Below are 557,405 nucleotides of genomic sequence, written 5' to 3'. Positions count from 1 at the left end.
TTGAGTCATATAATAGTTCATAAGAATATACCTGATGTGTATACATTTAAAATTTTGTAGTTTTGTTCATTTTTAAGCTTCTGATGAAGGCCCTGCCGAAACATGTTAAGCTTTTCACCACACAATAAAAATACCACATATTGTTACCTATTCCAGAAATCCTGAGACTGTTTCTCCTTGTATCTCCTGCTCACAAGGGGGAAATACTTTGTAGTTCTTCTGATACTTTCCATACCTCTGTTGTACTGAATTGTGGTCACGTGGTTTATATCCCAGGACAAATGTTCCAAGAACTTTTAGCAGTACCAATTTATTTCCTCCTATTTGTGTCATTATGGTTGGCTACAGTGGTACTGGCTTATTTTCTCTCTTGCTTCAAAATAGATATGTGCACCTACTGGGATCATTTCTAGCCCCTTTTGTTCGTGTTGCAACAGAACCCCATGCACGGGGGGGGGGGCAGATTTGCACACGGGAGGGTGGAAATTAGAGGGAACCTTGATCAGGAAGGGGGGTCTGTTTAGGAGGTCGTCCCTCTGTTGCACTGGCTGCTCCTGCAGAAATGCATTGCTCACCGTGGACTTGGGATACCCCTGCAGCAGTACTGGTGATCGTCACCCCCCCCCAGTAACATTGGCAGACCAACATTTCAATATATCTTCCCATAGAATTTTTTAAAATTACTCGCCAGTAATGTAATTGTGGTGGCTCCCTGGTGACATACTTTTGCCAGGGATATCAATGTATCAGGCACAAAAGCTTTTTAAAAATAATGTGCGTGCCGCAGTAATAGCAGCCACCTTCCTGGCAATTGTTTTTCGAAAAGTTAGCTGTCAGGACTATTTGGGGGTGGGACAGCCCAAAGAATACATGTTTCCACGTTCTGTATAGGATTACTAAGGGTTCCAAGTGTTGTGATCCAAAAAAAGTAACTTTTCTAAGCTCTATTCCAAATGCTGAGGAGAAAGGGGTTATGAGACATGTTGTGATTCTGTTTCATTCGCCCTTTGATGGTTTCCTCCACTCCAGAAAAGTCCGCCATGCCTCCTGATTTGTGTATGTGTCCAAAAGAGGTATGATAAAAGTCGGGGAGACACACACACACACACCTCTACTATGGAGGACCACAACACACACACACACACACACACACACACACACACACACCCCTCTACTATGGAGGACCACAAGTACTCCCACACTCTCTGGACCCCAAAATAATTTCCTAATTTTTAAAATTAAATTGGGAAGAGCCTTCCTGCACCCTTAAATGGCAGCTTGTTCATTTTTTAAAAATAATTTTTCAAAATGGAGGGGACGTATTCTGAGTCCCCCCAAAGAGAATTTACTCCATGCCACTGTAGAGGAAGAATCTCTGAGTGATTTTTTCAGGGGGGAAAATAGGGGGGCAGGAAATTGACATTGGGCCCTGACAGGGCCACCAAGACAGTGCACAGACTTTGCTTTTCCCACCCCTGAGGTAAAACATGTGAGGAAAGAGCAGGTGCTGATCATTTCAAGCTCAAGCTATGAAGATGAAGTCATTGGAAAGTTCTTTCCTCCTTTAAATCCTGAGGGGGCTTTGCTTCTCCTCACCTCCCGCCCACCCACCCTTCATCGATGCCTCCTTTTCTTTCATGGAATTCATTGTATTTATGACAAAACCGTACACTCTCGGGAGCTCCAACGAGAATGAGCAAGTTGAAGTGGATGGGTGGGGGACTGACGCAAGCCATCTTCAGGAATAAACAGGACAACGTCTCAAAAATTCTCTCTTTCCCCTTGTTTGCACTTTGCCCATAAGACATATTAATCAATCCAAGTAACATCCCCTCCCAGACACCAGCTGTATTTTATAAGAAAACTGAACAGGCGCTGGCGTCTAATAGGACAACGAATGAAGCTAATGTGTTAAGAATGCTTCATTCTAGAATAAAGATGATGGAAGAAGAAGAAGCCTATTACAAGAGGTCCCAGCTAGGGTGGTGGGGAACACAATTGATTTGTATATTGGTTTATGTATTTTATGTTGTTTATAATCATAAAACATATTATTAAAAAGAATGCATCATTCTATGCTGAAGTAATAACTTATTGTTGTTGTTTAGTCTTTAAGTCGTGTCTGACTCTTTGTGACCCCATGGACCAGACCACTGCCTCCCAAAGTTAAGTCAAATTCATGTTGGTTGCTTTGATGACACTGTCCAACCATCTCATCCTCTGTCGTCCGCTTCTCCTCCTGCCCTCACACTTTCCCAACATGAGGGTCTTTTCCAGGGAGTCTTCTCTTCTCATGAGAAGGCCAAAGTATTGGAGCCTCAGCTTCAGGATCTGTCCTTCCAGTGAGCACTCAGGGTTGATTTCCTTCAGAATGGATAGGTTTGTTCTCTTTGCAGTCCAGGGGACTCTCAAGAGCCTCCTCCAGCACCACAATTCAAAAGCATCAATTCTTCGGTGGTCAGCCTTCTTTATGGTCCAGCTCTCACTTCCATACATTGCTACTGGAAAAACCATAGCTTTGACTATGTGGACTTTTGTCGGCAATGTCTATGCTTTCTAAGATGCTGTTTAGGTTTGTCATCACTTTCCTCCCAAGAAGCAGGTGTCATTTAATTTCGTGGCTGCTGTCACCATCTGCAGTGATCATGGAGCCCAGGAAAGTAAAATCTATCACCACCTCCATATCTTCCCCTTCTATTTGCCAAGACGTGATGGGACCAGTGGCCATGATCTTAGTTTTTTTTGATGTTGAGCTTCAGACCATTTTTTGCGCTCTCCTCTTTCAGCCTCATTAAGAGATTCTTTAATTCCTCCTCACTTCGTGCCATCAGAGTGGTATCATCTGCATATCTAAGGTTGTTGATATTTCTTCCGGCAATTTTGATTCCGGCTTTTCACATGATGTATTCTGCATATAAGTTAAATAAGCAGGGAGAAAATATACAGCCTTGTCATACTCCTTTCCCAATTTTGAACCAATCAGTTCTTCCATATTCAGTTCTGTTGCTTCCTGTCCCACACTGAAGGGGCTTGAGTAATTCACGGTATGGGCTATGCCATGCAGGGACACCCAAGATGGACAGGTCGTAGTGGAGAGTTCTGACTAAACGTGATCCACCTGGAGCAGGAATTGGCAAGCCGCTCCAGTATCTTTGCCAAGAAAACTCCATGGACAGAAACAAAATGCTAGAAGTAATAACTAGTTATTGGCAATTAATTATTTTTCCAAGTAGCAGGGATATAATCATGCAACGTTACAGCTATAATTTTATGAGGGGTAGCTTTCTTTTTATATGGCACCTCCCAAAATCTGGAGTTAGTTCTCCAAAAAATTAATTTTCTCAAACATTAAGTTTTTCCTCGTCATTTTGGTAATCCTGGTGGGATTACACTGGCTAGAATTCTACCGGAGTAGAAGTTAGGTTTGCATAACTTGCCATGGTCAATTGCTGCTAACTGATGAGGTACCAGCATAGTCATAAAATCAGACACATGAGCAGGCAAGTGACTATGACACACCTTGACACCTTATTAATGAGCTGCAATTAACCATGGGAAGTTATGTGAACATTAGGCTGGCATTGGTACGATTCTAGCCACAGTTTGGTTTAACAGTTTGTCTACACTGTTTCAGCTGCAAGTAGAAGCAAATTTTATTCCTGTACTATGCTACAATTTAAGAAGGCTTTAGAATGCAATGTTGGATATGCTTGCAAAGTTATTTTATCATGGTTGTAAAATGTTGTTTGTTGACAGCAGGGAAGGTTGCTTCAACATATTAAGAATGCAAAACGAATAGCATGGTAGTGATCAAGACTGAAAATATGTGTTTCACAACTAAATGTGTTCATGTGGTGCTTCTTGCCCTCTGCGGAGTGAAAGCTGTCTGTCTTCAAATGCAGCTTTCTTCACCTCCATGTCTTGTACCGTATTTTCTGTGTATAAGACTATACTTTTGTCTAAAATCTTTAGACTAAAAATTGAGGATCGTCTTATACACGGAAGTAAGCTGAGGAGGGAACAAATATAAGTGGAGGGGAAAGCAGGGATCAAAGTGATCCTGCAGGGCTTTGATCCCTGCTTTCCTCTCCACTTGCTAAGCCCCACTTAGATTTCTTAATTTTGGGTTAGAAAAGTGGGGGGTGTCTTATACATGGGGGCATCTTATACACGGAAAAATATGGTATTTAGTGGGATGCAGTTTCATGATTGGTCATTGGTAGGGAAACAGAGGCTTATTTTGCTAGTCTGAGCACTGAGACCCACCTGTTTGAGGAAAACCTTTAGTGGAAGGAAGAACATTAATCTCAACGAGTACACTTCTGGCATAGTGGTTGAACTGCAGTACTGCAGTGGGGACTCAGCTCGTGACCTGAGTTCGACCTTTGCTCAGGTAGCCAGCTCAAGGTTGACTCAAACTTCTATCTTTCTAATGAGTACCCAGCTCTTTGGAAGGGGGCAATGTGTAGCCTACATAATTAAAACTGAAAACTGCCAAGAGAAATCTTTAAGCAATATGGGGCACTCTATAAGCAACATGCCTTTAAATATATATTTCACCTTAATGTCATGTTTAACTCTTAAGACTGAAGCCTCTCAAACTGGCAACTAATAACAATAACTATAAAAAGTTTCAGAACAGGGGCTTATCAATCCTTAAATAGCTTTTTTGAGAAAACCTCTGTACCCCCTTCTTCTTTGGCCACTTCTTTGGCCACTGGGACCCCTTCCCATGTGATGGAGAGTTCCTGGCCCCCACACTTTGTCTTCTGTTCAACCAAGTAGAAAAGACGGGTCTCCCCTGTGTCTGGTTTGTTTGGACCACAAGGCACTTATCACACACTATCTTTCTAGGAGTCAAGGGGTGAGAGGGAGAGCGAGCGAGCGAGCGAGTGAACAAGTACACACCTTCAGTATCCAGCAGACTTGGTGCGTCTGTCTCCTCTGGCTGTCTCCATCCCTCGTCGGCGCATCCTCCCAGGCACCACATCTGGATCCCATCGTCACCGGCACAGCTGCAGGAATTCACAGCCTGCATCTGCTTCCAATTCTGACACAACATGACTTCACTCAAAGCGGCCGCCACACTCAGGATCGCTCTGTATGCGTGCTGAGTCACCACCATTAACGACAGAAACCCCCCCTTCCTATTTTGAATCCTCATTATTTTGTGGCCCACCAGAGCAGAAAGTTGAAAAGTTCCTTTGGGGAGTTATAGCCTTTTCAGTGGTTGTGATATATGGAGGTTTCTGGCCAATAACAGTCCAATAAAGTAGAGCTTGACAAAGTTACTTTAGGGGACTACTGCTCCCATCATCCCCCAGCTGGCATTTCCACGGCCCATAGAATCTGGAGGGTCCTGGGCGTTGTGGGCCAAGATAAAGCACAACTTGACAAGAGAACTGAACCTCAGTAAGGATTTCATGGACTCCAGTCAATCAATTTGGCTGTAATTAACTTTTTTAGCCCAAAAATCCTTTGTGCTTTACCTCAGGAGTCAGTGTGATATAATAAATAATTGTGTGCCATCAATCAGTTCCAACTTATGGGGCCCCTTTTCACGGCTTTCCACCCTGATCAGCAAGGAGGCCGGCGCATGCTCAGAGGACCAGTCACTGCCTCCCAAAATGGCCTCCACCCACCTGGAAAGGACAGCGCAGCAGGCAAGGAGGTGGGCGGGCCATCCTGTTTTGCTGGGGAAAAAAAAAACACAAAGTGCCAAGGAGAAAAGATGGGTGTTTCATTTTGCTTTGGCGAAACAGGATTCCCAAACTGGGTCATGAACTGAACCCACAAACCAGCCTGGCTCATTGGTTTTTCTGCTTCGTGATTCTGTGTGTGCCCAACTCTATTTGTGCCCACCAATATATATTTAATATACAGTATATTAAAAATTACATTTTTAATATATTAATATATATTTAATATATTAAAAATGTAAATTAAAAAAAACCAAGGATGAAGAACCATCACTGACTCTGCAAATGGGTAGTCATTTAAAAATGGAATTAGTCCACTCTTTATTATTTCAGGATATCAGACTGTGGATAAAGCAGGAAGGTAGATTTCTAAACCTGGATATAGAATCCCCTTCGCTGGCTGCATACCTGGCTACAGGAGCTGTTGGTTGGGGGTTTGATTCCCCCCGCTGTGAATCAGCCTATGTAGCCTTAGGCAAGCTACATGGTTCCAGAATGATACTCAGAAGAAACCATTCTGGAGTGCTTTATACCAAAGTTTCTCCCAAGAGCTGTTCCTATAAGGCTAGGAGTGGACAATCTGTCACCTTCCACATGTTATTGGGCTACAATTCCCATCAGTCCTAGCCAGCACAAGCAGTGAGGAAGGATGCTGGGATTGGGGGCAAGATCTTCCTTATCCCTGTTGCAGGCAGTACAGAATATATATATATATATATGGAACTATACATTTATGCAAATATGCACTTCCACAGATGCATCCTGATGAACTCCACTGCATGCCAACAGAAGGTAATCAAAGCAACATATTTGCTCTGGTGTTCTTCGACTCCCAGAATTTCTGGCCAGCACAGCTAGTGGTGAAGCCTTCTGGGAGTTTTAGAGAACATCTAGGGACCCAAAGTTGGGAATCACCAGTACAGATGCTTGCCTTCTTAAAGGAATGAAGATTATATAGCAGTCCTCCACTTTTACAGAGTTGGTGTGAAAAATATAGTGCCGTCCATTAAGTCCCCAGGTGAAAAGCTAACTTCTTAATGTACATACAGAGGAGTAATATGTGATTTCTTGCCTCCACAAAACAGCCATGTCCCAGGGTATGTTGGTTTTTAGCTTGCACAGTGCAGTCCACATCAATTACACAGTAACTGAGATAATGAAGTTGTTTACGGAAAATGGAGAGCTGTTCTTCATTTGTTTGCTAAGTGGACTCGCATTTCAGGAGACTTCTTATTTCCTGCCCCTTATGGCATGAATGAAATATTTTTTTTCCTAAATCAAGAGCGGGCGGAAGATAGATTTATATCTAGCAATAAGTTTCAAGGGGATCAGCAAAGATTCCCAACATCTAGTTGCTTACAAGTAACTATCTTATTCCCTTCTGCTACTGCTGAATTGAAGAAAACGTAAGGTAGCCACCACTGAAATTTTAGGTGGGTGTTTTGTGGGCTCAGTCAGGCGCTGTTAACCCACTAAATCTAAAAAGTAACCTTTGTGCTACAACTCCCAGGAATCCTATAATATAATTTTGTCAAGTTCTGAACCAATTTTTAAGACATAGCATTTTTCTGTTAAAAAGTGGCACCCCCTCTTGTTCCATCTCCAAAATGTGATTTTTGCATACAATTATAATTGTATAATGATTTTTGCATACAATTCTAAAAGTATGTCTTCTGCACTAAGAACTCACTGAGAGATTTCAGAATTCTAGTTACAAAACCCCCAGATCCTATCAACCAGTAAAACTGATGGCTGCCAATTCCCAATGTATATTAATGGATAATCTGGTACGGTTTCCTTTATTCTGTTACAGAAAACAGGATGAGAAGCTATCAAGGGCAACCTGCCTAATCAGTCCAGATACCTATCCAGGCCATCATGCTGATTCTGTAGCTCACCCTACTACCCAACATTATGTTCTCCAGTAATTTATATTGAGAATGGCTGATGGCTGGATTCCAAAAGATCTCTTGTATGGAGAATTAGTGCAGGGAAACCGCCCCAGAGGGAGACCACAGCTGCGATACAAGAAGATCTGCAAGCGGGAATCTGAAGGCCTTAGGAACGGACCTCAACAGATGGGAAACCTTGACATCTGAGCGTTCAGTCTGGAGGCAGGCAGTGCAGCACGGCCTCTCCCAATTTGAAGAGACCCTTGTCCAGCAGGCCGAGGCAAAGAGGCAGTCCCCAAACCAGCAAAACCAGGGAGCTGGACAGGGGACAGATTGTATTTGTCTTCAGTGTGGAAGGGATTGTCCCTCTCGAATTGGCCTTCTCAGCCACACTAGACGCTATTCAGAGCACATTACCATAGTCTCTCGAGACTGAAGGATGCCTACATGTTCACTGGCATGGAGTGGTTAATGTTTTAACAGGACTAGGGAAACTTGGGTTCAAACCCCCAGAAACTCACTGAGTGATCTAGAGCAGCCATTCTCAACCTATTCTTAGGCCACCACCCTTTTAGGAGATTTTCTCAGGTTCCAGGGCCCCTTGTCAAACAAGGCTATCCCATGAATAGATATCTGTCAGAAATGTCTTACATTTTTCAGTCTTTTTCAAATGGGCTAATGCCCCTCCCCCAGGGATCCAATGTCGCCCCCATTGAGAATGGCTGATCTAGAGCCAGTCTGTGGCATTCTGGCCCTCACCACCTGACCCAGGGATGTTGTGTGGATAAAAGTGGAGAACTCTGTACACAGTCTCAAGCAACATAAATATATAAATCTAAGAAGAGCTCAGCCCCAGAAGCCTATGGCAATAAGCCAAGTGCTGGGTTTCAGGATTTTGCTCTTATCAGTCAGTCAAATTTTTTTTTTATTGAAGACGACTACGGACCATTTCATCAATCATTCACCATATACAATAACATTATTGAATTTTATAAACTTGCAAAGGATCGGCTCTTGCATGAAAAAAGGAAATTGGATCACATGTATCTCGTATATAAACCAAATACTCAGAATTATATCCATCAGGTCCTCAGTCTAAGATAATTTACTATTAATCCTGTAAAGCCTTGATTTAAAATCCTTATAGAACTCTGCTATATAATTTTAAAAAATCATACATTTAATCCTCTTTCTTTCTAAGGGAGGCTGCCTTCAGCACATAAAGAGCAACCCTCAGTGTTATGTACATGCTGGATCCACACAAGAAGGAGTCTATTTTTCTCTCGTCATCCCATCTCCTCATCCTATTAAAGAGCGGGGCAAAGTAATGTTTTTTTAATATTGGCATATAACTGACAGTGCAGCAAATAGTGGGCAAGATGTTCTACTTTATCATACCCACAGCAGCAATGTCTGTTTTGTACACGTATGCCCCCAAAAATTACCCCCTCTTGATTATTGTATCCATTTGTTTGAATCGGAGTCGTGTAAAAGGCCACACGCAAGTCTCTTTTCATTGTAAAGGACAAATATTTTTGTTCCTGAAACTGGACTTGCTCTTATCAAGAAGGGGCTCTGAATTTTCTCCATAGCTGCCATATCACAAGTCATGTTATAAGCAGCGACTGAACTGAATCCTTAGAAGGGATCCGTCTTTGTTCATATCTGAAATACTGTACATCAGTTTCCTCCTGCCACCTAGTGATCAAGCCTTGTACCAACAACCCTATAAGTACTACAGTACTAATCCTACCTTTTCCCCGAAAATAAGCCCTGGTATGATTTGTCAGGATGCTCCTAATATAAACCCCACCCCCCACCATTGTGCAGCAACCAGAAGAAGATGACATGACTGTATTTGAATAAATGTAGACTGATATACATGAAAAAATATCCCCTGGAAATAAGCCCTAATGTGTTTTTGGAGCAAAAATTAATATAAGACCCTGTCTTGTTTTCGGGGAAACACAGTATATACTGCGCATTTGTGTACATTTGACAAAGGTCCTTCACCGGGAAGCTTCTGAACAAACTTAGCAGTAATTAGCAAAGCTTGGAAAATTTCCTTTTCTGGGCAGCTTTCAAAAGGAATCTAATAAAGTCAGGGAAGAAAGGGCCACCTGTTGCTGCTAGTCAGGATGGCTATCTATTATTTTCTTTATAATTATCATAATCATCAACATCACATGAGTCTAGTCCCTGTCAAGGAGGCACAGTGGGGTATCAAACTCCCAACCTCTGGCTCTGCAGCCAAAGAGCTAAACCACTGGTTCTTAACCTTTGTTACTCAGATGTTTTTGGACAGCAACTCCCAGAAGGCTTCACCATCAGCTCTGCTGGCTGAGGTTTCTGGGAGTTGCAGTTCAAAAACACCTGAGTGACAAAGGTTAAGAACCACTGAGCTAAACCACTAAGACGGACGAAGCTATATGTTACAGAAAGCAAGGCATTAGAAGCAGAAATCCTATTATTGTTCTAGAGATGTGGCAGATGTGGCAGAGTTTCCTGACAGGCCAATCATTCTTATTAACAATGACTGTGTTTACCTCCAATGAACCTTGGCAAAACAAAGCAAGATGATCTGCAAAAGACAGAAGGTGCAATCAAACATTTTTCAACAGTCAAGGAACTCCTTCTTCTAATGACACGTCATTGATCATGCATATTTCTGAGTCTTGGGTGCAGTAGGTCTCTGTGTATGAGTTGCCTGGGAATGTGAGGCAGGGGGTTCAATTGTACCCATGTCCTACTAATGGGGCTTTTACTGGAGAAACTGGTCACCGCCTGTGTAAACAAAATGCTGGACTACATGGGCCTTAGCTTCATCCAGTAGGGTTACTGTAATGTAAAAAAAGAAAATTTTCCAACTTCTGATTGATTAAGAAGGCAGGTTGTCTTTACAGGTAGCTAACTCATTAAAGAGCAGAAATCATAAATCAGAATGAATGTGCAATTTTCACAATAGGTGCATGTAAACAGGGTTTGCATTGGGAGGCAGACCAGCACTTTTAAGAAATGTTCTGCAAGGAGGGGTAAGCGGGGATTGGTTGCTTGATTTATAGACAGCCTTATTTTCCGATCAGGGGACCAGAGGTGGCTCGTAATATTAAAAAGAATAGAATTAAAAAAAGAAGTTGAACATTAAAAACAATTAAACTATACTCTAATTGAAATACAACTGAATAACTAAAAGCAAGTAAACATTGAAAACGATCTCAACTTTAAAAGGCATTCGGGGATTCAATCACGAATTGAAGAGATGGGCCTTCAGCTGTCAGTGGAAGGATAAGAGGAAGCCTGATCTCCTTGAGGGAGAGCATCCCATAATCTGGGAGCTGCCAGAGAGAAGAAGGCCCTCTCTTGTGTCCCCATCAGTAGGCATCTGGCTGCTGTGCCAGAGGTTGAGGGATCAATTTTCCATGGTGCCTCCTCTAAGTAGAGCCAGCCTGTGTGGCCGTGGGCAAAGGGTGCAGTCCCAGGGCACCCACAGAAGATGGGCCTGACAAACCACTTTTATACCTGAAAAACCCTGAAAAGGGTCATCATAAGTCAGAATTGAATTGATGGCACATGACCATTATTATTAATGTAGAATAGCCATGCTAATACTATTTGCATTTATATATCCCCCAGTACTGTATCTGCTTTTCCCTGAGTTCCATCAGCGGGAGAAAGTAGAAATCAAATAAATGTATGAATAAATAAATTACACATCCACGCCTCCTCAAGTAACACTCCACATATAGGCTTCAGTTCCATGAACATTTATGTCAAAGGAAAATAGTGAATCTCTTAAGGCAGAGGTCCCCAACTCCCGGTCCATGGCCCAGTGCTGGTCCGTGGCCCGAACTGGATTGGGCCATGAAAACAGACCTCCTGCCCCACCGTCCGCACGCACTCAACCCTGCAAAGCCTGTTTGCGCCTGTGCATGTGCTTATGTGCATGCGCAAACGGCAGTGTGGTGCTTGTGCGGGCACTTGCGTGCAGGCACAAAGGGTGCTGTCACTGTTCGCACATGCACACGGGTGTGCGCACCCGCATGAGCGCTGTGCTGCCATTTGCGCATGCACACAGCTTCCCCAGCCAGTCTGCGGGGTGAAAAAGGTTGGGGACCGCTGTCTTAAGGTGTCCCAAGACTCTTTGTTGTGTCATTCAGACAGGGAAAAAGTAAAATGGGATTGCAAAGAATGCAGGAAAGATCCACCTGAGAGGGTCTTCAAAGAAGAAATGTGGCTCATTGGGAACAAGTACGAAGTGACAGCTTTTCCAAAGGTAGCATTTTAGCCCCTCTAAGTTCCACATCGAATGAAAGGCTGTACCACTGGAGACCAAGACCATCTATACTCTTGCATTCCCAGTCACCGTATACAGGTGTGAAAGCTGGAGAGTAGAAAAAGCAGATTGGAGCAAACAAACAACACTGGCGCTTTGAGGATAACCTGGGGTTCCAGGGGGAAAAAATGTTGAAACTGAGGATGTCCTTACTTTAGACACATAGTCGGAAAGCAAGATTCTCTGGAAAAGCCAATAATGCTGGGAAAGGTGGAAAGCAGCAGGAAAAGAGGAAGACCGAATATGAGATGGTCTGACTCCCTCAAGGAACCTCAGGGTTGACTTTGCAAGAGCTGAGCAGGGCAGTCAAGGGTAGGACCTTTTGGCAATCACTCGCTCATAGGGTCACCATGAAGTCAATTTGATAGCATGCAAGTTCTACATCAAATGCTGAATGTAATGGGAATTCCTCTAATGTCCAGCTGATGTTCCCCTTATCACGATTCGTATCAGTTCCCCAGCCCTTTTGAACGCTTCCAAACCCCGTGTTTTAATTTTTTTTTGTATTGCTTTTTGCAGAGATAAGATTACAGCTATTGCACATCCCCTCTGTAGTCGGTATCTGTGGTGTGACCCTCCTAAATGGATGTTTTTTATTCTCTCATTGGAATTTTCAGTTCTTGTTTACCTTTTAGGATAGAAACCTCATTAATGTTGTTGGGGGGCATAGAAATAGGTCAATGCTCTAGGCAGAAGAAAGCACATGCGTCCCAATAAAGTTTTCAGATTTGCGCATTACTGCTATACCACTTCCAGTCCGACAACCCTGGCTTAGATGTCTGGCTGCAGGACCAGAGGTTGAGTTCCAATTCCCCACTGGGTCTCCTTGAGAGGAGTTGGACTCGATGATCCGGAGGTGTACCTTCCCGCTCTGCAGTTAAAGGACAACACAATTGTTGTTTTTATTATTGTGGTTTATGATGAAGAAGATTAACCTACTGGAACAGGTTTGTGCTTAGACATCATAGTCCTTAAGTAAAAAATGGCCAGCCCAGACCTTCTTCTGAAAGAACAGCTTTTCCAAAATATAGTGGGAGAGTGAGGTGGGAATGGGAGAAGCCCTCCGCCTGCCAAGGAAGTGGCCGTGCCCAGGGACAAGCGTTCCGCGGTGCTTCGTGGCCTGACGCCCAGCACCGAATACAGCCTTACGGTCTATGGCATCCGGGACGGGTCAGAAGTGGCCAACATCAACACAGGAGCAAGGACCAGTGGACTCAGTAAGAAGGCCACATGGGCAACCTTGCTGTTAGAAAGCCAGAATCAAAACAAGTCTCTGAAATACACTGTAATAACAACCGTGGGCCAACAAGACAATTCTGACCTACGGTTTACCCTTCCCTTCCTCTAGGGGGAGCCCTGGGACTGCGCAGCTTTCCCAAGGCCACCCAGGCTGGCTCTTCTCCCACGAGGCTCAAACTCCCAACTTCTGCCTCCACAGCCAGATACTAAACCACTGAACTATTATACATTTCCGCAAATTTTACTATGGACGCTTGGCTAAAGGATTCTGGGTTTCCAATCTTTAAAAAGGAAGTTTAACTGTAGTCCTAAGGAATGCGCTGATTTCAGTACACGTACTTTGGGCGACTGGATGTCATGTTGAAAGTCTTGTTTTGTTTTTGAAGAAAATTGCAAGTTTCTACCCCTCAAGAAAAGTGTACTTGAACCACTCATTCTAGCCAAAACACCTGAGGTATTTGGCGGGGGCGGGGGTGGGGAGACAGCAAGAAACTTAATACAAACCATAGCACCCCAGATCACTTTTTGCCCCCTTGCCTGGAAAAGCATAAACAGTACGTTCCGAAGAAGAAGAAAAACAAGCAACCACACACAGACTTTGTTAATTTGAACAATTTATATATACGATGCCCTATATCCCACTTTTTTCTACAGTTTCTTTTCCTCAAATCACATAAGTATATATACAATCCTGGTCTTTAACCCAGAGGCAGTGACTACAATACCCAGCACTGGGAGGGGCAGGGGAGGGATAACATTTCTCAGGGATGGGCCATGTTATTTTGCTTTCTAACATTTTTCTTTTTTTAAAAGAAATCCCATTTTCTCTTTAATAATGAAGAACTTTGCATGTCTGGGCAAATCATGATCAAAAATGAACCAAATGAGATCATCACCAACCTACACTAGACCAAGTCAATATGTAAAATTATTTCAAAGTACAGAGAGGATTGTATTCTACCTGTCCTGTTAAAAACTGAGAAACCTGTGAAGAGGGGGTGAGGATTAGAGACAGAAACTCTAACTTAATGTAACAAACATGGCTGAATACTCAGGGATTTAAAGGCAGACTTTTGAGAACATTTCCTTCAATGCACCAATTTATCATTTTTTCCGTGTCTGCTAAACTGATTTTTTTTTAAATGATCCCAAGTTATTTCCCACTCCATTTATAAACAAATCTGCAGGTTTATTTTAAAGAACCCAATTTAAAAAAAATCTCAGCTATTCTTAAAGATCAGTCTTTTAGCTGTTGCAGGAAGGTCTCTTCTGAAGCCCTTCCCCATTCAGATTCTTCCACCCCTGAAGCAAACGGCCATTGTATGTCTCTTTAAGTGGAATTACTACTCATTTCCACCTAATTGTAGACTACAATGTTGTCAAAAAAAAAGAGGCCAATGCCATTTTAGGCTGCATTAACAGAAGCATAGTCTCTAAATCCTGCGAGGTACTCATTCCCCACAATTCGGGCCTGAGTAGGCCTCATCTTAAGTACTGTGTCCACTTCTGGACACCACACTTCAAGAAGGATGCTGACAAACTGAAACAAGTTCAGAGGAGGGCAAAAAGAAAACTAGGCCCTGTGAGGAAAGACTGCAAGAACTGGGCACGTTTAGCCTTGAGAAAAGAAGACTGAGGAGATACAGGATAGCACTTCTCAAATACTTGAAAGTAGCCATACACAGGAGGGGCAGGATCTGTTCTCAACCATCCCAGACTGCAGGACACACAACAATGGGCGCAAGTTAAAGGAGGCCAGATTTAAACTGAATACTGTATCAGGAAAAGGTTTCTTAACTGTTAGAGCAGTATAACATTGGAACCAATGACCTCAGGAGTTGGTGAGGAGGCATTCAAGAGCAGATTACAACTGCCATCTCTCATATCTACTTTGATTTGGGTTCCTGCACTGAGCAGGGGTTTGGACCCGATGGCCTTGTCAGCCCCTTCCAAACCCATTAATTCTACGAAAATTGAAATTTGAAGTTGTGGTTTGTGATTCACCATCCCTTGAGCTCTGCCCTTTGAGGCAGCAGATGGCTGACTCTGACTAACACGGGTGACAGCTATGGTGCTGGACATTTCAAGTTTAAAACGCCAAATGGTAAAACAACTGCGTACAGTTTTGCCAAAGCATGGGTTAGGAGAGGGAGGAAAAGAAATAAGCACTCTTGCAATATCTTGAGAAGTATTTAATTACACATACATACACACACAGACACAGCAGAGAAATGTCCAGGATCCTATTACATACTTCTGCGAGCATAATTCCAACAGTGTAAATTTCAGTGACAAATTCCCACCAGTTAAGAAGTCAACACTTGTCCTTGTTGCATGCTAAGTTCACACAGCAAGAGAAACAAGCCCCGACTTCATAACTGGTGGCAATTCATTGTTGAAATTTATGTCAATGGACTTAGGCTGGTCGGTGTTAGTTAACAAAGAATCTATAGTATTAATAATCATAGAACTGCAGGGCTGGAAGGGACCTTATGATCAAATCCAGCCCCTCTTAAGGAGGCAATGTGAGGAATTGAACACCCAACGTCTGGCTCCACAGCCAGAAACCTAAACCATAAATGAATGTCTTTTGCACCAAGAACTCAGTGGTAGATCTCAGAAATCAAGTTACAAAAAAAAAAAATCATATCCCATAAAGTAGATCCAGGAAGACGGACATCTGCCTACCTTCAATTGACAGCTAACCAACAGTCTGGTACCTAAAATAAGTTGTCATTTATAAAGCTGGGTATCTTACAAAGTGTAAACAACATCCTAAGAGTTCTGCCATTCTGCACAGTGAGACGTCTCCTAACTTTCCAGGGAAGATACCAGAAAGGCGGGCGATTGGGTTGCGGCACGAACAATTTGGGCAGTGCCCAATGGGAGCGGCAAGGGGCCCCACGTCGCCCCACTTCTGATCTTTCCCCATCCTTACTTAAGGCAAGAGTCTTGCCATGATCACGGCAGGCCTGGCCGATGGACATCCCACCGCCATCCAGTGGCCGAGAGCCCCCCCCCCCGGGAGACTCCCGTTTCCAAGGCTGAAAAACTCTCCCACTTAGCCAGTTTCTCCTAAGGCTTAGCCAAAACGCTGCTTCCCTGGAACTTCCCACCCACGGGTTCTAGCCCTGCTGTTTTGGAGCAAAAGACGTGTTTGCTACATCCATGCCAGTTTAGAGGGCTTGGATGACCACCAAAGCCCCGCTATTCCCCTAACACTTTGCAAGCACTCAAACTTTCCTTTGGATGCAGAAGGGTTTTGGACTTCAGCCTCGTTCACCCACTCGCTCGCTCAATGAACCGAGAACCAAAAGCCTGGGAAGATCGCTTTCTGGAGCGTTGATTGGAGAACCTCCCCTTAGCCTGCGTGCCACTGACCAGGCCATCTGGGGAATTCTAGGGGTTAAGAGCCTAAAAAAATTAACATTTTCAAGCTGTGGTTAGAAGTCAAAACGGGAAAGCATATGGGGAAGACTACCGCCATCTCATCCAATTTTGATCCAGATGAGTTGGATTCCAAGTCCTATCATCCCCCACCAGGATAAGAGCTTTAGCCCAAATCAGCTGGGAGGACGCTGGGTTGAGAGAAGGAAGGCTTTGAACAGAGCTGGTAACATTTATATTTTAAAAAGAATTAGTCACATTACTCATTACTGTACTTAGATTTCTCTGATCACACAAGCAGTGTGTTGCGTTGTGTATCAACACATTGTGTTGTTAAATAATAAAAGAAATGCAGACCCTCTTGCAGGAGGCCCAGTGGGGAATCGAACTCCCAACCTCTGGTTCCGCACCCAGATACCTAGACCACTGAGCTATCGTTGTTGACGACAAGCCAGAAAAATCCAGAGACGCACTGCTTAGTGGCCAATTTTTAGTAGTTCATTTTAGGAATATGTATAAAAATACAAAAATCAAAATAAAAGAATACTTCCCTTGCCACTTAAAAGATTGATGTTCAACAATATTATTTTAACTTAACCACAATCTGATGGGGTCATAGGAACATTGAACCAACATGATGTACTCTAGATCAGTGGTTCTCAGACTGGGCTCCCCAGATGTTCTTGGACTGCAGCCCCCAAAAATCCTGGCCAGCACAGCAAGTGGTGAAGGCTTCTGGGAACGGCAGTCCGAGAACATCTGGGGACCCCAGTTGGAGAACCAATACCCTAGATAACAGCCCTGAAGATTAAGCTTTCCGTGTATTAGCTTTGAAGCCGTGGTAATTATAAAAAAATAGAAATACACACCCTCTCTGGATAAAGATAAGAAAACAGGGGCTCAAGCTGGCGAAACTGATGGGAGTTTATCCAAACTTGCATTAACAAGAAAGCAACGGGTCAGATCTCTTTTGACAAATAGAAAAGCAAAAGAAAAGACTGTGTTATATACAGTGTTATACCTTTTTTAAGAACTGAGCTGTCTTTATATATACCTACATATGTGTACCTACATGTAATTGTAATATATGAGCACTATCTAGTTGTGGTTAATATTGTTGAACACAGAAACTAATGCGCTTTCATTCATGGTATTTATTAATAGTCTATACAGATTCTCCATGAATCTCTCTCCTTTTCTAGTTAATTTAAAGATTGGTGGCTGAAAAATTTGGGGGTGGGGGAGAAATCCTGTCAACATGCCTCTAAAGTTCTTATTCTTGAAAAACTAATTTTTTAAAAGTAGGTGTTAGTTGTTAGACCTAAGTAGGGTAGGTGTTACTACTTATTACACCTAAAAAGTAACTTTGTAACTAGCAATTACAGTATAATTATCTCCAAAGTAACTAGTTACAGGCAATTACATCTCTTGTAACTTCCAAGGGGGGGATGACAGAAGAAATAACACATAGTGTCCTGAATTTTCAAGTCTCTGGACTAGAGATGGGGAATATTCGTATTCCTGAACCACTATAAATATCCCGTCTCAGATGCACCTAATGCGGGTCCTGTCCTAGTTCACTTACATGCCGCAGTGCTGCCAGCATCCCGCTCTTCATGCCAATCGCAGCAGTCACTCCACCGTCTCCTTGCTCGATTGGACACTCAAGTAGTTTGTGCAGGGAGATTTGTCCTCCCACCTGGAATGGCTAACCGAGCAGGGAGATGGCAGAGCTCCTGCCCTGATTGGTGCAAAGAGCATGACGTTGGCAGCATGGCAATGCACGATTGGATGGGCCGGTGCCGAGGCCCGGACCCGTCATTAGGTGCACCTGGGACGGGGATATTTGTCTTTGTTTACAAATACGAAAATCCCCATCTCTACTCTGAACTTGAAAGTGCAACAGGAAAGCATTCAGTGGCACATGCCCTTTGCAGCCATTTTCAGACAGGAGCTCTCCACTGCAAAATTGAGAGAAATGCAGATTTTAAAGGGTACTGGGAGTTTTGGTCTGCATGGTCCAGAATGGTAAAATCCGGCACATTTCTACTAAAAAATGGGTGAAACCGATTTCTCCTCCACTCTAACACAAATGATGACATAATTGATATTCAGAAAAACAAACAAGCCAACAGAGTGTCAGCTCAGCTCGGCACTAAACTCATAATAAGAGCTCACCAACAATTCTTTTAGGTGGAGAACGCTATACATTCCTGGGGATTTATGCCCTGGAGTGTGACACTGGCCCATCTTTGTGCCTATAAAGTGTAGTCCTGCTCAATTGCCCTTTAGGTATGTCATAATTAACAACAAGCTCCAAGTGAGAATCTTTGGGGAGCCAAAACACCACACACTCACAGACACCAACACAAAGAAAAAAAGAGGACATTCAGCATCAGAGAGAAAGGGAACCCCCATGTTCTGCAGCTGCAGAAAAAATAATGTCAGAGGGGAGAGCAAAACAAAATAGCCTCATGAGAAGTGAGCAGGCAGGGAGAGTCTAGAATATAGAGGGCAGATGATTATAATAATAGCAGTAATAATCATCTTAGAACAGCAGAGCTGGAAGGGACCTTCTAGATCATCAAGTCCAGCCCTTGTCAAGCAGGTACAGTGGGGGACCGAACTCCCAACCCTCTGGATCAGCAGCCAGATGCTTAAACCCCTGGCCTATCCAGCAATTCCTCTTTTACTGCATGTACAACACCCCGTTCTATCTCAGTTACCTGTAGGGTCCCTTCCAGCTCTACAGATCTAGCGTGATGATACTCATTTGCACAAGGCAACGTTCACCATCTTCTTGCACGCACAGAAGTCTTGTTGCTTTCAACTGTAGGTGGGAAATCACATTTAGCTCTATACCCGATGGGCCATGCTGTTTTTCCCTAGCAGGATTCTGCCCTGAGTATATTCCAGGAGGGGCATTAGAGAACCCGGGGGGGGGGGGTGAAATAAGGGCACAGCTGGCCGGCACCCAAAACTTTCTAGGACTACATATTTTGATGCTAGTTCCAGCTCACTTGGTCTAATTCAGAAACTGAAGCACATTTTACATTCCCAGCCAGGAAAGACCCCAGAGGGAAAGGAAGGTGTCCAATCAGCAAAACAGACAAGCACAATGAACGGGAGAAACTCGGCTTCCGAACTACACCATTACACACTCAAGGACTGGTGGCACCTTAGAATGGCAGAGATGGAAGGGACCCTACAGAACAGTGGTTCTAAAACGTTTTCAGCTCACAGCTCCCCAGTACAGCAGGACGGCTGTATCAACAGGATCAGTACCCATCGTTTCACTTATCCGCTGCCTGAAAAAAATAAAATAAAAAACTCCAAAACCTAGACAATACGCCTTCCCAAAGTGTATTACCAGGACTAACCACTAGATTCCCTGGAAAAGACGCTAATGTTAGGAAAGTGTGAAGGCAGGAGGAGAAGGGGACAACAGAGGACGAGATGGTTGGACAGTGTCATCGAAGCGACCAACATGAATTTGACCAAACTCCGGGAGGCAGTGGAAGACAGGAGGGCCTGGCGTGCTCTGGTCCATGGGGTCACGAAGAGTCGGACAAGACTAAACAACAACTGCCACTAGATGGAACCAGAGACTATGTCCACAAAACCTTATAGTATACAGTACTGTATTACAATATACTGGTCAGTCTTTAAGGTGCCACATGTTTTTTGTATTGTATTGTTTAACGGAAACACACTTGTGGCCTGACTTCTCTGATGTTAAGGAGCTTCTGGAAAAACGGAGAAGCTGCATTTTTGTGGGTGGCCGGGGAGGGCAGGGCAGAGGCTCTCCCTTGCGAACAGGAGGGCAAGAAACCCAATCCTGGTCCAGGGTACCCTCTCTCCATCACGCACGGATACCAGAGAAACTGGAAGTAGGTGCTTTATGATAGTGTGGTTGGGGGTGGGGGAGGCGGGAAGGGGGAGAGGAAGAGAGGATTCTATGGTCCCCCTGGGTGCGATTCTCGGCGTTCTTCCGTGCCCTGGTGCACACTTTTGGGAAATGCTGCTATAGACCATCCAGTCCAGCCCCGATCAAAGAGGCACAGCGGGAGATTCCAGATTCCCAACCTCTGACTCCGGAGCCAAAGAACTAAACTATGGAACTCCGGTGACCATACACAGAGGGCACTGCCTTCTCACACTCTTTGTGGGGCTGGGTGTTAAGCAAAGCAGATGGAGCGGGGGGGGGGTAAGAAAGGGGAAAAAAGCAAGGCAGGCAGTGCTGGCAAGGATTCAATGTCCAAAAAAAGGGGGTGGAACAGGGGATCGAAGGAGCCACTCCTAAGTGGTGCTGTTAACAAGGCTAGACCAGAGTCGGAGAACGCTGAGCCCCTCCTCTAGATGTTTTGGTCCACAACTCCCATCGTCCACGCCCATCATGGGAATTACAGTCCAAGACAACTGGAGCACCAAAGACTAGCATTCCTCCCTAGACTACTGTAGCATTCTGGGATTAAAAAAAAAAAAGGCCGGGACCCCCTTTCTGAAAACAAAGACCCCCTAGAATGGTAGTGGAGGAAGGGGCTACTAAGGCCACCGAGACCAGCACCCTGCCCAGGCGGGCAACCCACAGGTAAAGCTTCCCTGATGGACAGCCACCCAGCCTTTTGTTCAAGAGCTTCCCATGGAGGGGAGACCCAACCACTTTCAAAAAGATCCTACGGCCAGGAACGTCCTCCTCAGGTTGCGTTCCCATCTCCTCCCTTGTAATCAGAACCCGTTGAGTTCAACTTGGGCTCTCCGGAGCAGCAGAGAACAAGGTTTGTTCCATCTGAACAGCCGATCCCATGTTTTAACATCATTTTATTTTATTGGATTTCTACCCCGTCCTTCTAGACCAAAGGCCTACTCTGGTTCTCATCTCACCACTCCTCCAGGCTAAACCTACGCAAGAACTCCCTCAACCCCGGGGGCTCGGCACCCACAACTTTGACCACCTCGGTCATCCTCCTCTGGAGAGGTCCCACCTTGCCAATATCATTCTTAAACTGTGTTGGCCAGAAACAGGTGCATGACTGCCACTGGGATTAGGGACTTCTCAAATAACACAAAGCGGGGGGTGGTGGTGGTTACCTTTGCTTCTCTCTCTCTCAGAACTGCAAAGGTAACTTCCTCATCAGCGTGGATTAATTAGTAGAACAAAGACATGAGAAAAGGGTCTACAGGCTTCAGCCAAGGGTCTGCCTTGTACAGCATTCCGCCTCCTCAGTGGCCATCCAGAACCCGTTAACAGGAGGGATTTAATTGTTCTATTTCTTTGATTTATATACCACTCCATTAGTGCGAGGCACTGTTTTGGGACAGGATGCTAGCAGGCCGTGAAGTCTACTGTACCCTCCCCCCCCCCATGTTCCTCTGAAACCAATTTACAAAGATCACATACCGCCCCCAGTACTGGAGGGAATGGAGATACCCGCCATGATTAGCAGCCACCATGATTTGTCTAATCCATTTTTTAAAAAATTCACCCACCTAGGTGGTCGTCACTACACCTTGTGGCAGCCAGTTCCACAGTTTAGCTATGCACCCTGTGAGGAAGTGCTTCCTTTTATGTGCCCTGCTTCAGGGGATGACCCCTTTGGGTTCTACTATTATGGGAAAGAGAGAAAAAATCCCTCACCATTATCTCCTCACCATAAGTTCTAAATGTATATATACGCTAGCATTCTAGCATGCTTTCCCTTCTATGGCCCCCTTTTTTAGCAAAGAAAAAAAAGAACCTGCAGATAGATGTTTTTCACACTGGACAGCTTCTCAGCCATCCCTGTTGATTTTAGTTGCCCTTTCTAACTTTTTTCCAGCTCTATGATTCAGAACTGCACATGGTATTCCAAACCTGGTCACACTACAGATGTGTATCAAGGAATTATGTACGATAGGACACCCATATCCACAGGATCAGTATCTATGGTTTCATTTATTCAAGGTCAGAAAATATTTAAAATATTTTTTAAAAAAACTAGAAAAATACATTTTCAAAATGTATTTACCAGAACTGCCCACTAGAAGGAGCCAGAAACCATGGCATGTATTCTTCAGCATGGTCTCTGGCTCCCTCTAGTAGCCAGTTCTAGTAATATATCATGAAAATATGGATTACCCAATTTTCTTTTACCATGCTATATATAGCGTTTGCTATTATTCGCAGTTTGCTACAACCAAAAAGGCGGGGGGCTTGGAATCAATCCCCTGTAGATACAGGGGTCTTACTGTATTTGGAAGTTGTTTTTATGCCTACTCCTAATGTGTTAAAACCTACTTTTCCACAGCTGCCACACACTATGCAAAATTTTCATACAGCTACCCATTATCATGGGTCTATGACCCCCTTTTCCTGGTCAAATCTCACTAGGAGTGTACGTGAAACTGAGATTGTTTCTATCTTAACATGCATCCCTTGAAACTTCCTTTGCCTTTAGTCATATCTGCTAATGGTGGTGCCTACTCTTCATTTTGAACCCTCAATCTAAATGCAGGTCTTACAATCTTGATGCACAGCCCAGTTTTGATACTTCTTCAGATATTTCCCTACTACCCAGTCTCTGGAGCATCTTAAAACCTCTTACAGTGGTGCCTCTCTTAACGACGATAATGCGTTCCATTAAAATTGCTAAGCGAAATCGGCATCAAGCGAAATTAAAAAACCCACTGAAATGCATTGAAAACCGTTCAATGCGTTCCAATGGGCGAAATACCTCATCGTGCAGCAAAGATCCTCCATAGGGCGGCCATTTTCTGGTGTCTGTATAGCGAGGAATGCGTCCTTAACACAGCGGGGAGCCATTTTGCACAGCAGGTGGCCATTTTGAAACCCGACGATCAGCTGTTTTTAGACGTCATAATGCGAAGAATCGGTTCCCGAAGCAGGGAACCGATCGTCGCGAAGCGAATTTTCCCCATAGGAACATCGTTTTGCGATTGTAATAGCGATCGCAAAAAAAAACATCGTAAAGTGGATTCGTCATTTAACGAGGTAATCATTAAGGGAGGCACCACTGTATTTCCAACAATTCACACTGATCCAATTTATGTGGATTGGGGATTTTTCCTCCCTTATGAACCAAGAGTTCATACTGAACCTTTGCTTTTCATCTTCTGAATCAGACCTGAAATATTCATTGTCTATCCCAGCATTTCACTTCTAACAGAGACTAGCAAGTGGCTTCCAGGAAGCTCAGAGACCCGGTATGAAGGCCAGAGCCTTTATTCATTGCTTATGCCAAAACTCCTGGTACTCAAGAGGTAGGCTGCTTCTGAAGCTGGAAGCACTATTTAGCTATCACAGGGCTTAAAGTGCAGCCGGAACATGCTTAACTAAAAGGGAGCTAAAACCAGGTAAATTTTTTTGTGCTTTTCTTAGGCTGCTCACGAGAAACTCTCTGGATCTGTGCACTGTACTAGGCTTTACGCTGCTCTTAAAACAAACAAACAACGTAGGATCAAAAGGGTGCCTCTATCCTTCTCACTATCCTAATTTTTTCCCCCCAACCTACTTCTATTTTCCAAAACCCATCAAACTAACGCTATATTATGCTTCCCTATTCTCACTTCTTGCCTACACTGCGCAGGCTTCCGAATCCCAACACCTTAGGGACTAGCACCTTGCCTATAAGTATCACAACGGACCTATGCATGACCAGGACACACTACATCGTAAAGGACAGGACAGGCATCGAGTCACAGAGGAGACCCCCTACTGGAGCGGCTGCTAGGGCCCTGATCCGCCCCTTCCCACAAGCCGCCCAGGCCGTAGCTCTCAACCGCGTGGGTTCTCTGGTGGGCGGTGAGGCTCGAGTGGGTGCTGAAGCTCCTCCCACACTCGTTGCAGATGTACGGGGTATATATCGAGTGCGTTCTCATGTGCCGGGTGAGCTTGGAGCTGGATATGAACCTCTTCCCACACTCGGTGCAGCCGTACGGCCTCTCCCCCGTGTGGACCCTCTGGTGGGTGTTGCGGGTGGACAGGTGGCTGAAGCTTTTCCCGCACACATTGCAAAGGTACGGTTTCTCCCCCGTGTGGATCCTCTGGTGTTTACTGAGGTTCGAGCTGTAGCTAAAGCTCTTCCCGCACTCGGAGCAACTGTACGGCTTCTCGCCCGTGTGGACCCGCAGGTGTTTCGTGAGGTCCGAATTCTGTTGGAAGCACTTCCCGCAGTCTGGGCAGCCGTAGCCGTACGGCATCTCTTCCATGTGGATCCGCTGGTGGGTCACGAGGCCTCGGTGCTGGCTGAAGCAGGCCCCGCACTCGGAACACACGTAGGGCATCTCCCCCGTGTGAGTCCGCTGGTGGATCAGGAGGTTCGAGCGCTGGGCAAAGCATTTCCCGCACTCCGGGCACTGGTGGGGCTTCTCGCCCGAGTGGATCCGCTGATGCTTGAGCAGGTTCGAGCTCTGGCGGAAACATTTCCCGCACTGAGGGCAAGGGTAAGGCTTCTCTCCCGTGTGGATCCTCCGGTGAATCGTGAGGCTCGAACGCTGAGTGAAGTGCTTCCCACAGTCTGGGCACTGGTGTGGGCTCTCGGCCGGGTGGGCTCTCTGGTGTCTCGCCAGGGCTTGGTCGTGGTGGAACGTCTTCCTGCTCTCGGGACCCGGGAAGAAGCTCCTTTGGCCAAGCTGGGCTCTGCTGGGGCTCCTCAGGCCGTTTTCTGAGTTTCGGGTGCCTTTCCTCTCCCCACGGTCGCTGCTGGAGTCGGCCAGGTCTGAAACAAAAGGGAAGAAAAACGACCTTGGGTTTCCTAATGAAATAGGTCACTCGAGACCCTGAGGAGAAAGAAACTCTTGTGACAGGGGTGGACAAAATGGAGTCCTCAGACCTCGTGCTGTTTCCCCACAGCCCCAACACCCTTCCATTAAAGACAATCTGAAGGAAAAAATTATTCAGTCAAATAAGCTCTATTTCTGCTCCGGGAGGCTGCCAGAAGTGGCAGTTTGTAGAATCAGGGATGGAAGACAAGCAAGACTCCTTCTGGCAAAAGAAAACAAACCAAGAACCAGAACGAAAAGTCCCTAATCCAGAGCCCTGTGGTGCGGTGGTTACACTTCATGACTGCAGTGAAGACTCTGCTCACAAGCCGAGTTCGATCCTGACAGGCTCAGGTAGCCAGCTCAAGGTTGACTCAGCCTTCCGTCTTTCCGAAATCGAAGTCGGTAAACGAGTACCCAATACTTCTCATAGAATTATGTTGTAAACCACCCAGAAGAGTGTTCTAGCACTATGAGGTGCTTTACGTTGAAAACAACATATCCTGTTTTCTTCTTTTTTTCTCTCTCTATCAAAAATATGGCCTTATTTTCTCATTATGCACAATACTGAATAAACAGCCATGGGAACAAAGAACAATCTTCCTTTTTGATTCAAGAGAGAGAAAGTTCTTGATTGATTTGATATAATACCTACCCTTGGATCATCATATTCACAACATATCTGAGAAAGACCAGGCTCACTAGAAAGGGAATCATGCCAGGGAAAGTAGAAGGTAGCAGGAAGAGAAGACCAAACGTTGAGATGGACGGACTCAAAAAGAAGTCACGGCCGTGAGTTTGCAAGATCTGAGCAGGGCTGTTCACAATAAGATTGTTTGCAGGACACTAACCCCTATATAGGGTGACTGAAAGTCAGAGGTAACTTGATGACACACAACAGCAGCTGCTACAAACTTTGGCCCAGAATAAAACTGGGGACTGCTATTCTATTTGGACCTCCACACGAGCCATTCTCTGCGACTGTCCTGAATATGGAAACTTTCCTGTTGATCCATTAAAAAAATCTTTAAATTGGGATCAAGCAGCATAACAGATAAGAGTTACCCCATAATTCTCACCAACCAATGAGAGTAGACCAATGGGGTCTTACCCATGGGGCAGATTGGTGTGCAAGGAGCCAGAACATATGACTCCAGACCCACACCTGCACTGCATGATTCTATTATTGAAAATATATTTTCAAAGGTTTTGTTCTATTATTGCATGTGTCACAGTCTGTTTGTTAAATTTTTATGGTTTATTATATATTCTTTATTGTAAGCCGCCCAGAGTGGTCGACCAGACCAGATGGGCGGGATATAAATCAAATAAATAAATAAATAAATAAATAAATAAATAAATAAATAAATAAATAAATAAATAAATAAATAAATAAATAAATAAATAAATAAATAAATGGGAAAGGGTCATCAAGTGTAAGGATATGTCCCTGGAGACCAAGACCATCCACCTTATTGTATGTCCAAACACCATGTATGGGTGTGAGAGTTGGATAATTAAGCTGACGGGGGGGGGGGTGGAAATGATTTGTTTGAAATGTGGTGCTGGAGGAGAGTCAAATAAGTGGATCCTGGATCAAATCAACCTTGAACTCTCTCTGGAGGTAAAAATGTTGAAACTGAGACTATCCTACTTTGGGTACATAAGGCAGGATTCCCTGGAAAAGGCAATCATGCTGGGAAAGGTGGAAAGCAGCAGGAGAAGAGGAAGACCGAAGGGATGATGGACTGACTCCCTATCGGAAGCCTCAGGCTTGAATTTGCAAGAGTTGACCAGGGCAACTGAGGACAAGGCCTTTTGAAAACTGCTCCTCCGTAGGGTTTGCATAAGTCAGAGGTGATCTGACAGCACATGACAACAACAACAACATTAAAAAGGCAGACAAAGCACAGACTAAAAAAAAAAAACAAAGAAGTTAAACACACCATTTAAACCCAGGCTATAATGGAAGCCAGCTCCAACGGTGTTCCCGCGTTTCCTAGAAACACGGGTAGATTTCTAACGAAAGACAGCTAGCACAGACAGTGGCTGAGGATGATGGGAACTGTAGTTTACAAACACGCAGCGGCCGGGGGGGGGGAAAGAAACTCAAACAGGAAGCACAATTTTCTTTTTATCACATCTCCCTTGCAAAAGCATTCCTTCCCCCAGTTTTTACTCCAGTTTCCAAGCCTGCCGAGTGTGCCCAGTTTTGAGCGGGTTGGGTTTCTTGTGGTTGTTTTTTAAAAAAAAAACTCTGGGTTTGTGCGGCTTTCAAAACCGATGTTTTAAAAACTTTTTGAAACCCTCCAGGTTCTCCCCCCCCCCCGAGCATGATGAAACAATTCCCACAGGAGCCCTGTCTAGGGTATATTTCTTTCTGCAGTCGATGCTGGAGTTGGCTATTAATGGAAGTGATAAAAACAGCCATTGTGTTAAGCTACCTGGAGAGAAAAGGGCTAAGCCGATGCTATTCTTAAGGGATGCCAGAGGATCCTGATGGCCGGGGATGCACGGAATTCTTACCCAGGACTCTGTTGCCTTCCGGCTTCGCTTCTCTGCACACTCGCTTCCCTCCAGCGCCCAGGGAAGATGGTTTCGTCTCCGACCAGTTCATAACCCGGGCTTCCAGCATCTGCAACACCAGGGGAAATAGGTAAATGTGAGAAGCTGTCTCATGCCAGGGCAGCCGATTGGCCTGCCTTGTGTTACTTGACTCCAGGGGTGCACAACCTCTTCTGTCCCAAGGGTTACATCCAGCACTGGCTGTCAGGCAGGGCCAGTGTGTAAGTACATGAAGTATGCACACTTCAGTTCCTATTTATGTGCATCTTCCAGGGTGACACATATATAATTTGTGCATCTACACATGCACCACTCAGTAGCATGAAGGACGGGCTTCAAACCTTCATTCTCACTCAGATCTAGAAAATGGCTGGCAGGAAACTTTAAAATAATATCTGCCCCCCCCCCATCCCACAATAACTATTGGTAGAAGGTGGACATTTCTGGCTTAAAACCTCCAGCTACACAGTGGAGGAGGAAAAAAATACAGACAGGGACCTACAGAGCAGATTATTATCTAATTACAAGTCTCCCTCAAACATACCACCGTTTATCGTTTGGTTAGTTTTATATCAACTGGTAATATAGTCTCAATAGATTCAATGAGTGACTCTGGTGTTGAGAAAGAATTTTTTTAAAAAAGTTTCAGTTTTACTCACAAATCTTCATATATGTCAGAATACAGACAAACGTATTTACTGGTTATTTAGTTCCAGATCAACTGGTTAACTTCATTATTTGACTAACTGATTGCTTACCATGAACATTTCACTCACTCTAACCGTTAAGAGTGAGTTAGGAATGTTCAGATTCTGTTTGCATGTTAACATTTGACAGTTGTGGAATTGGCAGTCAGAGTCTGACATATAAACACAATCGGGACATTCCTAATTCACTCTGACTGAACTTACTAGAAAAAGGCGGGCAAAGGAATCAGAGGTAAAGTGAAAACCATTGGCTGCTACTATGTGATTGACATTCAGACTCAAAGTCCCTCCCAACCAAACCTCCCAAAGGCATAATAGGCAGGTATCTATAATTTGAACAGTAATTGGCAGTAAGACTGCAGTTCCTCTGCCATTTACTAGGAAAAAAAGCAACCTCAGAAGCAATTCCCCTTGCCACAGCAGATCCGCTGGGGTACGGAGGACACTAGGGGACACATCAAGCCGATTCTGTTTAATTTACGTTGGCTACCAGTTGCTGCCGAGGCCCAATTCAAAGTGCTTGTTTTGACCTATAAAGCTCTAAACGGCTTGGGCCCTGGAGACCTGAAGGACCACCTCCTCCCATATGAACCTTCCCGGCAGTAAAGATCCAGCCAGGGGGCCCTTTTGAAAGAGCCGTCCCTTAAGGAGGTAAGAGGGACGCCTTGTAGACAAAGGGCCTTTTCGGCAGCTGCCCCCAAACTATGGAACGCCATCCCGACTGAGATTCCTCTGGCACTGACGCTGATCGGTGCCAGGTCAAAACCTTCCTGTTCCAGAAGGTTTTTAATTGAAATAATATCAACTGTGGGTCCTGATGGCAATTTTTAGAGCAGGCTTGTCCAACCTGCGGCCCGAGGGCCGCATGCGGCCCAAGTCAGCTCGCAATGCGTCCCAGTGCAATTTTTTATTTTTAAAGAAATTCCAAAGTTTCAAGTTACACTGCCGGCGCTTGCGGCCGGAATGTGGCCAGGGCATGTCACAACAGTAGAGGGGGAGTGACGGAAGGAAGGAAGGAGCAGGAGGGGAGGAGAGGGGATGGGGGGCTGCATGACTGCATTGCGCTGTCCCCATCAATAGGTGGACCCCCTCCCGGCCACATAAAGCCACTGGAGTCGAACCTGGCAGCCTCTGCTGTCTGAGATCACAGCTGCCGGTAAGTTCGCTTGGAGCGGGGCTGCGGAGGACACCTAGGGCTGCCCCCCCATGTGGCCCAAACCAAATGTATGTGTGGCCCAAACCAAATTTTCATCTTCTAATGTGGCCCAGGGAAGGTGAAAGGTTGGAACACCCCTGTTTTAGAGTATACATTTTAACTGTATTTTAATTGTTTTATCTTTTTTTACTGTATTTTAATGGCTGTAAGCCACTCAGAGACATCTGGGTAGTGTGGGCGGTGTGTAAGTTAAATAAATAAAATAACGGAGAAAAGAAGGTGGGGGTGCTGCACCCCCTCTGGTCTGCTCTCTGAACTGGCAGCTTCTGCTCTGTTCCTGAGCAGGCTCCTTAGCAAAATCTCCCCCCCCACACACACACACAAACACTCCCCTTGCCTGCTCAGAGGTGGGGAAACTAGGTTTCTGGACTACAGCTCCCAGAATCCCTCAGCCAAGTTGGCTGGCTGGGGGACTCTGGGAGTTACAATTAAAAAAAAAACTTTCTCGAGCTTTGCACTATCTACTCGTAACCCATGAGAGCTTGCTGAAGTATTCACGTTATTCTAATATTGAAACCTGTATTCCTGGTTTCAGGTTGTTTTCCAGGCTGAGGGCAAAGGTGGAACTAGTTTTAACCGATGAAGTCCTAAAACAGTTCAGCTGACGGGCCATCGGCCTCACTGTGGACTAGCCACGTACGGTATTCAGAGCTGTGTACGCTACCACAGCCCCACCGGGTGGGCACACAGAAGGGGGTTTCGGTTGCGTTGCTTCCGAAGAAGACCTTCCCAAAGAACGTGAGGACTACAAAGACCATGCGGTGCCTCCTGGACCATCACAGCACCCGGTCCGCTGGTCCTTCCTCTGGAAGCACCACTGGATCGCTCTGGACACAAACAAAAATAAGAAACTTCCAAATTGGAATGCCCCCCCCCTTTGCTCCTTGCTGATTTTAGAAAAGGTGCTAGAACACATATTTTTAGTTTTGGATGTTCAAGCCGTTTGGGTGGTTTTTATTGTTTTTTTACCCATTAAATCATTCTGGCTGGTTTTAATGTGCTCTGATATTATTTGACTGCCGTATGTTATCTCAGCTGTTTCTATAGAAAAGTGGAATATGCATTTACAGTACACTCTGTGGATGCTGAAAAACACTGAAATATCAAGCTATACATTGCATGGTCTCTGGCTCCCTCTAGTGGCTACTTCTGGTAAATACATGCTGGAAATATATTTATTTTATTCATTTACAGTGGTGCCTCGCACAATGAGTGCCTCAAACAACAATAAATTCACACAACGATGGCTTTTCCTGAAAAATTTGCCGCCTCACACAACGATGTTTCCTATGGGGAGTTTTCGCACAACGATGTCCCTTTTCGCTCCTGTAAAAGTGCCTTAAACTGTTTGAAACCTGTTTTAAATGCTTGCTATCGTTAGCCCACCTCCTGAAACCTATGCAAACTTAATTTGGTGTTGTTCTGAGACGTCCTTAATTTTTGGTGATTTTTTTTCTCCATTGAAAGCCATTGTATTTCCAGGCAGTGGATAAGTGAATGAGCAGATAAATCAATTCAGCCATCAACATCTGCCTCCAACGTATCGGCCCCATTCACCAACTTTCATGCTTACCTCTCCCAGTCACAAAAGTTAGAATTATGATTTCTTTAACCAAAAAAAGGGAAGAGAGGAAATGGAACATCCTGTGTGTCCTCTGACACACAAGGAAAAAATCCAGGAGTAAGTCATGGTTAGATTAGGCCCAGTGAATCAGTGGGAATTTGGTGAGTCAACTGCTCCCTAGGTTCTATCAATTCAGTGAGCCTACTCTAGTTGTAACTTACTACTGGATTGAATCCACAGCCTTAGTAAAGAAAAAAAAGAAAAAGATGACAGAAACCAAGAACATTTTTCTAAATGTATGTATTCTATAGCTCAGTGGCTTAAGTATCTGGCTGTGGAGTCAGAGGTTGGGAGTTTGATTCCCCCACTGTTTCTCCTGGGAGAAGAGCCAACCCGGGTCGCTTTGGGCAAGCTGCCCAGTCCCAGGGCTCCCCCTAGAGGAAGGGAACAGAAAACCACTTCTGAGTATTCTCCACTTGGAAAATGAAAAGAGTCACCATAGGTCAGTATTGGCTTGATGGGACATCATGATGATGGTCAAAGTATTCAGCTTTAGAGGGATGAATTATGGTGTTCAAAGGGACACCTCCTACATGCAAGTTTTGAAAATATCTAGCAAAGTGCATGCATAACCTCTTGCTACCAACTCTTTACTGCAAGTCTAAGTATTTACCTGCTTTTCCTTCTCCGCTTCCCTCTGCCTCAGCAAGAAGGCCTCCGCCAGGGGTACTGCTTGGGCACATGTTTCCGGGTCATGTTCCCTCACCCAGCTCTGGATCTCGTCCGGCAGGAGGGTCATGAACTGCTCGAGCACGAGGAGGTCTAAGATCTGCTCCTTGGTGTGCTTCTCGGGCTTCAGCCACCCTCGGCAGAGCTCGCGGAGTTGGCCGCAGACTTCCCGGGGCCCCTTGGCCTCGTGGTAGCGGAACTGCCTGAAGCGCTGGCGTTGGGTCTCCGTCCGGATGGCGTCCACTTTCAAAATGGCCGCCTTGACTTTGGCGTATTCCCCTCGGTCCTGGAGGCTGAGGTTACTGTACGCCTCCTTGGCTTCTTTGCTCAGGACCGGCAGCAAGCGGCCCAGCCACTCCCGGCGAGGCAACTGGCATGTCCCGGCCAGGCGTTCGAAGGAGGCGAAGAAAGCCTTGTTATCCCCCCACGGCGCAGCCTCTTCCGTCAGATGCGGGAGCCCCCACTCGAGATTCGTGGACTGCATGGCGATGAGGAACTCCTGCCATTGGGATTCCCACCGGTCCGACAACCCTTCCTCAGGCTCCTGTTTCACCTGCCGCGGGGAAGCCCAGTGGAGGAACTCCCGGATGGTTCCGACTTGAAGGACGCGTGACGATTTCCCAGTTCGTTCCGCACCTTCTCCCGCTTTGGGACCCACCGGCTCACGCTCTTCCATTTTGATCCCTGGCGTGGCCTGGGCCCGGAAACCACCCCCTCTTCTAGAACCTTCTGCGGCAGCCATTCCCCTTGCAAAAAAAACACCACTACAAAATGGCGAGAAGACTCTGATCACAGCTGAACCTGGGACTACGAAACAACTTCTCCCTGTAAACCTGTGGGCCCAGCTTTACCTCAGCTCTGCCTTTGCAATATGATCAGCAGACGCAGCGGTTTTCCATTAGATTTTTATTCAGAAGGGGGAGTGCAAGATTTTCAAATAAGTGCTTGGGTCACGGCACCATCCTTCAAACAGGCCGAACAGATTTTCTCTGAGGGAAAAAGAGAGAGAGAGAGAATGTGGGAAGTGCAGCATATATAATTTTAGAGGGTTCCTGGTCCAAAGCAGACATAATGAAAGGCATAAATGTTTGTTCAGGAAATAAAAGGATCTGTGAATCATACATCTTATGAAGCAGCTGGAGGCAACTCAGGACAAGATGCTTCTGGGAGGATAAGAGGTCCAAAGAAGCAGGCAGGGATGGTCCTCCTGTTAGGCAGAGCGGGGCAGTAGTCTCAGACGGCAGAAGCTGGGAAGAAGCTGCCGGACGTAGGAGGAGAGAGATGTGAGCAATTCAGCATTTCCCAAACCCTGTACGCTATCTTACACATGCAGTCGAGAATGCTACCCATTGCAAGCACTGAGGAAAGACCCCTCTGCCAGTCCAACCAGCTTTTGCACATACCGTGTTTCCCTGAAATTAAGACAAGGTCTTATCTTAATTTTTGCTCCAAAAAAAGCATTAGGGCTTATTTTCACGGGATTTTTATTTTTGCTCATGTACAGCTATCTACATTTATTCAAATACAGTCATATTTTCTTTTGGTGGCTGCACAAGGGTGGAAGGCGGGCTTTCACTCAACGGGGGCTTATTTTGGTGGTAGGGCTTAAATTACGAGCATCCTGGGAAAAATCATGCTAGGGCTTATTTTCAGGTAAGGTCTCATTTTGGGGGAAACAGGGTAGCATGGGAGTGGCTGCCACCTTGCTTTTCACCTCAGGCAGCAAAACATCTTGGGGTGGCCTGAGGCCAGGCTACAGGCCACTAAAATCATGTTTATGACGAGGGTTGAAGGAGGTTTCTACACAAACGGTTCTCAAGGAACCACAAGACTTTGTTCTGTGGGTCAATCAAGGCCTAGCAAAACCAGCCCAGAAGGAGGCCTATAAGTGGGACTGGGGAAGCAGACTGACCCAAGAACTTCTGCTCCCTGAGACACACGACGCAATGTCGCCTTTTCTATTCCCAGCACAGAAGCCAGCGGGCTTGGCAGTTGACCCTTATCTGAATACTTGGAACGGGACAGCTCTCCCACACCACCCCTGCACCCAGTAAGTTAGTTTACAGGTGCAGGACAGAGTCAATAGCTGTGTTTTCCAAAGAGAAGAAAGTGGCTGGAGGCTGAAGAAAAAACAACTAGGGGTTTATTTGTTTTTTGGCCACTGCTCCCCACCAGCATGTGCCGCTTGAGGCAGCTGCCATGCTCTGCCAAAGGGTAGGGCCGGCTCCACTGAGAAACCATTAGCAGCCCAAAGCGAATCTGGGGTCGCTGCCTGGGATAAACGCGGAAACGGAATAAGTCAAGGGTCAAAGTCCTGTTGTTTAGGGTAGTGAACTGCACTTGAGTAGACCCACTGAATCAATGGGTTTTAATGAGTCAACTCCTCCCCTAAGTTTTATTGAGTTAAACAGACGCCAATAACTATGTTAAAGTAAGTCACAGTTAAAGTAGACCCATCTGAATTAATGGAACTTACAGGGGAATTGGCTCATCAAATCTCCATTGATTCAATGGGCCTACTCTAGCACAATTTACTACCTTCGGCAACAGGGCCTCGGTCATTACCATGAAGGACCTTGGCGATCCTGCCTCTAAACGCGCAACCCGAGAAAACCTGACAAAAAAAAAACCTCAGGGAATTTATCATGAAGGAATTTGTTAAGGTAATGTTTTCTCTGAAAGCCGTAAGGTTTCGTCAGTATTTCCTCATTGTGGGCGCTGGAAATCCCGAAAGTCAGAACTGCCCCCATCTCGATTTCCCCTTTTGCGAACAGCAAAATAGGGAGTGGAAGGAACAGTGGCTTCCAATCACAGCCATGATTTTCTCCTCAAAACCTTCCGTGAAAGATCATGAGTGGCATAGCATCGCTTATGAGGTTTTATGGCAGAGGAGATGACAGCTATTGACTCACAGATACAGGGGAAGACCCAGTTCTCCCTGCCACCATTTCAAAGGATGGTGGAATAGCGGAAGGAAAAAAAGATTTATTTTATTTACTTAAAATATTTTTATCCCACCTTTCTCCTTAAAAAAATTTAAGTAAATGCAGCCTTGCAACAGCCTTCCAAATGGGTTGAAAACACAAACCTTTAGCCTTCCTCAAGTTAAAGCAAGACATTGCCTATTTATTTATTTGCTTGTTCTTGATCCTGTCTTTTTGACATAAAAAAAAACTCCATGTGACTATCTGCAATAAAGCACAGATTGAGGACTAAACCTCACTAAAGCATCAGTAAAAAAAAATGCAAGGTAAAAACACAACGGCTGAAACCCACAACTAGAGTAGACCTATTTGAATCATCACGGAAGGGTGGGTCTACTCATCTTTAAGTGAGCCTACTCGTAACTTACCACTGGCGTTCAGACAATGTACTGAAAGCATTTAAGAACAAGAAAAAAGTTATGTGGTCCCCAAGATTATATAAATTTAGAAGTGGGTGATGAAAAGGTATTACCCACGCATGGACAGCAGAAGAGGTGAGTGGCCAGAAAGAAATAATCTCTCCCTGACAGTGGAAGGAAAATAAAAAGGAAGCCAGCCTGGAGTGCCCAGGTTTGGGAGCAACCACCAAAAAAGGCCATGTCACGAGATATGCCTCCAGTAGCAGACAGAAAGGTGTCCCCTGGGAAAAATTAGGTGGACTCATACTGGACCCACTGGGAACAGGAGAACACCTCCAAGTATCCTTTACCTGGAAAACCCCAGAAAGGGTCTCCATAAATCAAAACTGATCTGATGGCATATGATTACGATAATTATAAACAGCAATGGGTTACCTAGCAGCACAACTGTAAAGGTAAAGGTTCCCCTTGACAATTTTTGTCCACTCGTGTTCGACTCTAGGGGGGCGATGCTCATCCCCGTTTCCAAGCCATACAGCCAGCGTTTTGTCCGAAGACAATCTTCTGTGGTCACATGGCCAGTGCGACTTAGACACAGAGCGCTGTTACCTTCCCACCGAGGTGGTCCCTATTTATCTACTCGCATTTGCATGCTTTCGAACCGCTAGGTTGGCGGGAGTTGGGACAAGCGACGGGCGCTCACTCCATCACGTGGATTCGATCTTACGACTGCTTGGTCTTCTAACCCTGCAGCACAGAGGCTTCTGCGGTTTAGCCCGCAGCGCCACCACGTCACAACTGTATCTAGATATAAAATACTATAACCAGGGAGACAAATATATAAATAGGCAAATGCTTATTTAGTGGCTGTGGCCCTTCAACATGTGTAACAGCTGTGTACCAAACAGATTTCCAACAGATGCAGCCTCCTGAAACAGCCATGCTAGAAAATGCTTCATCTGTTGAATTTCAGTGTAAAAAAAAAAGCCAAAAGCACAAGGAGCCCCGTCCAGGATTTGAAACTAAAAGAAAACACAGAAATAGCAGCTGTAAAAGAGAAAGACGCCACAAATATTGTATTCTTCTGCTAGCTGTATGCTAGTAAGACAGAACCACGTGTCAGCTCTGGGGGTGACAAAGGAAGGCATTAAAATCTCATGAGTTCGCAACACCATCCTTTCAAGCACCTTTCGCAGGAGTTTCAAATTGGAGAAATTAGCACCAAAACGACAACAAAAGAGTTTTGTCGCAACTTATAAGCCTTTGGAAGAGATCGGCGCTTGGGAATTGCAAAAAAAAAAAAAAACACTACTTATCCCATTAGATATACGTGAGTCAAGAGGATGCAAAGACTCTTTTGTTGATTGTGCTGCAACACCAACGCTGCGGCTCCCCTCCAACCCCGTGCCAGAAATTAGCAACACAATACAAATGCTAATATGCTAATAAAGTGCCTCCCTGCTAATCCGTGGGGATCAAAAGCAACCACCGAGGCTGATTAAAGAGCTGGCAACCCCTAACGCCTCCAGATCCCCCAAGGCTTGGCTCGTGCAAGATTCTCCCCGGAAATTAGTTACTTTGCAGATTAAATCTGAGCGTGCAAAGAGATGATTATGTTCAAATCTGCATCGTCTCCCAATTGCACTTCTTCTTTTTTCCTTGTGTAGCAGAAACATGCCCCCCAGATTTTGCAAAACAAACTCACCTGTGGGAACCCCCCCTCTTTTGCTTGCTTGCATGCACGCCTCCTCCTCCTCCTCGCCCTTGCAAACACCACTCCTGGGAAATTCGGAAGGCAATTTTCTTTCCCCCTCTCTGGGGGTAGGTACAAGCAGAACAGGAAGGTGCATCTCGTATTTAAATCCCCCCTCTCGCAAGCGTCCCGGGCCGTTCTAGGAAGGAGCCCTCTCTCTAGCGTTAACCCTTCGAGGTGTGCATCAGCAAAAGAAATAAGCGGATGTGGAAAAAAAAACACTTGCGTGAATTGTATTCTAAACACGTTTCCTTAAAGCAAAATTAATTGATTAATTAATGACCTTCCAGTGAGTCACGAGCTCTTCACAACGCTTGCAAACTCAAGCCTGGGGTTTCCTTAAGTCAATCCATCTTGCTTTGGGTCTTCCTCTTTCCCTACGGCCTTCCACTCCGCCTAGCATTGGTGGGAAGTGAGTTGGATGATGGTAAAAAAAAGAGGCGAGGAGTCGTGATGATTTCTTGGACTCGAAAGAGAGCTGTTATGCCAGAAGGTTTAGAGCCACCACTAAACTCAGAAGTGGGCAGTTTGTGTCCATGTAGAAGGCCTCAGCCTAAATTTATGCAACCCTGAGCTTAATTTTAAAAGTCCCCCATGATAGTGCCAACTGGGCAAGGAACTGAGAGGAGAAAAATGTTATGTGTGGTCAAAGCATCACCAAATCATGTCAACCCTAGAAATGAGTGACTTCCAAAATGTCCTTGTCCTTAACAGCCCTGCGCAGTTCTTGCAACCTCAGAGCTGTGGTGGCCTTCATGGAATCCATCCATCTCATATTCCATCATCCTCTGTTCCTTCTTTATTAGCCACAATGGCTAAGGTTTCTGGGAGTTGATGTCCAAAAAGGGAACACTTCCCAGCTCTACCACTGCTCTTACTACTACACCATACAATGTGTGTTGTTGTGATTATAATCTGCCGCCAAGTTGGAACTGACTTGCAGTGGCCTTAATAGGGTTTTCAAGCTAAGTGAGATATTTAAGATGTGGTTTTCGGAGTGCCACTCTCCCAGTGAGTTTCCATAGGTGAGTGGGGATTCGAACCCAAGCCTCCTAAGTCCTAGACAGTCACTTTATGTGCAACACCGCACCACATAGCTCTACTCTGTGTGCTGTGTGGCCATCATGTCACAAACAACGTATAGAAATTCTAACAGGCCTTTCAAGGTAAGCTGGGTATTTAAAGAGCTGTCTTAGCAGTACCAAACCCCATTACTTTCTATAGCTGGCCAGAGATTCAAACACAGGTTTCCTATTCATCTGTCACTTTTTCCACAACACCACATTGGGTCATCCATCATACTACACATAGACAAGGAGAAGCACGCCCCTCTTGTCACTGTTTTCCAGGGGTAGTCCCTGTTTTGGGGTTCCCGATCTTGCTAAACTATTGAAATTGCAATCAAGGACGGTAGCCTTGCTTACAAAGTATTGTAAATAGATCATAAACAGAGACACTGAGGCACAAGTAATTGTGATGTGAGACCATTGAGTAAGGGCTCAGTTAGAGAGCTGGCATGGTGTAGAATTTGAACTATAAATGAAGAGGTTCCCTGACTTTTGGAGGGGTCTCTAAACAAGCTGCCTGCTTTCAGTCTCAATCTTCACATCTGGAGCATGGGTGACGTAGTCGGATTGATCCTTGCAAGAAAGGGGTGCAAGATGCATGACCAGCTCTTTGAACAGTGCAAGCACTATATCCAAATGCCACTGTTCGTATTTACTAGTTTTTATTATAGAGAACAATTGGAAGAAGCGTCCATTCCCTTTAGGCTTACTAATTATTTTATGATTTGGTTAATAAAGTGTTCAGCTGATTGTGTATTATTAATGTTTATTATTTACTCAGTTGGAGAACACGAGTTATGATCTTCCATTCCCTGGACTGCACACAAAATGCAGGAATGTAAATATAACACCTTTCAAAAGCTGCACGCATACATCTATTAAAATACATTTTTTTAAAGATTGCAAACCCAATAAATGCAGATCAGACTGAGTTTAAAAGTGAGAAAATGGGAAAGGCTCTTAAATATTTAAATATATGTAAGTTAAAATAATATTGTAAAATTATGCTCAGCCCAGCTTAACAAAAGATTTAGGAAGTCAGATTTCTGAGGGGTGGGGTTACAATCTAGAAAGCAATATAAGGGAGGCATCAGAAAGGCAAGGAAAATAAATAAAGATGCGGTGGCTGAAAGATCAGGGCAGCTCTCTTTCCCAGTTTTTTGGGACGAGAGAGAACAATATAAATTTATTTCCGTAATACAGTACATGTCCCATCTTTTCTTTCCTTATGACCTCTCTCTCTCGGTGATTTGGACTACAACTCACCTAAGCCCCAGTCAATTTAGGAAAGAATCAGAGTGTATGGAATTTGTAGTCCAAAATGTCTGATTATTATACGCTGATTGTTGTTGTTAAATTTTATTTTGTAAGGAACCAAAGAGGTTAAGCTGACTGAGCAGTGACTCCTAGATAGGTCCTGAATCTGTTTTATTTATTTATTAATTTTTAAATTAGCGCAGGCTACTTCCTGTTCCTGCCTGTCCTCTCCATAATTGGAGCAAAATAAATAAATAAATATTTTTTAAAAAGAGGGCTGCCATGCTCTGAATTTGGGAGGATTGTGGCGGTTCGGTTTTTTTTTAATCCCCCAGGAAATGCGGCAGCTGTAGCAGCAGAAAAGCAAACTCTGGATCGAGGTGAGTGAATCTGAATTATCGGGATTTAAGAAGTGGGAAAGGAGAAAATCAAAAGCGCAACCACGGGGGCGCCATTTTAAACCGCGTTAAGATCCCACACTTTTCTCCCCCTCGGGTGTGTAGTTGCGGCGGTAGATTGAGGAGTGGAAGAGGGATTTCCCATTCAAAAATCCCCAAAACCCATACTCCAGATTAGAGAGTGCCAGTTAGAAATGTGCAGATTTTTCCTCCCCCGCGCCCGCGGACTTCTGGGAGTTGTAGTCCGCTCAGTGGTTCCTAACCTGGGGTCCCCAGATGTTTTTGGACTATATCTCTCAGAAGCCCTCACCACTAGCGGTGCTGGCCAGGATTTCTGGGAGTCGTGGCCCAAGAACATCTGGGTTACCCAAGGGTGGGAACCACTCTAGCTAGTCCCAAAAATCTGTCAAAGGCAATCCTGTTATATGAGCCACATCTTGGAATGGGTGAGAATTTTATTTCATGGTTGTTGTGGGTTTTTCAGGCTCTTGAACAACCGCCAGAACATGGGCAAAGAGCCCGAAAACCCCACAACAACCATCAGATCCTGGGCTGTGAAAGCCTTTGAGAATACAATTTTATTTCAGTTCATTGTTTGCCAAGGATCCAACCAACATTTGCAAATGTTTTCGTATGCACAACAGGAAAAATCAATTTTAAAAATCAACTATATGTATGAAGCAAGCTTTTAATCCACATGTTAGTGTTGAAATAGACTTGTGATTTCTTTTTCCTTAAAAGGCTCCTCACCTCTAACACTTAAATGCTAGGCAAGGCCAGTCCAGGCTGCTCTATGGCTGCAGTCACACTGGCAATAGGAACTGCATTTAAGCATCCTCTAAATCAATTTAGATTTTATCGTTGACATTAAGCAAGGGTGAAATTGATTTACATAGGCTGCAGAAACCTTTTTTTAAAAAAAACAAAGCTGTGTCTGTTATATTTGATAAGGGAAAGTGTCACTTTGGTTTGGTTGAAATGGATGAAATTAGCAAATTTTCCCTTGATAAAGTTGGTGAAAAAACTGAGGTTTTCAGGTGAAGGGCAAGGTCAAATGTGCTATGCGACATTTTCAGATTTCCACATTTTTAAGGAAAGTTAGGTGTATGACATAGAAATGGGAAAATGAAATCCAAATGTGCTTGTTAATTCCTTTCCTATGAGATAAATTATTAATAGTTCCAAAGTCACTTGGATTAGGTTGTTTAAAAAAAATTACTAGTGCCACTAAAAAGAGCGGCTTTTTTGTTAAAAAAAAACCTGGGAAAGTTGCCATCAATTGCAATTAGCCTCATGCACATACAGTAATTATTGTGGCAATGAAAACTGTGCATGTGAAAGAGTTGCTTTATTAAATCATATATGGCAAAGAGATAGCAAACAGATAGTTTCCCTCCCGATATCTGTGTACAGTTGCCTAAGCTATGAAATATGCCAAAGCAACCCTGCTTCCATGTCCCATTAGTTGGGATGATATTCTACCTTGAAAGTAGTTCCACCTAGAAGAGAAAAGCAGCAGGAAAAGAGGAGGACCAAATATGAGATGGCTTGATTCCATAAAAGAAGCCACAGCCTTGGTTTGCAAGAGCTGAGCAAGTCTGTTAATGACAAGATATTTTAGAGGATGGTCATTCATAGGGTTGCCATATGTTAGAGGCAACTGGACATCACATCATAACGAAAGCATATTCTGCCTTTACTCCAGTAAGTGCACAGTGGCAGATAGGACTCTCATTCCGTCAACAACAGTTCTGTGAAGTAGATCAAGCTGTTATTAGCCCATAATCACCCAGTGAGTTTCATGGCTGATTCTGATTTTGAACCCCATTCTCCTGAATTGTAGTTTTAACACTCCAAACCATGGTTGTTGTGGGTTTTTCGGGCCTCACTTAAAGACATTAATTAGTTCTAGTGAAATCGCTGTAGAAGCGAAAACGTCGTAAAGCGAAATAAAAAAGCCCATTGAAATGCATTGAAAACCGTTCAATGCACTCCAGTTGGCTGAAAACTCACTGTCCAGCGAAGATCCTCCATAGGGGCGGCCATTTTCGCTTCCTGTAGAACAAGGAATCTGTCCAAAAACAGAGCAGGGAGCCATTTTGAGCACCTGGCGGCCATTTTGAAAACCCGACAATCAGCTGTTTTGATCATCGTAATGCGAAGAATCGGTTCCCGAAGCAGGGAACCAATCTTTGCAAAGTGAAAATAACCCATTTAAAATATCGTTTTGTGATCGCAGTTGCGATCGCAAAAACATCGTCATGAAGCAGATTCATCATTATATGGGGTAATCGTTAAGCGGGGCACGACTGTACATAACAATTTGCTTTCATGACATCCAGAAGGTGCTACCTGGGGACTCCTGCTGCGCTCTTCCAAATGGTAGGGCTGGCCAGTAGCATTGACTGTAACCTGCCCTCCGTTCATCAGCTGTAGGGCAAGCCAGAAATATGGCAGTACAGTATAATGAATAAAGCTATAAATAACATTTCTTTGTAGATCCGGGAAGCATGGTGAGGAGCAAAAATGGAAGAACGGGATCTGAGAAGGCCTGAAGTCAAAGAAGAATCAGAGTCGGGAGGAAGAAACCTTTGTGTTATCCAAGTTGGGACCGTCAAGGAACTTCTAACTGGCATGGAAATAAAGAAAGAAGCAAACGAAGGGCTTCGGGAACGCTGGGAGGCTCAGTGGCAGGAGTACCTGAGCAAGATGCAGCCTCCTCAGTTCGGACAGAGAGACCCACCCAAGTGGAAGGGTTGGTCCCAAGATGATGCTCTGGACCTCAGGGCCTCCCTCAAGGCTGTCGGTGAAGCCAGATGGAGGTCCGCTGGAGAGTGCAGGCCTCCCTGCCTCCCTAAAGAAGCCCCCAAAGGGCTGGAGGCATCAACTGATGCGAAGGAAAAGACGCCCGAAGCAGACCGCGCCACCAGCTCCTTGGAAGCACGACGCCGGAGCTTCCGGCATTTCTACTACCACGAAGCCGAGGGCCCCCGAGAAGTCTTGAACCGCCTTCAGGCCCTTTGCCGCCAATGGCTGGAGCCGGAGAGACGGACCAAAGAGCAGATCCTGGAGCGGGTGACCCTGGAGCAGTTCCTGGCCATCCTGCCCCTCGAAATGCAGAACTGGGTCAGGGAACAGGGGCCGGAGACCTGCGCCCTTGCAGTCGCCCTGGCAGAGGGTTTCCTTTGCAGGCTGCCAGGGGCCGAGAGTCCGGGAGGAAAGGTGAGCAAAACGTGGGGTGAGCAGATTTCCCGTTCCTTCACTCGGAGGTGGGAAACAAAATAAAACTGCGAGCCTTCTGGTATGTCCTGCAGTGGTGGCTTTTTGGCCGCACCAGTAGAGGGCTCGGAAAATACGTGCGTGTTTCTACGGTGTGTGTATGTGTATGTATTTTGTGTGTTACGTGCTGTTAAGTTGCCTCTGATTCATGATGACCCTATGAATGAGGGATCTCCAAAGTGTCCTGTCCTCAACAGCCCAGCTCGGCTCTTGCAAACAATGAGCAAAAGCTTTTTAATGAAATTAATTTTATATATCCGAGTGACGGTTTTACTTTTTCCATTCAGGCAGCGCAAACTTTGGAAGAAGTGACCATCAGTTCTTCCCGGCTGGAGCACGATTCATCATCAGACAGCATGGAACTCCTGCTTCCCGTTGAAATCAAACAAGAAAAAACTGGGGAGACCGACTCACAGGGTGAGGCTTTGCTTATTATCATTTTGTTTTGCTTGCTCTCAGATATTTCTGGACTGAGCAATGAACTCCCGTCGTCGTCGTTTAGTCGTTTAGCCGTGTCCGACTCTTCGTGACCCCATGGACCAGAGCACGCCAGGCCCTCCTGTCTTCCACTGCCTCCCGGACTTGGGTCAGATTCATTTTGGTCGCTTCGGTGACACTGTCCAGCCATCTCATCCTCGGTCGTCCCCTTCTCCTCTTGCCTTCACACTTTCCCAACATCAAGGTCTTTTCCAGGGAGTCATCTCTTCTCATGAGATGGCCAAAGTACTGGAGCCTCAGCTTCAGGATCTGTCCTTCCAGGGAGCACTCAGGGTTGATTTCCTTTAGAATTGATAGGTTTGTTCTCCTTGCAGTCCAGGGGACTCTCAAGAGCCTCCTCCAGCACCGCAATTCAAAGGCATAAATTCCTCGGTGGTCAGCTTTCTTTATGGTCCAGCTCTGACTTCCATACATCACTACTGGAAAAACCATAGCTTTGACTATGTGGACCTTTGTTGGCAAGGTGATGTCTCTTCTTTTTAAGATGCTGTCTAGGTTTGTCATTGCTTTCCTCCCAAGAAGAAGGCGTCTTTTAATTTCGTGGCTGCTGTCTCCATCTGCAGTGATTATGGAGCCCAAGAAGGTAAAATCTGTCACCGCCTCCATATCTTCCCCTTCTATTTGCCAGGATGTGATGGGGCCAGTGGCCATGATCTTAGTTTTTTTGATGTTGAGTTTCAGACCGTTTTTTGCACTCTCCTCTTTCACCCTCATTACAAGGTTCTTTAGTTCCTCCTCACTTTCTGCCATCAGAGTGGTATCATTTGCATATCGGAGGTTGTTGATATTTCTTCCGGCAATCTTGATTCCAGCTTGGGATTCCTCCAGTCTGGCCTTTCGCATGATGTATTCTGCATATAAGTTAAATAAGCAGGGAGACAATATACAGCCTTGTCGTACTCCTTTCCCAATTTTGAACCAATCAGTTCTTCCATATCCAGTTCTAACTGTTGCTTCCTGTCCCACATAAAGGTTTCTCAGGAGATGGATAAGGTGTTCAGGCACGCCCATTTCTTTAAGGACTTGCCATAGTTTGCTGTGGTCCACACAGTCAAAGGCTTTTGCATAGTCAATGAAGCAGAAGTAGATGTTTTTCTGGAACTCTCTGTCTTTCTCCATAATCCAGCTCATGTTAGCAATTTGGTCTCGAGTTCCTCTGCCCCTTCGGAATCCAGCTTGTACTTCTGGGAGTTCTCGGTCCACATATTGCTGAAGCCTACCTTGTAGGATTTTGAGCATAACCTTGCTAGCGTGTGAAATGAGTGCAATTGTGCGGTAGTTGGAGCATTCTTTCGCACTTCCATTCTTTGGTATTGGGATGTAGACTGATCTTTTCAAGTCCTCCGGCCACTGTTGAGTTTTCCAAACTTGCTGGCATATTGAATGTAGCACCTTAACAGCATCATCCTTTAAGATTTTAAATAGTTCAACTGGGATGCCATCACCTCCACTGGCCTTGTTGTTAGCCAGGCTTTCTAAGGCCCACTTGACTTCACTCTCCAGGATGTCTGGCTCTAGGTCAGCAACTATATTGTCTGGGTTGTCCAAAACTTTCTGATATAATTCCTCTGTGTATTCTTGCCACCTCTTCTTGATGTCTTCTGCTTCTGTGAGGTCCCTTCCATTTTTGTCCTTTATCATGTCCATCCTTGCACAAAAGGGTCCTGTGATATCTCCAATTTTCCTGAACATATCTCTGGTTTTTCCTTTTCTGTTATTTTCCTCTATTTCTTTGCATTGTTCATTTAAGAAGGCTCTCTTGTCTCTCCTTGCTATTCTTTGGAAGTCTGCATTCAACTTTCTGTAACTTTCCCTATCTCCCCTGCATTTTGTTTCCCTTCTCCTCTCTGCTATTTGTAAGGCTTCCTTGGACAGCCACTTTGCTTTCTTGCATTTCCTTTTCTTTGGGATGGTTTTTGTTGCTGCCTCCTGTACAATGTTACGAGCCTCTGTCCAAAGTTCTTCAGGCACTCTGTCCACCAAATTGAGTTCCTTAAATCTGTTCTTCACTTCCACTGTGTATTCATAAAGGATTTGATTTAGATTATACCTGAGTAGCCCAGTGGTTTTTCCTACTCTCTTCAGTTTAAGCTTGAATTTTGCTATGAGAAGCTGATGATCAGAGCCACAATCAGCTCCAGGTCTTGTTTTTGCTGACTGTATAGAGCTTCTCCATATTTGGCTGCAGAGAATATAATCAATCTGATTTCAATATTGCCCATCTGGTGATTTCCATGTGTAGAGTCGCCTCTTGTGTTGTTGGAAGAGAGTGTTTATGATGACCAGCTTGTTCTCTTGGCACTCTATTAGCCTTTGCCCTGCTTCATTTTGAACTCCAAGGCCAAACTTCCCTGTTGTTCCTTTTATCTCTTGACTCCCTACTTTGGCATTCCAGTCCCCTAGAATGAGAAGAACATCTTTCTTTGGGGTCAGTTCTAGAAGGTGTTGTAAATCTTCAAAAAAAATTTCAATTTCAGTCTCCTCAGCAATGGAGGTTGGTGCATAAACTTGGATTATTGTGATGTTGAAAGGTCTGCCTTGGATTCGTATTGACATCATTCTGTCATTTTTGAGATTGTATCCCATTACAGCTTTCCCCACTCTTTTGTTGACTATGAGGGCTACTCCATTCCTTCTATGGGATTCTTGCCCACAATAGTAGACATGGTAATCATCTGATTTGAATTCACCCATTCCTGTCCATTTTAGTTCACTGACGCCCAGGATGTCGATGTTTATTCTTGCCATCTCCTGTTTGACCACCTCCAGCTTCCCAACGTTCATAGATCTCACATTCCAGGTTCCTATACAATATTTTTCTTTGCAGCATTGGATTTTCCTTTCACTTCCAGGCATGTCCACAGCTGAGCGTCCTTTTGGCTTTGGCCCAACCACTTCATTAGCTCTGGGGCTACTTGTACTTGTCCTCCGCTCTTCCTCAGTAGTATGTTGGACGCCTTCCGACCTGAGGGGCCCATCTTCCAGCGTCATATCTTTTAGGCTTTTGTTTCTGATCATGGGGCATTCTTGGCAAAGATACTGGAGTGGCATTGCCAGTTCCTACTCCAGGTGGATTGCGTTTAGTCGGAACTCTCCACTATGACCTGTCCATCTTGGGTGTCCCTGCACGGCATAGCCCATAGCTTCTCTGAGTTGCTCAAGCCCCTTCGCCACGACAAGGCAGCAATCCATGAAGGGGAATGAACTCCCATGGCGGTAATTATGCAAAAGCGATGTGCTGTTTTGTATTTGCCGTTCCATGAGAAGACTTCCGTTAGGATTTTTGATCTAAGATAAGATTCAGGAACGTGGGGCCCTCTAGAGATGGTCAGATTATATCTCCTATCATCTTTGACACTGGCCATGTCTGCTGGGGCTGATGGGAGTCAGAGTACAATGTCATCTTGAGGATCACAGGTTTCCTTCCCTGGTCTGAGGACACAAATCTCACTTGAGGTTCGAATCCTGATAGCATGCACATGAAGGATGAGAGGAAAGGGGTAGCCATGGGAAGGGCCCTACTTCAGCACTAAGGCACATGTTCTGTGCCGAGAAAATCTCAAATTCAGCTTCAGGCTAGGGACTGGATTCAGAATTTAGCCTGAAAACCTAGAAAGCTGCTCTCGTGCGGCTTTCTTGTTTTCCTTTTTAGAGTGCTGTGAAGAATGACTGGCATGAGACCTAAGCAGGATAATTTTGTGGGGGAGAGTGGCAGTTCATCCACTCTGGATCCTAGTCTGAATTTTTACAGAAACTCACCAAGGGGCTGAACCTAATTTGTGGGATGGAGTTCCACATCTTGGATCGCTGCTGAAAAGAGCAGACTATAACATGGAGAGGATTTGCTGCCCTCCCCCCAGCAAAACACACAACATCTTGGACCCCACCAGAACCCCCTGCTGAAGGACCCCTTTGATAGGAAGATGCCCCCTGCATTTCTGCACCAATTCCTGTTGTGCTTCTTGTGTCCCTTCTGTGCAATCAACATCGCTGGAGTATTCTCTTACCCATCAACCCACAAGCTTGAAAGAAAAGCTTGGGTCCATATTCAGCCATTTTTGTGGAAAAGGCCTCCAGATGGAGCAAACATTAGTGTACTTCAGTGTCAGGAAACAATAAAGAGAACGGACAACATTCTGATAAGACCAGAATGGCTTGAATACCTGATAAAAAAGTCAAGGTCCTCATATTTTCAGAAGAAATGGCCCTCTTAGCATGCCTTTTATTTTTTTATTTTTATTTATTTTATTAGATTGTTACCCTGCCCATCTAGGCCAAAGGTCTACTCTGGCCTGCCTTGATCATCATCACATACAGTGGTGCCCCGCATGACGACGATAATCCATCCCATTGAAATCGCTGTTTTAGCAAAATCATCATGCAAAATCCGTTTCCCCATTGGAATGCATTGAAACCCATTTAATACGTTCCAGTGGGGAAAATACCTCGTCGTCCAGCGAAGATCACCCATAGGGCAGCCATTTAGCAAGCGCCGATCAGCTGTAAAAATTGTCTTGCGAACAAATGGTTCGCGAAGCATGGACCAAATCGTGGTCAAGCGAAAATCGATCACAAAAAGTCATCGTTCTGTGGATTCGTCATTTAGCGGGGTCGTCATCTCGCGAGGTACCACTGTATATCCCAACTTAGGTATGAATCTTTTCCTCCAAACATAATTTAGGTAAAGGTTCCCCTTGACATTTAGTCCAGTCGTGTCCGACTCTAGGGCGCGGTGCTCATCCCTGTCTCCAAGCCCTAGAGCCAGCGTTTGTCCAAAGATAGTTTCTGTGGTCAGTGTGACTACACACAGAACGCCGTTACCTTCCCACTGAGCTGGTACCTCTTTATCTACTCCCAGTTTTTCATGCTTTCGTACTGCTAGGTTGGCAGGAGCCGGGACAGGCGACGGGAGCTCACTCCGTAACGTGGATTCGATCTTATGACTGCTGGTTTAACCCGCAGAGCCACCAGGTCCCTAAAAACATAATTTACATAGCTGCTAGTAGTGGACCTAATGATGTAGCAAAGAAAAAGGGGACTATACCAGTAAAAGCAGAACATGAGTTGATAGAATTGAACTCCTGGAAATGACTCAGATTATATGCAATTCTGCTTTAATGCAAGGCAGGGATTTCCATGCACCTTGTTTTCAAAGGAAAATTATACTTTCATCCCTCTTTGCTCCTCCACCTCTGAGTGCAAGTTCTGTGGGGTTTGTGAGGGACCATTGCAGCTCACCCCCCACCTTAGGTGATGCCTTTTTTTCCCCAGTGCAGGGCATAACCACTTGATGTCCCATTTCCCTCCGCTGTAGACTCATGTCATCATTCTTTGTTCCAGAACCGGACAAGCACATTTGGACAAAAGAGGAAAAGCTAACCTTTCCAAAATCTGAGAAAGTGGCCGTCCCTGGAATATCATTGACGAGAGACCATCCGGTATCCCCACAGGGCCCTATGGTAGATGAGAGGGTTACAGGTCACGAAGGAGGCAATATTCGGTCTTCAGATCAGGCCGAGGAAACAAAATGGCAAGGTTTCTTTCATGAGACTTGTCGTGAGGGTTTACAGAGAAGTATCTTGCAAGAGGGACGTCTGAAACAAATAAGGAAGAAGACAGTGACGGAAGGTGGGAGAACCTGCTCTCTCAGCACAGCCCTTCACAAGAGTCGGAAAGCGCCAAAACTGTACGAGTGTACTTACTGTCGGAAACTCTGTACCAACAGCGCCCACCTGGTTATACATGAGAGAATCCACACAGGCGAGAAACCCCACAAGTGCTCAGAATGTGGGAAAAGCTTCACCCAGAAAGGGAATCTCACCAGTCACAAGAGAATCCACATGGGAGAGAGACCCCATCAGTGTCGAAACTGCGGGAAAAGCTTCAGCCGGAGGCAACAGCTTATGAGACACGAGAGGATCCACTCGGGAGAAAAACCCTATAAATGCTCTGATTGTGGGAAAAGCTTCTGTAGGAAGGACTCCCTTATTACACACAAGGGAACCCACATTAGAGAGAAGCCATCAGATTCCTGTGACTAAGGGGAAAGCTTCGCGTCCAGCTTTTATATCTTAAAAAATACACATCATGCTTTCGCACTGAGAGAATCCACAGGTATTTTCCAAATGGAAAAAGTCAATTATGCTTGTGATTTACTAATTGTTTGAGCATCAGACCTGGGCTTGAGATGTCCCATCTCAAATCTCAGTGAGTGTTCTTGGCTGTTGATCTAAGATATTGCTAGATGGCACTTTCCATCATCCTTGACCAATGGTTGCGCAGGCTGACATGGTTCATTTTGTGGTCCAGCATCATCAAGGGGGCAAAAGTTGGGAACCAGAGATCTTATCAGGCACACACAGTCAGCCTAGACTGCCTCATAAGGTTGTTGTGAGAATAAAATGGCAAGTGGCAAAACCAGATTTTCTTCCCTATGCCTCCGCCATAAAGGGAAATTCAGAAATATAAGGAAGAATGCTTCCTGTATTTATGGAACAAACAGACGTGATGCATGGATATTGAAGCCATTCTAGGAGAATCCTTTGTCCTCCAGATGTTGTTGGCCTGTAGCTCACATAATCTGTAAGCACTGGGCTGATGGGATTTGAAATTCAACAGCATCTAATGCAATGGTTCCCATCCTTGGGTCCCCAGATGTTCATGGCCTACAACTCCCAGAAATCTTGGCCAGCATAGCCAGTGGTGAAGGTTTCTGGGAGCTGTAGTCCAAGAACATCTTGGGGACCCATGGTTGGGAACCACTGTCTTTGAGTCATTGCTCACTTTGGATAGAGACAGGATGGTTTATCCAGAGGAGGGGCACCAAGATGGGAGAAGGTCTGGAAACCAAGCTGGTATGGGGAACAGGTAACGGTATTGGGTACATTTAGGATAGGCAAAGGTAAAGGTTCCCCTTGACAATTTGTCCAGTCGTGTCCGACTCTAGGGGGTGGTGCTCATCTCCCTTTCCAACCCAAAGAGCTAGCGTTTTTTGTCCAGAGACAATCTTCCGTGGTCATGTGGCCAGTGCGACTAGATACGGAATGCCGTTACCTCCCCACCGTGGTGGTACCTATTTATCTACTCCCATTTTGCATGCTTTTGAATCGCTAGGTTGGCAGGAGCTAGGACAAGCGATGGGGGTTCACTCCGTTGTGTGGACTCGATCTTACAACGGCAGGTCTTCTGACCGTGCAGCACCCAGGCTTCTGTGGTTTAACCCACAGCGCCACCATGTCCCTGTTTAGGATTTAGGATAGCCATCTTCAAATATTTGAAGGGGCATCACATGGAAGAGGAGGAAAGCTTGTTTTCTGTAACTCCAGAAAGGAATCAGTGGATAAGAAAGGCGATTTCACATAAACATTAGGAAGAATTTCTTGCCAGTAAGAGCTGTTTGACAGAGGAATGGATGGATTCTCAGAGCATGGTGGACTCCCTTTCACTGGAGATTTTTCAACAGAGATTAGACTGTCAGAGAAAGCTTAGCTGTGGATTTCCTGCTTCAGCAAGGGTTTGTATGTGTGAACTCAAGGAACCTTGGGATCTCTTCTGGCATTACAATTCTATGAGAATCTTGTATTCCGGACAAATTCTGCGTGATAGTTTACTAAACTGTAAGGCTCTTGAGATGCCATCACCACATAATATTTTCTGGGACAATAAAGGAAACATTAAAATATACATTAATACTGTATATCAATAGGAAACATTTTATAATAGTTGATGATCTTTATTATTGTACAATCAAGTATAAATTATCCTTTTAATATTTTTGCTGGGGGTTACTGCAGGTGTCTTATCTCCAAAGCATCCTCATACATTCCAGCCCAAAAGAAGCATCCTACCTCTCATTATCCTCAACCTTCTTGTTATATCTTTGCAAGCTTCAGAAAAGACTCTGAGCTGTCACGGGAAGGACACTCAAATTTATCTACTTACTTGAAATCAATGAGGCAGTGCAAAATTTGGAAGCGTGGGTACTCCTCGCAACCCTCCTCATAGGAGACTCCAAAAACAAAACCAGCTGGATCCATTTCTGTCAACAAATGAGGGACAATCCTTTTGTAAAGTTAATGGCTCTTGATTATCAAGACAAGACCAAACTGCCCTCAAATACTTGCCATTCAAATAAATAATTTGCAGCAATGAATTGTTCAGGGGGGAATCCATTTTTCTCCCAGCTACATGAGGATTGCAGCTGAGCTCAGAAAGAACTGGGAAGCAAGGAGAGAGTGGAGGATGATGTCATAGCCGCTAACACTCAGATAGTTTTAGAGCTTTGACCCAGTGAACCCTGGATCCACTACATAACTATGCTCACACAGGCTTCTGTCAGCTCTACTATGCTCACAGCATCTAAAAGGAGAAGAAAGAAAGCCGATATACTCATGTTTTATGGTCATCTCCTAGGTAACTGGTTACCCATTGTCTGATCAGAATGCTGGACCAACAAGATAATTGGTCTAATTTAATATAGCTCTTTGTAATTCAAAATAAAATAATGCCCCCAATTCCATAGCTCCATTCTTCTCTATAAATCCAATGCTGCTTCTATGTTCCTGAAAAAAAGGGGGGGAATGTAATTTAAAAATGGCATGTAAACAACAGCCATAGGGTAATATTGTTCGGAATGGGAATAGATTGTTTGGCAATAAATAGGAAAACAAGTTATTCATAAGAAGTGGCTGTGTGCTGTTCATATTATTTTAGTTAAAACTTGGAAATGCATCCAGCCAAAATCCTGTGAGAGCTTATGGATAGCTCAGTAGTTTAGGCACCCTGAAAATAAGACAGGGTCTTCTATTTATCTTTGCTCCAAAAATGCATTAGGTCTTATTTTCAGTGGATGTGCATAATAATTATTTTTTTCATGTACATTTTCATCTACATTTAGTCACATACAGTCCTGTCATCTGGTTGCTGCACAAGGGTGGAGGCCGGGGTTTCACTCAACTTATTTTGGGGGTAGGGCTTTTTATTACAGTACAAGCATCCTGAAAAATTATACTAGGGCTTATTTTTAGGTTAGGTCTTATTTTCAAGAAAACAAGGTATATGGTTGTGGAGCCAGAGGTTGGGAGTTCAATTCCCAGCCTCATGCCTCCATGACTGGGGCTGGACTTGATGATCTATAGGGTCCCTTTCAGCTCCGCAGTTCTAAGATTATCTTTGAGGGGGTGGCAGGCCCTTCAAGATCAAGAGTTTTCTTCCCTGGGCTTCCAGTTATGTCTTTTGGTTGCTGTGGAACTTCCTTTCTCAAAAACGTCTTAGTTTCAACCTGGATGGGTTGACTGGGTTGCCCCCACCCACCCACCCAAGAATAATTTTTTTCTTGTTGGATGCCCAGGTGTGTTTTTAGTACTCACAGTGGCTGGGTTTTTTCCACAATTCTGTTTCATTTGCCGGCAAGAAATTTGTGCTGATTTGGCATTCGAGAACAACATTTATTGTTGCTAGCCAGTGTCCTCTTATTTTTTTCACTCTCCAAATCCTGATTAGGATGCTTGATCTCTATAGAGTGTTGAACTTTAAAATGAAATGCTGGCTAACTACTATTGAAAGAAGTAGAACGGAAAACAAAGAGAAAGTTTATCCTTTCAAAAAGGAAGAATGAAAGGAAGGCATAGGGCCAGGGGGGTCCTATCATTTTCCTCTCTAATACAGAACTATGATGGCTCGCTAGACGATGATAATCCGTTCCACTGAAATCGCTCTTTAGCGAAATCATTGTCTAGCGAAAAGCATTTTCCCATTGGAATGCATTGAAACCTGTTTAATGCGTTCCAATGGGGAAGAATCGGCGTTGTCTAGCGAAGATCGGCCATAGGAAAGCCGCTTTGCGAACCGCTGATCAGCTGTTTAAATCGCTGTCTTGCGAAGCTTAGGTCCCGAAAACACCCGTTTTGCAAGTGCGGAGGGAGCTGTCAACATCATCGTCTAGCGAAAATCGGTTTGCGAAGCAGGGACCAAACATTGTCCAGCGAAATTCCCCCATAGGAATCACTGTTTTGCGAATCGCTATAGCGATCACAAAAAGTCAATGTCTAGCAAAAAAGCTGTCATGTGGGGTAACTGTCTAGCGAGGCACCACTGTATTTATCAGTAGAGTCCCTTCCTGAGAATTTATAGCGCATCTCTGAGGGCTTCAATAGAGATCAAGGTCTCTTGAAGTTAAGCCAATGCTGAGTGATGGTGACCTTTTCGAGGGTTTTCTAGGTAGAGACTACTCAGAAGTGCTTTTTCGTACCCTCTCTCTGGGACTGTGCAGCTTTCCCAAGGCCATACAAGATGGCTATTCTGGGATGCCCAGTGGTTGAACTGAACTCCCAAACCTCCGGCTGGAAATTCATCAGAAAGGATCAATTTCGTTGAGAGAAACGTGAAGGAATCCGGAGAAGAACGTACAGTACGTGAGATGGATTGACTCCATAAAAGAAACCCCTGTCTTGTTGGAATAACTCAATGAGAGGACATTTTGGAGGTCAGAGGAGAGCAGACCAACAACCACAAAAGCCCTTGCTTCGGTTTCTTGCTGCAAAAACCAATCAAGGAACCCAGTGAGACCTGAAAGACGAACACGTTGCCCTGATTCGGCCCCCAGTTTTGAGGAGCCCTGCAAGCGTTTCTGGGTTTTGCCTCCGAGGCAATAATAATAATAATAATAATAATAATAATAATAATAATAATAATAATAATAATAATAATAATAATAATAATAATAAAAATAAAAATAAAAATAAAAATAAAAATAAATAAATAAATAAATAAATAAATAAATAAATAAATAAATAAATAAATAAATAAATTAGGGGGGGAGGGGGAAACGGGGCGCAATGGAAGGCGTGGGGGGGGGGACGGGGAACCCAAGGCAGGAGAGCCGCTTTCCTCGCTGGTCCGACCACCAGATGGCTCCGGCTGGCTGCCTGGCCGAGGCAATGGTGGCGGGATCCTCCTCTTGCTTCCCTCCCGTCTCTCGGGCGACCTCGCGGGGGCTGCGCTTCCTAGAGCAGCGGCGGCGGCGGAGCCGGAGGAGAGATCCGGTCAGTGGCGTCTATAGAGATGGAGAGCTGGGGGGCGGGGGAGAGATCGAGGGGGGGGCGCCCCGTCTGGAAAAAGTGTGGGGGGGAGAGAGAGCAGGAGGGAGCGGCTCAGACCCCTGGGGGCCCGAGGCAGCCCCAAAGGAGGGGAGTCGATCGCAGCTCCCCCTCCTACTCCCCGCTTTGCAGAAACCAAGGAGTCTAGAAATATTTTGGGGGGGGGAAGATCACCCACCGCCCCCCCCAATTAGCCCTTTGTTGCATGCATCTGCAAAAGAGAGCCAAGCTTGGGGGGAGGGAGGGAAGGTAACACAAAGCCACAACGCTAAGATCGTTGCTGGAGATCTTTTATTTTGTTTTTGATTTGATTTCATTTGCAAAAAGGGGTGTCGCGGACCTAATTGCTTCTTTTGCATTTCGGTTTGGAGGGCGGGGAGGGGTGGGGTGGGGGGGGTCTGTGCAGGGTAACCAGATATAAAGTTTGCAAGTTATGGGTGTGTGTGTGTGGGGGGGAGAGGTTTTGAACGCACTTCCTCTTGGGACAGTGGGTGCGTAGGTGGGAGGGTGGCTCTCTCTCTCTCTCCCTGGACCCTCGTGTGCATGTCCTTCTAGGAGAGAATAAGTTGGGTTCAAAAGGGGGACAGGATGGGTGCAGTGATCAGGATGAGGGAGGGGAGGACACAGGAAACTGAGGAAAGGTGCTGAGCGGGGTGTGAAGGAAGGCCCTGCATGCAAACCCACCTTTTTGGTTTTTCATTCTAATTGTTGAGAGCAAACCCTAGTACAGTAGTTGTAAATAGGCAGGGGTGACATTGTCCTTTAGGAAGGGTTCTCCCCCCCCCCCCCCCACGAACAATAACAACAAAGTGATGATTTTTGAAACAAAAAAGGGGGAGAATGGAAGGTGAGCCCCCACAGGAAAACACCCATGCAGCTGAGAAGTTGGCTAGAACATACATTGGGTTTTCTCCAAGGATCTGTACACACAAAGAGTCTTGGTTTGGTGTTGAGCCCACTGCCCTGGCTGAGTTTTCTTCTGAAATTAAATGGCCAGGGTGGGGCTCGTTTGGTTACTTAAAAGAGTGGAGGACACTCCGCCAGAGATCTTGTTTTCACTCCTATAGGGAGCTGGGCTGGGGTTTCTCGTCCCGTGGATTCAGGATTGGGTCCAGGGCTTGTTGGGTAACCTCAGGGCCGGCCCTGTTCTTAGGCAGAGTGAGGTCTCCATCTCCAGGAGCGGGCAGTGGGGGGGGGGCATGGATGACAGGTCCCTGGCTGTTCCTTGCAAACCATTTTCTCCATCTTTTGGGAAGCTGTGTAACACACCCCCCCCCGAAGTCCTGTCTGGGGCCCCTAAACTCTCAGGCCTGAAATTGCATCCTGTATCTTGGAGTTGCCAGAGGAAGAGTGGACTGCTGTCCGAAACAGCACCTGTGGGAGAAGGAAAGCGCAACCTGGTCCTTCATTTCTGCCCAGTCCGCATTGGTAGGCAGACTGGGTAGAAGCCCTTTTGCCACCTGAGGTGGGGAGAGAACCACCGGCGGTCCCCCCCCCGGTTGCCCCTACACCTCCCCACTCACCACATAAGATGAAGGTGGCAAGAATTCCTGTTACCCTGTTTCCCCCCAAAATAAGGCCTAACCTGAAAATAAGCCCCAGTATGATTTTTCGGGGTGCTTGTAATATAAGTCCTGCGCCAAAAATAAGCCCTAGTTAAGTGAAACCCTGCCCTCCACCCTTGTGCAACAGCTAGAAGAAGATGACGTGACGGTAAAATAAAACATCCCCTGAAAATAAGCCCTAATGCATTTTTTGGAGCAAAAATTAATATAAGACCCTGTCTTATTTTTGGGGGGAAACGTTAGTTGCCTCCCTGTTGATGCCAGGTCCCCGGCCAGCCCGTTGTTCAGCTGGATATATGCCCAGTGCTAGGGCTTTCATGAGGAAGGATCTCAGTCACCTTTTGTTCAGGCTAAATATTAGTTATTTGATTTTCTTTTTTTACCTCACTTTCTCTTTAAAAGGGACCCAAGGTGGCTTAAAGAGGCAATATTTAAAAGCTTAAAAAAACCAGTAAGTTATACAAACATATTAAAAGAATCAAATACCACACTAAAAATGGTAAACAGAATGAATGCCATAACCGGATTCAAAACAGTAAACCCAACTCCTTCAGTGGTTCCTCACAGGACTGGTGGCCTTAACTTTGGTCTGGACACATCCAGTTGGATGCAACCAAGGACCTCTGATGTTCAGCATCCTGTTTCGCCAGTGGCCAGCTCATTTTAGAGGCCTATGAAGAGGACACAGTGGGCCATTAAGGTCCCATTAAAGTGGTTTGGCACTGAGGGTTAAACCGTAGAAGCCTCTGTGCTGCAAGGTCAGAAGACCAGCCGTCGTAAGATCGAATCCAGGCGACGGGGTGAGCTCCCGTCACTTGTCTCAGCTCCTGCCAACCTAGCCGTTCGAAAGCATGTAAAAATGCAAGTAGATAAATTGGTACCACCTCGGTGGGAAGGTAACGGCATTTTGTGTCTAGTTGCGCTGGCCACGTGACTACGGAAACAGTCTACGGACAAACGCTGGCTGTACAGCTTGGAAACGGGGATGAGCACCGCGCCCTAGAGTTGGACACGACTGGACTAAATGTCAAGGGGAACCTTTACCGCTCTTAATGACTGCTAGTTGCACAGGGTTAGCCACCATCGACAAGTTCTGTGTTGCTGCTTTTGGTATTATTCTGGTTTCTGTTTGGAAAAAAAATACATATGTTTCATTTCTGTTTGTAAACCAACTCAAGAAGCCTCTATCTGGATGCAGTTGCTAATAGGAATGTGAAGGGTATACGGGGAGCAGAGTACAGTATGTACAATATCGTCATTGTTGTTTAGTCGTGTCCGACTCTTCGTGACCCCATGGACCAGAGCACGCCAGGCCCTCCTATCTTATTTTTCTTTGCAGCATTGGACTTTCCTTTCACTTCCAGGCACGTCCACAGCTGAGCATCCTTTCGGCTTTGGCCCAACCACTTCATTAGCTCTTGAGCTACTTGTACTTATCCTCCTCTCTTTCTCAGTAGCATGTTGGACGCCTTTCGACCTGAGGGGCCCATCTTCCAGCGTCATATGTTTTAGCCTTTTGTTTCTGATCATGGGGTGTTCTTGGCAAAGATACTGGAGTGGCATTGCCATTTCCTACTCCAGGTGGACTGCGTTTAGTCGGAACTCTCCACTATGTCCTGTCTGTCTTGGGTGTCCCTGCACGGCATAGCACATAGCTTCTCTGAGTTACTCAAGCCCCTTTGCCACGACAAGGCAGCAATCCATGAAGGGGGATGTAGGATATAGTGCACGTTTATTTGTCTTTGTGAAACCAAACTTAAAAGAAAATAAATCAAGATCCATACAAAACTACCTTTCTGATTTCACCTTTTTTTTCTTTCCTTGACAGATTTGGCACAATGATGTGTGTTTTTCTCTTTGGAAATTTCCCTCCTCCTGGAGGAAGAGAGGTGGCTGCAGCAGAGCCGGTTCAGGTAGAGGATGGACTGGCGGGGGTGACTGTACCACTTAGCAGGGTGAAAATCACAATCAAATCGACCCAAGGGGGTGGGCTAGGTGAGACTGCATTTTTTAAAAGTCTTTTTCTTCTTTCAAGGCACCACCTTTTTCCTTTGAAGAGGTGGCCGTCTATTTCACCGAAGAGGAGTGGAAGCTTCTGGATGCAGAGCAGAGGGATCTGTACTGGGATGTCATGCAGGAAAACTATGAGAATGTGGCGTCCTTAGGTAAGGAGCACGCCCCACAACTCCGCCAGAGTGGTGGCAACAAAATGTTGCAGCGCCGCGGGCTCCCATTAAGCAGCCAGCCAGCCAGCTCACTCCGTCCTCTTCTAAAGCAATGGTTCCCAACCTTGGGTCGCCAGATGTTCTTGGACTACAATCCCCAGAGGCCTTCGCCACTCGCTGTGCTGGCCATGACCTCCGGGAGTTGTAGTCCAAGAATATCCGGGGACCTAGGGTTGGGAACCACTGCCCTCGTAGTTTGGGGGACTCCAGTGTGCCCTCTTTCCCTCTCCATCGGAAGGGCCATTGGGAAGTTGTCTACTTCTGTGAATCCTTCCTAGTTTTAAACCAAGAAGGGACATGGCAAAGCACCAGTGCCTTTGATCTTTGTGTTTTAATCACCCTTCTTTGTAATACTAAAGCTTGGAGGCAAATCCATTGCAATCAGTTATTCTGGAGCCTACTGTCTTTGCTGATTGCAAGGTAGTGGCCATCTGATGAACATTTTAACCTTTTCCTTGTTGTGTTCCTGTGGGATCTAGCCATTCCAATTCCTAAACCCGAGTTGATCTCCCGGCTGGAGCGAGGGGAGGAGCCATGGATCCCAAATCCCCAGATGACAGAGGACAAGAAAATCCCCGTGAACATTTACGAAGGTGAGAGAAAAGATGTTAGGGGGCTTGTAAACCCAAGCAAACAAGCACTGTTTCCCCAATGGAAAGGGCCTTTTTCAGCCCAGGGACTAAATTTAGGAAGGGTTTTTTCTTTGGAGGGAGGCGACATTTGAACGGTGGGCAGGGCTAAAGCCAAGTAGGAGAGACCATTTGTAATTCTTATCAATGTGGGCACTTTTGCACCCAGTGGATGAAGCGTAGAATAATTATTTGCCTGTTTACTTTCATGTATGCAACCAGGGCAGTGAGTTTTAGGCCTCAAGCCAGAACTTAGTTCTTGAGGTTTAAGGATTTATTTCTGATCCCGAATCAGAAATAACAATAGAAAGATATTTCCAGCCCCATAGACCTCTTAACGTCTTCCATTCATTCTCCAAAATGGTGGAGTATTCCCTTGCTGGGAATTATAGTTGGGGCCCTCGCAGCAAGGAAGAAACCACAGCCTCTCAAACTTCCAGGAAATTCCATCAGTTTGTGACTGGACCGCTTTGGTGGAAACTACAAATGGTTGTGTAGTGGAGGAGAGCTTTGTGAATTCCAGCTGGCTTATAATGGATGCCTGCTGATGGTTCCTTTAGAAATCCCCATCGTCATGGAAATGAAGAGCAGGAGGTGAAAAGATACCCATTGAAATGCATGAGCTGCCGTGGTTGAATCCTCCATGGGGGATTATGCAAATAGGGCGGAGGTGGGGATGTCCCCCTTTGCATGCCAAGCAGAATTCCTCCTTATTTTGTGAAGAAATGGATTGAAATATATGTATGCATGTGTCTTGTGTTTGTGCGCCCATGCTGGGCTTAGGATTTTGGGTGCACCTAGTAATGTACAGTGCAGTGGTGTGGTGTTTAGAGCAATATTTCCCAAATTCTTGGCTGCATAGAGCACTGGTTCTTAACCTTGGGTTACTCAGGAGTTTTGGACTGCAACTCCCAGAAGCCTTCACCACCAACTGTGCTAACTGGGGTTTCTGGGAGTTGCAGTTCAAAAACATCCGAGTAACAAAGGTTAAGAACCACTGGCATAGAGGACGGAAAAAAAAAGAATTTTCGTGGTCTGAGTTCTCACCAGAGTTGCTCATTTTAAATCTCCCGAGATTTATTGAGAGACAAGACCTCCCTTGCCTTGGAAATGTACACCTTTCTGGGGCTTGAGAGACATTTCAGGATGATAAACTTTTAAAGGCATAAGAGCGAAATAGAATTTAAAACATACACAATGTTTTTTAAGTAAGCAAAGCAAAAGCAAAGTGTGTTCTCAAACCAAGAAAACAATACCGAACTGAAGAAGAAAAACAGCCACCCACAAATAAATGTATTTCTGCCATTCATCAAAGGGGTCACGGACCGCATGGTCCGTGAAAAAACACAACCTTCAGAGAATATTCAGGCCCACCTCAAAAATACAACAAATATTTCGGTCAGCAAAGGACAAAATGGAACCCCTCACCACTGCAGGAGTATACCAGATACCTTGCAGTTGTGGCAAGGTATACATTGGAACCACAAAACACAGCATCCACACCAGAATCAAAGAACATGAAAGACACTGCAGACTAAAACAACTGGAAAAATCGGCAGTAGCTGAACATGCCTTAAACAAGCTAGACATGAAATTCTATTTCAAAATACTGAAGTACTGGACAACACCAACAATCTTTATGTTAGACTGCACAGGGAAGCCATTGAAATCCACTAACAGCAGCAGAGCTCCAACAAAAAAAGAAGAAAGTTTAAAACTCAACAAAGCTTGGCTCCCAGCACTGAAAAATACAGCCTGCAAAAGGTCAACGAACTCTACCCAGCCACAAGGATTGGTGATCACTGCATACATAATACTAGGTAATGACACCCATCAATCACAGTGACAGACCATCTCCCCCCCTTATCACAACAATACAGTGGTGCCTCGCATAGCGAGGTTAATCCGTTCCGGATTAACCTTCGCTATGCTGAAGCATCGCTGAACGGGGCAGCGATTTCCATTGGAACGCATTAAACATCGTTTAATGTGTTCCAAATAGGGCAAATACTCACCGTTCAGCGAAGCTTCTTCATGGCCGGCAGCCATTTTCGCGCCCTCGCCTCGCTTAACGAGGGCGCGAAAACGCTGCGCGCGGCAATTTTAGGCCATTTCCCGGCTTCCGGCGGCCATTTTGGCCGCCGAACAGCTGATCGGCGGGGTCGTTTTGCGAAGATCGGTAAGCGAAACGCTTACCCGTCTTCGCAAAGCGAATTTTTCCCTATAGGAAAAACGTTGTGCGATCGCATTAGCGATCCGAAAAAACGGATCGCTATGCGATTTAATCGTTATACGGTGCGCTCGTTAAGCGAGGCACCACTGTACACCCATAACAAAAAAAACCCCCTGATCAACATAATCACCCAATCTCCTGAAAAGGACAAAAAACTGATCCCACATCTACAAATAACTATCCCATACACGACACCAAAACACAGAGTTCAAATTCCTGTCCTCTGAAGATGCCGGCCACAAAGACTGGCGAAACATAGGAAGAAAAACTTCCAGAACACGGCCAAACAGCTTGAAAAACCTACAACAACCAAAGTGTGTGCTGCTTATATACCGCCCCATAGTGCTTCAAGCACTCTCTGAGCAGTTTACAAATTAATTACGCAGGCTACACATTGCACACGAACCCCCAGCGAGCTGGGTACTCATTTTATTACCGACCTCGGAAGGATAGAAGGCTGAGTCAACCTTGAGCCAGCTACCTGGGATTGAACCCCGGGTCGTGAGCACAGTTTTGGCTGCAGGACAGCGGTTTAACCACAGAGCCATAATGGTTACTTTTTGTTTTGTTCTTATTGTTGTATTCTTTTAATTGGGGTTTATGACTATATCATTATAAAGTACGTAAGTTAAAAAAAAGTATGTTTTCAAAAGAGAAGGGGGGAACCAAAGGAGGGGATTTGTAGAAATGAATTGAAATGGAGACTAAGGGAATGTGTGTTTCTACGTAATTCTTCCAATACTTTCAGTACCTCTGTTGTACTGAATTGTGGTCACGTGGTTTATATCCCAGGACAAATGTTCCAAGAACTTTTAGCGGTACCCGTTTATTTCCTCCTATTTGTGTCATTATGGCTGGCTACACCATGGTACCGGTTTATTTTCTCTCTTGCTTCAAGGGGCAATTTAGTCCCTTAAATTTATATTTTAAAATAAGAATAATATTTATCGATACATCAGTGTATCTGAAACAAGGCTCCCTCTACGGTGCGTGACTCCACAACTGTGCTTGACTTCTCCCCTCCCTCCGGAGAGCTTCCCTGTGCACGCACAGCGATTGTTTTCCAGCCCCTTTGGTTCCTGTTGCAACAGAACTCCATGCACATGGGGGGTGGGAGGCAGATTCGCACACAGGAGAGTGGAAATTAGAGGGAACGTTGATCGGGGAGGGGGTTCTGTTTAGGAGGTCGTCCCTCTGTTGCAGTGGCTGCTCCTGCAGAAATGCATTGCTCTCACTGGACTTGGGATTCCCTGCAGCAGTACTGATCATTGTTTCCCCCCCCCCCAGTAACATTGGCAGACTAGCGTTTCAATGTATCTTCCCATAAAATAATTTTAAAAATTGCTTCCCAGTAATATAATGGTATAGCCCTCCCAGTGACCTATTTTTACCAATGTACACTATTAGGTACAAAAGCTGTTTAAAAATAATGTTTGTGCCGCGGTAATGGTGGACACCTTCCTGGCTTCGATTCTGAAAAGAAGGAAGGCAGGTGCTGAATTGTGGGAAGGACCAAAACTACCAGATCTGTCTCAGATCTCTCACTGTTTCAGTGTTAAAAATCTGACTGAATTCCTGTGTATTCCACTCTGTTAATGCTGAATTAAAGTTGGTACCTCTTTTTTTTTAACTTTCTTGAGAGTTTCCTGGCTTTAACATATCTCTGGCAAGCTGGTAGAAGCTGCTTCTTTCCATAATGGGAGGAAGTGGACGTCTTGAATTTGGCCAGGACACATTGAATAGAATTTTGTTTTCTGACTGTTTGTAAAGAATATGCCAAAATTCAAACATTTTTTTTTCTTATTTGAGACTGAAAAAGAACTGTAAGCAGAACTTTAAAAATCAAAATATGTGGGAAAATGTGAGTACAGGAGGACCTTGTGTCCGTGGGTGGGTATCCATAGTTTCACTTATCTGTGGTCTGAAAAAATTAAAAATGCTAAAACAAAAAAAAAAGAAAAAATACATATTTTCATGATAGATTTACCAGAGCTGGCCACTAGAAGGAGCCAGAGACTTATCCTGTGTATTCTTGTACAGTAGTTGGAATACATAGAATGGTCTTTTGTTCCCTCTAGTGGCCAGTTCTGGTAATACATGCTGAAAATACTTTTTTAATGGACTTTTTTCTTTTACCATGTTGTGAATAGTGTTTGCTATTACCCACTGTTTTCAGGAGGGCTTGGAACCAATTCCACATGGATATGGGGGTCCTATTGTAATCTGGTTCTATATGGTCCTCACTTAGGATGATTATGAAGTATCCCTATCCAGAACAAGGACTCGTGCGGAGAGTCTTCCTTTCGGCTTCTCACCTGCATTTACCTTTCCTGTCCCTTTTCTCTCTTCTAGGAAATGATTTTTCTTTCAGCTCCTCTTCAATCCCAACCAGCGAAGTCATTGTGAAGGAGTTCAAGGAGGAGATTGTGGAATCGAATCTCTCGAATCGCGGGAGTCCCACGTGGGCTTTGCTGAGAGCGCCGGCAGGGGCCGCCTCCTTGAACCTGGAGACCCGGTGTGGGTTGCAGAGGCAGTGGGAGGCCCAGCCGGGGAACCTGTGGCGGGAGCCCTCCCGGCACCTCCGGGCCGCCAACTCCAAGCGGAGCATGTTCCACGTGGGGCGGAAGAAGCTCATGTGCCCCGAGTGCGATCGGTGGTTCCACTGCAAATCTGAATTTTTGCTGCACTGGCGGACTCACACGGGAGAGAAGCCTTACGAGTGCCTGGCGTGCGGGAAGCGCTTCATTCAGAGCTCCCACCTGAGCGCCCACCGGCGCATCCACACGGGGGAGAAGCCCTACGAGTGCCCCAAGTGCGGGCGGAGCTTCAACCGACGCTCCACCCTGACGGAGCACCTGCGCATCCACACGGGGGAGAAGCCTTACAAGTGTCTCCAGTGCGGGGAGAGCTTCCGCTGGCGGCCCTACCTGACCAAGCACCAGAGGGCCCACCTGGGAGGAGGGAACGTTCCCTATAAAGGCCTTGAGAACGGAGAAGCCATGCTGGAGGGCTCATTGCTTGCTCCTTCGCATCAGGGAATTCTCACAGGTGAGACAACTTTAAAATTAAAAAAAAAGAAGATGTGAAGTTACTTTTGCTAATTCAGGAGTTGATATTTATTCAATATGCCGGTGAATTCTCCTTTTTATTTATGCATTTATTTCAGATATTTTTAGCTTCACTTTTCTCCTTAAAAAGGAGCTTACATCATGACAATATTTAAAATATATTTAAAATATTTGACTTTATTTTTATTATAATTTTCTGTTTTCCCATCTTGAGCACTACTAAGCATTACTAATTACTGTTGTTTTGAATTGTTTCTAACTGTTCTGGTTTACAGTGTTTGATGGAACCAGCCCGGAGTAGACTTTGTCTAAAAGGACGGGATAGAAATCTAATAAATACATAAATAAAAATAAATAAATAAATAAAAACTAAAAATGCTATATGCTTCTCCCTTCGACAATGGTGGAGTGAGGGGCTCTGAACCCCACCACCCCAAATCCGTGCATAACTACAAAGCATAAAGTGTTGATTAACATACAGTACATATCTCCAGATCTCTGCTGCCCCCAGCCGGCATCAGCCTCCCAGCATGCTCCAGCACCCTCTCAGGCCACCACGTGGAGCCACCATGACGGGAGAGTTGCCCGGCTAGGCCACAGCCATCAAACCGGAGACGGCCACACTGCCAACAACAGGAGCCTCAGTAAATCTGAGATCCACCTTTTTAAAGTCACTTCCTGGAGACAAATAGCAACACAGTACTGATTGAATATTTATTTATTGAATAGTTGTGTTTTTTTAAAGTCCATATAGCACCAAAACTGCGCTGCTCACAGACCTCTGCAATTCAAGGGGGAAGTGTAGTGTCTTTTCCAGGGAGTGTTAAAAGCAAAAGCAAATTGTGCTGCTTATATACCACCCCATAGCGCTTAAAGCACTTTCTTGGGGGTTTACAATTTAGTTATGCAGGCTAGACATTGCCTGCCCCTGTAAGCTGGGTACTCAGTTTACCGACCCGGGAAGGATGGAAGGCTGAGTCAACCCTGAGTCAGCTACCTGAGCTCATTAGGATTGAACTCAGGCAGTGAGCAGAGTTTTGTCTGCAGTACTGCAGGTTAACCACTGTGCCACTGGGCTCTGTTGCCTTCCCCTGGTGTGTCTCACGTGTGACAGCCTCAGCTTAGAAATTTTAGCCTGTAGGGAAACCTCAGGCTTGAATTGGTCTAATTTGTTAATTATATGCTGTCAAGTTGGAACTGACTGACAGCAAACCTCAGAGGCTTTCAAGGTAAAGGTGAGATAGTTAAGGAGTGGTTTTGCCAGCTCCACACCCTCGGTGAGTTTCCATTGCTGAGTGAGGAACCAGACCCAGACCTGCTGAGGCCTAGTCTGTCTCTCTGTCCATGATACCGCGCTGGGTTCTCTGATTTGATCTAGCAGCCACTGATTTGATTTTCCAGTGGTCCCACAGTATCAGTAAAGTTTTAATCCAATGCCCCATTGCTATGAACCAAGGATTTTCCCCTCTCTGTTTTCCTCATTCTGCAGCTTTCATAGTACAGTGGTGCCTCGCTTAACGATTGCCCCACATTACGACAAATCAGCTTTATGACAATCTTTTTGTGATCGCAAAACGATGATCTAAATGGGGGAATTTCGGTTAGCGATGATCGATTCCCTGCTTCGGGAACCGATTTTCGCTTTATGACGATCAAAAACAGCTGATTGTCGGGTTTTCAAAATGGCCACCGGTTGCTTAAAATGGCTCCCCGCTGTGCTTGTGGTGGATTCCTTGTTATACAGACAGCGAAAATGGCCGCCATATGGAGGATCTTCGCTGGACTGTGAGTTTTTACCCCATTGGAACGCATTGAATGGGTTTCAGTGCATTTCAATGGGGTTTTTAATTTTGGTTTACGATGTTTTTGCTTAACGGCGATTTTCCTAGAACGGATTATCTTTGTTAAACGAGGCACCACTGTAATTGGGAATATCAAACTAGGAGTGATCTTGGCCTGCCTCTCTAACCTGATTTCCTGTTCCCGTTCGATAACATCTGTAGGTCATCTGGCGACTGATAAAAGGTGGGGAACCAGTGCATGGTATGTATTCTTTTTCATGTTCTTTTCTCTCCTTGGCGCAGGTGGCGCAGTGGGGGGTGGCCCCACGGAGGCCAGTCCCCAGCACACGCCCTCTGTGGGGGCCGAGCAGTGTGATGGGGCAGAGCTTCACCCCGAGACGCCAGGCGCGTGGGTCCCGTCGCCTGAGAGGCCCATAAAGAGGGAAGCCGTTCCACGTCCGGAAGGCAACGACGTGACCGACGTCAGCCAGATCAAGATTGTGCAGGTGGAGAAGAAGCACGTGTGTCACGAGTGTGGGAAGGCCTTCCAGTACAAGTTTGAACTGGTGAAACATCACCGGACCCACACGGGGGAGAAGCCTTTCGAATGCCTGGCGTGCGGGAAGCGCTTCTTCCAGAGCACCCACCTCAACGCCCACCTGCGCATCCACACGGGGGAGAAGCCCTACGAGTGCCCCAAGTGCGGGCGGAGCTTCAACCGCCGCTCCACCCTGACGGAGCACCTGCGCATCCACACGGGGGAGAAGCCTTACAAGTGCCTCCAGTGCGGGGAGAGCTTCCGCTGGCGGCCCTACCTGACCAAGCACCAGCGGGCCCACCTCGGAGAGAACGCCTACAAGTATCTCAACTGCGGAGAGAGCCTCTACGACAGTGCCTCCTTTCCTGGACCTCAGGAGGGAATCCAGCCAGGTGGGGAAGAAAAAAAAAAAACGTCTAAGATCACAGTGGTTCCCCCATCTTGGAGCCCCAGGTGGTTCTTGGACAACAACTCCTAGAAATCCTGGGATCCTAGAAAATCCTAGAAATCCAAGCGAGTGGAGGAGACTTCTGGGAGTTGTAGTCCAAGAACACCTGGGGACCCCAGGTGGAGAACCACTGATCTAAGAGACAACCCTCCAGTTCAAACAGAGCCTGCTTGTTTTCTGTGCAGAACATCCCCATGGGAATGTGGGACTACCGTGGTGGTGTTGCTGACTTCGGTTCAGATCCTCTCAGCCCTAGCATAGGCAGGGCCAAGGAATTATGGGAGTTGCAGTCCCAACAGCAGAGAAGGGCCACAGTTGCTCACATCTGCAGTAGGCTGTCCACAATTCAAGTTCTTGTCAGCATTAAGGTCAATCCTCGTCCTTAGGGGCCATGGCATCAGTTCTTGACTTGCAGCAACTCATTTCAGAGTTTTCCCAGTAAGAGAATACTCAGAAGTGCCGGATCCTTTTCTTCTTAGGGTCCATGCCCAGGGACTGTGCGGCTTGCCCAAGGCTACACAGGCTGACTCTTCTTGCAGGAGGCACCGTGGGGAATCGAACTCCAAGCCTCTGTGGTTCCGCAGTCAAATATCTAAACCACTGAGCTTGTATCCAGCCAATTAAAGTGAAACCTGGTTTTAATCCCAACTGGAATTGACCCACTGAAATGAGTGGGATTTATTTATTTAAAACATTTTCACCCTGCCTTTCTCTTTTTAAAAAGAACCCAAGACAGCTTACATCATTAAAAGACAATATTAAAACTAACAACAGAGAGTATACAAATACTAAAAAGGATCAAACAAATAACCATACTAAAAAAAAACATAAGGGACACAAAACATATTCAAAGCAGTAAAGTACAACAATCCATTTAAAAAACCCACTCAGGGAGACAGTCGATCGGTTGGAAAGCTTGCCTGAAGAGAAAGGTCTTTATCTGCTTGCAGAAGGACAGCAAAGATGGGGGCCAGCCTGGCGTCCTGTGGGAGGGAGTTCCAAAGTCTGGGAGCAGCATCCACAGCAAGTCATTTTAAATAGTCTCATCTGGTCGGGGCTGAAATTGTATTTAGACCTTAGTAGTTCTACTTTTTAACTGCATGATTTGAATAGGGAGGGCTTGCTTCACTCCCAAATACTCTCTCCCAAAGTATTGTACATAGAATTTCACCAAAAATGAGAAAACAGGTCTTTGCCACCAAGTACATAGAATCTAAAATTTGACGCAGAGGAGACAGTCGAAGAAATGGGTGGAAATGGAGATGGAGGCAGGGGAACAGCATGTAAATAAAGATTAAATGTACTGTGTGCATAATTCCTGCTGAAATCTCAGAAATTGAGAGGGCTAGGTTGACTACAAAGTCACGGTTTGTGTCTCCAGCGTATATCCTTTCTCTTCCCCGAAGTAAGTGATGCAAAATAGCTTTTAAAAAAATAGCCACCGCTGAATAACAAATGCAAAATAACAGAAGTTAATGCTGGTTTTCTATTTATAGAGTTTTGTGATTTCTTCATATTGCATACATTAACCTTTATGGGTGCAGGGCTTTGAGCCGGTAAAGCAGAATTAGTATTCTTTTCAACACATTACAGAATCAGGCTGGGCCTGATTAGCATATAATGTAATGACGAATGTTTATTTGCAAAGCACCAGAAAAGACATACAGTTGTGCCTCGCATTGCGACGTTAATTTGTTCCGCAAAAACCACTGCAGAACGAAAACATTGCTATGCAATATTAAAAAGCCCATAGAAACGCATTGAAACCCCTTCAATGCGTTCCTATGGGCTAAAAACTCACCGTTCAGTAAAAATCCTCCATAGCGCGGCCATTTTCACTGCCTCTTAAGCGAGGAATCCGTCCCTAAACACAGCGGGTGGCCATTTTGTTTACCTGGTGGCCATTTTGAAACCGCCGATCAGCTGTTTTAAAATCGTCGCTTTGCGATGCTCGGTTCCCGAAGCAGGGAACTGAGCATCGCAAAGGGAAATTCCCCCATAGGGAACATCGCAAAGCGATCGCTTTTGCGATCACAAAAAATGCGTCGCAAAGCGATTTCATCACTAAACAGAGTGATCACTATGCGAGGCACCACTGTACTGTAAAACCTTTTAGATGGTGGCTGTGCAGGAATCTGTGAGGAGAAAGGAAGGAGCTGAAGAGGTGATGTCAAAGGGTTCCCTCACTGAATGGATGTGGATGAAATTTTTCTTCAGAAAATGTTCCTTGCAAAACAGACACCCCACCTCAGACCTTGAGACACAGAGCCAAAACTTTTCCAATTCTTTTTTGAATTTCTCTCTTTCTCTTTCTCAAACCAAGGCCACACTTCATAATGGTAAACAAAAGCAACACCAAAACCACGTTCAAAGCAACCAGGCGCATCCACCCATGTAAAACCTCCACTCAGGCAACCAGTCGTTAAGGGAAAGCCTGCTTGAAGCCTGGCCCCATCTTTGCTGTCCTTCCTCAAGGGGACAAAGACCTTTCTCTTCAGGCAAGCTTCCCCTCAGTGACTGGACAACTGAGTGGGTTTTTTTTTAATGGATGGTTATACATTACTGCTTCAACTGTGTTTTAGTATTGCTTCTGTTTACCATTTTTCAGAGTGGTACTGGTTTGTTCCTTTCTAAGATGTGTATACCCCTTGTTTTTACCTTTAAATGTAGTCTTTTGATGATGTAAGCCACATTTGCATATGCATTGCTTTTAGCTTCAAATATTATCTGTTCCTGTCAGCCGCCTCGGTCCCTTTTGAAGGAGAAAGGGTAAAAATATTTTAAATAATAAATGAATCAAGGCCTGAAGGCCACACAAAGGCCTTGCTAGCTCAGTAGGGACTAGAACCTGCCATTAAAATCATGTAAAGTGGGGGGGGGGGGAAGTCTCAGGGACGCCACTGGGGTAGGAGCTGCACTTGATGCTTCCTGCTGGTGACTCTGAAGACTCAAGCTCGTTCTGCTTTGCAGAGCCCCATCCATTAAATCTGCATAGCTCTGCCGCTCAAGTTCTGTTTGAACCTGGGACCTTGTGCATGCCATGTAGCAGAGTTTGAAATCTCCTTTCCATGAGGTACGTATTTCTGTGAGTCAGGTCTCTGGCTGTGGAGCCCAGTGGTCAGCAGTTCGACTCCCCTCTGTGCCTCCCGGGAGAGGAGAAAGCCCGTGTAGCCTTGGGCGAGCTGTACAGTCCCAGGGTGCCACCAGATGAAGAGGAAGGGTAAACCATCTCTGAGTTCACTGTGTACTCTTTTGAGTCCAGAGAATACTCTGGAAAGAGTTGTCATGAATTGAAATCGGCTCGACAGCCTCTAACTGATCCCTTGATAGACACCGCCAGAGTCCTCCAGCCAGCCGTCGTTAGGCGGAGAGGTCTGGAGATGGTAGTTTAGAGAAGTAACTTCCCAAGTTCTGCAAAACAGATTTTTGCCACCAGTCATCTCCCTCTTTTCATGTACAGTCGTGCCCCGCTGGACGATTACCCTGCTGTACAACAAATCTGCATTACGTTGATGTTTTTGCAATCGTAAAATGATGGTTTAAATGGGGGAATTTCGCTTAGCGATGATCGGTTCCCTGCTTCGGGAACCAATTTTCGCTTTACGACGATCAGCAAACAGCTGATCGTCGGGTTTCAAAATGGCCACCAGCTGAAGAAAATGGCGCCCCACTGTTTTCTGCAACAGATTCCTCGTTTTACAGGCACCGAAAATGGCCGCTGTATGGAGGATCTTCACTGGACAAGCAGGTATTCAGCCCATTGGAATGCATTGAACGGTTTTCAATACGTTTCAATGGGTTGTTTCGTTTCGTTTGACGATGTTTTTGCTCTATTAACATCGTCAAGCGAGGCACCACTGTACATGACAGTAGGTCTGCTCAACGTGGCTCTAGTCTTTAATTCAGTTCAATTTTGTGTAGGTGACAGAATGATAACTGATCACCCAGAGAAAAGTCCTCAGGAGAGACATTTGGCACTGGAGCGACTCAGTGATATGTTACCAGCTGGCTCCAATGGAGAAATTTCCCGGAAGCCTGCAGAGGTCCTTGGTAACAGACAGCAAGCATTGGAACACCCAGCAAAGGAACGAGACGGATCCGGTGAGTATAAGGGGAGATCTGCATTTTATACACGAAGCCTCCTCTTAGTCCTTAGGGCTACAGGGGCAGGTCTTCTGAAATCTTGGCAGTCCGAAGGACACTCCATTCTGCCTATGGGGAAAGTAGGGAGGCCAGAGGATCCAAAGCCCTGAAAAGTTCCTTGCCTATCAAGAACCTAGTCCTCAATGAGGTAGTAAACCCTGCATCTGGGCTGTACTGCTTCAAACTCTTAAGTAGACAGTGTGTTCCTGCACACATACTGTACCCTGATTCATTACACCCAGGAAGGTGTCATGTCAGAGGGAAGGATCCTTGCTTGCTTTTTGGAAACTACTGTCGGATTGGAACCAGATGTGGAAGTAGGTGTTTTCCAACTGAAACCTCAGTAGAGTTGAGCCAAAGACAGGGTTGGGTTTTTCTTTTCTTTTTGATGTGAAACTGGAAGGCAGAAGGAAGTGCTCTGTTGACCTGGCATATGGGTCAGAGATGGTACAAACCCCTGGTTTGGTCCTGTTTGTTTACTGCCACAACAGGGGCTGGGCGGTTTGGTGCTCTGCCCTCTCCAGTGGCAGCCCACAGAGGATGCGGGGCAGGGAAGCCAGGAGGATGCCTCTGAATGGGTGCCTGCTGGAGGAGGCGCGTGCCAAACACCCACTGGGGCCATAAATGAACTGGGACAAATCACTGAACCAACAGCCCGTCCCCATCTCTACTTATGATATACAGCAATGCTCCCCAACCTTGACCCTTCAGATGTTCTTGGACTACAGTTCCCAGAAGCCTTCACCACCACCTCTGCTGGCCAGGATTTCTGAGAGTTGAAGTCCAAGAACATCTGGAGGCCCAAGGTTGGGGACCACTGATATATAGTATTATACCAAATGTAGACAGACCAGAAGCTTGATGTTTCCTCCCACTGGCGGGGGGGGGGGGGGGGAGGGCTGAGTTTACACTACTTGTTATTCCCTTCCACGCCTGAAGAGGGCTCTGTGAGCATCCTCCATTTCAACCCGTTTGCTGAGCTAAGACCCCCCTCCCCAAAATATACTCTTCCTGGGACTCTGAGATGGGCAAGGAGAACAGAACAAGCCCTTGGCAACAGGTGGAAGGAATTTGATAATTAAGCATGGGAGTTTTATATGTCCTGTCCACACATTAACCAGACCTGATCCTGCTTAGCTTCCAAAACCCAACAAGATTATGATGATAATGATTATTGTTGTTGTTGTTGGTATTGTTATTTATACTTATATCCCGCTTTTAAAAAAAATATGAAGCATGCTCAAAGTGATAGGGATGGTTTTTCTTCTTGCTTCCCTGCAGGTGGCTTAAAATGATGCTCCTCCAGCCAGGCGGCTTCTGGTTTCTGCCTTGAATGACTTAAACCATTGGAACACGGAAGGAGCCTGGGATAGGAAAACAGCGTTGGACGGTGCAGGCTCCTGTCCAGAAAGCGGAAAAAAGAGACCTTCCGATCTTGATGGCATCTCGTAGCTGTCCTTTTGAATAGGCTTGAAAACTCAACAAGATCCTTACTGCCTCCTGCAGTATTAACAGCCATTTATTCATCCAACATATATGGATCATGGGAAAAGTAACCCTAACGAAAATATTAATATACTAAGGTCCACCTTTATCTTTTCTTTAAAAGAACAATAATAATAATAATAATAATTTGTATACATTAATTCATGTGCATGTTTTTATGTTGTCACCCAGGCATATGAAAGTATGATGACCAAGGCGTTTGAAACAGTCAGCGGTATGTTTTAATAGAGTTTCATAGAAAGAAGAGGTCCATTTATTTAGATTTCATTACGGCTTAGACTGCATATTCCACAGCTGCCTGTCCAGGATAAGCACAAAAAATTAACATGCAGGCAGAGAGTTCCAGCACTCTTGAGAAGCTTGGTCTTGACAAATTTCTGACCCTTAAGATTTTAAAGAGAGAAGGTTAATTTTGGAATCTGGTAAGCAAGAGAACTGAACAGGAGGATGAGGGGCGGTCAAGTGATGTGGGGTTCCTTTGTTCTGCCCCTAACCATGAATAAATTGAAGAAAGAGAATCAATTATGCAAAAAGATGCAAATACATGCAAATGAACTCATTCACGTCCAATGGAATTCAGTGATGTTACTCCAGAAAGGGTAGATGGGACACAACTGAATTGTGGGGTTCAAATCCACCTTAGGAAATCTTGTTCTGCAGCTCTGATGAATCATCCACATCAAGTTTGCCTTGAATTGCTCTACCTTTTCCAGTGATTTAGGTAACTGGATGCAGATACCTAAAGTTTGGGAGTTTAGTTCCCCTGGGAGAAGAGCCAGCCTGCATAGCCTTGTTCCAAGACTCCCCCTCACCTCAGAAGAAAGGAAGGATAAACCACTTCTGAGTATTCGCTAACTGGAAAACCTGGGGAAAAAAGAGGGTCACCATAAGTCATGCTTAGGAAATGCCAACAATTAACTCTTACACAAACACATGTACACATAACAGGCTTTAGGATGAGCAACTTTACCATTTGGAACATGATCATGTGCATATCATTTTTTCAAATGAAAACTGAAAAACAAATAATCATAATGCCATCAAGTCAATTCTGATGAATCTTCCCTGGGGGGGGGGGTCACCTCTTGTGCAATAGGAAGGCTGGGCCACGAGACTCACACAATGGGACAATTCTGACCTTTTATTTATTTATACCCCACCTTTCTCCTTAAAAGCACCCAGTCGATTTCTGAATGGTGGATCAAGGCTTATCACAACTCCCGTTGAGGGAATGGGCTAAGAATGGGCCGATTCTGCTTGGCAGAATCCTAGGACTTGTGTGGGATATGTAGCAAAACGGTGCTGCGTACACTCGTATGCCCTCTTCTAGAATATTTTGTTTCTTCTCCCTGACCTCAAGTTTCAGAATCCCTCTCCAAAAACACTTGGAAATAAGGAGTTATGAATACATAGTTACTTGTAATTAGCTACTTTGTTAAGCAAGAGCTGTAACTAGTAATTATATTAAATATAACAAGTAGTTACAATGTTATTCTCAGGTGTCACTTTGACCCCTGTTACTTCCATGTAACAATAATTAATGTCTAGTTACAGTGGTGCCTCGCATAACGATTTTAATTGGTTCCAAAAAAAACGTTATGCGAAACATCGTTATGCGAAACGCCATTTTCCATAGGAATGCATTGGAAACCGGTTAATCCGTTCCAATAGGCACGGATTGCCGTCCTTAAGCGAAAAAACCCATAGGAAACATCGTTATACGATACAATGTTTCCTCCATTGGAATGTATTGTAGCTGACTCAATACATTCCAATGGCTTTGCGAAGTCAATTTTTGCAAAATTAAGTGTGTCATAAAAGGGTCAAAAATGGTTTTAAATGCTTGGATTAACTTCTGCACCCTCTAAAACGGATGCAAAAGTTAATTTGGCTTTGATCTGACTTTTCGTTAATTAATGGTGAATTTTTTCCCCCCAACTTTTGACAGCTGTCAAAATCTGACAGCTCCATTATTTCCTATGGGGGAAGAAAAAATTCACAAAAAATTAATGAAGACTCAGCAACTGTTCTAAATGCTTGGATTCGTTAGAGGACCCCCTAAGTCATGTGCAAACCTGATTTGGCTTTGATCTGAACTTTCGTTAATTTATGGCGAATTGTTTTCTCCCCCATAGGAAAACATGGAGCTGTCAGATTTTGACAGGTCCATTGATTCCTATGGGCCGGGAAAAAAAAATTAACCATAAATTAACGAAAAGTCAGATCAAAGCCAAACCAGGTTTGTACATGGCTTAGGGGGTCCTCTAACGAATCCAATCATTTAGAACCGTTTTTGACCCTTCTAAGACACTTTTTTAAATGAAAAAAGAAACATCGTTAAGTGAAGCAGGGGACCTAAAATCGCATTCGTTATGCGAAGCATGGTCCCAAACTTCGCTAAGCGAAAATCGCCCATAGGAAACATCGTTATACGGGGCATATTATTTTCTTTAAAAACACATCGTTATGCGAATTCATCGCTAAACGAGGCAATCGTTAAGCGAGGCACCACTGTATTTGCATAGGATACTCTTTAAGGCTATTTTGAAGCATTTTTATTTTAAGTGATACAAATTTCTCACTCTCCTATCAGTACCAAGTGGGAAGAGGACTGGCTGGGCTTATAGTTTTGTAAATGTTACTTAACTGTCATATCACAACTGGCCATTAGAGGGAACCAAAGTGGTTTTTTCCTGTGTTTTTCCTGCCTGCTGAATAATCAGAGCAATTATAGTGATAAAGGCAAGCAAGAGGTACTAAGTAAGGCAATGTAGTGTTGGAAAACTTACCAAAGGTTATTCTGGCTGGGATCTTCAGGGAGTTTTAGTGAAAAAATTGGCTTTTCCCAGCCTTGTTCAGTCTTCCTTGTGTATTCCCAGTTTCTTTTCCATCTGAAGTATTTTTTGTCTTCCCTGAAAATTTGGGTTCCCCAGAGTCTGTTAATACTTCCATCTTAGGTGGATGGGTGGCTTCCTTTTTGACTACAGAAACCATCAGGACTCAAGCCTGGACATCAGAACTCAAATCAGAAGAACAAAGCCCATTTTAGGCTGCAAGGCTCATGTTTCTTCTCACTAAATCAACCCCAGGTTCCGTTTTGCGCTTAAGGTTCGGTGAAATATCTGAGAAGCTTTTGGAGACAAAGATTTGACTGACAGATCTCTAAAGGTCTGCAATGCGGGCTAAAGCTCAGCTTCACATAAAGAAATGGCTGAAGTCCAGTTTTAAATAATAATTACTTACAGATTTCATCCCAAAATCTCCCTAAAAGTAATTCATTTCTGTTATGCCTATCTTTTTATAAAAGTAACTAGTTTCTCGTGCCCATTTAGACTTGCCCAAGGGAAAATAAATTGCCAGTCATTAATAAGATGCAGGTCATGTTCCTTGATTCTCACCTGGTTAGGGTATTGTGTACTTACAGTTACACTATAGAAAGAATGAAGTTATTCTGTGTTACATCAACATCATAATATAACTTGATCCTGTCTTGGTTTGGGCCTTGGGAAGCCTCTCTTGTTCCTCAGAAATCTTTGATCCAGCAGAGCTGGAAAACTCTTGAGAATACTTTCTCAGATCAGACGGAAAATCTGGCTAATCGAGACCAATACTTGGTTAGATATTGAAAACCCAGGTGCTCCAGCTGAGAAACCCACATACAGTCGTGCCCCGCTTAACAATTACCCTGTGTGATGACGAATCTGCTTCATGACGATGTTTTTGCAATCGCAATTGCGATCGCAAAATGATGTTTACATGGGGTTTTTTCACTTTGCGACAATCGGTTCCCTGCTTCGGGAACCGATTCTTCGCATTACGACGATCAAAACAGCTGATCGTCAGATTTTTAAAATGGCTCCCCACTGTTTTTAGGAGGCATTTTTCCCTTAACAGGAACCTGAAAATGGCCGCCTTATGGAGGATCTTCGCGGGACGAGCAGGTATTCAGCCCATTGGAATGCACTGAACGGTTTTCAATGCATTTCAATTGGCTTTTTTATTTTGCTCGACGTTTTCACTCTACAGCGATTTCGCTGGAATGAATTAACATCGTCAAGCAAGGCACCACTGTATTTAGCACAGCATCAACAGTCATTTCTCTCTCAGCTGACCGGTGGTTCATGATCCAGAGGATTTACTCTCTTGTCCTTGCACTAGAGCAACCAGTTCCTAACCTTGTCTCTCCGGATGTTCTTGGACTAAAACTCCCAGAAACCTTCAAGGCTTGTTGCGCTGCCCAAAACATCTGGGAATTGTAGTCAAGAACGTCTGGGGACCCAAGGTTGGGAGGCCCTGCCAGATGCAGGTGGTGGTTGCTTGGGAAGCAGCCTTTTGACTGATGCGCAAAGACCATACACTACACTTGATCTTAGCCAAAAGGCCGAGCACGCTAGCAATTAGAAGATCAAAGACCATATAGCTAATTTTTGTTTGTTATTCTTTGGTCACCGTCACATTCTTCCTTTTCTAATTATATTTTATGTGTGCCACAGTGATTTGAGAGGTAGACTGGATAAGTCCCAGGTTAGAATCTCCACTCAGTTACGACGTTTATTTAAATACTATTTTGTTTTGGCTTGCTTTTGTCACAAGCATATTGCTACTTTAAATCAGAGGCCAGGAAGCCCTAGACTTTCCAGATATTTTGCATCACAAGTCCCAGAATCCAACACCATTGGTAAGGTGAAGTGGGGATGATGGGAGCTGTAGAGAACAATTTGAAGGGTCAGCGTTTCCTCAACTCTCTTTTCAACCTTTGAGAGTCCTGATGAGCAAAAAAAAAAAAAAGGGGGTGGTGGCAAATTGATTATATTTTTAATAAAAATACTAATCTTGAGCGTATCACTGGCTTTACCTAAGCGGGGCAGTTAAGACTAATCCATGTAGTGGTAGAAAATCCCTCACATTCATAAGGCTCCAACATGTTCTGTCTGGAGTAACAGCATTTTGAAAATGTCACCAGTAGTTTTTGGAGCAAACAAGATGGATAAACATTACAGAAGAAATTGAGAGGACACCAAAGCAAAAATTACAAACTTTATTGAGAATTCTCAAAACTTGAGAGAGAAAAATTCGTCTGAGATAAAACCCTAATTAAAAACTGTTTAAAAAGACCTGCTATCTTTGGAAACTACATGTTGCGATAATTTTTTTTTAATGGTGAGTGGCCAAGGAATGCTAGGTTAAGGAATCATACCCCTTTGAGGAAAATCTTGGTGTATATCAGGAATCACTTTGGAAGTGGTTTCCCCCCAAAATTCCTTGGTGTGGGCCACAAGTAATATAACCCAAGATGCTGGTTTCCACATTATTAGTCTCCAGGGACGTTTTCATACTGAAAGGCCCACTGAGAAACCTCCAAGTATCCACCACAGAAACCATAATGCACGGCAGAGGATGCTGGGATATATTTTGTAGCAAAGGATTCGGGGGGGAAATGCGCACACAATTAATATGCATTCATTTCCAGCAAAAAGAATGTGCTAGATTTCTTGGGCCTCCCTTATGGTTCCTTCACAAAGAGGTGGCAACCCTGGGTCTCAAACAGAACTTGAAAAATGTTACTTTTTGGACTACAATTGCCAGCACCCAGTCAAGAACAAAGGCTAGTCTTGCCTAGTGGATGTACCATGTCGGGGTGCCAAGCAGAAGGCTCGCCTGATGAAGAAAGACTTCCACAAAGATTATCAGAATGATATCCTTTGTATACAGGAATGGGCAGAATACACCCCACAAGACGTTTGCTGCACCCATATCCCTCTGAAGCCCATCCATGCTTCCAGCTCAGATAAATAGGGAAGAAATATATTTTTAGGAAAATCACCAGATTTATTTTGGGGGGGGGGGAAAGGCTCCTGAAGGCCTCTCAAGACAGATAGGTCAGCAATATCTATCAATCTATCTGCCTACCTTCCTTATTCTTACAGCCTTCCAGGCGGCAGTGGTGAGGGAGAGAAAATCAGTATCTGACATTTGTATTTACGACTTTATCTGACGCTGAGGTACTTTATCATCTCCTGGCCTTGGGCAGCTTGCCATGGCTTGGGGTGCAGGGAAGCCAAAAATGTGGCCCTCTCCGCCCCTCAAGGTCCCCCAGCCTTTGCAACGACAAACAAGTTCACCGTTTCTGCCTTTTCTAAATGCTCCCTGGACTCTCGTCAGGCGGGGCTACCCACAGTCTCAACCCTCACCATGTCAAGCCCCGGGATAACACTTCCACATTTCCACTCAAAGTTCAAATACACTTCAAAATAAATACTTTTTTGTGTGTTGGGGGGGGGGGAGAGATTCTATTTGGAAACTGTATACTTCAACCCAGCCAGCTGGGGATTCTGGGACTTGTAGTCAAAGTGCTAATTCCAAGACCGTCAGATGACTACATCCCAAATCTTTTGACTCTGTAGAGTTGCTATCCAAAGGCAAAATAAAACGGGACATTTAAAACAAGAACCAGCCAAAGTGGCACGATCTGGTTGTTTGGACTACCAGTCCCATCATTCTACAGCAGTACGGCCAGCAACTGAACCGGCTACAGGATTCTGGGAGCTGAGGTTCCCAAAAAAAAGCAAATGTGTTCCATCTCTTTCAGGAACAGATGTGGTTGGGCTCCCAGCATCCCTTACCACTGGCTATGCTGGCAAGAACTGCTGGGATTTGTAGTCCAGTAGCACCCAGAGGACAATGTATTCTCCATAACTTCTTGAATTGCCCAAGGGGGAAAAACGCAAATGGGTTTTCTTGGTGTAGCAAGAAACACAGCCATTAACAAAATGACTCCTGATCTGGAGAGTCTGGAAGTGAATTCCCTATGCCTGCACCCTCAAGAGGCCACCTCCTCCCCTCTCGACAAAATCTGGAAGACAGCACAAAAATCCAGTTGTGGTTTCAACATTTTTAAAAACCAAAGCTCGGAGCCAGAGTGCTCTGGAGTACAGAAGAACAGGGGAAACGGTGAGACATTGAAGGGGGCCACAAAACAGGTCGAGTGGCGACATGAGGCAGCCGGTTGTACATTGTCTACCCTGACGATAAAAGGCACAGGAGCAGGAATTGGTTAAGTCAGGTGGCAACCCTAGAGTTCAGAGCTAAGAACACTGGCGCTCCAGATGTTGCCGGACTTCCAATTCCCACCAGACCAGGCAATGATGAGGGCTGATGGGTCAAAGAATTCATCAACATCTGGACGGCCACATGTTTGCCAGGCCTGTGATGTTCACGGCAGGGAGACCAGGACGCGAGTCTCATCCTTAATGGAGACATGGGGCTCATACTGATTTCAAGGGGCGGGGGGGGATATAGGGACCTCCAGGACTCCCACCAGTTCGGCCTGGAATAGCCAGAGAGGCAAGATTACAGAGTTTGTGATCCAGGAACACCTGGTGGACCAAACAGTCCATAACCTTGGTTTATATCATTTTTCCTAGACTGGACCACTTCAGGCTGGAGCTGGAGGGGAAAGAGCACGCTTGAATGTTACCATACCCCATCCTGGGTAAAAAAGAAAAAAAAAACACTGTACACAGAAAAATCAGCACATTATGGGGGGGGATCAGTACAACACTTGGTTTTACTGCCTGCCGCAGTAAAACGTCCACAACCAGGACAGAAACACAGAGGGCTGGTTGGTGGAGAAAACACCCCCCTCCCCATGCCAACATATAGATGCAAAGGCTAGTTAACGAGCCAATTAACTTGTTGGATTGGACAAACAAATCCAATTATGTAAGCTACGTATTTAAGACTGCTGATTGGATTCAGACCAGAGTCTACTAGCTTCCTCTTCGTTCTAGAAATGTGCCGGTCTGCATATTCTGGACTGCAACTCCCAGAGTTCCTTATGCAGCTCTGCTACCTGAGGAATTCTGGGAGCTGTAGTCCATAAAAGGCCTAATTTTTTTTTCAGGCTAGGGACTCTTTTTTTTAGTCTTATTTACTGCTAACATCTCTTCTGAATGTGCTGGCTTTCCCTGTACCATGGAATACTGTTTTATTTTTAATTGGGGGTGGGGAAATCAAATACAACATTTCCCCCACCTACCCCAAAGCTGAAAGGGTACAATCCAGATCACTGTTGTCACATGTCTAAACTAGATTGGTCTAGAGACCAATTCCAAGGGCAGGACTCGATCCACACTTGCTACTAGAATTGGCAAAGTTACCTCTTGGAACTACAGTTCCCATAATTCCACAGCAATGCAAAGGGGGCCATGTTGTTCCAAAAGCCATAAAACCTCCCCACAAGTAATTTTTCCAGAGGGACCTGTCGAAAAAGATAGGGTTCCTGTACGTTTAATAATTCCTTAGAAGAGGATATTATAGTGAGAGAGTAGCTTTTAACGCAAGGTACACCTGCTGGGATTTTCTAATTCACACCACTATTAAAGGTACAGGAACCCCACCCTCTTTTCCAGGGGGTCAATCCTATTCCTCCCATCTCTGCTTGCAATCCCAAGTGTACCTAAAGTCAACTTTTTAAAATAATGGTTGGAGTGTGTATGGAAACTACCGTCTACACTGGGATGAGATGCTGTTGGCAATCATCTGGACTTCCAACTCCCTGAAGCCTTAGCCCCTGTTGTTGGTGGGAGCAGATTTTAGGAGATATGACCCAAAACTCTGAAGAGCCAAAGGTGCCCCAGCCATCACAGATGTTCCGAAATCTGATGGAACAGGAAAGGTGGCTTCTCCCACCTGTTCTGTCCTGCTCTTTTACCCCAGCCATGCCCACCTGGCAGTACAACAGGTAAGGGCTCCCCCCTGGGCGACTCCAGGCCCAGTTTTAAGTGCACTGCTGTTCACGGCTGCTTGTACAGTGAAATATTTCACAGCAGACCTCCTATGCTGGGGCTACAAAATAGGTACATCCACATGGCAGGCCTGCGTGAAACAGGAATGGAGGCAAATCCACAACGACACCCTGTTCTTTTGGCCAAAGGCAGGAAGGGAACTGGGGGTTCCTCCCATACCTGGCACCGATAAATAGTAGGCCACCATTTCACCACAAAACCACTTCCCATGTTCTCTCCCCTCATTCTCTAATTTTTTGTTTAGTCTTACACCAGAATTTGGAAGAAAAGCAAGGCAACCAAGGAAGAGCCTCAGCTGCTCCCATCTGCAAAGTGGACAGAGCCACAGTCTCTCTCTCATGGGACTGAGAACTCAATAAATAGTGTTGAATGTATTCCCCCCTGCTGTTCTTAAGGATGTCAGTGGCGGCTAGTTTTCTCTTCTCTTTTTCCATTAAGATGGATCTGTTTTCTCATCACCTATTGCTTCAACTTAGCGGTTGTGATTGTTGGTTGCCGCCGAGAACAATCAGAGGGACTATACGTTTCCATAATAAATATACTAAAATAAATAAAATATAACTGGGGAAAAAATAGTTATACCAACAAGTGCTGCCCTTCCTGATGAAGCCTGTGAAGTAGAACAAGCTCAACAGTGTATACAGCTCTGGTGCCGGGCATCTGCATAGTGTCTTCACAATCATCTTGCAAGGTAGGTTGGTTATTCCCATTTTACAGATGAGCAGGTGCCTCCTTGCCTCTCTATCTGCCATCAAACTAGGTTCGCTGTGCACATGACAGCCCTCGCTTGCTCACAGTGTAGGGCCTTACTTACACCTTATTGCATAGGTACGTATATGAGAAGTCCTGTTAAAACCAGAAAACTTGGAGGTGATCTTTCCTTCGACGACCTCTCCCAGAATCTCCTAGCCCACATGGCTTAGACTACAAGACCAAAAATGCCAGAACTACCACGGGAAAGATGGCCATGAGTAGAGATGCAAAATTTCAACCAAAAAAAACAAACCATTTTTTCCTAAAAAGAAGAGGGTGAAATGTTTCCCCCCCCCCCGAATATTGCAATTTTTTTCTGGGGGGGAAAAAACAGGGGAAAAACATTTTCTTCCTGGAAATTTCCATTTCCCCCCCCCCCAAAATATATTTGGCTGGGGTTTTTTTCCAGAGAAAAAATGTGGAAATCTTCAGAAATTTTTACATCTCTACTCATGGGCCATGAGCCTAGGGGGGTGGTTCCCAACCTTGGCTAGCCCAGATGTTCTTGGACTGCAACTCCCAGAAGTCCTTGCCAGCACAGCTCGTGGTGAAGGTTTTTTTTGGGAGTTGCAGTCCAAGAACAGTGAGTGACCCAAGGCTGGGAACCACTGGTGATTCTGGAGTTGTCATTTGAAAGAAGGACATGTTCTACATCTTTTTAAAAAACATACTGAGGAGAGGGGGAAAGCATCCTGGCAATCCTGCTTTTTGGGAAATGTCGCTAACATTTGACTAAGAACGAACACAAGAGTAAAAGAAGAGACAACGTCCATCATTCCCAAATCTTCCTTTTTGCTCCTCTGTCGGGCCCTGTGTCAAGGGTACGTGAGGTGGCGTCAGAGGTGGAAGGCGCGGGCGAGTCTGGCACGGAGTCCTCTCGAGGTCCATCCGTAGAGGTTGGTTCAGTGACCAAGTTGCCGACGCCACCAGGAGTGGCCATAGGAGGCAGTGGGCATGGTGTTACTGGGCCAGTCAAGGGATCAGGAGCCATACCTGGCATATGACCAGGAGTGAGGGGTGTGCTGTTGTTGTATCCCTGGGAAGCACCAACATGTGCGCCTTGCGGGGAAGCTCTCTGGCCAGTAAATACTGCCGCAATGGCTGCCATGGTGGCCGTCTGTTTGCCTAAGAACTCCCCCAGGTCCGTGTGGGAGCGTTCGATGGCATCAACCATCAGCTGGGCTGTGGCCCGGTCCTGCCGGCGCTCCTGCTTCCGGTGTTGCCTCTCCTCTTGCCTGGCCCGGTCAAAGGCCTTCAGGTCCTGGCGGTGAAGGCCCCGCATGGCATCCAAGAGCAGCGAAGGCGCCCTTGACGCCGACTCCACCAGCTGCATGCTGGTCTCCAGGCGCTGCTTCCGGTTGCGCATCCTGCGGTTCCGCATCCGTTCCGCGTTCGTGAGGGGTCTCCGGAATTCCTGGATAGGGCCTGTAGGCACAGGGTGGCCAGGGAAGAGCAGAAGGGTGGAATCAATACAGAAAGGCAGCCAAAATCGGACCGATTTGCTTTTCTTTAACTCACACATTTTACAGCAGCGTTCGTTCACTGTATTAACAAGTCTACACCTAAAAACGACACTGTTACCTCACAACAAGGCTCTCCTCAGTCCTATCCCAGACGCTTAGGCCTCAGAAGTTTTTGCTGCGTTCCTGGTGAAAGGGGATGAACTCAGGAACGCAACTTGTACGTCATTCATAGGAAGCCATTTCCTGCCAAGACTAAAGGGAGTGTAAATGGACAATAAAGATTCTAGCTATTGTTGTTAGGGAATCTAACCATTTTACCGTCGTCATAAGGACACAGAAGCTGCCAAGAAGAGGGAGCAAGAACAATGTCCATGTGAAGGGAGGCAGCTAGAGCAACATTTTTGCTAAATGTTGTGGTAGAACAATGGGCAGTGCAAATGGGTAGAATGCTCAGTGACCCTAGCCAATCAGAATATTGGAATCTTAGTCAACCAGTGCTAGAAAAGTTGTAGTGGAATAAGGGAATGTGGTAAAGTTCTACTACATACATCATTTAGTACAAAAAGGTAACAGAGTATCTAGGGCTTGGTGGACGTGGATTCAAATCCTTGCTCAGCCATGGAAATTCACTGGGAATGAGTGTAGCAGTGGAAAACCACTTAAATATCTAGCACACCTTGAATACTCTTTGAATATTTCACATACATCAAAAACTCTAGTAGAGTCACTATAAATCAGAAGCAACTTGATGGCATAAAACGATGACACAACACCCGTGTTATATATCCTTTGTCTTGCTGAGAATCCTCCTTACCGTAAGGCCTGAGGCTCCGGCCACCCTCCGGCACAGGTTCCCTGCAGATCAGCGTTCTCCCGAGGTCCAACAATCCTCTTTCTGGCAGGAGGGGGTTTGGGGCGGACTGCCCAATGGCGGGATATGGAGTCTGCGGTGCCAGGGGCGGGTACTGCATTGGCAGTGCCACAGGGGGATAATGGACTTGTTGTGCCAAGGCAGGATATGGCACCTGTTGAGCCAAGGGCCGGTTCACCACCACCTCCTCGAATGGCCACAGCAACTGGAAAGATGACGCAAGAGGTTCAGGGTGATGGAAAAACTGAGCGCCCTCCCCTCTTACCCTCTACCTTATTTATTTTCTCTAGCACATTCAATTTGTTTGGCATGTCTACACACATTTCTACACACTGTAATAAAAACTTAAGTTCTCAAACTGTAACATTACAGGAACATCTGGGAGAATATCTTGTGCCATGTTATTGTATTATAACCAATAAAAAAATCTTTAAATAGGAGACTGTATGAGCCGAGTGAATTTTCCTTTTGGTCTTCCTAAATCCCACATCATTCATTGACTGGTGCATTCTAGTCCCAGCCTGGAACCTTATTTCTTAAAAGCGACACAACACTTTGCAGCAGATAGATAAATAATTGTTCTCGTTGCTCGAGTCACAGAAGTAATGTGTTGCACTGAGTGCTACGAATTCATTATGTTATTGTTACCAGCATATAAAAAATGTAAAGGGTGACATATCATCAGAAAATGTCCCTAAAAAGGCGACAAAATGTCCTTAAAGCCCAATTTTTGAAAGTAACTAGAAAACATTGCAAGTAACATTTTAAAGTAATGTGGAAGCAATTCAATTACTTCTGAAATGCAAAGAAGACCCCTCCTGATGCAATGGGTTCATTTGTCGTACTGCTCTAACAGTTAAGAAGTTTGTCCCAATATTCAGCCTAAATCTGGCTTCCTTGTAGCTTGAGCCTATTATTATGTGTCCTGCACTCTGGGATGATTGAGAATTTTATTTCATTTCATCTTATTCTCTGCAACCTTTTACCCAGCCTTGCTACTCAGTCCTATACAGCAGTGGTCCCCAACCTTTTTAGCCCTGCGGACCGGTTGGGGAAGGCGGGGCACACACCCCTGTGCATGCGCAAAGGGCAGCACAGCACTTGTGCAGGCGTGCATACACTGCCAGATGCAAACGAGCTGTGTGGAGGGGGAGTGTGTGTGGGTGTGGGGGAGAGGACTCTCTCTTTGCGGCTCGGTCCAGCTCAGGCCGTGGACCGGGGGTTGGGTACCTCTGCATATAGGAAAGGAAAACATCTTCCCTTAACCATACACCTTTGCCCACTTTTTCTCCTCTCTTGGAGGTACATAAACGTCCCCATTTCGCTAACTGACTGTCAGAATAACCAAGGTGGTGGGCAGAAACTAGAACTGGGGAACAATCCAAAAGACTTATTTCCCCCCCTACCTGCTGTTCTTTCCTCTGAGCCTCTCGCCGCCTCATCAAGAAATCTTCCGAGAGGGTGACGGCTTGGGCGCAGGTCTCCGGCCTGTGCTCCCGGACCCAGTTCTGGATTTCCTGAGGCAGGATGCTGACAAATTGCTCCAGGATCAAGACCTCCAGGATCTGCTCCTTGGTGTGCCTCTCCGGCCTCAGCCACTGGTGGCAGAGCTCCCTCAGCTGCCGGCACACTTCCCGCGGCCCCTCGGCCTCCTGGTAGCGGTGGTGCCTGAAGCGCTGGCGCTGGATCTCCGCCGCCACCATGTCTTCGAGAGGGATCTCGTCCTTCATGCCCCCGTAATCCTGCCGCTCCCGGTGATCCCGGCCGCTGTAGACCGGCTGAGCTTCTCGGCTGAGGCCTGACAGGGTCGGTGGCACCCAGGTTCCTCCTGAGGGCCACTGGCTAGCATTAGCCAGGGGCTCGAAGGAGGGGCAGAAAGAATTTGTGTCCCAATGGAGGGGCTTGGGCAACGGGGCATTTCTCCATCCTGACTGGGGATACTGGGTTTTTGGAAATGCCTGTCTGGGAGGGTCCCAGTCCTGTGCCGGTGGGGGCTGTGGCTGAGACCCCTCGTCGGGTTCCTGTTTCACCTGTTGAGGGGCTTCCCCAGCTAAGAATTCCCGCATGGACCCCACCGGCAGGAAATGTGGGCCCCTTCCTCCCCCCAGTTCACGGCCAGCCGACTCTTGCTCCTCCATTTTCAGGGCTGACTGCATGCCTGGGTCCGGAACTGCCCGGAACTGGAGGTGAAGGGCGGCCGTCTCCCCTCTCCCCGCCGCCATTTTGGACCCACCAAGTGACTTTGGTCAAGGTGTGGGCGGCCCTGTGAGAGCGGGGGGCTGGCCCTCCCTAATGGGGAAAGGGACGTTCAGGCTGCTTCAAGGGTTGGGGTGGGGGTGCAGCCTTGGACCACCCACCCCACCCCGTATTTCTCAAAGCTGTCAAAATAGCGATAGAGCTGAATCACCAGGTTCCTTTTCCCTTCAGCCCCCTTTACAACAGAGGGATATGGGACACCCTACGGTCAGTACAAGAAAGCCGACGGCATATTCTACTCTAAGCAAAGAGTCTCTGGATCTTTGGCAGAAGAATGGCCAGCTTGAGAAATGTTCAGGGTTCGTTCAGATCTGGAGGGTGCAAGACAAGAAAGGAGAATACACCTTTATTGCTGTTATTTTAAAATTCAAATTCATTTATTTTCACTTTTTTTCTAGCCCATTTTTCTGAGGTAAAAAGAAACAAGGTTTATGCCTTTCTCAGATAAATATAAACCTGTATCTATACAGTAACACACACACACACAAAAAAAATGCCATAATTTTAAAAAGTAGGTGTGGAGGAGGCCTTGAAAGTGCAGCCAAACGATTCATAAACTGCAACCAAATGACTCTTTATACGTTTTGGAGATAACAGCTTCAAAATGCCAATAAAACAGCCACTAGCAATTTCACAACTGAAAAGAAAACTTAACTTTTATGTGGGAAAAGCAAGGCATCCAGAGTGCGGAACAGGTTATACTTTATTTTAAAGGAGAATTCCTGCTCCTGAAAAAGCTGACAGGAGTGTCAGTTTTTCATTTTTTTATTGACTTAATTTTCTTCTCGATAGAAAGGGGAGGGACCAGGGGCTGCAAAAACAAAAAAATAGATTTGGGGGCCACATTTGGCCTGGTGGTCACAAAACTCCCACCTTCCTTCTGAAATGGCGATGCTTTCCAAGACAAAATCTCAGGTATGCTCAAGTCCAGAGCAGGGACTCAAACAGAGAACAAACAGGCCGCCTCATCTGAAATCAGGTGATGCAGCAGGCAGTGATAGAGTGATTGCTGGTGTGAACTTCAGAAGCACCCCACTGAATCACACCAAAAGGCTATTTAATCCAGCACATTCTTCTTCCCAAACACCACTTTCCCCCAAGAAACACTTGGTGCCTCACTCAAAGGTGCCCATAGATCACTCCTTGCAATTCTGTTTGTGAGTTACCTTGGTGTGTATGTACCTTGCTTTTCCTCCAATGAGCTCAGGACAAGAGACATGGATCTTCTCCTTCCCCCATTATCTTCCTGACAACCCTATATGGTAGATCACAGGGAGGGAGCTAGAAAAAGAGAAAGAATAAGTAAATGTGTGTGCATGTGCCTATGTGGAGGTCATCCAGTAAGGAACAAAGATAGATCTAGGAACTCTGCTGATACCAGTCTGCAAATGAATGTAAGCATGCCTCTCAAATATTATTTAAAAATAGCTCGCTGGATAGCTCAGTGGTTTAGGTACCTGGATGCGGAGCCAGAGACTGGGCGTTTGATTCCTCAGTGGGCTTCCTGCCAGTGTAGAGCCAGCCTGTGTGGCCTGGGGTCAGCTACGCAGTCCCAGGGCACCTGCAGAAGAAAGCGATGGTAAACCACTTCTAAGTATTCTCTACCTAGAAAATCCAGGAAAGGGTCACCATAAGTCAGAATCAGCTTGAGAGCACATGATTGTTAAGCTGGCTGGATAGCTCAGTGGTTTAAGTATCTGGCTGTGGAGCCGAAGGTTGAGCGTTCAATTCCCAAGGGTGCTCTGGTGCTCTGTGAGAAGAGCCAGCCTGCGTAGCCTTGGGCAAGCTGCACAATTCTAGGATGCCCTCCGGAAGAAGGGAAGAGTCAACCACTTCCCTATATAGAAAACCCTGGAAAGGGCCACCCTAAGTCGGAAGTGACCTGACAACAGACTATTATTATTATTATTATTATTATTATTATTATTATTATTATTATTATTATTATTATTATTATTATTATTATTATTATTATTATTATTATTATTATTGTTGTTGTTGTTGTTGTTGTTGTTGTTGTTGTTGTTGTGGTGGTGGTGGTGGTGGTGGTGGTGGTGGTGGTGGTGGTGGTGGTGGTGGTGGTGATGATGATGATATTATGATTATGATGATGATGATGATGATGATGATGATGATGATTATGATCATCATCATCATCACCACCACCACCACCACCACCATCATCATCATCAATCTTTCTCCTTAAGAAGGACCCAAGGCGGTTTATGTCATTAAAAGCCACCCAGAGACCTTTGGGTAGTGTGGACAGTATATAAATAAATAAATAAATAAATAAATAAATAAATAAATAAATAAATAAATAAATAAATAGCAATATAAGAAGCGATAACAGTAAATATAAAATATAAAAAATGGTACACATAAGCAACATCAAGACGCCTTCAAAGCAGTAAGGCACAACCATCCATTTAAAAACTCCACTCAGAAACTCAGGGGTAGCTTCCCTGAAGTGAATGGTCTTTGCTTGCTGGTGGAGGGACAGCAAAGAGGGGCCCAGTCTGGCCCCCAGTGGGAAGGAGTTCCAGAGTCTGGGAGCAGCCACAGAGCAGGCCCTGTCCTATGTCCCCATCAGATGCACCGGTGAAGGTGGTGGGACTGAGAGAAAGGCCTCTCCCAGTGATCTTAAAGCCCGGGCAGGCTCATAATGGGAGACAAGGTCCTTGAGATAGCTTGGGCCCAAGCCATTTAGGGCTTTATAGGTTCAGACTAGAACTCTGAGTTGTATCAGAAATAAAATGGCAGCCAATGGAGGTGCTATAACCTCTCTCTCTCTCTCTCTCTCTCTCTCTCTCTCTCTCTCTGTATGTGTGTGTGTGTGTGTGTGTGTGTGATGTGATCCCTGTGACCAGCTCCAGTTAGCAATCTGGCAGACACATTGATTATTGTTTTCTCAAACTGAATCCCTGCTTCTCTAAAAATAACCAGTGTGTATGAAATACCACACTGGGGCCAAACACATTCATTCATGTCACACAGCCACTGGCAGCCAGATCCATCAACCGCCTCCATCCGTGACAATGTGACAGCAGAGCTTTTATTCTTATTTATTCTTTCTTTAATTTTTAGGATGGCCATAACCGGAGTTTGGCAGTCCACCCTGTAGGCAGCTAAGGATTCTGGACACCATCACCCACAATAGGCAGTTTCCCCTCAAGCTCTGTGCAGTGAGGGGAGAGATGAACGCCTGCAGCTTCTGGTCTGCAACCCCTGAATCATAAACACACACACACACACACACACACATATCATGTTTTCCTAAAAATAAGATAGGGTCTTCTATTAATTTTTGCTCCAAAAAATGCATTATTTTCAGAGGATGTTTTTCCCCCCATGTACAACCATCGACATTTATTCAAATACAATCCTGTCATCTTCTTCTGGTTGCTGCACAAGGTTGGAGGCCGGGGTTTCACTGAACTGGGGCTTATTTTTTGGGGTATGGCATATATTACGAGCATCCTGAAAAATCATACTAGGGCTTATTTTCAGGTTATTTTCAGGGGAAACAGGGTATATATAAACACACAAATGTTCTTCACTTGTAACTTCCGGGAATCTCTGAGGGATGATCATGCAGGGATGAGATCACCCATGTTGCCCGCAAAACAAGCTTTTCCTGAGGAAAAGGCACAAGCATTTAATACAAAGAGATTATCTCAGTCATATGCATTAAAACGCACCCCATGAGGGTGGGGGAAAGGTAGCCAGGGAAAAGGTGTTCTCAGCGACTGTGCAGAATCACAACAGGGAGTTGTGACAGGAATCAGATGGGATCAGAAGGCAGTGGGGAGATGCCCAGGAATGGTTACTATTGACTACTGGAATTACCTTTATACTAGCCCAAGCTCCAGTGTGTTATTCCTGTACAGTGGTGCCTCGCATGACGACGTTAATTTGTTCCTCAAAAATCGCTGTCGAATGAAAACGTCGTCATGCGATTTTAAAAAGCCCATAGAAACGCATTAAAACCCAATTAATGCGTTCCTATGGGCTTAAAACTCACCGTCCAGTGAAGATTCTCCATAGAGTGGCCATTTTCACTGCCCGCGCAGCGGGGAATCCGTGCCAGAAAACAGCGGGCGGCCATGTTTTTCACCCGGCAGCCATTTTGAAACCGCCAATCAGCTGGCCGAAAATCATCACTTTGCGATGATCTGTTCCCGAAGCAGGGAACCGATCATCGCAAATCAAAATTCCCCCATAGGGAACATCATTTTGCGATCGCTTTTGCCATCGCAAAATCTTCAACGTAATGCGATTTCGTTGTCAAACGGAGCGCTCATAAAGCAAGGCACCACTGTATATCAAAGAGGCTACCACCTTGCTGTTAAATATCCACTGACTTTCTTACCAAGCAGCCACGATCTCTGTATCTTGATGCCACGTTTAAAATATTTGCCATGTTATCTTTCTCTCTTAACTATGTCTGGGGAAAGTGGATTTGCCCACGAAAACTCCCATTAAAATATAACCCTTGGTCTTTAAGGTGCCATTTTGTTTTTGTCTCTTTTTTTATTTGTTCTTTTAATTTTTATTTATTTTCTTTTTACCCATCAGGCTACACAGACTAACAAGGTTACCCGACAGAATGCCACCTACCAAAAGGGACTGCCTCGTCCACCCAACCCGTGTTTATCAGGATGGGGATGCTAACCCTGAGAGAGGCCCAGAAAGGGAAAAAGAGAAAGCCGGGGGGGGGGGGGGGAGAGAGAGAAATTCTTGGTGGTCGCTCCCCTGCCTTGGAATGAATTCCCACCCAAAATTTGCCTGGACCTTTCTCTGGAGATTTTTTAAAACTCTTAAAAAACTTGTTCTATTTCAGCAGGCTTTCCAAACCACACCAAGTTAAAAGCCTCCCCTGAGATTCTCTGTTTGTCGTCTATTTAAAAATCACTGTCTGATTTAAAGTTAATTCCAATTGTTGTTTGCTGAATTATGGTTTGTACTGTTTACACTGCTTCAGTGTGTACACCGCCCAGAATGACCATCAGTCAGATGGGTGGTTTAGAAGTTCAATCAATCAATCAATCAATCAATCAATCAATCAATCAATCAATCAATCAATCAATCAATCAATCAATCAATCCCTCTTCAACAACGACTATTGCTCTGCATACAGGAGCAACAGCACAGAGGTAGGATATCAGAGGGATGAAATCTGGCAGCAGATACAGTGGTGCCTCGCTAGCCAGTTATCCCGCATGACAGTTTTTTTCGCTAGACATTGACTTTTTTGCGATCGCTGTAGTGATTCACAAAACAGTGATTCCTATGGGGGAATTTCGCTGGACAATGTTTGGTCCCTGCTTCGCAAACCGATTTTCGCTAGATGGCGATTTTGACAGCTCCCTCCGCGCTCGCAAAACAGGTGTTTTCGGGACCTAAGCTTCGCAAGACAGCGATTTAAACAGCTGATTGGCGGTTCGCAAAGCGGCTTTTCTATGGCCGATCTTCGCTAGACAACAACAATTCTTCCCTATTGGAACGCATTAAACAGGTTTCAATGCATTCCAATGGGGAAAATGCTTTTCGTTAGACGATGATTTCACTAAACAGCGATTTCAGTGGAACGGATTCTCATCGTCTAGCGAGGCACCACTGTAATCAACCTTAAAGCAAAGCACTGTCAAGACTTGCTCCTTTATTATTTTGAAGTTTTTCAGCCTTGCCTCCTCTCCCCTGCATGATTTTGCAGTCAAGTTGAATGGGAAGAAAAGAGGCTTTAATTTCAAATAAGAAGCCCTGTTCGTCTCTGGCAGCGCAAGCCGACAAAGAGCCCAGTGACTTCTTGAAAACCGTATGTTTCAAAACTAACTTTTGCTGCCCGTATTGCTCCTCAAGTTGGAAGGCTTCCCCAAGAGGGACAAAAGACCGCTGTTGACCAGAAACTCAGGCTCGCCCTTCGCGCGTCGGATGAAGTGGGCGACACACGGCTCCAGAAAGCTCAGGGTGTCAATGAAACGGCGCGTCTTCCAGATACCACAGGGCTCTTTCGTCTCTTGGAAAGGGACTGGAGGATGCCTCCTTTTGGAAACTAGGGAAAACCGACTCGCAGCCCTGCATCAGTCCGTGGGCAAACACCGCAGACCGGAGTCCTTCCTTTGTTCCCGGGATCATGTCACTCCCCACCCCAACCCCACACCCCCATTCCTGTTTTGACACTTTCCCCCTCGCCTTTGCTCCTTTTGATGCAAAGCGTGCATTCTGCTAGGATCTGCATTTCTGCTAGGATCTGGGGTGGGCGGGCGGGATGGAGACGGTTTTTAGGGGTGCGTGCAGACACCCTGCCCATTTGGGGCAAATTGTTCCCCTACTCAGATCCCTAGATCTCCCCCCCCCTTTTTTTTTTTTCCTTTACTCTCCATCTCCCGGCTCCAGAGCTCTCTCCAACCCCAACCCCCCCCCTTTCCTTTCCCAGCTTAGCCCCCTCCTCCCCCTCCCCCCGATCTCCTCTCCCACTCACCTCTTCCCAAACTCCAGCCTCTGGATTAAAGGCAACCCGCTTCCGTGCCCAAGTTCAGACAACCCCAAAGGGGTTTCGATGCTGCTGCTGCTGCTGCTGTTTCCTCCCAGGCAAACCAAGAGGAAAGGACAGGAAAAGGAAGCGCACCGCAGCCTCACATTTCCGGGCTTGTCTAGGCATCGCCCGGCTGTCAGTGTTAACCCCTCCAGTTAGACAATAAATAAATAAATGAATAAATAAATGAATAAATAAATAAATAAATAAATAAATAAATAAATAAATAAAGCAAGCAAGCAAGCAAGCAAGCAAGCAAGCGAGCAAAGAGAGGGGGTGGGGAAAAGCACCTTTCTTTCTTTCTTTCTTTCAGTAGCCCCGAGTGGGAACGGTCGGTGCCGTCCCAAGACATTTTGCCGCCTGAGGCCAAGCTGAGAGGCAGATGCCAAACCACTCCAGCCAAAGCCCATCAAATTATTTTGCCCCCAAAAAAAGGCACTCCGTGGAGGGGGAGAATTTCAGGCGCGCCTCTCTTTAATTTGGACATTTTGTTAACAAATTCTAAGTAAACAACCTTTTGCTGCCTTTTTTGTGACACGACCCACATCGGGGTCCTTGTGGAAGGGCAGAAGGCAGCTTAGATTGGGGTTCAAGTTTTTAAGGGGTATTTATTCCATCTGCTCTGTAAAAACTGCCTCTCTTTAATGGCCAAAGGCTTGAAGAATTGTGTTTTTTGGGGGGCTTGTGCGAAGGGAGAGTGTGAAGTATGCTGGTAGGGCACTCTGCCCATGCTCAAAAACACTATTGGCAGTATGTCTCAGGATCCTATAGGGGACCATGAATAGGAGAGGGTCTGGTTTCATTCAGGATCTGCTGGTGGGGGCTTCCCAGAGAAAGGCTGGCCTGTATGGGAATTGAAAAGGGGGTTAAACAGGCCTTTAGTTTGATCCAGCTTGAAGGCTTTTCTTACTCTTCTAATGATGTCAGAAGAGTTCTTTCTTTCTTTCTTTCTTTCTTTTAAGTGCTTCCTTGACATAAGAATTTAGCACATGTTCAGTCACCCTCTCACTGTACAACCCGTTTTATGCTTCCTCAAGGGGCGTCAGGAGAGGACGGTGTATGCATATGGTGCTTCCTCAGAGTAGAACATGGCTGCTGAGTTTGGCACACCATACACGTTTAGGGGTACTTCCCCACAGCACAACTCTGCACATGTTCAGGGGCTGTCTTCATGGACCAGTTGTTTGCTGATTCCATTGAGCAGCATGCCTTTAAAGGTGGGGCACAGGCAACATCCAGACATCGGGGAGGGGGGAACCTCTAGGCCTTGGCAGGCTTTGCCTCTCTCCCCTTCCAAACATTTTTAAGTTTTGGGCTTTTTTTTTTACCTGAAAAAGCCTGTTTGCACTCTGTAGTAGCAAAAACTTTATTTCCTGTGTGGGAGTGCCCAAAATTTAAAATGGTTAAATTTCCCCTCCATCCAGTGGGCAAAAGGGGATTTTTGAGCAAAACATAATTTTTATTTCTTTAAATGGCAGCCGTACACTTCCTATGAGTTGCCTTTTGCCACTCCAGCTCTAAACAGATACAAAATATGAAAATTTCTCAGTATACAGAGGAAAATTCCCTACCAAAGATGAGAGATGGGAACCTTTTCTTTCTTTCTTTCTTTCTTTCTTTCTTTCTTTCTTTCTTTCTTTCTTTCTTTCTTTCTTTCTTTCTTTCTTTCTTTCTTTCTTTCTTTCTTTCTTTCTTTCTTTCTTTCTTTCTTTCACACCATATTTCTCAGAAAAGCCCAGCAAACATAATCATTGGCCAAGTCAGCTAAGATATTCTGGCAGATGTAAGAAGAAGAGACAAATATTTCCCGTCTCTGGCCAAGATTTCCGTGAAAAAAGAGGACTATGGCCTTGACATTTTTTACTTTGGGCCCTACAATTTAGCAGAATCCCCCATTGACCTTGGATTCTGGGAGCTGTCCTCTAAATGGCTTGTAGACAAAGGGCCTTTTCGGCAACTACCCCCAGACTATGGAATGCCCTCCCAACTGAAATCCGTCTGGCGCCGACATCGATGACATTTCAGCGCCAGGTCAAAACCTTCCTGTTCCAGAAGGCTTTTAATTGAAATAACATCAACTGTGGGTCCTGATGGCAATTTTTATTGTATTTTAATCCTTTTATCTTTTATTGTATTTAACTGAATTTTAATTGTTGTAAGCCGCCCAGAGACCTTTGGGTAGAGTGGGCGGCAAATAAATAAATAAATAAATAAATAAATAAGTTTAATAAATAAATAAATAAAATATAATAATGACAACGACAACGACAACGACAACGACAACATCATCATCATCAACATCAACATCAACATCAACAACAACAATAACAATAACCATCATCATCATCATCATCATCATCATCATCATCATCATCATCATCATCATCCTCTTCTCCCTCCGACTCAGCAACCTTTTTCACAGCTGCCCTGAGGTTTGGGAAGCTTCCCAAGTACTTTATGTTGTCTGTGATACTGACCACCTGTGACGTGTCGTAGATTCATCCCTGGGGTTATTTCTCATTTTATGTTTTGGAAATTTCTCTTCATTTTCAAAGTACAGATTGGATTTCTTTTCCTTTAAAAAATAAAGGTTTGGGTGATGGTACATGAGCTACAAGGAGGTAGGAGGGATCTCTCCCCCCTCCAGAAAAAAATCAACAGGAAACTATGATGCAGGTCAGTTTGGGAGCCATTTTTCTAAAAGTATCCTAAATAATTTTGTACCCATTCTAATTCGTGGACCACAATTTGTGTGGTCCGGAATGCTCCTATGAGGAAACCCACGGACCGGGAGCGTTTTGGACCAGCCCCGCAGTAAATTGTCCTGGTACTACACAAGAATTGTTGTTTCCAAAGTGTGGACTGTTATCTGATGCTGATTTGTTTGAACCCATAGAGGTCTTTATTGATTCCCCCAATGTTAAGATAAACAAAAAGATGGATGTTCAAGAAGAGGCTCAGTTATCATTTCCCGCCCTATGGGCGGGGTACAAATCAAATCAAATCAAATAAATAAATAAATAAATAAATAAATAAATAAATAAATAAAACTGCTCCAACTCTACAACGAACCCAATCACAGTCATTTAAAAAAATTCTTTGTCCTACAAATGTCTCAGAGTGAGTTATCGAGATTTTAAGTGCCAGTTACTGGATAAGCTACATGGTTTAGGTATCTGGCTGTGGAGCCAGAGGTTGGGAGTTCGATTCACTGCTGTGCCTCCTGCGAGTACAGCCAGCCTATGTAGCCTTGGGCAAGCTATACAGTCCCAGGATGCCACTAAAAGAATGGAATAGTGAACAACCTCTGAGTATTCTCTACCTGGGAAACCCTGGAAAGAACTGACTTGGTGGCACATGATTATTATTAGTAAGAAAGGAATAGATTCCGTGGAACTTGAAACTATTCTTCTCTGTGGATCTCTGATTATAATCTGCAGGGATGTGATTGTCATTTGGAGTTAGGATTTAGATTTGATAGAATTTTGAAATTTAAAGAGACAAGATAGGAGAAGGATCTGTGGACAGGAGTTCTGTGTACTACTTAGAGGTGCTGATCCAGTTGAAGAAGGCTTGGGGCTGTCCCATGTAGTACAGTCTTCGTGATTACTAGGTACAAATGTGAAAGCTGGACAATGAAGAAAGCTGAGTGGAGAAAAAAACTGATTAATTGAAACATGGTGCTAGAGGAGAGCTTTATGGACAGTCAGAAAGGAAAAATAGTGGCTCCTAGTTCAACTCAAGCCTGAACTTTCACTAGAAGCTAAAGTGCCTACAATGTACTTTGAGAGATGAGACTCACTAGAAAAGACAGTAGGAAAAGAGGAAGACCTCATGTGAGATGGAGTGACTTAATAAACAATCAACAACCTTCATTCATTCATTAATTTAACTTGTCTAGCACACTGATTAGTGATAAACAGAACTCCAGGTGGTTTACATCCAAAATGAAACAGATGTAACATAAAATAAAATAAATCTTAAATACCCGTGTTTCCCCCCAAATAAGACAAAATTAATATAATTAATATTTTGCTCCAATTATATTAATTTTGCTCCAAAAATGTATTAGGGCTTATTTTGGGGGGATGTTTTACTTTTGTTCATGTACAACAATCTAAATTTATTCAAATACAGTCCTGTTATTTTCTTTTGGTTGCTGCACAAGGGTGGAGGGCGGGGTTTCACTGAACTGGGGCTTATTTTGGGGGTAGGGCTTATATTACGAGCATCCTGAAAAATCATACTAGGACTTATTTTCGGGTTAGGTCTTATGTTCAGCGAAACAGGGTAATGTACCGAATACTAGCTCCATATAAAAAAAAGAAGACAACTAATAAATTAGTTTGCAGGACTTGAGCCAGGCACGATAGGAAGTTCTCAAGATCACAAATTGTTCCCCATAACTCACAACTGACTTGATAGTGTGTAACAAGAACACCTTGCGAAATTTTAATCCAAAACTCTAACCATTGCACCATATTGTCCTTCCTGTTTCCATGCACAGCACTCCCAGCCCAACTGCAAAGTTTACATTTTTTTTAAACTTCCCCCCTTTCCTCCTTTAAGCCAAAGAAAGGGACAGGGGGAAAAAAAGAATTAAACTGTATTCAAATAAATTCCCCAGTCTGCCTGGCCTTTCAATTTAAGCTTTAGAGCCTGTTCTGCAAAAGTCTTTTAATATTGTAGATCCTAGTGCTGTTTTTAACTTTGAATTATATTACCTGGCACTTTTTAATTGATATTTGTAACGACAATAGCAACAATAACTGGGACATTCCACCTCATATGCCTGAAAAAGTGGCGAAATGGAGGTACTTGAAGTACCACAACATTTTTGTCTTTTTTATTACTATTATTTTTGTTTTTCTTTTCTTCTCTGACACGGAGGAAAAAGAGGAAATATAATAACGATACTTTTCCTTGCCCTACGGGTAGCTTTGATTAAAGAAGCAATGCTCATTGCAAGTGAAAAGTAAATCGCATGCTCATCACGTACACTACAGGCGATTTCTAAAATTGATCCTTGCAAATAATTATAATAACAATAGTTTGCAAACAAGGTGCTTTCGTGGTTAAATCCAGAGAGTGCGGATTGCTAGAGAGGATTTGAAGCCGGGGAAGGAAGGGAGGAACTTTTTTTAAACTCCCCCCCCACCCAACAGATCCCCCCTTTCCGGATCTCCCTCCCGATTCCTTGCAAATTGGCCAAGCTGGGTTGTTTTGTCTGGTTTGCACCCCGTGCAAAATCCTTGGCGTGCCGACCCAGAGGGCGAGCCCGTCCCCCCGCGAGCGTCCTTGGAGGATCCTGGCTTGCATTTCCATGGGGAAGAAACGGGAGGCCCGAAAGCCGGATCCGTAAGTGGAAAAAAAGAGGATTTGTGCGGTTTGGGGGGTGGGGGGATCAGGAGAAGAAAAACACCCACCGACCCACCGAAGCGCAACCCTTCCCCCCCCCCCAAGAGGGGTTATTCCTGCTCTCCCATGGGAGCCCATGAACCACAGCAGGGAGATGTGAGCGGGGTGGGGTGGAGGTGGACCCCATCGTTTGCAAAAGCATCCCAACATCTTTATTTTTGGTGGGGGGGGGTCTCTCTAAAAGGAGAAGAGGGGAAGACCCTCCTGGAAAAGGCCTAAGAAGGACGGAGCACGTTGAACGAAATGGGGTGGGGGGTGGGGAAGCGGTGTGCTTCTTGGACACAATCCGAAGGCAAGAGTAAGTGATAATTTTTTATTAGGATTGTTGTTGTTACCTGTGATCCACATCTTTATTAATGATGCAAGCATCATGGGCCATCATGTCCGTTCTGATTTATGGCGACCCTATGAAAGAGGGCTCTCCGAAAGACTCTGTCCAAAATATAATCCAAACTTTTGTTAATCATACAAGCATCATGGGTGAGTCAATTCTGATTTATGGCAACCTTTTTTTCAGGATTTGCCAGGTGGAGAGGTGGTTGGCCATTCCCTTCTTCCTGAGCAGCTTGCCCAGAGTCACATAGGCAGGCCACTAAAAATAATAATAATTCACAGATATAAGCTAGATTTTGATCCCATTGAGGCCTTCGTCAGACTGGGCACCATGGAGCTGTGGATGGCTCGGGGGGGGGGGGGGGAACCCATGAAAACTCAGATCATGGCCAGATCTGTGTGCCAGACTTCTTTGTTAAAAATCGGTTTCTTTCTTTCTTTTAACCTTCATTGGATGAACATGGAAACAACAACAGCAAAATACTACAGATATTTCACTTGAAATGTGTAATATGATCTAGTACCTTGACACCATCAAATGGAGGGAACTTTGTAGCAGGTAACCTTTCCCTTAAAGCCACAAGTACAGCCGGGAGCAAACCTGCCAGATCTGGCCAGAACTGTATGTATGTTTTTCAACTGCAACACCCAGCATCCGTAAGCCACCATGGATGGCAGCAAGTCACAAGGGAAATGGGTGAGCGACCCAAACACAAAATTGACGTCCTCCATACCATGCGATGTTTCTTCACAATCCTGAATGACATTTCTTAAGAATTGCTGGATAGCTCAGTGGTTTAGGTCTCTGGCTGTGGAGCCGGAGGTTGGGAGTTCGATTCCCCACTGGGCCTCCTTGATAGGGGCTGGACTTGATGGTCCGTAGGATCCCTTCCAGCTCTGCAGTTCTAAGATGATGACGACGATGGTCCCTCTTGTGCAGGAATGAAGGGCACTCTAGCCTCTTCCAAAAAAAAAAAGCCTGCAGACTTTTGTAAGTTGTTCCATAAAAATTAAGCAGTATTTTAAAAAGCTGCTCAATTACCAAGTCAATGATGTTTTCCATTAATTGGGAAGCATTTTTCAGGAGTTAGTTCTTTTTAAAAACGTCATAGTATACCAGTTTTGGGATACTCAGTGTGGTGCTGTAGATTGAGTGATGGACTAGGATTCAGGAGGCCTTGGGATCAAATCCCCACTCAGCCATGGAAACTCATTGGGGGTGTGGCAGTAGTACAGGCACTCCTTAAATATCTCACTTACCTTGAAAATTAAGGGAGCTAGCGGTTGGTCCCGACTTGATGGCAGAGAACAACAACCGTACCAATGTTGCACTGTAAAATGCAGTCCATCTTATGTCCTGCCCAATAAAATGTGTTAGTCTACAAGGTGTGTAGTTCCAAGTCCATATAATAAGTGCTGGGGGCAGGGGATGAACAGGAATGTAGTGGAGGAGTACAGGGTTAAAAACCCTTCTAACTAACACACACACAAAGACCTACATTGCTGGAATCCTATACCTACTGTTTACTTCAGGGAAACCTACAGGGAACCTGCCGGTGAAATTACAGAGAGCATGAATGCCATCTTGTCTGGCTTAGCCTGAGGTAGAGCTTCTTCCGGCGTGTTGATCCAGCATCTCCCAAGCACAGAGAGGTTAATTTCTTCTTGTGGGATTCCCCAAGATGGTGCCCTTTGGACACGTCCAGAACTCCCAGCCGACATAGAAGGTCACAGGGTTGGAGAACACTGACTTCTTTTGCATATTTGCATAGATTTAGTCAGGTAAAAGAGATGAAAATGGGAAACTCCTGTTGGAGATCGGCCACGGGTCTGTTAGGCCTTGTGTTGTCTAATTATGGCAGGATCTGGTGGACAAGTGTTTCCTCAGCATTTTCTTGAACTCTGGTCAACGGCCTAAACCAGTGTCTCCCGGCCTTGGGTCCCTGGAAGTTCTTGGACTACAACTCCCAAAAATCTTGGCTAGTACAGCTAGCGGTGGAGGCTTCTGGGAGTTTTAGTCCAAGAACATCCGCAAAAGCCAAGGTTGGGAAGCACTGCTCAAACAGGAATGCTAACCCATCAACAGTGTCGAAATGAGCTTCAAATGCCAATCTGTCCAAGGGATGGGGCACAAATTATTATAATTCATTCATTCATTCATTCATTCATTCATTCATTCATTCATTCATTCATTAGATTTCTACCCCGCCCCTCTAGACTGTGTCTACTCGGGGCGGCTTACAAATAAAAGACAACAATATCACATAAATAACATCTTAAAAATTACAATTAAAATTACAATTATAACAGTTAATTACGACCAAGACATTACCAAGATGGCATACCATAAGGGGAAAAAAAAAAGGTAAGGATGAAAATCACTTAATTGACCGGAGGGAAGGCCTGCTTGAATAGCCAAGTTTTTAACTGACTTTTAAAAACACCCAGCGAGGGCACCAGCCGAATTTCGGTTGGAAGGGTGTTCCACAGCCGAGGGGCCCCCACCGAGAAGGCACGGTTTCTTGTTTTTTCCTTCCGGGCATCCTTTTGTTTGCATCAGGGAGCAAAAAGTCTTGGCCTGGCTTCGGCCCTGACTTAGGGTTCCCTTGACTGATGTCCAGCCATACCTTCAGGGTCCTGCATTCTCAGCTCCTGTCCTTGTCATTGCCTTATTGGTTACTGCTCTCTCCTTTCTTTAGGAAAATAACTGTAGGAGAAGATCATCAGAATACTCTCTAGCTTGACCTGATCCTCCTGAAGACGCAGCATCTCGGAGGGCATCCTGGGGCGTCTCGCTGTGCTTTGCCTCTCACCGCTGAGTAAAAAACGAAGAGATTTTTTTCCCCCACTCCTAAGTCTACGGAAGGGCGATGGATGAGTAGAAGTGAGGAGTTGGAATCGTCGCTAAGAAAAACAAAATGGCTACCGAGAAGGAGGTGGAATTCTCAGCTCTGTGTCTTCGCAGGATTATTGTAGAGCCGGAGGTGAAGACGGAAATCAAAATGGAAGGCCAAGACCCGGAAACCGAGAGCGAATTGCCGGGAACCAAAGAGTCCTGCCTGGTCTCCCTCCCAGCGGAGACGGTTCCTCGAGGATCGCCCCCAGCACCGCTACGACGCATTAAGCAGGAAGCCTCTGCGGGTCCTTCCTGGGAGGATCAGTGGCCGGAGTTCCTACATGTATCTCAGTCTCCTCCTTTGGGACAGGAGGACCCACTATTGCCAGAGAATATGTTAAGGGAAGAGGCAGAGATTTCTCCGGACGTTTGTGAAGGAACCGAGGCCGCCCGCCTGTGGAGGAGAGGAGAAAATGGAAGTCGGCTGAGGCCAAGGATCCATAAAACAGCCCCAGAGATTCAGGACCTAAACTTTGCATGCGAGAAGGGTGACAGACGACCGAGAGAGGATCAGGCCGTGGATCTTCTCAGTTCGGAGCGCCAGCGCCGACGCTTCCGGCACTTTGGCTACCAGGAGGTGAACGGCCCCTGGGAGGCTTACTGTCAACTCCGGAAGTTTTGCCACCAGTGGCTGATGCCAGAGAGGCATACCAAAGAGGAGATCCTGGAGCTGGTGATCCTGGAGCAGTTTCTCTCCATCCTGCCCCAGGAAATGCTCCGTTGGATCCAGGAGCGCGATTCGGAGAGCTGCTTCCACGCCGTGGCCCTGGCCGAGCATTTTCTCCTCAGGCAGCGTGAAGCGGAGAGACAGGATCAGCCGCAGCAGCAGGTGGGGATGTGTTTTCTTAGGATAATGGCCAGGTCCGGTTTTGAAGGATGTTTGGCAGGATGGATTAAAAAATCCATGTTTTCTTTTTTTAAAAAAAATCAAATGTATTTAAATAAAAGTATATATTATGTTTTAAAAATTTAATTGTCAAAAATTTCTGATTTTTTAAAAAATTACATTGTTATTTAAATAAATTTATTTATTTATTTATTTATTTATTTATTTATTTATTTATTTATTTATTTATTTATTTATTTATTTATTTATTTATTTATTTATTTATTTATTTATTTAAATTAAATGGATTTCAATCAATTCCACCCTGGTGTTTGGCAGTTTCCTCTTCTGTCATAGGGTCCTGGTGGGCTTATCTGACCGTGGCAGGAGGGCTAAATGTTGATCCTTCCTTCCTTGTTTACATGGCTACCCCAACTCCCCCCCCCCCCCCGTGGGACTGAGAGAGAACTTGGAAAACCTGTTTATTTGGATGACCGCTTTCATCATCCCGCACCCATCTTGGCTACTAGCCATGTTGTCTTGAGCTTCTGCTCAATCAAGGTGGTAGGCCTGACTTTTCTCCACCTCTTTTATCCTTACAATAACTCTCTGAGGTAGGTCAGAATGACTGACCAAATGTCGGGACAGAAGCATGAAAGGAGTTATTCAAGGGACTTGAGATGAAAACAAGATATAAGTGCACCTAATCCATAATAAGGAACAAGTGTGTTTAGTGGATAGAGTAACTCAGTGAACGTGGGCTAAAATCTCATTTGGCCATGGTAACTCAGTGAGGGGGTGACTATGGTAAATTATTATTATTATTATTATTATTATTATTATTATTATTATTATTATTATTATTATTATTATTATTATTATTATTATTATCATCATCATCATCATCATCATCATCATCATCATCATCATCATCATCATCATCATCATCATTATAGTAACAATAATAGATTGCTGTCACATGTATTCTGAGTTTGGTGGCCCTGTCCAGGATTTTCTAGGTGTACAGTACTCAAAGGTGGCTGACCATTCCTTTCTTCTGAGGATGCTCTAGCGCTGTGTAACTTTCCCAGGTCTACACAAGCTGGTGTTCTCCTACAAGGCCCCGGTGGGGAATTGAACTCCTGTCTCCAGCTTCACAGCCGGATGTCCCATCTCACTGAGCAATCCAGCCAACTGATAAAACCGCCCTTTAAATATTTCATAAACTTTGAAGACCTTGTTAGGTTGCCATAAGTTTCATGTGACTGGACAGATCTACGCAACAACAAAAAAAAATACATAATAAATAAGTAAACCACTAACATTTCCCATTGGTTTCAGATGCTGGGAATGAAAGAGGAGGCTGCTGTGAACTTTTCAGCGAGAGACGATGAATCTCTGGATATGACCGTCAGACACTTCTACAGGGAGATCAAACAAGAGGGGGAAGATGACCCAAGTGTGCTGGGTAAGGATTAGAAGCTGTGGCGTCTGGACACTCAGTTTATCCTCGACCAGCTTCATGGTCAACGTATCTATGACTTGTGCAATAGACATGTTGACAGTGAGCACATGGTTTGCTGGCTGGAGGTTCCGATTTAATCCCTAACATTTTAGATTGAAGAAGGGTCAGGCAGCCGGTCATGAGAGGGAGAGCGATTTCCAGTAAAAAAAAAAATCCACTCTGTCCAGTTACCAGCTCTTGCTGCTTTCCTCACCAACACCAAGTTGTTGTTTTTTTGTGGCTGCTTCCAGACTCTGGAACTCCCTCCCACTGGAAGCCAGACTGGCCCCATCTTTGCTGTATTTCCGTAAGCAGACAAAGGCCTTTCTCTTCAGGCAGGCTTTCCCTTTAAATGACTGGTTGACCATGGATATTTTTAAGGGGTTATTTTATTCTGTTGTTCTACTTGAGCTTCTACTATTGTTCTTAGGTAGGAGTTTTTATATGATATATTTTTAATGCTTTTTAAATTTTGTAATAATTTGTTATTTAGCTTTTCATCTTTGTCTCATTTAGTACTGTAAGCTGCCTGGATCATTTAGGAGAAAGGTGACATAAATATTTTCAGTAAATAAATCAATAATCTCAGTCTGTTAATCTATATACTGCACCACACTGGGTAATGTTAAAAAAAATGAAAAGCAAAGAGTGCTGGTTATATACTGCCCCATATAAAGCACTCTTTGGGTGGTTTATAATTTAATTATGCAGGGTACACATCCCCCCTGCCCCCCTCCCAGCAAGGTAGCTACTCGATTTATTGACCTCAGAGGGATGGAAGGCTGAGCGAACATTGAGCCAGCTGCTGGGGATTGAACCTGGGTTATGGGCAGAGTTTTGGCTGCAATACTTCAGTTTAGCCATTGCTCCACGAGGCTCCTATTAACAAACACAGGGAATAATTATTTATTACCTATATTCCAGCAGGTGATGGAAGGCAGAGCGACGACAACAAGCCACTTTCAGAAACAGAAAACAGGGAGGCGTTGGAAGAATCTGTTTCCAAACAAGGTGAGCCGAAGGGGCTTGAAGGCCAGGAAGCGGAAGAGCCAAGGAGTGACGCCACGACCGATCTGGGGGGTGGCTTGGGGGAAACAGCCCCCCAGCAAATAGTTGCCAAAGGGAAAAGGCCAAGCGATCGGCTGTTCCAGAGTCTCAACAGGAACCAGAAGAGCAACACGGGAGAGGAACTCTACGAATGCTCGGATTGCGGGAAGGAGTTTATTTCCAGAGCCGGCTTCATCATGCATATCAGGATCCACGGCCGGGAGAAGCCCTACGAGTGCTCCGACTGCGGCAAACACTTCAGGCGGAGCTCGCACCTCAACAGCCACAGCAAAATCCACGCAGGCGTGAAACCCTTTAAGTGTTCGGACTGCGGGAAGGGGTTCAGCCGGAGTTCCAACCTTATTTCTCACCAGAGGATGCACACGGGGGAGAAGCCGTACGCTTGCTCCTCCTGTACCAAGCAGTTCTGTGACAAATCAAGCCTGATTCGGCACGAGCGGCTCCACACCGGCGACAAGCCCTACAAATGCACCGAGTGCGGGAAAAGCTTCAGTCAGAGCCACCACCTCATCACCCACCAGAGGAGCCACACGGGCGAGAAGCCGTACAAATGTCTGCTCTGCAGCAAAAGCTTCTGCGACCGCTCGACCTACATCCGGCACCAGAAGAACCACACGGGAGAAAAAACCTTCAAGTGCCTGGACTGCGGCGAGTGCTTCAGTCGGAACAAACACCTCGTGAGGCATCGGAGCATCCACACAGCCCGCGAGCTGTACACTTGTTCGGATTGTGGGGAAAGTTTTGGCCGCCGGTCGGGGCTGAAGATGCACCAGAAGATCCACACCGGGGAGAAGCCGTTCGAATGCTCCGACTGCGGGAAGAAGTTCAACCGGAGCACGAACCTGATCAGCCACCAACGGATCCACACTGGCGAGAGACCCTACGGATGCCCTGACTGCGGGAAGAGGTTCAACCGTCGGACGCACCTCGTAAGCCACCAGAAAATCCACGGGCCAAGGAAAGAAACTCCGGAAGCCCTTCCAGGAGGAGAAGATACGTCCTCTGTGGACCTCAAGGGGGGTTATTTGCCCCCCTCTTACATCATCACCACCATTGTGTGAGGTAAATAGGCCGGACCAAACTGAGAGATTGTGGCCGGCTTAAGGTTGTGGGGAGCCGTGTAACTTATAAGGGACAGGATCCTCATCTCTGCAGCCTTCTCAATGTTTTTGAATTGCAATTCCTATCCCTGACTGAGGTCCGGAGCGTGGAAAAGTTCCTACAATTCCCAGAATACTTTTCAAGTACCTTTTCAAGACTGTGCTGGGGCTAATGGGAGGTGGGGTTTAGCTATGGCCGACCTACGTGGGCCGTCCACAATATGGGGTCCGGAAGCCCTCACATGTTCTTAAAGTCATAGAATCATGGAGTTGGAATGGGGTCTGTATTAGGCCCTTGAGTTGAACTCCCTGCTGATTGCAGGAATCTAAATCAAAGGATACAGTGGGGTCGTGACTTAAGAATGGCTCGAGTTAAGAACATTTTGACTTAAGAACCACTCTCATAGGAAAATATTGACTTGACTTACATACTTAGATTTGAGTTAAGAACTGAAAAAAACCCACGTGGGAGGCAGGGAATGTGCAAAATGTGAACTTTCAGTTAACTGTTGGCCAGTGAAAAGGGTGCCTGTCTGCTTCCTCACTCCTCCCAGCATTTAGAGAGTGGATTGGGAGACAGTCTTCGGACTGCCTGGTACTGCACTGCCTGGACTGTATTTTCCCTGCCTTCCCTGAACCTTTCTTGAGCTAAGAAAAAAAGAAACAAAATATCTCCCTCCAGTGGTCGAAGGCGGAATAGCAGGTTCCCATTAGTTTCTATGGACGGAAAAGAGCAGATACGGATCAAATGGTTTTCAATGCATTCCTATGGGAAATGCAGATTTGACCTGAGAACTTTTTGACTTGAGAACCGCCTTCCAATACGGATTAAGTTCTCAAGTCAAGACCCCACTGTATCTGGCAGATGGTTGTCTAACTTTCTCTTGAATGCCTCCGGTGGTGGAATATTCACCATCTCCTGAAGTAACTGTTTCTGTTGTCGTACTGCTCTAACAGTTAGGATGTTTTTCAACCAAAGTCTGGCTTCCTGTAACTTGCACCCATTGTTATGTATCCTACCCCCTGGGATGATGATTCTCATACAGAGCAGGGGGAGGATCTGTTCGCACTTTGTTTGAAGAGTGCTGTCCTATCTCCCTTCGGGTCTTCTCATGCCCAGCCTTTTCAGCCTTTCCTCAGAGGGCTCGGTTTCCAGTCCTCTGATCATCCTTGTTGCCCTCTTCTGGACCATTATTATTATTATTATCATTCTTTAGTTCAGTTCTTTTAAGACATTTGTTTCTGTAAAGAAGCAACTTTATGCAATCTGTGGCTGATCTTTTTGGGGCAAAAAAAAGAGCTTACAGTGCAGATTGCTTCCCTTTGTTGGTCATATTGGGGCAACTGACTGTTCCACTCTAGTAGCAATGGCCAAGCTGACCTTATTCCAGGGTGGATAAAAATCAATGATTTAAATCACGATTTAAATTTTTTTAAAAAAATAGTTTTTAAATTGGAAAAAAAACCTGTTTTTTTTTAAAAATTAAATTGTCATTTACATCATGATTTAAATCAGTTCGATTTAAACCACATCCACCCTGCTTTAACCTTTGCAGCAAACCGTTAGCTGTGGTTAGCTGTGGCCTACTTGTTTTCTTTATTAAAAACTGGAGATGCGTTACACGTTTACCTGTCCAGAGTTTCGCTGGGGAAGTATGTATCAGCATGAACGATCTGCCCTCATGCATATCCACCCCCGGGTTTAAGCCTAGCTCAGAGCTGTGAATTCTGTGGAGTAGCAACACAGCCTTCTTTGAAAGGTCTGTGGTTCTTCTCTGTTTTAGAGAAATTGAATCCAGTGGGTTCTGATGCAGGAACGGAGGAGACTGACTGCCCCAGAAGAAGCTGATGGAGAGGAGATGAGCCCAATTCAGTGACTCATGCAGAGATCTTGTGGTACAAGTCAGGAGGACCTGATTTATTCCATTATGCCCGGTGCAAAAATGTGGAAAAGTGAACCCAGATGTGCCAGCAGCTGATGGGAAGGTGGGCAAGCCTGGTGACTCACTCAAGGTCCAACCGGCTCCTTCTTTGGGTACCTGGATAACATCATTCATCGTCGTTTAGTTATGTCTGACTCTTTGTGACCCCGTGGACCGGAGCACGACAAGCCCTCCTGTCTTCCACTGCCTCCCGGAGTTGGGTCACATTCACGTTGGTCGCTTCGATGACACTGTCCCTCCATCTCATCCACTGTTGTCCCCTTCTCTTGCCTTCACGCTTTCCCAACATTAAGGTCTTTTCCAAGGAGTCTTCTCTTCTCATGAGATGGCCAAAGTATTGGGGCCTCTGCTTCAGGATCTGTCCTTCCAGTGAGCACTCAGGGTTGATTTCCTGCAGAATTGATAGGTTTGTTCTCCTTGCAGTCCAGGAGACTCTCAAGAGCCTCCTCCAGCACCACCATTCAAAGGCATCAATTCTTCGGCGGTCAGCTTTCTTTATGGTCCAGCTCTTACTTCCATACATCACTACAGTGAAAACCATAGCTTTGACTTTTGTTGGCAAGGTGATGTCTCTGCTTTTTAAGATGCTGTCAAGGGTTGTCATTGCAACATCATTAGAGGGTTCCAAAACATCTCGCGTAGCTCTATGGCAGAGATGTCCAGATGCAGGTGGAGGTAGGAAGCAGAACAGCAATTCATTCGGAGAGGAAACCACCTCTATGGTTGTACCCTCCGAGCTTACAAGGGGTTATTTTGATTGGTTGTTGTGGGTTTTTCGGGCTGTGTTTTTCTTCCTAAGATTTCACCAGTCTCTCTGGCTGGCATCTTCAGAGGACAGGAATTTGAACTCTTTGTCTGTGTTCTGATGTTGTGTGTGGGGTTATTTTGATTGTCAATTTATTTCTGTCAACTTAGAAATCCACCAGTTTAGGACTGCCAACTTCACGTAATTCCTGAACCATCACACATGAAGACAAATATCAAAGGCTGGGGGAGTTATTTTTCTGGACTATAATTCCCCTAATTCCTGAGTCAGGAGGGGAGAGCAGGAGGTAGTGCATCTCTGAGTGAGTTCAAGAGGAACTCACTATAGTTTTTTTTTCTCTTGACATCCTGATTTTCTGTGGGTGGGGATTTTACACACTTTCTAGATGAAGGAGAATTTAGTCATGTGGCTATTTGAAAAGGCAAACTCCAGAAGCAGATTTGATTCTAGCCTGGCTTGCTTCCTGAGATGTTGGCTTTTCTATGGTGTCTGTTTTCATAGAAAAAAATATTGCTTGCAGGCAGTTGGAAATTGTACAGCCCAGATTCCAGGTTTACCTACCACTCAGTAAGGACAGAGCCTGCATGTATCTGTAAAATATTTGTTAAGGTATAGGGAAAAGAAGACAAGCTTTTGAAATAATGTGAATACATACTTTTATAGATTTTTGACTGGGGGATGGGGCGGGCCGTGTAGAATATGTGTTTAACCCTAGAGAAAGGTATGGAATGTGTGCTCTCATTTTCGGCTATGAGTTGTAATCCTTTGTATGTCATTTTCTCTTGCTGAATAAAAACTGATTTTGCACCGGTTCCACCCTTCCTGTCCCCAACACACACTCTCCTGAGCTCCCAAATCCTAATCAGGATTTCGCCTTCTGGCAGATGGTTGCATGGGGAAAAAGCAGGTGACTACCAATTCGTTTCTGTTCCATTCATGTTGTCCTCTTCACGTATGCGTGCATGTATGTGCGCGCGCATTTTGTGCTGTGGGGCACATCTGTTTACAGAGCCCTTGGAACGGGTTTGGAACCTTAAGCCCCAGGGGGCAGAATCCGGCTTTCCAGCTTCTTCCAATGGCCACAGCCTTTCCCCAGCTAGAGGCGGAAAGCTGCCGGCAGCGAAAATACGCTGGTCCTTTGAATGCCACTTTTCTCTTTGACCCTCCCAATGTCTAGAAGGTGGCGCCAAAGGACTTCACTAAAACAGCTTTTGCTCGGTAGAGTGGAAGAGGTTCCCTTTGTTAGAGACCATCCTTCCCTCGTTGATGGGTGGAACGAAGTCAACGTCATGACTTGAAGGTTAACCCTGTAAGTGGCAACACCCGAGTAGGGGGTGGAACCTCTGCCCCCAGGGCTTCCCAGTCACTACCTCAGCGGTGGGGCAGCTGCCTCACACACAGAAGGTCACCAGTTCAAGCCCTGCCGTCTCCTGTTTAAAATGGATCGGACATCCCAGGCAGTCCAAAGGGTCCTGTTCTACCTCTCAGTCCCTGGGAAGCCACCCTAAGTCAGAGCAGAGCGATGCTGATCATCTTGCTCAGTTGAAAAGGGCTTCTTTTGCCTAAGAGAAGCAAAAAGATGGGGTGTGCAGAGAGATGTAAAGGGGACATTTTGGATCAGGCAAATAATGATGATGGTGGTGATGATGATGATGAAAAAGTGAAGATGAATACTGGGGGAGCAACATTTAGAGGTAGGCCTCAGGCAGGCCAGATTTACAAACCAGTGTAAGTCAGGCCTGCCCGGCTGAAGCTTGAGGACATACAGTATATCACAGAAGTGAGTACACCCCCTCACATTTCATAAATATTTTAGTACAGTGGTGCCTCGCTAAACGATGTTAATCCGTTCCGTCAAAATCGCTGTCTTGTGAAAACATTTAGAGAAGCACGATTCCCCATTGGAATGCATTGAAATCCATTTAATGCGTTCCAATGGGGATAAATCATCGTCGTCCAGCGAAGATCGTCCATAGGGAAACTGTTTTGTGAAGCGCCAATCAGCTGTCAAAATCGGTGTCTAGCGAGGCATCGGTCCTGGGGGAAAAAAACATCTTGCAAAGCAGAGTCCATAACATCATCCAGTGAAAATCGCCCATAGGGAAAGTCGTTTTGCGAAGCGCTATAGTGCTCGCAAAAACCCATCATCTAGCGATTTCCTCGTCTTGCGAGGCAATCGTCTAGCGGGGCACCACTGTATATCTTTTCATGTGATAACACTGAAGAAATGACACTTGGTTACAATGTAAAGCAGTGAGTATACAGGTTGTATAACAGTGTAAAGGTGCTGTCCCCTCAAAATAACGCAACACGCAGCCATTAATGTCTAAGCCACTGGCAACAAAAGGGAGTACACCCCTAAGTGACAATGTCCAAATTGGGCCCAAGTAGCCGTTTTCCCTCCCTGGTGTCATGAGACCCGTTAGTGTCACAAGTCTCAGGTGTGAAGGGGGAGCAGGTGTTATCGCTCTCCCTCTCTCAGACTGGTCACTGGAAGTTCCACAGGGCACCTCATGGCAATGAACTATCTGAGGATCTGAAAAAACGAATTGTTGCTCTATATCAGGATGGCCTAGAGGCTATCAGAAGATTGCCAAAACCCTGAAACTGAGTTGCAGCATGGTGGCCAAGACCATACAGCGGTTTAACAGGACCGGTTCCACTCAGAACAGGCCTCGCCATGGTCGGACCAAGAAGTGGAGTGCCTGTGCTCAGCATCATCTCCAGAGGATGGCTTTGGGAAATAGATGTACGAGTGCTGCCAGCATTGCTGCAGAGGTGGAAGGGGTGGGCTGGGGGTGTCAGCCTGTCAGTGCTCAGCCTGTACGCCACACACTGCATCAAATTGGTCTCCAGGGCTATCGTCCCAGAAGGAAGCCTCTTCTAAAGATGATGCTGAAGAAAACCTGCATACAGTTTGCTGCAGACAAGCAGGCTAAGGACATGGATTTCTGGAACCATGTCCTGTGGTCCAGTGAGACCAAGATAAACTTCAGCATCATCTGAAATATGAGAAGTTCTGTTTAAAGCCAATGTAATTGGGTACCATCTCGATCAGCTGGGCCTATTTCTAAGTAAATATGGTTAGGACTAATTAATATACAACCCATTTGCATTTTAATGGCCAGAAACTGAAGGGAATAAATTGATTAATGCAAAGTTTGAAAAGCATTTCCATGTAAAACACCACAGCTTGTAGCCATCTGTTTGAAGAGACAATATTGACATTTCACTTTTATCTTTTATTTCGCAGGTTTTCTAGCAGTGCTGTGCTCTGAACGGTGTCTTAAAATCTTAAACCACAATTTAACCTGTGGTTAAATCCAGTTCAATGTTAGACTGACTGAAGTAATTGAGACTGTAATTGTTAAGGACTAATAAATTCAATTTATTTCAATGGGCCTTTTCTGCACAGGACAAAGACTGAATATATGCCCATGGATTTTATTGTATTTAAAATATTTTTACCCCACCTTAAAAAGGACCCAAGATGTCTTGGAACATTCAAAGACACTATCTCTAAAGCTAATCCATTAAAAAACCCGACTCAGGCCACCAGTCACTGAGGAGAAGCCTGCCTGAGGAGAAAGGCCTTTGCCTGCTTGTGAAAGAACAGCAAAGATGGGGCCGGCCTGGCCTCCAGTGGGAGGGAGTTCCAGAGTCTGGGAGGAGCGACAGAGAAGGCCCTCACGCAAACCAAATGTACCAGTGTGGGTGGGTAGTGGTGGGACCTTAACACCCAGACAGACTCATAAAAGGAGACACAGCCCTGCAGATACTTGGACCCAAGCCATTTACGGTTTTATAGGTTAAGGACCAGCACTTTGAATTGGGCCGAGAAACAGATCAGTAGCCAGGGGAGCTGCTGTAACAATCTGCCTGTTGCATCTGAGGTTTCCTGACCCTTTCCATCAGCAGCCCCACATAGAGCGCATTACAGTAATCCAGCCGGGAAGTAACTAGGATGTGCGTCACAGTGCCCAGATCAGATCTCTCAAGAAACGTATGTAGCTGACACACTAGTTTTTCAATTGACCAGGAGCACCTCTGTCTTATCTGGAATAAGTTTCACTTTATTCACCCTCGTCCAGTCCATTACGGACACCAGTCACAGATCTAAGAACCAAGGAGGTTTAGATGGCAAGGAGGGGTAAGAGTTAGGGTGTCATCCATGGAAAGAGAGTCGTCCCCCCCCGGCCCCCAGTACATACGTACTACCTTCTGAATTCTCTCCTCCAGGAGGGGCCAGAGCCACCCTAAAACAGTGTCCCCAAGTCTCATTTCCACCAGATTTATTTATTTTTGTTTATTTATTTAAAAATTTCTATCCTGCCTTTCTCCCCAAAAGGACCCAAGGCGGCTTACATCATTAAAACAGTATTTAAAAGGTAGAAACAGTAAAGATACACATGTTTAAAGAGAATTAAACAAGTATTACATTAAAATAAAATTAAATTACATTAAAATTAAAATTAAAACTGAGTGGTCGTATAGACCAGATGGGCGGAATATAAATCAAATAAATAAATAAATAAATAAATAAATAAATAAATAAATAAATAAATAAATAAATAAATAAAATGGTTAAGATCAGTATTAAAACACATTTAAAACTGATGTTCTGGACCGCAGTTCTCCCGCACCCCAACTAACATGGCCAGCGGTTATGAGAATTTACGACTAAAACATCTGGAGGGCACCAGTTTGCTTAACTCCCCGAAATCCCTTTTAGAAAGGGGGGGGGGGGAAGGAAGCGTAGTTCCCCTTCCTTCCTTGCCCAGCAACCACTGACGAAAGCAGGAACGCGCTTTTCCTATTGGCTGGGGAATTCCCATTCTTGTTTCCCTCTGAACTGCCTTCTCCGCCCAGCTGGATTCACAACCGGGTGACCGCCGGAGGCAGGGAGAGAAGAAAGGCTGGAAGGTCGCCTTTGTAGGGGGGACATTTTGGGTGAGTCCTTCCTCGGCATAAATCCCTCTTTCCCCCCAATTGCAAGGAAAGGCGGCTGGGCAGGAATTGCACTGAGGCTCAGCCGAAGTCCTGACCATGTATGAGCACCTCTGTCTTATCTGGAATAATACACATAGGCAGTGCATTTAAAGCACCGATTTTTGGGGGGTTTATGTGTGATTTGGGTTCCTAAAATCTGCTGGGGGGGCATTGAAGCTCCCCAGTGAAAACCTCCTGGGGCTAAAGTCCCTCTTCCTTTCCCCTGTGTCTCCCCCCCCCCAATTATAATTTGGAGTCAGACCTCCCCCCCACTGACCTGCTTGGGGAAAATCTCATTTAAGGAAAGAGGGGGCGCAAATTCAGCCAGATTTCTGGAAAAATTCAAAGACCCCCTAAGCCTGACTAGAAAGCCCCCAGGATCTGGATTTAGCAGCTTTATCAGGGCGTCCAGCCTTCCCTTCCCCATCATGCTTCTGTGTGACCTTATTCTGAAGATTTACTCAGACAAGCGATGCAGATGGTAGCTAAATAACCATAGAGGAGGAAGAAAGCATCTTAAAAGGAGTATAGGTAGTGCCTCTATCCGCCACTATCTTTTTCTGCCTTTCCAAGACATTTCCCTTCCAGACCCTACCTCCCCCACTGTTCCAACATTTCTGTTATTGTTTTCATCTCAGGTTGCACTAGACTTATGGCGTCCCCATGAAGGAACAATCTCCAGAATGTCCTGTCCTCAACTGTCTGGCTCTTGTAAACTTAACCCTGTAAAATCCTTAGGGAGTCAAATCCTTGTCATGTCTGCTTTTCCTCTTTTCCTGCTTCCTTCCACCTTTCCCAGCATTATTATGGTCTTTTCCAGAGATTCCTGTCTTCTCACGATGTACCCCAAGTAGGACACAGCCTCAGTTTCAACATCGTTGCCACTAGAGATAGTTCAGGCTTGATTTGATCTAGGACCCCCTTGTTCGTCTTTCTGGCAGTCCAGGGTATCCACAAAGCATCACATTTCAAATAAATCATTTTTTCCCCTGCTAGTGCTCTGTAGTGTCCAGCTCTCACACCCATATGTGGTAATCAGAAATATAAGAGTGCTGATGATTTTGATCTCGGTCTCCAATGCAACATCTTTTCTACCTCTTTCTTGTCTGTCTTTCTTTCATTCACCGACTTTTTTGTTTGTTGCATTTACGACTTCTGTGCTGTTTAACATCCACATGAAACAGCTGGGGCAGGTTGTCGAGAGTTTTAGGTTTCACGCTCTCCAGTATGTGAATGACACCCAACTCTATCTCTCCCTTCCATCCATATCTGAAGAAGCCATTTTGGCACTAGATCAGTGTCTGGTGTCAGTCATGGACTGGATGAGGTTGAATAAAGTGAAACTTGATCCAGTCCAGACAAAGGTGCTCATGGTCAGTGGAAAGGTAGATCAAGGAACAGAGTTGCAGCCTGTGCTGGATGGGGTCACACTGAAAACGCAGTTTTTGGGGTACTCCTGGATTTGCCTCCTGAATGCCCTGATTTTCATGGTGGCTAGAAGTGCATTTGCACGGTTAAAACTAGTGCGCCAGTTGCACCTGTTCCTTGAGAGGTCTGATCATGACACATGCCTTAGGCACACCCTAGCTGGATTCCTGTAATGCGCTCTTTGTGGAGCTGCCCTTGGGAAGTGTCACGAAACATCAGTGGATCCAAAAACGCTGCCGTCAGATTGTTAATTGTGGTTTGGTTACAGGGATCTTATAACCACACACACACACCCCTTTACAGCGGCTTCATGGGCTGCCGATCTGATTCCATGCTCAATTCAAAGTACTGTACTGGTTTTAGGTTGTAAAGCCCACAGGGGCTTAGGTGCAAGCTATCTCAAAAACCACATCTCCCTTGACGAGGTCCCAAGTTCCAGAGAAAGGTTTTTCTGCCAAAAGTTCCATCCCAAGAGAACGATGGATTCTGGAACCGATCTCCCGTATGAATTCACGAGTCTTCTTCCCTGTCTCTTATCAATCCAGGTCATTCAAACAGACGCTGTTAAGGCGGCTGTAGGTGTTAGGAACACACAAATGCACTGTACTATTAGATAGGTCCCTGATTGTGCCGTGAGGTAAAGGCCATAGCGACAATGGAGTTGGGCAGCTATTGTTTAATTTGCCACCAAAGGAAGGAAAACAACAACACAAGAGTACAAATTGTTCGTAATTGGGGCAGGGGAGAGGCCGGGACCAGGGTGTTTGCTCCTGTAAGTCTCTGTCTGAGGTAGACTTCGGGTTTGGGGACCCGAGATATAGCATGCCACGAATTTCAGGTCTGAGTTCTTTTTAGCGGTTCCTACACCCTGACATTCCAGCTGCCATTGCTGGCGGCTATCCAAAACCGTGTCCTTTTTTTGCTGGCAAGTTATGTTAGCAGCTGCCCCCCCAAAAAAAGGTCACCGCTCTGCTAACAGCCTTGCTCGCTTTGGCTGGATTAAGATCTGCAGGCATCTGATCCGCTGTCCTTTGCTTTGAGAGGAAGAACAACAGCAGGACAGAGCGATTCCTTTCTGCCGGGTAAGAGGAGACGAGAAAGAAAGGGAGGGACACTTTCCGGCTGGCTGTGAAACGGGAGCAGGCGAGGAGGTTGATGAAGTGGGTGGGCAGAGCAGAATTAGGGAGAAAACCAACGCAGAAGATGGGGAGCAGTGGAGAATTCTGGGAGGGGGGGAACACAGTGGGGACTTGGCAGAGGATCTCCTCCTTGATTCAGAGAGGACTTGAGAACTTCTGGGTAGCTCAATGGCTTAGGCGTTGGGAGTTCAATTCCCCATTGGGCCTCCTTTAAAACTCTGCCGCTTTAAGATAGTTATTGTTGTTATCCATCTTGTTTACGGGGTTCTGCTGCCCTCTTTTTTCTCCTTTCTTCTTCTAATAATCTGCCCCCCCGCTCCACCCTTCCATGTCTCGGTCCTTCTTCCAGTTGCAGGTGCAGGACATGTTGTCTAGAGCAAGCACGGATTTCCCTGAGGAGGACAATATTCCACAGAAGCTCCTGTTCAGGTGGATTGTGCAGGAGGGTGATGGAGGTACCGCCTCACTGGGTAAAGCACTCTTTATTATTTCATCAAAGTATTTAATTTACATCCTGTTTTTCTGCTTGTCGAGGGACTTAATGGGTGAGAGACGTTGGCTAGGAAATACAGGCAGGCTTACGAAGGATTGTGACGATTTGTGGCTTACAAATGATTTTAAACAACCCTGAAGCAAACAATTATGAATATAATAAACCACACTCCTTAGAAAACCAACTCTGTTATGAACCATAGTTCAACAGGACCTCTCTTCTCTCAAATATTCCTCCATGAGCAACTTTTTAGCATCTTCCCCTTGTCTAGGGAGGATTCCATGGTTCTCTTCTCGGATCAAGTGTTTTGATACATCAGATTAAGGCACTGTTTCTATAACCAGAGCTGGAACACTTGAGTAAGTAGGACTGCCGATGGTCAGGCGTTTGAATCTCCGCTGTGCCTCCTGGAAGGTTGGAGCCAGCCCAGATCTCTCTGAAAGGGCACAGTGTTCTGCTACCTGTCTGGCTTTGGGCAGGGTGTCATGATCTGGAAGCACCATCAAAACAAGGGAATGGTAAACTGCTTCTGAATGCTTTGTACCGGAAAACTCTGGAAGATCAAATTAAACAATTATTAATTATGGAAAATTTATATTTTACACAATTTATTCCATGCATTCCATTCTACATAAAATTTATTCCAATTTTATGGTTTTGTAAACCACCCAGAGCAATGGCGTGACACTAGAGGAGCAGTAGATAAATGCAATTAATTAATTATATCCAGCAAAGTGCAATGGATGGAGTCATCATGGACAAGGCCTCTGGAGGCCTCAGGGTTCACATCCCCTCTCAGCCCTGGATACTCCCTGGGGGGAGCGGAACTGGTGAAACCACTCTTTAGATATCTCACTTACCTCGAAAGCCGCCTTAGGGCCATTCTAAGTCTGTTCAGCACATAACTAATTTATGATTAATGATATAATTCCCAGTTTAGTGATCTTGAATTACGCCACAAAGTAAGGCGGGGAAAGATTAAGTTAAGGCACTGAACTGCTACAAATAGCACCTCACATCTCTTTCTGCTTTCTTTGTTTCCTCCTCACAGGGAATGGAAGGACATTCAGAAATAACGAAATGACGCCCTCAGCGCCTCCTCGGTCCCTTTCTCTTTGTGGCATAAAGGAAGCAGCTTTTGTTAAGCCAGAACAGGTACTGAAGGGAAAACGGCAAAGCAGGTTTGAGGGGATCAACGGGTTGCCTCTCTCTCTGGATTTCTTTTTCCTTCTGTTAAAAACTGCCCAGTAAGAATGGGTGGAACACCTGCTGGAAAACGTTGAATCTTCTTAGAGAACCTCAGCCCAGCTCCCGTCCCTTTGAATGCTTCATCAAAGTCCCGGGTGGCAAATAAAGTTCATGGCACCGCCATCAACTCTGTGGCTGCTCCCAGACTTTGGAACTCCCTCCCACTGGAGGCCAGCCTGACCCCATCTTTGCTATCCTTCTGCGAAGAGACCAAGACCTTTCTCTTCAGGCAGGCTTTCCCTCAGTGACTGGACAACTGAGTGGGGTTTTTTAATGGATGGTTGTGCCTTACTACTTTCAATGTGTTTTTGTTTTCTGTCTTTCAACATAGTATCTGTTTGTTCCTTCTTTAGCATTTGTACACTTACGCCCTCCCTCCCTCTCTCTCTTTGCATTATATAGTGTGCTTCGATCATGTAAATCGCCTTTTTAAGGAGAAAGGCAGGGCAAAAAAATATTTTAAAGAAATAAAAGATATAAACATCCCAGAAAAGGCGAGCTTTCGAGTCACCCAGGACTGTTCCTTAGGCCAGTGAGTACAGATTTCTGTGGTTGTAGAAGGTAAAGGTAAAGGTAAAGGTAAAGGTAAAGGTAAAGGTAAAGGTTCACCTTGACAATTTTTGTCCAGTCGTGTTCGATTCTAGGGGGCGGTGCTCATCCCCGTTTCCAAGCCATAGAGCCAGCGTTTGTCCGAAGACAATCTTTCCGTGGTCACATGGCCAGTGCGACTTAGACACGGAACGCTGTTACTTTCCCACCGAGGTGGTCCCTATTTATCTACTTGCATTTGCATGCTTTCGAAGCGCTAGGTTGGCGGGAGCTGGGACAAGCGACGGGCACTCACTCCATCATGTGGATTCGATCTTACGACTGCTTGGTCTTCTGACCCTGCAGCACACAAAGGCTTTTGCAGTTTAGCCCGCAGCGCCACCACGTCGAGTAAATAGCCGAGTAAATAAAAACCATCCTGGGCAGATGTTGAAGCTACTGTATAGGCTCTGTAGTTAGACTGTAATCCCAAGAGCTTAAGAATCAGGACTGTATTGAAGTCTGATGGTATCTGATTCCATTTGAAATAAAATCAATGATCATCTCCATCTTTAGCGATGGAGGGTTGCCAGTCACTTAGCTAACAGACCTTGTCATTTAGTTTAAGCACATGGCTCCGTACCAAAGTGGAGCAGAAGCACCGAGCAATGTGGCAATCTCTCTTGTGTGTTCATATAAACCCTTCGTCCAGAGGCACACCCACTCTAAGTAGCTCTGGGCCAGGTTTTGTGAAGGACCCCCATCAACCCATATGATCCTGCCTTAGTTTTAAGGGCTTTGGGGAACCCTTCCTGCAAGGGCTTTGCCACCCCTCGCAGGCACATGAGCACACAGGAGAGGATCCTTTTGATGGCTCCTCCCAGGCTGTGGGACTCCTTGCCACAGAGGGCCTGGCTGGCTCTCTGCTGCCTGTCCTTCTGCCGGCAGGTCAAGATTTCCTGTCCTGAAAGTTTCCAAAATAGTGGCTGTGTTAGTCTGTGCAAGCCTGTCGGATGAGAAACACACCTTAAACTTAAAACAACCCCCCCCTCCAAATGTAGTGGCACTTTAAAGACTGGCTGCATTTTAATGTGAGTCTTTAAGGTGCCACAACGTTTTTTGTCTTCTAAATTTTGTTTTATTTTTAAGTTTTGATTTGTTTCCTGTCTGTTTGGGAAGGTGGTTTGACAGGTCATTGTTGCCAAGGAAGGTGTTTTAGTGGGGGAGATACAGTTTTTTTTTTAAAAAAATAGTATTTTAATCTATTTTAAGCAGTTTTTTAATTCAGCAATTTAATATATAGTATGCTTACAGTAAAATGTGGCATTAGCATGGCCCCACTTAGTACTGATCACTCAGCATCTGCATCCAGGCAGCCATTTTGTGCTGCCCTGCAAGGATCCAGTCTTCTACCTAATAGAAGGAGAAGAGGCCTCTAGGAGACCTGGGATCAGATTACTTGCTCTGTGCCAGTTTGTTAACATGATCCTGCTTATCGCTGATTCAGTTACAGCTCCCTTTTTTTCTTGGAAAGTGTCTTGAGCGCTTAAGTGTTTTAGGGGCAGAGAGACAATGAACGAAGGAGCAGCTGTTTCCACACACCCAACAAAAATGGCTTGGATGGCGGTGTCTTCTTGCAGGGTCCCGTGTCCTTTGAGGATGTGTCTGTGCATTTCACAACGGAGGAATGGGCGCTGCTGGATCAAGACCAGAAGGCTCTGCACAAGGAAGTCATGGGAGAAAACTGCGAGAATTTGGCTTTTCTCGGTAAGGTTGCCTCTTGCTCTTTCCACGTAAGAAGACCCCAGAGTCTATCCAATGGTTCCCAACCTCAGATCCCCCAGAGGTTCTTGGACTACAACTCCCAGAAGCCTTTGCCACTTTCTGTGTCGGCCAGGATTTCTGAAAGTTATTGTCCAAGAACCTCTGGGGAACCGAGGTTGGGAAACTACTGATCTAGACCAACATCCTGTTTCCCTCCATGGCCGAAAAAGAGCATCATGGGAAGTATACAAGCGGGACGTTGTATCTCTACCTACTATTACTTTGAGCAACTAATGTTGAAAGACAGGCTGCCTTGGATCTTGGAGGGAGCATCAGCTGATCGTGGCTGGCAGCCATTGAGAGATGGATCTTCTCTGAATTTGGCCTCCCACCCCGCCTGGCCTTTAAAGAGCCTGGCCGTTCCATGACATACAGGGACCCCGGTCCATGCTGTGAAGGGCTTGTTGGGTTTTGCTGCTTTGTGTGGGCCAGGCTGGAACCGTTCCCCGACAAACAGAAGGGTCACTTTAAGAGATATTATTCCCCTTAAAGCAGGGGTGGGCAAAATGCGGCCCTCCAGATGTTGCTGAACTGCAACCCCCATAATTCCTAGCCCACACGGCCAATAGTGTGAGGAGAGTTGGGCCTAGCCCACACAGTGAGGAATGTTGGGATTTGCAGTTCAGGAACATCTGGAGGGCCGCACTTTGCCCAGGTCTGCCTTGAAGTGTACCTTTCCCGCCATCTGATTGCACCTAAGAAACAACCCCTAGAATTATCTCTGTGACGGGCCTTTTCCTAGTGACCTGCAGATCTGCCATCTTGTTTTGTTTTGCTGAAAGCATTCAAGAAAATATTGGACCACCATCTGTCAGAGCTGCTTTAATTTGTATTCCTGCATTGAGCAGAGAGTTGGACTCAATGGCTTTATCGGCCCCTTCGAACTCCATGATTCTATGACCTTATTTTTCATACCTATCTGCAGGAATTGCCAAAATCTTGTCAATCTTTCCTTTAATCTTTAAGGGCCTGGTGGGGCAGGGCTCATTTTTGCACCTGTATATATATCAGGGACATGCGGTTGTGTGTCCTGGACTGTTCTGCACACCTTATTTCTGCAGTGATGACCACACCAAGGTTCAGGGAGCAACTAGTCCATTTTTTTTACTTCCTTTGCTGGAAAGACCTGGGCAGAGTTGGGGCTGTCATGGCAACCAGAGGAACAGGCCAGCCATGGGGGGGGCCACAGCTTCCCTGTTCCATCTTGGCAAGGAGAAAGGAGTGCCAGGGTTAAGAGATCTGAGTGGGACTCTTAGAGGTGCTCCAAGATTGAAGGACAGGAGGAATCCAGAGGAAGAGGAGGAGAGCAGGTAGGGTCCCCCAACTCAGCAAGGGGAGCCCTCTTCTTGAGGGGGGAGGCTACCACCCTTCCCGGCTGTAGAGAGTGAGGAAGATGGTAAGCCCAGAGGGTCAGACTCGGGTTGCCAGGAAGATGATGAAGATGATGCTGGGGAAGGCAATGGCCTCCGTGGCCAAGGACTCAGCATATAGCTTAGAGTAGACCCCCTAGCCCAGACCTCTGTTCCATCCGGGGGCATGAGCACTATTCTAAACTGATGGGTTAAGGGGGGAAGGGTACCCTGTTTCCCTGAAAATAAGACCTAGTATGGTATTTCAGGATGATATTTCACCCTGTTTCCCCAAAAAATAAGCCCTACCCAAAAAATAAGCCCCAGTTCAGTGAAAACCCACCCTCCACCCTTGTGCAGCAACCAGAAGAAGATGACAGGCCTGTATTTGAATAAATATAGATGGTTGTACATGAAAAAAAAAACATCCCATGAAAATAAGTCCTAATGCATTTTTGGAGCAAAAATTAATATAAGACCCTGTCTTATTTTCAGGGAAACAAAGGCCAGCAGGCTGTATCATTCCCAGCATGTGCACCTCCCAGCCATGCTGTGGGCAGCCCCACATATCCCCTGTGACACAAGGAGGGGGACCCCTAAAGGAAGAGGGATCCCTGGAATAGGGGAGGTGGGATCTACCTCCCTCTCTTTGACTGTACCAACCTGCGATGCTTTACAGCTGAGGGCTGACAGCCTCTGTACACCTTCCCAGTTGAAAAATAAATCAGTGGGGCTAAGAGTCACGAATGTGGGTCATGTTGAAGCACCTCCCTTCCAGAGACCAGCAGGGCAGTGGGTTGTGAGAAGGTCCCAGAACTAATGTCTCTGTTTTCTCTTCAACAGGGCTTCCGGTTCCTACATCCGGCCTCGTGTTTCTTAAGGAAGGCCACCAGGCGCAGTTTAGAGATGGTTTCAAGGGAGCGGAGAAATCAGCAGGTACAGTAGCTTCTCAGAGGCTGGGAACATTTGAGGGCATGTCCTTGAGGTGTCAGAGTTGACCTGATGGCCCATTATCATCATCATTCAAGTTTTCAGTTGAAGATCCTCTCAGCTCTTCTTACTTGGGAGCTTCTGGACAAACCAGAAACTGTGTTGTTGTTTTTTTTGGTGGGGGGGGATAATTGTGCATGCAAAATTTCTAGATCTCCTTAAACTGTTTATCTTTCCGTTCATTTTAGCAGTTTTATTGACCATCACAGGATGATTAATATATTTGAAAGGATCTGCTTTCGTACCAAGCATTTTATCCGTATATACAGTAGGACTGCCTTATCCACGGGATCCGTACCCGTGGTTTCACTTATCTGCTGCCTGGGGAAAAAAACCCAGAAATGCAAGTTCCCAAGGTATAATACCAAGGCTAAGCACTAGATGGAACCAGAGGCTATGCTCTGTACCAGTGGATCCCAATCTTTTTGACACCAGGGACCGGTTTAATTGAAGACCATTTTCCCAAGGACTGCAGGGTGGGGGTGGCGGCGTCCGTCCATCTGTCCATGTAGGGGGTGTGCATGTGGGCAGGTGGTGTGTGCATGCATGCAGGAGACATGTGTGGGGCATGTGTGTGTGTGTGCGGATGTGCGGGTGGTGTGCACACGTGTGCATTCCTTTGGCCTTCGAAAATCTGTCTCAGAGGCCTGGTCCTTCCAAGGCCATGGACCGGTACTGGTCTGTAGCCCGTGGGTTGGGGACCCCTGCTCTATACAGGTGTCCTGACCTCCCCAAGGGAAGCAGCTTCCAGGGAATTAGAGAAACTGCATTTGTGGGGGGGCAGACAAGGGAGAGGTGGCAGCTGCTGGTTTCAGGGACCCTTGCGAACAGGAGTGCATGAAAACCAGTGCTTTAGCAAGACAGTGCCAATGCACAGACACCAGAAAAACTGGAAGGACGTGCTTCCTTTTCCCACTTTTTCTGACATCCATGGAGGAACGTGGAACCAATCCCCTGTGGCTACTTTGGTCGTACTGTAGTTGGAAGAGCAATTTGTGGCATTTGTCCCGATCTGTTCCTCCGTAACCAGATGTCACTTTTGATCCCTGCAGGTAAAAGATTACGGAGAGAGAAGGTGACCAAGCATCAGAAAACGAGAAGTGAAAGATTGAAGGAGAAGCCCTATCAATGTCTAGAGTGTGGGAAGAACTTCCACCAAAGTACACAGCTTAAAAGACACCAGGTTGTTCACACAGGAGAAAAGCCCTACAAATGCTTAGTGTGCGGAGTGAGCTTTAGTCATTGGAAAACCCATAAAGAACATCAAAGTGTCCACACTGGCAAGAAGCCGTATAGATGTTCCGAGTGCGGGAAAAGCTTTGGCTACAGCTCAAACTTCAGAATGCATCTGAGGATCCATACCGGCGAGACGCCGTATAAATGCTCCGAGTGTGGGAAAAGCTTCTATTCCAATTCACACCTTAAATGCCACCAGGTAATCCACACGGGGGAGAAACCATACAAATGCTCCGAGTGCGGAAGGAGCTTCAGTCGAAGCACTCACCTTAAAAGGCACGAGAGAACCCACACGGGGGAGAAACCCCATAAATGTCTGGTGTGTGGAAAGAGCTTCAGTCGGAGCACCCACCTTAAAAAGCACCAAAAAGTCCACACCGGTGAGAAGCTCCATGAATGCCTGGTGTGTGGAACAAGCTTTAGCTCTAAGTCATGCCTTAAGACACACCGCAGAATTCACACCGACCAGAAACCCTACAAATGCTCAGAATGTGGAGAAACCTTCTGCTCTACACAACGCTTTAAAGCCCATCTGATCACTCACACCGGAGAGAAACCATACAAGTGCTGTGTATGCGGGAAGAGCTTCATTCGAAGTACTCACCTTAAGAGGCATCAGAGAATCCACACAGGGGAGAAACCCCACATCTGTTCCGTGTGCGGGAAAAGTTTTAATCAAAGTCAAAACCTGAAACAGCATCAAAACACCCACACTGGCAAGAAACCGTATACATGTTCCGAGTGCGGAAACAGCTTTGGGTATAGGACACACCTTACAACACACCAAAGAATCCACACAGGCGAGAAGCCCTATAAATGTACAGACTGCGGGAAAGGCTTCTATTCTTTGCAACACTTTAAATTCCACCAGGTCACTCACACAGGAGAGAGACCCTATAGATGTTCCCTGTGTGGGAAAAGCTTCAGTCGGAGCTCTCACCTTAACAGACATCAGAAGATCCACTCAGAGGAGAGACCCCATAAATGCTTGGCCTGCGGCAAGAGCTTTAGTCACACTGAAAACCTGAAACAGCATCAAAGGACCCACACTGGCAAGAAACCCTATGGATGCCCAGAATGTGAAAAGAGCTTTAATTATAGAGCGTACCTTAGAACACATCAAAGAGTACACACAGGCGAGAAGCCTTATACATGCTCTGAGTGTGGCAAAAGCTTTTACTCTGTACAACACTTTAAATCCCATCAGGTCATTCACACAGGAGACAGGCCCCATAAATGCTCTGTCTGTGGGAAGAGCTTCCTTCGGACGACCCACCTTAATAGGCACCAGAGAATCCACACAGAGGAGAAACCCTATATTTGTTTGGCCTGTGGTAAGAGCTTCAGTCACAGTGAAAACCTGAAACAACATCAAAAAATCCACCGTCTAGAAACCCTGGAGATGTCCTGAGTTTAGAAACACAGTGAAAGCCTGTGTGGAATGTATTTCTGTGGGTTACATATCTTGGGAATATGTATAAGAAGGAATATAGCACATCCTGAAGACAAGAAGACAGAACTACAGTAGGACTCCCGTATCCACAGGTTCCACTTATCTGCAGTCTGAAAATATTTAAAATATTGGGGGGAAAATGCCCCCAAAATGTATTTCAACCATGTCGTTACCAGAAGTGGCCATTAGAGGGAGCCAGAGACCATGCTATGTGTAGCATTCACTATTATCCACGGTTTTCGCCATCTGAGAGGAAGCTAGAACTGATATGGGGGTCCTACTATGTAGTCAAGTGGGTTATACACCATCCTTTGAGAAGATTCAGACCAAGAAATGGCATATAATGGCAATATATTTAATCAGCTAATCATAGAGAATTCACAGAAAGATCCCACTCAAAGGGGAACAGCCCCTTCCAACATGGTGGCCAGGTGTGGTCACAAGACTTCAGTTGAAGCCAGCGTACTATTAGCAAAGTCTTTTGTTTCGGCACTGATGTGGTGGGTACTGATGAATAAATTTTGCATCCAGATTCCCACAAGAAACAGATCCCCGTTCTTGGTGGGAAAATGGGCCTTCTTATCTTGTGGCTTGACTTCCTGCACCGAGGGGACGTTTTGAATCTCTTGTGTTTTGTCACCTAGGTACAACAATAATCCTTCATTAAACGGTTTGATTTTTTGCATAGTCTAAATCCGTTGTGGGTTTTTGTTTTGTTTGTCACAAATCCCTGCTAGTAGTAGTATACTTTATCATAGTCAAAGATCAGTAAAACCAAATCAATATAAAATAGATACATATAATGATTGTTTATTAAAGTCGGGCAGGGTAATAAAATTCCATTAAAACATGATAAAACAACCCCTTCTTTCCAATTAATAACATAATATATCCTTAATATAGGTAAAACCTCAGGCAGTGTTATATTAAAAACATTATATTGTCCCTCTAAAATCACCTGCCCAAACATCTGTTTACGAATAACCATTGCTGCAGCACAGAATCTGGCCACTTGTCTTGTAATATAAGGGGTGTTGTCAGAGAGTAGCCACTGCACATAATCCTCCTCTGATCTCCTGGGAGATTTACAGATAATAGGTGATAAAAGCTCCATGCGAAGATCCCGATAGCAAGTACAGAATTTATTTATTTATTTATTTATTTATTTATTTATTTATTTATTTATTTATTTATTTATTTTATATCCCGCCTATCTAGTCGATTAAGACCACTCTAGGCGGCTTACAACAAAATATAACAATATAATTAAAAGCAATTCTATATAAAAAGGGAAATCTTTAGACAGGTGGGAGAAACACTAGGAAGAGGGAAGAGAGGGGAAAGGAAAGGAGAACATAACCAACTGATTCAACTTTATCCCTATTACAAGGGCAGAGACAATCTGATGCAGGCAAACCTCAAAATCTTCCCCCCAGAAGCTTAGAAGAGAGTACATTAAGGCTAGCTAGCGTAAAAGCCCTTATGGCTTTAGATCAGTGGTCCTCAACCTTGGGCCTCCAGATGTTCTTGGACTTCAACTCCCAGAAATCCTAGCCAGCAGAGGTGGTGGTGAAGGCTTCTGGGAGTTGGAGTCCAAAAACATCTGGAGGCCCAAGGTTGGGGAACACTGCTTTAGATGACATAGTGCTGGGTAAATATGAAGAGATGATAAAAGCAGATTTCTTAAGGAAGTTATATTTCCCTAATTGGCCAACATGGTCCTGTAGTTCAATTTTCACCAACCCAAATCCCTGCTAGGCTTCTTTTGGATTCTGAGCGCAAGGTTGCGGGAGGCGGCTGCATCTCCCAGTGGGCTCCCTCCATTCTCCCTGTATCAGGGAAGAAGGAAGAGTTGACCATCAAAGGCTGACGGACCAGCCTCTCCTCCTGACCGCTCGGTCGTCCTGCCTTTGCTGGCTGTGCTTTGCATCTCGCTGGATGCCACCGGCTTCCTTTGGCAGGTTACCCTCAGTTTCCTCCTTCAAGCTTAAGCAAACGGGATCAGCCTGTACTCCCGCTGTGGGTTTGGGTACGAACAGTTTCCAGAGCGTGCAGGGTCGAAGTTCGGCATCTTGATGACGTTCCTCATGAAGCCATTTTTTTCCCAGTTGGAAAGATGGTAACCCTGGCTTCCATTCTACAGGCCTACTCTAGTGCAATTTACTGCACTAGGTAACAGGATTCGGGCCACTGCTTGACCAGCCCAGATACACGTTGTCTTCCTAAATATTGACGTTCTATTAAATAATAAATAAACAATAAGTTCTGTTAAGTCCTGAGGAAAATGTTCTTGGGACATTTATGAAAATGTTTCTCAAATATGGAACATGTAGCCTACCTTTAAGAACAGTCTACTTAATACAAGTCAGGCATGCATGTCAGGTATAATTTGATTTAGAATAGCAGAAAATTTCCCAGTAATGAAATGTTTCAGAGAAGCATTATTGCAAATGCTTATGTGTTGTGGTAAGTAAGTGTATGCTCCCTTTTTTTCACTCTGAAAGGAAACATTAAAGCGTGAGTGGATGCCACTGCATAAACGCACAGATCCACCCCACCCCGCCCTCCAAGATGCATCTTCATGTGTGGGGAAAGAGACATCCTCACAATATATGTATCACTAATTCCTTTTAACAAGAGGGTGGCCTACTTGTACTTCTTATCCAGTAGGACTCCCTTATCCACAGGATAAGTATCCACTTATTCACGGTCTGAAAATATTAAAAGAAAAATTCCCCCCAAATAGATATTTTTAATGATGAAGTTACCAGACCTGGCCACCAGAGGGAGGCCTAGGACAGTAGTAGAGTACTGTACTGTATTTGCCCTGTTTTTCAGCATTTACATCCCCCACAGTGACAGGGGTCCTATTGTATTGACTATCTCCGGCTCATGCCTAGGTCTAAACTATTTGGAAATGTTGGGGGGAAATCCCAGCTGAAATATTTGAGAAGTGTTTTTACCAATTCCACTTCCCCAGTGAGTTTCCATGGCTGAGGAGGGACTCGAACCCAGGCCTCCATAATCCTAATCTAACAATCTGTCCACTACACACCACACTGGGCATCCCTAGTGTCACGAGTACTGGTTTGCTCATTTATTTTTGTTTATTTAGAACACTTACACCCTGCCCTGTGTCTTAAAAACAACTGGAATAATTTTAAGTGATTTAAAACAACGCAGAGCTCATTATATTAACAGGCATTTTGGCATTTAGAACATTGGAATGGGAGATATTACAGAGGGACGAGGAGAGCTGTATAAGCACATGGGAGAAAAGCAGGCGAGATGTAACCGATAACATCCCTTCTGGCTCCTGAACCCCACCCATCCCCGAATGATGCAACATGATGTGTGTGAGTGCACTTGGTTTTAATATGTTGATTCTATGTGCTCTCACATCACTTCTGACTTTGTTTTGATCCTCTGACGAAGGTGTTGGCCACTTTTTGTTTGTTTGTTTGTTTGTTTGTTTGTTTGTTTGTTTGATTATTTATTTATTTATTTATTTATTTATTTATTTATTTATTTATTTATTTATTTATTTATTTATTTATTTATTTATTTATTGCTTTTTAAGGCACTTTTCAATCCCCAGCAGCTAGCACCAGAAATCACCCAGTTGCTTTGCCTAGGAAATTGGATACTGTATAGGAGTTCCCACTTCCCTCTTTATTTTGTGTGTGTGTGTGTGTGTTGTTGTTTTTAAAAGTGTTTTGTCCCAGATTTAATTCAGGGTAACTTTTTGGAGAGCCTTGTGTTCACTTTCCTGCCCAGCACCTCCAAGGGAGGCGAGGACTGGTTTGATCCGTCTTTTAATCCTCTCTTCATCCGTTTGCCAAAGAACAAAATTCCGAACGTCGAAGAGAAATTTGGCCCTTGAACTCAATGACCAGCCCAAAGGCTGAAACCGAATTCATCCCGACAAAACAAAAATCTGATACAACTCTTGTAGGGGGAATAAAAAAGATGATCCATGGTGAGCCTTGACTTTGGTCGCGTGCAGAAGGTAACTTTGGTGATTTCACAGAGAAGGCAGGCTGGTGCCACTATTCTGAAAACTCAGAATTATGAGCGCCCTAGGCTACTGGGACCAACTGACCATGTGTTCGAAAAGCGAGCTCTCAGCTTCTTATTATCCGCACCTACAGGAGGAAGCAAAGCCAATAATGTTAGAGGCTGGGCATCTGGTTCTCTTGGAGAGAAATTTCCCCCGATTCCTCCAGCCAACACCAACACCAGAGTTGTAGTAAAAGAAGAAGAAAAGGCTAACCTGAAGGGGTCTACATGGCATGTATTTCTTAGTGTGAGTGTATTGATGGGTGTACGTGACCCTTACAAGGTTGAATTTGGTGGAGAATTTTTTTTAATGTAAAGCAAACTGTAAATAGAACTTTAAAGATACCCAGGACTGTCAGAAAGATGAACAGGTGGGTCCTAGAACAAATCAAGCCTGAACTATCTTTGGAGGCAAAATATTTTAGTTTTATGTATTTATTAAAAATATTTTTTACCCCACCTTTCTCTTTATGAAGGACTCAAGGCGGCCTACATCATTAAAAAGGCAATTATTACAGCTAACAAGAGTGAGTATGCAAACTGAGTCTGTCCTACTTTCGGCAAATCATGAGAGGGCAGGAGTCAGTGGAAAAGGCAACCATGCTGGGAAAGGTGGAAGGGAGCAGGAAAAGAGGAAAATCAAACACAAGATGGACCGACTCCCTTAAGGAAACCACTGGCTTGAGTTTGCAAAAGCTAGCAGGGCGGCTGAGGACAGGGCATTTTCGGAGAGTGCCTATTTCTAGGGTCGCCCTAAGTCAGAACATGAGAGAAGTTTGAAATGCCATTAATATCTGGTTCTTTCCTTTTTTCCCCCCTTTCTAGTTTATTTTTCATTTTCTTCCCCATCTTGAAGTTTTTACTATTTAATGTAGTAACTCTTGATGATGATGATGATTCTGTAAGCCGCCTAGAGTGGTCATATTGACCAGATATAAATAGAATAAAATAAAATAAAATAAAATAAAATAAATATGTTACACATACACCTTTCAAAAAAACCTTGGCACCTGTGGCAGAACCATATTCTTTTGGGGGATTCTGGGACTTGTAGTCCCCAACAGCAAATTCCCCCTCCCCGTCGGTCCAGAAAAGCAGTGTACTTCTGAATACTAAAACCAATAGTTTTTTTTTGGGGGGGGGAAGATGGCAGGCAGGCTGAACAAGAAAGGCGGGTTTCCACCCCGCTCCATTTTTTCCATTTCATTCATGGGCGGCGGGGGGGGGGAGGGGAGGGTTGTTGTTATTGAGTGACACGGCCCTTGAAGGGTTAAGGCAACTACCGAGCTGCGATGCGTAGAGAGGCCGGAAATACGAAGCCCAAGGGAGGGGGACTTTCCTTGCAGCTGCACTTTCCTGTCCCACCGGGCTGGGAAGTGGAGGTTCGGCCTGGTGCAGTTTTCTTTGCCGGGGAGGCTGGCTCGCCGGTGCCTGGGAAGAGGCGCGGACGAGAGGTGCAAGAGTGGGGGCGGGGCGTGGAAAGTGGGGGCGGGGCAAGGACTGGGAGGGGGGAGGAGGAGGAGGAGGGTGGGGGAGATGTCCCTTTGCAAGGGCAGGATGAGACCCAAAGCTCGCCCATCCTCATTCCCTTCTAGTCCACCCTGTTCTTTGCAGCGGCGGCTGCCGGCCAGAGATTCCTCCCCCGCCTTGGGAAACAAGGAGCCAGGAGCCCCCCTCTTCCTGTGTCTCCCTGGCAACGAGTAAAGATAAACTGCCCTTAAGCATGGAGGCTCAACTTAGCTCTCAAAAGTAAAAAGCCACTCACTGGTTGGCTTAATTTTCCTTTATGGGCATGCTTTTGTATGGCATCAGATTCTACCAGTGAACGAGGCATTGTGTAAAGAATTTCATTTTATTTCATTTTATTGGTTATATTTACATTCCGGTTTTCTTTCAGTTGGCTCAAAGGATTATCCTGGGTCTTCTATCCTTTCTGACTGCTTCTCAGTTCTCTTGCTTACTTTTGGGGCTTACTTATTTCTTTCTTGCATGTACGTATACCTGGAAGGTTTTTTTTTACAACCTTTCTTCCCCTCCTGTGGTTGTAAAGCCACAGGTTGGGAGTTCGATTTCCCCCCAGTGTGCCTTCTGCGAATTGAGCCAGCCTGGGTGGCCTTGGGCAAGCTGCACAGTCCCAGGGGCACCCTCAGAAGAAGGGAAGGGGAAACAGTTTCTGAGGATTTACTACCTGGAAGACCCTGAAAAGGGACGCCACAACTCAGAATTGACTTGATGGCGCATAATTGATCTAGGCGAAGAGAAGCGTGTTTGTCCTCACCCGCAAGAGGAGACGAGAATGTGTCTCTAGTTTGACCCATGCCAGTGTTTTCCTGCGTGTTCATAAGGGCTCTGTTTCTCTTCCAGGGATAGAAATGGAGGAGCAGAGAGCGATGCAGTCCATTTGCACCGAGAAACTAAAGCCCAAGAGGGTTGAAACTCACCTAGAACAATTTGGGACCATCAGAGAGTTTTTGGTTGGGGCAGATCAGATTAAGCAGGAGCCGGAAGAGGGCCTGCAGCAGGGCTGGGGATCCCAGTGGCGAGATTTCCTAACTACCACGAAGCCCCCGCGTTCAGGACGGAAAAATGTCAGACGGCTTGGAACTCTGCCGGATGGAATCGAGGAACCTCCAGCGGCGCCTTACAAAGGAGTCTCTCATGCGAGCCTGTGGCCTGAGAGGGATGGTGTGACCCAGCCCCTGCCGGACCTGGAAGATGACCGGGAAGGCCAAATAGCCTCAGTCAAAGTGAAGGACGAGCTTCTGGATGAGGAGAATCCCTTTGGGTTGGAAACTGACCGGCAGCACTTCAGGCAGTTCGGTTACCAGGAGGGCGAGGGCCCCCGTGCGGTCCTCCTTCAGCTCCAGGCCCTCTGCCGCCGGTGGCTGAAGCCGGAGAGGCGCACCAAGGAGCAGATCCTGGAGCTGATCGTGTTGGAGCAGTTCCTGATCATCCTGCCGGAGGAAATGCAGAGCTGGGTCAAGGACGGCGGGCCAGAGAGCTGCACCCAGGCAGTGGCGCTGGCCGAGGATTTCTTACTGCGGTTGCAGGAGGCTGAGGGACTGCAGGAAAAGGTAAATACATTTGATTTCCCCCCTCCTAGCAGAAGAAAAGAGGAGATGAGCAGAGCTGCCATTTAGAAATGCAAAGCTTTGAGAAGGTCAGTGTATTTGTACTGTATATATAAAGGCAATGCTGGTCATCTTGTGGTGGTGGTTATGTTGTTGTGTGCCGTCAGTCACCTCTGACTTATGGTGACCCTATGAATGAGACATCCCCAAAATGTCCTGTTCTCAAGATCTCTGCTCAGAACTTGCAAACCCAAGCCGGTGGCTTCCTTTAGGGAGTCAGCCCATCTTATATTTGGCCTTCCTCTTTTCCTGCTGTCTCCTGTCTTTCCCAGCATTGCTGTCTTTTTCTGAGAATCCTGCCTTTTCTCCCCACGTGCCCAAAGTAGGGCAGCTTCAGTTTCAATGTTTTTGCCTCCAGAGAGAGTTCAGGCTTGATTTGATCTAGGACCCTCCTTGTTCATCTTTCTGGCAGTCTCTGCTGAGAACTAAGCCCCAACAGGATCATTCGGTTTACAGACCTACATACAACGTATTATTGCAAGCCTGATCTGCACCAGAATGTTGCAGTGCGGAGTGCTTTGGTTCAGGATTACACCCCTTCTGTTCCTTGTCACCAAGAGTTGGGTGAGTGCAAAAGTAACACAGAGACGATATCAGCTGCATCTGTGGATTATGGCTGAAATTGCGGCGCCCACAGAACACACGTCACCCCTTTCAAAGGCCATCTGTCCAGCCTCTAGATCACACCTGGGCTCTGTTCAGGGTTTGGGGAGCTGCCTGTTTCTGAAAGACAGGGCAGATTGCAGTTTTGAACAAGAGTGAGGCGCCCTCTCTCACATGCTTAGTTTTGGTCCAGTTTACCAGTCAATTTTCCAGTTTGCAGAAAAAGGAAGGTACTTGATTCTTTTCCTTATTTTTCTCTATTTTACCCTCTTTCTGGTTTGTAATTGTCATTTGATGATTTATGTAATTTCTTTGTTATTTTATTACTTGTTTATGTTACACTGGAAGCTGCCTAGAGTGGTCGTATAGACCAGATGGGCGGGATATAAATCAAATAAATAAATAAATGCAACCTTCAGGGGGTTCAGGTGGGTTAGGATGCAGGCGTGGCCTTCAAACTCTCCTGGACTGCCCACTCCTGACTTACAAACACAGATTTTAAGAGTGTTCTAAGTACATTTTATAGAATCATAGAATAAAGGAGTCGGAAGGGGCCCGTAAGACTATCGAGTCCAACCCTCTGCTCACGGCAGGAATCCAAGTCGGAGGCAGATCTGACAGGATGGTGGTCCAGTTTTCTCTTGAATGCCTCCAGTGTTAGAGGCATTCAAGCGTCTTGAAATTTCAAAAACTAAATTTCAAGTTTTGTATGATAGGTTAAGGTTCCCCTTGACATTCTTAGTCCAGTCGTGTCCGACTATAGGGGGTGGTACTCATCCCTGTTTCCAAGCCATAGAGCCAGCGTTTGTCTGAAGATCATTTCCGTGGTCACGTGGGCAGCGTGACTAGACACAGAGCGCCATTACCTTCCCACCGAGGTGGTACCTATTTATCTACTATAATTCCTTCCTTCTGTCTTTAAAAAAAACGCATTGTGGCCTTTTATACTTGTCACAGCATAATGCTAGGACCTCAACATATCTAGCCCTGAATCAAGCATTCTTTACTGCTTAGCATACTCAGTCATCATCCATTTGTGGGCAAAGAGAGGGTTCTCTAACGGGTTTGTTTGTTTGTTTTTTAACGAGGGTGGTACTTTTGCAAATAATGTGGTTTCACTGAACAGCTGTGGGCAGTACCTGCAAGACCTCCCAGAATTTGGTAGTTGGATATAGAGGAAATTATTAACTCAGTGGTTGCTTGTGATGTTCGTTCTGCCTAGATCTCTGTTATATTGTGAATTAAGTCAAGATGAGACCATGTAAATTGGGCGATAGAAGTGAAGCTCAAATGAAAGCTCCACTGAGGCCATTCTGCTCCTTTCTCCCCAGAAGTGGGGATGCAGTAGCATTTCATTTCAGTTTGTTTCATATATGTATAATTTGCCACAGGCTTTTTAATTTGTTCATGTTTGGGATGGCAACGATTTGTGGTTTAAAAAAATTGAATGTGGGAATAACAGAAACCAAGGGATTCATCTGTCCCTCCAAGTACTGTAGAGGTTTTGGAGCACTTCGTTCTTAAAAAGCTTGAGTTTAAACCCTTGCATACCACCAATAGAGCAGGCAGTATGATCAGGTCCTCTTCATGATGGGAATCGTTGTATGTATTGAATTTGAGTGGAGAACTTCATTTCCATTCACTTTTGAAGAATTTGCCAAATTTATAGCTCGTTGGGTTCCCTTTATTTAGATCTGACAAGTTGGGGGTCCCCGAGAAAGCAAAAATGAGAGTTGTAATTCCTCCATAGAGTTGTTTATTTATTGAAAATATTTTTTACCCTCCCTGTCTCCTTAAAAAGGACCCAAGGCGGCTTAATTTATTTATTTGTTGAAAATATTTTTATCCCGACTTTCCTTTAAAAGACCCAAAGGCAATATTTAAAGCTAAAAACAGTAAGTATTGCAAATAATACCACATTTAAAAAATGGTGAATAAAAGCAATACCAAAAAATATATTCAAAGCAACAAGGCACAACCATCCATTTAAAAAAAACACCCACTTGGCAGTCGGTCACTCGGGACGTTTGCCTGAAGAGAAATTTTGTCTTTGTTTGCTTGCAGAAGAACAGATTTATTGTGTACGGTTGTGATCTAAACTGCTCTCTCGGTGATTTTTGCGGTGATTCGCTCACCTATCATCTCTGCCATTGGGACTCCTCTAAGTTTCCCTGTTTGTTCTGTCTTTTCTTGTTTCTGTGTCAGGTTGCATGGCCTTTGGAAGACACGACCACGAATTCTCCCAAATCGGAGCAAGATCCTTCCGAGGAAATTAACGTCCGGCTCTCGGCAGAGGCTGAGGATGGGAGCGATGGGGAAGCCAGCTTTCTGGGTATGGGTTACTTGGTCTTGATCCCCATCTTATTTTTGCACTTCGGGGGGGGGGCGTTCTAAGATAGGCAAACAAAGTAGTATTAGTATACAAAGACATTTTAGCTGGAATTCCTTTGGCACTTGCCAAAGGTTTGAATAACTTCTCACAGCTAGTTCCAGCTGATTGATGAAGCGCTGGGGTACATCCCGGTTGCACAATCAGACACATGACCAGTCCTGTGACCAAGACATTTCCCGGCACCTTTCAGTTAGCCACAATTAGCCAGGCAGTTTACACAAAACCTTATGCAAACGCCAGTAAGATTCTGACCTATAATACAGTGGTGCCTCGCATAGCGAGGTTAATCCGTTCCGGATTAACCTTCGCTATGTGAAAACATTGCTGTACGGATCAAAAAAAGCCATTGGAACGCATGAAACATCGTTTAATACGTTCCAAATGGTCAAAAACTCACCGTACAACGATGTTTTCTGGGTCCGGCAGGCATTTTCGCGCCCTCGGTAAGCGAGGGGAGGGCGTGAAAACGCTGCGCGCGGCCATTTGGGCTGTAGCGAGACCGCGGATCAGCTGTTCGGCGGGTCGACAATGGCCACCGGAACAGCCAAAATGGCCGCGCACAGCGTTTTAGCGCCCTCCCCTCGCTTACCCCTCGCGAAACGCTTACCAATCTTCGCTATGCGAATTTCGGCCATAGGGGCCGACGCGATGCCTTCGCATTAGCGATCCCGGAAAAGGGATCGCTATGCGAATTCATCGCTATACGAGGCGCTCGTAAAGCGAGGCACCACTGTATTTAAATGTATTGGCTGGAATCCCATTGCCATAACTCAGCGCCACATAAGGTTCATGATATTATCTGCAGTGGAGATTTTTCAGAAATTCAACATTACTTAATCCTTTCCTGAAGGCTCCCAGGCTCCCATGGAATCCTTGTCATGGTCAGGGAGCCATGGGACAGGAGGGGGAAGTCTTTAATGATCAGAAACCGTTCTGCCAGGATACCTTTGTTGGCGGCATGGATTTTCAGTAATTAAAGACTTTCGCCCTCCATTCTGTGACTCCCATGGGTTCCCGGAAGTGAAAAATTCCGTGGGAGCCTTAGGAAGAGAAGCGGAGCATGTTTCTTTTCTGAAAGTGCACCACTGCTGATTTTTATGCCCTGCACAGGGTAAGTTGTAGCAACAGGATAATATTTAAACCCTGTTGAACCTGGAAACAAATTTAAGGAACTTATCAGTAAAAGGGCAACAGTCCATTAGGAGCCTCTTTATTTAGCTGCTCGCTTGCATTTAACGGCAGGCACGGAGTCTCCATTGTCTCCAATCAATGATCAGAAATAAGAGGGACTTCCTTTCCTGCTGGCCTGCCGGGAGGAGCATTAAGAAGGGAGAGGAGACCTGGATGGAGAACCTTCCCTCCCTTATAGCTCTTTTTCCCCCATAGGTTTTTCTGTGCCTTTAGCGTACAGTTTCATGAAAGTCAGCAGAAGACTCGGCTCAATCCCATGACAAATCATTGGGCTTATTGAGAAGAGGACACAAATAGGAAATAGATGTCTGGCTACTCCCTGTTTGAATTGGTTTGTTTTTATGGCTTAAAACAAACAAGGAATCCCTGTCTTTCTAGCGTTTTGCATCTCTGCATTCCCTGTTCAGCTGGCTGGATACCTCTGTGGTTTCGACATCTGGCTTTGGAGACAGAGGTTGGGAGTTTGAATCCTCACAGTAGAGCCAGCCTGGGTGGCCTTGGGCGAGCTGCACAGTCCCAGGGCTCCCCCTAGAGGAAGGGAAGGGTAAACCACCTCTGCGTATTCTCTCCCTGGAAAGGGCCGCCATAAGCCAGAATTGACTTGACCGCACATGATTATTATTCCCCCCTATTCAAAGCGTCGTTGTTGAGTGGAGACTAAAAGTCAGGTTCTCGTTCCCCGTTTGTTTCAGCCGACAGCTCCCAAGGGTACGAAAACGGAGACGAGAGCTTTCCCTTTGAAAGGCATCCGGATGTCGGCCTCAGTGGAGTGTCCTTGGCGAGACTCAACGGGAAACTTTTGCAGGTCTGCGGACTGGGCGGGACGCCGGGAGGCGAGCAGAGCCACGGAATCCGCCGTGACCACCAAACGGAGATCCAAGCTTTTCTTCATGGCAAAAGTTTGCAAGGAAGCCCCTTCCCAGAGGTTGGAACCCCCAAGGGGAGGAGAAAAAGGACGGCCCCCAGCTGGGGGACGGTCCTGCGCCACAGCTTTGACTGTCCCCGGAACCAGAAGATGCAAAAATTGTACACCTGCACCTATTGTGGGAAGATCTCCAACAACAGCGCCCACATGATCATCCACGAGAGGACCCACACCGGCGAGAAGCCCTACAAGTGTGCGGAGTGCGGGAAGTGCTTCAGCACGAACTGCAACCTCATGAAGCACACCAGGGTCCACACGGGGGAGAAGCCCTACAAGTGCTCCGACTGCGGGCGGAGTTTCAGCGACAAGGCCTCGCTCATTGTCCACGAGAGGACCCACACGGGGGAGAAGCCCTACGAGTGCCCCATGTGCGGGAAGAGCTTCACGTCCAGCTCCAACCTCATCACCCACAAGCGGGTCCACACGGGAGAGAAGCCCTACAAGTGCTCCGAGTGCGGGCAGAGCTTCGTCCACCGGCCGCAGCTCGTGATCCATCTCCGAACGCACACGGGGGAGAAGCCGTACGAATGCCTGGAGTGCGGGAAGAGCTTCAACCAGAAGGCTGACCTGATCATCCACGGGCGGACCCACACGGGGGAGAAGCCGTACGAGTGTGCCGAGTGCGGGAAGAGCTTCATTTCGAGCTCCTACCTCCGGAAACACGAGAGGCTGCACACAGGGAAGAAAGCACTGGTGGTGGGGGAAGAGACCCACAAGTGTCCCTACTGCTGCAAGAGCTTCATCAGCCGCTCCAAACTCCTCATCCACGAGCGGACCCACACGGGCGAGAAACCCTTTGAGTGTGGCGAGTGCGGGAAAGGCTTCAGCACCAGCTCGAACCTCGTCAACCACCGGAGGGTCCACACGGGGGAGAAGCCGTACCAGTGCGCCGATTGCGGGCAGAAATTCAGCACGAACTCGAACCTCGTCAACCACCGGAGGGTGCACACGGGGGAGAAGCCGTACGAGTGCTCGGATTGCGGGCAGAGCTTTGGCCACAAAGCCTCCCTCAGGAGGCATAAGAGGATCCACTCTCGAGAGTCGACCACATGAGTGCTCGGATTGCAGACATAACACAGCTCGAGCATTCGCTCTTCTGAGGAATAGAGTCCGCAGCCTCTTACGCAGACTTAGGAATCCCGAGTTCAGGACTGTCTACACTGACTCTCTACGCTGTACCTTACTCTCAAGGGTATGACGTAGGATACTTCCCTAGCCTTCCTTGGAGATGCCAGGAATTGGACGTAGGACCTTCTGCATGTGAAGCATGGCCTGTATCGCTGAACTAGGGTCCGGCCTCCAGAGCGGCCAGCCTGACGTCCCTGGGAAGCCTGCAACCGAGACCTGAGAGCAATAATAACAGCCCCTCTTAGTTTTACAGCAGTTAGGAAGGCTGCTTCTGAATTCCCTTCGGACTTCTGTAAGATGAAGTCCTGTTGAACCCAGTGTTTCTCTGGTAGCTTAAATCGAGGACTTCCAAGTCTTTTCTTTTTTTTAAAGCAAGGATCCCGACCACCAGCAGGTGCTGTACGAGTTGGCCAGTGAACTGGGCTCTCTGTTCTGGCCCTCCCCGTTTCATAAAATGCTACATGGAACAGAACATGATTTGGGCCCCTTTCGGTCTGTGACTCTAAACCAGTGGTTTCCCAACCTTGGGTGCCCAGAGGTTATTGAACCTCACCTCCCAGAGGTCTCAGCCAGTATAGCTCGTGGCGAAGACTTCTGGGCATTTTAATCCAAGAACATCTGGGTTACCCAAGGTTGGGAATTGCTGATCTAAACAATAATATTTTATTGTTTTAACAAAATATGGTGTGCTGGCCTGACTGCACTTACACGTTATGCTGTGACATTGTTTGTTTGATTTCTGCGGAATTAACCCACAAACTACCATCCATTTCTCCCATTTTTGGTCTGTTTTCCCTCCACCTACCTCCCCCCCCCACTTGTATTTTAGAGCAGGAAGCCAGAAAAACAAACCAAGGACAAGCCCCGGTCCTGAGGTCTGATGCTAAGCCATCTTTCAGTGTAAGCCATATTTCACATGGCAACAACAAATCTTGGCGTCATAATTGTGATTTGCCGCTGATTAACCATAGCCTGTGAGGAGGTGTTCAGAAAGAGCCCCAAAGGAGGACCAGATCAAAGGCCATTTTAGGCCAGACTTCAGGGCTAAGCAGTTGCCAGGGTGGAACCCACAAGCAAGCCTAGCATGCCGTAATCACTTCCCCTGGTACATGGAGGCATACTAGGTAGTGAAGGGAATAGGCAATAGGGCCCTCATATCCACTGATTTGCTATCCACAGTTTGAAAATGTTAAAAATATTAAAAATCTTAGAAATACTGTGTTTCCCTGAAAATAAGACAGGGTCTTATAATAATTTTTGCTCCAAAAATGCATTAGAGCTTATTTTCATGGGATGTTTTATTTTTTTTTCCATGTACAACCATCTGCATTTATTCAGATAGTCATGTCATCTTCTTCTGGTTGCAGCGCAAGGGTGGAGGGCAGGATTTCATTCAGCTGGGGCTTTTTTTGGGGGTGGGGCTTATATTACGAGCATCCTGAAAAATCGTACTAGGGCGTATTTTCAGGTTAGGTCTTATTGTCAGGGAAACAGAGTATTTCTAAAGATGAATTTACCAGAACTGGCCACTAGAAGAAGCCAGAGACCATGCTATAGTGTTCACAAGCAAAATACAGTACAGTGGTGCCCCGCTTAACAATTACCCCGCTCCACAACGAAATCACTTCACGATGAGGTTTTTGCAATCGCTATTGCGATCGCAAAACAATGTTTTAAAGGGGAAAATCCGCTTCACGACAATCGGTTCCCTGCTTCGGGAACCGATTCTTCGCATTACAATGATCAAAAACAGCTGATCGTCGGGTTTCAAAATGGCCGTCCGCTCTTTTCCGGACCTGTTTCCGGAAGACAGTGACCGAAAATGGCTTCCCCTATGGAGGATCTTCGCTGGACGATGAGGTATTTTGCCCATTTAGCTGGTTTTCAATGCATTTCAATGGATTTTTTTCTTTCGCTTGACGATGATATTGCTTAACAGCGATTTTGTTGGAACGGATTATCAACGTCAAGCAAGGCACCACTGTACTGTATATATCTATGATGTAATTACCCAAACTGGCCATAAGAGGGAGCCAGAGATCATGCTATGTGTAGCATCCCCTACTGTATTAAAGTAGCATTTGCTACAATCCATATTTTTCATCATCTGTGGGGCAGGGCTTGGAACCGATTCCCCGCAGATACAGGGGTCCTACTGTATATGTATCCATCATGATCAGCAGCAGCATCCTCTGTAATGTTGTCTAATTCCCCTTTAAAGCTGCACGAGTTAACATCCATTATTAGGCATCAGGGAGTGAATTCAACTAAACTCAGAACTCTGTAAAAAAGTACTTTTTTTCCTGTGTCCCATGTCGCCTATCATTCATCTTGGCATATGGCCCTTTTGGGTTCCAGCCTTAACGAGAAAGGGAGAAAAGACAACAACACACCAGAATTTTGCAAACCACAACTTGGTTTATGTTGCAAACCTAGTCACCCTCTGAATGAGAATGGTACCCACTTGAGAATGATGATGCAGCTGGAAGGCTCTGCAGAGTTTTTTATGCTCTCCTCCTATGCCTGTTTATGAATACAGACCATCTTTCTTTATTCATATCACAGCGTTGCACAATTTTAAAACAATGGACGTATGTGAAAGAGGTAAAATTAAAAACAAATTAAAAATATTCAGATAATTAGACTAATTTTGACCAGAAGCGGGCTACTTCAATAGCGATTTCTTGGTCATTTGCTAGGTCTTCTTTTGTTTAAATGCGGTGAGGCATAAATTTCATATGCAGAAGTGTCGCATTGATTGCGTTTCTCCACAGTCACAAGAAATTTGTCCTCTATCCACATAGCGCCATATTAGTGGATTATCTTTTGACCGTCCTACTTTGCTTCGACGTCTATTCAATGTCTTCCAAATGTTCCAAATGGCCCTGCGGGAGACTCGTCCTGGTGGGAGACCCTCTTTGCTGTTCACCCATTTGGCAAGGTGTGCTGCTTTTTCTTCTCCGTAGGTTTCGCCTCGCCTCTTCTCCTGTACAGATGTCTGGGAGAAGATAGGTTTGGACCTTTCAGCTGGAATCACTGCACACCCGGGGGGGGGGGGGAATCGGGGTTTTCCTCTGTAGGGTGAGGATTTGGTCATAAGACAAGAAGCCAGCAAGTAGAGGAACTCAGGAAATGATTTACTGCAGAGATAAAAAGTAGATGCGAAAGCATCCTTCAGATAGGTTGGTGGCTGCTCCTTGATCCTGTGGGAGGAAATGGGGGATAAATAGAAGATCCTAGCATGTGGTAAGCCCTAGAAGAACAGATTTGGGATGAACCAAGAAGTAAAGATGAAGTCGATATTAGAGGTTGGAACACTAGGTACGAAAATGAATTCGCTGGAGTTCATCGTTCGAAATCGGGAGAGAAATGCATTGCTGTTAGTGTCTGAACTTTGGAAACATTCAATTTCTTTAGCTGGCATTATCAATGCATTAAAAGAAAAGTAGGCTCTACAAAGAACAGCATATTGATCATCAGCCGTGACCCTGGCTTGTGCCTTTATTTATTCACAATTTAGTGAACTGCTGGATAGCTCAGTGGTTTAAGGCAGTGGTCCTCAACCTTGGGCCTCCAGATGTTCTTGAACTACAACTCCCAGAAGCCTTCACCATCACCTCTGCTGGCCAGGATTTCTGGGGGTTGGAGTCCAAGAACATCTGGAGGCCCAAGGTTGGGGACCACTGGTTTAAGGCATCTGACCGTGGAGCCAGAGGTTGGGTGTTTGATTCCCCGCTGGTCTTCCTTGACGGGCTGGACCTATTGATCCGTAGGGTCCCTTCCAGCTCTGCAGTACTAAGTTCATCATCATTATGATTATTACTGACTCCTTTTAAGAGTGCTTCTGTTGTTGTTTTGGAATTCCTTTCTCCAGGATAACATCTCTGTCCAGACTTCTCCTTGGTCAAAGCAGTCCATTATTCTAAGCGCAATGCATTAGAAAAAACATCGTGGTGCATTATTTCCAAGTGTGATTATTTTTAAAAATCACTAAAATACAAAAAAAAAAGGGTCAAACATGACCGCCCTGGCCAATGTTTAAGAGTAACAAGTAAGGCTGAATATCAGGAAAAGCTTCCTAACTGTTAGAGCAGTACGACAATGGAACCAATCACCACGGGAGGTGATGAGCGCTGCAAAGCTGGAGGCGTTCAAGAGGAAATTGGACCACCATCCTGTCAGACCTGCTTTGATTTGGATTCCTGCGTTGAGCAGGGAGGGGTTTGGACTCGATGGCCTTATAGGCCCCTTCCGACTCCATTATTCTATGATTCTGATTTCTCTTAATAATCAAAAAATGAGGATGCCACCCGTTTGCATGGAGAGGCATGATTTGGCTTGTCTGTAAGCAGATTCTTTGGATGAGAGATGCCAGGGATTGAACCAGGGGCTTTCTGCAGCTCCACTTCTGTCCCACCCCTTAGAAATAGTTTGCTTTCAACAATTCCTACTGTCATTTCTTGGAATGTCCAGCTTAGATTTTTGGAGCAGAGCTGGGGTAAGATTTGGGAGAATAGCCCTGCTGACCCGTGGACTAGAGGCCGACTCGAGATGAGATGGCTTTGTAGGTATTTCTCTTTAAGGAAGGTGCATGCGTGATGGGCCCCCAGTTGTACGTCTCTGCATAGAGCATTATTGTGTGATGTGAAGGGTGGGAAAAGTTAAGGGCCTCTCCTTCCCTCTTGATTTTAGGAGCTCACAACTTGGATGGGCCCAGAATCTCAAGACTCTCCAACGTCACCATGTTCGCTTGACTGCATACACAAAGAAGGCTGAAGAAGGTCCCATTGTTAGTTGATTTTCCATGAAACGTTTTTCTTTCTTGAATACGAGAAACTGTTCTAGCATCTAGAGGTCAGCAATGGCTAAGTGAGGCAATAAGCTATTGAGGATTTAACATATTTCTCGCCAATGACTTAACAATAATTTTCCTGACACACACACATATATCTATATAAATAAAAATCCCCACAATAATTAAAGTTTATTGTTATAATTTAGAGGTTTTCTGTTTCCTCTTTCTGGTTAAATAAACTTGTATGATTTTGTAAGCTTTCTGTCTTTGTCTCTGAAAGTGGCAAATACATACTGGACTTTATTCACTAGGTGTGACCCTGAATATATGGCCATTAAGTTTATAAAACTTTTTATCTCTTTGCCTCTGTTGGGAATTTACTTATTTAATGCAATGTGCCCAAAAGCAAAAAACAAATAAAAAACCCTCACTTCGATTTAAATTTTAAAAAGTACAGTTGAAGTTATACCCAAATGACTAATATAGAAAAACTTTGCACATCCTTACTCAGATATGGGCACATTGATACACCCCTTTTGTACCTTAACTTCCTCTCCTAGTAAACACATGAGCTGCACTCTTTAATTCTCTCCAAAAAAAATAAACTTCAGTGCTTACCAAGGACTAAGCTCATTCAACACAATGAGACTTGCTTCCCCCAAATACCCATTGACTGGATTAAATTAGTAAATATAACGTAACTGGATAGGACTGCATCATAAATCTGCTGCTTATGACAACTGATCCTGCCAAAGCTGGTGGTGTTTTACTTTAACTCTGTCACACTGGCAGTTTTCTGCAATGTAGGGAGTGCGACAGCTGGAGGGATTATGCTGCAGCACTGACTTGGGGTGGAAGTGAAGGAACAGCACACATGCATTAGCGTTCTTGCATTCTATGCAAGGAAAAGTGGGTTGAGTTGTAGTCTAAATTTCTTTGCTTTGGAGGATACAGTAACACACCCTTATCTGCAGGATCAGTATCCACTGATAAGAACAAAGGTGGTGGGAATAGAAAGAAAGAACTGTACATCACAGATGGCACTGTCAACCAGGATGCTTAGAAAAAAGCCTTGATTTATAAACACCAATTTATATTGTTTTTGTGTGATTTCGAGTTGCTTCAAGTTGGCCCTATGAATGAGAGGTCTCCAAAAGATCCTATTTTGAACGGCTCAGCTCAAGTCTGTGTTTTCTTTTATGGAGTTAATCCCTCCCTTGTTTGGTCCTCCTCCTTTCCTGCTGCCTTCCACCCTTCATTGTCACCCATCATGGTCTTGACATTGCTCCTCAAGCCATCCCATCTTCTTCCCCACACCAAATATCACCAAAGACCCACCTCCTTCCAGGTTCTGACACAGGAAACTCATGAAGCCATTGGCAAGTGCCTTCACCAGGGACCGAAGAGATGGGGTAAGGAGAAGCAGGCACCATGGCCTTCATTTCCACCTCCTATTTGAGACTGAGCTAGGAATAGTGCCTCTAGATAGAGTTATGAGCAACTTCTTTACAAAGAGCTCTATAACCATCATAGCTCTATCTTCTGTCCCTTATCCCATTGTGCCTCTGACTGCTTCCAAGGAGCTGCAGCACATACCCGTATTTTTCTGTGTGTAAGACTATACTTTTTGTCTAAAATCTTTAGACTAAAAATTGAGGGTTGTCTTATACACGGAAGTAAGCTGAGGAGAGAACAAAAACAAGTGGAGGGGAAAGCAGGGATCAGAGTGATCCTGCAGGGCTTTGATCGCTGCTTTCCCCTCCACTTGCTAAGCCCCACTTACGATTTCTTAATTTTGGGTTAGAAAAGGGGGGGGGTCTTATACATGGGGGTGTCTTATACACGGAAAAATACGGTAGCTTGGGCACCCTTTATGTATGAGATTCTGCTTACACATCTATGAAATTCCAACAGGATTTTGAACACTGATTTAAAAACAATGATGACCCTAAAACTAAAAAAGATTTAATGTGGATGAACAGCTCTGACTGAGTCAGTTTAGCAAAGCCATTATGACACGGCCTCCATTTTGACATCACAGCCCTGCCTCCTCATCTGTCAGGTGGCCCGAGGTATCCTGGCAACACTGTGCACCAGTATTGGTGCTGATCCTCTACAAGCAGTTCATTTCTTGTTTTCAGAAGCACCTTGCTGCTTTTGGGATTGGTTTTATTGCTATAGTAAGAGACTTATAGGTGATAATAATTGGATTTTTAGTCATTTAGAACTACTGGTTGATTTAATTATTTTTTTTTCCTGTTTATTCCTGTGAAAGAGAGAAACATGGGTAAAAAAGTATGTCTTTTACAAGGGTTGTATAATCTAGCAACCTAAGGATAACGTTATTGGAGGAAGTGGTAAACCTTCTCTCCTAAGCTGAGACAATTGATTTCCTTACTCCAAAATAAAATAAAATAAAAAATGACAAGAGTTGCTCTTTTTCCAGTTCTCCAAGAAGGCAACAGACAATGAACTTTACTTTTACTTTACTTTATTTGGATTTATACCCCGCCCCTCTAGACAAAGTCTACTTGGAGCGGCTTACAGGAGTAATCAAATACAATTAAATATGATACAATAAGATACATAATAATAAAACCTACTAACAGATGCATATATAGATTATCAAGATGAGATAATTGAGAAAGAAAGATCAATTAATTGACTGGAGGGAAGGCCTGCCTGAAGAGCCAAGTTTTTAAATGGCTTTTAAAAACGCCCAGCGAGGGAGCCAGGCAGATTTCCGTTCAGAGGGTGTTCCACAACTGAGGGGCCACTGGCGAGAAGGCCCGATTTCTTGTTCTTTCCTTCCGGGCCTCTCTTGGCGTAAGGCCCCTCAGTCATCCCTGCTGGCTTTGTCAAGTGATTCGGGTAGACCTGGGTGGGAGAAGATGATCTGCCAGGTATCAAGGTCCCAAACTGTTTAGGGCTTTATACGTCATCATTAAAACTTTGAAATTAATGCGGAAACGAATGGGCAACCAGTGCAAAGCAGCCAGGGTGGGGGAGATATGCTGATATTTCCTCACTCCACTAAGGAGCCTGGCTGCCGCATTTTGCACCATTTGAAGTGTTAACTCAAGCCTGTGGTTTCCTTTAGGGAGTCAGTCTATTTTGTATTTGGTCTTCCTCTTTTCCTACTGCTTTTCATCTTTGCCAGCATTATTGTCTCTTTCAGAGAATCGCACCTTCTCATGATGTCCCCGAAGTAGGACTGCCTCAGCTTCAACATAATGGAGCAGCAGTTTGTCATCCTTGATCTCTCAAATGTCCATCCCAATCTGGAACCACTACATCTCTGTAGAATTACATTCGGAATGCACGCCTATCCACCAGGAAAATGCAATGCTCGTCTCCTATAGGATAGGCGGTGGTGCTCACCAGTACACTAATAAGGAGGGAAAGGGAAATATGTGTCAATCAGAGAAGACTCACGAGGAGGGGAGATCAAAAACCAAACAGTGTTGTGACACCTTTGAGACTCCCAGGTTTATTTCAGTCTGAGCTTTAGAATCCACCGTATCTGAGGAAGCGAATCATAGTCTGTGAAAGTTCACATGAGAATACATGGAGGTAGCACTGTCCTTTTGTTTTGTTTTTGTTTGAATTTTTGCAGCCTTGCATGCTGCCTTTAGTGGGTTTGATTGGGAGGGACCTTTATGGGCTGTCAATCTATCCATTGCTAACCAATCATTCCCTCCTGACTCTGAATTCAAACACTCACCTCTAGGCTCTGTTCTTTCCCCCTCTCTGTTGTCTGTCGGCAATCAGTGAGCTTGTTGAAGTCTGCTGCTGAAAGCAGTCCTGTTTGACAATCTGCTGTTTGATCTGTTCAATTTGTAGGTAATGAAACCTTTTATTCTTTCTTCTCCTTATGTTGCAGAATGACTCTGGGACGCTTTTAAGTGCCAGTTGATGAGAAAGGGGGGGGGACTGCTCTGGGGAACCCGAAGCTATTCTGCTCTGGGAACCCTTGCACTTCTGCTGCACAGCTAGAGCAATTTCACCAAAAAATAAAATAAAATAAAACCTCTGTAACAGACTTTTGTTAAAGACTGAAGTGGATTAACCTGGCCACCTCTTTGAAAGCTTCTGGAGAAGAGACACACAGCTCAGTTTACATACAAGTTGCCGGGTTTGGCTGATTTGTGCTTAAGGAGAGAAAACCGGCAACACGGCTCCGTAGAATTGTCCACAATTGCCGACTGATGTTCCCACAGTAAACACATGGAGTCAATGGTTTTGCTTAATGAAGGAGTGAGCAGAGTGCATCACTCCAGATGTTATCAGACAGCCGCTCCCAGCATTCCTTACTGTCAGCAGTGCTGGCTATGGCTACTGGGAATTGTAGTTCAGCCATGCTCTGGAAGGTTGTACTTTGCCCACCCCCTTGGATTAATGACCCAAATCCAACTCTTGATTGATACTTGCCTAAGAGAAATAGCGCTAGATGTGGAAACAACTTGCCATGAATCAACAGGGTGCTGGTGATGTTGCTGGGCACGTACTCTCATCACCAGCACCTCGCTCATCAGGTGATGATGGGCCACTGTGACTTTTTATGCTGTTTCCTTTACACGGATGTAAATAAACTGGATTCCAGCTAATGTTTGCTGAAGTTTTATGAGTAAGGGTCCACCTCTCCCATGTTCCCCTGCACTATCTCGTAGTTAAATGCATGCATATTTATGTTTTTGGACTACAGCTTTGGCCATGCTATACAGGGGGTTCTGGGAGTTGTAGTCCGAAATTTGTGGACAAAGATATGCAGACTTGTGGTGGCAATAAAACAGGTTGAGTTCCTGCATCCCAACAATACAAATGAAAAGCAACACTGTATATGAGAAAAATGAAAAAGTTTGAATGTGAGAAGTTAAGCTTCAGTTACTGAAAAAAAAATTGGTCAGCTGGGGAATTTAAGACAGCAATCTCCTTTCCAAGCATATGACAATTTATGTTTTCCTGTGCAGTGGTGGGTGAAAAAAAAAAAACAGCCGTTCGTCCTTTTTGGGGGAATTTTTAAAAAAGGACAACATTGCGTTGGCCGGGAATCGAACCCGGGTCAACTGCTTGGAAGGCAGCTATGCTAACCACTATACCACCAACGCTTACGTGGAGCACCTCTGGAAAGCATCCTTAAAGCACAAGGCATCCCTTTCTTTTTTTAAGAGGAAAAAAAATAACAATTGCTACATTAGAACTGATACGCTAGATGGCGCTATTCACCGCGAAATGCAGACTACGAAATGCTTTCAGCTGCGGAGTTTTAATTACTCTCTAGATACATGTATATGATTACTGTATATTTAATTTGCCGCACACAGGATAAACATACAAGGCAAAAATTTTAGTTTTCACCATTCCGTATAGGAAATCCAAAGAACAAATGAAATGGTGATGCTAACAAGAGGGGGAAAGCCATTTTGCTTTTCTGCCATTCAGTTCTGTTCAAAAAGGTTCTATACACTAAATTAATGAAGGTGGCAACAAGAATCCTTATTGTCGTCACATGCTGTCAAGCCGCCCCCCCCACTGCCTCTGACTGATGACAACCCTGTGAATGAATGATCTCCCAAAGGTCCTGTCCTCATCTGTCCCACTCAGCTCTTCTAAACCCAAGCCAGTGGCTTCCTTAGAGAGTCAGTCCATCTCATATTTGGTCCTCCTCTTTTCCTGCTTCTTTCCACCTTCCCCAGCATTACTGTCTTTTCCAGAGAATTCTTTATCTTCTCAGGATGTACCCAAAGTAGGACAGCATCAGTTTCAACATATTTGCCTCCAGAGATATTTCAGACTTGATCTGATCTGGAACCCACTTGTTCATCTTTCTGGCAGTCCTGGGTCTCCACAAAGCATCTCCTCCAGCACCACATTAAAAACAAATCAATCGTTTTTTTTTCCCTGTCAATTTTCTTCATTGTTCAGCTTTCTCACCCATACATGGTGATTAGAAAGACAAGCGTGTGGATGATCTTGATGTTGTTCTGCAGTGACACATCCTTAAACTTGATGACCCTTTCTAGTTCCTTCATTGCTGCCCTTCCAAGTCTTAGTCTTCTGATTCCTTGGCTGCCGTCTCCATTTGGATGGATGATTGGACTAAGGTATTAAAAAAATCTCTATTTCAATGTCTTCGTTATTGTTAAAGTTGTGTAATTCCTCTATAATAATGATTTTGGTCTTCTTGATGTTCAACTGCAGTCCTGCTTTACCACTTTCTTCTTTCGCTTTCCCTAAAAGCCATTTCAAGTCATTGCTGCTCTCTGCCGGTAAGATGGGGTCATCTGCCTATCTTGAATGACTGAGGCTTCGTCCGCCAGTTTTCACTCCTCTTTCATATGAATCATAGGAACAAGAATCGTGGGAACGGACCATTAAACAAATCTACCACCAGAATGCCGACACTGAGAACAGAATCACCTGACCTAGCTAAGAAGATTGACCCCCCAAATGGAAGTAGATGCTACTCAGCACAGAATGGCACAAAGTAAAATTAAATCCTGTTGCTTAGCGTTGTAAGTTGTACTCGAGAAGGCCTACTGAATCCATGTGGATTTGGTCAGTCCACCCCCCTCCATAGGTTCCATAGGTTCAAATGGGCTTCACCCTTTTTGCAACCTTCTGCACTAAGCAACGGGATTTCAGCCCATGGGGCAGGAACAGAAAGTGTCATTAAAGTGTCATTAAAGCATTTGAAAGGAGATGGACGGCATATTCCTATTATGACTCAGAGGACCATAGACAATCCACCACAGAGAGGAACTGCTCCGTCTATCAGCCGCCAACAATGGCGATGGAAATCCAGCCTTGAAAATCTTTTAGTGCTAAATCCATGGTTCTCAAACGTGAGGTGCACCCCCCACCCCCGTGTTTTGGGACTCAGATTGTGAGCTAAGGCTCCTGGGAGCTGTAGTTCAATCTCAGCTCCCCCGTTTTGAAAGCATTGCACTGAATGTGGCAGGTTGTAGAGCCCCTGGGTTGTGGAAAGACCCACTGAGACCCATTCCTGTAGGATTCAAAGGGTGCTCAGAAACTTAATGTCTTCAAGGGTGGATAGCTGATCTCCTTGTAAAACAAATCCTACAGTTGGACATTTTTGTCTTGCCAAAAACCCACGGTCAGTAACTCAAGGCAACCTATCGTTTCAGGTAATAAGAAGGTTTCTATATATTGACTTTTATATATAATAATAATCCTGTGCCGTTAAGTCCGTTCTGACTTGCGGTGACCCTTTTCAGGGTTTCCCAGGTAGAGAATACTCAGAAGTGGTTTACCCTTTCCCTTCCTCTAGGGGGAGCCCTGGGGCAGCGCAGCTTGCCCAAGGCTACATAGAATGACTTTTCTCTGGGGAGGCACAAAAGGGGATCCAACTGACAACATCTAGAGACCTAAATCACTGAACTAACCCGCCAGCCAGGAAACCCTCAATCTAGACAAACATAGGGTCTACAATCCTATCAGTGTTTGTGCTACTTGGAGTAGCGACGTGCTTCTAATTGATGATGTGCTAGGGCAGTGGCCCTCAACCTTGGGGGCCTCCAGATGTTCTTGGACTTCAACTCCCAGAAATCCTGGCCAGCAGCGGTGGTGGTGAAGACTTCTGGGAGTTGTAGTACAAGAACATCCGGAGGCCCAAGGTTGGGGACCACAGTGCTAGGGCACAGCTCAATTGTGCAGTCGGGCACGTGACCAGACACACAACTGAGATACCTTCCCGTCCAATACGTCATCAATTAGCCATGTTCCTTTCCTCTCAGCCTCCCCCCAGAAAGCAGAAAGTTTCGTGTTTTGTGTGTGTGTGTTTAGTCGTTTAGTCGTGTCCGACTCTTCGTGACCCCATGGACCAGAGCACGCCAGGCCCTCCTGTCTTCTACTGCCTCCCGGAGTTGTGTCAGGTTCATGTTGGTTGCTTCGCAGACACTGTCCAGCCATCTCATCCTTGGTTGTCCCCTTCTCCTCTTGCCATCACACCTTCCTAACATCAAGGTTTTTTCCAAGGACTCTTTTCTTCTCATGAGATGGCCAAAGTACTGGAGCCTCAGCTTCAGGATCTGTCCTTCAAGTGAGCATTCAGGGTTGATTTCCTTTAGAATTGATAGGTTTGTTCTCCTTGCAGTCCAGGGGATTCTCAAGAGCCTCCTCCAGCACCACAATTCAAAGGCATCAATTCTTCGGCGGTCTGCTTTCTTTATGGTCCAGCTCTCACTTCCATACATCACAACAGGAAAAACCATAGCTTTGACTATTCGGACTTTTGTTGGCAAGGTGATGTCTCTGCTTTTCAAGATGCTGTCAAGATTTGTCATCGCTTTCCTCCCAAGAAGAAGGCGCCTTTTAATTTCAGGGCTGCTGTCTCCATCTGAAGTAATCATGGAGCCCAGGAAGATAAAATTTGACACTGCCTCCATATCTTCCCCTTCTATTTCCCACGAGGTGATGGGACCAGTGGCCATGATCTTAGTTTTTTGGATGTTGAGTTTCAGACCGTTTTTTGCACTCTCCTCTTTCACTCTCATTACAAGGTTCTTTAATTCCTCCTCACTTTCTGCCATCAGAGTGGTATCATCTGCATATCGGAGGTTGTTGATATTTCTTCCGGCAATCTTAATTCCGGCTTGGGTTTCTTCCAGTCCAGCCTTCCGCATGATGTATTCTGCATATAAGTTAAATAAGCTGGGGGACAATATACAGCCTTGCCGTACTCCTTTCCCAATTTTGAACCACTCAGTTGTTCCATGACCAGTTCTAACTGTTGCTTCCTGTCCCACATATAGGTTTCTCAGGAGACAGATAAAGTGGTCAGGCACTCCCATTTCTTTAAGAACTTGCCATAGTTTGCTGTGGTCCACACAGTCAAAGGCTTTCGCATAGTCAATGAAGCAGAAGTAGATATTTTTCTGGAACTCTCTGGCTTTCTCCATAATCCAGCGCAAGTTAGCAATTTGGTCTCGAGTTCCTCTGCCTCTTCGGAATCCAGCTTGTACTTCTGGGAGTTCTCGGTCCACATACTGATGAAGCCTACCTTGGAGGATTTTGAGCATAACCTTGCTAGCGTGCGAAATGAGTGCAATTGTACGGTAGTTGGAGCATTCTTTGGCACTGCCTTTCAGTGGGACCAAATGCTGCTTCTCCATTTTTCTACGTGGGGGATTGAACCAAGGACTCAGCATGGAGAGGGTAGACGACGCCTGCCCTGGAGGTTTACTGAAATTTGCATTGAGGTTGACATCAAACCTTTGGCTCTGCCTTGAGCTCTCGGTAAGATACCGGTTTGAATCCTGCCAACTACGAATACTCCGTGTGTGGTATTTATTGATGTGGCACAACAGCCTCATGTTTGCATCAATCCTATTCTTCCTTTACATGTTTTATTTTTACTTTTGCAAAGAAATAAAAAAGCCCAGCAATCAAAGACTGTGAGGAGACACACGCAAACCTTTCCGGTAACTGTTGGGAAAACCAGCCCTTCATACTTGGCAGAGGATGAAATCTGTGGCCCTCATGAAGCAGAGCCCAGGCGGCCATCTTCAGGTTTTTGGCTGCTTCGTTCTTGGTCAGGCTTGTGCTGAGAGGTGGGGTGGGGAGAGGGATCACCCCTTTTTCTTTGCACAAGGCAGAGACCAGGCATGTAAGAGAGGACAAAAATTATCTAATGACAAGGCTGTTGTGTTGCATCAATAGAGACCACACATGGATTATTCGTAGTCGGCAGGATTCGAACCTGCGTGGGGAGACCCCAATGGATTTCTAGTCCATCGCCTTAACCTCTCGGCCACGACTACCACAGGCCACGAGCTTCTACATTCTGAGAAATACCTATCTTTGTTTCTACATATTTATTTGTTTCCATATTTAGATAAGCTGTTTGCTTGTTTCCTTCCCTTTTTCTCCGCTGGAAAACATGGGACCAAATTGTTCTAGGTGGAGATTTGAACCCAGGGCTCAGCAGGGAGAGGGTAGGCTTCCTTTGGCCCTGGAGGCTTATTAATGTTTGCATTGAGGTTGCCATCAAAGTTTTGGGTTTTGCTCTGCCTTGAGCTCTCAGTAAGATACAGGCTCTTACGTTTATTCTCCATCGAAAAAGGTGAGAGAGAAATGCGAATGCAGGAGAAAATTGCTGATCAAGCTGAAGAGAGAGAGACATATTTCTACTGATGTGGAAGCTTGTGGCCTGTGGTAGTCGTGGCCGAGAGGTGAAGGCGATGGACTAGAAATCCATTGGGGTTTCCCCGCGCAGGTTCGAATCCTGCCGACTACGAATAACCTGTTTGTGGTCTTTATTGATGCAACACAAGGGCCTCATCTTTACATCGACCTTACTCTGACTTTATGTTCTACAGTATCTGTATTTTTTTTAAAAAGCCCAGCCATAATTTTTTATTTAAGCCCAGCCATCAAGGACTTTGGGGTGGCAGTGGGGATGCCATGAATCTTGCCCATTGCTAATCTTCCTGACCAATATTTAATTATTTTAAAAAAAGAATGGATGCCTTATTTGGAAGGCTTTTGATGAAAGGTTGTGGTGAGCGGGGAGCCCCCCTTTTTCTTCTCCCAAGGCAGAGATCTGGTATCTAAGGGAGGGACCAAAATTACTTAATTAATAAAGACCACCCAGGCTTCATCCGTAGTCGGCAGGATTCGAACCTGCGCAGGGAGACCTCAATGGATTTCTAGTCCATCGCCTTCACCTCTTGGCCACGACTACCACATGCCACAAGCCTTTATATCCTTAGATGTATGCTTATTTATATATGTTCATTTTTTTCCTCAGGTTTAAAAACTTCACCTTGGTCAGGAAAAAAACTTCCTCCCCCGAATAAACAGAGAATGTTAAAATTTTGTCAGAAATAACCTTCTTGATCATTATTAACATCTGTGAATAATGCTTGTGGGACTACATATGTTTTATTTGTAGTCATCAGGATTCGAACCTGCATCGGAAAACCCCAATGGATTTCTAGTCCATCATCTTTACCTCCTGGCCAAGACTACCGCAGGCCATGAGCTCTGACACTTGAAATACATCTATCTTTTATTTGCTGCACTCACTTTACAAAGCTGCATTTTTTAGAATTTGCCTCTTCATGCTTAAAAGAATTTTCAGCTTAGCAAGTGTAGGGAAGCTGAAAAACATAACCATTTTTAATTAGGTAAGAATTGGCCTTTATGGTTAATACTAATATTAACATTGTCACCGAAGCGACCAACATGAATTTGACCCAACTCTGGGAGGCAGTGAAAGAGAGGAGGGCCTGGCGTGCTCTGGTCCATGGGGTCACGAAGAGTCGGACATGACTTAACAATTAAAAAACACAAATATTAACGTCTGAGAATAATGAGCATTCTCTATAAATTACTATGAATTTTCCTTTGATGTTGTCATTCCATAACTTTTTAAAATGAGAAAAAAATGCTGTTCTCTGCCCAGCTGTAAAATTGAAATTTCTTGTTTTCTCAGTTGTATTTATCCCATGTTTTCTTCAATTAAGTCAAGGGTGGTCAGTGTCCGTGCTCCTCCTTACTGTATCCACACAACAACTTCATGAAGTGGGTCAACATAGAAGAAAAGTCCTATTTACAGTAAAGCAGGCTTTTCAGCAAAATGTGTCTACGGCATGCTGTTTTTTGAAATTTAGGTTTTTAAAACTGTTTTTTCAAATGTTTTAAAATTTGTTTTTAATCCTGACTAGAAATGGTTATTTCTGACTAGAAATGGTTGTTTCTAGTCAGGAAATACCTATGCGAATAGGTATTTGGTGTTTCTCAGCCCCGCCTCCTCCAGCAGGAGCCCACTCAGAGACAGCGCCCTGGCTCCCCTGCCCCGCCTCCTCTGGACGCTGCCTCTGAGTGGGTGCCCACCAGAGGAAGTAGGTCTGAGCAGTGCTAAACACCTGCTGGGTGGTTTATGCCCATTTCTAATCCTGGCCAAAGTTTAATTGTGTGATTTTAAAAAAAAAAAATACTATAATACAGTGGTGCCTCACATAGCGACGATAATCAGTGCAGCAAAAATCGCTGCAAAGCAATTTCGTCGCTATGCAATATTAAAAAGCCCATAGGAATGCATTGAAACTCCTTCAATGTGTTTCTATGGGCTAAAAACTCACCTTAAAGTGAAAATCCTCCATATGGCAGCCATTTTCGCTGCCTGGTAAGCGAGGAATCCGTCCCAGAAAACAGCGGGCAGCCATTTTTTTAACCGGGTGGCCATTTTGGAACCGCCGATCAGCTGTTGGAAAATCATTGCTATGCGATGATCGGTAAGCAAAACAGGGTACCGATCATCGCAACGCAATTTTTCCCTATTTAAAACATCGCAATGCGATCGCAAAAGCGATCGCAAAAAGTTCGTCAGTATGCGATTTAATTGTTAAATGGGGCGCCCGTTAAGCAAGGCACCACTGTATATAATATGGCATCTTTAACTTCTTGCCTTGGGTCCCCTATGAAGAGAAAGGTGGCTAAGCTAAACTAAGCTAAACTAAACTAAGCTAAACTAAGCAAGCAAGGAAGTCTGCTATCTCCATATGAAAAAGTGCCTAAAAGAGAAAGCCATTTGTGGATGTTCTGGCCATGATCTGGAATTCTTATTTTTCAGGATACCCAATTACATGGAATATCAGAAAATTCCTCTTTATATGCAGACCGTGTGCAGGCAATGGTTGAGGCTAGAATTCTCTTCCTGCTCACAGTTGCAAATCATCCCTTTTTAAAAAACACCTGAGAAGGGGCTGAGTGGAGGGGTCCAAAGCCTCTCAAGCGAGTTCCGTGGCTCATTGGGGACTAGAACCTTGGCTGCCTGCATCCCAGACCATCGTTCTGACCCTTCCACTAGGGATAGGTGGCTTCAGTGGGGCCAAGGGTCCGATTTAACCTTCCCCTGAAAAGAACCAAGGGCTATATAGGCCCCTGCTGTCAAATGGAGCTGAAATTTGGCAGCACCAGTTGATTTAAAATAAGTTTTCCACTAAAATAAGGCAAGGATCCGATCTTTCGACAAGAGAGTGTGCATCTTCTGGGAAAGAAGACTTCTATTTCACAAAGGCGCTGGGCTTCAGGGCTAAACATGCTGTTTAAAACCACACAGGGCCAAACTCGGCTGGTCCTCCAAGGAGCGTGATCTGGCCCACCCCTGCATGACACAATATATTTGGATCCTGCGTTCTCAATTGCTGCGCAAATATTGATTTCTCAGAAAACAGGCAGACTCATTTCCCTCTGAAAACAATGAACTGACACCCAATTCAGATATTAAATCCAGATAACGCCTAGCCTGTCCTCCAATTAATCTTCCAAGATCTTTTGTATATTGAGGGTGAAAAATTCTTGTGACAGGTTAAAGCGGTCCTGTTCGTCTGTTTGCTGTTTGATTGGTACGATTGTAAATGATGAAACATTTTATTCCTACTCATGTCTCAGTTACTGAGACTGTATGTGCCAGTTAATAAGAAAACGGGGTGGACTACTCTGGAGGAACTTGAAGCTATTCTGATTTGTGAATCACGGCCCATCTGCTGTGCAACTAGAAGAATTTGACAGGAAATTCAACATTTGGCAACAGGAGTGAGGGGAGAAAGCCTTAGCAAGGAAGCAAACGGCCCCTTTTTGCTTTGCTAAATCCAAGGTGAGGGTGAGGCTTATGATCTCCTGAAGAAGATTAAGTGTCCCTTGAATATTTGCTACTTTTCCCCACCTTTTCTTTTATTTTGTAATTTGCAGGATTGGAACTCATACACAGAGACCTCTATAAACTTCTAGATCATAACTTTAAACACGTCAAAGGCTTTTACAAGCATTCCTTGCGGATGTTCATAGTCACTAAATTGGACATTTCTTGTAAAATTACAAACTTATCCATTTCCTTAGCATTTCTTTTTTTTTCCCTAACCAAGCAAAGCAAATTTGGAAAGTCAGTGGAGCAGGGGAAATATTTATCTTGTCCGAAGGGTGGTGAATCTTATGGCATGCGGTAGTCGTGGCCGAGAGGTGAAGGCGATGGACTCGAAATCCATTGGGGTCTCCCCGCGCAGGTTCGAATCCTGCCGACTACGAATGTGAATCCTTATTTATTATGTTAATAGTAATCAAGAGGGCGATTTCTGACAGAACTAGAGTTCTCTATTTATTAGGGTTTATTTTTTCTAGATCCAGGTGAAGAGGGTTTTAACTTGAAGAAATATACTGTAGAAACAAGAATTTAGAAACAAAAATAGGTATTTCTCAGAATGTGGAAGCTTGTGGCATGCGGTAGTCATGGCCGAGAGGTGAAGGCAGTGGACTAGAAATCTATTGGGGTCTCACTGCACAGGTTCGAATCCTGACGACTACAGATAAAGCCTGGGTGCTCTTTATTAATTATGTCATTTTGGTCTGTCCCTTACATGCCTGATCTCTGCCTTGGAAGAAGAAATAGAGGGGGCTCCTGCTCACCACAAACAAAAGCCTGCCAAAGAACGAAGCAGCCATTAAAAAAAAAATTAATATTGGTCAGGAGGATTAGAAATGGGCACGAGCCACCAAACTGGCCACCTGGCCACTGCTTTGTGAGGACCACAGATTTCATCTGAGGAGAATTGTTATGATCAGAGTCCAGGACAAGAGGATGAAAAGCGGAGTTAAAAAGACTGACTCCTGATTTCCCTGCCGAGGAGAAGAGAACGATTGGCGGGATATAAAAATCACCTTTTCGCAAGATCCAGGGCATCCCCACTGCCACCCCACAATCCTTGATAGCTGGGCTTTTCTATTTCTTTGCAAAAAACACAGATAAAACATAAAGTCAGAGTAAGATCGATGTAAAGATGAGGCCCTTGTGTTGCATCAATAAAGACCACACACGGATTATTCGTAGTCGGCAGGATTCGAACCTGCGCCGGGAGACCCCAATGGATTTCTAGTCCATCGCCTTAACCTCTCGGCCACGACTACCACAGGCCACAAGCTTCCACATCAGTAGAAATATGTCTCTCTCTCTATATATATATGTTTATGTTCACAGGTTTCAGACCTTCTTCAGCTTTATCAGGAAAACAAAACAAAAAAACCTAAATAACAGAGAACTTTTTAGTTTGGTCAGAAATAGCCCTCTTGATTATTATGCACCTCTGTGAAAAGCGTTTGTAGATTATAAGAGCCACATACGCTTTATTTGTCATCGGCAGGATTTGAACCTGCGCGGGGAGAGCCCAATGGATTTCAAGTTCATCACCACCCCTTTCGGCCATGCCTGCAGCTCATCTTAAGATCCACCTTCCTTTCAGCAAGATGAATGAGATGATAGATGTCTTGCAGAGCTGATGGCAGGCAGTAGTTGTGGCTGAGAGGTGAAGGCGATGGACTTGAAATCCATTGGGGTCTCCCGCGCGGGTTCGAATCCTGCCGACTACAAATACAGTGGACATGGCTGTGGCAGAGGGTTGTTCTGCTCTTTTAAAACATCCTTTTGCAAAACAACCTTTGATCATCATCCCTCGACCATTGTGGAGGGAAGATTATCCCCTCCATCCTGGGTTCAAATCTCCATCTGGAAAAAAGGGAGTGGCAGCCTTTGGTCCCGCCAAAAGAAAGAGGAAAGTTTCTGCGTTTTGGGGAGTGGGGGAGGAAAGGAAAAGAAAGGAATACGTAGTGTGGCATGGAAATGTACGTACCTTTAGATGTGAAAGCTTGTGACACATGATAGTCGTGGCTGAGAAGTTAAGGCAATGGACTACAAATCCACTGGAATCATTCTGCGCAGGTTCGAATCCTGACAATTAGGAAGAAAGCATATGCTTTTTTTATTTATAGTTTACACACTCTCTTCACAGATGTTGATAGCAACCAATAGGGTTATGTCTCACACAACTTAATATTCTGTATGTATTAGGTTTTTTTTCCTGATCCAGGTGAAGAAGGTTTTCAACCTAAGGAAACAAGGAAATTTATATATCCAAATACGGAAACAAACAAATATAGAGATAGAAACAAAAATATATATACAGTGGTGCCTCGTATAGCGAGGTTAATCCGTTCTGGATTAACCATCGCTATAGTGAAACATCGCTGAACGGATCAAAAAAACCCATCGGAACGCATTAAATATCGTTTAATGCGTTCCAAATGGGCCGAAAACTCACCATTCAGCAATGCTTCCTATGGCTGGCAGCCATTTTCGCGCCCTCGTTAAGCGAGGGGAGGGCGCGAAACGCTGTGCGCGGCCATTTCGGGGCTTCCGGCGGCCATTTTGTCCGCCAAACAGCTGATCGTCGGGGCTTCATTTTGCGAAGATCACGCTTGCCGATCTTCGCAAAACGAGTTTCGCCCTATCTAAACGTCATTGAGCGATCGCATTAGCGATCCCAAAAAAGGGATCGCTATGCGATTTCGTCGTTGTACGGTGCGCTCGTTAAGCGAGGCACCACTGTATTTCTCTGAATGTGTTTATGAGGCTGACTCCTGATTTATCTACCAATAAGAACAACACAAAGTGTCAGGATATAAAAACAACCCATTAGCAAGATCGGTGGTATCATTACCACCTCCCCATCGGTTTTGATAGCTGGATTATTTTGTATTTCTTTGCACAAAGTAATGATAAAGCATGCAAAGGCATGACAGGATCGATGTAAAGATGAGGCCATTGTTTCACATCAATAAAAGAGCACAGACGGATTATTCGTAGTTGGCAGGATTCGAACCTGCGCGGGGAGACCCCAATGGATTTCTAGTCCATCGCCTTAACCTCTCGGCCACGACTACCACAGGCCACAAGCTTTCACATCCAGAGAAATATGTATTTTTGTTTCTGCATCTATATATGTAGGCATTATATATTTGTTTCCTGAGGTTTAAAACCTTCATCTTGATTGGGAAAGGAAACAAAAAATCCTAATAAATAGAGATCTTTTTTACTTTTGTCAGTAATAGCCTTCTTGATCACCATCAACGTCTGAGAAGAATGCTTGTAAACTATAAATATTTAACAAATGTGCTTTATCCATCATTGGCAGGATTCAAACCTGTGCACAGAGACCCGAATGGATTCCCCGTCCATCATCTTAATCTCTTAGCCACAACTGCCAAGTTTCCTATCTTTAAATATGTCTGTATATTCTACCCCACACTGTCCATACAAATTTGCTTTCTTAAGAATTTGTTTCCGCAGGTTTAAAATTCTCTTTAAGAAAAAAATAAATCTTAAAATGTGGAGGGAGACCTTATGAATGTTTTCAGAAACGGCCTTTTTTCATGAGCATCGGAGAAGAATATTTGTAAACAATAAATAATTTTCACATTCGTAGTCGGCAGGATTCGAACCTGCGCGGGGAGACCCCAATGGATTTCAAGTCCATCGCCTTCACCTCTCGGCCACGACTACCGCTTGCCTCAAGAGTCACCGTCTTTAAGCAAGAGTAATAAGAAGATATCTGTCTTACAGGTGGACTCAAAATTCATCGGGGTCTCCCCACATAGGTTTGAATCCTGCCGACGACAAATGATGGCTACATGGCGGTGGCAGGGGTTTCCAGAACCTACTTTTGCAAAATAGCCTTTGATAGTCACTCCCCTGCCGCTGTAGAGGGGCGATTATCCCCTGCACCATCTTTCTCCTTTGCAAAAAGGTCATCTCCCTCACTTGTACGTCAATTTTATCCTGCATCCTTCCTCTCACCTTTTTGGATGGAGAATAAACATTAAGAGCCTGCATCTTACTGAGAGCTCAAGGCAGAGCAAAACCCAAAACTTTGATGGCAACCTCATTGCCAATATTAACAAGCCTCCAGGGCCAAAGGAGCCCTGGGTTCAAATCTCCACCTGGAAAAATTTGGTCTCATGTTTTCCAAGGGGGAAAAAGGAAACAAGCAAACAGCTTCTCTAAATATGAAAACAAATATGTAGAAGCAAAAATAGGTATTTCTCAGAATGTAGAAGCTCGTGGCATGTGGTAGTCGTGGCCGAGAGGTTAAGACGATGGACTAGAAATCCATTGGGGTCTCCCCGCGCAGGTTCGAATCCTGCCGACTACGAATAATCCATGTGTGGTCTCTGTTGATGCAACACAACAGCTTTGTCATTAGATAATTTTTGTCCTCTCTTACATGCCTGGTCTCTGCCTTGTGCAAAGAAAAAGGGGTGATCCCTCTCCCCCCCCCCACCCCTCAGCACAAGCCTGACCAAGAACGAAGCAGCCAAAAACCTGAAGATGTGGCCACCCAGCCTCTGCTTCATGAGGGCCACAGATTTCATCCTCTGCTGGGTATGAAGGGCTGGTTTTCCCAACAGTTACCGGAAAGGTTTGCTTGTGTCTCCTCACAGTCTTTGATTGCTGGGCTTTTTTATTTCTTTGCAAAAGTAAAAATAAAACATGTAAAGGGAGAATAGGATTGATGCAAAGATGAGGCTGTTGTGCCGCATCAATAAATACCACACACGGATTGTTCGTAGTTGGCAGGATTCAAACCTGCGAAGGGAGACCACCGAAGGCCACAAGCTTTCACATCCTGAGAAATATAATTTTGTAAAATAGCCTTTGATAGTCACTCCTCTGCCACTGTAGAGGGGCGATTATCTCTCTCTCTCTCTCTCTCTCTCTCTCTCTCTCTCTCTCTCTCTCTCTCTCTCTCTCTCACACACACACACACACACACACACACACACACACACACACACACACACACACACACACACACACACACACACACACACACACACACACACATTTTCTATATTTGTAAAACCTTCACCTTGATCAGGAAAATAAATCCTAATAAATAGAGACATTTTTAGTTTTGTAGGAAATAGCCCTCTTGATTACTACCTTTCAACATTGGTGAAGAATCCTTGTAACTATCAATAAGGAGAGTTCAAGGACCAAAATTATTGACATAGATTTCAGACCGTGAAGGTACCAGAACTGACCACAAGTGGGAGCCAGAGACCATAATATGTATTTGTTGTTTAGTCGTGTCCGACTCTTTGTGACCCCATGGACCAGAGCACGCCAGGCCCTCCTGTCTTCCACTGCCTCCCGGAGTTCGGTCAAATTCATGTTGGTAGCTTCGATGACACTGTCCAGCCATCTCATCCTCTGTCGTCCCCTTCTCTTCTTGCCTTCACACTTTCCCAACATCAGGGGCTTTTCCATGGAGTCTTCTCATGATACGGCCAAAGTATTGGAACCTCAGCTTCAGGATCTGTCCTTCAAGTGAGCATTCAGGGTTGATTTCCTTTAGAATTTATAGGTTTGATCTCCTTGCTGTCCAGGGGACTCTCAAGAGTCTCCTCCAGCACCACAGTTCAAAAGCATTACTTTTTCGGCAGTCAGTCTTGTTTATGGCCCAGCTCTCACTTCCATAAGTCGCTACTGAAAAAAAACAGCTTTGACTATGCGGACCTTTGTTTGCAAGGTGATGTCTCTGCTTTTTAAGATGCTGTCTAGGTTTGTCATCGCTTTCCTCCCAAGAAGCAGGCGTCTTTTAATTTCGGGGCTGCTGTCACCATCTGCAGTGATCATGGAGCCCAAGAAAATAAAATCTGTCACTGCCTCCATACCTTCCCCTTCTATTTGCCAAGAGGTGGCCACAATCTTAGTTTTTTTGATGTTGAGTTTCAGACCGTTTTTTGCACTCTCCTCTTTCACCCTCATTAAGAGGTTCTTTAATTCGTCCTCACTTTCTGCCACCCGAGTTATATCATCTGCATATCGGAGGTTGTTGATATTTCTTCCGGCAATCTTAATTCTGTCTTGAGATTCCTCCTGTCCTGCCTTTCGCATGATGTATTCTGCATATAAGTTAAATAAGCAGGGAGACAATATACAGCCTTGTCGTACTCCTTTCCCAATTTTGAACTAATCAGTTGTTCCATATCCAGTTCTGTTGCTTCCTGTCCCACATATATATGTGCATTATAGCAAACTCTATGTATAGAGATGGAGACAGCAGCCACAAAATTAAAAGACGCCTGCTTCTGGGGAGGAAAGCGATGACAAACCTTGACAGCATCTTAAAAAGCAGAGACATCACCTTGCCAATAAAAGTCCAAATAGTCAAAGCTATGGTTTTCCCTGTAGTGATGTATGGAAGTGAGAGCTGGACCATAAAGAAAGCAGACCACCGAAGAATTGATGCCTTTGTACTGTGGTGCTGGAGGAGACACTTGAGAGTCCCCTGGACTGCAAGGAGAACAAACCTATCAATTCTAAAGGAAATCAACCCTGAGTGCTCACTGGAAGGACAGATCCTGAAGCTGAGGCTCCAATACTTTGGCCATCTCATGAGAAGACTCCTTGGAAAAGACCATGTTAGGAAAGTGTGACGGCAAGAGGAGAAGGGGACGACAGAGGATGAGATGGCTGGACAGTGTCTGCGAAGCAACCAACATGAAATTGACATAACTCCGGGAGGCAGTGGAGGATAGGAGGGCCTGGCGTGCTCTGGTCCATGGGGTCACGGAGAGTCGGACACGACTAAACGACCAAACGACGAACGACAACGATGTATGAGTTTGCTATAATGCACATTTTGCAGCATCCACATGATGTGGGTCCTACTGCATGAGAAAAAAAATTACTCCTAAATTTCATAATGGGAGATTTTAGTGCTTGGAAAGGGGGATAGTGTCTATAGAGATTTTGTCAAAAATAAGGAGCAAGAAGAAAAGAACATGCAGTACAAAGAATACAGTGTTGGTGTGGGGAGAGAATTTTTAGTCACCAACTTAGAATATCCAAACTCAAATTACCACTAAAGAGAGAGTATGCATAGAAACACCCTCAAGATGGCACTGTTTATGTCATGCTGAAAGAAATCCAGTGTTGCTTCCCGAACGCAAGGAGCAGCCAACCAGATGCTGTCATTGCTCAGGGAACAACCTTACTGTGTTCTCAGTCTTCGTATGTATCAGTAATGCTCCTTCTGTGTCCTCCAAGATGCTACTAACAGCAGTGTAAGTAACCTGATAGATTATATTCTAGTTAATCAGAATTATCAAATCAGCATTGAGTTGGTAAAATTTTAGCCTATCACCAATGCAAATTCAAACTCTGATCTTGTTATTTCAGAAGTTCACGTGAAAGAAAACAAAAAGAGAAAAAAAACTATAGAATTTGAATAGCTAAACTATTCAATTGTATACAGTGGGGTCTTGACTTGAGAACTTAATCCGTATTGGAAGGCAGTTCTCAAGTCAAAAAGTCTGTAAGTCAAGTCTCCATTGACCTACAGTGCATTGAAAACCGATTAATCCCGTAACAGGCCGTTTTTGTTCCATTTTGGTTTTTTTCTGGTCTGTAAGTCAAATCTCAGTCTGCAAGTCAAACCTAAATTTTGCAGCCAGAGACGTCTGTAACTCAAAAAGTCTGTAAGTCAAGCAGTCTGTAAGTCAAGGATCCACTGTATGTTGTTATTAAGGGAGGAATTCAGGAAGACATCAATAAGATCACACAGATGGCTCAAATATACAAGCTGCTTGCTCTTAACTGACAAAGGTATTAGTAGATGTGATCAACAGCAACTCTGTAAAGTAGAAATTAAGTTTAAAAAGAAGTGGATGAAGAAGAAATATTAGAGCTAATTCAAAAGTCAAAAACTGAGAAATAAACATGGCGCCAAGTATGGAAAATGACACAAGAACACGTGAAACAATATTAGGAAAGCCAAAATAAAATGGGGATCCAAACAATATACAAGAAGAGAAAGCCTAGAGATGATTCAAAGTCCTTTAATATATAAAAAGATAAAGTATTCAGCAGGCATATTCAAGATACAAGGAACATGATAAGAATATTTCAGTCACATAGTGAGAAATAAAAAGTACAAACGGTAACTGCTGATCAGTCAAAGTAAAATAAACATGTGTGTGGGGAAACAAAGGCTTAAAGTACTTTTAGAGACTGGTTTTGGCACTACGCAGGATTTTATGCCACAGAGAACCAACCCATTCCTTTGGAATGCAGAAGGAATCTGGAAAGACTGGCAAAATAAATTATTTTTTTCTCCATCCTCATTGATTCCCCCCACCCACGTCATCCACTAATTTATGACAATGATAAATTGACTACATTTAAATTTTGGAAAGGTTGCAATGAATATCAATTAAGAGATTATAGCTGGCTGGATAGATCAGTGGTTTAGGTCTCTTGGCTGTGGAGCTAGAATTTGATTCCACACTATGCCTCCGAAGAGAAAAGCCAGCCTATGTAGCCTTGGGCAAGCTGCACAGTGTGAAGGCTCTCCCTAGAGGAAGGGAAGGGTAAGCCACATTTGAGTATTCTCTACCTGGAAAACACTGAAAAGGGTTGCCATAAGTGGAAATTTGGCACCAGATGATGATGATAATGAACAGATTTGTTGAGAAGTCCAAGCCCGTAATTGGGGGGGGGGGACCCCTCTTAAACCAAACATCATCCTCCTAACAGAGTGGATAAAAATAAATAATTTTTTTAAAAAAAAAATCAAATTGATTTAAATTTATGAATTAATTTTTTTAATCTTCTAAACTCCCTATCACTCTGGGTGATAGTATAAGAGTCACTCTGGGCAGTGGACAACAGTAAGTATTAAACATATAATTTGAACCACCAACAAATGAAAATTAGATTAAAATCAGGCGAGTGGATGGCTGTAGATGTTAAACATATCGTATAATCTCAGAGGAGTTTTAAAATGGTATGACTTGGAAAGTCTGCTGAGATAGAAAGGTTGCTAAAGGTTTCTTAAAAGCCGCAAAAGAAGGGGCCAGGTGGATTTTGGGTAGCGGTTTCATTCCAGAGCAGGGGGAGCAACCACTGAGAAGCCCCTGTTCCTTCTTAGCTGTTTTCCTTCCGTGTCTCTCTTGGGGTCAGCATCCTCAGTCTCTCGGCCTGAGATGAATGGGCAGGAGGGACAGCCTCCCTTGGCAAGAGGTGTTCTGTCACGTACTGAGGTCCTACAAAACCTGTTTAGGGTTTTGTAGGTCAAAGCCTACAAATTTTAAATATTGATTTTAAAAAAATTAATAGTAAAGATTCATTTTTTTGAAAACTCAAATTGTGATTTAAATCAAATCCACCCTGCCTCCTGGTTTCAAATATTTTAGGTTGTTCACTTCTCCTCCCCCTTTCAAGCTGTGAAAAGTACAGACCATTCGACAAATCACTGCTTTTGAAACAACTAAAAAGCAGGCACTGGCTTTAAAGCTGTAGAAACTACTCACTGAATCCTAATAGAGCAGTAAATTAGGTCCCAAATTAATTTGTGAAATTGATCCAGGGATATCTATATCCAATGAAAAATTGAAATTGATCCAGGCAAGTATGTAGAGACGTGGTGGCACTGCTGGTTAAACCGCAGAAGCCTCTGTGCTGAAAGGTCACAAGACCAAGCAGTCGTGAGATCGAATCCACGTGATGGAGTGAGCTCCCGTCGCTTGTCCCAGCTCCTGCCAACCTAGCAGTTCAAAAGCATGCAAATGCGAGTAGATAAATAGGTACCACTTCGGTGGGAAGGTAATGGTGTTCCGTGTCTAGTCGCGCTGGCCACGTGACCACAGAAACTGTCTACAGACAAAAACGCTGGCTCTATGGCTTGGAGATGGGGATGAGCACCACCCCCTAGAGTCAGACATGACTGGACTAAATGTCAAGGGGAACCTTTACCTTTATCTACTTTTATAAATGCTACAGTTTGACAGAAGCTTTGCTGTTTATACTGATCAGCCTTCTTTCATGTATGGGTTCTCTGGTGTGTCACGAGCGACGGCTTACGGCAGAAGCTTTTCCCGCACTCGGAACACGTGTATGGTTTCTCGCCTGTATGTACCCTTTCATGGATGGCCAGGTGGGCCCCAGTGCTGAAGCCCTTTCCGCACACCGAGCATTCGTACGGCTTCTCTCCCGCATGGACGCTCGTGTGTCGGAAAAGGGACTGCCTCCGACTGAAGCTTTTCCCGCAGTCGTCGCATTCATACAGATTCTTGCCCGTATGCATCCCCTCGTGTTTCACGAGGGACCCTTTCTGGCTGAAGGCTTTGCCACACACCAAGCATTCGTACGGCTTCTCCCCAGTGTGTGTCCCCTCATGTCGGATCAAGTCCGATTTCTGAACAAACCGGTTCTCGCACCAGGAACACTTGAACGGTTTCTCTCCCGTGTGGGCCCTAATATGCCTCGAAAGGCAGGAGCTATCCCGGTAGCTTTTCCCGCATTTGGGGCAGACGTAGGGTTTCTCTCCCGTGTGGGTTCTTTGGTGTTTCACGAGAGAGGATTTCTGAGTGAAGCTTTTCCCACACTCGGAACAGGAGAAAGGGCTTTCCCCAGTGTGCACCCTCTCGTGCCTTTTCACGTGGGAGCTCGTATTGAAACGTTTCGGGCAGTACTCGCACTCGAAAGGCTTCTCCCCAGTATGTATCATCATGTGGGCTCTGAGGTGAGAGTTACTGTTGAAACATTTCCCACACTGAGAGCATTCGTACGGGCGCTCGTCGGCGTGGATGACTCGATGTTTCGTCAGGTCTCTTCTCTCCACAAAGCCCTCTCCACAAATTGGGCACTTGTACGGCTTTACTCCGGCGTGGGTGACCGGCGGTACCACCGGGAGCGCATTCTGGTGGAAGCTGTTCCCGCCATCTGTAGCTTCGCACTGCGTTCCTTCTGCCTGTATTTCAGGACATCCAGAAAAGTCAGTGCTATGAGGGAGGCTTTTGCTACATTCGGTAACACTTGTTTCTTTGTCCCATCCAGGAATTTTCGTTTGGAAGGCCTCTTCCGGCAGCTTTTCATCAGCATTTTCACAAATAAAGGCTTCTTTCGCTGTCTCCTCAACATACATTTCACAGCTCCTTTCTGATCGCTTCTGGGTTTCACTCGTCTCTTTCACTCCTACATTCTGGAAAGGTCTGTCCTCTCCTCTGTTCATGGAACATCTGAATGCTACTTGTCTGGGTTTTTCCAGCTGAAAGGGCACCTCCTCATTCTCCCTTTCTGGGGGAGAAAAAAACATGATATCTTATTTGTGCATTTTATTCAATAAACATTGATTGATTGATTGTATTTGTATCCCTCCATATCTAAGTAACAGAGCCCTACTCTGGGCGACTAACAGCAATAAGGAAAATAAAAATAAATAACCCACCCACAACATAGACTCAAAGATAATAAAAACAACTCCCCCCCCAAAAAAATCCCCAAAACTACAGCAATGGCAAACATCTCTTTCTTATTTCTCTGAATGGTTTGAAAGGGTAGATTTTCTGGTTTTTCTTTCTATAATAATTTTGGAAGCTCTCCAGAGGCTGTTGGGCAACAACTTCCAGTAAACTCTTGCCTGTGTGGACAACAGTCAAGGATGACCGTTCCCTCTCTCTTCTGTACTAGCAAACGGACCTTCACAGCCACTCTTTAGGTGCACAGAAGCACAACAGATAATCCCTGGCACAGTGAAACTCTTAAATAACCGAGGTTATTATCAGCACTTTAAGAGGCCTCAGGTAGATAATTTCCGACTGGGGTGAAATACGGCATTCTCTGCTCCTGGGCATCCTATGCCCTTTGCCCTTAAAAAGAGGCGGAACCTTCTATGCAGCTTCTTCTCACCAGGTTTGATGAGTCTGTGATGTCTCCAAGAGAACCACCCCTACAGTGTTTCAAACAGGGGTAGGCAACACACAGCCCATAGCCCACATGTGGCCCCCGTCCTCTTCTGCAGTCCCCATGACTCCCAGCCCGGGCACTGCAGAATGAGCAGCCAGCCTTTCACAGATCTGAGATCATGGTGACTCCCTCCCTCCCTAAGAAGTCGAGCATTCCTTGCCTCAAAGCTTCCGAGCCGTAACTCTTACCAACCAAGCTGGCTTCCTCATCATCTTCTTGCTCGGCCTTCATGGGAAACTCTACTTTCACTATGTTCAGTAGCACTGGTTCCGATTCAGAAGGACTGGGGGTGCATCGTTCAGAAGGCAACTGCGGCTGAAAATCAGAGGACAATGGTTATATCATACAGTTCGACTGCAAAAAAGGTCATAAACAGATAATAATAATAATAATAATAATAATAATAATAATAATAATAATAATAATAATAATAATAATAATAATAATAATAATAATAATAATAATAATAATAATCGTCATCATCATCATCATCATCATCATCATCATAGAACTGCAGAGCTGGAAGGGACCCTATGGATCATCAAGCCCAGCTCGTGTTAAGGAAGCACAATGGGGAATCGAACTCCCAACCTCTTGTTCCTCCTTAAACTAGTGGTCTCCAACCTTTTTGCCTCCACGGACCGGTTTAGCGTGGGGGGGCCATCTGTGGGTGTATGGGAGGGGCCATGTGTGCATGGGAGGGGCCACAGGAGGGGCCGTGTGTGCGCGGGAGGGGGCGTGCATGGGTTTGCACATGTGGGGCGAGAGCAGATCTGTCTCCGTGGCCCAGTCCTGGCAAGGCCACGTCATGGATAGGGACCAATCTGTGGACCGGGGGTTGGGGACCCCTGCCTTAAACCACTGAGCTGTACAGGAAAAAGTGAAATTCAGCAGTGGTGTATGGTGAAACATCTACATATATGGATTATCTTTGGACAGCCCCAGGCAGGGATTAGCGGACTTAACCGAGGACATTTTATTGACTTCTGCTTCAGATTCGTAGCCAGGAAAAAGCCGGCTATTACCTCTCGAGACTCCTCAGCCTGCTGGTAGCAGAACTGTATGACCGTGCCATCATCCTCAACTTCTTCCTTCACTTTTATGAAAGAATTTAGGGTCCTTGAAGCTTCTTGGCACTCGGTGAAGTCTAGCAAGTTTTGGTCCACCGTCTCTCCTGTGCCTGGATCTCCTGCCTTAAAGGAAGCCTGGAATTCCTTCGAATCTTCTTCTGACGGGCCCTGAGATGCCAGTGGAGACGCCACCGTCTTCAGATACTCCTTCCACTGAGTTTCCCAGCATGGCTGGGGCCGGTCCTCTGGTTCTTGCTTCATATGCTGCAGGACTGGCTGAGGCACAAACTCTTTGATCATCCTATCAGGATCGGTGTGAATTTCCCCCCCTCTTACCATCAAGCTCTTTCCAGTTTCCAACCCTTTGGCATTCTGTACGTCCATTTTCCTTCCTTGTAGCACCTCCTGCTCTGAAAAGGACAAGGATGATGACAATAACTTGTGAATTTATCCCAATGATTTAGGAATTTATTGTTAAAGTAGCCTCAGAGGTTACTTTATCAATGATTTGTATTCAAGTTGCTTTCTTTTTAATATTATTATGGTTCTTTATGCACACTGCACTGACTCAGGTTTACTGTTATCACAATGTAGTTTATGGGTGTCACTTGGCTTGCAGAAAGCAAAAATCTAGCTCGTTAATTCCCATGTTCTCTCTTTCTCTCTGATCCCTCTAGAAAGATGTGTCCAAATTGCAAGAGGGACATCAGAGGGTGAGTTTTAGTGAAGAAAATGCATTAGCATAAGCAAATTTCCATCACAGCCCTCACTACTATAATTTAAAATTTCTCCAGGAAAAAAGGCTGTTCCCATATTTTTAATTGTCAAATATTTGAATTACGGTATGCTTTGGGTCGATCTCTCCCTTTAAAATTGCATACAGGAGAGGTGGAGAGACAAGGGGATTTCTTAAAAGTGAAAAAGGGGCATAGAGCTTAAATAGGACATTCAACAAGCACTTAAAAAAAAAAACAAGTCTGCTCTGAGGTAAAATCTGATGGCTAGAGCAAAATCTGGATAATACCATGAGCATTTAATGTATCCTCATGCCTAAAAATTTGATTCTAGCTTTTTAAAAAAAATGTTGATGGAGAGGTAATTTGGAAAGTTATTTCTAGGTATGGGGTCAATTATTTCGTATAAACTGATCATAGTGGAGATTGTGGCTTCACACTCACAAATTTACTTTATCCTTACAACTCAAAAGCCAGGGTTCTCCTCTTAGCTAAAAACTGGACCATTAACAGAAAAGACTTATCATAATTTGCTCAGTTTTCATGAGCTGAAAAAATCGAATCCTTTTACCTTTAACAGGGCAAGGGTAACCTGTGCAGATAAATTTTGCTGATCTTTTCTTTCCGCCTCCATTCACTTCCTGTACTGTGTATGTTATTCACTCACACTGCGTTGCTCAAAAAAGTTGTGTGCGGTGTGACAGCCTGCTGTCAAAATGCCTCTAAAGGCTCTGAAAATGCCCTTAAAATTAACTTATTCCTCCAAAATAGTGAATGGTGTGCCCAGTCATTCTGTTACTCCTGAAATGTAACTCTGCTATGCCCGTTACCCAAAGGAATACCTTCTTAGAAGTAACTAAATTATTTTATCTTGTTATTTCTCATCTCTGCATATTTATCAGTCAATAATCCAAGCACATCTACTACACACAAGTAGACCAGAAAGATCTATTCACCGATTTGCAGGACTGCCCAAACATGTTCTTTGAGCACCTGTTGCAGAAAAGCCCACAATCATTTCTCCTCCACTCACAGTAAAAATACAATAATAACAGTTTATGATCTTGAATGTGTTGCCATTTTATGACACCTAAACCGGATGCTTTTGAGATGGTTACCACTGTTTACCCAAGGGCAGGACTGGCCAGGATGATCTGCCTTAGCTTGGCAAGGATTTCAAACTCGCAGTTGTTTTAAAACAGCAACAACAAAATAACTCCATCTTGCTTTATATCACCTTGCAAATCTGTGGAGGCCCCCCCACATTAGAAACCAAAGCAACCCCCCTCGTGACTGCTCTATCCGCCTGTCCTCCCTCCCCCACAAGGGGGCGCCAAGAATGCCTGCCTGCTGAAATCCTACTACACGAATCAACGAACGTGTGAACGCGTCCCTTAGGTTCGAGGCACCCATTCTCCTTTCTTCTACCTGGTTTTCCTTGGACAGCTTTGGTGTTTGGCCCTTGTCCTGCCTACCCCAAATGGGGTGGAAAGGGACGGTAGCAACGCGGCTACCGACACTCCTCCCCCCCCTCCCCGATCCTGAACTGGTTTTGGCGAGTCTCTGCCGGCAAGCTTGCATCTTTCCTCTTGATCTTAATTTACCTGTTTTTTGGCCCCGTTGCATTGCGCGCACACATGCATGCACCGTCCCAGGAATCGGTTCTGCAACCCACCGACAGCCCCCCAACCCCAACCCCACTCCACTCCCTCCAACAGAGGAGGAGGCCCACAGGAAGTCGCTGCAAACCCCAATGGAGGGAGGCAAAAGGCAGCCACGCCAGCTTCACTTTTCTAGGCGCAGAAAGCTCGGTGGTTTAACCCTTCCCGGTGGATGATGCCCCCACCCCCTGCCCGCGGCTTCCCCGCTTCTGCCCCTATAACCGGATCTCCAGCCCAGGATGCGCAAAAAGTTGGGAGGCATGGGGTGCAGGAGAGATGTAAAAAAGGGCGGGAAGCGGTTTGTGCAAACTGGAGTTGGTCAGTTTCACTGGCCTTCCAGATACCTTTTGGAGTCCACGCCTCGAAGCCAGAAAACAGCCTGGCTAATGCCTTAAAGGCATTGTGGGAGTTGTAGTCCACCAACCTCTGGCTTCAGATCTTGAAGCTGAGGCTCCAATACTTTGGCCATCTCATGAGAAGAGAAGACTCCCTGGAAAAGACCCTGATGTTGGGAAAGTGTGAAGGCAAGAGGAAAAGGGGACGACAGAGGATGAGATAGTTGGATAGTGTCACTGAAGCGACCAACATGAATTTGAACCCAACTCCAGGAGGCAGTGGAAGACAGGAGGGCCTGGCGTGCTCCGGTCCATGGGGTCACGAAGAGTCGGACACGACTAAACAACAACAACAACCTCTGCACGAGCCAGGAAGGTTTCCCTCCTCCCAACCCTGGCGGACGTGAGGGGAGCCTGATCCAAAGTTAAGAGGCCATTAAAGCACAATCCACCCTTGGAACGGTGGCTCCTCGGAGCCGACGACAGCAAAAGAGAAAACAAAGAATGGTTAGAACCGGACAAGAGGACTGAGTGCTATGGAAAAAGACAAGAAAAACCATCATCCTTTCTTCTCCGAAAGGTCTCTCTCTCTCTCTGGGTCAGTTCACAGCATTCAGTGCTAAGCGCTGCCGTGGACCTTGTCGGTCTTCCAAGTTCAAGCCAAAATCTGGAAAGCGACTGGTGCAAAATGATAAAACGTCCTCCTATTGTTTTTATCTTGTACAGCATGTTGTGAGCTGCCCAGAGTAGACTATGTCTAGATGGGCAGCATATAAATGCAATAAATAGATAGATAGATAGATAGATAGATAGATAGATAGATAGATAGATAGATAGATAGATAGATAGATAGATAGATAGATAGATAGATAGATAGATAGATAGATAGATAGATAGATAGATAGATAGATAGATAGATAGATAGATAGATAGATAGATAGATGGTTAGTTCTAGTTAATTGTCATCGTGGGTCATCAAATCCATCCTCTTTTTTTTTAGGGCTTTCCAGGTAGAGAACACTCCAAAGTGCCTTACCCTTCCCTTCTGGGGTTGCCCTGGGACTGCGCAGCTTGCCCAAGGCTACCCAGGCTGGCTCTTCTGGTAGGAGGCCCAGCAGGGAATTGAACACCCAACCTCTGGCTCTCCAGCCAGATATCTAAACCACAGTGCTGTCCAGCCAGCTTAGTGCTAATTACAATTATTAAAAATAATAAACTTCTCCGTTATGCAAAGGTAACTTTAAAAAGTACAGCTGAATACCACAAACCACTGATCTCTGGTAGAAGACAGACCTAATAGGAAGGCCATAGATCAGCTGTACCTAGAAAGTGACAGTAAAAGGCCACGCCATAGTAAATCTGTTAGTTTTAAAGGTTCCACAGAAAACTTTCTTATTTTAGCAGCAACAGACTAATATGGCTACCTCTTTCAAAAGTGCTATAACATAATCAAAAGAGGAAAGATGCAGTGGATCAGTGGCAAAACTGATCAATGGCACATGTTAGATTTTACACCATAACTGCACCACAAAAGGAGCAAAGAGATCCCTTGTTTGTTGCGACTGTGATGTAACTTAAGTTATGCTTTAATTATTAAATGGCTTTAAATACATTTTAATCTTGGTTTCAATACTAGCACATTTGTTTTTTAATATAGTATTTTTATGGTAGTTTTAAAAACTGAGATCACTGTATAGTTCCAGTTGTTGTGAGCTGCCTTGGGTACCCTAAAGGGAGAATTTATTAAAAATAAATAAAATTGCAAATTGGAATTTAATGCAAATAAATTATGAGGTGTAGCAAGTCATTTCCAAGCTCTGGTGTAGGGTGAAGAACATATGGGCTTCCAAAAGTTATTAGACTCCAGCTCCCATTACTCTCAACCAGCATGATCCATGGACAGGAATGATGGGAATTATAGTCCAGCAATGCTTGGGAGAGCCACTGGGACCACCACATTCCTGACCACATGCCACGCAGGAAACAGAGATAATACATTTTCAGCTGGCACCTGTCCCATCTCATTTCTTACGGAATTTGGTGTTTTGGTGGAATTTTATTTGGTGGAATTTTATTCCAAGGCAAGTGGTGAGGGATCTGGGAGCCTGTACACTTAAACACATTTAAATGGTGCTGACTGGGGACATGGGAAGCTGCCTTATATTATACTGATTCAGGCCACTGGTCTATTTAGTCAAGTATAGCCAACACTGACTGGACTGGCACCAGTGAGCCTCCAGGGTTTGATACCAAAGCACAGCCTCTGTTTTGATTTTTTCCAAGACTCTACACACACCCTAGCAAGTGAGGTTTTTCTTCATGGCTTCAAGGCTTCTGGAAACGGCACACCTCTGTAACACAGACAGACAGAGAAGGAAGCCACACAGCTTTCTTTCATTTTTGTTATGCACAAGTGGAACACATACACAAAGCTCCTCAAATTTTTGACCTTGTTAATCCAAGGCTGTATGCCAGAGATAGACAAAACTGTTGGGAGTTTTTACAACCTCACATGCTGCCTCATATATTTGTGGCTGGGAGGGATCTTTCTGAGTTAGGATGACTGTCAATCAATCCAGAACCAACCAATCATTTCCTCCCACCTCTGAATTTAAAGAAAGCCCACCTCTCTGCTAAGTGTTTCCTTTCTCGCTCTTTAGTCTGTTGGAAGCAGTGTGTTTTTTTAATTTGCTGTTGATTTGTTCAGAACTGTATGTAATAAAATATAGAGTAATATAGACCTTAAGTGCCAGTTAATGAGAAAGGAGTGGACTATCTGGGGAAGTTGTAGCTATTCTCCTCTGTGAGTCTCAGTATTTCTACTGCATAGCACCAAGGAATTTTACCAGAAATTCAAAACTCTGCGACAAAAATGATGCATGTGGGTCACATGCAGCCCACAGGGGCCCGAACACTGCTAAAAACAAAAGTTCTGGCTCAGAAATGCTCTAGAACTCTCTTTAGGTAGGTGGGGGCTGTAACATACAGCACTGATGTTACCTGTCTGTCATGGGTTTGGAGGGAAAGTTCCATCCTATGGGGAGTGGAAGGCGGGACATCAGGAGGAGGGGCTGTACTGTATATATATGTGGAGCGTGTGTGGAGAGCTGGAGAGAGCTGAGAGAAGAAGCTTGAGTGGGAGTCTGTGTGTCAGACAGGGTACTACTGTGTGTCAGTCAGTACCAACCTGATAGGTTCAGGTGTCTGTATGGTTAGCCAGAACTGATAGGTTCAGGGTCTGTGCTTCAAGTTAAGTGTTCTGTGTGAACCAAACTGTGTGCATGTATGAATGAGACTAAGCCACGTTACTATATCTTATTCACCTGATCATTTTATTTTCCCTGTGTGTTGTTTTAAATAAACCTTATTCTTTTATTTGTTGAAAATCCATCCCTGGTCTGTGTGACTTCTTATAGGGAATGGTTGGTGGCAGCTTAGTGAAACTGTGGCATATCCCAGTAGGTCTGGGTTTGTCACATTGATTGGTGTCCAGCGTGTGGGATACGACTGGTCCAGTTGTCCAGTGGTCCAGCAAAGCCTTGGCAAGTGTGCCCAGAGCAAGGGGGGTCTAGTCAGGGACAATCTGAGAGCGCGTAGGTAATCTTCTAGGTGTGCCTCATGGGGAGGTGCACTAGTAGAAGAACGTGTAACCTCAGATTGGGAGCTAGATTAGGGAGCTCTGAGGCAACCTGTTTTTGGCGGGAAAAAGCTGAGGCAAAATTGGAAAGTAGAAGTGAGCTAGCTTGTCTGCTGAGAGGCCTAGCAGAGGGGGGTAGACTCTAGCTCGCAACTGTTGCAAGTTAGTGCTGAAGGACAGCAGCAATCTATAGAGAAAGCTGGTTCTGAGGCAAAAGAAAAAAAAAAACAGTGGTCGCTTTATTTCGAGGCTTGACTTTTGAAAGCAGCCTGTTCTGGGGGGGGGGGATTATGCCCTTGACTCGAAGCCAAATGGCAGAAATGGGTGAAGTGAAAGACCCCCAGTTAGACCAAGGTTCTGAGGATGAATTTGGCTCAGTGCAAGGTGACAGCACGGGAGAACAGAACCCAGAACTCAGAAAATTGCTCATAGCCCAACAGCATGAACTGAGGGTGAGGGAAATGGAGGAAAGATTAGAGAGAGAGAGAATGGAAAAGGAGGAAAGATTAGAGAGAGAAAGAAGGCAATTTGAAATAGAGAAAATGGAAAGAGAAGAAAGATTGGAAAGAGAGAAAATGGCGTTTGAGTTGAGAAAACTGGAACTGATGAACCAGAACAATAATAACAATAGGGATTCTGAGGGAGGCCAATTGTCTAAAGCTGACCTGAAGAAATTCCCTGTATACCACAAGGGAGATTGTCCTGAGGTGTTCTTTTCCCTAGTGGAAAGAGCGTTTGTGGACTTCTCAGTAAGGGAAACTGAGAAGATGACCATCATGCGATCTTTAATCAGTGGCAGCCTTGCTGAAGTTTATTCAGAGATGCCACAGGAACTGATAAAAGATTTTGCAGAGTTTAAAAAACTGGTGTTTGCCAGACATGGGATAAATGCGGAACAGCTGAGGCAAAGATTCAGGTCAATCACCAAGAAACCAGAGCAGACTTTTACCCAAGTGGGGGCCCAATTGGTGAGGCTGCTAGAGAAATGGCTATCTCAGGAGGGGACAGAGACCTTTCAGCAGCTCAAAGACTTGATAGCGCTGGAACAGTTCTATTCAGTCCTGCATGGGGAACTGAAATTCCAGGTGAGGGAAAGGAAACCGAAATCTGTGGCAGAAGCAGCCGAGATCGCAGATTTTATTTCCCAAATAAGAAAGCCCTTGGGTGAGGGAAAATCGATGGGGAAACCTAAAGAAACCTACAGCAAGTACTCTCAGGGACCAGGGAAAAGCCAGCAAGGGGGAGGGGCCCATGGTGAAGGGAAGCTCTCAGACATGAAACCAAGACCTCAGATTTTGGAGGGAAAACCAAAACAAGATGAGAAAGACTCAAAATATAGCAGAAAATGTTATTTCTGTCAGGGAAAGGGCCATCTAATCTCAGAGTGTGAGAAATTAAAGCAGCTAAAAGGAATTGTGCCTCAGGATTCGAGTGGAACCAAGCCAAAAGCGGTGTTCTGTGTCCAGAAAGAGCCAGGCTCATTGTCACTGAGGGAGCCTGTTGCCATGGCTACTCAATCTGGAACAAGTACATCTGCTGATCAGGCTGAGGAAAATGGTCCTCTTGTGGAGGTCAAGCGATGCTTGCTCGTGAGAACAGATTCTCAGTTGTTTGAAACAGCAGGGGTGGACGTAGGAATACTTGACCATCAGTATAGGGGGCTGAGGGACACTTGTTCCCAGGTGACCCTGTGCCATCCAGATATTATTCCTAGGGAGTATGTAATCCCAAATGAGAGCATGAAGGTGGCAGGGATTGAGGGGCAGGTGATCTCACTGCCAGTAGCGGAGGTACCTGTGAACTTTCAAGGCTGGAGGGGAGTTTGGCGGCTAGCGATTTCATCGACTCTGCCAGCAGCCGTGCTCGTGGGAAATGACCTGGCTGAACATGTGAAACGGGTGCTAGTGATTACACGTTCACAAGCCACCACGGGGACAGTTCAGGGGAGTAATGATGAGCCAGAGACGGAAGCAGAGGGGAGTTCAGAAGCTGTGGTGGAAACCTTAACCACAGACAGCCGATTTGGCCAAGAGCAAAAGGCAGACGCCACTCTCCAAAAGTGTTTTGAACAGGTGACTGACGCCCAGCTAACACCTGAAACCCCAGTGAGATTTCTAGAGAAAAAGGGGATTTTGTATAGAGAGACCCTGAGGAATATCTCAAAAGGGGGAGATGGGATCCGAAGTCAGCTAGTGGTACCTGAAAAGTATCGCCCCATGATCTTACAAAGGGGGCACTCTGACATGTTTGCTGCGCACTTAGGGGTGAACAAAACACAGCAGAGAATCACGCAGAATTTTTACTGGCCTGACATAGGGAGGCAGATCAGGGAGTTCTGTAAACAATGTGATGTGTGTCAAAGGCAGGGGAATAGCCGCGACAGGACCAAAGCAAAGTTGTGCCCTTTGCCTGTGATTGACACTCCGTTCAAATGCATAGGGGTGGATATTGTGGGACCTTTGCCCAAGGCCACAAAGAGGGGGAACAGGTTCATTCTCACCATTGTGGACCATGCCACGAGGTACCCTGAAGCCATACCCTTGACTAACATTGAAACTAACACAGTGGCAGATGCCTTGGTGGGGTATATGTCCAGGATGGGATTTGCCTCAGAAATAATCACAGATTTGGGCGCATCGTTCACATCGAAGCTCATGAAACGCTTATGGCAAATCTGTGGAATTAAGCACAAGGAAACCACTGCCTATCACCCTGAAAGTAATGGGTTAACTGAGAAGTTCAATGGGACTCTAATGCGCATGATTAGGGCTTACTTGGCAGAGAATCCAAACAATTGGGACCAGAAGCTGCAATCCCTTTTGTTTGCTTATCGATCAGTGCCACAAGCCAGTACCGGGTTCAGTCCGTTTGAACTTTTATTCGGGAGAAGGGTGAAAGGGCCCCTTGATTTGATCAAACAAAATTGGGAGCAGATCACCCAGGATGACCCACAAGACGTTGTGACATACATAGACACCTTGATGAATGACCTAAAGAGAAACCTAGAGCTAGCAACAGAGACCCTGCAAGCTCAAAAGGTCAGAAAGAAAGCTTGGGATGACCAGGAAGGCAGGGAGAGGCACTTTAACCCAGGGGAGGAAGTGCTGTGGCCTAGGCTCTGCAAAGAGGACAAACTGCAGCTGGGTAGCCCAGAAATAAAATACTTGGGTCACATGGTAGGGGGAGGAGTGATAAAACCCCTAGAGGCCAAAATAGAAGCAGTTCGTGATTGGCCTAGACCCAACACCAAGAAAAAAGTCAAATCATTTCTTGGGTTGGTGGGCTACTACAGAAAGTTCATCCCGAGGTTTAGCGAGATTGCGGCTCCGCTGACCGATCTGACGAGGAAGAAGGCTGATGACCGCATCCCGTGGACCAGCGACTGTGAGGCGGCGTTCCAGAGGTTGAAGGAGGCGCTCGTCCAGTATCCAGTGCTGCGTGCTCCTGACTTCGACCGGGAGTTCATCATCTACACCGATGCGTCTAACAGCGGGGTAGGAGCGGTTCTTTGCCAGGAGGATGAGAATGGTGACCAGCATCCAGTGTCCTACCTGAGTAGGAAACTCCAGAAAGGTGAGAGACATTTGGCAACCGTGGAGAAGGAGTGTCTGGCCATAGTCTACGCGATCCAGAAGGCCAAGCCTTACATCTGGGGAAGACATTTTGTTCTGTGCACTGACCATTCACCACTGCAATGGTTAAAGACAATGAAAACCCACAATAGCAAACTTATGAGGTGGGCTTTAAACCTGCAAGACTATGACTTTGAAGTGAAGGTGGTCAGAGGGTCAGTGAACTGTGTTGCTGACGCCTTGTCAAGAAGACCTGAAGAATGAAGACGGCGAAAGAAACATGGACTATGTATATATTTTGGTGACCAAAGGTTAAATATACCTGGTTTTTTTGAATTTGGTTTGTATGAATAAAGGTAACTTGATGTAATGTATATGGTAAATGTTTAAATGCCTAATAGAGTGTAAGTATAAGTAAGTATGGTATTGTATGTTATTATATGACTGTTTTTGTTTGTTTTGGGTCCAGGTTGTTTTTTGGTGAAAAGCACCTTAGCTTTCCCCCTACAAAACAACTTATAAAGAGGGGAGGTGTTACATACAGCACTGATGTTACCTGTCTGTCATGGGTTTGGAGGGAAAGTTCCATCCTATGGGGAGTGGAAGGCGGGACATCAGGAGGAGGGGCTGTACTGTATATATATGTGGAGCGTGTGTGGAGAGCTGGAGAGAGCTGAGAGAAGAAGCTTGAGTGGGAGTCTGTGTGTCAGACAGGGTACTACTGTGTGTCAGTCAGTACCAACCTGATAGGTTCAGGTGTCTGTATGGTTAGCCAGAACTGATAGGTTCAGGGTCTGTGCTTCAAGTTAAGTGTTCTGTGTGAACCAAACTGTGTGCATGTATGAATGAGACTAAGCCACGTTACTATATCTTATTCACCTGATCATTTTATTTTCCCTGTGTGTTGTTTTAAATAAACCTTATTCTTTTATTTGTTGAAAATCCATCCCTGGTCTGTGTGACTTCTTATAGGGAATGGTTGGTGGCAGCTTAGTGAAACTGTGGCATATCCCAGTAGGTCTGGGTTTGTCACAGGGGCAACTGAAAATTCCAGGTCAGGATCATGCCCCTTAAACTGACATATATACTGTACAGGTTTGGACAGAATAAGACAAGTCGTTCAAAGAAAGAGAAACATTTTGTGACTCGAAGGCTTTTTTCGGCCGGGATCTGATGGTTGTTGTGGGTTTTTCGGGCTCTTTGGCTATGTTCTGAAGGTTGTTCTTCCTGATGTTTTGCCGGTCTCTGTGGCCGGCATCTTCAGAGGACTGGAGTAGGAACTGTGTCCATGCTCTGTTGCTGTTTTTTGGATAGTTGAGTATTTATAGCTGTGGGAATAGCTTTTGTCTTTTTCAGGAAATAGGGTGATCGGTGTGTTTTTGTTGTGATAAGAGGGGGGGAGAGATTATCTGTCACTGTGATTGATGGGTGTCATTAGCTGGTCTTTTTTTTGTGCAATGATCCCTGGTCCTTGAGGCTGGGTAGAGTTTGTTTACCTTTTGCAGGCTGTATTTTTTAGTATTGGGAGCCAGGCCGTGTTTAGTTTTAGGCCTTTTTTTGTTGAAGTTTTGTTGAGGTTTATGGATTTCAATGGCTTCCCTGTGCAGTCTAACATAATGATTGCTGATGTTGTCCAGTACTGTACTTCAGTGTTTTGAAATAGAATTTCATGTCCAGCTTGTTTTAGGGCATGTTCAGCTACTGCTGATTTTTCCAGTTGTTTTAGTCTGCAGTGTCTGTCATGTTCTTTGATTCTGGCGTGAATGCTGCGTTTTGTGGTTCCAATATATACTTGGCCACAACTACAAGTTATACGGTATACTCCTGCGGAGGTGAGGGGGTCCCTTTTGTCCTTTGCTGACCGTAACATTTGTTGTATTTTTGTGGTGTATCTGAATACTGTTTGTAGGTTGTTGTTGTTTTCAAAAGTTTCCCCTGTGGTCCGTGACCCCTTTGATGTATGGCAGAAGTACATTATTTGTGGGTGGCTGTTTTTTCTCTTCAGTTTGGTGTTCTTTTCTTAGTTTGATGGCTCTTTTCTCAGCACTGAACTCAACCATCTGAATTGGGCCCTACAGACGAATGACTATTCCAAGAATGAAATCAAAAGAGCCATCAAACCAAGAAACCTGGAATGTAAGATCTATGAACCTTGGGGAGCTGGATGTGCTCAAACAGGAGATGACAAGAATAAACATTGACATCCTGGGTGTCAGTGAACTAAAATGGGCAGGAATGGGTGAATTCAATTCAGATGATTATTGTATCTATTATTGTGGGCACGTAGCCCATAGAAGGAATGGAGTAGCCCTTATGGTCAACAAAAGAGTGGGAAAAGCTGTACTGTACTGGGATACAATCTCAAAAATGATAGAATGATTTCAATGCGAATCCAAGGCAGACCTTTCAACATCACAGTAATCCACGTTTTTGCACCAACCACCATTGCTGAAGAGGCTGAAATTGACCAATTCTATGAAGACTTAAAAAACCTTTCAAGAATTGACACCAAAGAAAGATGTTCTTCTCATTCTAGGGGACCGGAATGCTAAAGTAGGGAGCCAAGAGATAAAAGGAACAACAGGGAAGTTTGGCCTTGGAGTTCAGAATGAAGCAGGACAAAGGCTAATAGAGTTTTGTCAAGAGAATAAGCTGGTCATCACAAACACTCTTTTCCAACAACACAAGAGGCGACTCTATACATGGAAATCACCAGATGGGCAATACTGAAACCAGATTGATTATATTCTCTGCAGCCAAAGATGGAGAAGTTCTATAGAGTCAGCAAAAACAAGACCTGGAGCTGACTGCGACTCTGATCATCAGCTTCTCATAGCAAAATTCAAGCTTAAACTGAAGAGAGTAGGAAAAACCACTGGGCTAGTCAGGTGTAATCTAAATGAAATCCCTTATGAATACACAGTGGAAGTGAAGAACAGATTTAAGGAACTGGATTTGGTGGACAGAGTGCCTGAATAACTATGGACGGAGGCTCGCAACATTGTACAGGAGGCAGCAACAAAAACCATTACAAAGAAAAGAAAATGCAAGAAAGCAGAGTGGCTGTCCAACGAGGCCTTAGAAATAGCAGAGAGGAGAAGGGAAGCTAAATGCAAGGGAGATAGGGAAAGTTACAGAAAATTGAATGCAGAATTCCAAAGAATAGCAAGGAGAGACAAGAGGGCCTTCTTAAATGAACAATAGAGGAAATAGAGGAAAATAATCGACAAGTAAAAACCAGAGATATGTTCAGGAAAATCGGAGATATTAAAGGAACATTTTGTGCAAAGATGGACATGATAAAGGACAAAAATGGGAAGGACCTAACAGAAACAGAAGATATCAAGAAAAGGTGGCAAGAATACACATAGCAATTATACCAGAAAGATTATACCAGAACCTGGACAGCATTTTAAAATTATGGATACCTAGTGTGGTGCAATGGACAGATCTTGGACTTAAGACTCAAGAATCCTGAGTTCGAATCCCTACTCAACCATAGATACTGAGCGGGTGTAGGAAGGTAAAACCAACCCTTAAATATCTCGTTTACTTTGGAAGCCCTTAGTAGGGTCGTTCTTATCCCGTTAGGAGTGGACGACAGATGCTGTGTATAATATATAACACAGATTTTTCTATGAAAGGGTTAAAATAACTGAGCTCCGACTCCTAGAGAGGGCCAGAACAAGACATTCCTTTGATGCTGCAAAAATTGCATTCCTCTTCCTGTCCCGCCTCTTTCTCCAGGTCTGGCTGGGAAAGAAAAAAAAAGGGAACAGCCTTTCGGATGCAAGGCGCTCTCTCCTCCTCCTCCTCCCCTTTTTGGTGCATTTTAGATTGCAGAGTTGCAAGGCTGCAGCACAACTGGAGAAGTGAGTTTTATTTAAAAGGAGCAGGGGTGGGCGATCAGGTGCAAGGGTGGTGGTGGGTTCAGGTGGAAGGGGTAGCCGCTCCAACGAGCTTGGAATGGGGCGGGGAAGGTGCAGAAGTGCAAAGAGGCTTGACACGGAAAAACCTCAGCTACCTGTTTAGTCTGCCTGTACTAAAAACCCAGAGAGGTCCATAGAGTACTCTCTCTCCCTCCCCCCCGTTTTGGTAGTAACTGAAAACACAAGGAGAACATGCTAAATAACAACAGGATGAGTGTATGACAAGGGTAACTAAGCAATTTTTTTAAAAAAGGAGGGTAGTTTTAATTTGTTGTTGTCAGGACACACACACACACTTGCCTTATGGCAAACCTATGAATGAGTGACCTCCAAAATGTCCTCTCCTCAACAGCCCTGCACAGCTCTTGAAAGCTCAGGGTTGTGGTTTCCTTTAGGGAATCAATCCATCTCATATTTGGTCTTCCTCTTTTCCTGCTGCCTGGACTTGGGGACTGTAGTTGGAGCCACTTTTTTCAAGAGCTTGATGTGCATGTCCAGAAATCCCCAATGGAAACCTATATCAACTCCAACCACCCTTTCCCACCCCTGCCCCATTGCTGTTTTTTGCAGCTATAGAATTGTGTGCATGCTTAGCCAAAGGGTGGTAGAGAAATCCAAAGGGAATCCCATTTATATTAGTCACTTTTGGTCCATCTCATTCAGAGATGGATTTGGTCCATCTCATAACTTGAGCAGCAACGGCTCTCCAGCTTTTTGACAAGGATTTTTTCCAGTCCTCCCTGGAGATGGGCAGGATTAGAACCCAGCCCTTCTGTACAGAGGGCAGCCATTTCACCATTAAGCCTCTATCTCCCAAAGATGATGGAGGGTGGACTCCTTTATTGGTAATAGAGGTTTCGACTGTGGACATTTGTCAGCCATGAAAGCTTGCAGGGTGGCCCTAGCTGTCCTCTGTTCCTATGCCTAGCCAGGCCTGAAGGGAATAATATGTATTGCCCTGGAAACTTTTGATTGTAGCTGAATATTAACATAATTGAATATTCCAGCTCTGCAGTTCAAAGGTGGTGGTGATTGTTCTTGTTGTTCTTCTTTCGTATATGTGATTTTAAAAATCCCTGCATGCAGAAAACTAAAACATCACAGGGAAAGGTAGACTAGAATCTTTCTCCCTGCCCTGCTGGTTTTCTACATGAACACAAAAGAAACTGGAAACATCCAGTTAAATCTAATGTGCAAGGAGAGATAGAATCTCAAGATGCCATGTTTTTCCATGTATAAGACTAACATCTTTAGACTAAAAATTGAGGGTCATCTTATACATGGAAGTAAGCTGAGGAGAGAACAAAAACAAGTGGAGGGGAAAGCAGGGATCAAAGCGATCCTGCAGCGCTTTGATCCCTTTCCCCCTACACTTGCTAAGTCCCGCGTAGATTTCTTAATTCTGGATTAGAGAAGTGGGGGGCGTCTTATATATGGGGGCATCTTATACACGGAAAAATTAATTTAAAATAGACTTTATTCATGAAACAAGTCCCAACATGTTTCTGTCAACAATTTGTTTCATGATTTTCGAATACCCTCCCCCGTAAATATTTCAGTTAATTGGTTTCCTGATTTCACTAAGTAGCCCTTAGTTAACCATCTAAGATTCCATCTCTCCTGGCAGATTAGTCTTCTATATGCAGAGATTTTTGTGTTTGTTTTAACAATGAGGATAGGGATGAGCATCACTGATATGAGTCTCCATCTGATCTTTGTCTGAGACAGAAGGGGTGGCCCTGGTGACTTTGGGCTTTCGCTTTGCCTACTGCTCACTTTTAAAAGGAGAACAACCGCACAATAAACACGGAGACCCAAGCAGGTTGTCCCAAATAAACTCAAATTGGAGAACCAGCCTATTAGACTAATCATAATCCTGTGCTGTTAAGTCCATTCTGACTTGTGGTGACCCTTTTCAGGATTTCCCAGGTGGAGAATATTCAGAAGTGGTTTACCTTTCCCTTCCTCTAGGGGGAGTCTTGGGGCCATTTTATAGCTTGCCCAAGGCTACAGAGGCTGGCTGTACTTACAGGAGGCACAGCAGGGAATCAAACTCCCAATCTCTAGTTCTGCAGCAAGATGGCTAAACTATTGAGTTCTGCAGCCAGCTGGAATGTTGGACTAGGACTCCACAAATCCAGGTTCGATTCCCCTTGAGTCACGAAAGTCACTAGGTCACCTTGGGCCGGTCATTCTCTCTCCAGCTGGCTGACCTCAGGGGAGGATGGAGAAGAAAAGCCAAATATACTGCCTCGTTGGAGGAAAGGCAGATATGTAATATGTAATGAATAAGCAATAAACAAAGCCTTGAACAGACAAGCTGTTCCTCCACCTCTGCTAAAATGAAAAGCATTTTTATCCTGGAATAATAATAATAATAATAATAATAATAATAATAATAATAATAATAATAATAATAATAATAATAATAATAATAATAATGATAATGATAATGATAATGATAATGATGATAATAATAATAATGATAATAATGATAATAATGATAATAATGATAATAATGATGGTGATGGTGATGATGGTGATGTTCCATCAGGTTGATTCCAACTTGAGGCAAATTTTCTCAGGGTTTTCTCGGTATATAGACCTCAGAAATGGTTGACCATTCCCTCTTTCTGGGGGTACCCTGGGACTCTGTGGCTCACCCAAACTACACAATCTTATCTCCTGAGATGCTCCTGGCCTGTGGCTCTATACCCAGGTACCCAACTCACCGAGCTATCCAGCCAGCATCCAGGAGTTCCGATCATATTATTTCTCCAGGGATTTCATTACATCTCAGTTATTAAGAACTTTTGCTAAGATTGTCAGTCTGGGCCGGACAGATGCCGTGCTTGCAGGTGGCCACCCCAGAGAGGCCCAGAAAACTACCACCAGGAATCGGATCTTCTCGGTGGTGGCCGCAATGCTACGGAATAAGTTACCTACGGATATACGGCACCTTCCTCCCTCCTGACCTTCACGAAATGGGTAAAAACCATATCATTTGAAGAGACCTTTAGAAACATCTTACACCTTTGATATCCTAGCGGGCCCATGAATTGAACTGACCATTGAGTTTGATTTGCCGTCCAGGTTTTCCTCTTTTTGTTTGGACATCTTGGGTTTTTATGTCTATTGGTTCTCTCTATTTATGTTCTCATGGGTGGGATTGGGTACAGTGGTGCCTCGCTTGATGAGGATAATCCGTTCCAGTGAAATCGCTGTAGAGCGAAATCCTTGTCAGGCGTTCCATGTGTTGCAATGGGCGAAATACCTGCTCATCCAGCGAAGATCCTCCATAGGGCGGCCATTTTCCGATGCCTGTGCAGTGAAAAATGCCTCCTAAAAACAGTGGGGAGCCATTTTAAGCAGCCAGTGGCCATTTTGAAACCCGACAATCAGTTGTTTTCATCCTCGTAATGCGAAGAATTGGTTCTCGAAGCATGGAACTGATCATCGCAAAGCGGATTTTGCCCATTAAAACATTGTTTTACAATCGCAATTGCGATCACAAAAACATTGTTGTGAAGTGGATTCGTCGTCAAGCGGGGTAATCGTTAAGTGGGGCACCACTGTAATTGTGTTTTAAATGTTGCTAGCCACCCAGAGTACTGCTTGAGCGCTAGATGGTGGATATAAATGTAACGAATAAAATAAAAAAAATATTTCCCCCTCCCCCCCAGAGCTGCAGCCAAGAATTGAGGAACATGGAGGAACAAGACCTGGCTGGACTCAAGCAAGCTGGGGAAAGATTGGAAGAAAGAGGACGAGGCCGTGAGGCTGTCCCGGTGGACGCCACCCCAAAATGTGTGAGTAAAGCTGCTTCGCAGCCAGTTAAACAAGAATCAGAGGAGAGGCTGCAACCGGGCTGGGAAGCCCCCTGGTCTGAGTTCCAGAATCCACCACAGTCCAATTCTTCAAGCTGGAAAAATGCACAGCCTCCGTCACAACGGGGTGGAAAAGAATTCCCAGTCTCCTCAAAAAGAGGCCCCGATCTACGGTCAAGAAAGAAGCATGTATCCCAAGCCGCGACAGGCCTCAGGGACGAAACCCCTGAGGCCGATGGAAGCCTAGACTTTTCTATGGAAGTGAAGGAAGAAGTCCCGGATGAGGAGTCCCCGGATTTGGAGCTGAGGCGCCAGCGGTTCAGGCAGTTCTGCTACCAGGAGGCGGAAGGGCCGCGAAAGGCCTTTGGCCAGCTTTGGGAGCTTTGCCGTCAGTGGCTGGAGCCAGAAAGACACACCAAGGAGCAGATCCTGGAGCTTCTGATCTTGGAGCAGTTCCTAACCATCCTGCCTCCAGCCATGCAGAGCTGGGTCCGGGAAGGTGGTCCTGAGTCCTGTTTGGAGGCAGTGGCCCTGGCAGAGGACTTCTTAACCAGGCAGACCGTTGCTGGAAGATGCCAGCCAAGTGGCCCCAGGAGAGCTGGGGAAAGGGAGAGGGGCCAGCTCCCTTGGAAGGTCTGTGTCGCAACCGCCTCGGGTCTCTCCGGTGTCATGTGTGGGGGTGGGAAGCCGAGAACGGGCCAAAGTTACTTTTTTTGGACCCATTGCTCCCAGAATCCCAGCCAAGCTTATGGGCCAGCTGTAGTCCAAAAAAAAAAAAAGGAACTGATCCTAGCCCAGTTCACTGTGCTGTCCTAGCTATCATTGTGCTGATTTTTCCCTTTGCTGATGAGGAAGGGGTGGTGATGATCTGCTCTCAAGTCAACTCTGGCAATTGTTTTCAGGGTTTTCTGGGTAGAGCATACTCAGACGTGGTTCACTATTCCATTCTTTTAGTGGCATCCTGGAGACTGTACAGCTCGCCCAAGGCTACATAGGCTGACTTTTCTCCTGGGGAGCAGAGTGGGGAATTGAACTCCCAACTTTTGGCTCCACAGCTGGATACCTAAATCACTGAGCTGTTCAGCCCTTGATAAGGAACGTGAGTCATGGAAATACTAAGCATGCCAGGCCATTTCCCTAAAGAACCGCAGAAAACTCCGTTGTGCAGTGTGTAACATGTTGGACAATATCCTGTTGGGATTTCATTCCACTGGAACACAAGCCGTCTTAATTTTTTGGAGGCAAACTTCCAGTTTTAAGGAACCTCCACAGACATTTTCTGTTGCATACCGAGTCATTGTGGCTTGGTATTTAACAGATAAGGTCTAGGATGATGTCATCATCATCTGTAAGTTAATTCTGACTTATGGCAATCTTTTCCAGGGTTTTCCAGGGAGAGAATACACAGAAATGGTTTACCCTTCCCTTTTCTGGCTCGCCCAAGGCCACACAGGCTGGCTCTTCTTACTGGAGGCACAATGGGAAATCAAACTCCCACAGCCAAAGACCTAAACCACTGAGCTATCCAGCCAGCTTAGAGTTGTTTATACAGTGGTGAATATTGATATGGATGTCCCAGTGTGTTTCAACTGAGACATGTTCCTCTTTGGGTGGGATATTCAGATTCACAATTAAGTTTTTCCAACATGGGAGGGCAAAAGGTTCATTCTGGCCAGCTTCAGAGGGCTGACCTGGATCTCATGGGGTGAGGCTGCAGTAGTACAGTGGTGCCTCGCTTTACGATTGAACCGCATTACAACAAACTTTTGCTATTGCTTTTGCAATCGCTTTACAATGTTTCCTATGGGGGAATTACACTTTGCGATGATCGGTTCCCTGCTTCGGGAACCAATTCTTCACAAAACGATGATTTTCGTATAGCTGATCCGCGGTTTCAAAATGGCCACCGGGTAAATAAAATGCCCCCCCCCCGCTGTTTTCTGGGATGGATTCCTCGCTGCACAGGCAGTGAAAATGGCTGCCCTATGGAGGATCTTCGCTGGATGGTGAGCTTCCAGCCCATCAGAATGCATTAAACGGGTTTTAATGCATTTCTATGGGCTTTTTAGTTTCGCTTTATGATGTTTCAGCTCTACAGCAATTTCGCTGGAACGAATTAACATCGTTAAGCGAGGCACCACTGTATAGATTTCTACTGAACATGAGAAACATCCTGATGGAAATAGCCCTTCGTCTTCCCCAAGTTCTTTTTGTGACTTAAAATGCTGTCCCTGTTGTGTGTCTCAGCTCCCAGGGCCTTCAGAAGAAGTAGCCACCAATTCGCCAGTGTTAGAGCAGGACCCTTCAGATAACCTGGTGAAACTGCCTTTAGCCGCAGCTGAGAAGACAGGGGGAAATACAGAAGCCACCTTGCTGGGTATGTATGAGGGGCTCAAGCAAACAGTACTGTTAAAGCCATACACATGTATTTATTTGTTTATAACTTTTTAAAATTGCTTTTCATTTCAAGAAATCTAGGAGGGGTTTGTTGCGGTGCGTTATCAAGTCATTTCCAATTAATGGTGACCCTATGAAATTAATCACTTCAGAAGGTCCTGATCAGCTTCTCCATAAGCTCCAGTGATTCAAATGTGCCTCCACGAGCAGTGAGTGACTACATGCAAGTAAGTCACAACTAGAGTAGCCCCATTTGAATCAATGGAATTGTCAACTCATGACATCCGTGGGCCTGCTGTAGTGCACCTTATTATGCTAAGCAACTTCATGGAAAGCTTCTCCGTGTGGCTGTCATTCAAGTCTGTTCACCTTTTCTGCCCAGAGGAAACTGATCATGGAACCTTAGAATAATGGAATCGGGAGGGGCCAGTAAGGTCATTGAGTCCACTCCCCTGCTCAAGGCAGGAATCCATATCAAAGCAGATGGTTGTCCGATTTTTTCTTGAATGCCTCCAACATTGGCACCTCCTGAAGTGAATGGTTCCTTTGTCATACTACTCTAACAGTTAGAAATATTTTTCCCCTGATATTCAATAGAAATTGGTCTTCTTGTAACCTGAGCCCATTATTACACTCTGGGATGATCGAGAGCAGATCCTGCCCCTCCTCTGTATGACTGCCTTTCAAATATTTGAAAAGTGTTATCATCTCTCCCCTCAGTTTTCTTTTCTGAAGGCTAAACAGGCCCAGTTATTTCAGACTGTCCTCCTAGGGCTTCGTTTCCAGTCCCCTGATCCTCCTTGTTGCCCTCCCTCTGAACTTGCTCCAGTTTGTTGGCATCCTTCTTAAAGTGTAGTGTCCAGAACTAGACCCAGTACTCTAAATGAGGTCTAACCATTGATGAATAGAACGGGACTAGTCCCTCGTGGGATCTGGGGGCTATACTTCTCTTAATGCATCCTACAGTAGTGTTTGCCTTTTTTCTAGTCACATCGCACTGTTGGCTCAGATTCAGCTTGTGATCTACAACAACGCCAAAATCCTTTTCACTCATAGTATTACTGAGCCAAGTATTCCCTGTCTTGTAACTGTGCATTTGTTTCTTTCCCCCACTAGGTTACAGAACTTTGCACTTATCCCTGTTATATTTCATTATGTTGTTTTCAGCCCAGTGCTCAAGCCTGTCCAGATCATTCTGGACATTTTGTTTCCGTCTTCCAGGGTATCAGCTAATCCACCCAGTTTTGTGTCATCTGCAAATCTGATTAGCATTCGCTGCACCCCCTGATCCAGGTCATTAATAAAATTGTTGAAGAGCAGCGGACCTAGGACTGAGCCTTGGGGTACCCTCCCTCTTGTAACCTCCCCCCAGTTAGAGCAGGAGCCATTTGATCACACCTCAAAACATGACGTGAGAATAATCCTGAGTGACAGAAATGCAAAAGTGGGAAATAAAAGAGAATGACATGTTGTCGGATAATTTGGCCTAAGAATCAGAAAGGAAGCAGGGGAATGACACATGAAATTCTGTTCAGACAGGATTTTTTTTCATTTTAAATACACGATTTAGCTAGCCCAATTGGCAGTTGTACTCATGCAGCATCATCAGATGGCCAATACATCAATCAAATAGACCGTATACCGTATTTTTTCGTGTGTAAGACTTATACTTTTGTCTAAAATCTTTAGACTAAAAATTGAGGGTTGTCTTATACACGGGAGTAAGCTGAGGAGAGTGCAATAAGTGGAGGGGAAAGCAGGGACCAAATTGTTCCTGCAGGGCTTTGATCCCTGCTTTCCCCTCCACTTGCTAATCCTTAGCAAAAGGAAAGCAGGGATCAAAGCGCTGCAGGGTCGCTTTGATCCCTGCTTTCCCTTCTGCTTGCTAAGTCCCATGGAGCTTAACAAAAGGAGGGGAGAAAGAATCAAAGCAATCCTGTGGCTGTATAAGGGGGAAAGAGATCAAAACGATTATGCAGTTGCGGGAATGCTTTGATCCCTTTCCCCCTCCTTTTGCTAAACCCCATTTCAATTTCTTAATTTTGGGTTAGAAAAGTGGGGGGCGTCTTATACATGAAAAATTACGGTAGTTGGAAACAGAGATGGAGAATCTGTTCTCTGTGGTAAAAAACACTCCTTAAATAAAGGAGGGATGTGGGAGCTGTGGTGATTCTACCACAGAGATTCTCTATTACAAACAGCCATCAGTCATGTGTCTCCCTTTTTCCCACAGGCAGCGATGAAATGAAGATGAATGAGGAGAGAAAACGCCACCTTAAAAGGCTGGAGACGGTGGAGCTCAAGGAGATGCTGTTGGGAAAAGCCAAAGGAAATCCCTGCTCATTTCAGGCTGAGGAAGTGGCAGTGATAGGGCGTCAGCCCGATTCACAAAGTTTCCTGGAAAACAATCCTGAGATGGAGACAGAAACGGCCTTGCCTTGCCAAAAAGGTCCTGGATGTGCCACGGACGAAGCGATCGGGCAGCGTAAAGCCAAAAAGATCTGCACCGAGTGCGGAAACCTGTGCGAGGTCTTTGACTTGCCCACTGATCGGAAAGCAGAAGCGGAAGAAGAGTTTTACATCTGCCCCAGGTGTGGGAAAACTTTCAAGAATGGAACATCCCTCGTCCTCCCGCCGGGCCCTGCGGCTGCTGCGAAGCCTTATTCTTGTTCTGAGTGTGGGAAAAGCTTCGGCACCAAGGCTTCCCTCCTGAAGCACAAGGGGACCCATTCGGGAGAGAAGCCCTATGTGTGCTCCGAGTGCGGGAAGTGCTTCACCACCAGCTCCAACCTCATCTACCACAACATCGTCCACACCGGGGAGAAACCTCACAAGTGCTCCGACTGTGGCAAAAGCTTCCACTGGAAATCCTCCCTGATCACCCACGAGAGGACCCACACGGGGGAGAAACCGTACGCTTGCCCTGAGTGCGGGAAGAGCTTTGGCAACAGCTCCCAGCTCCTGCGCCACAAGCGGGTGCACACGGGCGAGAAGCCCTACCACTGCTTGGAGTGCGGCCGCAGCTTCAACCAGATCGCTTCCCTCATCGCCCACAAGAGGATCCATACGGGAGAGAAACCGTACGAATGCTCCGAGTGCGGGAAAGGCTTCGGGACCAGGACAAACCTGATGATGCACAAGAGGGTCCACACCGGAGAGAGGCCGTACAAGTGCTCTTATTGTGGGCAGAGCTTCAGCCAGAGGACGCACCTGATCATCCACGAACGGACCCACACGGGGGAGAAGCCCTACACCTGCAACGAGTGCGGGAAGAGCTTCAACGCTAAAGCGCCGCTCATTACTCACAGGCGGACTCACACGGGAGAGAACCTTTACCAGTGCTTCCAGTGCGGGAAAAGCTTCAGCACCAGCTCGAACCTCCTCAACCACAACATCATCCACACGGGGGAAAAGCCGCACAAGTGCTCGGACTGCGGGAAGTGCTTTAATCGGAAATCGTCGCTCATTACGCACCAGCGGACCCACACGGGGGAGAAGCCCTACGGGTGCTTCGAATGTGGGAAACGGTTCATTTCTAGTTCGGACCTCACGAAACATAAGAAAGTGCACCGAGGGAAACGTGCGGAGTCGGCCGAAACGTTTTACAGCCCGGTGCTTGCAGGGCCAGGAAGCATACAGCCAGGAGGGCAACCGTGTTAGGATCAAGAAGTGACATTGCCAGGCCTTGTTTTGTAAATATGGGGCTGCCCCAGACATGTATAATTTGGGGGACAGAGGTTCTGATTCCGAGAGCAAAAGGGGAGGAGCAGATGGGGGCTTGACATTCTCTCCTTCTCATAGCTCATACAAATACACATTTCGGCGTTTCTTTTCCCAACCTGGAGAAAAGTGTCAGGGAGAATATAGACTGTAGGAAGGTAGGAATGGGGTTCAAGACCTAATCTGCCCGTATGAAGGAGTTTATAAACCTGGGGTTAGCAACTTAGGGCCCACCAGACGTTAAATTGGAACTCCCTTCAGTCTTAGGGAGCATAGCCAGTCATGAAGGATAATAGGAATTGTAGTCTAGCAGCATCTAGAGCCGTGGTTCCCCACCTTGGGTCACCCAGGTGTTCTTGGACTGCAACTCCCAGAAACCCCAGCTAGCATTGGTGGTGGTGAAGGCTTCTGGGAGTTGCAGTTTAAGAAAAAGCAAAGTGTGCTGCTTATATACAGCCCCATAGCGCTTCAAGCACTCTCTGGGCAGTTTACAAGTTAATTATTCAGGCTACACATTCCCCCCCCCCCCGTGAGCTGGGTACCCATTTTACCGACCTCGGAAGGATAGAAGGCTGAGTCAACCTTGAGCCGGCTAGCTGGGATTTGAACCCCAGGTCGTGAGCACAGTTTTGGCTGCGGTACAGCGGTTTAACCACTGCACCACGAGGCTCTGTTCCAGGGGAAACAGAAGATGGGGGTGACCCAAGATTGGGAACCACTGTTCTAGACGACTACACACAAATGTAAAACACCCACACACAATTTACTGCCCCTACAGTCTGTGACTTTTTTTAAAAAATCATCCATGTTCCAATAAATGAAGTGAACGCGTACGAAAGTGGGTAGACCGTCGGGGGAGAACAGCCTGTCATTTCTGCTTGTAAAGTCGGCCATACCCTGCCTCTGCTCTATATGGATGAGGCAGACCTTCATTAAAAAAAAAAAACAAGGTCTATCACCCATAGGTTTCTGTTGGGATTAGTTCCCATAGGAACTAATGCAAAACTGGTTAATCCGTACTCTACCACTAGGGGGTTAATTTTTTTCTTCTTTTGACCTAAGATGAATTTAGGTCAAAAAAAAGGGCAGGAAAGGGGTTTTTTTGTTCATAAGTCAAGGCTCCGCTCGCAAGTCGAAGCAAAACTTAGCAAACAGAGCCGTTCATAACTCGAAATGTTCGTAAGTAGAGACATTTGTAAGTCGAGGTACCACTGTACTGTGGTAATGTGGCTTTACAGGAAAAGTTCAAAGTCCTGTTAACCTGCCCTCACCCATCCCGGTCCATAACCACCCCCCTGGCTGAATAGGGTGTTCTGGAATTTGGTAGTGTTAAAAAATAACTTTTTTTGGTAGTGTCAAAAAATAACGACCAGACCAGATGGGCGGGATATAAATCAAATAAATCAAATAAAAATAAATAATAAATAACTTTTTCCAAGTTGTGCTTTTCAAGATGGCATTCCTGTGAGCCCTAGAAATCCAAAGTTTCCTTTGTCATAAGATCACTCTTGCTTCCCATTTGACTGTTAGCTTAGACATTGTTTTCCATGGAGTAAGTTCCACTGAAGCCAGTGGAATTTGCTTCAAGGTAGACCTTTATCAAGACATTTTTATCTACCCCCTACACGTATTAGTGGTGCCCAGTGTGGTGGAGTGCATAGAGTGATGGACTAGGACTCAGGAGGTCTGGTTTCAAATCCCCATTCAGTCATGGAAGCTCACTGGGGAGTCCTGGAATTGGCAAAACCATTCCTTAAATATTTATCATCTATCTTGAAAGCCCTATACAGTGGTGGCTCGCTAGATGATGATAATCCGTTCCACTGAAATCACTGTTTAGCGAAATCATCATCTAGCGAAAAGCATTTCCCCATTGGAATGCATTGAAACCTGTTTAATGCATTCCAATGGGGAAGAATCAGTGGCGTCTAGTGAAGATCGGCCATAGGAAAGCCGCTTTCCGAACTGCTGAGCAGCTGTTTAAATAGCTGTCTTGTGAAGCTTAGGTCCCAAAAACACCCGTTTTGCAAGCGCAGAGGGAACTGTCAAAATCGTTGTCTAGAGAAAATTGGTTTGCGAAGCAGGGACCAAACATTGTCCAGCGAAATTCCCCCATAGGAATCACTGTTTTGCGAGTCGCTATAGCGATCACAAAAAGTCAATGTCTAGCGAAAAAACTGTCATGCGAGGTAACTGTCTAGCGAGGCACCACTGTACTGTAAAGGGTTGCTATAAGTTGGTTTCAATTTAACAGTAGGTCTTAGTATTTAGTAACTCCCATACTTCCAGAGAGTGGCAACGCTAATGGGACAGTATAGAAATGGAAATAAAATAAATAAATAAATATATATATACTTTTAAAATTGTCTGTCATCAAGGACAACATGGCAGCTGGGGAGCCCATGGACACTGGTGAGGATCCTGGGAAGTGTTCACACCTTCTAATTATATCCACATTAATTCCAGTAAACCAGTGCCCAAAATGCTGTTACTTATGCCCGGTGACATTAAGTCCATCAGTGTAAATCTCACTGGAGAGTTGCCACCTGTTAAGAAGGTGGCATTGGCATTTGGTGTGGTACACCAGTAATGTGACTTGGCATGTGATTACAGATGCCTACACTGACTTCTTAACCAGGAGTGGTTTCTGCTGAAATTTATGCCCCTGGATGTAATGCTGGTGTAACTTGTCAGTGAAATTCCCAGTCCTTGTCCCTGAGAACAAGGCTGTTTGGGAGGGCCTAGATCCATTTCAAGGAAGTGTGTCCAACATTGCGTACACTGCAGTTGAGGAACCTCCCACCTGGATAAGAATAATACTGGTGGGGCGACGTTTTGACTTCTCAAAATGGGTAAATTCCTCATAATGCCATTTCTTCTCCATAGATGTCCTTCAGAAGAGGACATCCTGAGATACCTAAAAAGGTATCTTCTATCTGGCAGAGTTTTGAAGACTTTTGGTAAATTTCACTCATCACCACCACCCCTGTTGTGTCCATGAAAGAAAGATGGTGTTCTCCCCCTCACCCCCACTGACCAGCTGAGCCCACCCGCAATATACACTGATTTTTGAGCTTCTGAATGTTCAAATCTCCGCTGGTTTTCAGATTTGGTTATACGTACAATAACTGCTGAAGATGCATCATTTGGATTTTCTTAACTCCAGTTCTCAGAATTTTCTATTGTGGGACTTCCACCTAACAGGCCCACACCTACAGACACCAAAGTTTCGCTCACCTGGAAAAAGGCCTAGCTCAAAAACTTAATGGCCTAATTTTGGCCTATTATCCTGTTAAAAAGGAGTCTCCCAGCTAGCACTTAGGACGGCCCTCTTTTTAAAATAACAAAGCTTTTTCAGAACTAGATCTTGGCCTGGTTGAGGTGTTGTTGAATTTGGATCTCCTGTACACAAGAAAACTCCCAGAATCCTCTGAAGCAACAAAGGGGTTGTATGGTAGTTGCTTAGCCTTAGTAAACCAGCCAACCCAGAGTGAATTTTCTGAAAACAAAAAAGAAGTTAGCAAAAGACGGTTTGGGGATCATTTCCAGCATCCTTTTCTTGGCATAATATTTCCTTAGCTGACAGACCAAAGATGAAAGTCTTCCTTAACAGCATGAAACCTACTTTTTCCACAATCCTCTGCAATACCTTTCGGCTTAAAGAAATGGGAGTTCTTAAAGAAATGGGAGTGCCTGACCACTTTATCTGTCTCCTGAGAAACCTATATGTGGGACAGGAAGCAACAGTTAGAACTGGTCATGGAACAACTGAGTGGTTCAAAATTGGGAAAGGAGTACGGCAAGGCTGTATATTGTCCCCCAGCTTATTTAACTTATATGCAGAATACATCATGCGGAAGGCTGGACTGGAAGATACCCAAGCCGGAATTAAGATTGCCGGAAGAAATATCAACAACCTCCGATATGCAGATGATACCACTCTGATGGCAGAAAGTGAGGAGGAATTAAAGAACCTTGTAATGAGAGTGAAAGAGGAGAGTGCAAAAAACGGTCTGAAACTCAACATCAAAAAAACTAAGATCATGGCCACTGGTCCCATCACCTCCTGGGAAATAGAAGGGGAAGATATGGAGGCAGTGTCAAATTTTATCTTCCTGGGCTCCATGATCACTGCAGATGGAGACAGCAGCCCTGAAATTAAAAGGCGCCTTCTTCTTGGGAGGAAAGCGATGACAAATCTGGACAGCATCTTGAAAAGCAGAGACATCACCTTGCCAACAAAAGTCCGAATAGTCAAAGCTATGGTTTTTCCTGTCGTGATGTATGGAAGTGAGAGCTGGACCATAAAGAAAGCAGACCGCCGAAGAATTGATGCCTTTGAATTGTGGTGCTGGAGGAAGCTCTTGAGAATCCCCTGGACTGCAAGGAGAACAAACCTATCAGTTCTAAAGGAAATCAACCCTGAGTGCTCACTGGAAGGACAGATCCTGAAGCTGAGGCTCCAGTACTTTGGCCATCTAATGAGAAGAAAAGACTCCCTGGAAAAGACCCTGATGTTGGGAAAGTGTGATGGCAAGAGGAGAAGGGGACGACCGAGGATGAGATGGCTGGACAGTGTCTGCGAAGCAACCAACATGAACCTGACACAACTCCGGGAGGCAGTAGAAGACAGGAGGGCCTGGCGTGCTCTGGTCCATGGGGTCACGAAGAGTCGGACACGACTAAACGACTAAACACACACACACACTGCAATACCTGGGATGGGGGTAGGGAGTCTTCATAGAGGTTATTCAGATCTTCCTCTGAAGGAAGGAGTAAGGAACCTTAAGGAAGAAGAATTTGAAGATCAGTCTCAAACATTTCTCCGAATTCTTATCGTCTGTTTGTTCTTTGGCAAACCAGTTGACCCCAGTTTCCTGTTTAAAAAGAGTGTCTTGAAGAAAAACTTCAGCTGGAACATGAAATTGTACTGTATATATCGAGAAAACAAACTGGTCTGGAATTTTTCAAATTTTCTTTCGAGCAGAGGGTGAGGATGGAGTTGCCTGTTATTCGTGTTTTGGAAACTTAGCTCTCCATCTCGAGGAAGAACCCCGCAAGAGCTGGAACTTTGCAGAATGTCCCTTTTTTGTTTTTTGTTTTGCCATGCTGTTAGCTAGAGGGTCAAGTACATACTTCCGAAAGGATATTTATTTCACTTGGTGTTCTGGTGTTCTCATGGTGTGCTTGAAAAGAGACGAAAATCTTTAGCTCTGAAAATTTCGTGCGCCTAGAAATTTGAGGTTGGCTCCTTTTAGGATCAGAAATATGGTCCACCTCCCCCTGTGGTTGAGGGCTTCAAACCTTTGTGCATCGTTCAGTATCAACATTTTTATCAAAAAATGTGATTACTGTCCTGTTACAGAAAAGTTTATGATTTTCAAATAGCTTTTAAATACTTTTTTTCACCTTTAACGAGGCAATCCTATGAGGTAGCAGATTATGATTTAACTAGAAAGTTCCTATATAGAGATGGGCACAAACTGGTTCGTCCCAGTTCGTGAAGGTGGCAGCCCAGGAACTGCTGCTGCCCTCCTCTGGCTCAATCAGCCACTCAGCAGGCCCAGCCTCCCGGATGTTCAACAGATCTACCAGTCCCGGCAACAGCTCAGGCTCCTCTGCCCTGCCCTCTTGGCTGATCTCCCACTCAGAGAAAAGGGCGGGGCAGAGAAGTCTGTCCTCTTGCTCCTGATTGGGAGATCAGCCAAGGGGGTGGGAAAAACAAGCAAGCTGGGCCTGGTGGGTGGCTGATTGGCTAAGGAGGCAAGGTTGGGGAGCAGCAATACTTTGATGAACAGGGAGGAATTGGTGTGTGCCCATCTCTAGTCTCTCTCTCTCTCTATATATATAATAGTATATATAATAATAATAATTTTAAAAAATTAAACTTTTTGTTTTCTTGTAAAAAAAACTAAATTATTTCAACATATCTCTATACTATATTTCCTAAGGCTTGTGGGTGTGATGTTGGCCACTTATGGTTATGGGTGTGCCTGCTTTATGGCTTTTTGCATTTGGGATACAGTACTTTTGACTCTGAAACGGCTTCCTTTTAAGGCCTTCCGTTGTTATGACCCTATTTCCTTGTAAGTCTTTTTATAGCTTGCCCATTGCTGTGTTGCTAAAAGTGTTGCGACTGCCCAAGTATTGAGGGTAGGGGTGGAGAAAAGGAATGCAGCTAAAGTTTTGTGATGTGCTTATTAAATGACGAGTTACAGTTTTCTTGATCATTCCTGGAGTTTTTGAGCCATTCTCTAAACATACATGTATCTACTGTGAAAAAATATCTAAGTAAACAGATGTGGGTTTTTATTTTTAAGTTTTTCATCCTGGCACATAAAGAAGAATATGTGAAAGGGACAAGACTAGATATGTTTAATACGGGGAGAAAGTAAGGGACTACATGGCCATGGGTTTCTAAGTTTAAGAAGAAAAGATATCCACTTCTTGTTTTGGATCAAATTAGGTATGCCTTGATAATCGAAGAGTGGCACTTTGCATCTGACTTGGTAGAGCCAGTGACCTAAATATATAAAATGGACAGAGCTGTGAGGAAACAAAGCTACTCTTTGGCCCTCTGGATATTGTGGACTACGATTCCCAGAAGCCTCAGCGGAGATGGTCAATGTAGAATGGCATAGGTCAACCGTTACCTGCAAGGCCAACATTTCTCTACCTGGAAGAGAGAGACACTGAATGCAATGCCTAGTTTGGCCCAGAGTTTAGCTTGCCATTTGAACGAGTTTAAGCAGGGCTCCCGGTTGGACTGAAATGTGGGGCATGGGACCCTCTAGGTTCACCACCGACGTCACTCTACAAAATTAAGAAAATGATGGTGGGGTTGGTGAGCCCCCAGCTGAGCGCTGCCATGTGTCCCCACCCTGAAAGGTTCCTGATAGAAGCAAACATATTAAAATGGATAATATTGTAAATTTGGCAATTAACAGAAAGTGGCAATTTGCTAACAGAAAAGGGGGCATTTAATATACTGGCTTTTAATGAAAGTGATTGACTTTGGTGTGTATTTGCATATTTAAATTAATTAATTTATTACTTATTTAAAATATTTTATCCCCGCTTTTCTCCTTAAAAAGGACCCAATGCAGCAAATCCTCGAGAGACCACATTTAAAGTGGTAACCATGAGTATACAACAGTGGCTTATATCATTAAAGGACAATATTTAAAGCTAAGAACAGTGAGTAGAAAGAGGCAACTTGCATCATTAAAAGACAACTTCTCCTGAATTAGGGAGGGAAGCAAGTGCAACATACGAACAAGTCTCTTTGTGTTGAGCCACTAAATTCTAGCATAAATTGAGAATCAGGAGAGAGGAGCACCCACACCTTGAAGACACCTCACACAGAAGAAATCAAACTTCCTTACTCTCCTGGGCTGCTTACCTTGAGATTTGTTACCTCATCCCTTTTGGAGACCCAGGGAAACATTAGACAGGGCTGAGCGGGCCTTTGATAAGCAGTGGGATCTACTTATCTATTATTATTATTATTATTATTATTATTATTATTATTATTATTATTATTATTATTATTATTATTATTATTATTATTATTATTATTATTATTATTATTATTGGAACCCTAAGACCCATCCAGCTGGCTGGCTGGCTAAATGGTTTAGTTATCTGGCTGTGGAACTAGAGGTTGGAACTTCAGTCCCCCACTGTATATCCAGAAGGGCCAGCCTCTGTGGCTTTGGGCAAGCTGCACAGTCCCAAGGCAGCCCCAGAAGAAGGGAATAGGAAATCACTTCTGCGTATTCGCTACCTAGAAAAGCCTGAAAAGGGATGCCGTAAGTCAGAATTGACTTGAGGGCAGTTGAGGGTGATTAAAACCCATCCACCGGCACCTTGTGCCAATGATTAGCTACTGATTATTCCAAACCAAAGGATGGGTTTGGAGTGAGGGGCACAGAACTGAACGCATCTCACAGAAGCAGCAACCCTGGAGTAGTACCGAACTTTGCAGAGGTACATAAATCTTGGGGTGGGAACCCTAAAAGTTGCTTTCAGACTTAACAGAGGTCTTGTGAATCGGTGACCTCCAAAACCTCCTACCATGAACAGCTCAGGTCTTGCAAACCCTACATCTATCCATCTCCTATTTAATCTTGATGTTTTCAATTTTTCTCCATCAGTATTTTTCCCCCAGACTGTTTTGCCTTTCTGTGATGTTGTCCAAGGCATGATAGCCTTCACTTTAATTTCTTACAGTGCCTCCTTGAGAGGGGCTGGACCCGATGACCCATAGGGTCCCTTCCAGCTCTGCATCATCTTCGAATTGAACTCCCAGCCTCTGGCTCTCCACGTACCCCACTGAGCTTGCTGTGGTATGGAAGGGAATGGGCTCGGGGTGGGCTTGGCTGGCTGAATGCTCCGAACAGGAGCATTTAGCCTTGAAGCATTGGGTTGCATGTCATGGCTTCCAAAAGCCTTGTTAAGCGTTTTGCAGCAAAAAATAAACGAGTCCTCCAGCCGCCCCTTAACTGCTGACTGATGTACTGTATTCACTCTGCGGCAGTCAGTGGCCGCGGCTGGAGGGGTTAAAGCCACAGAGCTTTCGCGCCTAGAAAGGTCCAGAGAGCGCAAGGGGTGGGGAAGCGGAAACCCATAGTCCATTTCCTGTCCCACACGCTTCTTTTCCCGGGTGAGAAACTGCCCTTTGTGTGTTTCTCGGTCCTCGGAGGAATGGAGGGGCTTTGAGAGGAACCCGAGGAGTTTGAAATGCAAAGACGGAAAGGCGAGTTGCAAGCCGGGAAGGGGATCCTAAGTTTGTCTGTTGCCTGGAGGGGATCTATAATGAAAGGGGATCAAGCGGGGATCCAAAGAACGGTCCCTGCCCTCCTACTTTCACGTTTTGGGGGGGAATCATTCAATACTTTTAATGTTGGGATTCCATATATAGTTATTTCGGATCAAATTAATAAAGTAAAGGACTGCTTTTGAGTAGACGCCTGTCGTTTACTCATTTACTTATCTAGCCTGCTTCTTCATTGCATTTATATCCCGTGTTTTGCCAAATGTGATATAGTGGCTTCTCCCCCACTGTTGTCCTCGACAACGATACGATCCTATCAGGCGGGTCTGGTGGAAAGAAAAGGGGGTGCGGGTGGGGTAGATCGCATGTCTCTGAGTGAGATTAATGGACCAGTGGGGGGTCTTGAACCTGAAGCTTCTGAGATGAGACTCCCAGCAAAGAGTTTGTGACCCCTTTGCGGGTCACAGGATGGGAACCTGTGCATTAGAGGCGTTATGTTGCATCTGTCAAAACTGAATTCTGTCTTTCATCTGCAGCGGTACAAGCAGGAACAAAAATGTCCGGGACTCATGCATTCCTGCCTGGAGCTGCTTCAGCACAAAACAAGCAAGAACTGTATGAAGAGCTACGAGCCCAGAAAGACTCAAACCCAGTTCTTTCTCCTTATTCAGTGTGGAGGCCATCGCGGTTATTGGAGCCTGTCCCGAAGGAAGAGATGAAGGAGTTTAAGTCTCCTTATCAAGCAGTGAAGGACCCCAGCCAGTTGGCCAGAGAGGGAATGAGGACACATACTTTGCCTGGCCTTGGTGGGAAAACCCGAGAAGCCTCTGAGAGTTCAGGACCTTTCGGAAGACCAAAGGGACAGATCCCAATGGAGGAGGATGCTCACTCCTTGGAGATCAAGCGCCAGCACTTCCGGCACTTCTGTTACAAGGAGATTGAGGGGCCCCGAGCGGTTCTGAGTGAGCTCCAGGAACTTTGCCACCAGTGGCTGGTTCCAGAGAGACACACTAAAGAGCAGATTGTGGACCTGGTGATCCTGGAGCAGTTTCTGACCATCCTGCCTCTGGAGATGCAGATCTGGGTCTGCAAAAGCGGTCCGGCCACCTGCGCCCAGGCCCTGGCCTTGGCTGAGAGCTTCCTCCTGAGGCTGCAGGAGTCCGAGAACTGTGAACAAAAGGTAGGGATGTTGTTAAAGGGGTTCGCTGTCCTCAGGTCTTGCTGAAACCACTGAAAAGGCGATGCCACAGATATCCTGCGTATGGGTTTTTCAAGGGCGTTTGGATGTACACTGTGTGGGAGCAAAATGTGGAAAGTGTCGGCCTGGACGGATGGCATTAGGGTTAGAATTTTGGGTGGGACTTAGACGATCAAGGTTTTAGTCCCTATGAGCTGGGAAAGGAAATTGTGACCTAACTCACAAAGTTGTTCTGAGGATAAAACTGCAGTACAGTGGTGTCCCGCTTGACAATTACCTTGTTAGATAAGGAAATTGCTTAACGATGTTTAGATAGGGAAAATTGACTTTACGATGATTGGTTCCCTGCTTTGGGAAGCGATTTTCCACTTAACGACGATCAGAAAACAGCTGATTGTTGGGTTTCATAACGGCTGCCCGCTGTTTAAAATGGCTCCCCGCTGTGTTTAGGAAGGCTTTTTCGCAAGACAGGCACTGGAAAATGGTCGCCCTATAGAGGATCTTCGCTGGACTCTAAGGTATTTCGCCCATTGGAGCACATTGAACCGGTTTTCAATGCATTTCAATGGGTTTTTTCATTTCGCTTGACGAAAATTTTGTTCTACAGCGATTTTGCTGGAATGGATTATCCTCGTCAAGCGAGGCACCACTGTATGTCCTGAATAGGTTTTTAGATCCCTGCAAGGCAGCTTTTCCTAGTCTAGTGCTTTGCAGACGTGTTGGACTACAACACCCATCATCCCACCTTTGCTTTCACTTAGAGAACATTCTCACCCCACAGGGACGCCTAGCATGTAAAAAAGTTTCAGCTTAGTTTCAGCAAGGACGACACATCCTGTGCTTCCAAAGCTTTTAAGCTGTGGACCTCTCAGTGAGTAATGCACCCTTATATTTCAGGGGACTGGATTAGTGGAGGAGGCGTTTGTTCATTCCCCGACCTCAGAGCAAGAAATGTCGGATGCTGTGGAAATCTGCATCTCCGCAGAGGAAGAGGAGGAAGCCATCTTGATGGGTAGGACTGACCTCTTGAACTCTCTCCACCCTCAGCACCCAGGGTCTCGTCTCATTTTGGAAGCTAAGCAGGGTCAGGGCTGGTCAGGGCTTGGATGGGAGATTTCAAGGGAGCGCCAGTGAACTCCAGGTAGGGCAAGGAAAGAATCCTATATCAGACCTTGGAGAACCAATTGTTGCCAGAGATTAGAACTGCTGGAGAGCTCTGTGGTTGAGGCATCTGGCTGTGGAGCCAGAGGTTGGGAGTTCAATTCCCCACAGTGCCTCCTTGACAGAAGCTAGTCTCAGTGATCCATAGGGTCCCTTCCAGCTCTGGAATTCTAAGGTGATGATGATGATGAATACAGTGGTGCCCTGCATAGCAACGTTAATCCGTTCCAGGATTAACGTCGCTATCCGGAAACACCGCTATACGGAATGTAAAACCCCATAGGAACGCATTAAACTCAATTTAATGCGTTCCTATGGGGGGGAAACTCACCGGTAAGCGAAGATTCCCCATCCAGTTGCCATTTTCGCCACCTTGGTAAGCGAGGCCAGGGCGCGAAAACGCTGCGGGCGGCCCATTTTCTGCACCCGGAGGCCATTTTGGAACCGCCGATCAGCTGTTTTCTAGACATCGCAATGCAAAGATTGGTAAGCGAAACGCTTACCAATCATCGCAATGCGATGTTTTGCTACCTAAAACATCGCAATGCAATTGCATTAGCGATCGCAAAAAACGTGTTGCTATGTGGATTTGTCGTTAAACGGTGCGCTTGTTAAGCGAGGCACCACTGTATATTAGCAGTGCTGGGTGAGAAGGATGAATTGCTAACTGAGTATAACAGCTTCCTAAGTGCTACCATTGCCCACTGATTCAAGCAGGGTGGCCACCTTTGGCACCATAATTATGGCTGTCCCAAGAGGCAAATTATTATTTAATTCCTTTTATTGTGTTTCGGCTGCCAATCATGGGAAAGGCACTTGTGGGACCTCCTGCCTCAGGCGTCCAAATAGTTTGCCTAGGTTTGGGTGCTGTGTGTCTGGACTTGAGTGAGCTGGGAGTATCCTTTGCCTCTTGGCCTTAGGCGGCAAAGTAGGTTGGGGCTTCCCTGGGGCCTGCAGCAGGCAGATGCTCAGCAGGTTGGAACCGCCTGTTCCCTTGAGTCTAGAGTTCATTCACATGCAAAGAAAATGCACACATGAGGCAGAAGAACAAAGGAGGAGAGGAGGCAAGGCAATACATTAGGCACAACAGCAAACAAGAGGGCTGCAAGATGGCAAAATGCGTTCCAACCAGAATTGGCCTCTTGCCGGATACTCTGCTCCACCACTGCCTAAATGCTTTTCTATTTCCTTTCTTCAAGAGACGGTCAGCATCTTGGGCCCGACTGAACATCCTCTGTTCTTCTGGATCTGTTTCAGGGAGTCTTTGCATTAGGTTTTTTCCCCCCTCTTAATGTTGCCTGTTCTGCAAACTGTGACATTCTTCCTCCCCAAAAGGACATTGAGGCTTCCTTTTGGTTTCTCATTAGCTCTCGTTTGGGTTTGGCTGACAATCCTTTCAAGCATTTATCAATCTGTGAATTTGCTGTTTAGAAAGGAACTATTGGATGAGAAGGAAACGTTGACAATTTAATTGCGTATTGTTGCTTTATTATTATTATTTTAGTGAAGACTACTTTAAGACATAAAGCCTGCTGATTATCTACTGGCCCCCCTAATGCTTAAAGCACTCTCTGAGCAGTTTAAAATTTAAATATGCGGGCTACACATTGCTCCCCACCAGCCACCTTGGGTCCCTTTATTGTGAGAAAGACAGCCTATAAATAAAGCAAATGAAAGACATAAAAATTAATTTTCTAACCTCAGAAGGATGGTGGAAGACTGAATTATTCTCAAACCAGCTTCCTTGAGCCCCTTGGGATTGAACTCAGGTTGGGAGCAGAGTCTTCACCCTGCATTTCAATGGGCTTTTTAGTGCCAGGTGATTTCTTAGGTACCGTCGCCTAAGGAAACTTGGGTCATCTGAGTTCATGATCAAGCTGTGATTTTGAAAATCACGTCTGCTTTTTAAACCCTGTTTCTCGAAATGAGACGGACTTGTTTTCCGAATTTGCAGGCGCTCCTGCCGCTCCTGTGCCAGAGGCTGGCACCAGTCAGTTGGAGACACCCGTCCTGGGAGCAGCAGCACTCAGGAGCGCAACCAAATCCCCAACGATTGTTCAGGTGCGAGTTCCGGAGGTTGCTGTGCCAGAGCAGGACGCAGCGTCGCAGTCCAAAGCTGCAGCCCCGCGGCGGAAGATTCCCTGGTCCGGCTTTGAGCAAGCCTTCACCTACGTGCGCCAGAAGGGGAAAAACCTGATCGTGCAATGCAATTACTGTCTGCCAGCGATCAAAAACGTGAGCTCGGCAATCACCTCCTCCTCCAACCTGAAGAAGCACTTGGAGGTGAGCCTCGGCGCCGCTGGCCCTCGGAAGAGACGAGAGGGAAAGAACTGTATGGCTTAAGGCCAGCTTTCATGGACGAGTCCACTTCTTCAGACGTTAAGACCTCACTCTTGCGTCTGAAGAAGTTGACTCATCCACAAAAGCTCACCTTAAAATAGAGCAATTAGGCTTTAAGGTGCCACAACATTTTTGTCTCCTCCCTTCCTTTTTACAGTGGTGCCTCGCATAGCGATGTTAATTCATTCCAAAAAAAACATCGCTATGTGAAACCATCGCTATGCGAAACACCATTTCCCATAGGAATGCATTGGAAACCGGTTAATCCGTTCCAATTGGAACGGATTGCCATCGTTACGCGAAAAAACCCATAGGAAACATCGCTAAGCGAAACAATGTATCCTCCATTGGAATGTATTGAAGCTGACTCAATACATTTCAAGGGCTTTGCGAAGTCAATTTTTGCAATTTTAAATGTGTCATACAAGGGGCAAAAATGGGTTTAAATGCTTGGAATATTTTCTGCACCTTCTAAAACGGGTGCAAATGTAATTTGGCTTTTCAGTTGAGGACCCCAATGCCAGGCTCAGGCAAGCATAACTCCACCAGAAACAGCAGTCCCAGTGTGCCTCCAGCACCCTTGGACCCCATCCCCCCCCACCCCATGGGCAGCCAGGCACATAGAAAAAAAAGTTGTAAAATGGCTTTTCAGTTGAGGACCCCAATCCCAGGCTCAGGCAAGCATAACTCCACCAGAAACAGCAGTCCCAGCACAGAAACCCCCAGCAAAAAAAAACCCTGCAATTCCCCCAATTAACCCCCCCCCATAACCAAAGCCAGAGCCAGCCAGACCCAACATCCCCACATGGCAGAAAGAAAACATTTAAAACAGAAAAATCCCACACAAATGCACAGACCCAAAATCCCCCTTGCAAAAAACATGTAGCATTTCAGAAATGCAAGCTTACCTTCTCTTGCTCAAGCACAGGATGCACCCCCAAAACACAGTCCAAAGTGACAAATGCCAACCTTGGAAGCGCACATGGGAGAGTGAACCAAGGATGCATGGGCAAGGGGTTTTATACCTTCCCCGCACAGGCACAATGTATCCTGGGTACTGGCAGTTAGGATTTGAGGAAAACAAGAAATTAGCATTGCAACACAGCCAGTTTTCCCGCTCTTTTTGCAAACATCGCTAAGCGAAACGGGACCATTGACAGCATTCGCTATGCGAAGCATGGCCCCAACCATCACTATGCGAGTTTCCTCCATAGGAAACATCGCTATGCGAGGCAGTATTTTCCCCGGAAAACCCCATCGCTATGCGAATTCATCGCTAAGCGAGGCATTCGCTATGCGAGGCACCACTGTATTTAGTTTTTGGCCTGATATGCTAAGCACAGGCTAACACAGCTGCAATTTTCAGAAACTACTGCATGATTCTCCGTAAGAAGAGTGATGTAAATAAAAATTAAAAGGGTGGTAGCGTTTGATGGTTATTGGATAGTATTGTAAATATTAACCAAGAGAGATTTTGTTATTGTTTTATTATTAATCCAAGCAACATGCTGATTTTTCTCAAAGGAGCTCAGGGCATGGTTAATCATCTTCATAAAAACAGATTTAAAATCCCAGATTCTAACTTGTTTTGTTTTGTTTTGTTGTTTTGCTTAAAAAGGTCTCTTGTGTACCCACTATAAGTATGTGGAGCAAATCTGGGACATTTTGAAGGAGGACCCATACTGAACAATGTTTTTAATCTTTGTTAAAAAAAAATTACGATTGGAAGGTGCAAGGGGCTTTTTTCATTTTTTTAAAAGAAAACACATTTTTCTTTGTTAGAAACTAATTTTCAGTTAGTTTAAAAATGTAGTAATCTTTGTAATACATAGCTACTGCATTTTTTAAAAAGGAGAATGCAACCTTCAGGCTGCTGACAAATTTGGAAAAATATCCCTCTTTCTTTTTTTTTTAGACTCCTCACCATGATCTGAACAAATAAATTATAAATGTCTGCAAAAAATCCATTAAAAAAGTAAAACTGTGCTGCTGATATACCACCCCATAACACTCAAAGCACTCTCTAGGCAGTTTACAATTGAATTATGCGGGCTACACATTGCCCTCCCCCATGAGCTGAGTACTCAGTTTACCAACCTGAAGCTCAAAAGGATGGAAGGCTTAGTGAACCTTGAAGGTTGAACCCCAAGATTGAACCCCGGGTCATGAGCAGAGTTTGGGCTGCAGTACATGAAAAGTACAATGCAAATAAGCTACACCCTGAGACAACTCAAACATCTGAATGTCCTTTAGTATAAATAGGTGTGCTTTTAACTGAAAAGTGGGAGACAAATGGATGTCTAAAGAAACAGAACTCCGTACCTAGGGTGCTGTCACTGAAAAGGCTCTGCCACATTGTATAACCCTCTGGGCCACAGTAGTACTACCAGGAAAGCATCTCCAGCTGATCTTAAATCCCAGGTAGGCCACTACTGGGAAAGGCACTCCTTAAACAGAATGTGGCCTTTGTCACAGGCAACCTGCTGCAGAGTTTTGAATTTTTCTTTCAATTCCCACAGCTGCACAGCAGAAGGACAGGGATTCACAGAGTAGAATAGCTTCAAGTCTCCCAGATTAGTCCATCACTTTTCCTCATCAACTGCCACTTAACAGCCTCAAGAACTCATTCTTAGACATCAGTAAGAAAACATAAAAATGTTTCATTCTTTACAATTGAACAGCAGCCTGACAAGCAGGCCTGCTTTCAGCAACAGACTTCAACCGTAGAGGGGAAAAGCTGTCAGTGGGGAGGTGGCGCTCTCTTTGTCACCAGAGGCAGGAAAATATAGTGATTGGTTAGTGCTGGGTCGATTGACAGCCACCCCAGCCTAGAAAAGGTCCTCCCCAGCCACGCCTTCTCCAGGCAGCATGAGAGGTTGTGAAAACTCCAACACAACCTAATTCTCTTTTGCTGCAGTCCAGACTCCTGTGTCAAGAATGAGTAGTACTGCCACTTCTAGAAACCTCCCAAGAGCTGAAAGCCAACTTTTAAATGACCAGATGACCCGTGTTTCTCAAAACCAAAAGGTGGATTTTTGGACACTCCTGGTTTCATTTTTTGCAGTTTTAAACAGTTTTTTGTTTTTGTTTTTTTTTTTTAGTCTTTGCATCCACAGCAGCATCACGGGCTCGCCAGCCTCTGACTTCAGTGTTTGAAATTGTGAACGCTCTCCGTGTTTACCCCCTCTAGGATGAATGATATTTTCCTTCTTCCTTCTCAGAGGGCACACCCTGAAAAACTCAGACTGATTGAGAGCGCCAAAAGGGGACGGAGGCGAGGTTATTCCGAAGAACTGAAGATGGACGACAATTCTCCCGCTCTCAAAATCCCGAAGCAGCTGCAGCAACAGCAGACGGCCGTCGAAAGGTGGGGGTGCAGCAAGGAGAGTGTCACCCAAAGGATACTCGACAAGAAAATAATAGATTTCATCGTGGAAGAGACCCTGCCGCTCCAGATCGTGGACAAGCCCTCTTTTGTCCGCTTGGTCCTCCTTGGCCTTCCGAAAGACCTCACCATCATGTGCGCCAAGACCCTGAAGGACAGGATCGAGAAAAGAGCAGCCAGCATGAGAGACACGCTCGCCAACCGGATGGGGGCTGTGGAGTACGTGGCGACCACGGTGGATTGCTGGCTGGACGGCAAGAGGAGCTTCTTAGGGGTGACGGCCCACTGGATCAGCCCGACGACCCTCAAGCGGGAGTTTGCCGCCTTGGCGTGCAAGCGCGTGAAGGGGAGCCTCAGCCAGCACGCCCTCGCCAAGGCCTTGCGTGACGTCCACATGCAGTACCGGGTGCACAACAAGGTGGTGTGCGCCACCACGGACAGCGGGTCCAACTTTGTGAAGGCGTTGCGGGTGTTTAGAGGCAAGGAACCGGGAGACGCGGCAGACGGAAGTGCAGATGAGGAGGATGGCGGCGGCGGCAGCAGCAATGACCGGGAAGAAGCCGAGGTGGAGTTTGTGCCTATCTCCGAGCGGTTACACACGGGGATTAAGGCGGAGAAAGAAGCCACTGAGGATTTTGGCCTGCCGGCCCACCAGCGGTGTGTCAGCCACACCCTTCACCTGGTGGCGACGCAAGACCTGGAGGCCCTGATTTCCGACTCCTCTGAAAACAGCCCTTTGGGTCCTTTCAGGAAGCATTTTTCTTCCTTGATGGGGAAATGCAGGAAGCTCTGGTCCAAGCAGACCCAGTCGGCCCAGATTGTCCAGTACATCCACCAGCAGTGCGGCGTCTGTCTCAAGCTGCCCAACAAGGCGAGCTGGAACTCCACCTTTGAGGCCTTGAAGCAACTCAACGAGCTCCTGTCGACGGTCCCGCTCAAGATGGACGCCGTCATGGACCAGTGCTCCTTGGCTCGGATCACGCCGGCGGAGAGCCTGGTGGTGGCGGAGTACACGGAGATCATGGGGCCGCTGGCTCAGTCCCTCGACATCTTGCAGAGGGAGAACGGGATGTTCATGGGGTACCTGCTGCCGACGCTGTACAACCTGGACCGCAAGCTGCAGGGGCTGGAGAACAAGCCCGTCCGGTACACGTACTGTTTCCCACTCCTGAGGGGCCTGCGGGAAGCCCTGCAGAGGCGCTTTGCACCCATCTGGGAGGACAGGAAGCTTCTCCTGGCCGCCTGCCTGCACCCCCGCTTCAAAGTGGACTGGCTGGAATCCGCCCAGACGGCCCAGACAAACAGGTAAGGAACTACTGTGTTTCCCCAAAAATAAGACAGGGTCTTAACATTAATTTTTGCTCCAAAAAACACATTAGGGCTTATTTTCAGGGGAACGTTTGTTTTTTTTTCATGTACAACCATCTACGTTTATTCAAATACAGCGGTGCCCCGTATGACGACGATAATTCGTTTCATGAAAATCGCTGTTTAGCGAAATCATCGTCATGCGAAAACCCTTTCCCCATTGGAATGCATTGAAACCCGTTTAATGTGTTCCAATGGGGAAATTACCTCGTCGTCCAGCAAAGATCTCCCATAGGGAAGCCATTTTGCGAGCGGCGATCAGCTTTAAAAATGGCTGTCCTGTGAACCATGGGTCTGGAAAACACAGGGGAGCCATTTTGCGAAGCTGACGATCAGAAATCGTCGTCTTGCGAACAAACGGTCTGTGAAGCACAAACCAAATCAACATCCAGCGAAAATTGCCCATTGAAATCACTGTTTTGCAAATTGCTATAGCGATCGCAAAACGTCATTGTTATGCAGATTTGTCATTTAGCGGGGTCATTGTCTAGCGAGGTACCACTGTACAGTCCTGTCATCTTATCTTGTGGCTGCTACACAAGGGTGGAGGGCGGGGTTTCACTTAACTGGGGCTTATTTTTGGGGTAGGGCTTATATTATGAACATCCTGAAAAATCCTACTCTGGCTTATTTTCAGGTTAGGTCTTATTTTCAGGGAAACTGGGTAGGACAGTGCTTCCCAAGTTTGGGTCCCCATATGTTCTTGGACTACAACTCCCAGAAGCCTTTGCCACTAGCTGTGCAGGTCAGGGTTTCTGGGAGTTGCAGTCCAATAACCTCTGGGGACCCAAGGCTGGGAGCCACTGAATGAGGAGGAGTCCATGCTTTTGCTTCTTTCCTCAACAGTGGCAAACATGGGATGTTCCTGCGATCTTGCAAGAGGGATTTGTGAAACTTGACAGTCTTCTCATGTTGTTTGTCCCAGGGACAGGGCATCAGGCGTGCCCACCCTTTGAGGCTCCATTGGCTTTCAATTCAGTTCTCCAAGAATATTACCTGAGATTATCTTAGAACTGCAAAGCTGGAAGGGACCCTGTGGATCATCAAGTCCAGCCTGCATCAAGGAGGCCCAGAGGGGAGTCCAGCTTGATCAGTGTTCCCTCTAATTTTCCGGAGTGCTGGGCGGGGGCAACACTGGCTCGGCTGCACGGCCCCCATGCTGCGCTGTGCGGCCTCGCAGCTCAGAGGGAACGTTGATCTTGATCTTTACTATTTCTTCCTAGGCACATGGTCTGTGACTCCAAGCCATGAGTCGTGAATTCTATAAAGCCCACAAAGGGCTCCATGAAAAACAGATTTTTTTCCCTCGGTTTTCCAAAGTCAGCTTGTTGCCATCTTCTCTCTTTCAGGTACATGATGGAAGCGCTGGTGAAGGCCGAAATCAGGGGCACCGTCGGAGAGGACAGTGAAGGGTCTTCAGAGAAAGACCAGGAAGGAGACAGCCTGGAGGATGATTTTTTCAACATCCGGCCCAGGGGGAGGAAGTCAGCCGTGGACATTGCCGACGAGGAAGTCTCGGACTACCTGAGGTGTCCCAGCAGAGAAGTCTCGTCGCTCCACGCCTTTCCGCGCGTCATGCAGACTTTCCTGAAGTACAACACGGGGTTGCCGTCGAGCGCCGCCGTGCATCGCCTCTTTGGGACCGAGAGCAGCGCCGTGACGGTCAACGGGTTCTCCATGTGCGACAAGCTGTTCGAACAGCTGGTTCTCCTGAAGCAGAACAAGGCCGTGTTCTGAAGTCGGCTTTTGAAGTGTTAAACATGTGGGGGGGTCTCCGAGGATTAAACATATTTCTGTGCATTCTTCTTTTGGTATCATTGCTACAGCGGTAGGGTCTGGGCAGACTGTAATAGCCATTTTCTTATTGTGGCATTCTGTTATTAATCCTATGGATAAACTTCTTATTCTATATCTTGTGTGTTTCTGTTTATTTCTAAGGCTTCCGGAGACTACTTTAGGGGTGTTTCATATTACAGTCCCATAGCTTGTAGTGTTCAGCTGGCTTTTTTTAAAAATAACTTTTAGCTATTGTTGAATAACAAGAAATAAAAGGTGACTTTTAAACATTTTAACTATAACTGTCACCAAATATAGTTTTGAAGGGGAGCCTAGAACTATAACTAATTAATTGTTACCAGTAGTTATTCAGCCTCCTGATTAGAACTTGGCAAAAGAGATGTAAAATTTTGAATCCTGGAAATTTTCTTTGGATTGGCAGAACTACACAGAGTTCCTGGGCATTGCAAAGAAACATCCATTTTAAAATAAAGTTGATTTCAGAGACAGCCTTCCTTGGTTGTGGAGGTCCTATTTTTGTGGAGCTATTCTGGGCGGCCTGATCCAGCAACCCAAGTCGCTTCAGCCAGAATGTTACCAGTCTAAATCGTCTTGACACAAAAGATGCAGAGGCCACCCAGAAAAACAGGGTGGCTTTAGTTTTCTTCGATGGACCTGTTGGTTCAGCTTTTGGTTCATGCTGCCCCTTACTCGTGTTGGGGAAAGGGATTCTCTTCGTGAACCCCAGGTATGAGCGCTTTTTCGGAGGCCGGCTGGTGGGGGTAGCAGCTTGCATTGGGAATAAGCCCTTTTGTGATCTGGTCTTGGGATCCTTGTCTCAGGACAAGCCCAGGAGGGACAGTTTCCTTGCCTTTTGCTCACAGCAGAGCGCCCAGTGGAGGTTCGTCTGCAGGAAAGGGGCTTTGAATTTTCTGCGTCCTAGTTGGGGGAATCTTGCAGCACCAATCAGTTCCCAGGACAGAATCGCCCTTTGCAGGGACGTGGTGGCGCTGCGGGCTAAACCGCAGAAGCCTGTGCTGCAGGGTCAGAAGACCAGCAGTCATAAGATCAAATCCACGCAATGGAGTGAGTGCCCGTCGCTTGTCCCAGCGCCCACCAACCTAGCGGTTCGAAAGCATGCAAATGCGAGTAGATAAATAGGGACCACCTCGGTGGGAAGGTAACAGCGTTCCGTGTCTAAGTCGCACTGACCATGTGATCTTCGGACAAAACGCTGGCTCTATGGCTTGGAAACGGGGATGAGCACCGCCCCCTAGAGTCGAACACGACTGGACAAAAATTGTCAAGGGGAACCTTTACCTTTACTTTGGTCCCAGGCACTGGGGGCGGGGGTTTGCTGGAGGGAGAGAAGCCATGCTCTTACATTTCTCCCAGTCCAAAGGATGCAGAAGCCCTGGAAGGGGAAAGGGTGTGTGTGTGTGTGTCGCTTTCCCTTTTTTCCCAGTCCCCAAAGTGTGTTAGCCCTGACATATCATGACAGGAAGAGCCTTACGGCGCCTTGGAGCAAACATGGTCAAAGTGGTTTCCACAAGGGCATTTTTAAGAACCCCGGTAAAAATAGGCCAGAAACAACGTGGTTTCTGTTTTTCCAGAAAAAGTCTATTAAAAAGAAATAGTGGTTTTCACCTTCAGAGGTCCTGGGAGAGTCCCCCATCTTCTAAAAAAAACAAAGAACAGGAACTAGTAGGCACAAATAGGCAGCTCCTGTTTGTTTAAAATTGTCAATTTTGGGGCCTGGCACAGTCCATAGTAGGAACAAGAAGTGAGCACCTAAACATATTGAGGTTTTCCCCCATTCCTGCCATCAAAGTTAGCTAAATTATTATAGCATGACGTTCTGAGGAGCATAGCCCACATTGTCGTAGAGGTTCAGGTATTAAACCCCCCTCTCCCCATAGTTGAATATAATAATAATAATAATAATAATAATAATAATAATAATAATAATAATAATAATAATAATAATAATAATAATAATAATAATAATAATAATAATAATAATAATAAATTGTCATTGTAAGTATATACACAGTATACCCATACAATGAAATTCACAGACACCCAGAGACCAGACACATGCACACACATAAAATTCCCCAAAAACTCCCCACCCACTAAAAATACAAACGTCTACACCGCAGGCCAAGTAACACAGTCCAACTAATTATTCACTACTGGTGGTCTTTAAGCTCATTATTAATTGCAATTATAGCTCTAGGATAAAAACTATTTAGAAAACGTGTGGTCCGAGTCTTAATTGTTCTATATCTTATGCCAGACGGCAACAGTTCAAAAAAAAGTTATAAGCAGGATGGGAAGAGTCTCTCAGGATGCTGTGTGACTTCCTCAGGCAGCGGGATGTGAAGATGTCATCCAGGGTTGGTAGCTGGAGCCCGATGATATTCTGGGCAATTTTAATGTTTCTCTGTAGAGCTTTTTTGTCTTATGTATCTGAATCCCTTCTTGGATGCACACCTTAACATGGTGAGGGAGATTGAGTGTACCAGAAGAAGCCAGAGCAGTGCTGGCAGGTGGCTAGACTCCATTACGAGCAGAGACTCTTAGCAAGGTCACTCAAGGTGGAATAACCCCCTGGCAGATCTGCTTTGATGGTATTCCTGCTGCCTTGAGCAGGGGGTTGGACTTGATGACCTTGCAGGCCCCGTCCAACTTCACTTTTCTATGAGTTCTATGATTCACAGGGGAGGCTCCAGACTAAGGGGCATCCGCTCTCTTCCAGGAATAAGACAATTGGATCAGTAGAAGAGAACAAATATATTTCCAATGGGGATGGATATAGGGAGACCTCTGGAAAGCAGCCCCTGGCGACCACAGGGAGCTGAAGGCAATGCTCGTAGAGGTACAGGATCTTTCACAGACAATGGCAGTGTTTTAAGTTTTGTTAGTCTTGCACATATGGTGACAATGGTAAACCACCGGAGAGGAATGGTGGCTGTTTCTTTTCTTCCTCCATTGGGAAAATAATCTCCACCTCCGTGGTCAATGTTCAAGTGAGCTAAAAAAAATGATCCAATGCTATATTTAAATTTAACAAAGGAAAATAGACAGCCATGGTGGTTTATGAGAAAAACAGACACACATAATATGCACCGCGGGGCTGTACCTTTGCTAAAACGAGCTAAGATTTTTTTGTATCATTTTGTTCGGTCCTAATAAAAATATCGCACAGCAATTTTGGGGGGGATTAGAGGACTGGGTGATTCCAACATGATGGGGGAAAAAAAAACGAACTTTCAGATCTATTTGTTGTTTTCATGTGCCATCAAGCTGACCCCAAATTATGTCCACCCCATGAATGAGTGCTCTGCCAAATGTCATGTCCTCAACAGCCCTCTTCAGCCTTGCAAACTCAAGCCTGTGGTTTCTTTACCAAGTCAGTCCATCTCGTATTTGGTCTTCCTCTTTCTCTGCTGCCTTCCACCTTTCCCAGCATGATTGTCTTTTCCACAGAATCCTGTCTTCATATGGTGCGCCCAAAGTAGGACAAACTCAAACTGAAAATTTTTCCCTGTAGAAGAGAGTTCAGGCTTGATTTGATCTAGGGCCCACTTGTTCATCTCTCTGGCAGGCCAGAGTATCCACAAAGCTCTTATCCAGCACTAAATTTCAAACAAATCAACCATTTTTTTTCACGTTAGCTTTCTTTACTGTCCAGCTTTCACACCCATACATGATGGTAGGAAATATGATAGTATAGATGTTTTTGGCCTTCAGTCTCCAGTGACACATCCTAGATGATCTTTTTTTTTTTAGTTCCTTTATTGCTGCCCTTCCTAGCCTTAGTCATCTTCTGATTTCTTGGATGGATGATTGAATCGGAATAAATCTAATTTGATCTAGAAACCAGCATTTTGATGGTCCCTCATAGAGTATCTGCAAAACTTTCCTCCAACACTACATTTCTAGTTTCTCTGCCTGCTTTTCTTTCTTGTCCAGCTTTCACATTCATAGGGAATTCCACAGTATGGTTAATCTTTGCCGGGGTCTCCTGCTACACATCCTTTACACCTGATAGTCTTCTTCTAGTTCCTTCAAGACTCATTCTCCTTTTTTAATGCCTTGCCATTTGTGATCAGTGCTTGAAACAACACACATAGCATTGTTTTTTTAAACAATTTCGATTTCTTCACTGTCAGTATTAAAACTAAGTCTTTCCCCCCCAGCCACCCACCGTACTCACTGCTTTTGTCTTGTCAATGCAGCGTTTCCCAACCTTTTAATGGAATAAAGAGAACTCAATTAAAACAGATTTTTTTTCATTCAGATTTTTCAGAATGCAGCTCTAACCTAAGATTTAATGTGATGGCTGTACATACTTGCATCTGGGCAATAAATAAGTATTGAAAACCAGAAATATTTATTATAAAAATAAAATTGCAATTTTATTTTGCAATTATAAAAATAATTGCAACTAAATATATATATATATACGGTGACCGCCCCCTTGGAAAACACTTTATTACACCGTCCCCCTTGGTGAGGGTCACGATCCCCCTAGGGTCACGATCCCCTCGCGCCTTAATGTAACTGATGGATCCTATGGATTTAAAAGACTGGCAAACAAACACAACACCACCCCTATCCCCAATCTCCTGCGCCCGTGCGGATTCTCAAGGGGTTAAGGACACAGAGTTGTGTCGCCTAGAGAGGGCCAGGAATGTGGCGGGAGGGGAGGGGGGGAGAGAGAGGTGGGAATGGGTCCCCTCTTCCTCCTCCTCCTCCTTCCTGTCCTGCACTCTTCCTTCCTCGGGTGAGAAACTGTCCTTTGTATGTTTCTCCATCCTGGGAGCCTCGGAGGGGCTGTGAGGTCCCCAGGAGTGGCCATGCAGCGGCGGAAAGGGAAAGGTGAGCTCCAGCCCGGAGGGGGTCCCTTGAACTTTGTAGGCAAGGCAAGGCAAAGGGGAGGGGGATTCCTATGGGGCTGGGGGGGTGGCGGGAGAGGAAGGCAGGCATAAGACATCCTCCCTCTTCCCCCAAGGCTATCCAGGTTTAGGCTGCGATCGTGGGCACCCCCTTTCCTGGAGGCTGACCCACATCACGGGGGTATCCTGAAAGAGGGGATCCGTGGCAGGCGCAATTCCTTACGGTTCGGGGTGGTGATCCTGGGTTGCCCTTGTTTAAGGAGCCACTGGAGAAAGCGGGGCTGACTCCTGAGTAGACCTGCCGGTGTCCTAAGAAAAGGTGGGCCATCAGGATTTCGGGATCTCACCTAAAAAAAAAAAGCTCTCTGCCCGCCTTTCCCTGCACAACAACCCTGTGAGGTAGGTCAGGGCTGAGAGAGAGCACCGACTGGCCCAAGGCCATCATCATCCTCTCTCTCTCTCTCTCTCTCTCTCTCTCTCACACACACACACACACACACAGAGAGAGAGAGAGAGAGAGAGAGAGAGAGAGAGAGAGAGAGAGACGTCCATGACTGAGTGGGGACTTCAGCTTGCATCTCCCAAATGCCAGTCCAACATTCTATCCACTACGCTGCACGATAAAATTTGTATTATATAAGATATGAGAAGAACAGGAGAATTCTCCCTTCTCCCAAAGGGTGTGTGGCAATGATCCCTCCGGAAAGCAAAAGCGGGATGGAGCAAGGTCCAGTAGGAGCAAATCGGGACGATCACTCCCGCAGTGGGAAATTCATCTCGAATCTGACGTCCTGCAGTGGAGTCACAATGGGGAATTGAACTCCCAACCTCTGGTTCCCTATTCATTCCCTCTTAATTTATATAAGGTTAGTTTTCAATATGTATCATGTTCTTCTGTCAGTAGAAAGACAAAAATTGAAAAACAAAACAGAATGAACGACTGAGGTCATCTAATATGACCATTATCAGAACGGCACTAATACAGTATTGGCCCCAATTAAAACAATTAGAAGCTGGTAATGAATGAAGGTTAGTTGTTTTTAAGGGGCTCTTGTCTTGCAAGATCTCTTTGATTTTACAGTATGCACAGTAATTTTTTCTGGCCAGTCCAACCTCATTGTCTACCCCACAAGTCCTCCATGCCAGGAAATTAGGGTCCAAGAATATAGCTTTTCTCAGATCCAAGAATATAGCTTTTCTCAGATCTGCTGGATTACTTTTACAGTTGTACAGAGGCCCTGAAAGGCAGTCCTAATCTGAAAGAAAGAAAATATAAAACTTGGTACAGCTCAAATATTGAAGACCATCTGGAGGTTTAGAAGACTGCTCTGATTATCATGAAAATATTCAAAGCTGACTTATTCAAGGTCTGATCCTTGGTCTAATTCACTCGCTCACTATCACCCCTGTTAGATGTGGGCAAATCTCAGACAATAGGATCAACCTTCTGTGCTTGAGGTCTGCCAAATGAAGTCAGTATACAGCACCTCAGTACTTGGGAATTTGTTTCTGTTTATGACCTGAATCTCTCTTCTTTATACCATTTGCTGGTTCTATTAGTATGCCTTTTTTCCCTCCAGTGAATGAAAGGTGTCTCCTCCTTATCCCCCACACCAACCCTGTGAAGTAGGTCAGATGGAAAGAGAATGGCTGGCTAAAGGTTGCCCACTGGGTTTCATGGCTCAATGAGGGCTAGAATCCAGATCTCCCAAGTCCTAGTCCAACACTCTGGTCGCCACAGTGTATTGGACTGATGGCCGTTATTGTTGTTAAATAATTACTGACCAGCTGCAAACAAACCTGTAATCTACCAGGCCTCTTGATCTGTCTTCTGCCCATCCTTGGATCTATCTGTGTTTTGCCAGCAGTTCTCCATTCCTGGAGGACAAGATCTTTCCCAGCCCTGCCTGGAGATGCCAGAGATTGAAACCAGGAACATTTTACACATGAAGTATTTTCTCCACCACTATGAAAACCAAAAGTGATAGAGCCTGGTGGATCTTCCAAAGTTGAACAGTCTTAGTGCCTCTATTCAGAAGTCCCCATCTCTCATTTCCATTTGCCAGACCTTAGGTGCGATGGGACAGAAAGGAGGGTATCTATTCTGAAAGACTAAGCAGGATCGCCAGGTTATTTCTGAGAGAATTTGGTTTGTACATTCTTAGATTTTTTTAAAAAAGTCAAAATAACAACTACCAGGCACAGTTCAAGTGTATGGCTGACGTCATGTTGCATTTCTCATGTTCTTTTTCCAGCTCAGGTGGTTCGGCCGGGAACAAAAATGGCAGAAAGTGATCTGTTGGGATCAGGGCCAAGAAAGAAGCAAACCGAAAGAGACTGTTCTGTACTCCAGGGAGAGGCTGTTAAGGAGAAGACACATGGGACACTTCCACCTCAAAACAAGCAGGAAATAGGAGAGGGGCCACCGTCACAACAGGAAATACGCTGGCAGGAGAAGGACCGAAACCCAGCCCTGTCTCCGTACTCTGTGTGGAGACCATCAAGGTTATTTGAACCTCTGTCAAAGGAGGACATGAAGGAGTTTAAGGCTTCTTATCGAGCCATGAAAGACACCACCCAGTTGCCCCAAGGAGGCTATGGAAGGTCAACAGGCACCTCACTGGACCTCAGCGGGAAAATGCAAGCGCCTTACGAACGTTCGGAAAGTTCTAGAAAGTTGAAGGAACAGATCCTGGCCGAGCAGGATGCAGAGTCCTTGGAGATCAAGCGTCAGCACTTCCGGCATTTCTGCTACCAGGAGATTGAGGGGCCCCGAGCGGTTCTGAGCGAGCTACAGGAGCTTTGCCACCAGTGGCTGGTTCCAGAGAGACACACCAAAGAGCAGATTGTGGACCTGGTGATCCTGGAGCAGTTTCTGACCATCCTGCCTCTGGAGATGCAGATCTGGGTCTGCAAAAGCGGTCCGGCCACCTGCGCCCAGGCCCTGGCCTTGGCCGAGAGCTTCCTCCTAAGGCTGCAGGAGTCCGAGAACTGTGAACAAAAGGTAGGCAGGTCGAGCCTGGGGAGAGTCAGGAATCCGAGGAGGGGCGACTCTTTCATTGGGCCCCAAAAATATCTTCTAAGACAGTGGTTCTTAACCTTGGGTTACTCTGGTGTTTTTGGACTGCAACTCCCAGAAGCCATCACCACCAGCTGTGCTGGCTGGGGTTTCTGGGAGTTGTAGTTCAAAAACACCTGAGTAACCCAAGGTTAAGAACCACTGTTCTCAGATGCTAGTTCTGCACACTCCAGATTCTTCTTTAGGCTGGACACAGCAGACAGGAAAGAAACAAAACTTGAAAAAGTTAGAAATAGCTGGGCTATACTTTAAAGCAAACGGCTGGAGAGTGCAAGCTTTGAGGAGTGAGCCTGTTTTACTTCCAAGGCATCCAAACTCAATTGACTTCCCACAGACACACTTTACGCTGCCCTTTCCAATGCCCATTTGTTGAAGAAAGCCGATTTTTGGCTGGGAGCAGAAACACCCAGTGGGCACGGGACTTTCAGATTTCTTTGTTACAACACAGCTCCCAGAAATCACCAGGAATTCCCCCCCCACCAGAATTCTGGTAATCATCATCATCAGGTGCTATCAAGTCAATTCTGACTTATGTCAATCTTTTTTTCAGAGTTTCCCAGGTAGAGAATACCATTGAGCTATCCTGACAGAATTCTGGCAGAAGTAGCCAAAAACCCAATTCTCAGAGGAGTTTCAGTATATACTCCTTTGGTTTTGGCTAATCTCTCTCTGGAGTGATGACTGTTACCTGAAGGAAAAAGAACTTTGTTCCATGGGAGTTGCAAGGGATTACAGGATTAGTAGTCTCTTTGCTCAGTAGGCTTTGTACAAAGGGACTCTGAAAAAACGACCTGTCTGCTTATCCCTTGCAGTTGCCATGAAGCTTAGCAACTCTCACCTGTTTCCTTCTTCTTTAGGCTAATGGCCATTGCTCCAGAAAGAAACATAAGCCAAGGTGCTTATGTGAGTGCTGAAAAGAGGAGGGCGACAAGGATGATCAGGGGGCTGGAAATTAAGCCTTACAAGAAAAGGCTGAAAGAGCTGGGCATGTTTAGCCTTGATAAAAGAAGACTGAGGGGTGATATAATAGCACTTTTCAAATATTCTCAAAGACTTTCACGGCCAGGATCTGATGGTTGTTGCGGGTTTTTCAGGCTCTTTGGCCGTGTTCTGAAGGTTGTTCTTCCTGACATTTCGCCCGTCTCTGTGGCCGGCATCTTCAGAGGACAGGAGCCAGAACTCTGTGCTCTGGTGCAGTTTATTTGGATAAGTTGAGTATTCATAGTTGTCCTTTTCAGGAGATTGAGTGTTAATCACGGACAGAGTTCCTACTTCTGTCCTCTGAAGATGCTGGCCACAGAGACTGGCGAAACGTCAGGAAGAACAACATTCAGAACACGGACAAAGAGCTCGAAAAACCCACAACAACCACTTTTCAAATATTTGAAAGGTTGTCATCCAGAGGAGGGGCAGGATCTGTTCTCAGTCATCCCAGAGTGCAGGACACGCAACAGTGGGCTCAAGTTAAAGGAAGCCAGATTTTGGTTGAGTATCAGGAAAAACTTCCTAACTCTTAGAGCAGTACGATGACAGTGGAACCAGTGACCTCGGGAGTTGCTGAGTGCTCGAACACTGGAGGCATTCAAGAAAAATTTAGATCATCACCTGGCAGCTCTGCTTTGATTGTATTCCTGCCTCAAGCAGGGGGTTGGACTTGATAGCCTTGTAGGCCCTGTCCAACTTCACTTTTCTGTGATTCTATGATATTCCCCTTGAGAACCTTTTTAGCTTCAGTTGCCACAGTTCTGGCTGGGGAGAATTCCTGATGAACTCTCCGACCCATAGTGAAAAAAAGTCCCATGCCTAGTGCCAAGAAACATGTCAATCCTCATATCTAAAAAAACTGGAGATTAATTTTAGTTCAATCCTCATATCTAAAAAAAACCCCTGGAGATTGGTTGTTGTGGGTTTTTCGGGCTTCTTGGCCGTGTTACCCCACAGAACACGGCCAAGAAGCCCGAAAAACCCACAACAACCATTAGATCCCGGCCGTGAAAGCCTTCGCGAATACACCCTGGAGATTAATTTTAGGATGGCACCTTGGGCGAAATCAGTTAACCAAAGGCAAACAATAAGTAATTAATTACTTTACAGTGCCCCCAATGTACCGGCCTGCTGTTATGCATGTAGTTGTTTTTTTTAAAAAAAATCAGCTATTTCGGAAAGTAATTCAAAACTGAAAGCCACAAACCGCTTGTTTGTAGCGGTTAATTTACTGACTGAGCAACTGACCTGTGGTTTAGCGCCCACCCCTCCAGTGGGCACCCACTTACAGGTAGCGTTTAGAGGAGACGGGGCAGGTTGCTGTGAGTGAGTGAGTACCTGCTGGAGGGGCAGGGCGCCAAATCGCAGATCAGCTGTTCGGCTCGTAAGCGAGCCTCAAGGAACCTTGAGGTTTGTGCTCATCTCTAGTACAAACCACATCAGGGTTGCGTTATAAAAGAACACAAGGCGGCAGCCCAATCTAGCCCATGAACTGCCTTCTCTTGTTTTCTTCTCCCCAAACAAGACCCTTCCTGTCCCTTCCACAACACCAGACCCCACATTTCTAAAAGGGTTGTAGCCCGCCAAGCAGCTCCCAGGCTTCCAGATGTGCATCACCCCTGATATAAGTGGTGCCTCGCTAGACAGTTACCCCGCATGACAGTTTTTTCGCTAGACATTGACTTTTTGCGATCGCTATAGCGATTCACAAAACAGTGATTCCTTTGGGGGAATTTCACTGGACAATGTTTGGTCCCTGCTTTGCAAACCAATTTTTGCTAGACAACGATTTTGACAGCTCCCTCCACGCTCGCAAAACGGGTGTTTTCGGGACCTAAGCTTCGCAAGACAGCAATTTAAACAGCTGATCGGCGGTTCCCAAAGCGGCTTTCCTATGGCCGATCTTCGCTAGACAACGACGATTCTTCCCCATTGGAACGCATTAAACAGGTTTCAATGCATTCCAATGAGGAAATGCTTTTCGCTAGACGATGATTTCGCTAAACAGCGATTTCAGTGGAACGGATTATCATTGTCTAGCAAGGCACCACTGTATTTGCTTCCTAGAGCCTCTTCCACCAGGCTGAGAGCGTCTTAGCTTTAGTGATCTTGGCTTATCTGGTGCCTTCAGGCGGTGAGTCCTGGGTCTGTGATTGCTCAACTAACGATATACATGCTTGCCTTTTAGGGATCGGGATTACTGGAGGAGACATACACTCATTCCCCACCCTCAGAACAGGATCCTTCAGATACCATCGAGAGCTGCATCTCCACGGAGGCCGAAGAGGGGGAGGAGGAAGCTGCCTTGCTAGGTAGGCATGGCGTTTTTGAGTTCTAATAGGTGTCCTGTCTTTGATGAAAGCAGGTTCAAAACGGAGAAAAGGACATTCCATTCCATGTAAGGGAGGAGAATCTGCTGCCCCCAGAGGGAAGGGAAGGCCATGTAGGAGATGGCTGTTAAGCCAGAACCCACGTGGGGAATGCGTTCCCTCCAGAGTTCTTTTAATTGATAGCTTCATGGGAATGGTAGGTATCCTTGAAGGGACAGGGTCAAGTAACAAGGAAGGGCCGTTCTCCCAGACCTCCTTGTTAGCTTCCTGGACTCCCTCCGGTTGGGAAACGGGATGCAGGGCAAGATGGACCTTTAGGCTAAACGGCCTTTCTTCCCTAAGGGTGGTAAGTCGTAGAGTGGAAGGATCTCCTGCTGTTTGGGGGCCAACACCAAGAAGACCACGCCTCTTGTACTCCCTTGCCAAATCTCATGTAAAGTTGGGCTGATCTAACAAGGCTCCTCTTGTGTTCTAAGGAGAAGAGTGCCATACATAATAATAGCCAATAATAATAATAAATTGTTTAAAAAATCAAAGAAAAGGTGGCCTGGGACCCTGAACAGGAGCCACACTGTAGTATGTGATTGTAATAATTTCCTAGAGTGGGATCCGGGGGCGGGGGGTGTTAGCCATGTCGGTCAATTCAACGAAGAGCTTTCCTGCACCGTAAAGACTTACGTTCATACTCTTTTGAAGTTCGTATTTGGGCAGGACTTCCTGTGCAGCAGAAAGCTCAGTTAGGATACCGACTTAGCAAGTGTCATTTGGCATCAACTTCCTCATAAGCTTTTTATTGGTCTGTAAGGTGCGGCAAAACCCTTTGCTGATTTTGTTGTGGGCCATTCTTGTGATAATAGAATGAAAAAATAGACCCTACCCCAGCAGAATGAAGATTATAATATACAAACAGATTTTTTTAAAAAATCATACCGCTTTCAGCTGTTTTAACATTTCAGTAGAGTAGGACCTCTTATCCACGGGATCAATATCTGCTGATTCGCAGTCTGAAAATATTAAAAGAAAGATCCCCAAAATATATTTTTTTAACAATGAAGTTGTCAGAACTAGCCACTAAAGGCCCCAGAAACCATGTTATGTATAGCAGAGGTCCCCAACCCCCAGTCCGCGGCCCAGAACCAGTCCATGGCCTGAGCCGGACTGGGCCGCAGAGAGAGACCTCCCGCCCCCTGCCCACACTCACCCCGCACAGCTGATTTGTGCATGCATGTGCACTCCAGCGTGCCCATGTGAGTGTCGCCATTTGCTCATGAGCGCAACCCTGCACAAGCACCGCACTGCTGTTTGCGCATGTGCACGAACACGCTCTTGTTTGTGCAAGAGAGTCCGTGTGCTAGTTCACACATGCACATGAGCGCGGGGGGGGGTGCCCCGCCTTCCACAGCCAGTCTGCGGGGTGAAAAAGGTTTGATATAATCCACTTTTTCAGCATCTACGGGAGAGGTGCTTGGAACCGATCCCCTGTAGATACTATATAAAGTAATTTGGGATTAGTTCTAACCCTTCTGTTAGACAGAAGAAGATAGCTGTCTCAGGCAGCAGATTTTAGGTGTCCCGAAAAGACAGGAAGCTCTTTTTTTTATTATTGAAATCTTATTTCAGAAGCCATTGTATCTTTACTACTAGGAGTGAAAAGAGGTGCTTATAGGATTTTTTTTATCCTCCATGTCCCAAACGAACTTAGCCATAGCGGTTTGCCATTCCGCCTCAGGCAGTAAAATGTCTTGGGCCAGCTCTACCTGTGAGTTGCTGGTTGTCTACAAACTGGTATTAGAGGGCTGAGGAAGGAACGGGTATGTCACGAATTATTGGGCGTATGACTTTTGTTCTGATTATCTGTTTGTTCCAGAGCACAGCAAGCAAGTACAAGACAAAGCGGAAAAGGCCGCGTTTCTGCTGGGAATATCTGAGCCCATGGAGTGGGGGTTGCCTCCCGAAAGAACCAGACTTTTCCAGGGTCCTGAGGGGGAAGGCGTGTTTGGGAACCTCCAGCAAAACTATCCCGGAAAAGGCGGGAAACAGGCCCCCTGCCTGGTCGAAGGTGGGAACAGTGTGCACCGAAGAAACTTCCCAGAAGGAGGCTTTGGTCAGAAGAAAAAAGCCAAGGCCAGCGCGGAGAATGGCCTCCCTCAGAGCTTTGGCTTCCTTAAGAGTCGGAAAGTGCAAACCGTGGACAAGCCATCGCGTTGCGCGCCGTGCGGGGAACGCTTCCACAAGAGACCCTGCAGAGAGCAGCCGGGAAAATTACCTCAGCGCGGCGATGAGTTGCCCAAGTGCCTCGCCGCCGTGAGACGGGACGAAGGCGCCCCCGAAAGCCAAGCGGTCACCTGCAGGTGTAAAGCGAAAAAGGGTGGCGAGCAAGGCGGACATTTCCTTCCTTTGAGCGCCGACGGCTGGAAGACGCCCAAAGGAGAGAAACTGTCCAAAGGAGAAGCGTGTGGGGAACGGGTGTCGTGGGGCGCGGCCTTTCCGGCTCACGACAAAGCCGACCACGGAGGGAAACCTCACCAGTGCTTCGAGTGCGGCAAGCGATTCAGCCAGAAGGGGAACCTCAATATACACAAGAAAACCCATACCGGGGAGAAACCTTATCCGTGCTCCGAGTGCGGGAAATGCTTTGTGACTAATTCGCGGCTGCTCACCCACAAACGGGTGCACACTGGGGAGAAGCCGTACAACTGTTCGTACTGCGGCAATAACTTCAGCCAGCTGGCGCACTTGGTTCAGCACCAGAGGAGGCACACGGGGGAAAAACCCTACAGTTGCCCCTACTGCGGGAAAAGCTTCAGCGTCAAAGCCAACCTCATCACGCACCAGCGTACGCACACTGGGGAGAAGCCCTACGAATGCTCCGAGTGTCCCAAAAGCTTCGTTTCTAGCTCTGACCTTAAAAAACATAAAAGGGTACACATGGGGCAACTGTATACATGAGTATAGATGAGATCGATTGTAGTTGTTTCCTATAGTGTAGATGGGGATATTCTCATAGCTCTTGAAGGAACCCTTGGTCACTGTGAGAAGAAATAAAGGCTCCTTTTCCAGGAAAAAAAAGTTTTATATTATTTTTCTTACTATTTTGCCTCTGTTTCAGTGCTGGTACTACTATGAGGTGAAGTGTTTGCTCAAATACAGTAGAAATCTCATATCTCCAGGATCAGTGTCCACTAATTCGGTTATCCACAGTCTGAAAACATTAAAAAATATTTTTAAAAAAAGTTCCTTGAAATATATATATTTCCAAAGATAGTTACTAGAACTGGCCACTAGAGGGAGGCAGAGACCACGTTATGCATACTGTTCATTAGAGAAATACTGTAAACAGTACCTCTATGCTATCATTACCAGAACTGGTCATTAGAGGGAGCCAGAGACGAGTACAGCATTCACTATTATAATACAGAGGTGCCTCGCTTAACGATTGCCTCGTTTAGCGATTAATTCGCATAATGATGTGTTTTTTTAGGAAATAATATGCACCGTATAACGATGTTTCCTATGAGCGATTTTTGCTTAGCGAAGTTTGGGACCATGCTTCGCATAACGAATGCGATTTTAGGTCCCCTGCTTCACTTAACGATGTTTCTTTTTTCAATTAAAAAGGTGTCTTAGAAGGGTCAAAAACGGTTCTAAATGCTTGGATTCGTTAGAGGACCCCCTAAGTCATGTGCAAACCTGATTTGGCTTTGATCTGACTTTTCGTTAATTTATGGTTAATTTTTTTTTCTGGCCCATAGGAACCAATGGACCTGTCAAAATCTGACAGCTCCATGCTTTCCTATGGGGGAGAAAACAATTCGCCATAAATTAACGAAAGTTCAGATCAAAGCCAAATCAGGTTTGCACACGACTTAGGGGGTCCTCTAACGAATCCAAGCATTTAGAACAGTTGCTGTGTCTTCATTAATTTTTTGTGAATTTTTTTCCCCTATAGGAAATAATGGAGCTGTCAGATTTTGACAGCTGTCAAAAGTTGGGGGGAAAAATTCACCATTAATTAACGAAAAGTCAGATCAAAGCCAAATTAACTTTTGCATCCGTTTTAGAGGGTGCAGAAGCTAATCCAAGCATTTAAAACCATTTTTGACCCTTTTATGACACACTTAATTTTGCAAAAATTGACTTCGCAAAGCCATTAAAATGTATTGAGTCAGCTACAATACATTCCAATGGAGGAAACATTGTATCGTTTAACGATGTTTCCTATGGGTTTTTTCGCTTAAGGACGGCAATCCGTGCCTATTGGAACGGATTAACCGGTTTCCAATGCATTCCTATGGAAAATGGTGTTTCGCATAACGATGTTTCACATAACTTTTTTTTGGAACCAATTAAAATCGTTATGCGAGGCACCACTGTACAGTATTTCTTATAATCTTTGTTTTTCAGCATCTGCGGGTGTTTGTGTGTGTGTGTCTTGGAACCAATCCCCCACAAATATGGGAGTCCTACTGTAGTCCACTTCAAATGTGCTGAACGAGAAAGGCAGGCTAAAAATATTTTAAATAAAATAACATAACATATTTCTAGAGGTGGCCCCGTCTAATTTATTAGTTGGCTCGTGATCAGTCTGGATCTTTACCAATAATAAAACAAGTACTTGCATTTTTTGGACTCCTGGAGAAGTTTGGTGGAATATGTCATGATAAGCACCTCCATTTGAAAAACTGCCACTACATCACAGATGATAGAAATACGGGGAGGAAAAATAATAATAACATGCATTGTAAAACAGGGAGGAAATAAAAAGGGAGATGTGTAATACACAGAAAACCCGTCCCCCCATGTTGTCTGAAGGCCTGGTCCCTCGACGTGATGGCTGGTGCCAAAGCATCTTTCTTTTCTGCTCTACTGACTCATTGTTCCCTCAGAGAAGGAACGTTTTGTTTTACTAGAACCTGAGGTAATCCAATGAAACTGACTGGTGGGAAGATTCAAGACTGACACAAGAGACAGAACGTCTTCCCAGAGTTTTGCATTTTTGGTAAAATTCAGTTTTTGCTACACAGTGGAAATACAGAGATCTACAGAGAATAGCGACAGAGTTCACCAGATTTCCCTCATTTCTCATTAATGCCCACAAAGTCTCAATAACTTTTGTAGGAAAAAAAGAATAAAAAACATTTTGTTACCTACAGTTGCTTGAAACGACAGGTTTGCGCATGCTGCTTTCTTTATTGCACGTATACTTAGCCACCAACCGAGCTGATCAACAGCAAACAAACAACGGACTGCTTCCAACCCAGGAAAGAGAGGGAAAGAAAACTCAGAAGAAGGGTGGGGCTCTCTTTGAAATAAAAGGCTGGAGGGCTGGTTGGTTGGTTAGTGCCTGTTCAAATATTATAAGGTTGAAGGGACCTGTGCAGCTATTAAGACTAGCCTCCTGCCTCTCAGCTTCTCTATTTCCAAAGAGGAAAGACAGGAAACTTTCCTTGTCTCCCTCTCCGGGCACTTCTTTCCTGTTCCTTCTGGAATGGAGCCAACCCAAGACATTTTGCTGCCTGGGTAAAGGACCAAATGGTGCCCCCTCCATCGGATGCAGAAAAAAGGCTGGCTCAACCAGACTTCATCAGCGGTGACAGGAGTGAGGCCTCTGATGCCATTGAGAGAATCAGGCTAGATCAAAGGTTGCAGGATCAAAATTTGGAACAACCCTTCCCAGAATCCATAGGGGGCTCATGGGGGATTCTGGGAGTTGTAGTCCAAAGATGTACAGGGGAGACTATCTAGTTCAGTGGTTCTTAACGTGGGCGATAATGCCCCCCAGGGGGCGATTTCATTTTTCAGGAGGGCGGTAGAACGAAATGGGGCGGCGTGGGGGCGCTGGAGCAGATGGGGGGCGATAGGGGGGCACTGGAGCAAGCCACACCTGTGAAGATGGCTGCAGCCTTTTTACAGTGTGCATGAATATATATTTTCCTCCAATCTTAATTTAGTTTCAGAGTTTTCGTCTTGAAATTTTTAATTCCTGCATTGCGGTTTGTTTTTATACCCTTTTTATATTTCTTTTTGCGTTTTAAAATTCCCTTGCAACTAAATCATTAAATGTTACTTTTTGGGGGCATTTCATTTTCTTGCAATTGAAGTTTGTTTTCAGGGGTCATTGGATTTAAGTGTCTTAAACAAACAAACAAACAAACAAACAAACAAATAAATAAATAAATAAGATATCATCACCATGGGGAGGGGGGCAATGATAACTTCCTCAATGGCTCAAGGGGGCGTTTCTTTCAAAAAGGTTAAGAACCACTGATCTTATATATATATAAGATATAAATAAAATAAAAATAAAAATAAAAAATAAATGATCTAGTTACACTAGAAAGGCCAGGGCTGGGGAGGATCAGCCGGTGGGTTATCTAGCTTCTGCCGCCTGGGTTTTTTTTTTTTTTGCCTCACTCTGTCTAATGGCAGGACCAGCTCCCTCTGGAAACACTGCTGCCCGGTGCAGACGGCAGCCACCCTCTGTTCTTCTGTTCCTCTCCCTCATCTGCTTGTTCCTTACTGAAATTTGACACTCATTTATCCTATCCTCTAATGGAACGGAGACAAAGCACAAGTAATGGAGATAATCCTTGGCCCTCCTTTTCTCAAGTTTTTCCCTGGGTTCATTAGAGATCATTTGGGTTGCCTTCTTTGCTTAAGAATCTGTTCTTTCTAAAACATCACAAATCTATCTCAAGGTGTGATGTGACTGAAAAACTAGACAGGGTGGACTGAGGAGGAAGCCAGCAGGAAAAGAATATTGGCTTGACGTGGATGTGGTGTTTTTTTTTAAAAAAATTGATTTTTGCTGTTGAAAATATTGTAACTAGTCTCCAAGTTGGTTTTTTTTTTGGACTAGATTACACTTCAGTGGGAATTCCGTCTCATCCAACCACTAAGTGTGACTGCCAGTGCAATTTTTAATTGATTTTTTAAAAAAATCTAGTGGGAGAATTAGATGAACACAATGAAACCTGTTTCCCTGTTTTCTGCTTTAAGGCAAACAGAAAGGGCCTTTATGCCTCCCTCAAAGGAATGCAGAAATCCACAGATGGCACCGGGGGGGGGGCTGCTGGTCTACAAGGAGGAGACTTTCACGCAGGTGATTTACAAGTGGGGTCTCTACTTAAGAACGTCCCTACTTAAGAACAATTCCACTTAAGAACAGCTCCATTTGCTAAATTTTGCTTCTACTTGAGAACAAAAATCCAGATAAGAACAGGAAAAAAACCTTTCCTGCTTTTTTTTAACCTTAGGTCATCTTAGGTTAAAAAAAAGTTCTCCCCCTAGTGGTAGAGTACGTATTAACCAGCTTTGCATTAGTTCCTATGGGAACTTATGCTTTGACATACGAACCGTCCCTTGACATAAGGACAAAAACAGCCAGAACAGATTAATTGGTTTTCAGTCCATTGCTTCAAAATTAGCTTCGTCAGAAGTGCTTTTAACACTGTTCCCTGACCTAAGGGGGAAAAAAAGAAAAAAATATCCCCCTCTAGTGGTAGAAGGCGGAATAGCAGCTTCCCATTAGTTTCTATGGACGGAAAAGAGCAGATACGGATTAAATGGTTTTCAATGCATTCCTATGGGAAATGCAGATTCTACATAAGAACTTTTCCACTTGAGAACCACCTTCCAATACGGATTAAGTTCTTAAGTAGAGACCCCACTGTAGTTGCTTTCACAAACACCAGCATAACAGGAAGCAACAACATCCTATAATATGAAAAACAACAATGGCTGACATTGACATATTATAAGCAGAGGCAAACTGCAAAGATCAGTTTTCAACTGTTGGCTAAATCTGATGATTTACTCACATTTTCCCCTCCATAATACAAATTCGACCAACCACAAGTTTTAGACAATGTAACTGCAATACTATGCTGGGACAAACTAAATCATCATGGATAAAATACAGTGGGGTCTCTACTTAAGAACTTAATCCGTATTGGAAGGTGGTTCTCAAGTGGAAAAGTTCTTATGTAGAATCTGCATTTCCCATAGGAATGCATTGAAAACCATTTAATCCGTATCTGCTCTTTTCCGTCCATAGAAACTAATGGGAAGCTGCTATTCCGGGTTTTACCACTAGAGGGGGACTTTTTTCTTTTTTTCCCCTTAGGTCAGGGAACAGTGTTAAAAGCACTTCTGACGAAGCTAATTTTGAAGCAATGGACTGAAAACCAATTAATCTGTTCTGGCTGTTTTTTTTATGTAGAGGTGCGTTCGTACATTGAAGCATTAGTTCCCATAGGAACTAATGCAAAGCTGGTTAATATGTACTCTACCACTAGGGGGAGAACTTTTTTTAACCTAAGATGACCTAAGGTTAAAAAAAGAGCAGGAAAGTTTTTTTTTCCTGTTCTTATCTGGATTTTTGTTCTCAAGTAGAAGCAAAATTTAGCAAATGGAGCTGTTCTTAAGTGGAATTGTTCTTAAGTAGGGACGTTCTTAAGTAGAGACCCCACTGTAGCTAACTTGCATGACATGGATATTTCACTTCTGGATAAGCAACAAAGCAAAATCATAGGTTATAGAAGTTGGAGTTCCCTAAATGTGTTGCAGTGGTTAAAATGCATTACTGCAGTCAAGCGTCCAAGCTTTAAGGTCGACTCAGCCTTCTATCCTTCTGAGCTCAGTAAAATTAGTACCCAGCTTGCTGGGGGGCAAAATCTTCTTTGCAGAATTATGTTGTAAACTGGCCAGAAAGTACTTTAGCATTATGGAGTAGTATATAAGTCAAAACAACAAGTTCAGAAAGTACAAAGCCCCCCCAAAGTACCAAACCTTGAGGCTGGAAATTAAAAGTGTATCAAAGCAAGATCAGATATTCCTGCTCCTCATAATAATTTCAGCAATTTCGAGTTGTTCCAAAAATCTTTAAAACAATTTTAAGTAGCTGCTAATTTGCCTCTTGAAATTCAAAACCCAGTGATTTTGCAAACATTCTATCTCACCTGCAGCTTTTAAGGACGTGGCTCCTAATTTTTTGGACTTGACACTTTGGTCTCCTGCCCCCCCCCCCGCACAAACCAGCAATACTGAGAAATAACTGCAATATGATGATACTGCTGCTACTACTAGTAGTAGCTATCTGGAAAGCTCAGTGATTTAGCTGTGAAGTCAGAGGTTAGGAGTTTGATTCCTTATGGTGCCTCCAAGGAGAAAATCCAGCCTGTGTGACCTTGGGCAAGCTGCACAGTCCCAGGGCACCCCTGGAAGATGGGAATGTAAAACATTGGTTCTTAACCTTGGGTTACTCAGGAGTTTTGGACTGCAGCTCCCAGAAGCCTTCACCACCAACTGTGCTGGCTGGGGTTTCTGGGAGTTGCAGTTCAAAAACATCCGAGTAACAAAGGTTAAGAATCACTGATGTAAAACACCTTGTGAGTAGTCTCTACCTGAAAAACCCTGGAAAAGGTACTCATAAGAATTGACTCAATGGCACATTATTATTATTATTATTATTATTATTATTATTATTATTATTATTAGTAGTAGTAGTAGTAGTAGTAGTAGTAGTAGTAGTAGTAGTATTAGTAGTAGTAGTAGTAGTAGTAGTAGTAGTAGTAGTAGTATTAGTAGTATTAGTATTATTATTATTATTATTAGTAGTAGTAGTAGTATCATTATTATCATCATTATCATCATTATCATTATTATTATTATTAGTAGTAGTAGTAGTATTTATTATTATTATTATTATTATTATTATTATTATTATTATTAGCAGCAGCAGCAGCAGCAGCAGCAGCAGCAGCAGCAGCAGTACTATACTGTAGCTACAAAAGCCACTTTTCAAACTAAGGTGTGGTGAAGGGGTTAAGAGCACAGAGGCCCCCGTGCCTAGAGAGGACATGACAACGATTCAAGGGGAGGTGAGCAAGAGGAGCCACCTTCCTGTGCTTCCCGCCCCCTCCCCTTTGGTGGAGGATTCGGGAGTCCGCCTCCGAGAGGGTGCGTTGCAAAGGCTGCCCGCAGGATCCGGTGGGTGCCCGCAAGGCAAGGGTGCGGGAAGTCAAAGGCGGGCGATGGGGCGGAGAATCCGTAGAGGCGGAGGGAAGGTTTCTTGCGCGGTGGGAGAAGAAGACTTAACTAGCCCCAGATCACAACCCACGTTTATGGGCAACACTTTCATAAGGCTACCCAGAGAAGCACCCAGAATGGTGCCGGCTTTCGAAACCTGCAGGTGTCCTCATCAGGGCAAGACATCACAAAACTGTAGGCAGGTTTCCAGCGGAAAGAGGGAAAAACCTAAGGTGCAGGCAGCCCCAAGCGATGCCTGCAAAGGTGGATTGAGAATGGGTGCTTTTTGGATTGCCCTCGCTTTGCATTCACTTTATTTTTAAGGTTAGAACCCATTTTCCTCCCAGGTGCATATCTAACTGTGGATATAATACACTGAGATATGCACTCTTTAAAAGCCCCCTATAAAAGAACTAGCCGCTGTCTGAATAGTTCAGTGGTTTAGGTAGAGGTCACTTCCTTACCGTGCCCCCTGTGAGTAGAGTCAGAATAGTGCGTTGCACTAATAGGACGGTATACAAATTCAAGAAATAAATGAATAAAGTCAAGCCTGGGTGGCCTCGGGCAAGCTGCACAGTCTCAGAGGAAGGAAAGGGGAAACCTGAATACATTCTCTACCTGGAAAACCCTTAAAAAAAGGATCGCCGTGAGTCAGAATTGAGTCAATGGCACATGATTATTATAATAAAAGGACTAGCAATACTGTGAGGTGGCCACAGGCGACTCCTGAACGAACAGAAAGTTGTAATTTATTAATTTTGTTGTTCTGTTTATCCTGCCAGGGAAGGGAAGAGATGCTTTTCTTCTGCTGATGCCCAAGGATGGACCTAGCTACTTTGATCCAGGGCTGAAGGTGCAACCGGCTGCTTCCCCAGCATGAGAAGAATGTCTTAGGATGGATGACCTGGCTGTATGGCCGAGGTCTAGAATATGACAAACATAAACAGATAATATTGTACATTCATTTTGACACATAGTGGCCCCAAATGTCAGAAGTTGACGGTGCCACCAGCTGATGCGGATAATATTTAATTTAAATTAACTGAGAGCTTCCTACATCCCTGATTTGGGTTTCAAGTCTCTCTGAGTCTCCCTCTTACCCTGAGGAAGCCATCAGGAGCTTTGGGACAAGGAGGTGTAGGGGGGGAGCCTTTAATCACCCAAATTGCTACCAGATTCCCTTGTTTGCATGATTGGGATTAGGAAAGCCAGTGGTGATTTTTAAATTTTTTTAAAAAAATGTTTTATTTTTAGGCCGCCTTTCTCCTGATCTGGGGACTCGAGGCAGCTCACTGTATTTAAAAGAATAGAATTAAAAATACAGAGGTTATATGCTAACACAATTAAAATATAAAACTGATTTAAAATGCCTTGAAGGCTTAAAATAGGTAGAACGTTTAAAACTATCTTAACTTTAAAAACAGGCATTTGGGGACTCGATCAGGATTGTTCGAGGCAATGAAAGGTTCCCTTGCCCCATTCCAAAGGCCTCCTCGGGGCAGAAGGGAGCCTTAGAGAGCCTCAGAACCTGAAATGGAGGAATAGGAAGATTTTAATTACTCTAATTCACATTTTACCAGTGCCAGATGATGACATCATCATCTTCTGCTGGTGTGAATTTATATTACAGGATTTTGCTAATTGTCTCACGATGGTAATCATTTAAAATTAAAATATGGGCATGGGATTTCTCCATAATATTTTTCCAGTGTACAAACTGAAACATAAGATGAGCTGGTGAAGGGGTGGGGAACAGCAAGTGAGATCATCCCTTTTTTCTATAAAATAGTTGTTTTATACAGTACAGTGGTGCCTCGCTTAGCAATATTAATTCATGCAGAAAAAATCACTGCTAAGCGATAACATCGCTAAGCGAAATAAAAAAGCCCATAGAAACGCATTAAAACGTGATTAATGCGTTCCTATGGGCTTAAAACTCAGCTTTAAGCGAAGATACCCCATAGGGACCATTGCAAAGCGATCGCTTTTGCGATGGCAAAAAGTCCATCGCAAAGCAATTTCCTCGGTATGCGGAGCGATTGCTATGCGAGGCACCACTGTATAGTGTTTTCTGGAGTACATCAAGAATACCATCTCCGACATCAAAACCAAGATTTATGGCATACAGTCTAGCTATTCTGAGGAAAGGGGAGTATACTGCAGAGTGTGGGGACGAAGCCCACCAGATGGTCTTGTGATTGGGACTCTTTTCACTGGACCACCTCACGAGCTTGTTGTGAGGACAAAACTGAGATGAACAGCCATGTCCAGTACCTTGAGCTCGTAAAGAAAAGACAAGGGACAAATGTATGTGTGTTGATTCTTATATTCTACCCCATAGTGCTTAAAGAACTCTCTGACTGGTTTACAATATAGATATCTACCCCACCCCCAGCATGCTAGGTACTCAGTTTACTGACTTTGGGAGGCTGAGTTAACCTTGAGCTGGCTACCTGAATCCATTGGGATCAAACTCAGGTTGTGAGCAGAGTCTTGGAGGCATTCAGCTTAACCACTGTGTCACGAGGCTCCTTGTAACACAAGGAATAAATAAATAAATAAATAAGTTCCTTTGCTCTTTCTAACACCCAACTTTCTTCCTTGAAAGCCCAGTTGGGAAGGAAAATGGAGGGACAGGCGCCCGTGACGCATCAATTGGAGGAGGGATCAGAGGCCGGAGGAGTAGATTCTCACCGTGTTCACGCTGGCGCTGATGGGGAGTTCCTGACTGAGGAAGGCCTGGTGCAAGTTAAGGAAGAGCCGGATGGAGGACCCCAGCAGCATTGGGAATCGCAATGGCAGGATTACCTGAAGAAGGTGGAACTGGGCCACCAGAGAATGAGGGGCTCCCAGCGGCCTCAGCTGTGGCCAACGGCGAGGGAAGAAGAGAGCAAGGGATTTCAGGCCTCACCGAAGAGAGTAGGAGGTGCTGCTCCATGTTCGAGAGGAGAAGACGTGGCCCATTCCCCGATGGACGTTGGCCAGGAGACCTTGGGAAATCTGGATCGTTCCATGAAGGAAGAGAGTCTGGGTGCGGAGGGAGCTGATTCGGAGGGAGAGCAAGAAGACTTCAACCGGATCTGCTGCCCAAAGGCGATCCAGTCGTCCGAGGTATCCCCCCCCCCCCCCCGGATTGCCAGACCTTTCATTTCTGTGGGTGGGTAGAGATGAAGAAGGGCAGAAGCCAAAGCAGCCACGGAAATGGAACGGCCAAGAGGGAGGAAATAATGGGGTGAACAAGGAATACTATCTATGGGTCCAGTAGACCAGTTCTGGCTTTTACTCCCAACTGGATTAGACCCACTGAATCCATAGGTGTTGTCAAAAGGACAGTGGGGCAAGGCCCATTGAATTTGATTTAGTTGGACCTTTTTAATTATAATTACTGTATAACAGTCTGAAAACTGCTACACACACACACACACACAGAGAGAGAGAGAGAGAGAGAGAGAGGGAGGGAGAGAGAGAGAGAGAGAGAGAGAGTGGAGGTGATAAAGAGACCAGTTTTTGCCCGTGGCTCTAGAAAGGAACAATATGTAAAACAATATAAAACTTCTACTGTATAAAACATACACAACACTCCTGTTGAACACAACAGTTCCAACCAGTACCAATGTATTTTTATAAAGCAAATATCCAGAATATAGAAGTATCTACATTTTATCATATTGGTTGGTGTTTTTTTTATGTTTTATTTTTTGCTTTCAATGTTTTTGGAGTTGTTTTGTTTACCCTTTTAGTGTATTTATTTGATCCTTTTTAAATGTTTGTATACTTACTGTTTTTACCTTTTTAAACTTGGTCTTCTACAGAGGTAAACTGCCTTGGGTCTTTTTTTTTAAGGAGAAAAGGCAGGGTAGAAACATTTTGAATCAATAAAATACAGTAAATAAGTTGCATACGACTTGTAGCGATCTCAGTATTTATTAATTTATTATTTATTTATTTATTTAATTTATATCCCGCCTATCTGGTCGGGTCAGGACCACTCTAGGCGGCTAACAACAAAAATATTACTACAATAAAATTAATATATAAACAGTTATTAATAATAAAACATTACACAAAGTGAAAGGAACAATAAGAGAGGGAAAGTGTGTCAGGAGCGTCAGGGATTATCTGATGGAAAGGCCTGCCTAAACAGCCATGTTTTTAATTGATTCAGTAGGGTTTTCAAGATGCAAGAGACGCCTAAGGAGTTGTTTTACCACTTTCGTGGCCATGGACCATGCTCGTGGCAGTTGCAGTCTTACCGAGATCCGGTGGGCTACAAAGCTGCCTTACCTGTCGCCCTGCAACGTCTCGCAGTGGCCAGAATCATTTATGCCTGCTTTCCTGTTTCAGATCCTTGGCTCTCCAGACCATGTGATTGTAAAGTCCCCCAAATCAGAAGAGGAGGAAGAGGAGGAAAATTCATTGGACATTGTGAAGGTTCAGCTCCCGATGGAGGTCAAAGAGGAGAGCGACTGGGAGGCTGACTCACTGGGTAATGATTACAGCAGCCTCAATCCTTCCCAATGGTGGTTTTTTTGGGGTGTGTGTGTGTTGGGGTTGGGTCTTAGTTCTGCTGTTTTGGAGCCCTCCAGAATCTCCCGCTCCTTCGAGAGGCAGGTTGTAGCATGGGACAGAATCATAGAATGATTTGAGTTGGAAGAAGCCTTTGAGGCCACCGAGTCCTGCTCAGTGCAGGAATCCCCATCGAAGCTGATTTAACAGACGGCTGTCCCGTTTTTCTCTTGAGCGCCTTCAGCGTTGGGAGTGCTCACCACTTCCCGAGGTCATCGGTTCCGCTGCTGTACTGCTCTAACAGTTAGGAAGTTTTTTCCTAACAGCCGAAATCTGGTTTCCTGCAGCTTTAACCCGCTTATTACTTTTCTGCCCTCTTGAGATGATACAGAACAGATCCTGCCCCCTCCTCTTTATGACTGCCTTTCAAGCCTTTGAAAAGTGCTGTCCTGTCTCCATCTTCTTTTCTCAAGGTTAAACATATACAGTTCTTTCCGTCTGGCCTCCTAAGGCTGGGTTTCCATAGGGGAGGTTACCTCTCTCTGTCTCCTTCAACTACAACTGCCATCATCCCAAATGACCAATAGTGCTCATGATATTTGGAAGCCCAAGTTCTCTTCTCTCTCTGAAGCATAAATGTAGCTCCGTGGTGCAGCACCTGCTTTGAAGGTAGCAGCTTCACTCCTTGGCACTTTCATTGAAAAGGAGTACCAGGGGAAGTGAAGGAAAATCCTCTTTTTTTCCTAAGCGTATGGAGAGCTGTTGCGAGTTTGAATGGGGATGGAGGGTTTCTGGCCTTCGCTTGGCCCCACCATGCTGGCCAGCGCTGAGCCATGATGGGTGCTGGAATTCAGCAACATGTCCAAGTTGCTCAGCTTTGTAGTTTGGGATGAGATGGATAAATAATATAATAGAGCAGTGGTTCCCATTCTTGGGTCTCCAGATGTTCTTGGACCGCAGCTCCCAGAAATCCTAGCCAACACACCTAGTGGTGAAGGCTTCTGGGAGTTTTAGTCCAAGAACACCTGGGGGACCCAAGGTTGGGAACCACTGTAGTAGAGGATTGTTTCTTGTGGCCTTGATCTAATGACCTCCTAACTCCCAACCGCTGGTGAGAGAAAAGGGTCTTCCCTTTTCTCCATTAAGTCTTGATGCAACTCAAAAAGCATCTTGGGGAGGCGGGAAATTCCCCGATCACTGGAGGAGCTTTTAGGCTGTAGTGGGGAGTCAGGATAAATATCCTTCCTGGGCTGTTTCTAAAAGCAGAACAAACACAGGAACCGTTCGCTGGATGCAAGCTCAAGTCCAGAGGAATTTTGGCAGATCTCCAGGCATTATTTGCAACTCACAGGCTGAAACAGGTCTCCCATCCTTGTCCTATATAAATACAGTGGTGCCTCGCATTACGATCACTTCGTTTAACGACGAAATTGCATTACGATGAACTTTTGATCGCAAAACGATGTTTCCTATGAGGAAATTTCACTTTGCGATGATCGGTTCCCTGCTTCGGGAACCGATTCTTCACAAAATGATTATTTTCGGACAGCTGATCGGCGGTTTCAAAATGGCCGCCGGCTAAACAAAATGGCTCCCCGCTGTGTTTAGGGACGGATTCCTCGCAAGACAGGCAGTGAAAATGGCCGCCGTATGGAGGATCTTCGCTGGACGATGAGTTTTAAGCCCATCGGAATACATTAAACAGGTTTTAATGCGTTTCTATGGGCTTTTTAATTTCACTTTACGATGTTTTCGTTCTACAGCGATTTCGCTGGAACAAATTAACATCGTAATGCGAGGCACCACTGTAGTTCCCTACCTTGGATCCCCATATATTCTTGGACCAAAACTCTCAGAAGCCTTCACCACTGGCGATGCTAGCCAGGGTTTCTGGGAGTTGCAGTCCAAGAACACCTGGGTTACCCAAGGCTGGAAAAGAAATTGTCCTATAGCCATTACCCCAACTCTGACAATAGCATAATTCATAGTCAGTTTGACATTTGACAGGTATGTACCAAAACTCTTCCACAAAATGCAACCTTAAACAACTTCTTTTTTAGTCCTAGAATGTGGTGTGCAAGGGCTGAAGAATGAGGAGGAGGAGACCATTCAGCTAGAAAAACCTAAAAAAATGTGCATTTGCCAGACACACTCAGGAAGTCTGCACGTTCCAGAAAGGCAGGTGGGTAAGAGAGCAACGGATCCCTTCATTTTTGAGGAAGGTGGCCACAGTGGGGGCGAAACCATTCTCCAGTGCAGGGAAAAGACCAGCCCAAACATTGGACAGCAGTGGCATCACGCCGTTGGTCTCCCCGAGAACCACCAAAGCCAAATGAAGGAGAAACTTCATAAATATACACGCTGTGGGAAGATCTCGAGCTGCAGAATGTCTCTTATTCCACACGAAAGGAGCCACGCGGGAGGGAAAGCTTACATCTGTTCCGAGTGTGGGAAGAGTTTTGGCTGGAGGACAAATCTCGTGAAGCACAAGAGAATCCACACTGGGGAAAAACCCTATAAATGCTCGAGCTGTGGTAAAAACTTCAATGCCAAGTCCACCCTCATTAAACATGAGAGGTCCCACACAGGAGAGAAGCCATTTGAATGCACCGAATGTGGGAAGGCCTTTGGCGAGAAAGGGATCCTGGTGAAGCACCTGAGGATTCATACAGGAGAAAAGCCCCATAAATGCTCCGTCTGTGGCAAAAGCTTCATTGAGAGGGGTGCACTGATTAAACACGAGAGAACCCACACGGGAGAAAAGCCGTACGAATGCTCCGATTGCGGGAAGACCTTCAGGATCAGCTGCCATCTCAAACTCCACAAAAGGACCCACACAGGTGAAAAGCCCCACCGATGTTTGGATTGCGGCAGAAGCTTTAGTGAGAGGGCCTCTCTCGTGAAACACGAGAGAACCCACACAGGGGAGAAACCTTACGAATGCTCTGAGTGTGGGAAAAGCTTCCGGATCAGCTTTCAGCTAGTCATTCACAAAAGGACTCACACAGGGGAGAAGCCACACGAATGCTCTGACTGCGGGAACAGCTTCAGGGAAATTGCTTCCCTCATCAAACACAAGAGAACCCACACGGGGGAGAAGCCTTACGAGTGCTCGGAGTGCGGGAAAAGCTTCAGGACCAGCTTTCAGCTGAAAACACACAGAAGGACCCACACTGGAGAGAAACCCTATCAGTGTTTGGACTGTGGGCAAAACTTCAGCCAGAGATCTCGCCTCGTGATCCACGAGAGGACCCACACCGGGGAGAGGCCGTACGGTTGCTCGGAGTGTGGGAAAAGTTTCGTCTCTAGCTCTCACCTGAGGAAACACTCGGTGGTGCACACGGGGGAGAAGCCTCACAGATGCTCGTACTGCGAGAAAAGCTTCAGTAAAAAATCCAACCTCGTCGTACATGAGAGAATTCACACTGGAGAGAAACCGTACGAATGTTCTGTGTGCAAGAAAAGATTCTGTAGTTCTTCTGTTTTTCATAGACATATGAAAATCCACCCAGGAGAGAAATCCTAGCGGTTTCCACCTCCGTGGAAAGTGTCGGGCAAGAGGCCCCGGCAATACATATATATTGGCCCTCAGAATATCGTTAAACATGTGAACCCTCTAGTTGTCCGGGACATTTCATCAGAACTCATCTGATGGGTTGGGGGGGGAGAAATGGAGACATTGACAAATCCTCCTGGCTAGCTGTTAAACCCACAGGACAACAAACCCACAGGATGTGCAGTTAAAATAAAGTTCTGAAACCTGCCTGATTAAGTAGGCTGCTGACGATAAAACCTTGCCCCCAAAACAACGTTAGTCTTTAAGGTGCTACAAGACTCCTGGTTGTTGCATTTTTGCTAGTCCTAATAAAGATGTTAATCATCATCATGTGCCATCAAGTCAATTCTGTCTTAGGGTGACCCTTTCCAGGGTTTTCAGAGGTGTCTTCCCTTTCTCTTCCTCTAGGGGGCGCCCTTGGACTATGCAGCTTTCCCCAGGCCACACAGGCTAGCTCTTGCTTTGCAGGAGGCACAGTGGGGAATTGGAACTCATGACCGCTGGCTCTGCAGCCAGATACCTGAACTACTGAGCTATCCAGCCAGCAATAAAGATATTACTATAGATCTACTCAGGGACCAACATGTCTGCTTTCCCACCCCCTCTTCTCTCCTATGTTTGCTTTTCATTTGATCTGTAAACTTCGTTAAGTTCCCCAAGTGCACCAAAGCTCATCACACTCACATAGACGTTTGGGTGTTGGGAGCGAGTAGCCAGCAGGTGGAGGGTTTGCTCAGAGCTGGGCATTAAAATAGTTACAGTGGTGCCTCGCATAGCGAGGTTAATCCGTTCCGGATTAACCTTCGCTATGTGAAAACTTCGCTAAGCGGAAAGTAAAAAGCCATTGGAACGTTCCAAATCGGCACAAAACTCACCGTTTAGCGAAGTTTCCAGGGTCCGGCAGCCATTTTCGTGCCCTCGGTAAGAGAGGGGAGGGTGCGAAAACGCTGCGTGCGGCCATTTCGGGCATCCGGCAGCCATTTTGGAGCCGCCGAACAGTTGATTTTCGGGCGTTGCAAAGCGAAGATCGGTAAGCGAAACGCTTACCGATCTTCGCTATGCGAGTTTCGCCCATTGGGGCCAACGCTATACCTTTGCATTAGCGATCCCGGAAAAGGTAGCGCTATGCGGATTCGTCGCTATACGAGGCGCTCGTTAAGCGAGGCACCACTGTATTTTTGTATTAAATGGGAGACCAAGCAAACCGATGCCCCTCATTGTGTAAAAACATTTAGAAAGTAATGTTAATTTTAGAAGATCAGATGCACCAGTTCGCTTTTTTTTCTGTTTAATGCAGTAATGATTTCAGTGTTGACGTGTTAATTGTATGATGTTACACCCAAACCCTGGGCCTCCTTTTTTTTCCCCCATGAACAGCTCTTTTGTTCTCAAAAACAAGACTTTGTTGATTCTGAAATATTTATCTACTTTTGGGCAGAACAGGTGATTAAAAGCTTTTGGAAATGGCTTTAAAATAAGTACTGGTAATTTATAAACATTTTTGGACCTTGTTCCAAAAATGTCTGCAGTCACCGGAATACAACTCCACTGTGCAGGGAAATGCAGTATTTTTAGGATATCTTTTGTATGTTTGCTTCTGCTCCCGGGGCCCTGCCTTAAACTAATCTGGTGGAAAATAAATACTTTAAATGTTATAATATGTAATTTTTTCAGGTTGAATGGAGTAGCTGTGAGTTTCACACTGGGATTCACATGGAGAGTTTTATTAATTCTAAACTTTTTTATCCCATTGTTGTCTGTTGCAAAATGCATTGTGAGGAATGCATCTAATAAATGCAACAAAAATTATGTTTATGTCTCTTTTGGGAGAGCAAAACCACATAATTGGTGGAACCCATTCCTGTGTTAGGGTGGGTAAGCCATGGCTTAGATGCAGACCACGGAAATTTATTTATTTATTTAATTAGTTAATCACATTTTTATTCCACCAATCTAGTGACAGAGCACTACTCCGGGTGGCTAACAGCAATGAAAGGAAACAATAACTTACCCACCGAACACAGATGTCCAATTAATAAAAACAGATGGTGGGGGACAGCAGAGAAAACTCCAGAGGGGGCAGCAGAGAAAACTCAAATTGGAAAAGTTACTTTTTTCAGCTCACTGCCCCCACTGTATCCCAGAAAGCATGTATAGTGGCAATTTTAGTTGCGGGATGCCAAAAAGTAACTTTTCTAGGCTCTGCTGCGATGCCCTCTAAATGAGGAACAAACATCATTTGTAAAGGTGAACGACATGGAGAGCTTCGTGTGCAGCAGGTTTTTCAAGGGCCGGCGGGGTCTCCCCGTGCGCAGACCAGGGAACCAGCACCATCATTACACCTTGAAGCAACCCCTCCAGGCAGACAATATTGGGGGGCACAATACCAACTCCCTCTGGCTGCAACCTTGCAGATAATTTCCCAGCCTAAAGACCTTGATGTTAGGAAAGTGTGAAGGCAAGAGGAGAAGGGGACGACAGAGGATGAGATGGCTGGACAGTCATCGAAGCAACCACCATGAATCTGACCCAACTCCGAGAGGCAGTGGAAGATAGGAGGGCCTGGCGTGCTCTGGTCCATGGGGTCATGAAGAGTCGGACATGACTAAACGACTTAACAACAACAACATATATAGGGTCTCCAAGTCAAATCTGTGCCACCTCCATGGGTCACAGAAAGCCCCCAAATGGCTGTTTTTATGCCATTGCTTTGTCGCAAGGCATCTGAAAGTATCTCAGAGGGGGACCACTGGATTTCGTTTTTGCGTTTTGGAAGGTTGAGGCCCCTCATGCAAAACCCACTGCTCCTAGAGGCCTCTGGGAACATATAAACAGACCACCTGTTTCTCATTTCATGGCTCTTGAGCCACGTTTGGCCTGTGGGCCACATGTTGCTCGGTGTTGCTCTTGGAGGACAATGATGTCTACCCCACAGCCTGTTCTGCACCCCAAACTCTTCTGTTTTGTGCTTGGATACACAGGCAAACCCAGCTTACCCTATGACAGATGTAGACGTTATCTTCCAGTCAGTAGATGCTACTAAACTGGTGTGGCAATTGATGTCAAAAATGTAAACAGAAGCTGGTGACTGATCGCAGTGCTGCCTTGAACACTCTCAATTTTAACTGATTTCTAGACGCACACCCTTTGTGTGTGTGTGTGGTTTTTTAAAAATTCCAACTCCGAGAAGTCTCCAGAATTTGGGTATCTTGGAATAGCTTGCATGGCGACCCCAGTGCAACAGGAGCGATGTCAGTGACAGGATCTTTCTTTACTCACATCTGTGTGTTCCATAATAAAAGATTACGTATATGAAATATATGTGAATATGTATAATAAAAATAAAATAAAAAATAAAAGATTACGTATATGAAATATACGTCCAACAAATTTCAAATATTACAATTTAAAATGCTAAAATCAGCCACAAAACACCCCCCCAGAACTGTTCCAGAGTTTTGAATGTTTGATTAAATTCCAGAAGTGCAGGGATTCAAAGAGCAGAATAGCTTCAAGTGGCCCAGAGTAGTCCATCCCTTTACAAATTAACTGGCACTTATGGTCTCAATAACTCGCCCAAAAAGGTTAGTAGTAAAAAAAATTAAAAGATTTCTTTACTTACAATTGAACAGATGAAACAGCAATCTGACAGACATGACTGCTGTTAGCAAACAGAGTTCAACAGACTCACAGCTTGCAACAGACAACAGGAAAAAGACCCAGAGCAGAGAGGTGGGTCTTTCTTTGAATTCAGAGGCAGAGAAAGGAACAATTGGTTAGTGCTGGATAGATTGACAGTCACCCTAGCCCAGATAGGGCTCTCTGTATGACAGCCTTTCAAATATTTGAAAAGTGCTATCATATCACCCTTCAGCCTTCTTTTCTCAAGGCTAAACATGCCCAATTCTTTCAGCCTCTCCTCATAAGGCTTAGTTTCCAGTCCGCTGATCATCCTTGTCGCCTTCCTCTGAACTTGTTCCAATTTGTCAGTGTCCTTCTTGAAGTGCAGTGTCCAGAACTGGACACAATACTCAAGGTGAGGCCTAACCAGTGCAGAATAGAGGGGGACTAGCACTTTGCGGGATTTGGAAACTATACTTCTATTAATGCAGCCTAAAATAGCATTAGCCTTTTTTGTAGCCACATCACACTGTTGGCTCATATTTAACTTGTGCTCTACCACAATTCCAAGATCCTTCTCGCTTGTACTTTTGCTGAACCAGGTATCTTGTAACTGTGCAATTGGTTTATTTTTCTGAGATGCAGTACTTTGCACTTATCCCTGTTGAATATAATTCTATTGCTTTTGGCCCAGTGCTCCATCCTATCAAGGTCATTTTGAATGTTGTCTCTGTCTTTTAGGGTATTAGCTATTCCTCCAAATTTGGTATCATCTGCAAATTTGACAAGTATTCCCTGCATTCCCTTATCCAATTCATTAATAAAAATATTGAAGAGTGCTGGACCCAGGACTGAGCTTTGGGGTACCCCACTTGTTACCTACTCCCAGTTTGAGAAGGACCCATTAATCATCACCCTCTGAGTATGATTCTGTAGCCAACTGTGTATCCACCTGACCCTTGATCTATCCAGCCCACACCTAGTTAGCTTGCTAATCAGGATATCATGGGGCACTTTGTCAAAGGCACAGCAACAAAGCAGATATGTGTTGAAGAAAATTTATGCTAAAACAAACCTTTTTCATGATGATAGAAGACTTGCCTTCTAGTTTATTTTTGGTTGTATATGCTGAAACAAATTCACACCACTATGTCTTTGGAAACTGCATTTCTGTGTTCCTCACTTTCACTTCTTCAGATTGATAGTGTGAGCTTGTGAATTTTGAAATGCAGAACTTGTGTACTGCATTTCAAAAATTAAGATTCTTCGGGGGGGGGCAAAAATGCAAGCTACTTCCTCTTTTCAAGGCAGGGTAGAGTTTACCAGGGTCATGTTCAGACGGACCTTTGAAAAGCCAAGCTTCCAAAAATGCTTCTCTTCAGGAAATCTTTAAAACCCTCCCTCTGAAGCTCACATCCCTGTCATGGCTTCTTTTATGAAGCTTATTATTTCATAAACTGGCATACAAATGAAGAGGTTTTGGCCAATTCATTCTGTAGGAAACTGCCTTGAATCCCACGGCTGGGAGAAAACAGGGATGGAAATGCAACACATAAACATTAAGTTCACTGCTACATTGCTGAACTCTGTCCCCAGGAACAAACTCCCATAACAAAATAAATCATGAAGGCAGCAGGGACAAAAAGCTCTGGAAAATGTAGATTGTGTCATTTTCTTTATTGAGACAAGCATTGCATCACATGAATGGTCAGAAAAACAGCAAAAAAAAGGTGATGAACCATGTAATTTTACAGGAGCAGTTGTTCTCACGCAGCCCTTAGTTTCTCAAATAGTTTCCAACAAGCAGTAATGGAAAATAATGTGATGATCATAAATATAACCAGCTCTCTGTCCCCCTTGCCTCTGTAAATATATAATTTCTGGCCCAAGATCCAGATAGGCATGAACCTGTTTGTCCCAACTGGTGTGGGTTCATAAAGGTGTGCTGCCGTTCCCATCTCCCGCTTCCTCAGCCAATGAGCCAGTCAACAGGCCCAGATTGCTTGCTAATCCCCCAATCAGGAGCCAGAGCACAGACTTCTCTGCCCCGCCCTTTTCTCTGAGTGGGCAATCAGCCACGAGGGCGGGGCAGAGGAGCCTGAGCTGTTGCTGGGACTGGTAGATCAGCTCAGGAGGTGCAAGAAGGGTAGCAGGCTGGGCCTGGCGAGTGGCTGATTTGAGCCGGAGGAGGCGGGACGAACTGGGACGAACCCAGAGTGAATTGGTTCGTGCCCATCTCCAATCCAGATTGCTTATTTGCTCAGTTATACCAAACATTTATTCAAACGCTAGCTTCTATAATTCTCCTGGTTGACAATAAGTCCCCTTAGCAAAAGGTCAGAATTGTGATCGCCTTCTTTTTGATAAGAACTTTTTTAAAATGAGCAAATGTTTTCCACAGATGTGACAAAAAAGAACTTCAGATGATGAAAATTCAATTATAAGAGACCGTGAACCTGACAAATCCACCCATCTAAGCAGAAGGCTTTGGGTGTTTCAACATCCCTGCAATTAGAAAGTATGTTTTCAAGTCTTTCTCTCAATTTTGTCTTTAAAAGTGGCGGGGGTTTTTAACTATAAAAAAGTATTTAATTTATATAAACCTCTCCCCTACACATTCTGGATGCTGACAATATGTATCAGAGCAATAAAAGGAAAGATTATTCGAAATGGATGTTGAGGCTGAGGGATCGGGACCAGCCTTTTATGCCGGAAACCAGACAAGCATATTTCAATAATGGATTGTTAATGAAGTATATTTTCTGAAGGTTATCTGAGAAGAACAGTGCTCTGCTCTGAGTTGGGCATCTAACCTGTTTATGCTCTGTCGGCACCTGTGGTTTATATCAGTCATTCATTCCACATAAATAGTTCCCATACCTTAATAGGCTTGTTATTTCTATGCCTTTTATTAACTTTTGTCATGGTCCTCTTAGTTGTTGTTTTTCCTAAGCAAAAAAGTCCCCCATTCTCCAGCCCATCTTTTTGGAAAGCTGCACCAACCAATCTCTTCAAATCTTATTAAACATGTTCACAGTTTTGTGTTGTTATCACTTCTGATTCCCTTGCATGTACCTTTTACATTTTCTCTTTCTTTTTAAAACATCAATATTTTTAAACAATGAATTAAGCATTTCCATTTCCAGTAGTAAACCACAGGCTGCTGGGCAGGCAAATAAAAGCAAGCAGCCACACTCCAGGTTCATGGTTATAACTCTAGCAGCTTGCAGGATTTGCTCCAGCGTGGATTTTTTCGTGTCTTCGTAGATCACTACGATTGAGAAATCTTTGCTCGCACGATGTGCATTTATAGGGTCTCTCTCCCGTGTGGATCCTTCTGTGTATAAGAAGGTATCCTTTCTGAATGAAGCTTTTCCCACAATCTGTGCAAGTGTTTGGTTTCTCTCCCGTGTGGATCCTCTCGTGCGTCAAAAGAGAAGAGCGGCGAGTAAAGCATTTCCCACACTGGGCGCATCTGTACGGCGTCTCTCCTGTATGAGTTCTCCTGTGTATGACAAGCTGTAGCCGCCGACTAAACCTCTGCCCGCAGTCCGAGCAACTGTATGGCTTCTCACCTGTGTGGATTCTCTCATGATTAATCAGGTTGCACCGGATGCTGAAGCGCCTCCCGCACTCGGCGCACTCGTACGGCTTTTCCCCAGTGTGCATCCTCTTGTGCCTCACGAGGGTTGACTTCCGGTTGAAGCTCTTGCCGCAGTCCAAGCAGGCATACGGCTTCTCTCCGGTGTGGGTTCTCTCATGTACCACAAGGTTTGCCTTGCAGTTCGAGGTCTTCCCACAGTACAAACATGTGTACGGTTTTTCAGCTATCTGCACGGCCTGGCCATTATGCTGCTTAAAGCCCCTATTGTCAACCTGTTCCTTCTTGACGTCAAACTGGATGATCCCCTCTGGAAAGGCATCTTTGTGTAAGCCAACATCTCTCTCCTCATGGAGAAAAGTGTGCTGGGTGGCTTTCCCCAGGTGGTTTTCCCAATGGCTTCTGGGCTTGAGTGGACTTCCAGGCATCAAATCCACCTCAAGGCCCTGGAAGGATATTCCACAAAGTCTCCCTTGCTCTGTTCTTTCTATGGGAAATGACACCTCTCCATGCTCTTCCACTTGCCCATTTACTTCTAGAAAACAAAAGAAGATTATCATGGCACAAAAATAAGTTTCTCCCCCTATGTGATGTTTTTGTTCATTTTTATTATTTTCAAACAACAACATTCATTTGATTTATTTCTAGGAGGCCCCACTAACTTATAGTGGTGCCTCTCTTGACGACGTTAATTCATTCCAGTGAAATCGCTGTGGAACGAAATCGTCATCAAGCGAAAGTAAAAAGCCCACTGAAACGCATTGAAAACCGCTCAATGCGTTCCAATGGGTGAAATACCTTAGCATCCAGCGTAGATCCTCCATAGGGCGGCCATTTTCCGATCCCTGTTAAGCAAAAAATCCGTCCTAAAAACAGTGGGGAGCCATTTTCCACAGCGGGCGGCTATTTTGAAACCAGACGATCAGCTGTTTTTAGATCATCGTAAGGCGAAGAACTGGTTCCCGAAGCAGGGAACTGATCATCGTCAAACGAAAATCACCCTTTGAAACATCGCCGTGAAGCGATTTCGTCATTTAATGAGGTAACTGTAAAGCAGAGCACCACTGTATTTAGAATTATGTGTTAGCATTAAAAATGGCTGGCTAGTTCAGTGGTTTAAATATCTGGCTGTGGAGTCAAAGATTGGGAGTTTGATTCCTCACAGTGCCTCCTGTGAGGAAAGCCAGCCTGGGTGGCCTTGGACAAGCTACACAGCCCCAGGGCTCTCCCAAGAATGGGAAACCACTTCTAAGTATGCTCTACCTCGAAAACCCTGAAAAGGGTTGACATAAGTCAGAATTGACTTGATGGCCTATTATTAGCGTTAAAGCTTTGTCTCTTTTTATTACCCAGTGGTTCCAGCCACTATATGATTCATAACACGAGTGATTTTCCATGTTACATCCCCCACAAAAATTAAATGTCAAGGCTGCCCCTTGCTTTGCTCATCCTTCATTATGGTTAATATTCATTGCAATTCTACCTGTCAATCCTGCCGCCTTCTGAAAGTTTGACATCACTGCTTGTGCCTTGTCCCCAAGCTGAGTGGTAGTTGCCAAGTAAAGATTATGGCTTTCTAAGCCTATCTTTGAGCAGAATTAGTTTTGGGTGGAACATGTCTGGCCCTGAAACAAGTTTCTGGAGGAGGGCAATTGTTCTGCTCTGGTTGACTGTTTGGTTTGTTTATTTACATGGTGGCATAATTTTGCCCCCTTACCTTAACTTGTTTAGAAAAGACAGACTATTTTTTCCAACATTTGTGTGTTCCTACATTTTTAAAAAGCAGGAAATTTCTCAAGAAAAAAATTACAGTTAAAAATTTTTTTTTTTGCTGAATTTAAATCCATATGAGCCTACCCGGCAGTTAAGATCTAGCCAGGGGGCCCTTTTGAAAGAGCCATCCCTCAAGGAGGTAAGAGGGACGGCTTGTAGACAAAGGGCCTTCTCGGCAGCTGCCCCCAGACTATGGAATGCCCTCCCGACTGAAATTCGTCTGGCGCCGACGCTGATGACATTTCGGCGCCAGGTCAAAACCTTCCTGTTCCAGAAGGCTTTTAATTGAAATAACATCAACTGTGGGTCCTGATGATGGCAATTTTAATTGTATTTTAATTGTATTTTAATCATTTTATCTTTTACTGTATTGAACTTTAATTGTTGTGAGCCACCCAGAGACCTCTGGGTCGATTGGGTGGCATAGAAATTAAATTAATTAATTAATTAATTAATTAAAACCCGAACAGCAAGGACATTCAAAGTACAGATCAAGTTTACCACACACCTCACTTGAAATGTGGGCACACGGATCCACCTTTCTTGTATCTTAACTTCCACTCCATGTAATTTTATATTACAGCATAATTTCACTAGATACCCTACTCTCTATAGATCCTCTGGAGCAGGGGTCCCCAACCCCCTATCCGCAGCTCAGGGGCGGTCCACGGGCTCCCTGGAACTGGGCCGCGGATACAGATCTCCCCCCCCCACACGCATGGGGGCATGTCGTGTTTGCAGAGGGGCGTGTTGTACTCGCGGGCATGCATGTGATCATGACACACACCCCTGTGAGCGCAACACAGCTCTATCCAAAGTTGGACAATCTTCATAGAACAATCCAGCTGATTCATATTTAGAGAAAAAAATTATTGTTGTGTTGAAAGCTCAGCCCTAGGCAAGAAGAGGTTCCCCCTCTCTTTGACAAATCAAAGAGTGCAGCTTATCTCTTATGTTTACTTGGAGTAGAAGTTAAGGAACTATAAGTCTGTGTCGATGCACAAATGTATTAAGTAAGAAGGAAAGGTTGATCTGTGGTCTAGATTCCCTATTTGAACCTTTTCCTAATCTTGTTGTTAGCTGCCTTGAGTCCTGCTGGTGGAACCTTCATTGGATTTTTTAAAATCACAACCTTGTGAACACTTCATCCAAAGAAACAAAATTACCCTTTTGCTTGGTTTCCACAGAGATCTGCGTCTTTGGGGTGCTGACGACTGACTCCACCGCTAGCTGGGGCTCCTGCAAAGGAAGCAGATCCACATTGTATAAGACCTTTGGCAGAAAGGATGTGAGAGGCATAGCGGACCTAGGATCCTTCATGTTTTGTACAAGCGAGAGGCAACTTAGCCAATGGTCAGAGAATTAAAGAATTGTGGTCTGAAACATTTGGAAGACACTAACTTGTCTACTCCCCACTATATTATGGACCGCATCCATATGTAGGCTATTATGGGAAGTATTAATTGTAATATTCAACGAATGGACACTTCCAGAACCTGGTAAACCTACCAGAGGACACCAAGAGTGCATCGACACTGCACAGGTCAAGCCATTTGAAACTCCATTGGCCAGAATCCCATTGGTAATTCATCACAGTTTAAGCGAAGTAAATTGCACTAGCAAATTGCTGCTAATTAATTAAATTATAGACAAGTGCCTGGCATGCAAATGGATGCATGACCAGAAATGCGACAGCACCTTGTTAACTGGAGATAATCAGCTGTAACTGCTTATATGATTTCTCTTACACATAGGTAGGTTACCGGTCAGGATCCTGGCTTTTAAATGCTTTGGCTGCCTTCAGTGGAGTCTTATGGTGTTTCATTTGGTGCGGTCCATAGGATTCTTTGCTGCATTAGGAGATTTGTTGTAAGCCGCCCAGAGACCTTTGGGTAGAGTGGGCGGCATATAAGTTAAATAAATAAATAAATACATGAATGAATGAATGAATGAATGAATGAATGAATGAATGAATGAATGAATGAATGGCCAGAAATTCTAAATGCCTCATCAGCATACAAAGCCCAAAGGTTCCATAGTCCTCCTGACAGTTAAAGCAACATCGAACTGTAGAAACTGTGGAGCGCAGATCCACACTGCAGGCAGAGCGCATGAAAAACCCTGAGGGAAGAGGCCAAATGTCCATCCATTCCTGCAAGATGTTGCTTCTAAGCAGTGGCTGATCAGATTTTTCCTGGGAGGGCTGTACATTTCTAGGAAGTTTTTTACATGTTGTGGGGGTGGGATCATGGCCCAATCCTTTAAGAGGCAATATGTGTATGGTGTCAGGGACGGGGTGGTCCTTTGAAGTCCCTTGTGACTGGGGAAGATGCAGATTTGATTAACTAGGCTCTGGAAAAAGCTGGGAATTGTTTTTTCATGTCACTCACCGAGACAGATAGTTTAATGCACGCTGAGCCCAAGCTAGGCCTTAGGAAGAGACTACACTAACAAATAACGTGGGGAATATTCTTAGATTGGGACAATCAGATTCACATGATTTTTTCCTTTGACTACACCAGCAACGGCGAACCTATGGCACGCATGCCACAGCTGGCACACAGAGCCCTCTCCATGGGCACATGAGCTGTAAGTTGCCATTGGAAAATACTTACCCATCCTCCAATTTTTGCACTCCCCTCTGCTGGTGCAGTGGTTCAGTGGAGGGGTGCAATGGCGGCCATTACTGGTCTAGCCTGATGGGGAATTGGAGGACCATAAAGTATTTGTTTATAATGCCCCTAGAAAAACAACAACCAAGCATTTAACCCTTGCGGGGCAGTTTTTTCTAAACTAAAACCTCAGTATTCAATTTTCATTGAAGTGGCTTTTTAAAATAAATAAGTTGGCTTTGTGTTGCAGTTTGGGCACTCGGGCTCAAAAAGTTTCACCATCACTGGACTAGGTAAAGGTAAAGGTTCCCCTTGATAATTTTTGTCCAGTCGTGTTCGACTCTAGGGGGTGGTGCTCATCCCCGTTTCCAAGCCATAGAGCCAGCATTTGTCCGAAGACAATCTTCCGTGGTCACATGGCCAGTGTGACTTAGACACGGAACGCTGTTACCTTCCCACCGAGGTGGTACCTATTTATCTACTTGCACTTGCATGCTTTCGAACCGCTAGGTTGGCGGGAGCTGGGACAAGTGACGGGCACTCACTCCGTCACGTGGATTCGATCTTACAACTGCTGGTCTTCTGATCCTGCAGCACAGGCTTCTGCGGTTTAGCCCGCAGCGCCACCACGTCCCACGTCATAACTGGACTACATAATATATATAAGTCAATATGAAGTAGCCTAGAGTTCCTCTCTCCATCCTGAGTGTTTTCCTCTGCCACTGGGGCTTCTACTTTTTTGGTAATGAATACATCTGCATTGGTTTAGACTGTGTCATCACTGACCATGCAGAAAGCATCTGCCATCAGCAAATACAGAACAGGAGGCACTTCTTAAATTAATCAATAGAGAGAAGGGTTTCAAAATGGCTCTTGTTCTGTTTTTAAAGCCCCATCCTTGATAAAACACCATTGCCCTTCAAATTGCTTATTTCCCACTTCCTTTCATGTAATGTTTTATTTTTATTTTAATAAAGGCTTGGTACCATTGTGTTGGGACACCTAGAAGGCCAAGAGGTTAAAAAAGTGCAAGGAGTAAGCTGAAAGCAAGGAGGAAATTGCTAATGAGTACAGTGGTGCCTCGCTTAACGATGTTAATTGGTTCCAAAAAAACCATCGCTATGGGAAAACATCATTAAGCGAAACACCATTTCCCATAGGAATGCATTGAAAACCGGTTAATCCGTTCCAATGGGAACGGTTAATCCGTTCCAATCCGTTCCAATGGGAACGGATTACCATCCTTAAGCGAAAATCCCCATAGGAAACATCGCAAAGTGAAACAATGTTTTCCCCAACGGAAAGCCATTCAAAAGCACTGAAGCCGGCTTCAATGCATTTCAACTGGCTTCCCGATCTCTGTTTTCGCTAATTTTTAAGTGTCTTAAAATGTTTGAAACCTGTTTTAAATGCTTGAAATCGGTAGTGCACCTTGTGAAACCTATGCAAACTTAATTTGGCTCTGTTCTGAGTCTTCGTTAATTTTTGGTGATTTTTTGTTTTCCCCCTTTAAATCCATTGAAAATGCTGCGTGCTGCCATTTTGGGCATCCGGCGGCCATTTTGGAACTGCCGAACAGCTGATTTTTAAAAATTGCTATGTGAGAATCGGTAAGCGAAACGCTTACCGATCGTCGCAAAGCGATTTTTGGCCATAGAGAACATCAGTATGCGATCGCATTAGCGATCCCAAAAAATGGATCGCTATGCGAATTCGTTGTTAAACGGTGCGCTCGTTATGTGAGGCACCACTGTAAATACAGTAGGACTCCCTTATCGGCAGGATAAGTTTCCACTGATTCACTTATCCACGGGCTGAAAATGTTAAAAGAAAAATCCCAGCAATGTATATTTCTCAAGATGAAGTTACCAGAACTGGCCACTAAGAGGGAGGCAAAGACCATGCTATGTTTAGTGTTTGTTAGAGAAATACATTAAAATAGGGTTTGCTATAATCTGTATTTTTCAGCATCCACGGGGGTGGAGCTTGGAGCCTATTGCCTGTGGATACGGGGTTCTAGTGTATACCACAGTATTAATAATTAAATAACTAAATTTGCTGCCCTTTCATGACAACCACCTCCCCAAATCACTCTGAAACCCCGTGAGAGACAGAGCACTGCTCTGCGGTCCGTTCCGTGCAATGCGAGTGCTCACCTCGTTCTGCCATTGCTCAGGTTCTTGCCACCTCCCGAGGAAATCCTCAGCCAAGGCGACTGCCTGGCTGCAGCTCTCAGGGCGCCACTCCCTGACCCAGCTCTGCATTTCCCAAGGCAAGACGTTCAGGAACTGCTCAAGGATGAGCGCGTCCACGATCTGGTCCTTGGAGCGCCTGTCCGGCTTCAGCCACTGATGGCAGAGTCTCCAGAGCTGCTTGCAAACCTCCCGGGGTCCTTCAGCCTCTTGGTAGCAGAAGTGCCTGAAGCGCTGGCGTTGCGTTTCCGCGTGGGTGGCGTCCTCACTCACAACTTCCTCCTTCACTTTCATGGAAGACTCCAGGCCTTTCTTGGGTTTACCAGCTTCCCCAAGGGCTGGCATGGGGGACGGAGCTGCCCACTCACCTCGAGGCCACAGGCTGACTGAAGCCATTTCCTTCATGGAATCCTGGAGCTCATCCATGTCCTCTTCATATATCGGGTCAGGAGACGTTGGGGGCCTCCATGCTGACTGAGGAGACTCCACACTCTTCAGCAACTCCTGCAACTGGGTTTCCCAGGACTGCTGTAGATCCTCTTCAGGTTCTTTCTTGATTTGCACTGGGCTTTTCTCGCTCAGAAACTCCTTGACGGTCTTCACTTGGACAACATAAGAATCTCTATCACCAGCCTTGAAGCTCTCCCAGGATGCACTTGGGTCCTGTGGCTCCATTTTTATTTGTGCCTGCACTTCCTGGCCTGAAACAGCAATTCAGTTTTCTTGGGACATGCAATCTTTACGGCAGAATCTTATACATTTGCATTTAGAAGGGAGCCCACTGACTTCAATGGGACTTATTCCCAGTTAAGATGCAGTAGAGCAGTGGTTCTTAACCTTGGGTTACTCAGGTATTTTTGGACTGCAACTCCCAGAAGCCTTCACCACCAGCTGTGCTGGCTGGGGTTTCTGGGAGTTGCAGTTCAAAAACACCTGAGTAACCTAAGGTTAAGAACCACTGCAGTAGAGGACAGCCTTCATCAGTGCGGTGCCCCTTCCTACATGTCAGTCTACAATCCTCATTGGCCTCTGGTTAATTAATTGATTGGCTCAACCAATTAAAAATGTTTGCAGCCAATTAAAAAAATACAATTAACTAGATAACAATTTAAAAAGTATTTAGCAGAATGGCAGATGACAGGCTCCATGCCTTTACTATCATGCTAGTAGGACCTCTTTTTAATAATGTTTAATCAAACCATCAGTCAAAAATAAATGGGATTTCTTTTTTTAAAAAAAGCCATAGTCTAGATACAAATGGGACCAAACAACAACAACACCCCCCAATCTGATGGTAACATTCCCTTAACGGTGAACTTTTGAGGTCATGCCCCCTCAAATCACAGGCGTGATGTCATCCAGGTAGTAGGAGAGGCACAAGACAAAGAGGATTGTCTTGGGAAATTATGGTTTATTTATGTAGTCAATTGTTCTTTGCCATTACGCTTTAGTCATAGTTTTAGAAGAGATAGCCATGTAAGTCTGTGCAAGCTCATCAGGCAAAAGAAAAAGAAAAACTAAAAAAAGACAACAATGCTGTGGCACCTTATATATTAAATGTTATATTTTAAATAAAAGCTTTGTAGAACTTTTTTGTTCACTTTTCCAGACATATGAGGTAGAATACAGAGATGACACGACAAAACATTCATCTCAGGCTCTAAGGGGGCAGTGGTATATGTCTGCATTTCACATCTTAAATTCTTTTGATGTCTGGTTCTGTAAATGTTCCTACAGGAGACACCAAAGCAAAAAAATAATAATGTTGTGGTACTTTAAAGACCAACTGTACACGGTAACACAGTTAAAAGACACAATCGAGAAACAATATACTGTAGTGCAGAAAATGACAGGCTATACCTTCGAGCCTGGGTCTCAAGGCGATGAAAGAAAATGCCAGTAGATAACATAATTATTACATCTGGTAATGACTAAAGAAACCTTGACTGATGTTTAGTCCACTTATATGGGTGTGCATCATGTGTATTCTTTTTGTTCTGCCTGATATGCTTTAGTCAGTTTCAAATTTATTTCCTGCTACTCAACTGGAAAGTGACCATCCTTGAATAATCATTATCTTGAGAGAGCCTCTTTCTTTCAAAGTGATAAAATTCTTTGAAACACTGGATTCGATCCTCACTGGGAATCTCGACTGGGCAACTGTTGTTCAACACCACGGCTCTCTTAGATCAGTTCAGATTCTAGAATAGCTTTCCCTTCCTTCATTGGCACCCTCCAAATGTGCTAGACCAGTGGTCCTCAACCTTGGGCCTCCAGATGTTCTTGGACTACAACTCCCAGAAGTTGTAGTCTACAACACCACTACAACACCACCACCTCTGCTGGCCACGATTTCTGGGAGTTGAAGTCCAAGAACATCTGGAGGCCCAAGGTTGGGGACCACTGTGCTAGACTGCAATGCCTGTCATGCCCAAACAGGAGATATGCTGGTTGGGTATGACAGGAGCTACAGAGAAACTAGAGAAACCTAACAGACTGGATTTGTCCCCTAATACCATCAATTAGGGCAACATTTCACTTTTTCTATTCTCTAGATCCCACAGGACAGCCCACATGCCAACTGGAAACCAGCACTATGGAAGGACATAACCATTTCCCTTACATTATGCTGAGCATTTGTATGAGCTGTGTTCTGTATACAGTATTATGTGGTCCTTCAGTTTTGCTTTTATTTTATTTATATAGCGCCCATCTAATTAGCGGCCACTCTGGGTGGTTTACAACATAAAACAGTAAACTGTAAGCAAAACGTCAAGTCTACACAATAATCTTTTACCTTTCTTGTTTTGATCTTTCAGGTGCCTTGCCTCATGGCCCTTCTCTGCATGGATTGGCATAATGAAATCTTCACGCTTTTATACCTACAAAGGGAAAATAAATTAAAAATAATTATAATTCAAACGTGATACCACAGAAATAAATGCTTATCAAGAGTTCGGGATGTGACTGGCACCTCCTTAATTAACTGGAATTTGACATTAAATTACACCTAACTGATGAGGTCCTAATTACATTGCTGATCAGGTACAAGACCAGGTATACTGCTGTCACCTCGTTAGTTTGCTGAAATTTGCTGCCATGATTTATACAATTTCATGGGTTCTAGAGTAAAATACCAATACAATGCTGACTGCCATACTGTTATACAGAAGCTCTCAAAGGAGCAGAAAACAACTCCCAAAGGACGGCCCAAAAATAGATTTTCATTAACAAATCTATTAATTTTTATTTATTTATTTAAAATACCCAAAACGGCACCAGGTGATTTCTGTAACCCAGTGCCACCTTCTAAGGCGCAGGAACAGGCCACGTTGGCCTTTTGATTCTTTTAAGTCCATTGGCAACCTGGGGGGGGGGGGAAATAAAACTATCTTGACCCGCTCCTCTGCCTTTTGCAGGAATCAGCATGCAAAAGGGTTGGTGCACACTGAATCCTCAAGAAAAGCACAGCTGCAGAGAGCAAGCGAGATGTTGGCAACCTAGCAGGGAATCTTAGGAATATCAAAAACCACCCCCTTCTCTGGCAGTGGCTGCTTTTTGACATTTTATTTTCCCGATTTCTTTTATTTTCTGCTTCCCGATGCTAGTCTGTCCAGGCTTTCACTCACCTCCCCCTTCCACAGTGAGAGTGCCAATCAATGCCTCCCTGCAAAAGGCAGAGTCTTCCCCTCCCCAGGCATAAAGGAAGGCAGTGGACCCGGAAGGGGGCTGGTGAATGTATGGACTTGTCTAGCCATTGCAGCTCTGTGCCTTTAACCACTTCAGGGTTGCAGTTAAGCAAATCAAAGCAAGGCTTCTGTGCCCTTCGTTTGCCAAGAACAAGGCTCATCCTTGATCTGTGAACCTGGACAGGCCACATAAATGGGTCCATTTTTTGGATACTTCCTAGGGATTTTATTTTTAATTTATTGCACTTGTATTCCACTTTACTCCAGGATCCTCAAAACATTCCCCAAATTAAAACAGTATTCAAGCCCACCACAAAAATACAACAAATGTTACAGTCAGCAAAGGACAGAAGGGACCCCTTCACCACCGCAGGAGTATACCGAATACCTTGCAGTTGTGGCCAGGTATATATTGGAACCACAAAACGAAGCATCCACACCAGAATCAAAGAACATGAGAGACACTGCAGACTAAAACAACCAGAAAAATCTGCAGTAGCTGAACATGCCCTGAAACAAACTGGATATGAAATTCTATTTCAAAATACTGAAATACTGGACAACACCAGCAATCATTACGTCAGACTGCACAGGGAAGCCATTGAAATCCACAAGCACAGTTTCAACAAAAAAGAGGAAAGTATGAAGCTCAACAAAACTTGGCTCCCAGGTATCAAACATACTACGTGCAAAAAAAGGTCAACGAACTCTACCCACCCACAAGGACAGGGGATCACTACACACAAAAGACCAGCTAATGACACCCATCAACCACAGGAACAGATAATCTCTTCCCCTTAGCACAACAATACACCCACAACAATACACACTAATCACCCATCTACAGGAAAAGACAAAAGCCTATCTCACAGCCATAAATACTGCACTCCCAAGCCAAGTACACCAGACTACAGGTTGCTGTCCTCTGAAGATGCCGGCCACAGAGACTGGCGAAAGGTCAGGAAGAACAACCTTCAGAACACGGCCAAAGAGCCCGAAAAACCCAGAACAGCCATTAAAACAAGAGACATAGATGACTAAAAAGTGATTACAAACAAAAAAAGTTTAAAGGAATCTAAAAACAGACTTAAAAGAGGAAAAATCTGAAACGCACCCATCAAAAGACAATAACAGTGTTAGGCATAGGGCATCTAACTATATTAACCTTAAGTATAAAAACCCTGATCGAAGAAACATGTTTTCAGTGGCCTCCAAGAGGAGAGGAAAGAGGGAGCCAGACCTTAGGCTCACTGAAGAGGGTGTTCAGTAACCTGGGGGCAGCTATTGAGAAGGCCTCCTCTGGCTGGTTAGCATGCCCTAATCCCTGCCCTAAACCCAGAGATAGTAATAGTTAAAGCTCTGAGAGGGCTAGATTTTGTTCAGAACAGCACATCCACGTTAGAGCTGTGCACGAACATTAAGGCCCCATGTCGTACAGAACATGTTATACGCTACAGTTGCTGAGGAATATTCAGAACTGATAATAATTACTGAGGACAAAATATAATTTTTCAGATGTTTGTAACACTACCAGCAGGTGTACAAAGACACAACCCTCTTTGGTTTTGTTTTTCATTAGGAGTCAATGCCATGGTCCACGACAGCAAACCAAACCAAAATCCATAGGAGGGCCATACGTTCACTGCAGTCAATTAAAATTACACAACAGTGTGCAGGTCTCCGAGTCCTACATAACTCTTCATTGGGTTCATTTGCATAAAATTGGGAGAGGGAGAAAAGAATATTTAAAAAAATTGAGCAAATATTTCTGTCCGTCTGTCCATGAGACCTGCAGTTATATCAATTCCCCAGAAGGAGATTCTATTTTTTTACTAAATATTTATATTTTATTTTTCCCTACTTTTCTATCTGTTGCCACCAGAGTGATTTATTACAATATGTTCCATTCATTTCAACTTGTTTTACACTCTCTAAGATATTACTCTAATCTATTCTACTTAAATTGGTATAGATTTCCTCTAGATATAAAGAGGTTCCCATTTATTATTATCCAGTCTATCATTTAGTATATCTGTCAAAATATCCATTTCGAGTGTAGCTGGTAATATATTCAATAAAAAAATTCTTGTGTCAAAGCAATTTTAACCCCTAAAATTTTCTCTATCATTTTGGAATAATTTTCCAAAAGTCCTTGGCCCTATTGCACATCCACCACATATAACAGAAGCACCCTACTTTCTTTTCATATTTCCAACACTTATTAGAAACATTTTTATTAATTTCTCTGGTGTTACATACCATCTGTAAAACATTTTGTATATACTGTATTTTCTTTTAGATTTATAGATTTAGTCATTTTAATACAGTATTTCATTCCTAAATTTGTGACCAGGCACTTAGTTCTATATAATGACCTATATTTTGAGCCCACCCAGAAGGAAACTCTAAAGAGAATAAATCTTGGTAGGTATGCAGGTTTCCGATTACTCAGGAAGGGCGAATCTCAATTTCTAAAAGCACAAGGCTGGTTGCGATATCAGGATCTTTTCTTTCTCTCACTTGCTGTTCTAGGTCAATCTACAAATTGTAGAGATCACGTCATTAGGAGATGGAATTTCTGGTGATAAAAATAGCAGATTGTCACAAGTCGAGTTATTTACACATCCTGTACTTTGTATGTCAGCTAGCTCTTTTGCATTTAGTCTTCTGGACAGAAAAAGTGGGCTTCATTTTCATGTTCATATTTATCAGGTGCCTATCATAGGGAAAACCAGAATGGATTCAGATGAAGGCAGAGTAAACATTGGTGGAAAAAACATCAATCATTGAGGATATGCAAATGATATAATTTTACTGGTACAGTACAAAGCATCAATGACTGTAAACAACTTTTGGGGAAAGTGAACGAAGAAAGTGCCAAAGCAGGACTGCAGTTGAACATGACAACGACGACGAAAAAAAGAGAGACTACTTTAGCATTGACCATGAAGAAATTGAAATAGAGACTTTGTATTCCTTGGTTCAACCCTCAATAAAAATGGAGACTGCAGCTAAGAAATCAGAAGAAAGCTGAGATGCAGAAGGGCAGCAATGAAGAAATTAGAAAAGATTAGTAAGGATGTGTCACCAAGATCATCCACATTCGTGGATTTCCGATCACCATATGTGGGTGTGAAAGCTGGACAAGTCAAGAAAGCTGACAGGGAAAAAAAGTGTTTCGTATGAACTGTGGTGCTGGTGGAGAGCTTTGCCAATGCTCTGAACTACCAGAAAGATGCCTAAGTGGGCCCTAGATGGAAACAAGCCTCAACTATCACTGGAGGCAAAAACGCTGAAACCGAGACTCTCCTACTTTGGGCACCTCATGAGAAGGCAAGATTCTCTGGAGAAGACAATCATGCTGGGAAATCTGGGAGGCAGCAGGAAAAGAGGAAGGCCAAAGATGAGATGGACTGACTCTCTAAGGGAAACCACAGGCTGGAGTTCACAAGAGCTGAGCAAAGGCTGTGGAGGACAGGATATTTTGGAGGGGGCTGATTCATAGGATCCCCATGAGTTAAGGTGACTTGATGGCACACAACAACAACAAAGCCTGCAGGAATTGCTCTTCTCTAATTTCAAATAGAAAGATTTCAGGCAAAGCAATAAATGTCAGTAATTCCACGTCAAAGAGCGAGGAAAAACTATGTTTTTTTTAAAAAAACCAAAGATCCCCAGAATACTGGCTGGACGATTTGGGGACCTGTCATTTACAAAACTTATTCCCAAGCCCTGAATCGAACTGCACAGAACTCAAACGCAGCCAAATTATTTTGACATTTGAGCAGAGAGAGAGAGAGAGAAAAAAAAAATGCATCTCCTCTATTTCTTTTTCCTGTACAAGTGTCATCACAATAAATTAAGCAGCTAACCATTAGCTGTCTGTTCATGACATCCCCCAAAATCTGCTGCCTGACGCTCCTGCCTCACTAAGCAAAGCCTGTCCTGGAAAAACTTCTTGTTCTTGATCCTTTAGCTCCCTTCAAAAGCCTGGGAGTGAGCTTTCCCTACAAGCACCTTAATGGGTTAAGTCCATAAAGTTCTCAGGCCTAGAGCAGGCCCACTAAGACAAATACATAGGTTTTTTTTGGGGGGGGGGAAACAATCCCCTGAAATTCCTTTTCCTGTCTCCCTTGCTTTTCTGTCCTTCTCAGGTTGCCCAAACTTTGGAGTGTTTCACAATTCCGCAGAGGCTGCAAGAGAGTCACCTGATTTTGCAAAGGTAAGTTGAGAAAAGAGAGAGAGAGAGAAAAAATGAGATGGTAAAGAATGAATCAGCTGCAGTTATCAATTTTGCATCCTCTTGATCGGAAGGAAAAACCTGGCAACTTGTGGGCCATGGGATGCTGCGGGACTGCAACTCCCATCATCCCCTAGCCTTGCAGGGCCTTGAGTGAGATGTAGCTCAAACATCTGGGGGCCTGTCTTACTTTATCTCTTGCATCTTTCCGGAGCAATGAGTATGGTTTTCAGCTGGCCCTTGCAGTGCCCTGTGTATCTTTTGCAAAGTAGAACCTCCAGCATTAGGAGCAGTGACATTTGGATGACAAAACTGAGGAAAGATACCCCCCCCCCTGCAAAAGAAACCACACAGACCACAAGGCAATGATTTTCTTTTTCCTCTTTGGCTTGCGGTCCGCAAGGGTGTGCAACCTGGTGATGCCCCAGATGTTTTGAACTAAAATGTCCGTCACCACTGAGCTTCATTGCTGCCAATCAGGGATGAGGCGAGTGGGAGGCCAAGAATATCTGGAGGGCACTTGGTTATTTATTTCCTATGGTCATATTAAGAGCATAAAGAAGGCTGCCCCCCCTTGCTCTTCTGCATGCAGGCAAAGACCTTTCTCTTCAAGCAGGCTTTTTCTCAGTAATCGAATGCTTGAGGATTTTTTTTTTGTTATTTTCAATATGCTTTTAGTGTGATTTTAAAACTGTTTTTATTCCCTGGTTTTAATATGCTACCTATATAACAATAAAGATAATAACAATAATAATAGTCTTAGAACTACAGAGCTAGAAAGGTCCCTATGGATTATGGAGTCCAGCCCTCTTAAGGAGGCTCAGCGGGGAATTCGAATTCCCCACCTCTGGCTCTGCAGCCGGACAGCTAAACCAGCAGTTCACTTTTTAAATTATTTTTAAGTATTGTTATAATTTATTGTTTTTCAGCTTTTAATATTATTTGTTTTAATAGTGCAATCTGTGTTGAGTTCTCTTGAGGAGAAAGGTGGAGTATAAATATTTTAAATACATAAACATATAGGTAGTTTGGGATGTGTGCTAATATTTGGCCCATGACTGGGCTATTCGGAAAAAAACATCCTCATTTATCTCAGACCTAGTTCAAAGCTACCCATTTTAAATCTGAACCTCAATTCAGAAGGCCAGAGTTTGCACCTCTAGCCAACTATCAATGGAGATTTTTAAAAAACTGGATACAAATGGACTGCATTTCTCTTGGTAGAATTGCATAACATTTGCAGGCCTTCATTCTGAGAGGATGAAATGTGACCCAAATCAGTCAAATAGGTGTAGGATTTTGTTTTCTGTCAAGTCTCTCTCTCTCTCTCTCTCTCTCTCTCTGTGTGTGTGTGTGTGTGAAAGTAATATTTTTATATCTTGATAGAACTGGATGCTATTTGCAGACATAATTGCCCTGGGTGGTGTTGGGGTGAAATCTGCCAAATTTGGATGCTGGGGGTTTTGTGCAAGATCAGCCGTCGCTGTTTGAGAGCCTCCAGAAAACTACCAGTTTCCTTGTTGTTGTTTAGTTGTTAAGCCATGTCCGACTCTTCGTGACCCCATGGAGTAGAGCACGCCAGGACTCCTATTTTCCACTGCCTCACGGAGTTGGGTCAAATTCATTTTGGTAGCTTTGATGACACTGTCCAACCATCTCGTCCCCTGTCGTCCCCTTCTCCTCTTGCCCTCACACTTTCCCAACATCAGGGGCTTTTCGAGGGAGTCTTCTCTTCTCATGAGATGGCCAAAGTATTGGAGCCTCAGCTTCAGGATCTGTCCTTCCAGTGAGCACTCAGGGTTGATTTCCTTCAGAATGGAGAGGTTTGTTCTCCTTGCAGTCCAGGGGACTCTCAAGAGCCTCCTCCAGCACCACAATTCAAAAGCATCAATTCTTTGGTAGTCAGCTTTCTTTATGGTCCAGTTCTCACTTCCATACATCACTACAGGAAAAACCATAGCTTTGACTATTCGGACTTTTGTCGGCACGGTGATGTCTCTGCTTTTTAAGATGCTGTCTAGGTTTGTCATCGCTTTCCTCCCAAGAAGCAGGTGTCTTTTAATTTCGTGGTTGCTGTCACCATCTGCAGTGATCATGGAGCCGAAGAAAGTAAAATCTGTCATCGCATCCATATCTTCCCCTTCTAAGTTTCCTTGTACAGTACTATGTGGTATATATAATAGGACCGACACCATAGGACAAGGAGTTGTTGTCCTTGTATATAGCACTTAGCTCCCTAAATGTTGTCATCATTTGATTTGAAAATGTCATATGGGTTAAACATATGACTGCTCCCAGCCTCTGGAACTGCCTCCCACTGGAGACCAGGCTGGTCCCCTCTTTGTTTTCCTTCCGCAAGCAGGCTTTTCCTTAGTGACTGGTTGTCTAGGAGACAATAAATGGGATGGTTTATATTTTGTTGCTTTTCAGTCTATTTGAGTAATGCCTTTACTCAATATTTTTAGTATCATTGTTTCTTTTTTAATATTCAAGAATTTTACTGTTTTAGCTTTTAATATTTGTTTTTAATTTTGTAGGCTAGATGGGGTTCTTTTTAAGGAGAAAGGCATTGTAAAAATATTTGAAATAAATTAATAAACAGATAGCTGGACAGACAGACAGATAGACAGACATGGCCTTAGGTTGAAAAGCCTACAGAAGTTTAGAAGATGTTTTTGTGGAATATGTGTTTATCCACACATTTAGAAGGGAGTGTTTTATTCACTTCCTCTTCCTTTATCTTGTTGTTTTTGTTTTTACATCATAATGTTATAACAATGCATACGTCATAGACCCATCTTGAAAGTAGTGACAAATTACAAAGTTGTATGTGGCTAGTTACTTTTGTTTGTTTGTTTAGAGAATAGGGGTGTGAGATTTGAAAAGTACCTCTTTGAGCATGAACAAAATTCCTTTATCTGCGTGTTGAGAAACACTTTCTTTTTCTTGCAAAATCACTCTTTTAGAGCAGTCTATTTATTTCATTTTTATGCCACCTTTTTCTTAGTTAAGAAACCCAAATTATTAAGACACTAGCCAACTAAAAACACAGCCGGTTCTTACATTAAAAGCAATTCAACATGTAATAATATTAAAACCCTTCAGTTGAAGCAGTTAGAAAGATAATGAAAACACCTTAAAACACATATAAAAACCTCAACAATAATAAACAGCATCTCAAAACCAAAAAACACACATTTTTCCGTTGCCCAGTTCAGTTGTTTAAAAGCCTATCTTTAAAAGGAAGGTCTTTACCAGTCTCTTGAAGCACATTTTTAAGGCATTTTGACGGAAACGTTGACTGGAATTCAAGTTTCATACTATTCTCCTATCAATCCTTTGTTGTTGTTTTAAATAAATAAACCAAATAGCAAACAGTAATAAAAAAAGGGGGCCAGAACAGGGCTGATGGGGTGGGGGGGAGTGAGAGAACTGCTAATTCTCCCAAAAATTGCAACAAAAAGGAGTAACAAAGGTGAGTTCCTGTTCCAACACGGTATGAAAGAACAGGAATGAATTGCTTTTGAAAAGTAACTTTTGAAGCTGTTACAGGCAAGTATATTGTCTGCCCTCTTGAAGGCTTCTTAAACAACTGTCACATACTGTAGGAAAGCCGGGACTGTTCTTGTGGAAGAAGGAGATTTTGACAGTTTAACTGCCACTCGGTTGGACAAAAGAACTGGTTATGTTGGTGCTGTGGTCGCTGTAACCTCTGAATTTTGAAGTATGCTGTTTTTCTACCAATCCTAAGGTCTTTTTTTTAAAAAAAATAAACCAAGGAATGATTAATAACAAAAAAAAAAAAAAAAAAGCAGAGAGCAGCAAAAGAGGTGATATACTATATCACCAATCTTTGCAACAATTTTGTCAACGATGAGTCACAACTTGAGAATTACTAGTGAAAATGTATCAAGTAACGGGAAGAAATTACTTTGGAAAAGGCAGTTTCCAAGCCGTGACAGACTCGTAGAGGCTGAGGAGAGGTTCGCAAAAGGAACGAAGCGTGCTTTTGGAATTATTAAAAAAACAAAACAAAGCAAAAAAAACAACAAGCAGATTGCCCTTCTGGAAGAGATCAGCTTTCCAGCGAGCAGATGGGTTATTGAAGTGCTGTGTGGAACTCCCATTGTGATGTTAAACCAGAAAACCTGTTATGACAGCAAACCTGCCATGGAATATGAACGGTGTTCTTAATAAAGGAATCACCCAGCTCTTTATCCTTCCCTGAAAATATTTGAAAATAAATGTCTGTATCCATTCTCGAATCTGACTTACTTGGCATTTATACCCAGGTGAGGGGATAAGTGGTTTTAAAATTGTTTATAAATACTGTACAGTGGTGCCTCGCTTAACTATGTTAATTCGTTCCAGCGAAATCGCTGTAGAGCGAAAACATCATAAAGCGAAAATAAAAAACCCATTGAAATGTATTAAAATCCGGTTAATGCGTTCCAGTGGGCTAAAAACTCACTGTCCAGCAAAGATCCTCCATACGGCGGCCATTTTTGGTGCCTGTCTAGTGAGGAATCCATCCTAGAAAACAGCAGGGGGCTGTTCTCTGATCCTCGTAATGCGAAAACACAGCAGATTTTGCCCATAGGAAGCATCATTTTGCGATCGCTTTTGCGATCACAAAAAAGACATCGTTAAGCGGATTCGTTGTTATATGGGGCAATAGTAAAGCGAGGCACGACTGTACGAAATGTGGTCAGCTCTGGTTTCTACATCGGATCCAAGCCCCCCTCATGGATGCTGAATAATGTGGATTATAGTGAATGCTACACGTCGAATGGTTTCTGGCTCCACCCGATGGCCAGTTCTGGTAACTTCATCTTTAGAAATACATCAGTACTGTACAGTATTTTTAGGATTTTTCTTTTAATATTTTAAATATTTTCAGTCTGTGGATAAGTGAATCAGTGGATACTAATTCTGCAGATAAGCGGGCCATACTGTATTATTATTTGGCACAGTAGATCCAGGGATTCTGTAAAGTTTTGACCACTCCAGGTCTCTGCCATCCCCTTATCTTTATTTCAGGGGGAGTGTCAAATTAGGTTTGATCCACAGAGGTGCCCCAAGGCGGGGAAGCTGTACAGTTTTAGAGGATATGGAGGGCTTAGGAAGGTGTATTGGAAGAAAACCAGTTTAACTTCTCCTCCTCATCCAAAATTAGCAACCCTTGTCACATAAAGTGTCATAGTACAAGGATGCATTATAGATGGGGAATGCATGATGTTGATATCATTTAGTGTTTTAGTTGGGCTGAGGCAGAATGACCTAGATATTCTACATTCCCTGGCCAAGACCTCAATACTATAGGCTCTCACGTCCCACAGACTATGAACCTATTGTTTTGACCTCTTTGGTCATCCAACTTCCACAAATTTAAAACATAAGTATAAATATAAATATATACACAAGCTTGAAGCCAGCTGAACATCCACGGTGCTAGCAAATTGAAAAGTACAAATACATACATTCTGCAAAATGCTGGATTAAAAACAAAATACAAGAGGATTAAAATGTACACATAATTCCAAATTTAAAAACCGAGTCATTTCAGGTGGGTTTTCAGATGAGGCATTCCCGCAACATAAAAATTTGTTATAATCACTGGCCTTTAAAACCATGAGCATGTACATATACATTAAAATGCACGCTAAAATGATATAATAATAGTAAGGTTGTACATCTGATAAGCTGTATAAACTCTACTACGGACCCCCGTATCTGTAGGATCAGTTTCCGCTGATTCACTCATTCATAGACTGAAAACATTAAAACAAAAATCTTAGAAATACTGTAATATATTTCTAAAGATGAAGTTACCAGAACTGGCCAGTAGAGGGAACCAGAGACCATGCAATGTGTAGTGTTTGCTAGAGAAATTTATTTCCACAATGTCATTACCAGAACTGGCCACTAGAGACAGCCAGACATCATGATATATTCAGTGTTCGCTATTAAAATAGCATTGGCTATTTTATACGTGAATTCACGTTTTTCAGTATCCATGGGAACCGATCCCCATGGATACAGGGGGCCCTACTCTAGTTTTTACTACAACATCCCTGCCGCAAAGCACTGTGATGGAGAACCCCGATAAAATCAAAGGCCACACATCCTTCTATCCTTCTGTTCTCCCTGGCATTTTCCTGAAATCTATCTTTCCCCCACTTTTTCTTTTCTTTTTCTTTTTTAATGACCTCCTATTTGGTATTCTTCAAACATCATTGGTAAGTCTTTTGTAAAGCTGTAATTTGGATTTGAAAGAACCAGTAGAAGAATCGGCTCAGATATTTGCGGAATTTTTCTGAGTCAGGCCAGTTTGGAAACTGGAAATTGGGTTGTGGCCATATCTGACCAAAATGTCGTATTTGGAGATACACTGTAACTGATACTGGAGGTTCTATTTTTAGCTGACACGGTTATTACTGACTATTAGATCCCATCCTATGTATGTTTCTAATCTTTCTTTTAAAAACCAATTTAAGCTAGTGCTAGTAACCGCATCTTGGGGCAGTGATTTTTATAAATTAATTTTTTGGATGGTGTGAAGAGAAATACTTCAGATCATGAAGGTCCTGCCACTCAGCTAATGATATGTATAGCCATGCCTATGGCTGCTGGTGGTGGAAGATTCTGAGAGACATAGTCTAACAGAGTAACCTTGTCATACCTTGCCCAGAAACAGAGCCTTTTTGGTGGTGACTCAGTGATAATGAAATACAGTTGTGCCCCACTGGACGATTACCCCGCTCTACGACAAATCCGCTTAACATTGAAGTTTTTGCGATCGCTTCACGATGTTTAGATGGAGTTTTTTTGCTTAGCGATAATTGGTTCCCTACTTTGGGAACTGATTTTTCACTTTACGGGTTTCAAAGTTGCCACCAGCTGAAGAAAATGGCTCCCCACTGTGTTAGGGACGGATTCCTCGCATTACAGGCACAAAAAATGGCCGCCGTATGGAGGATCTTCGCTGGATGAGCAGGTATTCAGCCCATTGGAATGCATTGAACGGTTTTCAATGCGTTTCAATGGATTTTTAAAATTTTGTTTGACGACGATGTCACTCTACAGTGATTTTGCTGGAACGAATTAACGTTGTCAAGCGAGGCACCACTGTATCCTTTCTTCCACCACAATATATGTACCATATTGGTTTGGTCTTTTTTTGAATAACAGCTCACAGAATTCCACAGGCACGCCATGTTTGTTGTGGAATTCTGGGAGTTGTAGTTTTTTTAAAAAAGATTCCCTCTCTTTGTTATACATGCAAACCTTTCCTGCGAAATTTTGAAGAAACGTTTGTTTTAATTTCAGTGTGCTTTTTATTAACTGCTAGGATTAATTAAATGCTTGTCTTTTTATGTACAGTACTTGGCACTTATCATAGAATCATGGAGTTGGAAGGGGCCTATAAGGCCATCGAGTTCAACCCCCTGCTCGAGGCAGGAATCTAAGTCAAAGCAGATCTGACAGGTGGTTGTCCAATTTTAAAAACTGAATGGTTATTGCTTCTGATTATTTATGCATTTAAAAAAAGAAGTTTCGAAGTCCCTTGGGGTGGCAGTTGCAACCCAAAAGGCACTTTATAAACTGCTAAAAAATTAAAATATCCCTCAATTTTTGCATGTGACAGCCAGTTTATTTATTTATTTATTTATTTATTTTATATCCCGCCTATCTAGTCAATAGACCACTCTAGGCGGCTCCAGTTCTAATGGAACGTCCATGTTCATAGGCTTTCTGAGAAAGACTGTTGTTATATTTCTGTTAAACTCTTCTACATAAAGAGGGTCAGTTCACTGTGACTAACTATTAGAGGACAATGTGATTTACTGTATTTACAGTGGTGCCTCGCTTCACGATGTTGTAGAGCGAAATCGTCGTCAAACAAAATAAAAAAACCCATTGAAACGCATTGAAAACCGTTCAATGCGTTCCGATGGGCTAAGTAGCTGCTCGTCCAGCGAAGATCCTCCATACAGCGGCCATTTTTGGTGCCTGTCTAGTGAAAAAACAGGGAACCGATAAACGTTAAGTGAATTCCCCCATCTAAACATTGTTTTGCGATCGCTTTTGCGATTGCAAAAACTTCAACGTTAAGCGGATTTGTTGTAGAGCGGGGTAATTGTCCAACGGGGCACAACTTTATTTATTTATTTTGTGATTGACTGATTGATTGATTGAAAGCTTATAGACCACCTGACTTTGTGAAATCCCTACTCGGAGCAGTTTAAATGAAATAAACCAAACCATAAAACCAAACTAAAAATAATCAAAAGAATATGCACTCATTCTCGTTGATCAATCAAACTTTAACAACAAAAAGTGACCCTCAGCACTTGTGTCCCATGATTTCCTTTTCTTTTTTTTTAAATTAATATCTGCTAAAAGAACAAAAATACTTGTCATTAGTCAAGAATTAAGGTAAAAAAAATAAGCTGCATACCAAATGTAATAATGTTCTTGGGTTGGGATATTGTACTGTATTGTCAATGTATGGACTCTTGTCACTGTAATTCGTAAGGAGTTCGTAAGCTCATTTGCTTACCAAATTACCACATGTAAAATGCTTGCCATGATTTCCAAGTATAAATAAATTCGCAAAGTTAAAAAAAAAGTAATATTCCTTAGCTGTGGTCTCCTTGCCATTAAGTATGTTGGGCAGAGGAATTTGGGGGTCATGACATGGACAGCAAATAGTTAATTATGAAATTTGCTATTCTGTGTTTCCTGTTAAGAGACAGAGAGGAAAATACATCCTGGGGATTTTTCATATGTCCAAATACATTGGTTTGCTTTAGGTACTAGAACAATAAATTACAGTATAATAGTCCTGTGCCATCATGTCAATTCTGACTTACAGAAGACTCAGAGGTGGTTTGGTGTCCCCTTCTGGTGATGCCCTGTGCAGCTTGGCGCAAGGATACCCAGGCTGGCAATTCTTCCAGGAGGCCCAGCGGGGAATCGAACTCGCAACCCTCTGTCTCCTCAGCCAGAGACCCAAACCACTGAGCTATCCAGCCAGTCTATAGGTACCATACGTCCTCAAGGGGGACATCCTTGAGGCAGTGATTTTGTTCGCACTGGCCTTCAGTGTTGCACCGCCTTTTAAACTGTTTTTAAAAATTATTATGACAATAATAAGGGGTGGTGTCCACTTTCCCGAGACTCAGGTAGGGTGGTATTACGGTGGTGCCTCTCTAGACAATGATAATCCGTTCCACTGAAATAGCTGTTTAGCGAAATCATCCTCTAGCGAAAAGCATTTCCCCATTGGAATGCACTGAAACCTGTTTAATGTGTTCCAATGGGGAAGAATCGTCGTTGTCTAGTGAAGATTGGCCATAGGAAAGCCACTTTGCGAATTGCCGATCAGCTGTTTAAATCGCTGCCTTGCGAAGCTTAGGTCCTGAAAACACCCATTTTGTGAGCGCGGAGGGAGCGGTCAAAATCGTTGTCTAGCGAAAATGGGTTTGTGAAGCAGGGACCAAACATTGTCCAGCGAAATTCCCCCATAGGAATCACTGCTTTGCGAATCGCTATAGCGATCGCAAAAAGTCAATGTCTAGCGAAAAAAACCTGTCATGCGGCGTAACTGTCTAGCGAGGCACCACTGTACAGTATTTCATTTGCAATCCAGGCCAGAAGCAGGACTCCGTGGCTCTCTAACAGTTAAATCAATCAAGCTGGCCTCGCTAGAGAGGGAGGCGATGCTGTGGAGGGTGGAGGGGACCGCCTTGACAGATGCCACTTCCGGTCCGCCTCCTCTGCCAAGTGGGATTTTGAATTCCCCCCTTTCCAAGCAGCTGGGAATCTGATGTCTGGGGCCGGGGAGTTAAAGGTAGGTGGGCAAGTGGGGAGAGGGAAGAGGAGGAGAGGGTAGAATAATGTGCTTTAAGGGGGAAAAGGGGATTTTTTTGGCTGGGGGGGGGGGAGAGAAATAGGGAGAAAAGCAGAAATTCTGGATTTGGGAGTGCAAGTTGAGCAGCGGGTGCTGAGGACTCCATAAATAAGTAAAGCACCCAAGAGAAGGGGGGATCTAGCTGGCTGGCTGGAGGAAGAAAAACAGGAAGGGATGGCGGCGCACCTATTTATTATTTATTTGTTTATTGCATTTCCCTGTATTTCCCCAGAGAGAACAGGCACTCTCTGTCCAGGTTATCGCATGATCACCACCACCAGCAAAACGACAATCGAACAATTCATAATAGATAACAAAATATAATAATAATAATAATAGTAATAATAATAGTAATAATAATAGTAATAATAGTAATAGTAATAATAATAATAATAATAATAATAATAATAATAATAATAATAATAATAATAATAATAATAATAATAATAATAATAATAATAATAATAATAATAATAATGATAATGATAAGGTAAAGGGATTCATGTACAGGAAAGAGGAGCAGAAGAGGATTAAAAACAAGCTCAGTTTCACGTTGTTACTCTCGGTTCCAGTAGTTTGTGCTCGGAAAGGAAGCCTTTCACACAGTGTATGATCACCCTAATAAAATGGCCTAGTTTTGTCACATTCATCAGTGTCCCATCACAGAGACCGACAGATATTTAGAACATGGAAACACGACGTTTTGGAGAATGTTTTTGGACTACGCCAGGCAGCGGGCTGAAGGAGATGATGGTGGTGGTTTCTTGTTTTGTTGTTGTTGTTTTGTTGTTGTTGTTTGCCTTTGTGCCCTGCTGCCTTGATCTGGAATGGTTGCGCCGCCGTGGATTTGATGGTTGACTTAATTTCTTGGCTGGTTTTTCTTTTATAAAGTTTATTGTCGCTTTTTGCTTTACTGGCTCGATTTATTTACTCTGTGAGCCACTCAGAATAGGGCATTGCGCTAATGGGGTGGAGTGTAAATTAATGATAACAAATAATTTCTGGTTGGTTTGGCTCTAGAAAAAAAAAAGTTTCCAAATTGTAAGATTGACTGCATGGACAGTCAGACTGACAGACAGAAACTGTTCCAGCCAAACATTACTTTTTGCAAATGCTTCATTCTACACATGCTTCCGTTTCCCACCCTCTCCTACCCACAACTGTTCCTGTGCATGGAGTCATATACAAAAGAACATAAGAAGAGCCCTGCAGGATCAGGCCAAGGGTCCATCTACTCCAGCTTCCTGTATCTTACAGTGGCACCACGAGATGACTCTGGAAGCACATAAAACCTGTCTCCTGATCCCCCTCCCCTGCATCTGGCCTTTGGAGGTACCTTCCTTGTAAGCCTGGAGATTATACATCCCCATCATCATGGCTTGTAACCTGCAATGGACTTTTCCTCCAGGAATCTGTCCAATCCCCTTTTAAAGGCATCTTGGCCAGATGCCATCACCACATCCTGTGGCAAGGAGTTCCACAGACTAACAACCTGCTGCTGGGTAAAGAAATCTTTTCTGTGGTCTGTTTTCACTCTCCCAGCACTCCATTGGAGTGGATGTCACCTGGGAAGGAGGGAGGGATCTGTAGTAGATAGATACGGACATTTTAGGAGAAATAAGAGGCCCACACTGCAGCATGGAGACCTTCTATGTCTCAGCCAGCCATGACTTCTTGTTAGATACTTCATTCTGCGCACACACATATTTTTTTCCATTCCATGCCTGCATGTAGGAGGACCACTTGTCTGTGTTAAGGACCCAAAGTTGGAAAACTGGGCTCTCTGGTGGGCAAGGAGAAACCACTTCGCCACTTAGAAAAACCTGAAAAAGGGCCCCCATAATTCAAAATTGGACTTGGTGGCACGTGAGGAAGATTATATTATTGGTGTGTGTGTGTGGGGGGGGGTGGGTGGGTGGGTGGGTGGGTGAATTGTGTACATTCTTTTCCCTAGCAGATCATGGTTGCTGTTCTGCCCTGGGGCACTTGCCGCCTCAGCAGTTTGTTGGGTGGTTAATCTTTTTATTACTTCCCCACGAGAAGAGGGAGAAAGGGGAGCCTTATGTGGTGTCGTCGTCATGCTGACAGGAATGTAGGAAACGGCTTTATGCTGAGTTAGAGCATTTGCCTACACAGGTCGGCTTTGTCCCTTTCAATTGGCAGTGGCTCTCCAAGGACTCAGACAGAAAGGAATATATATATACTGTATATATTATATATTATATTATATTATATTATATTATATTATATTATATTATATTATATTATATTATATTATATTATTTATTTATTTATTTATTTATTTATTTTATATCGCGCCTATCTGGTCGGGTCAGGACCACTCTAGACGGCTAACAACATAAATAATACTATATATATATATATATATAATACTATATATAAATAAGTTACCTTTGTATCCTGCTTTTACTCCACTAGGAGTTACTATCTGGATTGTGCCATGCGTGGTTTTTGTTTCTGTGCTCTGCAGAAGAAAACTAACGAATGTATGTATTATTCATAAATACATAGTGTAACAGCTGCCTCATAGCCCCAGCCAAGCCTTGGAGACTAGATAGGGCGTCAGCAGCTCAGCATAGGCGACGCACAGCTTCCTGTCACCCATTAAGGGAAATATGTCTTGAGCTCCAGGCTGCATATTTGGTTTTTCTTTGGCCCACTTCGTTCTTATTCTTAACTTACTTAGTGTCTGGGTCCAGATCACCCTGTGCGTTTCATGGCTTACTGGAGATTTGAACCTGCGTCTCCCAAGTCCCAGCCAAATGTTTCTAAGCCACTACATTGCACTGGCTCTCCAGACCTTTACGTAACATTTGCTTTCTGACATACTGAACAAAAAAAAGTCTGGAGGGGCCAGGCAATGAAGTGGGAAACTTACTTTATTTATTTATTTATTTATTTATTTATTTATTTATTTATTTATTTATTTATTTATTTATTTATTTATTTATTTATTTCCCGCCCATCTAAGCACGACTCCATAAGGTCAATTTACCCAGTTTAGATACATATTGTATCTCAGGACCCTCTTATCCATGGAATCAGTATCTGCTGATTCGGTTATCCATGGTCTGAAAAATTTAAAAATATTAAAAGAAAAATCCGAGAAATATATATTTCTAAAGGTGGTGTTACCAGAATTAGTCACTAGAGGGAGCCAGAGACAATGCTATGTATAGCATTTGCGCTAGGGAACTATATTTCCATTATCAGAAGTGGCCACTAGAGAGAGCTAGAGACCATGCTATGTATAGCATTTGCTATAATCAGTGTTTTTCAGCATCCACGAGAGCCTTGGAATTTATTCCCCGTGGATACAGGGACCCTACTGTAATGTTGACCAAGCCAAACCTTGGTGCCAAGCTGGTAGGGCCAACCATCATAATGGGTGACACACATGGTAAAATGACCTGCTAAGGGAAGTGTTCAACCCTGAGTGCTCACTGGAAGGACAGATCCTGAAACTGAGGCTCCAATTCTTTGGCCATCTCATGAGAAGAGAAGACTCCCTGGAAAAGCCCCTGATGTTGGGAAAGTGTGAGGGCAAGAGGAGAAGGGGACGACAGGGGACGAGATGGTTGGTCAGTGTCATCAAAGCGACCAACATGAATTTGACCCAGCTCTGGGAGGCAGTGGAAGACAGGAGGGCCTGGCGTGCTCTGGTCCATGGGGTCACGAAGAGTCGGACACGACTAAATGACTAAACAACAACAAGGAAGTGTGGGAAGATTTCAAGCTTATGTGATCTGGTGCTCGGAAAGTTATAAAAATTGCTTTAAAAACTAATTAGTGCTTCTGAGCACAGGCGGATGGACTTGTGCCTTGTGCCCTCCCCGGTAGCCATCTTGTCCCTTTCTGGGACTCATGCTGCCCCTTCTGTGGCTGCTACGGCTGGGTTTGCTACGGGGCCCACAAAATTAGGCAGTGTGGCAACCAACGCTGCTATAGCAGCTTCAATAAATTGATAAAAACCATTTCCCCTTTCAAATGAGCCATCTGTGCTTCCCATATGCTTTGTTTTAAGGTGGATATGCTTGTGGGTCGTTGTTGCATTTTGGTGGCAAATTCATCAGGTGTGGTGATGGGCTTTGCCATGGATAGAATTGGCCCCTTTGATTTGTGCAGGTCCTGTATCCCTCTTCGCGGGGAAAGCTGTATTCCCACCGACCCAATTTTTGTAACAGCTGCTGAGATGGCAACTAATACAAAATCTTGAAGAATGCTATACAGGTTCAAAGTGCTTTCTCACTGCTTTTATGGGATCATAAAAGGGAGAGAATCAATAAAAGCAATGGCTACGAGCTTTGCTTTAAGCACAACCATAAAGAATGGGGATGCGGATGTAAAAATATACCATGTGGTGTAGCTTTCTCTTTTTTTATGGGGCCAGGATATTACTCTTAGCTCCTCACTGCATCCCAAACCTTGGTCTTTGCTCGGATAAAACTTGTGTCCCCCACCAACCCGACCCCCTACTCTTGGGGAAGGAGCTTGAAGTTGTAAAGAGAATCGGGCATCCGTTTTAAATCCGACCTTGCATTTCACAACCTGGGAAGCAGGGTAGAAATATAATCGCCGTAGATGTTTGTACACCTTGGTGGAGGGAAGCTGGATTTACTACTGCAGGAGAGGCCGACATAGCAAATTCGGAGCTCTCTGAAGAATTACGGCGTTGACGCATCCTGTGCAAAGAAGTGGAAAAGAACCGGGTCTCAGAGCACCAGCTTCAAGGCCTGGCATCTTCAGTAGGGAAGATTAAGTAGAAGGAGTTGATTCCTCAGCATGATGGAGAGATTACCGTCTGTCAGAGCAGACAAGACAGCCTGGGTGGACAAAAAAAGTCTAACTCTGATGTTGCAAAAGTGTTGGACTGCAGATGGTTCCAAACAGTGCAGTTTAGAAATCGTTGGGCGGAAGCCGATTCCTTGCACACCATTCAGTGTAAGCCCATTGGCTCAAATTTTAGTGATGATTTGCCACAATGAAGAAGTCAGCGTTGGCATTTGATGTTGGGCCAGTGGTTATGAGACTCTGCACTCCACAACTGATGCCCACGCCAACTTCCTAACAACAGGCAGTTTGCCGCTGAAATTTACACTGACAGACCTATGCTGATGTACATTGGGACTGCCATAGCCACAGGATCAGTATCCGTACTGTAGTTTCACTTATCCACTGCCTGGAAATATTAAGTTAGAAGCACCACAATACAGGGAGCAGCAGAAGGCAATATAAAATGGGGTGATAGCCTGGAAATAAACACATATACAATACAAATTGGTTTACAAAAATAAAATCGTGAGGCACATGAAAATGATTGGAGGTGGTCCTCAAAAACAATTGCATTTCTGGGAGAACGATTGTCCTTAAAAAGGAGGTGCACAGGCTGTGTATCTGGCTTGGTAGTTCGGTGATAGCCTTTGTAGCCTTGGGCAAGCTGCACAGTCCCAGAACACCTGCAGAAGATGGGAATGGTAAAAAAACACTTCTGAATATTGTGTACTTAGAAAACCCTGGAAAGGCATTGGCTACAACCTGAGGTTGACGTGGCAGAATGCATCTATTGTTACTGCTTGTGCACATGGAAAGAAGCAATGATTTTGGTGGGGGTGTGGCAAGGTGTTAGGCCTTAGGAATGGACCTCAACAGATGGGAAACCTTGACCTCTGAGTGTTCAGCCTGGAGGCAGGCGGTGCATCACGGCCTCTCCCAAATTGAAGAGACCCTTGTCCAGCAGGCCGAGGCAAAGAGGAAGTCCTGAAAGCAGCAAAATCAGGGAGCTGGACAGGGGACAGATTGTATTTGTCCTCAGTGTGGAAGAGATGGTCACTCTCGAATTGGCCTTCTCAGCCACACTAGACGCTGTTCCATGTCCTCTATTCAGGGCACGTTACCATAGTCTCTCGAGACTGACGGGTTGACTGTGGCCAGCAGTGAATTCTGGGGGATCCAGCATGGCCCACTGACTCTCCAGAACTGCCCACCCCTGGCTGAGAGCAACAGTAAAACAGCAAAGTGGTAAGCTTGGTGTTTTGTTTTGTTTTTGTTTTCAACAGAGGAGGTTTTGGGACTTGAAGAGGTACACATAAGAGTCAGGAAATGTTATTTATCTCATTTAAGCTTTTGTGCCTCACTTTTCTTCTAAAACAAACCAGACTTGTGAGCGTGAAGAAAGGGTGACAAATGATTGTTCATACAATAATACTCCCGTAATAATACTAATACTAGCCGGAAGGGACCCTATGGATCATTGCGTGCAGCCCCAGTTATATGATTGTATTTTTACTGTGAGGGAAGGGAGGGGTGTTTGCAGTATTTAAGTACTTATTGCGGGGGGGGGGGAGTGATGGCCAAAATCCTCTTGAAGTTTACTGGGATTTACAGTTGTGCAATTCTGGGTTTTGTGAGGTTTCTGTCATGAGATGGAGTGCATGACTGGATGTATAGCTGAGTGCACAATTGGGGAACGACGGAGCGCCTGAAAAATAACCCATATTCCTTGCTTGAGTGGTGCCCTTCTGTGCTCCATGATCCCAACAGGATTTTGGTAAACACGTTTTGACTTTGCTTTTAATTCAACGGTGTTTTGATATGGCTGCTTCAGTACCTGGAAACAAAATGCGCAGCGGGAACTCGTGCCATGCTGTCAAGGAGAATCATGCTTCCTGGAGCATCATTCTCCTTAAAAACAAGTTGTGTGATACCTGTGCACCTTGTGTATGTGTTAAAAATGTGGTCTACACAACATGTATTTTTTTTTTAATAGTGGCATCTTGAGTATGGGGTTATTAATGCTGATTTGTACAAAGTTTGTGGGATGAAGTGTTTTCTCGGTCTTTCCTTCTGCTGCTTCCGTTCCTTTGTATTGGCCAAAATCTTATTGGCAGTTTTTGTTGTGTAAATCTTGGCAGCAAATGGCTGCTCATGAATGAAACGCCAGTCATGTTCCTTGGAGCACCTTAATGCCCAAAGGAGTGGACCAGCTCATGAATGTTACTTGGCAAAACATGTTGTGGGCTGAGGTAAGCCTAAGGTGCCACGTGGTTTTTGGGGGTCTGTGAGTGGATTTTTAGGATATATACTAACACAGACTTGAGGATTTAATGCTTCATTGCCAGATGCATTAAGTATTATTATTATTTATGACACTCTTTTGCTGTTTTTCTTTCTCCCTGTGCAAGTGTGTAAAATCTGCTAGATTAATCTGCCATTGTGGATGATGGGAGTTGTAGTGCCACAAATCTAAAGGTGCTCGTGTTAGAAAGCGCTGATTTAGTGACTCTGAAAAAAAAACGAGTCCTAGATTTAATTGTTTATTACTATTACTACCGCTGTTGAGTACCCAGACACAAAATGTGCAACCGCTGTGGTGTAGCACAACCAGTTAATGACCCACCAGAAAAATGGGGAAAACTAAGACACATGGTGCATACTGGAGATGGGGCATCAGAATGGAAAATGTATAACCACATGAGCATACACAGAAATCCCACAGAAGCTGTAAAACCATTCAAGGGAGTTCCTGTCAATCTAAAAGGGAGGAGAAGAAAAAAACGGTACTTTGGAAATACCATTTTTAGTAACCAGTTTGATGGAGTAGTGAAAATAAAAGATAGACATTTGTTAATAGTGAATGAAAGCAGTGTTGGAAATTAATCATCTCTGTATATTCTCTATTTATAGCACATTTGTTTGTTTATTCACTTTGTTCCAATGAGCGATCACTGGGAAATCAGTTTAAAAACAATCACACACCATTGTAACCCACTGAGTTATGAAATAGCCAAAAGCAGAGTTGGAAAAGTTCCCTTCTTTGGACTACAGCTCCCCAGAATTCCCCAGCTATCTGGCTGCCCCCCCAAGACGTTTCCTCAGTTGTGTGCAGAAGGCCTCTCTTTTGTGTTTGCCTCAACTCAGAGTAACAAGTTTACCACTAGTAACAATACTGTTGTTGTTATGTGTTGTCGAGGCCCCTCAACTGAAGGTGACCCGCATGAAGGAGCGGCCTCCAAAATGGTGAGGCCATTTTGGAGGCTGCTCCTTCATGCGGGTCACCTTCAGTTGTGAGGGGACTCGACAACACATAACAACAACAACCCTGTTCAGCTCTCCTGAATTCAAGCTTGTGGGTTTCTTTAGGGAGTCGGTCCATCTCACATATGGCATTCCTCTTTCCCTGCTGCCTTCCACTTTTTCCAGCATGAATCCTGACTTCTCACATTTGCCCGAAGTAAGGCAAGCCTCAGCTCCAACATTTTTTGCTCCCAAAGGAAGTTGAGACCCCACTTGTTCTTCTGGAGGAAGTAACGACACTAGGGTCCCCGCTTTCTTCGTTGCCGGCCCTCTTCCAGCTAGAGACGCCTGGGAAACACGGGTTAATCGAGCAAAGCTTCAGCTTCCTAGACAGGCGTGGTGGGAATTGTGGAAGAGCAGAGGGCGGGAGAGCGTGTGTGTCTCTGTTTGTGTGAATGCGAGGGGGAAGAAAGCCGTTCCCTTCCCGTCCCGCCTCCGGTTTTGACATGAGAAACGGCCTCTTGCTTCTCGCTTTCCCAACCCGGGAGCGCACGGAGGGCTGCGGCAAACACAAAGGCGGCCGGGCGATGGTGAGTGAGTGCCAGCCGGCAAGCGAGCGGGGAAATGAGGGGGAAAGGAAGGAGCCCGATTCCAGGTACGAAGGATGCGCGGGGTCGTTGCTGGAGGCCGGGAACCGAAGGAGGTCCTGGCGCAAAGTTATGGGGCGCCAAGAGGAGATCCAAGGAGAGGCGAAGTCCACGGCGCGCCCTTGCGCACCCGTGCGCCCCCCCCCCGGCACCCCCAGGGCGCACGGCGTTTGGCGGGCGCGATGATGAGGATGATGATCGAGATGATTCTTTCGTGCTAAGCTTTACTACGTGATAGCGACGGTAACGCTCCTTTCCACGGAGTTAAAAGGAAAAAAAAATGCAGCTTTCCAACCTTTGGGGGCCTCGATCGAGGGGAATCAGGAGGCGGCCTCCCTCGCCCACCCCCTTCCCAAGGGTGTCCTATGGAGAGAGGGGCCCTGCCCTGGATCGGGGATCGGGGGAAGATCGTGCCGGACCGCCTCCCCCGCCCCGTCCCTCCGAAGCTGCACTCTGGCCGGTGACGAGCCGAAATGGCGGACCCGCTTCCCTGAAAGAAAAAAAAAGGAAAACAAAAACGGTCGCTCTCCCTCGGCCTCCCACCCGTCGGAGCAGCCGAAGGAGAAGCTGTGTATCTGGGGCGCCTTTTCTTTTGGGTAGGCGGAGAGAAGGGCCGATATGGCAAAGGCTGCCCCTCCCTCCCCTCCTCGCAAAAGGGGCTGATGTGAAGAGATGTCAACTTTGGGGGGAAAAATGGGGGTTTGGCCCTCTCCCAACCTGGGGAGGATTGCCACAGAACTGCCCCTGTCCCTGCACAGAACTTGTGCGTGGCTTTGGGCATCTTCCGACAGTGTACATGCTTTTCACAAGGAGCGGAGAGGGGAAATAATACGTTAGAGCAGGGATCAGGGAACTTTTTTTTACCTTCCCCCCCTCAAAAAATTTTTACATACGCCAACATTACCCCCTTGATTTGAAAAAAATTAAATAACACATTATTTGAATTCAAAATCTTATTGAATCTATTCAAAATTAGTTGTTGTGGGTTTTTCGGGCTCTTTGGCCGTGTTCTGAAGGTTGTTCTTCCTAACGTTTCGCCAGTCTCTGTGGCCATGGGCATCTTCAGAGGACAGGAGTGCTCACAGAGTGCTGTCCTCTGAAGATGCCCATGGCTACAGAGACTGGCGAAACGTTAGGAAGAACAACCTTCAGAACACGGCCAAAGAGCCAGAAAAACCCACAACAACCATTAGATCCCGGCTGTGAAAGCCTTCGCGAATACATGGATCAAATACCTTTTTTTTCTTGTACCCAGATGGAGGGACCAGAACCAGCAGATTCAAATTGCAAAAATTGAGGTTTAAATGATTCACTTGGGAAGTGATTCCTGATGGGGTATGAGGAGGCGGTGCAGGCCAGGAATAAATAAAACAAAACATTATTCAAAACGCATGCTAATCTTTTGGGTAATGTGGGTTTCCTGCATCAGCAAGATGGATATGATGAGATGTCCTCTGAGTTGCAGAAACCACTTGTAAGAGTATGCCTGGAGCTGTTTTTGGAGTCCTTGGCCTTCAAATCCATTGAAGAATCATGACGGGGCCTTCTTAGTGGTGGCCTGCAGGAGGATAGTGAAAATCTTCCTCTTTTGCCATCTTTTGATGGATGGTAAAAACTTCTTCATTCAGGGAGTTTAATTGGCAACTGGAAGTCTCACAAAGATTTTTGTGTCTTGTGTCACTTGTATTTTTGTTGCTTTTAATTTTCTAAAAAAAAATTGTGATATTTACATAGCCTTTCAAATTTTCCTGTTTTAGCTGTGGTGAGTCGTCTTGTGTTCCCCTGTGGTGAGAAAAGGGGCATATAAATAATTTTAACCAGTCAGTCAATCAATCAATCTGTTATAGTAATGTTTTTACCTAACATTTAAAAAATGTTTTACTCTTTTAAAGTATTTGAGTAATTTATTGTTTTTAAGCTTGTATTGTGTTTTTAATGATGAAAGCGGCGGTGGCTCTTTCTTAAGGAGAAAGATAAGCTTTTTATATATTCATTTAAAACATTATTCATTTAAAAATATTTTAAATGAATAATGTTTTAAATGAATAATTTAAAAAAGAATGTGCCTGTCTGTGGCCTGCCAAGGACCCCTAAGGCCAACTGAGAGAAACATATGTATTGGGATATGTGTGTGTGTTTCTATATGTGGCCGTTTGTCCAATGTCTACATCTGTCTACCTGTTCAGACAGCAGTGGTGGTATTTGCATTGGGAATCTTGGGGTAATCGTTCCTCACACCCCAAAAATGAAACCGGAAATACTCATCCTGTTTTTGTTCCAGACCCTCCTTTTTCTGAAGGTAGCTGGTTGGAAACAGGATGTTGGACTGATTCAATAGGTTTGTCCCTTACATGCTTTTACACTATTTTTGCAGTTAACTTTTGCTGCTTACAGATGCTATTAAGATCCTTACTTTAAAACAATACTTTCAAGTCACACCTTTATTAAAAGGTGGCCTGTGCATTCAGTGAAAAGAATATATACAGTGGTGCCTCGCTTAGCGAGTGCACCGTATAGCGATGTTTCCGCATAGCGATCCCTTTTTCGGGATCGCTATAAGGAAACATACCCAATCTTCGCAATGGGGAAAACCCGCATTGCGAAGATTGGGTATTGCGGCGGCCATTTTGGAGCCGCCGAACAGCTGTTCGGTGGCTCCAAAATGGCCGCCGGAAGCCCGGAAATGTCTGCCGGCAGCCATTTTCACGCCCTGCCCTCGCTTAGCGAGGGCGCGAAAATGGCTGCCGGCAAGGGGAATCCTCGCTGAACGGGTAAGTAAGCAAGGTATTGGAACGCATTAAACTAAGTTTAATGCGTTTCAATACGTTTTCCCTACCCATTTAGCGACGATTCCGCATAGCGAGGGTTAATCCGGAACGGATTAACCTCGCTATGCGGGGCACCACTGTACTGTATTTTTCCGTGTATAAGACTATACTTTTGACTAAAATCTTTAGACTAAAAATCGAAGTAAGCTGAGGAGAGAACAAAAACAAGTGGAAGGGAAAGCAGGGATCAAAGCGATCCTGCAGCACTTTGATCCCTTTCCCCCTACACTTGCTAAGCCCTGCTTAGATTTCTTAATTTTGGATTAGAAAAGTGGGGGTGTATTATACACGGAAAAAATACGGTAAACAGTCCCTGGTTGTACTGTATACAGTATATATACTGTATATTGAAAGGGACCGAAGTGATTTATTTGTTGTTTGTTTTATTTATTAGCTCCACCACAGGTTCCTTAGCTGTGGATTGCTGCTTTGGGAAGGAGTTGGACTCAATAGGGTTCCTTCCAGCTCAACACTGCTGTATGGTTCTGTGTAGGTCTTTCTTTCATCCAGTGAGCCCAAGACTGTATTAATCCCCATTTCATCATCACAACAGCAGCTCTGCGCAGTTGGTCAGGCTGAGAGTGACTTGCCCTCATGATCACTTAGTCACTTCAATGAGGACTAGCAGCTCAATCCCTTTAGTTTTAGTCTCATGCTCTGACTACTACCCTTCATTATCTCCATTTAGGAGGTGCTCCGTTTCCTTTTGGGGGGGCAGGGCACGTCTCTTCTGCCTTTTCACAAAACCCGACTTTCCGTTCCTAATTCAGGAGCCGGATCCAGAAACCAAAATGGAGGAACAGGAGCCCGCCGGACCCGAAGCGCACAAGCGTTTGGAGGAAGGAGAGCGAGACCTCCACGTCATCCAAATTGGAGCCTCCGGGGAGCTGTTGGAAGGCTCTGTGGCCCCCCAGCAGTTTAAACGGGAGCCGGAAGACCAGTGCTGGGAGACCCAGTTGCAGGACTTTCTGAAGACCATGCAGCCCAGCCGATCAGCATGGAGGCGCTCGCCGCCCCCTCCCTACACGGCAGGCGAAGACACCAAGTATTTCCAGAGCTCCTTCAAGGGTGGAGAGGAAGGCGGTCGGTGGCCTAAGGTGCAGTGCGCCCAGAGCACGTCAGCCGTCGGCAGAGACGACAGCAAAGGCTACGAGAGCGGCCGGGATTCACCTGTGAAAGTCAAGGAGGAAGTCCTGGACGAGGATCCGGCCAACGCGGAGATGCGGAGGCAGCGGTTTCGCCTCTTCTGCTACGAGGAGGCCGAAGGACCCCGAGAGGCTTGCAACAAGCTCTGGGAACTCTGCCACCAGTGGCTGCAGCCGGAGACCCACACCAAAGAGCAGATCCTGGAATTCTTGATCCTGGAGCAGTTCCTGACCGTCCTGCCCCCGGAGATGCAGAGCTGGGTCCGGGAGCACAGCCCCGAGACCTGCACTCGGGCCGTTGCCCTGGCGGAACGTTTCCTTCAGGATTCTGAGGAGCCCGAACAGAAGGTGAAGGTTCCGGCTTTGCAGGGGTGGGTGGGAATAACATGTTACAAATCAGGTTCCTTGGTAGTTGATTCCATTTGCTTTTTTCATCCCAAGGGTACGTGGCTGCATGAATTAGGTGTGTTACGTGGCACAGGCCAGCAGATCTTAAGCGTTCTTGGGTATTGTTTTTGAAAGATGATGTTCTAGTTGTTGTTGTTTTTTTTACAGGGAACCAGTCAACGTTTCTAGAGTGGTCGAAATGACCAGATAGGTGGGGTATAAATTGAATGAATGAATGAATGAATGAATGAATGAATGAATGAATGAATGAATGGATAAATAAATAAATAAATAAATAAATAAATAAATAAATAAATAAATAAATAAATAAATAAATAAATAAATATTCTTTTAAATATCTAAGGACAATGGCAACACATTATTTATTTATTTATTTATTTATTTTAAGGGTAGGTTCGATTTAAATTTATTTAAAAGGTTTTTTTTAAAAATGGACTTCTGACAATTTATATCAAAAATTTGATTTGCTAAAATTTAAATTGTGTTTTAAATTGTCATTTAAATCAATTTGATTTTTTTTTTTTTTTTTTAAAAAGACACATTGATTTTTATCCACCTGGTTTATTTTCTCCCCAGTGTTTTCTGTCGTCCTTACACCAATCCATTGTTTCTGCCTGATTCATTTATGACGTGGCGGCTGCTACTTTGGATCCATAGGTTGACTGAACATGTAATGTTTGTGATTCCCTAACCAATTAGCTCCCCAATAATGGGTCCCTTTCTTTCTTTTTGAAATATAGATGCCAGGATCTCTTAATTCCCCCAAGTCAGACCATTCTCCACCTGTTGTCTTGAAGATGCAGCTCCCGCTAGAGGACAAGCAGGAGGATGACTGGGAAGCTACCTTGTCTGGTAAGCGTATTTATTCTCTTGAATTACCAGAAGCTCTGTCCCGGCATCCTCCTCAATATGGACCAGTCCCTTTGAGAAACCTCATTAGCTTGTTGTCAGGATAAACAAGTTAGAAACTCTGTGAGTTGCCTTGAACCCATTGGAGGAAGTATTTATTGCATTTCGATTCTGCCTTTCTTTGAAGGAGCTCATGATAGTTTTATGCAGTTGCCCTCTCTCTCTCCACCCCCCAGTTCCCATTTTAGCCCCATGACAACCCGATAAGGTAGGTTAAACTGAGAGTGAGCTTCATACATAGCTGACTTGGAATGACATATAAATGTAATAAGTAATAGGATTCCCACCAGCATCATGTAAAGCAGTGGTTTTCAACCTTGGGTCTGGCCAGATGTTCTTGGACTACAACTCCCAGAAATCCTGGCCAACACAGCTAGCAGTGAAGGCTTCTGGGAGTTTTGAACCAGGACCAATTTGGGAACCCAAATTGGGAACCACTGCTCTAAGGTAAAGACGGATCTTGCTCAGCCTCTTAGCAGTAGCGGCCTGGCTTTGCTGTTGGTTGCTGTGCAGCAAGGAGTAGAGCTCTCATGAATGGCGTATATCGTTGCAGGCCTGTTTGCCAATGGTCAGTAGTCATGGTGACTAGAATGAATCTTTTAAGTTAGTGGGGGCCAAACAAAGACAAAATTTACCTCCCCTGTTCTGCCAGTTGATGTTCCAAGAGGTACAGTGGTGCCTCGCTTAACGACGATAATCCGTTCCAGGAAAATCGCCGTTAAGCGAAAACATTGTAAAGGGAAAATAAAAACCCCATTGAAACGCTTTGAAACCCGTTCAGTGCGTTCCAGTGGGGTAAAAACTCACTGTCCAGCGAAGATCCTCCATACGGCGGCCACTTTCGCTGTCTGTATAGCGAGGAATCTGTCCCTAAACACGGCGAGGAGCTGTTTTAATTACCCGGCGGCAATTTTGAAACCGCCAATCAGCTGTTCTAAAAACATGGTTTTGCGAAGAATCGGTTCCTGAAGCAGGGAACTGATCATCGCAAAGTGAAATTCCCCCATTTAGACCATCGTTTTGCGATCACAATTGTGATCACAAAAAGATCGTCGTAAAACGGATTTGTCATAGTGCGGGGGCAGTCGTTAGGCGAGGCACCACTGTATTAAATGGGCCACTCTAGGAAACAGGGTGTGGTTCCATCTAGGCCTGTAGTCTAATTTGATAGGGCTCTTCATACATCCTTATGGAGTGTTTGTTGGTTTGTTTGCACAGGCAATGAACAAGTGCAAGATGAGGAGGAGGAGGAGGAAGAGTCTTTCCAAGCCGAACCAGTGGGCGTTGGTGGTATTTCGCTGGAAAGAGCCAAAGGGAAATGTTTCCAGGACCCGGAAATGGATGAAATGCCTGACAGCCAACAGGGACCAGAAGGTCACCAGGAGAATCGTCCAGCAAAAGGGGCAAAACTTTGTCAGGAAGGCGACAGAGGTTCCTTTCAGGAGGGAACCCACAGGCACAATGACTCAGGGGAAAGCTCCTGTCACAGTTTTAGCCATCAGGAAGTGCAGCCGATTGAGAAACCCCACAAATGCTCCTTGTGTGAGGCAAGCTTCTACGAGAGAACCCACTTGGTTATACACGAGAGGATCCACACGGGTGAGAAGCCGTACAAATGCTCTGTGTGCGAAACTTGGTTCTCGCACCCCTCGGAACTGATGAGGCACGAGGAAACCCACATGCCTGAGAAACCCCACAAATGTGGGGTCTGTGGGAAAAGCTTCAATCAGAAAGCCTCCCTTATCACGCACGAGAGAACCCACACAGGAGAGAAACCGTACGAATGCTCCGAGTGTGGGAAGAGCTTCAGTACCAGTTCCCAGCTTATCACACATAAAAGAGTCCACACGGGTGAAAAACCGTACAGTTGTTCATACTGTGGCAAGAACTTCAATCAGAAAGCCTCCCTGATTACACACAAGAGAACCCATACGGGGGAGAAACCGTACGAGTGCACGCTCTGTGGGAAAAGCTTCAGCGCTTGCTCCCAGATTATCAATCACATAAGGGTCCACACGGGAGAGAAGCCCTACGAATGTTTAGAGTGCGGGAAGCGCTTCGGTAGTAGCTCCCACCTCACGGATCATAAGCGAACCCACACGGGCGAGAAGCCGTACAAGTGCTCCGACTGTGGGAAGAACTTCAGCCGAAGTTCCAACCTTACAGCGCATAGCCGTATCCACACAGGAGAGAAGCCATATATATGCTCAGGTTGCGGCAAGAGCTTCAGGCAGAAAGCGTCGCTCATTACACACAAGAGAACCCACACGGGCGAGAAACCCTTTGAATGCTCCGAGTGTGGGAAGAGCTTCATTTCGAGCTCCCGGCTCGTCAGCCATAAACGGGTGCACACGGGGGAGAAGCCCTACGAGTGCTTAGAGTGTGGGAAATGCTTCATTTCCAGCTCTCACCTTCTAAGTCATAAAAGAGTCCACACAGGAGAGGAGCCATATAAGTGCTCGTAGAGTTGGCGAGGTCACTGTCACAAGGCTGCCCCTGTCCAGTCTTGTTGGCACCTACTCCTGGGCCGGGCGTCCTGTATTCTAGGGATGGCTTCGCTCCTATAATCTTGAGGGCCATTTTATTTTCTAGATGTCATATGACAGCGCAGAACCTATCTAAGTGTTCAAACAAACAAGCAAATGACCATTTTTTTCCAGAGGGCCAGGTAAGTTTCCTCAGAGGGCCAGATCAGTCCCTCTGCTACCTATCTTGGGCCATCTGCATTGTTAAGCTGGTTGATGTATGCCCTCAGCATGGTAGCCACCCCCAACATGGCGCCCTCATCCTGTGGGACCCAGGCCTTGATTTCCTGGTGGTCTCTTCGCTCGCCTTCCCCGAAGGCAGGGAGGGGCATTCCAGCAAAGCGCATGAGGTGCATACTACACTGCCCGACCAAGTGAACTGCGTAGTGGGAGGAGCGCACGTTAGGCTGATAGGACCAGTGGTCTGACATGACGCAAAGCAGTTTGGGGGTTCGTGCATGGGATTCCAAGCTGGGGATTGTGGGCTGCAGTCCTAAAATGCAAGCTTTCCTATATAAATAGCAGGTAGAATCATAGAATCAAGGAGTCGGAAGGCCTGTAAAGCCATTGAGTCCAGCCCCTTGCTCAGTGCAGGAATCCAAATAAAAATTGAAAGTCACTCTTATCAGCTGAGAAAGATCTGACCAGTCACCACCCATGGGCCTTGAGCGTGTTGCAGAGGATTCTGGGAAATGTTCTAAGACACACACATTCACACAACATTGCATGGGAGCGCCTGGCTGGGTTTTTCTGGTGTCTCTAGCTTTCCTCATCTCCTTCCACTGTGACCAAATTGTGTGCCTTTGAAACCATTCCTGCGACCGGCCATTTCAGTCATGTTGAGAGTTTGTCCACTGTTGGTTTTCTTTCCCATGGAGGAGCCCGTAAGGGATGGCAGGGCTTCCGTGGGCACTGTTTTTATAATTGCTCACTCCCCTGAAAAGCTAGTAGGCTGTAGACCCAGAGGAGCAGAAAATGACGTAGATCAGCTCTTTGGGGATGTGAGCAGGACAGTGTAGCTGTAACCCCTCTGCCCGTGGCAGTGTAAGCTCAAAACTGGTCAAGGATCCCTCGCTCCTAGTTCAGGAGAAATTAATCCAGTTCCATCAGGGTCAACCCCAGCCCATGAGGATGGTCCTGATCTGGTGGCTGTCTCAGCTGAATAAGCTCACCTCTGCTTTTCCCTTTTGTTTTTCTGCTTGAAGAGTATGATTTCTTTTTCATTTATTTTATTGTAATGCTTCCTATGATTCTGAAGCTGTCCTCACCTAGAGAGTGGCCTCATGGTGGTTCAGCCAAAGCTGGGCTGGACAGCACGAGGCTCTCCAGATGCTTTTGGACTACCTGGACCATCATTTCCTCACTACTAGCTAGGCTAGTGAGTAGAGATGAGCACAAACCAGTTTATCCCAGTTTGTAAAGGTGGCAGCACAGGTGCTGCTGCCCACTTCCCCTGTCTCCTTAGCTGATTAGCAACTCACCAGGCCCAGCTTGCTTGTTTCTCCCACCCCCTCAGCTGATCTCCCAATCAGAAGCCAGAGCACAGACTTCTCTGACCTGCCCTTTTCTCTGAGTGGGAGATCAGCCAAGAGGGCGGGGCAGAGAAGCCTGAGCTGTTGCCGGGACTGGTAGATCAGTTGAGGTGCAGGAAGCCTAGCACGCTGGGCCTGGCGAGTGGCCAATCGAGCCGGAGGAGGCAGGTGAGGGGAGCGGCAGCACCCGTGCTGCCATCTTGATGAATTGGGATGAAATGTTTTGTGCCCATCTGTACTGGTGAGAATTATAGTTCTGACAACATCTGGAGTGCCACAATTGGCCTGTTTCTCGGCTGAAGATATGGCTGGACAAGGCAATATATCCCCCATGGCTATTTTAAAATTATTGCCTGGTGCCCTCATTTGTAGATGACAACGAACCGCTGCTGAGAATTAGCAGGAATTTTGCCACAGAAAATGGGGTGAAATGAAACCATTCTGAAGAAGAAAAAGATTCTCCCCCTGCCACTGTCTCGTGCCGTTGAGTCTTTTTACAGCTGGATTTCAGTTTGTAGGGTTGTGGCCCCCAGGAAATCCATTATCTCTTGTCGAGGCTGATGGTCCCCTGGTAAAGCCCAAGAGCTGAGTACAGTGGTACCTCGCAAGACGACAATCCCGCTAAATGACAAATCCACATAACAATGACTTGCGATCGCTATAGTGATTCGCAAAATAGTCATTCAAATGGGGGATTTTCGCTGGATGTCATTTAGGTCCGTGCTTCATGAACCGTTTGTTCGCAAGATGACGATTTTTTCCGATGATCGTCGGCTTCACAAAATGGCTCTCCTGTGTTTTCCGGACCCATGCTTCACAGGGTAGCCATTTTTACAGCTGATCGGGACTTGCAAAATGGCTTCTTTATGGGTGATCTTTGCTGGACGACGAGGTATTTTCCCCATTGGAACGCATTAAACTGGGTTTCAATGCATTCCAGTGGGGAAAGGGTTTTCGCATGACAACGATTTCGCTAAACAGCGATTTCAATGGGACAGATTATTGTCGTCATGCGGGGCACCACTATATATTATTTTAAAATAAGGAACTCCCAAATAATTTCCTTGACCTCTGCTGCCACCAACTTGTAAATCAGCTAGGTAGGAATGTTCCATCCTGTCAAGTCGCTTCCAGCTAATTGCAGTCCTTACAGGATTTCTGAAGTGTGTCAGATATTCAGCAGATTAGCATAGAACAGAATCACAGAATTATGCATTGAGAAGGCGCCCATAAGGCCATTGAGCCCAACCTCCCTGCTCAATGCAGGAATCTAAATCAAAATACTATAGATCTGACAAGTAGTTCTCCAAAACACTCTTGAATGCCTCCAACATTGGAGTGCTCACCACCTCCTGACGTAACTGGCTCTACTCTATTTTCCATTGGTACCCTCTGGTGAATTCCCATGGTTGAGTTACGATTTGAACCCAGATCTCCAGAAGCCTAATCTTTACACACACGCCATCAGATAACGCTGGCACTGAAATAAGACTGTTAACATCTTATCAGGCCACAGGTTGAAGCCGTAGGATACAACATGATAAATCAGCTAGCTTGGCCTGCCTCATTCTTCTTTACCAGCTGTTTTCTTCTCTAGCAGCTGTACAGTGAAATTAAGATATTTTCCAGTGACATGGTGGAAATTTCAGCCAAGGGAACATGGTAATTGTAGCAGTAGCCATGTGCTGTCAAGGCAATGTTCACCCCAATGAATGAACAATCTCTATAATGTCCTGTCCCCGACTGGCCTGCTCAGCTCTTGTAGACTCAAGCCTGTGGCTTCCTTTAGGAAATCAGCCCATCTTGTATTTGATCTTCCTCTTTCCCTGCTGCCTGCGACCTTTCCCAGTGTTATTGTCTTTTCCAGAGAATCTTCCTCATGATGTGCCCAAAGTTGGGACACCCTCAATTCCAATTTTTTTCCCCCTCCAGAGATAATTTAGGCTTGATTTGCTCTAGGACCCAATGAAATTGTAGAACGAAGAAGAAACTAGATTTCCACTGCTTTGTTACAGGCCCTCCAGTTACTTCAGGCATATGGTGACCCTATAAGTCAGTGACCTCCAGAAGGCCCTGTAATAAATAGCTCCGCCCAGGTCTTGCAAAATGAAGGCCACGTGTTTGACTTGAGTCAGTCCATTTCACATTCTGTCTTCTACTGCCTTCCACTTTTTCTAGCAGCATTGTCATTTCTAGTGGGGCTTGTCTTTCCAGGATAGAGAAGGTGACAGCTTTATAGAACAACAATTCTGAGTTTTAAGGGGAGTGGTGGTATGGAAGCAGTGACCATTAAACTGGTTCTAAATACGTTTATTTCTTCCTATTCTTGGGAGTAAGTCCTGTTGAATTCAGTGGAACCTATTTCTGGGTCAACATGCAGAACAGTATCCTGTTGTAAGTTGCAGCGCGGGTATGCTCAAATGTGAATTGACCCCTAAATATGAAGGTTCCGTTTTTCACTACTTAAACGTCCAAAACTTCTAGAGAACAAAACACCAAGAAACAATGCTCCGAGCAACTTCTTTTGGAGACGGATATAGGATGTGAACATAATAGATGGCAAGTCATTTTCTCTCCTTTGGTAACCAGAACAAGAGGTTACTGGGTGACATTTGTTGGCACTACATTTCGGATAATTTTTTTACCTCACTCTTGCTCAGGTGCCCTCCTTATGTTCACATGCATTGCATAATCTTAAATTGGTTTAGATGACTTGGTTACCATCTCAGATACAGTAATTTTGTTTGAACAGTTTCATGGAGAGGTAGGACTGCTGATGGAGCCTCCAGTCAGGATAGCACTGTATCCAAAAAAGACCAGTTGTTGAGGGCTTAGTGGAAAGGGGAGGCTATGTAATTGAAGTGCGGGTGAACTAGGAATTATGTACCATAAAGGAAATGGGCTGGGTAAATGGAATAAGGTAGTTTGTCCCAAAATGCCACCCAGTAAAGACATTGAGGGTGCTGCCGGAGAAGTAGAAATGCAGGGTGCTTCTGTAGGAAAGTGGGGGGCCAATCTTGTTTCCCCAAAAATAAAAAAACCCACATTAGGGCTTGTTTTCAGGGGATTTATTTTTCATGGACAACAATCTACATAGTGACGTTAATCCGTGCAGCAAAAATCTCTGCTAAGTGATTTTGTTGGTATGCAATTTAAAAAAGCCCATAGAAACGCATTAAAACCTGTTTAATGCGTTCCTATGGGCAAAAAACTGACCTTAAAGCGAAGATCCTCCATACAGCGGCCATTTTTGTTGCCTCTAAAGCGAGGAATCCGTGCGAAAACACAGAGGGCGGCCATTTTTTAACCCGGCGGCCATTTTGGACCCGCCGATCAGCTGTTAAAAAAATAATCGCTTTGCGATGATCGGTAAGCGAAACAGGGAACTGATCATTGCAAAGCGAAAAAACCACATAGGAAACCGCAATGCGATCGCAAAAAGTTCGTCGCTATGCGGTTTCGTTGCTAAACGGAGTGCCCATTAAGTGAGGCACCACTGTACAGTCATGTCATCTTCTGGTTGCTGCACATTGGTGGAGGGCAGGGTTTCATTCAACTAGGGCTTATTTTTGAGGTAGGGCTTATATCCCGAGCATCCTGAAAAATCACACTAGGGCTTATTTTCAGGTTATGTCTTATTTTGGGGGAAACGGTATTAACAAGGCCTGCTCCAAGATCAAGAGGCAAAATGGTGGCGGTATGTGCTTCTGGGCTTGCTTAGAAAAGATGTTGAGCGATGCTTCCACTCACTGACCATTTTTATTTTTCAAAGTGCTACAGTGTGGAGCTAGATGGAGGATTGCAGGAAAGTGAAATGGCAGCTGGACCCAATCCAAGCACTACTCAGAGGGAGGCTAAGCTTAGGGATGTGCCATTGAAGAGTTTGTTTTTTTTTGGACTCCCAACTTGCAGAATGCATGAAGGATTTCTAGCCCATAGGCCCAGGCCTACAGACCACCTATGTTTCACTCGCCTGGACCAAAGTCTACCTCTGAGGCTGCACGGCCTAGCTTCAGCCTTGCCTCTCGTTATGAATGTCTGAAAAAAAGCTGCTGTGTTGCTTCCTGGGTGTTGTAGTTCTTTTGAAGGGACCCTCCATGGAGCCTAAAGCTCAGCCAGACTACAGCTCCCATTAAGCACCACGACAGCTTCCTTTTTGTGTACATTTACAGGGGAAATAAGGTAAACCTTGAAGAACCTGCTGGGAGATGGGCAAGGAGTGAGAAGAACAGAAACCGCCAACAGTCAGCAAATGCCTGTTGCTGTAAGTAACACACTCCGGACAACCGGTTCAGGCAACGCCGGGCGGGACAATATGATAGGAGATGTCCCAGCCATGCCCCAAGAGGGAAGGACGGATGTGTCTTGTGTCCTCCACCCCTTAAATTGGCTTGCCTTCAGTCTTGGAAGTCAAAACACAAGTCTGGTTGTGGGGGGTTCTTTATATGGGGTAGTCGTGCCCCCTTGTCTGGTCTTTCGGCTGCTGACCCTGCTGGGCTGCAGGATATTCAGAAGGCCAAAGAAGAGCGGTCGCCTCCCATTCGTTTTTCTCGCTCGGGATAAACACAAATCCGCTTCCCTGTCTCTTTTCTTGTAGGTCAGATCAGAAAAATGCTGTGGGACTCAGTAGATGAGGGGGAAGATAGCTAATTATGCCAGCACACCAGTAACAGCCCTGCTCTTGGGTAAAGCTTGGTGACCCTTCAGAGGACAGGCGTATGTGTGGAGAGTACAGAATGCAGTCCGGGTGCTGGCAATGAAAGCTGTGTCTGCCTCACTGTGAGCTCGCTCGCTTGGGGAGCTCTGCTGAATGTTGCCTCATCACTGTCCTTGAGGGAAAATTCACCCACCATTTAGTATCTGTTGGAACAATGTGGGTGGGTGTGCTTTTGATTCAGGCAGCAAAACGTCTTGAGCCATTCCTGCCTTGTAAAAGCAATCCGCCATTATAGGCCCCGCAGCCTGCCTTTAGTCCAAATACATAGAGGACCCACTTCTTAAATACGTCCCCTTGCTATATTCATATAGTGATTGTAGCGTTATTCAGATTGCTTGTAGCTGGGTTATGGGTCTCTTCCCCTCCCTTTTTTTGGACTATAACTCCCAGAGGTCCCCTTAGGGAATGTGGCCACCGGCCATGCTTCCAGGGGGGGATTGTGGGAGGTCTCCCTCAGCTTATGCAAACTCCTGATTTTTAGGCCTGGTCCACCCACTGAGAAGCCAATTATGAAACCAATCGGAATACTCTCCCCCAGCTTTATGTATAAATGGTGCAGAAACACAAAATAAAGTTATACACAGGCTGCTTCGTTGCATTCAGTTTTTAGTCCTTCACTTCCTGGATGAGGTAATACTTGAACCCACGTCTGGCTAGTATGTAAGAGAGCCAGTTCCTGGGAAGGCTGTGGGGACTCCCCTTCTTCCAGGAGTTTGAAATATTTGCTCTGACTTGTCCTTACAAGAAGGAAATGTCCAGCACTTGGCAAGAAGAGGAGAAAATGGCCATCTTGGAAGCCATCCTGGCTTCCAGGTAGAAACGAGCCAATTTCGCTTCTGAAATTATCTTCAGCCACCTTCCTCCAGCCTTTCCGCAGCGCCTCCTCACATATACTTAACTCCACTTTTCACGCTTTTTCGTAGCCCTCAATGTATGCATGTCCGCTGTCCACATGGAAAGGCACAGAGAGAGGGGCACTGCTTCCTTCCCATGAATGTTTGTGAATCTAGTTGTAAATGCATTTTTAAAAAATATCTTTTAATTTATGCATATGTGTTAACTTGTAGATTTTACATTAAATTCTTTTATCTTTTCTGCATTGATTTTTCATACCTTGGGATGTCCCATTGGTTGGCTGGCAACTACTGAGAATTGCTGGGTGTGGGAGGGGGTTCTAGGAGTTTTAATTGGAAACCCCTGATTTGGAATACTTACAAAAATGTGTAGGTCCTAACTTTGAACATCACCACCATCCTGGCATTAAAGAGCTCTTCTGCTCTGGAAGTTGATGGACTGCAACTCCCAACATCCTCTGCTCAGCTCTGTAGTGCCCAGGATTGATGAGAGCTGCAGGCTAGCAATATCTGGAGCGGTGTGGTGTGACGATCACCGTTTGTACAGTATTAAGGAGCCTCTTGGAGCAGTGGTTAAACTGCAGTACTGCAGCCAAAACTCTGCTCACAACCTGGGTTCAGTCCCAAGTGGCCAGCTCAAGGTTCGCTCAGCCATCCATCCTTCTGAGGCTGGTAAACTGAGTACCCAGCTTGCTGGTGGGAGGTGGGATGTGAAGCCTGCACAATTAAACTCTAAACCACTCAGAGAGTGCTTTAAACGCTATGGGACTATATATAAGCAGCACAATTTGCTTGGCATTTTGTATTACATGGGGAAGAGGAAGCTGTTGGTGGACAGATTAAATGCAGTCAAGGACGCACCTCCAATGGTCATCATCTCTTCCATGTGGGAGAAGCTCATGCTCATTTTAGCCACCTAGAGCAGTGGTTCCCAACCTTGGGTCCAACTGCATGTTCTTGGACTACAACTCCCAGAAATCCTGCGCAGCACAGCTAGTGATGAAGTCTTCTGGGAGTTTTAGTCCAAGAACATCAGGGGGCCCACAGTTGGGAACCACTGATGTAGTCACCCCTCAAATTGACCAACTTAGCTCTGGGCCAGAGTAAAAATAAATGGGGCCCTCATCCCTTGTTTCCCTCATCCTCCAATCAATGGAAAAGGCATTGCAGCCCCAAAAGCTTTCAGAAGCAAAGTTTGGTTGCTCTTCCCACCAAAGCTTCTCAGCAAAACTCAGCCTTGAAAAATGGTGTCCGAAGACTGCCAACAATTGAAAACTGCTATCTCAGATCTTGCCAAATACGAAGGCAGCTTCCTCAAACCAAAGCAAGGCTGGTCCAAATTAAAAGCAGTTCTCCAGAGCTCGCCAAAAATTAATACTGTTTCCACATGTCTTGCCAAAAATTACTATAGGGTCCAGAGACCCTGTTTATGCTACCCATTTTGACACAGCCTTACCAGATGTGCTTGTGTTCTCTCTCTCCCCCCCTCTCACACACACAAACGTAGGCATCCAACCACACATCTCTCATTCCCACACTCCTATACATATACTGCATCACCCCCTCACACAGACATACAATCACATAACCCCATCTACCACATCCACTCCATCATACACAATCACACTGATCCACCTCATTCACTCAATCACACACACCAGTATTCAGCCTCCCCTCCTCTCTCTTCCTGTTTCTCACCAGCAGGCACAGAAACATAGATCTTATTTCCTGGTTGATCACCTATGGGAAAATTCTCTCTAGCCCGATCCGGATGCCTGCTCAAGCTGGACCTTTTTTCGTCCAGTTGTATGGCTGCTACATTTAGGAGCCTGGCTGGAGTGATTTGCTGAGAGATGGAAGGATCAAGTTAAAAGATTGTTCCCAGTGCAATCAAGCACATGTCTGATCACGCCCATACCATGTTAAAGTAAGTTGCAACTGAAAGTAAGTCTGTTCGAAAATATATAGAGTAGTGGTGGCGAACCTTTTTGGGCTCATATGCCCAAACTGGGGAAAAAAATACCAGTGGGTGGCGTGCCATGGCTGTGGCGGAACTGGAAGTGGTGGTAGAAGGGGCAAATCCCAGCATGAAGGTGCCTTGAGATCCCACTCCAGATCTGCCAGCACCAGCTGCTCTGGATCCGCCTGCCGAACTGCTAGCACCGCAGCTGCCTTCTCAGGTTTGGCTGTGCGAGGGAGTGGTGGTGGTAGCGATCTGGCAACTTGTGGCTTGCATGTCAGCTGCGTGTACCACCTGTGGCATGTGTGGGTTTGCCATCGCTGATATAGAGGGTCTGTTACCCGAATCCACACTGATTCAGTGGACCTCCTCTAGTGTGGTTTAGTACGCTAAGCAAAGGATTTCAGCCACTGACACATAAACATGCACCTTCCACCCCGTTTACTCAGCCCTGCGCATACACCAGATCTCACTGTATTCACTCCCCTACTCACACACTCCAGCATCATTCGGGTGTATAAATTTGTTCCTTTCGTTCTCTTACTAAATCTGTGGTTTTCTCCCTTTCTCACACACACTAAATTCGCTGGCGTTCTCTATGAAACAAAAACTCGCACACTTGCACACACATTTCATGCTGTTTATTGATTGTTTATTGTTTTGTCTTTATTATTTTATCTCTTTATTGTTTACTGTTTGTTATATATTGTGTTAGCCTTAATTTGTTTGTTAACTACTCGAAGTAGTGCCTTGCACAAGTTGGGTGGTATAAAAAGCTAAATGAATGAATATAAATATTCAGAACACCGCCTCATTCAATCTCTTTCACAAAAATGCACACACACCCTCATTCAATTTCTCTTTCACACACATGCACGTACACACGTGCAATATACTCAGTTACATTTCTTCAGTCAACTGGTTTTGGGTCATGCTTGTAAGACACAGAAAGATGTTTAACTGCCCCAATTGTCCTTATGAGCATCTTTTTACGTTTCTCATATGCAGCTGGTGGGGATTTGATTCAATTTTTCTTCCTCAGGCCCTTCCTGTTGTTATTTTGGCTTGTATGCCATCGCACAATACTAGAGCATTCCATGGACACTCTACAACGTAATTATGCAAAGAACACTTTGCCCCCCCCATGAACTTTTTCTGACCTCAAAGGATGGAAATCTGAGTCAACCTCCAGCGGACTACCTGAACCTGTCGAGAACTCAGGTCATAAGCAGAGGCTTGACTGCAGTACTGCAGTTTAACCTCTGTGCCACATGAGTGATTTGGGCTATAATGCCCATCAGTCTTAGCTAGCACAGCCAGTAGTGAGATATGATGGGTGTTGCAGTACAACACCTTGCCCACTCTTTCTGTATACACCAACTGGCAGAGGAATCAAATGTCTTTACATTTGCATATATGGAAATGCCGGACAATGGACCAACCAGGCACCGCTTTTATAAAAAACACACGTTAGATACCATTGCACTATGATCTTTCCCAGCTGTGGGGTAGATTTTATTTTCCAAAATGTAGTCAGACTCTCCCCATTTCTGAGTTTGCAATGTGTGAGTAATAACACTGAGCAACATCCCAGAACTGTTGTAAGCCACCCTCAGTATCAGCTGCTCTAGAGTGGCCAAGATAGCAGGTTCCTTAAATCTCCAGGCATGAAATTGATCTCTGGATTAACTGCACCGGAGACAAGAGGAACACTGGTTTTTGGAGGTGAGATAGCATTAAGCCTTGGACAACCATTTCCATTCATTCCCAGCTGGAACTTGGTCCCTCTGTGTGTTTTATACCTTTTGCACAACACAGCAGATCAAAAAGGCCAGCGTCAAAGGAAGGTTACCTTGCAGAATTCCAGCAGGTTCACAGTTTTGGGTCCATCACACTGTTTCTGCAAATGGCTGGCCGAGAAGGATTTCTTAGCGTTTCCCAACCCTAACCCTGTCCTGCTTTCCTGACATCACCTGGATTTGCCTCCTAGTCTTTTTGTTCACTGAAATCTCAGAGAATGGGAAGCAATGAACAAGACTCATCATAAGGCAGTCTTAAATCCCATTCCTCTCCACTCCCAAGAACAGCAGGTGCCCTGCATCTGTAAGATTGTACTAATTTTTCATGAAAAATAATTAAAAATTCCCTATTGGCCCCCCTCCCACCAAATAAAATGTAAAACTGTCCAAGGAAGTAGCAGGCGTTGGCCGTGTTAAGTGGAGGGGGGATAATGGAATCTGTAGTCCAAAAATAAAGGTCTGGAGCGGAAGTATGCATTTCTTTCTGTCTTTCACATTACATTGGGGATGTACATAGGAGGAGGAAGGGATGGATGAAGTGTTTTCCCTCCCTTCTTAATACTGTTACTCAACTCCTTTCAATACCTACCGATCTGTAATGTTGAAAATCCCTTCTAAGCGGAGGGTGGGGGTGAAGAAAACATATGGCTTCAAAAATATTCAGGAAATCTAATATACCATCAGCATCTTCCAGGGATGGACAGAGAAACTGAGAGTTGCCAGGCTAAGCTAACCCTTCTTTCAGTTCTATTGGAAACGTGCAGGAATAAAGGGCAGAAGTCCGTGATTCCACCAATGTTTGGAGCACCGCGATCCTCTGGATTGGTTTTTCAACAACCAAGTTGAATTAAGTGTGCAGAGGATAGAGGACGTTTCGCCACACAGCTGCAAAGGAAATTAAGAGACACCACGCTCTATTTTTTAAAAATGGATTTATTTTTAATGCTATTTTCACCATTAAGTTCCATATTGATGTTTGTGATTTTATTGTAAATCAGTTCTCATTATTTCATGCAATTCTGTAAGCTTCCTTCAGTAACACCTCTGGGAGACAGGTGGCATATTAAATACATAAAGAAATAATTGGTCAAGTAACTCAGTTACTTGAATAAGTAGATGAATAAATAAATGGACTTCTCTCTGCCGATGAAGATGCGTCTCTCTCTTTTTCTATCTCTATCGGACTGCCTCGGCGATGGGGAGGGGAGGAGCACATCATACTTTGAGTGCCGCTCTAGCCGCCCATAAACTCCATGGCGAAAGTTCCCTCTTGGCTCCGCTGGGGAAAAGCGGTGTCCCTTTTAAAATGTTCCTCCCTCGTTTCCGTTGTTTCGATGGGTGTCTGCAGACGCTGAAGGTTGGTTCCGGGAGCGGGTGAGGTCCGGGTAACAAGGGAGAGGTGGGCTGGGGGGTTTGCAGGCAGAGGGTGACGGTTGGCCGTGGATGGCTTGGAGACGGTTTGGAGAGGGGTGTGCGTGTGCATGCATGCATGCGCGCTCCCAGTGTGAGGACTGCCCTGCTGGACAAACCCAAGTCAGCCTGGCATAGTGGTTAGAGTGCTAGCCTGGGACTTTGGAAGTTCGGGTCCAGAGAGATCATCATCATAACAGTAATCCTAGAACTACAGATCTCGGGACTGAGCCATTAAAACCTATTAGGTGACTCTAAAGACACCCGATCTGTCTCTCTGACTGACCTACCTACCTCACAGGGTTGTGAGGAGGAACACAGGGTGGGGTAAGAAGAGACCAGGTTATTCATGTTCTGTACCGACCGGTCAGAAGCGGCTTACAGCGACCCTGAGAGGGCTTTCGAGGTCGATGAAATATTTAAGAAGTGATCTTACCAGTTCCATCTTCCCTTACAGAGTTTCCATGGCTGAGCAGGGACTCGAACCCAGACCTCTTGAGTCCTAGCCTGTCACTCTGTTTGCTGCACCACACCAGGTAGGGGTGTGTATGTGTGTGTGTGTGTGTATAGTCACTTGAGTTTATTTTGAAGGAAATGTGAACTGTAGAAGGCTGCCCTGAAGCATAAGATTTGAGAACCTGTTTATTTAAGATCTTGCTAGCGAACTCTTTGTTATCTTCTTCCACGTATACACCCTCTCCAACCTATGTGCTTGTCACTCATCTTTCCAACATCCTGGGTGGTTTGTCTGGCTTAGAAAAGGGAAATAAGGCGTTAGATTTTCATCTCAGCTCAAGCACTCTGATCCATTATTTTGTTTTTAAAGTCTTATATGACTTGGGACCCCCATATGATCCCCCCCCCATGCCAATTAAGGTTCAGTTTAAAGGTGCCAACCATGAATGCAGTTCAGCTGGAATTTATTCAGAAAAGATCCTTCTATGTTCTTGCTGCCATGCATCGAAAATCTTTTTCTGAATCCTTCCAAAGTATGACATCTCTGTAAGGATTCAGGAATGGATGGAAGGAGAGTTGTTTTGGCAGGCCTTTGGAGGCTGAAAATGGTGGTCTACTACATACTTATGTGAAATACAGTTTTATATGTCAGTGTTTACTTCATTGCTAGGTTTTATTGCATTTTATCATTTATATGGAATATTTTAATTTTGTGGATGCTTATGTTAATGATGGATGCATGGAAACAACATATCTTACTGTGTTTGTCTCCCACTTAGGATGATGTCCCAGATATGCATGGGATCTAACCATTTATGTAGCGATGAGGAAGAACCTGCAGTGAAGCCATCTCAAGTATTGTTATTATTGTTATTCTTAGTCTTATTATTTAATAATTACAGTGGGGTCTTGACTTGAGAACTTAATCCGTATTGGAAGGCGGTTCTCAAGTCAAAAAGTCTGTAAGTCAGGTCTCCATTGACCTACAGTGCATTGAAAACCGATTAATCCCGTAACAGGCTGTTTTTCTTCCATTTTGGTTTTTTTCTGGTCTGTAAGACAATTCTCAGGCTGCAAGTTGAACCTAAATTTTGCGGCCAGAGAAGTCTGTAACTCAAAAAGTCTGTAAGTCAAACCGTCTGTAAGTAAAGGGTCCACTGTACAGGCAATATGGTGATGCCAGAGCAGTGAGTTAAAGAGGAAATTGAGTGGCCTTTCTGCTTTCCAAAGGTCACATGCTTGCTTGCTTGCTTGCTTGCTTGCTTGCTTGCTTATTTATTTATTTATTTATTTATTTATTTATTTATTTATTTATTTATTTATTTATTTATTTAAAATATTTTTACCCTGCCTTTCTGTTTAACAAGGACCTGAGGCAGCTTACATCATTAAAAGGCAATACTTTAAAAGTTAAAAACACTAGATATAGAAATATCTTTGAAAAATCATTAAATTTTAAAAAGTATTACATATTTCTAAAAGAATATTGCTGTGTTGATTGCAAGAAAAAATCCAAAATCTCTGTTAGTCTAGTCCTTTTATTATTTTTGATCTCCTTGTATTAGGCCAATCATGTACATTAACATTGAATGGGGGGAATTATTTTTAAACCTTAAAGCCATTTTGTCATTGATTAGCAATCAGGTTGGAAACTCGTTAGCTGACCAAGGAAATGACACAGTGCAGTTGACATTAATGTCCACAAGTTGCACATTTTGTTCTTGGTACTGTCAGTAGTGCTCTTTCAGGAGATGACATCTCCTTTCCCAACCTCGCCCTTCCTACTCAGGGAGTTTTAAAAAAGTCAATGTTTTTTTTTTAAAAAATCAAATTGATTTTAATCACAGTTTAAATTTAAAAACAAATCAATTTTTAAAAATATATAAATAATTTTTAAAAATCCTTTTTAAAAGGATTTTTTGTTTGTTTATACCCTGCCTTTCTGTTTAACAAGGACCTGAGGTGGCTTACGTCATTAAAAAGCAATACTTTAAAAGTTAAAAACACTAGATATACACTAGATATGATTTAAATCAAATCCACCATGTCACGTTTGTATAAACACCACCCTCAGACTTCTGGCTGAGGATAATAGGATTTGTAGTTGCACACATCTGTAAAGTGTCAGGCTGGGGAATGCTTTCCTGAAGTGGTGCTTCCCCCTCCCCTTTAACCAGATCCTTGTGACCTTTGAAGATGTGGCTGTGTATTTCACTGAAGAGGAGTGGGTTCTCTTGGATCCAGGCCAGAAGGTCCTCTACCAGGAAGTCATGATGGAGAATTATAGGATATTTGTCTCTCTGGGTAAGTATATCCTTCTTCTCTGTGTTGAGTAGGGGCGAAAGCAGGATTGGAGGATGGGTGACCCACCAGATGATGTGGACTGAAATCCCCATCATTTTTCACCTAACAAGAACATTTTATCTTTGAAGTCTTGCTGCCAGTAACTTAGCCTTAAGAAAGGCATTTCCTCTTTGCAGTTGGTAATTATCAATGTAATTGTGTGTCATCAAGTAAATTCTGACTTAGGGTTTCCAGGTGGGGAATACTCAAAAGTGGTTTACTCTTCCCATCCTCTAGGGGGAGCCCTGGGACCTGTGCAGCTCACCCAAGGCTGCCCAGGCAAGCTCTTCTCCCAGAAGGCAGTGGGAGATTTGAACACGCAATATCTGGCTCTGCAGCCAGAGACTTAAATCACAGAGCTATTCAGCCAGCTCCTTTACAGACGGTAGGGAGTTTTAAATCTGGAAAACCAAGCATAAGCACTTATCCTGACACTCATACCTAGACAGAACTATACAGAATAGAATGTTCCCAGTAGGAGAAGGGAAGCTTTGGCTTCTGTCTGAAAAACAGTGTACTCCTGAACTTTCAAGGGTTTTTTTATTTAAACAATCAAAATATTTGAGTTGAATCAAAACTATGATGACAGCCCAGCATAACCGTGTGAACAGAGCTAATATTGCAGTTACCGTCTTTCTAAAAATGGCCATCACCTTCCCTCTCTCTCTCCCTTTCCCCAAGTTCACGTCTTAACTGGCTTAGGTTGTTTTCTGTTTTTATGGTAGTTGTCCTTATGAAACAATATACAGTGGTGCCTCTCACAACGAGCGCCCCGTAGAGCGATGAATTCGCTCTACAGGGATGTTTTTTCGATCACTAATGCGATCGCAGAGCGACGGCCCCAATGGGCAAAAATCGCAGAGTGAAGGTCAGTAAGCGGTTCGCTTACCGACCTTCGCTTTGCGACCCGCCGATCAGCTGTTCCGTGGCTTCAAAATGGCCACTGGAAGCCCCAAAATGGCTGTGCGCAGCGTTTTCGCGCCCTCGTTAAGCGAGGGGAGGGCGCGAAAATGTCTGCCGGCCATAGAGGAACATTGCTGTACGGTGAGTAAATCAGCCGATTCGAACGCATTAAACTAAGTTTAATGCATTCCAATGGCTTTTTTCTTTCCGTACAGCGATGTTTCACACATCGAGGGTTAATCCGGAACGGATTAACCTCGCTGTGCGAGGCACCACTGTATAGTGATGGAATGCTGTTGTTCATTTTACCTATACGTACCCCTCATGGCACGAGGGTTAAATTGCAGTCAAGACCCTGCTTATGACCCGAGTTTGATCCCAATGCGCTCAGGGTAGCTGGCCCAAGGTTGACTCAGCCTTCCATCCTTCTGAATTTGGTAAACTAAATACCTCCCTTGCTGGGGGTGTGCTTGAAATGTACAGGCTGTATAATTAATTTGTAAACTGCCCAGAGACTGCTTTAAGCACCAAGGGATGGTATATAAGCAGCACACTTAGCTTTTGGCTTTGCTTTACTCTTATTACTCCTCCCACTCCAGCCCAGGCCATCATCTAGCAGTCCTACAATCAGGTTCATGACAGCACAGCGATTTTAGACAAGGATCATCCATTCATGACTCCTGAGTTGATTTTGGACTCTGCTCCCGGCCTCTAGCTCCCCTGGTGTTCAACAAGCATTCCAAAGCCACAAGTGGCTTCCAGCTGCCTAGTAACCCAGCTTTTAGAAGCAACTCTGTCAGCATTTAGGGTGTGTAGGTTCCTCGCTGCATACAATACCCATGATCCAAGCAAAGCTTCCTCTAAGTGTGTGGGGACCTTATCCTGTGAAAGGATGGTTAATGATCCCACCCAGGGATGGCTACCTTAGTGCCTCCCTCCCAGCCTCAGGATGACATGAAAGCAAGCTCTGGATCCACAAAGCAGGGGCCTGTTGACTCTCCTCGTCGTATCTTGCAGGAATTCTCGGTTTTGCAATGCCCGCAGAAGCCTAAAAGGGGGTGGTGGGCCTTCTTGGGCCAGCCGGTGGCTTCCAAGTCAGCCTGTAGCTCAGACAACCGTTTTAAGACGGATACCGTTGTCTAATCCAGGAGCAGAATTAAGGAAAAACAAATTGCCGAGGTGAAAGCAAACAGATTCCCCCTAGCGTTGTTTTTCTTTCCAGTTCGGGAGGTGCCCCCAGGAATCAATATGGAGGAACAGGACTCAACCGCAGCTCACCAAGCGTGGCAGAGAACGGAGAGGGAAGAACAAGATGGGCCTGTTTCCCTGCATGGTGACGCGGACAGAGAGAAGAGTCCGGCTCAGCCGGAACTTGGGCAAAATCCAGCCGGCGGCTTAGAGGGGGAGTGGGAGGATCAGTTCCTGTCCTTCCTGACAATGGCAGTCTCCCTCCTCTCAGGACAGGCGCCCTCTCAGCCCTTCCTGAAGTATCGTGCGATGGCCTTCCAGGCCTCTTCAAAGGGGAGCTCTAATCTCCAGTGGTGGCCAAGGAGAGAAGGTGAGATGCCATACTTCTTGCTTCAGAACGGGAACACCCTGCGTCACGTGGCCTTGCGCAATGTTGATCTGTTCTCGGTCCATACTTGGGTGGCCATTTTGTGGTGCCCAGCAGGAGCCTGGTCTACCTAAAGGAGGGAAACTGGGCCTCCAGTGGGGATGTGGCTCCCAGTCTACCCACTCCATGTTGGAGGTAGGCTGGGCTTCTGGAAATCCTGCTGGAAGGCACCTTGGTAAACTGCCCTGTTTAGCGCTTATTCAGTTAGCGCTCCATTGTGTTGGAATGCATCCAGAGTCTTCCCTGCTGGTCCTGGTGGTTGGTGTTTTGGGACATTGAACACTCTCTGTGGCGTTCACCCTTGTGGCTCCTGCTTGTTTTGCCCCCAGAAAGGCTCCCTTCACATTTTCCTCTTGCTGTCACCAGTGGATTACCTCAATCCACAATATAAATGACATTTGTCAGGACACTTGACTTGTGAACACAAACAGAACTTATTTATTGAAGTGAAGCAGATTGAATAATAACAGAAGTCCTTCAGGTACACATTATACACAAGCAAATTATCAACAATCCTCTCAGTACATACCGTATTTTTCCATGTATAAGATTATACTTTTGTCTAAAATCTTTAGACTAAAAATTGAGGGTCGTCTTATACACGGAAGTAAGCTGAGGAGAGAACAAAAGCAAGTGGAGGGGAAAGCAGGGATCAAAGCGATCCTGCAGCACTTTGCTCCCTTTCCCCCTACACTTGCTAAGCCCCACTTAGATTTCTTAATTTTGGATTAGAAAAGTGGGGGTATCTTATACATGGGGGTGTCTTATATACGAAAAAATACGGTACTTCCTTTCCCTTGCAATATCATTACCACCTTCTCTACCTATTTACCAGCCTTATCACGCAGTATTTGTTCCCTCTCTCTGACTAACCAGCCCTTATCTGACTCCTCCTTCTCCCGCCAAACCTCATGTAGCTGCTGACTCCTACTCTCCACTCCTCTCATAGGCTCATGCAGATCAGCTCATGACTATGAATGCTGTGAATGACGTGAGCGATCGTCACACTCTCCTCATCCTGAGGCTCCCAAAGGCTTCCTCAAGTTGAAAGGACCCCTAGGGAGCCTCAAAACTTGAGGTTTGGAGATAGGAAACTTAAAGATGGCAGTCTGTGGCTGGTGATGCCATCAGCCTTACGCACATACAGCTCTGCCAACAGGTTCCCAACCCTTGGTTTATAGTCATTTTCATAAACTGTGCTGAAATCTTTAGGTAGAAGGGGTTTTGTCGCTTGGAAAAGTTAACTATTTATGGACTGCCAACTCCTAGAGTTGTTTTAGGTAGTCTGGCCACCAAGCTGGGGGATTATGGCATTTGTTATTTTAAAAAGGGACTTTTCCAAGCTTTGTGTGATTTATCAGGATCTGTAAGTAAACAAATGTCATTGCTTCTTTCCTAGCATCAGGAAGTGGCAGCCACTTGCTTGAGCCCCAAGAGAACTTTAGGCCAGAACGAATGGAGAGAACAAATCCCAGCGGGGCTTCTCTGGGGAAAGACAAAGGAAAGTGTTTTCGGAGCCCCAAAATGGAAGAGGCGTGTGGATTTCAGCCGGAGGCCAGAAGCCTGCTGGACAGAGAGCCCAGTGTCGCTTTGCTTTGTGAGGAAGGTGTTGAAAGAGAACCTAGGTGGGCATTTTTTGAGGAGCTCACGAGCAACAAGAGAGGAAAGCGGGACCAAGCGTGTATGGCAAGAATCCTCCCTCTGAGCCCTGATCAGGCCGAGGATCAGACAATACCAACAGAAGGGCCCAAAACCTACTCGTGCTCTTACTGCGAGAAGTGTTTTGAAGAGAGTTCAGACTTGGTCGCCCACGAGAGAGCCCACATCAGGGAGAAGATCTATCAGTGCTCGGATTGCGAGAAGCGCTTCTCTCACCTGATCGACCTCCTGACACACAAGAAGAACCACCAGGGTGAGAATCCCCACCGGTGCCCTTTGGATTGTGGCCGGTGTCTCAGGCAGAGAGCTTCCTCCATGATAGACCAGAAGGCCCCTACCGGAGAGCAAGCTTGCCGGTGCCCTGCTTGTGGGGTAAGATTCAGCTGGAAATCGAACCTTATTAGACACTGGAGAACGCACACAGGAGAAAAACCCCACCAGTGCTCTGAGTGTGGGAAAAGCTACACACGGAAAACATCTCTTGATAGACACAAGAAGATCCACATGCGGGAAAGGCCCTGTGTGGGTGACCCTCCAAGCATGGGCCAAGCTTCAGTAGGGATTGTTCTGATATGAGACCCTGGGAGGTGTGAAATAGCCGAGGGCCAATCTTTTGGGTGTTCATGCCAGAAGAATTTTCTCACTCACGGATAATGGTTTGTGAAACGTTCAGTGAAGCTGTTGTCTTGATTGTGAACAGGTTTGCCCTAGTGTCAGGCCTCCACCCACCAGAGTGGATTTTGATTTAAATTAAACTGATTTAAATCATGATTTAAATTTTTTAAAAATTGGATTGTTCTGATGATTTAATTTCATTTTTTTTTTAAAAAATTAAATCATGATTTAAATCAATTTGATTTTAAAACACACATTAATTTATATCCACCCTGGCTTCAACAGTCTGAGGTTCACACTGGCAGGGGTACCTTCTTAGCCGATGAGTCCGGTGAGTGGGATTCTGGGAGGAGAATTAAAGAAGAAGAAAAAAAAGTCAAGTTAAAGACAGACAAGAGTCCTGCCAGTGGGTCTGGTGAATCCCGTGAAGGAGATCCAAAGCTAAAATCGAGAAGCCATCCAGGGCCATAGAGTCCAATCCAGAACAGTGAGTGGCAGGGATTATACCCAAGAGGTGAAGTCAAACACAGTCCGAAGTCAGGTGCCATCAAATTGGGTCACAGGAAGCAAAGGATGCACAGACAGGTAGCCAGACCTGAAACCCACAAGAAACCACGGTGTCTTCAGGGTTCAGACTCCTCGGGGGCATGAAGGCTGCTCAGGTATAGAGGCCTCTTTGCCAGGAATCCTCACTGCTGGCCTGGCTACACTCTAAACTCTGGAAATGTTTCAGAGTAATTCAGCCTAATAGAAGAGAGTTTTACATGGCCGGTGTGGCTCACCCACGTGGATCTTGCACCTGTGTAGAGATTGGCCTGGAACATTCCAGAACTGGGTTGTTTTGGAAGGAACCCCACCCCCTTCCTCCATCATGCTCTTGAACGGCTTCTTTTGTCTCTCTCTGTGTGTATTGTTTCCTCTTAACTAAATAAAAATCACTGTATGTTTTTTGTTTAATTTCCTTCTTCTTAAGTAGGGTTTTATTAGCATTTCAGAAAACCTGCCAGGGAAAAGCCAGGGGTAGCAGTATGGCATGTAATACTTATGGCATTAGCGATATAGGATGGATGTTGTCCTGCTGCTTTCTAGTTAACACCTTCAAAGTCCACCATTGTACCTAGGCTATTTGGTAAAGTTCACTTTCTCTAAAGACGGGGGGGGGGGGGGAAATTGATTCATTTGAAACATGGTGCTGGAGGAGAGCTTTGTGGATGCCCTGGACTGCCAGAAAGATGAACAACTACAAGTTCCACGAACAGGGTACACAAGTCTGTAATTTCAAGGAACTGTGAGTAAAGAATTTTTTTTAAGTCTTCAAATGTCTCAGAGTGAGAAGAGTATCAGCTTTTCTTCCTCTCTAGCAGAGTAGTGCAGCTGGAAGGTGCTAAGCCAGGGGTGGGCAATTAATTTCTTTAGAGGGGCCACATGAAAAAAATCTGAACTGTGTTCAGGGGCCGAACCAACTTTACTTAAAAATAAAATGAAACACTGATATTATGATTGTTTTTATTTTAAACTTGTTAATCTTCACAAATACTAAAGAATTTTTTTTGCCGTATGTTAAAGATAAGCAACTGATCAACTTTAGACAAAAAGCTGTACATGGTTTTGATGTCCGGCGGGCCAGACAGGAGCAGCTTGCGGGACGTATGTGGCCCTCGGGCCGCACTTTGCTCAGGTCTGTGCTAAGCCCACATCTCAGAGATTGAGGGATCAAAATCTTCCTTTGGTGCCTAACTGATGCCTTTTCTCTTTTCGCTGAACTTAAACCAAAGGGACGGGCCCTTCCCACTGCTGGACAGAAGCCTTTCTGCTATTAAAACAACAACAATTAAAGTACAGTCATTTGCTTCTCTCTGTTAATATACACAGCGGTGTCTAGGTTTTGTTAATGATACATACTCTTCACAAAACTCCATGCCAGACTTTCTATTAGCAGGCCGATTTCTCCGCAGCTGTTAACGAGGAATTCCCCAACGAAGTGTCCCTCCCTCAGTCAATGCCATGCTGCAGATCAGGCAAATCAAGATCTGGAGGCTTTAGACCACCTCACTTTGTGAGACATAAACCAGGGTAGTTTTCATAAGCAGAACATATAAACTACAACAGTGAAAGATTGAGTGCCTCAATACCACAGACTAAACAGAAATAGAAAGGCAACCAAGGATTGCTGCTACCAGTTGGCTTAGTGGCTAAAGGTCTGCCCTTGTGATCTCACAACGGCCTGGTCCCAGGACTCAGATTTCTCCCCCCAATGTTGGGATATGGTTCTACTAAAAACAAATAGCATATATTTAGCTAGTCTAGTATTTTTCCTTAGTCTATGTATTTTCCATATATCTATGTGCCATGTGGGCCTGTCCTGGAGGCAACAGGAAGAAGTATTTCCTCATTTCCTCTATTATTGTATGGTGTGATGTAGGTTAGTAGGCTTGTATATATATGCCTAGAAGCTGTATAAGGTGTCAGGCTGTAATATGAGGCACGTAGGCGTTTTTATGAAGGCAATAAATCACTCTGACAGGTGGCTGAGACCAGAACTGATAAAGAAGCAGCAGCAAACAAAGGAATGCTGATGAGACACAGAGATGATGAGAGACGCTGGAAAGAACTTCCATGCTGGAAAGAACTAACAAAGAACTTAAGCAAAAGTTTTTCTTGTGTCCATGAGTGATTACTTTACAACACCACTGAATTTACCGAGCTGGCCTCGCTATACCCCAAAGTCTCCAGGAACTCAGCATTGTTGATCTGACAAACCTTACTCGAGAGGGAATGTGAAGAACAGAAGTGGGAAAAGGAGCCCTAAGAAATATCCATCTAGGTCAGCGGCTCCCAACCTTGGGTCCCCAGATGTTTTTGGACTGCAAATCCCAGAAGCCTTCACTCTCCGCTGTGCTGGAAAGGGCTCTTGGGAGTTACGGTCCAAGAACATTCAGGGACCCAAAAGTTGGAGACACTGGTCTAGGTTGAAGGAAGGCCTGTGCAAGTCAGAGCAAGTAAAGGCCAATCCAGGAAATCTGGAAAACCACACTCCCCTCAGTGCCTCAGCTCTTTCTGGCACTTCTCCCTCTCCTCCTCCTTTGGCTGAGGCTCTATTTTTAATCTGGGGGAAAAATGCATGTTTCTGCCTGGTTTCGAACCAGGGACCTTTTGCGTGTTAGGCAAATGTGATAACCACTACACTACAGAAACAGAAGGATGATAGTTCTCCTCTACCCACTTCCTTGTTTGAGTGAGTGAAACTCACAGGGAACTGAACGTTTACAGGGCAGGGGAAAGAAGTAAAGCAAATCCAAAAGCAAAGCGTGTGTTGCTTCTGTACTGCCCCATAGCGGTTAAAGCGCTCTCTGGTCCTCCCCCCTCCCATGAGCTGGGTACAGTGCTACCTTGACGTACGAACTTAATCCGTATAAATTCAGGTCATGAGCAGATTCTTGACTGTAGTACTGCAGTTTAACCCCTGTGCCACAAGGTTCCCTCAACTCCAAGCACTGGGTCCCAAACTGGGAGGCATTGGAGAATCCTTTTGGAGGGGAGATTTTAGTTCAGTCTTTTCCCGAAGGACAGACTATATGAGCCACCAGACAAATGTGAAGTGCAAGTGGAGGGGACAGGACTGCAGCTGGAGATCAATACTGGAGGAATACCTTATTACCTGGAACGAGTTCAAATCTCCAGGGCCGGATGGACTGCATCCAAGAGTATTGAAGAAAGGTGGTTATTTCCCACCTCTTGTCCTCACCACTGACCTTCACCTCCCCATACCTGGGACTTTAAGAAGCTCACAATGGAACTGTAACAAATACAGACAAAATAGGTAAAAAGCCCTCTCGCTAGCAGTCAGCCAAGAACTGCTGGATGGCTCAGTGGTTTAGGTCCGGTTGGGAGTTCGATTCCCCATTGGATGTCCTTGACAGGGGATAGACTTTGATGATCCATAGGGTCCTCTGCGGTTCTAGGACGAGGATGATGGCTAATGTCAAAAGACTGCTGGAATGGAAAAAGAAATGGTTTTTTTTTTTTTGCTTGCGGTATTTTTCAACGTTTTGATGGTAAAGACAATAGCAGAGTTTCTCTCTAACAGAGTGGGAGTATGCTGGGCTCCTTTTCCCACTTCTTCTGTTCTTCACATTCCCTCTCGAGTAAGGTTTGTCAGATCAACGATGCTGAGTTCCTGGAAACTTCGGGGGGAGACATCTGAGTCCTGGGACCAGGCCGTTGTGAGGTCACGAGGGGCCTCTGAGATCACAAGGGCAGACCTTTAGCCACTAAGCTAGGAGTGGGCAATTAATTTCTATGTGGGGGTGGGACATGAATAATCTAAGCTGTATGTTCTGCTTATGTAAACTACCCTGGGTTGTGTCTCACAAAGTGAGGCGGTCTAGAACCTCCAAATCTTGATTTGCCTGCTCTGCAGCATGGCATTGACTGAGGGAGGGGCACTTCATTGGGGAATTCCTCGTTAACAGCTGTGGAGAAATCAGCCTGCTAATAGAAAGTCTGGCATGGAGTTTTGTGAAGAGTATGTATCATTGATTAACAAAACCTAGACCTCTCTGTGTATATTAACAGAGAGAAGCAAATATAGTAGCTGTACTTTAGTTGTTGTTTTAATAGCAGAAAGGCTTCTGTCCAGCAGTGGGAAGGGCCCGTTCCTTTGGTTTAAGTTGAGCGAAAAGAGAAAAGGCATCAGTTAGGCACCAAAGGAAGATTTTGATCCCTCAACCTCTGAGATGTGGGCTTAACACCTTCCAGTTGCACCACTCTGCTAGAGAGGAAGAAAAGCTGATACACTTCTCAATAACGCATTCTGAGAGATTTGAAGACTTACATTTTTTTTCTTTACTCACAGTTCCTTGAAATTACAGACTTGTGTACCCTGTTCATGGAACTTGTAGTTGTTCATCTTTCTGGCAGTCCAGGGCATCCACAAAGCTCTCCTCCAGCACGACGTTTCAAATGAATCAATTTCCCCCTGTCTTTGGAGAAAGTGAACTTTACCAAATAGCCTAGGTACAATGCTGGACTTTGAAGGTGTTAACTAGAAAGCAAGACAGTTTCGTAGCTGTCTTGACATTACAGCTCTAGGTGTGTTACCAGAGAGAAATGAGAGAGCGAGCAAATGACTGCACTGGAGATTTTTAAATATATATAGCAGAAAGGCTCCTGTCCGGTAGTGGGAAGGGGTCAGTCCCTTTGGTTGAGGTTGGGACTGAGCAAAAAGAAAAAGGCATCAGCTACCTGGTGAAGGAAGGTTTTGATCCCTCAGCCTCCGAGTTATGGACCCAGTACCTTCTGGCTGCACCACTCTGCTGGACAGGAAGCGACTGAACTGAAATGGCTTCTTGGTCCATTTGTCATCCCTGGCCGTGAGATTTCAGATGAAGAGAAATATAGGCAAGCCATTGCCCACGTCTCTGTGGCGCAATCGGTTAGCGCGTCTGGCTGTTAACCAGAAGGATGGTGGTTCGAGCCCACCCAGGGACGGCGGTGGAGGGCCCCACCTTGGAAGAGGTGGCCGAGTAGTGAAGGCGATGGACTGCAAATCCGTGGTGCTCTGCATGCGTGAGTTTGAATCCCACCCTCGCCGATGCTTTTCTCCATGGGGCAAAGTTTCTTGTGCACGCAGACATCCATGTTACTTTAATCTCTGGAAACCAAAAATCCTAGAGGAAATTCTATGCCAATCAGGACTCCAACCCGGGTCACAAGACTGAGAGCGTCATGTGATACCTCTGCACCAGGGGTGCAGCTGGTGTGAGTCTTTTTCTTCCCCGGAGGAAGCAATACGAGTTTCCCTTAGTTTAACTTGGTTTAGGTTTAAGGGGGGGGGAAGCATCTGCTAGCTAGCAGAAGATGTGTTTGATCCCTTAGCCTCTGAGTTATGGGCCCAGTACTCTCTGCCTGCACCACTCTGCAGGAGAGGAAGAAAATGAGCTGATATGGCTTGTTGGGCCAATTTGGCCTCTCTGGCCATGAGATTTTCAGGCTAAGAGGCTTCGAGGCACACCACTCACTGCCCACGTCTCTGTGGCGCAATCGGTTAGTGCGTCTGGCTGTTAACCAGAAGGATGGTGGTTCGAGCCCACCCAGGGACGGCGGTGGAGGGCCCCACCCTGGACGAGGTGGCCGAGTGGTGAAGGTGATGGACTGCTACTCCATTGTGCTCAGCACGCGTGGGTTCAAATCCAACAATTATTAACATTTTCTTTCAAGGGGCAAAGTCTCTTGTGCATGCAATCATCCAGCTGCTTGTGTTGTCTCGATTTCTGGGACGAAAAAAAAAATATCCTAAAGGAAGGTCTGTGCCAACCATAGACTTGAACCCAGATCACAAGGCTGGGAGCTTCACCTGATGCCTCTGCACTCTGGGTGCAGGTGATGTGGGTTTTCCATGCCATCTCTCTCTCTATTTTTCCCTTTCATAAAATAAAAGGTCAAGGTGGTGAAGACTCTGATGTGGGTCAACGTTTAGACCTTTGTGTTACTTATACATTTTGGAATTGCAGAAAAGCCGAAGGAGCTATGACAGCCCAGAGCCAAGTCTAGGTCAGAAGATAAGTGAAACTGGTTAGCTCTTGTTAGCACATTCCCGAAGGAAAAGGATCTTCATTCCAGGGGCAGGAAAAGACCTTTTTATCTAAGCAGATCCTTTTCAATGAAGAGCCTCCAATTATAAAATCCCTATGGACAGGGTCCTCTGCAGTTCTAGGTTCTCATCCTAGAACTGCAGAGGACCCTATGGATCAGTGGTCCCCAACTTTTTTAGTCCCGCGCTGGGGAAGGCAGTGCACCCGGCTGTGCTCATGGCCATGCGCGAAGGGTGGCGCAGCGCTTGTGTGGGGATTCGTGTGCTCGTACGCAGGCGCAAACAGGCTGTGCGGGGGTGAGTGCGTGTGGGGTGGGGCAGGAGGTCTCCCTGGCCCGGTCCGATTTAGGCCATGGACTGGCATGGGCCGCAGACCGGGGGTTGGGGACCTCTGCTATGGATCATCAAAGTCTATCCCCTGTCAAGGAGACCAGTGGGGAATCGGAACTCCCAACCGGACCTAAACCACTGAGCCATCCAGCAATTCTTGGCTGACTGCTAAGGAGAGGGCTTTTTACCTACTTTGTATTTGTTACAGTTCCATTGTGAGCTTCCTAAAGTCCCGGATATGGGGAGGTGGAGATCAGTGGGGAGGACAAGAAGTGGGAAACAACCAGCTTTCTTCAATACTCTTGGATGCAGTTCATCCGGCCCTGGAGATTTGAACTCGTGAGGCAGCCGCACAGAGCAGATGGCTTGGCCCGTTCTTTCAGGGGGCCCTTCATTGTCACAGTTGCTTTGTCCTGAGAAAGGCTGATGTGGGGCTGCCTGACCAGGAGCCATCATAGGCAAAATGGTTGGAAATGGTTAGTGGAAAATGTTATGAGCAAAAGTTGGAAGGACCTGCTTTGTTTAGCCTGGTGTCAAAGGGAAAAAGCATCAGCCGGCTAGCAGAGGATGGTTTCGATCCATCGACCTCTGGGTTATGGGCCCAGCACGCTCCCGCTGCGCCACTCTGCTGGATAAGAGGCAAGGGAGCTGGGAGGGCTTGTCAGGCCATTGGCCTCCGATTCACTCTATCCATGAAGCCTCGGACTAAAGGGAGGCTGAGGGAGGGCACAACACCAGGGTCTCTGTGGCGCAATAGTTTAGCGCGTCTGGCTGTTAACCAGAAGGATGGTGGTTCGAGCCCACCCAGGGACGGCGATGGAGGGCCCCACTGTTGATGAGGTGGCCGAGTGGTGAAAGTGATGGACTTCTAATCCATTGTGTTCCTCATGCACACACCCTTATTGGTACTTATTTTACGCTGCCAGTTCAGCTCCAAATTCCAAGGAGAGATCCCTTACGATCAGAGTCCCACAAGGCTAGTGATTTGCAATTTCCCTCACACATATAAAGACCTAATACTACTAGGAAGCCTGACAAATGACCAATTAGGTGGTGAGAATCCATTCCAGGTTTTCATTGTAGCTGTCCAAGGTTCTGAACGTTCCCCCCAAATTTGGTTCAGTACCTCAGAGAACACCAGTAAAATCCAGGCTAAACCTCCAGCAGCTTAAATTGGTGTCACTAGCTGTCACTGGCTACTAAATGTTTTCTGTCCTACTGCTTGGATGCAATAAAATGTTGCAGCCTCAGGCCTGTCTCTCTCTTTTGAGCAGGAGCCCTAGCTTATCCTCAGCTTTCACAGCTAGACATGCTACAAATGACAAATGGGCCAAGAAGCCCTCCCAGCTCCCTTGCCCCTTATCCAGCAGAGTGGCGCAGCGGGAGCGTGCTGGGCCTATAACCCAGAGGTCGATGGATCGAAACCATCCTCTGCTAGGGAGCGGATGCCTTTTGTCTCTGATGCCAAGCTGAAGAAAATGTGTGTGTGTATATGTGTGTGTGTGTGTGTTCCTGCTCTTGGTATATTTTCATTCTGGTTTTTTTTAAACTAAACTTTCAGAAGCCTCACCTTCTGTCTGCCAACTGGCCCAGAAATGGTGAATCTTCTGCCCTGCTCTATGTGGCTCTTAGCCAGACAGCCTCTTCTTTCTCAGGACCAATTCTCTGTGACTGTGAAATGCCTGAACACCTGAGAGAGCCAGGAGGGCTGGTTGCACTGTGAAGCTTCCCCACAGCCTTCTTTCTGAGGAAAAAAAAGGCCCACTTCAGCTGCACCAGTGGTGTGGAGGTATTATGTGAGCTTCCCAAGCTTGTGACCCAGATTTGAGTTCCAGCTCACGCCTGCCTTCCTACATAGAGGAAGGTCTCTGCCAACCAGGACCCAGGCCTGAATCACAAGACTCCTGCAAAGTGTTGAAATAGGTTGTGAGAGGACACCTAAGGTGGGATTTCATAACGAACACCATCGCTGAGAAGTTGGCCTGCTAATAATATGTCTGCCATGGTGTTTTTGTGCTCAAGTAGTGTTCCTGGAGAGAAAACATGGAATGTTCTAGGCCTGTTGCCTGAAGGAAGTGAATAATTGCACATTTAATACCATAAAAGCTATGAACCAACAGCATTGTTTAAGGTGGGATCAGAGGCAAATAAATAAATAAAAAAATCAGTTGTCTAGCAGAAGCTGTTTTTGATCCATCGATCTCTGGGTTCTGGGCCCAGCATGCACTCTCTGTGCCACTCTGCTGGATGGGACAAAAGGGACCTGAGGGGGCTTGTCAGGCCATTGGCCAGATTCACTCTATCCATGAAACCTCAGGCCAAAGGGAGGCTGAGGGAGGGCACCACCACCACCACCACCAGGGTCTCTGTGGCTCAATAGGTTATTGCGTCCGGCTGTTAACCAGAAGGATGGTGGTTCGAGCCCACCCAGGGACACCTGTGAATGAACCACCTGTGACAACGTGATGGCAAAATTGATGGGCACCTAATCCTTTGTGCTCTGCACACATGGGTTTTTGTCTCACCCTTATTGGTACTTTTCTCCATGGGATGGAGACTCTGGTGTATATATATCTCCAGTCGGGTTTTTGGCCCTGGCCACCACAGAACTCTTATTCCCCCCCAAGAATTAATAATACAAAAAGTTCTCTCTCTATATATGGGATGGAGACTCTCCTTGAGACAAAAACCCATGTGTGCATAGCACAAAGGATTAGATGCCCATCACTCTATACATAGAGAGAGAACTTTTTGTATTATTAATTCTTGTGTACACACACACACACACACACACACACACACACACACACACATCCCATGTTATATATATAACTTTTTGTATTATTAATTTTTGGTGGGGGGAATAAGAGTTCTGTGGTGGCCAGGGCTAAAAACCAGACTGGAGATCTCCCAAGACAGAACAAAACAAGCAAGAAGCTGCCTGTTGGCAGCTCAGATGGCATAGCCGAAGACTCTAGCGTGTTTGACTCTAGCCATCCTTGGGGTGCCAGTTCAGTTCTAGCTTGAAGGAGAACTCCCCGCCCCCCTTTGGCCCTTGCTTGTTAAAAACTGTATTAATTATGAAACCCTAAACCTCACCATATCCCATCTGAAACTCTTGCCCAACATCTGTTGACATGGTTAAGTGTTAGTTATTGGGGCTTGTAGTTAATGCCGCTTCACACCAGATAATCGAAGTGCAGAAAGCAGAAGAAAACATCAGCAGAACCAAAAATTGGGTTCATGTTGGATCTTCTACCTAAATCTCTCACACTAGAACTCCTTGGGTTGTCCTGATGTTCAGCATCCTTCCTATGCCCTCAAAACAGGGAAGAAGGGAAGAGCTTGTTGTAAAAACAGGAGGATGTTTCTGCCTGGTTTCGAACCAGGGACCTTTCGCGTGTGAGGCGAATGTGATAACCACTACACTACAGAAACCGAGCTGTCTTGCCTCCACAGAAATTAGATCAGGAGAAGGTGGGCCCTGCTAGAGAACCATCTTGCAGCTTGTCCAGTCTGCCTCCCTTAGCTTGCATCAGCAGCCTGATAAGCCCTGTCAGCTCATTTTTCTCCCATCCAGCCTAGTGGCACGAAGGGAGTGTTCTGGGCCCATAATCCAGAGACTGATGGATCAAAACCACCCTCTGCCTTTTGATGCCTTTTCTCTTTTGACTCAGATGCCAGGCTTCCTGCTCTTTGTCTTTTCTTTTCTTTACTAAATTTTGGAAGCTCCCCCTTCTGTCTGGCAACAGATCTAGAAATGGCAAATCTTCTGCTCTGCACTTAATGGCTCCCAACCAGCCAGCCAGCCGCAGGTGAGTTATTTTATCCTCAGGGGAAATCGTCTCTGACAGTGAAGTGACAGAACATCTGACAGAGCCAGGAGAGCTGATTTCACACTGAAACTTTTCCACAGCCTTGTCACTAAGGAAGAAAAAGACCCACATCAGCTGCACCCCTGGTGTAGAGGTATCATGTGAGCTTCCCAAGCTTATTACCTGGATTCAAGTCCTCAGCTGGTGCATCCATCCCTCACCCTTTTGCTTTTCAGGGACAGAAGAATGGCACAGAAACTCAAAACCTATCCCCCAGCTATAATGAAAAATCTACATTATAGTTAGCTACCATGATGTGGAAACACAAGAACTAAGGCTCTGCTAAACTAACTTCATTGTTTCCATGGATGGATGCAAGTGAGCAGGAAGAGAGAGGATGATCTCATACTCTGGAGTGAAAATTACTTGAGTCAGACACATTGAATACGTGGTGCTAATCCAGACCTATTAGGGCCACGGAGAAGAACTTGTCCTCCTGGATAGGATGGTCAACATTACTATACCCCCACCCCACTCCAGTAAGCTTCTCCGGCTGAGCAGATATTCTTAAACTCAAGATTTCCCTGTCTGACACTCCATCTTGTATTAATTACATGACACTGGCAATCAGAGAAAGCGAAATTCTTTCCTAGGCTTGGAAATACTACAGCAGCGTCAGCCCTGAATCCTGACAATTAAACCATAGATGTAGCACCCTGGATGATTCCTGTGAAGTACAGCCTCAAACCAGGAGTAGATTCACAGCACATCTGAATTGGGAGGCACCCGCTGTTCCTGACTATGAGCGGTTATTGATCAAAGGGCTCACCTCTTTGAACCTTGGGCCCATCTTTATTAGCTTTTGGGCAACTTGGAGAAATAGATACAGTTGGTAGGAGCAATACATTGAGCATTGGTAGACTGCTTAATATAGGAAATATTTAAATATTAGATGTCAATATTTTGAAGACTGATATAAAATCCCAGTTCTACTGGAACTGCTGGCCCATGACTCCATTTTTGGGTGATACTGTGAATCTATGCTGGATTTGAGTCTGACTTTTACAGGAGTGGTCCTCAGTTGTTAACTTTATTTGCAAAATAGTTTCAGAACCTTGGCCAACTTTGAACTCAAATCCCTTGATCATCCTTGTTGCTCATCTTGTTCCCGTTTGTCAGCATCCTTCTTGAAGTGTGGGGTCCAGAACTGGACACAGTACTCAAGATGAGGCCTAACCAGTGCTGAATAGAGTGGAACAAGTACTTTGCAGGATTTGGGGACTATACTTCTGTCAGTGCAGCCTAAAATAGCATTTGACTTTTTTGCAGCCGCATCACACTGTTGGCTCATGTTCAACTTGTGATCTATGAAGATTCTAAGATCCTTCTCACTCATCGTATTGCTGAGCCAGGTTTGTTTTCTTTTTCCTGGGTGCAGTACTTACATTTATCCTTGTTGAGTTTCATTCTGTTGTTTTCAGCCCAGTGTTCAAGCCTATCAAGAACATTTTGAATTTTGTTTCTGACTTCCAGGGTATCAGCTATTCCACCCAAATTTGTGTCATCCGCAAATTTGATTAGTGTTCCCTGCATTTCCTGATCCATGTCATTAATAAAAATATTGAAAAGCACCGGACCCAGGACTGAGCTGTGGGGTACCCCACTTGTTGCCTCCTTAAGTAGAAGGAACCATTAACCATCACCCTCTGAATATGATTCTGTAGCCAACTATGTATCCACTTGACAGTTGTTCTATCCAGCCCACACCTAGTTAGCTTCTGAATCCAGATATCATGGGAAAGTTCATCAAAAGCTTTGCTGAAGTCAAGATACACTATATCTACAGCTTTCCCTCAGTCTGTTGGGAAGATTACCCAATCATAAAATGAGATCAGATTAGTTTGGCAAGATTTGTTCTTGACAAATCCGGGTTGGGTCCAAGTTATTACCGCATTGTATTGTGATCTTACTTACGTTGAAAACTCCATTAGGGGTTGATCTGATTTGAATGCACATAACAACAAACAACAATGGCTTAGGACACATTTATTGATATTGAGTCCTTTTAACTAGGTCTCTGTGTTTATCTGATCCCATCAGTTGCATAGATCTTTCAGTGCCATGTGCTGTTATAGCATTTCATATTTTGCATATATGGGTGGATGGCAGTATAACTTCAGTGATGCCTTGCTTAACGAGGATAATCCGTTCCAGCCAAATCACTGTAGAGTGAAATCCTCATTAAACAAAATAAAAAATCCCATTGAAATGCATTGAAAACCCATTCAATGCATTCCAATGGGCTGAAAATTCACCGTCCAGTGAAGATCCTCCATAGGGCGGCCATTTTCGGTGCCTGTAAAGTGAGGAATCTGTCCAAAAACACAGCGGGGAGCCATTTTACACAGTGGGTGACCATTTTGAAGCTGCCAATCAGCTGTTTTAAAAACATCATCTAGCAAAAAATCGGTTCCCAAAGCAGGAAACTGATCATCAGGAAGCAAATTTTACCTATTAAAACATCGTTTTACAATCGCAAAAGTGACCGTAAAACAGTCATTGTATAACGGTTTCGTTGTTTAACGAGGCAATTGTTAAGCGAGGCACCACTGTACTTTTAAGAGTCTCGAGAGTAGGACCATCCCTATCCATGCCTAAAGCTAGAACCAGTCACTGACCTAACTGACTTGCTTCTAGTCTGTGGGTCTCAGTGGGTCTCAGTGGATTGGAGCACTCGGGTCATTTTGAATTGCCACTGTGGCCCCTCTGGATGTCAGTGGAAGCCCTGATGGTAGATAGAAACAACCCATGTTCTCTATTATGTTTACAAGCCTCTTGTTCTAAGAGCAGTTTACCATCAAGGAGAGATCTTGCTCTGCTAATGAGAGAGAAGGCGTTTGCACCGTGGGATTGCACTTCTCTTCCTCTATGGGCAGCCAAAGTAGCTCAGCTGGGAGAGCGTTAGACTGAAGATCTAAAGGTCCCTGGTTCAATCCCGGGCTTTGGCAAGGCTCCTGTGTTGTATTGTTTTTCCCTAATGAGACTCTCTCTGACACTCTTCCCAAAGGACCTTCCGTTTGCTGTGGGATGAGCCATGCTTTGCAGAATGGTTTCCTGGCCCGGCTATGGGCAAAATGAAACCTGTCACCCTCAGTCCCTACCTCCTGTGCTCTTTCTGATCAAAGATGAACTGCTTTTCATGAGAAAGCAGGATTCGTCCATTAGGCCATGGTGGGGGCAGTACAAATCTCAGCGTTCACCCTGCAAAACTCTAGAAAACATGTACAACATGCTGGGATAAAGTTGCACAGGGAGACGTAACGTGGAACTTCCTAATTAACATCCCTTCTGAGAATTTGGCCTCGTAATAAAAAGTCTGCCCTGGCCTTCTGGGGTCAAGAGGCCTTACGGCAGAGCAGAACACGGCAGATTCTACGCCTGTTGCGGCCAAAGGGAAGCAAGTGACGGCCCATTCAGACTTTTTATAGCGCTTAGTTTTCCATCCAGCCACCCATTCTGAGTTTTGAGCTGTGCTTGAAAAGAGCTATCCAGGGTGCTGAACCTTAACCTCGTTCCTGCAATTCAGCCCCATTGATAATTCCTGCGCAGACTATCTAGATCAGTGGTTCTTAACCTTTGTTACTCAGGTATTTTTGAACTGCAGCTCCCAGAAACCCCAGCCAGCAGAGCTGGTGGTGAAGGCTTCTGGGAGTTGCAGTCCAAAAACATCTGAGTAACAAAGGTTAAGAACCAGTGATCTAGATAAAAACACTGCATACTAAAACAAATGTGTTGTCTTCGTTTTTATTCTTTTATTAATTTTACTGCTGATTTTCTTTTATTTGTTTTTTTCCCTTGTAAACTCCTCTGGGACTTTTTCTTTCTTCAAGGAGGAGGAATCTATAAAAGTTTTGCTTTAGAGAAGCAAATGCTCTCTTTAAAATGGAATTATCCTTAAACAACACCATTCCCCCATCCTCATCTTCTGCTAGTGCTTTGTGTCACTGATGTCTGTACAGTGCTGGAAATCAGGCAGGGGGTTTATTATATTCCCAGATGACCTCACAGAGACAGGAGACATCACTAGATGTTTCATCACCATGTCAATGCACACCTGATCCCAACAAAATGACCATGAAATTTTCTGAGGATGTGGCTTCTGTGCTGCATAACACCCAATGAGATTTATAGTTTAGTAGGAAACTAGGAGATTGTTCTGCAGCTTTTTTTTTGAAATGTTGAGATGTTAGCCAGGGAAAATTCTGGGGCATCCATAAGCACACAATCAGTGAGGGCTGCATCCCTTATTATGACCCAATTTCCAAGTCATGTCTTATCTAGATGGTGGGTTGGAGGTCTTCTGCTATCCCTGTCTCCCTGGCTGTCCAGCGATTCAGACTGGATACTCTCTAGGCTGCGGTCCAGCTCTGTTTCCTTTTGTTCTGTGGGAAGCAGGGCATTTTCACTGGGTCCTGTTGCCCAGTTCCTAAGAATCTGTGCTTCTGCCTTGCTTTTCTCCCTGGTCAGGATCCAGTCTTTTCTCAGTCATGGCATGGGCTTCATTCCCAAGCAGAACAGAAAGGTTTGTGTCTTTACTTTTTCCTTTCTTCTTTCCTTCTAGGAGTTGATCCTCCTTATGTGATGCAGTAAGACTCTCATATCCGTGGCGTATCGATTACAAATGAGTATCTATTGCCCCCCCCCGAATTAGGGTGAACGCTATTCTAATAGCGAACACTATAAATAACATGGTCTTTTACTCCCTTTATCTATCTATCTATCTATCTATCTATCTATCTATCTATCTATCTATCTATCTATCTATCTATCTATCTATCTATCTATCTATCTATCTATCTATCTATCTATCTATCTACCTACCTACCTACCTACCCACCCACCCACCCACCCACCCACCCACCTACCTACCAGATTTTTAGCCATGCAATTACCAGTGGTTTCTGAGTGGCGTATGACAATATTAAAACTTTAAAAATACAAAAAACTATTAAAATAGGCAATATTATAATAATATCCTATATTAAAAACAATCATTAAAACATTAATATTAATATTAAAGGATACTATTTAATTAAAATGCTGGCTAAACAGAAAGGTCTTTGCCTGGCGCTGCAAAGCCAAAAGTGTCGGAGCGAGGCGGATCTCTATAGGGAGGGTGTTCCAAAGTTGGGGGGCAACAGCTGAGAAGGCCCCATTTCAACATGCCACCTCCCTCACCTCTTTCAGGGATGGCACCTTCAGAAGGGCCTCCTGGCCTGATCTTAGAGGATGGGCAGGCACATATGGAAGAAGGTGGTCCTTTAGGTAACCAGGTCCTAAGCTGTTTAGGGCTTTATATATCAAAGTAAGCACTTTGAAATGGGCCTGAGCAGCAACCGGCAGCCAGTGTAGATTTTTCAGAACTGGCGTAATATGAGTCCGTGCGGCAGCACCACTTACCAGCCACGCAGCCTGGTTCTGTGCCAGTTGCAATCACCAGACCGTCTTCAAAGGCTGCCCCACGTATAGCGCATTGCAGTAGTCCAGTCTGGTTGTTACCAGTGCATGAGTGACTGCTGCCAGGCTCCGCTCATCCAGGTAAGGGCGAAGTTGATATTATTATCTGTAGCTGTAAGAAGGCACTCCAGGACAGACTGGGGTCAAGGAGCACCCTCAAGCTGTGGAGCCTGTCCTTTAGGGGGAGTGTAACCCCCGTCTAAGGCAGGGAAATGGCCCTTTAACCTATCTGGTGGAGCACCTACCAGCAGCACTTCTGACTTTTCTCGATTGAGCCTCTACTGGCCAGTTCTCATAATTTCATATTTAGAAATATATGTTTCTAGTATTTTTTCTTTAAATATTTTAAATATTTTCAGACTGTAGATAAATGACTCAGTGGATAATGATGCCATGGTTAAGGGGGTCTTACTGTATTTCTGTCCCCTCTTTTGAGTGGGAGAGGTTGAACATTGAGACATGGATCCCAATCTTAGGGAAGGTTTGCATTGGCTGTTTGCACCTTTTACTGTCGTCTATAGGAGCTGCATTGTTCCATAATACAGTGGTGCCTTGCTTAACGAGCACACCGTATAACGACGAATCCGCATAGCAATCCTGTTTTCGGGATCGCTAATGCAGAGGCATAGCGTCGGCCCCAATGGGCAAAACACGCATAGCGAAGATAGGTAAGCGTTTTGCTTACTGATCTTCGCTTTGCGACGCCCGCAGATCAGCTGTTCGACGGTTTCAAAATGGCCGCCGGACGCCCAAAATGGCCACGCGCAGCGTTTTCGCGCCCTCCCCTCGCTTACCAAGGGTGCGAAACTGGCTGCTGGACCCTGGAAACTTCGCTAAACTGTGAGTTTTGTGCCCATTGGGTGAAGTTTTCACATAGCGAAGGTTAATCCGGAATGGATTAACCTCGCTATGCGGGGCACCACTATAATTAGAACATGTTTTTGAGAAAGATTTTGGAGAGAATTGAAGAGGGGGCATTGATAGCACACCTCAGGACGGGAAGTGGCCAAAAAAAGAGTCCACTAGCCTTCTGGGACTTTGGCAAAAAGAAAGCTCTCCTTTGAGCCAGAGTTGAACCGCCAACCTAAGGATGCCTGGAGTCACACACTACAGCTCTGCCAGCTGAGCTATTGAAGGCCAGGTGGGGCCTTATTGTTGAGATGTCTCACTTATAGGACCGTCTCATGGCCACTTGCCTCACAGCCCTGCAATGTCTGGCCATGGATAAGGGCCAGGTGGCATGGTAAGGTCTCCATGCTTCTGCCTTTCCATTGCCCCACCTTTGACAAGGCGGTTGAATGGTGAAGGGACTGCTAATCCATTGTGTGTGGGTTCAGATTCCACCCTCGTTAGCACTTTTCTCCTTGCAGTAGAGATTTCAGGTGCATGTGAATATGGGCTTTTTGTGTTCTTCCTTCTAGGCAGGAAGGCTGTCTTACAAGTCCTTGTTCCAAACTGGCTACAGAAAGTTGAGTAAAAGGTAAGAAAGACAGCAGAGGACTAAAGCTAGATCCATGTTCAAGGAGACTGAGACCTTTAATTAATAACAGCTCATAGTCAGAAACAATTGATGCCTCCCAATGCAGATGTGCGGTGAAGCCTCTCCTGGTTTGAGGCTGTACTTGGCAGGAATCATCCAGAGTGCTAAATCTATGGTTTGGTTGTCCAGATACAGGGCCCTGACTGCTGCAGTCTTTCACAACTAGGAAAACAGTTTAGCTCTCTCTAAGTGACAAGTCATGTAAAGCTAGATGGAATGTCAGACAAGAACTCCGGAGACCTCTGTTCAGAATCGCCACTGAAACGTTTTGGGTGTGCAGCAGTCATAGCTCTCCTATCAATAGGATGAGATTTTTCAGTGGGTCATATTTTGGCCCCAGTAGGTTTGGGTTTGCACCAGCTACCCAACATGTCCTGAGTTCTTTCCACTCCAGGGTATGAGATCACCCTCTCTCCACCTGCTCGCTTGCACCCAGCCATGGAAACAAGGAAGTTAGTTTGGGAGAACGTTGGTTCTTGTGTTTCTACAGCATGGTAGCTAACTATAATGCAGATTTTTCATTGGGGAATGATATGTTTTCAGTGTCTGTGCTGTTGTGATCTGTCAGAAAAGCAAAAGAGTGCGGGAAGGATGCACCAGCCGGGACTCGAACCCGGGTCACAAGCTTGGGAAGCTCGCATGATACCTCTACACCACTGGTGCAGTCAATATGAGCCTTTCCCTTCCTCATTAGGAAGGCTGCAGGGAACTTACACAGTGTAACTGTCAGGTGTTTGGTCACTTCACTGTCGCAAATTATTTATCCTGAGAAAGACGAGGCTTCCCTGAGGCTGGCTGGCTGGGAACCATTGAGTGCAGAGCACAAGATTTGCCATTTCTAGGGCTGTTGCCAGAAAGATGGCAAAGCTTCCAAAATTTAGTAAAATAAAAAAAAAAACCTTGATCAACAACAGAAAGTCCCACTTTGTTCAGCCTGCAGTCAAAGACAAAAGAGAAAAACATCAACTGCCTAGCAGAGGATGGTTTCGATCCATCGACCTCTGGGTTATGGGCCCAGCACGCTCCCGCTGCGCCACTCTGCTGGATGGAAGGGCTTCTTGGCCCGTTTGTTATTTGTAGCTTGTCTGGCCATGAAAGGTAGGTCTCCTGCTCAAAAGATGGGGGCGGGGAAGAGAGAAAGGGTATAGATTCTAGCCTGAGGTCGGAGAAGGCTAAGGCTATCTTTTTCTTCATCCAAGCAGTACAGGAGAAAACAGCTAGCAGACGTTCACAGCTGGTAACTCCAGATTTGGAAGTGATGTGAATCTGCTCCAGATTTTTGGATTTTGCCGGCATTCTCTGAGGTACTGAACCCAATGTGGGGGGGGGGGCAAAGATTCAGGACCTTGGACATCTCCCCTAAAACCCCTGCAACAGATTCTCAGCACCTCTGAGTTGTTTGCCAAGCCTTGTCAGAAGTATTAGCATCTTTAAATATAGGAGTGAAAGATACTGAAATTTAACATGTGAAGATTTGAAAATTTGCTCTCACTGGTAGCTTTTTCCAGTGTAAGTTTTAAATACGCCCTTTTCCCTTGAGTATTTTCAGAGTGTTTTCACACTAAGGTTTTAAAAAGCGGTGCTTTTAAAATATAGATTTGAATGGCCAAAGTCCTATTGTGTTTTCTTAAATTTGTAAGGGAGACTGTTCTGGTTTCCTGGTACTGCCCATTGGGCAGCAAGAGCTGGAAAGTATTGAATACTATTGTAGAAGTAGTTTTGTATAAATATATAGCCAAATCATCCATAATGATGGACCTGCTTTTCTGGTTTCACAATTAAATAACACAGGCTGTTTCCAAGTTCGGTTAGCACCTTGCAAGGATTTCATTCCCCCTCTCAGACGACCAGTGCCTATGGGAGATGTTGTGGGATAGTTCCCTAGCTGTGCCCACTTAATCCTGACCTAACCTCAAAGCCATGGAGTTGGGACTGCCAGGCTAACAGAGTGTGCTAAGCTGGGAGCGGGAAAAGGAGAACCCAACCAACCCAGTTTCTGTAGTGTAGTGGTTATCACATTCGCCTCACACGCGAAAGGTCCCTGGTTCAAAACCAGGCAGAAACATCTTCCTGTTTTAACAAGCTGGTGCCCCTTCTTCCCCATATTGAGGACATGGGAACGATCTTGGACATCAGGACACCCCAAGGAGATTCAGTGCAAGAGATATAGGTAGAAGATCTAATATGAATTCTGTTGTTTGTTTGTTTTTGTGATGCGGTTTCCTTCTGCTTTCTGCACATTGAGCATTTTCTACGGAATTGTATTAACTATATGCCCCCATAACTATCTCTCAATGATGTCAACAGATGTCATGTCATCCCTTTCATTATGTGGAAGCCATGGGAACTGCAGGACAGGAGGAAGAGCTCTTTAATGGCTGAACATTTCTGCCACCAAATGACATTGCCAGCAGAGGGAAACTCTCTGAAATTAAAGATATCCTCCTCCCGTCCCGTAGCTCTGATAGGTGCCATGCAATGAAAAAGGAGACAAAAGTAGAACATTTTTAATGACTGAAAATCACTCCTCAGACTTAGTTATGTCAACAGCCAGTGTTTTAAGTGATGCTGTAAGCCACCCGTCTCTGGGAGACAGGTGCCATATAAATAAATGAAACAAACAAACAACCATTAGGTTTTTAAATCATAGTATAAAGGTAAAGGTAAAGGTTCCCCTTGACAATTTTTGTCCAGTCGTGTTTGACTCTAGGGGGCGGTGCTCATCCCCATTTCCAAGCCATAGAGCCAGCGTTTTGTCCGAAGACAATCTTCCGTGGTCACATGGCCAGTGCGACTTAGACACGGAACGCCGGTTACCATCCCACCGAGGTGGTCCCTATTGATCTACTCGCATTTGCATGCTTTCGAACTGCTAGGTTGGCGGGAGCTGGGACAAGCGACAGGCACTCACTCTGTTGCGTGGATTCGATCTTACGACTGCTTGGTCTTCTGACCCTGCAGCACAGGCTTCTGCGGTTTAGCCCGCAGCATCACCACGTCCCTCTAAATCATAGTATAGCAACTATGAAAATTTTGAATATTTAAGTCTCAGACCTCTATATTTTTAAAAATAAATCTATGTACAAATCTAGTACTACTAGAAGCATTGGCCTCATAACTGCATTTTAGGCGGTGCCATGAATCCCCCTTGGGCTTTAGTCGGACCTTCACTAGGAACTGTCCATGATCCGCAACATGATTCTCAAAACACGTTCCGCACCTCGGACCGCTTCTGTATAGAGCCCACTCAAATCTAGGACAGACTTCACAAGCCCTCCAAAATTCAGCTCACCAGTTCTCACAAATGGATAATTGTTTTCTCTTCTGATCTCTGGACTAAAAAAGGACTCACCTTCCTGAACCTCAGGGCCAACTCTGTTCCCTAGTTGTAAACCTATATTGCCTGCTGCCACTTCTCTTGAAAGGAAGGTCTCAATGGCACCCACGGTGAAAACCATCGGAGCTTGAGTTCTGGCTGCCACAGACCTTTCCTTGTGCTCTTTTTCATTCCAAGGAGTAATAGCACAAAACCCGATATTTACACGCACCAGAATCTCCATTGCATGGGGGGGAAATGCTGCCAAGGGTGGGATTCAAACCCACATGTGCAGAGCAGAATGGATTAGCCACCTTCACTAATGTTACAGACGGGTCATTCACAGTCGTCCCTGGGTGGGCTCGAACCACCATCCTTCTGGTTAACAGCCAGACGCGCTAACCCTGGTGGTGGTACCACCCCTCTGCTTCCTTTTTCCTGAGGTTTCACAGACAGAGCGACTCTGTGGCCACTGGCCTGAGAAGCCCTCTTAGCTCACTCTCTACCCAGCCAGAAGACGGGCACAATGGAACTGCTCTGGGCCCATAACCCAGAGGCTTCAGGATCTGTCCTTCCAGTGAACACTCAGGGTTGATTTCCTTTAGAATTGATAGGTTTGTTCTCCTTGCAGTCCAGGGGACTCTCAAGAGCCTCCTCCAGCACCACAGTTCAAAGGCATCAATTCTTCGGCGGTCTGCTTTCTTTATGGTGCAGCTCTCACTTCCATACATCACTGCAGGAAAAACCATAGCTTTGACTATGCGGACTTTCGTTGGCAAGGTGATGTCTCTGCTTTTTAGGATGCTGTCAAGGTTCGTCATCGCTTTCCTCCCAAGAAGCAGGTGTCTTTTAATTTCGTGGCTGCCGTCTCCATCTGCAGTGATCATGGAGCCCAACAGGGATAGAAGTGGCCAGGTTTTCTAATTTTCTAGAGTTCTGCTATCCAGATCTTGAGATTTATGAAAGAACCACAGCTTTGGAATGGATGAATCATGTTTCCTAAGTTAGCAATTCAAAAGCCTACCCCTTGTCCTTCTCCCCAATCTTTTTGGTTAAAATCACATGCAAACTTGTTTACTGTGAATCTGTGCTTTACAGGAGCTGCCCATGCTACTGAACAGCCTCCCCCCCCCCAATGCCTCCATCACAACCAAAATAATAGTTCAGTGTGTTCGATAATTCAGTTTCAACTCCTGTAAAGTTCAAACAAACTGGAATGGATTCACAGCATCTCTGAAACTGGAGTCGCCATGTGCTACTGACTGCTGATACTTTATGATGTAATGCCTGGATAAAGGGAGGAGCAGAAGCCCTCTTAAACCTCAGGACCGCCTCTCTTCTTTCACTGTCACCACAACCAACCAACCACAACATCTTTTGGGCAAAACTGAGCTGGTAACTTTCAAGAAACCTGAAAAGCCAGCTTCCATGTCCCTTTAAGTCTTCTTATACTTCTGTGCCTAAGTACGTATGTATATAGGTACTATATTCATTTTTACCCCTCCTTTGTCCAAGAAACGGAACACAACGTGCCTTGGAGAAAACTTTTACCCAGTAGAAGGCTAGAATACAATAAAATTTAAAATACAGAAATAAAATTAAACTCAATTCTATTACTTAAAAAAGAACCAGAAATAAAAAAGATGTAAAAGAAATAAGGTAAAGGTAAAGGTTCCCCTTGACAATTTTTGTCCAGTTGTGTTCGACTCTAGGGGGTGGTGCTCATCCCCGTTTCCAAGCCATAGAGCCAGCGTTTTGTCCGAAGACAATCTTCCGTGATCACATGGCCAGTGCGACTTAGACACTGAATGCTGTTACCTTCCCACCGAGGTGGTCCCTATTTATCTACTTGCATTTGCATGCTTTCGAACCGCTAGATTGGCGCGAGCTGGGACAAGCGACGGGCGCTCATTCCGTCGCGTGGATTCGATCTTACGACTGCTTGGTCTTCTGACCCTGCAGCACAGGCTTCTGCGGTTTAGCCTGCAGTGCCACCACATCCCTTTTTGTAAAAGAAATAGAAGCGATTAATTATAATTTACCTTAAAATAGTAAAAAAGCAGCCTGTCCATAGGGATGTTATAATTGGAGGCTCTTCATTGACAAGGATCTGCTTAAATAAAAAGGTCTTTTCCTGCCACTGGAATGAAGACCCTTTTTCCTTCGTAGATGTGCTAACGAGAGCTAACGAGTTTCCCTTCTGACCTAGACTTGACTCTGGGCTGCCATCGCCGTTCCCTTCAGCTTTTCTGCAATTCAAAAATGTTATAAGTAACAGAAAAGTCTCTAAACATTGACCCACATCGGAGTCTTCACCACATGGAGAAAAGTGATGACGGTGTGTGTGCATGCGTGTGCATGTGTGTAATATGCAAACACAAATGCAGAGATAAGCAATTAGCAAGCCGTTGCCTTCCATGTTCAGCTGCCTTGTCAGAGTGAGATCCTCCCCAGATGGGCCCAAACCACCCCTCCTTCAGCTTAACAGCCAGACATGCCAGCCAACGGAATGACAGAGCCCCCAAAAATGCTGCATCTCTGCTCCCTTGGGCCTGAAGTAACATGGACAGAGATGGCACAGGGGAAAAATGCCATTCAACATGTTGTACCGACCAGCAGCCTTCCCACCCAGCAGAGTGGCGCAGCGGGAGCGTGCTGGGCCCATAACCCAGAGGTCGATGGATCGAAACCATCCTCTGCTAGCAGGCTGATGCTTTTTCCCTTTGATGCTAAGCTAAATAAAGGAGGGCCTCCTTGCTTTTTTCCCCTGCTAAACCTTTGCAGACTTGTTCTTCTGTCTGCCAACAGGCCTTGACGTGGCAAATGTCTTGCTCTGCACCTAAAGGCTCCTGGCCGGGCAGACCCATAGGAGCCTCTTCTTTCTCAGGACAAAACATCAGTCCCGGTGAAGGGACCGGACTCTAGAGGGAACCAAAGGAACGTCCTGCGCTGTGCAGTTTCCTCACAGCCTTCCCTCTGAGGAATAAATAAAAGGCTCACATCAAGTGCACCAGTGGTGTAGAGGTATCATGCGAGCTTCCCAAGCTTGTGACCCGGGTTCGAGTCCCGGCTGGTGCATGCCCTCCCATACCTTTTGCTTTGCTGAGAAGGAAAAAAAACAGCACAGTCATTTGAGACATATTCTCCCAGGGTGGAAAAAGATCTCTGTTATACCAACCATGCTGTGGAAGCACAAATACAGAAACTCTCCCAAAGTGGCTTAATTGTTTCCGTGGGTGGGTGCAAGTGAGCAGGTGGAGGTACAGCCTCCCCATAGCTTGGGTGCAAGAATGGGGACTTGTTGCAACTTGCTCTTGAGTCTGACTTAAGTCACTCAGTCAATTTGACTCAGACTCAACTCAGGGGGGTTGAAAGACTTGGACTTGACTTCCAACTCCGAAACATTTTTCTGACTTGCCTTGTCAAGTCCCTATTAGAGAGAGACCCTCCCTGCTCCAGCCGCTGCCGCCAGCCCCTTGCTCAGAGGCAGCAGGCCTGGCTTCCCTTCCAGGAGGCCACCTGCAGTCTCTGCTCAGGCATCTGCCACCCAGCTGATAGGCCAGCGCATGCGCAGAGACCGTGGCCAGTTCCAGGAAGGGAAGTCGGCCTGCTGCCTCTGTGCATGTACATGTGCTGGCCCAGTTTCCCTTCAAGGCTCATCATCTGCACATGAGACTTGGACTCGAGGCATGGGACTCAGAATTCAGACCCCAAGACTCAGTCTGTAAGCTGGTTTTGATTCCTGGCTGGCATTTCTCTTCCTCTCTGCTTTGTTTTACATTCCATGCAGTAACAATAACATGAAAAGGCCAAGCATCTACATGCAAAAGATGCTCTACCAGACAGAGGAAAGTGTGTACAAGGGCAGAGCACCATGGATTAGCAGTCCATCACGTTCACCACTTGGCCACCTCGTCCAGGATGGGGCCTCCTCCACTTCCTGACCCTGAGTGGGCTTGAACAGACAGACAGACAAGCCCCAGAGGTTCTTAAACTTGGGTTACATGGGCGTTTTTGAACTGCAACTCCCAGAAATCCCAGCCAGCACAGCTGGTGGTGAAGGCTTCTGGGAGTTGTAGTCCAAAAACACCTGAGTAACCCAAGGTTAAGAACCACTGGACTAGCCCATTGCACCACAAGGACCCTGGTGGGGGTGCCCTCCCTCTGCCTTTCTTTGGCCTGATGTTTCATATAGGAAAAAGTCTCGACGAGGGTGGGATTCGAACCCACGCGTGCAGAGCACAATGGATTAGCAGTCCATCACCTTCACCACTCGGCCACCTCGTCCAGGGTGGGGCCCTCCACCACCGTCCCTGGGTGGGCTCGAACCACCATCCTTCTGGTTAACAGCCAGACGCGCTAACCCATTGCGCCACAGAGACCTTGGTGGTGGTGGTGATGCCCTCCCTCTGCCTCCCTCTGGTCTGAGGCTTCATGGATAGAGTGAATCTGTGGCCAAAGGCCTGACAAGCCCTCCCTGCTCCTTTGCCTCTTATCCAGCAGAGTGGCGCAGCGGGAGCGTGCTGGGCCCATAACCCAGAGGTCGATGCATCGAAACCATCCTCTGCTAGCTGGCTGATGCCTTTTCTCTTTTTCCTTGGATGCCGGATTAAACAAGATGGTCTCCTCCCGCTGCTGGGTGGTCAGATTTGTACAAAAAGATTCTTAATGTCCTCTTGATTGCTTCTCTTTGGCCACAGGCCCAGAACTGGCTGTGGTCCAGACTGTATATAATGCCTCCTGGCCAGGCAGCCTCATGACTGCATTTCCTGTGGGAGGCCAAAAAACTTCAGCTTTTAGGAAATGACCGAACCTCCGAGGGGACCTAAGAAAGACCCAGTGAGGGAGAAGTAGTGTAAAACAGTCCTAGAGTTGTTCAAATCTTAGTTGGTGCACCCCTGTCTTTTCCTTTAGAAAGGCAAAATCAGTGCAACAAATAGAATATTTTGAAAAACCTCAACCACCACCATAGAGTAGGGCAGTGGAGGTTTGGTCACTGATATTTCGCAGGTGCTGTGAATCCAGTCCAGGTTTTGGTTTGCACTTTAGATATTTAGTGATATAGGGCTTGTCCAGACTGGTCATTTTGGCTGTGGGGTGGACAGGGTTCCAAAGCATCTGTTGAGGTTGGGGGGAGCTGCAGTGTGCCATTCGGCATGCTCCTCTTGTCCAAATATCAAATGACCCCTTGTAACCCAATCAGCCGTCCATTAAGCACTTCCTCTGATCCTCTTTACAGGATCGGGGAAAGTGAATTTTTTTTTATATTGCTCCTCTCTCCCCCTATTAGTGTTCCCTCCTCCCTATTTCTCTTCCCTCATTGTCCCTCCACTTTCTCTCCCAAACTCTCCCTCAGAACCAGCAACCACAGTGAGAGAGGCTGCTGGAAGCTGCTATCTTCCAGCTAAACATCAAGTGTGAACCCCCAAAATGTGCATGTCTTACTGCTGGGCAAGAAAATTGGGTGGCCGCTCTTAACGGGGAAGGATGGGTTGTTCTAAGTAGAAACACATGTGGATTAGGTCTTTCCCTCCCTCCAAAGAGCGCCACCCGCAATCCATCTATCATATCTATATGCCAATGGGGAGAAGCCCATAGTCTGCACAAGGGTTATCTATGGCACTGGTTCTTAACCTTGGGTTACTCAGGAGTTTTGGACTGCAACTCCCAGAAGCCTTCACCACCAACTGTGCTGGCTGGGGTTTCTGGGAGTTGCAGTTCAAAAGCATCTGAGTAACAAAGGTTAAGAACCACTGATCTGTGGGGCTCAATTTTGGGAACAGGCTTGTGGTTCAGCACCTTGGACAGCTCATTTCAAGCCCAGCTCAAAACTCGGCATGGGTTTGCAGCACCTCCGAAACTGGAGTCATCAGCCTTTTTACTGCAATTAGGAAAAGATAAGCAAGGGTGGAATTTGAAACCACGTGCCCTAAGGAAAATGGATCAGCAGTCCATCTCTTTTACCACTTGGCCACTTCATGAAAAGTAGGGCAAACCAAACCATCCCTGGATGGGCTTCAATCTCCAACCTTCTGGCTAACAGGCAGACATGCTAACCCATTGCACCATAGAGACCTTGGCAATACAACTACAGTACATGAGTTCTCCCGGGTTGAGGTTTTATGATGCAAGGGAAAATGGGATGATGAGTCGTATCGGCCATCACTTTGGCCACCACAGGCGTAGAATCTGCCATGTTCTGCTCTGCCATAAGGCCTCTTGACCCCAGAAGGCCAGGGCAGACTTTTTATTAAGAGGCCAAATTCTCAGAAAGGATATTCATTAGGAAGCCCCACGTTAGGTCTCCCTGTGCAAACTTATCCCAGCATGTTGTACCTGTTTTCTAGAGTTTTGCAGGGCGAACACTGAAATTTGTACTGCCCCCACCATGGCCTAATGGACGAATCCTGCTTTCTCATGAAAAGCAGTTCATCTTTGATCAGAAAGAGCACAGGAGGTAGGGACTGAGAGGGTGGCAGCTTTCATTTTGCCCATAGCCGGGCCAGGAAACCATTCTGCAAAGCATGGTTCATCCCACAGCAAAGGGAAGGTCCTTAGGGAAGAGCTCCTGGTTAGGGTAAAACAATATGACACAGGAGCCTTGCCAAAGCCCGGGATTGAACCAGGGACCTTTAGATCTTCAGTCTAACGCTCTCCCAGCTGAGCTACTTTGGCTGCCCAAAAACTGAACCACAAACTCAATGTCTAAGGGGGACCAGAGAAGGAATGGAATTTCTCCCCTTGTGTGACAGACATTTAAGTGTACTTATATAACCATATCTCCAGGAAGGGGTGGAAATCTGAAAGTAACACAGAATACACTTGGAGTGTCATATAGCCCTGCAGGAGCTGTGGAACTACAATCCCCATGAGCTGATACCCAGTTGCACTAGAGCACTCCCACTCAATCAAAGAAATGACTTCTCTTTGAGTTTCCTGGGTTGGATGGTGATGTGGAAAGTCTTTCTGCGGAGAGCCAAATGTGCAGAAAGACAGGTGGAGAGGCGCTGATCCTATGGAATCAAACCTTCTGTCATCTGCATGGCAGGGAGAAAAAACAACACCAAGGGTGCAGGACATGGCACTCTGGAAGATAAATCTCACTATGTGGAAGGGGCCTCAGTTACCAGTCAAGAGTACAGTAGGATCCCCATATTGGCTCCAATTATGCCCCCTCCACATAAGAAGAAAATGGTTTTGATCCATCGATCTCTGGGTTATGGGCCCAACATACTCTTGCTGAGCCACTTTGCTGGGTAGAGCTGAGATGGCTTCTCAGGCCTTTGGCTACAGATTCAATCTGTCCATGATACCTAAGGCCAAGAGAGACAGAGGGCTGGCTCCATCAGCAGGGTCTCTGTGGCGCAATGGGTTAGCGCGTCCGGCTGTTAACCAGAAGGATGGTGGTTCGAGCCCACCCAGGGACGGCGGTGGAGGGCCCCACCTGTGACAAGGTGGCTGATTTGTGTAGATGATGGACTGCAGGTTCTGCACACATGGGTGTGACTCCCACCCTCGCTGGCACTTTTTTCCACTGCTTGAAGAGCCTGTGATCTCTTGGGTCATATAATCAAAGATGGGTGTGATCAGATGGACTGTTTGTGGCCTGATGGGTGTGATCAGAAGCTCTCCTTCTGGACTGTTTGTGGCATGGTCCGGGCAAGCTACTTCCCTGCAGCCACGTGACTTACAGGCAATATCATTCCAGCACCAATCTGTGCTCCAACTGGACTTTTTTGATTTGGCAGCAATGATGCTCTCTTTAGGGTACAGGATGGCGTGATTCCCTGGAGGTGTCGGGCAGAAAGGTTTGGCAAGGTGATGATTTCTGGTGTGATCAGCCATGATGTTTTCTTGTTGTCTGATACCACCCTGAGAAACCTACACAGTCTACATTCCACCTGCAGAACTGGCATAAGCCGTGTTCCTTACCTTCTACGGTGCAAGGTGTCCTCTCTTACAGATGGCAGCCCTTTTTTATATAGTGGCATCCATTTAAAGAGCTATTGAGTTCAACTCCCATTGGAAGATAGTGGTGAATGCTCCAAAGCTGGAGGCATTCAAGAGAAAAGCAGACAACCCTCTATGAGATTTGGATTCCTGCCTTGAGGATGGACAGGATGGCCTTCTAGACCCCTTCCAACCCAACTATTCTATGTTTCTATGGTCTGTTCTGGTCAGACTTCATTTCAACTCCTGTGTCCAGTTCTGGGTGACTCCATTTTTAAAAAAGCATGTTGAGAAGCTGGAATGGGGCCTGTCATGAAATTGAAGGAGAGTGGAACTTGTAGTCAGAGATTAAAGGAGAATGGGAATTGTAGTCAATGAAGAGGAAAGAAGATGGAGTCTATTAGGCTTTGAAAATGAAAGGCATTGAAGACATGGGAATGTGTGAAGGGCAGAGAGGTTGTTTTTCTTAATTTACAGCCAGCCTGTTACAGTGTGAAACCTGATAAAGATGCAAGGAGGCCCAGCACAGAGACCCAACAAATTGTTTTCTAATTGGAATGGAGATAAACCACGTGCATCTCCATGAGAATTGTGGGCGGAATAGACAGTTATGCCTCTTTGACTTGATCGGTTTATGGTCATGAAGGAGGAGGTCCGAGGAATGTAGAAAATGGATGATGGGTTATGTGAGAAAAGTTCTTCATCACCATTATCATGGCGTAGAAGAGAACTTGAAGGTTTGTGTATGTAGTTTCAAGGACAGAGAATGTAGGTAAGAGAAGAAGGAGGTGGGCTAGCCCACCTTAGCCCAGTGTTAGTGTTTTTTATTTTAATGGGAATTAAAATAACTAACTATGGTAATCCTTTGGAACATGTTCTTTAAGCTAATGCTTGACCAAAACCAAACTGTCTCTATGAAACCATATTTTCTTAATAAAATATATGTAATGGCCATTGACTAGCTGCCAGAGAAGTCCTAATTAACTAAGCTGTTGCGAGTTCTTAGATATCACAAAGCCCATGTTGCTGTACTTGCAAAGTACTGGGTAAAAGTAAAGTGTTCTTTTAAGGTCAGGCTTGTTCTAGGTGCAAAGGCTACACACTGCTGGAGGTTGAGGACTTGCCCCAGCGTAAAAGGTGATAGATTGTTTGGCTGAGGAACTCCCTGACCGAAGGACCCATGCTCCTTAGAGAGATTCAGTCCTGACAGAAGGTATCAAAAATGATTAAGGACTGCAGAAACCTGGCCCAGGGAGGAATAGTTGAGGGCATTGTTCATGTTTAATCCGAATAAGAGAAGATTGAGAGGCAGAATTAGAGCAACTTTTAAAGTTGTTTAAAGATTGTTCACATGGAAGATGGAGGACTCTTGATGTCTGTGCTTCCAGAGGGTGAGACGGATTCAGATGATAAGATGGAATTATTCCCACCAACCTTTAGGAAGCATATGCTGATGGTAGAACTTCTTGACTGTGTGGAAGGGGGACGACCTTGGAAGATGATGGACTGTCCTGCACTGCTCAAACAAAGGTTGGCTGGCTGTTGGTCATCTGTTGGGAATAGTTTTGCTGTAGATTTCAGAATTTGTTTGGGTGTAGCTCAGATGGCCCCGGAGTCCATCCCCCCCCCCGACAGTCCAATCTCGAAGTTGGCCATCCACCATGAGCAGGATCTGCCCAACAGACCAGGCATCAGGCACAAAGGTGACCTGGGCTCAAAACATTTCAATTCCCTTATCCTAAATGTCAGAACAAATATTCTTTGGCTTCTCCTTTTCCATTTTTATTCGTTTTTCCAAGAGGCAGTGCAGTAAAACACCCATATTCAATGGGATCAGTAACTGCTGATTCATTTATCCACAGTCTGTAAATATTAAAGATACGAAAAGAAAAATCCTAGAAATATATATCTCTAAAGATGAAGCCACTAGAACTGGCCATTAGAGGCCATGCTATATACAGCATTATTTCTCTAGAGAAATAATCCTTCACTAATATCCACATTTTCCAGCATCTGATCAAACTGATGCCCTATAGATACGAGGCCCAACTATGACAGAAATGCACCTCAATGGAGTATGAGAGCAGTTCTGTTGGTATCTCGAGTTACGTACATCTGGTGTTCACAAACTACCCTGTTTCTATAGCATGTCCTCATTGCCATGTTCCTGTTCAGACTGACATTGTTGCATCAAAGATAAGGTATTAAAGCCACCTTATCTACAACTTAGTTCTAGCCTTAATGCAAATCCATGGTTTCTGTAAGGGCAGCACATTGCCAGTACTGGCCATTGCTCGGTAAGAGAAAAGCTGTAAATTAATATGTCATTTTCTCCCTCCTTTATGACACTGTCTGCAATCAGATTTGGAGTAGCTGAAGAAACAGGCGGGTCAGGAGGATCTTCCATCAGGGAGTCTCCATTGTAGATGGCCCTTCTCTCTCAGGCTCTGCCTGAACAGACGGTGATGGACTATGCCCTGAGAACCAGGGCTCCTGCACTTTCTCTCTTGCCTCCTCCCTGATGGTCTAGTGGTTAGGATTCAGCGCTCTCACCGCCGTGGCCTGGGTTCAATTCCCAGCCAGGGGAGGGCTTGGCACAGCCAGTCCTGCTCCCAAGGAGAATGAATCAACTTTAAGTTAAGAATTTTTTAATCTAAAGCCAACCATCCAGCAGTGGGAGGAAATCTTGTTTAATTCAGTATCAGATGGAAAAGAGAAAAGGCATCAATCACCTAGCAGAGGATGGTTTCGATCCATCGACCTCTGGGTTATGGGCCCAGCACGCTCCCGCTGCGCCACTCTGCTGAATAAGAGGCAAGGAGGCTGGGAGGGCTTGTCAGACCATTGGTCTGAGGCTTTACTCTATCCATTAAACATCAGACCAAAGGGAGGCAGAGGGAGGCCGCCACCACCACCACCAGGGTCTCTGTGGTGCAATACATTAGCACGTCTGGCTGTTAACCAGAAGGATGTATTCTGGTTAACAGCCTTCTTCTGGAAGAAGGTTTTGCCTATGTGAACCATTTCCTTCTGTTAACCAACAGGAAATGGCTCACATGGACAAATCCTTCCTCTCTCCTTATCTTTTGGAACAAAAGGAGCAGAGGAAAGTTTGCACACATTGAGAAGTTCGTGTGATGCCTTGTAGACATCATTTCCCATCCTTGAAGCCTGGATATTCCTTCTTAATCTTCTCTGCTCTGCTCTTTCCTTTCCAGTCAACCAAATATTGACTCCGGGAGGGAGTTCTGAACAGACAGCAGAGGCATCTGTGCAGGTCTCCAGGGCACCCCAAACTCCTCCATTTTAAAAAGACTGAAATGGTGGAGGTGGTTGGTTTTTTAGAATAAGCCCTTCTGTTCTGGCCACTGCCAAAAGACCGCTAATGCCAATGGCCTGACAAGCCCTCCCAGCTCCCTTGCCTCTTATCCAGCAGAGTGGCGCAGCGGGAGCGTGCTGGGCCCATAACCCAGAGGTCGATGGATCGAAACCATCCTCTGCTAGCCGGCTGATGCTTTTTCTCTTTTCCTTCTAATGCCAGATGGAACAATAGGTCTCCTCCCTCTGCTGGATGGTCAGCTTTGGACAAAGAGATTTTAAATGTGCAGTTGGTGGTTTCCATCTGGCCACAGGGCCAGAACTGGCTGTGCTCCAGACTGTACCCAACGTTGCCTGTACTAGGCAGCCCTGTGACTGAATTTTCTGTGAGAGGGCAACACCTCAATCCTTCTGAGGTCAGTCTGATCCTTGACATTTGAGGTACAGGAGGCAGAATATTTTGGACTACATCCGATAGGAATCTGCAGACATTCCCCCAGCCAGTCTTGTGACAGATGAAGGTCTAAGAGGTGTATTGGCATTCGTAAGCTCTTGAATGAATGGTAGTCTCTGCCCTGTCATTTCTGCATTGGAAGCCTCTCCAAAAACTACAGACTCCCAAGTCTCCTGTTTATACTTTGCAGGAGCTATCCAAGGTACTGAATGTGGGGTCCTGCATGCTCCCGCTGCACCACTCTGCTGGATAAGAGGCAAAGGAGCAGGGAGGGCTTGTCAGGCCATTGGCCTCCGATTCACTCTATCCATCAAGCCTGAGACCAGAGGGAGGCAGAGGGAGGCCACCACCACCACCAGAGTCTCTGTGGCGCAATAGGTTAGCGTGTCTGGCTGTTAACCAGAAGGATGGTGGTTCGATCCCACCCAGGGACGGCGGTGGAGGGCCCCACCCTGAACGAGGTGGCTGAGTGGTGAAGGTGATGGACTGCTAATCCATTGTGCTCAGCATGTGTGGGTTCGAATCCTGTTTTTCCTATGGGGAAATGGCTCACATGAACAAATCCTTCCTCTCTCCTTATCTTTTGGAACAAAAGGAGCAGAGGAAAGTTTGCACACATTGAGAAGTTCGTGTGATGCCTTGTAGACATCATTTCCCATCCTTGAAGCCTAGATGTTCCTTCTTAGTCTTCTCTGCTCTGCTCTTTCCTTTCCAGTCAACCAAATATTGACTCCGTGAGGGAGTTCTGAACAGACAGCAGAGGCATCTGTGCAGGTCTCCAGGGTACCCCAAACCCCTCCATTTTAAGAGGACTGAAATGGTGGAGGTGGATGTTATTTTTTTTAGAATAAGCCCTTCTGTTCTGGCCACCACCAAAAGACTGCTAATGCTCCCAGATCGTTGAGATTTGAACTCAGGACCTCCAGATTATAAGACTGTTGTGCTGCTGACTGCACTAAGAAGGCTGCAAGGGAGGAAACAGAAGGAAAGTCTTTGGGGTGCCAATCCCAATCCCACCAAGTGAGTCCTTTTACCATGTGAAGTTACTGTCCTTGAAGCCTGGATGGTGGAGGTGGATGTGTTTTTTTAGAATAAGCCCTTCTGTTCTGGCCACTGCCAAAAACTCTCGACGAGGGTGGGATTTGAACCCACGCGTGCTGAGCACAATGGATTAGCAGTCCATCACCTTCACCACTCGGCCACCTCGTCCAGGGTGGGGCCCCCACCGCCGTCCCTGGGTGGGCTCGAACCACCATCCTTCTGGTTAACAGCCAGACGCGCTAACCTATTGCGCCACAGAGACCCTGGTGGTGGTGCCCTCCCTCAGCCCCCCTTTAGTCCGAGGCTTCACGGATAGAGTGAATCTGAGGCCATTGGCCTGACAAGCCCTCCCTGCTCCTTTGCCTCTTATCCAGCAGAGTGGCGCAGCGGGAGCGTGCTGGGCCTATAATCCAGAGGTCGATGCATCAAAACCATCCTCTGCTAGCTGGCTGATGCCTTTTCTCTTTTTCCTTCGATGCAGGATTAAACAAGATGGTCTCCTCCCGCTGCTGGGTGGTCAGATTTGTACAAAAAGATTCTTAATGTCCTCTTGATTGCTTCTCTTTGGCCACAGGCCCAGAACTGGCTGTGGTCCAGACTGTATATAATGCCTCCTGGCCAGGCAGCCTCATGACTGCATTTCCTGTGGGAGGCCAAAAAACTTCAGCTTTTAGGAAATGACCGAACCTCCGAGGGGACCTAAGAAAGACCCAGTGAGGGAGAAGTAGTGTAAAACAGTCCTAGAGTTGTTGAAATTTTGGTTGGTCCACCCCTGAATTTTCCTTTAGAAAGGCAAAATCCGTGGAATAAATAAAATATTTTGAAAACCTCAACCACCACCATAGAGTAGGGCAGTGGAGGTTGGTCACTGATATTTCACAGGTGCTGTGAATCCAGTCCAGGTTTTGGTTTGCACTTTAGTTACTTAGTTATATAGGGCTTGTCCAGACTGGTCATTTTGGCTGTGGGGTGGACAGGGTTCCAAAGCATCTGTTGAGGTTGGGGAGAGCTGCAGTGTGCCATTTGGCATGCTCCTCTTGTCCAAATATCAAATGACCCCTTGTAACCCAATCAGCTGTCCATTAAGCGCTTCCTCTGATCCTCTTCACGGGATCAGGGGAAGTGAATTTTTTTATATTGCTCCTCTCTCCCTCTATTAGTGTTGTTCTATGGAATTCTCCATTCCCTCCTCCCTGCTTCTCTTCCCTCATTGTCCCTCCGCTTTCTCTCTCAAACTCTCCCTCAGAACCAGCAACCACAGTGAGAGAGGCTGCTGGAAGCTATCTTCCAGATAAACATCAAGTGTGAACCCCCAAAATGTGCATGTCTTACTGCTGGGCCAGAAAATTGGGTGGCTGCTCTTAACGGGAAGGATGGGTTGTTCTAAGTAGAAACACATGTGGATTAGGTCTTTCCCTCCCTCCAAAGAGCGCCATCCGCGATCCATCTATCATATCTATATGCCAATGGGGAGAAGCCCATAGTCTGCACAAGGGTTATCTATGGCACTGGTTCTTAACCTTGGGTTACTCAGGAGTTTTGGACTGCAACTCCCAGAAGCCTTCACCACCAACTGTGCTGGCTGGGGTTTCTGGGAGTTGCAGTTCAAAAGCATCTGAGTAACAAAGGTTAAGAACCACTGATCTATGGGGCTCAATTTTGGGAACAGGCTTGTGGTTCAGCACCTTGGACAGCTCATTTCAAGCCCAGCTCAAAACTCGGCATGGGTTTGCAGCACCTCCGAAACTGGAGTCATCAGCCTTTTTACTGCAGTTAGGAAAAGATAAGCAAGGGTGGAATTTGAAACCACGTGCCCTAAGGAAAATGGATCAGCAGTCCATCTCTTTTACCACTTGGCCACTTCATGAAAAGTAGGGCAAACCAAACCATCCCTGGATGGGCTTCAATCTCCAACCTTCTGGCTAACAGGCAGACATGCTAACCCATTGCACCATAGAGACCTTGGCAATACAACTACAGTACATGAGTTCTCCCGGGTTGAGGTTTTATGATGCAAGGGAAAATGGGATGATGAGTCGTATCGGCCATCACTTTGGCCACCACAGGCGTAGAATCTGCCATGTTCTGCTCTGCCATAAGGCCTCTTGACCCCAGAAGGCCAGGGCAGACTTTTTATTAAGAGCCCAAATTCTCAGAAAGGATGTTCATTAGGAAGCCCCACGTTAGGTCTCCCTGTGCATACTTATCCCAGCATGTTGTACCTGTTTTCTAGAGTTTTGCAGGGCGAACACTGAGATTTGTAGTGCCCCCACCATGGCCTAATGGACGAATCCTGCTTTCTCATGAAAAGCAGTTTATCTTTGATCAGAAAGAGCACAGGAGGGAGGGACTGAGAGGGTGGCAGCTTTCAATTTGCCCATAGCCGGGCCAGGAAACCATTCTGCAAAGCATGGTTCATCCCACAGCAAAGGGAAGGTCCTTAGGGAAGAGCTCCTGGTTAGGGTAAAACAATATGACACAGGAGCCTTGCCAAAGCCCGGGATTGAACCAGGGACCTTTAGATCTTCAGTCTAACGCTCTCCCAGCTGAGCTACTTTGGCTGCCCAAAAACTGAACCACAAACTCAATGTCTAAGGGGGACCAGAGAAGGAATGGAATTTCTCCCCTTGTGTGACACACATTTAAGTGTACTTATATAACCATATCTCCAGGAAGGGGTGGAAATCTGAAAGTAACACCTTGGAGTGTCATACAGCCCTGCAGGAGCTGTGGAACTACAATCCCCATGAGCTGATACCCAGTTGCACTAGAGCAATCCCACTCAATCAAAGAAATGACTTCTCTTTGAGTTTCTGGGGTCAGATAGTGGTGTGGAAAGTCTTTCTGCGGAGAGCCAAATGTGCAGAAAGGCAGGTGGAGAGGCACTGATCCTATAGAATTCAACCTTCTGTCATCTGCATGGCAGGGAGAAAAAAACAACACCAAGGGTGCAGGACATGGCACTCTGGAAGATAAATTTCACTGTGTGGAAGGGACCTCAGTTACCAGTCAAGAGTACAGAAGGATCCCTGTATCCATGGGAGGTTGGTTCCAATTATGCCCCCTCCACATAAGCAGGAAATGGTTTTGATCCATCCATCTCTGGGTTATGGGCCCAGCATACTCTTGCTGAGCCACTCTGCTAGGTAGAGCTGAGATGGCTTCTCAGGCCTTTGGCTACAGATTCAATCTGTCCATGATACCTAAGGCCAAGAGAGACAGAGGGCTGGCTCCATCAGCAGGGTCTCTGTGGCGCAATGGGTTAGTGCGTCTGGCTGTTAACCAGAAGGATGGTGGTTCGAGCCCACCCAGGGACGGCGGTGGAGGGCCCCACCTGTAACAAGGTGGCTAAGTTGTGAAGATGATGGACTGCAGGTTCTGCACATGTGGGTTCGACTCCCACACTCACTGGCCCTTTTTTTCACTGCTTGAAGTGCCTGTGGTGTAAACTTTGCATCTTAGAAAGGCAAATTGAAGGAGACATTTGTGGGATGGCTAAGACCCCACTCCAGATCACAAGATGGGGAAACTTGTTTTTATTTGATTGTGAGCTGAAACTTTTGCAACTCTCTTGGGTCGTATAATCAAAGATGGGTGTGATCAGATGGAGAAATAGCTCTCCTTCTGGACTGTTTGTGGCATGGTGCAGGCAAGCTACTTCCCTGCAGCCATGTGACTTATGGGCAATATCATTCCACCACCAATCTGTGCTCTAACTGGACTTTTTTGGTTTGGCAGCAATGAGGCATTTGTGCAGGTCACCAGGGCACCCAAAGCCCCTCCATTTTAAAAGGACTCACTTGGTGGGATTGGGATTGGCACCCCAAAGACTTTCCTTCTGTTTCCTCCCTTGCAGCCTTCCTAGTGCAGTCAGCTGCACAACAGTCTTATAATCTGGAGGTCCTGAGTTCAAATCTCAAACAAGGCAGCTGGGAGCATTAGCAGTCTTTTGGCAGAGGCCAGAACAGAAGTGCTTATTTTTTTTTTAAAAAAAATCCATGTCTACCATTTCAGTCTTTTTAAAATGGAGGGGTTTGGGGTGCCCTGGAGGCCTGCAGAGATGCCTCTGCTGTCTGTTCAGAATCCCCTCCTGGGGTCAATATTTGGTTGACTGGAAAGGAAAGAGCAGATCAGACAAGGCTAAAAAGGAATATCCAGGCTTCAAGGACAGAAAATGATGTTTACGAGACATCACATGAACTTCCCAATATGTGCAAACTTTCCTCTGCTCTCTTGTGTTCCAAAAGATAAGGAGAGAGGAAGGATTTGCCTATGTGAGCCATTTCCACAGGGGAAAAACTCTCGACGAGGGTGGGATTCGAACCCACGCGTGCGGAGCACAATGGATTAGCAGTCCATCACCTTCACCACTCGGCCACCTCGTCCAGGGTGGGGCCCCCAGCGCCGTCCCTGGGTGGGCTCGAACCACCATCCTTCTGGTTAACAGCCAGACGTGCTAACCTATTGCGCCACAGAGACCCTGGTGGTGGTGGTGGTGGTGGTGGTGGTGCCCTTCCTCTGCCTCCCTCTGGTCCGAGGCTTCATGGATAGAGTGAATCTGTGGCCAAAGGCCTGACAAGCCCTCCCAGCTCCCTTGCCTCTTATCCAGCAGAGTGGCGCAGCGGGAGCGTGCTGGGCCCATAACCCAGAGGTCGATGGATCGAAACCATCCTCTGCTAGGAGGCTGATGCCTTTTCTCATTTTCCTTGGATGCAGGATTAAACAAGATGGTCTCCTCCCGCTGCTGGGTGGTCAGATTTGTACAAAAAGATTCTTAATGTCCTCTTGATTGCTTCTTTTTGGCCACAGGCCCAGAACTGGCTGTGGTCCAGAGTGTATGTAATGCCTCCTGCCCAGGCAGCCACATGACTACATTTCCTGTGGGAGGCTAAAAACCTCAGCTTTTATGAAATGATCGAACCTCTGAGGGGACCTTAGAAAGACCGTATCAATTGCACCAGTGAGGGAGAAGTAGTGTAAAACAATCCTAGACTTGTTCAAATCTTAGTTGGTACACCCCTGTCTTTTCCTTTAGAAAGGCAAAATCAGTGCAACAAATAGAATATTTTGAAAAACCTCAACCACCACCATAGAGTAGGGCAGTGGAGGTTTGGTCACTGATATTTTGCAGGTGCTGTGAATCCAGTCCAGGTTTTGGTTTGCACTTTAGATATTTAGTGATATAGGGCTTGTCCAGACTGGTCATTTTGGCTGTGGGGTGGACAGGGTTCCAAAGCATCTGTTGAGGTTGGGGGGAGCTGCAGTGTGCCATTCGGCATGCTCCTCTTGTCCAAATATCAAATGACCCCTTGTAGCCCAATCAGCCATCCATTAAGCACTTCCTCTGATCCTCTTTACAGGATCGGGGGAAGTGAATTTTTTTTTATATTGCTCCTCTCTCCCTCTATTAGTGTTCCCTCCTCCCTGTTTCTCTTCCCTCATTGTCCCTCCGCTTTCTCTCTCAAACTCTCCCTCAGAACCAGCAACCACAGTGAGAGAGGCTGCTGGAAGGTGCTATCTTCCAGCTAAACATCAAGTGTGAACCCCCCAAATGTGCATGTCTTACTGCTGGGCAAGAAAATTGGGTGGCCGCTCTTAACGGGGAAGGATGGGTTGTTCTAAGTAGAAACACATGTGGATTAGGTCTTTCCCTCCCTCCAAAGAGCGCCATCCGCGATCCATCTATCATATCTATATGCCAATGGGGAGAAGCCCATAGTCTGCACAAGGGTTATCTATGGGGCTCAATTTTGGGAACAGGCTTGTGGTTCAGCACCTTGGACAGCTCATTTCAAGCCCAGCTCAAAACTCGGTATGGATTTGCAGCACCTCCGAAACTGGAGTCATCAGCCGTTTTACTGCAGTTAGGAAAAGATAAGCAAGGGTGGAATTTGAAACCACGTGCCCTAAGGAAAATGGATCAGCAGTCCATCTCTTTTACCACTTGGCCACTTCCTGAAAAGTAGGGCAACCCAAACCATCCCTGGATGGGCTTCAATCTCCAACTTTCTGGCTAACAGGCAGACATGCTAACCCATTGCACCATAGAGACCTTGGCAATACAACTACATGAGTTCTCCCGGGTTGAGGTTTTATGATGCAAGGGAAAATGGGATGATGAGTCGTATCGGCCATCACTTTGGCCACCACAGGCGTAGAATCTGCCATGTTCTGCTCTGCCATAAGGCCTCTTGACCCCAGAAGGCCAGGGCAGACTTTTTATTAAGAGGCCAAATTCTCAGAAAGGATGTTCATTAGGAAGCCCCACGTTAGGTCTCCTTGTGCAAACTTATCCCAGCATGTTGTACCTGTTTTCTAGAGTTTTGCAGGGCGAACACTGAAATTTGTAGTGCCCCCACCATGGCCTAATGGACGAATCCTGCTTTCTCATGAAAACCAGTTCATCTTTGATCAGAAAGAGCACAGGAGGGAGGGACTGAGAGGGTGGCAGCTTTCATTTTGCCCATAGCCGGGCCAGGAAACCATTCTGCAAAGCATGGTTCATCCCACAGCAAAGGGAAGGTCCTTAGGGAAGAGCTCCTGGTTAGGGTAAAACAATATGACACAGGAGCCTTGCCAAAGCCCGGGATTGAACCAGGGACCTTTAGATCTTCAGTCTAACGCTCTCCCAGCTGAGCTACTTTGGCTGCCCAAAAACTGAACCACAAACTCAACGTCTAAGGGGGACCAGAGAAGGAATGGAATTTCTCCCCTTGTGTGACACACATTTAAGTGTACTTATACAACCATATCTCCAGGAAGGGGTGGAAATCTGAAAGTAACACAGAATACACTTGGAGTGTCATATAGCCCTGCAGGAGCTGTGGAACTACAATCCCCATGAGCTGATACCCAGTTGCACTAGAGCACTCCCACTCAATCAAAGAAATGACTTCTCTTTGAGTTTCCTGGGTTGGATGGTGATGTGGAAAGTCTTTCTGTGGAGAGCCAAATGTGCAGAAAGACAGGTGGAAAGGCACTGATCCTATAGAATTCAACCTTCTGTCAGCTGCATGGCTGGGAGAAAAAACAACACCAAGGGTGCAGGACATGGCACTCTGGAAGATAAATCTCACTATGTGGAAGGGGCCTCAGTTACCAGTCAAGAGTACAGTAGGATCCCCATATTGGTTCCAATTATGCCCCCTCCACATAAGCAGAAAATGGTTTTGATCCATCGATCTCTGGGTTATGGGCCCAGCATACTCTTGCTGAGCCACTTTGCTGGGTAGAGCTGAGATGGCTTCTCAGGCCTTTGGCTACAGATTCACTCTGTCCATGATACCTAAGGCCAAGAGAGACAGAGGGCTGGCTCCATCAGCAGGGTCTCTGTGGCGCAATGGGTTAGTGCGTCTGGCTGTTAACACGAAGGATGGTGGTTCGAGCCCACCCAGGGACGGCGGTGGAGGGCCCCACCTGTGACAAGGTGGCTGATTTGTGTAGATGATGGACTGCAGGTTCTGCACACATGGGTGTGACTCCCACCCTCGCTGGCACTTTTTTTCACTGCTTGAAGTGCCTGTGGTGTAAACTTTGCATCTTAGAAAGGCAAATTGAAGGAGACATTTGTGGGATGGCTAAGACCCCACTCCAGATCACAAGATGGGGAAACTTGTTTTTATTTGATTGTGAGCTGGAACTTTTGCAACTCTCTTGGGTCGTATAATCAAAGATGGGTGTGATCAGATGGAGAAGTAGCTCTCCTTCTGGACTGTTTGTGGCATGGTGCAGGCAAGCTACTTCCCTGCAGCCATGTGACTTATGGGCAATATCATTCCACCACCAATCTGTGCTCTAACTGGACTTTTTTGGTTTGGCAGCAATGAGGCATTTGTGCAGGTCACCAGGGCACCCAAAGCCCCTCCATTTTAAAAGGACTCACTTGGTGGGATTGGGATTGGCACCCCAAAGACTTTCCTTCTGTTTCCTCCCTTGCAGCCTTCCTAGTACAGTCAGCTGCACAACAGTCTTATAATCTGGAGGTCCTGAGTTCAAATCTCAAAGAAGGCAGCTGGGAGCATTAGCAGTCTTTTGGCAGAGGCCAGAAGAGAAGTGCTTATTTAAAAAAAAAATCCATGTCTACCATTTCAGTCTTTTTAAAATGGAGGGGTTTGGGGTGCCCTGGAGGGCTGCAGAGATGCCCCTGCTGTCTGTTTAGAATTACCTCCTGGGGTCAATACTTGGTTGACTGGAAAGGAAAGAGCAGATCAGACAAGGCTAAAAAGGTATATCCAGGATTCAAGGACAGAAAATGATGTTTATGAGACATCACATGAACTTCTCAATGTGTGCAAACTTTCCTCTGCTCTTTGTGTTCCAAAAGATAAGGAGAGAGGAAGGATTTGTCCATGTGAGCCATTTTCACAGGGGAAAAACTCTCGACGAGGGTGGGATTCGAACCCACGCGTGCGGAGCACAATGGATTAGCAGTCCATCACCTTCACCACTCGGCCACCTCGTCCAGGGTGGGGCCCCCACCGCCGTCCCTGGGTGGGCTCGAACCACCATCCTTCTGGTTAACAGCCAGACACGCTAACCTATTGCGCCACAGAGACCCTGGTGGTGGTGTCCTTCCTCTGCCTCCCTTTGGTCCGAGGCTTCATGGATAGAGTGACTCTGAGGCCAATGGCCTGACAAGCCCTCTCAGCTCCCTTGCCTCTTATCCAGCAGAGTGGTGCAGCGGGAGTGTGCTGGGCCCATAACCCAGAGGTTGATGGATCAAAACCATCCTCTGCTAGCCGGTTGATGCCTTTTCTCTTTTCCATCTGAAATTGAATTAAACCAGAAGGTTTCCTCCCACTGCTGAATGGTCGGCTTTACATTAAAAGATTCTTAACGTAGAGTCGATTGCTCCTTCTGGGGATCAGGCTCAGGACTGGCTGTGCGAAGCCCTTCCCTGGCTGGGAATCGAACCCAGGCCGCGGCGGTGAGAGCGCCGAATCCTAACCACTAGACCACCAGGGAGGAGGCAAGAGAGAGTGTGCAGGAGCCCTGGTTCTCAGGGAACAGTTCATCACTGTCTATTCAGGCAGATCCTGTGAGAGAAGAGTCCTGAAGACTCGGCCACTAACTGAAGATAGCCCTGACCTGTCTAACTTCACATGGTGAAAGTTGTCTGTCAGGTGGGTGCATGCACTTCCGTGCACGCCTCTGTCTCCCTCCGTGCCTCTCTCTTTCCTCTCCACACAGTGGCTGCATTAGGTAAATTAACTGTATTATAGTTAATATATAACTATAACTGTATTCTAATATATACTATAATTTATCTTTTCCACCTGATACTGGATTAAGCAAGAAGGTCTCCTCCCACTGCTTCATGCGCCATTGAAATGACCTTTTAATGATGCAGGTTTGCAGCCGTTCCCTCCTGAAAGAGAGGCAGTACCAGCCCTGTCCTTCCCTTGAGGAAACCGCTGTGGAACATGCAATTCATATTTGTTTCTCACAGGCCAGAAAAATTCAGAGAACTGCTCCCAGGTTCCCTTGGGTGTCCTGTGGTGGCTTCTCGCTTTCTACGGTATGAACAATCCTGGGACCAAATTATTGCCTAATTATAGCGACATAACTCCAATTGCGTGACTTCTGGAGTCAAGTTGCCTGAAGTTACTTGGTCAGCATTGTGGGACTGAGTAGACGTCACAGTGAGGTCTATGCTGGCTTCATAACTGGAGGCAATTCCCTTGGGAAAGTTACACCGGCCTCTTTATGCAAGAAGGTTTGGGCTAAAGTGTGAGATGGGCAGTACATGGAGTTCATTAAAGGCCAGAGACAGGCAGTTAAGAAAATGCCTTTAATGCCTTAATATAGAGAATGCTGACTAAAGTTTCTTAGCTCCTGCGAAGCCATTGTTTTGAAACGCACTTGATTCCGGTGAGCGATCCAAGGGGCTGAACTTAAGCGTTATCCCCACATTCAGCACTTTGGATAGCTCCTGGAAAGTATGAACATGAGACTTGGGAGTCTGTAGTTTTTGGAGAGGCTTCCAATGCAGAAACGACAGGGCAGAGACTACCATTGATTCAAGAGCTTACAAATGCCAAAACACTTCTTAGACCTTCATCTCTCACAAGGCTGGCTGGGGGAATGTCTGCAGATTCCTATCGGCTGTACACCAAAAAATCCTGCCTCTTGTACCTCAAATATCAAGGATCAGACCGACCTCAGAAGGACTGAGGTGTTGGCCTCTCACAGAAAATTCAGTCACAGGGCAGCCTTGTACCGGCAACGTTGGGTACAATCTGGAGCACAGCCAGTTCCTGGCCTGTGGCCAGAGGGAAACCAGAAACTGCACATTTAAAATCTCTTTGTCCGAAGCTGACCATCCAGCAGAGGGAGGAGATCTTTTGTTCCATCCGGCATCTGATGGAAAAGAGAAAAGCCATCAATCGCCTAGCAGAGGATGGTTTCGATCCATCGACCTCTGGGTTATGGGCCCAGCACGCTCCCGCTGCGCCACTCTGCTGGATAAGAGGCAAGGGAGCTGGGAGGGCTTGTCAGGCCATTGGTCTCCGATTATCCATGAAGCCTCAGAACAAAGGGAGGCAAAGGGAGGGCACCAACACCGCCACCAGGGTCTCTGTGGCGCAATAGGTTAGCACGTTTGTCTGTTAACCATAAATGGATGGTGGTTCAAGTCCACCCAGTCAGCAGCACAACAGTTTTATAATCTGGAGGTCCTGAGTTCAAATCTCAAAGAGGGTAGCTGGGAGCATTAGCAGTCTTTTGGCAGAGGGCAGAACAGAAGGGCTTATTCTAAAAATAAAAAAATCCACCTCCACCATTTCAGTCTTTTTAAAATGGAGGGGTTTGGGGTGCCCAGGAGGCCTGCAAAGATGCCTCTGCTGTCTGTTCAGAACCCCATCCAGGGGTCAATACTTGGTTAACTGGAAAGGAAAGAGCAGAGCAGACAAGGCTAAGAAGGAACATCCAGGCTTCAAGGATGAGAAATGATATCCACGAGGCATCACACAAACTTCTCAATGTGTGCAAACTTTCCTCTGCTCTTTGTGTTCCAAAAGATGAGGAGAGAGGAAGGATTTGCCTATGTGAGCCATTTCCCCAGGGGAAAAACTCTCGATGAGGGTGGGATTCGAACCCACGTGTGTGGAGCACAATGGATTAGCAGTCCATCACCTTCACCACTCGGCCACCTCGTCCAGGGTGGGGCCCTCCACCGCCGTCCCTGGGTGGGCTCGAACCACCATCCTTCTGGTTAACAGCCAGACACGCTAACCTATTGCGCCACAGAGACCCTGGTGGTGGTGTCCTTCCTCTGCCTTCATGGATAGAGTGACTCTGAGGCCAATGGCCTGACAAGCCCTCCCAGCTCCCTTGCCTCTTATCCAGCAGAGTGGCGCAGCGGGAGCGTGCTGGGCCCATAACACGGAGGTTGATGGATTGAAACCATCCTCAGCTAGAGGATTGATGCCTTTTCTCTTTTCCATCTGAAATTGAATTAAACCAGAAGGTTTCCTCGACTGCTGGATGGTCGGCTTTAGACTAAAAGATTCTTAACGTAGAGTCGATTGCTCCTTCTGGGGATCAGGCTCAGGACTGGCTGTGCGAAGCCCTTCCCTGGCTGGGAATCGAACCCAGGCCGCGGCGGTGAGAGCGCCGAATCCTAACCACTAGACCACCAGGGAGGAGGCAAGAGAGAGTGTGCAGGAGCCCTGGTTCTCAGGGAACAGTTCATCACTGTCTATTCAGGCAGATCCTGAGAGAGAAGAGTCCTGAAGACTCGGCCACCAACTGAAGATAGCCCTGACCTGTCTAACTTCACATGGTGAAAGTTGTCTGTAAGGTAGGTGCATGCACGTCTGTGCACGCCTCTGTCTCCCTCCGTGCCTCTCTCTTTCCTCTCCACACAGTGGCTGCATTAGGTAAATTAACTGTATTATAGTTAATATATAACTATAACTGTATTCTAATATATACTATAATTTATCTTTTTTCCCTGATACTGGATTAAACAAGAAGGTCTCCTCCCACTGCTTCATGTGCCATTAAAATGACCTTTTAATGATGCAGGTTTGCAGCCGTTCCCTCCAGAAAGAGAGGCAGTACCAGCCCTGTCCTTCCCTTGAGGAAACCGCTGTGGTACATGCCATTCATGGTTGTTACTCACAGGCCAGAAAACTTCAGAGAACTGCTCCCAGGTTCCCTTGGGTGTCCTGTGGTTGCTTCTCGCTTTCTACGGTATGGAGGAGAACAATCCTGGGCCCAAAACCTCTTGCCTAATTATAGCAGCATAATCCTAATTGGGTGATTTCTGGAGTCAAGTTGCCTGAAGTTACGAGGTCAGTGTTGTAGGACTGAGTAGACATCATGGTGAGGTCTATACTGGCTTCATAACTGGAGGCAGTTCCCTTGGGAAAGTTACACTGTTGGAGTTACACTGGCCTCTTTATGCAAGAAGGTTCAGGCTAAAGTGTGAGATGTACATGGTGTGCATTAAAGGTACATGGTGTGCATTAAAGGCCAGAGACAAGCCGTTAAGAAAATGGCTTTAATGCCTTAATACAGAGAATGCTGACTAAAGTGAGTGATCCAAGGGGCTGAACTTAAACGTTATCCCCACATTCAGCACCTTGGATAGCTCCTGCAAAGTATGAACAGGAGACTTGGGAGTCTGTAGTTTTTGGAGAGGCTTCCTATGCAGAAATGACAGGGCAGAGACTACTATTGATTCAAGAGCTTACGAATGCCAATACACCTATTAGACCTTCATCTGTCACAAGGCTGGCTGTGGGAATGTCTGCAGATTCCTATCGGCTGTAGTCCATGAATTCAAAAAATCCTGCCTCCTGTACCCCAAACTTCAAGGATCAGACTGACCTCAGAAGGACTGAGGTGTTGGCCTCTCACAGAAAATTCAGTCACAGGGCTGCCTAGTACAGGCAACGTTGGGTACAGTCTGGAGCACAGCCCATTCTGGGCCTGTGGCCAAAAGGAAGCCACCAAATGCTCATTAAAAATCTCTTTTTCCAAAGCTGACAATCCAGCAGAGGGAGGAGACCTATTGTTCCATCCAGGATCAGATGGAAAAGAGAAAAGGCATCAGCCAGCTAGCAGAGGATGGTTTCGATCCATCGACCTCTGGGTTATGGGCCCAGCACGCTCCCGCTGCGCCACTCTGCTGGATAAGAGGCAAGGGAGTGGGGAGGGCTTGTCAGGCCATTGGTCTGAGGCTTCACTCTATCCATTAAACATCAGAACAAAGGGAGGCAGAGGGAGGGCATCACCACCACCACCAAGGTCTCTGTGGCGCAATAGGTTAGCGCGTCTGGCTGTTAACCAGAAGGATGGTGGTTCGAGCCCACCCAGGGACGGCGGTGGGGGCCCCACCCTGGACGAGGTGGCCGAGTGGTGAAGGTGATGGACTGCTAATCCATTGTGCTCAGCACACGTGGGTTCGAATCCCACCCTTGTCGACCTTTTCCACTATTCATATGTGTCGGTAGAAAATGGCACTTGGCTTCCTTTTCTAGTGTTTTTCTAATTCTAACTTTGCATCTTAAAAAAAATTAATGCTACTTTGCCATCTGTTAACACACAACTTTATCCAATTTTATCTTTTTTGTCCTCTTTTGGGGCTGCATTTGTGAATTGTACAATTTATTTGTTTTAGAATACCCATCTAGGGACTGATCAGCGAGGAGCGGCAACCAAAGCATAGGAGTAACTAGTTATTAGTAATGGTTTAACCTAATTAGTTACTTTTGTGATAATGACTCATGCAACTATTAGCTCCAAGGTTTGTTTTTAAGAGTAATGACTAAATAGGTTTGAAAGTCACTAAGTGTTAACCTATTCTACCTAGTTACTTTAACAGGTACACTTTACTCATGACACTGAAAAAGTACCATCTGGTTACATTCAAAAGCCTCTTTTAAAAAGCACACTTTAAAGTATTTCTCAAAATGTTTCGATAGCATGTTTAAAGTTTTTTCCCCCCTTCTCTTATCCCACCATCTTAAATGGGAAGGTAAGTGTTCTTCAGTTTTGCCGATGAGGATTAAAGTTCAGTTCTTGGACAGCTCTTAGAATGGCCAGGTTAAAACCTGGCATGAAGTCCCCACATCCTCCCATACTGGAGATGCTTGTCAACACTGATTGTGGTTGCCAGGGAAGGGAAAGGGCACCACCTGCAACGGAGGTATAAAAGCATCCCATTAGGCTCCCAGTCTTATGACCTGGATTGGGTTCAAGCTTTCATCTGCCTTTTGTCCCTTGGAGAAGGAAAGGCGGAACAAGAAGCCCCAAGAATTGCTGCTAGATTTCCCACTATTATTAACTTTCCCTGGAAACACCGCATAGGGTCTTTCCAATGTCAGATTGCCAATTTCCATGGCCAAGAGCCAGAGTCTGGCAGAGCACATGGACATAGCTTTCCCACACATACTGTACACGGCTTAGAGAGTACTGGTTGAAACACTCGGGGGCCTTTTCTTATGCAGGCTAGATCCCGCTGTGGCCAGAAAACAACCACTCAACCTCCTGGAAAGCAGGAAGGATACAAAACCAAAAACAACAACAACAAAACAACCCACTACCTGTTCCCTGGCTGGGAATCGAACTCAGGCCGTGGCGGTGAAAGCGCCAAATCCTGACCACTAGACCACCAGGGATGGATGTGTGTGGAGCCTGCCTCTCTCTTCCTTCAGCCAAGAAGCCGGATCCTGTCCAACTGATGGAGCGGCACAGAAGGCTCCCTCTTGCCCAGTGCCATCGACGTCTGCTGGAGCTCTACTGGGCATACCACTTGTTTGGTACCAGTGCAAGCTTTTGATGCCAATACGAACAATTTGTGGCATCCAAGTAACATTTCTCTTGTCCCCATTTCTTTCAAGCAGATCTCTTTTTTGTTACTCATCTAGAGACTGAGTGATTTTTTAAAATCCTAGTACTTTTCTTGTTTACTTACTCAGCTTATCTCCTGTGCATCTCTTTACTCAGTTTCCTCATTATGCCAACGGGCATGTTCTCTCTGACATAAACAGTGATGGAGGCTATGCAATTGACCCCTTCTCCTGCATAGCTCAGTGGTTTAGGGATCTGTTGGGAGTTCGATTCCCCCGCTGTGCCTCCTTGACAGGGGCTGGAGTGAAGGATCCATAGGATCCTTTCCAGCTCTGCAGTTCTAAATTTATATTACTCTTTCCTTCTGTTACAGCTGTCCATGCTCTTCTGCCCCCAACATGGTGAATTTTCTTCATCTGCTCTGTTTCCCCATGCTTTGCAGAGGGAGGGGGGCTGTATTTTAACACCAAGGCTGTCTTGATGTTATTAGAGGAACAACTGGATATAAAAATGAGTAATAAACAATTCACATTTTCTGCCTTAGCCTTGTGGTCACATGCCTCCTAAAACACTTGACAGCTGCAGGAACATTTTACTGTTCTGTGTTTTTATTTCTTGTGAGGCAAAGGTCTTATGTATGCTTTGGCCAAGACTGTGGTTTAGCACTAGATCCCATTCATCATTTTTAGAAACACTGTTCCATTTTAGGAGTTAGAGAAGGAAATAACTAGTGAGAACAATGATATCTTTTGCTGCTGCTTTCATGGCATAGTAGTTGCATATGCATTTGACAATATTGCAGTTTAACGCTGTAGTACTTTGGCACTAAACTACTATCATTTTAATAGTGCATTGCAGTGATGCCTGCAGTTAAGGGAAAGAACAACTATAATAGGCAGGAGGAGAGAGCAGACTCACAAAGTCAGTGTGGATGATAGGTAACAGAAGGTCTAGCATGATCTGAAGAAGAACAAAGGAAGGTAGCATGAAACCACATCCAATAATAACCTTCTTTGGGAGACCACTAGGACTTGAAACAAGGCTCCAGTCCTCTCTCTTGTAACATTCAATCAGTTGCATGAGCCCTTATATGGGGGAGGCATGAGGATCTAATGGCAGTGTGCATCATTTGTGGGCTTGGGAATTGACCCAACAAGACCCCTAGATAGAAGGAGAGGTGGACCACAGCCACAACCATCCCTGGTGGTCTAGTGGTCAGGATTTGGCGTTTTCACCGCCACGGCCTGGGTTCGATTCCCAGCCAGGGAAGGCTTTTTTAAAAAAAACACACACATCCTCCTTGCTTTCCACAAGGCTAAGCTCTTCTGAACAGGCCATGTTGTGGCCACACCACACCTTGATTTGCACAGGACAGGGCCCAGTCTGTGACAGGCTCTGCTGACCACTCCAAGCGGTGAGATGGCTCCACCTTGACTTCCTCACTTGCAGTCTTGCACCCAACCCTGGACATCCTTCAGTTGATTTCAGAGTGCTCCCCAAAGTATTGCAGCTTTGGGGCAGGGGTAGACAGGATTTGAGTTTTGAGCAACTGTGCTGTTTTTCTCTCTCAGGAAACTGAGAAGTTGAGAGAAAGTGTGAATCAAATGGGAATTGAACCCAGCTCACAAGACGACGACGACGACGATGACGATGAGATGATGATGATAATGATAATGATGACGACGACAACAACAACAACTGGTAACATGGTGGCGCTGCAGCTTAAACCGCAAAAAGCCTCTGGGCTGCAAGGTCAAAAGATCAGCAGTTCAAATCCACGCAACGGAGGGAGCTCCTGTCGCTTATCCCACCTCCCGCCAACCTAGCAGTTCGAAAGCATGTAAATGTGAGTAGATAAATAGGTACCAACACGGTGGGAAGGTAACAGCTTTCCATGTCTAGTCGCGTTGGCCACATGACCATGGAAACTATCTACAGACAAACGCTGCCCCTACAGCTTGGAGAGGGGGATGAGCACTGCCCCCTAGAGTCGGACACGACTGGCCTAAATGTCAAGGGGAACCTTTACCTTTACATACATACATACATACATACATACATACATACATACATACATACATACATACACACATACATACATACATACATACATACATACATACATACATACATACATACATACATACATACTGTGTCAATATTTAAGAGATACTTAGGTTTTTGGTTAAAATGTCTATCTGTTATATAATACCAGTTAATATTTTTATACATTTGACTGTGCCTGGTGTTTAACAACAACAACAACAACTACAACAACTACTACTACTACCTTAGAACTGCAGAGTTGGAAGGGACCCTATGGATCATCAAGCCCATCCTCTGTCAAGGAGGCCCAGTGGGGAATCGAACTCCCAATCTTGGTCTCCGCTGCCAGATGCCCTGAACATTTGTCATTTCTAGATTCGCCAGCCTGAGGCCATCAACCTTTAGCAAAAAAAACCTGTCAATCCACAGCAAGGAGTCTGCCCTCCCACTTGCCCTTTAGTCTGGTGCCAGAGCCAAAACAGAAAAAGCGGCCACCAGCCAGCAGAGGACGGCTTCAGTCCACATGGGGCCAGTGCTCTTCTACAGCGTACAAGAACGAGGCATACCACTAGCAGTTTCTCCAGATTAAAGATATACTCTTCATCATAGCATAAGATCCATGGAAGAAGTGGGGTTTTCTCCCCCAAGTCAGAAACAGACAAACAAACGAAAAGCAAGGGGCCATGTTTAAGGACGGACACAGGCGGCATCTCTGTCTTTTCCAAATGTTTGAAAACCCATCACATGAGTGCAGTATAGCAGTAGGCATGTGAAAATACATCATTGTATTGGCTCTTGTGTCTCCGGTTGAGAAGGAAAGTGGGCAAGCTTAAGGACAGAGTAAGGACTCGCCCCACAGTCCGGAATCACTGCCTGTGTGTCATATCTCAGCCATGATGACCTCAAGGGGCCCCCAGAGCATTCCCCCATTTTATTTGCTCGAGTAATTTATTTTTTGGGCCAGTGGATGGCACTGTAAGACCACAATGCATGTCAGTGAAGGGCTGACATCATGTGGTGCTTAAAATTGTCCTGACATTTTTGTAAAGAGCAGAAAGTGCAACTAATACAGAGAATACTTAGATTATATGCGATGACATGAAGACGTTAGTATTTTTGAAATATAGTCCTAGCATAAGGTGTTTGTTGCTGTTTGAGCTTAAGGAAGGAAGGAAGGAAGGAAGGAAGGAAGGAAGGAAGGAAGGAAGGAAGGAAGGAAGGAAGGAAGGAAGGAAGGAAGGAAGGAAGGAAGGAAGGAAGGAAGGAAGGAAGGAATCTTAGCACTGCAGAGCTGGAAAAGAACATCAGAAATTGAACGGGCCACCTCTTTCTATCTAAACCACTATCCAGCAAATTTACTTAAATTGCTTAACAGCAACAGGGTTATCTGGAAGTTGAGTTATGGCAATAGGACTTCTTCCTTTTTAGGATGGAACATTTCAGCAGTCATCCAAATAGCTTCTTCACTCTGAGGACAGTTCGTAGCAGAGAACTGATAGAATATCCACATTGGTTTCATTTTCCCCTGGTCTGAATAGGCTTGTTAGATGGATAAAGCACGGGGGGGGGGGGGAGGAGTGAAAATCCCACTTCTGTAGTCCTTGGGTGGTTAACAACCCCTCACAGTGGTCTTTCTAGTGGGTGTGCTCCTGATCTTTCTGAAGATGGATCAAAGGGCAACATGATAAATAGGAGACAGACTTTATCAAAGGCTTCCACCCATATTGAGTGACGGATTTTTTAATGCACATGTATGGCCTCTCTGACCCCTCTCCCCAACCACCTGTTTTCTCCATCTTGTACTCATCTGCACCTTTCTCATGTACTCATTTTGGACTGAGGGAAGAAACAGAGGAAGAAAGCTATGCTTAAATCTTAGGAAAAGGAAAGGCCAAGGAAGGTGTGCACCAGCTGGGACTCGAACCCAAGTCACAAGCTTGGAAAGCTCGCATGCTGCCTCTACACCACTGGAGCAGCTGATGTGTGCCGCCTCCTTCATCGGGGCATTGATGAGGATACTGTATAACCAGACAGGACAGGCAGATCTATCTGGATCCCTCAAGAGCTCATTCATTCCACCAGGACTGACCGCTTGGATCGAGAAAGATCAAGGTGCCGTGGGTCTCCCTGGGAGGAAGTCACAACGCACAGCACAGATTGTTTTCCATCTCATCGCCTGTTGCCATACTAAAGAAGGGGGAAGAAATGTTTCCTCAAAAAGGTATGAACCCAACAGCTGGCTCAAAGTTTATTGGTCAGGATTTCACTCCATCTTCCCTTGTTCAATGCTTTGTTGTGTACAAATCCATGGTTGGACTGGTTTTTGATACAACTGATGCTGCTATATTTTGTTTTCACGGTTCCAATGGTTGGACGTGTTGGGAGCTGCTTTGAGTGACGCTAATGGAAAACCATCCAAACGGAAAGCAAGAGAGATGTGAGCAAGGGTTATTAATCAGGGAGGGCTGAGCATCGAATTCTATGTTCTTTTTACTTCCCTCCAAATTTGCCCCAGAAGGAAGGGACAGGAGAGAAAAGAAGAGATTTGACATTTTTTGCTCAGGATACAGGACTTATGGTTTAGGAGAATGGTCCAAATTGGAGTGTTTTGGGCAATGGTCCATAGTTCAGATAGGGGAACCCCTTTTCCAGTTGGACAGATGACTGTTTCTGTCGGTGGGGCTTCTTCTGGATGAGTATCTTGGACTTCTTTACTAAGGAATTCTGCCTGGTGCACATCTTGTCTGTCCTTTTCCCTGGTGGTCTAGTGGTCAGGATTTGGCGCTCTCACCGCCACGGCCCGGGTTCGATTCCCGGCCAGGGAAGGTTTTTCCTCCCTCCCAGAATCAGCAGAAAGGATGGCTGTAACAAGGTGTCCCAATCCAAAGATCTATGGATCAGCTTTCCAGAAAACAGCGAAGAGTAACTTCTCTCAGAAGACCGGAGGGAGGCTGTGTGGACATGAGGACCTGACCCTCAACCTTTTTTAACCTTTGTTCCCTGTTCTCCAAATTTCACATCTTCCTTGTAGCTCCTCTAGTCGGACACCAACAGCCTCATTGACTGAAGAAAGGACAAGTGGATCCCAACCACATCTATCCCTGGTGGTCTAGTGGTCAGGATTTGGCGTTTTCACCGCCACGGCCCGGGTTCAATTCCCGGCCAGGGAAAGAGTCTGATTTTATCTCCAGTTTTTGTTGCATTCTCTCAAGTTCTACTGGAGGGAGAGTCAAATTAGCACTCGGGAGATCTGGGTTCAAACTCTTCTTCAGCTATGGAAATTGATTAGAACATGGAATAGCGACCCAACCCTTGAAAGTCTCACATTCCTCTAAAACTGATCAGTTGGAAGAAATTTGATAGCCCCAAACAATCTTGCTTCGTTGAAAGCTGAGCTGCAATCAAGGTAAGGTCCAATGCTCTCAACGGAAATGGATTAGCACAGAACAGGCATCAGTTTCCTCCCTTTTGAACTCTTCTGTCCACTCTATTATATTGTCTCCCTGCTTATTTAACTTATATGCAGAAAACATCATGCGAAAGGCTGGACTGGAGGAATCCCAAACCGGAATTAAGATTGCCGGAAGAAATATCAACAACCTCTGATATGCAGATGACACCACTCTGATGGCAGAAAGTGCCTTTGAATTGTGGTGCTGGAGGAGGCTCTTTAGAGTCCCCTGGACTGCAAGGAGAAGAAATCTATCAATTCTAAAGGAAATCAACCCTGAGTGCTCACTGGAAGGACAGATCCTGAAGCTGAAGCTCCAGTACTTTGGCCATCTGATGAGAAGAGAAGACTCCTTGGAAAAAACCTTGATGTTAGGAAAGTGCGACAGCAAGAGGAGAAGGGGACGACCGAGGGTGACATGGCTGGACAGTGTCTGCGAAGCAACCAACATGAATTTGACACAACTCCGGGAGGCAGTGGAAGATAGGAGGGCCTGGCGTGCTCTGGTCCATGGGGTCATGAATAGTCAGACACGACTGAACGACTGAACGATGACGTCCACTCCAAGCTATGGTATCACTCCATCTCCCCCACCTGTTCTTTGAACCCCGCATCCAGCCATTCAGCTCATTAGGAAGAATCCCCATCATGTTTTTTCCAAAGATTGTAAGGTATAGTTTGGGAGACAGGAACTCGTTCCCAGAATTCAGCACCCTGGATATCTCATCTTGCCAATGTATTCTCGGTAATTTTTTGGTGACCCTCTTTGTACAGAGACTAATGTGTGGAGACTACCACACCTCCAATCCCTTTCATTCCCCTCAGAGCTTAGTCCTGGCCACCCACATCCCCTTCTTGCTTCAGAGGGGAAAATATGGCTCCAAGACTCCAAGATTCAGTAGCCAAGGAATGCTAAAACAAATAGTGGCAGGGACCCTGACCAATCAGCTTGGTGACAGGGATGCAAGGGGATTGGCTGGTTGGTGCATGTGGCCGGCCTATCCTGAAGCTGACGGAGGAGGGGCTGGAGGTCTGGAAGGTGATGACCAAAAAAGTGTGAGAGAATAAACAGAGGGTGTATGAATTGAGCTGTTGGGATGTAATCGAAGAAGAACTGAAACTTACATCTGTTTCCCAAGTTTTTCTTACTTTGTAATAAAGAAAATATTATTTTTCATTCTGTAACCTCTCTGGTGGAGTTAATGGACGATGTCACCCTTTTTAAGGAGAGCAATTTTTAAAATGGGCCAAGACAAATGGGGGCTGGTCACACACCTCTTAAGGCTTCATCTGTCAGAGATCTAGCGGGAGGAATTCCTGGAGATTCCCAGGAGATGTAGTCTATAAGTTCCAAAAACTGCACACCTGGTGCATTCGGAGTAACACCGAAATCTCAAGGATTGTCCTCACTTCATAGGGACTGAGGCTTTGGCCTCTGGCCAGGAGCCCATTCCTTTCAGCCTGGAGCACAGCCAGTCCTGAGCCTGCTGGCAGAGAGAAGCCATCAATGGTAGATTAAGGATCTTTGGGTCTAAAGACAACCACCCAGCAGTGGGAGGCCATTTTATTGTATAATCTGGCACCAGATGGAAAAGAGAATGGCATCAGCCTCTAGCAGAGGATGGTTTCGATCCATCGACCTCTGGGTTATGGGCCCAGCACGCTCCCACTGCGCCACTCTGCTGGATAAGAGGCCAGGGAGTGGGGAGGGCTTGTCAGGCCATTGGTCTGAGGCTTCACTCTATCCATTACACCTCAGAACAAAGGGAGGCAGAGGGAGGCCACCACCACCACCACCAAGGTCTCTGTGGCGCAATGGGTTAGCGCGTCTGGCTGTTAACCAGAAGGATGGTGGTTCGAGCCCACCCAGGGACGGCGGTGGGGGCCCCACCCTGGACGAGGTGGCCGAGTGGTGAAGGTGATGGACTGCTAATCCATTGTGCTCTGCACGCGTGGGTTCGAATCCCACCCTCGTCGGTCCTTTTGCCCCTGGGATATTGGCTGTGGTGGATAAACATTCAGCTCCTTGTGCCCTCTATACCTCTCAGAACAAAAAAGTTGAAGGAAGCTCTGCATTCAGAGAGAGTTTCATGTGTGATCTAGCCGACCTTCACAGTAGTGAACCTTTTGGGAAAGGAAGGAACTGCAAGCAGAAAGAGCTACGTGGGAGGCAGGAAAATAGAAGCTGAGAGCTGCAGTATTTAGTCCAAAAGGTGATGACCAAAAGGAAAAAAACACCTCTTTCTCCCTGTTGGCCTCAGAGTCGAAAGAGAAAAAGCTTCGTTGGAGGGTGAAATCAGTGGTCAATTCCCGGCCAGAGAAAGAGTCTGATTTTATCTGCAATCCTTCTTGCATTTTCTCAGGTTCTACTGGAGAGAGGGCCAGAATAACTCTCGGAGGATCTTGGTACAAACTCTTCTTCAGCCACAGAAACTCATAAGAGTATGGAATAGAGAGCCAACCGTTAAAAGTCTCACTAACCCACAAAACTTAGTTGAAAGGAATTTGATAGCCCCAAACAACCCTGGTTCCTGGGAATATGAGGTGCAAACAAGGTCATGTTCGATGGCCACAATGGAACTGGATTAACAAAGAACAGGCATAATTTCCCTCCCATTTGGACTCTACTGCCCACACCAATCTATCACTCTATCTCCCCTATTACCCCCTTGAACTCCCATATCCAGCCATTCAGCTCATTAGGAAGAATGCAAATCATGTTTTTTTACAAAGATTGGAAGGTAGAGTTTGGGGAATAGGAAGGGTTTTCAATGGCTGGGCTTTTTCTCTCTTTCTTAGAAAAGCAGAAGGCTGAAAATATGTCATTCACCCTCCAGAATTCGAACCCAGATCATAAGATTGGAAATCTTCATGGGCCTTTTTCTCCCCTGACTTAAAGACTGCAGGAAGGAATGCAATACTAGCACCTCTCCTGCTTTCCTCTGGAATTCGGTCGCATTCTTGTGACTGACAATTCCGCCTAAGAAAGGAAAGGTTCCCCCCCCCAGGCTACCTGGGTAAAGGTCTGGACACTTGCAGAGAAGAGCGTTTTCAATGTCTCTGATGGTTGCCAGGCAGAAAGCTGGGCATTGGAAGGAAAAGAGGAAGACTTGGTTAGAGGATTAGCTGAGCCACCCTGCTCCAGGGGAGAAAAGGTAGTTGGGAGTAGAACTGAGATCTCCCAAGTGCTAATTTGACCCTCTCTCCAGTAGAACCCGAGAGAATGCAAGGATAACTGGGGATAAAATTAGACTCTTTCCCTGGCCGGGAATTGAACCCGGGCCGTGGCGGTGAGAGCGCCAAATCCTGACCACTAGACCACCAGGGATGGATGTGGTTGTGATCCATTTGTCCGTTCTTCAGTCAACGAGGCTGTTGCTGTTGAACTAGAGAAGCTACAAGGAAGATGTGAAATTTGGAGAAACGGGGACAACAGTTATAAAAGGATGAGGATCAGGTCCTTCTTCTTCTCTATTTTCTGGAAAAGCCAATCGATAGATCTTTGGAATGGGATACCCTGTTACAGCTGTCCTTTCTGCTGATTCTGGGAGGGAGAAAAAACCTTCCCTGACCGGGAATCGAACCCGGGCCGTGGCGGTGAGAGCGCCAAATCCTGACCACTAGACCACCAGGGAGAAGGACAGGGAAGACGTGCACAAGGCAGAGTTCCTCAGTAAAGGAGTCCAAAATACTCATCTAGAAGAAACATCACCAACAGAAACGTCTGTCTCTCTAGCTGGAAAAGGGGTCCCTGAATCTGAACTCTGGACCATTGCCCAAAACACTCCAATTTGGACCATTGTCTTGAACCGTAAGTTCTGCATCCTGACCAAAACAATTTGTTAAATGTTTTCGTTTCTCTTCGGTCCCTTCCTCTTCGGGGCCAATTTGGAGGGAAATAAAAAGAACAGAGAATTCGATGCCCAGCCCTCCCTGAATAAGAAACCTTCCTCGCATCTCTTTTGCTTTTTGTTAGGATGGTTTTCCCTTAGCGTCACTCAAAGCAGCTCCCAATACGTCCAACCACTGGAACCAAGCAGACAATAAAAATTATAGCAGGATCAGTTATATTAAAAACCATTCCAACCATGGATCTGTACATAACAAAGAATTGAACAAGGGAAGATGGAGTGAAATCCTGACCAATAAACTTTGTGCCAGCTGTTGGGTTCATAGCTTTTTGAGGAAACATTTCATCCCTCTTCTCTCATTAGGCGATGAGAAGGAACAAGTTCTGAGCTGCGCATCGTGACTTCTTCCCTGGCAGACCCATGGCAGCTTGATCTCTCTCCGTGCGAGCTGTCTGTCCTGGTGGAGTGAATGAGCTCTGGAGGGATCCAGAGAGATCTGCCTGCCCTGCCTGGTTCTATCCTCATTGATGTCCCGATGAGGAGGCGGCCACATCAGCTGCGCCAGTGGTGTAGAGGCAGCATGCGAGCTTTCCAAGCTTGTGACCTGGGTTCGAGTCCCAGCTGGTGCACGCCCTCCTCGGTCTTTCCTTTTCCTAAGATGTAAACGGCAACAGCACAGCCACTCCAAAAAAGACTCCTGCTTATGAACCTCCACAATAGCTAATGTGCTGTGGAATTTAAGAAAAGAAGCAGATCCGAGGCAATAGTTTGATTGCACTGCCTGCCTGCCTGCAGCATGGAGGAAGCCCTCATAGCCATCATTTACTCCTTCACCACTATGAGAAGTGCGTTAAGATCATGATAACATTATCCCCCGTTGGCTGATTTCACCCTCCAAATCATGCACCAGCAAGGCACACAAACTCATTCTTCCCCGATCTAAGAGAGTGGTGGTGCAGGAGGGTGCAGGTCCCATAAGCACAGGGGCCATGGATTGCAACCACCCTCTGCCAGGTGACCGATTACTTTTCTCTTTCGACTCTGAGGCCAGCAGGGAGAAAGAGGTGCTCCTTTGCTTTTGGTCATCACCTTTTGGACTAAATACTGCAGCCCTCAGCTTCTGTCTTCCTGCCTCCCACAAAGCTATTGGTGCTTCTAATTCTTCCCTTTCCCAAAAGGTTCACCACTGTGAAAGTTGGCTAGATATCACATAAATCTCTCAATGTGTACAAGCCGTCCTCTGACGTTTTTGTTCTGAGAGGAAAATATGGCACAAGGAGCTGAACATTTATCCACCAGAGCCAGTACCTCAGGGACAAAAGGGCCGACGAGGGTGGGATTCGAACCTACGCGTGCTGAGCGCAATGGATTAGCAGTCCATCACCTTCACCACTCAGCCACCTCGTCCAGGGTGGGGCCCCCACTGCCGTCCCTGGGTGGGCTCGAACCACCATCCTTCTGGTTAACAGCCAGACGCGCTAACCTATTGCGCCACAGAGACCCTGGTGGCGGTGTCCTCCCTCTGCCTCCCTTTGGCTTGAGGCTTCATGGATAGAGTGAATCTGTGGACAATGGCCTGACAAGCCCTCCCAACTCCCTTGCCCCTTATCCAGCAGAGTGGCGCAGTGGGAGCGTGCTGGGCCCATAACCCAGAGGTCGATGGATCGAAGCCATCCTCTGCTAGCCGGCTGATGCCTTTTTTCTTTTCATTCTGATGCTGGGTTAAATAATCGTCTCCCACTACTGGATGGTCGCCTTTACACTAAAAGATTCTCAGGACTGGCTGTGCCAAGACTTTCCCTGGATGGGAATCGAACCCATGTCATGGCAGTGAGAGCACGGAATCCTAACCACTAGACCACCAGGGAGGAGGCAAGAGAGAGAGTGCAGAATCCCTGGTTCCCAGGAAACCTTCTATCAGTGGCTGCACACATCAGCTGCACCAGTGGTGAAGAGGCAGCATGCGAGCTTTCCAAGCTTGTGACCTGGGTTCGAGTCCCAGCTGGTGCACACCCTCCTCGGCCTTTCCTGTTCCTGAGATTTAAACTGCAACAGTACATCCACTCCAAAAAAGACTCCCACCTATGAACCTCCACAATAGCTCCTGTGCAGTGGAGTTTAAGAAAAGAAGCAGATCCAAGGTAATAGTTTGATTGCATTAACTGCCTGCCTGCGGCACGCAGGAACCCTTACAGCAATCTTCCCACTATGAGGAGTGCATCGTTAAGATGAGGACAACATTATGGCTCATTGCCTCATTTCACCCTCCAAATAAATAGTTTATTCCATGCCTACCATGTTGTGGAATTCAAGAAAAGAAGCAGAGGCAAGTCAGTGTTTGGATTGCTGTGGCTGCCTGCAGAAGTGGAAGGGGCAGGTAGAGGTGGCACCGTCCCACAGCCTGCAGTGGGTACTGGGGGGCTCCAACAGACTAAGTACCCATCTTGTGCAAACCCATCTCCGCTCGGGCACGAAGGCCACACCTTGATTTATGCAAACCTGGCAGAGTTTTTCAGGTGTGGGAGATATTTCACAAGGAGTTTCTACCTTACCCAACTCTGACCAGTCCACCTGGCTAATCCCTTTTCCAACTCTCTGGTCCCTTTCCTGGGCTACCCTTAAGCCCAAAACGTAGGAGCCAAACTGATTCCATGGTAAAAGAAAGAATCATATATTTCATTTGATGATGCTGATTGGTTCTGTGGCACATTTATTAGTCACGCAGTTCCTTGTGTGTTAAAGAACCAACTTTCTAACTTTAGCACATTCTCTCTTAACAAGGTAACTACGATAGGCAGTTCTCTTTTGGAGACCCACACCGCTATGCTGGGAAACTCTCGTTGGCCTCCCTCCATCCCTCAGGCCATTCACTCTCTCAACTGCCCAACTCTCCTTTTCAGGACTCCTTTTTTTTCCTTCCCCTGAAACCACCTGGCGAGTTCTGATTGGCTCAGACCCAGCCAATCCACTTCTCCCTACTAACACCAAGGGAGGATGCCGGTCACATGACCCCAGTACGTTCCCTCAGGTGAGGAAGGATTGGAAGCCAGGTCTCCTGCCTCACAATCTGACACTCTGTGCCCCACATCACCATGGACTTCAGAGGAACCAAGGAAAATTGGGGGGGGAGGGTACCCCTCGTCCCTGGAAAGGGATTGGACCTGAGCCATAGGCAGTGAAAGGGCCAACTCCTGACCACTAGACCACCTGGGAGAAGGACCAGGAAGAGGCTAGCAAGACACCTTATCTCAGTAAATCAGTCAAAGGTGCCCAGTCAGCAGATGCTGCACAGACAGGATGTTGGTCCTCCTGGCTGGCAAAGGGATCCCTGAACCAAAACTGGGCCAAGTGGCAAAAAGTGGTCATAATCTGACCTGTGTAGCAAATCAGAACCACTGAAAGCTGCCCCAGATCCTGATCCCAGATCTCACTGTTTTTTGTTCCTTTGTAAATTTTTATCGCACAGAAGAACCTCTCACAGCAATCCTTCAGTGTTACAGGGCGATGAGGGATGTGTTGTTAAGATGAGGACAAAATTAGGCCCCATTGTCTGATTTGACCCTCCAAATCATGTGCCAGCAAGGTACACAAACTCATTCTCCCCCAATCTGAGAGAGTGGTGTTGCCAGAGGGTGCTGATCCCATAACTTACAGGGGCCATGGATTGCAACCACCTTCTGAGGCCTGCAGGGAGAAAGGGGCAGTTCTTTGCTTTCGGTAACCACCCTTTTGGCTAAGGATTGCAAGCCTCCGCTTCTGTCTTCCTGCCTCCCTCGTAGCCCTTGGTGCTTGCAGTTCCTTCCTTTCCCAAAAGGTTCAGCACTGTGAAGGTTGGCTAGATCTCACATGAAATTCTCTATGTATGCAGAGCTTCCTTCATCTTTTTTCTTCTGAGCTGTATAGATGGCACAAGGAGCTGAATGTTTATCCACCAGAGCCAATATCCCAGAGGCAAAAGGGCCGACGAGGGTGGGATTCGAACCCACGCGTGCTGAGCACAATGGATTAGCAGTCCATCACCTTCACCACTCGGCCACCTCGTCCAGGGTGGGGCCCTCCACCGCCGTCCCTGGGTGGGCTCGAACCACCATCCTTCTGGTTAACAGCCAGACGCGCTAACCTATTGCGCCACAGAGACCCTGGTGGTGGTGGTGGTGCCCTCCCTCTATCTCCCTTTGTTTTGATGTTTAATGGATAGAGTAAATCTGTGGACAATGGCCTGACAAGCCCTCCCAGCTCCCTTGCCTCTTATCCAGCAGAGTGGCGCAGCGGGAGCGTGCTGGGCCCATAACCCAGAGGTCGATGGATCGAAACCATCCTCTGCTAGGCGGTTGGTGCCTTTTCTCTTTTCCATCTGAAGCTGGATTATACAATAAAATGTCCTCCCTCCATTGGATGGTTGTCTTTAGACCCAAAGATTCTTAATTTACCATTGATTGCTTCTCTCTGCCAGCAGGCTCAGGACTATTTGTGCTCCAAGCTGAAAGGAATGGTTCCTGGCCAGGCAGCCCTGAGGCTGAATTTCTTGTGGGAGGCCAAAGCCTCAGTCCCTGTGAAGTGAGGACGATCCTTGGGAATTTGGAGTTACTCAGAATGCACCAGGTGTGCAGTTTTGGAACTGATGGACTACAGCTCCCGGGAATCTCCAGGAATACCTCCAGCTAGATCTCTGACAGATGAAGCCTTAAGAGGTGTGGGACGAGCCCCCAGCCAGTCTTGATCCATTTTTAAAATAGCTCTCCTTGAAAAATTTTGACCTTAGCTATTAGCCCTCCTAGAGAGGTTACAGAATGAAAAATGATATTGCCTTTATTACAAAGGAAGAACAACTTCGGAAGCAGGTGTTGATTTCTGTTCTTCTTCAGTTACATCCGAACAGCCCAAGGATACACCCTCTTTTTCTTCTGTCACACTTTTTTGGTCATCACCTTCCAGGCCTCCAGCCCCTCCTCCATCAGCCTCAGGACAGGCTGTCCACATGCACCACCCAAACAATCACCTTGCTTCCCTATCACCAAGCTGATTGGTCAGGGTCCCCGCCACTAGTTTTTTTAGCGTCCCTCAGCTACTGAATTGAGTGTCCTGGAGCCATATTTCTCCCCTCTGAAGGAAGGAGGGGTCGTGGGTCGGAAGCACTACGCTCTGAGGGGGAAGGAAGGGATTATTGGTGTGGTAGTCTCCACCCCTTAGGCTCTGCACAAAGAGGGTCACCAAAAAATTACCAAGAATACATTGGCAAGAGGAGGTATCCCGGGTGCTGAACGCTGGCGAAGAGATTAGATTCAGCACCTTGGATAGATCACTGTTCTGAAGTGCAGAGCAAAATAAAAAATGGATTCACAGCAGCTAAGAAATTGCAACAAACTTCACAACAGTAGAGAAAAGGGTTGACAAGGGTGGGATTCAGATCTAGCCGTATCAAGTCCAGTGGATCTCCTCTCCGTTGCCTTCACCCCTTGCCCACCTTATCAACAAGGCCATCTCCATCTGTCCGAAGGCCTCATTGAACTATCATCCTTTTGGTTGAGAGTCAGATGTGTTGCCCTATTGTGTCAGAGACTGAGGGGTGCTCTTCATTTCTCTCTGTCTGGCCTGAGGTTTCATGGACAACATGAATCAGAGTTTGGTCAGCGGCCTGAAATTCTCTCTCTCAGTTCCCTTGCCTTCCGTCCCCTGCCATATATCTCTTTTCTTTTTTCCTTCTGATGTCAGGAAAGACGAAGGGGACCTGCTTGTCTTTAATTCCAGGACCTTTCCCTCAACATCTAGTCCCTGCCTGGCACCAGCCAGAGACATTGGAAAGGCTCTTCTGTTCAACTTTTTCAGACTTTTACCCAGGTAGCCTGGGGGGAACCTTTCCATTTTGAGGATGAACTGAGAGACATAAGGATGCAAAAAGAAAAGGTACAGGAGGGCGCACACTAGCTGAGATTCGAACCCAGGTCACAAGCTTGGAAAGCTCACATGCTGCCTCTACACTGATGTGCATTTCCTCAAAAAGGAATGAACCCAACAGCTGGCTCAAAGTTTATTTGTCAGGATTTCACTCCATCTTCCCTTGTTCAAGGCTTCATTATGTACTGATGAATGGTTGGAATGGTTTTTGATATAACTGATGCTTCTGTACTTTCTATTGTTAGCATGGTTTAACATATTGGGAGCTGCTTTGAGTCTTGCTAATTGGAAATCATCATAATGAAAAGCAAAACAGATGTGAGCAAGGATTATTAATAAGGAAGGGCTTTGAACCGAATTCTCTGTTATATTTACAGGAGAAAGGAGAGAAAACAATTAATTTTTGGTCAGGAAGCAAAACTCCCCGTTCAGGAGAATGGTCCAAATTGGAGTGTTTTGAGCAACAGTCCCAGGTTCAGATTCAGGGACCCCTTTTCCAGCTAGAGAGAGAGCCATTTATGCCAGTAAGGTTTCTTCTGGATGAGTATTTTGGACTCCTTTACTGAGGAACTCTGCCTTGTGCACATCTTCTCTATCCTTCTCCCTGATGGTCTAGTGGTCAGGATTTGGCGCTCTCACCACCACGGCCCGGGTTCGATTCCTGGTCAGGGACGGTTTTTCCTCCCTCCCGGAATCAGCAGAAAGGATGGCTGTACCGAGGTGTCTCAAAACAAAGATCTATGGATCGGCTTTCCAGAAAACAGAGAAGAACTTTTCTCAGAAGACAGGAGGGAGGCAGTGTGGCCATGAGGACCTGACCCTCAACCTTTTATAACCTTTGTCCCCTGTTCTCACATCTTCCTTGTAGCTTCTCTAGTCGGACACCAACAGCCTCACTGACTGAAGAAAGGACAAATGGATCATAACCACATCCATCCCTGGTGGTCTAGTGGTCAGGATTTGGCGTTTTCACCGCCACGGCCCGGGTTCAATTCCCGGCCAGGGAAAGAGTCTGATTTTATCTCCAGTTATCCTTGCATTCTCTCAGCTTCTACTACTCCCACATACCTATCGTCATATATCACAATGAATTTCCAAGCGTTCGGCTCAAATGTATTAATAAAAATAAAATTGCTTGCAGTGGAGTCTGTAAATCTGGGATATAATTGTGTATCCGTTCTCCTCTAGCCTTCTGGACTGCATCAGTTTTTCAGACCTGTATGGAGTCCTGCCATAGAGAATGCCAAACTTCTGGGGTAAGGATGTAGCTCAGGGCTCCCCCACCTTCTCAGACGGCGCTTCTCTTCTTTGGATATATTTTCCTTTCCTGAAGAAACCAATATGTCCAGTACAGAGATGAAAGTAGAAAATGGAAGCTGCTCATAAAGAAAGCCACACCTCTGTGCATTACAATGGTTGGCTCCCTATTCCATGAGAATAGATGGGATTTTTTTTCTTTATGTTGAGCATGGTTGGGGGAGGAGTTCAAAAAGTAGTTTTGGGGGAGTTTATTATTTTAATTTTCCTGCTGTTCCTGAAACTCCGTGGCAATGCTGGAAGAGAAAAGGAGCTTCCCTTCTGCTTTATCTCACCTATCTTTTTCTACTCAAAGTCTGGAAAGTTGCCCAGAACTCTGAACTAGTTGACTTATGTGTCTTTTTCTTTTCCTTCGTCAAATCGAGACATAAATACCTCCCTTGAAGTGGAGTATTAATTAATTAATTAATTAATTAATTAATTAATTGATTGATTAATTAATTAATTTGATTTATATCCCGCCCATCTGGTCTATGCGACCACTCTGGTAATATTATATTCAGGATATATTCTCCTTGTTTGGAGGTGGCCAAGGAGAGTTTCCCCTCTTCATTAATAACATTGACTCTTTGTTTGATTCAGTGTATATTGGGCGATCCCTATTTGTTGGTTGCTTGATATCTGTTTGTTGATTGCTCTCACATCCTTCCATATTTCCATATCTCTAATGTCATAGATTATTTAAGTTTATACAGTGGACCATCAATTTATGGAATTAATCCGTATTGGAATGGTGGCCGCAGGTCGAAAAGTCCGTAGGTTGAGAGCCCATTTCCCATAGGAATACATTGAAAACCCATTAATCCATAACCGGCCGAAGAAAAAATACCCCCCCACCAAAAAAAAAAAAAAAGAAATGCAAAAAAGCAGCACCTTACCAGTCCGAAGGAGTCCCTCACCGCCACCATCGCCACTGCCGAAGCCCTCCAAGGGCTTCTCCGCCACTGCCAGAGGCTGCACAGTGCTCCCCGGCTGCCGACATCACCGCTGCCAAAGCCCTCTGAGGGCTTCTCCACCACCATGGGAGGCCTCTCAGATGTTGGCCGCCACCGCCGGCAGCAGCTTTCCCAGGGTACAGTGGGGTCTTGACTTAAGAACGGCTCGAGTTAAGAACATTTTGACTTAAGAACCACTCTCACAGGAAAATATTGACTTGACTTACATACTTAGATTTGAGTTAAGAACTGGAAAAAAAACACGTGGGAGGCAGGGAAAGTGCAAAATGTGAACTTTCAGTTAACTGTTGGCCAGTGAAAAAGGTGCCTGTCTGCTTCCTCACTCCTCCCAGCATTTAGAGAGTGGATTGGGAGACAGTCTTCGGACTGCCTGGTACTGGACTGCCTGGACTGTATTTTCCCTGCCTTCCCTGAACCTTTCTTGACCTAAGAAAAAAAGAACCAAAATATCCCCCTCTAGTGGTCGAAGGCGGAATAGCAGCTTCCCATTAGTTTCTATGGACGGAAAAGAGCAGATACGGATCAAATGGTTTTCAATGCATTCCTATGGGAAATGCAGATTTGACCTGAGAACATTTTGACTTGAGAACCGCCTTCCAATACGGATTAAGTTCTCAAGTCAAGACCCCACTGTACACCGGACCTACCAGGGGAGGGCTTCCCCTGGTAGGCCCAGTCTACTCCCTGGGAAAGATGTGGTTGGGATCCACTTGTCCTTTCTTCAGTCAACAAGCCTTTTGGTGTTCAACTAGAGGAGCTACAAGGAAGATGTGAAATTTGGAGAACAGGTTAAAAAAGGTTGAGGATCAGGTCCTCATGTCCACACAGCCTCCCTCCTGTCTTCTGAGAAAAGTTCTTCTCTGTTTTCTGGAAAAGCCAATCCATAGATCTTTGGAATGGGACACATTGTTACAGCAGTCCTTTCTGCTTATTCTGGGAGGGAGGAAAAACCTTCCCTGGCCGGGAATCGAACCCGGGCGTGGTGAGAGCGCCAAATCCTGACCACTAGACCACCAGGGAGAAGGGCAGGGAAGACGTGCACAAGGCAGAGTTCCTCAGTAAAGGAGTCCAAAATACTCATCCAGAAGGATCCTCACCGACAGAAACGGCCCTCTCTCTAGCTAGAAAAGGGGTCGCTGAATCTGAACTCTGGACCATTGCCCAAAACACTCCAATTTCGAACATACTCCTGAACTGTAAGTTCTGCCTCCTGCCCAAAACAACTTTTCAAACATTTTCTTTTCTCTTCTGCCCCTTTCCTTTGGATCCAATTTGGAGGGAAATAAAAAGAACAGAGAATTCGGTGCCAAGCCCTCCCTGATTAATAATTCTTGGTCATATCAGCTCCCAACATGTTAAACCACACTAACAATAGAAAGTACAGCAGAATCGGTTAAAACCATTCCAATAATTGATATGTAAATAACGAAGTGTTCAACGGGGGGGGGAGGTTTAAAATGTTTGAAGGTCATGTCCCTCAATCAATGGTTTCATTGCATTGGCTGGCTGCCTCTGGCACAGAGGAACCCCTCACAGCAGTCCTTCAGTGTTACAGGGCTATGAGGGGTGCATTGTTAAGATGAGGACAACATTAGGCCCCTCTGGCTGATTTCACCCTCCAAGTCATGGGCCAGCAAGGCACACAAACTCATTCTCCCCCAATCTAGGAGAGTGGTGTTGCTGGAGGGTGCAGGTCCCATAACCAACAGGGACCTTGGATTGCAGCCACCCTGTGCTAGGTGGCCGATGCCTTTTCTCTGTTGACTCTGAGGCCAGCAGGGGAAAAGGGGCAGTTCTTTGCTTTGGGTCACCACCCTTTTGATGAAACATTGCATCCCTCAGCTTCAGTCTTCCTGCCTCCCACGTAGCTCTTAGTGCTTGTAGTTCCCTCCTTTCCCAAAAGGTACACCACTGTGAAGGTCACATGAAACTCTCGATGTATGCAGAGCTTCCTCCATCTTTTTTGTTCTGAGAGGTATAGATGGCACAAGGAGCTGAATGTTTATCCACCAGAGCCAGTATCTCAGGGGCAAAAGGGGCGACAAGGGTGGGATTCGAACCCACGCGTGCAGAGCACAATGGATTAGCAGTCCATCACCTTCACCACTCGTCCACCTCGTCCAGGATGGGGCCCCCACCGCCGTCCCTGGGTGGGCTCGAACCACCATCCTTCCGGTTAACAGCCAGACGCGCTAACCTATTGCGCCACAGAGACCTTGGTGGTGGTGGTGATGCCCTCCCTCTGCCTCCCTTTGGTCTGATGTTTAATGGATAGAGTGAAGCCTCAGACCAATGGCCTGACAGGCCATCCCAGCCTCCTTTCCTCTTATCCAGCAGAGTGGCGCAGTGGGAGCGTGCTGGGCCCATAACCCAGAGGTTGATGGATCGAAGCCATCCTCTGCTAGGCGGTTGGTGCCTTTTTTCTTTTTCATCTGAATCTGGATTATACAATAACATCTGCTCCCATTGCTGGATGTTTGGCTTTAGACTAAACGATTCTTAATGTACCGTTGATGGCTTCTCTCTGCCAGCAGGCTCAGGACTGGCTGTGCTCCAGGCTGAAAGGAATTTCTTGTGGGAGGCCAAAGCCTCAGTCCCTGTGAAGTGAGGACAATCCTTGAGATTTCGGTGTTACTCCAAATGCACCAGGTGTGCAGTTTTTGGAACTTATAGACTACATCTCCTGGGAATCTCCAGGAATTCCTCCCGCTAGATCTCTGACAGATGAAGCCTTAAGAGGTGTGTGACCAGCCCCTATCTAGTCTTGGCCCATTGTTAAAATTGCTCTCCTTAAAAAGGGTGACATCGTCCATTAACTCCACCAGAGAGGTTACAGAATGAAAAATAATATTTTCTTTATTACAAAGTAAGAAAAACTTGGGAAACAAATGTAAGTTTCAGTTCTTCTTCAATTACATCCCAACAGCTCAATTCATACACCCTCTGTTTATTCTCTCACACTCTTTTGGTCATCACCTTCCAGACCTCCAGCCCCTCCTCCATCAGCTTCTGGATAGGCCGGCCACATGCACCAACCAGCCAATCACCTTGCTTCCCTGTCGCCAAGCTGATTGGTCAGGGTCCCTGCCACTAGTTGTTTTAGCATTCCTCGGCTACTGAATGAAGAGTCCTGGAGCCATATTTTCCCCTCTGAAGCAAGAAGGGGATGTGGGTGGCCAGGACTAAGCTCTGAGGGGAATGAAAGGGATTGTAGGTGTGGTAGTCTCCACCCATTAGGCTCTGCACAAAGAGGATCACCAAAAAATTACCGAGAATACATTGGCAAGACAGATATCCAGGGTGCTGAATTCTGGGAACGAGTTAAATTTCAACACCTTGGATAAGTCACTGTTCTCAAGTACAGACCAAAACCCAGAAAGGGATTCACAGCAGCTAAGAAATTGCAACCATTTCACAGCAGTAGAGAAAAGAGTGGACAAAGGTGGGATTCAGATCTAGCCGTACCAACTCCAATGGATCTCCTCTCCATTGCCCTCGCCCCTTGCCCACCTTATCAACAAGGCCATCTCCATCAGTCCCTGGGTCCCCTTCCTGGTTGTTGACAGCCAGATGTGCTGACCCATTGTGCCACAGAGACCTGAGAGGTGCTGTTCATTTCTCTCTTTTTGGCCTAAGGTTTCATGGACAGAGTGAATCAGAGTTTGGCCAGTGGCCTGAAAAGTTGTCTCTCAGCTCCCTTGCCTTGCATCCTCTACCCAAGTGTATCATTTATCCTTCGGATGCCATGAAAGACGAAAGGGGCCTTGCTTGTTTTTTGGTCTCAGGACCTTTTGCTCAACATTTCGCTCCTCTCTAGCAACTGTCAGAGACATCGGAAACCCTTTTCTCTGCAAGTCTCCAGACTTTTACCCAGGTAGCATGAGGGGAACCTTAACTTTTTCAGGACGAACTATCAGCCACAGAGGAAAGCAGGAGAGGTGTTAGTATTGCATTCCTTCCTGCAGTCTTTGAGTCAAGGGAGAAAAAGACCCATGACGATTCCCAATCTTATGATCTGGGTTCGAATTCTGGGTGGTGAATGACTTCTTCACCCTTTGGCTTTTCTAAGAAAGAAAGAAAAAAAGCACAGCCATTGAAAACCCTTCCCATCCCCTAAGCTATACCAGACAGTCTTTGCAAAAAAACATGAAGGGGATGCTGCCTAATGAGCTGAATGGCTGGGCGCAAGCATTCAAAGCGGAAGGTGGTGATGTAGTGATACCTCAGCTTGGAGTGAACAGGAAAGGGAGGAAAGTGATACCTGTGCTGTGTTAATCCAGTTCCACTGTGGCCATTGGACCTCACCTTGATTGCCTCACCATCTACCCACTGCTGGATGGTCGGCTTTAGACTAAAAGACTCTTAACATACAGTTGATTGTTTCCGCTGTAAAGCAGGATCAGGACTGGCTGTGAGAAGAGGCTCCCTGGGCAGGAATCGAACCCAGGGTGTGGCAGTGAGAGAGCTGAACCCTGATCATTAGACCACCAGGTAGGAGGCAAGAGAGAAAGAGAGTGCAGGAGCCCTGCTTCTCAGAAAACAGTCCATCACTGGGTGTTCACTGGGTGTTGAATGGCTGGATGTTTGGGTTCAAAGGGAAAATGGGAGAGATGAAGTGATAATACAGCCTGGAGTGGACAGAAGAGTCCAAAAGGGAGGAGCCTGTTCTGTTCATCAGCCTGCTCTGTGCTAATGCAGTGCCATTGTGGCCATCGGACCTCACCTTGACTGCAGCCCTTCTTCCTGGGAGGCAGGGTTGTTAGAGGCCATCAAATGCTTTCAAGCTGATCGGTTTCTGAGGTATGTGAAATTTTTTAAGGGTTGGCTCCCTCTTCCATATCCTGAGTTTCCATGGCTGAAGAAGAGTTTGAACCGAGATCGCACAATGGCTAATTTGATGATCTCTCCAGTAGAAGCTGAGAGAATGCAAGGATAACGGGACATAAAATCAGACTCTTTCCCTGGCCGGGAATTGAACGCGGGCCGTGGCAGTGAAAACGCCAGATCCTCATGTCCACACTGCCCCCCTCCGGTCTTCTGAAAAAAGTTCTTTTTCTCTGTTTTCTGGAAAGCCAGTCCACACATCTTTGGAATTGGACACCTTTTTACAGCTGTCCATTCTGCTGATTCCGGGAGGGAGGAAAAACCTTCCCTGACCGGGAATCGAACCCGGGCCGTGGCGGTGAAAACGCCAAATCCTGACCACTAGACCACCAGGGATGGATGTGGTTGTGATCCATTTGTCCTTTCTTCAGTCAATGAGGCTGTTGGTGTCCAACTAGAGAAGCTACAAGGAAGATGTGAAATTTGGAGAACAGGTGACAAAGGTTATAAAAGGTTGAGGGTCAGGTCCTCATGTCCACACTGCCTCCCTCCTGTCTTCTGAAAAAAGTTCTTTTTCTCTGTTTTCTGGAAAAGCCAATCCATAGATCTTTGGAATGGGATACCCTGTTACAGCTGTCCTTTCTGCTGATTCTGGGAGGGAGGAAAAACCTTCCCTGACCGGGAATCGAACCCGGGCCGTGGCGGTGAGAGCGCCAAATCCTGACCACTAGACCATCAGGGAGAAGGATAGGGAAGAAGTGCACAAGGCAGAGTTTCTCAGTAAAGGAGTCCAAAATACTCATCCAGAAGAAACCTCACTGACAGAAACCGCTCTCTCTCTAGCTGGAAAAGCGGTCCCTGAATCTAAACTCTGGACCATTAACCAAAATACTCCAATTTGGATCATTCTCATGAACCATAAGTCCTGTATCCTGACCAAAACAATGTCAAATCTCTTCTTTTCCCTCCTATCCCTTCCCTTTCGGGGCCAATTTGGAGGGATGTGAAAAGAACAGAGAATTTGGTGCCCAGCCTTCTCTGATTAATAACCCTTGCTCGCATCTCTTTTCTTTCCGATACGATGGTTTTCCTTTAGCATCAATCAAAGCAGCTCCCAACACGTCCAACCATTGGAACCACACAAAGAAAAATTATTGCAGCATCGTTTATATTTAAAACCAGTCCAACCATGGATTTCTACATAACGAAGCATTGAACCAGGGAAGATGAGTGAAATCCTGACCAATAAATTTTGAGCCAGCTGTTGGGTTCATACCCTTTTGAGGAAACGTTTCTTCCTGTTCTCCCATCTGGCAACAGGAAATGAGATGGAAAATGTTCTGTGCTGCACGTCAAGACTTCCTCCCAGAGAGACCCATGGCAGCTTGATCTTTCTCGGTCCAAGCGGTCAGTCTTGGTGGAGTGAATGAGCTCTTGAGGGATCCAGAGAGATCTGCCTGCCCTGTTTGGTTCTATCCTCATTGATGCCCCGATGAAGGAGGTGGCACACATCAGCCGCACCAGTGGTGTAGAGGCAGCATGCGAGCTTTCCAAGCTTGTGACCTGGGTTCGAGTCCCAGCTGGTGCACGCCCTCCTCGGCCTTTCCTTTTCCTGAGATTTAAACTGCAACAGCACAGCCACTCCAAAAAAGATTCCCACCTATGAAACTCCACCATAGCTACTGTGCTGTGGAATTTAAGAAAAGAAGAAAACTGAAGGCTCCAGCTGTGGGAGGAGACTTGATTGTTTAATCCAGACTCAGATAGAAAAGAGAAATGGCACCAGCCTCCTAGCAGAGGATGGTTTCGATCCATCGACCTCTGGGTTATGGGCCCAGCACGCTCCCGCTGCGCCACTCTGCTAGATGAGAGACAAGGGAGCTGGAAGGGCTTGTCAGGCTGTTCGGCTCAGATTCACTCTATCCATGAAACCTCAGGCCAAAGGAAGGCAGAGGAGGGGCATCACCACCACCACCAAGGTCTCTGTGGCGCAATAGGTTAGCACGTCTGGCTGTTAACCAGAAGGATGGTGGTTCGAGCCCACCCAGGGACGGCAGTGGGGGCCCCACCCTAGACGAGGTGGCCGAGTGGTGAAGGTGATGGACTGCTAATCCATTGTGCTCTGCATGCGTGGGTTCGAATCCCACCCTCGTCGGCCCTTTTGCCCCTGAGGTACTGGCTCTGGTGGATAAATGTTTAGCTCCTTGTGCCATCTTTTCCTCTCAGAACAAAAACGTCAGAGGAAGGCTTGTACACATTGAGAGATTTATGTGATATCTAAACAACTTTCACAGTGGTGAACATTTTGGGAAAGGGAAGAATTAGAAGCACCAGTAGCTTCGTGGGAGGCAGGAAGACAGAAGCTGAGGGCTGCAGTATTTAGTCCAAAAGGTGAAGACCAAAAGTTAAAAAGCGTCTCTTTCTCCCTGCTGGCCAAAGAGAGTCAAAAGAGAAAAGTGGTTGCAATCCATGGCCCCTGTGCTTATGGGACCTGCACCCTCCTGCACCACCACTCGGGGGAGAATGAGTTTGTGTGCCTTGCTGGTGCATGATTTGGAAGGTGAAATCAGCTAACGGGGCATAATGTTATCATCATCTTAACTCACTTCTCATAGTGGTGAGATGGCTATGAGGGCTTACTCCGTGCCACTGGCAGTCAGTCGGTGCAATCAAACAACTGCCTTGGATCTACTTCTTAAATTCCACAGCACAGTAGCTATTGTGGAGTTTCATAGGTGGGAGTCTTTTTTGGAGTGGCTGTGCTGTTGCCGTTTAAATCTCTGGAAAAGGAAAGGCCAAGGAGGGTGTGCACCAGCTGGGACTCGAACCCAGGTCACAAGCTTGGAAAGCTCGCATGCTGCCTCTATACCACTGGTGCAGCTGATGTGTGTTGCCTCCTTCATCGGGGCATCAATGAGGATGAAACCAGACAGGGCAGGCAGATCTATCTGGATCCCTCAAGAGCTCATTCGCTCCACCAGGACTGACCACTTGGACCGAGAGAGATCAAGCTGCCACGGGTCTGCCAGTGAGGAAGTCACGATGTGCAACTCAGAACATGTTACTTCTCATTACCTGTTGCCAGATGGGAGAACAGGAAGAAACGTTTCCTCAAAAGGGTATGAACCCAACAGCTGGCTCAAAGTTTATTGGATGGATGGATTTCACTCCATCTTCCCTTGTTCAGTGCTTCGTGATATACAGATCAATGGCTGGATTGGGTCTTGATACAACTGATGCTGCTATAATTTTCATTGTCTGCATGGTTCCAATGACTGGACGTGTCAGGAGCTGCTTTGAGTGACGCTAATGGAAAACCATCCTAACGGAAAGCAAAACGGACGCGAGCAAGGGTTATCAATCAGGAAGGGCTGGGCATCTAATTCTCTGTTGTTTTTACTCTCCAAATTTTACCCCGAAAGGGAAGGGACTGGAGAGAAAGGAAGAGATTTGACCAATTATTTTCGTTAGGATGCAGAACTTATGGTTCAGGAGTTGATTGGAGTGTTTTGGGCAATGGCCCAGAGTTCAGATTCAGGGACCCCTTTTCCAGCTAGAGAGAGGGCGGTTTCTGTCAGTGAGGTTTCTTCTGGATGAGTATTTTGGACTCCTTTAGTGAGAAACTCTGCCTTGTGCACATCTTGTCTGTCCTTCTCCCTGATGGTCTAGTGGTCAGGATTTGGCGCTCTCACCGCCACGGCCCGGGTTCGATTCCTGGTCAGGGAAGGTTTTTCCTCCCTCTTGGAATCAGCAGAAAGGACAGCTGTAATAAGGCATCCTTTCCAAAGATCCAGAGAAGAAGAACTTTTCTCAGAAGACAGGAAGGAAGCAATGTGGACATGAGGACCTGACCCCTTTTTTAACCTTTGTCCATTGTTCGCCAAATTATACGTCTCCCTAGTAACTCCTCTATTTGGACACCAAAAGGCTCATTGACTGAAGAAAGGACAAATGGATCACAACCACATCCATCTCTGGTGATCTAGTGGTCAGGATTTAGTGTTTTCACCGCCATAGCCCGGGTTCAATTCCTGGCCAGGGAAAGAGTCTGATTGGTGAATAGGGATACCACATCAAAGCTGATCAGTCTGTCCCCGGGGTTGAGTTTTAGGGTGCTGATCTTGCTTATGAAATGTCCTGAGTCTTTGATGTAGGATTAGGTTTGTCCAATGTGGGTCTGTGGGAGGGTGGCTAGGTATTTTGCTAATTCATATGTCGGAGAGCCAATGGCACTTACAATGGGCCTGAGTGGGATTGAGTCATTGTGGATTTTGGGGAGTCCGTATGGTCTTGATGAGAGAGAGCTTCTGTCTTGCAGATTCGCAAAAGGTCAAGGAAAGCTACCAAGCCACAAGGACCAGTGATTACTGCACAGAAAAGACTAGCTAACGACACCCATCAATCAGTGACAGATCATCTCCCCCCCCTTATCACAACAATACACGCAGAACAAAGAACACCCTGATCACCATAATCAGCCAATCTCCTGGAAAGAACAAGCACCCTTATCCCACAGCTACAAATACTCAACTATGCCAAACAAAGTTCTAATTCTTGTCCTCTGAAGATGCCAGCGACAGAGAAAGGCGAATCGTTACGGAGAAAAACCTTTGGAACACAGACAAACAGCCCGAAAAACGTACAACAATCATGGATCCCAGCCGTGAAAGCCTTCGAGAGGGTGTATCGTTGGGCTCTTGAAGAAGAACTGAAGATTACACCTCTTTTCCAAGTTCTTCTTACTTTGAATTATATTATTTTTCATTCCGTAACCAATCTCGTGGGGTTAATGGGTGATATCAAAGTTTTTCAAGGAGAGCTATTTTTAAAATGGGCCAAGACTAGATGGGGGGCTGGTTACACACCTGTTAGGACTTCATCTGTCAGAGGTCTAACTGGAGGAATTCCTGGAGATTCCTGGGGATTGTAGCCCATCAGTTCCAAAACTGCACACCTGGTGCATTCTGAGTTTCTCCGAAATCTCAAGGATCGTCCTCACTTCACAGGGACTGAGGCTTTGGCGTCCCACAAGAAATTTGGCCGCAGGGCTGCTTGGCCAGGAGCCCATTCCTTTCAGCCTGGAGCACAGCCAGTCCTGAGCCTGCTGGCAGAGAGAAGCAATCAACGGTACATTAAGAATCTTTTAGTCTAAAGCCAACCATCCAGCAGTTGGAAGAGACTTTATTGTTTAATCCGGCTTCAGAAGGAAAAGAGAAAAAGGCATCGGCTCCCCTAGCAGAGGATGGTTTCGATCCATCGACTTCTGGGTTATGGGCCCAGCACGCTCCTGCTGCGCCACTCTGCTGGTTGGGAAAGGCAGCTTATGTATCTTGCTGGCCCACCTGTCAGAAGTAGAAACCAGATGGCTTTTCCCCCACAACCCCAAACAGCATATTAGATATGGCACATTATGCTGTTCTCTCTGACACAATGTATCCCTCATCGTGTTGTGAGAGTGTTGGCATACCAGGAGTTTTCCATGCCACTAAAACAAAGGACCAAAACAACCCACAGTGAGATCTGAGATCAGGATTTGGGGCAGCCTTCTGTGGTCTTGGGAGGATCAACATCCTGGCTGTGTAGCATCTGCTGACTGGGCACCATTGACTGATTTACTGAGAAATTGTGTCTTGCAAGCGACTGCGTTGTCCTTCTCCCTGGTGGTATAGTGGTCAGAATATAGTGCTCCCACCACCGTGGCCTGGGTTCGATTCCTGGCCAGGGACGGCTTTTTGTTTTACGTTCTCCTTCCTTTCCAGGAGCTCCCTCGAAAGTACTGTACTCTGCCCATACTGTACTGTGGCTGGATTTGTACAAGAAATGCACCCACTCAAAGCTGTGGGATCACTCGGGTTCCATCTACCACCTTACACTCTTGCACTCAGCCACAAAAATCATTAAAACGGTCGGAAGCTCCCTGTCTCGTGTTCCCGCTGCATGGTAACCATTACTTATGGACGTCTTGTGCAGTGGTGGGGAGTGGCAGTTAATATTGTGAGTGGCTTTGCTGTTTTTCTCTTGCAGAAAAGCAAAAAGCAGATGAAGACATTCTGCTATGAGGAAACAAAAGCTTTTCCATCGCTGTCTGGCCAGAAACCATGATGGGCAGAGCAGACCTGTTGCTAGTTCCAGGTCTGAAGGCTGTAAAGGTTTGGGGGGAAGCATACTGTGCCCTCCGAAGTTAAAAGAAAAACCTGCCACAAAGGCTTGGGTTCAAGGCCCAGCCCGCTCCCACTGCACCGCCCTGCAAGTTGGGAGGAAAGTTACCTGGCATAGCTTGCTGGGTTATTTATTTTGGCCTGATCTCTGGCATAACTTTTAGGCTCTGATCTCTCTCCTGTTCAATGTAACTTCCTACAAAGTTAGTTTATGTGTATTCCAATCTCTTGATTGCCTGCAGCGATGGACGGCTCGACTGAGGTTATTAGTTCCATTGCTTGAACAGTTAAGAAGTCTTTCCTGACATTCAGCCAAACTCTAGCTTCTTGTAGCTTGAGCCCATTGTTGCATGTCTTTGTGACGACTGCTCCATGTCACTCCTGTCACTCATATTCAGGACCTCATTTGCATGAGCCTATGAGAGGAGTGGAGGGGCGGAGTCAGCGGATATAAGAAGGTTTGGCAGAAGAGATGAGAGGAGGAGAGATATAGAATTTGCAGAGAGAGATAGATAGATAGATAGTCAGGGAGATAGTGAAAACAGCTACTAATAGAGATTAGCTGGTCAAGACAAACAGATAGAGCAGGTGGTGATTGGTTATGTGGCAAGATATATGACATTTTAATGATTTGATTGTATGCATTGAATAAAGAACACCTGTGATTCTGATTAAATTTAATACACTTCAATAAATAAGTTATGTTGGCAGTAACTAGCCAAATGTCTGACTAAAGTTCTTTATATATTGTGGATAAAGGGAATCCGCTGGTGGCAGGGAGGAAAAGAGGGAACGTCACAATTGGCATCTGCTGGTGGGATGACATAGCGTGAGCCCTTTGTTTGGAGAAACAAGCAGGGGCCACATGGTAAACATCACAATCCTGCACTCTGGAATGATCAGGAACAGATCCTGCCCCTCCTCTGGATGACTACCTTTCATGTACAGTGGTGCCTCTCTTAATGATTACCTCGTTAAACTATGAATCTGCTTTACGATGAGGTTTGTGCGATTGCAATAGTGATCGTAAAACAATGTTTAGATAGGGAAATTTCGCTTGACGATGATAGGTTCCCTTCTTCGGGAACCGATTCTTCACATTATGATGATTCTAAAACAGCTGATTGGCTACTCTAAAATGGCCACCCGCTGCGCAAAATGGCTCCCCGCTGTGCTTTAGGACAGATTCGTTGCTTTACAGGCACCGAAAATAGCCACCCTATGGAGGATCTTCACTGGACGCTGAGGTATTTATTTATTTTATTTTATTTATTTTATTTTATTTATATCTCGCCTATCTGGTCGGGTCAGGACCACTTCAGGCAGCTATTTAGCCCATTGGAACGCATTAAACCAGTTTTCAATGCATTTCAATGGGCTTTTTCATTTCGCTTGACAAGGATTTCGCTTAACAGCGATTTCAACGGAATGAATTATTCTCGTCAAGCGAGGCACCACTGTATTTGAAAAGCGCTATCCTATCTCCGTTCAGTCTTCTTTTCTCAAGGCTAAACATGCCCTGTTGTTTCAGTCTTTCCTCCTAGGGCTTGCTTTCCAACTGCCTGATCATCCTTGTTGCTCTCCCCTGAACTGGTTCCTTCTTAAGGTTCTGTATCCAGAGGTGGACAACAGTACTCAAGACAAGGTCTAACCGGTGCCAGACAAGAGGCAAACTAGTATCTCTTATAATTTGGAGACTATACTTCTCCATATGGCATTGCCTTTGACGAGATTCTCAAGTTATGATGGTGATGGTTCATTGTGCTCTTTGGAAGCTAACAAAAAGATATCTTCAGCTGCACTGCTTTGCTAGGCGGAGGAAAACTGAGGTGGCCTGGGCCCTTTAGCACTGAAGGGAAAGCAAAGCTGGTACACCTTCACTGGGAAAACAAGAAGCAACTAAGGAGAGAGCAAGTCTCAAGGTCTGGATTCACACCCAATGGCCATTGGTGCTGATTTTGGCTTTCACGTGTCAGGCCCTACTTGAACCCAAGTGATAGCTTGGAATTTCATTTTCAGGGCTGGCCATGGGATGGGATCCTGCGCAATCATCGAGGACAACAAGACCATCTTGGGAGTAGGGTGGACGACAGCCCAGATGCCTTTGCCCGCCGACATGTCTCTGTTGCTCTGTAAGGCTCAATGACCTACCAGTATAAGCAGCTGCTTCACTTTGCCCAACGGTAGAGGCGGCTCTTTCTCAAGCTACTTTCTCCGACGGACGTAAACAAGAAAGACGACAGAACTTTGATAGGATACTTCTTCAGCCCTGGAATGCTGCAAATGGAAGCAGGACACGGGAGGAAGAGGAGGGGAGACAGGACCAAGATGTCCCTCCCCCCATGTTTTTCATCACACTGGTTTCACCTGCGCCAGGTAAAAGATCTAGCCTTGAAACTTTTAATGAGTTTCGGAAGCATGTAGAAAAAAGGTTTTTAACAAAGCAGATTTGTTTTCCATTAATCATTTCCGCACTCACGTAGTGGGATTCAGTTCTTATTAAAATATATACACAGTATATATTTAAAAATATTCATTTTTTACAGAAAATACAGAATGCACAATTCTTATACACAGAACACGTCTCCGTAAGATTTAAATCAAAGAAAACATGGAATACAGATGAACTTTAGCAGCAAAATGGTCACTGCAGAACATAACAATGGGACTCCGTGGTTCCATGAATCCCTCCTCAGCGACATGAAAAGAGGGACGTGGTGGCGCTGCGGGCTAAACCGCAGAAGCCTGTGCTGCAGGGTCAGAAGACCAAGCAGTCGTAAGATCAAATCCATGCGACGGAGTGAGCGCCCGTCACTTGTCCCAGCTCCCGCCAACCTAGCGGTTCGAAAGCATGCAAATGCGAGTAGATAAATAGGGACCACCTCGGTGGGAAGGTAACAGCGTTCCGTGTCTAAGTCACACTGGCCATGTGACCACGGAAGATTGTCTTTGGACAAAACGCTGGCTCTATGGCTTGGAAACGGGGATGAGCACCGCCCCCTAGAGTCGAACACGACTGGACAAAAATTGTCAAGGGGAACCTTTACCTTTACCTTACCTCCGATCTTGCACTTAATATATTAATTTCACCATGGTGATATTGCAGGCTTTGAAAATCTGTCCTGACAGATTTTAAGAACCTTCGCCCATTTCCAGGTGCGGGCTTGCTCAATGTCAGATGGGAAAAGGCTCACATGGAACCCATTCTCCCATAGAGATCCGGTGGATTTCTTAGACTTCAATTTTCCCCCTTGTGTACCTGACATCTGGAATGCTCATCAATGCTTCTTCACCATAACCAGCTCTTGCACTGGAATCCCGCTAGTACAGGAATTTTTACCAGAAGTGGTCAGGTAGCACCTAAGATACTAACAAGTTTTTATTTTTCATATGCTTTCATGCATCTAAGCACACTTAAGGCAAAAAAGCATGACTAGACACAAGAAAGCTTATGAAAAATAAAAAAAACAGTTAGTCTTTTAAAGTGCTACCTGACTATTTCTATTTGTACTAAAACTCTTGAGTGTGAATTCTCTCAGGGACTCTTAAGGTTGAGCAGAGCTACAAAAATATATCCCACATTTCAAACACCCTTCCTATTTCTCTCTGAAGGTGGATTTTCCACGTGCAGCAAACGGTTCCTGAATTTTCCCACATTTCAAGCACATATAAAGTTTCTCTGTATTACTGATCTTTTCACGGGACCGACAGTAGGTGAAGAAATTTCTTCCAGATTCCGAAGGTTTGCAATGTTTCCCTCTAGGTATTTTTTTCTTTTCATGTGTTGTGAGGTTTTCCTGCCGGCAAAAACTTCCCACACTTCATGTATGTATACACATTTTCTGCCAGGTGAATTTTTTCATGCTGCGTGAGGGCGCCCTTCTGGCGGAAACTTTTCTCGCATTTGGAGCATTTATATGGTTTTTCTACCAGGTGAGTATTTTCGTGGGTTTTGAGCGTTCCCTTCTGGCGGAAATGCTTCCCACATTTCAAACACTTGTAGGGCTTCTCCCCGGTGTGAATCCTCTCGTGCGCAATGAGGTTGGTGGTAAAAGTGAACCTCTTGTGGCACATGGAACACTGATAGGGCTTCTCTCCAGTGTGAATCCTTTCGTGCTCCCTAAGTTTGGCCGAGCTGCAGAAGTCTCTTCCACATTCTAAGCACCTGTGCAGTTCACCGCCTGGGTGGATTCTCGCATGTGCAGTAAGGTGAGGGACACTGGCCATTTTGTTCTGGCACACAGGACACGAGCACAATGGGCCTCCCGTATGACTTCTCTCATGTACTCTCAGGCACGCACAGATTTTGAAGGTCTGCCCACAGTGACAATGGTGGATTTGGTTACAGGCTCTTGTTTCTTCTTGACAGGAGCCATCTTCTTCATCCCTGGGAAGGGATACTTCCCTAGCATCCTCTGGTTTAGTCCTCCAGTTACTCTCTGGTCTCGGCTGAACCTCGAAACTGGTTCCTTCGTTACAATACTGGAACAAACGGCCACCTTCCAGCGATGTACATCTTAGGTCCTGCTGCACTGAACTGGATGGATGACGACTGTTTATTTGGCCCATATACACCTGCCCTTCACCTGCAGGAACTGAACAGAGACGGAGGGTGTGTTTCAGTAAATTTTCAAAAGGACAAAGCTATAAAGAAATAACCGCTTTAAGAGAGCCTCTTGCTTTGGGGAGTTAGCTCCTCTTGGTTGTCGCTCCTCCCTGTCCTGTAACCCTTTCCTAGCCACAGGGATTCTTGTCCCCAGGTACCGCCAAGCGAACATGTGACCGCCTAGATGCCGCCACCCCCCCCACGCTCCCATCCCTTCGCCAGCACTCCTCCCAGCCAGCTTTGTTAGAGTTAGAGGTCAGCCCATCATGGGGACGGGGAGCCCACAATACAGAAGGAAGGAGGGTCCCCAAGCCCCAGCGGCTCTCAAGCTGTCATATCTTACGTTCTACTCTTCACTCTACAACCACAAGACACACAACGCTCCCTTTCTCAAAACAACAAAAACTTAGGGATTCACAAGCTTTCTGTAATTTTATGTAGAATTTAATCATTTATGGCAGATTATTTGGCAGGGAGAAGAACATATTAAAAGAGATATCCTGTTGCACAGCTCCTGGTGCATAACAGAGACGACGTCACTAGATTCCTGCATTTGAACAGAGGGTTCGACTTGATAGCCTTATAGGCCTCTTCCAACTCCATTATTCTATGATCCTCAGCAGCAAATCACTGTGGATTAAAAGTGATCGCGGGGTGCACATGGCTCATATATATGCTTTCCATATGCAGCCAAAATCCTCAAAGGAAACTTTTAATCAGCAGCCATTTCCTGCTACTGATGACATCACCAACCCTGGGCCAGTGGAGATACACAACAGGATTCCAACCCCATTGTCCAAAGCTATCACAATCTTGTCACATGTGGCACATAGATAACCTGGTAGACTGGGTCAGTAGAAGGCAGCACATCATACCTACAGGCGGACACGGGGGCCGAGGGAAGTGGTCCTGTGGGGTTTTTTTTAAGGTTCCCCAGGTTCTTTCTTCTAGCTGACTCCTAGCCTTGTCCTGATGCTAAATCACTCGCTGCTCTTAGGCTGCCCATCGCTATTCAAATCATGGCCGCCTAGTCACATCCTATTCATCAGATGTGGAGCAAAGACAAGCTGTGACAGGCCAGATGTCTCTCCCCCATACACACACAGAGACAAATTTCCATGATGAGGGGGATCCTCTCCTTGAGTCTCCTCCATCACTGTATCCGCCACACTACACTGGGCATCCAGAGGTTTGTGGTTACTCCCAATAATATTGCTTATACAGTCGCGCCCCGCTTAATGATTACCCCATATAACGACAAATCCGCTTCATGACTATGTTTTTGCAATCGCAATTGCGATCGCAAAACAATGTTTTGAATGGTTTTTTTTCACTTTGCGAAGATCGGTTCCCTGCTTCGGGAACCGATTCTTTGCATTACGACTATCAAAACAGGTGATTGTCGGGGTTTCAAAATGGCCACTGGGTGCTCAAAATGGCTCCCTGCTGTGTTTTTGGACGGATTCCTCACTCTACAGGCACCGGAAATGGCCGCCCCTATGGAGGATCTTCGCTGGACGCTGAGTTTTTCAGCCCATTGGAAAGCATTGAATGGTTTTCAATACATTTCAATTGGCTATTTTATTTCACTTTACGACGTTTTCACTCTACAGCGATTTCACTGGAACGAATTAACATCGTTAAGCGAGGCACCACTGTATTTTTAATGTTCTTAAGATTTATTGTAACAGAACATTATGTAATGTGTAATAACTGATTGCATGTACCATGTGTTTCTCAGAACACAGTGGGCTTTTTCTTCCGAACATGGTAGGATCCAGGGTCTTTTGATGGCAGTATTTGGTGGAACCTAAGAGGCTGAAGGCTGGGAGTCACTGCTCCACATTGTTTGCACCCTGTGTTAGTTGGGAAAGGAGGAAGGGAACCAAAATCCTAGTACTCACAAGGTGGGAACTAAGGTGTTACTTTCCACTGTAGTTAGGTGTGTGTGTGGAAGTTTGACATGCTTCTCCGTATGGTGGGGAGGATCTGTGTATTTAAGCTGAGTCTGCAGACAAATACAGTAGGAAACCCATATCTGTGGGGGATCTGTTGCACAATCCACCGTGAAGGCCTGAAACTGAGGATAGTAGCAAACCCTATATACCAGTGGTCCCCAACCTTGGGCCTCCAGATGTTCTTGGACTTCAACTCCCAGAAATCCTGGCCAGCAGAGGTGGCGGTGAAGGCTTCTGGGAATTGTAGTCCAAGAAGATCTGGAGGCCCAAGGTTGGGGACCACTGCTATATACAACATACAATGAGGTGGGACAAAGGGCACAAGAACCTACAATGTTGTATGTTGCATATAGGGCTGTGATAAACCACACATAACCAAAACCACAGATACTAATCCCATGGATATACAGGTCCTACTGTACGCACAAAAATGAAGAGAAGTGGCCGCATCTCCAAAGACTGTCAATAATTTATCAGAGCTCAATGCATTTAATTCAAAAGCTCTGTGCATTTTAGCCAAAAGGACATTCTGCAGTGGGTGTATAACTCAACAGCCAAAATCCTATCAGCATTTGAATAAGGTCAGTGTACCTTGCAGTGGCTAATAGTATCTAATTTGTGAGATGGCAGTTCATGTCTCAGTTGTGTGCCTGGTTCTTTGTCCGACTGCACAATCCACGTGTGCTGCATTAACTCATCAATTAGCTGCGGCCCATTACACAAACTTTATGCAAGCCCCAATAGGATTGTGGCCCCTATTTAGATCTAATCCACACAGATCCAGTACTCTGAGACACCAAAATACTGGAATGCTTCCAATTCAATCCTTTTAGATATAAAAATGTTTGTAGAGATCTTTGAAAGAAGAGCCTCTTAACCGCTCAAAAGAAGCAATGCTGCTGCCTTGTTAAACTACCAATGACATCTTGAGATGATAGACATAACCTTCCTAGATAACCTTGAAGGGTCATCTTCAAATGTGAAACTGAAAGTAAGGAAACGTCACCATATCCAGCCATTCAGAGTATGGTTTACCCAGGGACTTCTCCTCTCTTTCCCACCGCTGCTTAACCTCCACGCCAAAGTTCCAAGCCTCTGGTGGTGGCCTCCCATCGGCCGTGGACAAAGTCGGAGCCACTTCCTGCAAGGATTCGGACACCTGAAACAGCAGCAGGAGGACCATTCAGAACCAGAGATTTCCAAACACCTCTGCCAGCCTTCACATTCTTACTCTAAGGGCATTTTCCTACCTTCAGGATAGTTCCTTGCCCGCTTCATCGGGTCTTTCAAATAGAGTGGTGCCTCGCTTAATGACGATAATCCATTCCAGGAAAAATCGCCGTTAAGCAAAAACATCATAAAGCGAAATAAAAAACCCCATTCCATTCCCATGGCGTAAAAACTCACCGTCCAGCAAAGATCCTCCATACGGCGGCCATTTCGCTGCCTGTATAGCGAGGAATCTGTCCCTAAACACAGCGGGGAGCCATTTTAATTACCCGGTGGCCATTCTGAAACTGACGATCAGCTGTTAGAAAAACATCGTTTTGCGAAGAATCAGTTCCTGAAGCAGGGAACTGATCATCGCAAAGCAAAATTCCCCCATTTAGATCATCGTTTTGCGATTGTAAAAAGATCTTTGTAAAGCGGATTTGTCATAATGCGGGGCAATGGTTAAGCGAGGCACCACTGTATGGGACAGAGCCCTACACATGGATGTCTCTGCTAGTGTCTTGTATTCAAATCTCCTGGAGTCTATCTACACATCAGTAGTTCCCAACCTTGGATCCTCAGATGTGCTTGGACTCAAACTCCCAGAAGCCTTCACCCCTAGCTGTGCTGGTCAGGATTTCTGGGAGTTGTAGTCCAAGAACATCTGGGGACTAAAGGTTGGGAACCATTGATCAACACTACACAGAGCAGTGCCATGCCACTTAAACTGGCTTCATTTTAAGGGATGTTCAGATTTGTAGTTGAAAAGTTATCCACTAGAAAACTTCAGTGTTTTTCTCTCAAACGACGGCAGGGAATCTTGGCTCTCCCATCCAATGATCCCGCCACCTAGATTCAGACAAAGAGGTGTTGGTTAAAGTGGTATCAGATTGCTGATAACCATGGAGTGTGTAGATACACTCCTGGAATACAGAGCAACATCTTACTTAAGAATAAAAAAAATGAACTGAATAGCGTCGTGCTATTAGGCAAACTGAGCAACTTCTACAGGTGAATTACTGTAAGTTAAGAAGTTCCCATACAGTGTATCTGTTGCATGCCACACTACTCAGTAGGCACCAGATACTTTCTACAGAGCTTCTTAACATCCAGCAATTCACTTCCAAAAGTGATGTTGTTTGCGTAACTGCGCAACAGGATTTAGTTGTTAGGTCCAGGATTAGCTTGGTTTCTGGAAAAAAAATGACCCAGGTCCCAACTGTTCCTACTAGCATGTCCTGATAGTTCTAAGGTAGTGGCTCCCAACCTTGGGTCCCCAGATGTTCTTGGGACTAAAACTCCCAGAAGCCTTCACTGCTACCTGTGCGGGCCAAGATTTCTGGGCATTGTAGTCCAAGAATATCTGGGGACTCAAAGTTGAGAACCACTGTTCTAGGGGTTTCTTGACTTGCCTGTTCAAGGGGCCGTATGGAACAAACTCCAAACCACAGACAGTCCAGGACACACACACACACACACACACACACACACACACACACACACAGAGTGGTGCCTCGCATAATGGGTGCCCTGTTTAACGACAAATCCACATAGCAACAATGTTTTTGCGATTGCTTTTGCGATCGCATAACGGTGTTTTCTATGGGGGAAAATCGGTTTGCGATGATCGGTAAGCTGTTTTGTTTACCGATTTTCACATAACGATGTTTTTTCCCCAGCTGATTGGCGGTTCCAAAATGGCTGCCGGGTAAAACAGGGACGGATTCCTCGCTTACCGGGCACCCAAAAAGGCCACCGTATGGAAGATTTTCGCTTAAAAGGTAAGTTTTAAACCCATAGGAATGCATTGAAGGGGTTTCAATGCATTCCTATGGGCTTTTTAAATCCGTATAGCGACGATTTTTGCTGCACGGATTATCGACGCTATGCGGGGCACCACTCTGTGTGTGTGTGTGTGTGTGTGTGTGTGTGTGTGTACATATACATATATACATATATACATATATACATATATACATATATTTATTTATTTATTTATTTATTTATTTATTTATTCTTGGAAAGAGTTGAATGTGACCCTGTAGGCTTCCAGAGTAACTTGCCTGGGTTTGGGTGCCACTGGGGTGTAATGGTTAGAAGGCTGCAAGAGCTATCAGGGTTGGAAAGAGTTGAGTATGACCTTGTACATTATTTATAAATAAAATAATTGACAATCTGTTGCCACTCAAAGTCGGATGCCTGAGGCAGCCAACTCATTTTCCTCTAATAGTACTTCATCTAACGGTAGGGCCGGCCCTGGTCACTCCTCAGTTTGGGATAAGCTAGAAAATCCTGGGTAGAGGAGCAAATATATTCTGTGATGGGAAGAATGCCTCAGGCTTTCAGATGGAGGACGAGGATCCTGCTAGCTGAAACCACGACATTCTGGAAATGAGGTGCCCAACAGCCATTTAGCCCAGCCGATGTCATAGCCACTCACCACCATAAGAGTCCACTCACCTCTCCTTTAAGTTTCACCGCATTCTGCTTTGCAAGAAAATCCTCCGCCAGCAGGACGGCCTGAGCGCAGGTCCCCGGACCCCTTTCCCGGACCCAGCTTTGCATTTCTTGAGGCAGGACAGTCAGGAACTGCTCCAGGATCAGCAGCTCCAGGATCTCCTCCTTCGAGTGCCTCTCCACCCTCAGCCACTGGCAACAAAGCTCCCGTAAGTGGCTGTAGACGCCTCTCGGCCCTTCTGTGTCCTGGTAGCAGAACTGCCGGAAATGCTGCCGCTGCTTCTCCCTCAGCGTGGCTTCTCCTTCCAAGATGGCTGCTTTTACCTTCTCATAATCTCCTTTGTCTCTGGTGCTGAGGGCCCCCAAGGCCTGTCTGGTGTCCCCACTGAGGGCCGGCAAGAGGAGGGTCACCCATTTGTCCTGAGGCCACCGGCACGTTGACGCCACATGCTCAAAGGAAGCCAAGAAAGCCTTGGCATCATCCCAGGGCCTGGGTTCCTCCAACACCTTTCTCTTCTCCCAACCTGAACAAGGAGCTTGAAGCATCCTGAGGAACTCTTCCCACTGGATTTCCCAAGACTGTTGCAGCTCTTCCTCCGGTTCTCTTTTAATCTGGCTGGGAGATGCCACGTTTTGTAACTCCCTGATACTTCCCACATGTAGAATCTGTGGGGTTTTTTCTTCTTCCATCTCCACCTGCAATTCAGAATCAACGCCTTCCTCCTTTGCGTCCGCTGCTTGAGGGGCTACAGCTGCCCTCTCCCACCGAGGTGACTGTCTCTGCACTCAAAGTCTCCAGGCAATGAACTTTTTAAAGTGTCACTTCAAGGACAGTTCATTCCATTTGAGCCTTCCAATATGGGCTGTTCTGCTACCCACAGGCACTCAGTACTGTAGGTCCTTTCTGGAATAAAAATCCGAAAGCTGTGATGAAATAAAACGCAATAACTTTTATTCAGAGCATGGGAATGTGACCATTTTCCATATTTCTGTCTATGAGCCTTCTCGGACTTTTATGATCTTTTGAGGCCTGCCTGTTAGTCCTTCTACAGTGGGGTCTCTACTTAAGAACTTAATCTGTATTGGAAGGTGGTTCTCAAGTTGAAAAGTTCTTATGTTGAATCTGCATTTCCCATAGGAATGCATTGAAAATCATTTAATCTGTATCTGCTCTTTTCCGTCCATAGAAACTACAGCGGAACCTCTACTTAAGAACTTAATCCATTTTGGAATGGTGTTCTTAAGTTGAAACGTTCTTAAGTTGAAGCAAGATTTCCCATAGGAATGGACTGAAAACCAATTAATCCGTTCTGGCTGTTTTTTTGTTATGTAGAGGTGCATTCGTACATTGAAGCATTAGGAACTAATGCAAAGCTGGTCAATACGTACTCTACCACTAGGGGGAGAATTTTTTTTTTTAACCTAAGATGACCTAAGGTTAAAAAAAGAGCAGGAAAGGTTTTTTTCCTGTTCTTATCTTGGATTTCTGTTCTCAAGTACAAGCAAAATTTAGCAAATGGAGCTGTTCTTAAGTTGGATTGTTCTTAAGTAGAGACGTTCTTAAGTAGAGACCCCACTGTACCTTCACGGGGGAAATGGCCTTCTCCGTGGCTGCTTCCAGGTTAGCCCCCTCCCTTTTGTCCTTCCATCATCCAATAAACGTGTTTGACAAAGTTCCCCATGATATTTTGATAAGCAAGCTCACTAGATGTCAGCTAGATAGAACAAATGTCAGGTAGACAGATATACTGCTCGTTACAGAATCGTACTCAGAGAGTGCTTAACAGTGGCTCCTTTTCAAACTGGGAGGAGGTAGCAAGTGGGGCACCCCAGGACTCTGTCCTGGGCCCAGTGCTCTTCAACATTTTTATTAATGTCTCGGATCAGAGGGTGCAGGGATTAACTCATCAAATTTGCAGATGACACAAAATGGGGTGGAATGGTCATCACCTTGGAAGACAGGGAACAAAATTCAAAAAGATCTTGATAAGCTTGAGCATTGGACTGAAAATAACAGAATGAAATTTAACAGGGGTAAGTGCAAAGTTCTACCCCTAGGGAGAAAAAAAACATAAATGCACAGTTCTTAGATGGGGAGCTACTTGGTTCAGTAATACTATGAGTGACTCAAGTTTCAAGAAGCCAGATTTTTGCTGAATATCAGGAAAAACTTCTTGTTAGAGCAGTACAATAATGGAATCAAAGACCTTGGGAGGTAGTAGGAGCTCCGCTAGAGGCATTCAGGAGAAAATGGGGCAGCCATCTGTCAGATCTGCTTTGAGTTGAGCAGGGCAAACGACCTGATGGCCTTACAGGCCCCTTCCAACTCAATGATTTGAAATCCCACAACTATGTATTTCTAAAGTTGAAGTTACCAGAACTGGCTACTAGAGGGAGCCAGAGATTATGCTATGTACAGTATAGGGTAAAATAGTGTTTGTGGTAATCCACATTTTTCAGCATCCAGGAGGGGCTTGAAACCAATCCCTCTGGATACGGGGCTCCTGTGGTATATGTGTTTGTGTGTAGGAGGGGGAGAGCAAGTGTGCAAAGATCTCCCAATGAATTTTATGGATCACTCAGAATTTAAGGACTAGAAACTTGACCTCCTAAATCCCAGTCCAACCCTCTAACCATTATACCACACTGCCAACTCTCCATATTGGAGACCCTCCTCGGCCTCAGATTCTTTTAAACTAGAGATTGCAAAGAAGGGATCGTTAATTCGTGTCTGTTCCGGGAGGAAAACTGCTTGCCACCTCCAAATCTTGCAGCTGGAATGTTTTTCTAGTTAAAAAAATCTCCTTTGCAATTCTGGGTCCTCTGTCCTTTTCTACTCCTTGAACCCTCTCTACTTTCTCCCTTAAAAATGCTTCCTTTTCACTCACCCTCTCCTTGCAACGCGTAGGAATGCAACCCGCCCTTTCGCTGCAGTCAAGGCGGACTTTGAAAAATTAGCTTTCTTCTACCAGTTGTTGGGAACGGAAGTGGCTTCCCTAATCCGATTAGCCAGTACTTCCGGTGCCTCCTTTTTTTTTGGTCTCTCTAGGACTCAGAAGAAGGAAGCTCGGAGAGCTTAACCTTTTCCTGGCGCCCGACAGCTTCCTTCGCTGTAATTGAAGCGGGAATCTAGTTAAATCTTTACTATTTTATATATTTATTTATTTAAAATATTTTACCCCGCCTTTCTCCAGAAAGCGGACCCAACGCGGCTTTTTTACGTCCTTGAAAGAAAATATTTAAAGCGAAGAACAATGATTATAAATAGGGCAATCACATCATTAAAAGGCAATATTAAAGCAAAAACAATAAGTAGGCAAACACTAAAAAAAATTGCTCCTTGTGTGCAAAAATCTCTGGGCTTCATTGTTGTTCCTAAAGTTGCTGCTTAATTTCATTGTCAGGTTACTCTGGTCCTTTGATGAGTTCAGGTGTCTCTGAGGATGTGCAGAGTGCCTCTCCTTTGCGGAGGGAACCCTTTGTTTTAAAAACATTTTTTTTAAAAAAAAAAGTGAAGACAAAGTACCTCATCTTGATATCTTTATTTGGCTAACAGTGGTCCCCAACCTTGGGCCTCCAGATGTTCTTGGACTTCAACTCCCAGAAATCCTGGCCAGCAGAGGTAGTGGTGAAGGCTTCTGGAAGCTGTAGTCCAAGAACATCTGGAGGCCCAAGGTTGAGGACCTCGGCTACAAGATCACTTTTAGGTCTTAAAAATGAGAATAGTCAGACTCCCAAAATAAATATATTTTAATCATGAATATTTTAATCAGCTTCCTTCTGAACTCCAAGGCCAAACTTCCCTGTTGTTCCTTTTATCCCTTGACTCCCTACTTTAGCATTCCAATCCCCTATAATGAGAAGAACTTTCTTTGGTGTCAGTTCTAGAAGGTGTTGTAAGTCTTCATAAAACTGGGCAATTTCAGTCTCCTCAGCATTTGTGGTTGGTGCATAAACTTAGATTACTGTGATGTTGAAAGGTCTGCCTTGGATTCGTATTGACATCATTCTATCATTTTTGAGATTATATCCCAGTACAGCTTTTCCCACTCTTTTGTTGACTATGAGGGCTACTCCATTCCTTCTGCGGGATTCTTGCCCACAATAGTAGATATGATAATCATCTGAATTGAATTTGCCCATTCCTGTCCATTTTAGTTCATTGACGCCCAGGATGTCGATGTTTATTCTTGCCATCTCCTGTTTGACCACCTCCAGCTTCCCAAGGTTCATAGATCTTACATTCCAGGTTCCTATGCAGTATTTTTCTTTACAGCATTGGACTTTCCTTTCACTTCCAGGCACGTCCACAGCTGAGGGTCCTTTCGGCTTTGGCCCAACCACTTCATTAGCTCTGGAGCTACTTGTACTTGTCCTCCGCTCTTCCTCAGTAGCTTGTTTGACGCCTTCCAACCTGAGGGTCCCATCTTCCAGGGTCATATCTTTTAGTCTTTTGTTTCTGTTCATGGGGCATTCTTGGCAAAGATACTGGAGTGGCATTGCCAGTTCCTACTCCAGGTGAATTGCATTTAGTCAGAACTCTCCACTATGACCTGTCCGTCATAGCATTAGAATTAAAACCCTCTATTGACAAAAGTTATTTACTGTGGAGAGATAATAGTTATTCTTTTTAAATCAGTTATTACAGTAACTAATTACATTTGGGATAATGGAATTATTTTTTTGAAAATGTAATTTTCCAAGCTGTCATAATCGGAAGAGAGAATATTCCCAAATTAAGCCACACTTCCATTTAATGCAGCCACCTCTATGGCTAACATTGTTCAAGAGCACTCCTTTTATCTTCCTTTACCCTTTTATCCTTTATGACCCCTTCCTGGGCCGAGTATTAATGTATAACACTATCACTAAAGGTGTGCAGCTTTGTTCTTGCACTACAACTCCCAGAACTCCCCGCGGAATCTTGCCGGATTTCCCCCTCCAGAAGACCTCGGCGCTCTCAGCCAATAGGAGCATTTGCTCCCGCCTCCAAACAAATGCAACAATATTATTAAACACCACTGGAGCGGACTTCCTGCGTGAACGACAGGCTCCGTCTAGGAATCCCAGCTTTCTAGCTTTAACCCTTAAAGCTTTCGAATGTGTTCGGGGTGGATAAGGGAGAGAGAAAATCCTTCCCAGAAAGAAACAACCAGCCTCGGCGACAGAAGGGTCGGGAAAAGCCACCGTCTTCTAAAAGAGGCCGATTACAGGGGAAGGAAAAAGGGCTTGGAAAGATTTCTACAACCTCTGGATTGCCAAATCGCATTTTGAGGGGGAGGAGAAAAATCAGCTTTTTATCAAATACTGCAAGGCTGGGACAAGGGGGAAAAATAATTAATTGCATCTGATTACTTTGCTTGCTGTATTTCCACATCTGAAGTTTTATTTTCCACTTTGGCAAATCTTGGGATATCTGATCTGCCATCGACCTATAGAGGCCATTATTTGAGATAACTATAACTAACTATAACTTCCCCTTTTGCCTTTTCAGCTGCTTGCTTTTCACGTTTCCAATCTGATTCTAGGTCGATTTTCAGCAATGGTGGATGTCAAAGAGGGGTAGAAAATAACCCGTCGTTGCCACTCCGAATCGATTTTCTGCACACCATTTTATTTTGTTTTTCAAAGCTTTTCTTGGTTTTTTTTAGGCTACTTTGAGCACCGGTGTGTGGGAGCGAACGGTAGGTATTTTAAAATAAAGGCGCTTGTGAAAAGGTTTCTTTTCCTGTCCTCTTTGCTCACTATGGACAACCTGGAAGCCATCGTTTTTGTGATTCTGGCCACCCACAACCTGGTCCGCTTACACTTACACCGCCGAGGCATCGCAGCCCGAGCCCGGCGCACCATGCGCCGGGTCATGGCGAACCACATTGCCCTCCTGCACCAGCTGCTCCCTGATATTTGCCCCAACAGTGAGACCCGGCTGATGGTGGAAGAACTCAATGCTGGGCCTCATCGCTTCTGGTCTCGCCAGATCAGCCAGGACTGGTGGGAACGGGTGGTGCTGAAGACTTGGGATCGTGAACAGTGGCTCCAGAATTTCCGCATGACCAAAGAGACCTTCTTGGAACTGTGTGAGGAACTCCGGCCGGAGCTGCAACGCCAAACCACCACCATGAGGGCCCCGCTGAGCGTGGAGAAGCGGGTGGGCATCGCCCTCTGGAAACTCGCCACCACAGAGTGCTACCGGTCGGTGGCCGACCATTTCGGGGTCGGGCGCTCCACCGTCGGAGAAGTCTTCATTGAGGTCTGCCTGGCCATCGAGAAGCTCCTGTTCAAGAAAGTGGTGGCTCTCCAAGACCCCAAAGAGGTAACTATGATCAATGAGACAGTGAAGACAAGACTTCCCCATTACTGATGGCCAAGGATGGCGCTGTCGCCTGCCATGCACCTCAGGAGTCCCTGTTCCTTCTCAGCCCCCAAAGTAGCAACGAGATGGGGTGGGGATTATTATTATTTAATAATAATAATAATAATAATAATTTAATTATAAGAGCCTCATGGCGCAGTGGTTAAAACGCTGTACTGCAGCTAAAACTGTGCTCACGACCTGGGGTTCAAATCCCAGATAGCCAGCTCAAGGTTGACTCAGCCTTCCATCCTTCCGAGGTCAGTAAAATGAGTACCCAGCTCGCTGGGGGGGCAATGTGTAGCCTGCGTAATTAACTTGTAAACCACCCAGAGTGTGCTTGTACCGCTATGGGGCGGTATATAAGTCCAATAAATAAATAAATAAATAAATAATTTTTTCCAGCCACAGTGGCTAGGAATTTGTCAGTAGCATGACCTGGCAATGGTGCGACTCGTGTGCGTGGGTCTCGCCAGCTGTTTGTTGCGTGTCTGAAAATGCCTAGGTTGTGCAGTTGGCTACACGGTTCACCACGCACCTGGGTGTATGACAGATGGCTGGCAAAATGTAAAAATCTGCTTCTGCTCTTGCCCTGCTTGTAAAAGAACTAGATTCTCACTGACAATCACGAAAAAGATTTGCCCTGACATGCTGATTTTTTTGTTTTCAGGGATTCGTTTGTGTGGAGTATTCAGTCGTTCTCTTTTACACACTCTCTCACACACACACTTCAGACACAGGTTCCACCTCCAGTTCAAACTAGGTCTTGTTTTACATAGGATGTCATTGAGCTGGAGAAGACCAGCTCCTGGATGCTCTTAATGGGCAAACCAACTGTGAGGAAGCCACTAATGCGGCATGGGCTGTCTTGTAGCCAACTGACAAGATCGTGACAAGCATTCTGAGGAAGTCCAGAGTTACTGCTTGGAAACAATTATCTAGGCAATGAGGAATGTTGATGAAATGGTATATATCTATATATTTTAATTTTTGCAGGTCATGGCAGGATTTGCAGAAATGGGATTTCCTGGCTGTGTGGGTGTCATGGATAGAACCTACATCCCCATAATCTGCACAGTTCGAAAAGGGACAAGCGTCAGCCAGAAGGGATTCTTTCCTATGTCGATGCAGGGCACTGTGGACCACAAAGGGCGCTTCATTGACATTGAACTCAGTCGGTGTGGTAAAGACAAGGATACCTCTTTTTTCCGAAACCTGGCCCTCTGCGAGGCAATGGACCAAGGGTCATTCGTGCGGGGGAATCCTACGACGACCGTCGGCGAGGTGGAGATCCCTCCGTTGATCCTGGGTGACGCGTCCTATCCCTTGAAAAAGTGGCTCATGAAGCCCTTCACCGAGAACCTTGACCCTCGCAAAGAACGCTTCAATTCTCGCCTAAGCGCCTGCAAGAAGATCGCCGAACAGGCCTTCGGGCGTCTGAAGGGGCGGTGGAGATGTTTAGCGACCCGGCTTGAGGTTGCGGAAGAGAATATTATCCCTGTGGTTGTGGGGTCCGTTGTGCTCCATAATATCTGTGAGAATCGTGGGCACGTTTTGGCGGACGTGCCTCGGTCCCAGGACGGGGTTTGGGACCAAACGCTGGAGGGACCCTTGAAATTCCCGTCCTCTCCGGAGGACGCGCAGGATGGGAGCGTGGCAAGAGAAGTCCTTGCTGACTACTTTATGAGCCAGTCCTGAAGAAAACAAAGACACGCTCGTTCCAAACAAGCAAATCCAGAGGGGGAAATTTGGGGGCCTACTGGATGGAGATCTAGTCATGTGTCACATCCAGCTGTGATTTCAGGCGACCACCACAGCTCCATTTCTGAATGGAATAGAAGCCAAGGCTTTCTGTCTGTGGAGCCTTTGGAGGAATACCACTGGATGTCATGGATCTCCTCACCTTGACTTTTGTCAATTTCACTGATGTAGTCTGCTGTGGAGTGTTGGGGAATGTGTTTCTATACGGTAACCATACTGAAACAAAATGGGATTCTTAAAACTTTTTACTGCTGAAATGCAAAACAGTGGGGAAGAAAGGGTGTGCCTATAGTTGTAAACAGACCTATATGTAGCATTGGGGGGGGGGGAGACTATTTTTAGCAAATTGTAGATCTACATAGAATCAATAAAATAATGGGAGTTGGAAGGGGCGTATAAGGCCCTCAAGTTCAACACCCTGCTCAGTGCAAGAATAGAAAGTGAAACAGATCTGACAGGATGGTTGTCCAATGTTCTCTTGAATGCCTACAGCATTGGAGCGCTCACTGCCTCCCGGGGCCAGTGGTTCCATTGTCATCCTGCTCTAATGGTTAAGAACAAACTCCCTTTTTCTTAAGAGCCTCTTCTCTCACCCCATTTCCTCCCCCTTGCCAACTATACAGTACCACCAAATCCATCTCAGAACCCATTCTCCCTTGGTGAGGGAACCTACCCCTTTAACTGGTGGCAAGGAGTCATTGGAGGTGGTGTAGAGCAGTGGTCCCCAACCTTAGGTCTCCAGATGTTCTTGGACTTCAACTCCCAGAAATCCTGGCCAGCAGAGGTGGTGGTGAAGGCTTTTGGGAGTTGTAGTCCAAGCACATCTGGAGGCCCAAGGCTGAGGACCACTGGTGTAGAGCCCTGGTTCACAGGCTTGGGTAACCAGGTGTACTTGGACTGCAATTCCCAGAAGCCTTTACCACCAGCTCTGCTGTCCGGGGTTTCTGGGAGTTGCAGCCCATTACACCTGGGTCATCCCTAGCTTGGGAAGCACTGGTGTGGAGGAACACAGACAAGGTTACACTTCCACTGGTATTTCTTAGTAAGTGGATCCCACTGCTGTTTTCCTCACAGGCTACAGATCAGGGAAAAGTTTAGCCTGCTGGATGTTATACTATCTATTACCTATGGTTTTAAATGAATAGTTTTTAATGGATTTTTTAGTTCTGTAATTTTTTTTTAAAGCGACCGCATCTATTGCCTTTGCTTATCTTGCAACCTGTTTTACCACTTTATAAGAACGGAAAGCTATATAGGAAGGCCGTGAAATAAAATAAATATCTTTTGCAATGCCCAAAATCTTTCACCACTCAATACGCCCCAGTCCTGTAGTAGATACATGAAAGAGGGCTTCTGTTTGCAACTGTGTCCATAGTTTCTAAGTTTGGAATAGGTGGTAGAGTGTTTTATATTATAAATTCTGTTTTCCAGGTACAGTATTTGCTTGAGGATCTAAAGAAAACGGGGAATTCAACTTGTTCTTGACATCCTACCAGTACTGCCTTAGTCATGGGCATTCCAAAATAAGTCCTTTTGTACTGAGTGGGGCAATTAGAGATGGGCATGAACCAGTCTGCTGCTCCCCTTCCTTCCCTGGCCCCTCTGGCTCAAACAGCCACTCACTAGATCTAGCCTGCTTGTTTTTTTCCACCTCCTCAACTGATCTTCCAGTTCTGGCAACAGCTCAGGCTTTCTCTGCCCTGCCCTCTTGGCTGATCTCCCAGTAAGAGAAAAGGACTGGGCTGAGAAACAAGCAAGCTGGGCCTGGTGAGTGGCTGTTTGAGCCAGAGAGGGTAGGGAGGGGAGCAGCAGCAGCTGTGCTGCCGCCTTCATGAATTGGGACGAACCGGTTCGTGCCCATCTCTAAGGGCAATCGTCACTACCCAAGATGGCTGAGGACCAACTGAGCTGGCACAACGCTAGCTGAGTCTGTGCTAAATCCAAACCCCTCTCACAGCCTTGGGATCTTTTAATTAAGATTTATAGAATAAGTGAATTAGAAGGCACCTATAAGACCATTTCCTGCCAACCTAGCAGTTTGAAAGCATGTAAAAATGCGAGTAGATGAACAGGGACCACCACGGTGGGAAGGTAACGTGTTCCGTGTCTATCGTGCTGGCCACGTGACCATGGAAACTGTCTTCGGACAAACGCTGGCTCTACGGCTTGGAGACGGGGATGAGCACCACCCCCTACAGTCGGACACAACTGGACTAAATGTCAAGGGGAACCGTTACCTTTACCTATAAGACCATTGAGTCCTACCCCCTGCTCAATGCAAGAATCCAAATCAAAAACAAATCTGACAAATACAGTAGTTGTCCAATTTTCTCTTGAATACCTCCAGCGCTGGAGCACTCACCACCTTCTAAGTGGACTGATGTTGTCCTGGCAAAATAGCTTGACTCAGATCCATAGGATGTAAGTAAAAGTACTTAATCTAGATCCAACCTTCTGAGATGATTGTTCATTCATTAACAGCAGTGTGCCTAGCAAAAGCTTTTATTTTTATTGAAACATTTCAAAACAGTCTTTTATCCTTCACCTCAAGATAGTGAAGAAAAATATAAACAAAACCATACAAATGACAGCAAAAAAATGCTAGAACAGAAATGTAATCAAGAAACTTCCAGGAGGCTAATTGTAGTAATCAGCTGTAAGGAGGGAAAGGGTAGTCATGTGTTGTCTTACAAGTTTTATTAGGTATAGGCTGAACAGAATGAGAAAAGCCTTTAACTGCTGAAAATTGCCAGGGTGATTTTACCAGTGGTGGTGATTCTCAGGAAAGACTTCCTCCTCCCATTCGGCAGCTCCCATGGCTCTCCAACAATGAAAGGGGTTACCTGAGAGCCATGGGATCCTCAAGACAGAAGTAGGAAATGTTATATTTCCAAATAAATTGCCCATGCCAATGACGTCATCAGCCTTCCATGAGTGTAGCTGCACAAAATAGGATTTCAACCAAGATGTTGGCTGCTTCTTCATTTTTAAAGGAATCATTTCCCATTCTTGCCTAGTAAATTAACAGGGCAGGTAGAGAAGTGAGTTGAATGACTAAATGGATGGCAAAGAGAACATGGGGATGCAATGGCCTGGCTTTTTCACATTCACTCACAAACTCAGAAAACGCCACGGGGCAGAAGGGGGAAGAACACAGAACTTGGGAAAGTGACCCTGTTGGAAGACAAGTCCTAGAATGCCCGGACGATGTGGCCTGCGGCCATACCAGCTGTGGACTCGTGCAAGCTGTGGTTCAAAAACATCCCTTTCTCAAACTCTGAAAAAGATGAGCAGAACCTTACCCCCTAATCAACATCACACAGTTGCATCATTTTACAGAGGGTCCTGCTAAATAAGCACCGGTCCCACCATCCAATTAGCACCTGTAGGCCAAGATCCGCCGAAGCAGAAAGTAGCACCCCTGTCCTTAAATGGGGTCCTGGAGAGAAAAAGGACTCTCCAGCAGCATCAGAAATGGCGTCAAAGCCTCTTGGGAGCTTTTCCAGTGAGTCTCACGACTCAAATCCAGAGCCATTCTGGAGCCCACAGGGAACGGGGCTGAGCAGTAGGTGGCAGAACAGGAAACCAGTCATGACGGCAGGTTTTGGCTGCGTCCTTCTGCAGGCTGTAACTGGTCAAACCACCACCGCCACCACCCTGCAACTATTGCCCCTATAAGATCCTGGCCACGGACTGGATGACCAAAATCACAGATCTGTATAATTCAGAAACAACCCCACAAACATGCCAGTGATATTGGAAGATGCACTCTTTGTTTTGATTTTAGAGTTGGAAAAGGCACTCAAACAGATGCAGAAATGCCTGCTTTATTAATTCAAAGATTTTTTTCCCCCTTCGCAGGCAAGGCAGATAAAAGGCTATTTTCTTGCATGCGTCGATTCGCAAAGCAAAAATTCTGAGAGCTGGTAGAAATTTTCCCCGCAGCAAGACCACACTGGTGTGTGGAGTAACTCATGCGACTTCAAGCTTAATTTATATCTGTAACACTTCCCACAATAAGAACATTTATTTAGCATCCCAGTTGCGTGGTTTCTCTGGTGTACGCTTAGCTCCTTCTTTGTCCCAAAAACTTCTTCGCATACTAAACAGGAATAGGGTGTCTTAGCTTCTTGGGGTCTCTGATCTGTAGAACATCCCAAAGACAAACGTCTCTCAGACTTGTGTGTCCTCTGACGGGTAAGAAACTCTGATTTCTGACAATACTGTTTCCCACACGCGTAACATTCGGACTTTCTCACAACTTGGTGGGTCCTCTGATGTTGAAGGAACTCCTTCCCGCAATCCAAAGACTTACAAGATTTCTCTCCCTTTTCCTCAAAGGGGCCTCTAACGTTGTTCCCACAACGCGAGCAAACACAGGAAACCTGCCCCTTGTGGAATCTCTCCGTTTCTCCACAGTGGGCGCATTGATACATCCTCTCGCCCCCGTGAGTCCTCTCGTGGGTCAAAAGATCAGAGCTGCTCCCAAAGGCCACAGTTCCAGCACTTGTAAGTCTTCTCCATTTGGCCGTTCTCTGGGGTCATCGGTAGTGAACTTGGACCAAGATTTTCCTTCCTCTCGTCAGAGATCACTTCCTTTTCTCCTTCCAAAATGGCGGGCACTTTGGCTTTCTGCGAAGATGTTGCCAGTGGTTCTGCTTTCTTAAGACTGTCAAATCGGCCTTTCCATGGCCTTCTCTGTCCCACCCGCCCATTGCCTAATGTAAGAAAAAGGAAAAACCAAATTTGAACTGGAGGTTGCTCTTTAAAAAAAAAAAGAGCGTCGAGGGAACATGTTAAAAGCAGAGCGCCTTGCTCGCTCCTGCTGTGAGGAAGAAGGGATGACACAAGTGTTGGTCAGCATGACTTTGTACAATACCAGAACCACAGCGTGTGACATTTTTTGTGCGCAATGAGTAACTCAATCATGACATTCCCATTATTGCTAATCTTTTATCACGTAAGGTGACCAAAAGGTTTTGTTCGACTTTTAATTGTTGCATCAGTGTTACCACTTGCTTGTAACTGTTGAAAGTAGAGAGGGGGTTAGGTGAATATTTTGTTCTATTTTTAATTTAAAAATAAGAGTCTAGTGCCCTTGAGATACACAATGTGTAATCTCTTCCTTGTCCAACAACACCACAATCCAACGAATGAGGGTGCCCAGAGTATCCCTTTGCTCAGTTTATTATAACCACTGTTTAGATTTTACATCCTTGTGGCGTTCCTCTTTGTGTTCTGTACAGAGATGGGCACGAACCAGTTTCTTAAGGCAACAGCACAGCTGCTCCCTCTTGCGGCTCCTCAGCCAATCAGCCACTCACCAGGCCCAGCCTGCTTGTTTTTCCCCACCCCCTCGGCTGATCTCCCAATCAGGAGCAAGAACACAGACTTCTCTGCCCCGCCCTCTTCTCTGAGTGGGAGATCAGTCAAGAAGGCGGGGCAGAGAAGCCTGAGCTGTTGCAGGGACTGGAAGATCAGCTGAAGATCACAGGGGGAGAGGCCTGGTGAGTGGCTGATTAAGCTAGGAGAAGCAGGAGAGGAAAGCACCACCACCCGTGCCAACTTTACGAACTGAGACGAACCGGTTCGTGCCCATCTCTGTTTCTGTGTCCTCTCTCAGCCAATACAGTGGGACCTCTACTTACGAACTTAATCCATCCCAGAAGATGTTTGTTAGTTGAAACGTTCGTAAGTAGAAGCAAAATTTCCCAAAGGAATGCATTGAAAACCGATTAATCCATTCCAGCTGTTTTTGGTTCTTATCTAGAGATGCTATTCATACGTCGAAGCGTTAGTTCCCATAGGAACTAATGCAAAGCCAGTTAATTCATCCTCTACCACTAGGCAGAGAATTTTACTTCTTTTGACCTAAGATGAACTTAGGTCAAAAAAAGGGCAGGAAAGGAGGGGGGAGGGAACACCTTCTAAACAGAACACCTTTTAAACAAAACCAAGCACCTTGTAAACTCCATTTTAAAGCACGCTTGCACCAACAATCAGCAACCAGTATTCCAGCACATCCTCATCACAAAAAGAGAGCATTGGGGGGAGGGGGGAGGAGACTTGAGTCTAAACTCCATTTTAAAGCCTGCCTGCCTGGCTGCCTGCATCTACAACCACCACAACCCCTCACAGAATATTTTCTGATTTTAAAACAGACTTTAGAGCCACAATTTAACAACATACATTTTAAAACTAGAATCTACACTGCAAGACCCATCAGAGCACAGAAACATAACCCCCCACCAAGCTGCAAAAAAACCTGTATAGTACAGTAAATACAGTGTAAATACAGTGTACTCACCCAGAACAGGCAGTCTGTTTTTTTAAAAAAAGTAAAAAAAATCCAAAACTCAAAAAATAAAAAAAGTCCGTACAGTACAGTACCAGGCAATACCAGACAGTCTGAAGACTCTCTCCCTATCCACTCTCCAACCGCTTGGACAAGCAAGGTAGCAGACAAGCAGCCTCTTCGCTGGTCAACGGTTAACCTAAAGTTCAAATTTCACGCTTTGCCTGCCTCCCCCGTGGTTTTTTCGTTCATACGTTGAAGCTCTGTTCGCAAGTAGAAGCAAAATTTTGTGAATGGAGCTGTTTGTAAGTTGAAATGTTCATAGGTAGGGACGTTCATAAGTAGAGGTTCCACTGTATTCAACATTCATTCCAGATTTTGGTTGCCAGTACAGGTTGTTATAAATAGGAGTTATCTCTTGAATCAAGAGCTAGGCTTACCCATGGCTCCATTAGGTCACTGTGCCGGGCCTTTCCTCACAATAAAGCAAAAATGCTCCCCATGTTTATGCAAAGCTATCTCTTCCCAAGAACATGTAGGAAAAACATAAGTCTACAAAACACACTCCATCTATCTTAAATAAGCAAAAGCAAGTGATAACAATAGAGCGCTGAACAACATATGCACGGCATTTTTTTTTTCTGAAACTAAAGCAAGGGTAACAATTTGTCTGTTCAAGTAGGCAAAAAGTAAGGAAAGCTTTGGAAAGTAGTGTTCCAAGAAGAGATGGGCGTGAACTCGGAAAATGGTGGTTTGTGATGGTTTATTGTTGTTCATGAACATTAATGAATTCTCAAAAAACTGGATCAGTTCAATTCAGGATTTTAGGGAGCCACAGAACGGCCCCCAAGCGACTTAAGAGACGCCAAACTCACAAGGAGTCTTCAGTTGATGCTCCTATCCACCCCCCTCCACATCTGGCAAAAGTTGGATTTGGAATATCCAAATTATAGCCACTCAAATCCGGTCGTCCCCCCCCCCAGGAAAGTGCTCTTCAGCAGCTGGCTTGGGAGAAACCAGTGGTTCATGCAAGGGAACCTGAGATGGGGTGTTGCTTGTCATGAGATGGACAGGGAAAGGATCACGCCCTTTTCCCAAACCCCATGGACCACACCTTTCCCTGACTGGCAGATAGGTTGCCCTGTATGGGATGTGTCGCTGGAGGTCTGAGATGGACAGATCGCTCCCCAGTAGAAGGGAAGCTTTGAGGTAGAGAGGTTGCTCTGAGGTAAGTGAGCTGCTCCATAGTAGACCAGTCTGTCTGCAGCTGATGGGCAGCTGGAGGACCCAGATAAATAGGCGGTAGGCAGCTAAGAGTTCGGTCATCTTCAGGCAGGCTCTGGATGTATGGATGCTTTATGGGGACTCAAGGTACAGCAGGAGCCCCATGGCGGAAGCGAACCTCCACCCACCCTAGTGCAGAGAGCGCAACGCCGGATGAAAATGGGGAGCAGAGTTGGGAGGGGCGCCGAGGTCAATCCTGCTCCAAGTCCTCTAGCTGGGAAGGTCCAGAGAAGGGAAGCCCAACAAGGGGCTGTTGGCCTTGATGAAGGATAACCGTTCCACCATGACCGGGTCCAGGCGGGAACGGTGCGGCCGGAGCAGATCACTGAGGTGAGAAAAGACCCGCTCGCTCTGGACACTGGTAGGGGGGCAGGAAAGGAGGTCCATGGCCACTGTGGATAACTCTGGCCATATGGCACTTTTACGTGCCCAGTACTGGAGGGGGTCGGACTCAGGGGGCTGAGTGGGCTCCGCCAGGTACTCGCGCACCATGATCTCTGCAGAGTCCTCTTCCACCGCCCGCGCAGCTTCTCCGGCAGCGGCAACCGCCCAGCAAACCACTGAGTTCCAGTACTGTGGGGTGGATCCCCGGTTGGGCGTTATCTCTGCGGAAGGGCTGGCACACGGCTCCTGCGGATGACGCTCCTCCTCCTGTCCCTCGCACCCGGGCATCCCCGGTTCTTCTCCTCCGCGTCTCTCGCCCTGGACCCTGCGGACCTCCGTGGAGAGCTCCGTCCTCCACTCCTCGAGTTCCGCGTTCTGCAAGGCCAAACTGGCCTTGATCCGTGGATCGCAGAGGCAAGCTAATCGGTAAACCCTGTCTCGGCAGAGTGGATGGAGTCGCTTCCGCACGCCGGCCTGCAACCTCAACACCAAGGCCCTGGTCTGGGGAAGCAGAGAGGACCCCTGGGAGTACACAGACTCCAGCGCCCGGTCGAGGGCGTGCACGAGGGGGATGACTTGCCCCAGGCTTGCGACGTGAGCACAGAGGACGTCATTGGTCTCCTTGAAAGGCTTCAGGACCTCCACCATCTGGGAGAGGGCCAGCCAATCCACGGAGCTGATGCCCACCTCCCTTCCCTCGGACAGGATGGGCGTGGTGGACATGATGTCCTCCAAGGTGGTCTTCTGCTCCACCAGACGCGAGACCATCACGTAGGTGGAGTTCCAGCGGGTCGGCAGGTCTTGAAGGAGCACATGCTCCTCCTGCCCCAACTCATCCTGCCTCTCGCGCAGCCAACGGGCAATGTTCAGGCTGCGGGAAAAATGGCTGACCAAGTGCCGGCAGTTCTCCAACAGCGCATGGGTCTCCCGCGTTCCTGCGTTCCACTCCGGGTTGACTCTGCTCCCCAACCCGACAGCGTCCTGCACGACCAGGTGCAACTGGTGCGCCATGCACACAATCCCCTCAAAACCGGCCGCGTTCAACACCGCCAACATGTTCCGACTGGCATCCGTCACCATGTGGCCACGGAGCACTTGGCCCCGTGGCGCCCACTCCTCCAGCGCAGCCAGGAACTCCTCGGCGATGTGCTTCCTGGTCGCCTTGGCCTCCAAATTCCGCACCTGGAGCAGGACGGACCTGTAACCTGGAGGCAGAATGGGCACCTCCCCTTGCGGCCCTGTTGTCGGTGCCCCGGCCGTTTTCAGGTCCTCCGGCTGCCACCAGTGGGCGGTGAGGGAGAGGTACCGGTGGTGGCCGCTGCTCCACATGTCCGCTGCGAAATGAACCTTACGGCCGTGGGTTTGGGAGAGCTGGGCCCGGACCAGCTCCCGCACGGAGTCGTAGATGGAGGGCAGGATTCGCCGGCTGATGGTTCTTCTCGACGGGGGGACATACCAGGGGGCAAAGAAATGAAGCACGCGGCGGAAGGCTGTGGTCTCCACGGTGGCCAGAGGCAGTCCGAGCAAGGCGATCATCTCGGCAACGAGGCGGGTGCCCGTCTCCTGTGCCTCCCCCCTAGTCATTCTGCCCAAGGGCGTCGGCGTCTCCGCCGGAACATCCTCCTGGAGCGTGGCCGGCCGGAAAGGCTCCCCCGCCACGCCCCCCATGGCTGTCTTCTTGACCAGCAGCGACTGCCTCTCCCTCCCCAGTTCTTCCCACAGGGCCTGCCTCTTCCTCCCCGCCGAGGCGGTTCCTTCAGGGGGAAGGACGTTCGGGTGGTGCCTCTGGAGATGGCAGCGGAGGGCCGTGGAGGAAAGGTGCCTGGGGTTGGATCCCCTCCGCACCACCACGCTGCATATGTTGCAACGCGCCGCGCAAGGGTCTTCAGGAACGTTCGAGAAATGGTTCCAAAGCGGGCGCTTGGCACGTTCTGCAGAAAGCGGGGCGGGGCGGAGAGCCAAGTGGCCCTGTTCATGACTGGCCCAGGGAGACTGGGCGGTGTGGATCGTCTGGGAGGATTGTGGCACGCTGGTCTCGGAGTACTGGAGGGACAGGGGTGGCTGTGGGGCAGAAGCATGCATCAAGGCTTGGGTTTGGGGGGAGATGGAGGGTCCCCGATCTTGAACACTGAACTCTTCTGAGTCCTCAATGAAAATAATTTGCTCTTTTTCAGATACTTCAAACCGCTTTTCTTCCACCTCCTTCTTCCATAGGTGGATTCGAACATGATCTGACTTGAGAGGAGGAACCGCATCTCCCAATACGCCCGGAGACACTACGCTGGAGATGGACGCTCCCGGATTGGCTAAATGGGCTCCCTGGGCAGGAACGGTGCCTGTTCTTGAGGTGGAGATTGGCTTCTTCCCCTTGGACCTCTGACCCGTCCTCCTTTTCAGATGGTCCGACTCCCACAGCAGAGGCGCCCAGAGGCAGAGAAACCCTTCCACGGGAGTTGCAGGCAGGCAAGCAGGTAGTTGGGGACCTGGGAGAAAAGTTTAGTGTGGGTGTGACGGACTGATCTTGGCAGAGAGAACCTTCTTGGGGGCCCAGCAGCTTTGGGAGAAACCCTTCAGCAGGACTTAAGAGGCAAGCCAGCAGGCAGGCAGGCAGGCAGGCAGGCAGGCAGGCAGTTAGTTAACTGGGGACCAGGGAGAAAAGCATAGCGTGGGTTGTGCTTTGGATAAATTGAAAACAGAACTGCTTTATTTTTTTTTTTTTAAGTGACAAAAAAGCCTTTCTTGTCACTGAAAGCCAACCCAAGCAAGCGACCGAGCTCGAAGTTCTGGTAACTTCATTATTATTATTAGATAGATAGATAGATAGATAGATAGATAGATAGATAGATAGATAGATAGATAGATAGATAGATAGATAGATAGATAGATAGATAGATAGACAGACAGACAGACAGACAGACAGACAGACAGACAGACAGACAGACAGACACACACACACACACACACACACACACACACACACACACACACACAGTGGTGCCTCACTTAACGATTGCCTCGTTAAACGACGAAACCGCTATACAATGACTGCTTTGCAATCACTTTTGTGATCGCAAAACAATGTTTTAATAGGCAAAATCCGCTTTGTTACGATTGGTTCCCTGCTTCGGGAACTGATTCTACGCATTACGACGTTTTTAAAACAGCTGATCAGTGGCTTCAAAATGACCGCCGGCTGTGTAAAATGGCTCCCCACTGTGTTTTTGGATGGATTCCTCGCTTTACAGGCACCGAAAATGGCCGCCCCTATGGAGGATCTTCCCTGCAGTGTGAGTTTTTCAGCCCACTGGAACGCATTGAATGGGTTTTCAATGCGTTTCAATCGGATTTTTTATTTCGCTTAATGAGGATTTATCTCTACAGCGATTTCGCTGGAATGGATGATCCTCGTTAAGCGAGGCACCACTGTAGTTAACTATATATTTGCGGGATTTAAAAAAAAACATATTTTTAGTATTTTCAGAGCATGAATAAATGAATCAGCAGATACTGATCCTGTGGATAAAGGGGTCCCCAACTGCAATTTATCTTTCCCAGGGGCCATTCCTGCCATTCTCTGCGTGCCAACATAGATATCCTTGAGTCGGTCTATGGCTTCCAGCTTGCAGACCCCACCACCACCACCACCCACAATCATCAACGAGGAGAGACTTACCGAATACGTTCCTACTCTCAGCGACCTCCGGCACAGCCTCCAGGGAAAGATGCGTCTCCACTGTGTCTGGCACAGCCTGGTCTGATGCGGGGAGATCCACAGACGCTTCTTTTAACACACCTGTGATCTAAGTGGGGGGGGGCATGGAAAACGATTCAAAACACAGCATAGGAAACAATGCGCTCTGCTATCCAACAGAGATCCTGCCTTCCAGCCTGCTTAAGGTCCTGGAAGCTGAACTGGGTATCTTGTTCCCCGAGATTTCCAGTCAGAACAGTCATGTCTGGAATGGTAGGGGGTGGGTGCTTTCAAAGGCCGAGATAGATGAATTCGTGTTTAGATGGACCACCGAGCCCTTTGCCAAGACTTCCGGGAGGAAGCAATTAGACATTTCCATACTGAATTATTAGGGTGGAGGGGAACCGGCGAAAGGCAGCCATAAATGTGCACGCTACGACATAGCCATGTTCAAGTCAATGATAGAAGCCATGCTTCAATGTAACCACAAAAACAACACTTATAGCAGGTACGTGCATCTATGAAGGACAACAATTGAAAGAAGCTGCTAGTTCCCTTGACTGTGTCATTCCGCCAGTGGAGGCTGGTGGTGATCATGGACAGGCTGACTCCACTGACGGTTTTTAGCCTGAACTTTTAAAGCTGCTGGGCCTATTTGGGATGTAGGGCTCAGCACACTGAAGAGCTCTTGTTACGTACAGACCAGAGATGGGCCTGCAAGTGATGAACAGCTGGTTGGCATGAACCCTGGCTTCCCTGCTCCACCTCCTCTGGCGCTGCCTCTGAATGGGCACCTGCTGGAGGAGGCAGGGCAGGGAAGCCAGGAAGCTTGCCAACCAGCTATTCATCGTGGTTCGTGCCCATCTCTAGTTCAGACTAACACCCAGTATGGACTCACCAGCCTCTAATAGATCTGGCTCCATGCTCACGAAGGGAGGCAGGAGGTAGTGGGTCACAGAGGTGAGTTACAACAAAAGTCACACACTGCAGTCCCCTAGCTGCCGATTCTTCAATCAAGCACCACACCCCGCTCTTTCAGAGCCCCTCCCAATATGTGGCACACATTGCAAAAAGGCACAGATCAAACTCCACCGCCTGCAAATGGAAATCCAAACTGAATGTCTGGTCTTGTCTGTTTTTCGATTTGGTGCAGGCTGAGAGTCAGGGAGGTGCACTCCCAGGGCTACTGTGGCCCCCAACTAGTGCTGGAGGTGGCATTTCATCCCTTAAGCCAGTGGTCCCCAACCTTGGGCCTCCAAATGTTCTTGGACTTCAACTCCCAGAAATCCTGACCAGCAGAGGTGGTGGTGAAGGCTTCTGGGAGTTGTAGTCCAAGAACATCTGGAGGCCCAAGGTTGGGGACCACTGCCTTAAGCCAGTGGTTCCCAAACTTGGGCAACCCAGATATTCTTGGGCTGCAACGCCCACAGCCTTCACTGTGGTGGGAGTTGCAGTCCAAGAACTCCTATTGGGAGCCACTGCCTTAGGCCACCCAAACTCCTCCTCCTTGATCTGGTCTCAGAGGATGGTGACATTGCAGTTGCTGTCGGCTGAGACCGAAGTGCCCAAATTCGGTTGTAAGTACAGTGGTGCCTCGCTAGACAGTTACCCCACATGACAGTTTTTTCGCTAGACATTGACTTTTTGCGATTGCTATAGCGATTTGCAAAACAGTGATTCCTGTGGGTGAATTTCGCTGGACAATGTTTGGTCCCTTCTTTGCAAACCGATTTTCGCTAGACAACGATTTTGACAGCTTCCTCCGCGCTCGCAAAACAGGTGTTTTCGGGACCTAAGCTTCGCAAGAGAGCAATTTAAACAGCTGATCGGCAGTTCGCAAAGCGGCTTTCCTATGGCCGATCTTCGCTAGACAATGACGATTCTTCCCCATTGGAACGCATTAAACAGGTTTTAATGCATTCCAATGGGGAAATGCTTTTCACTAGACATTGATTTCGCTAAACAGCGATTTCAGTGGAAGGGATTATCATCGTCTAGCGAGGCACCACTGTATGGTTAAAACAAACCAACCAACCAACCAACCAACAAAAAACATTCCACAACAGTCCAAGGACGCCGAAAGGAAACCCACGTACCTGCTGTTCACCCCCTCTGGCCTTCTGCTGTCTAAGAAGGAAATCCTCAGCCAGCATCACAGCCTGAGCACAGCTCTTTGGGCCCTCCTTCCGGACCCAGCTCTGCATCTCCAGAGGCAGGATGGCCAAGAACTGCTCCAGCGTCACCAGCTCCAAGATCTGCTCCTTGGTGCGCCTTTCCGGCTTCAGCCACTGGCGGCAACTTTCCTGGAGCTGCCTGCAAAGCTCCCGAGGCCCGTTGGCTCCTCGGTAGCCCAGGGATCGAAAACACTGGCGCTGCATCTCCGACCAAGTAGGCTCTCCAGCGAGAGGGTCTTCCTTTCCCTTCCCTTCGTGGGTGGCCTCCAGCTGGGTCTCTGGGTCTTGTTTGGCTTCCTCTAAGAAACTGACCAGATCTGAGGAAACCCACAACCCTTTAGGCCACTTCATGGCTTCTGCTGTTGTCTGAGTGGTTGCCTCACGGGTTTCAGGACCGCCGCATGGCCTGGGCCCAAGGAGGGGGGCAGTTTCCCCGCTAAACTGCGGAGCCTGCAAAGTCCTCAAAAAGTCCTGCAACTGGGAATCCCAATTCATTGACGGCCCTTCCTCTGGTTCTTCCTTCACACATGGCTTTTCACGTAAAGCTCCTTGCCTAACCTCTCCTGGTTCGAGGCCCGCCATGTCCCGCTCCTCTGTTTTAATTTCTACCTCCATGCTCTCCATGGGCAGCCACTGTCTCTTGTATCCTTCCCCCAAAACCTTGTTTTCCTCTTCCTCTGTCAGCACTTTGAAGGATGCCTCAGAAAAATTTCCAGACCGTTTCAGATTCCATGAACAAAAAAACACTCTTATAACGAGACTCTCGGACAAGAAGGCCTCAGAACTGTTCAACAAGCCAACCCAATTCTTCTTTCGCTTCCTGTGGGAAAAGGAGACGCCGGATGAAAAGAAACAAGAGGCAACCTATTGGAGGACGAACTAGGAAACCTGGGAATCTCTTAATAAAAACCACATATTAATCATGCTAGGGTCCTCCCTCCTTCTGTATTAAGCAAACATAATCACAGAGGGAGGGAGGGAGGGAAGAGTCTTGAAAACCATTTCACCTGCATGTTGTCCCAAGATGTATGTTCGCCACCCTCGTACACCTCTCCTCCCAAGCTCTATGAAAGAACTGGAGATGTTGAGCCTTGAGAAAAGAAGACCTACCACTTTTCAAATATTTGAACGGGAGTCATACAGAGGAGGAGCAGGATCTGTTCTCGGTCATCCCGGAGTTTAGGACAGATAATAATGGGCTCAGGCTACAGGAAGCAAGATTTAGGCAGAGCATCAAGGAAAACAGGGAGGGCCTCAGAAATATAAATGTCAGTAGCTCAGATGATACCACTCTGATGGCAGAAAGTGAGGAGGAATTAAAGAACCTCTTAATGAGGGTGAAAGAAGAGAGTGCAAAAAAATGGTCTGAAGCTCAACATCAAAAAAACTAAGATCATGGCCACTGGTCCCATCACCTCCTGGCAAACAGAAGGGGAAGAATTGGAGGCAGTGACAGATTTTACTTTCTCAGGCTCCATGATCACTGCAGATGGTGACAGCAGCCACGAAATTAAAAGACAGAAAGCAATGACAAATCTAGACAGCATCTTAAAAAGTAGAGACATCATAGGCATCCTTCAGTCTCAAGAGACTATGGTAACATGCTCTGTATCGAGGAGTGTCCTCTCCAGAGCATGAAGCCTGGGTAAAGTAATATAGAGGATAGGCTGTTACCCAAGCAGCAGATCCCCCCCTCTCCACGTCGCTGAAATGGTCCAATGGAAAGGCAAGAGCCAATACAACTGGTTCCAGCGACGTCGCAGGAGTTGGCAGAACGACACGAACTGCCTTCGGGACTCCGGCTCCAGATTTTGCCTCTAGGTTAACTCCTGAAGCCTTTTCCATGAGTGGATATAGCCACAAGGCAATGGAGGTTTGAAATCGGAGTTTTCCTTCTCCTAGATGGGCTGCCTTCCATGGCTGACGTGCCCCACCTACCCCGCCTGCTCTTTAATAGTGCAGAAGAATATCTCCCCAATATTCCAAGCTATACAGTACTGCCTCAGGAGATGGAGGTTCTATTTCTAACCATTACAGCCAGGGGACACAGTGTAATGAAACAGGATGCACCTTGACTTACTGCAACAGAGGTACTCACACAGGACAACAAAGAGTCTTGCGACAAATTATGTTTTCATCATCATCATCATCATCTTGGAACTGAAGAGCTGGAAGGGACCGTATGGATCATGGAGTGCAACCCATGTGAAGGAGGCGCAGTGGGGATTCGAACTCCCAACCTCTGTCTCTGCATTCAGAGACTTAACCCAATATAGTAGAGACATCACCTTGCCAACAAAGGTCCGCATAGTCAAAGCTATGGTTTTTCCAGTAGTGATGTATGGAAGTAAGAGCTGGACCACAAAGGAGGCTGAACGCTGATGAATTGATGCTTTTGGATGAGAGTCCCCTGGACTTCAAGCACATCAAACCTATCCATTTTGGAGGAAATGAACCCTGAGTGCTCACTGGAAGGACAGATCCTAAAGCTGAGGCTCCAGTACTTTGGCCATCTCATAAGAAGAAAAGACTCCCTGGAAAAGACCCTGATGTTAGGAAAGTGTGAGGGCAAGAGGAGAAGGGGACGACAGAGGATGAGATGGTTGGACAGGGTCACCGAAGCTACCAGAATGAATCTGACCCAACTCCGGGAGGCAGTGGAAGATAGGAGGGCCTGACGTGCTCTGGTCCTTGGGGTCACACATGACTAAACGACTAAACAACAAAAAACAATCAACTGTTACTATTTAAAAGGCTGGGAGGGGGATTTTCACCAGGATGTGAATTTATTTTACAGGGACTGGAAGCTTGCCTCCCTCCGCCCAGCCATCATCCTAACTACACCCCAGCTCTGCAATGTGCTCCCCCCTGGCGCCCCATAAACGCACCACCTTTGCACCCCAGAGCCAGGTTGTTGCAAATTAAGGCAGGCTCTAGCTGGGATCCTCTGGCAACAGAGGGGGGGGGCGATGCCTAGGAATCCCCGAGGGGGCAAACGCTCCCTTTCCCCGAGACCCCCAACGTGCCCCCCTCCCCGGGAAGGTCCTTCCTCACGTGGCGCCTCCCCGGAAAGTTGCCAACCGCCCGGGTCGCTCCCGCGCCGGGAGGGCGAAAGGCAAAATTCAATCTCGCGCCCACCGAGGGGGAGGGGGAGGAGCTATTGCTTCGCCCCAAGTTTCCTGGTTTTTTTTTGGGGGGGGGGTTTGAAGCTTGGGCCGTTCTGCGAGTCAAACCTCTATCCTTTTAACCCTTTAACAGCGACTGTTTCTGTTTCCTTCTCTCCCCCCTCCTCAGCCCTGGCCGCCTGTGCCTAAATGGAGGCGAGGCGCAGCTGTAATTTTCTACCGACAAATTCCTTAACCCCCCCCACCAAAAAAAAAAAAAAAGACGACAAAAAGGAAGCGCTGATTTGAATAAAAATTGCATTTGCTAACTTACCTGTCTTGTTGCGAGGTGTCTTCGAGTCAGCTCGGGCCCCACGGGGGATCCTCTCGGTGGTTCCCAAGCTTGGGTAGCCCAGGTGGTTCCTGGACTACAACTCCCAGAAATCCTGGCCAGCAGAGCTAGTACTGAAGGCTTCCTTCCACTATTATGGAGCGTGTTGTTTTAAACTGTACTCACAAAACAGAATTTGGGCGCTTCAGATTCAGCAAGCAGCAGCTGCAATGTAATCATCTCCAATGATGTATATTTTGGTACTCAGACAACCACAGAAGCCATTCAAATGGCCTGGGTCGTGGTTCTTAAGACTGTAATTCCCAGAAAACCCTGACCAGTGCAGCCGATGGTGGAGGCTTCTGGGAATTGGAGTCCAAGAAATCCTTGGGTTACCCAAGGTGGGGGACCACTGCAAAAGTTGCCTCCAAAATGCCCTCTCAGTTACAGCACCTCTCCGTTCCTGCACTCCCTTCCATGGCTTCCTTAATGGAGCCAATTTATATGTCCAGAGGCTAACTTAGAAAGGGGTTATTATAATTTTTAACTAGAGATGGCCACGAACCAGTTCGTCCCAGTTCGTAAAAGTGGCAGCACAGGTGCTACTGCACCTCTCCCCTGACTCAATCGGCCGCTCACCAGGCCCCGCGTGCTAGGCTTCCCGCACCTCCTCCACCGATCCACTTCCGCCCGCAGCTCAGGCTTCTCTGCCCTGCCCTCGTGGCTGATCTCCCAATCAGACAAAAGGGTGGGGCCAGAGAAGTCTGTTCCCTTGCTTGTGATTGGGAGATTAGCTGAGGGGGCGGGAAAAGCAAGCAAACAGGGCCTGGGGAGTAGCTGATTGGCTGAGGAGGCGGGGAGGGGAGCTTGCTGGCTTGACGAAGTGGGAGGAACTGGTTCATGCCCATATCTAATTGCAACATAACATCTTGTGCTTTGTGTTTGAGGATGAAAGAGCCTGGCTTATATTTATCTATTTAAAATATTTTTACCATGTCTTTCACCTTCGGAAGTACTTACATCATTGAAAGACAGTATTTAAAGCTGAGAACAATGGGCATAAAGAGGCAGCTTCCATCATAAAATGACAATATTAAAGCTAAACAATAAGTTTACAGATATTTAAAGGGAACAAATCCCACTCTGAGAGATAGTAAACACAAGTACTAATAAAGACCCAGTCAGCCCAGGAAAGCATAACAACCCAGCTAAAACACACACTCATGTAGCGAGTCACTGCAGGAAATCTTGCTTGAAGGGAAAGGTCTTTGCTTACAAAAGGACAGCAAAGATGGGGCCGGCCTGGCCTCCTGTGGGAGGGAGTTCCAGAGTCTGAGAGCAGCCACAGAGAAGGCCCTCTCCTGTGTCCCCACCAAATAAACCTGTGAAGGTGGTATGACTGAGGTAGGATCATAAAGGGAGACACGGTTCTGGAGATAGCTTGGACGCAAACCATTTAGAGCTTCATTGGTGAGGACCAGTACTTTGAATTGGGCCTAGAAAGAAATTGGCAGCCAGTGGAGCTGCTGTAATGGGTGAGAGGGAGTGGGCTATGTGATCCCTATAACGGCCTCACTCAGCAATCGGAGTATTTTGGACCTGCTAAAGTTTCCGAACACTTTCCATCAGCAGCCCCGCATACAGCACGTTACAGGAAACCAGCCAGGAAGTAACTAGGGTGTGTGTCACAGTGGCCAGATTAGATCCCTCCAGAAACGGGGGGGGATGTAGCTGGTATGCTAGTTTAATTAAGCAAATGCACGCCTGGCCACCGCCAAAACCTGGCAAGGAGGCTCAGAGAGGAATCCAGAGATCCCCAAACTGCTCGCCTGTGTTTTCAGAGGGTAAACATAGGCTACCAGAAAATAAATTTGACAGAATAAAATATCTTACACATGGACTTTTTTTTTATTAAAATGGTTACTCAGAGAGCATTACCCACATGCGAAGAGCCTGGATACCTCAGGGAGTTCTAAAGAAGCAGCCACTTCCTGAGCAAGCCATCAACACAAATTAAACCAGAGGCACGTGTATGCACATGTCCAAGGCTGTGTGCACCCTCCCCTACACATACACACACCTGGCTCTTGCATTTTCTCACGCGCCTCCATTAAGGACCTCTGCACACACAGCTTTCCATTTTCGCTCTTCAATACTGAGGTGAAAAGTGATTTCTGAAATACGGAAAGCTGGTGGGGAGATAATCTTGAGTTTTTGCCTATTCGGTCTTCTCCACTAGGCATGGCGTGCTGATGGACACTCACTGACCCACATGGGGGTAATGGCTACAGTAGGATTTGGGAACAATTCTTCTCCCCACCGAGTCATGAAACTGCCTGGGCCAGTCTCTCTCTCTCTCTCTCCACACACTGAGCTACCTCTTAGGGTTATTGTGAGGAGAATTAAACTTGGCATTTCTGTTTAACAGCCTACAGATGCATCTGATAAAAATCTGGTTTGTGGCCTCTAGGATTATGTCAATGAACACTTGTCCCTTCTGAAGATACAGTGCAGGGGTCAGATTGAGCTTTCAAGGAGAACCTGGTTCTAAGCCACACTCAGCCAAAGGAACTCACAAATTGCCCTCAGGCCAGTTGCTCTGCCCCAGTCTGACCCACCTTGCAGGGCTGGCAAGAGCACAAAGTGGAGAAGAGAGCAACATGCATGGCTTTAACTCACAAGAAGAATGGGAATATCAGTGTAAAGTAATAACAAGGTGCATAACCATAGCTGGACACCATACTTTTAAGAAGGATGCCAAGAAACAAGCAAATTCAGAGGGGAACAAGGATGATCAGGGGACTGGAAATCAAGCCCTCTCAGGAAATGCTGAAGGAACTGGGCATGTTTAGCCTTGAGAAAAGAAGACTGAGGGGAGATATGGCAGTGCTTTTCAAATACCTCCCCCCCCAACCAATCTGCAGTCCCAAAAAGGTTGGGGACCGCTGCCCTATATTATCTGTTGCATTGCTGATGATCGTTCCTCTCTGCCTGTCTTTTCCAATGGTTCTTTTGAACCCAGACCTTGCTTGGCACTCACCTTCTCTTTAAAATCCATGCAGGGCTGGAAAGCTGTTGAGGATCCTCTAATGGTATCTAATGCAAGAAAACTCCCAAAGCTAGTTTTCCAGGAAGAAATAACTTCTTCAAATCTGCCTTTTTCGAATGCCCCTGCCTCTCTGTGAAGCAGAACTCTCTTTAACCCTTTCACTGTTTCATTCTTCTTTCTGTTATAGTCATGAGGGTCAGAAAGTACATTCTGTTAAAAAAAAAAAGGAGCCAGGTGTGTATTTGTGGGTATACACAAGTGGTGAATGTGAAGGGCTGACTCTACCATTATACATGGTGGGGTGACTGCCTCTGGCCACAGATTTGGATGGAGGTGTAATGAATGATGGAGGCTAGAGATTATGCCCCGTAGCCTGCCACAGTTTGCTCTCCCCTAGGTCAGTGGTTCTTCTCTTTGGATCTTGTAGATGTTTTGGACTTCCATTCCAAGAAATCAGAAGACCCCAAGGTGCAGAGAAGCACCATCTTAAGCTACCTTAACACCTTCATGCATCAATTTCGCTTTTCTACAGAGAATGAGCAGGAGGTTGGACTCAATGGCTTCAATGGCCCCTTCCAACTCATTTATTCTATGGTTCTGGTGTGGTTGCCATCTTGTATTCTTCCCAATGAAGGTTTTGATTCAAGAAAGCAAAGTTGGAGATGGTTCTCTCTGAGTGTATGTTTATATATACACATATATGCCAGGCTGGGGATCATATGTTAGATGTCAGCTTCTAGAAACTGCAGCTAGTTTGGTCAACGATAAGGGATTATGGGAACCGTAGTCCAAAAAACTGGCAAGCTGTTTATTCTCTCCAATATATGTGTATGTAGCTTAATTTTTCCATAGAGAGATGTGTGTACATGATGATGCTTTGTTTTTTTAATTTTATTATGTATTATAAAGGTTACCAAACTCTCAGGATATTTAACATGTTAGGACGGTAGCCGCAGCAGGCTGCAAAGTGTGGAATGGTGGAAGAAGATGGAAGAATGTCAGCTGATTGTAACACAAGTCATAGCTGAAGTAATTATTGCATGACCAGTTACAGGCAGAATGGTGGGTGTTCTAGTCCAGTGGTTCTTAACCTTGGGTTACTCGGGTGTTTTTGGACTGCAACTCCCAGAAGCCTTCACCACCAGCTGTGCTGGCTTGGGTTTCTGGGAGTTGCAGTTCAAAAACACCTGAGTAACAGAGGTTAAGAACCACCACTGAGGAGGGGACAGACTACAGACACTTGGTCCAAAGACGTGGGGAAATGTGTAATACTATTAAGCCCAAGACCTAAAACTGCCCAAGGAGCATTGAACCTCTGGTACTCCAATGGCAATACTCCAGCATTGCCCTGTTAGCAGGGAGTTAATTACTACTGAGAGGGATTTCTGAGCCGTTTTTATAGTATTCATAGAGCTGTCTCAAGAGATACTGTATCTCTGCCCAAGGCAAACGATAAGAAGGTAAGATGGTTCTTTCCCCATTTCATGTGCTAACTGGCCTTTTATGAATGCTGTCTAATAGTAATAATCAGTGTGGATAAATGCACTTTTTCGTTTTACAGTGCAGTTTAAATGTAATAGTAATTAATTGATTCTTACATACCATAACTAAATAAAAATACAGATAGGAATGAACTGCTCAGGCGACTATTTATCATGTTTATCTGTATTTATATTTAGTTATAGTATGCAAGACACTGTAATACCGTTACATTTAAAATGCATTGTAAAACGAAAAAGCACATTTATTCACAGTGATTATTGCTACTAGACAGCTACTTCCTTGAATCTCTAATTTCTAGCCACTTCTGCCAATGCAGGCAATGGGACAAGTTCCTCCCATGCCTTCAGATGTAATAATGACACTATGAATTTGTGACCTCCAAAATGTCCTTGTCACAAACCACCCTGCCCAGATCTGGCAAACTTGAGGCTGTGGTTTCCTCTACTGAGCCATTCTATCTCATATTCATCTTCTGCCTCTTTTCCTGCTGCCCTCAACTTGATTTGCTGGGAAAACACGGGCTAAGAAGGCCCTGTTGCCCTGCCAAGTTTTGCAGCGGGACATCGGCTTTTTTCTCGCAACTCTCTGAACTTAGTAGCCAATATTTATTTATTTGATTTATATCCCGCCCATCTGGTCTGGTCGACCAATGCTTTTTTTTTTTTTTTAATAATTTTATTTAGGAACAGGGTAGAGGGTACAAAAAGAAAGAGGGGATAGGAAAGGAAAAATGGTTTTGGGGGATAGGAGAGCATAAAGTATAACATCATCCAATCAATTCATATTACTAATATATATATATATATATATTATATATTATAATATAATTATAATATATAATTATAATTATATATATATTGGTCGACCAATGCTTTATGGGCCACGATATTCTTGGAAACTGGGAAGAGACGCTTCCTGTCTCTGCAATCCGCTCTCCAGAAAACGGACCTCAGTGGCGGGTGATGAACCAGAGTATTCCTCGCCGGGCTCACGACGCCGTCCTTTCTGCCTGGCAGGTGTGGGGAGGGCTGACGCTCAGCTCCTGAAGGGTTAAGGTGACGGAGTCGCGCATGCTAGAGCGGCCATTAAGAAGGGAAGGCGCCGCCGCAAAGGTTCCTTCCTGTTGGGGTCCGGGCTCTGGATGCGCTGCGCGTTGTCTGTCTGGGCGCGAGGGTTTGGCGGGCTGGCTTGCAAATCCGCAGGGCGTGCAGATGGGGAGACGGTGCAAAGCAGGTGAGGGGAAGCTGGGCATGGGGGAGAAAGGAAAGCAGGCCAGGCTAATAGTGGCTCCTCCTTTGAAACCCAAAGCGGCTTGCAACAGATAAAAGAGCAGATTTTAAAATCCTGTATAAATATCATATTTCTTTTTTAAAAAAGTTCAGCATTTATTAAGATTAAAAATCGAGTTCAAAAACATTTTAAAACCTTGTATTTATTATTTATGTATTTTAAATACTTTTAACCCACCTTTCTCGTTCAAAGGACCCAAGGTGGCTTGGTGTTGGTTATCCAGATCCACCCAAATCAATATTTTAATACCCGTCAGGCCCAGTTTAGCATGCTGTCCAGCAATGCCCACATCAGCAAGTAAAGATAAAACAGACTGCCCCAAAACAAAGTGCGGAGAAATGAATCCCCCTCCATTAGAACCCATGAGAGCATCTCCTGTTGCATGGCATTAAATCCTGTTGTGGTCTAGATGCTTTGTATAGCTCGTGTACAACGTATTTTGTCTAAAGAGTGCTAGCACATCATGTCTGTCACGTGTGATCAGCTTTAAAAAGCCATTTCTTTCTTAGTTTATATCCTGCCTTGAGCCAAGTGTGTATATTTTTCATCTTCCCCACTTTATTCTCCCAACAACTCTTGTCATTTTACATTTCTGATGTTAGGCATTTGTAACTTTTTAGTTAGATTGTACCTGTTACACTGATATGTAACTCATACTTAGGTTTCTGGTTAAAACTTGTATCTGTCATATAATACCAGTCAATATTTTTATGATTTTGTCTGTTTCTGACTGTGTTTCATCTTTTTGAATATATGAATTATACCGCTGCCGCCAGCACCACAACAATAATAGCCCTGTTTTCCTTTACAGCACAAGATACATGCTAGTTCAAAATCATCAGCTGTCTTTGGTTGCTGAAAGGCATTGATGCAGTGTCACGTTACCTGTCTCCTTGGACAAGCCTGGGGTATAAACAGAACTGGAAGGATAAAGCAGCAACACTGAGACGTTTCTCAGGAATCAGTGCTGCAAAACAGGGGAACAGCACAACAAGGGCCAGCTTCTCTGGGAGGAAATGGCGGAGACACAAGAAACAGGGGCCACCATCTCTCTGCAGAAGAAGGTTATGGGTCCAGAAATTAAAACAGAGGAAGAGGAGGAGTCCGCAGGAGAGGGGAGGGAACCATCATGTCTTCCTAAAACCAGTGTGAAACAGGAACCAGATGAAGGACCATCTGGGAACTGGGATGCCCAGTTGCGAGAGTTTGTGATGATGCTGCAGGCTCATCATTCGAGAGGGGAGACTCTGCAGTTGCCTGAATTGAGGCCACGGGGTGACGCGAAGGCGGCTGGAGCACCTTTTCAGAGAGTGACAGAGAGCCTCAGCGGGGTGCCCAGAGAACTGGGCCTTTCCCAGATCCAAGCACGTCGTGTGGGAGAGAACCTGAAGGAGGAAAAGACCTTGCTGGATGCCACCCCCAGCGCTCAGAGGCAGGAAGGCACTCTCACGGGAGATGATGTCGGGGCAGAGATGCGTCGTTGGCATTTCCGAACACTGTGCTACCAAGATGCCAAGGGCCCTCGGGAGCTTTGCAGGCAACTCCTGGACCTTTGCCATCAGTGGCTGAAGCCAGAAAGGCACACCAAGGAGCAGATCTTGGAGCTGGTGACCCTGGAGCAGTTCCTGGCCATCCTGCCCGTGGAGATGCAGAGCTGGGTGAGGGACAAGGATCCAGAGACCTGTGCTCAGGCAGTGACTCTAGCAGAAGATTTCCTTCTGTGTCATAGAGACAGCAAAGGCTGTGGACAGCAGGTGGGTGCATTTCCAACGGGTGTTGAATATTTTTAATTTTTACTTTTCCTGTCTATTTGCTCCCCAATATAAATAAAAATCTAACTTGCCATGGCATGCTGCATACAAATGCATGTCTGTCTGCCCATACGGGCAAGGACACAGGGCAACCACAGCCAGTCCAATCTGGTGGAATGCAGCTTTCCATTCTGGCCATAATCCTACTGGTGTTCATTTAAAGTGCTATGGCTAATTGCTGCTAATTGATAAGGTGCTGGAGTACATCTCAACTGGTCAATCAGGTAGGTGACCAAGATGCACCCTGTCAGCTCATCTATTAGCTGCAGCAAGTCTGGCAAGCCATACAAACATGGACTCAACCCTAAGCTTGGATGTGGAGGTTCCAGCGGTGGTCAAGAGTGCATTTGCACATTTAAAGCTGGTGCGCCAGTTACACCCATTCCTCGAGATGTCTGATTTGGCCTACTGCAACATGATGTACATGGGGCTGCTTTGGAAGAGTGTTCGGAAATTTTAAGCTAGTTCAAAATGCTTCAGCCAGACTGTTGACTGGTGCTTATTATAGGGAGCATGTAACTCTCTTCACTGCCTGCCATTCTCTTTCCGGACCCAGTTCAAAGTGGTGCTTATATTAGGTAATAAAGCTATATAGGTAGAAAGCACTATACAGCTTGTGTTCAGGCAATGTAAAGGATTGTATCTCTCCGTATGAGCCTTCTTGGCTTTTAAGATCTGAGGAGATTATTCTCTCAGTTCTATCACCTTTCCAAACTCGCTTGGTCAGGATATGAGAGAGGGTCTCCTCAATGGCGGCTCCCAGGCTTTGGAATGCTTTGCCCCAAGAAGCCAAGTTAGCCCTCCTCTCTGTGGTCCTTCAGTCTTCAGACAAAGATCTTCCTCTTCAGGCAGGTCTTGAAGCAGTAGGTTACTTCAGGAATGCTGTTTTTTTCCTGGATTCCTCTCTGAGCCTGGAGGCCCAGTTTCAGCAGTGGCCACAAACACCTTTGCACAGTTAAAACTAGTGTACCAGCTCCTCCCGTTTCTTGAGAGGTCTGATCCAGCTGTTGTGACACATGCCCTAATTACTGTAACATGCTGTACATGGTGCTGCCTTCAGAAAGTACAGTGGTGCCACGCAAGACGATGTTAATTCATTCCATTGAAATCACTGTTGTACGAAAACATCATCTTGTGAAAAGCGTTTCCCCATTGGAATGCATTGAAATCCGTTTAATGTGTTCTAGTGGGGAAGGATCGTCGTTGTCCAGCAAAGATCGGCTATAGGAAAGCCGTTTTGCGAATTGCTGATCAGCTGTTAAAATCGGCGTCTAGCGAAAAACAGGACCGAAAACACCTGTTTATCAAAGCTGTCAAAATCGTCGTCTAGTGAAAAAATCGGTCCCAAAAAAATAGTCGTGTAGCGAAGCATGGACTGAATCATTGTCCAGCAAAAATCCCCCATAGGAAACACTGTTTTGCAAAGCGCTATAGCACTTGCAAAAAGTCATCGTCTAGCAAAGAAACCGTACTGCGGGGTAATAGTCTAGCGAGGTACCTCTGTACTGTATTCAGAAACTTCAGAGGGTCCCAAATGCAGCCAGATTGTTAACTGGGGCTGGTTACAGGGAACATATAACAACCCTGTTACAACACCTCCACTTGCAGCTGATCTGTTTCCAGGAACAATTCAAAGTGCTTGTTTTAACCTATAAAGCTCTAAACAGCTTGGATCCAAGCTGTCTAAGAGACCACATCTCCCTCTGTGAGCCTGTCTAGGCATTAAGATAATCAGGCGAGGCCTTTCTCTTGGTCCCATCACCCTTGAAGGCATGCTTGATGGGAACATAAAAGAAAGCTTCCTCTATTGCTGCTCCCAGACTCTGGAACTCCCTCCCACTGGAAGACAGACTGGCCCAATCTTTGTCATCTTTCCACAAGCAGGCAAAAACTTTTCAGACAGGCTTTTCCTTAGTGACTGGCAGTCTGAGAGGGGCTTTGTGCTTGGTTGCTTTTAAATGTTTTTAGTATTGATTTTATTTACCATTTTTAATATGATACTTGTTTAATTGTTTAATTCTTTTTAATATATATACAGTGGTGCCCCGCATAGCGACGTTAATCCGTTCCAGATTAATCGTCACTATCTGGAAACATCGCAATGAGGGAGGGAAACCCCATAGAAACGCATTAAACTTCGTTTAATGCGTTCCTATGGGGCGAAAATTCACCGTTATGCGAAGATCCTCCGTAGCGCCGCCATTTTCGCCACCTCAGTAAGTGAGGGCAGTGCGCGAAAATGGTTGCGGCGGCCATTTTGGAACCGCCGATCAGCTGTGTGAAAATGGGGCCTTTGGGAGGACCGCGGGGGAGGGCTCCCCCGTGGTCCTCCCAAAGCCCCCATTTTCACACAGCCGGCCGGTGGGCGCTTCGGAGCGGTCGCGGGGGAGGGCTCCCCTGCTGTCGTTGTGAAGCACTTCAAAATGACGGCGGGGGAGCCCTCCCCGCGGCTGCTCCGAAGCGCCAGCCGCGAAAATGCCAGCCGGCGCTTTGGAGTGGCCGCGGGGGAGGGTTCCCCCGCCATTCCATAGGGAACATCACAATGCGATCGCAAAAAATGAATCGCTATGCGGATTCGTCGTTAAACGGGGCGCTCGTTATGCGAGGCACCACTGTATACACTTACTGTTTTAGTGTTTGTATATTGTCATTTTAATGATATGAACTGCATTGAGTCATTTCGAGGAGAAAAGCAGGGTAAAAATAAATATATAAATAAATAAATTTGACCTATAGGTTTCTTTTTAATTGTTTTTATATTTGACTGTTTTATTCTTAAAGTATGTTTGAACGTTTTTTTAATTGTGGTGTTTATATAATTTTTTAAAAATTGCTTATTTTACTTGTTGTATACCCTATGGAGAGAAAGGCAGCAGTTAAATAAAATAGGATTGTGGCCAATTAAAGATACTCCTGTTGTGTACCGTTGTCAAGTCTCACGTTTAGGAGAAAAATGGAATACATATCCAGTCAAATAAGTATATGAATAATCTGTCTATGTATGTGTTTGTGTTCATGTGTTACATTTAGTCCGAAATTTGGTATTCACTTGTATTCAATGTGTAATTCAAATTTTAAAGCTGTTAATTATATATATCTGTACCTGTATACGTGTAAATACTCAAGTATTCAAATAGTAAGCATTCAATTTTTATCTCCTGCCATCTCAGCACATATTTTGCTTGCATCTTTAGTTCATTTTCATTTTCTCACCTCACCCCCTCCTTCAGATCACAGGGATGTGTGAAGACGAGTTGGTTAATAATCCAACACACACTAACCAGATCTCAGCAGGCACAGAGGAGATGCAGGTTTTTGTAGAAACCAAGCAGGAAGGTGATGAAAATGCCGCTGTGTTGGGTAAGTCTCCCACGGGATCTCTTTCACCGAGCACTGCATGGCTTGCTCCCCCCAGCCAGTCGGCAGCCCCAAAAACATTGGGGACCGCTGTCCTATGACATGTTTCCCCCATCTGGCCCTGTCACACCCTGTCAGCCCTATCTGGGAGACTGCTATCCGTCACATTCTTTATACAGTGGTGCCTTGCTTAACAAGCGCACCGTACAACGACGAATCCGCATAGCGATCCCCTTTTCGGGATCGTTAATGCGGAGGCATACCAATCGTCCCAATGGGCAAAACTCGCATAGCGACGATTGTTAAGCATTTTGCTTACCAATCTTCCCTTTGCGATGCCCGCGGATCAGCTGTTCGGCGGTTCTAAAATGGCCGCCGGACACCCGAAATGGCTGCGCGCAGCGTTTTCGCGCCCTCCCCTCGCTTACCGAGGGCGCGAAAATGGCTGCCGCTATGGAGGAAACTTCGCTGAACGGTAAGTTTAGGGCCCATTGGAACGCATTAAACGATGTTTAATGCGTTCCAATGGGTTTTTATGTTCTGTTTAGCAATGTTTTCACATAGCGAGGGTTAATCCGGAATGGATTAACCTCACTATGCAAGGCACCACTGTATATTTGTCTGCCCGTTGGCCGTTTCAACATCAATTGGCTAATGCCAGACAGACTCCTATTAGTCAGAATGCTTCACTATGCAAACATCACATTCTAGTTCTTGCCATAAACGCACACAAGCACATAAAGTGTTGTACAATTACAGCTTCCAACCAAAGAACAAATTTAGCCGTGTTTTCCCAAGGGCACCGTAGAACTGACAAGCGGATGCAAGTTGTGACCATGGTGGGAGTTGTCTATTTTCCAAATTGAAGACCCCGTGTCAGATTCAAATCTGTCTTTTCCTCTTACTTTCAGCAGGCGATGGGCGACTGAGAGTAAAGGGGGAAGAAAAACAGTTACTGCAGAGTCCCAAGAAAATGGAACAACCAAGAATATTTTTGAGAAGAGCCAAAGGGAATGATTGCCTGTTCAAGGGAGAGCCCAATGCAAACAAGCAGAAGACAAAGAGGCAAAAGGAGGACGATAAAGGGAAGGGAGAGGACTCCCACGGTGTTTGTGGAAGTGCCAGTGGCTCCGCCATCCACCAAGATGAGAATAGGCAGTATGAGAAATGTGGGGAAAATGTGGGTGAAAACAGGCACCTTACTTTAGATGAGAGCAGTCATGCCCAGGAAAAGCCATACAAATGTTGGCATTGTGGGCAATTCTTCACTAGCAGTTCTGATCTTCTGTCGCACGAGAGGGACCATGTGGGTGAGAAGCTGTATAAATGCTCCCAGTGTGGAAAAAGTGACAGAATCCACAAGGGACAGAAACCACATAAATGTTCACACTGTGGGAATACCTTTAGTGGCATTGCTAAAGAGGAAATATACGGAAAGAAAATTCACGTGTGTATGATATGTTTGGAGGAATACACGGAACTATCTGGTTTGCTTCAGCACCAGGGCACCCACAGAGGGGAGAAGCCTTACAAATGCTCAAAGTGTGCAGAATACTTCGGAACGCGCACTGCTCTCAGAGTGCATCGAAAAATTCACAGAGGTGAGAATCATTATAAATGCTGACACTGTCGGATGTGTTTCAGTTGTAGCCCCCCACTTGAAGGCCCATGAGATAACCCAGTTGGCTACGCACACTTACTGTGGAAAGAACTTTAAACAGAAAATCTGAACTTGCTGAGTGTGGGAAAGAACTCGGTAGAAATACAAGTGTTGTTTTCCCTTGACGTGGTCAGTCGGGCCCCCTGGAGCTTCTGAGAAATGTTTGGAAAGTTCTCAAATTCTCAACAAATAGTCCAAACATTTTCTGGGGGAAGCAGTTACCAAGGCCTGAATCCAATTGTTCGTTGGACCAGGGCTGGACTGGTTGAATCAATGGCCAAAATCCTGTTGATTATACCTGCAGGCATAATGCAGTCTGTGTCAATCTCAGCAAGGAGTTTAGAAATTAGCCTAGGCATTTGTTGTCACATACTGAGTCGTGTGCGACAGCAAATGTCACAGCAGCCTGGAGTCTATTAATTGACAGAAGGGCATCAAACAAATTATATAGAGAGAAGTGATTTTTTAAATACTGTGTGTACAAAGAGAGAGAATATAAACAATCACTTCTTACTTTGTGATTTGCTGATCAGATTTGCACCAACAACATCACCTTGGCTATAAAAACACAAATCGATTTGGACCAATGGGATCTTGAAAAGCCTGCACTTCAGCGCAATTGATTTCCTGGGTTTACTCTAATTCGAACAAACAATACATTTAGCCGTTTCCCATGGGCACCGTAGAGCTTTAGAGGAAGATGCAAGTTGTGGAAACTGAGTCACCATAGTGGGCTGTCTAGTTTCCTAATCTAAGAACCGTGTTGGATTAATACCTGTCTTTTCCTCTTTTATTCAGTGGATGACCAGCTGCAGAGAGAAAAGGAGAGAGAGAAAACATTATTGCGGAGTCCCGAGAAAATGAAGCAACTGGCAGTGTTTTGGGGAACAGATGAAGGGAACGATTTCCTGTTCCAGGGAGAACCCATTGAAAACAAGCAGAGGGCAAAGAGGTGGAAAGAGGTTGATGAAGGGAGGAGAGAGGATTTACTCAGTGTTCGCGAAAGTGCCAGTGAGTCCACCATCTACCAGGATGAGAATATGCTGTATGACATAAGTGGGGAAAGCATGGGTGAAAACGTGCACCTTACTTTGGATGAGAGCAGTCAGACAGAGGAAAAGCCCTATAAGTGCTGGCAGTGTGACCAGATCTTCAGGAGCTGTTCCGATCTTCTGTCTCATGAGAGGACCCATGTGGGCGAGAAGCCATATAAGTGCTCCCAATGTGGAAAAAGCGAGAGAATCTACAAGGGGCGGAAGCCACATCAATGTTCACACTGTGGAAATACTTTTGGTGGCGTTGCTATAGAGGAAGTATATGGGAGCAAGAATATGGAGGGATATATGATATGTGGGGAGGCATACACAGCACTATCCGGAGTTCTTCAACCCCAGAGTGTCCACAAGGATGAGGAGTCTTACAAATGTTCAAAGCGTGCGGAAAATTTTAGAACATACACCGCTCCCCGAGGGCATCGGATTCACAGAGGTGAGAATCAGTACAAAGGCTTGCACTGTGGGATGTGTTTCAGTTGTGGCCCACACATGAGGGGGCACTTGAGAACCTATTTGGCCATGTGCCCCTACTGTGGGAAAGAGCTTTAGCAGAAAAGCCAAATTTATTGAGCATGAGAGAAACCACTACCAATGCAACTTTTGTTTTCCCTTAACATTGTCAGGCCCCTGGAGCTTCCAATTTATTTCTGGAAAGTTGTAAGCTCTCCAACTTTCAACAGAGGTTTCCAAACTTTCTGGGAGAGAGAGTTACCAAGTCCTAAATCCGGTTTTTATTTGCAGCGAGGGTAGGCCAGTTGAATCTATGGCCAAAATCCTGTTAGCTATGCTTTCAGGCATAACGCAGTTTGGTGTAAATCTCAGTAGTGAGTTGAGAAGTCAGCGTAGGTGTATCCCGTTGTGCGCTGTGTTGTGTGTCTTGGGGTGCGACGACAAGTGCCTCAGCTAACGTCTTAGTTTGTGGCAGTTTGCGTGTCAGATTTACACCGATTGTCTTGCAGTGGCAAAACAAAAAACAAACAAAACTTGAGTGGATTTGGGCCGGTGGGACTTTGGTGAAGGAGATGCTTCTTTTATCCCCACGGGGCCATCCATCTTGTTTCTGCACCACCACCCCATAGACCCCAATAGGGCAGCCTCAGGTTGCAGCTGGTGAAAAGAAGCACCCAGATACGACCAGGATTAACAAGGTTTGAGGCCAATTAATAAGTCTTTACAGAGCTACAATTGAGGAGTGAAAAAGCAAAAATAAATCTCAATCCAGGCTTGGATTGCAGCAGACTCCATATAAACAGCCTACTTGTGTAAATAAACAGTCTTTTCCTCCAAAACCAGTAGGGTAAAATTCAGTGACTCAATCTTGATTTGTAAGAAAAGCTTCCTTCCAAGTCTCAAGAGTTCTAATAAATTCTTTCTCCACACTCCTCCTGTCCCAAAGCCATTCTACCTTCAATTCACAAAATAACCCGGCTGATTGTAGGCTTGTCTCTGGTCCAGGGGTCTTGTGGGAACAGGACCCTCACAATGGCGGCCAACAGAACCTGTCTTATCAGGCAGCTCCCAAGGATTAAGCAGCTGAATAAGCTCTTAAGGTCTTGAACTTTTCTATATCTCTCCAAACGTTTTGCAGTTCAATCTGTTATCTTCATAAAACCAGAAACGCTGGTTGTTGTAGGTTTTTCGGGCTGTTTGGGCGTGTTCTAAAGGTTTTTCTTCCTAACGTTTCGCCAGTCTCTGTGGCTGGCATCTTCAGAGGACAGGAGTTACAACTCTTGTTTGTGTTCTGGTGTCGTTTGTGGGGTAGTTGAGCATTTGTAGCTGTGGGATCAGCCTTTGGTCCTTTTCAGGAGATTGGGTGATTATGGTGATCAGGGTGTTTTTTGTTTTGGGTCTATTGTTGCAAGGGAGTTGATCTGTCACTATGATTGATAGTTGTCATTAGCTAGTCTTTTGTATGCAGAGATCACCGGTCCTTGTGGCTGGGTAGAGTTCGTTGACCTTTTTGCAGGCTGTATTTTTCAGTGCTGGGAGCCAGGCTTTGTTAAGTTTTACACTTACGGTAGTAAAGCTTCTTTATTAAAAAAAAGTTGCAAGAGATAAAAGATTAAGACAGGGAGTGGAGCTCGGTGCAAAGGCTGCTCCTCCCTGGAGCAGGAACCAGAAGTCATTCACGTGGGACAAAGGAGAAAAATAAGACACAACTAGAGGGCAGGCCTTCAGGCAGTCTGGGTGGCAGGAGCCAGGGATAAAGGATCCTTTCAATGAGAAAGTTGGAGTTAAAATGTTTTAAATAAATAAATCATAAAGGAAGAGGAAGCGGGAGGACTGTGAGAGTTGGGTTTGGAAGGCTGCTTAGAAGCCTGGGAGGACCTGCTCCACTCATTTTGCACCTTAGGGGAGAACTGGCCCTTGATCCTGCAAGACCCCTGGACCAGAGAGTGGGTCAGTGGTGTTTTGGGAAGGGGTCCCAGTGGTGGAGCAGCCATCTTTCCCCCTCCCACTGAACCCTCACAATGGCGGCCAAACTGTCGGACTGAGCCGTGGTTGGGAAAGCCTATGCTGGCTCAGTAAAGGCCCTGGAGGCAAAGGGGACACCATTGGCTTCTACAGCTGGCCCAGGAGAGAGCAGAGCAGCTTTGGCAGGAGGCCCCTCGACAGCCTGGCACTGCTGGTCTTCATTGAGCCTTGTCAGGTCGGGTCCAGTGCTTACAACTCGCCCTCAGCACCAGACTGTGGATGCTGGGGAGTGGGGGGCGTGTGTTAATGCCACCCAGACACAGACACGGGGCAGTGGGGGGCTAGTGCGAGAAACTAGGGCCCCACATGAACTACAGGGACAGGGGGATCAAGGTGCTCAGTTTGAGAGTGTACCCCACTTCTTTGTCCTAACAAAACAGCTAGAAACTATTGAAGTGTCTGGAGTCCATGGCGATCTTATTGTCAAGGAGACCTGCCTGACCATCAGACGGTGGGGATGGCGCTCAGAGAGAGGCAGCACTTCAAGAAGATTCAAGTTATGGAAAGTGTGTGGTCACGGTGGGCTCTCTATTCTCCTAATCTAAGAACCACGTCTGATTTATATCTGTCTTTTCCTCTTACTTTCAGCAGGCGATGGGCGACTGAGAGAAAAGGAGGAAGAAAAACAGCTACTGCAGGATCCTGAGAAAATGGAGCACCCGGCGCCATTTTTGGGAACAGCTAAAGGGAAGGATTGCCTGTTCCAGGGAGAACCCAACGAAAGCAAGCAGAGGGCAAAGAGGTGGAAGGAGAACGATGAAGGGAGAGGAGAGGATTTATATAGGGTTTGTGAAGGTGCCAGTGGGTCCGCCATCCAGCAGGATGAGAATATGCCGTTGTGGAGACTATATGACAAAAGTGAGGAAAGTGTGGGCGAAAACTTTGACCTCCCTTTGGATGAGAGCAGTCACACTCAGGAAAAGCCATACAAATGCTGGCACTGTGGCCAAATCTTCAGCAGCTGTTCAGTTCTTCTGTCACACGAAAGGACCCATGTGGGTGAGAAGCTATATAAATGCTCCCAGTGTGGAAAAAGTGACAGAATCCACATGGGGCACAAGCCACATAAATGTTCACACTGTGGGAATACCTTTAGTTGCAATGCAAAGGAGGAAATATGTGGAAGCAGAAATATTACACATATATAATATATGGAAAAGTGTACGCGCAAATATCTGGTTTTCTTCAACACCAGGGCATCCACAGAGTGGATTGGCGAAAGTGTGCAGAAATTTTTGGAACGTACACTGCTCTCGGAGTGCATCAGAAGACTCAGCAAGGTGAAAATCAGTATCACACTGATGTTTCAGTTGTAGCCCCCACTTGCGAGAACCCACTTAGCCATATGTCCCTAGTGTGGGAAGAACTCAGAAAATCTGAGTTTGAGTTTGAGAGAACACATGGCAAGGTCTGTTTTCATTCTTTACCAGCAGGAAAACCTTCCAAGTAACTTCAGAATTAATAGCTCACATACAGGCCCTCATGGAGAAGCCACTGGGAAGTTCAGACTCCAGGAAAATCTTCAGATGTTCAGAATGCGGGGATAGCTTTAGATGGGAATCAGCCTTCATAGTACATGAGAGGATCCACACGGGAGAAACCATAGCACAGCCAGATCCTGCAAGTTTTTAAAATTTCTCTAGAACTCCAGGGAACACACAGTTCTGTTTTTGACGTCTCTAATTCTGCATCAACTGCGATAGGTTTAATTGGACTGATTTTAGTTCCCACTGAATGGTGCTTGGGTTTTCAGTGAGGACATGTGATTCTGTTGCAGTCAAAAATCTTTGAATCCCACTAGAGAACCCATTATCCTTGCCTTAGGTTTTCCAGAAACAAATCCTTTGAAATATTAGTACCTACCTTTGGTGGTGGTGGTTATCGCTAATAAAAGAGTTCAACCCATACGCTTATAGCTGTGTGTGTTTGTGTGTAGGCACAGGGGCATATATCCCAAGTTGGGGATCTTTGGGCCTTCCGATATTTTAGATGTTGGTTCCTAAGAAGCAACAGATAGCATGGCCAATTATAAGGGATTATGGGAACTGTAGCCCAGAAAACCTGGTAAATCTGTTTCTTTTCTCCAGTGTATGTATATGTAGCCACGCTTTCGACAAAGAACGGTATGCTTTTAAAAATATTTTAATAGGTATTATCAAGGTTACCAAACTGTCAGGATATTTAACCTATTAGGAAGATAGCCATAGCAGGCTGCAAAGTGTGGCATGGTGCAAAAGGAACAGAGAATTTTTAAGTGATTGACCCACACATCGCAAAGTAATTAGTGCATGAATAGTTACAGCAGGAATGGTGGGCATTGTAGTCCATACTGCCAACTGAGAGGGGGACAGAGAAACATTTGGTCTAGAGAAGTGGGGCAGGCTGTATGCTAAAATTACCTACTGAGCACTGAGCCTGTGGTACTCTGGCGACTATACTCCAGTACTGCACTGTTGGCATGGAACAAATTAAGGTATGTTGCTTATAACACTGAAGGCACTGGTTCGGTGTTTTACAATTTAATTATGCAGGCTACACATTGTGTGCGGACACATGCACACAGTAAGCTGGGTATTCAGTTTACCAATCTCGGAAGGACGGAAGGCTGAGTAAACCTCAAGCTGGCTACCTGAGCCCCTCTCGGGATCAAACTCAGTCAAGAGCAGAGACTTGACTGCAGTGCTGCCATTTAACTACTGTGCCCACGAGGTTTGTTGAAGTTACTACCAAGAGTGATTCTTGAGCCCTTTTCAGGGATATTTTTTGTCAGGCAGTCTCAAGAGATATCCTTCCCAAAGGGCAAGATGACACCTCCCCATTTCATGCACGGAAGCTGACTGACCATCCATGAATGCTAGCAATGGGATAGGATCCTCTGGCATTTTGTTCTTCTGATTTATTTATTTATTTATTTATTTATTTATTTATTTATTTATTTATTTATTTATTTATTTATTTATTTATTTATTTATTTATTTATTCAATCAATACCCTGTCCCTCTAGATCATGTCTACTCGGGGCAGCTTACAAAATAAATCAAAATAAAATATATATAATCATTAAAAATACAATTACTGTATTAATTAAGACAATTAATTTAAAAAAAAAGGATTACCAAGATGGGGTAGGATAAGGAAAGAAGAAATAAAAACACTTAGCTGACTGGAGGGATGGCCTGCATAAATAGCCAAGTTTTTAATTGTCTTTTAAAAACACCCAGCGAGGGTGCCAGCCGAATTTCTGTTGGGACGGCATTCCACAGCCGAGGGGCCACCACCGAGAAGGCCCAGTTTCTATTTTTTTTCCTTCTGAGCCCCTCTCGGCATCAGGCCCCTCAGCCATCCCTGCTGGCAATGGCGGGTGATTCGGGTAGATCTAGGTGGGAGAAGGCGATCTGCCAGATATTGAGGTCCCATGTTGCTTTGGGATTCATGGTGACCCTATGACTTGGTGACCTCCAAAATATCCGATCCCAAACAGCCCTGCTCAGGTCTTGCAAAGTGGAGGCTGTGACTTCCTTGTCTGAGTCATTCCATCTCGTACAGTGGGGTCTCTACTTAAGAACTTAATCTGTATTGGAAGATGGTTCTCAAGTTGAAAAGTTCTTATGTTGAATCTGCATTTCCCATAGGAATGCATTGAAAACCATTTAATCCGTATCTGCTCTTTTCCGTCCATAGAAACTACAGTGGAACCTCTACTTCAGAACTTAATCCGTTTTGGAATGGTGTTCTTAAGTTGAAACGTTCTTAAATTGAAGCAAAATTTCCCATAGGAATGGACTGAAAACCAATTAATCTGTTCTGGCTGATTTTTTGTTATGTAGAGGTGCGTTCGTACATTGAAGCATTAGTTCCCATAGCAACTAATGCAAAGCTGGTTAATATGTACTCTACCACTAGGGGGAGAATTTTTTTTTAACCTAAGATGACCTAAGGTTAAAAAAAGAGCAGGAAAGGTTTTTTTCCTGTTCTTATCTTGGATTTTAGTTCTCAAGTAGAAGCAAAATTTAGCAAATGGAGCAGTTCTTAAGTTGGATTGTTCTTAAGTAGGGACGTTCTTAAGTAGAGACCCCACTGTATTCGGTCTGCCTCTTGCTTCCTTCAGTTTTCCTCAGCATTCCTGTATGATATATCTAAAGAAAACAGCTGGGCTTAAGAACACAAGGCCGATGGTGTGTCAAAGAAAGGGATAAAAAAGTCTGGGGGACTCTGAAAAAAAGTGGGGTGATGCCATCTCTCTTCCCACTCTGGTGGGCCAAGGAAGGGCCTGTTGCCCTGCTGTGTTTTGCATTGGAACATGGGTTTTTATTCTCTTTTTTTTCACTTGCAGCTTTCTGAAGCTAGTAGCCAATATGGCCAATGCTTTATGGGCCGCGATATTAATGGGAGCTGGGAAGAGACGCTTCCTGTCTCTGCAATCCGCTCTCCAGAAAATGGACCTCAGTGGTGGGTGACGACCCAAAGTATTCCTCGCCCGGCCATCTTTCTGCCTGGCAGGTGTGGGGAGGGCTGACGCTCAGCTCCTGAAGGGTTAAGGTGACGGAGTCGTGGATGCTAGAGCGGCCCTTAAGAAGGGAAGGCGCCGCAGCAAAGGTTCCTTCCTGTTAGGGTCGGGGCTCTGGATGCGGTGCGTGTTGTCCGTCTGGCAGGCGGGCTGGGCGAGAGGGTTTGGCGGGCTGGCTTGCAAATCCGCAGGGCGTGCAGATGGGGAGACGGTGCAAAGCAGGTGAGGTGAAGGTGGGCATGGGGGAGAAAGGAAAGCAGGCCAGGCTGATAGTGGCTCCTTCTTTGAAACTTCATCCCTGAAGTTCTGTGCTCATGGCAGGCTCCCTGGGCTGAGGTTATAGCCATCCCCACCTCCTTGAGAACATGAAAATGACAAGCATCACCGCTATCTTGGTTTTTTTTCCCCCCCATCATTTTGGGGCAACTCACATGCATCTTGACCCTGGATGACTAATAAGGAGCTGGACTTTTTGCATGTGCCACAGTAGACATTGGATCAGTCCCTTGGTTCAGTAAAGAATATTCTTTCATGAGTTACATTGAGTGCCACTTTGCAAAGTTTTCTTTTTTAATAGTTGAGAAACTGCAAATGTGCAAACATGTCATTCTGTGATGTCAAGTTTAGCAAATGGAGTAAAGCAGAATACTGTAGAGAATTAGGGTTCTGTGTCCCGAAAGAAGCTACAGGAATATGAATTACACACAATTACAATGCAGAATAATATCCTTTGTTTAATTGCATTCAGTCTTGTGAGAGCTTTTATTTTTTATTTATTTATTTTTTATTTATTTTGGACTTATATACCGCCCCATAGCGCTACAAGCACTCTCCGGGCAGTTTACAATTTAATTATACAGGCTACACATTGGCCCCCCAGCAAGCTGGGTACTCATTTTACCAACCTCGGAAGGATAGAAGGCTGAGTTAACCTTGAGCCGGCTACCTGGGATTTGAACCCCAGGTCGTGAGCACAGTTTTAGCTGCAGTACAGCGTTTTAACCACTGCACCACGAGGCTCTTTGTACATATAGTTCACAAAGTACAGTACAGTATATATAAAGAGTGTTAGGATATCATGTCTGTAAAGTGTAAATGGCTTTATAAATTAAAGCCAATAGGTACTTTGATTATTTCCTGTTGTTTTTTTGTTCATGTCCAGCCTTGAGTTCAACTGAGCTCCGGTGAGTCTGCAAAGGAGTTTTGTGGCATAGTGGTTAAACTGCAGTATTGCAGTCAGGACTCTGTTCATGACCTGAGTTTTATCTCTTCAGATAACCAACTCAGTGTTGACTCAGCTTTTCATTCTTGTAAACTACCTAGAGTGCTTCAAGAGCTTTGGGGCAGTATATAAGTTGCGCACTTTGCCTTTGTGTTGCTTTTCCATCTTCCCCAATTTATCCTCATAGCAGCTCCAATGTTTTACATGGTGACTTTGGGTATTTGTGACATTCATTTTGATCACTGTTTGATGTGATCTGTCAGCTGCCTCCCGCTATTATATGAAAGGATGGTATGTAAATTCAATTAATAGTAATACAGATCAATTTAATTGCTTTTTTCCCCTATGCAGTAAAAGGTGGCATGTTTGCTCAAAATCATCAGCTGGCTTTGGTTGCTGAAAGGCTTTGATGCAGTGTCACATTACACGTCTCCTTGGGCAAGCCTGGGGTATCAACAGAACTGGAAGGATAAAGCAGCAACACTGAGACGTTTCTCAGGAATCAGTGCGGCAAAACAGGGGAAGAGCACAACAAGGGCCAGCTTCTCTGGGAGGAAATGGCGGAGACACAAGAAACAGGGGCCACCATCTCTCTGCAGAAGAAGGTTATGGGTCCAGAAGTTAAAACAGAGGAAGAGGAGGAGTCCGCAGGAGAGGGGAGGGAACCATCATGTCTTCCTAAAACCAGTGTGAAACAGGAACCAGATGAAGGACCGTCTGGGAACTGGGATGCCCAGTTGCGAGAGTTTGTGATGATGCTGCAGGCTCATCATTCGAGAGGGGAGACGCTGCAGCCGCCTGAATTGAGGCCACGGGGTGATGTGAAGGCGCTTGGAGCACCTTTTCAGAGAGTGACAGCGAGCCTCAGGGGGGTGCCCAGCGAACTGGGGCTTTCGCATATCCAAGCACGTCGTGTGGGAGAGAACCAGAAGGAGGAAAAGACCTTGCTGGATGCCACCCCCAGCGCTCAGAGGCAGGAAGGCACTCTCACGGGAGATGATGTCGGGGCAGAGATGCGTCGTTGGCATTTCCGGACACTGTGCTACCAAGATGCCAAGGGCCCTCGGGAGCTTTGCGGGCAGCTCCTGGACCTTTGCCATCAGTGGCTGAAGCCAGAAAGGCACACCAAGGAGCAGATCTTGGAGCTGGTGACCCTGGAGCAGTTCCTGGCCATCCTGCCCGTGGAGATGCAGAGCTGGGTGAGGGACAAGGATCCGGAGACCTGTGCTCAGGCAGTGGCCCTGGCGGAGGATTTCCTTTTGAGTCAGAGAGACGGCGAAGGCTGTGGACAGCAGGTGGGTGCATTTCCAACTGGTGTGTGATTTTTTCCCCCAGAACCACAAAATTCAACTTTCTAAAATTCATTTTACAAAGGGTTAAAAAAGTTCTTTCGTAAGTTAACGTACAAATGTTTGGAGACTCATTCCTTACTCTGGTGTCTGCTTACATTGCTCTCTGGCAAAAGTCAAAATGGAACCTGCCATGGCATGCTGCGTACAAATGCATGGGTATAGGCCCATATGGGCAAGAACACATGACAACAGCTGCCTACCCAGGTGTGCACAATGCCTTTATCTATGTAGAGAATAGTGGATCACTTGCTTCATATGTGTAATCTCCCATGGGGTGAAGGGGAGATAGGTAGCAAGTGATAGAAGGGCTTTTCTGCACCCAAGAAAATTCAGTTTTGAAGGTATGCCTGCAATATTAAATCAATTTGTTTTTCAAAATAAAGTGGTGCTTTAAAAAAATTATGGTATGGTATGTCTCAAAATAAAATTTGTGTCTCTTAAGTTATTTTTAAAATGTAATAAATCTGAAAAGAACATTTTGAGAAGTTATTAAATTATGATTTAAACCAGTTTTATTTGAATGAGATCTGCTCAGTAGCTGTGAAATAAAATTCAGCGTAGAGATGGCCTGGAGTCGCTTCCTTATGAAGAGAACAAAGATAACATGTGGCCAAAACAAAAATTCAAAACCCAACCGCCTCATCTTGATGCCACTTTTAGGTATTAGCTCAAGGGACAACCACCCCCAAATCAATCCAAAGTGCCTGAAAGTTCCAGAAACTTTGAAGCAAGAGTCTGAAGAAATCATGTTTTTCCCCCTGTTTGTTTTCAGGAGAAACAAACATTTAGAAAAGCTGAAATATGTTTCAATGGCTTTGTGAGTGTTCCTTGTATAATTGCTATGTATTCCCAGTTTGACAGCATTGCCTGGGAACATAGACTTGTATTACAGATTTCTATCAGTGAAAAAGAGAACTTTGAAAGGTAGATTTACCCCATGATGATGGGGACCAGTGAAGTAATTGTGAAGTGAACTGAAATCATAAAACACATCCAAAACAAGAAGGCTGGACTGCTGTTATAAAGCAAAAGCAGCAGCTGCGGTTGGTGATCCTTCAAGATAAAATAAATGGGAAAAGAACTGCACCCGAGATCTGGGCAAGACGCTCCCAATCAGAGTAGGTTTACTGAGCTACCTGTATTGCTACCCTGATCTGGTGGAAGGCAACAGTCCATATTGGCCAGTATCCTGTCTGGGTCTACATAATGTGCAGCAGTTAATTACAGGTTATTAACAAATCCTGGGGTGCATCATGATTGCACAGTTGGGCATAGGACTGAGATTCGCCACAGCACCTCATCAATTAACTGGAGTAAGTCAGGCAGTCTTATACAAACACCAACAGGGTTTGCCAAAAGAAGTGAAAACTCAAAAGTATTGTACTGACAGTGATTTTCAGTTATACCCCGCCTAGAGTGGACGAGTAGTCCAGATAGGCGGGGTATAAATTAAATAAATAAATTATCAGGAACCTCCTCTTCCCATCCCATGGCTTCCACGTGATGAACGCAACTATACAGGAGCTGCGGGAGAAGAGTAAGAAGTGATTGATATCTGGAAATTGCTCCCTGCTGATGATGTCACCAGCCTTCTGCAGACATAATTACACCAGCAGGATTTTAATATCTGTTTGCTCTTGAAGAAACCAAAATCCTTTGGACAATATTTAGTTAAATAAAATTTTATTGTCTGTGTGATGCTGATGATTAACCTGCACAGAAGCACAAATTTGTCCTCCTAAATAATCTGTTTCAATGAGTTTTGTTAACCAAAATGATAATTCAGTTTTTGAAGGTATACCTGCAAAATTAAATTAACTTGTTTTTCAAAATAAAGTTTTGCTTTAAAAATTTATGGTATGGTCTGTCTCAAAATAAAATTGGTCTCTTAAGTTATTTTTAAAATGTAATAAATTTTAAAAGAACATTTTGGGGCCGTGGTGGTTAGAAGGCGACACGGAGAAGTTATTAAAACATGATTTAAATCAGTTTTATTTGAATGAGATCTACTTGGTAGCTCTGAAATAAAATTCAGAATAGAGGTGGCCTGGAGTGGCTTCCTTACGAAGAGGACAAAGATAACATGTGGCCAAAACAAAAATTTAAAACCCAACCACCTCATCTTTATACCACTTTTTGGCGCTAGCTCAAGGGACAACCACCCCCAAATCAACCCAAAGTGCCTGGGGTTGCCCCTTTCTCTGGGCCAACGTGATGAACGAATAATATTAATAATATTAATTAACAAATAATATTATTCTATATTAATAATATTAATCCCAAGTGGTTTTTAGCCCCGCTTGGGATTAATATTATTAATAATAGTATTCAGTTTTCAAGTGAAAAAGTTTCTTTATGGAAGCTTTCTTGTCTTCTTCATTCATATTGTGATAGCTAAGCTGACATGTCTCATGAGAAGACTCCTTGGAAAAGACCCTGATTTTGGGAAAGTGTGAAGGCAAAAGGAGAAGGGGACGACAGAGGACGACTCTGGGAGGCAGTGGAAGACAGGAGGGCCTGGCGTGCTCTGGTCCATGGGGTCACGAAGAGTCGGACACGATTTAACGACTAAACAACAACAACAAAGCTGACATGGGTGTTACACTCTCTTGTTCTATCTGATTGCTAGTAAATAATACTTATGAATAAATATTTTTTCTAAGAAGGTGTTTAATAGCAAAGTACAGGTATCAGGGTAGAAAGAGAAGGGTAGTCTAAACCAGTGGTTCTTAACCTTTTTGAAAGAAACGCCCCCTTGAGCCATTGAGGAAGTTATCATCGCCCCCCTCCCCGCAGTGATGATATTTATTTATTTATTTATTTATTTATTTATTTATTTATTTATTTATTTATTTATTTATTTATTTATTTATTTAAGACACTTAAATGCAATGACCCCTGAAAACAAAATTCAATTCCAAGAAAATGAAATGCCCCCCCAAAAAGTAACATTTAATAATTTAGTTGCAAGTGAATTTTAAGACGCAAAAAGAAATGTAAAAAGGGCATAAAAGCAAACTGCAATGCAGGAACTAAAAATTTCAAGACGAAAACTCTGAAACTAAATTAAGATTGGAGGAAAATCTATGTTCATGCACATTGTAAAAAGGCTGCAGCCATCTTCACAGGTTTGGCTTGCTCCAGCGCCCCCCTACCGCCCCCCTTCTGCTCCAGCGCCCCCACACCGCCCCTTTTCGTTCTACCGCCCCCCTGAAAAATGAAATCGCCCCCTGGGGGGCATTATCGCCCACGTTAAGAACCACTGGTCTAAACTGACAAAAAATAGTAATCTATGTAAACTTTCATAATAGTCTCACACAATTCCTCATTATTTTCTCTGCCATCTTTTAACTTTACAATTAGCTGTTTCCATAGAATCCACACTATCTCCTTTCTCCTCATAGACCCTTCGGTCTGAGAGGAGTTTTTCAAATTAGATTGGTGTGCTCTGTTGTTTTTAAATACGTTTTTAATATTGATTTTATTTTCTGTTTTTAATGTAGTGTTTGTTTAATTATTTTTTAATTTTATTTTTAAATATTTTCCTTTTAATGATGTAGGGTCCTTTTAAGGAGAAAAGTGGGGGTAAAAATATTTTAAATTAAAAAAAAATTCTGTCTCCCAACTGCCATCTTTCAAGTTTCCCATAGGTCCCGCCCTCCACAATATCAATCCACTCACACTAACCAATCACCATTCAGCTGCTCAGCTGCCAATCACACCTGTCCATACCCGTGTATATATCTACATACAAACCTAACATAAGTAGTTACACATACATTAAAACATAAAGGCTCCTACTGGGCAAAATCCGCTACAACAACCCTGTGTTTGTGTGTGTGAGAGAGAAAGATTGTGTGGTGTTAATCTTGTACAGTATTACATAGGCAGTTCAAATAAAGCTGTTAGTGCTATATACCTACATAGGCAATAACAAAAGAAAAATAAAATAGGCAAAAATGTTGTGGCACCTTATAGACTAAGTCCTGTGTTTCAATGTGAGCTTCCATAAGGTGCTACAACATTTCTTTTTTCTTTTCTTATAGCCTGATATACTTGCACAGACTAACACGGCTACCTCTTCTAAAACTACCAACTTTATACATGTAGATACTCAATTTTCAAATGGTAAGCATTCAACTTTTATCTCCTGCCTGCTCAGCATGTATTTTACCTATATCTTAAGTTTATTTTGATTTTCCTGCTTCACCCCCTTTCAGATCACAGGGATATGTGAAGAGGTGTCAGTAAATAATCCACCCAGCACAAACCAGGTCTCGTCAGACACAGAGGAGATGCAGGTTTTTGTAGAAACCAAGCAGGAAGGCGATGAAAATGCAGCTGCGTTGGGTAAGTCTCCTACGGGATCTCTTTCACTGAGCATCGTATGGTTCCTGAAGGAGCTTCGGCTCTGGCTATGTCCCTGTCCCACGTCGAGAAATGCAAGTCCTGTTTTCCCTTAACATGCTCAGGCCCCAGGAGCTTCCAACAGAATTTTGGAAAGTTCTCAAACTCTCAACAAATGGTCTGAAAAATGTCCGGGAGAGACAGTAGCCCAGGCCTAAATCTAATTGTTAGTTGCAACAAGACGGGGCCAGTTGAATCAGTGGTCCAAATCTTGTTCGTTACATTTTGCATGTGTAACTCAAATCAATGTAAATGTCAGCAGTGCACTGACGAACAATAGTACGTTTTGTGTGCTGTGTTGTGTGTCTTGACCAGCAGCAAATACCTCAACTCTCTTGGGTCCCTTAATTGGGAGAAAGGTAGTTGTGACATTTGCCCCCGTTTGTCTCCCCAAATGCAGAGCTCACAAAGGCAAACTAAAAACCTCTTGACATGCTGCCACCAGTTGATCCCTTTTATCAACACAGAAAAGAGGACGGTCCATTCAGTACTGACTTTTTAATAAAATAGGTTTATTGATTACAGATGATTTCTAGAATCATTCAGAAGCATATTCTTTCAGTTTCACCAAGCGTCAATATTAATCTTCTATATTAATTACCACAGTTCTCACTCAGAATAATCACTCCTCAGAACTCTCCTTCTCTCTCTGATTCCTAACACAGACTCTGACTCTGACTTCTCCTCTCAGGCTTCGCCTTTTTAACATCTCTCTCACCTCTGCCTCTCCACCACATTAGCATAGAACATTAATAATACACGACTTATTACCTAACAAAGGATGAATGCTACAGTAGTATACAAATGAAAATATGTACTTACATATGTTCCTACCTACCTATCATGTTTCCCCAAATATAAGACGGCGTCTTATATTAATTTTGCTCCAAAGCATGCATTAGGGCTTATTTTCAGGGGATGTTTTATTTTTTCATGTATAACAACCTATATTTATTCAAATACAGTCATGTCATCTTCTTCCGGTTGCTGCATATTGGTGGAGGGTAGGGTTTCACTTAACTGGGGCTTATTTTGGGGGTAGGGCTTATACGAGCATCCTGAAAAATCATTGTTGTTGTTGTTTAGTCGTTTAGTCGTGTCCAACTCTTCGTACTAGGCTTATTTTCAGGTTAGGTCTTATTTTCGGGGAAACAGGGTGTGTACACACACACACACACACACACACACACACACACACACACACACACACACACACACACACACACACACACACACACACACACACACACACACACACACACACACACACACACACACACACACACACACACACACACACACACACACACACATATTCTTCGTTTGTGGCCATTTGCTGTTCAGATTTACATAAAATGCTTTCCAACTAGATTTTGGCGAATGGAACTGTGGTAAGTCAGAACTTCAGTGTGGTTGATTCCCAGGGTTTACACTGTTGAGCTGACAGGAAGATGCAAGCTCTATGGAAAGTGTGTCTGTGGTGGGCTGTCTAGTTTCCTAATCTAAGAACCATGTCAGATTTATTTCTGTCTTTTCTTCTTTCCTTCAGATGGTGATGGTTGGCCGAGAGAAAGGGATGAAGAAAAAACATTACTGCAAAGTCCCAAGAAAATGGAACAACCAAGATTATTTTTGAGAAGAGCCAAAGAGAACGATTGCCTATTCGAGGGAGAACCCGATGAACACAAGCAAAGCGCAAAGCGGAGGAAGGAAGATGATGGACAAAGGGGAGATAATTCACATGGTGCCAGCGGGTCCACTATCCAGCAGGATGAGAATATACAGTCTGAGAAATGCAGGGAAAACGTGGGTGGAAATGTGCATCTTGATGACAGCAGTCACACAGAGGAGAAGCCGTACAAATGCTGGCACTGCGGCCAAATCTTCACTAGCAGTTCTGATCTTCTGTCGCACGAGAGGAACCACGTGGGTGAGAAGCTATATAAATGCTCCCAGTGTGGAAAAAGTGAGAGGATCCACATGGGGCAGAAGCCGCATAAGTGTTCACACTGCGGGAATACCTTTAGTTGCAATGCTGAGGAGGAGATATACGGAAGAAAGAAAATTCACGCATGTTTGATATGCGGGAAAGCGTACACACAGATATCTGGTTTCCTTCAGCACCAGGGCATCCACAGAGGGGAGAAGCCTTACAAATGCTCAAAGTGTGCGGAAAATTTTGGAACGTACACCGCTCTCAGAGTGCATCGGAAGACTCACACAGGTGAGAATCAGTATAAATGTTCACACTGCGGGATGTGTTTCAGTTGCAGCCCGCACTTAAGAGCCCATGAGAGAACCCACTTAGCCATGTGCTCCTACTGCGGGAAGAGCTTTGGCAGAAAATCCGAGCTTACTGAACATGAGAGAACTCATGTACGGGAGGATCCGTTTGCATGCTTTGCCTGCGGGAAAACCTTCGAAGTCACTTCGGAACTCATAGTTCACGTGCGCACCCACACGGAGAAGCCACTGGAAAGTTCAGACTCCAGGAAAATCTTCAAATGCTCCGAGTGCGGGGATACTTTTAGACATGGCTCAGCGCTCAGAGTACACCAGAGGATCCACACAGGGGAGAAGCCGTAGCAATGTCTGAATAGTTGGAAGAGTTCATTTGGAGTTGTAACTTAAGTGTCTCATGCATGTTCAGATGGCACTGGACTCCTGTTGCAGGAAAGAGCCAAACATCTCATGTTTATTTCTTGCCAGTGTGCAAATCTTTGAAGTGGCTTCAAAACAGATTGCTTTTAAGCATGCCTGTATAAAACACCAGTTTGCAATAAGCATTCATGGAAAAACCTTCAGGAAAAGAGAGCACACTGGAAAATCCATGCAAGATGGAAACGGGAGAAGTTTTTACCTGGAATGAGTCTTATTCTTCATGAGTTAATACTTGCACTAGAAAAGTTATTATTAGTAAATTATTAGCATTGGTATAGAAAAAAATCCAGAAACATCCCTTATCTTAAATTACATGAAACAATCACTCTGATGGCACTGAATTTGTATCATGATCCCCTTTGTAACCAATGCTTCAGGTGAATTTCATATTGCGCTAAAGAATTCACACAGAAGAGGAGTCATTCAGTGGTTCAACCCATGGCGGAAAATTGAGACAGGATATTTACAAGGGATGTGAATGAAACTGTCCAAAGGGATTCCTTGTAAAAATTAAAAATATTATAAGGATCCATGCTTCCTAACCATGTTTTTGTATGAGATGAGGAGAGGAGAACCTTTGAGAATGTAAGGTCCATTTTTTCTAGCCCTAGGTCGCTCTGAGGGGGAGCACCAGTCTCTCTGAAGGACATCATAGAATCATCGTAGGGTTGGAAGGGACCTTAGAGGTCTTCTAGTCCAACCCCCTGCCCAAGGCAGGAGGCCTCATACCAGACCTCAGAACTGACTGGAAGCTTCCTGCCTTGTTTTAGCGCAGTGTTATGAAATCTCAAGGGGACTGAGATCACGTTTTTGTCCCCACATCCTACAGCGAGCCCAGAAATGGCCAGCTTGGGCCAATTCAAGTTGGGGGTGTTGAGAGGCTGCCCCTCATAAGCTTTTGCTTGAAGCCTGTCAAGACAGCGTTGAGTGTTCCCTGGTAGTCTTTGCCCATCCAAACACACTTCTCCCTTGAACTGCGTGGATCTGAGCAGCAGAGTTTTGGTTTTAGATGGGATTTTTTTAAAAAATCTAAATATTTCAATAAAGAAATAAATATTCAATAAATACTGTGCTGCTATTCGTTTCTGGGAAGTGGCCAAAGAAAGGTGAGTCTCAGGCTTACCTGGGGCCCTGCTGTTGGCAGTGCAGTGGCCCCTGGTCTGATGGCAGCAGCCTGGCTGGCCTCTCTCCTTTTGTGGCAGCTCTACCTAGTGGCGAGAGAGGGTGTTGGGGGCATATTGGGAGGTTGACGCAAGTCAGGGGAGGGGTGTTGTGTGTGTTAATTGTTTATGCCTTGTAGTTACATTTGGGGGGGCATAAAAGTTATACATGGATTTTGAACTGCACAGGGGTGTAGCCCCTAACCCTAGGATTGTTGAAAGGAGAAGTGCACTAACCTGACATTACTGTGCTTAAGTTCCCAAAACCAGACAAGATGAGTATGTTCAAGGCAATATTTTGCTTCAAACCAGGACTGGGAATATAGGACCCTCTAGATTTTGCTGGACTACAATGTCCTGGATGGCACGATCGTGACACATACCTTCATTCATTGCTTAATATTAAATTTTACTTGTAACTTTACTGAATGCGGACTAAAGGCCCTGTTGGTTTGCTTAAAGAGTTTGCGTTTATTTGTTCTCTGTTTGAGTATTGCACTGACTACTATTAAGAGACTATTAATTTTTGACTTCAGCTCCCACACATACTGATCTATCAAAAAAGCATTTCAGAATTCTCTAGAAAGATTCAGGCTTTTCTACTTGGTACTAAATACCTAAAATTTCCAGAAAGTTTGAAGCAAGAGTCTGGAGAAATCATGTTTTTCCCCCTGTTTGTTTTCAGGAGAAGAAAACATTTAGAAAAGCTGAAATATGTGAGCGTTCTTTGTATAATTGCTATGTATTCCCAGTTTGACAGCATTGCCTGGAAACGTAGACTTGTGTTACAGATTTCTATCAGTGAAAAAGAGAACTTTGAAAAGTAGATTTACCCCATAATGATGGGGACCAGTGAAGTAATTGTGAAGTGAACTGAAATCATAAAACACATCCAAAACAAGAAAGCTGGACTGCTGTTATAAAGCAAAAGCAGCAGCTACGGTTGGTGATCCTTCAAGAAAAAATAAATGAGGAAAGAACTGAAGGAAAGAACAGAACACCTCTTGGCTGAAAATCTTGAGATAATGACTGCCTTGGTTGTAGCTAAACATTATTGAACTGGTACGCTATTTGGACTAGTTTAGAGCTGCCTATGATGATGGAGAGGAAAAAGAGTGTTTCAAATCAATCCTAAACTTATTTCACTCCCTTTAGCGATCTAAAGTGTTTCATTTCTTAGTTGTAGTACAAAATTGTACAATCGACATATCAGTTAATTTTTTTTTAATGTAGAAGCCTTAGGCTTGTGCAGACAAATGGGAGTTAAAGAGGGAACCGCCACCTGCTGTACTCTGTGATTACCTAAGGACACGAATCCTAGCGTTTGCTCTCTAAGATGCCTGTTAATAAAAATCAAAACAGACACCCCAAATCTTGTAACAGAATAAACTACTGTATATTTTTAGACAGGAACAATCTTCTGTTGTGACTCCCGCAGCAAACTAAAACCACCGTCACCAGATGGTGGTGAGCGGCAAGTGATCTACAAGCCATGAAGACCGGAAACACACAACATCCACCACTCAGGAAGAGGGCAGCACCCTTTAGCTGCTGAACTGCATCTTGGATTTTGAACACTGTATATGTTTATAGGATGCGCAGGAATTGATGCTTTTATTCTCTACACTGCCTTATTCATACCCCACCATTCCAGGCATTTTGGGTGTAAGCATATGTGAGCAGTCCAACCTGGCTAATCACCTTTAAACCGCCCTTTACTTTTCTAAGGCTAGCCTTAAGCTCAAATCATAAGAGCCCAAGTGGTTTTTAAAGTTGAAATATAAAAATAAGATTTTTATCGAAAAATAACTGGTTGAACTGCACAGACATTAGCTTGATGTTTCATCAATAATACATGCCACTTTCCCACACCAGATTTTGCTTTACAGATACAAAGTACAGTGGTGCCTCGCAAGACGATGTTAATTCGTTCCGTGAAAAACGTCTTGTGAACATCGTCTTGCGAAACGTGGTTCCCCATAGGAATGCACTGAAATCTAATTAATGCGTTCCAATGGGGGAGAAATTGTCTTCTTGCAGGAAAAAAAGTCTTGTGAAATGCGTTTTCCCATAGAAATGCGTTGAGATCTAATTAATGCGTTCCTATGGGCAAAAAAAGTCAGAACAAAGTCAAATAAAAAAAACTTTATACATATCATAGAAAAATATTTGTCTTGCAAAAAAGTGTCCGTTAAAAAATCGTCTTGCGAGTCGCAGACCCAACTGTCAAAAACATCATGTTGCAAAAAAGCATCTCTTTAAAAAATCGTCTTGCGAAGCATAGACCCAAACATTGTCTTGCGAAAATTGTCCATAGGAAAAAACATCTTGTGAAGCGCAACAGCGATTGAAAAAATGAATTGTCTTGCAGATTAATCATCCTGTGAGGCAAGCATCTTGTGAGGCACCACTGTCTTTCTCTTTTACAGCCCACTTTAAAAACCCAAGGCCCTCCTTGAGAAACAAAAATAACATCCTCCTTCTCACTCCCTCCTTAGGAAGACAAGTTAACCCTTTTGCTTCTTCTCAATTGTTTCGCTTCCTGGCTTCTCTCATCCAATAAGCTAATTTCTGATTTTGCCAAGTAGATTTGGAGCTGTTTCCATCACAGCATGTTACTCATTTTAACAGAGTACATATTTCACTGGAGGATTTTTGTTCCCCTACTACATTCCCCAAAATGTCCCATTTCCCTCCCCCCCTCCAGAAATTTTTTTTCCCCTTTAGTTTTTCTGTCTCTCTCAGACCTCCACATTTGTACTTGACACACAGATATGTCCAGGTATGAGTTGGAGCCTCCTGCAGGGCTGTCATTTGGCCAAAACACCTGCTTAGCAAAAGTAAAAACAGCCTGCTTTCTTACGAATCAATGTTGGGATTTTTCTGTAGGAGGGCTCCAACACTCCTTGAGTGCAAAATACACCCAACTCTATATCTAGTTCATACAACCAGCAAGAGCAGAGCATTTTCAAGTGCTGTGTGTTTTATCGGTGTTCAGAAAACTACCCATTAAAGGCCCACATTTTCTCTCAGGGGGAAAAGAGCAACTTTTACAGCAAAGATAACATTTCCCCATTTCTCTTGCAAGCTAGACAAAAGGCAAATCCAACCGGGATTTAGATTTGCAGCGCCCAGCTTTTCTTTTCCAGACCAAAGTGCTCCTCCTTTTCCAGACCAAAGTGCTCCCCCTTTTCCTCCTTTACTTTCACCTCGGGTTCCTGCTACACCTCCCCTGCTTGTTTCACTCAGGGCTCCCTTGAGATCTCTTTCTGCTGGAATATGTTTTCATAGAACATTGGAGGTCTCCTAGTCCAACCCCCTGCCCAAGGCAGGAGACCTCATACCATCCTGGACAGATGGCTGTCCAATCTTTTCTTGAAAGCCTCCAGCGATGGGGCACCCACAACATTGGGAGACAAGCTGTTCCACTGCTTAATGGTTCTCACCGTCAGGAAATTCCTCCTTATTTCCAGGTTGGATCTCCCTCTGACGGGTTTCCATCCATTGGTTCTTGTCCTATCCTCAGACACAATGGAGAATAAATTGATGCCCCCTTCCCTGTGGCAACCCTTCAGATACTGGAAGACTGCTATCATGTCTCCCCTCAGTCTTCTCTTATTTAACTTATAGGCAGCATACATCATGCGGAAGGCTGGACTGGAGGAATCCCAGGCCAGAATTAAGATTGCCGGAAGAAATATTAACAACCTCCGATATGCAGATGATACCACTCTGATGGCAGTGAGGAGGAATTAAGAAACCTTGTAATGAGGGTGAAAGAGAAGAGTACAAAAAATGGTCTGAAGCTCAACATCAGAAAAACTAAGATCATGGCCACTGGTGCCATCACCTCCTGGCAAATAGAAGGGGAAGATAGGCAGTGACAGATTTTACTTTCTTGGGCTCCACGATCATTGCAAATGGTGACAGCAGCCACGAAATTAAAAGACGCCTGCTTCTTGGAGGAAAGCGATGACAAACCTAGTCAGCATATTAAAAAGCAGAGATATTACTTTGCCGATAAAGGTCTGCATAGTCAAAGCTATGGTTTTTCCAGTAGTGATGTATGGAAGTGAGAGCTGGACCATAAAGAAGGCTGACCACCGAAGAATTGATGCTTTTAAATTGTGGTGCTGGAGGAGACTCTTGAGAGTCCCCTGGACTGCAAGGAGAACAAACCTATCCGTTCTGAAGGAAATCAACCCTGAGTGCTCACTGGAAGGACAGATCCTGAAGCTGAGGCTCCAATACTTTGGCCATCTGATGAGAAGAGAAGACTCCCTGAAAAAGACCTTGATGTTAGGAAAGTGTGAAGGCAGGAGGAGAAGGGGACGTGAGAGGACGAGATGGTTGGACAGTGTCATCAAAGCGACCAACATGAATTTGACCCAATTCTGGGAGGCAGTGGAAGACAGGAGGGCCTGGTGTGCTCTGGTCCATGGGGTCACAAAGAGTCAGACACGACTTAATGACTAAATAACAACATCTGCCTAAAACATGAGGTCAGTTTTCATATATTTTTAAGCATTTGTGCTCATAGTTTTTTACATAGCTCTAAGACATTACAGGGATAACTAAGGAAGAGTTAAAATGACTGAGTGTGAATCCTAGAGCGGCTGAAACCTGTAGCAAGAGAAGGGTGGCAAACTCAAGGTTCCTTCCTGTCCCCTCTCTCTCTGCCTGGGATGGGCAGGAGCGTCTGGCATTCTGCACCTTAGGACAGATCGAGGGGGCTGCCGAAAATCCCAAGCACAGCAAATGCAAAGGAGACGACGAATAAGTAAGTGAGGGAGGTCTTTGCAAAGAAGGGGAGGGACAGGGCAGAGATTTGTTCCCGATTGTTTTATTTGCGCGAAACTTTGGTAACTTATAGTACAATAAAAAAAATAGAAATATATTATGCTTTAAGAACCACAAAGACTAAGAAAGAGAACAGTCAAGCCATTCTCTTTCCTTAGGTTAGTTGATTTGCATGTGTGCCAAAGGGAGGGCAAATCTGACATCATCATCATCTCAGTAATCTTCGAACTGCAGAGCTGAAGTCCAGCCCCTGCCTAGGAGGCACAGTGAGGAATCGAACTCCCAACCTCTGATTGCTGTTGCTTAGCACTGCAAGACGTATCTGCAGAATTTGCTGGCTCAGGTAGCAAAATAACCTAGGCGGTGTTGGCTGTGGCACCAACAATTTATGGAGTGTTCAAAATTACCAGCTCCCCATGAGCTATGCATATTTAAGATTCTGCTGAAGTTCTTTCGACCTGTTCTTTATTTGCATGGGGTTTTGAAACCACATCCAGTTACTCAACTGAACAAGGAAGTGAAATTTGATCCATGAAAGCTGAAATTGAAACAAACCTAGCAGGTTACCGCAGGATTGTTGTCCTTTAGGGACTCTTTTTTTTCCCTCCCTTTTCCCCTTTATTTTTACCAACTTGTTGAAACAAGCCAGCATGGTGACCTCCTTGGGAATATCTCTTTCCTCGTTATCCACATCAGCAACCACCTCGTTAATGTTAAGTTCATATTGTTTCCCAAAAGGCAATGCTAGTCATCTAATCCACGGGTTCCCAATTTCGGGTAACCTGGGTGTTTCTTGGACTGCAATTCCCAGCAGCTTTCCCCACCAGCTGTGTCAGCTGGCGTTTCTGGGAACTGTAGTCCAAGAACATCTTGGTTACACAAGGTTGAGAACCACCGGATTAGGGCATAGTGGCTGCATGTGGTGCCAGGGTTACTGAGAAACTGGCAATGAAAACAGAAACTTTTCCAGACCTGATTCAACTGATTCAGTGCTGGAGTCTGGTTGCATGGCTGGGTCAAAGCAGCCAGATAGGGTGAGTTGATCACTTGGGTTCTAGGAGATAAGTGAGGAGCAAAGAGAAAGGGGGCACTAATGGGCTGTTAATTTTTGTTAGCATTGATCATAAAATCATAGAAAAGTGAAGGCCGTCAAGTCCAACCCTCTGCTCAATGCAGGAATATCATCAAAGCGTATCTGCCAGGTGATGATCTAAGATTTTGTGAACGCCTCCAGTGTTGGAGCACTCACCAACTCCCGAGGTCACTGGCTCCGTTGTCGTACTGCTCTAACAGTTAGGAAGTTTTTCCTGATATTCAACCAAAATCTGGCTTCCTGTAGCTTGAGCCCATTGTTGCGTGACTTGTACTCTGGGATGATCGAGAACAGATCTTGCCCCTCCTCTGGGTGACAGAATGATGATGGTGACAATGATGATATAAGGACAATGCCCAACCATAGTTAAACTCCAAGCCCTATAACAGTTTTAAACCATACGTTCAGGAGGGGACGGAAAAGCTCACATATTTGCAGATGTCGCCATTGAACACAATGCAACAAGGTTTTTGTCACATAGACAGCAAGAGGATACCTTGAGCAACCAAACCTTCACATCCAGGAGGACAAGAGTTCTCTTTGAATAAGCCATCTATCTTTCCTTCCTCCAAGAACTCTACCCGTTCTCTACCTGGATGACTGAGTATCAAGGTGTTACCAGAACCCGAGGGAATTCCAAAGTACTGTAGGTTAGCACAGGGGTTCTGGTTACAATTTGAATTCTATTATTTTTGTTGAAGTCACTGAAAATGCAAATTCAAATGCCTCTTGACTGAGGCCAATTTACTGCCAATGGGATTTATGTCACATCTGCTTTTCTGCATCAGGGTTTGCAAAGCAAAAAACCTTGTGTGGGACTCCCACACACACACACACACACCCGTCTGCATATATTACACATGAGCCAGCACAAAAAAGTACGCCACTGGCAAACATGATTTTTGCCTCAGAGAGTTGGTCTGTAAAATGACAAAGAAAACAAAACCAAACCCAAAACTTGTACAGTATATGACATGTGGCTGAAACTGTGGGGCATTGCTTGTGATTGTTCAGGTGATAAGGTCGCAGAAAGCATACGTTGTAGGTCTATTTATGGCAAAGAGAAACAAACCATGATTTGAGGAGACAAACCTATACCTTCCACGTGGATGCGGATAAGCAGAATTTATTATAGTGTGAGCTTATGGTGCTTGAGACCGTAGGAAGCTCCTTTTTGAAAGTAATTAGCTCCATTATTTGTGATCGTGTTTTAAAAGTAATTTGCCATTGTTTTTCATTGCAGTGTTTTCAAAAATTTCAAAATTTCCAGAGGGACAGCCATGTTACTATTGCAGCAAAAGCAACAAGTAGTCTTGTGGCATCTTAAAGAGGGTCTATTTCAATACAGGACAAATTTTCTGTGGCTGTGGAGAAATTCAATCCATGCAGCACCTAGTGTGCATGCAATTTGTTCCTCACCACATGTACAAAAGAAAATCTAGCAAATGGCTGAGTTAAAGCTATTGAAGTTGCCCACTTCTGGTCAAAACCAGTCTACTTAATTTAACACTGTAATTTGTTTTTAATTGTATTTATATTTCATGTACGGCCATACTTTTAAAATGGGCAACACCCTGAGAAAGAAAGAAAGAAAGAAAGAAAGAAAGAAAGAAAGAAAGAAAGAAAGAAAGAAAGAAAGAAAGAAAGAAAGAAAGAAAGAAAGAAAGAAAGAGGACAAAATTTATTCCGTTGCCTCAAGGGCATCTGTTTTGTCTATGACCAGCAAAGACAGAGCTTGCAAAGTTATTTTTTTAAGTAAAGTTCCTGTTGCTTGTTACACCCGTTGAAATGCAGACCTTTATGATTACTCTCTATGATGATGAAAAGCAACAACTTGCTACATTGTTTGTTGCTTTATTCTCAATAATCATAATAGTTACACGCCATCAAGTCAATTCTGATTAATGGCAACCCTTTTCAGAGTCTTCTTGGCATCTTATGTCTTCTTGGTATCTCAGAAGTGGTTTCCCCTTTCCTTCCTCTAGGGGGAGCCCTGGGACTGTGCAGCTTGCCCAAGGCCACCCAGGCTGGCTCTTTTCTCAGGAGGCACAGAGAGGAATCGAACTCCAACTCTTTGGCTCCACAGCCAGATATTTAACTAACTAAGCTATCCAGCCAACTTTTTTTTTAATTAAATGCCAAAATTAGCATAAAACGGGACGGAGGGCTCTATGAAATAGCATTTTAAAGTGTAGAATACTGTTAGAAAACAGAAAACATGACTTGTCAGAGTATCTTCATCTCTGCATATTAATTAACTTCTAAAATTTTATTTTACTTTCCCTTATTAACAACCACCACCCCACTGGAAGTATCTCGATTACTTGTAAATTTTGTTCCATACAATGCTGAATATCATAACCTCCACCCTTCCATCAAGTCATTTCCAGTTACCAAAGAAAAAAAAAGAAAAAAGGGCTGGCACAACATTTTGTTATTTTAAAAATAAAATAAAAATAAGCACTAATAGTTTTTTTCCGATCACAGAAAATGATTACATTTAATATAGGTGTAATTGATATCGAGAAATAGTAACATCAAAATGAATATGAAATTTTTCAAAGGCTTTTATAAATGATATAAAATGTCGTTAGGAAAACCTCAAAGTCTCGGGCATGGGTCTGAATTTCTTCACACACTGCTAGGGGAGCACCCACTGCAGTTTGATGGTCAGTATGTTACACCAGTAAAGAAGCTTTGTTGCCCAAACCTGGGTGCTGTCATTGTGTGTTTGGAAGTGGACAACAATTCACGAAAACTCGCACTGAAACAATTTTGTTCGTCCTCAAGATAACGCAATCCCTTTGTTTCTTTTTCATTATAGGTGACTACCACAAACATACACAATGCTGCTGTGATCTCTTTATTTTTGTGTGGTTCAAGTGGCTAGAGCGTCAGACTAGGAATTGGGAGACCTGGGTTCAAGTCCCTCCTGGGGACTATGGAAACTGGGGGGGGGAGGGGAGGCACGCAAAAAAGAGTGACAGTCCTAAACCATTCCTTGAACCAGGGTAGATGAAAAAAAATCAACGCGTTTTATAAATCACATTGATTCAAATTTTTTAATGATTTCTAATATTTTTAAAAAATCAAAAACCTGATTTAAAAAAAGATTTAAATTGTGATTTCAGTCAGATTCACCCAGCCTTGAACATCTCACGTACTTCAAAAACCCTGTGAGGATCACCATAAGTCAGAAGCGATGTGACGGGCACAGAACAAGCATCAGAAGTGCTGAGGTCTGCGCAAGCGGGCAGCCCTCCCAGCGGGCACATTCAGTGTCCAGAGCGCCAGCCTTTGCTTAAGGAATATGGCCTTTAAAGCAGTGGTCCCCAACCTTGGGCCTCCAGATGTTCTTAGACTGCAACTCCCAGAAGCCTTCACCATCACCTCTGCTGGCCAAGATTTCTGGGAGTTGAAGTCCAAGAACATCTGGAAGCCCAATATTGGAGACCACTGCTTTAAAGGGTTAAAGCCACAGAGCGTGGCATCCTAGAGTGGCCCACGTGTGTGGCAAGGGAAGCTGCCAAAGCAAAGGTTCCTTCCTGTCCTCGCTCACTCCCCCTCCCCCTTGGGTGGGCAACAGCCGTTCCGTAGCTTGGGTCAGAAGTGCCAATGCAGAGGAACTGCAAAAGCAAACAGGTAAAGAGTAAAGAGATCGTGATGAGCAGCGGAGGGAGGGAGGAAGGGTGGAAGAGAGGATCCATGCTGGAAGGAGCTCCTGGTGTGCCTGAAATTTAGACACAGTGTGCAATTCACAAATAAGGTTTCTTGATGTCCCCCACCCACCCACAGCACTTCTTGCTAAGATTAGAACTACCCTATATCGCATACCTCCACGATGAGGAAACTGTCCCCTTTGAGAGAAGCAGAACAACTTTCCAGTCCACGCAGTCTTTTCTGTGCAATGTATATGAATGCATGAGGATCCCAGCGGATCATGGGTACATACGAAACGTGGCCTCTGCATCCCAGAAGAAGCATTGGGTTGTTGATTCAGTTTCAACTTGTGGGTTTAGAAGGGTTTCGAACGCAGCTGAGATATTTAAGGAGTGAGATATTTAAGAGATACTTTTAGTCTCACGCACACATACACTGACACACACTCCAACGAGTTTCCATGGATTTGAACTCATATCTCCTGAGTCCTGGCTGGACATTTTGCCTGGCTGGACATTTTGAACACTACTTCTTTTTCTCTTAGAAACAAGCTTTGGGCTTACCTCTAACAAGATACCACCACATCCAGAAGCGTGTTGTTTACAGAACAGCACTGGGTGACATCTGGCCCCAAACATTATTTCTGTGTGGAGTATTGCCAGAAATGATGTGCTACAACCTATATCCCTAAATAAGCTGTGGCCTGGTCTCTTAGACAATGAGGCAGGGAAGGAATGTTTCCCTTTCTAAAAGAATCCTGGTTGCAAAGCAATGTGGGTGAGAAAAACAGTCCAGTTCTGCATCAAATGTGCCTTGATCAGAAGCTGAAGTGTTGCCTACAGGCAATAACAAGAAAACTGGAGCTATCCCCCCCTGACCTCAGTGGGAAAGAGTTAAATTCTCTTAGGAGCTGGTGGAGGGATAACCACAGCCTATAACGAACTGTAAATTAGGTTTACTAAGATCAGGGTAGCAGGACTTTCCAGTGCTTTCCCCCCTTTAGATGTAAACGATGTAAGACAAAGAGCATTAGCTTAGGCCAAGCTCTGTTCAAGTTTCAAGCACAGAAAGAAAGCTCTTAGCTAGCACAGAGGCAGGAATGTGGGAGGATCTTGGTCTAGCTAAGCCTCAACATCTTCTAATTTAGGCTTTCCTCCTAGATGCATCATGTTCAGGTGTTTGCAAGCTGCCTGTCAGGCAGGTAAAAATCGACAGTGGAGAATTTGTATCTCAGAAAACCCAAAGATTTCATTCCTAAATGAAATTTGGTTGATTTTTTTTGTTGTTGTTAACAAAATTAAAGTATTGCATTGATTTAAGAGACTTCCATGAGATCTGGCTTTTGGTTTCATAGGCTGACTCTCCCGTTTGACTCTCTTGTCTTTCTCTTAGCAACAGGAGACGGCTGCGCCATCTTGAAGAGTCTCCCAAGTTCTTGATGGTCTGCTGCATTGCCTGCTGTGTTATTCATAAAAAGTTCTCCCTGGGTGAGTTTCTTGCACGTATTGGACTCCAAAGGCTGTGCAGATTGAGCTGAGGAATCTTCCAGGGTTTGGCATTGAAAGAGGGCAGGGAAGGGCAGAAGACGTTGCGTTCCCAGGAGAGAAAATGGATGTGACACAGGCCGCAGGGGCTGGTGGATTCCTAGATCCGAAAGTAAAAATAAAGGAGGAAGATCTGGTGGATCCTGAAGCAAGCGAGGTAAAGGAAGGAGCAGCACTTCCCAAACTGATGGGCAGGAGCTGGGAGGATGTTGGGCTCAAAGTAAAACAGGAACCGGAGGAAGAGCCTTCTGGGAATTGGGATGCTCGGTTGCAGGCGTTTCTGAAGACACTGCATGCTCCTCATTCAGCAAGGGGAACCCCACCACGGCCAGAACAGAAGCAGGGCAATGACCCTAAGATGCCTCAAGTGCCCTCCCAGGGATTGACAGACCCCAACAAGTGGCCCAAAGGATTATGGGTTTCCCCAAACCAGCCACATCTCGTTGGGAAAGCGGAACAGGACGAGGAGACTCAGCTGGACGCCCTCACTCACCGTGAGAAAGAGAAGGAGGGCATTCTAGCTGAAGATCCCCTTGGGGCGGAGATACAGTGCCGGCGCTTTCGAACCCTGTGTTACGAAGATGCCGACGGGCCCCGAGAGCTTTGTGGGCAGCTTTTAGAACTCTGCCGACAGTGGCTGAAGCCGGAGAGGCACACCAAGGAGCAGATGGTGGAGCTAGTGACTCTCGAGCAGTTCCTGGCCATCCTGCCGCTGGATATGCAGAGCTGGCTGAGGCAGAACGACCCCGTGACCTGCGCCGAGGCTGTCACCCTGGCAGAGGATTTCCTTCTTAGCCGGCAAGAGGCCAGAGACTGGGGACGGCAGGTGAGTGTGTTTTCCAGCTGGATCCTGGATGCAAAATTGTGAGGTGGTTTTCTCAAGTCTGAAATATGGTTAAACACCCCCCCACACACACACACACAAAGCCTTAGCTGAGTCATTGGACTGTTCATCAAGAAACAGTAGATTACAGTTTCCAGGTCTACTGTATATCTTTTATCAACTCTAGTTGAGATGGGCAGTGGGGCAGAGGACCTACGGACAAGCTGTGCTTGCATGGGTAGGTGTCACAACAAGCCATGGTTTAAGCAAACCCGTTTTCACAGCTTCATAGAAACCACCATCAAAGCTTGGAGGATTTGAGACTAGAGCACACCAAACCCTTCCAACCAGCATGGCTACTGGCTGGTGAATTCTGGAAGTTTTATTCCAAAAAGGTAACTTTTTCAAGTTCTTGTTAGTAGAGACAGGTTCAACATGTCATGGTCTTCCAAAGGATCTGGGCATTTGATCGCAGCAGGAGGGTGATGCTGTCCATACATTTGCATTTGTGTTGTGCCAGGAAAAGAGTGGTTCTCCTTGATGAGAATCAATGGGAAAAACAAGGTTACCTGAGCATTCCTTTATCAAGAGAGAAACAGAAGCCCTTCTGTTTTACTGAGGGATGTTAGTAGAATGTTTGGAAGGGAAGCAATGGTGCAGAAATGATACTTTATAGCAAATGTGTTCAAACTCCAGAGGTCTGGGAGCAAAAATGTCCATCCCTATATTTTCATAGAATAAATGGGACCTTATGCTGTGGTGCCCCGCATAGCTATGTTAATCCCTTCCAGGATTAACGTCGCTATCCGGAAACATCGCTAAACAGAACTGAAAACCCCATAGAAACACATTAAACTCCATTTAATGCGTTCCTATGGGGCAAAAACTCACCGGTAAGCGAAGATTCTTCATCCGGCCGCCATTTTCGCTGCCTCGGTAAGCGAGGGCAGGGCACGAAAATGGAGCGGGCAGCCATTTTCTGCACCCGGCGGCCATTTTGGAACCGCGATCAGCTGTTTTTAGAACATTGCAATGCAAAGATCGGTAAGCGAAACACTTACCGATCATCGCAATGCGATTTTTGGCCTATCTAAACATCGCAATGCGATCGCATTAGCGATCGAAAAAAACGCGTCGCTATGCGGATTCATTGTTAAACAGTGTGCTCGTTAAGCGAGGTACCACTGTAATTGGATTCCTGCATTGAGTCCAACCCTCTGCTCAATGCAGGAATCCAAATCAGATCTGAAGGATGGCTGTTTAGCTTTCTCCTGAATGCCCTCGATGTTGGTGCACTAACCACCCCCTGAGGAAATTGGTTCCATTATTTCACTGCTCTAACAATGAGGAAGTTTTTCCTGATATTCAGCCTAAATCTGGGTTCCTGTAGCTGGAGCCCATTGTTAAGTGTCCTGCACTCTGGGATGATCGAGAACAGATCTTGCCTGTCCTCTGTATGACTCTCTTTCAGGCATTTGAAAAGGGCTATCCTATCTCCCCTTTATCTTCTTTTCTCAAGGCTAAACATGCACAGTTCTTTCAGTCTTTCTTTGTGTTATTCCCCCAAACATAAATCTTTTTTCTTTTCTTTTCTAAACACGTTATTATATTTCATATATACATATATATCCATATAAAGTATATATTCTCCCTACATATTTGTAAGCAATGTACTTCTCATTTGGATTTCTATAAAGAAGATGGTTAATAAAGTGAGATTTATAACGCTCTCAGGGAGAGATCATATGGCCGTTGCCATACGTAATAACTATATAAAAATTGATGAAATGATATTACTTGGTGTATTTTGATTCCAAAATATTAGAAAACAGGTGAATGCTGCTTTGGGTATTTTATTATTATTATTATTAATCTTCACCACTAGCTGTGCTGACCAGGATTTCTGGGAGTTGTAGTCCAAGAACATTTGGGAACCCAAGTCTGATAACCGCTGTCCTGTTCATTCTTCCCTCCCATTCCAATGTCAAACATGTCAATTTAAACATTGTATAGTGTATAGGTATGTGTGTAGATGTGCATTTTGTGACTGTAATTCCCATCATTCCCCAGGCAGAATCATGGGAGTTGCAGTCTAAAAACACAAGTCCAGCCACATCTCTTAAGAGTCCTCACTAGAGCCTCTTTCTTGTTTTCTTTCAGGTTAACACAGAAGTTCCATTCCTAATACAGTGGTACCTTGCTTGATGACATTAATCCGTTCCAGCAAAATTGCTGTAGAGCGAAATCGTCATCAAGCGAAAGTAAAAAGCCCATTAGCATGCATTAGAAACCGGTTAATGCGTTCTAATGAGTGAAATACCTCTTTGTTAAGCGAAGATCCTCCATAGGGCGGCCATTTTCTGCTCCCTATAGAGTGAAGAATCCGTCCCTAACACAGCGGGGAGCCATTTTGCACAGCAGGTAGCCATTTTGGAAATACGACGATCAGCTGTTTTGATCGTCATTAAGTGAAAAATCGGTTCCCGAAGCAGGGAACTGATCATCGTAAAGCGGATTTTCCCCATAGACACATCGTTTTGTGATCGCAATAGTGATCGCAAAAAACTCATCATACAGCAGATTCGTCGTATAATGAGGTAGTCCTGAAGTGGGGCACCATTGTATTTATAAATATAAATATTTGTGTTGTAAATATTATAATATTTTGTATTTAAAGTCTGCAACATAGATTTTTGTGGCTCCCTAAGATTGAGTTTTATTCAGCAGTAACTCGCACAGAATACTATCAGATCCATGGACTTATTGTTATGTTATTTATGTGATCTGTTGTTTGCATCTTAAATTTTGCTACAGCCTGTTTTTGTGTTGTTTTATGTGTAGTCTGGCTAGTATTGTACTACTTATTCCAACAGAAGCCAATAATAGATTGAAATTTAAAGAATAACTTTTTTGGGGAAAAGAGAATGCTCCGATTTTTATCATCTATATCTTCTTAACATGCATTTTGCTTCCATTCTATCTTCCTTTTGATCTGATTCTCCTTCGTGGCCTTTCCAGGTTTTAGGGATGCCAGAGGAAGAGCCAAGCCAGAACCTGCCAGACGTGAAAATTCAGCTTTTTGAAGAAACTAAGCAAGAAGGAGATGAGAATGTCACGTTGCTGAGTAAGTCTCTACAGGACCATCTCTACAGTGATGTTCTGGGTTGTTCTGAATTATTCTGGTACAGTGGTGCCCCGTTCCAGGATTAACGTCGCTATCCGGATTCGTCGCTATGGGGGGGGGGGGAACCCATAGGAACGCATTAAACTCCGTTTAATGCGTTCCTGTTGGGGAAAAACTCACAGGTAAGCGAAGATTCCCCCATCTGGCCGCCATTTTCACTGCCCAGTAAGCGAGAGCAGGGTGCGAAAACGCTGGGGCGGCCATTTTCTGCAACCGGTGGCCATTTTGGAACCACCGATCAGCTGCTTTCTAAACATCGCAATGCGAAGATCAGTAAGCGAAACGCTAACCGATCATCGCACTGCGATGTTTAGCCTATTTAAACATTGCAATGCGATCGCATTAGCGATCACAAAAAACGCGCACAAAAAACACGTCGCTATGCGAGGCACCACTGTATTTTACTTTTTTTGGTAGCAGGTTTGAACAGATCATGCCAGTATATGCATCCATAAGTGAGGGAGCTATTTGTTGCTGGATGCATTGGTTTGGCCCGTGTTAATCTTGTTAATTTAAATTGTTGTTTTAACTGTGTATGTATATTGTTTTATGAATGAATTTATGTAAGCCGCCCTGAGTAGACTTTGTCTAGAAGGTGCAGGATAAAAATCTAATAATAAATAAATAAAATTAGCAGTGCACACATCCAGAATGGCTCCCCTACATCTCGCTCCCAACACTGACTGGCCACCCCTCTTGTTGAAATGTTTTGAAAGTTCGTACACGCAACAGATTGTATGTGAATATAAAAAACCATACAGACTACAAACAGTATTCTCTCTTGCGTGTGTGTATGCCAGCATTTGGAAAAAAAATACATTAATTTAGGCTTGGTAAAACTTTAAAGGAGTTTAATGTTTTACCAGAATTTTCTACTTCTGCCAGAGTTTTTCTCCTGTAAAATATGTAGAATAAACTACTAGTGCTTATAACAGTTTCATAATACATTCTTATCAGACATAGAAAAAGACAACATATCAGACCAACAGAACAGGTTGAACAAGAATCTTCCTGTGATGACGACTTCTTCTATCTGGCAGTTAACCCCTTCAAATATCCATTGGCTAACGCCAGACAGAACCCGATTGTTCCAAAGTTCCACCGTGCAAATAACACCCCCCCCATAATTTCCATATTCTCATACAAGTTTGTTTAAAAAAGCATCATTGTAAGCCTTACTTCACCTCAAAATATTAAGAACACAGACAGAAAAACATTTTCTCACCCAACCTGATGTAAAATCTATTTGGTGGTGGCTGTCAACATCTGGAAAAAGAATCGCCTGCTGTCCTGCTACATCTTCTTTGATGGCCAGTAGCCAAAGCGGACGTGGTGGCGCTGCGGGCTAAAATGCAGAAGCCTGTGCTGCAGGGTTAGAAGACCAGCAGTCGTAAGATCGAATCCACGCGACGGAGTGAGTGCCCGTTGCTTGTCCCAGCTCCCGCCAACCTAGCGGTTCGAAAGTATGCAAATGCAAGTAGATAAATAGGGACCACCTCGGTGGGAAGGTAACAGCGTTCTGTGTCTAAGTCGCACTGGCCATGTGACCACAGAAGATTGTCTTCGGACAAAACGCTGGCTCTATGGCTTGCAAACGGGGATGAGCACTGCCCCCTAGAGTTGGACACGACTGGACCAAAAAAAAATTGTCAAGGGGAACCTTTACCTTTACCTTTTTAGCCAAAGCGGAATGGAGTTGTGATGAATGAATGTTCATTAATTCACGCCTGTGTCTGCCCTATCACCATATTTATAACTTTTCTCAATTGTTTCCATTTCCCCTTATCTTGTTTTCCTAACTCAGGATTTTTAGCTTGTAGGAATTTCTACATGTTCTTGTCTAATACAAATCTCCATTGGCTCAGTCCATTTTGGTTCCCAAAGTTGAGAAAATTGTTTACGTTATTTAAACGATCATTTAACTTTAGGGAAATGGTACCTTCATTTTTGGTACTTATTGTACCATTGTCAAATTTCCCAGGGTTAGACTATTAATACTTTTCTGAAAGATGGCACTATTTCAGTGAAAGATATTCAACACTGAACAGTCTTTGTTTACAAATTCTGTAACCTTGATCTGTGGTTAATTGTTCTGGTACGCTCAAAAGTGTTCTGAGATGATTCATAGTGACAATTCCACGCTGTAGCTTTAAAATGCATTTTGCTTTTAAGTTTTTTTCCCTGTGATCCTTTTAAATAAATTCTTCTAAGATACATCATACAGTCCAAACTTCCTATTCCTGCCCTGGTGCTGGCTGGGAACTTCCTTTGTGAGCAGGAAGCTTGGACAGAGCTAAGCCTAGCCTCAAAGCCTTCCAGGTGAACCACATTCAGGAGTCTGCAAGATAAGCAGAATTCCCAGAATGGAGACGATCCCATTGCTGGAGTTTCTCTGTGAAATAAACTTGCCTATATATTTGGGACATCACAGCATTGATGGGAAGAGATAATCATCATCATCTTAGAACTGCACAGTTAGAAGGAACCCTATGGTTCAGCCTTGTCAAGGAGGCTCAGTGGGAAATTGAATTCCCAACCTCTGGCTCTACAGCCAAACCATTGAGCTATCAACCAATTACTGTATTTCTCCGTGTATAAGACGCCCCCACTTTTCTAACTCAAAATTAAGGAATCTAAGTGGGGTTTAGCAAGTGTAGGGAAAAAGGGATCAAAGCACTGCAGGATCTCTTTGATCCCGGCTTTCTCCTTTCATGCTAAGCCCCGCGAGGCTTAGCAAAAGGAGGGGGAAAGGGATCAAAGCAATCCCGCGACTGCATGATCATTTTGATCCCTCTCCCCCTTATATAGCCATGGGATTGCTTTGATCCTTTCCCCCTCCTTTTGCTAAGCACCATGGGACTTAGCAAGTAGAGGGGAAAGCAAGGATCAAAGCCATCCTGCACCGCTTTGATCCCTGCTTTCCTTTTGCTAAGGCTTAGCAAGTGGAGGGGAAAGCAGGGATCAAAGCCCTGCAGGATCACTTTGATCCCTGCTTTCCACCCCACTTGTTTTTCTCTCCTCAGCTTACTTTCATGTATAAGATGACCCTCAATTTTAGTCTAAGGATTTTAGACAAAACTATAGTCTTATACATGGAAAAAATATGGTATGCAGTTGTAAACAATGTCCAGTTTTTAGTCACTTGTTTTTAGAGATTATTTTCCCATTTAAAAATTGTTGGGACAAGAAATACCCCAACAAATCCTATCAATTTTTGCCACTAGGGAACCTTCTTTTGGTTCCAGTCAACATAATCTTACCTGGAAGGGACCTTAGACTTCCACAAGTCCAGCCCCGGTCAAGGAAGCACAGTGAGGAATCAAACTCCCAAACCACTGAGCTATCCAGCGGTTGTGCAGATTGGCTGATTGTGCTGGGCTATCAAGTTCCCTAATTAAAGAACCATGGCTGATCTGTACCTGTCTTCTCTTCTTTCTTCCAGCGGGTGGTGGGTGGCTGAGGGAAAGTGAGGAAGAGCAGCCCTTAGTGGAGAGTCCTGAGGAAACAGAACAACTGACCGTCTTGAAAACTGACAAAGAGGATGATTCCCTCTTCCAGGGAGAACCTGGTGAGAATAAACCAGGACTGAAGGGCCAGAATGGCCAGGATGAAGAGGGCGGAGAGGATTTGTTGGCTCACGATGCTCGCAAAGAGGACGGTGAAACCACCGTCCAGCTAGATGAGAATATGGAATATAACGAACGTGGAGAAATCTTTGGTCAAAGCTTACAGCTTTCCGGACAAGAGAGCACCCCGGAAGAGGTGAAATCCTACAAGTGTTGGCACTGCGGCCAAAGCTTCAGCAGCAGCTCGGATCTTCTGATCCATGAGAGGAATCACGTGGGGGAGCAACTGTATAAATGCTCCCACTGTGGAGGAAGTGAGAGGATCCACATGGGGAGGAAGCCACGCAAATGCTCTCACTGCGGGAATACCTTTGGCTGCAACCCTCAGCAGGAAACCAACGGGGAGACAAAACTTCACACCTGTTCAGAATGTGGAGAAAAATATATTCATATCTCAGGTCTCCTTCGACACCAAAAAACCCACCGAGGCGAGAAAGCTTATAAGTGCTTGAAGTGCGGCGAGAACTTTGGGACTTACTCCGGCTTGCGAGCGCACTGGAGAACTCACACGGGGGAGAATCAGTACAAATGCTTGCAGTGCGAGATGTGTTTCAGTGGGATCACACGCCTGAGGGCCCATGAGAAAGTCCACATGGCGGTGTGCTCCTCCTGCGGAAAAACCTTCAGCCAGAAGTCGGAGCTGATTGAGCACGAGAGGACCCACGCTCGAGAGAATTCCTTCTTGTGTCTCGACTGCGGGAAAGCCTTCGAATTCCACTCGGAGCTGGTGGCTCACGTGCGGACCCACAGGGATAAGAAGCTGGAATGTCCCGACTCTAAGAACACCCTGATATGCTCGGAATGCGGGGATACCTTCCGACACAGCTCGGCCCTCAAAGCGCACCAGAGAGTTCACAGAGGTAAGAAGGCATACCGATGGCGGCAGGGTGGGAAATGCTTTGATTTGTTTAGAGAAAAACGACCCAAAAATGCTTTGAAATGCCACGGCGGCTCCCTTTACGGGTTTGGGAGTTAAACATCCACCCTACATAGCAGAGGCATGTGTGAACCGATTCGTCCCAGTTCGTCCCAGTTTGTGAAGGGGGCAGCACAGATGATGATGCTCCCCTCCCCTGTTTCCTTAGCCGATCAGCCATTCACCAGGCCCAGCTTGCTTGTTTTTCCCACCCCCTCGGCTGATCTCCCAATCAGGAGCAAGAGCACAGACTTCTCTGCCCCGCCCTTTTCTCTGAATGGGCGATCAGCCAAGAGGACGGGGCAGAGAAGCCTGAGCTGCTGCCAAGATTGGAAGATCGGTGGAACATCCGGGAGGCTGGGCCTGGTGAGTGGCTGATTGAGCCAGAAGAGACAGGGGAGGGGAGCAGCAGCTCCTGGACTGCCACTTCTACAAAATGGGACCAACTGGGATGAACTGGTTCATGCTCATCTCTACTATACAGGGATGTTTAGAAGTAATGACCCCAAATGACTCCCTCGAAATAACGTCATAAAAATAGTGGGCCAAATCCTATAACTCCAGGGTCCCCAAGCCCCCGACCCTTGGCAGGACTGGTCTGTGGAGACAGATCTCTTGCCCCATTGCCTGCACGCCCCCCACGTATGCACATACACCCCCACATACACACAGAGACACACGCATGGCCCCCCACATACAGTACATGCATGGGTGCCCCCACCCACCCCCATGGACCCCACCCCCCTGCTAAACTTGTCCACGGTTCAGAAAAGGTTGGGGACCACTGCTAGAGCTCACTTATGCTTGCACAGGAGAAATTGCATTAAATATTGGTAGTAATGGTTGTTGTGGGTTTTTCAGGCTCTTTGGCCGTGTTTTGAAGGTTGTTCTTCTTAACGTTTTGCCAGTCTCTGTGGCCATGGGCATCTTCAGAGGACAGTCTCCTGTTGGAAGGACAGAGTGCTGTCCTCTGAAGATGCCGGCCACAGAGACTGGCAAAACGTTAGGAAGAACAGCCTTCAGAACATGGCCAAAGAGCCCGAAAAACCCACAACAACCTTTAGATCCCAGCCGTGAAAGCCTTTGCGAATATATTGGTACTGTAGTAAATTAATGAGGTTTTGATTGTGCTTCTAGATAAGCACCCACAGGGCATTTTCCTAGGAATTTAACCATCATTCTATTAATGAGGAGCAATTTGTTACCAAGATTTAGACAGTTTTACACAAACATAACCTGGCAACAGGAGTTTGAGCAATTATTCTTTAAAAAAAGGGAACTCTTTATTTGTTAATTTTAAAAATACTACACCCACTTGTTCAAAATTTTAAATGTTTATTATTTAGACTATTTCTATGCCACCTTATATCATGAATTTGCAAGGCGGGATAAAACCAGACACTTAAAATGTTTGCAAAGAGTTTTAAACATACATAACTATCTGAACAATTTAAAACACAAAGCCACGTAAGCTATTTCAAGCTAATGAAACTTTGTGCATTAATTAAAACATGTGCATTGACAAAAGGCCCCACAACCTGTTCATGCCAAGATCCTTAAACCCCAAAAGGCTCTGGTGAATAGACATGTGTAGGGATGGGCATGAACTATGGTTCGGTACTTTGGTGCAGTTCGGTGGATTGGGACCACAGGTGTTGTGCAGGTATTCTGGACTCCCTGCCCTGCCTCCTCCCGTATGCGCCTCCTCAGAGGCAATGCTTCAGGCTTCCCTGTCCCATGTCCTCCACTGAGTGGGTGTCCAAGAGGAGGCAGGGCACAGAATCCGGGGTGCCCACGCGACACCTGTGGGCCCGATCCACTGGACCACGCTGAAACACTGAAGTATGATTTGTGCCCATCTCTAGCCTATATGTTAACTTCATGTCAAAATGTCAGCTCCAGTCTGCACTTTTACAGGCAGCGGCCTAAATCCAATGGTTAGTCCCAGTTAGATCCACTGAGCCAGCTGAAATCCAGTAGCAAGTCAGTCACCACTAGAGTAGGCCCATTGGAACTTATAGATCACATATCCTCTGATTCAATGGGCCTACTTACTATTGGACTTTGGCAAATGGGTACCTGTTAAGTCAACACTGACCTAAGTCTACTTTATTTGGGGCTCACAATGGGAATTAAGCGATTGTCCTTAGTCTCTTGGATACATTGCTTCCCTCCAAGCCCCACAACATGTTTTCCAGAGTTGTCACCTCACCTTTATTACTGCATCTGATTTTTTCCCCCCAGCCTAAATGCAGAACCTAACATTTACCTCTCTGCAAATTCAGTTTGCTGATTTGGGTTCAGTTTTCCTTCTTGCCGAGATCACATTGTATTGAGGTTTCTCCCTTACCTGGCAGAGATGGGCAGAGGACGAATTACTGTGAGACCTCTGGGTGGATTGCCATCGATAAAAAAAAGGCTGCCTGCTTCCAGTTATTAAAACTGACAATTCTGATCTCTTTTAAAATTAGGTTGCCAAAATGGAACACCGGGTGGGACAGGGATGGAGGAGTTATTTTTGAGTGTACAAGGTCCACAAGCTGAGGGCTGCTCTTGATGGTTGATTCCCGGGGTGTGGAAGTTACATGTTAGAAACTATTCATTGTTCAGTTATATATTCCTTATAATTCATTCTTTTCCCTGATAAAAATAGCAGAATGATGTTAATGTACAATTGTAACTTAACACAAAATAAACTCTTTTTGTAATATAAAGGTTACGTAATATAAAGGTCAAGCTGCACAGTCCCAGGACACCTACCCAGAAGAAGAGAAGGGTTAAACCACTTCTGAATACAGTGGTGCCCCGTATAGCGAGGTTAATCCGTTCCGGATTAACCTTCGCTATACGAAAACATCGCTGTGCGGGTAAGGAAAGCCTATTGGAACGCATTAAACTTAGTTTAATGCGTTCCAATAAGCGTCCAAACTTACCCCTCCAGCGATGTTTTCGCGTCCGGCAGCCATTTTGGAGCCGCCGATCATCTGATCGGCGGCTCCAAAATGGCCGCCGGATGACCCGAAATGGCCCCTATCAGTGTTTTCGCGCCCTCCCCTTGCTTACGGAGGTCGCGAAAACGCTGCAGGGGGGGGCATTTCGGGCCATTAAAATGGCCGTGGATGGCCCGAAATGCCCCCCCCGCAGCGTTTTCGCGACCTCCGTAAGCAAGGGGAGGGCGCGAAAACACTGATAGGGGCCATTTCGGGTCATCCGGAGGCCATTTTGAAGCCGCCGATCAGCTGTTTGGCGGCTCCAAAATGGCCGCCGGAGGCCCCAATCGTCGCAAAGCGAGTGCAGCGATTGGGGCAGATCCGTATAGCGATCCCCAAAAAGGGATCGTTATACGGATTCTTCGTTAAACGGTGCGCTTGTTAAGCGAGGCACCACTGTACTCTTTACCCAGAAAACCATGAAAAGGAGCACCATAAATCAGAACTTAACGGCACATGATTATTTATTATTATTATTACAGGTTTAATAAAATGAGTAACTCAATGGAGGAGTACCATCTTGTGGCCTGTTGCTTCTGCTGTGTCTTATCCTGCACTGCCTTGTGTTCTCTTGATCTGTAGGTGAACACAAGAGGGAGCAACAAGACCCTGAGGAGAGTGCTGAGAGACCAAAGGAGATCAAGAGAGAACCTGAAGATGAAGCTTCTCAGGCTGAGGAACCGAGGAAGAAACAGAAACTCATGATGGAGACGAGAAGTGAGCATCCCATTTCCTTTCTAGCATCTGCCAAGTTCTTCTTCCTCTCAAACACCCATCCCTTCATCCTACACTGCACCTCTGGCATGACTCTGTCACATTACTTGGGATTCAGGGATGGGAACATGACCAGCAAGAAAGAGCCGAAGGAGTCTACTATCTAGGAACGGGATTTTCTGGACTACAAATACCACAATTCTCCATTCTGGGACTTCTATCCACCTTAAAGGGACTTTACAAACGCCTCAACTGGGAGAAAGGGCCTAAACTGAAAGGCTTTGAGGCCAAGTTCCACCTAAGATCCACCCCAAATTTTAGAGGATGTAAAGCCCTCTTTTGGATGATTTCCACACAGAGATGGTCATGAACTGCCAGTTCATCGGTTTGCGCGGGTTCGTTCGTCGGCCGAACAGTTGTTCGGGGCTTCAAAGCCCTGCCTTCTCCAGTGGGAACCCACTCAGAGATGGCACCCGGAAGAGGCAGGGCTTTGAAATGCCGAACACTTGTTCGGCTGATAAACGAACCGGCCGTTCGTGCCCATCTCTATTTGCATACCTTAAGTAGACGTCCTAAGAGTGCTAGAGTGGGACAAAGGAAATCCAGTTTCTAGTCCTCGCTGAGCCTTGCTACTCACTGGCGGATGGAAGGCTAATCGCTCTCCCGTTGCCTGACCCTAACCCTCACAGACTTTACTTCCTAAAATAAAACAAGAGCAGAGTGGGAAAGAAAAAAAGAAATCTGTAAATTTAAACTAAGATATGAATAGACATAGCCACAATGGAGAGAATGACGAACAAGGACTCTGAAGGTCTGGGTCCAAATCCCTGCTCAGCCATGGAAATTCATGGGGGTGACAGAGCTGGGCAAACCACTCCTTAAATACCTCGCTTAATTTGAAGGCCCTCTTAGGGTCAGCATAAGTCAGCAACAATACGTAAATACACAGGTAAACATTTTTATACCACCACAAAGCTACTACCGTTGGTGACATCTTAATACCAGGCACCAAGGCCTTGGGAATCTTTGTTCATTTTTACAGGATGATAATCTTTCTTTGATAATAATAATCTTTAAATTGCTGGAAGGGATGCTATGACTCATCGAGTCCAGCCCGTCAAGGAAGCGCAGTGTGAAATCAAACTCCCAAAAACTTAGACCATTGAGCTATCCAGCAGCTCCTGAGTCACGCATTTTTCTTTATTATTATAAAAATGGCTGAAATAACGGAAACCTCTCTCTTCCGGTAGGCAGGGCAGCTGCCGCTGAAGCTGCCGCAACTCAGGCCACTGTGGTGGCTACAGCGGCTGAAGCTGAGGCAGCTGCGGGGGAGGCCGGGGCCGAAGTGGCTGCGGCCGCCATAGTAAAGACCGAGGTTGCCGAGGAAATGAGCGAGACCGACATGGCCGACGAGCAGGAGCCATCCCACCATGAGGAAGACTTCGGCCAGGAGGACGAGGCTGAGCAGCCGCCAGCCAACGCAGCGGCAGCCGCCACCCGACAGCAAGTGCCTTGGCTAGGTTTCGAGGACGCCGTGACGTACGTGAGCCAGAAGGGGAAGAACCTGATTGTGCAATGCAATTATTGCCTGCCCTTGGTGAAGAAACTGAGCTCAGGAATTACCTCTGCGTCCAACGTGAAGCAGCATTTAAAGGTGAGCGCGGGTCGCACGGGCTGTTCTGGTTTCGCACGTGATTTAGCTGAGAATGAAGAATTACAGTACCCAGGTGTCGCACACCCCAGCTCCCCTGTTTGTTTTCCCTCATACCCAGGTTCGCCTTTGGGCACGACTTTTCCTTTTCTTTCTTTTTTCGCTGCCACCAGAGGATATTCTCCTCACTGTACCAATGATGAATACTGAATCAATGCTGTCAATTATAACAATATTTATTTAAGGATTTGAAGGTGAAACATATAAGGAAAATCATGGATGTTCTTGTAGTATTTATTCATTAAACGTGCTTTGGATTTCAGATATGCTTACTTATTAAGATTCATTTTAATCATGGTATTATAACATTCAAACTGTTTATTACATTCTTATTACTTTTACTTCTTCAGTTATCAAACACACCAACTTTCCAAGTTCTTGTTTTCAATCCTTCCCTAACTATCCCTCTTAACTCTTTCAATCTCTCTCTATATCTCTGTCTCTTCTCTCTAACTCCCCAATTGCCCAACTGACTTAACTGTCTCAACTGTCTTCTCCCAGTACTGTTGGTTCCACCCCTCCTGCCCTCTCATAGGCTCCCACACCAGAGCTCCACCATGACTGACAGGAGTGACATTTTATCTGTCCATCACACCAGGATACCAAAGTCAGACAGGAAATGTCTATAGCCTTTTTAATTTGTGGCCCTTTGCTGCTGAAAGTGACACCAGTGAAGTTAGGCGAGGATAAGTACGCAACAGGATTCTAGCTAGTGTCTGGTGGCTATCTGGTGTAGTTAGGTGTATTGTGGGTTTTGGCTGTCACTGGGGGTGGGGGGTGGAGGCCACATCCAGCCCGTTTTCGCCATCACTGCTATTTCTTTCTTTCTTTCTTTCTTTCTTTCTTTCTTTCTTTCTTTCTTTCTTTCTTTCTTTCTTTCTTTCTTTATTTATTTATTTATTTATTTATTTATTTATTTATTTATTTATTTATTTATATGCTACCTTTGTCCTAAAGGATCCAAGGTGGCTTGCAGTATTAAAAGAAACCAAATTAAAAACCGAATAATAAATTATTACAATATTTTAAAAGCATTAAACAAGAATCATGTTAAAACTCACCATCAGAACAATATTAAAAACACAAGCAAAACACAGAATAAAATGCTTCTTTTCAAAATTCCCCTTGGTCCACCAGTTATTGAAAGGAAAGCCTGCCTGAAGAGAAAGGTTTTTGGCTGCTTAGAGAAGGACAGCAAAGATGGGGCCAGGCTGGCCTCCAGTGGGAGGGAGTTCCAGAGTCTGGGAGCAGCCACAGAGAAGGCCCTCTCCCGTGCCCCCACCAAACACACCTTTTCAAATATTTCAGTAACCCAAAGTTCACTTCCTGTCATTTGCCTGTTTTCAAGCCTTACAGGCGAAAGAGGCTGGTGAAATAGCCTTTAAAAGATTCACTGGACAGGCAAAGGTAGGCACAATTTATCGTTTTACTGAAGGGTATCTGAGGGGCTCGGCAGGCTGCGTGTGGCCTACGCCATTCCCACCATGATGCACTGCATTTAAAACTGTGGAGGGCTTCTTCAGCTTTTTTGTGGGGTTTTCTACTCCCTCGCCTTTTCCTCTTCCTCCACAGAAGGCGCATCCTGAGAAGCTAAGAGCCATTCTTGACCTCATCCCTGCAAAACAAGGAAGGAGATCGATCTATTCAGAAGACTCCCCGGAAGACGAGGAGGAGGAGGGCCCCCCTGCCTTGCGGAGCAGGAGATCCATCCACGAGACCGTTACCCAGAAAATGCTTGACAGGACCCTTATGGATTACATTGTGGAGGAGATGGTGCCTCTTCAGACGGTGGACCAGCCCACGTTCATTGCCCTGGTTCGCCTCGGTCTCCCGAGTGACCTCAAAATCATGTGCCCCAAGACTCTCAGGGAGAGAATCGAGAAGAGAGCCACGGTCATGAGGGAAGCCCTCGCCAACCGGATGGGTGCTGTGGAGTATGTAGCCACCACGGCAGATTGCTGGACGGAGGGCAGGAAGAGCTTCTTAGGGGTGACGGCCCACTGGATCAGTCCGACGACTCTGAAGCGGGAGTTTGGGGCCTTGGCTTGCAAGCGCTTGAAAGGGGGCCTCACGTACAGTGTCCTCGCAAAAGCGCTTCGGGACGTCCACTTGCAGTACGGGATACATAACAAGGTGGTCTGCACCACCACGGACAACGGCTCCCGCTTCGTGAAAGCGTTCCGAGCTTTCAAGGCCGAAGAACTGAGGGATGCTTCAGGCTCCTGTGCAGATGATGACGATGACGACGATGACCATGAGGTGTCTCAGGTGGAATTTGTTCCTATCTCGGAGATCTTGGACACTGGGCACAAGGTAAAGGGAGAAGACGACGTAGACTTAGCAGATTTGGGCTTGCCACCACACCAGCGGTGCGCCAGCTACACCCTCAACCTCATAGCAACCCGTGATGTAGAAGCCATGATTTCTGACTCTTGCAAAACGAGCCCGCTAGGTCTTTTCAGGAAACACTTCCACTCCTTGATGAGAAAGTGCAGCAAACTCTGGTCGAAGCAGAAACAATCGGCCGAGATGGCGGAGTACATCTATGACCAGTGCGGGGCCTATTTGAAGACGCCAAACAAATCCAGGTGGAGTTCCCTCTTCGAAGCCCTCACGCAGCTTAACAAGCTCCTCTCGATGGCACCTCTGAAGATGGACGCCGTCATGGAGCGCTGCTCTTTGGTCAGCTTCACGGCTGATGAGCGTGTGGTGCTGCAAGAATACACGGAGATCATGGGGCCCCTGTCCTTGTCTTTAGACATCCTGCAGAGGGAGAACAACATGTTCATGGGGTACCTGCTCCCGACGGTGTACAATCTGGATCGCAAGTTTCAGGGGCTGGAAAACAAGCCAGTCCCGTACGCGTACTGCCTTCCGCTTCTGAGGGGTCTCCGCGAAGCCCTCCGGAAGCGGTTTGCACCCGTCTGGGAGGACAAGAAGCTGCTTCTGGCAGCCTGCTTACATCCCCGGTTCAAGCTGGACTGGCTGGAATCGTCTAAGACTGCCCAGACAAACAGGTAAGGGGTACGAGGGTCCCCTTATGGGGGGGGGAAATCAAAGCAAAGCAGCCATGGAGGCACGCAAGCCAGTTTTCCGTTCCTTCCGAGCCATGGTCCGTGCATATGCAATAGGAGTTGATTGAACTTGAAGGAGGGTGAAATGTGGCCTACAGATTGACTTCAACTTGGGTTTTGTGCCTCTAGAGATGCCACAGAAAATATTTAGATTCCACCCCTCCGCAAGGCATTAAAAATATTTTAAGCAAAAAAAAAAACTTTTCCACTCCTCAAGGCCTCCAACAGTACTCTTCCTTGCAGCAGAGCTGTACCTAAGTGTCTAGCACTTAAGAAAAAGAAAAGCAAAGTGCCCTGCTTATATGGAGGGGTGCCATTCCCAAGGCTGCTAAACTGTTGGCTTAATCTACAGTAGAGGGCAAACCCTCCTGGATGACGTCACAGCTGCTTCTGAGGCCATGGCTGCCCACCGTTCTTCTTCTTTCTCATAGGTGCTAGAGAGCGTGCATAGAGCCTTTCCTTTGGCCAATTATAATAGCACGATGTAACCATTGTCCTATCTGAACTCTGTAACCTATATGTATACTGCCCCCGGGAGGACTGTGCTTTTATTTTTTATTTACAAGCTCACAGATAGTGGCCAGTACAGTGGTGCCTCGCTTAACAATTGCCTCGCTTAACGAGGAAATCGCTGTACGATTAAGTTTTCGTGATCGCAAAACGATGGTTTAAATGGGATTTTTCAGCTTTGCGATGAATGGTTCCCTGCTTCGGGAAGCGATTTTCGCTTTACGACGATCAGCTAACACGATGATCAGCTAACAACTGGTGGTCAGGTTTCAAAATGGCCGCCGGCTGAAGAAAATGGTCCCCCGCTGTTTTTAGGAAGGCTTTTTCGCTTAACAGGCACCAGAAAATGGTCGCCGTATGGAGGATCTTCGCTGGACGAGCAGGTATTCAGCCCATTGGAACGCATTGAATGGTTTTCAATGTGTTTCAGTGGTTTTTTTTATTTTGTTTGACAACGTTTTCGCTCTACAGCGGTTTCGCTAGAACAAATTAACGTTGTCAAGTGAGGCACCACTGTATACAGATAGGTTACAAAGTTCAGATAGGACAATGGTTACATCGTGCCATTATAATTGACCAAAGGAAAGGCTCTATGCACGCTCTCTAGCACCTATGAGAAAGAAGAACAACGGTGAGCAGCCATGCCCCTCAGAAGCAGCTGTGACATCATCCAGGAGGGTTTGCCCTCTACTGTAGATTAAGCCAACAGCTTAGCAACTTTGGGAATGGCACCCCCACACTTATATACTACCACATAGCACTTAAAACACTATCTGGGTGGTTTATAATTTAATTATGCAGGCTATACACTGCCCCTCTTCCAGCAAGCTGGGTACTCAATTTATCAACCTCAAAAGGATGGAAGGCTGAGTGAACCTCAAGCTGGCTACCAAGGATTTAACCCCGATTGTGAGCAGAGTTTTGGCTGCAGTACTGCCGTTTAACCTCTGTACCACGAGACTCCTTTACGGTTTCATTGGTTAAGCTTGGGTCATCCAAGATCATTATATGAAGGGAAAGAGATGGAGGGGTGGGAGGGAAGTCCTGAAGCTGAACTTGTGATGGCCATACTCTTTCTTTGTTGAGCTGATGTTTCCTTCTGTTTCCAAAGGAGCAGCAGAAGGCAGGAAACATGCTCTGGGTGGACAGATAACATGCCCTTCCAGAGCAAATGTCAACAGGCAAGCTCATTTTCTTCCACCAACAAATTCAGCATCCTTTATTGGTAGAATGTGGAAATTGCTGGCTTAAATCTTCCAGCTACATAGTGGAGGAAAAAATCCAGACAGGGACATAAAGAGCAGATTATTTTAATTAGAATTCTCCCTTAAATATACCACTCCTTATTGGTTAGTCAGTTCTATCTGAACTGGCAATATTGTCTCAATCGATTCAGTCAAAAATGATGGTCTTGAGAAAGAATAAGAAAATGTTTCTCTTTTACTCACAAATCTTCATATATATCAGAATAGAAAACAAATCTATTTGTTACATTGTTTGAGATCTTAACTGGTTAACTTCATTATTTGATTAACTGGCTAGTTACATAAACACTTCACTCAGACTCTGTAACTGCTGACTCTACTACTGTTAAACTCTTAACACCACGCAGAATCTAACAGAATCTAATCCTGACTGAAGCTTAATTGAATAAAAAGGCATGAAAAGGAACCTGAAGTAGAGAAGGAACAACTGGCTGCTCTTGTGTGATTGACATTCAACCCCAAAGTCCTTTCCATCCAAATTTCCTAAAGGCATCATACGCAGGTTGCTATAACTCACAGAGTTCTGACTCCTGTCCTCTGAAGATGCCGGCCACAGAGACTGGCGAAACGTCAGGAAGAACAACCTTCAGAACATGGCCAAAGAGCCCGAATAACCCACAACAGCCATCTTTTTAAAATATTTGTAGACTTACCGTTTTTAGCTTTTAAAAACTGCTTTTTAAATGAAGTAAATGGGTCCTTTTTAAGGAGAAAGGCAGGGTAAAATATATTAAATAAAATATTTATTTCAGTTCCCAGACAAGGACGGGATTTTCATAATTCCACAACTCCCAGCCCCGGATGTCACCCAGAATGCCCCCGGCAGACTTCTGGGCTTGGGAGAAGGAAGGGAAGAAAGGTAAAAAAAGGTCTTCCTGTCACCATTATCTGCTTTGCTACACTTGCTTTGAATGGGAAGGTGAGAAGGGGGCACCCCCTCAGATGCTCTTCATGCTGGGAGTGGCCTCAGTGTTCGATGGGAAGGGTCGCTTATTGGGAGGCTCCCTCTTTAGAATGCAGTGAAACTATTCTTCCCATGGAGCAGTATGGTGATTCTCGGCGAGCGCTACAACTCACAAGGTGCTCTATTCTGCTTCCCAGCCCAAAGCAAGTGTAGCAAAGCAGATGATGATAGGAAAACCGTTCTTCTTTCTCCTTCCCTGGTCCCAAAAGTTGTTTACATGTCAGAGAATTTATACACAGCGTGTCAAGTGTGACTATATATTTTAAAAAGCACAGATCATGAATCATATTCTCCTTTGATAAATGTATGTGTGTGCCAGCAGCTGAAAGAATAGCTGTTTACTTTAAGGTTTACTGAAAAATATGTTGACAAATAAACTAAGAGTACTTGAACATTTTGGTTTGATACAGATTCTGGTTTGTGCTTACAGACTTATAACCCTTTCATACCATATTCTTGTCAGATGTACAGTGGTGCCTCGCTAGACGATGAAAATCCATTCCACTGAAATTGCTGTCTAGCAAAATCATTGTCTAGCGAAAAGCAAATTGTCATCTGGTGAAAATCGGTTTGCGAAGCAGGGACCAAACATTGTCCAGCGAAATTCCCCCGTAAGAATCACTGTTTTGCGAATTGCTATAGCGACCGCAAAAAGTCAGTGTCTAGCAAAAAAATTGTCATGTGGGGTAAGTGTCTAGCGAGGCACCACTGTAGTCACAGCAGACAACTAGCAGGAGACAAGTCCTAACAGAACAGCTACATATCAACAGACAAGTACCAACCATCATCCTAATGGTCACTCCCTCTTCTAGCTGACAGTTAACCCTCCAAGCATCTATTGCCTGACTAGACAGAATCTGATTGGCTAAACTTATTCTCTTATGCAAACATCACTCTATCTTATACACACACTGCTGAGTTGCATAATCATATATCCTAACAAGAGTCTGCCTGGGGGATTCTGGCTGACTTCTAGGGCTGGGACACCTGGAAGTCTAAAAATCCCCATCCTTCGTTCCTAACGCAAGTCATGACGTTCCTTTCCTCGCAGGTTTGCAATGGAAGCCTTGTTGAACGCTGAACTGAAGGGCCCCGTCAGTGAAACGAGCGACAGCTCTTCGGAAAAAGACGAGGAAGGCGACGACGTTTTGCTTGACTTTTTCGACATTAAGCCACAGAGAAGGACCTCTGCCGTGGATCCTGCTGAGGAGGAGCTCTCCAAGTACCTGATTACTCCCAGCAGGGAAGTGTCATCTCTCCTTGCCTTCCCAATCATCCAGCAGAGTTTCCTAAAGTATAACACAGGCATGCCTTCTAGCGCCGCGGCCGAACGCCTGTTCAGTACAGACGGCAACCTCATGACTGCGAAGAGGCACTCCCTGTCCGACGAAGTCTTTGAACAGCTGGTTCTCCTGAGACAGAATAGAGCTTCTCCTGCCTTGTAGACTGTAGAACTTGTGACATTTTTTGGGACAATGTGTAGTTTCAGAAATATAAAACTGTCAGCAAAGCCTAAGGATCCTTCCTTTCCATGAAGTACGGCATGTAAAACGTAATTGCGGAAGTGTTACCAAAATGTCTGTGCATTCGTTCTCTAACACCCTCGCTGGTGCAAGCAGGATTGGGCCTGGCTCTGGAGGAATGTTTTGGATAACAGTTTGTGACAAATTATGGCGTTGTTCAAGGTTTTGTCTAAAAATATATTTGTACATTTTCCATTTTATGCCAGCTGTAAGATCGGCAGTAAACAGAGCTTATTCAGATTTCCCCCTAATAAAATGACACCCTAAATTAGAGTAAATTTGAAGACAGAACATGGGCTAGAATATTGTGTAGGAGTAATACTGAGACCAGAATTATCTGATTAAAAAAAAACTTTTGAAAACATCATGCAATACAAAGCAGCTTTGTAAATGCAGAAGAACGTACAGTTGTGCCTTGCTTAACGATTACCTTGCTAAACGATGAATCCGCTTGATGATGAGGTTTTTGCAATCGCTTTTGCGATTGCAAAACAATGTTTTAATGGGCAAAATTTGCTTCCCGACGATTGGTTCCCTGCTTCAGGAACCGATTCTTCGCGTTACGGCTATCAAAACAGCTGATCGTCGGGTTTCAGAATGGCCGCCCGCTGTGTAAAATGGCTCCCTGCTGTGCTTTAGGACAGATTTTTTGCTGCACAGGCATTGGAAAATGGCCGCCCTATGGAGGATCTTCACTGGACACTGAGGTATTTCGCCCATTGGAATGCATTGAACCGGTTTTCAATGCATTTCAAAGGGCTTTTTTATTTCGCTTGATGAGGATTTCGCTCTACAGTGATTTCGCTGGAATGGATTATCCTTGTCAAACGAGGCACCACTGTAACTCATAATTTTCATAAAAATGAAGTGATGGAAACTGGCTTGCAAATTTGTAAAATCAATGGAACTCATTTGTACTGTCCCTTTTTATAATGTTTTGAGTCTGTAAAATATGGAACATATTTTTCTTACATTTATTTATGCTTCGGTGAATGGAGGCCTACCACAGACGGCCCCTAGCTACTAGTCAATAACATTGAAACCACACTTATTGTACATTTTTGGCATTCAAAGCATATTCCAGATCTGGCTATGGTGAAATAATTATTTTTGTTAAGAGTTCTTCATAGGTGGATCTTCTCCTAATAGTTTCTATGTAGTTACAACTTGGGTGTCCTTACGAAATCACAAGCCTGATTTCACAGCTCTTAGTTTTTTTTTGACTTTGCTGGCACTTGGGGTTTTCTGCTTATAACTTCCCGTTCTGGTGTCTCCTTATGAGGTGAAGGTCACTTCTGGTGTTTTGTCACGTGTTGCATTGTTCGTAGCTGTTCCCAGAGCTCAGAAATGTAACTTTTTGGAAAGACAGCTCTCAGAATCCCCACGCAAACATGACAAGAAATTATGCTGGCTTGTGATTCTGAAAGATGTTATCCAAAAAGCGACTCTTCCGAGCGCTGGTTTTCCTCCTGATGCTGCTATACCCCAGATATATCAATTAAACAAGGCTCTGTTTAATTCCCCATTTTGCTGCATTTTATCAACTGACTCAGAATTTTCTCTTCTTAATAGATTCCCCCGTTGCATAAGTGGCCCGACATTGTGGCCTATGTGATGAATTATGGATAAACGTTTTATGTTTAACTCCACCCTATGTCTGTGCTTTTATTATTCATTACCTGACTCTACCCAGTGGTCCAGGGACACTTTACTCTCCTGATGCTCTTCTTATGTTTTTGCATGCATGTGCAATAGATTTGTAGCAATAATTTAAAAAGCGGCAGACCTGTGAAGAAGCACACGCGATAAGATTGGAATAAGTTGTAAACAAGGTCTTGTTTTTAGAGATTATTTTCAAATTAAAAAGTACAGTAGTTGGGAGAAGAAATAATGCCCCCAGCAAATTATTGATTTTTGCCATTAAATCTTAGAACAACAGAGCTGGAAGGGGCCTTATGTTAAACTCCCAACCTCTGGCTCCACAGCCTGTCACCTAAACCACTGAGCTATCCAGCAGTTCATAATACAGTGGTGCCTCGCTTTACGATTGCCCCGCATTACGACGAATCCGCAATTACGATTGCAAAACGATGGTCTAAATGGGGGAATTTTGCTTTGCGATGATCAGTTCCCTGCTTCGGGAACCGATTCTTTGCACAACGATGTTTTTTAAACAGCTGATCGGCGGTTTCAAAATGGGCACCGGGTAATTAAAATGGCTCCCCGCTGTGTTTAGGGACGGATTCCTCACTATACAGGTAGTGAAAATGGCCGCCGTATGGAGGATCTTCGCTGGACGGTGAGTTTTTACCCCATTCGAATGCATTGAACGGGTTTCAGTGCATTTCAATGGGGTTTTTATTTTTGCTTTACGATATTTTCGCTTAACGGCGATTTTCCTGGAACGGATTGTCGTCGTTAAGCGAGGCACCACTGTATAATATATTGGAACAAAAAAAATTCCCCAGGTTTCAATGACTTGCCATATTAAACCCAGCCACAATGCAGAGAAATAGGTAGAAGTGATAATGATCTGGCAGTCAGTAGGTTAGCCCAGTGTGGAGCTGAAACGGAACAGTCATTGCAGCAAGGAAATGCAAGGTGTGCATGTTAACTCTTAAGCTCATTACTAGAGATAGGCATGAATCAGAAAAATTGTGATTTGATTCGTGATTCATCGAGGTAGATGAATTACGAGTTAACAATATTTTTCAAATGAACTGATGAATCAATTTGTCAATTTGTGTTTTTATTTTAAAACCCTATGACATGCCCCCCAAGCACCTAGAGACACCAAATTCACAGGGAAGCTTCCCCTTACTTTCCTCTACAAGTCCTGCAAAGTGTGGTAAAGTTTGGTTCTCAGACGTCCGAGGTATACACCCACAAGGAGGGGTCCCCAAAGAAAGTTCCCCCCCAGACTGGGTTTCAGACATCCAAGTTATAAATCCACATAGTGGAAAGTGCCCTTTAGTAGCTGGCTTGGGAAAACCCAATCTTCACCAAACTTGGAAGGATTATACAGAAGAGTCAGGACACCTAGAGACACCAAAAAATCTCTACGACACCATTTGGAGGGGGGCTGTTTGGGGGTGTATAATTTGGACATCTGGAATCAAACTGAATAAAATAAACAGTTATTTTACCCAAGTTATTTTACTTTCCCATTTCTTAAAGAGTTGCAGAAATAGATCATTTAGTTACTTTTTATTGGAAAAAAATAAAACCAAATTGATAGAAATCAGCTATCCCAGTGACATGAAATAGATCTAAAGTAATAAGACCGCCCGGCAACTTTCAGAAATGCAATTAGAAGAGAATTTAAATAACTTACTTAAAAAGTAGCCATAGTGGCAGCACAAAATGATTAAAGGTTTCTTTGTGTTCCAGACAAATTCTAATTTAATTCTTGGGGGGAAAAAAAGAAGAAAAGGAGGAGAGGAAATAAATGTGGTTTGTTAATTGAAGCACTTCCAAGGTCCCTTTCTTTTCACACTGAATGTATGTATTAATGGCTTCACCTGCCTTCTGACTTCAACAATTTCATCCCCAGCTGTGTAGGTGTGCTCATGTTATGAGACTCCCAATGCATTCTCTTTTTAAAAAGTTTTTATGCATTTTCAGTAAGGTTGGGGTGTGGGTAGAAGGGAATAAGGAAGGAGTGACTAAGGGTAGGGGAAAGAGTAAAATTTCAGAGAGAAAGAGTATTCTTACATCCACTTACTTAGTTATGTTAAAAAGGGAAATCAAATAGATAAAGGATCTAACAATTTTACCAGACCATCTATCTTCACAACTCTCTCTATTCCTTTGGACCTTCTCATATTTCTTTTATCTATAGTTTCCATTCCATATTTTGGATCCAGTTATAAAACCTTCCCATTTTCAAAGACCTTTTTGAGATGATCTTTTCTATCAGTTCCTCCAGAGACCGTACCTCTTCTTTCTTCCAATATTTTCCATATACGTAGTAATCTCGCTGCTGTAATTACATGCATTATCAAAGATCTCATTTCTTTATCTACAATTTCAGTCATAACATACAATAAAAAGCAATTCCGGTTTAAATTGTATCACATAAGAGTGGTCGAAATGACCAAATAGGCCGGGTATGTATGTATGTATGTATGTATGTATGTATGTATGTATGTATGTATGTATGTATGTATGTATAAATAAATAAATAAATAAATAAATAAATAAATAAATAAATAAATAAATAAATAAATAAATGTTTTGGTAGCATGTCAGGTATTAATCTCCAATGAATAAAGGACTCCCGGTGCATTATTCAAAGGTAGCCTCAAGACATTTAAACAATGAATCATTGAATCTTAAGCAATACAGTTGTTTTGATTTTGAAAGATGGAGCCGACACTTGGCAGAACTTGGACAAGTTCCTTTTCTGAACTACCGATCCCCAAAAGGTCCGAGTTCCTGATAGCTGGGGGGGGGGGATCGGAGGAGGACCCATAACTCGGACAATTCCTTTTAGGTCTGGATGGATACTTACCTCCCTAAGCTGACCTGGTTGAGCCAAAGCCATGACTCTGAAGGGGTTAAAGCGACCGAGCAGGCAGCCTAGAGCGGCCGACCCCCCCCCCCGGCAAGGGTAGAGGGCGGAGGAAAGATTCTTTCCGGTCCTTCCTCCCGAGGGGGGCGGGGCGGCATCCCTCGGCGTTCGGTAAGGGAGGGGCGGGGGACGGGGTGGGAGAGCCCGGCCGGGGTTGCACAAGGGTTGCACAAGGGACGCCCAGGCGAGGGAGGCGAAGAAGAGAGCAGGTGGGTTGAGTTCAGGGCAAGAGGAGACTCCCTGGCGGCTTTTTAATGCGAGGGAAAGCGAATTCCGTCGCAATCGAGCCAGCCTTCCTTCCAGATCCTCGGGGGTCAGGCAGGAGCCTCCTTTGGGGGGGGGGGGGGGAAGAAGGACAGAGGAATGGAAAGGGGTCCCTTTGCTCAGGTCGGTGGATCGGAGGGGGTGGCTTTTCATGCCGAGGGACCGAACCGCCTGCAAGGATCCGGGGGGGGGGGGGCTTTCTTGTGTTGCCACGGCAAGCTTTGCTGCGAGGCTCGGGGGGAGCAAGAATAGCTCTCTGGCCCTCTTAGCCTCCGAGTGAGAATCCTGGGGCCCCTTGGCTTGGGTGGGGGAATGGGGGGGCTGTGCCTCAGGCGGCAAAAAGTCTTGGGTCGGCCCCTTTTGTGTCCCTCCTGCTGCTTGACTCTCACCCCAACCCCTCCGGTCCACCGTCAGTCTCCTGATTTCTCTCAGCCCTCAAAACCTTCATGCTTGGCAGATGTCCCTGTTTTATAATTGAGAATGCATATAGGGTTTTTTCATTTCGGACATAAGGGAATAGCGGAGTTAAGTTTCTCTACTAGGCTGTAGAAAGGGGCCAAGGCCGTTGGTGGTTTTAAGAGGGAGTGAGGCAGATTGATCGAGGGTCCGGGGATGAGCAGGGAAGAGTGTGGGGTAGTGGATGGGGTTCACGCTGGAAACCCCTTCCAGGTTGGCAGGGCTAAACCAGGTCTTGAACTTCCCACAAGGGGCTGGGTAGCACCTCACCAGAGAGATTGGATCGAGGGCTGCAAGGCATCCTGAGGAGATCTCGGGAGACATGCTTATGAATGGCCAGCCAGAGGAGGAGATGAGTAGCAGAAATGGCCCCCTAGCCTGATTTTGGCAATGTGTAGCTTGTGGTGAGCAGTTGGGGGAACGGAAGGTCGAGTTTGATAGGCCTTTGATGGAAATCCAGGATGCTGCTGCTTATGTTCCTCAAATGACTGAAAGAAGCTAAGGCGGGGGTGAGCCTTTGATCTTGGGCAACATCAGCAAGAATCAGCTCTATTTTCAAATTGCTAATAAAAGTAATATGGCATTGAGAGGTTGCAAGGAATTTTATCTTCCCTCCCATTGGTCCCCTGTCTTATTTTGGTGTTGTGTTTATTTTTCTTTCATGAGAACAGGTGGGTTACCTTGAAATATGTTGTTGCGAAGCCTTGGCGCTTTCCTGCCTCAATCGCAAAGAGGCTCCTGAGGTGAGTCGCTTGTGCTGGTTGAACCTGAAGGAGAAAATAAACCACAGAGCTGAGGCGTCCCTCCGACATTGCCGCTGAAAGGGAGAGAGGGGAAGGATCCGTCCCTGTCAAGAGGAAATGGATGTGAGGCAAGAGGCAGGAGCTGCTGGGTTTTTGGAGCCAGAAATAAAAATGGAGGAGGAGGAGGAGGATTCAGGAGGTCCTGAAGAAGGAGAGGTCAAAAATGGAGCAGCTCTCCTCAAAAGCGCTGGGAGGAGCTGGGCGGACGCTGGTCACAAAGTGAAACAGGAACCGGAGGAAGAGACGTCCGGGAATTGGGATGCTCGCTTGCAAGAGTTTCTGCAGAGGCTCCAGACTCCTCCTTCGGTCGGGGCAACCCCACAGCAGCCGGAGGAGAAGAAGCCGCGCCATGACCCTCAAAGGTCCCTGGGGCCCTCCCAGGGAGGGAGCGATGCCAACAAGGGACCCGAAGGATTGTGGGGCTCCCCAGAGCATCTCATTGGGGAGATTGGACTGGACCCCAGCACCCCTCTGGCTCCCCCGCCGGTTGGGAAGGAAGAGGAAAGAGCTCCAGTGGGCAGTCCCGCCAAGGCCGAGAGGCAGCGCCAGCGTTTCCGCCGGTTGCGCTACGAAGAGGCCAGTGGGCCTCGCGAAGTGTGCCGGCAGCTGCAGGAATGTTGCCGCGAATGGCTGGAGCCCGAGAAGCACACCAAGGAGCAGATCCTGGAGCGGGTGTCCCTGGAGCAGTTCTTGGCCATCCTGCCCCGGGAGATGCAGAGCTGGGTCAAGGAGAGAGGGGCCGAGACCTGCGCCCGGGCCGTGAGTCTGGCCGAGGATTTCCTTCTGAGGCAGAGGCCAGAGGGCAAAATCAGGGAACGGCAGGTGGGTACCTTTCCGATGGGCTTGGAAGTGAAGTCCAGTAACATCTGGCATGAAGGTCTTGGAAGCACTGGTCTAGGGGAATGGTTTTCTTTAGGGTTGAAGGAGTGGGGATTTAAACCCTAGATGTGCCCTACCCTAGTTATGTGGCACAGTAGTTAAACTGCAGTACTGCAACTAAAACTCTGCTCACAACCCAGGTTCGATCTCACGTTGCTGGCTGAAGGTTCACTCAGCCTTTCTAAGGTTGCTAAAATGAACACCCAGCTTGCTGGGAGTGGGAGACAATATATAAACTGAATATTTGAACTGTAAACCACTCAGGGAGTGCTTTAGGTGCTATGGGGCAGTATATAACCAGGATACTTTGCTTTAGTCAGTGTTGTCCTTTTTTAGAAGGGGTTGTTGATTACATGCTTTTTGACTCGATGGTCAGAGAGGTCCCATCTCTATTGAACAGAGTTGTGTTATTTTCCTGCCTGGGGAATTCTGGAAGAGGTAGTCCAAAACGTAGCAAGACAGGGACAAGATCTCTCTCTCTCTCTCTCTCTCTGCCTGAAGCCCTGGAGAGTTGGCGCCACTTACGGTGAACAGCTTAGGGCTAGATGGATAGATAATCTCACCTGATGGAAAACAGGCTGTGCTTCTAATGTTTGGGAAGCCACTCCGATGTTCTCTCTTCTGACAAAAGGGCAAACAAGCCCATGAAATGAGCTTCCATGCAACTTTGCCACCTCCCCTCCCAACACACTTTGCCTCCTTCCTGACCTCGCTTTGACCTGACTCACTCGCCCTTGTGTTCTTCCCTCCAGCTCACAGGGTCGTCTGAAGAGCACCTTGCCAGTTCCCCCGAGGCAAGGGAGGCCGTGCCAGGCCAAGGAAAGCTGCGGCTTCCCACAGAGAGCGAACACGGGTGTAAAGGGAATGGAGCCCTGTTGGGTAAGGCGCTCTGGGTCCTGTTCCACTGAATTCTCCTAGACGTTCCGTCATAACAATCCCTCCCACCTTTTCTCTCTCATTCTTGCTGGTCATTCTCTTCTGCCATCCTTTGCTCCATCGTCCTTTTTCCTCTACTCGCTCTTCTGCCTGCCCTTACCAGCTAGCATTGGGACTGCAAAGCATCACGTGGAGCGGCCTAGAGGCTCTGAGGATAAATGGATCTCTCAGCCTGCTTCCGTCTTGTCTCATCTTCCTAGGGAAGGTCTGACATGTAGTGACTGAAGATACTGATGCAGGCTATGGATCATAGAATAATGGAATTGGGGTTGATAAGGCCATCAAGTCCCCTGCTCAATGCAGAAATACAGATTAAAGGATATCTACCAGATAAATGTCTAAATTTTTCTTGACTGCTTCCAGTGTTGGAGCGCTCACCACCTCTCAAGTTAATTGGTTCCATTGTCGTACTGCTCTAACAGTTACAGAGTTTTTCCTGGTATTCAACTGAAATTTGGTGGCCATTTTTCCCCGGTGGCCATTTTTGAACCGCCGATCAGCTGTTGGAAAAAAATCCCTATGTGAAAATCGGTAAGCAAAACAGCTTACCGATCATCGCAAAGAAATTTTTTACCATTCAAAACATCGTTATGCAATCGCTTTTGCGATTGCAAAAACCTAATCGCTATGCGATTTTGTCGTTAAACGGGGTGCTCGTTAAGCGAAGCGCCACTGTATTTGAAAAGTACTATCATATGTCTCCTCAGTCTTCATTTCTCATGGCTAAATAGGCTCAAACTACATGATGCCTGTTGATATGGATTATCTCTCTTTTTTCTTTCCTCCAGCACGTGACGGGTGGCTCAGCGAGAGCAAGGAAACACAACCCTTGGTGTGCAGTCCTGAGCAGAGGGATCGACTCACCACCTCGATGAAAACAGGCCAAGAGAGTGGTTCCATGTGTCAGGGAGGAGCTGAGGATAACCAGCATTCAGCAGAGCGACCAAATGGAGCAACCCGAGTGGATCCGTTGCTTCAGCCACAAGGTGCCTGTGAAGGAATCACAAGGCTGGCTACCCAGGAACAGGAGAATGAGGTTGGGTATGATGACTGTGGGGAAGAACCTCCCCTTAGTGTGCCCGAGGATCCTGAAACGGAGGAGAAGCCATTCAGGTGCTGGCACTGTGACCAGAGTTTCAGCAGCAGCATAAAACTTGTGACCCACGAGAGAAGCCACGTGGGCGAAAAACTGTATACCTGCTCCTGTTGTGGAGAAAGTGAGAGAACGCATACGGGCCAGAAACCCCATAAATGTTCACACTGTGGGAGTACCTTTGGCTGGAACCCACAGGAGAGAATCCAGGGAGGAGAGAAACCTTATACCTGTTTGGAACGTGGGAAGAGCAGCAGCCAGAGATCCGACCTTCTGAAACACCAGAGGACGCACACGGGTGAGAAACCTTATAAATGCTCTGTGTGCAGGAAGAATTTTAGGAAAGGCTCGGGTCTGAAAGCACATCAGAGGATCCACACAGGTGAAAAATGATATAAATGCTTGGACTGTGGGAAATGTTTCAGCAGGAGTTCCCACTTTACATCCCCTATGAGACAATCCACGCAGCAGCTTCAGCCAAAAGTCCGAATTTACTGTCACCTATCCTTTATTAAGGCACCTGATTTTATTACTTCCATGCAGACTTAACATTTACATCTCTCTTGAAATTGAGTTTTCTAATTTTGGCTCAGGTTTCCATCTTGTACTAAAGATCGTGTTGCATGAAGTTTCTGTCTTACATGGCAGATATGGTTAGAAAGCAAATTGGGATACTACTGTTAGATATCTGGCTGGTTTGACACGGATTAAAAAGGATCCTCTGCTTCCAGTTGTCTAATAATTGCTTTAAAATTGTTTTGTTATCTCCTAAATTAGTTTGGGCTACCCAGTCTGATGTAGTGGATGGACTAGGACTCTAAGAGACCAGGGTTTGATTGTTTTAAGTTGGTTCCACCTTGACAGCATGTGTGCATGTGTAGAAATCATATACTGTAAATTATATATTGTTTATAATTCATTCTTTTCCCTTATAACTATGGCAGAATGATGTTACTGTACAGTTGTAATCTAACAAGAAACAAGCTCCTTTTGCAGTATAACAGAAATAAGGCTTTAGTCGCTCATTACAAGGTTAACATAATGAGTAAGTAAGTGGAGGAGGAAGAGGAGGAGTACCATCTTGTGGCCTGTTGCTTCTGCAGTGTCTCATCCTGCACTGCCTTGTGTTCCCTTGATCTGTAGATGAACACAAGAGGGAGCAACAAGACCCCGAGGAGAGTGCCGAGAGACCAAAGGAGATCAAGAGAGAACCTGAGGATGAAGCTTCTCAGGCTGAGGAACCGAGGAAGAGACAGAAATTCATGATGGAGACGAGAAGTGAGCAGCCCATTTCCTTTCTAGCATCTGCCAAGTTCTTCTTCCTTTCAAACACCCATTCCTTCCTCCTACACTGCATCTCTGGCATGACTCAGAGGCATCACATTGCTTTGGAGACATGGATGGGAACATGACCAGCAATGAAGACCCAGGGCCAAAAGAGGCTACTACCTAGGGAATGGGACTGTCTGGACTACAGATACCATAATTCTACATTCTGGGAAATCTACCCACCTTCAAGGCAGTTTACAAGCACCTCAGTGTGACTCGCCTGGGAGAAAACTGGAAGACTTTGAGAGCTAGCTAGGCCTAGCTCTGCCTAAGCTTCCTGTTCCTGCCCCAGTGCTTGCTGGGAGCTTTCTTTCTGAGCAGGAAGCTTGGGCAGAGCCAGGCCTAGCTAAGCCCAAAGCCTTCCAATGTAGGCCTTTCTTGCAGCTGCATTGCATTCAGGTATTTGCAAGTTGCCTCTAATGTAAACAAAACTGCCAGAATTGGTATCTATAGTCAAGGAAATCTGAAAATCCCATCCCTATTACTAGCCAACACGGCTGGCAGGATTTTAAACCCCAGCTGTAGAAGTGCCTGAAAGGCTTTTGCAAGTAAGAATGGCAGGTAAAAGAAGTTTAGCATTGTGATTAGAGTTAGGAGAAGGCTTTACAGGACTTCATGCATTTCATAACCCCAGTGAGAATTCATTCATTCATTCATTCATTCATTCATTCATTCATTCATTCATTCATTCAATGAGAAAAACTGTGTGGCCTTTGTATATGATACAAAAACAAAGGGAGCAAGGGTACATGCTAGCTTTCACTCTATACCAGTCTTCATCAGGCTGGGCACCTCTAAGCCATAGGTGGTGCAGGAAAAACATCAGAAGTCGAGACGTTCTAGCTGGGTGCCCATGTGTCAAGTCTCTTCATTAAAAGTAGTAAGTTTCAAAATGGAGCTGCAAGCATTGATGAGGAGTGTTACCTCTGCTGGTATTGAATGGAATGCCCTTCCCAAACCCTTTAAGTAGAGGGCATCTATCTGGAACACCTCCCCCACCCGTTATTACCAATAGTAGTAGTAATGGTAGTACTCTGACTTTCTCTTCAAGAGAAACCAAGGTGGCTTGCAATATTAAAAGTAACAAGTTAGAGCTTTAAAAAAATACAATGAGGAGAAAGGTCTTTGCCTGCCAACAGAAGGACAGTGAAAAGGGGGCCAGCTTCTCCTCTAGTGGGAGGGAGTTCCACAGCCTAGGAGAGTTCCAGTGTCCTTCCATCTACACAGTTGATGACAAACAGAGAATATCATCTATGTAGACAGGTAGTCTCGCTTCTTAGCATCGTGTTCAGCAAAAAATAGCATGGGAATTTTAAAAAAAATTATCCTATGAGTCTCCCTTTTTCTTCCTGGGAGAAAAGCCAGCCTTAGTCTCTACCAGGGCAATACTAAACCACCTCTGAGTACTCTCTGTCCAGAAAACCCTGAAAAAAATGGATTGCCCTAAGTTGGGATCAACTTTGTGGCACACAGTTATTGTTTTATTGTTGTGGCTGTTGACCCATTGGCTGGGATACAAAAAATACCCTTATATCCAAAAGCAGCACACGGTTTGGGACGTATTTATTTTTCTTGACTAGTTTTTAGGAGAAGGAAATGGGCCTTTTACAGGACAGGGTACACATGGAGGCGTGATAGGCAGCCCTTCAGGGAACCCCGTCGTCATGACTAAAGAGGGGCACGACTAAAGGCACACAAAACGTACCGTGGAGCACCACAGGGGCCTCATGGACCCCTCCCCTTCTTTCCTGGCTGGCCGGTGGGCCCATTCACCCTGTGCCCTGCGCCACTGGGGTCATCCTCCTCCTCCAGCATGCTCAGCATGCACCTCAGCGGGTGGGAGGGTGGGGGGTGAGGTGATGGGTCTGTGCAGCACTGGTGGGGTCATGCCAGGTGCACTTTGTACGCAGTTGGGACACTTGAGTCAGGCCCATCTCTAATAATGACCTTAATAGGTCTCATGCTCTACAGATTCTGCAACAAAATGGGTCTGGGCTCCCCCAAGTTGCCCCCGTTCTGGCTCATGAGGATGAAACCTTAAAGATAGCCCCTCACCTCTAATTTCTTTTCATTTTAGAAGAGAGAACTATGTTAGTCTCTACCAGCATATCAGGCCAAAAAACTAAGAAAAAAAAAAAGACAAAAAGATTCGGCACCTTAAAGACCAACAGCTCGATTTTAATGTAAGCCTTCATGGACAAAAATCTGTCTGAGGAAGTGTATCTGACCGATGAAAGCTTGCATTGAAACATAGCAGTTAGTTTTCAAGGTGCCACAGTGTTTTTGTCTTTTTCTTTATTTCTTCTTCTTTCTTTTCTGTTTGGCCTGATATCCTCATTTCTTGTTTCCTTTAGAGGAGGTGAACTGCTATTAACAAATAATTTGCATCCCGTAGGGGTCAGGTCAGAGAGTCCAGATGTGGAACATGGCCTTCAAGAGCCGGACGGAACGCCATCGCCTAGCCCTCCGTCTTCTGCTGGCACGAACCCTCCAATGACGTCCAAGGAGCAAGAGGAATACGCAGCCGCTTTGATTTATGTGATGGGCACGGACTTCATTAACCGGCACGGCGAAGCTGGAAGATTCATCTATTCTCTCCGTAAAAAACGCGTGGGAGGAAGCCAGACTTGGATCCCGGGTTGGATTCATTACAAGTGCAAAAAACTGATCCTTTTTCATTGTGCAGAAAGTCCAAAGAAACCCAAGAGCAAGCTGAAATGTTTTCATCTGGGCAACATCACCCGGAGGCTTGCCATCCACCAGAGAGAGTGTGCGCCGATGGAACTTTGTCCTTGTTTGACTAACTTTCAACAGATACACGTACGCCGAATTGTTCACGATTGGGCCCATCAGTACGAACATGAATCTCAATCTGAATCCCCAGGCTCGCCTCCTGGAACGAGCCAACAGCCGGAGGAACAGCAGCCGCGAGGACAAGATGAAGAAGAGTAACAGCAGGAAAAGCAGAATCGAGGTACCATATCAGGCACACCTTCTACTATCTGTGATTGTACACCTCCAATTATTTCAAGACGTCTCCTGGGTCACCCACCCTCCTTGCGAAATTAGGAGCGATTGCTGAAAAACCTTCAAGGCACACCCGCAACCACGGGGAGTGGGGGCGTGTCAAGATTTATTGTTTCGTGAATTATTGTATTGAAAGGATATTGAAAGAATTGGTTTGCATTAAGATGTAAAACTTTGCAATGTATTAAGATGACCAGCAGGTGGTGTTTGCAAACCCAGTAAATTGCTCTGCCCCTAATTTATTCCTTCAGTAACTCTGTCTCTGGGCAGCTTCTTGCCTAGCAAATGGGAAGCTCTGTTAGTCAAAATAATAACACTGATCTGTTATGAGGGCAACGTGCCAGATCCTAATTTACAAGGAGCCATGTTTTGCCATGGCAGTAAAAACAGGAATTTCCATTTTAAAAAAAAATGTTGACCATCTACCCAGCCCCTGTAACTTACTGACAATTGCAGGTGTAGGGAGAAATAAAAGTATAAATAACAGCCAGAAAAGATAACTGGGACAAAGAGTAAGGGATGAAAAGGGAGCATTGTTACAGGGGAGAAAACACTGCTGGGTGGGGTGAAGAATTGTTAGCATATGCTGATGTTATCTTATAACTGATTGTGCTTTTGTCTATTAATTACACAGTTTATTAAGATACTTACCCTGTTTCCCTGAAAATAAGACAGGGTCTTATATTAATTTTTGCTCCAATATTTTCAGGGGATGTTTAATTTTTGTCATGTACAACAATCTACATTTATTCAAATGCAGCCACGTCATCTCCTGGTTGCTGCACAAGGGTGGAGGCCCGGGTTTCACTCCGTGGGGGCTTATTTTGGGGGTAGGGCTTCTATTACGAGCATCCTGAAATATCACACTAGGGCTTATTTTCAGCTTAGGTCTTATTTGGGGGGAAACAGGATACATCAATTTGACTTAATTGAGAGTTATTTTTCCTAACTTAGTTTACTTTTACAATACTTCTGTATTAATTTTATATTTATTATTATTATAAATATTTGTTACACTTTATTTCATTCTTATTATTTATTCTTATTATATTCTGGAGCACCACATTTAGCTTTGTTAGAGTACAGTGGTGTCTTGAGTTACAAATGTCCCAACATATGACCATTTCACGTTACGACCAGAACGGATCAATTGCATTTCAGTGGGAAATGGTGCTTCAACTTACGACCATTTCAAGTTACGACCATCTTCCCGAACCAGTTAAGTCCGTAAGTCGAGGCACCACTGTACAGTGGTGCCTCGCTTAGCGACGTTAATCCGTTCCAGGAAAAACGTCGTTCAGGGATTTCATCGCTAAGCAATTTTTAAAAGCCCATAGAAACACATTAAAACATGTTTAATGCGTTCCTATGGGCTTAAAAACTGACCTCATGCGAAAATCCTCCATAGGGGCGGCCATTTTCGGTGCCTCTAAAGCGAGGCAAAACAGCGGTCGCCATTTTTTTGTCCAGCAGCCATTTTAGAACCGCCGATCAGCTGTGTGAAAACGGGGCGTTTGAGATGATCGCTTCCACGCGATCATAGCAAACGCCCCATTTTCGCCCAGCTGATCGGCGGGGCTTCGGGATGATGGGGGAAAGTGCTCCCCCCCATCATCCCAAAGCCCGCATTTTCGCCCAGCTGATCAGCAGGGCTTCGGGATGATGGGGGAAAGTGCTCCCCCCCATCATCCCGAAGCCCGCATTTTCACCCAGCTGATCGGCGGGGCTTTGAGATGATGGGGGAAAGCGCTTCCTGCGATCATCACAAAGCAATATTTCTCCATAGGGAACCGCAATGCGATTGCAAAAGCAATCGCAAAATCTTCATCGCTATGCGGATTCGTCGTTAAACAGGGCGCCCGTTAAGCGAGGCACCACTGTACTTATTTACTTACAGCTTTCATTACATTCTCAAAGCTCTGTTCCTAAAGCATTATATTAGATTTTGAATCATGTTGGACACTCTTTGGATCTTCAGTAGATAGAAAACACTATGGCACACGTATATCTTCTTGCATATATATGATCCCTGTCAGCCCGTTCCTTCTTGTGCAACATCATGGTGCGAAGATAACTCTGACGGTTCAGGTTTTTTCCAACAAACAGGACAGAAGATTTTCACCTGGCTTTCTCCCTCATCTGGCAGGATTTCCCAGAAGGATTTTGGTGCACCCCACACTATGATTCTCCATAATCAGTGTGATAAAAGCACAGTCTACATGGGATTAATTGCCCATTCATAATTAGGCCTCTGCAGGATATTTACAAAGCCTGATTCTGGAAAAATACCCATCACACTGAGCATTTTTCTTTGGCAAGCCAGAAAACTGCTACACAAAGCCAAGCAATCCATAGGGAGAGAAAGCTTGAAATGTGTTGATGCAACCGTATCGGAATAATCAATTTTCTGACACAATGAATCTGATGTCTAAAAATGGTGTGAAGACAGTTCTCTCTCTCTCTCTCTCTCTCTCTCAGGGGAGGGGGATCAGGAGAGAGGTCTCTCGTCTTGGCTCGTGTGTTCCTCTGGTGGGGCCACAGTGAGATCCAGGAAGCTGGACTAGATGCCCCCTTAGCTTGATCCAGCAGTCAGGGGTATTACTGAGGAGATCTCCCTGAGAATGCCCCTTCCCACAAATTAATGTTTACAAACACTTCTAGACACTAGAAAGCACAAAGGGACTGTTTCAGATTTTTTTAAATTGTTGAGAAGAGGTTACAGGACCACTTTTCTGAAGTAGAGGGTTAGCCGTTTATGACCCTGGACCTCCAGATCCTGTTCACCTACCACCACCACCCCCACTACACAAACACACCCTCATTTAGAGGCAATGTGGTGGAGCACTTAAGAGGGCTGGACTGGGCCCTGACAGATTCCCACAGAGCCACAAGACTCATCCGGTGATTGTGGGCCAGTCACACTCTTACAGCCTAAGAGTGTCGGCAAGTCTCATGGTACTGGCTGAAGTCATGGGGGAAGGCACCCAGTCAAAAAAAAAGTCTCAGGGTGAGGGGCATTGGAGGAAAAGACATTTGATTCCACACGGTCTGGTAGCTTTACTGGTGGGGCCCCCCGTCTCTTCCACAGGATCAGCTGGCACTGAGATTTATTGGCTCAGTATAAAGACACTTATACATGTGTTACCTTTAATAGTATTTATGGGACGGTGTGGGCCAAGCTCCTTCTCTGTCTCATTCTCTTTTCTTCTGTTGGTATGCAAGTCCACCCCGTCCTCCTGATCTTAGGCTTTGGCCCCTCAATCTCAGGGAATAGGGACCCACGAACCTGGCTTAACAGCCAGGACGTTTCACTCAGAATGTATGGAGCAACCGCCAGCACCCCACCTCTGCTCTGGACAGGTGGCCCACGTAATTGATGGGCAACAGAATTGCCCATCATGGCTACCAAAAAAAAAAAAAAATGCCGATTTTGGCTACAAAAGCTGGCCTGTTTCCCGCACGTTTATCTTCTAGTAAAAAGCTTCGCTGTCAAAACGGGCATTTGGGATTGGGCACCCAAGTGATATTGTGTTGAAGCTCCAAAGACTTTGGAACTCCCTCCCACTGGAGGCTAGGCTGGCCACATCTTTGTAGTCCTTCTTCAAGCAGGTGAAGACCTTTCTCTTCAGGCAGGCTTTCCCTCAATGACTGACTGCTTTGACTGTGTTTTTAGTATTGTTTGTGCTTCCCATTTCTCAGAGTAGTACAGTGGTGCCCCGCATAGCGATGATAATCCGTTCCAAAAAAAACATCACTATCCGGATTCATCGCTATGCGGGGGGAAAAACCATAGGAACACATTAAAACACATTTAATGCGTTCCTATCGGGGAAAAACTCACCGCTATGTGGGAATCCTCCATCCAGCCGCCATTTTCGCTGCCCGGTAAAATGGAGCGGGTGGCCATTTTTTCCAGCGGCCATTTTGGAACCGCCGATCAGCTGTTTTTAGAACATCGTGATGTGAAGATTGGTAAGCGAAACGCTTAACGATCATCACAATGCAATGTTTTGCCATTCAAAACATCGCAATACGATTGCATTAGTGATCGCAAAAAACGTGTCGCTATGCAGATTCGTCATTAAATGGTGTGCTCGTTAAGCGAGGCACCACTTTATTTGTTTGTTCCTTTTTAATATTTCTATACTTGGGTTTTTAGCTTTAAATACTGCCTTTTAATGAGGTATGCCACCTTTGTATACTCATTGTTTTGTTCTTAAATATTGTCTTTTAATGATGTAAGCCACCTTAGGTCCTTTTCTAAAAGGCGGACTAAAAATATTGCAACTAAATAAAATTAAGGAAACAACAACAGCCCCATTTTTTCCTTAAACCAAGTTCTCTTGCCCACCTCCTTCTCATAACAGGTAGGCAATTTTTTTTTTTTTAAAGAGCTTGCTTCTCTGACAAAAGCCTGCTACGGAGCTTCCTTGCCATGTTTGTTCTCTTGGATCAAAGAGATTTTTGAGCCGCTCAAATATTTATCTGGTTTCTAGTCCCAGGTAGAATTTGCACGTCTTGGCAAAGGCTTGATGTCATAAGTGCTACCATTTCTACTGTCTAAATGAACATCCAGTTCTGCTCCTCACATGGACTACATTTCCCCATTCTTTCCACCCACCTTGAAAGCGAAAAGATCCATCAGTCATATGGCATGGATCATACCGGCTCTGCCTTGCCAGAACTGAGGCTCTTGGAAAATCCCGGCATCTATAGCTGAGCTGTGCTTGATTTGGCAGCTCTCATGTCATGGATGAAGAACATGTAGCCTTCTGGATGCTACTCAATACTACAATTCCCATGATTCTTACCCATCTGTCAAATGGGCCAGGACTGGGAAGCTACACTCCTTCTCTTCTTGGGATGGTTGGAAAGGAAGTTCCGAGTTCAGCAGTATCTTATTTTGGATCAAAAATGTTTAAAACAAAACAAAACAAAGCTTTCTAGTTCCTTAGAACAGTGGTTCTCAGCCTTGGGCCCCCTGACGTTCTTGGAGTGCTTTTCCCAAAAATCCCAGTCAGTGGTGAAGGCTTCTGGGAGTTTGAGTCTAGACCAGTAGTTCCCAACCTTGGATAACTCAGGTGTTCTTGGACTGCAATTCCCAGGAGCCTTCACCACCAGCTGTGCTGGCCAGGGATTCTGGGAGTTGCAGTCTAAGAACACCGGGGTGACCCAAGGTTGGGAACCACTGTTCTAGAATATTTCCTCTGGCATATAGGAGATAGAAATGGGGGGGGGGGACGGACTGAGGAAGAATGAAGAAGTCCCAAAATCCTGCCAGAGATAATGTTCTTTCACTATGTGGCTTGTCTTACAGGAGGGAGATTGTCGCTTCAGTGAAAAACAAAGGCAGCCGTTGACGGCCCCTCCCCGCTCAATGTCTGTTTCCACTTGGAAGAGGCACTAATGTTTGGTTACATTCAGGCAACCCCATAAAGCTATCCCTAGACCTAGAATTTTGTTTTACTCACAGATCACGCAGTTACTTTGGTTCCACCACCTCCACCCCCCCGTTTTCCTTTAAAAATAAAATAAAAAAATCTGGTTCTAAAAGACTCAAGAGTAGACCCTTCTTTAGAGGGGATGTACTATTCTATGCAATTTATGTTTCACAAAGAGAAACATGTTGAGCGTAAATACACCCAGCCTTTTCGTCGCACCACAGAGGTAGCTTCCTTCTGTTCTTTTGGTTCTGGAGGCATCTTTCCTCCAGGCTTGTCCAAGCCCCTTCTTTCGCGGCTGTCGAATGAGCTAGACCTCAAAAGAGTTCCTGACACTCGACTGTCACACAGTGTGGTTGGTTTCCTGCAACTGATGGCTGCCCAATGAACTTTCCGTCATACTCTGAGGACATCCTGCTCCTCTCCAGACTTCTCTTTCTTGAACGAGGCTCTGTCTGCAGCAAGAATCTTCTAAACTAGTCCTAATCTCCACTGGGGCTTCTCTCTTGTGGGTATCCCGTTAAGATGCTTAAAGGCTGAGCGGCCAGGGGGGTTTCTCCCCCCTTGGGAGCAATGACACGATTTCTCCCCCCCTGGGTGGATTTTTTCATACACAGCAAAGTGCAGTTTCCCAAGACGACGTAACCCACCGCTGGCGCACTTATACGGCTTCCTTTCTGGCAGGCTTCTCTCTCGTGCTGGACCAGGGAGGCCCGCCGGCGGTAACTCTTCCCACAGTCCTTGCAATTGTACGGCCGCTCTCCGGTGTGCATTCTTTTGTGCTGGCCGAGGTTGGAGCTGGTGCTGAAGCTCTTCCCACAGTCCATGCACTTGTGGGGCCTCTCGCCCGTGTGGACTGTTACGTGGCGGCGGAGCTGAGACGGACACGGCCACCGTTTCCCACAGTACGAGCATTCGTATGATGGTGTCTTGGCAGCACCTGCAAGGGTTGGCCCAAAGTTTTCCTCCCATTCTGAGATGATCTTTCCTGGTATACATTCAGAGATCCTCTCTCGGCTTTGGTTTATGCTTCTATCATTTTCATCCTTGCCATCAGTGGTTTGCACTGGTGCCTTTCCTGGAAGGTTTTCTTGAGGTTGCTCCAGTCTCTGTTGACTCACAGGCTTTTCATCTACGATAGGTACCTGGCAAAGAGTCCTGGTGGCTTTCTCCAAAGATTTTTCACGTTCTTTAACATTCTGGGGTCTTTTTGGATGAAAATTCTGCTCCTCGAGGGTCATCCTAGTGGCTGCAACATATTCATGCCTCTCTGGCTGGTTTTCATTCACAGCCACATTGCCTACGGGGAGTGGACAGAGAGTAGAAACAAGAGAATCAGAGCATGAACCGGAAGCACGTCAGTCTTTTTAAATGGAAAAGATTAGGGTTTTAGAAATGATGACAGAAACACAAGATAGATGAGAAAGTCAATGTGATAAAATAGATGCAATATATGTAATTCTAAAGAACCTAGAATAAAGCACTGGATTTAAGAAGCAGGATTTAGCAGGAAAGTTCTCCTATTATAGTTCTAGTTCTCTGCTGCTAGGGAAGATTTGATTTACATACGGTAGGCCATGCCTTGTGAGCAGAAACTCCAAGTTCAATCCTTGGTAGTGCCAGTTTAGGCCTTGGAAACACCTACAGAAGTACTGAAGTATGGAAAATTCTAGCTGGGCACAGTAGCCTGGCTAGAACACAGACGTGTGCCTTCCAATGGAGGGGTGGGAGATCAGTTAACCTTTTGATTGTTTAAATACTTAAACCTTGATAACCAGATGGATATTGATATTGTTCATTAGGTTATCTGATCTCACACTGAAAGTAACTCTTTCAGGGATAAATGTCAGCTGGGATAGGCCATAGACTCAAACTACAAAAAGGTGTTATAAAGCTTTATAGTACTCTGAGTCATTGTTTCAGTGTGGTACCTTTGACCTTAACAAGGAAATGTCTAAAAGACTGCCACCCCTGCATGCCACCACATTTAGCATTATACTCCCACGCACCAGGCACATCTATGGCCCATACTTACTGAACATGTTTGTGTCCCCATCACTCTCCAATTCAGCTTTTGTGGTGAGCTGCATTTCCTCAGCATCTGATGGATCCTCTTCTGTCTTGGGGGAATGAATGATCACTTCTTCAAAAGGCTCCAGATACTGAAAGGGAAAAGGAAGTGAACTTTATTATACAATGATCATGTAGAGAGATCAAAGATGTGATTTACCTGTGTGAGCCCATACTTAAAGAACAGATATGGGAGGTCCAGTCCTTGATAGTGGCAGTTTAGGGCCTGGAGAGATCTACAGAAGTATTGGGAATGGAAGACTAGCTAGAACACAGAAGCGTGTGCTCTACTGGAAGGCTGTGACTCATTTCCTTATCAACAACATCAGCGCTGCTCCAAGATACGTATATTATGTTGCCTGTGATCATTCCTCCCATTCCAGGTACAGAAACCAACCACAAGGGCAGACAAATGTTACTTGACCATCACAATTGAAGGCAGCAAGTATTCTCAGGAGATGCAGAGGAGGCCTGGCCCGAAGTGCCTGACCACTGGAATGCAGGTCAAGCTGCACACAGCCATAGTTCTGTCCTCTAAAGCTCCCTGTCCCATCAGCTCCCAGCATCTACTATCCGGGGGGAGGGGGCTCCTCCTCCTTCCTTAATGGTAGAACTGGCTCCGTGTAGCAAACAGAGCACTGCCCAAGAACACCACAAAACCAATACCTTCTCTTCAACCTATTTTTTATCACCACCAGCAAAGATCAACCAATGCAACTGTGTGTCAAACTGACACACATTAAGATGTCTGACACCAACCACCTGCTTTTTGAAGCTCACGAACAATGCCATTCTCCTGTTTCACCTTGAATTACGGGGACAGGCTGCCTCGGCCCCAACTCGGAGACAGGCATAGGACACGTAACCTAAGGGAGATAGTGATGGAACTGGTCCAGGTTCCTTTGGGTCTTCATGATTTACCCACCTGCCCTTCTTTCCTCTCCCGCTCCTGAATGAAATCCTCAGCCAGAACCACCGCCTGGGCGCAGGTCTCTGGACCACCTTGTCGGACCCGACTCTGTACTTCTGCAGGCAGGACCCTCAAGAACTGCTCCAGCGTGATCAGCTCCACGATCTGCTCCTTGCTGCGCGTCTCCGGCTTCAGCCACTGACGGCACAGTTGCAGAAGCTGCCGGCAAACCTCTCGCGGCCCTTCGGCTTCCCAGTAGCAGAACCGCCGGAAGCGTCTACGATGCACCTCCGAGACGATCGAGTCGTCCTCATCCAGTTCTTCCTTTACTGCTGCAGAAGAATCCGGGCTGACGCCCCAGACCTTGTGGGCTTCTTTCGTCCGGCTTGGCAGGTTCTGGATCCCACACTCGCCTCCAGGACCAGAGCTGGCTTGATCCGTTCCCTGGAAAAGGGACTGAAATGCAGTTGGACCCTCTCCTAAGCGGGAAGGGGGCAGCTGAGGGTATTTCCTTCCCAAATAGGGGGCCTGCAGGCTCTTGAGGAACTCCTGCCACTGGGCCTCCCAGCGCTGCTGCCGTTCTTCTTCCTCCGGCTCCTGCTTGATGGGCTTCAGAGCCATCTCAGCACGAAGCTCCCCTTCGCTCTTGCTCTGAACAGCGTGGTCGCCTCTCAGTCCCACCTCTTTTCTCTTCCCTTCTTCAGCTCTGCTCAGGTCCTCCTCCTCCTCCATCATTATTCCCTTCGTTTCTGTGAATTACAGCGGAGGGTTACAAGCAGAAGAAACCCGTTCCATCCCACTGTGTTTCTGTTCAACAGAAATGTCTCCCCGCGGGGGAATGTGGGACCATGCCATTTCTCGGTGGCTGCCATGGCCGAAAGCGGAGGGCATCTTCTCTCCACAGAGATTGCCACTTGTCTAATGGCAGCAGCCTTGTGATCACGTAGATCAGTGGTTCTTAACCTTTGTTACTCAGGTGTTTTTGAACTGCAACTCCCAGAAATCTCATCCAGCAAAGGTGATGATGAAGGCTTCTGGGAGTTGCAGTCCCAAAATATCTGAGTAACAAAGTTTAAGAACCAGTGACGTAGATCATGGTGAGCAAGATGTGTCCACAGGCTACATGTGGCCCTCTGGGGACCTTCCACAGCCCCCTAAATAAATTTTAAGTTTAAAAAAATGCTCAAAAGTTCCTTTTGGACTCTGTTTTCTATACTTCCAAGGACTGCCCTCCTTCCTTTTCTTTTTCCCACCTAGAATTTTCTTTGAGTGAAACCCCCTATGACTTCATAGCACCACCCATTTAGAATTTCCTGCCTTTCTTACTCCCTTTCCCAATTTTTTAAGGTGTTGCCCATCGGTTGAGGCCAGAGGTGGGTTTTATTCTGGTGGGAATCAACGTGGCCTCGCCCACTTTGGGGCTCTCCCCTTCCTTCCGCTCACCCTCTCCTTGCAGCGTTTGCCCCGAAACCTTCGGGCTGCCTGCGCGGCTCCTGCCCTTCCTCCCGACACCTGGACACCAAGAGAGAAAATATCCCAAAATCAGATTTCTCTACCAAGCGAGCCAGGCGGGAGAACCGGAAGCAGGAAAGGACCGTCTTCCGGGTTCGCATCCGCCCCTCCTCCCTTTCATCCCTGAGGGGGGTTTCTCTAGGAATTCCAACTCTGTCTCTTTAACCCCTTCCGAGCCGCTCGTAGAAAAATCGACCCTGAGACCTCTTTGGCTGCTGGGTGGGGAACAAATCGTCTGAATGAGTCAAAAACGGCCTTAAGAGACCGAGAGTTGTGAATAGGTCTATCCCGCCACAGGATTCCCAACAGGATGATCCAAAAGGATGATTTCATCAATAAACGAACCGAACAAAACCGCAGCCACGCAATCGCCTTTGAACTTGATGTGAACTCGAGCAATGATGTAAAGGCGGGCATGATTTCAATGACGATTGAGTGATGGGTTTTGTTAATTAAATTAGGATTGTGTGGCTGTGGGATGTGTAATTATATTTCAAGAACTCTTATGATCCTCACAATCTTAAAATAAGGAACTCACTCCCATCTCAGTTTACCTTAATGATCTGTAAATGCTCAGACCACAATCATGTACATAAAATCTCCTCCCCTACTTTTCAATCCTTCCTCACCTTTCTTTTCATCTTTCTCATTTTTGGGGCCTGGAATTTTATTTACCTCTAGAATTTCTCTCTCTCTTTCAGCTGTTAATACACAACTGTTTGGAGAGGGGAAAGGGCTGACCCTACCATAGCTCCGGTGTGACCACTTGCTTGCTGGTTCGAAATAGTAATTTCTTTATTTCAAATATTGGGGGGGGGGGGAGAGTTCACCTCTCTTTCTCCTTAAAAAGGGCCCAAGACAGTCCCCATCACAATAAAACAATAAAAACACAATAATAAAAGCTGAAAACAAATTATTCCAATATTTAAAAATAATAAATAACTTTATATTAAAAATGTTAAGTCAAAACCTCGCTAAAAGCAGATTTAGAAGCAAGAAACAAGCCATCGCATTTTAAAACCTCTCCTTGATGGTCTGTCACTAAGGAAGAGTCTGCCTGAAGAGAAATGTTTCCTTTGTACCCCAAATGGAGCTTTCCACGGATGGTTGAGATCAGGTGCAAAAGAGTCATAAAAGCAGGGCTGCCTTGAGCCCAGCCTCTGCCATCATCACATCCAAAGAGCAGCCATGCTGAGGAAGAACCAGGCTGCTGGGAAGCTCACACCTCCCGTTGCTGGGGCAACATCCTCCACAGAAGGCTGGGCGCCGTGGTAATGGAACCAAAAGCCTAAGTAAATGCAAACCACACTTTGGGAAGAAGTGCTAAAAAGAGAGAGAGAAAACTGGTAAATGAACTGAGATGCTCTCTAGTCAGACTGGGACATTATTGTCCAAACCAAAGGTGTTCTGAAGAGGGGGAAATTGTCTTGGTTACAACTTGCTTGCATTTTTATGCTTCTTGAGGGCAGAATTGCCTTGCAGATTAATCTGTCCAGAAATGGACGTGTGATGGTAGCAACAGCAGCTGAAGCCAGGGGTGCAAAAGGCCAAAGCAGAACCTGCCTAGGATATTCTGCTGTCTGAGGAGAAGTAGCAAATGCTGCCCTACTCTAGGCACAAAATGCCCCAAACTCTTGGGGCACTTTTGTGATTCCTCTAGGTTAGCCTAGTATGAGGTTGAAAAAGCAACAGTAGCATCACAGAAACATGGAGAGTTTCACCCAGTCTCATCACTGCCTGCCCCTTTGGTTTTCTTTTACTCCCAAATTAGTATGTGCATGATAAAATTACTCTGGAAACATTTAATGTAGAAAAAAGGTATCTTTACTTACAGTTGCCATTCGCAGTTACAGTCAGAAGAATAAAAAGGTAAAACAGAGTCTCAACCACACAGAAGAGATCTCCCATGCTTGCTGCTCAGTTGGAGGTCAGAAAGAGAGAAAGGATAATCAACAAAGCAACAGTGGAAGCAAGCAAGCAAACAAACAAGAAGAGAGAACGGGAAAAGATTTTAGGAATCAAATTACAGTAGGCCCCCCTTATCTGCAGAATCTGCATCTGCTGATTCACTTATATATGTTCATAGCAAAACCGAGAACAGACATCTCCATCCTTGTGGCACCAGAGTCAAATAAAATTCTAAAGGCACAACTCAAAACAATTCCAACAAGAAAAAAAGGGAGGTCAACAAAAAAGGCAAGTGTGATTTCACAAAACAGAGAGGACCTGAAAACCAAAAAATAGCATGTATAGGAAGAGGAAAGAAGGCCCGGTACAAAGGAAGAGTACAGACAAGTTACAAGGCATTAAGAAGGCAAAAGCTGAGAATGAGCTGAGGCTAGCTAGAGACACTAAAAGCAACAAAAAACATTCTTCAGGTACGTGCGTAGGAAAAGACAAAGAAACAGTGGCACAGCTACTCAATGGAGACAGAAAAATGATAACAGAGGACAAAAAAAAGGCAGAAGTGCTCAGTTCCTATTTTACCTCAGTCTTTTCCTGAAGGACAGACAATGACCCTCCAGACAAGTGTAAAGGGCAGGTGGGGGGGGGGACAAGATTGTAGCTGGAGATTGATAGTCAAGGAATACCTTATTACCTTGAACAAGTTCAAATCTCCAGGGCCAGATGAACTGCATCCAAGAGTATTGAAGTAACTGGCAGACGAGCTCTCTGAACCACTGTTCATTACTTTCTTGAAATCATGGGAAACTGGGGAGGTGCCAGAGTGTTGGAGGAGGGCTAATGTTGTCCCTGTCTTTAAAAAAAGGGCAAAAAGGAGGAACCTGGGAACTACAGGCCAGTCGTCAACCCCAGAGAAAATTCTGGAACAGATTATAAAGTGGTCACTATGCAAGAACCTAGAAAACAATGCAGTAATAATTAGAAGCCAACATGGATTTCTCAAGAACAAATCCTGCCAAACTAATCTGATCTCATTTTTTGGTTGGGTAACCTTCCTGATAGACGGAGTGAAAGCTGTAGATATAGTGTATCTTGACTTCAGCAAAGCTTTTGACAAAGTGTCACATGATATTCTGATTCACAAGATAACTACAGTACCCTGTTTACCCAAAAATAAGACCTAACCTGAAAACAAGCCCTAGTATGATTTTTTCAGAATGCTCATAATATAAGCACTAGCCCAAAAATAAGCCCCAGTTCAGTGAAGCCCCGCCCTCCACCCTTGTGCAGCAACCAGAAGATGACATGACTGTATTTGAATAAATGTAGATAGTTGTACATGAAAAAAATAAAACATCCCATGAATATAAACCTGAATGCAAACATTAATATAAGACCCTGTCTTATTTTCGGGAAAGTGTGGTAGGTGTGGGCTGGATAGATCAATCATCAGGTGGATACACAATTGGCTACAGAATTGTATTCAGAGGGTGATGATTAATGGGTCCTTCTCTAACCAGAAGGAGGTAACAAGTGGGGTACCCCAAGGCTCAGTCCTGGGCCCAGCGCTCTTCAACATTTTTATTATTGACCTGGATCAGGGGTGCAGTGAATGCTAATCAAATTTGCAGATGACGCAAAATTGGGTGGATCCGCTGATACATAACCTGGAAGACAGAAACAAAATTCGAAATGACCTGGATAGGCTGGAGCACTGGGCTGAAAACAAAAGAATAAAAATTCAACAGGGATAAATGCAAAGTACTGCACCCGGAAAAAGAAACCAAATGCACATTTACAAGATGGGGGGATACCTGGCTCAGCAATACTACAAGTGAGAAGGAATTTGGATTCCTCATAGATAACAAGCTGAATATGGGCCAATGGTGTAATATGACTATAAAAAAGGCAAATGCTATTTTAGGCTGCACTGACAGAAGCATAGTACAGTATCGAAATCCTGCAAGGTATTCGTTCCCCTTTTTTCATTTCTGGACACCACACTTCAAGAAAGCTGCTGACAAATAGGAACAAATTCAGAAGAGAGCAACAAGGATGATTAGGGGTCTGGAAACTAAACCTTATGAGGAAAGACTGAAAGAATTTGGCATGTTTTGCCCTGAGAAAGAAGACTGAGGGGTCATATGATAGCACTTTTCAAATAGCTGGATGTTGAGTCATGGCAACTGGAATTCTTTCTTGTTAGGCTGAAACATTTCACTACTCATTCAAGTAGCTTCTTCAGTCCCTTTTCAAATACTGTTATATAGAGGAGGGGCAGGATCTGTTCTCAATCAACCCAAAGTGCAGGACACACAACAATGGGCTCAAGTTACAGGCCAGATTTTGGTTGAATATCAGGAAAAACTTCCTAACTGTTAGAGCAGTACAAACCAATGTAGCTTGAGAGGTGGTGAGTGCTCCAACACTGGAGCCATTCAAGAGAAATTGCAGACATTCTTTGATTTGTATTCCTGCCTTGAGCAGGGGGTTGGACTCAATGGCCTTATAAGCCCCTTCCAACTTCATGATTCTATGATCAGCCTCCACATCTGGTAGCTCTCACCAGATAAGACCCTCCATCTCACAGACACAGACACACACACACTTCAAAGAATAAGGGGAAATGAAGCAAGCTTGAGATAAACAAGAGTAGTTTTTTTTTTCCAGTGATGGCAAAAAGCTTTGTTCAGGTACTCACTAAAAAGGCCTATGCTCAAAATATTTTTAATTCCAATTTTGCACCCTGCTCCACTCAGTAGATATCAAGGGTTTAGTAACAAACAGCTAACTTTAGGTAACTGATGAGGCACCTCTTGGTTCCACAGTCAGGTGCATGACTAGCCATGTGACTGAGATATGCCACTGCACTTCAACAACTAGCTGCAATTAGCATTGGCAAGTTAAGCAGACCTTATGAAAACATCAACAACAGAATCCCAACTCATAGCTTTCTGGGAATTTGATTCAGAAACAGAACAAAATATAGACAGATATCACAATTTGATTTTAAAATGAAATTTACTGAGTAAGAAAGAAAAAGGAACATAGATAAAGTTCCAAAACTTCAGTGATTGGTAACAAAAGCAAGACCATTCCATGTCTAGAGTGACAACTGTAGAACTAATTAACTATGGAGGTTCTGTAAAAACTCTGTTGCATAACCAGAAACATGGGAGATATCAGGCAGCGACCTGTCATGAGTTCAGCTGAAGAAGGCCTGGAATCAGAGGGGTTAATTACAGCTGAGGAAAATGCTGGGCAATTAGTATCACAGACAGCTGAATCACCACCAGATTCTCCTCCCCCACTAGCCAGAGTGAGAGATAAGCTTCAGCAGAGACTCACAACATGGAGGTCTGAGGCTCGCATGAATGCTTCTCACAGGAACATCAGGTCAACCAGCCCTAAGTTTTAACTGGATGGAATGTTTCTAGGTTTTAGATGATTGTTGCTGCTATATAATTTGTACTCAGAGGCTTGGAAGCTTGTGGAAGCAACAAGTCAATTCCCTGGCTTGTGTCCATGCTCCTGCTTGTCCTGACCCTTGGCTTTCAGACTCTGACTTCGGTTTGTGTTTTGGCTTTGACAATTTGGCATCTGTTTTGCATCTCCCAGACTTTTGACCCTGGACTGGCTCATTGGACTTTTGCCTGCTGAATCCCCTGGGACATGGCACTACCAATGGCTTGTACTATAATGGAACAGGACTTTCTGGACTTTCTCAATGTTTTCCAAGCAGTGGATTCTTAACCACTGGAATCTAGACAATTTGGCCAGCATCCATCAGATGTTTTTGGACCTCATCTGAATTTGCTGTTTTCCACTGTTCTAGTAAGACCTCTAGTTCTAGAAGGATTTCTCTAGAACAGTTAGTTCTAGAAGAAAGATTTTTTTACTGGACCATTTCCCATCCTGGCATTCACCAGATGTGGTGGACTATAATGCCAGGCTGGCTTGAGATGATGGGAACTGTAGTCCAACACATCGAAAGGGTAAGAGTTTAGGAAAATCTGTTCTAAATCTCGCCACTCCAGCATATGGACTCGCTTTCTGCTATGTTCTGAGGTGTACCTGTTGAATGCATAATCATCATTAGTATAAATCAAGTCCTTAACTGAGGCCAAAATTAGCCCCATAATTACCATCGCTGATGGAAAGAATAAGAGAAAGAACAAGACTGTGACAACAATACGTTTCTACAAGAACTACTGAATGCTTGTGGAATGCTGTTATTCTTGGAAGAATTCTTCCTGAACACTTCAAGTTTTATTCTGCTTTTTGGGTTTTTTTATAAATAGGCTTCTAGACCTTGTGACTGCAAACATTATATTGGAAGCATGCCTTCTTTGGGAGCTGTCAAATGTGCTAGACCTCAAAAGGGTTCCTGGCACTCGACTGTCACACAGCATGGTCGGTTTCCTGCAACTGATGGCTGCCAAATGAACCTTCCGTCACACTCGGAGGACATCCTGCTCCTCTCCAGACTTCTCTTTCTTGAACTGGGCTCTGTCAACCACAGGAATCTTCTAGGCTAGTCCTAATCACCACTGGGGCTTCTCTCTTGTGGGTATCCCGTTAAGATGTTTCAAGGTTGAGTGGCCAGGGGGGCTTCTCCCCCCTTGGGAGCAATCAAACGATTTCTCCTGCCCTGAGTGGATTTTTTCATGTACAGCAAAGTGCAGTTTTCTAAGACGACGTAACCCACCGCTGGCACACTTATATGGCTTCCTTTCTGGCAGGCTTCTCTCTCGTGCTGGACCAGGGAGGCCCACCGGCAGTAACTCTTCCCACAGTCTTTGCAAATGTACGGCCTCTCTCTGGTGTGCACTCTTTTGTGCTGGCTGAGGTTGGAGCTGGTGCTGAAGCTCTTCCCACAGTCCATGCACTTGTGGGGCCTCTTGCCCGTGTGGATGTTCATGTGGCGGCAGAGCTGGTACTGACACGGCCACCGTTTGCCACAGTAGCAGCATTCGTATGATGATGTCTTGGCAGGAGCTGCAAGGGTTGGCCTAAAGTTTTCCTCCCACTCTGAGATGATCTTTCCTGGTATACATTCAGAGATCCTCTCTTGGCTTTGGTTTAAGCTTCTATCACCTCCATCCTTGCCATCAGTGGTTTGCACTGGTGCCTTTCCTGGAAGGTTTTCCTGAGGTTGCTCCAATCTCTGTCGACTCACAGGGTTTTCATCTACGATAGGTACCTGGCAAAGAGTCCTTGTCGCTTTCTCCAAAGAGTTTTCACGTTCTTTAACATTCTGGGGTCTTTCTGGCTGAAAATCCTGCTCCTCTAAGGTCATCTTAGTGGCTGCAACGTATTCATGCCTCTCTGGCTGGTTTTCATTCATGGCCACATTGCCTATGAGAGGTGGAGGGGAGAGAATCAAAGGATGAAATTGATGTGCTTAACTGTTTTTACCTGGAAAAATTATTACTTTTAGAAATGATGAAGGTAGATGGGAACGTCAATGTGATTAAATAGATAAAATAAATGAAATTCTAAAGAATCTAGGATGTTGAATTTAAAGCAAAAAGCAAAAGCATGCTGCTTATATACCGCCCCATAGCGCTTCAAGCACTCTCTGGGAGGTTTACAAACTAATTATGCAGGCTACACATTGCCCCCCCCCCCCAGTGAGCTGGGTACTCATTTTACCGACCTCGGAAGGATAGAAGGCTGAGTCAACCTTGAGCCGGCTACCTGGGATTGAACCCCAGGTCGTGAGCACAGTTTTGGCTGCAGTACAGCGGTTTAAATTTAAGAAGCAGGATTTAGCAGGAAAGTTCTCTTATAGCTCTAGTTCTCTGGTAGGGAAGATTTGATTTACATATGGTAGGCCATGCCTTGCGAGCAGAAACTCCAAGTTGAGTCCTTGGTAGTGCCAGTTTAGGCCTTGGAAACACCTACAGAAGTACTGACAGTTTGGAAAAATTCTAGCTGGGCACAGTAGCCTGGCTAGAACACAGATGTGTGCTTTCCAATGGAGGGGTGGGAGATCAGATAAACTTATCGCTTGTATCAATGTTCTTCTGGGTATCAATGTATAAGTATTTAAGCAAGCAAAAGGTTATCTGATCTCACACTGAAAGTAATCCTTTCAGGAGTAAACATCAGCTGCAATAGGCCACAGCCTCAAACTACCAAACTACCAGTGTGGAACATTCCATCTTAACATGGGGGATGTCCAAGCAACTCCCACCCCTCCTTGCCTCCTCTTGCACGTTTAGCATAATGCTCGCACACATGGTTCAAATTATAACCCTTTGCAATTAAGCCAGATACACTTATGGCTCATACTTACTAAGCATGTTAGCTTCCCCATCATTCTCCTGTTTGGCCCCCTTGGTGAGCTGCATTTCTTCAGCATCCGAGGGATCCTTTTCTATCTTAGGGCAGTGACTTATCACTTCTTCAAAAGGCTCCAGATACTGAAGGGGAAAAGGAGGTGAACTTTATTATACAATGATCAGGCACAGAGATTACCTGCGTTAGGCCATGCTTAGTAACAGAAATGGCAGGTCCAGTCCTTGGTAGTGGCAGTTTAGGGCTCAGAGAGAACTACAGAAGTATTGGGAATGGTAGACTGGCTAGAACACAGAAGCGTGTGCTCTAATGGAGGGCCATGACTCATTTCCCCAGGAGCGACATCCAATATATATTATCTTGCCTGCGATCATTCCTCCCATTCCAGGTACAGAAACCAACCACAAGGGCAGACAAATGTTACTTGACCATCACAATTGAAGGCAGCAAGTATTCTCAGGAGATGCAGAGGAGGCCTGCCCCGAAGTGCCTGACCACTGGAAGGCAGGTCAAGCTGCACACAGCCATAGTTCTGTCCTCTAAAGCCCCCTGTCCCATCAGCTCCCAGCATCTACTATCCAGGGGGGCTCCTCCTTCCTCAATGGTAGAACTGGCTCTGTGTAGAAAACACTTTGTGGTGCCCAAGAACACCACAAAACCACTACCTGCTTCATCCTATTTGTTTTCACCACCAGCAAAGAGCAACCAATGCAACTGTGTGGCAAACTGACACACGTTAAGAAGTCAGACACCAACAACCTGCTTCTTGAAGCTTACAGACAATGCCATTCTCCTGTTTCACCTTGAACTATGGGGACAGACTGCCTCGGCCCCAACTCGGAGACAGGCACAGGACGCATAACCCAAGGGAGATAGTGATGGAACCTTTGGGTCTCCACGATTTACCCACCTGCCCTTCTTTCCTCTCCCGCTCCTGAATGAAATCTTCAGCTAGAACCACCGCCTGGGCGCAGGTCTCTGGACCACCTTGTCGGACCCGACTCTGCACTTCCGCAGGCAGGACCCTCAAGAACTGCTCCAGCGTAATCAGCTCCACGATCTGCTCCTTGCTGCGCGTCTCCGGCTTCAGCCACTGACGGCACAGTTCCTGAAGCTGCCGGCAAACCTCTCGCGGCCCTTTGGTCTCCCAGTAGCAGAACCGCCGGAAGCGTCGACGATGCACCTCCGAGACAATCGAGTCGTCCTCATCCAGTTCTTCCTTTATCGCTGCAGAAGAATCTGGGCTGATGTCCCAGACCTTGTGGGCTTCTTTCGTCCGGCTTGGCAGGTTCTGGATCACACACTCTCCTCCAGGCCCACAGCCTGCTTGATCCGTTCCCTGGAAGGGGAACTGAAGAGCAGTCGGACCCTCTCCTAAGCGGGAGGGGGGCAGCTGAGGGTATTTCCTTCCCAAATAGGGGGCCTGCAGGCTCTTGAGGAACTCCTGCCACTGGGCCTCCCAGAGCTGCTGCCGTTCTTCTTCCTCCGGCTCCTGCTTGATGGGCTTCAGAGCCATCTCAGCACGAAGCTCCCCTTCGCTCTCGCTCTGAACAGCGTGGTCGCCTCTCAGTCCCACCTCTCTTCTCTTCCCTTCTTCAGCTCTGCCCAGGTCCTCCTCCTCCTCCATCATTATTCCCTTCGTTTCTGTGAATTACAGCGAAGGGTTACAAGCAGAAGAAACCCGTTCCATCCCACTGTGTTTCTGTTCAACGGAAATGTCTCCCCGCGGGGGAATGTGGGACCACGCCATTTGTGGGTGGCTGCCATGGAGCAAGCAGAGGGCATCTTCTCTCCATAAAGATTACCACCTCCGTAATGGCAGCAGCAGATCATGGTGAGCAAGATGTGTCCACAGTTTTCATGTGACCCTATGGGGACCTCCCACAGCCCCCTAAATAAATTTTAAGTTTTAAAAAAATGCTTAAAAGTTCCTTTTGGACTCTGTTTTCTGTACTTCCAAGACTGCCCTCCTTCCTTTTCTTTTTCCCACCTAGCATTTTCTTTGAGAGAAACCCCCTATGACTTGATAGCACCATGCATTTGCAATTTCCTGCCTTTTTTACTCCCTTTCCCAATTTTTTAAGGTGTTGCCCATCGGTTGAGGCTAGAGGTGGTTTTATTCTGGTGGGAATCAACGTGGCCTCGCCCACTTTGGGGCTCTCCCCTTCCTTCCTTCCGCTCACCTTCTCCTTGCAGCGGTTGCCCCGAAACCTTCGGGCTACCTGCGCGGCTCCTGCCCTTCCTCCCGACCCCTGGACACCAAGAGAGAAAATACCCCAAAATCAGATTTCTCTACCAAGCGAGCCAGGCGGGAGAACCGGAAGCAGGAAGGAACCGTCTTCCGGTTCGCATCCGCCCCTCCTCCCTTTCATTCCCGAGGGGGTTTCTCTAGGAACCACAGCTCTGTCTCTTTAACTCCTTTCGAGCCACTCATAGAAAATTCGACCCTGACCCTCCTTGGCTTCGGGGGAGGGGGAAAATAAGTGGCTTGAATGGGGCACGACAGTGGACATTATTTTTAAAAAGATGTTCTGAAGGGGGGAAAATGGTCTCAGTTATAACTTGCTTGCATTTTAATGCTTCTTAAGGGCTGCATCGCCTATCAATTGTATTAAACTGTCCAGAGATGGGACACCGCAGCTGAAGCCATTACTGCAAAAGGCCAAAGGAGAACCTGCCTAAGATATTCTGCTGTCTGAGGAGAAGTAGCAGCAAATGCTGCCCTACTCAAGGCACAAAATGCCCCAAACTCTCAGGACATTTCAGTTAATCATCTTTAGATAAACAAGAGTTCCCCCCCTCCAAGTCATGACAAAGAACTTTGTTCACTTCAGGTGTTCCACGAAAAGGTGTATGTTCAGAATCCTTGTGATTCTACTATTTGCCTTTTACATCTTGTTTCATTCAGGAGAGCCGAAGGGTTTAGTAATAAAAAGCTAGATCCTCAAAATGTCTTTGTAGGTGATACTGAAGATCTACGGGAAGCCTAGAAGTAAGATGTAAAAACACAATTGTGATCCCCAAGTAACTGGGGCATACGGCCTCCAAGGCTAAGGATAAAATAATCACCAGTGCTGAGCAGCTACTAATAGTTTCATCCTCCACAAATCTGTCTAATTTGCTTTAAGATCTGCTCCTACTCGTGGTCACCATTTATTATTATTATTATTATTATTATTATTATTATTATTATTATTATTATTATTATTATTATTATTGTTATTGTTATTGTTATTGTTATTGTTAATAATAATAATAATAATAATAATAATAATAATAATAATAATAATAATAATAATAATAATAATAATAATAATAATAATAATAATAATAATAATAATAATAATAATAATAATAATAATAATAATAATAATAATAATCTGCCTATCTGGTCGTGTCAGGACCACTCTAGGCAGCTAACAACATAAAAATAGTACAATAAATATATGTATAAAAACAATTTTACATAACACAAATACTAAACAGAATGGGAAAGCTGTAGGAGAGGGAAAAAAGGGCGTCAGGAATTATCTGGTGGGAAGGCCTGCCTAAACATCCATGTTTTTAATTGATTCTTGAAAATACCCAGCAAGGGAGCCACACGAATCTCAGGAGGTAGGTTGTTCCAGAGGCGAGGAGCCACCGCCGAGAAGGCCCGATTTCTTGTCTTCTCCTTCCGGGCCTCCCTCGGCGTTAGGCTCCTCAGCCTCACCTCCTGGCTTGCACGAGTGACACGGGTATTTTTACCACTTCACCCCCTCTCCTCTAAAAACATCAACATGAATTTATGACTTTTTAAACAGGGCCTTTTAATCCATTGCTAGAATCCTATGGGTGTGCAAATGAGGTCCATGTAACTTGCCGCAGTTAATTATGAATAAATGATGAGGTGCCAGGGTGCCACAGTCAGGCGATTAGGCATGTCACTTAGATACGCCACTGCGCCGCAACAACTAGCTGCAATTAGCTTTGGCAAGTTAAGCACTCCTTATGAAAACATCAACAGAATCCTAACTCGCCATTTCTTGGGAATTTGATTCAGAAACAGAATAAAATATAGACAGATGTTGCAATTTGATTTTAAACTAAACTTTACTAAACGAAGAAAAATGAACATAAAGTTCCAAAACTCCAGTGATTGGTTAAAAAGGGCAAGATCATTCCATGTATAGACTCACAATTGTAGAACTAATTAACTATGGATGTTTTGTAAAAATTCTGTTGCATAACCAGAAATATGGGAGATATCAGGCAGCTATCACTGATTCGTACTTCAAAGGAACAGGACTTTCTGGACTTGACATCCAATGTTCAGGATTGTTCAATCTTTTTATGTCTACCCCATCCACAATACAGTCATCTGAGGCTCCTCGTGCTGAGGAGCCCCAGATGCCATCACTAGCTGCACCCCTTTTTATTGACCAGAAAAGACCACTATAGACTCAGGCCAAATGGGATGGGCTGTTGCCTTCACTTCCTGTTTGTGGCCTCCCAAGAACCATCCAGTTTGGCCATGATGGGAAACCAGAGGCTGCACTGGATGGTCTGACCCAACTATGCTGTTTGTTATGAGCTGAACTCTTAAAATCCATGAAATGGCTGCTGCAGATCTCACTTATTGATGAGTAAGTCTCCATCTCAATGTTTTCCAAGCAGTGGATTCTTAAATCACTAGACTCTAGGCAACCTGACCAGCATCCACCAGATGTTTTGGACCTCATCTGAAATGACTGGCCATCCTGGCTGAGGTTTATGGGAGTTACAGTCTTAAACATCTGAAAGAAATGCGATTGCCTACCCATTTTTCTAGAAAGATTTCTGTAAAAGGGTTCTAGGAGAAGCTGTAACTTTTGGAAGGCAAGAAAGCATTGTAAGAGTTTTTCCCCCTAGAAAAGCATCCCCCAATCTCTTCATGTGTTGGATTACAATAACCATGTTGGCTGAAGCCTATGGGACCTGTAGTCCAAAACACCTAGCAGGCACCAAATTGCATATCCTTGTTCTACATGGTTTTCTGTAGAAGGATTAGTTCTAGAAGAAAGTTTTGTCTTGGAACCTTTTCCATCCTGGTTTTCACCAGATGTGGTGGACAAGAATAGCTATGCTGTCTTGGGATTATGTGAGTTATAGTCCAATGCATCTAAAGTGCAACAGCTTAGGGAAGTCTGTTCTAAATCTAGCCATTACAACGTATGGGGTGGCTTTTGGCGATTTTCTATGTTTGCCTGTTGAACACTTAATGATCATTAGTACAAATCAAGTCCTTAACTGAGACCATAATAAGCCCAACAATTACCATCGCTGATGAAAAGAATAAGAGAAAGAACAAGACTGTGACTACAATACATTTCTACAGGAACTACTGAACGCTTGTAGAATGCTGTTATTTTTGGAAGAATTCTTCCTGAACACTTTGAAGTTTTTTTTTAAAAAAGCATGCTTCTAGACCTTATGATTGCAAAACTTTTATTGGAGGCATATGGGTGGCACATGTTGGAATATCAGAAACTGGACAATGCATGCTCAGATGATACTGTAATACGATAGATGGGTCTGTAGAATCTAGATCTCCAAGATCTGTGGGACTCGGTCATTTTCCGGGGTAACTCGGTTGAGTGGGTACTTTATTCCCAAAGCAATAATTGTCAGATCTAAATAAATGGCATTTAGTTGGAAGATGTATGAGGTCTGGCTGGCTCAAGAGCTCAATTTAGGTATCTGGCAGCAAAGCTAGAGGCTGGGAGTTCAATGTCTCACTGTGCCTCTCGGGAGAAGAGCCAGCCTGTGTATAGACCAGCTGCACAGTCCGAAGATGTCGCCAGAAGAGAATGGTAAACCACTTCTGGATGTTTTCTACCTAGAAAACCCTGGAAAGGGTGATAGAACCATAGAAGAGTGAAGTTGGAAGAGGCCTATAAAGCCATCAAGTGCAACCCCCTGCTTGAGGCAGGAATACAAGTCAAAGGATATCTGCCAAGTGGTTGTCTATGTTTCTCTTGAATGCCTCCGATATTAGAAAACCTACCACATCCTGAGGTAACTGGTTCCACTGTCTTACTGCTCTGTTAGGATGGTTTTCCTGATATTCAACTGAAATCTGGCTTCCTATAACTTGAGCCCATTGTGGCGTGTCCTGCACTCCGGGATGATCGAGAACAGATCCTGCCCCTCCTTTTTATGACAGCCTTTCAAGTATTTGAAAAGTGCTATCATATCACCCCTCAGTCTTCATTTTTCAGTTTTAAACATGCCCAGTTCTTTCAGTCTTTCCTCATAAGGCTTCGTTTCCAGTCCCCTGATCCTTGTTGCCTTCCTCTGAACTGGTTCCAGAATTTGACCCGATGGCACACAATTATTATTATGGGGTTTATAACTATCCAACTAGTTTGTAACCTACTGTTTTCATTGCAATAATCAAAACATAAATTAAATCAAGTTCTTTAAGGGTGTATGTGTGATAAAGGGCAAGCTTATTAGGGAAAACAATTCTACACTCGATAAAACATAGGTGGTTTTTCTCCTGATTGAACATCATTTCTTTAAGCCACCATTTGGCAGAACACAATCAAGTGAAGGTAGGTTTAATTTTTAAGCAGAAGCAGTGAGAGCAGAAATGGAAGGAAATTTAGGTACACGTGTCCCAAATCCTCATGAAATAGAGATCTGACTCAACCTTTTCTGACAGCCCGAACATTTGTGTGGCTTTGGTCCTGCCGGGTCATTAGCCGTTGGAATGAGGTTGGGCCTTCTCACAATATTACGCCCACAATCCACACATCTGTACGGCTGAACCCCCATGTGGACACTCTGATGCGTAATGAGGTGAGAGCTGTTCCGAAAAGTTTTCCCACAGACCGAGCACTCAAATCGTTTCTCCGCAGCCAGCGTCCGTGTGTGTGTGAGGAGATCCGAGTTCAGGTGGTGGCTTCTGAGGCATTCAGAACATTTCAAATCTTGGTCCGCCCGAGCCAGTCGCTGCCGGAAGGTTTTCCCACATTGTGAGCAAGTACAGATTTCTTCCCCTTCATGGATTTTCTGATGTCGTAGAAGAACAGAACTCGAGGTGAAGCTTTTCCCACAGGCTGAACAGATGTACGGTCTCTGCCCTGTGTGGATTCTCACATGCACTAGGAGATTGGATCGCCTATCAAATGTTCTCCCACAGTCTGAGCACCTGTAGGGTTTCTCTCCGGTGTGAATCCTCTCGTGCAACACCAGATGGGAGCTCCACCTGAAGCTTTTCTCACAGTGGGAGCATTTATACGGCTTCTCTCCTGTATGTGTCCTCTCGTGGGATTTCAAATTAGGGATGTTCCTGAAATTCTTCCCACACACCAAGCACTTGTGTGGTTTTTCTCCTGTATGGATTCTCTCATGAACTATGAGAGTCTGTCTCTGGCTAAAGCTATTTCCACAATGGGAACATTTATGCTGTTTCTCCCCTGTGTGGACTTTCTGGTGCGCGATGAGTTGCAAACTGTTCCTGAAGGTTTTCCCACAGACGGAGCACTCAAATGGCTTCTCTTTGTGGGTTCGCACATGCATCACCAGTTCTGCGCTGACAGCAAAAGTTTTACCACAAGCAAAACATGAGAAGGTTTCTTCTCCTGCATGGGTCTTCTTGTGTTTGATAAGCTCGGACTTTTGGCTGAAGCTTTTCCCACAGTACGAGCACACTTCTGTGTGGATCCTCTCGTGGGATATAAAGTGGGAACTCCTGCTGAAACATTTCCCACAGTCCAAGCATTTATACGGTTTTTCACCTGTGTGGATCCTCTGGTGTACTTTCAGATCCGAGCCATTTCTAAAACTCTTCCCGCACACAGAGCATTTATAAGGTTTCTCACCCGTGTGCGTCCTCTGGTGTTTCAGAAGGTCGGATCTCTGGCTGCTGCTTTTCCCACATTCAGAGCAGGTATAAGGTTTCTCTCCTCCCTGGATTCTCTCCTGGGGGTTCCAGCCAAAGGTACTCCCACAGTGTGAACATTTATGGGGCTTCTGGCCCGTATGCGTTCTCTCACTTTCTCCACAACAGGAGCAGGTATATAGTTTTTCGCCCACGTGGCTTCTCTCATGGGTCACAAGTTTTATGCTGCTGCTGAAACTCTGGCCACAGTGCCAGCACCTGAACGGCTTCTCCTCTGTTTTGGGATCCTCGGGCACAGTAAGGAGAGGTTCTTCCTCACAGTCATCATACTTGACCCCATTCTCCTCCTCCTCCTCCTCCTCCTGGTTTGCTGGCCTCATGATCTCTTCACAGGCACCTTGTGACTGAACCAACAGATCCACTCTGGTTGCTCCATCATCTCCATTTGGTCCCTCTGCTGAATGCTGGTTCTCCTCGGCTCCTCCCTGACCCAGAGAATCACTCTCTTGGCCTGTTTTCATGGAGGTGGTGACTCGTTCCCTCTGCCCAGGACTGCCCGCCAAGGGTTTCGTTTCCTTGCTCTCGCTGAGCCACCCGTCACCTGCTGGAGGAAAGGAAAAAAAGAGATAATCTATATACGGCTCAGGCATTGTTCTTAAAAGCAGGAATAAACGGACATGACATGGTTGCACAGTCTTGCCTAGTCTCTCTCTTGTCTTTGCAGTGTCCTTAGGAAATGGTAACAGGCTTTCTTTCCACGGATTCCCCCTCCCAGCTTCCCTCTCGGATGTGCCACTGCAGAACTCAACTTCCTCTTCAGCAGAAGCTGACAACTCAAGTTTGGCCGGACGGTGAATCTATTCTGGTTTTTTGGTCTGACACAGCTGGTGGTGAAAGCTTCTGGGAATTGTAGTCCAAGAACACCCAGGTTACCCAAGGTTGGGAATCACTGAACTAGATCACTGGTTTTTAACCTTTGTTACTCAGATGTTTTTGGACTTCAACTCCCAGAAGCCTTCACCATCAGCTCTGCTGGCTGAGGTTTCTGGGAGTTGCAGTTTAAAAACACCTGAGTAACAAAAGTTAAGAATCACTGAACTAGATGACTAGAAATCCTTTATTTTAATGAAACCCTAATATCTCCAGATAATATCTCAAGACAACAGTGTTTATGATTATGTTGTTTTGGTATTCGTGACTATATGTTGTAATATTGATTTTGATAAAATTATTATGTTCTGTATTTTTTAAGTATCATTGTTTTACTGCGGAGTGACCTTGTAGCCAGGTGGGTGGTACAGAAGTCAAAACCAACTGACGAACTGACAGACCGACACAACAATTTTGTGGTCTTCATCTTGGAACGTGACTTTAACTTTAAGAGTGGTCGACCAGACCAGATGGGCGGGATATAAATCAATGAAATAAATAAATAAATAAATAAATTTGGATCCTAACATTGCAATGTCTGGTCAGGATGATTTTTTAATTTTTTTGGTTGTTTCACCTGCTCCCTCAACCTCTACGATGCTGAAGCAAATGCCGGTTCCTACTGGACCTGGAAGGCTTGCACTCCTGTATTTGGATTTGATGCAAAGACCATGTGACCTTTATTCCTGTCATAAAATCCAATCATAGCCTGCAGCAATATCTTCAGCCACTAGATGTCAGACGTTCCCTAGGAAGATGAGACACGACGGAAGCAGGCTGAGAGATACAATTATCCTCACAGCCTCTAGGCTGCTCCATGTGATGCTTTTCCCCGCAGTCCCAAATCTTGACAGTTCACAGACTGGGAAAGAAAACAAGAAATGCTAGCTGGTAAGAGGCAGAAGAGCGAGTAGAGGAAAAAGGACGATGGAGCAAAGGATGGCAGAAGAGAATGACCAGCAAGAATGAGAGAGAAAAGGTGGGAGGGATTGTTATGACGGAACGTCTAGCAGAATTCAGTGGAACAGGACCCAGAGCGCCTTACCCAACAGGGCTCCATTCCCTTTACACCCGTGTTCGTTCTCTGTGGGAAGCCGCAGCTTTCCTTGGCCTGGCACGGCCTCCCTTGCCTCGGGGGAACGGGCAAGGTGCTCTTCAGACGACCCTGTGAGCTGGAGGGAAGAACACAAGGGCGAGTGAGTCAGGTCAAAGCGAGGTCAGGAAGGAGGCAAAGTGTGTTGGGAGGGGAGGTGGCAAAGTTGCATGGAAGGTCATTACATGGGCTTGTTTGCCCTTTTGTCAGAAGAGAGAACATCGGAGTGGCTTCCAAAACACTAGAAGCACAGGCTGACCTGTTTTCTATCAGGTGAGCCTATCTAGTCCTAGGCTGTTCACTGCAACTGGCACCAGCTCTCCAGGGCTTCAGGCAGAGAGAGACAGAGAGAGACCTCTCTGACCTTCTAGTCACAAAGCACGTCATCAACAACCCCTGCTTATATACTGTGTTCTGCTTATATACTGCCCCATTGTGCTTAAAGCACTTTCTGGGAGGTTTACAGGCAGGTGTCCAGGCAGGCGGGCGAAGGGTGCATGCATGTGTGCACATGGTTGGGTGTCCATGCAGGGGGGGGTGCATGTGGCCGGGAGTGCATGTGCACGCTCCTTGAGCCTTCAAACCTGTGGAAAATATACAATGGGGCCCTCATGCTCAAAAGTTTGGAGACCCCTGTCCTAGACCAGTGCTTCCAAAACCTTCATGCCACATGTTACTGGACTTCATTTGCAAGCCCACTGGAAAGGTACCCACCTGCCGTTCCCTGATTTCGGCCTCTGGCCTCTGTCTCAGAAGGAAATCCTCGGCCAGACTCACGGCCCGGGCGCAGGTCTCGGCCCCTCTCTCCTTGACCCAGCTCTGCATCTCCCGGGGCAGGATGGCCAAGAACTGCTCCAGGGTCACCCGCTCCAGGATCTGCTCCTTGGTGTGATGCTCAGGCTCCAGCCATTCGCGGCAACATTCCTGCAGCTGCCGGCACACTTCGCGAGGCCCACTGGCCTCTTCGTAGCGCAACCGGCGGAAACGCTGGCGCTGCCTCTCGGCCTTGGCGGGACTGCCCGCTGGAGCTCTTTCCTCTTCCTTCCCAACCGGCGGGGGAGCCAGAGGGGTGCTGGGGTCCAGTCCAATCTCCCCAAGGAGACGCTCTGGGGAGCCCCACAATCCTTTGGGCCCCTTGTTGGCATCGCTCCCTCTCTGGGAGGGCCCCGGGGATCTTTGAGGGTCATGGCGCGGCTTCTCCTCCTCCGGCTGCTGTGGGGTTGCCCCGACCGAAGGAGGAGTCTGGAGCCTCTGCAGAAACTCTTGCAAGCGAGCATCCCAATTCCCAGACATCTCTTCCTCCGGTTCCTGTTTCACTTTGTGACCAGCGTCCGCCCAGCTCCTCCCAGCGGTTTTGAGGAGAGCTGCTCCTTTTTTGACCTCTCCTTCTTCAGGACCTCCTGAAACATCCTCCTCCTCCTCCTCCATTTTTATTTCTGGCTCCAAAAACCCAGCAGCTCCTGCCTCTTGCCTCACATCCATTTCCTCTTAACAGGGACGAATCCTTCTCCTCTCTCCCTTTCAGCGGCAATGTCGGAGGGACGCCTCAGCTCTGTGGTTTATTTTCTCCTTCAGGTTCAACCAGCACAAGCGACTCACCTCAGGAGCCTCTTTGCGAGTGAGGCAGGAAAGCACCAAGGCTTCGCAACAACATATTTCAAGGTAACCCACCTGTTCTCATGAAAGAAAAATAAACACAACACCAAAATAAGACAGGGGACCAATGAGAGGGAAGATAAAATTCCTTGCAACCTCTCAATGCCATATTACATATATTAGCAATTTGAAAATACTGCTGATTCTTGCTGATGTTGCCCAAGATCAAAGGCTCACCCCCGCCTTAGCTTCTTTCAGTCATTTGAGGAACATAAGCAGCAGCATCCTGGATTTCCATCAAAGGCCTATCAAACTCGACCTTCCGTTCCCCCGGCTGCTCACCACAAGCTACACATTGCCAAAATCAGGCTACGGGGCCATTTCTGCTACTCATCTCCTCCTCTGGCTGGCCATTCATAAGCTTGTCTCCTGAGACTTAAAGCAAGATCTCCTCAGGAATGCCTTGCAGCCCTCGATCCAATCGCTCTGGTGAGGTGCCACTCAGCCCCTTGTGGGAAGTTCAAGACCTGGTTTAGCCCTGCCAACCTGGAAGGGGTTTCCAGCATGAACCCCATCCACTACCCCACACTCTTCCCTGCTCATCCCCGGACCCTCTATCAATCTGCCTCACTCCTTCTTAAAACCACCAACGGCTTTGGCCCCTTTCTACAGCCTAGTAGAGAAACTGAACCCCGCTATTCCCCTATGTCGGAACTGAAAAAACCCTATATGCATTCTCAATTATAAAACAGAAACATCTGCCGAACATGAAGGTTTTGAGGGCTGAGAGAAATCAGGAGACTGACGGTGGACTGGAGGGGTTGGGTGGGGAGGGGGACGGCAAGCAGCAGGAGGGATACAAAAAAATGGGCCGACCCAAGACTTTTTCTGCCTGAGGCACAGCCCCCACCCATTCCCCCAACCAAGCCAAGGGGCCCCAGGATTCTCACTCGGAGGTCATAAAAGACCAGAGAGCTATTCTTGCTCCCCCCGAGCCTCGTAGCAAAGCTTGCAATGGCAACACAAGAAAGGGCCACAGAAGCCGCAGAGATCACACACACACCCAGGATCCTTGCAGGCGGTTCGGTCCCTCCTCGGCAGGAAAGGCCGCCCCCCTCCTCCTCCTCCGATCCCCGCCGACCTGAGCAAAGGGACCCCTTTCCATTCCTCTCTCCTTCTTCTTCTCCCCCCCCCCCCCAAAAAAAGGAGGCTCCTGCCTGACCCCCGAGGATCTGGAAGGAAGGCTGGCGCGATTGCGGCCGAATTCGCTTTGCCTCGCATTAAAAAGCCGCCAGGGAGGCTTCTCCTCTTCCCCTGAACTCAACCCACCTGCTCCCTTCTTCGCCTCCCTCGCCTGGGCGTCCCTTGTGCATCCCTTGTCCAACCCTTGTGCATCCCTTGTGCAACCCCGGCCGGGCTCTCCCACTCCCCTCCCCCCCGCCCCTCCCTTACCGAACGCCGAGGGATGCCGACCCGCCCCCCTCGGGAGGAAGGACCGGAAAGAACCTTTCCTCCGCCCTCTACCCTTGCCTGGGGGGGGGGGGCTTCGGCCGCTCTAGGCTGCCTGCTCGGTCGCTTTAACCCCTTCAGAGTCATGGCTTTGGCTCAACCAGATCAGCCTAGAGAGGTAAGTATCCATCCAGACCTAAAAGGAATTGTCCGAGTTATGGGTCCTCCTCCGATTCCCCCCCCCCCGCTATCAGGAACTCGGACCTTTTGGGGATCGGTAGTTCAGAAAAGGAACTTATCCAAGTTCTGCCAAGTGTCGGCTCCGTCTTTCAAAATTAAAACAACTGTATTGCTTAAGATTCAATGATTGATTGTTTAAATGTCTTGTCTTGAGGCACCGGGAGTCCATTATTGGAGATTAATACGTGAAATGCTACCAAAACATACATTCATTCATTCATTCATTCATTCATTCATTCATTTATTTATTTATTTATTTATTTATTTATTTATGTTCCTTTTCCTATATACACCCGGCCTATCTGGTCATTTCGACCACTCTTATGTGATACAATTTAAACCAGAATTGCTTTTATTGAATATTATGACTGAAATTGTAGATAAAGAAATGAGATATTTGATTAATGCATGTAATTACGGCAGCGAGATTACTACCGTACGTACTGTATATGGAAAATATCCGAAGAATGAACAGGTAGGGTCTCTGGAGGAACTGATAGAAAAGATCATCTCAAAAAGGACTTTGAAAATGGGAAGGTTTTATAACTGGATCCAAAATAGGGAATGGAAACTATAGATAAAAGAAATATGAGAAGGTCCAAAGGAATAGAGAGAGTTGTAAAGATAGATGGTCTGGTAAAATTGTTAGATCCTTATCTATTTGATTTCCCTTTTTAACATAACTAAGTAAGTGGATGTAAGAATACTCTTTTTCTCTGTAAGTTTACTCTTTCCCCTTCCCTTAGTCACTCCTTCCTTATTCCCTTCTACCCACACCCCAACCCTTATCGTTACTGAAAATGCATAAAAACTTTTTAAAAAGAGAATGCATTGGGAGTCCCATAACATGGGCACACCTACACAGCTGGGGATGAAATTGTTGAAGTCAGAAGGCAGGTGAAGCCATTAATACATACAGTCAGTGTGAAAAGAAATGGACCTTGGAAGTGCTTCCATTAACAAACCACATTTATTTCCTCCCTTCCTTTTCTTCTTCTTCTTTCAAGAATTAAATTATATTTTGTCTGTAACACAAAGAAACCTTTAATCATTTTGTGCTGCCATTATGGCTGCTTTTTTAGAAAGTTATTTAAATTCTCTTCTAATTACATTTCTGAAAGTTGCCGGGCAGTTTTATTACTTTAGATATATTTCATGTCAACATGTTTTCTTTTTCAACAGGAAATGCCCAGGATTGATCTTGAGGTCTTCTGCTTGTAAAACTGGAGCTGAAGAACAGTATTAAATTGCAACTAGAATTGGTCTTTTGACTCAGTGGGGATTTAGTAAATCCACTAAATCTTATGAGTTCTACTTGTTCAATGGGTCTACTCTACTTGGGATTTACTACTGGCTTTTAGTCACTGAACCCAAGACTTCCTCTCTGTTGTGGTGCTGGGCTGGTAAACTCCCAGTCTCTCCACCCAAAAAAACAGACCCCGTCCCCCAGTCTTCTGCGTGACCACGAAGATCTGGAAGGAAGGCTGACTTGATTTCGATTGAATTTGCTTTGTCTCACATTAAAAGCCACTTGGGAGGCTTCTCTCTTCCCTTGAACAGACCTGCACTCTCGCCTGTGCAGCGCCTGTGCAACCCCGCCAAACCCTTCCACGCCCACCCCTCCGAAGAGCTGCTGCCCTGCTCCCCTCGGGAGGAAGGACCGGAAGGAACCTTTCCTCTCCCTCTACCCTTCCCAGAGGTTTTGTCCGCTCTAGACTGCCAGCTCGGTCGCTTTAACCCCCTCAGAGTCATGTTGTTTTAGTCGTTAAGTCATGTCTGACTCTTAGTGACCCCATGGACCAGAGCACACCAGGCCCTCCTGTCTTCCACTGCCTCCCAGAGTTTAGTCAAATTCATGTTGGTAGCTTCGATGATACTGTCCAACCATCTTGTCCTCTGTCGTCCCCTTCTCCTCTTGCCTTTTTAAGCATGTATACACTCTCGAATTGGCCTCCTCAGCCACACTAGACACTGTTCCAAGTCCTCCATACAGAGCACGTTACCATAGTCTCTCAAGACTGAAGGATGTGGTGAGGATTAGTGAGGATGCTGCAAAGGAGAAGGATATGATCATGTTGAGGACCATCATCTCAACATGACCATATCCTTCTCCTTTGCAGCATCCTCACTAATTAGCCAGAGAGGGTCTCCTGGGTCTGCCTAGCAGTCCTTTGAATGGCTGGGGAAGGAGAGCTCCTCCATTGACAAATTCTCCTCGGCTAGCAGAAGTGTGTGTTTTCTATCCTGCAAATGTCAGCATAAATATGTGGCCTCTTCCAGTGACAGGCATGGTGGAGCAGCGGTGGAGTAAAGTCTGGCTCCATTTCTGGTGTTGTTCACCCATGGTCAACTCCTTGGCTTACAAGGGCCTGCCTGACACACAGATTTTTTTTTTTTGGCTATTCCATCTTGGTAATCCTCTCTTTAAATTAATTGTTTTAAATTGAAATTTGTAATTTTATGATTTTATATATTTTTATACTGTTTTATTTTATTTTGTAAGCCGCCCCGAGTAGACATGATCTAGAGGGGCGGGGTAAAAATCAAATAAATAAATAAATAAATAGGGAAGAACTCTGGAACTGGACGGGAGGGTTGTTGTACCACCAGCATAACTCCCCAGAGGAAAAGTAATATAACGTCACTGCGCTACATGCCAGGGCAAGCATAGAACATACTGTCTTCCATATATAGCCCATCTCTTGCGATGTGAGTAGGTACAATGGATTTTATCTGAATCCATTGTCAATGTAATTTTAAAAAATTGTTTAATACAGTAGTGCCCCGCTTGATGACGACCCCACTTGACGATGAAATCACTTAACAATGACTTTTTTGCGATCGCTATTGCGATGGCAAAACAATGGTTCCTATGGGGGAAATCCACTTTACGTTGATTAGGTGCCTGCTTCGCGAACAGTTTGTTCGCAAAACAATGTTTTTTCCAGCTCCGCAAAATGGTATCCCTTCACAAAATGGCTTCCCTCCCTTCGCAAAATGGCTGTTTTCCGGACCCCTGCTTTGGAAGACAGCGATTCTCTATGGCGATGTTTACTGGACTATGAGGTATTTCCCCATTGGAACGCATTAACCGGTTTTCAGTGCATTCCAATGGGTTTTTTTTTTTTTTTTTTTTTTGCTTGACAACGATTTCGCTTAACAGCAATTTTCCTGGAACAGATTATCGTCAAGTGGGACACCACTGTATTTGCAAAGACAGAGAAGAAACAGTCTCATATAAGACAAGAGTTAGAAAGTTCATGAACTTCTTCCTTCTGTTATTGGAGAAAACACATTTTGTGGTGCAATGGTTAAACTGCAGTGCAGCAGACAAAACTCTGCTCAGGAACTGGGGTTCAATCCCAGGTAGCCGGCTCAAGGATCACTCAGCCTTCCATCCTTCCAAGTCAGTAAATTGAGGTTAATTCTATTTTTATCAAGCTCTCTCTACTGACTCAAGCCATTTATATAATAAATCCCATCCTTCAGTTGCCTTTTGTATTGGACAATCTTTCAACACTTCCAACTAGTATATCCATGTATGCCGTTTCCCACTCAGGTTCTCCAAACCCCTACACAGTATAGTTTTAAATCATGACAGCCCATTCAGCATGTCAGAAAGAGGCTGCACAACAGAAGGCCAGTATCTGAGGGGTTCATTGCCAAACAAACAAACACACACACACACACACACACACAGAGAGAGAGAGCATTTAACCAGCTTAAATCAAAAGCAAAATAGATCGTTATTCACTGATGCTGCAAATTATGCGCTGCAGTTGGTTACAGGAGAATTCAACAGAGCACACCAGATTCAGCAGCTGGTAGAAGGAATGAAGGGAGAAGATTAAAAATACTGAAAACAATAATGGTTCCCCTCAGGCAGCATGGCTGAAAGAAAATGGTGGACACGGGGACAGAGAGATTCAAAGGAGCATCCGTCTTCTCTGGTGTCCCAAAGGGTTTTCCTAAATGAAGGGTTCCCAATCTGGGGGTGGGGGTCATGTTCACCAAGGGGGCTGTGAAGTGTTTTCTGGGCAGCCACAGGTCACCTTATAGGGGTTGCATCCAGAGATAGCCACGAAGCGCACTTCAGCGGTTGGGGCGAGTTTCAGCGTGGGACCTGTGTGGCATTATATGTCCCTCGAAAGAACAAGTGAAGAGTGAGGGACGGGGCTACTAGTTTGCCAGAAATTGGGTAGAATAAACACTGCGCCTTCTCCCTCCTGTCTCATCTTCTATATAGGCTAGACACAAGCATTAAGTAAAAGGAACTGGGGCATCCAGAAAGTCTGGCTTACTGGAGGAGGCAACAATATCCCAGGACACCCTCAATGACACCCCGGACAGAATATAGAACAATTATGGGCTACTTTTGGATTTATTTGTGTGTGGGGTTTTTTTTGGTACAACCAGGAACAGCAGCGTTGGACACAGCCTGTAGCGTTTCTCTTTGGTCACAGCATTGCCCAGAAGGCTGTCTCATTCGGGAGATACAGAGGGGCATTCTCCCGCTTGTTACAGTTGTCGGTGCCGCAACAGTCGATAACGATGGTATCTGTACCTTTCCTCATGGTCGTGTTGCACTGATCACGGTTCTCCAAGGTAGTGCAGAATTGAAATGTGATAAATAGTTTGCCACCTGAGTAGGGAAAGAAAAAAGGGCAGTGTGTGCATTGGCAGCATCTCCTTGGAAGGAGCCTGAAAAGGCTTCCGTTTTCTTAATCCCATTTCTCAGCTCTAGGAAGGTTTGGCAATATCATGCCCAAGGGGAGGGAGAAGTCAAGCAACAGGGGAAGGAACGCCTCCCTTCTCTGTCAACACACTGGCTCGGCAGGTGTGGAGCTTACCTTCGTACAGTTTCTGTAGGGCGCACTCGTTCTTTCCACATGTGTAACAAATTCGTTTTCGGTGCGCAAAATTAGAAGAATGACACTGGAGACCCTGGGCTGAGCAGAGAAAGAAGGTGATTGATTCGAACCTGGGGTGGGGAGCAGAATCGAATCTCTCATCCGTTCCTTATCGTGATTCCTAACCATAAAGCAAGATTGATGCTAAGAAAAGCTCCTTGCATAAAACACAAGGTTGGGAGCTGTTTGAGGAAGGCATGCCTGCAGGGCAGTTAGGACATATCAAATAAAGAAATATAGCCATGTCTGTATTTTTGAGAAATGCATCTTTTGAGATAAATTATGTAGTATAAATGAATGTGACTGATATAATGGTTGAAACTATAGCACATGCTTCCTACTTGTCATAAATAGATTTCTCTGATCAGGATATATTAGGATGCAAAGATAATGGCCCTGTGGTGCTTCCTCATGGCCTGGGGGAGAAGGAGGAGGAGATGGAAGAAAGGACTTCTCCAAGCTTTCTGAGTTCTGGAAGTGGAAAAGCCACTCTCCTCCTCCTCCTCCTCCTCCTCCTCCTCCTCAGCTTCCTCTTCCTCCCCGTCACCCCCTTCCTCATCCATGGGAAATGGCAGTGCCCTCCTGTTAACTCCCCCATGTGTCAGAGGGCACAACATGATGGGGGGGGGGCTGCTTCAGTCCCTTCCAGTCCAGAGGTGCACATGCTGCTCCAACAACCTGCAGCTGCCCTCATGACCCACTGCCTCCTCGTCCCCCCCCCAAAGCAGCAGGGGGAAGCCTTCTATTTAAACAAATCTATATTTTCAACCATGTTACCCATTCTGCTGAAGAGCTCCAACAACTTATGAACCGTTTTTAGCAAGGCCTGCCAAGACTTGGGTTAATAATCAGCCTGAAGAAAACACAAGTCGTGGCCCAAGGCGTGGACTCACCTCCTTCTATTACCATCTCCACGCAAGAATTGGAGGTTGTTCATGACTTTGTGTACCTTGGCTCAACCATCTCTGACACTCTTTCCCTAGATGTTGAGCTGGATAAACGCATTGGCAAAGCAGCTACCATGTTCTCTAGACTCACAAAGAGAGTATGGCTCAGTAAGAAGCTGACGGCATATACCAAGATCCAGGACTACAGAGCCTGTGTCCTGAGCACACTCCTGTACTGCAGTGAGTCCTGGACCCTTCATGCACGGCAGGAGAGAAAGCTGAACACGTTCCATATGCGCTGCCTCCGACATATTTTTGGTATCACCTGGCAGGACAAAGTTCCAAATAGAGTAGTCCTAGATCGAGCTGGAATTTCTAGCATGTATACACTACTGAAACAGCGACGCCTACGCTGGCTCGGGCATGTTGTGAGAATGGCTGATGGTCGGATTCCAAAGGATCTCCTGTATGGAGAACTAGTGCAGGGAAATCGCCCCAGAGGGAGACCACAGCTGCAATACAAGGATATCTACAAGCGGGATCTGAAGGCCTTAGGAATGGACCTCAACAGATGGGAAACCCTGACATCTGAGTGTTCAACCTGGAGGCAGGCAGTGCAGCACGGCCTCTCCTAATTTGAAGAGACCCTTGTCCACCAGGCTGAGGCAAAGAGGCAGTCACGAAAGCAACAAAATCTGGGAGCTGGACAGGGGACAGAAGGGATTATCACTCTCGAATTGCCTTCTCAGCCACACTAGATGCTGTTCCAAGACCTCTGTTCTCGAGACTGAAGGATGCCTACACTAATGTTCAACCAGTTCAGTATTAGCTGACATGAGCTTTTTAATTAAAGGGAAACCTTGCCAAGCCCAGGCAAACCTGAACCAAGTATCCCCCATCTTCTAATTGTGTGTTTGTTTTTCCCTTTGGTGCAGAACATCTCACTTATCCTTACTAAATGTCATTCTGTTGTCTTCAGCCTGTTGCTCAAGCCTATCAAGATCTTTTTGGATTTTGTTTCGGTCTTCCAGGGCATTAGCTATTCTACCCAATTTTATGTCATTCTGAAATTCAATAAACATTCAGTGCACTCCCTTATCCAGCTCGTTAATAAAACTGTTGAAGAGCATGAGGCCGATGACTGAGCTTTGTTTATTGAATCCTCTGAGTGTTGTCAATAAATTTGTGATTTTTACCACTTGATATCTTATCCTAGTTGTCAAAGAATCCATTGATAAGCATTCTCTGTGTACAATTCTGTAAGAAATGATGTATCAAACAGACAGGATTTGAACTCATTTAATGTAGTAAGGTATTCCTTGACTATTTATTTACCAGTCTACAGTTCTGCCCCCCCTCCCTTTGTACTTCAAATTTGCCTATAGAGTAATAAACTTTCTTTTGAAAAATGACTGAGCTGAAGCAGGAGACTGAGTTGAAGTAGGAAGGTAGCTTTAAATAATTTGGTCTTTACCATCTTTCTAAATACCAAGACAAAGGAACTTTGACTCCTCTCAATCCATGATGTTAAAAGAAGCAAAAAAAAATGAATATGAGGAATTGTGCCTTTTCAATTGTGTGTCGTCCCCCCCCCCGATCTGTGGGATAAAATGCTGACAGAAAGCTCCTTCCATTCTTTGTATTGAGAAAGATAGGGAAGACCAAATTTATTTAAAGCTGCCTTCATTTATTGAATCTCCTGAGTGTGGTCCACAAGTTTGTGATTTTTCTGTTCTAACTCATTTCAGATTTTCACAGGATTATTTATCAGTGATCATTATGATTACAGTCTGCTGTATAGTTTTTTTCAGTTTAGCCTTCTGTAAATCACTCAGAATAGTGCTTGCACTCAAGGGGTGGTATACAAATCAAATCAAATCAAATCAAATCAAATCAAGAAAGAAAGAAAGAAAGAAAGAAAGAAAGAAAGAAAGAAAGAAAGAAAGAAAGAAAGAAAGAAAGAAAGAAAGAAAGAAAGAAAGAAAGAAAGAAAGCCTTTTGCACTTCATTTCCCAGAATCTCCACCCAGTTCCCAGCGTTGTAATCCATAAGTGTCATTTCCCCAAGATCCTTTTTAAAATCAGTCTTCCTTTAGCAGCAGTTTGGCAAGAGGGAGATTAAGTAAGGTAGGGATCCACTTGCTTTGCGGCATGATTGTTATTTTACACAAATCCCAAAGCTGAGGCTCCAATACTTTGGCCATCTAATGAGAACAGAAGACTCCCTGGAAAAGACCCTGATGTTGGGAAAGTGTGAGGGCAAGAGGAGAAGGAGACGACAGAGGGCAAGATGGTTGGACAGTGTCATCGAAGCTGCCAACATGAATTTGACCCAACTCCGGGAGGCAATGGAAGACAGGAGGTCCTGGCGTGCTCTGGTCCGTGGGGTCATGAAGAGTTGGACACAACTTAACGACTAAACAACAACAAAAACCTTTGAGAGACTTTCCGTATATTGCTGTTTAAAGTTCATTTTATGACCAAAATGTACATTGTTGTTGTTCTTTTGCACCGTCTGCTGTTAAATATCTCAGCACTCTCCACGTAACAACATATCTAACTTTGACAAGACTATTGTTTCTAGTGGGAGGAGCAAATCTGTTTTGCTTCCATCCCACTGGAATGTTAACAGTTGTACAACATTTGGTTGAGTTCAATCTGCAAATTTTGGAGAGTCCCTAAAAAGAAAAAACAGCCACAAAACTGAACAGAATTCTCACCCATTCCTAAGAACAACTCTCTTTTCATTTTTATTTACAGTATTTCTCTTGTCTTACTCACCCATCATGGAGAATAGCAGAGCAGACAGGCCAAGAAGGAGGATCTTAATCATCTTCTCTGACTTGGGGGGGGGGTCCAATCTCTGAGGCAGTTAAGGCTCAGGCACATCCAGGCAGGTGAGCGCTTCCTCTTTATTTACTGGGGGAACAACAATTCTGGGAAAGGTATAACTTCCACAGTTGTTGGGAAGGATGGAATTTATGTTGTGTTACATAAGGTTTCCTGAGTCCTTGCATGAAGTGTAACAAGAGAACAAAACCAGGTGCTGACATTTTGAAAGTCATCACAAGACTGTGTCTCTATTTAGTTGGGAAACAAACAAACTACAAGCCAACATTGCCCATAAGTGGGTTGCACAATAAAGAAACCTTTAGTCACTCCTTCCTACAGAGCAATCAGGCTGTGGGTACCAATATAGTTGGCCAAGAGCAGCCTCTATAAGAGGGACACAGAGAGCAGCCCAGTTTGGGGTGCATTCCCTTCTGCTCAGCTCCTATTGGCCCACAACTGTGGCCACGGCTGAGTCAGCACGTTCTCTGAATGAAGGTACAGCCCTGATGCTTCCCTTCGTGGTGGCCAAGAAAGCAAAATTAAATTAATGATTATAAATAGCACTTTGCAAAACAAAATCTGTGCAACCCATCAGATGAGAACCATCCATCTTTCCAATGTACAAAGCAGACTGTTCTGTACTATTTGGAGGAGTTCTTATTCCAGGGAGGCGCAAGCAATTTTCCACACCATCTCAGCATGTTCTCCAAATTCTTTCAGACTGGCTTAACTTCAGGACCATTTCACCCCTTGTGGTGACATGACGACAACGCCTCTTTTTCGTTCATGACAGAAGCAGTCCAGTGGTGCTTCTCGAGTAAAAGGATCCGACAACAGATTCTGTATTTGCCCAGCGTCAACACCAATGCATGTGGCTTTTTATTTTTGAAAAATATTTTTTATTTTGTTTTGAAGAGTGCTTGACAGCAACTGGGACACTGAATCCCTCTAAAGCGCCATAGTCCGAATTCTTCAATCTCAAAGACCCAGATGCTCCTATGTTTACAGTTTAATTAGGCAGGCTACACATTGCCCCTGACCTTGGAAAAATGGAAGATGTACTCAACCTCAAGCCGGCTTCCTGAGTCCATTGGGTTCAAACTTAGGTCACGAGCAGAGTCTTGACTGCAGGACTGGAGTTTAACCACTATGTCCATATTAAACGTGCCACCAAAATGGTTTAGGCCTCTGGCTACAGAGCCAAACGGTGGGAGTTCGATTCCCACTGGGCCTCCTTGACAGGGGCTGGACATGATGATCCAGAGGGTCCCTTCCAGCTCTGCAGTTCTAAGATGATAATGATGAGAGGAGGGAAGAGGAGGAGAGCAGGACAGACTCTATGCGAAAGATTTTTTTTTAAATAACCCAAATCAGATATAGCAGGACACAGTAGCATAATGGTTTCCGGTTTCTGGTCAAATCAGGATTGAAATCCTCTTGCGCAGCTCCGCCTACATAATGCGAATGACATCGTCAAGTGTGGCAAAGTCTGTGATTTCATAAGATTTCACGTCTACCCCCCAAATCAAAGAAGGAAGACTTTAATTAGAGGCAATCTGTTGCTGCCGACTGTGTTCTTCTCATTGCGTTGTCAGAGCTGAACAATTGTAACTCCACTCTGTCTTGGTTGGTTGCTCAGTGCTCACCTATTTAGACACATGAAAGCAGGGGAGCTGAAAGGGTCACACTTGACTCCTTGGTAGCCACCCCGAGGGAGGCCCGTAAACCCTCTACAAGAGGTAGGGCCTTCTTTACGGTGGTTCCATCTTTATGGAACCAGCTTCTGGAGGAGCTCCGACTTGCTCCCTCCCTGTGGACTTTGAGGAAGCAATTAAGGACATTGATTTTCTGGGAGTCTTTCCACACCGACCTGAGCTGACTATCTTCCACTCTTTTTCTTTCCCCTCCTCTTCTTCCCTCCCCTCTTTTCCTCCATCCACTCTGGGATTAGTCAGTGTCATCTGTTTTTTTTTTAGGGTTATTGCTACTGGTTTTATAATCCCTGTTTTATGTTTGTTTTTTTTTATTTTACAAATTGTAGCCCACCCAGGGTATTGCTATGACACTAATAGGAGTGGGATATAAATTAAATAAATAAATAAGAACATAAGAAGAAGAGCCCTACTGGATCAGGCCAAGGGCCCATCGAGTCCTGAATCTCACCATGGCCCCATCAAATGTCGCTGGGAGCACACGAGATGACGAGAGACCTCTCTCCTGATCCCCTCCCCTGCATTTTGAGGTAAATAAATAAATAAATAGATAGATAGATAGATAGATAGATAGATAGATAGATAGATAGATAGATAGATAGATAGATAGATAGATAGATAGATAGATAGATAGATAGATAAATAAATAAATAAATAAATAAATAAATAAAATAAAATAAAATAAAATAAAATAAAATAAAATAAAATATATCTGATAGAAACAGAACTACAAGCCCTCTGTGGTCTTCTTGGTTTGGTGTGCGAGAGGTTCAAGGTCCGCAGGATAAATAACGGGCGCCGTAGTCCAACGTTTTTTGAAATCACCAGATCGGGAGAAGCGTAAATAAGGCAAAATAAAAATCCTCATTGTGGGGAGGGTTGGTTTGCTCCCCTTGCCTTTTGCATTGCGGACGAGAAAACCAGGAATCAACCTGACGTGTCACTGTCACCTGATTTCCTGTTCGTTGACTCATTTAGCACCATGTTCTCCCTCTCTTTCTTTTCCAGTAAGGAGGTCCTGGCAAGCTCACAAGACCTCATTAGAAAATGTGGCCACACCTACACGGGCTGCCCTTGGTTTCTTGGACAGAATAAATGGGATGCTGCTGCCCTTTCTCAAGGCAGAGGAAGAACTCAGAGGTCTGGTGTAGCCACAGACGTTCTTCTCAGGAGCTGGCTGATATTTGACAAAGGATGAATCCTATTCTTCTTGGCTTCCTTTCTCTGCTGGTATGGGATTCTGGTGAGTAAGTTCCCGGATAGATGACCATAGGCACATATGGTTTCCTATTTACTTTCTCAGAGCAGGGGCTATTACTTTGGGATGACCAGGAGAGGTCACTATAGGGTTGCCATGAATAATAAGACATAAACCAGCCATATACAGACAGTCTTCTAGACAAGACAAAGGACTGTAATGAATCCGGAATAGTCAGCTTATGAGTTTCCAGCTTAGAAGCGGACAAGCCGACTTTCTTTCTGTATTTTATCCCCAGCTTGATGTAGTTTAAATTGGGATGCTGAGCTCTGCCCCAAAATTGATTCAACATCTCAGAGAGGTCTTCTAAAGTTCGGACTGAAACACAGAGCAGATAAATTGGATAGTTTCTACCGGTCTTCCCAGAAGGGCAGCGCAGCTCTCGGGGGCACTTGTGCGCATGCGCGAAGGGGTGTGTGAGTGTGGGTGCAGGCGCATGTGCAAAAGGGTTGTGGGGGGCAGTGCGTGCGTGGGTCGGGGGGAGGTCTGTCTCCGTGGCCCAGTCCGGCTCAGGCCATGGACTGGCACTGGGCCGTGGACCGGGGGTTGGGGACCCCTGGTTTAAGCAATAAACCTAATTCAAAGTTCGTATGAATGATATTGAATATAATACAATTATAAAAACGCACCAATTTAAAACATTATAAAAACACATTTGAATACAACATAAGGTGTATTCAAACTCCTTTCTCAACAATCTGTCCCATGAAGTCTTTCCTGACTGGGAGAAGAACAGCAGGGAGGGGGACCAACATGGATTTAAAATGTAGGAACGTTTTTACAAGCTTATAAGAATGCCAACACTGAAATGATGAAGAACTGGAGAATAATTGAAGACTAGAGTCTAACGCGAGTTTCACTTCTCACCCCTGAGGTCTGATGCTGGGGTGGGAAAAAATGTATGCAATTATATGTTAAAATAATAGCCCGCTTTTATTTTTTTAAAAGCAACAACAGGATCTCTAATTATTTCCCACACCATTCCTTCCTGTCTAATTATTCCCCACACCGTTCCTTCCTGTCTTTTTCTGCCTTAGCCCAGGGTCTCTTGTGCCAAGAGTGCCACAAGTTCTCAGATGAAGAATGTCACAGAGATAGTGGAGTTTGCGAGACGGAAACTGGGAGATGCTACACAACTGCCGTCTACTCAAGTAAGTTCTCAAGGCACACATTTTGCAAGGTTAAAATGGATGCAGTGCAGAAGGCCAGGTGCTTTCGAGATGGGTCTCTGAAGATAAGGTCCCCTCTACTAGTCCTCTAGTAATGTAAGCTACCTGCTGGATAGCTCGGTGGTTTAAGGCATGTGGCTGTGGAGTCAAGAGGTTGGGAGTTTGATTCCCTGCTGTGCCTCCTTGATGGGGGCTGGACTCAATGTTCTAAAATGTAAGACTAAGATTTACTGACTTTTGGCTCTTGGGTAGTATAGGAGAAATAGAAAAGTTCCAAATATCATGGCTGCATGTCTGGGCCTGGCTCCTTTGTTGAAAGCAAGTGCCAAGAGGCTTAAAGCCACAGATGTTCTTGGGTGCCCAGATGTTCTTGGATGGCAACTCGAAGAAATCCCGGCCGACACAGCTAGTGGTGAAGGCTTCTGGGAGTTTTTTTCTGAGAATATCTGGGCACCCAAGGTTGGGAACCATTCTCACCTGCTAAATATCCTCTCACTTGGAAGAAAGGTTTTTCCCCCCTTGGTGCAGAGTTGCCATCGCTGCTGTCTTGTTGCCTGGACTCTTATAAATCATAACTGCCAGATGAGATGTTTGTTTCTTACCCAAAAGGCCTTTGTACTGGATAGGCACGCACGCGAGCTACGGGAATGCCCCCACCCCCTCAAACAGTCCGCCATCCGAAAAAGGGTTGGGGACCGCTGTATTTAGGGGTTTAAGAGTCCACACCATGGAGAGCTCCTGCAAAGAACGGGACTCACTCGCTGGCGTTCTTCTTCTCCCAACAGATTCAACATATAGAAGCATGACATATGGATGCTATGAAGGTCCACAGAAGGGAAAAATTTGTGACCAGCCTGAGAAAAGTGGTGATTTATTTTACATCACTTCATGCTGTGACACCAACTTCTGCAATGGAAACTACCCACCTCCACTTCCTGCTGAATGTTACGGCCCGCGGGGCAGACCGTGAGCGGCGATGAGATCCTTCATCCGGGGATCCTTGAGATTTGAACCCTGTCCGCCCCCATGGCTGCTGCTCCCCTAAAACCTGCTCTTAATTGGGTCTTACTTTATATTCCCCCCTCATCTGAACTGCCTTGCAAAATTGCTCTTTTCATGTTTTCAGAGGAGGAGAACTACATTCCCGCCAATCATTAAGTTTCAGGTAGAGAACTATCCATCCTGGAGTCTAATCCAGCAGGGATTGCCATTGGTGTCCCCTGGGGCTGTTTCTTCAGACCCACAGCCCTGTTTAAAGCAAGCCGCTAGTAATAATGAGCCGAAAATTCCAGCTGAAAAGATTCCCCATTTATCTCCTTCTGGAGATGTGGGGGAAGATTCTGCCCCCTTTGTCAGTTCTACACCTTCCTAAGCTACCCCAAAGGGAATTCTCCATCCACTCCCATCACCTGGGAGACAGCATAGGGAAAAGTGACACCGGAAGGGATGTAGTATTCGGATTAACGGGCTTGAATTAAAACATACTGAAGAGGGTCTTCCTTTCGTTCTTGTATTCTTTCGCTCATTTCTGACAGAGAGCCTCTGATTCCTGAACCATTCAGTTAATAAAAAAGAGGATCTGGAACATTTTGGATTTTATTCTCATTTCCTCATCCCATTTACCTGCATTGGACCCATATGCCACCTCACGGATATTCCAATCAATAAATGGCCTGTCAGCTGGCAATTGCTGATGACTAGGTTGGGGACGTGAAGAGAAATGTGAACATCAGATCTCTAAACTCCAGTTTCCTCGGAATTCATTCTGGCCTTTAGTCTTTTCAGTAGCCACAGAGGCTGCAGGCACACTCGCAACCAGGAATGCATTTAAGTGTCGTTTAAATTGATTTAGATTTTTATCATCAACACAATGCAAGAGTGAAATCAAGTTATATGGACTGCAACGTGATTGCTTTATTTGAACACTCCCTTCTGATATCAATTCAACGTAATGTTGTTTTGTGGAAATGAGTCAATTTCAGCAGTGCAGACACAAAAATCAGCTTAAATCACCCAAAATAAATGTGTTTCCATTCAGTCTTTAACTATTATTCGCTGCCGGAGAACTGAAACCTAAAATTGGGTGCTAACACTACCCTGCTATTCGGTCGCTATTGTGCATTGATCACTTCCGGTCACTCCTCTTTCTTGTGCTCCTTCTTCCTTGAAGAAAGGCCCTTTTCCAAGATGGAGGTTGTCTGAGCCACTTGTTCTCTGATGGCTCTCTCTCTCTCCATCCAAACTTGCTTCCATGCCATCCAGTGTTATGGGGTGGTTTGCCCAGTTTAGAAACATTCTTCAAAACTAAAGAAACTTGCCTGGAATATGTAAGGCAAACAACCTTTGTTTTTCACTCAAATGCTATAGTTTCACCTTTGCTACGTGGTGGTGCTGCGGGTTAAATCGCAGAAGCCTCTGTGCTGCAAGGTCAGAAGACGTGCAGTCATAAGATCGAATCCACGCGACGGAGTGAGCCCCCGTTGCTTGTCCCAGCTCCTGTCAACCTAGTGGTTTAAAAGCATGTTAAATGCAAAAATGTGAGTAGATAAATAGGTACCACCATGGTGGGAAGGTAACAGCGTTCCGAGTCTAGTCGTGCTGGCCACGTGACCATGGAAGATTGTCTTTGGACAAAATGCTAGCTCTATGGGTTGGAAACGGGCTGGACAAATTGTCAAAGGGAACATTTACCTTACTGAAACTAAAGTCTGTAGTTAATAAACCTAGTTATTGCAAGTTAACTCCATGTTTTTTGACTCTGTACTTCATTTAGCTCATTAAAGATAATTGGTCAGAACAAATGATGATCTCTAACATAACTGAGACAAAGGGAGCAATTGTATGGATGACTCTGGATTTCTTGGTCTCCAAAGGATCAATAGGCCTGAAGACTGAATCTTGGCAGTGCTTAAACCTCACCTGGGAGAAAGGTCTCAACAGGAAGGCTTGGAAGTTGAGCTAGGCCTAGCTCTGCCCAAGCTTCCTGTTCCTCCTGTCCCTGTGCTAGCTGGGGGCTTTCTTTCTGAACAGGAAGCTCTGGAGAGCTAGGCCTAGCTCCCCCTCAAAGCCTTTCAGTGGAGGCCTTTTCTCCCGAGTGAGCCACCTTTAGCTGTCTGTAAGCAGTCTCGTATCAGGTGGAACTCCCAGAACAGAGAATTATGAGGTTTGTAGTCCAAACATCTCATCCCTATCAGGTTTCTCAGAGCTAGGCAAGGTGATCAAGATGGGCTTTCATATCCTTCTCTCCACAGAACCCCCCTGTAGTGATGAAGGGGACATGAGGGGGTCCTTGCTTTATTCACCTCACCCACTGAAAAGGTTTGGACTGCAGTTGGTTGGCTCGCTGGTCCCGTTGGCGTTCCTCTTCTGCTTTTAGATAAAAACAAGGCTATATGAGGTGTGTTTGACACGCTGGATAAGAGGATGAGAGGTATGCATTCAGTCATTTGATTGGGTGTGTTGCATAATAGAAATTTAAAGTTTTCTCCACAGGTTGCTGACCTCAGAAGCAGCTCATGGCTGGCACAGGGGCAGATCCCTGCCCACCTAAAAAAAAACCCACAAGCCACCACTGTCTGAACTGCATCGTTTCTTACCATCAGCTCTGCTAGCTCAGACGGATGGGAGCGATAGTCCATTGATACCTGGGTAGTCCCCAGTTGCCACTTTGTCAAAACACAGAAGAATCTGGAAGAGAACGAGATACTCACAAACCCTGTCAGATCTCTTCTGGCCTAGCCACATCAACTTAATATTTTAAAATGCAGGAAAATAAGCAGCTTGATTTCTTTGCTGCAGGGGTTGGTTTCTGGATGTTGACACACCTTAACCAAAAGCAGGAGCATTTCCACTTCGTCAGCACCTGAACAGCTATATTATTATTTTTAAATGCAATTGTCTTGCCAGTGGAATAAATTACTTCAGAACTGATGGGACTGAACCGAGAAGATGGCACAAATTGCGAAGTAATTTCCCCAGCCCTTTCACATGGACACTAAGGGAAACACAGATTCTCCTTACAGGCATATGCCATCCGTACACCTATATATAGTACAACAACGTTAGAGCTGGATAATCCATCTATATATTCTATGGGTGATTTTTATTAAGAGATCATTTCGTCGTCATAATCAAACTGCTGAACTAGAAGGAACCTTGTGGATCATCAGGTCCAGCTTTTCTCAAGCCGCTTTGGGACATTTTGGGGAGAAAGGCAGCATAGAAATATTTTGAATAAATAAATAAGGAGTCACAGCAGGGAATCAAACTCCCAACCTCTAGGTCCACAGCCAGATACCTAAAGCACCAAGCTATTAAGCAATTATTACCAGCATAATAAGGACTTACACACTGAATGCACAGTGATTTTTTTTAAATAGGCAACGGTTTCTCACAAACTAAAAACTGCTCCGCACTGCTATCAACTGTGTCAGGAAAGTATGACATTATGTGTCACTATAAATTAAATTAATCACTAAAAACATAATCTTGCCTAAACAAATACTTGAGAGCATGCCGAGGCAAAGAGGCAGTCCCGAAAGCAGCAAAATCAGGGCGCTGGACAGGGGACAGATTGCATTTGTCCTTAGTGCGGAAGGGATTATCCCTCTCGAATTGGCCTTCTCAGCCACACTAGGCGCTCTTCCAAGCCCTCCATACAGAGCACGTTACCATAGTCTCTCAAGACTGAAGCATTCCTAAACGTGTCCAACTTTTTATGACCCCCATGGACCAGAGCACACCAGGCCCTCCTGTCTTCCACTGCCTCCAGGAGTTGGGTCAAATTCTTGTTGATAGCTTTGGCGACACTGTCCAACCATCTCGTCCTCTGTCGTCCCCTTCTACTCTTGCCTTCTCATTTTCCCAACATCAGGGTCTTTTCCAGGGAGTCTTCTCATAAAATGGCCAAAATATTGGCGCCTCAGCTTCAGGATCTGTCCTTCCAGTGAGCACTCAGGGTTGATTTCCTTTAGAATAGATAGATTTGTTCTCCTTGCAGTCCAGGGGACTCTCAAGAGTCTCCTCCAGCACCACAATTCAAAAGCATCAATTCTTCGGCGCTCAGAGCCATAACTGAGGCCAAACTGTGTCTGCAACCTGAGCAGCCTGAATGGGAAACAGCCATCCAATCCAAACCTGACTGTAGAAGTTTGCAGACATTATGTTTCTGAACATAATACCAATTCCCGAGATTGCCCAGCCACCATTACCTTTGGGGAGCTGCAGTTCTGCAAAGTAACTTCTCCAGAACTTTAAATATTGTCTTTCAATCATGTGAGCCGCCTTGGGTCTTTCTTAAGGAGAAAGGCGGGGTAAAAATATTTTAAATAAATAAAGAATATAGTTCAGCAAAGTAATTTCCCCAGGCTTTTAACAGCTATGTTTTTAAAAAATAGAAACAACTTTATTGCTTAAGGTTAATTTATTGATGTATTAGTTGATTGTTTAAATGTCTTGAGGCTATGTTTAAGAATGCATTGGGAGTCCTGTGACAGGTACACGCCTACAGTTTGCAGATGCAATTGTAGATAATCGGAAGGGAGATGACGAGCTGATTGACGCATGTAGTCAGTGTGACTGATTGATCTTTATTACAGTCACTGACCAGCAGATGTATTCAAATATTAGTATAACATTAGTATAAATTAGTATATGACCTTGGAGGTAACAAGCTACCAATAAAAAGCCACGTTTATCTTTTAAATATTTATTAGCATTGGAATTTTTGCAGTAATTAAATTCTATTTTGTTTGTAATGCAAGGAAAATAAAACATTAAAAAATTTCATGAAATGCTCTTAACTGGTGTGTTTTGAATGCAACTCTCACATCATTGTTCTTCTTTACAGCTAAAAGTTAGCTTGGAAAAGCAGGTGGTTGCAACTAACTCTGTTACTTGTCATGAATTCTTTTGGGTCTCTGCAACTGGCCATGGATCGCAATCATGTAAGTGACGGATTCCGGTGGCAGACCAGCCCTATCGTTAGGCAAAACCTCAAGCAGCAGATTTGGGCGGGGCAAGAGAGCAAGAAGTGGCAAGTGATTTCCTTTCTTATTCTTGCATTTTTTTTTCTTCTGCTAGAGATGGAGAGCGATGCTTGAAGAAGTTGTTTCCGTCACCTGTGCCCAAATTACACGCCTAGCTTTGGGAAGGATGCCCCTTATTGGGGAGGAGGGTTATCTCTACCTCAGGCAGCATATAGTCTTGGGATGGCCTGGTTTTAATCCCCAAAAGGTATTTATTGGTTGATTGATTTCTTTTTGCAGAGTTTGGCTGCTGGATCCTTGGGAGCTGAGGGGTAAATGAAATGGCAGGGGGTGCAGCTTTCCATACCGGTAGTGAATGAATGCTGAGGTTCCTTGGGAGAGAACCACCTTCATCATCTCATGACCATATCCTTCTCCTTTGCAGCATCCTCATTAACTGGCCAGAGAGGGTCTCTTGGGTCTGCCTGGCAGTCCTTTGAATGGCTTGGGAAGGAGAGCTCCTCCATTGACAAATTCTCCTTGGCTAGCAGAAGTGTGTGTTTTCTATCCTGCAAATGTCAGTGTAAATATGTAGCCTCTTCCAGTGACAGGCATGGTGGAGCAGCGGTGGAGTAAAGTCTGGCTCCATTTCTGGTGTTGTTCACCCATGGTCAACTCCTTGCCTTGCGCTCTTAATTTCCTTACAAGGGCCTGACACACAGATGAAATCGGGAACAACTCTGGAACTGGACAGGAGGGTTGTTGTACCACCAGCATAACTCCCTATAGGAAAAGCGATATAACGTCACTGCGCTACATGCCAGGGCAAGCATAGAACATGCTGTCTTCCATATGTAGTCCATCTAAGCTCTCTCTACTGACTCACGCCATTTATATAATAAATCCCATCCTTCAGTTGCCTTTTGTATTGGACAATCTTTCAACACTTCCAACTAGTATATCCACTGCACAACAGAAGGCCAGTATATGAGGGGCTCATTCCCACTTTGTTATTCACTGATGCTGCAAATTATGAGCTTCAGTTGGTTACAGGAGAATTCAACAGAGCACACCAGCTTCAGCGGCTGGTAGAAGGAATGAAGGGAAAAGATTAAAAATACTGGGGGGGAAATGGCTCCCCTCAGGCGGCATGGCTGAAAGAAAATGGTGGACATGAGGACAGACAGATTCAAAGGAGGAGCCATCTTCTCTGGTATCCCAAAGGGTTCTCCTAAATCAGGGGTTCCCAACCTGGGGGGTCGTGTTCACCAAGGGGGCTGTGAAGTGTTTTCTGGGCAGCCACAGGTCACCTTATAGGGGATGCATCCAGAGACAGCCACGAAGCGCACTTCAGCGGTTGGGGCGAGTTTCAGCGTGGGACCTGTGTGGCATTATATGTCCCTCGAAAGAACGAGTGAAGAGTGAGGGACGGGGCTAGTAGCTTGCCAGAAAACTGGGTAGAATAAACACTGCACCTTCTCCCTCCTGTCTCATCTTCTATATAGGCTAGACACAAGCATTAAGAAAAAGAAACTGGGGTATCCAGAAAGTCTGGTTTACTGGAGGAGGCAACAATATCCCAGGACACCCCCAATGACACCCTGGATGGAAGAGAGAACAATTATGGGCTGCTTTTGGATTTATTTGGTTTTTTGGAGGGTGCAACCAGGAACAGCAGCGTTAGACACAGCCTCTAGCGTTTCTCTTTGGTCACGGCATTGCCCAGAAGGCTGTCTCATTCGGGAGATACAGAGGGGCATTCTCCCGCTTGTTACAGTTGTCGGTGCCGCAACAGTCGATAACGATGGTATCTGTACCTTTCCTCGTGGTCGTGTTGCACTGATCACGGTTCTTCAAGGTAGTGCAGTATGGAAATGCGATAATTAGTTCACCACCTGAGTAGGGAAAGAAAAAAGGGCAGAGTGTGCGTTGGCAGCATCTCCTTGGAAGGAGCCTGAAAAGGCTTCCGTTTTCTTAATCTCATTTCTCAGCTCTAGGAAGGTTTGGCAATATGGTGCCCAAGGGGAGGGAGAAGTCAAGCAACAGGGGAAGGAACGCCTCCCTTCTCTGTCAACACACTGGCTCGGCAGGTCTGGAGCTTACCTCTGTACAGTTTCTGTAGGGCGCACTCGTTCTTTCCACATGTGTAACAAATTTCTCTTTGGAGGCCAAAATTAGAAGAACGACACTGGAGACCCTGGGCTGAGCAGAGAAAGAAGGTGATTGATTAGAAGCTGGGTGTGGGTAGCAGAATCGAATCTCCCATCCGTTCCTTATTATGATTCCTAACCATAAAGCAAGATTGGTGCTAAGAAAAGCTCCTTGCATAAAACACAAGGCTGGGAGCTGTCTGACGAAGGCATGCCTGCAGGGCAGTTAGAACATATCAGATAAAGAAATATATAAACATGTGTGCATTTTTAGAGAAATGCATCTTTTGAAAGAAACTACCGTATGTAGGGTGAATGAATACGACTGATATACGGGTTGAAACTGTAGCACATGCTTCCGACTTGACATAAATAAAGAAGCCCCCCCCCCAAAAAAGATGAATATAAGGAACTGTACCTTTTCAATTGTGCCCCCCCCCAATCTGTGGGATAAAATGCTGACAGAAGGCTCCTTCCTGTCTTTGTATTAGAAAGATAGGAAAGACCAAATTTATTTAAAGCTGCCTTCATTTATTGAATCCCCTGAGTGTGTGTGAGACTAGAGGCGAGGGGATTGAAGCCCTCGCCGGAGTGTCGTCCTCCTCTAAGAAAGAGCAAGAGGTGCAGACAGACTCTTCAGCCTCCCACAGTGCAGCAGGGAGTAGATACCCAGGACCTAGAAAGGGGAATAGCAAAGGTATCAGTGTCTACCCAGACCGGGACTGAAAAGGCGGAATGGAAGAAAGGGGCAGACCATTGGTGGAGACGGGAAATGTGGATATAAAAGGGGAGAGAGATGACATACCAGGGGGTTGGGAGTTGATTTGGATCGAAGATCCCTGGACAGGGAAATGTGAAAAGGTCCGAGTGCCTCGGGAAGAGGCAAACTACCGCAGACGGAGGGGTTTACCTCCTAGACCCTCTTACTGGGGCGAATCCGAAGCCAGAGAGTGGTGGAGGAGATTAAGGGAGGAGAAAGAAGCAGTAGAGAGGGAGGAATGAGAAAGGAGAGCATGGCATCTGGAGGAGGCTCGCCGGAGGAGGTTTTTACCGGACCCTGGGACCCACTACTCGAGAGAGACAACCCCTTCGACTTGGAGGGAAGAGATGAGGAGACCCTTCCCTTGATTGACAATGGTTTGGATTCACCAGACTATGAGGACACTAACCCTTTCGTTAAAGGTCCATGGTATGAATCCGGTTATAACCCGTTTCTACAAGACTTATGGACACCCTCGTTTGACCTGTTGGCGGCGAGAGATAAAGCTGTTAACAAGTTCAAAGTTCCAGAACACACGTTGAATGTACCAATAAATCCCAGTTTTGAGTTCTTAAAGAATGAGCATCCCGTGTTTGTGTCTGACCAGCCAGAGGCCCAATTTGAACCCTCACAGTGTGGTCAACAAGTTTGTGATTTTTCTGTTCTAACTCATTTCAGATTTTCACAGGATTATTTATAAGTGATCATTATGATTACAGTCTGCTGTACTGTATAGTTTTTTTTTCAGTTTAGCCTTCTGTAAATCAGAATAGTGCTTGCACTCAAGGGGTGGTATACAAATCAAATAAAATCAAATCAAATCAAAGAAAGAAAGAAAGAAAGAAAGAAAGAAAGAAAGAAAGAAAGAAAGAAAGAAAGAAAGAAAGAAAGAAAGAAAGAAAGAAAGAAAGAAAAAGAAGGAAAGAAAGAAAGAAAGAAAGAAAGAAAGAAAGAAAGAAAAAGAAAGAAAGAAAGAAAGAAAGAAAGAAAAAGAAAGAAAGAAAGAAAGAAAGAAAAAGAAAGAAAGAAAGAAAGAAAAAGCCTTTTGCACTTCATTTCCCAGAATCTCCACCTAGTTCTCAGTGGTGTAATCCATAAGTGTCATTTCCCCAAGATCCTTTCTAAAATCAGTCTTCCTCTAGTCGTTTGTGCTGCTCTCTGGGGCACTGAACTGTCTCACAGCTAAGTGTATCTATACTCTTCCCATTTGAGTTGCTTTTCCTATCAATGTATACATCCCCATGCTCAAGCAGTAGCTTGGCAAGAGGGAGATTAAGTAAGGTAGGGATTCCCTTGTTTTGCAGCATAATTGTTATTTTACGTTGACCATGCTTTATTGATTGATTGATTGATTGATTGATTGATTGATTGATTGATTGATTGATTGATTGATTGATTGATTGATTGATTGATTGATATCCTGCCCATCTGGTATATTTATACCACTCTGAGCAGCTAACAACAGGATATATACAATTATAATAATATAAGATCAAAACATCAGTTATTAACAAAACATACCAAAAATCATAAATGATAGATAGATAAGGAAGAGAAAATTAAATTAAATTAGATTAAATGCTGGCGGGAGGGAAGGCCTGGACATAAAGCCATGTTTTTAGTTGAAATTTAAATGTGTCCAGCGTAGGGGCCGCACAAATCTCAGGAGGGAGATTGTTCCAAAGGCGAGGAGCCACCGCCGAGAAGGCCCGGTTTCAAGTCTTTTCCCTCCGGGCCTCCCTCGGCGTCAGGCTTCTCAGCCTCACCTCCTGGCTCGCGCGAGTGACACGGGTAGATTTTGGTGGGAGAAATGCTTTCTCCAGATCCTGTAACATGGCTGTGTGAGACTAGAGGCTGTGTGAGACTTTCTAGAGCAGTGGTCTCCAACCGTAGGTTAACCCAGGTGCCTTGGGTGTACAAGAGCTAAGCAGGGCGCAAAAGGATGAGACATTCTGGAGGTCATTTATCCACAGGGTAGCTGTTAAATAGGCAGCAACCTGGCAGCGCATAACAACAGGTGATACCACGGAAAGGGTGTGCGACACTGGTTTGAGCTAACTGGAGGGCTAATTAATGGAAATGAAAGCAACAGCAATAACCCTAGTGTGATTTAATACACTAAGCCACAGGAGTTCATCCAAAATATTTTAGGTTTGT

The 557,405-nt window shown here is 45.5% G+C and overlaps 22 protein-coding genes, 3 long non-coding RNA genes and 76 other non-coding genes across 136 annotated transcripts; 48 read left to right on the top strand and 53 right to left on the bottom strand.

Annotated features, from left to right (window-relative positions):
- Positions 1-13,760: 13,760 nt before the first annotated feature.
- LOC110090182 (uncharacterized) lies at positions 13,761-37,377 on the bottom strand. Its single transcript, XM_078386828.1, has 6 exons — positions 37,140-37,377; positions 33,214-33,349; positions 32,036-33,080; positions 30,439-30,523; positions 27,837-28,127; positions 13,761-25,267 (listed from the first exon to the last, which is right to left on the bottom strand). The coding sequence occupies exons 3-6, from the start codon at positions 32,831-32,833 to the stop codon at positions 24,246-24,248; spliced, it is 2,196 nt and encodes a 731-aa protein (XP_078242954.1). The 5' UTR covers positions 32,834-33,080; positions 33,214-33,349; positions 37,140-37,377; the 3' UTR covers positions 13,761-24,245.
- Positions 37,378-38,808: 1,431 nt separating this feature from the next.
- On the top strand, positions 38,809-51,369 carry LOC110090183 (uncharacterized). The gene is made up of 4 exons (XM_072988591.2): positions 38,809-39,891; positions 42,409-43,131; positions 43,476-43,605; positions 49,027-51,369. The coding sequence occupies exons 2-4, from the start codon at positions 42,436-42,438 to the stop codon at positions 49,725-49,727; spliced, it is 1,527 nt and encodes a 508-aa protein (XP_072844692.2). The 5' UTR covers positions 38,809-39,891; positions 42,409-42,435; the 3' UTR covers positions 49,728-51,369.
- Positions 51,370-54,576: 3,207 nt separating this feature from the next.
- On the top strand, positions 54,577-73,477 carry LOC110090186 (uncharacterized). 3 transcript variants are annotated; one of them, XM_072988567.2, is made up of 8 exons: positions 54,577-54,728; positions 58,176-58,260; positions 58,383-58,512; positions 59,052-59,165; positions 63,787-64,482; positions 66,587-67,213; positions 71,191-71,370; positions 72,694-73,477. In XM_072988567.2, the coding sequence occupies exons 2-8, from the start codon at positions 58,186-58,188 to the stop codon at positions 72,705-72,707; spliced, it is 1,836 nt and encodes a 611-aa protein (XP_072844668.2). In that variant the 5' UTR covers positions 54,577-54,728; positions 58,176-58,185; the 3' UTR covers positions 72,708-73,477. The 3 variants fall into 3 exon arrangements, with proteins under 3 accessions (XP_072844668.2, XP_072844666.2, XP_072844667.2); XM_072988565.2 differs by lacking the exon at positions 54,577-54,728 and adding an exon at positions 55,229-55,629; XM_072988566.2 differs by lacking the exon at positions 54,577-54,728 and adding an exon at positions 55,693-57,419.
- Positions 73,478-77,941: 4,464 nt separating this feature from the next.
- Positions 77,942-95,922, bottom strand: LOC110090343 (uncharacterized). 9 transcript variants are annotated; one of them, XM_078388373.1, is made up of 6 exons: positions 95,178-95,922; positions 88,526-88,629; positions 88,235-88,349; positions 86,219-87,379; positions 84,756-85,017; positions 77,942-83,903 (listed from the first exon to the last, which is right to left on the bottom strand). In XM_078388373.1, exons 4-6 carry the CDS (start codon positions 87,032-87,034, stop codon positions 83,251-83,253), a joined length of 1,731 nt encoding a protein of 576 aa, XP_078244499.1. In that variant the 5' UTR covers positions 87,035-87,379; positions 88,235-88,349; positions 88,526-88,629; positions 95,178-95,922; the 3' UTR covers positions 77,942-83,250. The 9 variants fall into 9 exon arrangements, with proteins under 9 accessions (XP_078244499.1, XP_078244502.1, XP_078244503.1 ...); XM_078388376.1 differs by having other exon boundaries at positions 88,251-88,349; XM_078388377.1 differs by having other exon boundaries at positions 88,235-88,323.
- A 2,836-nt stretch (positions 95,923-98,758) lies between these two features.
- Positions 98,759-110,272, top strand: LOC110090351 (uncharacterized). Of its 3 annotated transcripts, none has more exons than XM_072988554.2 (4): positions 98,759-98,964; positions 102,057-103,082; positions 104,421-104,547; positions 105,508-110,272. In XM_072988554.2, exons 2-4 carry the CDS (start codon positions 102,276-102,278, stop codon positions 106,710-106,712), a joined length of 2,139 nt encoding a protein of 712 aa, XP_072844655.2. In that variant the 5' UTR covers positions 98,759-98,964; positions 102,057-102,275; the 3' UTR covers positions 106,713-110,272. The 3 variants fall into 3 exon arrangements, with proteins under 3 accessions (XP_072844655.2, XP_072844657.2, XP_072844656.2); XM_072988556.2 differs by having other exon boundaries at positions 98,770-98,964; positions 105,511-110,272; XM_072988555.2 differs by lacking the exon at positions 98,759-98,964 and adding an exon at positions 99,009-100,054.
- Positions 110,273-111,751: 1,479 nt separating this feature from the next.
- Positions 111,752-144,617, top strand: LOC110090341 (uncharacterized). The gene is made up of 8 exons (XM_078388424.1): positions 111,752-114,410; positions 117,366-117,486; positions 118,561-118,664; positions 120,926-121,052; positions 123,302-123,394; positions 124,501-125,891; positions 138,601-143,115; positions 143,260-144,617. Exons 2-7 carry the CDS (start codon positions 117,381-117,383, stop codon positions 139,489-139,491), a joined length of 2,712 nt encoding a protein of 903 aa, XP_078244550.1. The 5' UTR covers positions 111,752-114,410; positions 117,366-117,380; the 3' UTR covers positions 139,492-143,115; positions 143,260-144,617.
- LOC144587512 (uncharacterized) lies at positions 131,501-136,573 on the top strand. Its single transcript, XM_078388404.1, has 3 exons — positions 131,501-131,650; positions 132,561-133,270; positions 136,136-136,573. Exons 2-3 carry the CDS (start codon positions 132,569-132,571, stop codon positions 136,322-136,324), a joined length of 891 nt encoding a protein of 296 aa, XP_078244530.1. The 5' UTR covers positions 131,501-131,650; positions 132,561-132,568; the 3' UTR covers positions 136,325-136,573.
- Positions 144,618-149,397: 4,780 nt separating the features above from the next.
- On the bottom strand, positions 149,398-149,469 carry TRNAG-UCC (transfer RNA glycine (anticodon UCC)). The gene has a single exon. It is a non-coding gene; the product is annotated as a tRNA-Gly (tRNA).
- A 4,592-nt stretch (positions 149,470-154,061) lies between these two features.
- TRNAS-AGA (transfer RNA serine (anticodon AGA)) lies at positions 154,062-154,143 on the bottom strand. The gene has a single exon. It is a non-coding gene; the product is annotated as a tRNA-Ser (tRNA).
- Positions 154,144-154,537: 394 nt separating this feature from the next.
- On the top strand, positions 154,538-154,619 carry TRNAS-AGA (transfer RNA serine (anticodon AGA)). Its single transcript has one exon. It is a non-coding gene; the product is annotated as a tRNA-Ser (tRNA).
- A 365-nt stretch (positions 154,620-154,984) lies between these two features.
- On the bottom strand, positions 154,985-155,066 carry TRNAS-AGA (transfer RNA serine (anticodon AGA)). Its single transcript has one exon. It is a non-coding gene; the product is annotated as a tRNA-Ser (tRNA).
- Positions 155,067-158,330: 3,264 nt separating this feature from the next.
- TRNAS-CGA (transfer RNA serine (anticodon CGA)) lies at positions 158,331-158,412 on the top strand. The gene has a single exon. It is a non-coding gene; the product is annotated as a tRNA-Ser (tRNA).
- Positions 158,413-158,608: 196 nt separating this feature from the next.
- On the top strand, positions 158,609-158,690 carry TRNAS-AGA (transfer RNA serine (anticodon AGA)). Its single transcript has one exon. It is a non-coding gene; the product is annotated as a tRNA-Ser (tRNA).
- Positions 158,691-159,207: 517 nt separating this feature from the next.
- Positions 159,208-159,289, bottom strand: TRNAS-AGA (transfer RNA serine (anticodon AGA)). Its single transcript has one exon. It is a non-coding gene; the product is annotated as a tRNA-Ser (tRNA).
- Positions 159,290-159,667: 378 nt separating this feature from the next.
- On the top strand, positions 159,668-159,748 carry TRNAS-UGA (transfer RNA serine (anticodon UGA)). Its single transcript has one exon. It is a non-coding gene; the product is annotated as a tRNA-Ser (tRNA).
- Positions 159,749-161,016: 1,268 nt separating this feature from the next.
- Positions 161,017-161,098, bottom strand: TRNAS-AGA (transfer RNA serine (anticodon AGA)). The gene has a single exon. It is a non-coding gene; the product is annotated as a tRNA-Ser (tRNA).
- Positions 161,099-161,635: 537 nt separating this feature from the next.
- TRNAP-UGG (transfer RNA proline (anticodon UGG)) lies at positions 161,636-161,717 on the bottom strand. The gene has a single exon. It is a non-coding gene; the product is annotated as a tRNA-Ser (tRNA).
- A 567-nt stretch (positions 161,718-162,284) lies between these two features.
- TRNAS-AGA (transfer RNA serine (anticodon AGA)) lies at positions 162,285-162,366 on the top strand. The gene has a single exon. It is a non-coding gene; the product is annotated as a tRNA-Ser (tRNA).
- Positions 162,367-166,044: 3,678 nt separating this feature from the next.
- Positions 166,045-173,576, bottom strand: LOC110090347 (uncharacterized). Of its 2 annotated transcripts, none has more exons than XM_020814011.3 (4): positions 173,376-173,576; positions 170,993-171,447; positions 170,156-170,282; positions 166,045-169,298 (listed from the first exon to the last, which is right to left on the bottom strand). In XM_020814011.3, exons 1-4 carry the CDS (start codon positions 173,395-173,397, stop codon positions 168,043-168,045), a joined length of 1,860 nt encoding a protein of 619 aa, XP_020669670.3. In that variant the 5' UTR covers positions 173,398-173,576; the 3' UTR covers positions 166,045-168,042. The 2 variants fall into 2 exon arrangements, with proteins under 2 accessions (XP_020669670.3, XP_078244489.1); XM_078388363.1 differs by lacking the exon at positions 173,376-173,576 and adding an exon at positions 172,343-173,347.
- Positions 173,577-182,016: 8,440 nt separating this feature from the next.
- On the top strand, positions 182,017-197,529 carry LOC110090345 (uncharacterized). Its single transcript, XM_020814004.3, has 4 exons — positions 182,017-184,848; positions 188,589-189,365; positions 190,980-191,109; positions 193,363-197,529. The coding sequence occupies exons 2-4, from the start codon at positions 188,613-188,615 to the stop codon at positions 194,787-194,789; spliced, it is 2,310 nt and encodes a 769-aa protein (XP_020669663.3). The 5' UTR covers positions 182,017-184,848; positions 188,589-188,612; the 3' UTR covers positions 194,790-197,529.
- Positions 197,530-203,478: 5,949 nt separating this feature from the next.
- LOC110090344 (uncharacterized) lies at positions 203,479-214,986 on the top strand. Its single transcript, XM_020814003.3, has 6 exons — positions 203,479-203,607; positions 204,162-204,805; positions 205,721-205,835; positions 207,939-208,267; positions 211,546-213,014; positions 214,427-214,986. The coding sequence occupies exons 1-6, from the start codon at positions 203,592-203,594 to the stop codon at positions 214,812-214,814; spliced, it is 2,961 nt and encodes a 986-aa protein (XP_020669662.3). The 5' UTR covers positions 203,479-203,591; the 3' UTR covers positions 214,815-214,986.
- Positions 214,987-219,555: 4,569 nt separating this feature from the next.
- LOC110071604 (uncharacterized) lies at positions 219,556-244,568 on the top strand. The gene is made up of 9 exons (XM_078386827.1): positions 219,556-219,740; positions 222,013-222,761; positions 226,009-226,132; positions 228,018-229,095; positions 235,962-236,140; positions 236,962-237,032; positions 238,793-239,290; positions 240,524-240,665; positions 242,746-244,568. The coding sequence occupies exons 1-9, from the start codon at positions 219,665-219,667 to the stop codon at positions 244,209-244,211; spliced, it is 4,383 nt and encodes a 1,460-aa protein (XP_078242953.1). The 5' UTR covers positions 219,556-219,664; the 3' UTR covers positions 244,212-244,568.
- Positions 244,569-249,524: 4,956 nt separating this feature from the next.
- Positions 249,525-261,723, bottom strand: LOC110090348 (uncharacterized). The gene is made up of 5 exons (XM_072988575.2): positions 261,670-261,723; positions 260,838-260,922; positions 258,005-258,741; positions 254,403-254,475; positions 249,525-251,998 (listed from the first exon to the last, which is right to left on the bottom strand). Exons 2-5 carry the CDS (start codon positions 260,896-260,898, stop codon positions 251,079-251,081), a joined length of 1,791 nt encoding a protein of 596 aa, XP_072844676.2. The 5' UTR covers positions 260,899-260,922; positions 261,670-261,723; the 3' UTR covers positions 249,525-251,078.
- Positions 261,724-261,877: 154 nt separating this feature from the next.
- Positions 261,878-299,729, top strand: LOC110090346 (uncharacterized). 5 transcript variants are annotated; one of them, XR_013542659.1, is made up of 5 exons: positions 284,208-284,509; positions 288,165-288,887; positions 289,688-289,799; positions 291,075-292,524; positions 298,086-299,729. XR_013542659.1 is itself a non-coding variant. In XM_072988551.2 (4 exons), the coding sequence occupies exons 2-4, from the start codon at positions 288,186-288,188 to the stop codon at positions 292,319-292,321; spliced, it is 2,061 nt and encodes a 686-aa protein (XP_072844652.2). In that variant the 5' UTR covers positions 261,878-265,951; positions 288,165-288,185; the 3' UTR covers positions 292,322-299,729. The 5 variants fall into 5 exon arrangements, 3 of the variants coding, with proteins under 3 accessions (XP_072844652.2, XP_020669665.3, XP_072844650.2); XR_012083151.2 differs by having other exon boundaries at positions 291,075-298,177; positions 298,511-299,729; XM_072988551.2 differs by lacking the exon at positions 284,208-284,509 and adding an exon at positions 261,878-265,951 and having other exon boundaries at positions 291,075-299,729.
- Positions 299,730-304,457: 4,728 nt separating this feature from the next.
- Positions 304,458-313,201, top strand: LOC110090352 (zinc finger protein 34). 8 transcript variants are annotated; one of them, XM_078388394.1, is made up of 6 exons: positions 304,458-304,600; positions 305,111-305,189; positions 305,889-305,964; positions 307,306-307,413; positions 309,578-309,913; positions 311,370-313,201. In XM_078388394.1, exons 4-6 carry the CDS (start codon positions 307,380-307,382, stop codon positions 312,203-312,205), a joined length of 1,206 nt encoding a protein of 401 aa, XP_078244520.1. In that variant the 5' UTR covers positions 304,458-304,600; positions 305,111-305,189; positions 305,889-305,964; positions 307,306-307,379; the 3' UTR covers positions 312,206-313,201. The 8 variants fall into 8 exon arrangements, with proteins under 8 accessions (XP_078244520.1, XP_078244514.1, XP_072844699.2 ...); XM_078388388.1 differs by having other exon boundaries at positions 304,459-304,600; positions 307,287-307,413; XM_072988598.2 differs by having other exon boundaries at positions 304,588-304,617; positions 307,287-307,413.
- Positions 313,202-315,366: 2,165 nt separating this feature from the next.
- TRNAV-AAC (transfer RNA valine (anticodon AAC)) lies at positions 315,367-315,439 on the bottom strand. Its single transcript has one exon. It is a non-coding gene; the product is annotated as a tRNA-Val (tRNA).
- A 2,221-nt stretch (positions 315,440-317,660) lies between these two features.
- On the top strand, positions 317,661-317,734 carry TRNAN-GUU (transfer RNA asparagine (anticodon GUU)). The gene has a single exon. It is a non-coding gene; the product is annotated as a tRNA-Asn (tRNA).
- Positions 317,735-318,271: 537 nt separating this feature from the next.
- On the top strand, positions 318,272-318,345 carry TRNAN-GUU (transfer RNA asparagine (anticodon GUU)). The gene has a single exon. It is a non-coding gene; the product is annotated as a tRNA-Asn (tRNA).
- A 1,379-nt stretch (positions 318,346-319,724) lies between these two features.
- Positions 319,725-319,796, bottom strand: TRNAM-CAU (transfer RNA methionine (anticodon CAU)). The gene has a single exon. It is a non-coding gene; the product is annotated as a tRNA-Met (tRNA).
- A 109-nt stretch (positions 319,797-319,905) lies between these two features.
- TRNAN-GUU (transfer RNA asparagine (anticodon GUU)) lies at positions 319,906-319,979 on the top strand. The gene has a single exon. It is a non-coding gene; the product is annotated as a tRNA-Asn (tRNA).
- A 552-nt stretch (positions 319,980-320,531) lies between these two features.
- TRNAM-CAU (transfer RNA methionine (anticodon CAU)) lies at positions 320,532-320,603 on the top strand. The gene has a single exon. It is a non-coding gene; the product is annotated as a tRNA-Ile (tRNA).
- A 1,928-nt stretch (positions 320,604-322,531) lies between these two features.
- On the bottom strand, positions 322,532-322,604 carry TRNAV-CAC (transfer RNA valine (anticodon CAC)). The gene has a single exon. It is a non-coding gene; the product is annotated as a tRNA-Val (tRNA).
- Positions 322,605-325,916: 3,312 nt separating this feature from the next.
- Positions 325,917-325,989, top strand: TRNAF-GAA (transfer RNA phenylalanine (anticodon GAA)). The gene has a single exon. It is a non-coding gene; the product is annotated as a tRNA-Phe (tRNA).
- Positions 325,990-330,630: 4,641 nt separating this feature from the next.
- TRNAG-CCC (transfer RNA glycine (anticodon CCC)) lies at positions 330,631-330,701 on the bottom strand. Its single transcript has one exon. It is a non-coding gene; the product is annotated as a tRNA-Gly (tRNA).
- Positions 330,702-331,009: 308 nt separating this feature from the next.
- TRNAM-CAU (transfer RNA methionine (anticodon CAU)) lies at positions 331,010-331,081 on the bottom strand. Its single transcript has one exon. It is a non-coding gene; the product is annotated as a tRNA-Met (tRNA).
- Positions 331,082-332,030: 949 nt separating this feature from the next.
- Positions 332,031-332,103, top strand: TRNAV-CAC (transfer RNA valine (anticodon CAC)). The gene has a single exon. It is a non-coding gene; the product is annotated as a tRNA-Val (tRNA).
- Positions 332,104-335,984: 3,881 nt separating this feature from the next.
- TRNAM-CAU (transfer RNA methionine (anticodon CAU)) lies at positions 335,985-336,056 on the top strand. Its single transcript has one exon. It is a non-coding gene; the product is annotated as a tRNA-Met (tRNA).
- Positions 336,057-336,361: 305 nt separating this feature from the next.
- On the top strand, positions 336,362-336,432 carry TRNAG-CCC (transfer RNA glycine (anticodon CCC)). The gene has a single exon. It is a non-coding gene; the product is annotated as a tRNA-Gly (tRNA).
- Positions 336,433-337,559: 1,127 nt separating this feature from the next.
- TRNAS-GCU (transfer RNA serine (anticodon GCU)) lies at positions 337,560-337,641 on the bottom strand. The gene has a single exon. It is a non-coding gene; the product is annotated as a tRNA-Ser (tRNA).
- Positions 337,642-337,662: 21 nt separating this feature from the next.
- TRNAN-GUU (transfer RNA asparagine (anticodon GUU)) lies at positions 337,663-337,736 on the bottom strand. Its single transcript has one exon. It is a non-coding gene; the product is annotated as a tRNA-Asn (tRNA).
- Positions 337,737-339,956: 2,220 nt separating this feature from the next.
- Positions 339,957-340,029, bottom strand: TRNAF-GAA (transfer RNA phenylalanine (anticodon GAA)). The gene has a single exon. It is a non-coding gene; the product is annotated as a tRNA-Phe (tRNA).
- Positions 340,030-343,819: 3,790 nt separating this feature from the next.
- Positions 343,820-343,891, top strand: TRNAE-CUC (transfer RNA glutamic acid (anticodon CUC)). The gene has a single exon. It is a non-coding gene; the product is annotated as a tRNA-Glu (tRNA).
- A 146-nt stretch (positions 343,892-344,037) lies between these two features.
- TRNAM-CAU (transfer RNA methionine (anticodon CAU)) lies at positions 344,038-344,109 on the bottom strand. Its single transcript has one exon. It is a non-coding gene; the product is annotated as a tRNA-Met (tRNA).
- A 626-nt stretch (positions 344,110-344,735) lies between these two features.
- On the top strand, positions 344,736-344,807 carry TRNAM-CAU (transfer RNA methionine (anticodon CAU)). The gene has a single exon. It is a non-coding gene; the product is annotated as a tRNA-Met (tRNA).
- A 629-nt stretch (positions 344,808-345,436) lies between these two features.
- TRNAN-GUU (transfer RNA asparagine (anticodon GUU)) lies at positions 345,437-345,510 on the top strand. Its single transcript has one exon. It is a non-coding gene; the product is annotated as a tRNA-Asn (tRNA).
- A 693-nt stretch (positions 345,511-346,203) lies between these two features.
- On the bottom strand, positions 346,204-346,285 carry TRNAS-GCU (transfer RNA serine (anticodon GCU)). The gene has a single exon. It is a non-coding gene; the product is annotated as a tRNA-Ser (tRNA).
- Positions 346,286-346,305: 20 nt separating this feature from the next.
- Positions 346,306-346,379, bottom strand: TRNAN-GUU (transfer RNA asparagine (anticodon GUU)). Its single transcript has one exon. It is a non-coding gene; the product is annotated as a tRNA-Asn (tRNA).
- A 2,226-nt stretch (positions 346,380-348,605) lies between these two features.
- Positions 348,606-348,678, bottom strand: TRNAF-GAA (transfer RNA phenylalanine (anticodon GAA)). Its single transcript has one exon. It is a non-coding gene; the product is annotated as a tRNA-Phe (tRNA).
- Positions 348,679-350,420: 1,742 nt separating this feature from the next.
- Positions 350,421-350,502, bottom strand: TRNAS-GCU (transfer RNA serine (anticodon GCU)). The gene has a single exon. It is a non-coding gene; the product is annotated as a tRNA-Ser (tRNA).
- Positions 350,503-350,724: 222 nt separating this feature from the next.
- On the top strand, positions 350,725-350,796 carry TRNAM-CAU (transfer RNA methionine (anticodon CAU)). Its single transcript has one exon. It is a non-coding gene; the product is annotated as a tRNA-Met (tRNA).
- Positions 350,797-352,691: 1,895 nt separating this feature from the next.
- TRNAF-GAA (transfer RNA phenylalanine (anticodon GAA)) lies at positions 352,692-352,764 on the bottom strand. The gene has a single exon. It is a non-coding gene; the product is annotated as a tRNA-Phe (tRNA).
- A 1,732-nt stretch (positions 352,765-354,496) lies between these two features.
- Positions 354,497-354,578, bottom strand: TRNAS-GCU (transfer RNA serine (anticodon GCU)). The gene has a single exon. It is a non-coding gene; the product is annotated as a tRNA-Ser (tRNA).
- A 20-nt stretch (positions 354,579-354,598) lies between these two features.
- On the bottom strand, positions 354,599-354,672 carry TRNAN-GUU (transfer RNA asparagine (anticodon GUU)). The gene has a single exon. It is a non-coding gene; the product is annotated as a tRNA-Asn (tRNA).
- Positions 354,673-355,009: 337 nt separating this feature from the next.
- Positions 355,010-355,081, bottom strand: TRNAE-CUC (transfer RNA glutamic acid (anticodon CUC)). The gene has a single exon. It is a non-coding gene; the product is annotated as a tRNA-Glu (tRNA).
- A 1,426-nt stretch (positions 355,082-356,507) lies between these two features.
- Positions 356,508-356,579, bottom strand: TRNAM-CAU (transfer RNA methionine (anticodon CAU)). Its single transcript has one exon. It is a non-coding gene; the product is annotated as a tRNA-Met (tRNA).
- A 612-nt stretch (positions 356,580-357,191) lies between these two features.
- TRNAS-GCU (transfer RNA serine (anticodon GCU)) lies at positions 357,192-357,273 on the bottom strand. The gene has a single exon. It is a non-coding gene; the product is annotated as a tRNA-Ser (tRNA).
- A 21-nt stretch (positions 357,274-357,294) lies between these two features.
- Positions 357,295-357,368, bottom strand: TRNAN-GUU (transfer RNA asparagine (anticodon GUU)). The gene has a single exon. It is a non-coding gene; the product is annotated as a tRNA-Asn (tRNA).
- Positions 357,369-357,687: 319 nt separating this feature from the next.
- On the bottom strand, positions 357,688-357,759 carry TRNAE-CUC (transfer RNA glutamic acid (anticodon CUC)). The gene has a single exon. It is a non-coding gene; the product is annotated as a tRNA-Glu (tRNA).
- A 1,423-nt stretch (positions 357,760-359,182) lies between these two features.
- On the bottom strand, positions 359,183-359,254 carry TRNAM-CAU (transfer RNA methionine (anticodon CAU)). Its single transcript has one exon. It is a non-coding gene; the product is annotated as a tRNA-Met (tRNA).
- A 117-nt stretch (positions 359,255-359,371) lies between these two features.
- On the top strand, positions 359,372-359,445 carry TRNAN-GUU (transfer RNA asparagine (anticodon GUU)). The gene has a single exon. It is a non-coding gene; the product is annotated as a tRNA-Asn (tRNA).
- Positions 359,446-359,465: 20 nt separating this feature from the next.
- TRNAS-GCU (transfer RNA serine (anticodon GCU)) lies at positions 359,466-359,547 on the top strand. Its single transcript has one exon. It is a non-coding gene; the product is annotated as a tRNA-Ser (tRNA).
- Positions 359,548-360,672: 1,125 nt separating this feature from the next.
- On the bottom strand, positions 360,673-360,744 carry TRNAE-UUC (transfer RNA glutamic acid (anticodon UUC)). The gene has a single exon. It is a non-coding gene; the product is annotated as a tRNA-Glu (tRNA).
- Positions 360,745-362,113: 1,369 nt separating this feature from the next.
- TRNAE-UUC (transfer RNA glutamic acid (anticodon UUC)) lies at positions 362,114-362,185 on the top strand. The gene has a single exon. It is a non-coding gene; the product is annotated as a tRNA-Glu (tRNA).
- Positions 362,186-365,715: 3,530 nt separating this feature from the next.
- On the top strand, positions 365,716-365,787 carry TRNAE-CUC (transfer RNA glutamic acid (anticodon CUC)). Its single transcript has one exon. It is a non-coding gene; the product is annotated as a tRNA-Glu (tRNA).
- Positions 365,788-366,060: 273 nt separating this feature from the next.
- Positions 366,061-366,132, top strand: TRNAE-UUC (transfer RNA glutamic acid (anticodon UUC)). The gene has a single exon. It is a non-coding gene; the product is annotated as a tRNA-Glu (tRNA).
- A 1,893-nt stretch (positions 366,133-368,025) lies between these two features.
- TRNAM-CAU (transfer RNA methionine (anticodon CAU)) lies at positions 368,026-368,097 on the bottom strand. Its single transcript has one exon. It is a non-coding gene; the product is annotated as a tRNA-Met (tRNA).
- Positions 368,098-368,214: 117 nt separating this feature from the next.
- Positions 368,215-368,288, top strand: TRNAN-GUU (transfer RNA asparagine (anticodon GUU)). The gene has a single exon. It is a non-coding gene; the product is annotated as a tRNA-Asn (tRNA).
- A 20-nt stretch (positions 368,289-368,308) lies between these two features.
- Positions 368,309-368,390, top strand: TRNAS-GCU (transfer RNA serine (anticodon GCU)). Its single transcript has one exon. It is a non-coding gene; the product is annotated as a tRNA-Ser (tRNA).
- A 1,279-nt stretch (positions 368,391-369,669) lies between these two features.
- Positions 369,670-369,741, bottom strand: TRNAE-CUC (transfer RNA glutamic acid (anticodon CUC)). The gene has a single exon. It is a non-coding gene; the product is annotated as a tRNA-Glu (tRNA).
- Positions 369,742-369,976: 235 nt separating this feature from the next.
- TRNAE-CUC (transfer RNA glutamic acid (anticodon CUC)) lies at positions 369,977-370,048 on the bottom strand. Its single transcript has one exon. It is a non-coding gene; the product is annotated as a tRNA-Glu (tRNA).
- Positions 370,049-370,822: 774 nt separating this feature from the next.
- Positions 370,823-370,893, top strand: TRNAG-UCC (transfer RNA glycine (anticodon UCC)). The gene has a single exon. It is a non-coding gene; the product is annotated as a tRNA-Gly (tRNA).
- Positions 370,894-371,589: 696 nt separating this feature from the next.
- On the bottom strand, positions 371,590-371,671 carry TRNAS-GCU (transfer RNA serine (anticodon GCU)). Its single transcript has one exon. It is a non-coding gene; the product is annotated as a tRNA-Ser (tRNA).
- Positions 371,672-371,691: 20 nt separating this feature from the next.
- TRNAN-GUU (transfer RNA asparagine (anticodon GUU)) lies at positions 371,692-371,765 on the bottom strand. The gene has a single exon. It is a non-coding gene; the product is annotated as a tRNA-Asn (tRNA).
- Positions 371,766-371,875: 110 nt separating this feature from the next.
- TRNAM-CAU (transfer RNA methionine (anticodon CAU)) lies at positions 371,876-371,947 on the top strand. Its single transcript has one exon. It is a non-coding gene; the product is annotated as a tRNA-Met (tRNA).
- Positions 371,948-372,203: 256 nt separating this feature from the next.
- TRNAG-UCC (transfer RNA glycine (anticodon UCC)) lies at positions 372,204-372,274 on the top strand. Its single transcript has one exon. It is a non-coding gene; the product is annotated as a tRNA-Gly (tRNA).
- Positions 372,275-374,225: 1,951 nt separating this feature from the next.
- TRNAS-GCU (transfer RNA serine (anticodon GCU)) lies at positions 374,226-374,307 on the bottom strand. The gene has a single exon. It is a non-coding gene; the product is annotated as a tRNA-Ser (tRNA).
- A 21-nt stretch (positions 374,308-374,328) lies between these two features.
- TRNAN-GUU (transfer RNA asparagine (anticodon GUU)) lies at positions 374,329-374,402 on the bottom strand. The gene has a single exon. It is a non-coding gene; the product is annotated as a tRNA-Asn (tRNA).
- Positions 374,403-374,518: 116 nt separating this feature from the next.
- Positions 374,519-374,590, top strand: TRNAM-CAU (transfer RNA methionine (anticodon CAU)). Its single transcript has one exon. It is a non-coding gene; the product is annotated as a tRNA-Met (tRNA).
- Positions 374,591-376,760: 2,170 nt separating this feature from the next.
- Positions 376,761-376,832, top strand: TRNAE-CUC (transfer RNA glutamic acid (anticodon CUC)). Its single transcript has one exon. It is a non-coding gene; the product is annotated as a tRNA-Glu (tRNA).
- Positions 376,833-377,094: 262 nt separating this feature from the next.
- On the top strand, positions 377,095-377,166 carry TRNAE-UUC (transfer RNA glutamic acid (anticodon UUC)). Its single transcript has one exon. It is a non-coding gene; the product is annotated as a tRNA-Glu (tRNA).
- A 3,305-nt stretch (positions 377,167-380,471) lies between these two features.
- On the bottom strand, positions 380,472-380,553 carry TRNAS-GCU (transfer RNA serine (anticodon GCU)). Its single transcript has one exon. It is a non-coding gene; the product is annotated as a tRNA-Ser (tRNA).
- Positions 380,554-380,573: 20 nt separating this feature from the next.
- TRNAN-GUU (transfer RNA asparagine (anticodon GUU)) lies at positions 380,574-380,647 on the bottom strand. The gene has a single exon. It is a non-coding gene; the product is annotated as a tRNA-Asn (tRNA).
- A 117-nt stretch (positions 380,648-380,764) lies between these two features.
- On the top strand, positions 380,765-380,836 carry TRNAM-CAU (transfer RNA methionine (anticodon CAU)). The gene has a single exon. It is a non-coding gene; the product is annotated as a tRNA-Met (tRNA).
- A 2,744-nt stretch (positions 380,837-383,580) lies between these two features.
- Positions 383,581-383,652, bottom strand: TRNAE-UUC (transfer RNA glutamic acid (anticodon UUC)). Its single transcript has one exon. It is a non-coding gene; the product is annotated as a tRNA-Glu (tRNA).
- A 274-nt stretch (positions 383,653-383,926) lies between these two features.
- TRNAE-CUC (transfer RNA glutamic acid (anticodon CUC)) lies at positions 383,927-383,998 on the bottom strand. Its single transcript has one exon. It is a non-coding gene; the product is annotated as a tRNA-Glu (tRNA).
- A 775-nt stretch (positions 383,999-384,773) lies between these two features.
- On the top strand, positions 384,774-384,844 carry TRNAG-UCC (transfer RNA glycine (anticodon UCC)). The gene has a single exon. It is a non-coding gene; the product is annotated as a tRNA-Gly (tRNA).
- Positions 384,845-385,047: 203 nt separating this feature from the next.
- On the bottom strand, positions 385,048-385,119 carry TRNAM-CAU (transfer RNA methionine (anticodon CAU)). The gene has a single exon. It is a non-coding gene; the product is annotated as a tRNA-Met (tRNA).
- A 210-nt stretch (positions 385,120-385,329) lies between these two features.
- TRNAS-GCU (transfer RNA serine (anticodon GCU)) lies at positions 385,330-385,411 on the top strand. The gene has a single exon. It is a non-coding gene; the product is annotated as a tRNA-Ser (tRNA).
- Positions 385,412-386,063: 652 nt separating this feature from the next.
- On the bottom strand, positions 386,064-386,134 carry TRNAG-UCC (transfer RNA glycine (anticodon UCC)). The gene has a single exon. It is a non-coding gene; the product is annotated as a tRNA-Gly (tRNA).
- Positions 386,135-386,910: 776 nt separating this feature from the next.
- TRNAE-CUC (transfer RNA glutamic acid (anticodon CUC)) lies at positions 386,911-386,982 on the top strand. The gene has a single exon. It is a non-coding gene; the product is annotated as a tRNA-Glu (tRNA).
- Positions 386,983-391,932: 4,950 nt separating this feature from the next.
- LOC110090349 (uncharacterized) lies at positions 391,933-402,781 on the bottom strand. 2 transcript variants are annotated; one of them, XM_072989025.2, is made up of 4 exons: positions 402,536-402,781; positions 399,651-400,571; positions 397,014-397,137; positions 391,933-394,009 (listed from the first exon to the last, which is right to left on the bottom strand). In XM_072989025.2, exons 2-4 carry the CDS (start codon positions 400,335-400,337, stop codon positions 393,192-393,194), a joined length of 1,629 nt encoding a protein of 542 aa, XP_072845126.2. In that variant the 5' UTR covers positions 400,338-400,571; positions 402,536-402,781; the 3' UTR covers positions 391,933-393,191. The 2 variants fall into 2 exon arrangements, with proteins under 2 accessions (XP_072845126.2, XP_072845127.2); XM_072989026.2 differs by having other exon boundaries at positions 399,651-400,551.
- Positions 402,782-410,246: 7,465 nt separating this feature from the next.
- On the bottom strand, positions 410,247-425,743 carry LOC110090354 (zinc finger BED domain-containing protein 4). 3 transcript variants are annotated; one of them, XM_020814021.3, is made up of 4 exons: positions 425,027-425,743; positions 421,511-422,408; positions 419,397-419,523; positions 410,247-418,206 (listed from the first exon to the last, which is right to left on the bottom strand). In XM_020814021.3, the coding sequence occupies exons 2-4, from the start codon at positions 422,210-422,212 to the stop codon at positions 415,550-415,552; spliced, it is 3,486 nt and encodes a 1,161-aa protein (XP_020669680.3). In that variant the 5' UTR covers positions 422,213-422,408; positions 425,027-425,743; the 3' UTR covers positions 410,247-415,549. The 3 variants fall into 3 exon arrangements, with proteins under 3 accessions (XP_020669680.3, XP_078244436.1, XP_072845125.2); XM_078388310.1 differs by lacking the exon at positions 425,027-425,743 and adding an exon at positions 423,877-424,771; XM_072989024.2 differs by lacking the exon at positions 425,027-425,743 and adding an exon at positions 422,699-423,868.
- Positions 425,744-430,689: 4,946 nt separating this feature from the next.
- On the top strand, positions 430,690-443,130 carry LOC144587498 (uncharacterized). 4 transcript variants are annotated; one of them, XM_078388329.1, is made up of 6 exons: positions 430,690-430,808; positions 431,677-432,619; positions 435,907-436,036; positions 436,948-437,634; positions 438,492-439,181; positions 441,812-443,130. In XM_078388329.1, exons 2-6 carry the CDS (start codon positions 431,882-431,884, stop codon positions 442,369-442,371), a joined length of 2,805 nt encoding a protein of 934 aa, XP_078244455.1. In that variant the 5' UTR covers positions 430,690-430,808; positions 431,677-431,881; the 3' UTR covers positions 442,372-443,130. The 4 variants fall into 4 exon arrangements, with proteins under 4 accessions (XP_078244455.1, XP_078244456.1, XP_078244454.1 ...); XM_078388330.1 differs by having other exon boundaries at positions 436,945-437,634; positions 438,492-438,704; XM_078388328.1 differs by having other exon boundaries at positions 436,945-437,634; positions 441,815-443,130.
- A 2,670-nt stretch (positions 443,131-445,800) lies between these two features.
- LOC110090652 (uncharacterized) lies at positions 445,801-490,578 on the top strand. Of its 3 annotated transcripts, XM_078388307.1 has the most exons (9): positions 445,801-445,952; positions 447,304-448,247; positions 452,525-452,654; positions 454,261-455,287; positions 475,083-476,122; positions 479,751-479,885; positions 481,133-481,536; positions 483,166-484,610; positions 488,458-490,578. In XM_078388307.1, the coding sequence occupies exons 2-9, from the start codon at positions 447,510-447,512 to the stop codon at positions 488,849-488,851; spliced, it is 5,313 nt and encodes a 1,770-aa protein (XP_078244433.1). In that variant the 5' UTR covers positions 445,801-445,952; positions 447,304-447,509; the 3' UTR covers positions 488,852-490,578. The 3 variants fall into 3 exon arrangements, with proteins under 3 accessions (XP_078244433.1, XP_072844597.2, XP_072844598.2); XM_072988496.2 differs by lacking the exons at positions 445,801-445,952; positions 447,304-448,247; positions 452,525-452,654; positions 454,261-455,287 and adding exons at positions 460,638-461,312; positions 467,478-468,455; positions 471,471-471,576 and having other exon boundaries at positions 475,079-476,122; XM_072988497.2 differs by lacking the exons at positions 445,801-445,952; positions 447,304-448,247; positions 452,525-452,654; positions 454,261-455,287 and adding exons at positions 465,857-466,067; positions 467,478-468,455; positions 471,471-471,576 and having other exon boundaries at positions 475,079-476,122.
- Positions 481,754-493,005, bottom strand: LOC140704033 (uncharacterized). The gene is made up of 2 exons (XR_012083147.2): positions 490,609-493,005; positions 481,754-484,356 (listed from the first exon to the last, which is right to left on the bottom strand). It is a non-coding gene; the product is annotated as an uncharacterized LOC140704033 (long non-coding RNA).
- A 531-nt stretch (positions 493,006-493,536) lies between these two features.
- On the top strand, positions 493,537-503,310 carry LOC110090641 (uncharacterized). Of its 2 annotated transcripts, none has more exons than XM_072988506.2 (6): positions 493,537-493,613; positions 494,894-495,847; positions 496,657-496,783; positions 497,629-498,231; positions 499,077-499,211; positions 501,658-503,310. In XM_072988506.2, exons 2-6 carry the CDS (start codon positions 495,083-495,085, stop codon positions 502,212-502,214), a joined length of 2,187 nt encoding a protein of 728 aa, XP_072844607.2. In that variant the 5' UTR covers positions 493,537-493,613; positions 494,894-495,082; the 3' UTR covers positions 502,215-503,310. The 2 variants fall into 2 exon arrangements, with proteins under 2 accessions (XP_072844607.2, XP_072844606.2); XM_072988505.2 differs by lacking the exon at positions 493,537-493,613 and adding an exon at positions 493,623-493,711.
- A 1,659-nt stretch (positions 503,311-504,969) lies between these two features.
- LOC110071541 (uncharacterized) lies at positions 504,970-512,878 on the bottom strand. Its single transcript, XM_072988524.2, has 4 exons — positions 512,154-512,878; positions 510,726-511,459; positions 509,766-509,892; positions 504,970-509,030 (listed from the first exon to the last, which is right to left on the bottom strand). Exons 2-4 carry the CDS (start codon positions 511,443-511,445, stop codon positions 508,213-508,215), a joined length of 1,665 nt encoding a protein of 554 aa, XP_072844625.2. The 5' UTR covers positions 511,446-511,459; positions 512,154-512,878; the 3' UTR covers positions 504,970-508,212.
- Positions 512,879-513,927: 1,049 nt separating this feature from the next.
- On the bottom strand, positions 513,928-523,571 carry LOC140704031 (uncharacterized). The gene is made up of 4 exons (XM_072988509.2): positions 522,614-523,571; positions 521,341-522,074; positions 520,429-520,555; positions 513,928-519,485 (listed from the first exon to the last, which is right to left on the bottom strand). The coding sequence occupies exons 2-4, from the start codon at positions 522,058-522,060 to the stop codon at positions 518,716-518,718; spliced, it is 1,617 nt and encodes a 538-aa protein (XP_072844610.2). The 5' UTR covers positions 522,061-522,074; positions 522,614-523,571; the 3' UTR covers positions 513,928-518,715.
- A 2,308-nt stretch (positions 523,572-525,879) lies between these two features.
- On the bottom strand, positions 525,880-533,401 carry LOC110090639 (uncharacterized). Of its 3 annotated transcripts, none has more exons than XM_072988500.2 (4): positions 533,369-533,401; positions 531,035-531,991; positions 530,273-530,399; positions 525,880-528,901 (listed from the first exon to the last, which is right to left on the bottom strand). In XM_072988500.2, exons 2-4 carry the CDS (start codon positions 531,800-531,802, stop codon positions 527,079-527,081), a joined length of 2,718 nt encoding a protein of 905 aa, XP_072844601.2. In that variant the 5' UTR covers positions 531,803-531,991; positions 533,369-533,401; the 3' UTR covers positions 525,880-527,078. The 3 variants fall into 3 exon arrangements, with proteins under 3 accessions (XP_072844601.2, XP_072844600.2, XP_072844602.2); XM_072988499.2 differs by lacking the exon at positions 533,369-533,401 and adding an exon at positions 533,246-533,354; XM_072988501.2 differs by lacking the exon at positions 533,369-533,401 and adding an exon at positions 533,246-533,354 and having other exon boundaries at positions 525,880-528,898.
- On the top strand, positions 533,348-535,144 carry LOC140704036 (uncharacterized). The gene is made up of 2 exons (XR_012083150.2): positions 533,348-533,543; positions 534,788-535,144. It is a non-coding gene; the product is annotated as an uncharacterized LOC140704036 (long non-coding RNA).
- Positions 534,271-542,294, bottom strand: LOC140704032 (uncharacterized). Its single transcript, XR_012083146.2, has 3 exons — positions 542,183-542,294; positions 538,456-538,554; positions 534,271-538,247 (listed from the first exon to the last, which is right to left on the bottom strand). It is a non-coding gene; the product is annotated as an uncharacterized LOC140704032 (long non-coding RNA).
- Between the last annotated feature and the right edge of the window lie 15,111 nt (positions 542,295-557,405).

Source organism: Pogona vitticeps, chromosome 2 (genome assembly GCF_051106095.1).
Source record: "Pogona vitticeps strain Pit_001003342236 chromosome 2, PviZW2.1, whole genome shotgun sequence".
NCBI lineage: Eukaryota > Metazoa > Chordata > Lepidosauria > Squamata > Agamidae > Pogona > Pogona vitticeps.
Note: the sequence above shows the minus strand (reverse complement) of the source record. Positions and strands in the feature narration are given on the sequence as shown.

Coding starts and splice junctions, on each gene's coding strand:
- LOC110090182 (XM_078386828.1), bottom strand. CDS start 32,833: ATGGCTGCCGCAGAAGGTTCTAGAAGAGGGGGTGGTTTCCGGGCCCAG. Junction 30,524..32,035: donor AAGCGGAGAAGGAAAAGCAG/GTAAATACTTAG, acceptor TTCTTTGGGAAG/GTCTTCTTCGGAAGCAACGC. Junction 28,128..30,438: donor CGTACACAGCTCTGAATACC/GTACGTGGCTAG, acceptor GCACATAAATAG/GAACTGAAGTGTGCATACTT.
- LOC110090183 (XM_072988591.2), top strand. CDS start 42,436: ATGGAAGAACGGGATCTGAGAAGGCCTGAAGTCAAAGAAGAATCAGAG. Junction 43,132..43,475: donor CCGAGAGTCCGGGAGGAAAG/GTGAGCAAAACG, acceptor TTTTCCATTCAG/GCAGCGCAAACTTTGGAAGA. Junction 43,606..49,026: donor TGGGGAGACCGACTCACAGG/GTGAGGCTTTGC, acceptor TCTTTGTTCCAG/AACCGGACAAGCACATTTGG.
- LOC110090186 (XM_072988565.2), top strand. CDS start 55,595: ATGATTTTTGAAACAAAAAAGGGGGAGAATGGAAG. Junction 64,483..66,586: donor GCATCAGGGAATTCTCACAG/GTGAGACAACTT, acceptor TCCTTGGCGCAG/GTGGCGCAGTGGGGGGTGGC. Junction 67,214..71,190: donor TCAGGAGGGAATCCAGCCAG/GTGGGGAAGAAA, acceptor AATTTTGTGTAG/GTGACAGAATGATAACTGAT.
- LOC110090343 (XM_078388373.1), bottom strand. CDS start 87,034: ATGGCGGCGGGGAGAGGGGAGACGGCCGCCCTTCACCTCCAGTTCCGG. Junction 85,018..86,218: donor CTCAGAGGAAAGAACAGCAG/GTAGGGGGGGAA, acceptor TCATCTTTCCAG/TTGCTGTGGCCATTCGAGGA. Junction 83,904..84,755: donor CCGGAGCCTCAGGCCTTACG/GTAAGGAGGATT, acceptor CTGTGCCTACAG/GCCCTATCCAGGAATTCCGG.
- LOC110090351 (XM_072988554.2), top strand. CDS start 102,276: ATGGCTACCGAGAAGGAGGTGGAATTCTCAGCTCTGTGTCTTCGCAGG. Junction 103,083..104,420: donor AGGATCAGCCGCAGCAGCAG/GTGGGGATGTGT, acceptor CATTGGTTTCAG/ATGCTGGGAATGAAAGAGGA. Junction 104,548..105,507: donor AGATGACCCAAGTGTGCTGG/GTAAGGATTAGA, acceptor CCTATATTCCAG/CAGGTGATGGAAGGCAGAGC.
- LOC110090341 (XM_078388424.1), top strand. CDS start 117,381: ATGTTGTCTAGAGCAAGCACGGATTTCCCTGAGGAGGACAATATTCCA. Junction 118,665..120,925: donor CTTTTGTTAAGCCAGAACAG/GTACTGAAGGGA, acceptor GTCTTCTTGCAG/GGTCCCGTGTCCTTTGAGGA. Junction 125,892..138,600: donor AACACTTTAAATCCCATCAG/GTCATTCACACA, acceptor ATCATCCACGAG/AGGACCCACACCGGCGAGAA.
- LOC144587512 (XM_078388404.1), top strand. CDS start 132,569: ATGGAGGAGCAGAGAGCGATGCAGTCCATTTGCACCGAGAAACTAAAG. Junction 133,271..136,135: donor CTGAGGGACTGCAGGAAAAG/GTAAATACATTT, acceptor TTTCTGTGTCAG/GTTGCATGGCCTTTGGAAGA.
- LOC110090347 (XM_020814011.3), bottom strand. CDS start 173,397: ATGCAACGGGGCCAAAAAACAG. Junction 170,283..170,992: donor AGGCTGAGGAGTCTCGAGAG/GTAATAGCCGGC, acceptor TCTGATTTTCAG/CCGCAGTTGCCTTCTGAACG. Junction 169,299..170,155: donor TGAGGAAGCCAGCTTGGTTG/GTAAGAGTTACG, acceptor TTTCTCCCCCAG/AAAGGGAGAATGAGGAGGTG.
- LOC110090345 (XM_020814004.3), top strand. CDS start 188,613: ATGGAGGAACAAGACCTGGCTGGACTCAAGCAAGCTGGGGAAAGATTG. Junction 189,366..190,979: donor GGGGCCAGCTCCCTTGGAAG/GTCTGTGTCGCA, acceptor TGTGTGTCTCAG/CTCCCAGGGCCTTCAGAAGA. Junction 191,110..193,362: donor TACAGAAGCCACCTTGCTGG/GTATGTATGAGG, acceptor TTTTTCCCACAG/GCAGCGATGAAATGAAGATG.
- LOC110090344 (XM_020814003.3), top strand. Junction 205,836..207,938: donor GGAGGAAGCCATCTTGATGG/GTAGGACTGACC, acceptor CCGAATTTGCAG/GCGCTCCTGCCGCTCCTGTG. Junction 208,268..211,545: donor ACCTGAAGAAGCACTTGGAG/GTGAGCCTCGGC, acceptor CTTCCTTCTCAG/AGGGCACACCCTGAAAAACT.
- LOC110071604 (XM_078386827.1), top strand. CDS start 219,665: ATGTTTCTCCATCCTGGGAGCCTCGGAGGGGCTGTGAGGTCCCCAGGA. Junction 236,141..236,961: donor AAGGCTGCCCGCAGGATCCG/GTGGGTGCCCGC, acceptor TTATCCTGCCAG/GGAAGGGAAGAGATGCTTTT. Junction 239,291..240,523: donor AGGCGATCCAGTCGTCCGAG/GTATCCCCCCCC, acceptor TTCCTGTTTCAG/ATCCTTGGCTCTCCAGACCA.
- LOC110090348 (XM_072988575.2), bottom strand. CDS start 260,898: ATGCCAATCCATGCAGAGAAGGGCCATGAGGCAAGGCACCTGAAAGAT. Junction 258,742..260,837: donor GAAAGATCAAAACAAGAAAG/GTAAAAGATTAT, acceptor TTGCTGTTTCAG/GCCAGGAAGTGCAGGCACAA. Junction 251,999..254,402: donor TGTGGAAACCAAGCAAAAGG/GTAATTTTGTTT, acceptor TTTGTTTTCTAG/AAGTAAATGGGCAAGTGGAA.
- LOC110090346 (XM_072988549.2), top strand. CDS start 284,375: ATGCGAGGGGGAAGAAAGCCGTTCCCTTCCCGTCCCGCCTCCGGTTTT. Junction 284,510..288,164: donor ACAAAGGCGGCCGGGCGATG/GTGAGTGAGTGC, acceptor TTCCTAATTCAG/GAGCCGGATCCAGAAACCAA. Junction 289,800..291,074: donor CTGGGAAGCTACCTTGTCTG/GTAAGCGTATTT, acceptor TTGTTTGCACAG/GCAATGAACAAGTGCAAGAT.
- LOC110090352 (XM_078388388.1), top strand. CDS start 305,890: ATGATGTCCCAGATATGCATGGGATCTAACCATTTATGTAGCGATGAG. Junction 307,414..309,577: donor TAGGATATTTGTCTCTCTGG/GTAAGTATATCC, acceptor TTTTCTTTCCAG/TTCGGGAGGTGCCCCCAGGA. Junction 309,914..311,369: donor GTGGTGGCCAAGGAGAGAAG/GTGAGATGCCAT, acceptor CTTCTTTCCTAG/CATCAGGAAGTGGCAGCCAC.
- LOC110090349 (XM_072989025.2), bottom strand. CDS start 400,337: ATGGAAGAAGAAAAAACCCCACAGATTCTACATGTGGGAAGTATCAGG. Junction 397,138..399,650: donor CGGTGAAACTTAAAGGAGAG/GTGAGTGGACTC, acceptor CTGCTGTTTCAG/GTGTCCGAATCCTTGCAGGA. Junction 394,010..397,013: donor AAGAGAGGAGAAGTCCCTGG/GTAAACCATACT, acceptor GTCTCTGTTCAG/TTCCTGCAGGTGAAGGGCAG.
- LOC110090354 (XM_072989024.2), bottom strand. CDS start 422,727: ATGACTCCCGTTCAAATATTTGAAAAGTG. Junction 422,409..422,698: donor GTTCAAATATTTGAAAAGTG/GTAGGTCTTCTT, acceptor CTTTTCCCACAG/GAAGCGAAAGAAGAATTGGG. Junction 419,524..421,510: donor CCAGAGGGGGTGAACAGCAG/GTACGTGGGTTT, acceptor CCCCCCACTTAG/ATCACAGGTGTGTTAAAAGA.
- LOC144587498 (XM_078388327.1), top strand. CDS start 431,882: ATGGCGGAGACACAAGAAACAGGGGCCACCATCTCTCTGCAGAAGAAG. Junction 436,037..436,944: donor TGAAAATGCCGCTGTGTTGG/GTAAGTCTCCCA, acceptor TCTTACTTTCAG/CAGGCGATGGGCGACTGAGA. Junction 437,635..438,491: donor GCATCGAAAAATTCACAGAG/GTGAGAATCATT, acceptor TCTTTTATTCAG/TGGATGACCAGCTGCAGAGA.
- LOC110090652 (XM_078388307.1), top strand. CDS start 447,510: ATGGCGGAGACACAAGAAACAGGGGCCACCATCTCTCTGCAGAAGAAG. Junction 479,886..481,132: donor ACTCATGATGGAGACGAGAA/GTGAGCATCCCA, acceptor CTCTTCCGGTAG/GCAGGGCAGCTGCCGCTGAA. Junction 484,611..488,457: donor AAGACTGCCCAGACAAACAG/GTAAGGGGTACG, acceptor CTTTCCTCGCAG/GTTTGCAATGGAAGCCTTGT.
- LOC110090641 (XM_072988506.2), top strand. CDS start 495,083: ATGGATGTGAGGCAAGAGGCAGGAGCTGCTGGGTTTTTGGAGCCAGAA. Junction 498,232..499,076: donor ACACCAGAGGACGCACACGG/GTGAGAAACCTT, acceptor CTTGATCTGTAG/ATGAACACAAGAGGGAGCAA. Junction 499,212..501,657: donor ATTCATGATGGAGACGAGAA/GTGAGCAGCCCA, acceptor TGCATCCCGTAG/GGGTCAGGTCAGAGAGTCCA.
- LOC110071541 (XM_072988524.2), bottom strand. CDS start 511,445: ATGATGGAGGAGGAGGAGGACCTGAGCAGAGCTGAAGAAGGGAAGAGA. Junction 509,893..510,725: donor GGGAGAGGAAAGAAGGGCAG/GTGGGTAAATCA, acceptor TTTCCCTTTCAG/TATCTGGAGCCTTTTGAAGA. Junction 509,031..509,765: donor TGGGGACACAAACATGTTCA/GTAAGTATGGGC, acceptor CACTCCCCGTAG/GCAATGTGGCTGTGAATGAA.
- LOC140704031 (XM_072988509.2), bottom strand. CDS start 522,060: ATGATGGAGGAGGAGGAGGACCTGGGCAGAGCTGAAGAAGGGAAGAGA. Junction 520,556..521,340: donor GGGAGAGGAAAGAAGGGCAG/GTGGGTAAATCG, acceptor TTTCCCCTTCAG/TATCTGGAGCCTTTTGAAGA. Junction 519,486..520,428: donor TGGGGAAGCTAACATGCTTA/GTAAGTATGAGC, acceptor CACCTCTCATAG/GCAATGTGGCCATGAATGAA.
- LOC110090639 (XM_072988500.2), bottom strand. CDS start 531,802: ATGGATGTGAGGCAAGAGGCAGGAGCTGCTGGGTTTTTGGAGCCAGAA. Junction 530,400..531,034: donor CCGAAATCAGGGAACGGCAG/GTGGGTACCTTT, acceptor TCTTCCCTCCAG/CTCACAGGGTCGTCTGAAGA. Junction 528,902..530,272: donor AGGGAATGGAGCCCTGTTGG/GTAAGGCGCTCT, acceptor CCTTTCCTCCAG/CAGGTGACGGGTGGCTCAGC.